This window comes from Ranitomeya variabilis, chromosome 1 (genome assembly GCF_051348905.1).
Source record: "Ranitomeya variabilis isolate aRanVar5 chromosome 1, aRanVar5.hap1, whole genome shotgun sequence".
NCBI lineage: Eukaryota > Metazoa > Chordata > Amphibia > Anura > Dendrobatidae > Ranitomeya > Ranitomeya variabilis.
Window position 1 is genome coordinate 118,152,112 of NC_135232.1, and position 576,716 is coordinate 118,728,827.

Here is a 576,716-nt window from a genome sequence, read left to right on the forward strand (position 1 = left end):
TGCCTGGGCCCACCGGAGAATTCTCCGGTTCTCCGGTGGGCCAGTACGACCCTGCTTGGTGGGATTTGAAAACAGAACCCCAGTGGTCCAACGCAACAGTGTTAACCACTGAGCCTCCATGCTGCCCTGTTATAACATTCTGACCCAGGCGAGCTATTAAAGCTTAGCTTTGTGTACACATACATCCAGACACCATGAAAAAAAAATGTGAAGATGTTTCCACAGCAAAATCAACATGATGTAACTGCAAATCTCGACATGGGTTGTCCCGTGGATTTAACACAGATTGTACCTTTTACATTGAGTAAGAATTTTCCGCAATATAATAAGCATGGCGCAGATTGGAAAGAGACTTAAAGAGTGAGACCTTAAGAGATCAGGCTGGATGACAAAGGAGAAACTTTTGTGATGTAAGTATTCAGGAGCAGAGGACGAAGCAATTTTTTTTATTTAGGAGACACTTTGCAGTCATATGTTTTATTGGGTGTGCCTCATAATAATATTCATGATGTGAAAAAAAATGGGAGTGAAATAAAATCAATAGATATTTAACTTATTTTTCTGCAGGATATGTTTTGTTGTAATATTAAAGGTAACACTGGCGCCAAGCCAATTACCAGAGCAATCCTTTAATTTAACATTAAACACTCTGTAATAGAGACCAGATGGAGCTACTGTGAACAGATGATCCCAGGAGCTTTATCTGATCTTGTAAATATCAAACTTTTTACTTGGTGGAAAAATGTTTTGACTGAATTGTTGACCTTGTAAATTATTCCTCTCACACGCTGGAAAAAAAGCAGCATTGTATTTTCCGAATTTCTGCATCTGTGGGTGCAATCACATAACTACCACACAGTTGCCAACATTCTTATTTTTTTCGGGAGAGTCCTGTACAATGCAAGGCTTTGTAAACTAAAGCCCAAAGTGGACATTTTGTGGGCATTCCCGAGTGCAAGCCTTAAAGATATGAGCACAAGAGACATAAGCACACCTGATTTTCCATTGCAGTTTTGCTTGTAGAAAAAACATTGTGTCTTACAGCAGCAGCAACGGCATGAATAAGATGTCATCAAATATCAAACAAGAGCTGCAATGAAAAATCTGCCACTTATTTTGCCCCTTTGCAATGTATCCCCAGTGCCGCTCAAATTGATCTGAAACTATAATGAATGACTTCTGCCTTGGTAACACCAATTTAATTTTCCTGAATGGACGGTGGAAGGCAGAAAAGCAAAGCTATGCCAGCCAGTCGTAAAGCAGTCATCCATGATGTTGATGGACACGTGCACTTTTCTCCCATGTGGAATCAGCGACAGCCAAAGGGTTTGACAACCTTTCCAGACTTCACAAAAAATAGAATTAGACTTACTGGTAATTCGGTTTCTAATAACCCACCACAACAGCACACCAGAGGATGCAACCCCTTTCCTAAAAGGGACAGAAAACATAAAAGAGGTCAAATAGCCCCTCCCACATCCTCCCTTCAGTGTTATTACACTGTGTTCCAAATTATTATGCAAATTGGATTTAAGTGTCTTAAAGATTTAATTGTTTTGTTTTTCAAATAAACTTGTGGATGGTATTGTGTCTCAGGGCTCAATGGATCACTGAAGTCAATCTTAAACACATATGATAATTAATTTTCCAGTTGATTCTAATTAAAGGAAGACTACTTAAAAATGATGTTCCACATTATTAAGCAGGCCACAGGTTTCAAGCAATATGGAAAATAAAAAGGATCTCTCTGCTGCTGAAAAGTGTTAAATAGTGCAATGCCTTGGACAAGGTATGAAAACATATACTGTAGATATTTCACGAAAACTTAAGAGTGATCATCATACTGTGACGAGATTTGTGACTGAAACAGAGCACAGACAGAGTTCATGCAGATAAAGGCATAATGAGGAAGGTTTCCGCCAAACAAATTCATTGGATTAAGAGAGCAGCTGCCAAAATATCATTACAAAGCACCAATCAGTTATTTGAAGCTGCTGGTGCCTCTGGAGTCCCTCGAACCTCAAGGTGTAGGATCCTTCAAAGGCTTGCTGTGGTACATAAACTTACTATTCGGCCACCCCTAATCAGTGTTCACAAGCAGAAATTGTTGCAGTAGGCCCAGACATACATGAAGACTAATTTTCAAACAGTCTTTTTTAGTGATGAGTGTCGAGCAACCATGAATGGTCCAGATGGATGGAGTAGTGGATGGTAGGTGGATGGCCACCATGTCCCAACAAGGCTGCAACGTCAGCAAGAAGGTGAAGGAGTCATGTTTTGGGCCAGAATCATGGGGAAACAGCTGGTAGGACCCTTTAAGGTTCCTGAAGGCGAGAAAATGACCTTTGCAAAGTATATAGAGTTTCTGACTGACAACTTTCTTCCATGGTCTAAAAAGCAGAAATGTGCCTTCAGGAACAAAACATCTTCATGCATGGCAATGCACCATCTCATGCTGCAAAGGAAACCTCTGAGTCATTGGCTGCTATGGGCATGAAAGGAGATAAACTCATGGTGTGGCCACCATCTTCCCCTGATCTCAATGCTATAGAGAACCTTTGGAGTATCATCAGGCAAAAGATCTATGAGGGTGGGAGGCAATTCACATCAAAACGGCAGCCCTGGGAGGCTATTCTGACTTCATGCAAAGAAATACAAGCAGAAACTGTCCAAAAACTCACAAGTTCAATGGATGCAAAAATTGTGAAGGTGATATCAAAGAAGGGTTCCTATGTTAACATGTAACTTGGCCTGTTAGGATGTTTTGGAGTTAAATAACTTTTTTGTTCAGTGAATATGACCTCCTAATGCTGCAAATTCCACAAATGAGCATTATCAGTTCTTTAAAACATATCAAATGTTTAGAAATTCTACAGTGCCTAATAATTTGGAACAGTGCATTTTGAGTTTTTAATCATTTTGGAGATTATACTGTTATCATTGGGAGGTTTCTTCAATAAAATTCGATGTATACTCTAACGGGTAATGACTTTTATTAGACTGACTGTCATTTGCACCGACCATTTAGGAAAATCCAAGAAAAATGGCATTTGCATAATAATTTGGAACATGGTGTATAAAGGACCACAGGAGTATGAATGCTTCAAATTATATTTTATTCTTCTTATTTGAATAATGCAAAAAAATAATAAGTAAGGGGAGGGAATTACCTGTGCTGTCATGGTGGGTTATTAGAAACCGAATTACCGATATGTCTATATCCATTTTCTCTAATAACCCCCACAAGACAGCACACCGGAGAAATACCAAAGAGTAATGTTAGGGAGGGACAATAGCCTTGAGGAATTTTCTCCCAAAGGCTAAATCTTTAACAGACATTAAATTTAGTCTGTAATATCTGGAGAATGTATGGACCGAAGACCAGGTAGCATCTCTGCATTTCTGCTCGATGGAGGCCCTGGCTTTCTCAGCCCAGGAGGCCAATACCACTCTGTTAGAGTGAGCCATGAACTTCTCCGGAGGCGAAAGGCTCTAGATTTGGTATGCATCAGTAATTGCTCTCTTGATCCAGTTGGCGATTGTGGATCTAGAGGTTTTCTTCCCCTTATTCTGACTTTGAAAATGGATAAATAGATTTTGGTCTTCCCTACACTTCCTCGTTTTCTGGAGATAGTGGAGAACTATTCTCCGTACGTCCAGAGTGTGGAACTCCTTTTCTTTTTCATTTGTTGGATTCTGACAGAAGGGAAGGATACCTGTGGAATTCTGAAACCACCTTAGATAGGAACGATGGGTCTAACTGAAGAATAAGCAAGTCCTCCAGTACACTCATGTAAGGCTCTTTAATTGAATTAATTCGCCCACTCTCCTGTCTGTAGCTATGGCAACAAGAAGGTTGTTTTCCAGGAAAGTCTGTCCAGATCTATAGATGATAAGGGCTCAAAGGGTGGTAAAGTTAGCCCTTTAAGGACAATCTTGAGGTCCCAGGAGGGGACTAGATTCGTAATTTTGGGACGAAGGTGAGATGCTGCTGTTATAAATCTCTTTGCCCAGGGGTGGTCGACTAGGGTCTGGACAAAATGGGAACTTAGAGCCGCCACTTGGACCTTGAGGGTCCTAGGTTTGAGACCCTTTTCTAGACCTTCCTGTAGATAATCCAGGATTCGCACGATGTTTGGATGACATAGGTCTGGCTGTTGAGGCGCACTCCAGATGAAGGTCTTCCATATCTTCTGATATATGGCGTTCGTCACTGGTTTCTTACTTCTTTGTAGAGTTCTAATAACTATCTGAAAGACCCCTGGTTTTTAAGTTTGAGAATTCAGAAGCCAGGCAGTCAGAAGTAGCTTCTTGGAATCCGGATGATGAATTGGTCCCTGGTGAAAAAGGTCTCTGAATGGAGGAAGCGTTAGGGGTCCGTCTAATACTTAAGTTGGCTGAAGTATACCGAAGTCACCGAGCCAGCTTCTTCGGCCAGAGTGGTACTACTAGAATAACTTTGGCCTTATCGGATCTTACTTTTTGTAGGACTCTTGGTAGTATTGACACCGGAGGCAAGGCGTACGCCAGTTTAAATTTATATCGGTGAGCCAAAGCATTGTCTAGATTTAGGGGGGGAAAAATTGAGCCACCCTCAAATTCTGACCACTTCTGGAAGACCCACCTTCTGGATAATATTGGAAGACCTCGGGGACTGAGGAAGCGTTACGGGTCCGTCTATACTTAAGTTGGCTGAAGTACCGAGCCAGCTTCTTTGGCCAGAGTGGTACTGCTAGAATCACTTTGGCCTTATCGGATCTTACTTTTTGTAGGACTCTTGGTAGTATTGACACCGGAGGCAAGGCGTACGCCAGTTTAAATTTATATCTGTGAGCCAAAGCATTGTCTAGATTTAGGAAGGGGGGGGGGGGGGGGGAAATTGAGCCACCCTCATATTCTGACCACTTCTGGAAGACCCACCTTCTGGTTAATATTGGAAGACCTCGGGGACTGAGGAAGTCAGCCTGTAAGTTGATTGAACCTTTTATGTGAAGAGCGGACAAGGAGAGGAGGTATTCTTCATAATATTCTTATGGAGATTAATTTTAGATCTTTGTGTCTCGTGATCCCTTGGTGTCGGAGGTGGGCTACTGTTGTCGTGTTGTCCAAATAGATCTTCACATTGGTATTTTGAATTAGAGATACTGTGGCTCTGAGCACTTCCTTTACTGCCTTTAGTTCTCTGAAGTTTGAGGATTGTTGTCTGATTTTGTCTAACCAGAGTCCTTGGAATACATCTTGGGAAACCATGACTCCCCTTTTTCCCTTTCTGCTTGCATCTACCTTTATGGTGACCATGGGGCTCTGAATCCAGGGAACACCTTTGTTCAGGTTCTTTGGGCTGAGCCACTAGGCCAACAAGGCTTTTACCTGAGGTGGTATTGGAATCTTTCTATTTAATGACTCTGGGGATCCATCCCAATTTGCAAGTATCTGAGTCTGTAGTGTTCTGGAATGTGCGTAGGCCCACTCTACCATCTGGATGCAGGATGTCATGGACCCAAGGACTGACATGGCACACCTTATTGACACTATTTTCTTGCTTTGTAGTATGTTTATCCTTGATCTTAACAGGATCTGTTTTTGTTTCTATAAAAAAGATGTTTGTGAGAACAGGACCCCCAGGAATGTCTTTGTTGTTGACGGAACCATGTCTGATTTTTTTGTGGTTCACTAACCAACCCAGGGATGACAGGATCTGAGTTGCTATCTGCAGATGTTACTGGAGACTCGGTATTGAGGGAACCACCAGCAGAAAGTCATCGATGTATGGAATTATACGTATATCGCGACCTCTGATGTACGTCATGACTTCGGACATAATCTTTTTGAACATCTACGGTGCACATGATATTCCGAATGGGAGAACATTTAACTGATAGTGTACTGTATGTTCTCCCTAGATGACTGCAAACCTTAGGAACTTCCGATAGGTCAGATAAATAGGGATGTGGTAGTATGCATCCTGTAGATCGATCATAGCCATGACGAAATCTTGACCTATCAGAGGGACTGTTGACCTGACAAATTCCATCTTGAACTTTCTGTATACTATCTACTTGTTCAGGGGTTTCAAGTTGATTATAACCCGATGAGAGACATGAGGTTTTCTTATTAGGAAGAGTTTGGAATAGTGTCCTCTGTTCTTTTCCCTTTCTAGGACTAGGGAGACTACCTTTGAAGATAGTAGGCTATTTACTCCCACTACCAAGGTAAATTGTATTTCTGGAGAGGAGAGGTGTGATGTATTTACTCTATATATACCTATAAAGAGAAAAATCAGAGAAACTAAACATTTTGCAGTGGTCTCTTAATTTTTGCCAGAGCTGTATACACTGCACAGTACCATTCCTCCTGTCCTGTATTTATACACTGCACAGTACAACTTCTCCTGTCCTGTATATATACTGTACACTTAACAGTACCACTCCTCCTGTCCTGTATATATACACTGCACAGTACCACTTCTCCTGCCCTGTATATATACTGTACACTGCACAGTACCACTTCTCCTGTCCTGTATATATACACTGCACAGTACCACTTCTCCTGTCCTGTATATACAGCTCTGGCAAAAATTAAGAGACCACTTTAACATTTTCAGTTTCTCTGATTTTTCTCTTTATAGGTATATTTTTGAGTAAAATGTGCATTGTACATTGTTGCTTTATTCTATAAACTACTGAAAACATGTCTCCGAAATTCAAAGCTAAAAATTTTGTGGGTTTTTTGCAGCAAATGAAAAATCATCAAAATAACAAAAAAGAAACAGTGCTTTCAGACCTCAAATAATGCAAGGAAAACAAGTTCTTATTCATTTAGAAACAACAATACTACTCAGGAAGAGTTCAGAAATCAATATTTGGTGGAATAACCATGATTTTTAATCACAGCTTTCATGTGCCTTGGCATGCGTCTTGATCAACTAATCAGAAGCACATTAAGTAGAATGAGGTGTGCTTTGGTTGGAATTCACAGCGTGGCTGTGGTGAGTGCGGGCGGCTGTGCGTGGCTGTGGTGAGTGCGGGAGGCTGTGCGTGGCTGTGGTGAGTGCGGGCGGCTGTGCTGAGTGCGGGTGGCGGTGGTGAGTGCGGGCGGCTGTGCGTGGCTGTGCTGAGTGCGGGCGGCTGTGCGTGGCTGTGGTGAGTGCAAGCGGCTGTGCGTGGCTGTGGTGAGTGCGGGCGGCTGTGCGTGGCTGTGGTGAGTGCGGGCGGCTGTGCGTGGCTGTGGTGAGTGCGGGCGGCTGTGCGTGGCTGTGGTGAGTGAGGGCGGCTGTGCGTGGCTGTGGTGAGTGCGGGCGGCTGTGCGTGGCTGTGGTGAGTGCGGGCGGCTGTGCGTGTCTGGTGAGTGCGGGCGGCTGTGCGTGGCTGTGGTGAGTGCGGGCGGCTGTGCGTGGCTGTGCTGGGTGCCGAGTGCTGGGGGCCTGAGCAGGCGGGGACACCGGCGCGCTGTGGGGGTCAGGTGCCGGAGTCGCCCTAGCTCAGGCCCCCGGCACTTGCTATATTTACCTGTCCCCCGTTCCATCGATGCACGCTGCTCCATCCTCCACATCCTCTGGCTGTGACTGTTCAGTCAGAGGGCGGCGCGCATTAAGCGCGTCATCGTGCCCGCTGAACTGAGCGCGCATCGGTGGAACGGGGGACAGGTAAATATTGCATACTCAACCTCCTGGCTCGTCCCTCCTTCTCCGTTGGAGATCGCGGTGTGCGTTCAGTGCTTACGCATACCGCGATCTCCTGGGAGCTTCACTCTGTGGGGTCCAGACTGCGCAGTCTATAAAGGCTTCGGACAGAGTGACGCTCCCAGCGTTATATTATAGATATATATACAGTGGGGCAAAAAAGTATTTAGTCAGTCAGCAATAGTGCAAGTTTCACCACTTAAAAAGATGAGAGGCGTCTGTAATTTACATCATAGGTAGACCTCAACTATGGGAGACAAACTGAGAAAAAAAAATCCAGAAAATCACATTGTCTGTTTTTTTATCATTTTATTTGCAATTTATGGTGGAAAATAAGTATTTGGTCAGAAACAAAATTTCATCTCAATACTTTGTAATATATCCTTTGTTGGCAATGACAGAGGTCAAACGTTTTCTGTAAGTCTTCACAAGGTTGCCACACACTGTTGTTGGTATTTTGGCCCATTCCTCCATGCAGATCTCCTCTAGAGCAGTGATGTTTTTGGCTTTTCGCTTGGCAACACTGACTTTCAACTCCCTCCAAAGGTTTTCTATAGGGTTGAGATCTGGAGACTGGCTAGGCCACTCCAGGACCTTGAAATGCTTCTTACGAAGCCACTCCTTTGTTGCCCTGGCGGTGTGCTTTGGATCATTGTCATGTTGAAAGACCCAGCCACGTTTCAACTTCAATGCCCTTGCTGATGGAAGGAGGTTTGCACTTAAAATCTCACGATACATGGCCCCATTCATTCTTTCATGTACCCGGATCAGTCGTCCTGGCCCCTTTGCAGAGAAACAGCCCCAAAGCATGATGTTTCCACCACCATGCTGTACAGTAGGTATGGTGTTTGATGGATGCAACTCAGTATTCTTTTTCCTCCAAACACGGCAAGTTGTGTTTCTACCAAACAGTTCCAGTTTGGTTTCATCAGACCATAGGACATTCTCCCAAAACTCCTCTGGATCATCCAAATGCTCTCTAGCAAACTTCAGACGGGCCCGGACATGTACTGGCTTAAGCAGTGGGACACATCTGGCACTGCAGGATCTGAGTCCATGGTGGCGTAGTGTGTTACTTATGGTAGGCCTTGTTACATTGGTCCCAGCTCTCTGCAGTTCATTCACTAGGTCCCCCCGCGTGGTTCTGGGATTTTTGCTCACCGTTCTTGTGATCATTCTGACCCCACGGGGTGGGATTTTGCGTGGAGCCCCAGATCGAGGGAGATTATCAGTGGTCTTGTATGTCTTCCATTTTCTAATTATTGCTCCCACTGTTGATTTCTTCACTCCAAGCTGGTTGGCTATTGCAGATTCAGTCTTCCCAGCCTGGTGCAGGGCTACAATTTTGATTCTGATGTCCTTTGACAGCTCTTTGGTCTTCACCATAGTGGAGTTTGGAGTCAGACTGTTTGAGGGTGTTCACAGGTGTCTTTTTATACTGATAACAAGTTTAAACAGGTGCCATTACTACAGGTAATGAGTGGAGGAAAGAGGAGACTCTTAAAGAAGAAGTTACAGGTCTGTGAGAGCCAGAAATCTTGATTGTTTGTTTCTGACCAAATACTTATTTTCCACCATAAAATGCAAATAAAATGATAAAAAAACAGACAATGTGATTTTCTGGATTTTTTTTTCTCAGTTTGTCTCCCATAGTTGAGGTCTACCTGTGATGTAAATTACAGACGCCTCTCATCTTTTTAAGTGGTGGAACTTGCACTATTGCTGACTGACTAAATACTTTTTTGCCCCACTGTATATATATATATATATATATATATATATATATACACTGCACAGTGCCACTCCTCCTGTCCTGTATATATACACTGCACAGTACCACTCCTCTTGTCCAGTATATATACACTGCACAGTACCACTTCTCCTGTCCTGTTTATACACTACAGAGTATGTATACAACCAGCCAATATTCCTTTTTATTATTTTACTAGATAAAAATATTAAATCTTTAATTAATATACTTAAAACCATGAAACACAACCACAAACATAACACAACAGACAAACGTGCTCTCTAAATATATCCCTATATGAAAAATCCTAAATACTCACTACCTAGCTGCGGAGGTTGGCACCCTATACACAATCGAGATTGGCGCCCCCGCTCCGCGTCGACTGGCCCCAAAGCTCCTGTTATTGCCCTAAATATGTGTCACAATTGGGCTCTCAAGTATACAACAGGAAATACTTAGATAGAGGTAGACTAAAGCTGTTATGGCTATTGATTTGCCAATAATAGGGCCAGAAAATTGATAATAGGGTGAGAGACACGGACACAAAAAGTGCAAAATAGTGCAAAAATTAGTGCTCTAGTGAACAGAAAAAATCCCTTGCTATACTGCTGCCAATTACTTAGAATCCTGCCTGACTGTGGGGGTTGGCACCCTACTGTACAGCGGATATGGCGCCCCCACTCCACGTCGGCTATCCCTTGGATTCCCTATAGATAACTAGAATATATACATAAGGAATAGATATATCGCTATGTTATCTTAATATGGCCTAATATTAAAAGCCACATACCATGCAGAATATTGAGCAATCATCTCTTAATATATACACTGGTGTCAATAGAATATAACATCAAACAAAGAGGACTAATTAATTCCCCAAGATATGCCCTAGAAAGTCATATAATTGATAAATCAGTCAATAGATACTAATGCGGTTGATATATTCTTTCAAACTCAACAAGGGACTATTTATCAATATACACCAGTGTTAATGCAATGCAGCAGCAAGCAAGGAAAGATACTCATCTTCCTAATGATGTCATATTGCGCCTCTACGCGTTTCACCTTCACGGATCATCAGGAGGCCATGATGTATAGATGTGTCAGTACCACTCCTCCTGTCCTGTATATATACACTGTACAGTACCACTTCTCCTGTCCTGTATATATACACTGCACAGTACCACTTCTCCTGTCCTGTATATATACAGGTCCTTCTCAAAAAATTAGCATATAGTGTTAAATTTCATTATTTACCATAATGTAATGATTACAATTAAACTTTCATATATTATAGATTCATTATCCACCAACTGAAATTTGTCAGGTCTTTTATTGTTTTAATACTGATGATTTTGGCATACAACTCCTGATAACCCAAAAAACCTGTCTCAATAAATTAGCATATCAAGAAAAGGTTCTCTAAACGACCTATTACCCTAATCTTCTGAATCAACTAATTAACTCTAAACACATGCAAAAGATACCTGAGGCTTTTAAAAACTCCCTGCCTGGTTCATTACTCAAAACCCCCATCATGGGTAAGACTAGCGACCTGACAGATGTCAAGAAGGCCATCATTGACACCCTCAAGCAAGAGGGTAAGACCCAGAAAGAAATTTCTCAACAAATAGGCTGTTCCCAGAGTGCTGTATCAAGGCACCTCAATGGTAAGTCTGTTGGAAGGAAACAATGTGGCAGAAAACGCTGTACAACGAGAAGAGGTGACCGGACCCTGAGGAAGATTGTGGAGAAGGACCGATTCCAGACCTTGGGGAACCTGAGGAAGCAGTGGACTGAGTCTGGTGTGGAAACATCCAGAGCCACCGTGCACAGGCGTGTGCAGGAAATGGGCTACAGGTGCCGCATTCCCCAGGTAAAGCCACTTTTGAACCATAAACAGCGGCAGAAGCGCCTGACCTGGGCTACAGAGAAGCAGCACTGGACTATTGCTAAGTGGTCCCAAGTACTTTTTTCTGATGAAAGCAAATTTTGCATGTCATTCGGAAATCAAGGTGCCAGAGTCTGGAGGAAGACTGGGGAGAAGGAAATGCCAAAATGCCTGAAGTCCAGTGTCAAGTACCCACAGTCAGTGATGGTGTGGGGTGCCATGTCAGCTGCTGGTGTTGGTCCACTGTGTTTCATCAAGGGCAGGGTCAATGCAGCTAGCTATCAGGAGATTTTGGAGCACTTCATGCTTTCATCGGCTGAAATGCTTTATGGAGATGAAGATTTCATTTTTCAGCACGACCTGGCACCTGCTCACAGTGCCAAAACCACTGGTAAATGGTTTACTGACCATGGTATTACTGTGCTCAATTGGCCTGCCAACTCTCCTGACCTGAACCCCATAGAGAATCTGTGGGATATTGTGAAGAGAAAGTTGAGAGACGCAAGACCCAACACTCTGGATGAGCTTAAGGCCGCTATTGAAGCATCCTGGGCCTCCATAACATCTCAGCAGTGTCACAGGCTGATTGCCTCCATGCCACGCCGCATTGAAGCAGTCATTTCTGCCAAAGGATTCCCGACCAAGTATTGAGTGCATAACTGAACATTATTATTTGATGGTTTTTTTGTTTGGTATTAAAAAACACTTTTATTTGATTGGTCGGGTGAAATATGCTAATTTATTGAGACAGGTTTTTTGGGTTATCAGGAGTTGTATGCCAAAATCATCAGTATTAAAACAATAAAAGACCTGACAAATTTCAGTTGGTGGATAATGAATCTATAATATATGAAAGTTTAATTGTAATCATTACATTATGGTAAATAATGAAATTTAACACTATATGCTAATTTTTTGAGAAGGACCTGTACACTGTACAGTACCACTTCTCCTGTCCTGTATATATATATACACTGCACAGTACCACTCCTCTTGTCCAGTATATATACACTGCACAGTACCACTTCTCCTGTCCTGTATATATACACTGCACAGTACCACTCCTCCTGTCCTGTATATATACACGGCACAGCACCACTCCTCCTCTCCTGTATATATACACTGTACAGTACCACTCCTTCTGTCCTGTATATATACACTGCACAGTACCACTCCTCCTCTCCTGTATATATACACTGTACAGTACCACTTCTCCTGTCCTGTATATATATACACTGCACAGTACCACTCCTCTTGTCCAGTATATATACACTGCACAGTACCACTTCTCCTGTCCTGTATATATACACTGCACAGTACCACTCCTCCTCTCCTGTATATATACACTGTACAGTACCACTTCTCCTGTCCTGTATATATATATACACTGCACAGTACCACTCCTCTTGTCCAGTATATATACACTGCACAGTACCACTTCTCCTGTCCTGTATATATACACTGCACAGTACCACTCCTCCTCTCCTGTATATATACACTGTACAGTACTTCTCCTGTCCTATATATATATATATATATATATATATATGTATATATATATATATATATATATATATATATACACTGCACAGTAGCACTCCTCCTGTCCTGTATATATACACTGCACAGTACCACTTCTCTTGTCCTGTTGTCAGAGACACGACATTGGACTTTGGGAAGGTTAATATTGGTTTATTATTTTCAGTATTCCTATGGGAAAATAAAAATAAATATTGGAAAACTCGTTTATAGGATTATCCCAAGTAATCCCCTATCCTGAGAACATTCCAGTAGCTGGGGATCCAACCGCTGGGACCACCAAGATCCCGAGAACTGGAACTCTAAAGGGCACCATCTAAATGGAGCTGTGGTCAATCAAGTGCACCGCGGTGCCACTCCTATGTGGCTCTTCAAATAACACTATTATGATCGGGGGTGGGGAGTGTTATAATATGTGGGCTGGTGGGGTTTCTGTGGCAAGGCTGCTTTTTTGCACCAGTCCGGTCCTGATGGGCACTCTATCTTGTCAATTACAGGTTTTGCTACTAACGTTTTGTTGTCAGCACACCTCAGGACACCTCCCGATGAAGCTGCAGTGGCGTTGAGGTGCATCCTAGCAGACCATATACCCCGTTCACCTATGGCTACAGGTACTTATTTAATATAATTTACTTACATATGACTCCATGTGCCTTTATTCGTGACTCCACTTGTCTTAGCATTCCACTATGATACTGCAACTTAATCTGATGGTCTCCCTATCAAAATGCCAGTGACCTTACAGTATTAACTTGATTATCCTATTATTATCTCCTGGTAATTTTTTCAAGGCTGTCTCTGGTATCATATCAGCACTTCTTATTACATACTTGTGCCATAGTATTTTTGATTCTTGATAGAGACATTTAAATAGATATACTATTAGGGTTGAACAATTAATAAAATGTTCAATTCTCTAGTTGCCTACTCCTGGCCTAATGGATATTGATCATGTGCACTAAAGAAATACACCAGACACAGTCAGCTGTAACTCTCCTTGATCAATGTGAGGCTCAGCTCCAAGAAGGGAAGTTTATTAGTCAAACACAATGTTATATATCTCCTGTAAGAGGGCTCGGTTAGCTCTAAAATGGGAGTGATCGGATATATTCCATTGGTTAGTGGGTTGGGCATGAGCAAGTCCATGGGCGGATCCATGAGGTCATCAGGGTGGGTTGGTCCGTGAGGTCATCAGGGTGGGCGTCACTGTGGGTGGATCCATGAGGTCATCAGGGTGGGCGTCATCTTGGATACCAGAGCACACGGCCTGCTGATACAGGAAATGGCGGCCATCTTTAGTGTCTTCATTGTTCATCTTGGATACCAGAGCACATGGCTCTGGTACAGGAGATGGCGGCCATCTTTAGTGTCTCACTTTGATCTGAGGAAAACTTATGTAAGGTTAAACAATACATGTTATGGGTTGCTTCTCTCAATTACCTTATGTCTTGTGGTTAATTAAGTATTTGATCTTATGGCTCTCCTCAACAGTCCCCCCTAAATACTTTATTAACCACCTTTTTTTTTTATCTTGATCCCATCGTGGTTCCCTAACCCACCGATGTTAAGTGTTATTATGACATCAGAAGCTTCATGACAATATGGATGCTATAGACACCAGAGAATGTGTGACTAATTATGGGTATACCGAGGAGGTATATCGGAGCGCGTTACCCATGTCCTCGGGACTTTACTACCTGCGGGATCTATTACTCGCCAATCTTCCATCTCCATGGTTACATAAAATACACATGTGCGACTAACCCTGATGTACACATCCTAGATCTGACCGTCTTGCCCGGGAGGGGGGAATTGGAGTTTTCACCAGTTTGAGACAAGTTTTCCCTTGTGGAAAACCTCCCTTTGTAGCTGGACTTTGACAAGCAGGTCAGATCCTACTCTGTCCCTAACTGTCTAAACAAGTTTATAATGTGAGAGATGGATCCAGGAGGCGCTCAGCAACCCTGACCGAAGTAGGAGTAGTCAGGAGCACTTGGTAGGGACCCTCAAATCTCGACTCCAGGGATGCCTTTCTGATGAACTTCTTTACAAGCACGTAGTCACCAGGTTGGAGAGCATGGGTACCTTCACTGGAATCTGGACCTGGAATGGATGATAAAACTTGTACATGTGTTACTGACAGTTCTTTAGTAACAACAATTACATATTTTACCAGAGTATCACTTCCTAAGGCTAGCTGTTGTGGAAAATATTGACCCAATCTTGGAGGCCCCCCAAAAAGAATCTCGTATGGTGTGAGTTTAGTGGGACCCCTTGGAGTGTTTCTGACTGAGTATAAGGCAACGGGCAAAATGTCTGTCCAAGTCTGACCTCCTAACTGGCTTTCAGTATTTTATTTTTGAAGGTGCCATTCAGTGTTTCTACTTTCCCACTGCTGTGTGGGTGATATGGAGTATGTAAACCCAAATAACCAATGTCCATAGTTCCTTAGACGGTGCTGCAATGAATGCGGGTACTTGGTCACTCTCAATTACCTCTGGGACCCCATATCTGCAGACTACTTCAGTCATCAGTCTTTTAACAGTCACTCTGGCAGTCATGTTGGTTACTGGATAGGCTTCGGGCCATCCTGAGAACATGTCAGTCACTACCAGTACATACTCGTACTTCCCTACTTTTGGCATTTGAATGCGATCAATCTGAATCCTCTGAAAGGGATAAAGTGGTTTAGCCAAATGTTTCTGAGTAACTTTCTGAGGCGGTGCTGGATTGCATGTTGCACACACAAGGCAGGATTTGCAATATTTTTGGGTGATAGTAGAGATTCCAGGTGCCATATAAGTCTTCCAAATTAGGTCATTCATCTGATTCTTGCCTCTGTGGGTGATACCGTGTGCCCATTCTGTCACTGAGGGGTACAGATTACGGGGTAGACCTTTGTGTTCACCCTCCAGACTCCATCTTCATCCTTTTTTTTTTAGCTCCTCCTTCTTGCCATGACTTCGTTTCATCATCTGATGTCTTGTCTTGATGTAGATGGATAATCCTCATAAGAGAGGCTTTAGTCCCTTCTTCAGTGTCTTGTGACACGTTCACCGCTGCTTTCTCTTTCCTAAATGGATCCACAGCATAGGTCTTTGCTGTTTTGTCAGCAAAGAAGTTCCCCCTTGCTTCTGGAGAATCCAGTCTCCCGTGAGCTTTGATCTTGATCACTGCAACCTTTGAAGGTAGATCCAGAGTGACCACAAGTTCTTGCATGGTAGCAGCATGTTTTAGAGGAGTTCCACTGGACGTTGGGTATCCTCTGGTTGCCCAGATACTGCCGAAGTCACGAGCCACTCCGAAAGCGTATCTTGAATCCGTGTAGATGTTGACCACCTTCTCTGTCGCTTCCTGACAAGCCAACGTCAAAGCCTTAAGTTCCGCTTCTTGTGCAGACGTGCGGTGGTAGGGATCCGGCTGAGATGACCTGGTCATGTGTAACCATGGCATATCCCGTATGGAACCTTCCTGTTTCATCTGCAAATCTGGAACCATCAGTGAAGAACATCAGGTCAGCATGTGGGAATGGGTCTTCAGACACGTTTTTCTTGGAGGCTACTTCTTCCTGCATTTGTTCAAGACAGTCATGATCCTCCTTTGAGTGTGTAGAGGCATCTTCTCCGAGAGCATCAGTATCATCATCCACATCCCCCCTGGAAAGAGGAAGCAGCGTGGACAGTTTGAAGATGCTGCAGCGGACAAGAGTGACATTATCCGGAGCCAAGAGCGAACATTGGAGTCTCATATGACGCTGCACCAACAGATGTTTAGGTTGCAAGAATACCAATTATGTCGTGTGGAGCCATTAAGAGAACTGGATGTCCTCAGATGATATCAGAATTTGGGATTCCAAGAGCTGGTGCAAACTGTATGGCCTGTTTAAGAGCGTAGAAAGCTTCCACGGATTTGGTACATAGTGGAAACTCTGACGTCTTGAGGTCATCGTACAATGGCTGCATCAGCTTGAGGCATCTGGAAACCTTTGGCGACAATAAGCGATAGGTCAGCCAACTCATCCGAGGCCCATGTCTTAGGTTCTTGGCAGAACTCAACACCAGAGTCCCATGTCTCGTCACTGGCAAGTGAGTCATCATTGAACACGATATCCATAACAGGCCAATATGCATCGCCTGCTCTAAGATTTGGCAGGGAAATGAGATCTTGCCACATGGCTGGGTGATTCCTTTGGATTTGAAGCATGCTTCTGTTGAAAGGCATCAGCTGTTTTTCTGGATCTGGAAGTTGGTTCAACAGAGTAGCCGCTTGCTGGGGTGTAAACTTGACATACAGGGTGGGCTCCTCAGACATGAGCATTGGCACTGTTGTTGGTGGCACCTGAGGCGGGAGTAGAGATGGCACCGGGAGTGCAGATGTAGTCCCTTGTGTATGAGGAGCCGGAGGAGGTAACAGTCCTGGAATGAGGGGCTCTATTTGGGCAGCTCCAGTATCATGGTGTGGGCTCCAGGTGACGCAGGCAGTCTTAAAAGCTTTAACAGTCCTGTCCTCATTAATGCGAGTTATTGCTGCATGAAGTTGTTGAGCACTAACGTCTGGATGAATAGGGTCAACATTAGGGGTCACAGCGTGTATTATGATTCTACACGGAAGATTGCCAGATTTAGTCACCGCTATGTCCCCAACAGCTATCTGACCACGTGACTCAACAATGATTTGACTGTCAGCTTGTATAGTCGCCCCTCCTGCTTCCACTATAGCTATAGCTACACCTCCATTGTGTCCTAACCGAGAATTGGCAGCATTATCAATAGCATCTGTCTCCATTGTTGTTATGTCACCCTTTCCCACCACTAACAAGGGTCCCTCAGGAAGTTCTTTTTAAAAAAAAATAGGTTGCCAACATTCCCTCCCCTTTGTGCTTCCTGTACTATTGGTATCCCCCTCCCAGATTGAGCCCCCCCCCTTGATACAGTCACCACCGTCCCACACAGGTGTGCGCTTGGCTGCGAGACAGCCTGTGAGGTACTGGGTATAGGGTTATGTAGACTGCGTGAGAGTGCTGTTGTAGTGGAAGCATTGTGAGGAGAGGCCGCTGCTTGGAGCATCTCATGTGGGTGTGCGGCTAAATTGGCAGTGGAAGTGACAGTAGAAAGGGTAGGTGCCGGGGACGATCCAGGTGGGAGGATTGCTGGATTCACGACAGGAGTGATAGGGGAAAGGGTTGGTGCCCCATTGGAAACCACTGAGATAGCAAACATGGGTAAAGCCTGTTCACTTCCCGAAGGAATATAGTATTGGCCGTTAGTGGTCATTACTGGGTAACAAGGATTTGGTGATGTGGTGTGTAGCCTTAGTCTGAGATATTCACCACCAGGAGCAGCACATTTGCCAACCACAAAATGGCTGCCGTCAGAATTACATTTGCCATCCACAAAATGGCCGCCATTAGAATTACATTTGCCATCCACAAAATGGCTGCTGCCAGAATTAACAATTTTTGCCATCCACAAAATGGCTGCCGTCAGATTTAGCACATGGCTCTGGGCCACCATTATGGCTGCTATTACATTTAACACATTTGCCATCAACAAAATGGCCGCTATTACATTTAGCACATGCCTCTGGGCCACCATTATACGGTGGTGGCCGCTCACAGGATATATTTTTGTAATACACATAACTCAAAACTCTATTCTTTCTATTCCTTTCCTCTTCTACCCGATTTCCAATTTTTATTTTTTTTTCTATACAGACTTTCAGAGACTCTTCTGCCCTAGCAATAGACAACAATCCATTATCTTCTAGGATACCTTTTCTTTCTTTCAAGACAATCTTCTACTCCAGGGGCTGTAACCATCCCCCTTCTGGCATTCCACACAACTTCCACTAATTTACACGAGTCTAACTTGCCATCTGAATTTGACTTAGTGCCCATACGGCAGAACTGCATTAATTTCTCCATCTTTCTATAGATACACAGTATATATATCTATCAAGATAACAAACACCAAACAAACAATAAGACGGGGGAGATGACTCAAACCTGAGATTCTAAAGGGAACTGAGTCTGCAGTACTCAGTTCCTATTGCTTCTTGTCACGTGGTCCCTGTCTGACTTCCGTGCTCCGTACTTTACAAACCAATTATTCCCTACTTTGTAAAATTGCTCCCTAACTTACCGGTCCCCGTGCAGAGTCACTCACTCGATGTCACGGGGCAAAAACTATAAATTTATTTATTTGGCTCAAACTGAGTCATTCACTCCAAGTTTTTAATGAGCCGCTACACAATTTATTATGCCCGAACTGAGTCAATCACTCCAAGCTTTACTGGGCCCCCTAGGCCGAGTCAATCACTCCAGGTCCTATTCTCTCTTATACAGAACTGAAAATCTTATCACAGGCGACAACCGTATACCACAGACAAAAATTTATTTTTATTTTTATTTTTTTTTCTACACTTGCTTGCTTATCCTTCTCTAAAAAACCTGCTCTTCCTGTTCCAAACACAATGCTTCTCCTTCTGTAATCACTTGCTTCTTTTCTTTCCTAGAAACCTGCTCTTCCTGTTCCAAACACAATGCTTTTCCTTCTGTAAACACTTGCTTCTTTTCTTTCCTAGAAACCTGCTCTTCCTGTTCCAAACACAATGCTTTTCCTTCTGTAAACACTTACTTCTCTTAACTACCAGTCATCTCCCCTCTTCACAACATGCAACAGGCAGCAGGCAACTAAAACATGTGACGGTTCTTGCAATTAAATGACCAGCAGCGGAGAGACCCTTTCTGCCGTCTTACAGATACCAAGAAAACCGGACACGGTCAGGCAATCTGCACAGGATACCCCGAAGGACACAAGGTAAAGACTACAGATTATAAAAATCAGCAGACTTACCGTGTTCTGATAAGGAGGTGATCAGTCTCCAGGTTCGGGGTATTCAGTGCATCCAGCCGTTCCACTCGCCGGTCCTCAGGGTTCAGGGCTCTTCCTCTGCTGGCCCCACGTTGGGCGCCAAATATTAGGGTTGAACAATTAATAAAATGTTCAATTCTCTAGTTGCCTACTCCTGGCCTAATGGATATTGATCATGTGCACTAAAGAAATACACCAGACACAGTCAGCTGTAACTCTCCTTGATCAATGTGAGGCTCAGCTCCAAGAAGGGAAGTTTATTAGTCAAACACAATGTTATATATCTCCTGTAAGGGGGCTCGGTTAGCTCTAAAATGGGAGTGATCGGATATATTCCATTGGTTAGTGGGTTGGGCATGAGCAAGTCCATGGGCGGATCCATGAGGTCATCAGGGTGGGTTGGTCCGTGAGGTCATCAGGGTGGGCGTCACTGTGGGTGGATCCATGAGGTCATCAGGGTGAGCGTCATCTTGGATACCAGAGCACACGGTCTGCTGATACAGGAAATGGCGGCCATCTTTAGTGTCTTCATTGTTCATCTTGGATACCAGAGCACATGGCTCTGGTACAGGAGATGGTGGCCATCTTTAGTGTCTCACTTTGATCTGAGGAAAACTTATGTAAGGTTAAACAATACATGTTATGGGTTGCTTCTCTCAATTACCTTATGTCTTGTGGTTAATTAAGTATTTGATCTTATGGCTCTCCTCAACAATACTACCTCTGGGCATATCAGTGGCATATATATATTTTGTTTCCTTACATTTATACTATTGATAGATATGTTTGCTATGCTCACTGATCTGTTGGGGTCTATGTCTGTTTTTTATTTTTCTGTTTTTATGTCCCATTGTTATTGGACTTCTGTGTCTAAATTAATATTTATTATCTACTATATATAATTCTAATAAAAATTGTTACATTATAACTATTGATGATCAATTGCTCCTTTGTCTTCGCTATTGGTTTGTGTGATTTATGTATGAGGGGATCATTGCATTACCCATGGGGAATTCTATTGGTTCTCCACCTCAGGATTCTGCTTGCTTGCCAATATTTGGAGCTGCCATAGGAATAAACATGAGGGTAGCATTATTCTATGGGAGTGTGCATCGGGTCTCCTTCTCAAAACAGATGCAGCTCCCTAACAGACATCCTGTCAATATACTATAAATGTATCAGATGGAAGAGCTCCTTTGTCACGAAGATATAGACACTGTACAAAACTCCTAGGTTTATCATTCATATTCATGACTAATACACACATAAGCTTGTTCTTTGAAAGCTGGCAATGTGCAACACATGTCTATATATAAGCAGCAAACTCAGGCAGATGTCTCTGGAATAATCCCACAATGTTTGCATCTTCATTGTGAATATGCAAACATTTGAATGAACAGAAGCAACAGCAAAGATGGTGATTCCTGTGCAATACACAACCCGTGAAAGGCTATTAGTAAGGATTAAACTAGTAGTGATATGTCATCAAACCTGCCATCCAGGACCAGATATAGACTGACAACAATATGGAGCAGTATTAGTTCATGAAAAGACCTCAAGCATCGATGTACTGTACACATAGGTTTGCGATACAAGGCTTGCTGTGCCACAGAAAATAATTCTGAATTGGTTCATTGCAATGGTTCATAATTTCATAGTATTGCACAATTTCACAGATTGTGCCCATAGGAATTCTAAAATCAACAGCAGGTACGTTCCCCAAGAAATAATGTCAGCTCTCATGCAACATCATCCAATTGGCCAACTTAATGGAGACATATTACTCCTGCAACCGACTCTTGAACTGTGATTCAATGGCACTTGCTGTAAGATCATTGCTTGTGACGTCATCAAATGACCTGGGACCTTAAGAGACATGCCTCACAACGTCACTTACTTTGATTATAATGACAGCATAACCCCACCAACCTCATTATAATCTTTCATTATAACCCCACCAACTTCATAACACATGCAGTGCTTCAATGCTAAAGTCCTGAGGCCACTAAAACACTATGGTGCCTTAGGGACACACCATATTTCTGGCATGGGCCAGCTCTTTTTCTGGGTACAGTCAGCATAGCTGTCTGGAAGATGCAGTTTCTTGATGATGTCACCAACTGTGATGTTAATGGAATCATAAAGAAGGTTCTACATGCTTGTATGATGGTACGTGCTTTCATCATAGAACCCCTTACTTCTCGTTGCATCTGTACCAGATGTCTGTCAACTATGGGTCTCAATGGGCAATTTATAGGGTCAGCAGCCCCCTGTGATATCACCAACCAAAACACACAAAGCTGTGGAGCTAATTCTGATCCTTTAAGAAGATTCATCATGTCCTTAGAAATCCCCTCCTGTGACCTCTTCAACTTCCACCACAGCAACATTTTCCATTATATTTTGTAGAAAAACATCCACTTCCACTAGAAGCACATTCTAATTTTAATTTCAGCAGCCCTATGGCAGCAAATCCTCTCATCTCAGTTATTGGTCCCCTCAGGCCAAGATCACGCAATCAGGATGCGCCTAAAACCTGACCGACCTAGTTTATACTGCATTTACAAACTGTAAAATAGCTGGCAGGCAGGTCCTTTAGGGGAGATATGCATCATGGAGGTTGGTAGCTTTGGTGATATAAGCCCGGGAAAGCAAGCTCCAACACGTATAGTGCTGAGAGAATTATTAGAGCATTCCAGAACCGGGTTTTACGAGCGGTCAAAAGAGATGGGTGGGAATGACTGCTCACAGATCCCAACCCCAGGGTCATGGTTTGGCAGATAAAATGGAAAGTAAGTGTCTCATTCAGTGTCTGTGACTGGAGGTGTGGAGGCCTTCAGTGTGTTTGCTGGAAGACACTGACCTGAGCGGGCTGACCTGCAGTACTATAAGGACTGTTTACTTTCTGTTTGTTTTCACTTTGTGCCGGAGAAGGCTATCTTTTGTTTGCTTATGTTTTTAACCCCTTAACGACCGCCGATACGCCTTTTAACGGCGGCCGCTAAGGGTACTTAAACCACAGCGCCGTTAATTAACGGCGCTGTGGAAAAAGTGAATAGCGCCCCCCAGAGTCGGATTTTCTCTGGGGTCTCGGTTGCCGAGGGTAGCCGAGACCCCAGAGAACATGATTCGGGGGGTTTTTACCGACCCCCGAGTTGCGATCGCCGGTAATTAACCATTTACCGGCGGTCGCAACAAAAAAAAAAAAAACGCGATTTGCCGTTTAATTTCTCTGTCCTCCGATGTGATCGCACATCGGAGGACAGAGAAATGTGGTCCCCGATGGCCCCCAATAGCCCCCCAATACTTACCTACCTCCCCCGGTGCTCCTCGTGTCTCCCCATGGGCGCCGCCATCTTTTTTCTGGGAAAAAATGGCGGGCGCACGCGCAGTGCGCCCGCCGCCCGGCACCCGGATGTTCTTTGGGGTCTCGGCTGCCGGGGGTAGCCGAGACCCCAAAGAACATGATCGGGGTCGATTTGCACCGACCCCTGCTTTGCGATCGCCGGTAATTAACAGTTTACCGGCGACCGCAAAAAAAAAAAAAAAAAAAAAAGCGATCAGTTATTTCTCTGTCCTCTGATGTGATCGCACATCAGAGGACAGAGAAATAGGGGGATTCGGGGACCCTATCATACTCACCCGGGGTCCCTGGGTCCTCTTCTGTCTTCTCCTGCCAGCCGGCTTTTTCATCATGGCGGGCGCATGCGCAGTGCGCCCGCCATCTGCTGCCATCTGCCGGCCGGCAGGAGAAGACAAGTTGGGGCTAAAATTAGGGTTAGGGTTAGAGTTAGGGTTAGGGTTAGGGTTAGAGTTAGGGTTAGGGTTGGGGCTAAATTTAGGGTTAGGGTTAGGGCTAGGGTTAGGGTTAGGCTACTTTCACACTAGCGTTTTTTGGCTTCCGTCGCAATGCGTCGTTGGAGAAAAAACGCATCCTGCAAAAGTGCTTGCAGGATGCGTTTTTTCTCCATTGGCTTGCATTAGCGACGCATTGCGACGGATTGCCACATGTCGCATCCGTCGTGCGACGGATGCGTCGTGCTTCGGCGGACCGTCGACACAAAAAAAACTACATGTAACTTTTTTGTGTGACGTGTCCCACATATTTCAGTGCCACGTGCCACGTATTTAAGTGACACGTGCCACGTATCAAAGTGCCACGTGCCACATATTTCAGTGCCACGTATCAAAGTGCCACGTGCCACGTATCAAAGTGCCACGTGCCACGTATCAAAGTGCCACGTGCTACGTATCAAAGTGCCACGTGCCACGTATTTCAGTGCCACGTATCAAAGTGCCACGTGCCACGTATCAAAGTGCCACGTGCCACATCTTTCAGTGCCACGTGCCACGTATTTAAGAGACACATGCCACGTATCACAGTGCCACGTGCCACATATTTCAGTGCCACGTGCCACGTATTTAAGTGACACGTGCCACGTATCAAAGTGCCACGTGCCACATATTTCAGTGCCACGTATCAAAGTGCCACGTGCCACGTATCAAAGTGCCACGTGCCACGTATCAAAGTGCCACGTGCCACGTATCAAAGTGCCACGTGCCACGTATTTCAGTGCCACGTATCAAAGTGCCACGTGCCACGTATCAAAGTGCCACGTGCCACATCTTTCAGTGCCACGTGCCACGTATTTAAGAGACACGTGCCACGTATCAAAGTGCCACGTGCCACATATTTCAGTGCCACGTGCCACGTATTTAAGTGACACGTGCCACGTATCAAAGTGCCACGTGCCACATATTTCAGTGCCACGTATCAAAGTGCCACGTGCCACGTATCAAAGTGCCACGTGCCACGTATCAAAGTGCCACGTGCCACGTATCAAAGTGCCACGTGCCACATATTTCAGTGCCACGTGCCACGTATCAAAGTGCCACGTGCCACGTATCAAAGTGCCACGTGCCACATCTTTCAGTGCCACGTATTTAAGAGACACGTGCCACGTATCAAAGTGCCACGTGCCACATATTTCAGTGCCACGTGCCACGTATTTAAGTGACACGTGCCACGTATCAAAGTGCCACGTATCACGTATTTCAGTGCCACGTATTTAAGTGACACGTATCACGTATAAGTGCCACGTGTCACGTATTTAGTTGCCACATATTTAAGTGCCACGTATCAAGATTTTCCATGGAGAACAGACACATCCATAGATATGTCTGCTCTCCACGGCTGCAGCAACACACTGACAGGAGCCATAGTTCCTGTCGGTGTGTCACTGCGCATGCGCGAGCGAGTTTACCGGCGGTCATTGACCCCGGCACTCTTGCTTAACGGCAGTGCTGCGTGGGAAAGTTCAACGCAGCTGTACTGCTGTTAACCGAGACGCCGGAGTCATTGAACTCCGGAACAGTACGCGATACACTGCTAGGAGCTTCGCTCCTGGCAGTGTATCGCCGGAGAGCAGCCGATCGGCGTGGGACACTCGTTTTATGGATTCTGCGGACAGGGAGTATGAATTTGGTTTATTATTTTTGGATTTTTTCCTGGAGGATCGAGGGCTTCGCCTACAAGTGTGCTGTTGGTGAGTATATACTCTGTGTTATATGTTGTATGTACTGTGTGTCATGTATGTGTATTGTGTGTAGGTGTTTTGTGTAACTTTACAATTGTGCTAAGTCGCCGGACACAGGGACAACTCTCCCATCCTAATACCGGATGGGAGTAGTAGTCCCATACGGCGACTTAGCACAATGGTGGCACTAGCGTCGCATGGGGACACACACACGCACACACACGCACACACACACAGAAGGACTCCATGCTGCTTCACTGGGGGGCGGGGGCTTCCCTCTTCCTGTCCGACGTCACGTCCGGTCCTGGGTGTCAACCCCTCCGTACAAAGACGCCGACACCCAGGACAAAGGCGCTGTGTGTGGAAGGTAATATGGGGCCCTAGGGGGATACGCAGACACGCCGCTGCGTAAAGAATTGACATGTCAATTCTCTTTACGCCGGCGTGTTTGCAGACAAAAGCGCCGCGTTTTTTTGCGGTGTGTCTGAATGGCAAAGTGAATTTCTCATTCACTTTGCCGGCAGACGAAAATGACATTGCGCATTTTTGAAAAGCGCCCGCAAAATAGCGCTCAAAAATTCGCTATGTCTGAAAGTAGCCTAAGGCTTCTTTCACACTTGCGTCGGTACGGGGCGGTCGCAATGCGTCGGCCCGATGTACCGACGCACGTTGTGAAAATTGTGCACAACGTGGGCAGCGGATGCAGTTTTTCAACGCATCCGCTGCCCAGTCTATGTCCTGGGGAGGAGGGGGCAGAGTTACGGCCACGCATCCGCGGAAATGGCGGACGCGACGTACAAAAAAAAGGTTACATTGAACTTTTTTTGTGACGACGGGGGCTAAAGTTATGGTTAGGGTTGGGGCTAAAGTTAGGGTTGGGGCTAAAGTTAGGGTTAGAGTTGGGATTAGGGTTAGGGTTTGGATTAGGGTTGGGATTAGTGTTACGTTTGGGATTAGGGTTGGGATTAGGGTTAGGGTTGGGATTAGGGTTAGGGGTGTGTTGGATTTAGGGTTTTGATTAGGGTTGAGATTAGGGCTGTTTTGGGGTTAGGGTTGTGATTATCGTTAGGGTTGTGATTAGGATTATGGATCGGGTTGAGATTAGGGTTAGGGCTGTGTTGGGGTTAGGGTTGGAGTTAGAATTGGGGGGTTTCCACTGTTTAGGTACATCAGGGGGTCTCCAAACACGACAGCCAATTTTGCGCTAAAAAAGTCAAATGGTACTCCCTCCCTTCTGAGCTCTGCCGTGCGCCCAAACAGTGGTTTACCCCCACATATGGGGCATCAGCGTACTCGGGATAAATTGGACAACAACTTTTGGGGTCCAATTTCTCCTGTTACCCTTGTGAAAATAAAAACTTGGGGGCTAAAAATCTTTTTTGTTGGAAAAAAATATATTTTTTTATTTTCACTACTGTGCATTATAAATTTCTGTGAAGCACTTGAGCTTTCAAAGTTCTCACCACATATCTAGATAAGTTCCTTAGGGGGTCTAGTTTCCAAAATGTGGTCACTTGTGGGGGTTTCTACTGTTTAGGTACATTAGGGGTCTGCAAACGCAACATAACGCCCGCAGACAATTCTATCAAAGTCTGCATTCCAAAATGGCACTCCTTCCCTTCCGAGCTCTGCCATGCGCCCAAACAGTGGTTTACCCCCACATATGGGGTACCAGCATACTCAGGACAAATTGGACAACAACTTTTGGGGTCCAATTTCTCTTGTTACCCTTGTGAAAATAAAAACTTGGGGGCTAAAAAATCTTTATTGTTAAAAAATATATATTTTTTATTTTCACGACTCTGCATTATAAACTTCTGTGATGCACTTGGGCATTCAAAGTTCTCACTACACATCTAGATAAGTTCCATGGGGGGTCTAGTTTCCAAAATGGGGTCACTTTTGGGGGGTTTCTGCTGTTTAGGCACATCAGGGGCTCTCCAAACGCGACATGGCGTCCGATCTCAATTCCAGTCAATTTTGCATTGAAAAGTCAAATGGCGCTCCTTTGCTTCCGAGCTCAGCCATGCGCCCAAACAGTGGTTTACCCCCACATATGGGGTGTCGGCGTACTCAAGACAAATTGTACAACAGCTTCTGGGGTCCATTTTCTCCTGTTACCCTTGGTAAAATAAAAATTTGGAGGCAAAAAGATCATTTTTGTAGAAAAAATGCGATTTTTTTATTTTCACGGCTCTACGTTATAAACTTCTGTGAAGCACCTGGGGGTTTAAAGTGCTCACCACACATCTAGATAAGTTCCTTAAGGGGTCTAGTTTCCAAAATGGTGTCATATGTGGGGGGTCTCTACTGTTTAGGCACATCAGCGGCTCTCCAAACGTGACATGGCGTCCGATCTCAATTCCAGCCAATTCTACATTGAAAAAGTAAAACGACACTCCTTCTCTTCCAAGCTCTGCGGTGCGCCCAAACAGTGGTTTACCCCCATATATGGGGTATCGACGTACTCAGGAGAAATTGCACAACAACTTTTGTGGTCTAATTTCTCCTGTTACCCTTGTGAAAATAAAAATTTGGGGGCAAAAAGATCATTTTTGTAGAAAAAATGCGATTTTTTTATTTTCACGGCTCTACGTTATAAACTTCTGTGAAGCACCTGGGGGTTTAAAGTGCTCACCACACATCTAGATAAGTTCCTTAAGGGGTCTAGTTTCCAAAATGGTGTCATATGTGGGGGGTTTCCACTGTTTAGGCACATCAGGGACTCTCCAAACGCGACATGGCATCCGATCTCAATTCCAGCCAATTCTGCATTGAAAAAGTCAAACGGTGCTCCTTCACTTCCAAGCTCTGCGGTGCGCCCAAACAGTGGTTTACCTCCACATATGGGGTATCGACGTACTCAGGAGAAATTGCACAACAACTTTTGTGGTCTAATTTCTCCTGTTACCCTTGTGAAAATAAGAATTTGTGGGCGAAAAAATCATTTTTGTGAAAACAAATGCGATTTTTTATTTTCACGGCTCTACGTTATAAACTTCTGTGAAGCACTTGGGGGTTCAAAGTGCTCACCACACATCTAGATAAGTTCCTTGGGGGGTCTAGTTTCCAAAATGGTGTCACTTGTGGGGGGTTTCCACTGTTTAGGCACATTAGGGGCTCTCCAAACGCGACATGGTGTCCGATCTCAATTCCAGCCAATTCTGCATTGAAACAGTCAAACGGTGCTCCTTCACTTCCAAGCTCTGCGGTGCGCCCAAACAGTGGTTTACCTCCACATATGGGGTATCGGCGTACTCAGGAAAAATTGCACAACAAAATATGTGGTTAAATTTCTGTTTTTACACTTGTGAAAATAAAAAAAAATGGTTCTGAAGTAAAATGTTTGCAAAAAAAAGTAAAATGTTAATTTTTTTCTTCCACATTGTTTTAGTTCCTGTGAAGTACGTAAAGGGTTAATAAACTTCTTGAATGTGGTTTTGAGCAGCTTGAGGGGTGCAGTTTTTAGAATGGTGTCACACTTGGTTATTTTCTATCATATAGACCCCTCAAAATCACTTCAAAGGTGATGTGGTCCCTAAAAAAAACATGGTGTTGTAAAAATGAGAAATTGCTGGTCAACTTTTAACCCTTATAACTCCCTAACAAAAAAAAAAATTGTTTCCAAAATTGTGCTGATGTAAAGTAGACATGTGAGAAATGTTATTTATTAACTATTTTTTGTGACATATCTCTCTGATTTAAGGGCATAAAAATACAAAGTTTGAAAATTGCAAAATTTTAAAAATTTTCGCCATATTTCCATTTTTTTCATAAATAATCGCAAGTAATATCGAAGAAATGTTACCACTAACTTGAAGTACAACATGTCACGAAAAAACAATCTCAGAATCAGCGGGATCCGATAAAGCGTTCCAGAGTTATAACCTCATAAAGTGACACTGGTCAGAATTGTAAAAATTGGCTCGGTCATTAAGTACCAAATTGGCTCTGTCACTAAGGGGTTAAGCAGGCTTATGGAGCTTAATAAGTCTGACTGGACATTTTTATGAAAACTGCTTCTAGTGCATACCTCAACCACAGCTGTGTGAGTAAAACCCTACAATTGGTGCTAGAAGCACGAATTCCGAGGCACAGTGTGATGGCCACAGAGATACCGCATGTCCTGGGTGAAGTGACTGCAGGAGCGATATCCGACAACATGGAGCAGTTCATAAAGCAACTGGTGCAGGCTAATCTCCAGCAGCAACAGATATGGCAGCAGCATCAACAGCAACAGCAGCAGTAGCAACAACAGCAACACATGCAGCAGCAGCAAAAGCAACAGATGGGACTCCTAGCTAAGGCGATCCGTGACAGGGCAACCGCCCCAACCCCAAGTCCAAGTGATAACTCACACGCATGGAAGACGGTAAGAAGAGCGTTGCAAAAGATGACCCCGGGTGATGACGTTGAGGCATTCCTGACAGTTTTCTAAAGGGTGGTGGAATGGGAGAAATTGCCTCCAGAGCAGTGGGTGGAGGTTCAGGCGCCATATTTAACAGGGGAACCGCAGAAGGCCTATTATGACCTGGCCTTGCAGAATGCAAAAGAGTATGCGAAGTTGACAACTGAGATCTTGGCACGCTTAGGAATAACTGACTGTCAGGGCGCAACGGGTGCACCACTGGGCATATTGCGGTGACAAACCTCCCAATCCCAAATGTTTGACCTCCTACACCTGGTCCAAAAGTGGTTACAACCTGAATCTTCCTCCCCAGCACAGATGGTGGAGAGGGTCGTCATGGACAGGTTCATACATTTCCTTCCGAGGCCGATGCAATACTGGGTTACCCAGGGAGATCCCCGAAATGCCGATGAACTGGTGGGTTTAGTCGAAAGGTACCAGGCAGTTGAGAGTTCCTCGGGGAAGCAAGAGGTCTTAGCATCTCCATATTGGGGTTCCAAAGTGGGGCAGACACCCAAAAGAGGGGAACTAGAGCCATACCTGGGGGGTGTCTAAGAGCCCAGGAGGCATCTGAGTTGTTGCCAATGGCACCATCTATCAGCGTAATTTGTTGGAGATGCCATACTCCAGGACACATAGCCGCCCATTGCCCTATGGTCACAGAAACAATGGACTGCAGCATAGAATGGCGCTGCTTGTGTTTTGCATATCCTGCCTGCAGTGCAGTCCCTCAACCAGGCAATGGACTGCAGGCATGTCCCTTATCAGTGAAAAGAGTGTAAATCACTGGCCTGATGGACTCGGTTAGTTTGGTAATGTTGGTAAGGGCCACAATTCCTCATCGGCTGATTCCTGGGAAGATGGTGGGTGTCTGTTGTATCCATGGGGACGCTAAGGACTAGCATGTGGCCCGAGTGGTTATAGGCACAAACTGTGGCACAGAGTCCCATGAGGTGGGCGTAGTCAAGGACCTATTGCACCCTACTATAAAAGGGTGAAACTTTGCAAATTTTTGGGACTTGTGGGGGAAAGCCAGTTTGCCTGGTTGCCAGGACAAAAGCCAGGCCTCTCCCAAAGAAACTTCCTTGCAGGCGGCAGTTGACGGGTTTTCCTTTTGCGTGCTTGTTACCAATGAGGATGAAGCAGCATCCCCGGAGGTCGACATCCCTGAGCTTGAGGTGTTCGGGGGAAACGTTGGAACCACCCAACTCTGGGATTTAACTTTAAAAGGGGCGTTTGATAATGTGACAGTACTTACTGGTGTTGCTCAAGAGCCGGGGGCTGACACCCAATACCCGTACTTTACTGTAAATTGAGAGTTACTATACTAGGTCACCAAACTGAGAGTGGAGGTAATTGAGCAGTTACTGGTGCCAGGGCCATACAGACGAAAGGTGTTAGGCATGGCCCATACACGTTAGGTGGTTATCTGGGCTTAGAAAAAAAACAGGAACAGATACTCAAGAGGTTCTATTGGCCCAGTTGTCACCGAGAAATCATAAATTATTGTAGGTCATGTCCCACCTGCCAGCTGACCCTCCAGTGGCTCACTTCCATAGCCCCTTAGTGCTGTTGCCTATTATTGAGGTGCCATTTGATCGCATAGCCATGGATCTAGTGGAACCCCTTGTCAAGTACGCCAGAGGGCATCAGTATATCTTGGTGGTATTGGACTATGCTACACGGTACCTGGAGGCCATACCACTACGAAGGTCATCCTCCAAGTGCATAGCTTGGGAGTTGGGCCACATCTTTTCTAGAACAGGGTTGCCCAAAGAGATCCTAATGGACCAAGGGACCCCATTCATGTCAAAGGTGATGAGGGAATTATGCAAAACCCTGCAGATTATACAACTCCGAACCTCAATCTGGCATTCATAGATGGATGGCTTGGTGGAAAGGTTTAATAAAACCTTGAAGGCCATGTTGAAGAAGGTCGTAGGGAAAGACGGCCGAGACTGGGACTGTCTACTGCTGTACTTTCTATTCTCCATCAGAGAAGTCCCACAGGCCTCTAGTGGATTCTCCCCTTTTGAACTATTGTATGGCCGACACTCCTGTGGGCTCCTGGACGTAGCAAAGGAGACATGGGAGGCGGAATCTACACCCTACCGGAGTGTAATCACACATGTGGCCCAGATGCAAGAGAGGATTGCAGAGGTGATGCCAATCATGAAAGAACACCTCCACTTCAACCCTGGGGATTGGGTACTGGTACTGATACCTACGGTAGAGAGCAAATTCCTGGCCAAGTGGCAAAGTCCCTACGAAGTAGATGAAAAGGTTGGAGATGTCAACTATAAAATCCACCATCCAAGAAGAAGAAAGCCCTACCAGGTATACCATGTCCACTTGATTAAGCCATGTCGAGATAGGGAGCCCATGGTAGCTCTGTGTTTGGTGGCTAAACCTGAAGCTGACGTGGAAGAGGTTAAGGTGGCAGAGACGCTATCATGTGTCCAAAAGCAACAGTGCCAAGAGCTGCTACATCTGAATAGAGACCTGTTCTCAGAACTACCAGGTTGTACTAGAATCATAAAGCATGAGGTTCTGACGGAGCCTCAAGCCCGTGTAAACTTGAAGCCATATCGGAATCCCAAAGCTTGCCAAGAGGTGATATCGAAAGAGATGAAGCAGATGGCTAGTGAGCCTGGGGGGTCATTGAAGAGTCCAAGAGTGGCTGGTAGAGTCCCATAGTCTTAGTGCCAAAACCAGATGAATGGCAGTTTTGTAATGACTATAGGAAGCTTAATGAGGTCTGTAAGTTCGATACATACCCAATGCCCCATGTCGATGAATTGATTGAGAGGCTAGGGCTGGTCAGGTACATTATCACCCTTGATCTCACAAAAGAGTATTGGCAAATTCCCATGTCCCAAGATGCCAAGGAGAAGACTGCCTTCTCAACGCCAGATGGATGCTTACAGCACACAAGGATGCCGATCGGGTTACAAAGAGCTCGATCCACCTTCCAGAGAGCCATGGATCGGATCCTATCTCCCCACAAGAGGTACGAAGTGGCCTACCTGGATGACATCAAGATCTTCAGCCAGGATTGGGGAAACCATCTGAGCAAAGTCCAGGCGATACTTGATGTTCTATGGAAGGCGGGGTTTTCCATAAACCCAAAGAAATATGCCATGAGAATGGAGGAAGCTAAATGCTTGGGCTATGTTGTAGGCAGAGCCCCAAATAAATAAATTTGAGATCCAGAGTTGGCCACAACTCCTCTCAAAGAAACAGTTCAGAGCATTCCTGGGCATTGTGGGCTATTACCGCCGGTTTATCTCTAACTTTGCCATGATAGCCACCCCTCTGACGCACCTCCTTAAAGCGACAAAGTTGGCTATGGCTAAGTGGTCTCCAGAAGCTGAGACAGACTTCCGCAAACTGAAGCTTGCCCTGTGTAAACAGCCAGTGCTGGTGTCACCGGATTTCTTTAAGGAGTTTGTGGTCCAGACGGACACGTCCGATGCAGGGCTGGGCACTGTCCTATCACAAGAGGTGAACGAGGAAGAGCACCCCATAATGTATGTAAGTTGGACATTGTGATCCTGTACGAAGAATTACTCCATAGTGGAGAAGGAATGTTAGGTCATCAAGTGGGCGTTGGACACTCTAAGGTACTACCACTTAGGCAGGAAGTTTAGGCTAGTGACAGACCATGCCCTGCTGAAGTGGATGAGGGAGAAGAAGGGGAACAAAGCCCAAGTGACTGGGTGGTTCCTAGCACTTTAGGATTTTAATTTCCATGTAGGGTATACAGTAAGGCCAGGGAAACTGCAAGGCAATGCTGACACTCTGACGAAAGTCCACTGTTTGATGGCAGAAAGTGCCACCCGGCTTTGGGCAGAGGGGAGCTATGTAAGATGGCTGCCGGATTGGTCCTTGTGGGGAAATATATATCATCGAGGTTTGTAGCTTCGGTGGTGCAAGCTCCAGAAGGCATGCTCCAGCATGTATAGTGCTAAGAGAGTTATTAAAGCATTCCAGAGCCAGGTTTTACGAGTAGTCAAAAGAGATGGGTGGGAATGACTGCTTACATATCCCCACCCCGGGGACGTGGTTTGGCAGATAAAATGGAGACCGAGTGTCTCATTCAGTGTCTGGAACTGGAGGAGTGGAGGCCTCCCGTGTATTTGCTGAAAGACACTGACCTGAGTGGGCTGACCCACAGTACTATATGGACTGTTTACTTTTTGTTTGTTTTCACTTTGCGCTGTTTGCTTACGCTTAAGCAGGTTTATGGAGTTTAATAAACCTGACTGGACATTTTTATGAAAACAGCTTCCTGTGCCTACCTCAACAGCAGCTGAGTAAGTAAAACCCTACAATGCTCTTGAACAAATCCACAAGGAATAATGTGTAACATATTTAAAAATCTACATCATGTTCATTCTTGCTGTGGACTCTGAATATAAAACCATGAATAACTATACTGGCCACAGGGCCGGCGTTAGGGGCAGGCAGACCAGGCAGCTGCCTGGGGCCCCTGCTCCCCCAGGGGCCCCCAGCTAGCGGCAAGTCACACAGCCGCTATGGGGCCCCTGTGAGGCAGGGGGGCCCGCCTGCCAGCAGTGCTGACTCCCCTGCCGCATTGAACTATACCGGCGTCTGCCGGTACAGTTCAAAGCTATGATGGAGGAGAGAGCATCACCTGATGCTCCCTCTCCCATCATTCCCCGCTCTGCCTTTGACACAGCGGGTGCACGTCATCGTGTACTCACTGTGTGCCAGGCAGTGCGGCGGCAGCCGCCGACACAGGAGCAGGGAGCAGCGCGGGCTCGGGGAGAGGTAAGGAGCTTGTGTTTTTTGTTTTGTTTTTTTTCACTGGACTGTGCGTCCATTCTCGGGAGGAGAGAGGTGGGAGGGAAGGGGGGATGTGGGCTGTGCTGTATACTACTGTGTGGGCAGTGCTGTATACTACTGTGGGCAGTGCTGTATACTACTGTGGGCAGTGCTGTATACTACTGTGTGGGCAATGCTGTATGCTACTGTGGGCAGTGCTGTATACTACTGTGGGCAGTGCTGTATACTACGGTGGGCAATGCTGTATGCTACTGTGGGCAGTGCTGTATACTACTGTGGGCAGTGCTGTATACTACTGTGGGCAGTGCTGTATACTACTGTGGGCAGTGCTGAATACTACTGTGGGCAGTGCTGTATACTACGGTGGGCAATGCTGTATGCTACTGTGGGCAGTGCTGTATACTACTGTGGGCAGTGCTGTATTCTACTGTGGGCAGTGCTGTATACTACTGTGGGCAGTGCTGAATACTACTGTGGGCAGTGCTGTATACTACTGTGGGCTGTGCTGTATACTACTGTGGGCTGTGCTGTATACTACTATGGGCTGTGCTGTATACTACTGTGGGCAGTGCTGTATACTACTGTGGGCAGTGCTGTATACTACTGTGGGCTGTGCTGTATACTACTGTGGGCAGTGCTGTATACTACTGTGGGCAGTGCTGTATACTACTGTGGGCAGTGCTGTATACTACTGTGTGGGCTGTGCTATACACTACTGTGTGGGCAGTGCTGTACACTACTGTGTGGGCTGTGCTGTACACTACTGTGTGGGCTGTGCTATATACTACTCTGTGGGCTGTGCTGTATACTACTCTGTGGGCTGTGCTGTATACTACTGTGTGGGCAGTGCTGTATACTACTGTGTGGGCTGTGCTATACACTACTGTGTGGGCTGTGCTATACACTATTGTGTGGGCTGTGCTATACACTACTGTGTGGACTGTGCTATACACTACTGTGTGAACTGTGCTGTACACTACTATGTGGGCTGTGCTGTATACTACTATGCGGGCTGTGCTATATACTACTGTGTGGGCTGTGCTGTATACTACTGTGTGGGCTGTGCTGTATACTACTGTGTGGGCAGTGCTGTATACTACTGTGTGGGCTGTGCTGTATACTACTGTGTGGGCAGTGCTTTATACTACTGTGTGGGCTGTTCTATATACTACTGTGTGGGCTGTGCTATATACTACTGTGTGGGCTGTGCTATATACTAAGTGGCTGTGCTATATACTACTATGTGGGCTGTGCTATATACTACTATGTGGGCTGTGCTATATACTATGGGGGTATATTATATTCTATGAGGGAGGCTGTGTTATATACTATGTGGCTGTGTTATATATTTGGCGGGTACATTATACATTATATTCTATGGAGGAGGCTGTGTTATATACTATGGGGGGCTGCATTATATTCTGTGGGGGGCTTTATTAGATCTCATGAGGGATGATTGCATCATACCCTTTGATGGGGCTACATTATAGTCTATGAGGAGGTGGGCTGTATTATATCTTGTTCGGGGCTACATTATATTCTATAGGGGGGGCTGTATTATATTTATATTCTATGAGGGGTGATTGCATCATACTATATGGGGGGCTGCATTATATTCTATGGGGAGGTTACATTATACTCTGTGGGGGGGGTTACATTATACTCTGGGGTGGCTGCATTATACTCTGAGGTGGCTGCATTATACTATATGTTATCTGAATTATACTGTATCGAGGACTATGGGGAATACATTATACTATATGAAGAACTATGGGGTGCATTATACTGTGGGAAGTGACTTGTACTACATGGATGACTATGGCGGTGCATTATACTATATGGAGCACTGTGAGGAGTGTATTATGCTATATGGAGGACTGAGGAGTATATTTTAATATATGGAGGACTATGAGGAGTGTATTATACTATGTGGAGGACTATGGGAAGTGTATAATACTATATGGAGGACTATGAGGAGTGTATTATACTATATGGAGGACTATGGGGCACATTATATTATATGGAGGACTATGGGGTGTGCACTTTACAATATGGAGGACTGTGGTGCACATTATAATATATGGAGGACTATGGGGTGTATTATACTAAACAAGCAAAATGCTGCATATTCATTGGGTGATTGGATTGTTTATGCCGGAATAAAAATAATTGTTCTCAGCAGGACGTCGCCGGTGTAAACTGTACATGCACTGCTGATAACATGATACTGTATGGTGATCTGTTAGTGATCTATTAGTGACCGTTCTGTCCCCTTCATTCTTTCTCAGACGGTGGAAAGAGGCCGGGAAACAAGCGTCCAACGACTTCAGTATTGTCGATCACACTCGTTTAGCGGCCTGAGATCAGCACATGTAAATACAACCGAAATGCTTCTGTATGATGTGCAATATGTTAGCATTTGGGGCCCCATTTTAAACTTTGCCTATGGCCCCACTTTGCCTAAAACCGGCCCTGACTGGCCATTGGACTGATCTGCTAGCCAATCCAATTCTGAGTTTCATCTTAGGTTTTGATTTCCACTTTGAAATTTTCTAACTTTTGTTGGAGATTAAAGGGGCCCAAGTTAAACAAAGAGCCTGAAGCAGGAGCTCCAATACCACCAATGATGATTTAATTCTTCTCATTTCTGGAAATTAAACAATTCTCTCATTAAATTTAGTTTAAGATTGCATCATTTTTTCAGTGTAATATCAGATGATAGTTTTCTAAACTAAACAATTAGGCATAACCATGGAAAAAATGTCACTTGATCTTCTTCTGACAATGAACATATTGTTCAATGTGCCTTAAACTCCATTATCATTCTTCTTCTCAGCGCCTCAGATCACAAACTGCATGTTATGATTATGTGATTATAATCAATGGAGTTTAAAACCTGTCAAATGAATTTCCTTTATGATTCAAAATATTTTAGTGCATTGTGTATTATGGGTTTTATTTGTATGAACAATGCGTTTTGTCTACAGCCAGCTTATCATTTATGGGATCATCCTAACAGTACAGGAATTTTTCACTTTCAGAAAAATGGACCCCAAACATTCTAAAATACATAAAATATCAAACAGAGCAGGTACTTACCCTCCCAGATTCCAGTACCAGCTCCGCCTTGCTGCTCGGATCCCAGGGTTTTGGCTGCATCGGTAACTTCACGTCGACAGCGTGCATCAATGCTGCAACCAATCACTGAACTCTTCTGCAAAAAAAATGCTATTCATTATCTTATACCAATCAGGGTGTTCGGTGCACCCTCTGTGTGTCCGAATAAGTTCAGTGCATCCCTGAATTTATATACTTCCCCCCTCTTTGGTGATAAACAGCACTGACTTAACCAAAGCCAACGATGCCTCAGGAGATATTTGGTGCCTGTACTCGCTGTTAGAGTTCCTAAATTAGAGTGCACACATACCTAAGGCTACGTTCACACTAGCGTTGTGCGCCGTTGCGTCGGCGCCGCAACGCACAACGCACGCAAAAACGCGTCAAAACGCACGCAAAAACGCTGCGTTTTGCGACGCATGCGTCGGTTTTTGCCGAAAATCGGACGCAAGAAAAATGCAACTTGTTGCGTTTTCTTGGTCCGACGCTTGCGGCAAAAAAGACGCATGTGTCGCACAACGCAACAAAAAAAACCGCATGCGTCCCCCATGTTAAGTATAGGGGCGCATGACGCATGCGTCGCCGCTGCGTAGCCGACGCAAACCCGACGCACATTAGCTTAACGCTAATGTGAACGTAGCCTAACCTAGCTCACTCCTCTCTTTGACAGCGGCTCGCCACACATGACTTTTGGATATGGGGCGGACACCCACTCCATCTTAAAACAACCATAACTACAGTAAACCTAGACACTGGAATAAATACACAAAACACCTTATTTTGGTTGTCAGAATAGCCACAGCTTTATTTAACCCCTTTCTGCCATCGGATGGAATAGTACGTCCGATGGCAGTACCCCCGCTTTGATGTGGGCTCTGGCGGTGAGCCCGCATCAAAGCCAGGACATGTCAGCTGTTTTGAACAGCTGGCGTGTGCTCACAATAGGCGCAGGTGGAATCGCGATCCACCCGCGCCTTTTAACTAGTTAAATGCCGCTGTCAAATTCTGACAGCGGCATTTAACAAGCGCTTCCTGCTATCCGGCCGGAAATGCGTGCTCCGGTGACCCCCACATGATCGGGGGTCATCGGTGCATCAGCATGACAACCAGAGGTCTCCTTGAGACCTCTATAGTTGTTGATGCCGGATTGCTATGAGCATCACCCTGTGGTCGGCGCTCATAGCAAGGCTGTAATGCTACTACATAGAGGCGATCTGAGCATCACCTCTATGTAGCAGAGCCAATCAAGTTGTGGCAGCTTCTAGCCTCCCATGGAGGCTATTGAAGAATGCCAAAAGTAAAAAAAAAACATTTAAAAATATGAAAAAAAAAAAAAAATTAATAAAAGTTCAAATCACCCCCCTTTTACCCCATTCAAAATGAAACAAAAAAAAATCAAACCTACACATATTTGGTATTGCCATGTTCAGAATCGCCTGATCTATCAATATAAAAAAAGGATTAACCTGATTGCTAAACGGCATAGCGAGAAAAAAAATCAAAATGCCAGAATTACGTTTTTTTTTGTCGCCACGAAATTGCATTAAAATGCAGTAACAAGCGATCAAATAACAACCAGATACAAGAAGACATACAAAAGAACAGGGATCACCTTTAGAAAATGTACCAAATTTTATTGAAAGTGGCAAGCTGGCAGGATGGAGACAAGTGTCCATCTTGCCGGGGGCAGAATAGAGATGGGGCAGCATGGAGACAAGGAGCAGGGTGAAAGAAATGGAGGCATGATTGGAGACATAGGGGGAAGGATTGGAGACACAGGGGGCAGAATTGGAGACACAGGGGGCAGGATTGGAGGCATAGGGGGCAGGATTGGAGACACAGGGGACATGATTGGAGACACAGGGGGCATGATTGGAGACACGGGGCATGATTGGAGACACGGGGCATGTTTGGAGACATGGACAGAATGAAAGATATGGGGACAGGATTGGGGACATGGTGGCAGGATGAAAGATATGGGGGCAGGATGAAAGATATGGGGGCAGGATTGGAGACATGGTGGCAGGATTGGAGACACAAGGGGCACGATTGGAGACAGGGGGCAGGATTGGAGACACAGGGGGTAGGATTGGAGACACCCCAGGGGCATGATTGGAGACACAGGGGGCAGAATGGGAGACAAAGGGGGCAGAATGGAGACACGGTGGCAGGATGAAAGATATGGGGGCAGGATTGGAGACATGGCAGGATTGGAGACACAAGGGGCATGATTGGAGACAGGGGGCAGAATGGGAGACACAGGGGGTAGGATTGGAGACACAGGGGGCATGATTGGAGACAGAGGGGGCAGAATGGGAGACACAGGGGGTAGGATTGGAGACACAGGGGGCATGATTGGAGACAGATGGGGCAGAATGGAGACACGGGGCATGATTGGAGACACAGGGGGCATGATTGGAGACACAGGGGGCAGGATTGGAGACACAGGGGGCAGGATTGGAGACACGGGGCAGAATGGAGACACGGGGCATGATTGGAGACACAGGAGGAATAATGGAGACACAGGGGGCATGATTGGAGACACAGGGGGCAGAATGGAGACATGGGGTAGAATGGAGACACAGGGGGCATGAATGGAGACACAGGGGACATGATTGGAGACACAGGGGGGCATGTTTGGAGACACAGGGGCAGAATGAAAGATATGGGGGCAGGATTGGAGACATGGTGGCAGGATGAAAGATATGGGGGCAGGATTGGAGACACAAGGGGCAGGATTGGAGACACAGGGGGCAGAATGGAAGACACAGGGGCAGGATGGGAGACACAGGGGCAGGATGAAAGATATGGGGGCAGGATTGGAGACATGGTGGCAGGATTGGAGACACAAGGGGCATGATTGGAGACACAAGGGGACGGATTGGAGACACAGGGGGTAGGATTGGAGACACAGGGCGCATGACTGGAGACACGGGGCAGGATTGGAGACACAGGGGGCATGATTGGAGACACAGGGAATAATGGAGACACGGGGCATGAATGGAGACACAGGGGCAGAATGGAGACACGGGGCATGGTTGGAGACATGGGGCATGATTGGAGACACAGGGGGCATGATTGGAGACACAGGGGGCAGAATGGAGACACGGGGCAGGATTGGAGATACAGGGGGCATGATTGGAGACACGGGGCAGAATGGAGACACGGGGCATGATTGGAGACACAGGGGACATGATTGGAGACACAGGGGGCAGAATGGAGACATGGGGTAGAATGGAGACACAGGGGGCATGAATGGAGACACAGGGGACATGATTGGAGACACAGGGGGCATGTTTGGAGACACAGAGGCAGAATGAAAGATATGGGGGCAGGATTGGAGACATGGTGGCAGGATAAACGATATGGGGGCAGGATTGGAGACCTGGTAGCAGGATGAAAGGTATGGAGGCATGATTGGAGACACAGGGGGAAGGATTGGAGACACAGGGGGCAGAATTGGAGACACAGGGGGCAGGATTGGAGGCATAGGGGGCAGGATTGGAGACACAAGGGGCATGATTGGAGACACGGGGCATGATTGGAGACACGGGGCATGTTTGGCGACATGGGCAGAATGAAAGATATGGGGGCAGGATTGGAGACATGGTGGCAGGATGAAAGATATGGGGGCAGGATTGGAGACATGGTAGCTGGATGAAAGATATGGAGGCATGATTGGAGACAGGGGGAAGGATTGGAGACAGGAGGAATAATGGAGACACGGGGCATGATTGGAGACACAGGGGGCAGAATGGAGACATGGGGTAGAATGGAGACACAGGGGGCATGAATGGAGACACAGGGGACATGATTGGAGACACAGGAGGCATGTTTGGAGACACAGGGGCAGAATGAAAGATATGGGGCAGGATTGGAGACATGGTGGCAGGATGAAAGATATGGGGGCAGGATTGGAGACCTGGTATCAGGATGAAAGATATGGAGGCATGATTGGAGACACAGGGGGAGGGATTGGAGACACAGGGGGCAGAATTGGAGACACAGGGGGCAGGATTGGAGGCATAGGGGGCAGGATTGGAGACACAGGGGGCATGATTGGAGACAAAGGGGGCATGATTGGAGACACTGGGCATGATTGGAGACACAGGCATGTTTGGAGACATGGGCAGAATGAAAGATATGGGGGCAGGATTGGAGACATGGTGGCAGGATGAAAGATATGGGGGCAGGATTGGAGATATGGTAGCAGGATGAAAGATATAGGGACAGGATTGGAGACACAGGGGGCAGAATGGGAGACATGGTGGCAGGATGAAATATATGGGGGCAGGATGAAAGATATGGGGGCAGGATTGGAGACATGGTGGCAGGATTAGCGACACAAGGGGCATGATTGGAGACACAGGGGGCAGGATTGGAGACACAAGGGGTAGGATTGGAGACACAGGGGGCATGATTGGAGACACAGGGGGCAGAATGGAGACACGGGGCATGATAGGAGACACAGGGGGAATAATGGAGACACAGGGGGCATGATTGGAGACACAGGGGGCAGAATGGAGACACGGGGCATGGTTGGAGACACGGGGCATGATTGGAGACACAGGGGGCATGACTGGAGACACAGGGGGCAGAATGGAGACACGGGGCAGGATTGGAGACACAGGGGCATGATTGGAGACATGGGGCAGAATGGAGGGACGGGGCATGATTAGAGACACAGGGGGAATAAAGGAGACACAGGGGGCATGATTGGAGACACAGGGGGCAGAATGGAGACATGGGGTAGAATGGAGACACAGGGGGCATGAATGGAGACAAAGGGGGCATGATTGGAGACACAGGGGGCATGTTTGGAGACACAGGGGCAGGATTGGAGACATGGTGGTAGGATGAAAGATATGGGGGCAGGATTGGAGACTGTCAGGACTATGAACATTTTTTACCTTTTGTGCATTACTGCCCTTTTCCAAGATGGCGTCTTTGGTCTCATGTGCACTGTGTCTTCCTGCTATAAAACTCCACCCCAGCCTTCAGTCTGTGCTAGAGTATTCTGCCTTGCATCCAGCTCCTGACCTCTGATTACTCCCTGGCTATACACCTGCTCCTGTGAACCTGTGTGGCGATCCTGCTACTCAGCTCTGAGTTCCTGCTGCATACACAAGTTTCCAGTAATCCTCCTTCATCTGCTGTTCGTGTTTACTTCCATCTGCATTTGCTGGACATGTAAGCTGTTTCTGCTTTGCAATAACCTGAGACTATTAACCAGGCCTCCCTGGTTGAGCTAAGATATGATTTGAACTGCCCAATAAGCATATCTATCTGTGCCTGGACTAAGACAAGGATTTATTGGTGTCAAGTATCCTCAAGAATAACTGTGCTTCATAGACTTTCTGCTTGATTGCATTTTCCTCTGAAGTTTCCTATAGACTGCTAAGCTGCGTTTATTATTTGCACCAAGTGTTGTGGACTTGAGTTTCTCTCTGCACCTGTTTGAATCACCGTGTGATAATATAGACTCTACCACTTATAAAACTGTGTCCTGTAGTTGTCTTGTTCCACGCAAAAGTCTCCTGAGTTATCCCCTATAATTATTACAGAGACCTGGTAGCAGGATGAAAGATATGGGGGCAGGATTGGAGACATGGTGGCAGGATGAAAGATATGGGGCAGGATTGGAGACACAAGCGGCAGGATTGGAGACACAAGGGGCAGAATGGGAGACACAGGGGCAGGATGGTTGACATGGTGGCAGGATGAAAGATATGGGGGCAGGATGGGAGACACGGTGGCAGGATGAAAGATATGGGGGCAGCATTGGAGACATGGTGGCAGGATTGGAGACACAAGGGGCATGATTGGAGACACAGGGGGCAGGATTGGAGACACAGGGGGCATAACTGGAGACACGGGGCAGGATTGGAGACACAGGGGGCATGATTGGAGACACAGGGAATAATGGAGACACGGGGCATGAATGGAGACACGGGGCATGAAATGGAGACACGGGCATGAAATGGAGACATGGGGCATGATTGGAGACACAGGGGGCATGCTTGGAGACACAGGGGCAGAATGAAATATATGGGGGCAGGATTGGAGACATGGTGGGAGTATGAAAGATATGGGGGCAGGATTGGAGACATGGTGGGAGGATGAAAGATATGGGGGCAGGATTGGAGACATAGTAACATAGTTATTAAGGTTGAAGGAAGACTATAAGTCCATCTAGTCCAACCCATTGCCTAACCTAACATGTTGATCCAGAGGAAGGCAAAAAAAAACATGTGGCAAAGAGTAAGCTCCACATTGGGGAAACAAATTCCTTCCCGACTCCACACGGCAATCAGACTAGTTCCCTGGATCAACGCCCTATCAAGGAATCTAGTATATATAACCTATAACATTATACTTTTCAAGAAAGGCATCCAGTCCCCTCTTAAATTTTAGTAATGAATCACTAATTACAACATCATACGGCAGAGAGTTCCATAGTCTCACTGCTCTTACAGTAAAGAATCCGCGTCTGTTATTATGCTTAAACCTTCTTTCCTCCAGAAGTAGAGGATGCCCCCTTGTCCCTGTCTCAGGTCTATGATTAAAATGATCATCAGAAAGATCTTTGTGCTGTCCCCTCATATATTTATACATTAAAATAAGATCACCCCTTAGCCTTCGTTTTTCCAAACTAAATAGCCCCAAGTGTAATAACCTATCTTGGCATTGTAGACCCCCTAGTCCTCTAATAACCTTGGTCACTCTTCTCTGCACCCGCTCCAGTTCAGCTATGTCTTTCTTATACACCGGAGACCAGAACTGTGCACAGTATTCTAAGTGTGGTCGAACTAGTGACTTGTATAGAGGTAAAATTATTTTCTCCTCATGAGCATCTATGCCACTTTTAATGCATCCCGTTATTTTATTTGCCTTTGTAGCAGCTGCCTGACACTGGCCACTGAATATGAGTTTGTCATCCACCCATACACCCAGGTCTTTTTCATTGACGGTTTTGCCAGAGTTTTATAATTAAGCACATCGTTATACATCTTATTACTACATGGTGGCAGTATGAAAGATGTGAGGGCAGAATTGGAGACACAAGGGGCAGGATTGGAGACACAGGGGGCAGGATTGGAGACACGGGGCAGGATTGGAGACACAGGACATGATTGGAGACATGGTGTGGGATGGAGACAGATCAGGCAGGATGGAGACAGATGGGGCAGGTTCATGGGGCAGGATAATGGGACAGTTGTGGCAGGATCATGGGACAGATGGGGCATGATGGGGACATCACATGGGGGCATAATGGATACTCATGAGGGCCGGATGGGAGAACATATGTCTGGAGCCAGGAATGAGACACACGAGAGCCAGGATGGGGGATATTATTACCATAGGGGCTAATTAATGGATATTATTACTGTAGTGATGTATTTATATAATTTTTTGAGTATACTGTTTTAAATGGGGAGGTGATCCTGTTACTGTGCAGAGTGACACTATGTTGCCTTTTTATCTTCGTTTGGTATAGTGTAGAAGTTGGGGGAAAAAAAGTAATGTGTTCTGCAAGCGGTGCTCCAGATAACTGTGTTATTTCCTGCAGAGACGTGTCCTGGCTGGAAGACGTGACATCGATCTGTGCTGGATGAAGATGAAATACTTCACCTAGAGGTGTCACTGGTGAGTCAGTGTGTTACCTATACATTGATACTATACACTGTATAATATATACAGCGGTCCTGTGTACAATGTCACCAGTGATCACTGTATTACCTTTACACTGACACTGCATACTAAGTACAGATCTCCCGTCTATAATGGCACATATGGTGATATTAGTATTGTTTTTTTTTATTACTGATAAGTATTGTAGTATTCAGTCACAAAGTGGTGGTAATATGTTGTCCGGTCATGGTGTGGTATTTGTTCCTTGTATGTGGTATTATTGGTCACCATGTGGTGGTAATATGTGGTCTGGTCATGGTGTGGCAGTATTTGTCCCTTGTATGTGATGTTATTCGGTCACTGTGGTTTTAATATGTGGACTGGACATGGTGTGGAGGTATTTGTTCTTTGTACGTGATATTATAGGTCACTATGTGGTGGTAATATGGTGTCTGGTCATGGTACAGTGGTATTTGTCCCTTGTGTGTGATATTATTGGCCATTTAAAAATACACCAAAATTGCATTGCATATTTTAACAAATGTTTAATAGGTTAGAGCAGAGTAGGCCCCTGCCAAAAGAGTCTACCGTGTTGTGATCACGGCTTAAAAAAATATTTTGGCCAAAACAAAGGCTGCTGGTTATGTGTGATCTGGTGATGGGAACTGTTAATGTGTGATTGGTGAGAAGTGGAGTTTTTAAAAGAGAGAGCGGTTGGGGCTGTGGACAGTTCGAAGGGTGGAGGCGGAGCCTGGGCAGAGTCTCAAGGGGGCCTCGAAAATTCTAAAATTTTGCCAGTATGGGGCCCCGAAATTCCTAGCGGCAGCCCTGTTTGTAGGATCGCTACTTCCAACAGATGGCGCTATAGAGTTCAAGTCCTCTTTTTCTCTGTAGAGGTAATTTGCATATTAAATTTCCCAGAGGAGCATTGCATGGCGAATAAGCCTCCTTACCTTGACAAGCCAGAGCTGGTATGTCACTCTCCACAAGGAGATACTTTACCCTTAGTCACTCCCACTGACTCAAGGGCACCCAGATTATGTACATTGCTCTTCAGCTTAAAGAAGTTGTCCACTACTATAACTTTTTTTTTTTTTTTCATAAATCTTGCTATTATGTGCCACTGAAAACATCTACTGTGTTTATTTTAGCAATATTACCTTTTAACATGCTGTAGCAGCACATCTTTAGTGCTGGATCCAGCTCTCATGAGGTTAATCGACAACTTCCTTTCTCCTGAGTTATTGTGCTCTAATACTACAAGTTCCATGATGCATTGCACTGGCCTGTAACTCTGCACCTGGCACACCCACTTCAAAACACATCCCAACCCCTCCCTCCTCTCCCTCCTCTAGCTTCAAAAAGATTTGTGATGTCATTTCTGTCCAACCTCCTCTTTTACATTTGTCCAACCCAAACTCCATTACACACGGATAGATGGATAGATAGATAACAAATAGATAGATAGATGAATACATACAGATATATCTATATATCTATGTCTATTTCTATATATGTCTCCATATCCATGCTTCTAAACCCCTTCACCCCTGGAGCTTTTTTGTTTTCGTTTATCGCTCCCCTTCTTTCCAGAGCCATAATTTTTCCGTCAATATGGCCATGTGAGGGCTTATTTTTTGCGGGACAAGTTCTACTTTTGAATGACACCATTGGTTTTACCATGTCGTGTAACAGAAAATGTGAAAAAAATTCAAAGTGCAATGAAATTGCCAAAAAAGTGCAATCCCACAGTTTTTTCCTTGGCTTTTTTGCTAGGTTCACTAAATGCTAAGGCTGTGTGCACACATTGCGGATTTGATTGCAGATCCGCAGCGTTTTTTGCCGCACAGAATTGCATCAAATCCGCAGTGTAGTGCACAACCAATGTAAGTCTATGGGAGCCGCAGACTTGTGCACATGCTGCGGAAAAAGCCGCACCGAAACGCAGCTTTTTTTTCTCGCAGAATGTCACTTCTTTTGTGCGGAACTGCAGCGTTTCTGCACCCATAAACTTTCATTGAGTCGGGCACATCCGCAGCAAAACCGCAGATGTAAAAAAGATCTGCAGTTTCGCTGCGGTTGTGGGTCCAAGAAACGCTGCAGTTCGGGAGGAGGGAAGTGTGTGGGCGGAATGTGGACGGTGACTGTGTGCGAGTATGTGTGTGCTGGGTCTGCGGGCTGTTCAGATGTCTGCAGGCTGTTCAGATGTGTGCGGGACTGTTCGTGTGTGTGCGGGGCTGTTCAGGTGTGTGCGGGACTGTTCGGGTGTGTGCGGGGCTTTTCGGGTGGGTGCCTGGCTGTTCGGGTGTGTGCGGGACTGTTCGGGTGTGTGCGGGGCTGTGCGGGGGGTCTTTTGGGGTGTGTGTGCAGGCATCATCCAATGGGACTACAAGTACGCAGCATCCAATCTGCAGCTAATTCGAATGTAATCCGGACAGTGGACACACACCCTACGCTATCCATACATCTATCAATAGATATATCTATCCAGATATATCTATAGATAGATATATGAATAGATAGATGTATGCATCTATGTACCTCTGTCTATCCATTTCATCTACCATCTATCTGTCTATCTGTGTGTGTAAGGCTAGTTTCACACGTCAGTGGCTCCGGTACGTGTGGTGACAGTTTCCTCACGTACCGGAGACACTGACTCACGTAGACACATTAAAATAAATGTGTCTCTGCACATGTCAGCGTGTTTTCACGGACCGTGTGTCTGTTTGCAAAACACGGAGACATGTCAGTGTTCGTGGGAGCGCACGGATCACACGGTCCCATTAAAGTCAATGGGTCAGTGTAAACACGTACTGCACACGGATGCTGTTCGTGTGCCGCCCATGTGCCGACTGAGGACCACACGGACCGTGCAGAAGACAGCGCTAGAGTTAAGCGCTGTCCCCCCTGCGTGTGGTGCTGAAGCCGGCATTCATTCCTTCTCCCCAGCAGCGTTCGCTGGAGAGAAGGAATGACAAATCAAGGTTTTTGGGTTTTTTTGTGTTAAAAATAAAGTTCGTGGTCACCTCCCGCCTCCCACCCCCTGTGCGCCCGCCCGCGTGCATTAAAATACTCACCCAGCTCCCGCGATGCTTCCTCTCAGCGCCGGCAGCTTGTCCTGTGTGAGCGGTCACGTGGTGCCGCTCATTACAGGGATGAATATGCAGCTCCACCTCCGATTCATTTTAACCCAAAAACCTTGATTTGTCAGTCCTTCTCTCTAGCGAACGCTGCTGGGGAGAAGGAATTAATGCCGGCTTCAGCACCACACGCAGGGGGGACAGCACTTAACTCTAGCGCTGTCTCCTGCACGGTCCGTGTGGTCCTCAGTCGACACACGGCTGCCGCACATGTGCCACACTGATGTGCCACATGAGCACACGGACACGGATAACTCCGGTACCGATTTTTCCGGTACCGGAATTATCTGGACGTGTGAGACTGGCCTAATGGAGGGTGGGGGTTGGACAAATGTAAAAGAGGAGGGTGGACAATAATGACATCGCAAATCTTTTTTTTGTTCAATAATACATCTTTATTTAGCTTTCAAAAACGCACCAAAATGCATAAAAACCAAGCAAAAATCGCACCAAAAGCAAATAAAAAAATGCATCAAAACCGCACAAAAAACGCACCAAAAACTGCATAAAAACGCATCAAAACTGCACCAAAAACTGCATCAAAACCGCACCAAAAGCTGCATCAAAACTGCACCAAAAACTGCATCAAAACCCGCACAAAAACCGCATCAAAACCGCACCAAAAACTGCATGAAAAAATGCACAAAAACCGCACCAAGAACTGCATCAAAACCGCACCAAAAACTGCATCCAAACTGCAACAAGAACTGCATCAAAACCACACAAAAAACTGCATAAAAAATGCATCAAAACTGCACCAAAAACTGCATCAAAACCACACCAAAGACTGCATCAAAACCGCACCAAAAACTGCATCAAAACCGCACCAAAAACTGCATCAAAACCGCACCAAAAACTGCATCAAAACCACACCAAAACTGCAAAACTGCACCAGGTTTTGATGCAGTTTTTGGTGCAGTTTTGATGCAGTTTTTATGCTGTTTTTGATGCGGTTTTTGCGCGGTTTTGATGCAGTTTTTGGAAATAAATAAACGGAAAATGTGCATGATTTGAATGGAAACATGCATGAAAAAACGGATTCGGAGGCCGGATTCATCATTTCACATCTCAGTTTCATACGTTTTTCGCCGGATCCATCGTTGTGGGTTTTTTCGCCGGACAGAAAAACTGTTTGTCTGTATGTGTTTTCCGTCCGGCGGAAACAGCTTTTTTGACAGATTCGGCAAAAAACAGTAGAAACGTGTGGTCATCAGGCGCAATCCGGCGCTAATACAACTCTATGAGAAAAAAAACGATCCGGTGGAAAAAAACGGATCTGTTTTTTTCAAAACTCGCCGGATTGTGCCTGACGGCAAAAACCTGATGTGTGAAAGCAGCCAGATATATGGATAGATACATCTATGTATCTATAGATATATCTGTCTATAAATATATCTATAGATAGATATATCCAAAGATATATAATAGAAAGGCCGATGTTTCTAAGGCTACTTTCACACTTGCGTTTTTAGCAATCCGTCGCAATCCGTCTTTTTGGGAAAAAAACGGATCCTGCAAATGTGCTCTCAGGATGCGTTTAACCATAGACTTGTATTAGTGACGGATCACGATGGATGGCCACACGTCGCATCCGTCATGCAACGGATCCGTCGGGTTTTGGCGGACCGTTGGCACGAAAAAACGTTCAAGTGAACGTATTTTTGTTCGTCGCGTCCGCCTTTTTCTACCGCGCATGCGCGGCCAAAACTCCGCCCCCTCCTCCCCAGACTTCAGAATGGGCAGCGGATGCGTTGAAAAACTGCATCCGCTGCCCACGTCGTGCACAAATTTCACAACGTGCGTCAGTACGTAGGCCCGACGCATATCGACGGACCCGTACCAATGCAAGTGTGAAAGAGGCCTTAATGAGCGTTTAATTTAATAAAAAAACAGAAAAAAACGGCATGGGCTCCTGCGCAATTTTCTGCACCAGAGGGGGAAAGCCGACGGCCGGGGGCCAATACTTGTAGCCTGCTATGAATATCAGCCCGCAGCTGTCTGCGTAGCCTTTACTGGCTATTAAAATAGGGGGACCCCCCCAAAAAAATGACGTGAGGTCCCCCTATATTTTATAGCCAGAAAGGCTACGCAGACAGCTGCGGGCTGATATTCATAGCCAAGAGAGGGGACATGGATATTGGTCCCCCCCCGGCTACAAATACCAGTCCGCAGCTGCCCCAGAAATGGCGCTTAGCCCCTCTCTTCCCACTCCCGTGTAGCGGTGGGATATGGGGTAATAAGGCTTTAATGTCACCTTGCTATTGTAATTAATTCAATACTAGTAAAGGGTTAATAAAACACACATATTAGGAAAAAAGTATTTTAATATTCTTAATTTAACCATACTTACCATACTTCAGAGCCTGCAAAAAACGTAAAATAATAAACCGTATACTACCTGTCTGCCGTAGTCCAATTAATAACGAGTGTCCCACGACGATCTCCCCTATAGAACAGTGACATCGGGTGATGTCACTGCTCTATAGGACCCTCAGTGACACACTAACAGGAGACAATGGCTCCTGCAGTGCATCACTGAGAGGTTACTATAGTTCAGATGAAGCTGCACCTCCTATACATAGAACAACTCGGCACAGACGGCGACAACCGTGGCACACGCTGCAAACACGTTTCCTGCAGCGGTGCTTCAGGTGCGCCGAACGTCTGTGGAGAAAATCTAATCTACCCGAAGATTTCATCCATTATAAGTTCATGCTAAAAACATACAACTCTGCCCTTCACCTCTCCAAACAAACCTATTTCAACACCCTCATCACCTCACTGTCCAATAACCCTAAACGTCTCTTTGACACTTTCCAGTCCCTACTCAACCCAAGAGAGCAGGCCCCAACCACAGATTTCCACGCTGACAATCTGGCCAATTACTTCAAAGAAAAAATTGACCACGTTCGACAGGAAATCATCTCCCAATCTCTTCATACCATGCACTGTCCTCCCTCCCCCACTGCATCTAGTTCACTCTCTGACTTTGAACCAGTTACAGAAGAAGAAGAAGTAAGCAGGCTCCTTGTATCTTCTCGCCCAACCACTTGTACCAGTGACCCCATTCCGTCACATCTCCTCCAGTCCATTTCCCCGGCTGTCACCTCTCACCTAACAAAAATATTCAACCTTTCCCTCACTTCCGGTATTTTTCCCTCCTCATTTAAGCATGCCATCATACATCCATTACTTAAAAAACCCTCCCTCGACCAAAATTGTGCCGCTAATTATAGACCTGTCTCTAATCTTCCCTTCATCTCTAAACTCCTCGAACGCCTGGTCCACTCCCGTCTTACCTGCTATCTCTCAGATAACTCTCTTCTCGACCCTCTTCAATCTGGCTTCCGCTCTTTACACTCTACTGAAACTGCCCTCACTAAAGTCTCTAATGACCTACTAACAGCTAAATCTAATGGTCACTACTCCATGCTAATTCTCTTGGATCTCTCCGCAGCATTCGACACTGTGGATCATCAGCTCCTCCTCACTATGCTCCGCTCCATCGGCCTTAAGGACACCATTCTCTCTTGGTTCTCCTCCTATCTCTCTGACCGATCCTTCACTGTATGTTTTGCTGGTTCCTCCTCCTCTCACCTTCCCCTTACTGTTGGTGTTCCTCAAGGATCAGTCCTAGGCACCCTCCTCTTCTCTTTGTATACTGCCCCTATTGGACAAACAATCAGTAGATTTGGTTTCCAGTACCATCTCTATGCTGACGACACCCAATTATACACCTCTTCTCCTGTTATCACGCCGACCTTCTTAGAAAACACCAGTGATTGTCTTACCGCTGTCTCTAACATCATGTCCTCCCTCTATCTGAAAATGAACCTGTCAAAAACTGAACTCCTCGTGTTCTCTCCCTCTACTAACCTACCTTTGCCTGACATTGCCATCTCCGTGTGTGGTTGCACCATTACTCCAAAGCAACATGCTCGCTGCCTTGGGGTTATCCTTGATTCCGAGCTTTCATTCACCCCCCACATCCGATCACTGGCTCGCGCTTCTTATCTGCATCTCAAAAACATTTCTAGAATTCGCCCTTTTCTTACTTTCGACTCTGCAAAAACTCTTACTGTTTCACTTATTCATTCCCGTCTGGACTATTGTAACTCTCTACTAATCGGCCTCCCTCTTACCAAACTCTCCCCGCTCCAATCTGTCCTGAATGCTGCTGCCAGGATCATATTCCTCACCAACCGTTACACCGATGCCTCTACCTTGTGCCAGTCATTACACTGGCTACCCATCCACTCCAGAATCCAGTACAAAACTACTACCCTCATCCACAAAGCACTCCATGGCTCAGCACCACCCTACATCTCCTCTCTGGTCTCAGTCTACCACCCTACCCGTGCCCTCCGCTCCGCTAATGACCTCAGGTTAGCATCCTCAATAATCAGAACCTCCCACTCCCATCTCCAAGACTTTACAAGTGCTGCACCGATTCTTTGGAATGCACTACCTAGGATAATACGATTAATCCCCAATTCCCACAGTTTTAAGCGTGCCCTAAAAACTCATTTGTTCAGACTGGCCTACCGCCTCAAAGCATTAACCTAACTATCCCTGTGTGGCCTATTAAAAAAAAAAAAAAAAACATAATCAGGTTCCTCGCATCATGTTCTCATACACTTTATGCAGTTAATAGCACTCTGTGTCTGTACTGCTACTGTTATGGACCTGGTGGTTAGGAGCACCCGAAATGACCTGATGGTTAAAATGGAAAAACCTGGGACAAGCTCTGAGGAAGTGGTAACTCTACTGACCGCAATCCCTAATCCTATCACACACACTAGAAATAGCCGTGGAGCGTACCTAACTCTCCCTAGACGCCTCTTCACAGCCTAAGAGCTAACTACCCCTAAAGATAGAAATAGCAGCCTACCTTGCCTCAGAGAAATTCCCCAAAGTAAAGGTAGCCCCCCACAAATATTGACTGTGAGTTAAGAGGAAGTAACAAACACAGGAATGAAACAGATTTTAGCAAAGGAGGCCGAATCTTCTCTAGACAGACAGAGGATAGGAAAGGGAACTATGCGGTCAGTAATAAAAACTACAAAAACCACGCAGAGTGTGCAAAAAGACCTCCACACCGACTCACGGTGTGGAGGTGCAGCTCTGCACCCCCAGAGCTACCAGCTAGCAAGGAAATATCATAATAGCAGGCTGGACTGAAACATAGCATGTACTGAGAAATATATTCAAAAACCAATGAACAGCAAATGAACTAGCAAGGACTTAGCTTCTGCTGGAGTAGACAGGTCATCTGAGAAATCCAAGAGAGATCTGATCCAGTACTGAGACATTGACAGCTGGCATGGACTAACGACCTGGGCAGAGTTAAATAGGGAAGCGAGCAGAAGCAATGAACGAGAGCAGCTGAGAAAGCCAACCTCAAAGATCAGCAGTTCCACTCAAAGCCACCAGAGGGTGTCCAAGGACAGAACTCACCAAAGTACCATTCACGACCACAGGAGGGAGCCCGAGAACGGAATTCACAACAGTACCCCCCCTTGAGGAGGGGTCACCGAACCCTCACCAGAGCCCCCAGGCCGATCAGGACGAGCCAAATGAAAGGCACGAACCAAATCGGCAGCATGGACATCGGAGGCAACAACCCAGGAATTATCCTCCTAACCATAGCCCTTCCATTTAACCAGGTACTGAAGCTTCCGTCTCGAAATACGAGAATCCAAAATCTTCTCCACCACATACTCCAACTCCCCCTCAACCAACACCAGAGCAGGAGGATCAACGGAAGGAACCATAGGCGCCACATATCTCCGCAACAACGACCTATGGAACACATTATGGATGGCAAAAGAAGCTGGAAGGGCCAAACGAAACGACACAGGATTGATAATTTCAGAAATCTTATAAGGACCAATGAAACGAGGCTTGAACTTAGGAGAAGAAACCTTCATAGGAACAAAACAAGAAGACAACCAAACCAAATCCCCAACACGAAGTCGGGGACCAACACAGCGACAGCGGTTAGCAAAACGTTGCGCCTTCTCCTGAGACAACGTCAAATTGTCCACCACGTGAGTCCAAATTTGCTGCAACCTGTCCACTACAGAATCCACACCAGGACAGTCAGAAAGCTCAACCTGCCCTGAAGAAAAACGAGGATGAAAACCAGAATTACAAAAAAAAGGCGAAACCAAAGTAGCAGAACTAGCCCGACTATTAAGGGCGAACTCGGCCAATGGCAAGAAGGTCACCCAATCATCCTGATCAGCAGAGACAAAGCATCTCAGATAGGTCTCCAAGGTCTGATTAGTTCGTTCGGTTTGGCCATTTGTCTGAGGATGGAACGCTGAAGAAAAAGACAAATCAATGCCCATCTTAGCACAAAAGGACCGCCAAAACCTAGAAACAAACTGGGAACCTCTGTCCGACACAATGTTCTCCGGAATGCCATGCAAACGAACCACATGCTGAAAAAATAATGGAACCAGATCAGAGGAGGAAGGCAATTTAGGCAAGGGTACCAAATGGACCATCTTAGAAAACCGATCACAAACCACCCAGATGACAGACATCCTTTGAGAGACAGGAAGATCAGAAATGAAATCCATGGAAATATGCGTCCAGGGCCTCTTCGGGACAGGCAAAGTCAAAAGCAACCCACTGGCACGAGAACAGCAAGGTTTGGCCCGAGCACAAGTCCCACAGGACTGCACAAAAGAATGCACATCCCGTGACAAGGAAGGCCACCAAAAGGACCTAGCAACCAAATCTCTGGTACCAAAAATCCCAGGATGACCAGCCAATACTGAACAATGAACCTCAGAAATAACCCTACTAGTCCATCTATAAGGGACAAACAGTTTCTCCACTGGACAGCGGTCAGGTCTATCAGCCTGAAATTCCTGCAGCACCCGCCGCAAATCAGGGGAGATGGCAGACAAAATCACCCCCTCTTTGAGAATACCAGCCGGCTCAGAGACTCCCGGAGAATCAGGCAAAAAACTCCTAGAAAGGGCATCAGCCTTCACATTCTTAGATCCCGGAAGGTATGAGACCACAAAATCGAAACGGGAGAAAAATAGTGACCATCGAGCCTGTCTAGGATTCAACCTCTTGGCGGACTCGAGGTAAGTCAGATTCTTGTGATCAGTCAAGACCACCACGCGATGTTTGGCTCCCTCAAGCCAATGTCGCCACTCCTCGAATGCCCACTTCATAGCCAACAACTCCCGATTGCCGACATCATAATTACGCTCAGCAGGCGAAAACTTTCTAGAAAAGAAAGCACACGGCTTCATCAAAGAGCCATCAGAACTTCTCTGAGACAAAACAGCCCCTGCCCCAATCTCAGAAGCATCAACCTCGACCTGAAAAGGGAGCAAAACATCTGGCTGACGCAACACAGGGGCCGAAGTAAAACGACATTTAAGCTCCTGAAAAGCCTCAACGGCCGCAGGGGACCAGTTCACTACATCAGCGCCTTTCTTCGTCAAATCAGTCAAAGGCTTAACCACACTAGAAAAATTAGCGATGAAGCGACGGTAAAAATTAGCAAAGCCCAGGAACTTCTGAAGACTCTTCACAGATGTAGGTTGAGTCCAATCATAAATGGCCTGAACTTTAACAGGGTCCATCTCGATAGTAGAAGGGGAAAAAATGAAGCCCAAAAAGGAAACCATCTGAACTCCAAAGAGGCATTTAGACCCCTTCACAAACAACGCATTAGCACGAAGGACCTGGAACACCATCCTGACCTGCCTTACATGAGACTCCCAATCATCCGAAAAGACCAAAATATCATCCAAATATACAATCATGAACTTATCCAGATACTTCCGGAAGATGTCGTGCATAAAGGACTGAAACACAGATGGGGCATTAGAAAGCCCGAATGGCATCACCAGGTACTCAAAATGGCCCTCGGGCGTATTAAATGCTGTTTTCCATTCTTTGCCCTGTTTAATACGCACAAGATTATACGCCCCTCGAAGGTCAATCTTGGTAAACCAACAAGCCCCCTTAATCCGAGCAAACAAATCAGACAACAGAGGCAAAGGGTACTGAAATTTGACCGTGATTTTATTGAGAAGGCGGTAATCTATACAGGGTCTCAGAGAGCCATCCTTCTTGGCCACAAAAAAGAACCCTGCTCCCAACGGTGACGAAGATGGGCGAATATGTCCTTTCTCCAAGGACTCCTTTACATAACTCCGCATAGCGGCATGTTCTGGCACAGATAAATTAAACAGTCGGCCCTTAGGGAACTTACTACCAGGAATCAAATTAATAGCGCAATCACAGTCCCTATGAGGAGGTAGGGCACTGGACTTGGGCTCATCAAATACATCCTGGTAATCCGACAAAAACTCAGGAATTTCAGAAGGAGTGGAAGAAGAAATTGACATCAAAGGAACATCACCATGTATCCCTTGACAACCCCAACTAGACACAGATATTGATTTCCAATCCAGTACTGGATTATGAACCTGTAACCATGGCAAACCCAACACGACAACATCATGCAAATTATGCAACACCAAAAAGTGAATACTTTCCTGATGTGCGGGAGCCATGCACATGGTCAGCTGAGTCCAGTACTGGGGTTTATTCTTGGCCAATGGCGTAGCATCAATCCCCCTTAAGGGAATAGGAATCTGCAAAGGCTCTAAGAAAAAACCACAGCGCCTGGCAAACTCCAAGTCCATCAAATTCAGAGCAGCGCCCGAATCCACAAATGCCATAACAGAGTAGGACGACAATGAGCAAATCAGAGTAACAGATAAGAGAAATTTAGGCTGCACAGTACTAATGGTGACAGACCTAGCGAACCTCTTAGTGCGCTTAGGACAATCAGAGATAGCATGAGAAGAGTCACCACAGTAAAAACACAGCCCATTCTGATGTCTGTGTTCTTGCCGTTCAGCTCTGGTCAAAGTCCTATCACATTGCATAGGCTCAGGCCTTTGCTCAGAGGACACCGCCAAATGGTGCACAACTTTGCGCTCACGCAAACGCCGATCAATCTGAATGGCCAAAGACATTGATTCATTCAGACCAGCAGGCGTGGGGAACCCCACCATAACATCTTTAAGGGCTTCAGAAAGACCCTTTCTGAAAATTGCTGCCAGAGCACAGACCACTTTCTAAACTTCTGGCAATATACTTCTGCTTCATCCTGACCCTGACATAGAGTCAACAAGATCTTTTCTGCCTGATCCACAGAATTAGGTTCATCATAAAGCAATCCAAGCGCTAGAAAAAATGCATCTACATTAAGCAATGCAGGATTTCCTGGCTCAAGGGAGAATGCCCAGTCTTGCGGGTCACCACGCAACAAAGAAATAACAATCTTTACTTGCTGAATGGGGTCACCAGAAGAGCGGGGTCTCAGAGCAAGAAACAGTCTGCAATTATTTTTGAAATTCAAAAATTTAGATCTATCCCCAGAAAACAAATCAGGAATTGGAATTCTAGGCTCTAACATCGGATTCTGAACTACATAATCTTGAATACTCTGTACCCTAACAGCGAGTTGATCCACACAAGAGGACAAACCCTGAATATCCATATCTACACCTGAGTCCTGAACCACCCAGAGGTTAAGGGGAAAAGAAAGACAAAACAAGCAGCAAGAAAAAAAATTTTACTCAGAACTTCTCTTTTCCCTCTTTTGAGATGCATAAACACTTTGTTGGCCAGCTGTACTGTTATGGACCTGGTGGTTAGGAGCACCCGAAATGACCTGATGTGTTGTGGTTCTCAATGGCAAGAGAACATAGCCCAGCAAACATAAGTCCTAGCTCTTGGAAGGATGGAAACTAAACTGACCATGAACTAAACCTGCCGCACAACTAACAGTAGCCGGGTAGCGTTGCCTACGTTTTTTATCCCTAGACGCCCAGCGCCGGCCGGAGGACTAACTAATCCTGGCAGAGGAAAATATAGTCCTGGCTCACCTCTAGAGAAATTTCCCCGATAGGCAGACAGAGGCCCCCACATATATTGGCGGTGATTTTAGATGAAATGACAAACGTAGTATGAAAATAGGTTTAGCAAAATTGAGGTCCGCTTACTAGATAGCAGGAAGACAGAAAGGGCACTTTCATGGTCAGCTGAAAACCCTATCAAAATACCATCCTGAAATTACTTTAAGACTCTAGTATTAACTCATAACATCAGAGTGGCAATTTCAGATCACAAGAGCTTTCCAGACACAGAAACGAAACTACAGCTGTGAACTGGAACAAAATGCAAAAACAAACGAGGACTAAAGTCCAACTTAGCTGGGAGTTGTCTAGCAGCAGGAACATGCACAGAAAGGCTTCTGATTACAATGTTGACCGGCATGGAAGTGACAGAGGAGCAAGGTTAAATAGCGACTCCCACATCCTGATGGAAACAGGTGAACAGAGGGGATGATGCACACCAGTTCAATTCCACCAGTGGCCACCGGGGGAGCCCAAAATCCAATTTCACAACAGTACCCCCCCCTCAAGGAGGGGGCACCGAACCCTCACCAGAACCACCAGGGCGATCAGGATGAGCCCTATGAAAGGCACGGACCAGATCGGAGGCATGAACATCAGAGGCAGTCACCCAAGAATTATCCTCCTGACCGTATCCCTTCCATTTGACCAGATACTGGAGTTTCCGTCTGGAAACACGGGAGTCCAAGATTTTTTCCACAACGTACTCCAACTCGCCCTCAACCAACACCGGAGCAGGAGGCTCAACGGAAGGCACAACCGGTACCTCATACCTGCGCAACAATGACCGATGAAAAACATTATGAATAGAAAAAGATGCAGGGAGGTCCAAACGGAAGGACACAGGGTTAAGAATCTCCAATATCTTGTACGGGCCGATGAACCGAGGCTTAAACTTAGGAGAAGAAACCCTCATAGGGACAAAACGAGAAGACAACCACACCAAGTCCCCAACACAAAGCCGAGGACCAACCCGACGCCGGCGGTTGGCAAAAAGCTGAGTCTTCTCCTGGGACAACTTCAAATTGTCCACTACCTGCCCCCAAATCTGATGCAACCTCTCCACCACAGCATCCACTCCAGGACAATCCGAAGATTCCACCTGACCAGAAGAAAATCGAGGATGAAACCCCGAATTACAGAAAAAAGGAGACACCAAGGTGGCAGAGCTGGCCCGATTATTGAGGGCAAACTCTGCTAAAGGCAAAAAAGCAACCCAATCATCCTGATCTGCAGACACAAAACACCTCAAATATGTCTCCAAGGTCTGATTCGTCCGCTCGGTCTGGCCATTAGTCTGAGGATGGAAAGCAGACGAGAAAGACAAATCTATGCCCATCCTAGCACAGAATGCTCGCCAAAATCTAGACACGAACTGGGTTCCTCTGTCAGAAACGATATTCTCCGGAATACCATGCAAACGGACCACATTTTGAAAAAACAGAGGAACCAACTCGGAAGAAGAAGGCAACTTAGGCAGGGGAACCAAATGGACCATCTTAGAGAAACGGTCACACACCACCCAGATGACAGACATCTTCTGAGAAACAGGAAGATCCGAAATAAAATCCATCGAGATGTGCGTCCAGGGCCTCTTCGGGATAGGCAAGGGCAACAACAATCCACTAGCCCGAGAACAACAAGGCTTGGCCCGAGCACAAACGTCACAAGACTGCACAAAGCATCGCACATCTCGAGACAGGGAAGGCCACCAGAAGGACCTTGCCACCAAATCCCTGGTACCAAAGATTCCAGGATGACCTGTCAACGCAGAAGAATGAACCTCAGAAATGACTTTACTGGTCCAATCATCAGGAACAAACAGTCTACCAGGTGGGCAACGATCAGGTCTATCCGCCTGAAACTCCTGCAAGGCCCGCCGCAGGTCTGGAGAAACGGCAGACAATATCACTCCATCCTTAAGGATACCTGTAGGTTCAGAGTTACCAGGGGAGTCAGGCTCAAAACTCCTAGAAAGGGCATCCGCCTTAACATTCTTAGAACCCGGCAGGTAGGACACCACAAAATTAAACCGAGAGAAAAACAACGACCAGCGCGCCTGTCTAGGATTCAGGCGTCTGGCGGACTCAAGATAAATTAGATTTTTGTGGTCAGTCAATACCACCACCTGATGTCTAGCCCCCTCAAGCCAATGACGCCACTCCTCAAAAGCCCACTTCATGGCCAAAAGCTCCCGATTCCCAACATCATAATTCCGCTCGGCGGGCGAAAATTTACGCGAGAAAAAGGCACAAGGTCTCATCACGGAACAATCGGAACTTCTCTGCGACAAAACTGCCCCAGCTCCGATTTCAGAAGCGTCGACCTCAACCTGAAAAGGAAGAGCAACATCAGGCTGACGCAACACAGGGGCGGAAGAAAAGCGGCGCTTAAGCTCCCGAAAGGCCTCCACAGCAGCAGGGGACCAATCAGCAACATCAGCACCCTTCTTAGTCAAATCAGTCAATGGTTTAACAACATCAGAAAAACCAGCAATAAATCGACGATAAAAGTTAGCAAAGCCCAAAAATTTCTGAAGACTCTTAAGAGAAGAGGGTTGCGTCCAATCACAAATAGCCTGAACCTTGACAGGATCCATCTCGATGGAAGAGGGGGAAAAAATATATCCCAAAAAGGAAATCTTTTGAACCCCAAAAACGCACTTAGAACCCTTCACACACAAGGAATTAGACCGCAAAACCTGAAAAACCCTCCTGACCTGCTGGACATGAGAGTCCCAGTCATCCGAAAAAATCAAAATATCATCCAGATACACAATCATAAATTTATCCAAATAATCACGGAAAATGTCATGCATAAAGGACTGAAAGACTGAAGGGGCATTTGAAAGACCAAAAGGCATCACCAAATACTCAAAGTGGCCCTCGGGCGTATTAAATGCGGTCTTCCACTCATCCCCCTGCTTAATTCGCACCAAATTATACGCCCCACGGAGATCTATCTTAGAGAACCACTTGGCCCCCTTTATGCGAGCAAACAAATCAGTCAGCAGTGGCAACGGATATTGATATTTAACCGTGATTTTATTCAAAAGCCGATAATCAATACACGGTCTCAAAGAGCCATCTTTCTTAGCCACAAAGAAAAAACCGGCTCCTAAGGGAGATGACGAAGGACGAATATGTCCCTTTTCCAAGGACTCCTTTATATATTCTCGCATAGCAGCATGTTCAGGCACAGACAGATTAAATAAACGACCCTTAGGGTATTTACTACCCGGAATCAAATCTATGGCACAATCGCACTCCCGGTGCGGAGGTAATGAACCAAGCTTAGGTTCTTCAAAAACGTCACGAAATTCAGTCAAGAATTCAGGAATCTCAGAGGGAATAGATGATGAAATGGAAACCACAGGTACGTCCCCATGCGTCCCCTTACATCCCCAGCTTAACACAGACATAGCTTTCCAGTCAAGGACTGGGTTATGAGATTGCAGCCACGGCAATCCAAGCACCAACACATCATGTAGGTTATACAGCACAAGAAAGCGAATAATCTCCTGATGATCCGGATTAATCCGCATAGTTACTTGTGTCCAGTATTGTGGTTTATTACTAGCCAATGGGGTGGAGTCAATCCCCTTCAGAGGTATAGGAGTTTCAAGAGGCTCCAAATCATACCCACAGCGTTTGGCAAAGGACCAATCCATAAGACTCAAAGCGGCGCCAGAGTCGACATAGGCATCCGCGGTAATAGATGATAAAGAACAAATCAGGGTCACAGATAGAATAAACTTAGACTGTAAAGTGCCAATTGAAACAGACTTATCAAGCTTCTTAGTACGCTTAGAGCATGCTGATATAACATGAGTTGAATCACCGCAATAGAAGCACAACCCATTTTTTCGTCTTAAATTCTGCCGTTCACTTCTGGACAGAATTCTATCACATTGCATATTCTCTGGCGTCTTCTCAGTAGACACCGCCAAATGGTGCACAGGTTTGCGCTCCCGCAGACGCCTATCGATCTGGATAGCCATTGTCATGGACTCATTCAGACCCGCAGGCACAGGGAACCCCACCATAACATCCTTAATGGCATCAGAGAGACCCTCTCTGAAATTCGCCGCCAGGGCGCACTCATTCCACTGAGTAAGCACAGCCCATTTACGGAATTTCTGGCAGTATATTTCAGCTTCGTCTTGCCCCTGAGATAGGGACATCAAGGCCTTTTCCGCCTGAAGCTCTAACTGAGGTTCCTCATAAAGCAACCCCAAGGCCAGAAAAAACGCATCCACATTGAGCAACGCAGGATCCCCTGGAGCCAATGCAAAAGCCCAATCCTGAGGGTCGCCCCGGAGCAAGGAAATCACAATCCTGACCTGCTGAGCAGGATCTCCAGCAGAGCGAGATTTCAGGGACAAAAACAACTTGCAATTATTTTTAAAATTTTGAAAGCAAGATCTATTCCCCGAGAAAAATTCAGGCAAAGGAATTCTAGGTTCAGATATAGGAACATGAACAACAAAATCTTGTAAATTTTGAACTTTCGTGGTGAGATTATTCAAACCTGCAGCTAAACTCTGAATATCCATTTTAAACAGGTGAACACAGAGCCATTCCAGGATTAGAAGGAGAGAGAGAGAGAGAAAGGCTGCAATATAGGCAGACTTGCAAGAGATTCAATTACAAGCACACTCAGAACTGAAGGGAAGGGGAAAAAAAAAAAAAAAAAAAAATCTTCAGCAGACTTCTCTTTTCTCTCCTTTCTCTGTCAATTAATTTAACCCTTTTTTGGCCGGTCAAACTGTTGTGGTTCTCAATGGCAAGAGAACATAGCCCAGCAAACATAAGTCCTAGCTCTTGGAAGGATGGAAACTAAACTGACCATGAACTAAACCTGCCGCACAACTAACAGTAGCCGGGTAGCGTTGCCTACGTTTTTTATCCCTAGACGCCCAGCGCCGGCCGGAGGACTAACTAATCCTGGCAGAGGAAAATATAGTCCTGGCTCACCTCTAGAGAAATTTCCCCGATAGGCAGACAGAGGCCCCCACATATATTGGCGGTGATTTTAGATGAAATGACAAACGTAGTATGAAAATAGGTTTAGCAAAATTGAGGTCCGCTTACTAGATAGCAGGAAGACAGAAAGGGCACTTTCATGGTCAGCTGAAAACCCTATCAAAATACCATCCTGAAATTACTTTAAGACTCTAGTATTAACTCATAACATCAGAGTGGCAATTTCAGATCACAAGAGCTTTCCAGACACAGAAACGAAACTACAGCTGTGAACTGGAACAAAATGCAAAAACAAACGAGGACTAAAGTCCAACTTAGCTGGGAGTTGTCTAGCAGCAGGAACATGCACAGAAAGGCTTCTGATTACAATGTTGACCGGCATGGAAGTGACAGAGGAGCAAGGTTAAATAGCGACTCCCACATCCTGATGGAAACAGGTGAACAGAGGGGATGATGCACACCAGTTCAATTCCACCAGTGGCCACCGGGGGAGCCCAAAATCCAATTTCACAACACTGATGGTTAAAATGGAAAAACCTGGGACAAGCTCTGAGGAAGTGGTAACTCTACTGACCGCAATCCCTAATCCTATCACACACACTAGAAATAGCCGTGGAGCGTACCTAACTCTCCCTAGACGCCTCTTCACAGCCTAAGAGCTAACTACCCCTAAAGATAGAAATAGCAGCCTACCTTGCCTCAGAGAAATTCCCCAAAGTAAAGGTAGCCCCCCACAAATATTGACTGTGAGTTAAGAGGAAGTAACAAACACAGGAATGAAACAGATTTTAGCAAAGGAGGCTGAATCTTCTCTAGACAGACAGAGGATAGGAAAGGGAACTATGCGGTCAGTAATAAAAACTACAAAAACCACGCAGAGTGTGCAAAAAGACCTCCACAACGACTCACGGTGTGGAGGTGCAGCTCTGCACCCCCAGAGCTACCAGCTAGCAAGGAAATATCATAATAGCAGGCTGGACTGAAACATAGCATGTACTGAGAAATATATTCAAAAACCAATGAACAGCAAATGAACTAGCGAGGACTTAGCTTCTGCTGGAGTAGACAGGTCATCTGAGAAATCCAAGAGAGATCTGAACCAGTACTGAGACATTGACAGCTGGCATGGACTAACGACCTGGGCAGAGTTAAATAGGGAAGCCAGCAGAAGCAATAAACGAGAGCAGCTGAGAAAGCCAACCTCAAAGATCAGCAGTTCCACTCAAAGCCACCAGAGGGTGTCCAAGGACAGAACTCACCAAAGTACCATTCACGACCACAGGAGGGAGCCCGAGAATGGAATTCACAACATGCTACATACTTAGGCAGTTAACTGGTTCATGCAGCTTTACATGAACACCCGAGCCTTACACTATGGCTGGTCCAAATAACTAAAGTAATTGTTACCATCCACCTCTCGTGTCTCCCCTTTTCCTCATAGGTTGTAAGCTTGCGAGCAGGGCCCTCATTCCTCCTGGTATCTGTTTTGAACTGTGATTTCTGTTATGCTGTAATGTCTATTGTCTGTACAAGTCCCCTCTATAAGTTGTAAAGTGCTGCAGAATATGTTGGCGCTATATAAATAAAAATTATTATTATTATTTATTATTCAGAGTCTCACTTTATGGCATTTGCTGCATGGGAAATTTCTCACACAGCAATGCCAAAAGTGAGACTAGGGACTATTTTCTCACAGGGGCGTAGGAATACATTGTGAGGAATACATTGTGGAAGGATACCTTCCATCACTGTATTCCTGGAGCCCCTGGAGAGCGGTCGCATCAGCTGATGCTCCTGCTCTCCACGGGAGATCAGCGAGGGACACTCGTTTTAATTGGATTTCTGCGGATCAGGGAATATAGTGTTTGTTTATTATTTTAATATTTTTTACAGGTGACACTGGCTTCGGGGAACAAAGTGACAAGTGATGGTGAGTATGTAATCTACTGTATGTTATATGTACTGTATGTCTGTTGTATGTATGTACTGTATGTGGCATGTTGTAAGTTGCATGTCGTATGTCCCATGCCGTCGCATGTTGTCACATGTTGCATGTCACATGTTGTCACATGTTACATATGTCATGTTGTCACGTCGCATGCCGTCGCACGTCGTTGCATGTCGCATGTTGCATGTCGTCGCATGTTGCATGTCGTCTCATGTTGCATGTCGCCACATGTCGCATGCCGTCACATGTCGCATATTGCATGTCGTCGCATGTTGCATGTAACAGTTCGCATGTCGCATGCCGTCGCATGTCGTCACATGTTGCGTGTTACATGTTGCATGTCTGTATGTACTGTATGTCTGTATGTACTGTATATGTGGTTTTGTTTTGTTTTTTACATTCAAAACATTAGCCGGAAGATGGGACTACTACTGTCCCATCATTGGCTAATGTGTCACTCACTGTCACTGTAGCAGGCATCATCCGATGGGACTTGTAGTCCCATCGGATGATGCCTGCACACAGAGACACACAGCAATGATGCCCGCCCGCCGCAGACCCCAGCACGGCCAGCGGACCCACCGCACCGCCCGGCGCAGCCCCACAGCACATCCTGGCGCCGACACATCCCGGCGCAGGCACCGGCAGATGCCGGCACCATGGCACATCCCGGCGCAGGCACTGGCACATGCCGGCACCACGGCACATCCCAGCGCAGGCACCGGCACATCCCGGCGCAGGCACCACGCCAAATCCCAGCGCAGCACCACGGCACATCCCACAGACTCCTCCGCGCCCGCCCATCCCAGAACACAGCGTTCACATCCCTGCCTCGCCCGCCCCCAGCGAAGCCCAAAGCCCAGTCACTCTTGATGAGTGACCGCTGTCTGTGGCGGCTGGTTCATGCCTGCTCAGTGACATCACGTCAATTTCCAGAGTCTGGAAATTGACGTGACGTCGGTGGAAATAAGCGGCGGCTGCAGCCTGGGGGTCACGTGACCCGGACTCAGCCGCCAGCATAGCGCCGCTCACAGGCGGAAATGGCAATGAAAGGTAATTACACAATTCATTAGGGGCCCCGGATGGATACATTGGGGGGTTAATTGAAAGTAGTGGACAACCCCTTTAATGCACTACATTGCTGCATTGTCCAGATGATAACCTTGAAATAAACACGAGTTGGTCAATATAAACTGTCAAAATCCGTACCTCGGCATTCTCACGTCACATGAAAAATGAGGGTCCTCATTGAAAGATTGTATTGAAAATCATGTCTACCTTTTTTTTCTTCTCCTCTCTAGCAGCTGTAGCCACTGTATTCTATAGGCATGAAAAATATGATTGCCATAACGGTGCTGAGAAATAAGGTTATAGCACCCCGGGTCTCGGCTACCGGTGGTAGCTGAGACCCCGGAGAACATGATTCAGGTTGGATTTTACCATCCCCAGTCCCGTGATCACCGCTATTCACGGAATAACAGCAATTGCAAAACAAATCAGATTTTCCATTTATGGGATCCCCTGAGCCTTCCCTGGTACCTCCGGTGTCCCTGGACCCTCTGGCTCTGTCCTCCGGCCCCCGGAATTTTCTTTCTGGAAGAAAATGGCGGTTGCATGCGCAGTGCGCCCGAGATCTGCCGGCCTGCACCAGGCAACAATAGGAGTGTAATGACACTGAGAGTGTCACTGTGGAAAGCCAAGATGGTGCAAGCAGGGGGCACGGGACTGAGAGCTGGAAGTGAAAGGAGCAGGTCTCGCAGTGCGCACTGGACCTGAAACTAAGACACGCAGTAAGCACAGGACCTGTGACTAGACAGTCACGTTATTGCAGAGGGGTGGAGCCACAGCACAAGAGGACGGGGAATAAGCCGAGAGCGCGGAACACAGGGCAGAGAATAACGTAGTCAGTGGGGAGCCAAGTGTCAAGAGCCGGATGAGAGCAAGGTACCAGGGGCAAGACAGAAGAGTAAACCGAGATGAGCCAAGGGGTCAGAGTACCAGGAAAGACAGATAAGTACTGAGCAGTAAACAAGAGGCAGAAGTCAGGGGACAGAACCGGGTCATACACAACAAAGCTCACGCACAGAGGCACAATGATTACAGATGAATAACCTGGGTCAGCAACCGCAAACCGAGTACACGGAAGTATCACCGACACCTGACCCAGGAACCATCAGCATTAAATAGCCGCCCCAGAACCAGAGAGAGGCATGACAAGGAGATTTTTCCTTTTGGTTCATTTTGATCACTGTGATAAACCCTATCACAGTGATCAAAATAACAAAAATAGTAAATCAAACCCCCCATTATCAAACCTTAGTTAGTTAAAAATAATAAAATTAAAAAATATATATTTTTCCATTAGGGTTAGGGTTGGGGCTAGGGTTAGGATTGGGGTTAGAGCTAGGTTTGGGCTAGGGTTAGGGTTGGGGTTAGAGCTATGGTTATGGTTGGATTAGGGTTGGGCTAAGTTTATTGACTCGAGTATAAGCCAGGTATCCTTGCCTGCATGGCTCCTTATCCCCATCCTTGTATGCATGGCTCCTTATTTACATCCTTGTATGCATGGCTCCTTATTCCCATCCTTGTATACATGGCTCCTTTTCCCATTCATGTCTGCATGGTTCCTCATCCCCATCCTTGTATGTATGGCCCCCATTAAAAAAAGCATAAAAATAAATCCTACTTACTTTCCCTGCATGCTCGCAGCATCTCGTTCCGGTGTCAGCAGTTCCTGCGGCCGAGCGATCACGTGTCCCTGCTCATTTAGGTAATGAATATTTACCTCTCTCCATGCCTATGGGAGTGGAGAAAGGTGAATATTCATTACCTTAATGAGCGGGCACCCGTGAGAGCCCGGCAGCTGCTGGAAACTGGCAGCTGCAGCTGTAACTGTGCATGCGCTATAAGAGAAAAGAATATTCATTGGCAGTGCAGTGCATATTAATTTATCTTTAGCAGGGGCACGGGCTTTAGCCACAGCCGCTGATTCCTGCCTCCTGTGACCCGCGCTCCCCCTCCCGCTGTAAACTGCGACAATGACTCGAGGGGGGCATTTTCAGAACAAAAAAAGTGCTGAAAAACTAGGCTTTTACACTAGTATATACCGTACGTTTATTTATTATCTTTAAGCATTGTTTGATAAGCAGGTTATTTGATTGTCTTGGATGGCAGCACATCATCAACAAGTTATTTTGTACTGATTTTCTGGCATGTACTTATTGTTTTTGTAAGTCATTTACTGTATTACATTTATACTCCTGTTTGATATATGTAGATCTTATTCTGATGGCGTACCCTCATATATTGCGGTGACTTTGGGGAAGACCTTAATATAGGGTCAGGTTCTTATTAGCTTTAGGCTTTTTAAATGTTTTTATATCCTTTTGTGGTTAAGTTGTATGTGTATTTGCTTATATCTTCGATAAATATTAGACAAGGTGATCCCTTTTTTTGTGCATACCTCTTCTTCTTGTTTTCTTGCTCGTCAAGCTCCTCTCTCTGGGAATACTCTCCTGATCGTTCAGTTCCTGTTTATTCAGTCCAACCAGCAAATGGCAGCAAGTAATTGCGAGTGCCGTGGTAGTTGACTAGTTTCATAAATTTCCACTTTCCACTCTTACATTCCACCTTTCTTTTAACTCTCCAGAAACTGCACAGATCTTGCTGTTCTTCAGGGTGGTCCTATTATTGCCAGTAACTGAGCACACTTGTGAACCTTCTGTATGATGCGTTGCCATGTGAACTCACATACCACTGCACATACCTTGTAGGTGCGATACCGAAGTTGACACACTCAGTCCTACGAACCTCCTTTTGCGGTGGCTCCACAGGGGCACTTGGGACTTTGGGTGCTTCTTGCGGAGATTCGATTTCAGGCTCATTTTGAAATCCAGTGGGAGGCGGTGGCGCTGCCTCCATCGGGGCCTGGGAGACCACAATCCACTTGCCCTCATCATCAGCAGCCCTCCTCGACCCAGCATTTTACAGTTCTTTTGGACGTTAGGCACTTTTCTCTTTTCCTTCTGAAAGACAGGGATGCAGCATGTTCTGGTGTAGCTCCCTATTAGGCCGGGATCACACATACGCGAGATACGGTCGAGTCTCGCAGGTGAAAACCCAGCTCTGGCACTGGCACTTGGGAGCAGAGCGTGCAGCCGCACAGCAATACATGGAGCTGCACGCTCCGCTCCCAAGTGCCGGTGCTAGAGCTGGGTTTTCACCTGCGAGACTCAGCCGTATCTCGCGTATGTGTGATCCCGGCCTTAGGGACCTCTTACTCTCCTTCTGGTTGGACTTCATACACCGGGAATCCTTCTTATCACTCAGTGGGGAGTCACCTCCCATCAATAATCACACTTGTTTATAGGGCGCTTAGCCCCTATCAGTACCCGATCTCCCGGTTGGAGCGCTACTTCCTGCACTGAGGTCACATTTCGATGATCTACCTTCCAAAATTTCTGTCCCATCAGCCGCCTCAGTTTCTGTAGCATGTAGTAGTATATGTTCTCGCACCCAAGTATTCAGACTGCTGCTAGTACAATCATCCTCTGGTCTGAGTTCCAGTTCAGTGATTTCTCGGCCCTTCCGACCAAACAGCATCATGTACGGCGTGTACCCAGTGGTGGCATGGACCTGATTGTTGTACATATTCAGGCAGTCTCATCTTCTGATCCTCTTCTAGAGTCCTTAACATCTGCAGCAAAGTCCTGTTGAAGCGCTCATACAAGTCCTGTTTGCTTGAGGGTGGCAAGGTGTTGTTTGAGACTAATCAATGCCATAGTCAGCGAAATTGTTCCATGGCTCTCCCTTGAACACAAGCCACCTAATGACACAAGGAGTGGTGATAAAAGTATACTATGCATGCATTACCGGTGGAACCACATGGAGAGTACCTTGTATGGATATGAGAATATTAATGTCTTCTTACGATGTCATTGGTGTTTAGTTCTTTAAGTAGATTCCCCGGTTTAAGAATATGGCAGGCGGGCAGCTTGCACTGCAAGTTATAAGGACTGTAGAAAGTTGGAGTGCTGTTCCAGCCGGTGTCAAGCGCTCGTGCACAGAGTCCGGCGTGTGTTACCTTTGATGCCTGCAGGACCTGTGTGACGTCTTCGGTCACGTGACATTTGCGATCATGTGATGATGATGCTGCGATCAGGTACAGTGGACAAAAAGAACCAAAATCCAATGCGTTTCAGAAATCTATCGGTTTCCTTCCTCAGGGATGGTCCTTAATGCAGCTATGTGGGTTTAAATAGCCGTGGAGATTTAATTCCAGTGTCAGTCTTCAATTTCGTTATTTATACCTCTTGTCCTCAAGGTGTCAAGTTGGAAACTCCAACGGCTCTCAGCCCTTGACATCTCTTTTATAAAATCACCATTGTGCTGTTTTTGAATAGTTTGAATGCCTATTACATCAACCCCATGCAGTAGTCCCCCGTGTACTTCTGCAAAGTACTTTGAGAGCTGGTGATCATCAAACTTTTTTCATATTGCACAGATGTTCATTAATTTGTTTGTTCATTGAATGTTTTGTTCATCCTACGTACAGTTGTTACAGGGGCATTTCTTTCCACAAATCTCAAGCCCAATCTGGCTCGGCGATAGGCAGATCAGAGGCGGTTACCTAATGGCTCCAGACCACACCTGTCACAGCTGGTACCTCGCGCTCTTGGACCCTAGCTTTGGGTCCGACCTCTAGGAAGCTCATGCTGGGGTTATAATGTAGATGTTCCTATAGCGTTCGTCTCAGACAGGGGTCCCTCAAGCATGTAACCAACTGGTCCCTTAGCACCTCGTCCAGCGGCTCCAGTCCCCGATACTCTTTATGAGTCTTTTTAGTGACGTGGGCTGTTACCTCCTGCATCGCGTTCACATACTGGGCCACTGTCTTCCTTTCCCTATGAACCCAAGGAATAAGTGAATGCGCAAATTACCCAAGTCAGTAGTCGTCATGAATGTCCTTTAGGATCCTAATTACTTTGTCTACTGTATCACGGTCTCAGGGTTGTTGATGTCCAAGCTATGAAAACGTAAAATTAATGAAGAAAATTAAAAAAGAAGGGAAAGAAAAAAGCAAAAGCACAAAAAAATGTAAATTGGCTGTATTGGGAAGAGGTTAAAAGAACTGAACAAACCATTCTCCAGGTGTACTCTGCTATGAAACTGCTCTATACTTTACAATAGATGCCAATGGAAAGGCTAAGCATACCTTAAAAATGTGTTTTAGTCATTGCTTGAAGCTCTTCCCAAGCCTCTGCCACTCCAGCTCTATTCCCATCAACCAGCTTCTCCTGATTGACTGACAGCTCACTGGCTTAAAGTCACACAACAAAGTAGCAGGAGGTGACAACTCTGGTTAAGGAATAGAACCAGATTCCTGTATCTACTAAGTAATTTAGCTTACGTGTTTTTATTGTGCTATTGACGCTGTGGTTTTTGTCTCTTGTTGGTAGGTTATCACTTTAGGAACCTTGTACTCGTCTCCCCAGTGACAGGTGACCAGCAGAATTATGAATGCAGCTCTGTACAGGCTGTTACTCTGATCCTGTGCAGTGTAATCTATCTATATATAAAGGGTGTGTGTGTGTGTGTGTGTGTGTGTGTGTGTGTGTGTGTGTGTGTGTGTGTGTGTGTGTGTGTGTGTGTGTGTGTGTGTGTGTGTGTAACCGTGCCCACTCTGCATAGCCACACTCACTCCACCAGCAAAGCCCTGTCCACACGGGCCACATTGTTAGAGCACATGGGTGGAGACACATTCACCTCGAAAGCCACCCTGCAAAACTCACCGGCTGTGATGTCCCATCCGCTGCGAGCTACAATCAGGGCTGCCGCCTTTATCAGTGCGCGGCAGGCACAGGCCACATGTGTCTCCATCGTGGCTAGAATGGAGTTGCTCGTGAGGAGCTGCTGCATTATGAGGCTGTGTGTGTATAGAGAAGAGTGAGGTGCTGCAGGTGGAGGCTGTGTATAAGGCCACATTCACACGTTCAGTATTTGGTCAGTATTTTACCTCAGTATTTATAAGGCAAAACCACAAGTTGGAGAAAAATACAGAAGTGGTGACGTTTCCAACATCCTTTGATTGTTTTACTCCAAGTTTTAGCTTACAAATACCTTGCACTGGAAGGAAAAAACAAAAATGTTTATCAAAAGGCTCTTGAATGAGTTAAAAATAAAATACTATCAATACTTGGGTAATCATTTAAAGTGTGCAAATCTGTAGTGTTGAATAGATCATGTGAAACGATTTTATGTGCAATATAATCATTGTAATTTGTTAGTTACTATGCCCGGGCAACGCGGGCTCTGCAGCTAGCGCATTTCTAAGGTTGCCTCACACGATGGGCACACACAGCACTACAGCCATCTGACAGAGAGAAGTGACGCTCCTAGACACCTGGCGCTGAGGCGTGCACCGGCAATGACTGTTCTCACAGTGATGCCCTGTCAGGCTGCAGGCACGGGGCCCCGGCACACAGAGGCAGCACGGGCTGTCGGCGGCGCGGAGGAGCCTGTGCTCACACTTGGCTCCGCACAAAGCCGATCACTGCGCCCCCTGCTGGACGCCTGCATCTCCTGCGCGCTCAGCTGGCGACGCTCCCGGAGCCGTGCTGTGGATCTGGGTGGGGGGAGGAAGTAAGTTTGGGAGTGGGACCCTGCGACTCTCTACACGTGGGATCTCAGCAGAAGACTTGTCGCTGCTTCTCCACAGAGCAGGACCCTGCGGCTAATCCGAGGCAGGCGCCTCACCTGCAGGCACAGCCCGCTGCTCCTCCACATGAGCGCTGCTAGCACCTGCTGCTCCGCACCATGAGGAGCGCCCTCCTGCCTCATCCCGACACCTGGCCCTAGTGCCCCGGAGGATGCCCGTGTACCTGCACAGTCCTGCATAGCCCCATGTGCACACCGACCCGGGCACACTGCACGTTCAGCAGGGCGTCTGGCCGCCACTGAGCCCACTGGCATCCAGCTGTAAGGGGCACTGCACCACGGTGCGCCCGGTGTCCTTCCCCAGGGGTCGCTGCTGGGGGGAATATGCCCTGAAGGTCCGGATCATGCAGAAGAGCGTCCGGTGTAACGAGGGCCATGCGTTGTACCTGGCCTTCCTGGCCCGCAAGGAGGGCACCAAAAGGGGCACTCTCGGCAAAAAGGCCACCGAAACCAGCAGGTGGCACGAAAAGTGGTTCGCTCTGTTCCAAAATGTCCTCTTCTATTTCGAGACAGAGCAAAGTGGAAGACCCTCGGGGATGTACATGCTGGAAGGCTGCAGCTGTGAGAGGGTCCCACCGCCCATAGTGGCCAGTGGGGGGAAGGAGACCATGGAGAAGCAGGTAAGGATGCGCTCGGCTCCGCTACTTTAGGCTCTGGACACGATAGTGTTAACCTTGGGGTCCTGCAGAGGAGAGTTCAGAGGTAGAATGCTTGTCTTTAACCCTTCATTAATCGCCTCTGTCTGTGATTGTTTGCTATAATGCAGCCAGCAGTGTGCGGAGTGTAGGCTGTCACCTATAGGGACGATGCCCAGGTGTGATGTTCTGTATTAGTTATTCCTGACTAATGCCCAGGTGTGATGTTCTGTATTAGTTATTCCTGACTAATGCCCAGGTGTGATGTTCTGTATTAGTTATTACTGACTAATGCCCAGGTGTGAAGTTCTGTATTAGTTATTCCTGACTAATGCCCAGGTGTGATGTTCTGTATTAGTTATTCCTGACTAATGCCCAGGTGTGATGTTCTGTATTAGTTATTACTGACTAATGCCCAGGTGTGATGTTCTGTATTAGTTATTCCTGACTAATGCCCAGGTGTGATGTTCTATATTAGTTATTCCTGACTAATGCCCAGGTGTGATGTTCTGTATTAGTTATTCCTGACTAATGCCCAGGTGTGATGTTCTGTATTAGTTATTCCTGACTAATGCCCAGGTGTGATGTTCTGTATTAGTTAGTCCTGACTAATGCCCAGGTGTGATGTTCTGTATTAGTTATTCCTGACTAATGCCCAGGTGTGATGTTCTGTATTAGTTATTCCTGACTAATGCCCAGGTGTGATGTTCTGTATTAGTTAGTCCTGACTAATGCCCAGGTGTGATGTTCTGTATTAGTTATTCCTGACTAATGCCCAGGTGTGATGTTCTGTATTAGTTATTCCTGACTAATGCCCAGGTGTGATGTTCTGTATTAGTTATTCCTGACTAATGCCCAGGTGTGATGTTCTGTATTAGTTATTCCTGACTAATGCCCAGGTGTGATGTTCTGTATTAGTTAGTCCTGACTAATGCCCAGGTGTGATGTTCTGTATTAGTTATTCCTGACTAATGCCCAGGTGTGATGTTCTGTATTAGTTATTCCTGACTAATGCCCAGGTGTGATGTTCTGTATTAGTTATTCCTGACTAATGCCCATGTGTGATGTTCTGTATTAGTTATTCCTGACTGCGGTGTTTTGCTTGTAAAAGTTAGTACATTTTGTAATATTTATAGAGTCCCATGGGTGATGCATGTGAAGGTGGTCTGCGGGCACAGTGTGGGGGTCACTGGCAGGTGGGAGCAGCACTTTTAGCTCTTCGTTTAGTTTTGTACATGAACGTGCCCTATAACATATGTGGTGATGCTGCTGCACAATGGCTCATTGTGGGGGAAATGATCCCACTACTCCTCCAATCCAGATCCAATGCCGGGCAGAGAAATACGACTTTGCTCTTATTACAGTATATGGTGGCTGACCTCCTCTGTTATATATTAATGGCACATGGTGAAGTCCAGTAAGTGGTTAATCAGACTCAGGTGGTGATGCCTTACCTGGGCAGGGTGAGCCCCCTTAATTCTTCAATCTCCTAAAGACCCCTATAAACATTGGAGGGAAGTCAGACGAACCTGTATGGAGTCTTTATTACTCCTCTACATTGCAAAGTGCCATGGAATATGTTGGCGCCATAGAAATACAATCATTATCATTACTTGCCTTATTCCATATAAGTAACATAAGAAACTGTTCTGAAAACGGCCACTATGACCGGGAGCCGGGCTCATATACACAGCAGGGCTTGCCTGCGCACAGTGTCAGGATTTTCTAGCATAACTCACTATGTGCTCTGTATGGGAAAGATTCGGGGGCATCTCTGTTCCAGCAGGGCTCGAGCAGCCCGGGCACCCTGCCCCAATCACTCCCTGCTTACCATCTGCTGAACCACCTTCTCCTTACACAGGGGGGACGCTGCGTTCAGAGCTGCTCCGCTAAATCTCCCAACCATTAGGATGTTCTAGGTAACAAGTGAGTTGTCTCTGCAGGAAGCGCATGGATTTCTGCAAACCACAGTGCGATGTATGGGCAGTCACAGAAGAATAAAACTAGAATTTTGTTTCTTATGTGACAGAAGCTGCAGAACAACCGCTGTGACCTAATACGCAAATGGGATGTTGTAATAATTCCATTCAGAGCAGTGTACATCAGCAATACTGGAATTCAGCGTCTGACTTTAGTATAGGCGTCTTGTCCGAGGACCATGTCTTGGGATGTTTCCCATCCGTTGGTATAACTGGTAGCTGGAAACCTTCTTCACATGGAACGCTGTCTCATAACGTTGTCTGTGACCCTCGCCCTCTGTAACCTGCAGACACACGTGCACACTGGATATCGTATGTGCTTCGTATCTGACTGCTGCACTCAGATTTTATGCTGAGACCACTTCAGAACACGTTCAGTGTTATATTAATGTGCGCTGCTGTGATCCCTCCAGACGTGATTGAAAATTGCTAAAAGTTAGGTAATGTCCTGTCCCCTATCCCTCCCACTGTGATGCTTAACCGTTCACTGCTGGTCTCTACTTTGTGGTCTTTTCTTGGCATACTTAAAATGGCCATTCTTGGGTTAAAGCAGGTCACCATTGTGGTCTAAGCAGCCAGTTAAGCCCGTTTCACACGTCCGGCATTCATGGTCCAAGAACGGACCACAATGTCCAGATTGGTAACAAATCTCCTGATCCGAACCTAAAAACCTCATATAATTGAGTCTGTTGAGTTTGGGTCAGGAGATCTGCGATAGATCCGGACATTGTGGTCCATACTTGGGCCATAAATGTTGGACTTGTGAAACCGGACTTAAATTTGGTATTCCCAGATTCTATTCCAGTATGAAGTAATATTAGTAAATGTATTTATTTAACTAATTTTTATAGCGCCATTAAATTCCACAGCACGTTACAGACCTCATCACTGTCCCCATGGGGGCTCATAATTAATTTCCCTATCAGTATGTCTTTGGAGTTTGAGAGGAAATCCACGCAAACACAGGGAGAACATACAATCTCCTTGTAGATGTTGTCCTTGGTGGGATTTGAACCCAGGACCCCAGCGATGCAAATGAACAGTTCTAACCACTGAGCCACCATGTAATACTTCCAAATATGCTATCCCAATATGTAGTAGGTTGCTAACAACTAAGTAACTGTTTCTATATGAGTGGTCGGAACCATGGATATCTAAGCTACTGTAATGCCCTGCGTATGGAGTAAGTGACTTAGCGAATCAGAAGAACTATATTACATTTCTATTTGGAGGTATTTGCTAATATTATTATTCCTACTACATATTGGGTTAGGATTTTGGAGATGTGAATGCCCCCTTTAAGTCAATGTGCACCCCATGCACCAAACCCCACCAGGTTATGGACTCCATTTAACCCCATCCTACTAGCATAACTGATGGGGGTGTTTAACTTACAATCTCGTTTCACACAGATGGGCGGGTGGAAGATCTCTGCATTAGAAAACATGGAAGTAGAGCTGTTGAAACTGGGAGGGGATCTGAAATCAGGGCATTGGTGCCGATATATAATTCACGTGGTTGAGGCAAATCTATGTTAACCCCTATCAATGACATAAGAGAGAACTTACTGATTGCAGGGGGGAAAGAATCTCTGGACCTCCCTCCGATCCCAAGAAGGGTTCTCTGCAGAACGCTGTCTGAATGGGACAGAGGTCGAGCGCATGTACTTCTCCTCCATTCCTTCCCTACAGGACTGAGGAGGGCGCGGTCACCTCTATGGTCACTGGGGCCAGCAAGTTAGAATGGGGGGATCAGGGGATCCCCATCTAGAGATGGAGGTGGATCCCACATCTATACACCTTTATGGTAGATACCTGGGGGTATGCCATCACTGTCTGTCATGAGACATCCCCTTTACACTGACCGTCATCTATTGATCAGTTTCCTCCATCTGACACAGGAATGTAAAGTTCATCACGTTTTATAGCTGCGGAAAATTTTTTTATCACTTTTATCACATTTAGCACAAATCTTTTTGTGCTTTAATTATTGTATTGTTAACGTTGTTACTTATGACTTGTGTTTGAAACTGTTAACCTGGAAAGTGCTGCGGAATATTTTGGCGCTATATAAATAAAGATTATTATTATTTATCAGAACGGTGTCATAGTTGCGTCATAACATTTCACAGACTCTGCATGTCCTGTTCTAAAGTGTGAAATCTTATTTTTACTAAAAAAAAGCACTTGCATTTATAGAACAAATTGTGAATATACCTGGAGAGCATCCTTGTGTGATCTCGGCGACATCAAGTAAGGGCTCGACCAGCTGCTGTCCCTTCTTGTAATGCCAACTGGTCAGCCTAGCTATAGGTCACATCAGGTTACTGGGTAGTCTGCAGATTAGAGAGGCGCAGTCTGGGAATAATTCCATTCTGTGCCGTGTCTGTCTCTGTATTACATTGCTTATTTTCTCTAAGTCCTCTATTTAACCTGAGGTTTCAGACAGTTTACAAATAAAAATGCCGTGAGACTTCACAAATATCAAGAATTGGGAAAGTTGGACCTGCTGTCATGTCATATAGGCATCTCTCCAGCACCCGGGGCAGGTGCTTTGTACCGTCTCCCTGACTGTCAGGCTGGGATAGTGTGGATAGAATAAATGAATGAGAACGCTATAGTTGTGTAATCAGCTCTGTTATCACTGGTTGTCTCCTGTGCACCTTTCTTTTAAAGTGAACTTTTGCCACACTCCAAACCATTATTATGAGAGTGTAGTCCTTTATAAGATAAGCCAGTCTATCCATTTATGACCCCCAAAGCGCTGCGCCAGCAGCAAGAGATCATTTTCTGAAGTTGTGTCTGGAAGTGCATTAGGGAATGAAAATATTGTCCTCATTTTACCGATCAGAGTCCCAAATTGCGGAAATGATTGAGGTTGGTGGTGCAACAAATACATGTGCCATTTATAGAAAAATGAAAGATTTCTGACCTCCTATGTTTTTGTTAGCTGCATTGCAGACCGCTGGGACCCCTACTGTCCCTAATAATGAAAGCACTGCACTCCTTGTTACCTTCACAGCTTTCAATTGCGCAGCAGCTTTCTCTTCCCACCCAGCCGCATAGGGAACCCCAGATGTCCACTTGACTTGAATGGGACCACCACTGCGCAGAGGAAAATCTATAATGGGAGCACAGAGCTGTGACCCCTTCATTCTCTCATGGGAATCCACCGTTAGAAAAAAATTCAATAGTGCTTTGGTGGAGTTTGTCTTGTCATTTATTACATGGTCATTTATATATTGCTTGTAATAGTTCACTTTCCCTGCAAGGGGCACTGCAGGAAGAATGTACGGCCTGCTGCATCTTGAACCAGTGTTGGCAACTGATCACTCAGGGGTTTATGGTCCTGCAGGGACTAGTTGATCACTTCCTTGGCTTCAATGAAAAACATGTTGTCTTGACTGGATGACCACTTAAATGGGGTATTCCAGCAATATCATATTTATGGCCTAGCCAAAATATGAACTGTACCTGGGCCGCTGAACTGTACCTGGTTATGCGACCTATTCACTTGCAACCCCTCTTTTTAATTGTTAGGAGTGTGATGCCAATCACAGAAATAATGATGAGCCATTATTAATGATGGGCCATCAACTGAAGTACATGAAAACCCATCAAAGTTTCAAATTAAAGTACACGGCTAGAAGACACTTTTTTACATTTGATTTCTTTTACGATAAAAATGTATTTTGTTAGGGATAACTACTTCTAGAACAAATGCAGTTGTGAGCAGTCTTTTCAGCAAATCCATAAGCATGAAGAATCGGGTGTGATGGCGGGCAGGTGCTTCGTAGGTAAGAAACCTTTTAAGGGTATGTGTCCACGTTCAGGATTGCATCAGGATTTGGTCAGGATTTTTCATCAGTATTTGTAAGCCAAAACCAGGAGTGGAACAATTAGAGGAAAAGTATAATAGAAACATACGCTCCACTTTTGCATTTATCACCCACTCCTGGTTTTGGCTTACAAATACTGATGAAAAATCCTGACCAAATCCTGATGCAATCCTGAACGTGGACACATACCCTAACGGAGCACAGAAGAGTCCAGTGGGTGACTCCCTATAGGTTCTCCCCGCTCTTCTCCCTGTTCCCTTTAATTTTACAGTGATGCTGGGTGAGTGAGATGATTATACGACACCGTGTTCCAAATTATTATGCAGATTGGATTTAAGTGTCATAAAGATTTAATTGTTTTGTTTTTTAAATAAACTCGTGGATGGTATTGTTTCCCAGGGCTCAATGGATCACTGAAATCAATCTTAAACACATGTGATAATTAGTTTTCCAGGTGATTCTAATTAAAGAAAAACTACTTAAAAATAATGTTCCACATTATTAAGCAGGCCACAGGTTTCAAGTAACATGGGAAAGAAAAAGGATCTCTCTGCTGCTGAAAAGCGTTAAATAGTGTAATGCCTTGGTCAAGGAATGAAAACATTAGATATTTCCCGAAAACTTAAGTGTGATCATTGTACTGTTAAGAGATTTGTGGCTGAATCTGAGCACAGACAGAGTTCATGCAGATAAAGGCATAATGAGCAAGGTTTCTGCCAGGCAAGTTAATCGGATTAAGAGAGCAGCTGCTAAAAAGCCATTACAAACCAGCAAACAGATATTTGAAGTTGCTGGTGCCTCTGGGGTCCCTCGAACCTCAAGGTGTAGGATCCTTCAAAGGGTTGCTTTGGTTCATAAACCTACTATTCTGCCATCCCTAATCAGTGTTCACAAGCAGAAACAGCTGCAGTGGGCCCAGACATACATGAAGACTAATTTTCAAACAGTCTTGTTTACTGATGAGTGTCGAGCAACCCTGGATGGTCCAGATGGATGGAGGAGTGGATATTTGGTGTATGGCCACCATGTCCCAACAAGGCTGCAACAACAGCAAGGAGGTGGAGGAGTCATGGAGAAACAGCTGGTAGGACCCTTTAAGGTTCCTGAAGGTGTGAAAATGACCTCTGCAAAGTATATAGAGTTTCTGACTGACATCTTTCTTCCATGGTATAAAAAGCAGAAACGTGCCTTCAGGAGTAAAATCATCTTCATGCATGACAATGCACCATCTCATGCTGCAAAGAATACCTCTGAGTCATTGGCTGCTATGGGCATAAAAGGAGATAAACTGATGGTGTGGCCGCCATCTTCCCCTGACCTCAACCCTATAGAGAACCTTTGGAGTATCATCAATCAAAAGATCTATGAGGGTGGGAGGCAGTTCACATCAAAACAGCAGGTCTGGGAGGCAAAGAAATACAAGCAGAAACTCTCCAAAAACTCACAAGTTCAATGGATGCAAGAATTGTGAAGGTGATATCAAAGAAGGGTTCCTATGTTAACATGTAACTTGGTCTGTTAGGATGTTTTGGAGTTAAATAGCTTTTTTGTTCAGTGAATGTGACCTCCTAATGCTGCAAATTCCACAAATGAGCATTTTCAGTTCTTTAAAACATATCAAATGTTTAGAAATTCTACTGTGCCTAATAATTTGGAACAGTGCATTTTGAGTTATTAATTATTCATTTTGGAGATTATACTATTATCATTGGGAGGTTTCTTCAATAAAATTCGATGTATAATCTAACGGGAGATGACATTTATTAGACTGACTGTCATTTGCACCGACGATTTAGGAAAATCCGAGAAAAATTTCATTTGCATAATAATTTGTAACATGGTGTATATATGTTGTGAAGTACAAAAGAAACCTAGGCACTGTGATCTAATATTGTGGCTTGTAGAGGGTTAGCTTTGAGTACGAATCTTGGTACTGTTCAGCTGTTGGCCATGCAAGTTTCAGTACCTGCGATTGTGCTTGGGGTGTCAAGCCTTTGCTCTCCTGTGTTGATGAACTTGATACGAAGTACACCAAACTCGAATGGACTTTCAGTCCCATGAATGACTTGAGTTTTTTTTTCAAAGAGGCCATAAACTAGGAGAAATTAAGTACGATTTGATCTACATGAGTAGACAGTTTGAATTATTCAATAGGTATGTCGCACAGGTACTCCAGGGAGATAAAAATAAAGTTTTTGTACTGTCCTTGACCCCAAACTGTAAGGATGAGATGCTCAGTGTAGTTCTACTATCCTCTTAACATGTATATTTATGTATGATAGGAGCTGCTCCTCAATGCCCCCCCTCCCGTTTGGGACATTATGTCACACAGCAGTGTGCAGCTCACCCCTGTAAGTAACAGCCAGCCTGAGAAGAGGGGATATCATTTGTTTTCTACAGAGCACCCGCTGTATAAGGAGACTGGCTGATAGTAACAGCTGCACACTGCTGTAATGTCCCAGTTGGAGGGGTGAGCAGTGAGGAGCAGCTCCTGACACACCAGTCTCTTGATAACGTCTCCTTGTCTGCAGTTTGAGATGTGGGGGCATGGCGGGGGCCGGTCATTAATCACATTTGGGCCAAGCTCACACTTTGCAATTTATTTTTTTAATTTTTTAATTTTTTTTTAGCTGTGTGAATTAAAAGACATTTCTAAAGTTAGGAAAACATAATTGCCTTCATTTAAGCCAGCGCCACATCCATCCAAGGGCGATGTCTGGTATTGTATCTTGGCTCTACTGTTGACAGCTGTGGCAGTGCGCCTGAAAAAAAAAAGGCCAAGTGTTTTAAACTTTAAAGGGGTATTCCCATCTTCCTATTTCCAAGATCCTGTCCAAATTTATAGTAGGAGTAATAATAATATCAGCAAATACCTCCGATTAGATTAGTTCTTCTGATTCGCTTTGTTGCTTACCTCATGTTCAGGGCATTGCAGTAGCTTAGGTATCCATGGTTATGACCACCCATAGTGGCAGTTATTTAGTTGTTAGTGGCCGTAACCATGGATATCTAAGCTACTGCAATGCCCTGTACATGGGGTAAGTGACATAACGAATCAGAAGAACTATACATTTCTAATTGTAGGTATTTGCTAATATTATTATGCCTACTACATAATGGGTTAGGATCTTGGTGATGGGAATACCTCTTTAGATAAATAGTCCCTGAAAGTTTACACCTTATATCTAAAAGCCATTATTCACTCATTGTTTATTTATGTGTGAGCATAAGCGTAACTTTAAAGGGGTTGTCCAAAACTGAAATCAAGATAGGTCATCGATTATCTATGAAGGTCTTACATCCTATTCCAGTGGATAGGAGATACAGAAAAGGAAAAAGCAGCAGACCACCATTTTTCCCTAGTCTTACACAACACTTTTAAGAATCTAAAAGTCCAAAGGAGAACTTTAACTTTAAATTTCTTTAACCAGTTCCCATCACGCATAATGCATGCATATTCAGTGTGGAATCCCAGATAGTACATGATGATGATAATTGAGTGTGTAGGATCGGCTGATCCCGCCATCCTAATGTTTTCTAGCAGGATAGATTAGTATAATGTTCCCCGACATCTGATGTTTAGTCTATATGTTTGCATTTAGCTTTGCTCGGGTAATAATAATAAAAAAAAATCAATTTAAGGATTTAACTGCTCAATGCCATAAACAAGAGCCGAGCAGATGATCAGTCCCTGTTCTTAGGGACGGAATAACTCCGCACTGAGGAGGTTAATGCTGTGTCAATATATGTCTTTGTATGGCTCTCTGAGGATCAGCACAATATCCTCTTTTTCTTTGGCTTTAAGTCAAGGATAATGTTGAGTGGTGTGAAGGACTGGAAATGTATTTTGGACTCTACTTTGTGGTTTACCAGAGAGATATTCTTAACTTTTCTCAGGTGGTGGTGGCTGGGAAAAGTTGAGATAAAGGAACTTTTTTTTTTTTTTAAGTAAACATGGTGCTGCTCCATAGAGGACATTTATAAAAAAATAAATAAATAAAAAAAATAAAAAGCTTCAGTTATAAAGTCTCCGTTCTTCATTCAGCAATACAATCCCCACCACACAGAGTTACCACTTTATTTTCAGCCGCAGATTATTTATATGGGTGTTTGTTGTTGTTTTTTGGTTTTCAAGGAATGCAGCAAGAAAAAAAAATCCTATTCCCTTCACCCATCCCTAATGCCCCTTTTTCTAATTCTGCTGGAGTCTCCCATCTGTCTCTGCCTTTTCCCATCGTGCCAGGATATGCATGTGAAATCTGTAGGAAATCACTGCCGTTGGCCACCACTGCGGCCGGTCCCAAGCAAAGCAGTAAGCGCTCACTCAGACATCCATTTACTCACGTATGAGAAAAACGGACCGATTATTTTGATCAGTGTTGTCCGAATGTCATCAGATTTTCATGTACGTGCAGAGAAAAAAAATCACCTTCTATGTGACAGTCTGTGAAAATCAGAATGCTGTCCAATTTGTTTTCATGGAGTCATGGACTTGCATTGCCATTTCTGATCAGACACGGGGATCAAAATGGAACCTGCCTCTGCGATTTTGCATGGACCACTCAGTCCGCCGAATATCATGGGCATGTGAACAGCCCCTTAGCCTATCACAGGTACAAGTGCTATCTGTGACAAATACAAATAGCTGTCGTATGGGGAAAAATGGATGTCTGAATGAGGCCTACAGTAACTTTGGAGACCGGCCAAGGTAGAGTTAGGCCGCCACAATCGCACATTTGTGTGACATGTCCTTGTGCTGCCATTTTTTTTTTCTTTCTTGTACAGCAGATGGACCCATAGAGTTTTATTGATCCAAGCATACATGCTTAATAATGGATCCATGTCTCCAGTTCGTGAGACTTGGCGCATGTCAAATTCTCATCAGGATCAGACAGACTCTGCGTTCAAATTCTACTGGGATCCGAATAAAATGGATGCAACAAAGAAGACATACTTTGTACTCGGTAGCACAATGTCCATGGCTCTTCGTCATCACCAATCCAGTCCTAGTCGCATGTTCTTATCGCTGCCGTGAGTGTTGATAGTCATGACCTGCGTCATGAACTTCTATGGATTTCAGCACAAGCGGTGGCGATAAGAGGCATCGAGGACTGGATGGGTGAGCGGTAAGGTGAGCAGAAGGATCTTTTTTACATCTTGCATTTATTGTGCTCAGCTAGAACCAGATTGTAATATACCGCAGATGATCTCTGAAATGGTAAGTGCCACTAAAATAAGAGGGGAAAGGTACAAGCCAAATACTAAAATACTAGAACAGAAAACATAAGACTGCAATTTTATTATTTTGGGCTTGTGCGACCAAGTGTCCGCCAGAGCTAAAACGCTCTGGGGGGACCTGACATCTGTATTCCATCTGTTTTTCACTGATTCATTGTTAAGAGTCAATGGATAAAACAAGGCTCATCTGCTTATTTTACTAGGGGGAAAAAAAGAGATGAGAAAAAAACATGGATACAACCAGGCTGGCACTTGAGATAAAGTTGGGCTCTGTTGTTAACACTCACACAGATGTGCAACTGTAGCCTTAGCTAGAAAATGTTACAGGCGTGACATACCATGTACAATTTTAGGGGTTTCTGTGGCAAAACAAAGATTATAGGGAATTATTGTCGACTAATATCTCACACAACCAAAACTAGCTGAAGATACATTTATATATTGAATGCCTGTGTTGTAAATTATAAAGTGCCGTTAATTGGTCATTTCCAGAGGACTATGACTTTCTTATTCTGTAATGGGATAGTCCTTTCACCTGTATATTGTAAGTATAGTATCCCGGTAAATGTTCACACGCTGCAGTGATTGGCACTATAATAGCAAATAAACCTGGCACTCAGACGACAAATTTTTTTTTGTGAGAATTAAGTTCCTTTTTATTTTATTTTGTATTCATTATTGTTAAACATTTTTGGTCCTACTGAGGACCTTCGTCAGAACTGAGTGCTCATGGAGGAGGAACCTTGGTGTAGTAGCGCATGTGGTTGCGTCCTGCGTCACGAGGGTAAGCGTTCAGTAATTGGCACTGTCAGAATTGTACTATGTAAAGTTCACACTTCTGGTTATGCATTAAAACTACTGCTATTATATGGATTCTATAAATTGTATTATACAATTAGGTGCAGAAATATTTGGGATCTGCAAGACACAATTTTGGATTTCATATAAAACAACAGAGATGTAATTGAAATGTAGACTTTCAGGTTTACTTAACGGGGTTGAACAAAATATCCTGTGAAACATTTAGGAGTTGGCACCATTACTCTCTTCTCTGCATCTTCTCACCACTCTGGTACATGTTAATGTTAGTTTCATCTGCCCAAAGAATGCTTTTCCAAAACTGGGCTGGCTTCTGTAGATGGTGTTTTTTTGTTTTTTTTTTACAAAATCTAATCTGGCCTTTGTATTTTTAAGGCTGATTTAATGTTTTTCACCTTGTGGTGAACTCTCTGTATTTGCTTTCATTAAGTCTTCTCTTTTTGATAGACTAAAGGGAATCTGTCACCCCAAAATTCGCCTATAAGCTAAGGCCACCGGCATCAGAGGCTTATCTACAGAGGTTGGCAAAAATGGTGTGAAATTGTGAATAGGAAAATTTTTGCGCTGTCTCGTGTTAAGCCAAATGTTTTTTCAAGCTTCAATGCCAGACTACCGGCATAAAAACCTTAGATTAATCAGGTCCAAGACTGAAAAGGAGAGGGCAGCCGATTTTCCAGTATATTTGTATGAAGCCTGGAAAGATAAAGCCGCGACCAATCAGCGACGGGCACAGTCCGGCCGCGAAATGGCCGCTCCCTACTCTCCTCGCTAAGTCATCATCTTGCGAGACCGCAATGCATTCTTGTGACCGGAGCGTCGCGAGGAGCATCGCTAAACGCCTCGCCTGGATCCGAGGGCTGCCAGAGGGTGAGTATATAACTATTTTTAGTTTTAATTTTTTTTTTAACGGGGATATGGTGCCCACACTGCTATATAGTACTTGGGCTGTGTTATATACTGTGTGGCTGCTATATACTACGTGGGCAGTGTTATATACTACGTGGGCAGTGTTATATACTGCGTGGGCAGTGTTATATACTGCGTGGGCTGTTATGACCCCAATGGCGAGGGTCTCAGAGGAACGTGGAAGTCTGCAGAATACAAAAATCCAGCTCATAGGGCAGTGGTAACTGGGTTGACCATATATCTACTCCTAACGCCAACACTAGAAGTAGCCGGGGATCATTCCTACGTTGATTCTAGATGACACGCGCCAGCCGGAGAATCTAGCTACCCCTAGTAGAGGAAAACAAAGACCTTTCTTGCCTCCAGAGAAGGGGACCCCAAAGCTGGATAGAAGCCCCCCACAAATAATGACGGTGAGGTAAGAGGAAATGACAAACACAGAAATGAACCAGGTTTAGCACAGAGAGGCCCGCTTACTGATAGCAGAATAAAGAAAGGTAACTTATATGGTCAACAAAAACCCTATCAAAATCCACACTGGAAATTCAAGAACCCCCGAACCGTCTAACGGTCCGGGGGGAGAACACCAGCCCCCTAGAGCTTCCAGCAAAGGTCAGGATATAGATTTGGAACAAGCTGGACAAAAATACAAAACCAAAACAAATAGCAAAAAGCAAAAGGCAGACTTAGCTGATATAACTGGAACCAGGATCAGTAGACAAGAGCACAGCAGACTAGCTCTGATAACTACGTTGCCAGGCATTGAACTGAAGGTCCAGGGAGCTAATATAGCAACACCCCTAACTAACGACCCAGGTGCGGATAAAAGGAAAGACAGAAAAACCAGAGTCAAAAAACTAGTAACCACTAGAGGGAGCAAAAAGCAAATTCACAACAGTACCCCCCCCTTAGTGAGGGGTCACCGAACCCTCACCACGACCACCAGGGCGATCAGGATGAGCGGCATGAAAGGCACGAACTAAATCGGCCGCATGAACATCAGAGGCGACCACCCAGGAATTATCCTCCTGACCATAGCCCTTCCACTTGACCAGGTACTGAAGCCTCCGCCTGGAGAGGCGAGAATCCAAGATCTTCTCCACCACGTACTCCAACTCGCCCTCAACCAACACCGGAGCAGGAGGCTCAGCAGAAGGAACTACAGGCACAATGTACCGCCGCAACAAGGACCTATGAAATACATTGTGAATAGCAAACGACACAGGAAGATCCAGACGAAAAGATACAGGATTAAGGATTTCCAATATCTTGTAAGGCCCAATAAAACGAGGTTTAAACTTGGGAGAGGAGACCTTCACAGGAACAAAGCGGGAAGAAAGCCACACCAAATCCCCAACGCGCAGTCGGGGACCCACACCGCGGCGGCGGTTGGCAAAGCGCTGAGCCTTCTCCTGTGACAACTTCAAGTTGTCCACCACATGATTCCAGATCTGCTGCAACCTATCCACCACAGAATCCACCCCAGGACAGTCAGAAGGCTCCACATGACCCGAAGAAAAGCGAGGATGGAAACCAGAGTTGCAGAAAAAAGGCGAAACCAAGGTGGCGGAACTAGCCCGATTATTAAGGGCAAACTCAGCCAACGGCAAGAATGTCACCCAATCGTCCTGATCAGCAGAGACAAAACACCTCAAATAAGCCTCCAAAGTCTGATTGGTTCGCTCCGTCTGTCCATTAGTCTGAGGATGGAAAGCAGACAAAAACGACAAATCAATGCCCATCCTACTACAAAAGGATCGCCAGAACCTGGAAACGAACTGGGATCCTCTGTCTGACACAATATTCTCAGGGATGCCGTGCAAACGAACCACGTTCTGGAAAAACACAGGAACCAGATCGGAAGAGGAAGGCAGCTTAGGCAAAGGAACCAAATGGACCATCTTGGAGAAGCGATCACATATCACCCAGATAACGGACATGCCCTGAGATAGCGGAAGATCAGAAATGAAATCCATGGAGATATGTGTCCAAGGTCTCTTCGGGACAGGCAAGGGCAAGAGCAAACCGCTGGCACGAGAACAGCAAGGCTTAGCTCGAGCACAAGTCCCACAGGACTGCACAAATGACCGCACATCTCTTGACAAGGAAGGCCACCAAAAGGACCTGGCCACCAGATCTCTGGTGCCAAAAATTCCCGGGTGACCTGCCAACACCGAGGAATGAACCTCGGAAATGACTCTGCTGGTCCACTTATCCGGAACAAACAGTCTGTCAGGTGGACAAGACTCAGGCCTATCAGCCTGAAATCTCTGCAACACACGTCGCAGATCCGGAGAAATAGCTGACAAGATAACTCCATCTTTAAGAATACCAACAGGATCAGCGACTCCAGGAGCATCAGGCACAAAGCTCCTAGAAAGAGCATCGGCCTTCACATTCTTTGAACCTGGTAAATACGAGACAACAAAATCAAAGCGGGAGAAAAACAATGACCAGCGGGCCTGTCTCGGATTAAGGCGTTTAGCAGACTCGAGATACATCAGATTTTTGTGATCAGTCAAGACCACCACACGATGCTTAGCACCCTCGAGCCAATGACGCCACTCCTCAAATGCCCATTTCATGGCCAACAACTCCCGATTGCCCACATCATAATTTCGCTCGGCAGGCGAAAACTTCCTAGAGAAAAAGGCACAAGGTTTCATAACAGAGCAACCAGGGCCTCTCTGCGACAAAACGGCCCCTGCCCCAATCTCCGAAGCATCCACCTCAACCTGAAAGGGAAGTGAGACGTCAGGCTGGCACAAAACAGGCGCCGAAGTAAACCGGCGTTTCAACTCCTGGAAAGCCTCCACGGCAGCAGGAGCCCAGTTAGCTACATCGGAGCCCTTCTTGGTCATATCCGTCAAAGGTTTCACAATGCTAGAAAAATTAGCGATAAAACGACGGTAGAAGTTAGCGAAGCCCAAGAACTTCTGAAGACTCTTAACTGACGAGGGCTGAGTCCAATCAAGAATAGCTCGGACCTTGACTGGGTCCATCTCCACAGCAGAAGGGGAAAAAATGAACCCCAAAAAGGGAACCTTCTGTACACCAAAGAGACACTTTGAGCCCTTGACAAACAAAGAATTTTCACGCAAAATTTTAAAGACCAACCTGACCTGCTCCACATGCGAATCCCAATTATCAGAAAAAACCAAAATATCATCCAGATAAACAATCAAAAATTTATCCAGATACTTCCGGAAAATGTCATGCATAAAGGACTGAAAAACTGAAGGCGCATTGGAGAGCCCAAAAGGCATCACCAAGTACTCAAAATGACCTTCGGGCGTATTGAATGCGGTTTTCCATTCATCACCTTGCTTAATGCGCACAAGGTTGTACGCACCACGAAGGTCTATCTTGGTGAACCACTTGGCACCCTTAATCCGGGCAAACAAGTCAGACAACAGCGGTAAAGGATACTGAAATTTGACAGTGATCTTATTTAAAAGCCGATAATCAATACAAGGTCTCAAAGATCCGTCCTTTTTTGCCACAAAAAAGAATCCCGCACCAAGAGGGGAAGAAGACGGACGAATATGTCCTTTTTCCAGAGACTCCTTGATATATGAACGCATAGCGGTATGTTCAGGTACCGACAGATTAAACAGTCTTCCCTTAGGAAATTTACTGCCTGGGATCAAATCTATAGCACAGTCACAGTCCCTATGAGGAGGCAGTGCACTGGACTCAGACTCACTGAAGACATCCTGATAATCAGACAAATACTCCGGAACTTCCGAAGGCGTAGAAGAAGCAATAGACACAGGCAGGGAATCCTCATGAATACCACGACAGCCCCAACTTGAGACTGACATAGCCTTCCAGTCCAGGACTGGATTATGGGTCTGTAACCATGGCAGCCCTAAAACGACCAAATCATGCATTTTATGTAAAACCAGGAAACGTATCACCTCGCGGTGTTCAGGAGTCATGCACATGGTAACCTGAGTCCAATACTGCGGTTTATTTGCTGCCAATGGTGTAGCATCAATACCCCTAAGAGGAATAGGATTTTCTAATGGTTCAAGAGTAAATCCACAGCGCTTAGCAAATGAGAGATCCATGAGACTCAGGGCAGCACCTGAATCTACAAACGCCATGACAGGATAAGATGACAGTGAGCAAATCAAAGTTACAGACAGAATAAATTTAGGTTGCAAATTACCAACGGTGACAGGACTAACAACCTTAGCTATACGTTTAGAGCATGCTGAGATAACATGTGTAGAATCACCACAGTAGTAGCACAAGCCATTCCGGCGTCTATGAATTTTCCGCTCATTTCTAGTCAGGATTCTATCACATTGCATTAAATCAGGTGTCTGTTCAGACAACACCATGAGGGAATTTGCGGTTTTTCTATCACATTGCACCGAATTAGGTGTCTGTTCAGACAACACCATGAGGGAATTTGCGGTTTTGCGCTCCCGCAACCGCCGGTCAATTTGAATAGCCAGTGCCATAGTATCATTCAGACCTGTGGGAATGGGAAAACCCACCATAACATTCTTAATGGCTTCAGAAAGGCCATTTCTAAAATTAGCGGCCAGTGCACACTCGTTCCAATGTGTCAGCACGGACCATTTCCAAAATTTTTGGCAATACACTTCAGCCTCGTCCTGCCCCTGAGACATAGACAGCAAGGCCTTTTCTGCCTGAATCTCAAGATTGGGTTCCTCATAAAGTAAACCGAGCGCCAGAAAAAATGCATCAAGATCAGCCAATGCCGGATCTCCTGGCGCCAGCGAAAAAGCCCAATCCTGAGGGTCGCCCCGTAAGAACGAAATAACAATCTTTACTTGCTGAGCAGAATCTCCTGATGAACAGGGTCTCAGGGACAAAAACAATTTACAATTATTCACGAAATTCCTAAACTTAAACCTGTCTCCGGAAAACAGTTCAGGAATCAGTATTTTAGGTTCTGACCTAGGATTTCTGATAACATAGTCTTGTATGCCCTGCACACGAGTAGCCAGCTGGTCCACACTTGTAATCAAGGTCTGGACATTCATGTCTGCAGCAAGCATAGCCACTCTGAGGTAAAGGGGAAGGAGAAAAAAAAAACTCAGAATCTTCTTTCTTATAATCCCTCTTCTGCAATGCATTAAACATTTAATACTGGCCTGGCAAACTATTATGACCCCAATGGCGAGGGTCTCAGAGGAACGTGGAAGTCTGCAGAATACAAAAATCCAGCTCATAGGGCAGTGGTAACTGGGTTGACCATATATCTACTCCTAACGCCAACACTAGAAGTAGCCGGGGATCATTCCTACGTTGATTCTAGATGACACGCGCCAGCCGGAGAATCTAGCTACCCCTAGTAGAGGAAAACAAAGACCTTTCTTGCCTCCAGAGAAGGGGACCCCAAAGCTGGATAGAAGCCCCCCACAAATAATGACGGTGAGGTAAGAGGAAATGACAAACACAGAAATGAACCAGGTTTAGCACAGAGAGGCCCGCTTACTGATAGCAGAATAAAGAAAGGTAACTTATATGGTCAACAAAAACCCTATCAAAATCCACACTGGAAATTCAAGAACCCCCGAACCGTCTAACGGTCCGGGGGGAGAACACCAGCCCCCTAGAGCTTCCAGCAAAGGTCAGGATATAGATTTGGAACAAGCTGGACAAAAATACAAAACCAAAGCAAATAGCAAAAAGCAAAAGGCAGACTTAGCTGATATAACTGGAACCAGGATCAGTAGACAAGAGCACAGCAGACTAGCTCTGATAACTACGTTGCCAGGCATTGAACTGAAGGTCCAGGGAGCTAATATAGCAACACCCCTAACTAACGACCCAGGTGCGGATAAAAGGAAAGACAGAAAAACCAGAGTCAAAAAACTAGTAACCACTAGAGGGAGCAAAAAGCAAATTCACAACAGTGGGCAGTGTTATATACTACGTGGGCTGTGTTACATACTACGTGGGCTGTTATATATTACGTGGGCTGTGCTATATATTATGTGGGCTGTGTTATATACTACGTGGGCTGTGTTATACACTACGTGGGCAGTGTTATATACTAAGTGGCTGCTATATACTAAGTGGCTGCTATATACTAAGTGGCTGCTATATACTACGTGGCTGTGCTATATACTACGTGGCTGTGCTATATACTACGTGGCTGTGTTATGTGGGCTGTGTTATATACTGCGTGGGCTGTGTTATATACTAAGTGGCTGCTATATACTAAGTGGCTGCTATATACTAAGTGGCTGCTATATACTAAGTGGCTGTGCTATATACTACGTGGCTGTGTTATGTGGGCTGTGTTATATACTGCATGAGCTGTGCTATATACTGCATGGGCTGTGTTATATACTAAGTGGCTGCTATATACTAAGTGGCTGCTATATACTACGTGGCTGTGCTATATACTATGTGGCTGTGTTATGTGGGCTGTGTTATATAGTGCGTGGGCTGTGCTATATACTGCGTGGGCATTGTTATATACTATGTGGCTGTGCTATATACTATGTGGCTGTGCTATATACTATGTGGCTGTGCTATATACTATGTGGCTGTGCTATATACTATGTGGCTGTGCTATATACTACGTGGCTCCTATATACTACATGGCTGTTATATATTACGTGGGCTGTGTTATATACTACGTGGCTGTGTTATATACTACGTGGCTGCTATATACTACGTGGCTGTGCTATATACTACATGGGCTGTGTTATATACCGTACTACATGTGCTGTGCTATATACTACGTGGCTGTGTTATATACTACGTGGGCTGTGTTATATACTACGTGGGCTGTGTTATATACGTACTACGTGGGCTGTGCTATATACTACGTGGCTGCAATATACTACGTGGCTCCTATATACTACGTGGCTGTGCTATATACTGTACTACGTGGCTATCTGTGTTACGTGCGCGATGCTATATACTATGTGGCTGCTATATACATACATACCTACATGCATACATACATATTCTAGAATACCCATGCGTTAGAATCGGGCCACCATCTAGTGTATATATATGTGTGTGTGTGTGTGTATATCTGTAATATAACGCTGGGAGCATCACTCTGTCCGAAGCCTTTATAGACTGCGCAAGCGCCGGCGCAGTCTGGACCCCACAGAGTGACGCTCCCAGGAGATCGTGGTATGCGTAAGCACTGAACGCACACCGCAATCTCCAACGGACAAGCAGGGACGAGCCAGGAGGCGGAGGGTGAGTATATTTACCTGTCCCGTTCCACTGCTGCGCGCTGCTCTGTCCTCCACCTGCGACGTTCAGTTCAGAGGGCGCGATGACGCGCTTAATGCGCGCCGCCCTCTGACTGAACAGTCACAGGCAGAGGACCCCGGAAGACAGAGAGGCGCACAACAGTGGAACGGGGGACAAGTAAATATAGCAAGTGCCGGGGGCCTGAGCTAGCTGCGACTCCGGCACCTGACCCCCACAGCGCGCCGGTGTTCCCGCCTGCTCAGGCCTCCAGCACTCTGCGCCCAGCACAGCCGCCCGCACTCTCAGCACCACCCCGCACAGCCGCCCGCACTCACCACCGCCACGCACAGCCGCCCGCACTCTCAGCACCGCCACACACAGCCGCCCGCACTCACCACCGCCACGCACAGCCGCCCGCACTCTCAGCACCACCACGCACATCCGCCCGCACTCACCACCGCCACGCACAGCCGCCCGCACTCACCACTGCCACGCACAGCCGCCCGCACTCTCCGCACCACCACGCACATCCGCCCGCACTCACCACCGCCATGCACAGCCGCCCGCACTCACCACCGCCATGCACAGCCGCCCGCACTCACCACCGCCACGCACAGCCGCCCGCACTCTCAGCACCACCACGCACAGCCGCCCGCACTCACCACCGCCACGCACAGCCGCCCACACTCAGCACCGCCACGCACAGCCGCCCGCACTCAGCACCGCCACGCACAGCAGCCCGCACTCAGCACCGCCACGCACAGCCGCCCGCACTCAGCACCGCCACGCACATCCGCCCGCACTCAGCACCGCCACGCACAGCCGCCGGCACTCAGCACTGCCATGCACAGCCGCCGGCACTCAGCACCGCCACGCACAGCCGCCGGCACTCAGCACCGCCACGCACAGCCGCCCGCACTAATCACCGCCACGCACAGCCGCCCGCACTCAGCACAGCCACGCACAGCCGCCCGCACCCAACACAGCCGCCCGCACTCAGCACAGCCGCCCGCACTCAGCACAGCCGCCCGCACTCAGCACAGCCGCCCTCGGGCAGTAGAGCCGGAGAGAGAAAGATGAGAGCAACATATGGCAGAATGGAAACAGGAACAGGCATATATATATATATATATATATATATATTCTCACACACGGTGCGGAAAGTATGTCAACCCCTTTAAATTTTTCACTCTATGCTTCATTGCAGCCATTTGGTAAATTCAAAAAAGTTATTTTTTTTTTCATTATTGTACACACTGCACCCCATATTGACTAAAAATATTCTGTAAAAATGATTTCATATTTCCTTTTTCAATAAATTTGCAAAATCACAACCACCGTCAGTATATGAATGCGGCACCAGAACCACCGTCAGTACATGAATGCGGCGCCAGAACCACAGTCAGTATATGAACAAATCACCAACTTAGTACAGCGATAACTTTAGCATCAGATCAGCCCCATGTACAATTGTATCACATGAACCTATAACTCCCAGTATGTATTTAACAATGGTAAGGAGATACTGGGAGTTGTTAAAATCATCAGACTATGGCCTATACAGGAACCACAGCACTGATGAGACGCAGGCAGGATTACAAATAATTACACACAGATACCTTATAGGTGACATTTTCTATAGAGTTCCCATCCCTTTTTCTCCATGTAGCACTGACGCATGTCTAATGCTCTTATCCGTCTTCAGCAGTGCTTCCCAACACCATGCCCTTAAAAATAAAAGTATCTCCCTTGTTGTGCCCCTGAAAAAATAACTGCCAATCATTGTATTTCCTGCACAAAATACATTTGAATATAAGAAAGGAGCGGCGTCTCCTGGATAGCTCCCCGGGACACATAGCCAAAAGATGTTGTGTTGTGGAGGCTGAATCTATCTGCTCAGTATCTATAGAATTAGAGCTATTCCTAACTTTGACATCTTCTTGATAGGCGATACGTTTTTGATCTCATATTAAGAAGGGATCGCGGTAATAGCCTGTAGGAATGGGGCACTGGTTCTACATGCTTTATGTGGATACATGCTAAAGCATTTTTCACAAATTTGAAAGTTAAGTGGGAGACTTTAAGCTGGGTGATGTATTGTTTTCTATGGTTTGATTCCATATTTGTGACTCCTGCTTCCTCCAGCCAGTGATAGGCCGGGGTCACACGAGCGTATGTTCTCCCATGCGAGAGAATCAGCTCAAACTCTGCTGAGTGTAATCTTATGATCTGGTTCCCTTGTATGCGAGAATTGTTTCACTGGTGCGGAGAAGATGGTGAACTTAATTTCTCCATCTTCTTCATTGTCTGTGTCCACAGATGTCAGACTGCACTCAGATGTTATCCCAGTGCATTCCGATGCTTCACACGTACTTATTGTTTTGTATGGGTGCGTGTGATTTGAATTCCGGAGCCACTCGCAGAATGTTGTTTTTGGGGTTTTTTTTCATACCGAATCAGCATGAGAAAATAATAGCATATCTGTGCTGCTTCAAAGTAGAACATTGGTCTGAGTGCTATCTGATAAAACATTGAATAGCATTCAACCATGTTATACACGTGAGCGAGCGCCTGTGACTCCTGCTTCTTCCACCCACTCATTGGTAGAGCCAATGACTTCTGTGTGTTCTACTCACTGGCACACCTTGTGAGTCCTGATTCTCCTGTCCACACACAGGGATTTACAGAGTTACTGGAATGAGATTGTGTACCGTAGAGGTGTCAATCTCCTACAAGTAAGGCTACTTTCACACTAGCGTCGTGCACTGCACGTCGCTATGCGTCGTTTTGTTGAAAAAACGCATCCTGCAAAAGTGCTTGCATGATGAGTTTTTTTCTCCATAGACTAGCATTAGCGACGCATTGCCACACGTAGCAACCGTTGTGCGACTGTTGCGTCGGACCATCGACACCAAAAAAAGTTGCATGTAACGTTTTTTGGTGCGTTGTGTCCAGCATTTTCGACCGCGCATGCGCGGCCGGAACTCTGCCCCTTCCTCCCCACACCTCACAATGGGGCAGCGGATGCGTTGAAAAACAGCATCCGCTGCCCCCGTTGTGCGGCACATTCACTGCTAGCGTCGGTACGTCGCAACGACGCAATTCGTCGTGCGTCGTACGACGCTAGTGTGAAAGTAGCCTAAACCAGTCAATCATTGTGTGTGGTCAGGAAAAGCAGATCTCAAAGGTCTTCTCTAGCTCTCAGCATTGAAAAGGCTTTGTAATTGACATTAATGAATTAAATGATTGAACTCTTTTTATCTCCAAGCTCAGTTTCTCCATTTTTATCCTGTTAGACACATGAAGTAGCATAGGAAACCTGCTTTAAAGGGAATCCGAAATCATGCATGTTTGTCTTTTTGAAAGCCAATATATACTGCACAGTAGGTCTTATGGACAACTTCGAAGTGTGGCAAATACTGCTGACAATCAAATGGGATCACTGACCAGCCTTGGCCATGAACTGGTTTAGTAAGTCTCCTAAAAATATAAAGGTTGTCCATTAAATGGCCTGAATTGTATGACATCTTCTCCCGTAGTGTAGATGGATGGATAGCACAGCGGTGGATATTATGTGAGGATGGTATCTACAGGTTAGAAACTAGTACTTTGGATAAACACCGAGCAGAAGCTGATTAAACGTCTTTCTTGGCTTCCATTATGAGCAGTGCTTGAATCTCAGCCAGCAATCTGTCACAGGCAGGGGATTAGCGTAGTCCATTGGAATAGGGTTAGAATCCTCTGGTTTTAGAGCGAGGGCGCAGGCAGGGATGAGCAGCAGCCTCTAACTAGGACACAGTCTGTGGGGCAGGACTGTGCGGCGTCTCCAATCGTCTGCTGGCCTGGTTCCCGAACACCAAACCCCATGAGTAGTGTCAGACTCCAGACTTTCTCTGACAGCGTAGTTTTTATTTCTACTGGTAATGACAAGAAATAATGGATATTCTATATAAAGTTACTGGATCAGCTTAGGAAAGGGGTAAAACAAAGATTGTTATTAATATGCTTTTAGTACTGTAGGTATTGATTGTAAATCTAGGCATCCCAATTTAATAAAACCCATTGTAATCTAAAAGTAGCTGTGGATTAAGGCTAGTGGGATTGACAAAGGGAGAAGCAACAGGATTTCATAGTAGGGGTTGTGACCTTTAAATTGACCTACAGTAGATGGCAATTTGCTGTCTGATGCCTCGTCACGTGTCATTGTATCTTCCATTTCACAAGTTAATGTAAATATTTAACTGCTGTTAATATTTGTGATAAAGGGAATATTATCAAAATAAGTACTTTTGGCTATTTCTGCATTTCCCACAGATGACAATGAGGAATGATATTCATTCATTTAGCTTCTTCTCTCCTGTCAACTCCAAGCAGCTCTTTACTTTATATTGTTGAGGTTACAAGCATTCAAAACAATGATCAAACATTTGTCACAGACATACAGCACCTCCATAGTGTATCACTGGAAGATCTGCCTCTCTGTATATTTTTCTGGGCATCATAGGTACACCAGAGAGCACCTACACACAGGGCGGGTGCATTTAATATTTTCCTTTTTGGATTTTCCAGGTGATAAAATCTGCACCGTATCATAGTAGCAGCATTTCAGATAAGATTTTGTCAAATCTCATTCATATGACTCAGAATAATTCCACACAGGATCTTCACAAAATTAACATGGATGTTGCATGCTGTGGATTTACATTGTAGAGCTACATCCCCATGATTAGTTTTTTTTTGCTTTTTTTTTTAATGCTGTGTATTTAAAAAAAAATAATTTTTTTTTTAAAAGTAACCTATTTTATTTAATGTGTGCTCATCATGGGAACATAGCTTTTATCTGTTTTAATGAGCAGAGTGAAATATGCAATGAATATGCAGCAAAAAGGCCACTGAATTGCAGAGGATTAAGCAGAAAAGCTGCATTGAAATCTTTTAAAAGATTTTATTTTCTACTGTCTGATGCAAATTACATCCTGTGTGTGCATACCCAAAAGAGGTATTTTGAAGATTGAATCTTCCATTTATGTAAAGCAAAACTGCTAAGTGTATGTTTCCACATTCTGGATTTGCTGCTGGTTTGACGCTGCGTATTCATGCAGCTTCAAAAACGCAGCAGCCAGAAGTTGCAGCATAGTGGATGGCAATTCTAGAAATCCCATGTCCACTGTGCGTCTGTGCGCACTTCCGGATCACCCACGGAAACAAACATGTGGCGTATCTTTCAGATCCGCAGCATGTCAATTCTCTTCCAGCTATACATCTGGATTTTTTGTGTAGACTTGCATCAACCCCTTTCAGACATGTGCCGTATTAATACGCACATGTTGGAATCCCCCTGTTTTGTGCGAGCTCTAGTGCTGAGCCTGCACCTTTCCAGGCACATGACAGCCAGTCTATACAGCTGACTTGTGCTCGCAACAGCCGTGGGTGGATGCTAACTAATTAAATGCCGCTGTCAATCTCTGCTTATAGGCAGTGTCACTGGTTCCGCCCATCTGTGACCCCATCACATGATCGCGGGTCACCGATGGGTAGGCATGACAACCAGAGGTCTGGAGCAGACCTCTCTGGTTGTCATAGCAATCTGGCAATGAGTGTGGTCAGCGCTCATAGCACGTGAGCATTTTTGCTACACACAGGCGATCTGATCAGAGGCGGTCAAAGTATTGCAGCTTTTAGTCTCCCATGGAGACTATTGAAGCATGCAAATACTTTGAACTAGCCTGTTCCTTTAAATCTGTCACCAGGTTTTTGCTACCTCATGTGAGAGCAGGATTATGTATATAAGTGTGTCCTAGAAGTGTGAAGATTAATTTAGAATTAAAACCAGAATTGAACCAGAAGGAAACTGAAGGTAACTGGACACAGTCACTGTAAACAATGTTTCTGTTTGTTTTCACTTTCACCCCTATAAGTCTTCACTTTCTGCAAACTCCCCTAATCCCTACTCCTAGTAAAGAACTGTTCATCTCTTCCTCAGAACTGTTCCTTTACATACAATCCTCTGTCTCCAAGCACAGACAGCCCCCTCATGCCCTCTCCTGTTCCCACCTGCTAACACTTACTCTGCTCCTTCTCACTGCTGGTGATATCTCTCCAAATCCTGGCCCTCCTCACCACATCCCCGCAGTCAGTTCTACCTCCCATCCACACTCTTATCACAAATTTCCGTAACCTCTCTAACCTTATACCCATTCGCCTAGCCCCCACTAACCCAGTCCCACTAATAGGAGCTCTGTAGAACGCTCGTTCTGTCTGCAACAAGCTTTCTTACCTCCACGATCTTTTTGTTACTCACAAACTTTCCTTCCTCGCCATCACCAAAACCTGGCTCACCCCTTCTGACACAGCCTCTCCTGCTGCACTCTCGTATGGTGGCTTTCACCTTTCTCACACACCCCGCCCCAGCAGCAAGCATGGACGAGTTGGTTTTCTCCTGTCAGATAACTGCTCCTTCACCCCAATCCCACTGCCACCCTCTGTTACCCTCCCTTCCTTTGAGGTGCACTCTGTGCGCATCTATGCCCCCACCAACCTCCAACTGGCTGTCATTTACCACCCCCCAGGGCCAGCCACCACCTTCTTTGACCACTTCATCAACTGGCTACTTCATTTCCTTTCTGCGGACATCCCCACTATCATCATGGGCGACTTCAACATACCCATTGACACTTCCCTCTCAGCTGCCAATAAACTTCTATCTCTCACTTGCTCCTTCAGCCTCACTCAATGGTCTTCTGCAGCCACTCACAAAGATGGTCACACATTGGACCTCATCTTCACCCACCTCTGCTCCCTATCTAAGCTCTCTAACTCACCTCTTCCTCTTTCTGACCACAATCTACTCACATTCTCTTCCCTCTCCACTCCTTGTCTACAATCCCCACCCACAAACTTGCACACCCTCGCCAGAAATCTTAAACACCTTGATCTACATTCACTCTCTGAATCCCTCCTCCCTCTCACAGACATAAGGTCCCTACACAATGCGGATGACGCTGCCGCTCTATATAACACCACAATAGCTGTAGCTTTGGAATCTGCTGCCCCTTACACATACCAAAGCTCGTAAAATCAACAGACAGCCCTGGCACACCAGCCTGACCAAAGAACTGAGGCGAGCTTCCAGGGCTGCAGAGCGGAGATGGAAAAGATCCCACTCCAACGAGCACTTTATCGCATTCAAACAGTCCCTCACTACTTTCAAGACCACACTCCCCACAGCAAAACAAACCTACTTCTCATCTCTCATATCCTCCCTGTCTCACAACCCTAAACAGTTATTCAACACCTTCAACTCTCTCCTCCGTCCCCCAGCACCTCCTCCCTCCCCACTCATCTCAGCTGAAGACTTTGCCTCATTTTTCAAGCAGAAGATTGAGAACATCAGAGACAGTTTTATTCGACAACCCCCAGAGCCCTTCCTCCCAACTACCCTGCCATCCACCTCCAAAACCAACTTCTCCACCATTACAGAAGATCGACTCTCCACTCTTCTGTCAAGATCACATCTCACCACCTGTGCACTTGACCCGATCCCTTCCCACTTCATCCCCAACCTCTCCACAGTCTTCATCCCAACTCTAACCCATCTCTTCAACCTATCACTAACAACTGGTGTTTTCCCCTCAAGCTTTAAACATGCCTCAATCACACCTATCCTCAAAAAGCCCTCTCTTGACCCATCCTCTGTATCTAGCTATCTCCCTATATCACTTCTCTCCTATGCCTCAAAACTACTGGAACAACACGTCCATCTTGAACTGTCCTCCCATCTATCTTCCTGCTCCCTCCTCGACCGCTTACAATCAGGCTTCCGGTCACACCACTCCACTGAAACTGCCCTAACTAAAGTCACCAATGACCTATTAACCGCCAAGAGCAAGCGACACTACTCTATCCTCCTCCTCCTGGACCTGTCCTCTGCCTTTGACACAGTGGACCATTCCCTATTACTACAGACCCTCTCATCCCTTGGCATCACAGACTTGGCCCAATCCTGGATCTCATCATACCTAACTGACCGAACATTCAGCGTCTCCCATTCACACACCACCTCCTCACCTCGCCCCCTATCTTGCGGAGTCCCGCAAGGTTCAGTTCTAGGGCCCCTGCTCTTCTCCATTTACACTTTTGGCCTGGGACAGCTCACAGAATCTCACGGTTTTCAGTATCATCTCTATCCTGATGACACACAGATCTACATCTCTGGATCAGATATCACCACCCTACTAACCAGAATCCCTCAATGTCTATCTGCTATTTCATCCTTCTTCTCCGCTAGATTTCTAAAACTTAACATGGACAAAACAGAATTAATTGTCTTTCCCCCATCTCACGCAACCCCCCCAATGAACCTATCCATTACAGATTACAGTAAACTGCTGCCCACTCTCCCCAGTCCCACAAGCTCGCTGTCTCGGGGTAATCCTTGACACTGATCTCTCCTTCAAACCGCATATCCAAGCCCTTTCCACTTCCTGCCGCCTTCAACTCAGAAATATTTAACGGATCCGTACATTCCTAAACCAAGAATGTGCAAAAACCCTAGTCCATGCCCTCATAATTTCCCGCCTCGACTACTGTAACCTCCTGCTCTGTGGTCTCCCCTTGAACACTATCGCACCCCTCCAATCTATTCTAAACTCAGCTGCCCGACTAATCCACCTGTCCCCCCGCTATTCCCCGTCCTCTCCCCTCTGTCAATCCCTTCACTGGCTCCCCATTGCCCAGAGACTCCAGTACAAAAGCCTAACCATGACATACAAAGCCATCCACAACCTGTCTCCTCCATACATCTGTGACTTTGTCTCTCGGTACTTTCCTGCACGCAACCTCCGATCCTCACAAGATCTCCTTCTCTACTCCCCTCTTATCTCCTCTTCCCACAATCGCATACAAGATTTCTCTCGGTCATCCCCCCTACAATGGAACTCTCTACCCTAACATGTCAGACTCTCACCTACCATCGAAACCTTCAAAAAGAACCTGAAGACCTACCTCTTCCGGCAAGCCTACAACCTGCAGTAACCACCGATCGACCAAACCACTGCACGACCAGCTCTGCCTTCACCTACTGTATGCTCACGCATCCCTTGTAGATTGTGAGCCCTCGTGGGCAGGGTCCTCTCTCCTCCTGTACCAGTTATGACTTGTATTGTTCAAGATTATTGTACCTGTTTTTATGATGTATACCCCTTCTCACATGTAAAGCGCCATGGAATAAATGGTGCTATAATAATAATAATAATAATAATAATGTACAGAAAGAGACCCTGATTCCAGTGATGTATCACAACTGCTGCACCTAATAAACAATCAGTATTTTTAGATGTAGCATGCAGCAGAGCTCAGAAAGCTGCCGACATCCCTGACTAGCATTTTTCTGTGTACCTTGTACATTGACAGTAAGCTTCTAATCAGTGTTGGGGGGCCTGGTTGGACCAGCATGCACGAGAGATGTAGTCCTATAGTGATAATCTCCAGCTAATAAAGCTCTCATTGTAATGAAACAAAAGCACACAGACTAATAAGTGACACATAGCTGAAATCAGTCTATTAGTCTCTACCTCATGCTGCCCTCAGATTACATAGCAAAAACCTGCTGACAGATTCCATTTATCGTCTCCAGACTTTAACAGAGAGCATAGCATATATGCCTTCAATGTGTGGACTCCTCCCTTTCACAGATACCGCTGTTTTCCCAAGAAGTGGAGGATAAAATAAGCACTCCAATCAAAGTTTTTATACTCTTAACCCCTTCACGACCGATGACATATAGATAACATCATCGGTCGTCTACCTGCCGTTTGATGCAGGCTCCTAAACTGAGCCTGCATGTTTCCCTGCACATCTGATCAGCTGTGATGTGAACTCAACAGCCGCAGGCTGTTAACATGTTAAGTGCCGCTGTCAATCTGACAGCAGCATTCTTGACCAGGCTTACACACCGCAGCAGGGATTTTGACCCACTCATACAGATCTTCTCCAGATCTCTCAGGTTTCGGGGCTGTCGCTGGGCAATATTGAGTTTCAGCTCCCTCCAAAGATTTTCTATTGGGTTTGGGTCTGGAGACTGGCTACTCCACTCTGAGAACATTAAATTCGTCTTACAGAGCCACTCCTCAGTTGCCCTAGCTGTGTGTTTTGGGTCATTGTCATGCTGGACCCAGCCGTGACCCATCTTCAATGCTCTTACCGAGGGAAGGAGGATGTTGGACAAAATCTTGCGATACATGACCCCATCTTTCCTCCCTTCAATATGGTGCAGTTGTACTCTCCCCTTTGCAGAGAAGCATCCCCAAAGTATGATGTTTCACTCATCATGGTTCACAGTTGGGATTGGGACGGTGTTCTTGGAATTGTACTCCTCCTTCTTCATCCAAATATGGCAAGTGGAGTTGATGCCAAAAAGTTCTATATTGGTCTCATCTGACGACATGACCTTCTCCCATGCCTCTTCTGGATCATACAGATGGTTATCAGCTGATTTCAAATGGGCCTGGACATGTGCTATCGTGAGCAGGGGGACCTTGCATGTCCTGCAGGATTTTAATCCATGATGGCATGGTGTGTTACTAACAGTAATGTTTGAGACTATTGTCCCAGCTCTCTTCAGATTATTGACCAGGTCCTCCCGTGTACTTCTGGGCTGATTCCTGACCTTTCTTAGAATTATTCTTGCCCTACGAGGCGAGGAGGAGAGATCCTGCTTTCAGCCCCTGACCGAGTAAGATTGACATGTAATTTTGTGTTTCTTCCATTTTCTAATAATTGTTCCAACAGTTGCCTTCTCACCAAGCTGCTTACCTATTGTACTGTAGCACATCCCAGCATCGTGCAGGTGTATAATTTTGTCCCTGATGTCCTTAGACAGCTCATTTTTTTCTTGGCCATGGTGGCGAGGTTGGAGTGTGATTGATTGTGTGGTCAGGTGTCTCTTCTACAGGCAACAAGTACAAACAGGTGAAATTAATAATGAGTGCAGAGTAGGAAGGCTTCTTAAAGAAAAGCTAACAGGTCTGTGAGAGCCTGAATTTTTGCTGACTGGTAGATGATCACATACTTATTTCATGCGATAAAATGCAATTTAATTATTTAAAAAATCATGTAATGTGATTTTTCTAGATTTTTTTTTATTCTGTCTCTCAAAGGTGAAGTGTACGTACGATAACAATTGCAGACTTCACCATTCTTTGTAGGTGGGAAAACTTGCAAAATCGGCAGTGTATCAAATACGGTACTTATTTTCCCCACTGTGTGTGGCTGGCATTCATAGATCATGATTTATGCTAAAAAGAGAGGAAAATATCAGTTCACTTTCTCAATGGATACCACGCAAGAAAACCCGAAGTTATGCAGTTAGGAAACCATTTGTAGAAAAAAAAAAAAAAATCCGGCATGTTGAATAAAATTCAGATGTCTTTATTGAAGAATTAAAAAGTCGCACCAGTGAACATGAGCAGAAAAAATTTGCAACTCTAGCATACACATTTCGGAATTTAATCCTTATTCAGTGCATCAATGCAATGAGACCCAACAATGCAGGCGAGCTGAAGGCTGCTATGAAAGCAACCTGAGCTTCTATAACACCTCAGCAGTGCCACAGGCTGATCGCCTCCATGCCACGCCGCATTGACAGTAATTGATGCAAAAGGAGCCCCGACCGAGTATTGAGTGCATTTACTGAACATACATTTCAGTAAGCCAACATTTCTGATTTTTAAACCATTTTTCAAGATAATAACTTTTGGGTTTTCATTGGCTGTAAGCCATAATCATCAACATTAACAGAAATAAACACTTGAAATAGACCATTCTGTTTGTAATGAATGTAAGTTTCATTTTTTGTATTGAATAACTGAAATAAATTAACTTTTTGATGATATTCTAATTTAGTGAGAAGTACCTGTATGTCCTTATCCAGCCCCACATCCCGAAAAATGGAGACTCTAGGGGTCTCGGAAAATGAAGACTTTTTTTTATTACAAACTTTGGATTGTTTTTTATCTGCGAACTCGTAATAACCTAGAGAATCATAATGGCAGGCAGTTTTGGCATTTAATGAACATGGCAAATTAAGAAAAAAAAATGTGTGGAATTGTATTAGTTTTGCAATTTCACCGCACTTGGAATAGCAAAATACAAGCCCTCATGCGGCTATATTGATGGAAAAATAAAAAAGAATGTGTGGCTCTGGGAAGAAGCGAAGCATAAAACAAAAAAAGCCCAGAAAATCGACCCGGGTTTGAAAGGGTTAATATCTTGCAATCATCATATTATATAGCACTGTATACTTACAATTGTTCATTTTACTTTTCTACCAAGCTAATTCTTCTCTTTTCTCAGCTCTATATAGAAAAGCTAAGTCTCTCTCTTTCCCTGCATGAATTATCCCCCTCTTCACCTCCTGACCCAGCTGCTTCCCCTCCTCCCACCAGGGACTTAAAGGCCATGTGCACACGTTGCGGTTTTTGCTGCGGATCCGCAGCGTTTTTGACGCTGCGGATCCGCAGCAGTTTTCCATGCGGTGTACAGTACCATGTTAACCTATGGAAAACAAAATCTGCTGTGCACATGCTGCGGAAAAAAACACGCGGAAACGCTGCGGTTTATTTTCCACAGCATGTCAATTCTTTGTGCGGAATCCGCAGCGATTTTACACCTGCTCCATATTAAAAAACTGCAGGTGTTAAACCGCAGAAGAATCTGCACAAAAACCGCGGAAAATCCGTAATAAATCCGCAGCAAAAACGCAGTGTTTTTGCCCTGCGGATTTATCAAAATCAGTGCGGAAAAATCCGCACACCAGTCCGCAGCGTGTGCACATACCCTTATAATGACTTATGAATAGAGTTGAGATAATTTGTTCAGATTCGGTCTCCGAATCTGAATTTGCCATAGTTGTGCCATACTCTATTCGTGTCGAATTTATGTTTGAGGATCAGTTCCGAACATATTGGGTAATTTCTACTTCATTGATTATAATGACGTTAGGCTGTGTTCAACGAATATTGCAGAAACTATTTGCTGCCGATCGTATTCGGACCCTAATCCGAACAAATTCGCTCAACTCTACTCATGACTCACACAGGGAAAATTGATCTCCTGTTTCTACATAGGACTCAGCTATTTGGTTATTAATCACGTGATGTCATAGACTTAAAGAAAAACAGTAGAATTGGCTGGGAAGAAAGAAAAATTAGCAATTGTAAGTACACCGTGCTGTATAATATGATGATTGCAATATATTAACGCTGACTGAAACTTTGAGAGGAGGAGGAGTGCTTCTTTCAGAAATAGAATCCTCACTTACCAGACATCAGCCTACAATATAAATTTCCACTGTCCTCATAATCCATTAGTATTCCCAAAATATTGCAAATCCTGTCTAAAACTGCAGTTGAAATATCGGGACATCACAAAGTATCATCAGATAGCGTTACATCCATCTCGTCTGCTGTACATGCACTTCTAGTACATGATATTATAAATGATTTCCTAACATAAACTTGATTCTTAACATTGTAAGAAAACTCTCTCCAGCTTTATATCATCTAATCTCTTACAGGACAAGGAAGCGTAGACTCCGGTTATTTATAGCCTGGCACGCTCTTAAAAACGCTTTTGTTTAGCTTTGAAAACCCATTTGATTACATTGTATTCATTGGAGTGACTTGTGGTGTCTCGTAAAAAAGAAGCACGTTCAGCTCCAGAAATGATTCCCGACTTTTATAGAGAATTTAGATAGTGTTCAGAACACGTTTTGAGCATGGCATTGTAGTTTTTACTATTGCAGCTCAAAGTGCAGTATTTGACAGATGTGTAGGGATATGTTCATATGTAGTGTTTTTTTGTGCTGGAAAAAAATGGTTTTCACAGTAGCAGAAAAATAACATTTCTAAATTCTAATTTCATTTTTTTTTCTCCTTATGTTTTTGAGCTACAGTGCTTTTTTTTTTAATTTTTTTTTAACCACAGCATGTCAATTCTTCCAGCATTTTAGCTGATTTTTTTTTACTCAGTCAACTGAATGGAAAGATTACATATATTTGTAATATACACGGCCTTTTTCCTTCCACACTTTTTATTTTTGATGCAGAAAAAGCACTGAGAGAACTTGCGCTAAGGTTTGTTTATTTTCAGCTAAGTTAATTACTGGCATCATAAATTACACAAGATTTAACCCCGTAGTGACCGTTCCAAATTTTTGAAATCTGACCAGTTTCACATTAAGTGGTAATAAGTCTGGAACGCTTCAACTTATTCCACTGAGGGGAACAGGAGAAAATGGATCACAAAATTTGTTGTGCAATTTCTCCTGAGCACGTCGATACCTTATTTGTGGGGGAAATCTACTGTTTGGGTGCACGGCAAGGCTCATAAGGAAAGGAGCGCTTTCATTTGATTTTTTTCATGTAAAATTTGCTGGAATAGTTATCAGATGCCATGTCGCGTCTGGAGATGCCCTGATGTGTCTAAACAGTTACCCCCATTTTGGAAAATACACTCCTCGAATTTTATCCAGGGGTGTAGTGAGGATTTTGAACTCACAGGTACGACACAGTATTCGATAACACTAGGTCGTCATATTGAGTATGTCGTCATAAGTGTTGAGCGCAAGTGCTCTCTACTCCAGTTTGCATCGTGCACTCGGGTATGCACTGAATATCTCTGGTGCTTGATTGACATTCTTGAGTCCCCGCACCTCATGTTTTTCCTTCTGTTACACACCGAAAAAAAAAACATGAGGGGATCTGTGATACACTGTGCATACCCGAGCACCTGATGCAAACTCGAGTAGCGAGCACTTGCGCTCCACACTAGTCGTCATATCGTCTTTGTTTTTTTCAAAGGTAAAAGTAGAAAAAAAGTTCTAACTAGTGATGAGCGAATATACTAATTATATATCTATTATAAAAGAGCCACCTTGTGCAGCACAAATGCTGCATTCTGACAAGGTGGCTCTTTTAGTTATGATGCCTACACATGCTGAAATAAACGTTTATAAAATGTGCCCCCTCAGCATTATCGTCCACGGCGCCTGCGCATTAAGTTTTTTTTCGGGCATTCGCAGTTGCGCTGCCCTTTGTACTTACAGCGCAGGCGCCGGGGACAATAATGCAGCAAGAGGAGGCGGCACCCGGCACGTACAGGCCCGGAGTGACGGCTGTGCTGTGTCTGATAAGGAAGGAAAGTCCAGCCTCCCGGACGGATTTACGGTTTGAGGGGGCACATTTTATAAACGTTTATTTCAGCGTGTGCAGGCATCATAACTAAAAGAGCCACCTTGTCCAAATGCAGCATTAGTGCTGCACAAGGTGGCTCTTTTAGTTACAAACGCCTGAGGGGGGTGACAGGTTCCCTTTAAATGAGAAGGTGCATCCAAACTTTTGCACTATACATACAGAGGTGTATCTAGGGTTTCTGGCACCCGGGGCAAGAATTCAGTTTGGCGCCCCCCCCCCCCCCCTCCCCGAACGTATGCGATTTTCACACTTAGTCATGTGCCCACAAGCTCCTCTCCCTAATGCTCTCAATGTTCAGTGAAAAATTGAGAGAAGCAGGAAGAGAAGCTCGTTGTCACAGGACCAGGAGTATGAAAATCACATATGAGTGAAGTGTCCATGTGACGACTACTGGAACCTGCAGAGCTGAATCCTGACATCGCAGGCTTCTGAATTCTCACAACTAATGCACTGCACACTTTTAGGATTCTCCCTTGCCGGTGGACAGTCATGTCAGCTCAAGCATGCGATTTATATACTTCTGACCACATTCCGACCAGACGTGCCCGGCATCGCTCAGTACATTTTCATTGAGTGAGGCCACACATGTCTAGTCAGCACGTGACTGCATGTATGTAAATCGCCAGCACGAGAGAAACCTGACAGTGTGCAGTGCGCACTGTGAGAACTCAGAAGTCTGCAGTCACAAAGAATGACTGCAGACTCATCACAAACCTGGACATCCCCTTTAATGCTCCTAACATAAATAAAAACATGAGAGTTAAGGTACCTTCACACTAAACGTCTTTGCAACGAGAACGACGACGATCCGTGACGTTGCAGCGTCCTGGATAGCGATATCGTTGTGTTTGACACGCAGCAGCGATCTGGATCCCGCTGTGATATCGCTGGTCGTTGCTGAAAGTCCAGAACTTTATTTGGTCGTCAGATCGGCGTGTATCGTCGTGTTTGACAGCAAAAGCAACGATGCCAGCAATGTTTTACAATGGTAACCAGGGTAAATATCGGGTTACTAAGCGCAGGGCCGCGCTTAGTAACCCGATATTTACCCTGGTTACCATTGTAAAAGTAAAAAAAAAAACACTACATACTCACCCTCTGATGTCTGTCACGTCCCCCGGCATCCGCGCTGCTGCTCAGAGCTTCCTGCACTGAATGTGTCAGTGCCGGCCGTAAGGCAAAGCACAGCGGTGACGTCACCGCTCTGCTTTAGGGCCGGCGCTTACACAGTGCAGGGAAGCTGAAGGCGAGGGACGCGACAGACACAGCAATGTAAGTATGTAGTGTTTGTTTTTTTTTACATTTACACTGGTAACCAGGGTAAACATCGGGTTACTAAGCGCGGCCCTGCGCTTAGTAACCCGATGTTTACCCTGGTTACCCGGGGACTTCGGCATCGTTGGTCGCTGGAGAGCTGTCTGTGTGACAGCTCTCCAGCGACCACACAGCGACGCTGCAGCGATCGGCATCGTTGTCGATATCGCTGCAGCGTCGCTTAATGTGACGGTACCTTTAGTCAGTATCACAATTAACATTTACATCTAGGTACCTTATAGATAACGTTGTCTCTGGAGTCATTTTCCTTCTTTTCTTCATCTTGTCCAGACCCCATGATGAGTTTTCTCATCCACAGCTCGTCTCTGCAGACTTCCATCTTCTCCGCTCTTTTGCAGAAAATGTCCACATGACGCCCTTAACCCCTTCACCCCCAAGGGTGGTTTGCACGTTAATGACCGGGCCAATTTTTACAATTCTGACCACTGTCCCTTTATGAGGCTATAACTCTGGAACGCTTTGACGGATCTTGGCGATTCTGACATTGTTTTCTCGTGACATATTGTACTTCATGTTAGTGGTAAAATTTCTTTGATATAACTTGCGTTTATTTGTGAAAAAAATGGAAATTTGGCGAAAATTTTGAAAATTTTGCAATTTTCCAACTTTGAATTTTTATGCCCTTAAATCACAGACATATGTCACGCAAAATACTTAATAAGTAACATTTCCCACATGTCTACTTTACATCAGTACAATTTTGGAACCAAAATTTTTTTTTGTGACGGAGTTATAAGGGTTAAAAGTTGACCAGCAATTTCTCATTTTTACAACACCATTTTTTTTTAGGGACCACATCTCATTTGAAGTCATTTTGAGGGGTCTATATGATAGAAAATACTCAAGTGTGACACCATTCTAAAAACTGCACCCCTCAAGGTGCTCAAAACCACATTCAAGAAGTTTATTAACCCTTCAGGTGTTTCACAGGAATTTTTGGAATGTTTAAATAAAAATGAACATTTAACTTTTTTTCACACAAAATTTATTTCAGCTCCAATTTGTTTTATTTTACCAAGGGTAACAGGAGAAAATGGACCACCAAAGTTGTTGTACAATTTGTCCTGAGTACGCTGATACCCCATATGTGGGGGTAAACCACTGTTTGGGCGTATGGCAGAGCTCGGAAGGAAAGGAGCGCCATTTGACTTTTCAATGCAAAATTGACTGGAATTGAGATGGGACGCCATGTTGCGTTTGGAGAGCCCCTGATGTGCCTAAACACTGAAACCCCCTACAAGTGACACCATTTTGGAAAGTAGACCCCCTAAGGAACTTATCTTGATGTGTGGTGAGCACTTTGACCCACCAAGTGCTTCACAGAAGTTTATAATGCAGAGCCGTAAAAATAAAAAATCATATTTTTTCACAAAAATGATCTTTTCGCCCCCAATTTTTTATTTTCCCAAGGGTAAGAGAAGAAATTGGACCCCAAAAAATGTTGTGCAATTTGTCCTGAGTACGCTGATACCCCATATGTGGGTGTAAACCATTGTTTGGGCGCATGGCAGAGCTTGGAAGTGAAGGAGCGCCATTTGACTTTTCAATGCAAAATTGACTGGAATTGAGATGGGACGCCATGTTGCGTTTGGAGAGCTCCTGATGTGCCTAAACATTGAAACTCCCTACAAGTGACACCATTTTGGAAAGTAGACCCCCTAAGGAACTTATCTAGATGTGTGGTGAGCACTTTGACCCACCAAGTGCTTCACAGAAGTTTATAATGCAGAGCCGTAAAAATAAAAAATCATATTTTTTCATAAAAATGATCTTTTTGCCCCCAATTTTTTATTTTCCCAAGGGTAAGAGAAGAAATTGGACCCCAAAAAATGTTGTGCAATTTGTCCTGAGTACGCTGATACCCCATATGTGGGTGTAAACCATTGTTTGGGCGCATGGCAGAGCTTGGAAGGGAAGGAGCGCCATTTGACTTTTCAATGCAAAATTGACTGGAATTGAGATGGGACGCCATGTTGCGTTTGGAGAGCCCCTGATGTGCCTAAACATTGAAACTCCCTACAAGTGACACCATTTTGGAAAGTAGACCCCCTAAGGAACTTATCTAGATGTGTGGTGAGCACTTTGACCCACCAAGTGCTTCACAGAAGTTTATAATGCAGAGCCGTAAAAATAAAAAATCATATTTTTTCACAAAAATGATCTTTTCGCCCCCAATTTTTTATTTTCCCAAGGGTAAGAGAAGAAATTGGACCCCAAAAAATGTTGTGCAATTTGTCCTGAGTACGCTGATACCCCATATGTGGGTGTAAACCATTGTTTGGGCGCATGGCAGAGCTTGGAAGGGAAGGAGCGCCATTTGACTTTTCAATGCAAAATTGACTGGAATTGAGATGGGACGCCATGTTGCGTTTGGAGAGCCCATGATGTGCCTAAACATTGAAACTCCCTACAAGTGACACCATTTTGGAAAGTAGACCCCCTAAGGAACTTATCTAGATGTGTTTTGAGAGCTTTGAACCCCCAAGTGTTTCACTACAGATTATAACGCAGAGCCGTGAAAATAATTTTTTTTTTTTTCTCAAAAATGATTTTTTAGCCCCCAGCTTTGTATTTTTACAAGGGTAACAGAATAAATTGGACCCCAAAATTTGTTGTCCAATTTGTCCTGAGTACGCTGATACCCCATATGTGGGGGGGAACCACTGTTTGGGCGCATGACAGAGCTCGGAAGGGAAGGAGCGCCATTTGGAATGCAGACTTAAATGGATTGGTCAGCAGCCGTCACGTTGCATTTGCAGAGCCCCTGATGTACCCAAACAGTACAAACCCCCCACAAGTGACCCCATATTGGAAACTAGACCTCCCAAGGAACTTATCTAGATGTGTTTTGAGAACTTTGAACCCCCAAGTGTTTCACTAAAGTTTATAGCGCAAATCCGTGAAAATAAAAATTCTTTTTTTTTTTTCACAAAAATGATTTTTTAGCCCCCAGTTTTGTATTTTCACAAGGGTAACAGGATAAATTGGACCCCAAAAGTTGTTGTCCAATTTGTCCTGAGTACGCTGATACCCCATATGTGGGGGGGAACCACTGTTTGGGTGCATGACAGAGCTCGGAAGGGAAGGAGCGCCATTTGGAATGCAGCCTTAAATGGATTTGTCTGCAGGCGTCATGTTGCATTTGCAGAGCCCCTGATGTACCCAAACAGTACAAACCCCCCACAAGTGACCCCATATTGGAAACTAGACCTCCCAAGGAACTTATCTAGATGTGTTGTGAGAACTTTGAACCCCCAAGTGTTTCACTACAGTTTATAACGCAGAGCCGTGAAAATAAAACATCTTTTTTTTCCCACAAAAATGATTTTTAGCCCCCCAAATTTTTATTTTCCTAAGGATAACAAGAGAGCTTGGACCCCAGAAGTTGTTGTTCAATTTGTCCCGAGTACGCTGATAACACATATGTTGGGGTAAACCCCTTTTTGGGCGCACGGGAGAGCTCGGAAGGGAAGGAGCACTGTTTTACTTTTTCAACGCAGAATTGGCTGGAATTGAGATTGGACGCCATGTCGCGCTTGGAGAGCCCCTGATGTGCCTGGACAGTGGAAACTCCCCAATTCTACCTGAAACCCTAACCCAAACACACCCCTAACCCTAATCCCAACGGTAACCCTAACCACACCCCTAGCCCTGACACACCCATAATTCTAATCCCAACCCTAATCCAAACGTAAATGTAATCCAAACCCTAACCCTAACTTTAGCCCCAACCCTAACTTTAGCCCCAACCCTAACTTTAGCCCCAACCCTAACTTTAGCCCCAACCCTAACTTTACCTCCAACCCTAGCCCTAACCCTACCCCTAACCCTAACCCTAAACGTGACTGAAATACGTGGCACTGAAATACGTGGCACTGAAATACGTGGCACTGAAATACGTGGCACTTAAATACGTGGCACTTAAATACGTGGCACTTAAATACGTGGCACTTAAATACGTGGCACTTAAATATGTGATACGTGGCACTTAAATACGTGGCACTGAAATACGTGGCACTGAAATACGTGGCACTGAAATACGTGGCACTTAAATACGTGGCACTTAAATACGTGGCACTTAAATACGTGGCACTTAAATACGTGGCACTTAAATACGTGGCACTTAAATACGTGGCACTTAAATACGTGGCACTGAAATATGTGATACGTGGCACTTAAATACGTGGCACTGAAACACGTGGCACTGAAATACGTGATACGTGGCACTGAAATACGTGGCACTGAAATACGTGGCACTGAAATACGTGGCACTGAAATACGTGGCACTGAAATACGTGGCACTGAAACACGTGCAACTGAAATACGTGGTACTAAAATATGTGGCACTGAAATACGTGATACGTGGCACTGAAATACGTGATACGTGGCACTGAAATACGTGGCACTGAAACACGTGGCACTGAAATACGTGGCACTGAAATACGTGGCACTGAAATACGTGGCACTGAAATACGTGGCACTATGACTGTCAGAAAATGTTCATTAAACTGTTAGGGGTGAGGTTAGGGGTAGAGTTAGGGTTAGGGTTTGGATCCCTTTATCACCTTGATGGTGGTGGGTGGCTTTTCAGTGTGTTTTCTGTTTTTTTTCGATAAAAATGCATGCGTTTTTAACGCAAACAAACGCATGTGCTTAAAAACACCAAGAAAATACTGCAGGTTGTATTTCTGAAAATTAACGCATGCAGAAAAAAACCGCATGCGTTTGAAAACGCGACCAAACGTGTACAAAAAAACCGCATGCGTTTTCAATGTTAAATATAGGGAAAAAACGCATGCGTTTTTTTGTGCAAAAAACGCTGCAGACAAAAACGCAAGTGTGAAACCAGCGACGCTTTTTATAGCAAAAAAGTTTTTGCGTCTCCACATTTTGAGAGCTATAATTTTTCCACATTTTGCTCCACAGAGTCATGTGAGGTCTTGTTTTTTGCTGGACGAGTTGACGTTTTTATTGGTAACATTTTCGGACACGTGACCATTTTTGATCGCTTTTTATTCCGATTTTTGTGAGGCAGAATGACCAAAAACCAGCAATTCCTGAATTTCTTTTGGGAGAGGCGTTTATACCGTTCCGCGTTTGGTAAAATTGATAAAGCAGTTTTATTCTTCGGGTCAGTACGATTACAGCGATATCTCATTTATATCATTTTTTTATGTTTTGGCGCTTTTATACGATAAAAACTATTTTATAGAAAAAATAATTATTTTGGTATCGCTTTTTTCTCAGGACTATAACTTTTTTATTTTTTTGCTGATGATGCTGTATGGCGGCTTGTTTTTTGCGGGACAAGATGACGTTTTCAGCGGTACCATGGATATTTATATCAGTCTTTTTGATCGCGTGTTATTCCACTTTTTGTTCGGCGGTATGGTAATAAAGCGTTGTTTTTTGCCTCGTTTTTTTTTTTTTTTCTTACGGTGTTTACTGAAGGGGTTAACTAGTGGGGCAGTTTTATAGGTGGGGTCGTTACGGACGCGGCGATACTAAATATGTGTACTTTTATTGTTTGTTTTTTTTATTTAGATAAAGAAATGTATTTATGGGAATAATATATTTTTTTTTTTTTCATTATTTTGGAATATTTTTTTTTATTTTTTTTTTACACATTTGGAAATTTTTTTTTTAACTTTTTTACTTTGCCCCAGGGGGGGACAATACAGATCGGTGATCTGCCAGTTTGCATAGCACTCTGACAGATCACCGATCTGCGAGAAGTACAGGCTGCTTCACAGTGCCTGCTCTGAGCAGGCGTCTGTGAAGCCACCTCCCTCCCTGCAGGACCCGGATCCGCGGCCATCTTGGATCCGGGTCTGGAGCAGGCAGGGAGGGAGGTAAGACCCTCGCAGCAACGCGATCACATCGCGTTGCTGCGGGGGGCTCAGGGAAGCCCGCAGGGAGCCCCCTCCCTGCGCGATGCTTCCCTGCACCGCCGGCACATCGCGATCATGTTTGATCGCGGTGTGCCGGGGGTTAATGTGCCGGGAGCGGTCCGTGACCGCTCCTGGCACATAGTGCCGGATGTCAGCTGCGATATGCAGCCGACACCCGGCCGCGATCGGCCGCGCTCCCCCCGTGAGCGCGGCCGATCGGCTATGACGTACTATCCCGTCGGCGGTCATACGGGCCCACCCCACCTCGACGGGATAGTACGTCGGATGTCAGGAAGGGGTTAAAGATACAAGTGTCATTAAAATGCTCGTGAATAAAAAATTGCCCCTCACTATATTGTCTGCATAAAATATGACCCCCACACTGTCCCTCTTATGGTACATGCTCTTTACACTGACCTTTCCTTTCCATACCGGCCCCCATTTTCACACTGTCCTCTCATACTGTGTCCCCCCTATAGGGCTCAGTATTTATACTGTACTCATCACACTCCCCCTCCTGGCTGTGCCCGTACACTGTCCCTCCATGCTACGCATGCACACATCCCAACACCCTTACTCCCCGTACTCTGTCCACATCGCTACTCATACTGTGTCTGCATACATTCCCCCGTTTGCTCCCCAAACTGTCTGCACCCATCCCCCATACTGTTTCCTCATACATGCCCCCCATTCCCCATTACTGTTTTCTCATACGTGTCCCCCATCTCCCCCTTTGCTCTTCATTTTGTGTCCTCAGATCTACCCCACACATTCAATCCCCCATCTCCACTCCAATTCTCCCCACACACAATAAATCCCCCTTCCCTACTCACATTAAATCTCCCCCCCACAATAAATCCCCACTCACATTAAATCCCCCCATCCCCACTCACATTAAATCCCCCCCACAATATATGCCCCCCATCCCCACTCACATTAAATCCCCCCACAATATATCCCCCCCATCCCCACTCACATTAAATCCCCCCACAATATATCCCCCCCATTCCCACTCACATTAAATCCCCCTGCACCTTCGGTGTCTTCAGCTCCACAGGAGCACTTACCACCGATCTGCATCTCTCCTGCTCTGCCTCTGCTCTGCCGCGTGGGTGAGTGACGTCAGCAGCGTGATCACATGACCTGATCACGCTGCTGGCGTCGCTCTGACCCGGAAGTCAGAGCTTCAATTGTACTCGCATCTCAGATACGAGTACAATTGAACACTGGGAGCCGGCGCGCCGCAGCTTCTCTGAGCCGGCTGTCGTCTTGACAGTCGGCACAGAGAACAGCTGACTCCCAGTGCGGGGGAGATACGCCACTGTATACATACATACACACACACACACACACACACACTTTTTTTCTGACTAAATTGGAAAACTGGTGCATATTTTAAAACGGCAGCATGTGACTTCTTTCAGTGTTTTTTCACCCATGGAAAGCAATGAGTAAGTGCAAAAACACAATAAAAAGACGTGTATATCAGGTTTTGTTGGGTTTTAGTAAAAAACAAAAAAAAACAAAAGGTAAAAAAATAGGTACTGCAGTATTTTTTTCTCAAGTTTAAGGCTATGTGCACAGGTTGTGGATTGGGGTGCAGAATTCTGCATCTCCTGGCAGAAAACGCTGGTGCATATTTGATGCATTTTTTATGCGGATTTTGTGCTTTTGTTGCAGATTTGCTGTGGATTTTGTGCGGATTTCATGCGGATTTCTATAATGGAAGGGTGCAGAAACGCTGCAGATCCGCCCCCTTTTTACATGTAAAGCGCCATGGAATAAATGGCGCTCTAAAAATGTACAATAATAATAATCCTCACAAAAGAAGTGACATGCTTCTTCTTTTGATCCGCAGCGTTTTCCATGCGGAATTTTCCGCACCATTAGCACAGCATTTTTTTTTCCTATTGATTTACATTGTACTGTAAATCACTTTGCGGATCTGCAGCGTTTCTGCGCGGAAAAAAACGCTGCGGATCCACAGTAAATCCGCATAGTGTGCACATAGCCTAAAGCCGAATGCCTAGGTCTGCTCACCTGAGAATGGCAGTTAGGATTAGTGCACTTTAATTAAATTAGTGATGCATGCAAAGTACACATTGGCTGACCAGTGTGTGAAATTGAACAATACTTGACCAACTCAAGGGCCAACCAAAGTATAAAAGTCAACGGTGTCCTTCAAACGCAATTATCTGCCAATTTCTTAGGTAAAGTATTCCTGGCCATTTCCCCTCTGCGCGCCATTACATTTGTAATTATGTATTTTTTTCATGGATTCGTAAACTTTTTTGTTCAAAGTAGTCAATATTTTTTTTAGACATTAAAAATATTTTTCTACTAAATAATTTGATCAAGCTACCCTATTTCCAAAAATGGATTTAGGGTTTCACATATGTCTTGCATCGGTGACCTGTGTTCATGCTTCAGTGCTGGAAGCAATGCTGAACTTTCGGATACTAAAAAACACAGCAAAACCTGCTTTTTGTAAGCTGCTTCTTTACTTCCAAAAGAGCAGATTTTGCCTGCAGCAAAAACTCAAATTTGAGCATAGCCTGAACATGAGGTTCTTAGTTTAACATTCTGATCAGATAGTATGAAGCCCACTGCCGCGTCACGGCAAACCTCGTAGTGGGTCCTACCGCCCTAATGGAGCGGAGCCGTGCGCTGACCATCACCACAGCGGCAATGCACCAGCAGGGCGGACGGCCTGGTGCCCCACAGCACTCGTGCTGCAAGACTGAGTCCCCATGACTCCAGACCGCGCCGCACCACCAGCACAAAACCGCAGCAACACTGGCCGCCACACAGCACCCACACCAAATGAATGGAGTATTGAAACTCACCTTCCTTTAGCTCTTCAGTGAGAGCAAAGATGGGCTAGACCCCTTACTTTGCAGTCTCCTGCTAATTAAAATCACCTGTGGTGCATTGCCACTGTGGCGATGGTCGGTGCACAGCTCCGCTCGGTTAGGGCGGTAGGACCCGCTTACGAGGTTTGCCGTGACATGGCAGTGGGCTTCATACAGTCTGATCAGAATGTTAAACTAAGAACCTCATGTTCAGTTATATAATTTTTAGCATAGCGGCATTAGATCAACGTATGACTTTTGGAGGTGCTGTCCATTCTCTTTTTTTCAGCATATTGCATGATCTGTCCTGTTTTTTTTTTTTTTTTTAAATCTTTGGATGTGCACTCCTCTCATTTGGCACAGGTCATTTTTATTAGCAGGAGACTGCAAAGTAAGAAGTCTAGCCCATTTTGGCTCTCACTGAAGAGCTGGAGGAAGGTGAGTTTCAGTGCTTCTTTCATTTGGTGTGGTGCTGTGTGGCGGCCATTGTTGCTGTGGCTTTGTGCTGGTGGTGCGGCGCGGTCTGGAGTCATGAGAACTCAGCCTTGCAGCATGGGGGCTGTGGGGCATCGGGCCATCTGCCCTGCTGGTGCATTGCCACTGTGGCGATGGTCGGCACACTGCTCTACTCCGTTAGAGCGGTAGGACCCTCTACGAGGTTTGCTGTGACGTGGCAGTGGGCTTCATACAGTCTGATCAGAATGTTAAACTAAGAACCTTATATAAATTTTTGCTTAGCGGCTTTAGATCAACGTATGATGTTTGGAGGTGCTGTCCATACTCTTTTTTTTTTTTTTTTTCCAGCATATTGCATTCTTAAGACTCTGTCCTGTGCCCACACCTCAATTCATTATAAGTCCCTGTATAATGCCCTCTAATTAATTCCCATTATAAGTCCCTGTATAATGCCCTCTAATTAATTCCCATTATAAGTCCCTGTATAGCATCTTGAATTATTCCCCAACTTATGAAAAGTCCCTGTATAGCATCCATTCCAACCCCCAATACATTAGAAACCCCGGATGACATGCTTCTCCAGATGATCCCCTTGACATTGCTTCCTACTTCTTCCAGCCAGGAACTTTCTAAATGACACAGGTGGCATGCTCACATCATCACGCCGTGCACGCCCGAGTCATTGAGAAAGCACTGGGCAAGTAACTGAGGATGGTTTCCTGTTGGAATGCTGCTATTTTCTATGTATAGGTTGTGGAGGTGCAGGAGAGCTCCCTGTCCAGCAAGCTGCTAATTATGAGGGCACTGTAGCCATAAGCCCCCTAGGCCTTGGACCCTGAGCTGCTGGCCAGATTATGGCACAATACAGCAGACACAAGCCACCTCTAGGCCCCTGTGCAGCTGCCCCAGCAGTACGTCCGTCTCTGAACTATGGTGTTATGTGTAGGACAAAGACTTATTGCTGCTGAATAGAAAAGTAGTGCAATAAGATTGTTGGGAAAAAAAAGTAAATAATTATAAATGTGTGTATAGGAACAATTCAATGTTCAATAATGTTCATGGTGTACAATCATTTCTTTTCTTTAGAAAATAGGGAAAAAAATCTTAAGATATTTTTTAAAGTACTTTGATTACTTTTGTCTACACATAGCCGTTTTCTGTGCTTGCTCCCGTTGAATCCATGTGAATATGCACAACTGTGTGAATGGAATATCAACTATGTTCTGTCACGTATGTTTGATTCCAATATTTTTTTCCCTCGTTTAAGTTGCTAAGGCAACCAAAATGTCAGCCTTGTACAATAAAATGTCTCCTTGGCTGTGAATGTAAAGCATAGAATATTCTTCTGATAATGGTATCTCTAGTTGACCAAAGACGCTCTCTCCGACTGACCCTTCTTATTACATGTCGGTGTTCTTTCCCCAGAAATACAATTACACGGCTGTTTACCGCGTGAGCACGCTGATATGGAGGCCATTGGGGATGAAAAAGTCTACAAGACGTATCCTGGAAAGAACCATAGCAGTGTAGTTGGGTGTTAATTGTACATTCCATACTCCGGAGATGTTCTGCATGAATGAAGCAAATATTGTCTTAAGATAATTAACGAACACTGCTGTTTGCAGCCGAAGCTTCATCTTTTCTTTAATATGTCGTCCGCCTGTGCCCTTATAATCTCACTGTCTATGGACCGATATGTGGAGTTGGCTTAATGATTCATTAGGTAAATGTCAGTTAATTAAGAATTTGATATTACCATTGTATATGTATGTCACAATGAAAAGCAGGATTGTTTGCTTTAAAGAGAACTTGTCATCAACTCCGTTCATAGTGCGTTCAGAAAGACATTTACCCCATATCACTGGGGCCAATTTAACAAAAAAAAAAAAAAAAAATTTTTAATAAATATACAATTCTGCCATAGGTTTAAATTCTCCAGGTCAGTATGAATACAATGATGCCAAACTTTTTACGGGTGTTTTTTTTTTTTTTTGCTTTCATATTTCAGTGGAAAAAAAGAACCCAAAAAAACAAAGTTTAGCTTGTCACTGTATTTTAAGGCCCAAAACTTAATTTTTTTAACCAAAGGAACTCGTATGCCTTTTTTTTTCTTTTTTAGGTGTTGTAACTGAAAAAACACCAGGACAGGAGATCCATTTTTTTCTTCCCTTTACAACACTTTATCCATACATCACTTTTTTATCGTTTTAAAGATCAAACTTTTAAAGACGGCGTAAGGTTTTTTGTTTTTGCTTTTTAACTTGACTCAAACTTACAGTAAATATTTTAATTTTTTTTCTATATAGTATTTATGTAAGGGACTTGGTCCTCTGATCATTTGGATTGCTTGAATGATAGGTTACAATATATCATTATTGGAAGGGATTGTAAGCATTGCCATTGACATGATCTGGCCTGAAACAGACGTGCAGCTATGTGCACTTGTTGCCATCGTGGATGGGTGCAGGAGCTACCCACCATTAAATGCCCTATTCTCGTTTGTACAAGAGATGAGAATAGTGCATGCTGAGATTTGTTTTCCCATATGAGCCCAAGGAAATTGCCCATGTGCATTAGCAGATTGACTAACATTGATCTCGTAATACATGGATCACACGCTGAACTTGGCTTTATCCAAATAGTTTTTCTGTAAACTATATCTACCTTAACATTACATTAGAAATACAACTTGCCTCATCCAAAAGAAAACCCTCATTTCACAATGTTGACAGAAAAATAAAAACCTATGTCTGGAAATGAAAAATCATAAAATCACTGTGCCTTAAAGATAAAAATCCCTAAGAGGTAATGTTTTGTTCTGCTATAGAACCTAATTTGAGATTTAAGGCTTTCATACACATTAGGCTACTTTCACACTGGCGTTAACTGCATTCCGTCACAATGCGTAGTTTTGCCGAAAAAACGCATCCTGCAAAAGTGTTTGCAGGATGCGTTTTTTCACCATTGATTAACATTAGCAACGCATTGTGACGGATTGCCACACGTTGCACCCGTCGTGCGACGGATGCGTCGTGCAGTGGTGGACCATCGGGAGCAAAAAACGCTACATGTAACGTTTTTTGCTCACGACGGTCCGCTTTTTCCGACCGCGCATGCGCGGACGGAACTCCGCTCCCACCTCCCCGCACTTCCCCGCACCTCACAATGGGGCAGCGGATGCGCTGGAAAAATGCATCCGCTGCCCCCGTTGTGCGGCGGAGACAACGCTAGCGTCGGGAACGTCGGCCCGACGCTAGTGTGAAAGTAGCCTTAGAATGATAGTTGGTCATACCCACCAGGCTCGGGCACCAGTCTTTTGTATGGAGCCCTCCCAACTCTTCCCTGAAATGTCGGGGAAGAGAAGGTTCCAGCATGTCTGACTTTGAACTGTCGATCCTTTTGTTCTTGGCTTGATAAGCCACTAGAAGAGTCTGACGGCATCTCTCTCATAGCCAAACAGGCTTTCCTGTGTATGGAGTCTGAAGAGATGGCTGCTAACTGACCCATTGCTCAGCCAACCGCTATCTCTTGTGTATGGGTAGTAACATAGATGCGGGATAGCGTACGAACAAGCAGCGTCAACCTCAATTACTTGTTGAACCATTATAAATGTGTCAATGGGCCAAATATGCAATAATACGGGGTAATTATTTTGTTTTTATTACTCATTGAAAGTGTCACTGTATCACATCTTTTTAGTGAAGCATAATAAAACTAATTTGATCTATTTTCAATTTATTTTCTTGAGAGATATAACTTTTGTTCTTTTCCAGAACTTTTGAGTGCAAAAACATTTTTTTTTGTATTTGTCGGTTCTGCTCTGTTGCATCACACCATTGACATGACATTACTCCGAGCAGGTTGGTGCTCTAGGAGAAGATAAAAGAATAAATAGACAGCATCACAATTCCCAGTTCAAATCAGGTTTCTTTTTCTTTAATTGGTTTGGGAGTCTGTGTTTATTTATTTAGAGTACATATTTTCTGTTATAATATGGAGCTACACAGTTTTTTCATAACACGATTGTCCTACCATGTTCCAGAAATATATGACTAAGGCCATGTTCACACTTTGCGGCGTCCCTCTGCGGGTTCTCCCGCAGCGGATTTGATAAATCTGCAGGGCAAAACCGCTGCGGTTATCCCTGCAGATTTATCGCGGTTTGTTCCGCGGTTTCCGCTGCGGGTTTCCGCCTATACTATTGATGCTGCATATGCAGCAATATGCAGCATCAATAGTAATGTTAAAAATAATAAAAATTGGTTATACTCACCCTCTGATGTCCGGATCTCCTCGGTGCTGCACCCGGCGCTCCGGTTCCAAAGATGCTGAGCGAGAAGGACCCTTCTTGACGTCACGGTCATGTGACCGCGGCGTCATCACGGTCATGTGACCGCGACGTCAACGCAGGTCCTGTTCGCACAGCAACTCTGACCGGATGGCTGCGTGCAGCGCTGAGAGGTGAGTATATCATGATTTTTTAGTTTTATTCTTTTTTTTTACCCCAAATATGGTTCCCAGGGCCTGGAGGAGAGTCTCCTCTCCTCCACCCCGGGTACCACCCGCACATTAGCTGCTTACTTCCCGCAACGTGGGCACAGCCCCATGCGGGCAGTAAGCGGTTCAATGCATTCCTATGGGTGCAGAATCGCTGCGATTCTGCACAAAGAAGTGACATGCTGCGGGTTTTAAACCGCTGCGTTTCTGCATGGTTTTTCCCGCAGCATGTGCACAGCGGTTTGCGGTTTCCATAGGGTTTACATGTAAATGGAAACGCTATGGAAACTGCTGCGGACCCGCAGCATCAAAATCGCGGCGGTTCCGCGGTAAAAACCGCAAAGTGTGAACATGGCCTAAGGGCGCACACAGCGTCAGAAACGCATTAATGTTTTATCAACATGTGGATTTTAATTGTTTGATACTTATGGAGTAAAATTTGAAGATGTTATCCATTTTTTGGATGTGCCAATCAACTTTACTTTTCTTGAACTAATTTTCCTGACGGTCAGCAGTACTTGAAACTGCACCCATATCATACAAAGGACAGATTTGGTCATTCACTGCATGGTGAGCAATTTATTCACTCCTTTTTCAATTATCCTACCATGTACCTTGCATGTAGTTTGATCCTGCAGTCATGTGTAACTTTTCTCAGTCTGCTCTCTCCACTTGCCAATCCACAGATATTGCTAGTATAACTTCTTCATATACAGTACTGTTATGGAATAGGCGGCTATAAATCTGATATCACTGCACCACTGTAAATCTCATTGATTCATCAACGTAATCATATTAACAAAGTCAACCTTCTACAGCAAGACCAAATGGACTCTTGTGTGTCATCTTTATCAAAGAGGTGTGTAGCATAGCGCCTACTACGTGTCTTTGGGGACACTCGCTTGGCATGAGATTAACGCACTCGGGCACGGTTTTCTATCAAAACAGAGTCTTTTAGGTTTTTTTTCCCACAGCATAAACCACATCCTCAGAAACTTAGTAAGAGTTTGAACACCATCTGGACATATTCAACTTTACCACAGTTTATCTCTGACCCCGGTCAGCATAACACACGGTTTTCAGACCATTACCCGTTGGCAACCTTCACGGGTTCCTGGACACCTCTTGGCCTCAGAGGTGCCCCATACACAATGTCTCTCTCTTCTAACCCCGGTTAGCATAACACGGATCCCTCTCCGTTACCTGTTTTTGCCGCACAGGTTTCTCGGATACCTCTCCTCCACAGAGGTATCCTTCAGACATTTCTCACTTTGACCCCGGTCAGTACAACATGGATCTCCATCCGTTCCACACACTGGCATGTGCTAGGTCCAGAGGCCTGCCATGTGCTCTTCAGGAATCCTATTCTGCAGGACTTCCAACACAGGCTTCCAGGACCTTCCGGAATAGACCATTCAGGTCCACACTCCAAGAACATGTGACCAGCCCTCAGTCACATTATATAGTACTAACCACTCCCACAGGTAGGAGTGTGGATGTGTGGCTAGTTTGTCCCCCCCATCTCACACAACTAGCCTAGTAAGTCTTTCTTACAACTATACAAGCTCTTGAGGGACTACAGGTCCCAGAACAACAACATTGCATCAGACTTACCACGCAGACTCCCTCTGCGACACATATCTGCCATTCACAACACTGCCGGACTTTGTCTCGTCCCAATTATGCCTCCAAGTGCATCTTGCAGTGCACACACAGCACCCCCTGGCTGTAACATTGGTCACTACACCACAGGTACTAACAAATAACTAAAGATAATTGCCTTGCACACATTGTCCATCTCCAGCCCACACCAGGAACATCCACACTGCATATTGAAAATGCAATGTTTCAATGCCATCTCTACTATAATCCGATTTCAAAGCAATACACCCGGCTGTGGAGTTGGAGTCTGTGTCCATTTTGGTGGAGTTGGTATAAAATGGACTCCTAATATATGTAATAAATTGGCTTCAGTAGTATAATGCAGTGTGTGCTTTAAATTCTTTCATAAGAATTTGGGAAAGTCAAGAAATGTCCTATAAATGTCTGTTCTGTTCCTGATCTACGAATTTGGGCTTTTAGTTGAGATGAATGTGTGGAGCACTTTATGTACTTGTTCAGTAGTGGCCAGTGCTGCGGAGTTAGGTAGTCAGGAGTCAGGGAAATTGAGGAATCTGAGTTGGAGGTTTAGCTTACTGACTCCATGGACCTGCAATCTACTGATATATTTGTGATGGGGGAACTGCTTCTGTTGTTTCAAGCACCATGATTATCAGCCTGGAGAAAGCACAGAGATGTACAGTGCCTTGAAAAAGTATTCATACCCTGGGAACTTTTCGCATAAGCATTTTATGTGATATACCAAGACAAAGTAGCAAGTACTTGTGAAGAGTAGTGGAAATGATACATGGTTTTCTAAATATTTTAAGAATACAAATCTGAAAATTGTGAAGTGCATTTGTATTCAGCCCCTGTAGGCTGATCCTTTGTTGTACCACACCTTTTGCTGCAATTACAGCTGCAAGTCTTTAGGGTATGTCTCTGCCAGCTTTGCACATCTAGTGGCTAAAGTTATTGCCCCTTCTTTGCACACTCACTCTAGGTCCGTGAGATTGGATGGAGGAGTCTGTGGACAGCAATTTTTAAGTCTTGCTCAATATTTTCACAGGGATTTAGATCTGGACTGTGATACATGAATGTGCTTTGATCGCTACCCTTCCATTGTAGCTCTGGCTGCATGTTTAGGGTGGTTGTCCTGCTGGAAGGTAAACCTACTCCCCAGTCTCAAGTCATTTGCAGCATATAACAGGTTTTCCTCCAGGATTGCAGGTATTTAGCTCCATTCATTTTCCCATCAATTCTGACCAACCTTCCCTGTAACAGCTGAAGAAAAGCCCCCCCCACCACATAATGTTGCCACCACCATGTTTGACTGGGGGTGGGGGGGTTTCAGGGTGGTGTTTTCAGGATGATGTGCAGTGTTGGTTTTCTGCCACACATAGCGTTTTGCACTTAGCCCAAAAAATTCTACTTTAGGCTCATTTAACCAGATAACCTTCTTCCACATGTGATGTAGAGGACACAGCTAGGGTGTTTCAGTGGTTTCTCCTCTGCAAGAATCTCACTGATCAGTTAGAGATTTTCTTTTATTAATCATTTTGTCATTTTGTAAGCATATTACCTATTGTATATTAAATCTAAAATGTTTTATATTTTGTTCCTTGCTGTTCTAACCGTACCCACAACCTTACAGATGGAAAGTATAGTTGAGCTGGTGTTAACCCTGTGTATGCCAAGGTGCTTTAACCTGTTTGGTGCTGGAAAGCTGGGTGTGTGGGTATGTTACCAAGGATAGACATCTTTCTGGCCTAACAAAATGGCAAGTGGTGGCAGTAAGAAGTGGGGTGTGGATATGTGAACTTGCTGAGGGATGCTCTAAGCTCATTGTTATTGTAATGGGATATATACAGTAAATGAACAAGTGATTGTGAGAAGTGGAGTACCACAATCTAACCTCTTTTACAGTCGCATCTGAGTCACGTGTGCAGCAAGCTTGCGGTGCTTGTGACAAGTAGCAAATGTGGTCTAAATATATGGCATAAAAAAAAATAATTTGTTTAATAATTTAACTTGCCATACTCTTTCACTTTGTGTGTTTTGTAAAATAAGAAAACAAGATTTGTAGTAAAGAAGATGAATATTCTGTAAAATGAAGGTAATAGTTCTTTGGATGGATCAGTTTAATCAGTAATTGAGTTCTTGATGTAGATTCAGAGGGGTAGCCAAGGTTTTGGTTTGGGGGGGGGGGAACACCTGAGTGTGTCCCTAACCAGGTAACTAAGATTACAACTATAGAAGAGCCCCCTAATAGTGGATGTAGGAGAACCTAGGGCAGCACGGTGGCTCAGTGGTTAGCACTGTAGCCTTGCAGCGCTGGAGTCCTGGTTTCAAATCCCACCAAGGATCATCTGCAAGGAGTTTGTATGTTCTCTCCCCATGTTGGCATACGTTTCCTCCGGGTTCTCCGGTTTCTTCCCATATTCCAAAGACATGCTGATAGGGAATTTAGATTGTGAGCCCCATCGGGGACAGTGATGATAATGTGTGCAAACTGTAAAGCGCTGCATAATATGTTAGCGCTATATAAAAATAAAGATTATTATTACCGTATATACTCGAGTATAAGCCGAACCCCCCTAATTTTGCAACAAAAACTGGGAAAACTTATTGACTCGAGTATAAGCCTAGGGTGGAAAATGCAGCAGCTACCGGTATATGTCAAAAATAAAAATAGATACCAATAAAAGTAAAATTAATTGAGACATCAGTAGGTTAAGTGTTTTTGAATATCCATATTGAATCAGGAGCCCCATATAATGCTCCATGCAGTTCTTTATGGCCCCATAGATGCCCCATATAATGTTCCATGCAGTTATGGCCCCATAGATGCTCCATATAATGCTCCATGCAGTTATGGCCCCATATAATGCTCCATACAGTTATGGCCCCATAGATGCTCCATATAATGCTCCATGCAGTTATGGCCCCATATAATGCTCCATATAATGCTCCATACAGTTATGGCACCATAGATGCCCCATATAATGCTCCATGCAGTTATGGCCCCATAGATGCCCCATATAATGCTCCATACAGTTATGGCCCCATATAATGCTCCGTGTAGTTATGGCCCCATATAATGCTCCATACAGTTATGGCCCCATAGATGCTCCATATAATGCTCCATACAGTTATGGCCCCATAGATGCTCCATATAATGCTCCATGCAGTTATGGCCCCATAGATGCCCCATATAATGCTCCATGCAGTTATGGCCCCATAGATGCCCCATATAATGCTCCATGCAGTTATGGCCCCATAGATGCCCCATATAATGCTCCATACAGTTATGGCCCCATATAATGTTCCATGTAGTTATGGCCCCATAGATGCTCCACATAACGCTCCATGCAGTTATGGCCCCATAGATGCCCCATATAATGCTCCATGCAGTTATGGCCCCATAGATGCCCCATATAATGCTCCATACAGTTATGGCCCCATAGATGCTCCATATAATGCTCCATGCAGTTATGGCCCCATAGATGCCCCATATAATGCTCCATACAGTTATGGCCCCATAGATGCTCCATATAATGCTCCATGCAGTTATGGCCCCATAGATGCCCCATATAATGCTCCATACAGTTATGGCCCCATAGATGCTCCATATAATGCCCCATATAATGCTCCATGCAGTTCTTTGTGGCCCCATAGACGCTCCATACAGCATTGTGCCACATGTAATGCTGCTACAATAAAAAAAAAAAAAACATACTCTCCTCTCGTCTCTGCCCACTGCTCATCAGCGTCCCGTCTCTCCGCACTGACTCTTCAGACAGAGGGCGGCGCGCACACCAATACGTCATCGCACCCTCTGACCTGCACAGTCACTACAAGATGACGGGAAGACGGAGCTGCGCCCGGCGAATGGAACGCGGTCAGGTGAATATGAAATACTCACCTGGTCCCGGTGCTCCTGACGCTGTCCCTGCCTGTCCCATGGTACCGCAGCTTCTTTTTCATTCTGGCTCAGACCGACATGACGTCTTCTCCAGCCAAGACTCGTCTGCAGAGATTACAACAAAGACTCTTTCGACTTCTCGCATTTCCAGTACCGTCCCCATATATCTCCAACCTGCACAAACTCCTCATCCTGCTGATGCCCAAATACTGATCCGCTGCTGGTGGATGTGTCCCAATTACTGCACCTAATCGTTCTGTGTGTCCTCTACATGATACAACAAACCTCTAGAATATATTAATGCCCTATGCAAATGCCCTAGAAAACAGTGCCCCTATTTTGCACCCTAGAAAGTAATGCCATGTGTGCCCCTTTGACAGTCACAATACCCCAAGTTTGAGAGAGCCAATTTGGTGCTTAATGACCGAGCCAATTTTTACAATTCTGGCCACTGTCACTTTGTGGTTATAACTCTGGAACACTTCAATGTATCCCACTGATTCTGAGTTTGTTTTTTCATGACATGTTGTAATCCATGTTAGCAGTAACATTTCTTCAATATGACTTGCGTTTATTTATGAAAAAAAACAAAAATTTTGCAATTTTCAAACTTTGAATTTTTATGCCCTTAAATCAGAGAGATATGTCACACAAAATACTTAACAACATTTCCCACATGTCTACTTTACATCACCACAATTTTGTAAACAAAAATTTTTATCAGCACAATTTTGTAAACAAATTTTTTTTTTGTTAGCAAGTTATAAGGGTTAAAAGTTGACCAGCGATTTTTCATTTTTACAACACCATTTTTTTTTTTAGGGACCACATCACATTTGAAGTCTCTTTGAGGGGGTGTGCATGATAGAAAATACCAAAAGTGACACCATTATAAAAACTGCACCCCTCAAGGTGCTCCAAACCACATTCAAGAAGTTTATTAACCCTTTACGTGCTTCACAGGAACTGAAGCCATGTGGAAGGAAAAATGAACATTTTACTTTTTCACAAACACTTTACTTCAGAACCATTTTTTTATTTTCACAAGTGTAAAAAGAGAAAAATGAGCCACACATTTTTGTTATGCAATTTCTCCTGAAATACGCCGATACCTGATATGTGGGGGTAAACCACTGTTTGGGCGCACGGCAGAGCTCGGAAGGGAAGGAGCTCCGTTTAACTTTATCAACGCAGAATTGGCTGCAATTGAGATGGGACGCCATGTTGCGTGTGGAGAGCCCCTGATGAGCTTAAACAGTGGAAACCCCCCACAAGTGACACCATTTTGGAAACTAGACCCCCAAAGGAACTTATCTAAATGTGTGGTGAGCACCTTGATCCCCCAAGTGCTTCACAGACATTTCTAACGTAGAGCCCTAAAAATATAAAATAATATTTTTTCCATAAACATGATATTTTCACCCCCAATTTTTTATTTTCCCAAGGGCAACAGGAGAAATTAGACACCTAAAGTTGTGCAATTTGTCCTCAGTATGGTGATACCCCCATATGTGGGGGTAAACCACTGTTTGGGTGCATGGCAGGGCTCAGAAGGGAGGGAGCACCGTTTGACTTTTTGAATGCAAAATTGGCTGGAATCGATGGTGGCGCCATGTCGCATTTGGAGACCCCTTGATGTACCTAACCAGTGGAAACCCCCTAATTCTAATACCAACCCTAACCCCAACACACCCCTAATCCCAACCATAACCCTAACCAAAACCTAACCCTAACACACCCCTAATCCTAATCCCAACCCTAACAATCCTAACCACAACCCTAACCACAACCCCCATCCCTAACTATAACCCTAACCACAAGCCTAACTCTAACACACCCCTAATCACAACCCTAACCACACCACTAACCCCAACCATATCCCTAACCACAAACCTAACCCTAACGTACCCCTAATCCCAACCATAACCATAATCCTAACCACAACCCTAACCACACCCCTAACCCTAATCCCAACCCTAACCACAAACCTAACTCCAAAACACACCCCTAATCCCAATGGTCACTATTTTTGTAGTCTGTGGTCAAAATAAAAATACTGTGTGTCAGTCATCTATCTATTGGGTTACATCTGCAAATTGTGGATGTGATTGTCTCTATGTACTCGTCCACATAGCAGCCTTCACCTAAAATCCGGTTTTGTTTTTCTTTCTAATCAGCACTTTCCCCCTTCTCTTGTCAGATGAATTATTATATTGTAATGCTTTCGGTGGTATCTTATTTCTTTAGATGAAAATCTTTATTAATTTAACAATGAATAAATTAACTTTTAATAAGTAAACTACTAGGTGAAGCATGGGGTTTTTCAAAATGAAAGTCTTTGGTAGATGCAAAAATATTCCAAAGGAGTGTTTATTTTATGCCGTTGTTTTCCTCAGCAAAAGAAAATAGCAATAAGTAAAAATCCACATTTTGTGCAACATAAGCCTTTTACAGCAGGCTGTTGCATATCCCTTTATCATGGTCACAGACGACCTCACAACTATCCACCGTATTGGTGCTATTTGCTACCTTTTATACACATGGAAACTCCCACAATTCTTTGCAGATTCTCTATATAACACCAGCAGGCTCCTGGCAGGTATCTTATAAGGTCAGAGCAGGCGCCCTGCTGCACCTGGACTACTGCAGGTAAGTGAAAGTGTTACATTCCAAAACTATTATTCAAACAGATTGTTATACACAGATACATTTTTCTTAGTATTGGTATATAGTTCCTAGAGGGCAACTCAGAAAGAGAAGGAAAAGTTCATTAGGTGGCCAACCTAACAAGAAAAGTAGGAAATAAGAAGCATTCACACAGAAGCTGTCAGACTAGAAAAATTCATGTACCACTATTTACAAACCTAAATAAAGCATTCTACCTCTTCACATCTATATATATGAGGCATCGTGATTACTCGCTAATCCCGCCCCCTGCACAGTAGCTCCGCCCCCACCCCCACCACATCACCACACATAATCCTGCCCCCACTCCATTACCACACACAATCCGCACCACATCACCACACACAATCCCACCCCCACAAATCCCGGCCCCCCACCACATTACCACAGATAATCCCGCCCCACCACCACATCACCACACATAATAGCGCCCCTTCAACACATCACCACACATAATCCCGCCCCCCAACACATCACCACACATAATCCCGCCCCCACACCATTACCACACAAAATCCCGCCCCCACCACACCACCACACATAATCCCCACACCCCACCACATTACTACATAGTCCCGCTCCCCACCACATTACCACACACAATCCCGCCACCCACCACATTACCACACACAATCCCGCCACCCACCACATTACCACACAATCCCGCCCCCCACCACATTACCACACATAATCCCGCCCCCCACCCCATTACCACACACAATCCCGCCCCCCACCCCATTACCACACACAATCCCGCCCCCCCACCCCATTACCACACACAATCCCGCCCCCACCCCATTACCACACATAATCCCGCCCCCCACCACATTACTACAGATAATCCCGCCCCCCCACCACATTACCACACATAATTGCGCCCCCCACCACATTACCACACATAATCCCGCCCCCCACCACATCACCACACATAATCCCGCCCCCCCACCACATCACCACACATAATCCCGCCCCCCAACACATCACCACACATAATCCCGTGCCCCCAACACATCACCACACATAATCCCGCCCCCCACCACATCACCACACAAAATCCCGCCCCCACCACATTACCACAGATAATCCCGCCCCCACCCCATTACCAAACATAATCCCGCACGCCCACCACATCACCAAACATAATCCCGCCCCCCACCACATTACTACGCATAATCTCGCCCCCCCACATTACTACACATAATCCCGCCCCCAACACATCACCACACATAATCCCGTGCCCCCAACACATCACCACATATAATCCCGCCCCCCACCACATCACCACATAAAATCCCGCCCCCACCACATTACCACAGATAATCCCGCCCCCACCCCATTACCAAACATAATCCCGCACGCCCACCACATCACCAAACATAATCCCGCCCCCCACCACATTACTACGCATAATCTCGCCCCCCCCACATTACTACACATAATCCCGCCCCCAACACATCACCACACACAATCCCACCCCCACCAAATTACTACACTATTGTTATTAACTTCATTTTAAGTTAATTTACCACCTGCGTAAGCGCTATTGAATGTTGTCATTATTTACTTTAGTTTAATCACCAGCAGCGTTAATTAGATAGCAGTGAGCGTGCCGAGCGTTAGCTGGCTGGAAACATCTAGTACTATAATATATTAGAATATTGGATGATACATACACGTAAGAGGTCAGGCGTTACACGTCTCCCACCAGGCAAGGAGCACAATGTAACTCATAGGCCGTCACTATGTCATCTGTGGCAGCATTTACACTGGCTTCATTGTGTCTTGCCCACAATCTTCCAGACTCCCAGAATATTGATTTGCAAGAGATAAAGCATGTTAAGTGAAAGTGTCATTCTTTAGCAACTTTTTTTTTTTCTCCATAGAGAAAATGTACAACATGTCTCTGAACACTTAGATAAAGAGCAGAAAATGTCACTTGTTGGATAGCAGTCGAACGAGATGTCCTAGGAAAATGCTGTATGAAACCATCAGACTGTTATGCCTTCAACAGTTTAAAAAATAAATCTTTGTGTATGTTATATATGTTGTATCTTTCAGTTGCTCTGACCATACCCCACCATGTATTGGAGGTTGGTAGAGCAGTGTGTAAATTGGAAAACATAGTTTTTCTTTAGCCTCTTTTGTCGATTTATCATGAATCTGCTATGAATCCATTCTGACTTGGAATCTCGTTGTCTTAGTAAATGCTTGTGGCATAGACATCACTCTAGTATTCCTATGGCTTGAGCGCTCCTTTTCATTATCTAAAATACGGTATTTTTCGGATTATAAGATGCTCCGGATTATAAAACACACCCCAAATTTTGAGGAGAAAAGAAAAAATATTTTTTAATAAATTGGTGGTGCTTCTTATAATCCTTGCATCTTATTGCTTACCAGGGATGGTGGCTGCAGTGAAGCATGGTCCCAGGGTCGCTGCTGGAGGAGGCAGGAGTAGGGTGATGCTCCAGGCCGCAGACAGGGATGAGTGGGGGCTCCGATGTGTGGCACGCTGCTGCTGCGATCTTGTGCTGCTGCGGGGTTCTTGTGCTGCCGGGTGTCTCCGGGTGCCCGGCGGGTGCCCGGCGGTTGCTGCGGGTGTCTCCAGTGCCCAGCGGTGCTTGCGTGGGTGTCCGGCGCTGCCCGAGGCTCTGCCGACATTTTGCTACAGGCCAGAGCCCCGGCACTTCCAGAGCTGAAATCTCATCTCTCGAGATCTTGATCCCGAGATCACAACCAGCGCATGTGCCGCCCCCTGGGGCGGCCATATTCTTGGATACCAGCGCACATGGATCCCTGGAAGTGCTGGGGCTCTGGCCTGTCGCAAAATGTCGGCAGAGCCCCAGGCAGCGCCGGACACCCAAGCAGCACCGCTGGGCACCGTAGACACCCGCAGCAACCGCCAGGCACCCGGAAACCCCCCCGGTAAGGCATGTTCACTTTCTAAGACGCACCCCCATTTCTGTAATGATCCTAGTGGCAAGGATCGCAGTCGGACTAGCTAAGTAACTGAACAGACTACTAGCTCTGGGGAAGTGGTAACTAGATTGACCGCAACCTGATCCTATCCGCAAACAACTATAGGCAGCCGTGGAACGTTACCTAAAAATCCTAGACGTCTCGTCACGGCCTGAGAAACTGACTATTCCTGGAGGGAAAGTAAGTCCTCACTTGCCTCAGTGGAAAGACCCCAAAGATATGGAATAGCCCCCCACAAATATTAACGGTGAGTTAAGGGGAAAGCACAAACGCAGAGATGAAATCAGATTTAGCAAATGAGGCCCGCTAATACTAGATAGCAGAAAATAGGAAGGAAACTGTGCGGTCAATAAAAAACCCTATTCAAAATATCCACGCAGAGATTGCTCGAGCCCCCGCACCAACTAACGGTGCGGGGGAAGCAACTCCGTACCCCAGAGCTTACCAGCAAAAAGAAATCACATGTTAGCAAGCTGGACTAGACTCATCATACACAGAAATCATATTGCAGGCAGATGAGCAAAAAATATTCAAACAGAACTTAGCTTATCCTGAAGAGGCAGAAAACGAGATAATCAGGAGTAATCAGAATAGCACTGAATACATTGACAGCCGGCAACAAGTGGAAGTGAAGCAGAGCTAAATAGGAGCCTCCCTGGTGAATAACGAGGCAGCTGATCCAGCAGACCCGCAGGATAATAAACCAAACCACCAGGGGGAGCCAAAAAACCAAAGTCACACAATACCATCTGTGACCACAAGAGGGAGCCTGAAAACGGAGTTCACAACAGTACCCCCCCCCCCTTGAGGAGGGGTCACCGAACCCTCATCAAAACCCCCAGGGCGATCAGGGTGAGCCACATGGAAGGCACGAACCAAATCGGCCGCATGAACATCAGAGGCGACAACCCAGGAATTATCCTCCTGACCATAGCCTTTCCACTTAACCAAATACTGAAGCCTCCGTCTAGAAATACGAGAATCCAAGATCTTCTCCACCACGTATTCCAATTCTCCCTCAACCAGCACAGGGGCAGGAGGCTCAACCGAAGGAACCACAGGCACCACATACCTCCGCAACAACGACCGATGGAACACATTATGAATAGCAAACGATGCCGGGAGGTCCAAACGAAATGACACAGGGTTAAGGACTTCCAAAATCTTATAAGGACCGATAAACCGAGGCTTAAACTTAGGAGAGGAGACCTTCATAGGAACAAAACGAGAAGACAACCACACCAAATCCCCAACGCGAAGTCGGGGACCCACACAGCGACGGCGGTTGGCAAAGCGCTGAGCCTTCTCTTGTGACAGCTTCAAATTGTCCACCACATGATTCCAAATCTGATGCAACCTATCCACCACAACATCCACTCCAGGACAGTCAGAAGACTCCACCTGACCCGAGGAAAAACGAGGATGAAACCCTGAATTACAAAAAAAAGGCGAAACCAAAGTAGCAGAACTAGCCCGATTATTAAGGGCAAACTCAGCCAATGGCAAAAAAGTCACCCAGTCGTCCTGATCAGCAGAAACAAAACATCTTAAATAGGTTTCCAAAGTCTGATTAGTGCGCTCGGTTTGGCCATTCGTCTGAGGATGGAAGGCCGACGAAAAAGACAAATTAATGCCCATCTTAGCACAAAAGGTCCGCCAAAATCTAGACACAAACTGGGATCCTCTGTCGGAAACAATATTTTCAGGGATCCCGTGCAAACGAACCACATTTTGAAAAAACAGAGGAACCAACTCGGAGGAGGAAGGCAACTTAGGCAAGGGCACCAAATGGACCATTTTAGAAAAATGATCACACACCACCCAAATGACCGACATTCTCTGAGAGACAGGGAGATCTGAAATAAAATCCATGGAAATGTGCGTCCAAGGCCTCTTCGGGACAGGCAAAGGCAACAACAAGCCACTGGCACGAGAACAGCAAGGCTTAGCCCGAGCACAAATTCCACAAGACTGCACAAAGGAACGCACATCCCTCGACAAGGAAGGCCACCAGAAGGACCTAGCCACCAAATCTCTGGTACCAAAAATCCCAGGATGGCCTGCCAACATCGAAGAATGAACCTCGGAAATAACTCTGCTGGTCCATCTATCTGGGACAAACAGTCTCTCCGGTGGACAACGGTCAGGTCTATCTGCCTGAAACTCCTGCAGCACTCGTCGCAAATCTGGGGAGATGGCAGACAAAATCACCCCTTCTCTGAGGATACCAGCTGGCTCTGAATCACCAGGAGAGTCAGGCACAAAACTCCTAGAAAGAGCATCAGCCTTCACATTCTTCGAACCAGGCAGGTATGAGACCATGAAATCAAAACGAGAGAAAAACGACCAACGAGCCTGTCTAGGATTCAGCCGCTTGGCCGACTCGAGATAAATCAAATTCTTTTGATCAGTCAAGACCACCACACGATGCTTAGCTCCCTCGAGCCAATGTCGCCACTCCTCAAATGCCCACTTCATAGCCAACAACTCCCGATTACCAACATCATAATTCCGCTCGGCAGGCGAAAACTTTCTTGAAAAGAAAGCACATGGCTTCATCACAGAGTCATCAGAGCTTCTCTGCGACAAAACAGCCCCCGCTCCAATCTCAGAAGCATCAACCTCGACCTGGAAAGGAAGGGAGACGTCTGGCTGACATAAGACCGGAGCCGAAGAAAACCGGCGCTTCAGCTCCCGAAAGGCCTCCACAGCCGCAGGAGACCAATTAGTAACATCAGAACCCTTCTTGGTCAAATCCGTCAATGGCTTAACAACACCAGAAAAATTAGCGATGAAGCGACGGTAAAAATTAGCAAAACCCAAGAACTTCTGAAGACTCTTAACAGATGTAGGCTGAGTCCAGTCATGAATAGCCTGAACCTTGACTGGGTCCATCTCAATAGCAGAAGGAGAAAAAATGAAACCCAAAAAAGAGACCTTCTGGACTCCAAAAAGACATTTTGAGCCCTTCACAAATAAAGCATTGGCACGCAGGACCTGAAACACCATCCTGACCTGCTTAACATGGGACTCCCAATCATCCGAAAAAACCAGAATATCATCCAGATACACAATCATAAATTTATCCAGATATTCGCGGAAGATGTCGTGCATAAAGGACTGAAAGACAGAAGGAGCGTTAGAAAGTCCAAAAGGCATCACCAAGTACTCAAAATGGCCTTCGGGCGTATTAAATGCAGTTTTCCATTCATCACCCTGCTTAATACGCACAAGGTTATACGCACCACGAAGATCTATCTTGGTGAACCAACTAGACCCCCTAATGCGAGCAAACAGATCAGATAACAATGGCAAAGGATACTGAAATTTGACCGTGATTTTGTTTAGAAGGCGATAATCAATACAAGGTCTCAAGGAACCATCCTTCTTAGCCACAAAAAAGAACCCCGCACCAAGAGGGGAGGAGGAGGGGCGAATAAGTCCTTTCTCCAAAGACTCCTTTATATAACTCCGCATAGCAGCATGCTCCGGCACTGACAAATTGAAAAGTCGTCCCTTAGGAAACTTACTACCAGGAATCAAATTTATAGCACAATCACAATCCCTATGAGGAGGTAGAGAACTGAGTTTGGGCTCATCAAATACATCCTGGTAATCTGACAAAAACGCAGGAACCTCAGAAGGAGTGGATGAAGCAATTGACACCACAGGAGCGTCGCCATGAATTCCCTGACAACCCCAACTTGACACAGACATTGCTTTCCAATCCAGGACTGGATTATGAGTCTGCAACCATGGCAGGCCCAACACGACAACATCATGCAAATTATGCAATACAAGAAAGCGAATCACCTCCTGATGAACAGGAGTCATGCACATGGTCACTTGTGTCCAGTACTGAGGTTTATTCGTAGCCAATGGTGTAGCATCAATTCCCCTTAGTGGAATAGGGAATTTTAAAGGCTCCAAAACAAAACCACAGCGCCTGGCAAATGACAAATCCATCAGACTCAGGGCAGCACCTGAATCCACAAAAGCCATAACCGGGTAAGATGACAGAGAACAAATCAGGGTAACAGACAAAATAAACTTAGGCTGTAAAGTACCGATGGTGACAGATTTATCAATCTTTTTTGTGCGCTTAGAGCATGCTGAGATAACATGAGCTGAGTCACCACAGTAAAAGCACAACCCATTTTGCCGTCTATAATTTTGCCATTCACTTCTGGTCAGAATTCTATCACATTGCATAGACTCAGGTGTCTGTTCAGAAGACACCGCCAAATGGTGCGCAGGTTTGCGCTCCCGCAAACGCCGATCAATCTGAATGGCCAGAGTCATTGACTCATTCAGACCTGCAGGCGTAGGGAACCCCACCATGACATTCTTAATGGCTTCAGAAAGACCTTTTCTGAAATTTGCAGCCAGGGCACACTCATTCCATTGAGTAAGCACCGACCATTTCCGAAATTTCTGGCAGTACACCTCTGCATCATCTTGCCCCTGAGAGAGGGCCAACAACGCTTTTTCAGCCTGGTTCTCAAGATTAGGTTCCTCATAGAGCAATCCAAGGGCCAGAAAAAACGCATCCACACTGAGCAATGCAGGATCCCCTGGAGCCAATGCGAAAGCCCAATCTTGAGGATCGCCACGCAAGAAAGAAATAATAATCTTAACTTGCTGAACAGAATCCCCAGAGGAACGAGGTTTCAAAGAAAGAAACAACTTGCAATTGTTCTTAAAATTCAGGAACCTAGATGTATCTCCAGAAAACAACTCCGGAATAGGTATTCTAGGCTCTGACATAGGACTGTACACAACAAAATCCTGAATACTTTGTACCCTTGCAGCAAGATGATCCACACTGGAGGCCAAACTCTGGACATCCATATCAGCAGCTGAACTCAGAGCCACACCAAGATTAAGAGGAGGAGAGAAGCCAGACACACAGCAGCTAGACACACGGCAGCAAAAAAAAAATAAATATACACTCACTGGCCACTTTATTAGGTACACCTGTCCAACTTCTTGTTAACACTTAATTTCTAATCAGCCAATCACATGGCGGCAACTCAGTGCATTTAGGCATGTAGACATGGTCAAGACAATCTCCTGCAGTTCAAACCGAGCATCAGTATGGGGAAGAAAGGTGATTTGAGTGCCTTTGAACGTGGCATGGTTGTTGGTGCCAGAAGGGCTGGCCTGAGTATTTCAGAAACTGCTGATCTACTGGGATTTTCACGCACAACCATCTCTAGGGTTTACAGAGAATGGTCCGAAAAAGAAAAAAAATCCAGTGAGCGGCAGTTCTGTGGGCGAAAATGCCTTGTTGATGCCAGAGGTCAGAGGAGAATGGGCAGACTGGTTCGAGCTGATAGAAAGGCAACAGTGACTCAAATCGCCACCCGTTACAACCAAGGTAGGCCTAAGAGCATCTCTGAACGCACAGTGCGTCGAACTTTGAGGCAGATGGGCTACAGCAGCAGAAGACCACACCGGGTACCACTCCTTTCAGTTAAGAACAGGAAACTGAGGCTACAATTTGTACAAGCTCATCGAAATTGGACAGTAGAAGATTGGAAAAACGTTGCTTGGTCTGATGAGTCTCGATTTCTGCTGCGACATTCGGATGGTAGGGTCAGAATTTGGCGTAAACAACATGAAAGCATGGATCCATCCTGCCTTGTATGGAGCATCTTTGGGATGTGCAGCCGACAAATCTGCGGCAACTGTGTGATGCCATCATGTCAATATGGACCAAAATCTCTGAGGAATGCTTCCAGCACCTTGTTGAATCTATGCCACGAAGAATTGAGGCAGTTCTGAAGGCAAAAGGGAGTCCAACCCGTTACTAGCATGGTGTACCTAATAAAGTGGCCGGTGAGTGTATATCTCCAAGCTTCTTTTCTCCTGCTTCTGCCATGCAATTAACACTTTATAGGCCGGCTGTACTGTTATGATCCTAGTGGCAAGGATCGCAGGTCGGACTAGCTAAGTAACTGAACAGACTACTAGCTCTGGGGAAGTGGTAACTAGATTGACCGCAACCTGATCCTATCCGCAAACAACTATAGGCAGCCGTGGAACGTTACCTAAAAATCCTAGACGTCTCGTCACGGCCTGAGAAACTGACTATTCCTGGAGGGAAAGTAAGTCCTCACTTGCCTCAGTGGAAAGACCCCAAAGATATAGAATAGCCCCCCACAAATATTAACGGTGAGTTAAGGGGAAAGCACAAACGCAGAGATGAAATCAGATTTAGCAAATGAGGCCCGCTAATACTAGATAGCAGAAAATAGGAAGGAAACTGTGCGGTCAATAAAAAACCCTATTCAAAATATCCACGCAGAGATTGCGCGAGCCCCCGCACCAACTAACGGTGCGGGGGAAGCAACTCCGTACCCCAGAGCTTACCAGCAAAAAGAAATCACATGTTAGCAAGCTGGACTAGACTCATCATACACAGAAATCATATTGCAGGCAGATGAGCAAAAAATATTCAAACAGAACTTAGCTTATCCTGAAGAGGCAGAAAACAAGATAATCAGGAGTAACCAGAATAGCACAGAACACATTGACAGCCGGCAACAAGTGGAAGTGAAGCAGAGCTAAATAGGAGCCTCCCTGGTGAATAATGAGGCAGCTGATCCAGCAGACCCGCAGGATAATAAACCAAACCACCAGGGGGAGCCAAAAAACCAAAGTCACACAATACCATCTGTGACCACAAGAGGGAGCCTGAAAACGTAGTTCACAACACATTTCCCCCCCAAGTTTGGGGGAAAAAAAAGTGCATCTTACAAAGCAAAAAATACGTTAAGTATTTTTTTTCTTGGTAAGTCTTATACTCGTAGGCTCAAGGAGCATAACTTCTTGTTAATGGGTATGTAGGAAGTGCTTAGAGGACAATATTACGGTTTAAGGGGGCATACAAAGGACTGTACTACCTTTTTACAATGTCCACTAAAACTTTTTTTTTTTTCTGTCTTGAGTGCACAAGAGAGCTTAGTTTGTAAGGGGTGCAATGGTGACTATTGCTACAATGTGAGGCAGTAAAGGGATTGTCCACTACTAGGACAACCTCTTAAACTAAATGTTCGGCCCCAATAAAATAATAGTCTATACTCCTCCTGTGTCGGTGCCATTCCCGCTTTGTCGGCACTCGCTCTTTCCGGGGCTGTGATGTGGTGTTGTGACACGTGCCGCCAGCGGCCAATCATCGCTGGCCTAACTGTCTCCTCCTTCGTACAAACTGAACATTTAGAGGAAGTCCGAGGCTGTCTTCCTCTTCATGTTCAGTTTGTTCGAAGGCGGAGACAGTGACGCCAGCACTGCTTGGGCGCCGGGCTTCACATGTCATTCCATCACAGCCTCAAGACCGCGAGTGCCGACACCACTGGAACGTCGCCGGCACTGGAGGTGAGTATAGGCTTTATTATTTTTATTAGGGTGAAACATTTAGTTTAAGAAGGGGTTGTCCTAGTAGTGGACAACCCCTTTAAGAGGAGCACGATTACTGATTTGTGGTAATAAGATCATTACTACTGTGTGAGGAGCAAAAGATGGAGCTTTTAACTTTGCTGTACACTATCTGTGGCAAGATTAAGTGCACTATTTGTCCCTATCCACTGTGTGGGGCACCATCTCTTTACTTATGGTCTTAAGGAGTATTTAAAGTAAGACCAGCATCTGTAAGGCCTGATATACATCATTCTAGAATGCTGTCTATATGTCCCCAGTGCTTTATCCATAAAAAGAAAAATAGCAAAATGGCATTTACTATACTCCCCTACGAGGCGGTTCAGTCTGATGGGCGTCACTGGTCTTGGGGCGGTGCCTCCTCTTTTCCTGCTACGTCATCCACACAGTGTCCTCGGCATCGCGCTCCTGCGCAGGCGCACTTCTCTGCCCTGTCGAGGGCAGAGCTAAGCATTGTAGTGCACAAGAGCTGGCGCACTTTGGCATTTCCCCATGCATGTGCATTACAATACTTTGCTCTGCCCTTGGGAGGGCAGAGAAGTGCGCCTGTGCAGAAGCCCGATGCTGAGGACACGGTGTAGATGACGTAGAACTCATCATCCACACAAAGCAAGTAGAGAAGGCACTGCACACCAAGACCAGAGATGCCCACCTAACCAGATCGCTCCATAGGTGAGAATAAGCAATCTATAATGATGGCACATGGGTCTTACCGGTGCTGGCCCTACTTTATATGGGAATAATCTGGTGACTGGTTCCCTTTAAACTACTATTCCATACATCATGGTGCAGTAATAGACACAAATTATGCAACAGACACAAAATTAGAGGTAGCATCATGATGGGGAGTTTGCCTGTTGTTATTGGGGATGGGGATGTTAACGTGAGAAGTCAAATATGTCTGTGTCGTAAGCTCTGCAGACCAGGTCTGTGGAGTCGATAAGCCAAACTTCTGACTCGGACTCCTCAATTTCCATGACACCGACTCCCTCATACATGGCTCATGTTTAAGTGCTAAATTTACTGTAGTAAAATGGTAACATCAGGTTTTTAATAATTATTATGATACAATAATCAAGCCATTTAGAAAATAAAATATATTTACTGGAATACAACTTTAGAACAAAAAAACTTGTGGATATTTACAATTTATTATGCACTCTGCAGTAAGTAGAAAAAAACAGTTTTCAACAAAAATTTACTGAATAACGTGTGCAGTCTATGAATTTGTTATGAGAAATAGTATCACCTCCATCAGATCCTTCTTAATAGATGATCTCAAATCTAACCTAATTATTTTAAGGCTAGAGAACAACCTCTCTACACTAACTTGGGTTGGTGGCAAAGCAGAAACCACATGGGCAACATCTCTAATAATTTCGGGGTGTAAAGGAATTGCCTCGTGCACAGTCAGTTTTGATGAACGATTGATCTATTCTACTTTGAGAGCAAGTGAAAAATGTTGCCGAAATATGGTCAATCTGTTTTGTATGGAATCTTTTTCCCTGCAGCAACGCTTTGCCTGCTCCATGTCGTCCAAATACTTTTCAAAATCAAACTCCTCATCTGATGAGGATGAAGGAACGGCAGCAGCAACGCTGGCAGGAACCGAGTCCCGTTGCTCTTGGCCATCCTGTAGCCCGCTCATCCTAACTGCTACCTCAATCAGAGCTTCTTTTGCTTTAGTAAGCTGTTGATCATCCAGCAATATCCGATGACTCGGGTCCACATAAACAGCTGCCAGAAGAATTTTATTATCTAATAGCAGTGTCGCTCTCCGTTTCATTGAAGCAGCAATGCCGTCTGCGATTAAATCTCCTATTGGGACAGGCAAAACAACAAGTTCTTCCACTCCTTTATGAAAAATGCCAGGAGTTAAATCCTCAGCTTGTAACTTTTTAGTCACTGTAAATGGGTGATGAAGCAATTCCTTCAGTTCAGCCACTTATGTCCATTGACCTTCATGTAGTGTTACCTGAGTGTTGGCCATATCTACAAGGAAGGGTTTCAGCTCAAGCAATCTCTCAATCATTAAATAGGTGCTGCCCCGCTGAATGGCTTGATCCATAATTGCCCCTTTTCCAGCATCTCTCTTCAAGATGGAAGCCAGTGGTTCTGGCAGCAATAGCCAATTTCCCCACTTTCTAATCACAATTCAAGCATGTCCCTCTTGCAGACTGTCTCTTTTTGCCAGCTGCAGCGTGTGCACAACACAGCGCATGTGATGAATAGGAAAGAGGTGTAAAGAATTATTTTGCTGTTCTTCTGTAGTAATATCTGTTTGTTCCTCCGTTATGGGAACAGGACTGCGGCCTTCCATCTCCAACATACTGAATGTGAAATAGTCTTCTAGCTGCTGTTCACCTTCATTATTCTCATTCATCAGTTTAATTGTACTTATCATGTTTGAAGCATTATCAGTTACAATAGTAAGAACCTGTTCTCTTGTGAGTTCATAATCTTGCAGAACTTTTTCCACTAAGGTCTGGAGAAACTGGCTGCTGTGATAAGCTTTAGTATGTGTTACTGCCAGTGTCTTAGTAACAATTTTTTTGTTGTCACTAACATCGAACATTGATAGCAAAATAGTTCACTCTGGGACTTGTGCAGGCATCCATTTTAAGAAATATAAAGCATCTCGAGAGTCTTTTTAAGATCTTCCTTTTGGTTAAGGGCTTCTTCAATCACTAATTTTCTAATACTTTCTCTTTCCAGAGAAACACCAAGTTTGCAGGCCATTTCTCCATTAAGAGCTGTAAAAGCTGATCGTGCAAATAATGATAATGGTACACTGTCCCTCACAACAAGCTTGATGATCTGTCTTTTAAACACATCTGCTGTCATTGTTACAGTAACTTTGTCACTTGCAAAATATCTTGTAACTGTTGTTGAGATGCTCTTTCCTCCTCCTTTGCCTGGTGGGAAGTGCTGGTCTCTGGTTTCTTGGTGCTGCTGTGATCTTTTCCAATCACAGCTTTGTAAACATCTGGGTGGCAGCGTTGTAAATGTCTTTTTAGATTTGAAGCTCTTGAAGGAACATTTTTATCAGTGCCTGAATATGCAGTGATTTTGGCATAACAGCATTTGTTTTAATCTGGGTCACTTACACACTGACACACCAAATGTTTTTTTTATCTTGAGTCACTGTGAAATGCTCAAACACAGCTGACTTCATAAGATGCTTCTTAGACATTTTGTAATTATGTAAATTCGCTCTAAAAATAATTTTGTCCTGTAAAAAAAATAAGGTGTATTGAAATTCTTGCAAGAATAGGAAATCATGCACTGTATAATTTAGGATAGAAATAAAACAATCTTTGCATAAATCAATAGGACAGATAAGTATAAAGCCAGGCTTGTCTCAAGGTACAGCTCATTAAATGCTTCACATCATATTTCTTCACAGTCTATGAAGAGGGGAGGAGGGAGGGCGTATGTTTGTGCTGAATCATATTCCAGAACACACACACACAGAAATATATACCTTATCGATCCTGTTACTGTATTTCAGAATTTGAGATATTAGAAAACATTTTTTCCCCTTATATTCTATGTATAGTGTATATAAGTCAACAGAGCAGCTAATTTCTCCAAACAGGAGCTAAGAGGAAAAAAACCAAACTAAAACATCAAGCATACAGAGACAACATATACTGGACTATTGATTTATGCACAGTTTATTGAAAGTTTATATATGCTTTAAGAATTACTTACCTTAATCCTGCCTTCCTGTTCACTCCAGAAGTTCTGAGATGAATGCAGGCATTCCTTCTTGTGTGTTTATTTGTTCCCCTTATCTGTAGAGGAGGAGTTTCACTACTTATCATGAACATAAACTGCAGCACAGATTCATCTCAGCTAAAAATCTAAACCTTAGATCAGGAATAGGACAGACATTTATATGATATTTCATAACTTTCCCAAATTCTTATAAAAAGACTTCCAGAAGGGAATACGAAGAAAGTGTGTGATGGCTGTATGGCAGGACTGCTTAAAGGGGAACAGACCTCCTTTCTGGATAGTATCAAAACTATGATCAGGGAGGAAGTACAGTCCACAGTATCAGCACTAATGCCAGTCGAATCCCCCCACCCTAAGAAACCTAGGTGGGAACAGGATCTTAGTTCAGAAGAGGGTGAGCTTTCTGCTTACTCCATAGCTGACTCCATGGAGGGTGAATGCTCTTTAAATATCCCCCCAGAAGAAAGAAAGAGATATCTATTTTCTTCTGAGCACACGGACACACTACTGCAGGCCGTTAGAAATACCATGAAGGTAGAACAGGCCACAGAACCCCTTACGGTCCAAGACGAGATGTTTTGCGGACTCAGGGCTTGCAGGAACAGAGTGTTTCCCGTGAATCACCATATTCAAGAGATGATCTTGGAAGAATGGGGCAATGTAGGAAAGAAACTAGTAGTCCCAAGAGATTTTAAATATCATCTACCTTTTGATCCAGATGAGACCAAAATTTGGGAATCTCTACCTAAAGTGGATATACCTGTAGCCAAGGTCTCAAAAAAGACTGACATTCCATTTGAGGATTCCTCGGCTCTCAAAGACCCTATGGATAAAAGATAGGAAGATCTCCTCAAAAAGGCCTGGGAAGCTTCAGTCGCCATCATGTAGACAAATATTGCGGCCACCTCAGTTGCCAGATCAATGTCGCTGTGGGTAGAAAAATTAGAAACGCAGATTAATAATAAGACTCCCAGAGATGAGATCTTGAAGTCTATACCACTCCTGAAGATGGCGACAGAGTTGATGGCCGATGCTTCGGCAGAATCAGTGCGGTTTGCTGCAAGAAACAACGCTTTATCTAATGCAGCAAGAAGAGCTCTATGGCTCAGATCATGGTCGGGTGATACGCAGTCAAAAAACAAACTGTGTTCACCCTTCTCTGACCTTCATGTCTTTGGTCCAGTATTGGACGAATTGCTTGAAAAAGCAGCAGATAAGAAGAAGGGATTTCCTGAAGAAAAACCAAAGAATACACCGTCTTTTCGTAGGACTCGGTCCCATCCCAGACAAGACTATAGAGGGAAAGGGAAAGGCGGAAGATGGAGCTACCTGAAAGGGGGTAGAGGCAGGGGTACCTTTCAGGATCAGAAGTCAAGAACCAACAAATAATGACGCCAACTCAGTGGGTGGAAGGCTTCAGTACTTCCTACACGGTTGGAAAAACATCACTCAAAACACATGGATCTTAAGTTTGATAGAACGGGGGTACAGAATAGAATTCAGCCAAACACCTCCCAAAAGATTTTGTCTAACTCAAACCCAGTCATTATCGGTTCATCAGAGACTTCTAAAGGATATTCAGAAGCTTATCCAAATAAAAGCCATCATTCCGGTACCCCATTCCCAGAGGTTCAAATGGACACTGTTTAAGTCTGTTCTCCAGAAAGAAGCCAAGCGGAGAATACCGTACGATCATAAACTTGAAACCATTAAATCTATCAGTGGCTTACAAACAGTTCAATATGGAATCCCTCAAATCTGTAATACCTCTAATCCGGAAGGGATCAGCGATGAGCACATTAAACCTAAAAAGTGCCTACTACCAGGTTTCCATCTTTGCCTCACACCAACAGTATCTCAGATTCGCCATAAAAGACCGAGATCACATTTTACATTATCAGTTCACGTGCCTGCCATTCGGCCTCTCGTCTGCTCCCAGAATGTTCACCAAATTCATGGCAGAGATGATGGCCTTCTTAAGGGAAAAAGGGATCCTCATCATCCCTTATCTGGATGACATCCTACTTATAGCAGACTCCCCGCAACAGATGGAACAGAACTTGACAACAACGATGTCACTCCTAAAGAGTCTAGGATGGCTAATAAACTTAAAAAAATCAAACCTCAATCCCGTAACAAGGAAATTATTTCTCAGAGTAATCCTAGACTCAGTTCAGGAACATACTTACCTCCCGCATCACAAGCAGGAATCCTTCAAAAAAGAAATCCTAACATTACAAAAGCAAAAGCGGACATCCATAAGAAAGGCCATGCGGGTACTGGGCTTAATAACATCATGCATTTCCAGCGTTCAGTGGAGTCAATATCACTCAAGACCCCTGCAGCAAGAAATTCTCTCACTTTGGGACGGCAGAGATGTAACCCTGGACAACAAAGTGCGCTTATCCCTAGACGCAGAGAGTTCACTGTCATGGTGGACCATAACAAAAAATCTCGAGAAAGGAAGGCCTTGGAGAACATCTCCATGTATAAGCATCACTACGGATGCAAGCCTCAGCGGCTGGGGAGCCCACATAGAAGAGAACTACTCTCATGGGACTTGGCCTGCATCAGTATGAAGCAGGTCTTCAAATTACAGGGAACTCAGGGCAGTCTGGGAAGCCTTAAGGACATTCCAGAAAAAATTAAAAGACCAACACATCCGAGTCTTTTCAGACAATTCAACAACAGTAGCCTTTCTACTTCACCAAGGAGGTCCAAAACATCGTTACTTACAGGACCTGTCAGATACAATATTCTCCTGGGCAGAACAGACAGTCAAATCAATAACGGCAGTTCACCTAAAAGGCACCGACAACCAGGTAGCTGACTTTCTAAGCAGACAGAAATTATGCCCCACAGAATGGTCCTTCCTCCAACTAACCCAACGTTTGGGCTTCCCGGAGGTAAATCTGTTAGCCTCAAGGAAGAATACAAAAACACAAAGATTCTTTTCGCTGAATCCAGGAGACAGACCATCAGGAATAGACGCACTGGCTCAAAACTGGGACATGAAATTGGCATACGCCTTTCCTCCGTTGGCTCTAATACCAAGGGTATTGAGAAAGATCCAGGAGAGAGCCAGACATCAGTTATCTTGATAGTCCCATACTGGCCCAAAAGGAGCTGGTTTCCTCTACTGAAATGGGTGTCCTTGGAAGATCCATCTACCAGCAGTTCCGGACCTTTTATCTCAGGGCCCCCTAGTTCATCAAAACCCAGGTCTACTACAATTAACAGCATGGATCCTGAAAAAGAGATCCTAAGATCAAAGGGCCTCTCGGAGCCGGTCATTGCCACTATCCAAAACAGTAGGAAACCTGTAACTTCCGCAATATACAGGAAAATATGGAAAAAGTACTGCTCCCAGAGTACAGCTCCTGTATCGGTCTGTCAGGGTCCAGATATTCCAAAAATTCTAGACTTTCTCCAGTCGGGCTTTGATAAAGGACTAAGGCCTAGTACATTGAAGGTACAGATCTCAGCCCTCAGTTCCTTCTATGACTAACAGCTAGCCTCCCATCCATGGATAGTGAGGTTTGTCAAGGCCATTCAGAGACTTAGGCCTACAATTCGCAGTTCAGTGCCTCCCTGGGACCTAAACCTGGTCTTGAATGAACTCTGTAAGGAACCATATGAGCCACTGGCTCAAGCAGACCTAAGAGCTGTAACCTTTAAAGCTCTCTTCCTAGTGGCAATAACTTCAGCGCTACGTATCGGTGAGATCCAATCTTTATCCATTAAAGATCCATACTTAAAGGTCGAGGATGATTGTATCATCCTTAAACTAGACCCCGGGTTCCTTCCTAAAGTAGTCTCTGACTTCCATAGAAGTCAAGAAATTGTTCTTCCTACATTCTGCCAAAACTTCAGTAATGTCAAGGAGCGTTCTCTTCACGCTTTAGAAGTCAAAAGGACAATTCTACACTACTTAGAGATCACAAATGATTGGAGAATTGACTCCAACCTCTTCATCCAGATGGCCAGAAGAAATAAAGGGAAGAAAGCATCCAAAGCTACTCTAGCTAGATGGATTAAGTCTACCATCACAGCAGCCTACATCTCGGCAGGAAGAACGCCTGCAGAAAGCCTCAAGGCACATTCGCTGAGAGCAATCTCCGCCTCATGGGCAGAAAGCACTGGGGCTTCTATGGACCAAATATGCAAAGCTGCAACATGGTCGAGATCAAATACCTTCTGTAGGCATTATAAACTAGATGCAACAGTAAACCAACAGACTACATTTGGGAGGAAAGTCCTCCAAGCTGTAATCCCACCCTAAAAAATAGGAGTTATTTGGTATTTCTCCTGGTGGTGCTGTCAGAAGGGTCATCCTGGAAAGTAGGAATTAGTCCTACCGGTAATAGTGTTTCCAGGAGTCTATCATGACAGCACCCCTTATATACCCTCCCTTGAGTTCCTGTCTGATATGTGATGTAAACATGTGTAGAGAGGAATTTCAATAAAATAGAGTTGCATCTATCCTGGTGTGGTACTTGAAAAATCACTGAGGGGTGGAGGTGGGGAGGGGCTATTTAAACTCTTCTGTGTTTCCTGTCCCTATCAAGGATAAGAAGGACAACCTCCTGGTGGTGCTGTCATGATCGACTCCTGGAAACACTATTACCGGTAGGACTAATTCCTACTTTTCAAGAGCATGTAATTGTATAAGCTTGAGTTGCAGCCGAAACATTGCATCCGGTAAACTACAATACAATAATTGATTTGCAATTACTAGGAGCACTGCTTTATTCTTATTTACTTTATTAATTATGCTTGAGTTGTTTATGCTGATGTTTTTTCCACCCGAAGGAGTGAGCCCGCTTGTATGTTGCAGACTTGAGGTGCTGCTCCACCATTTTTTATTTTTTGTTGTAGTGGATTGGGCCCAATGGAACTGCAACCGAAAATTGCCTACAATCAGAAAGAACATATCCTGTGAGCCGTTGGCTTCATTAATCACTTATATGATCTGCAGAACTGGTATCAGCTATTGCCATATGATCACTGTATCTTGGTAATGTTGATGTTTTTCTATAGCATTGACTTCTACGGAAGTTGTCTCTATCCCCACTATAATTAGGCTGTGCCTCCGTGGTTGTAAATATGCATTACCAGGGTTTGGTGCTAGCTTACACGTATTTCCTCCCACCTATGCTATTCCAGTGCTAAATCAACATATTTGAGTAAGGCCGGGGTCACACTTGCGAGTGCAATGCGAAAGACTCGCACGAGTCTCTTGCATCAATACCCGGTACTGCCGCTGGCTCACGGGAATGGAGTGTTCAATTGCATAAAAATACATGCAGCTGCACGCTCCGGTCCCGAGTGCCAGGTATTGATGCGAGAGACTCATGCGAGTTACTCGCATTGCACTCGGCAGTGTGACCTTGGCCCAAGATGGAAAGATTAGCAAGTTGTAATTGACAGAGGAAAAAGAATTTGAGTGATCTGTAATCTGAGATGTAATACTAATGAAGTATGATTTCTATTTTTGATCCCCTGACCAAGCATTTTGTATCCAAGTTCTTGGGGAACACTGTGAAAGCAATCCCTAGTCACCTTTTTGGGTGGCAAGATGCCACTTGTTAGACTAGATATCCTCAATGGAGAACTTATACAACCCTGATCTTCCTTCTAGACCATCTAAAGATTTTGTTTTGTTAGGGCATGGCAGACATGCCTTCATGTCATTACTCACTTAGCTCCCTTGTTGATCAGGGGCTCCACTTGTGATCATAATGCAAAAGTGGTGGTTATTCAAGTTTTCAACTCTTGGTCAGATACTTTTTAGCCTGTTTGATATGGTTCATGGATGTTGTCGTATGACTTCCTAAGTGGTCCCGTGCACATTAGGTATCTGCTGGCTGAATGGTGGTTTGGCCAATTGTTAGGCTGACTGTTCTCTCCCATCTCCTTCATACACAGGATTACCCATTCTACTGAGCACTCCTGGGCTCTCTACAAGAGAACTACTGCCAGATTCCTTTGGTGGCTGCTTAAATGGATTGGTAGTCCAAAATCAAACATGCCAGATCCTTTACTCCCACAAAAATCATTGAGAATTGAGAGGCCCTAATACATACTAAACTGATAACTTGAGCGTACCAGTATCTGTGGTTTCAACCAGCATAAGTCTGTGTGTATGGGAGCCTTAAGGGTCACTGTAGTTTTCCCTTTTGCACAAGGCAGTTATGTAAGAGAGCTTTTGTTTAGCACACAACATTGGTGCTCTATCCCCCACCTGCCAAACTCTAGTTATGCTACTGTAGCTGCCAAACAGCCCACATAGACACAGTTAATTGTAGTGTGATGTACATATATGTTCGAACATTGTCTTGTTGTCCTCTGCCATTGTTCACACTGAGTAATAGATTGCTACTTTGTATAATCTACGGCATGCATTCGGCGAATGCTTGACGGTCTGAAGCAGCCACTGTTCTTTGTGGCACAAGCTATATTTACTTCTTCTTCCCTGTAGAGATAACAATTAGCTTTCAATGGTTTATAGTCAAATATGCTTCCCGTTTTTGTGTTTTTTCCTTTCATAGTTAATTTTACTGTTTGTATTTTAGCATAATGCTAGACAGATAAAATCTACAAGCTAGACTTTGTCTTACTTTTCTCTGTCCTTGACAGCTCTTCATCAAATATAATTTGGCGCAAGCTGCATTTATAGCGCTCACTGCTCGGCTTTCAGGAACTGTGTATCTGTAATAAGTTGTTCCGAGCTCCTTCAGATTGGATACACATGGGGCTTACCTAGTGAGACAACACAGGAGGTGAACCTGCCAGCAACCGTAGAATTAGGGCTTGTTCACACTAGGAGTGTATGTGCTGCCTGAGTTAGTCAAATAGCACACAAACCGATGTTATTAAATATGGCTCTTCAGATTAGTTTTTCTAATTGCCGATAAAGCATCTGCCTCTTGTGCTAGGGCATTGCACAGTCTTACCACTTTATCTGAAAAGAACCCTTTTCTATTTAGCTGCCGGAATCACCTGGTCTGGTGCCAGTCCTTTGTATTGACCACACATGTATACACATTTATACACATAAATGAGATGTCCTCTGAGGCATCTGTTTTTCTAAGCTAAACAAGCCCAACTTTTCTCATAGAGGAGACCTTCCAACCCATGTAATCTAGTTGCCCACAGTCAAACTTCCTATTATGCTTTTTAAAACGTGGAGCCCCAAACTGGTTCCTATATTTTAAATCTGGCTTCTCAAGTGATTTATAGAGGGGTAATAATTCAATTGGATCATGGGATTTTCTTTCTTTTTATACATTCTAAAATCTAGTTTGCTTTTGCGGCTGCTGCTTGACATTGAGTGCTGCTGCTTAGCTTACTTTTAACCAGAATATCCAAGTCCTTCTCCTGTTCTGTAAACCCTAGTATATTTCCACCCAATCCATGTGGAGCTATATGATTACTCCAGCCTATTTGTTCTGTAATATTATACAATCTATCTAAATTTTTATTATCCTACATTGTCTTTGCTGATGGCACAAGACTGACACTTACACTCCCTCTTATCCACAAGGTCATTAAAGAGATGAAAAAGAATTGGTCCTAATCCTGATCCTTGCAGTCCCCATTGCTAACATTTAGGCAAATTTCACACTAGCGTTAACTGCATTCCGTCACAATGCGTCGTTTTGCCGAAAAAACGCATCCTGCAAAAGTGTTTGCAGGATGCGTTTTTTCACCATTGATTAACATGAAGCGACGCATTGTGACGGATTGCCACACGTCACACCCGTCGTGCGACGGATGCGTCGTGCAGTGGCGGACCGTCGGGAGCAAAAAACGCTACATGTAACGTTTTTTGCTCACGACGGTCCGCTTTTTCCGATCGCGCATGCACGGCCGGAACTCCGCCCCCACCTCCCCGCACTTCCCCGCACCTCACAATGGGGCAGCGGATGCGCTGGAAAAATGCATCCGCTGCCCCCGTTGTGCGGCAGAGACAACGCTAGCGTCGGGAACGTCGGCCCGACACACAGCGACGGGCCGAGCCCGACGCTAGTGTGAAAGAAGCCTTACAATGATTCTTTTGTTTCCTGAGATTGAAAATTGGTTCCAGACATCTGAATGAATTTCTCAACAACTTGCATATGTTAGGCCTACCCAGACGGAGAAATGTGTTGAAGCCACGTGTGATTATAAAAAGCCACAGTGTTAAATTATATTTTACAAAACATGAACAGTTTAAGGTTTTAACATAAATAGCATCTAAATGGAATAAAAACAAGTTTATTCCAATGGTGTAGGTCATGGTTACTCTTCAGTGTTCAGTAAACATTACATTTAGGCACCCACACTGATTCAAAGGCACCAAACACTGACAATTCATTTTTTAACTTGTCCCGGCAAAAGGAGTCCAACTATAGCAACGTCGGCAGAAGGCTATATACGCCGAAACGTACCTAAGGGCCTGGCACAACACTCTACAGGAGGTAATTCATACCTTCTCCCTCTTTGCCCCTCCTTTTGTTCCTATCTAAATTACATTGTTTATACTCTGCGCCAGCCAGCTTTTGGTTACCTATTACTAGTAATATAGTGTAAACTGTTTACTGTATTTTAAAGTACTACTGGAATTATGACTTTAACTGATTGCTAAGATCATAATTATAATCTTTTCATTGTCTGTTCCACTATGACTGCCCAGGGTATCTTGTAATAATTATAGATGTATATGTACAATTAATAATTGACCAACAATTTGTTGTGATTTCCCCTGCTATGTAATTTGAGTGTGGTGCCTATTTGCTGGTTTTCCAACTTTTTCATTATTATTTTTATACTTGTTTTTTTGTATATTAAATAAAATGTTATGTTTTTATACTATTATGGCTCATTGTTTACAAATTCTTCTCTTGGATTAAAGCAATAAAACTTGCCCAGTTCCAAAAAGTAAATTGTATCATTTCCACTTTGCTATATCATGTTATCCTTTAATGATGGTGACCAGTTCCTCAACCCCCCTTGACCAGGCATTTCATTGATAAATATTTTCCTGCTTGTATATTAGCATCTTGTCCGTCTACAACCAATCATTGTCTTATTTTCATCACATATCATGCAGTACAGGTTGAACTTTTATTGTACAGATTTGTACTTTCCCATCACCATATATAACATGACTAAATAAGTTGTGCTCTATAATGTAGTAGCATGCAAACATGAAATATACAGTATGTCTATATGGATTAGGATAGGTTCCCAGCAAAGATCGCCTTGTCGTGCCTGCTGAGCATACATGAATTTGCCAACTTATGCTAAGTATCTTTGTCTTTTCCTTTTTTTCTAGAGCAGGAATGCAATTCATATTTCACGTTTGCATGCTATAGCATTAGAGTGCAACTTATTATGTGTTAGTTATATATGGAGGTGGCTACGCTTTGTATGTTTGGAAGTGACAGTCAGTCTTTGATTTTTGCATACATGGGCTCTCTGTCCCAGCGCTCCACCCATCATTATAACGGTTTTAATCACAGCAGGATCCTACCTACCCATATAAATGTAGGCTATCGGCCCAGGAGAGGAATCACATTAGGCTAGGTGCCCAGCAAAGAAGATTACCTTGTGGTTGACTGCTGGATATTTTTTTTATTTAGTTTACTCACTTATACAGCACTATTAATTCCACAGCACTTTACAGACATTACACATGCATTGGCCAATTTATGTGAGAAGCATCTTCCTTTTCTTCTATTTTCTAGAACAATAATGCATTTCCAGTTTCATATATTTCATGTTTGCATGCTATAGCGCTACAGCGTGCAGCTTTATTTGTTAGTTGGAAAAATATGATGGGCTTGAGGCATTAAACCCGTTTCTATCTTTAACAGTATAGGAACCTTGGCACCTATCCCCCTTTCTCTTTAATAAAGGGAAGCTATAATAAAAAAAAATGATTGATTTAATCAGATTAAATGTTGTTTTTGTTTTTTTTACACTTTTTTTAAATTTTACGGAGCACAATCTTAACAATAAAAAATAGAAATCTTGCTATTTTCACTTTTGGCTACTGGTGCTTTTTTAGACTCGTGCTTTTTTAATTCACGTAGATTACCAATAATGGTTGGATCCTGACCTTATTTTTTTGTATTGAAGGATCTTAAGTTACTTGTGCACAGGCCATTGTGAAGGGAGGAGGAGCTGTAAACGCTTCTGAAAGTACAGGAAGTACGTGTGCAAAACCGCCTCAGTGGCCAGTGTGAAAATCGCAAGATTACAAATGTTATATTTTTTTAGTCACACAAAAGCCTAATATAAACAAAATGTCATTTCTGATAGTTTTCTTGTAATTATTTCAGCACCATCTAGTTCTACATAAATATATATGTACATAATGTATATACAAAGCAAACAATCAGGTGTTCTAATGACCTGTTAGTTAAGGCTGGGTCACTAGTGGGGTTCACACCCTTAAAGTATTGTAATTATTTAGAATCCGTTCCCTTCCCAGAGTTCTGTTAGTTTATAAGGATTTCTCCCCCCCCCAATCATTCCAAGTTACTCTGCAACTCTGGATTACAGAGTAACGTGGATCATTCCCTCAGCGTATCCAGTTCATATTACTAATACTGACCTACAAAGCCATCCATAACCTGTCTCCTCCATATATCTCTGAACTAATCTCCCGATATCTTCCCTCACATAATCTCCGGTCCGGTCCTCCAAAGACCTCCTTCTCTCCTCCACACTTATCCGCTCATCACCCAGCCGCCTCCAAGACTTCTCTCGAATATCCCCCGTCCTCTGGAATTCTTTGCCCCAACACGTCCGACTATCAACCACATTCGGATCCTTCAGACGGAACCTGAAAACCCACCTCTTCATGAAAGCCTACAGCCTGCACTGACCCCGCTGCCTCCTCACCACTACCGGAGCTACAGCCTCACCAACACGGGAGCTGCTGCAGCCCTCAACCTACAGCCTCCTTCCCCACCATCCTGTAGAATGTAAGCCCGCAAGAGCAGGGTCGTCACCCCTCTGTTTGTCTGTAATTGTTAATTTGTTTACTGTAAGTGATATCTGTAATTTGTATGTATCCCCTTCTCATGTCCCGAAGAATGTAAGTCCGCAAGGACAGGGTCCTCTCCCCTCTGTACCAGTCTGTCACTGTAAATTTGTTTACTGTTAGTCTAGGTTCACATTGCGTTATAGCAGCCCGTTCAACACATGCATTAAATGGGCTGCTGTAACGCAAGTCCCGACTTTGGCAGCACGCTAGCGCAGATAGAGCATCTGGTAGCTCTATCTGCGCTAGCAGTGATGGACCCGGAAACGCTGCAGCCCACGTCTCCGGGTCCGTCACTCAATGACGGCACATCCCTAGCGCACGCCCATTGTGGGCGTGCGCTAGCGATGCGTCCGACATTGCAGTCAATGGCGGCCGTAACGGACTATGCCGTTTATGCCGCGGTGTAACGTAGTCCGTCTAACGGACGCCACTAACGCAATGTGAACCATGCCTTAACGATATCTATAATCCTATGAACTTATTCACGTTACATCCACAAATGTAACTGTATTTTATTTGGATTTGACATGGTATACCAACACAAAGTAGCTAGTATTTGTGAACTGTAAAAGAAATGATACATTGTTTTGTAAATATTTAAAAAATCTAAATCTTAAAATTGTGATGTGCCATTGTATTCAGACCCCATGAGTCAATATAATTTGTGGGACCACTTACCACTGCAATTACTGCTGAAGGTCTTTTGGGGTATGTCTTTTCTATCTTTGTATGTCGAGGCTGAATTTTTTCCCCATTCTTCTTTGCAAACTAGCTTTAGCTCAGCGAGATTGGATGTAGAGCATTTGTGACCAGCAATTTTAATGTCTTACCATGGATTATAAATGGGATTTAGGTCTGGACTTCGACTGGGCCATTTGAACAAATGCATATGCTGTTTTCCTTCAGGATTACTTTGTATTTAGCTCCATCAATCTTCCCATGAACTCTAACCAGCGTCTCTGTTCCTGCTGAAGAAAAGCATCACCGCAGCATGATGCTTCCACTGCCATGTTTAATGGTAGGATGGTGTTTTCAGGGTACAGTGTTAGTTTTCAGTCACATTTGCTTTGCGTTTTGTCCAAAAGGTTCTACTTTGATTTCATCTGACCAGATCACCTGCTTCCATATGCTAGTTGTGACCCCTACATAGCATGTGAAAGAAGGTGCTTTGGTTATATGAGACCATAGTAGAACTGTTTGGGCTAAATGCAAAGTGCTATGTGCGGCAGAAAACTAACATTGCACATCACTTTGAAAACACCATCCACACCATCAAACGTGGTGGCATCATCATTTTGCAAGGATGCTTTTCTTCAGCAGGAACAGGGAAGATGGTCAGAGTTGATGGGAAGATGGATGGAACAAAGTGCAAATGCAATCCTGGAGGAAAATCTGATAGAGACTGTAAAAGAAACTAGAGCTAGTTTGCAAAGTATTGAGAAAAAAAATCAGCCTCTAGATGTGCACCGCTGGTAGACATCCACATCACAATTTTCAGATTTATAAAATTTTTAAATATTTAGAAAACTAGGTATAATTTCCTTTAAACTTAACAAATACTTGCATTTAAGTTTATGGGTGTGACAAAAAAAGTGGAAAGGTTCATGAGGTATGAATACTTTACACTGGACTGTTATCTATTAGGCAGAATAATAAAGAAACTTCTGCTTTGATTATGCTTGCAATTCTGTGGTCCCAAATTTTATTTGTTATTAGGGTGGATCTTTGCTCAATATTCATAAAATTTAGGCTCCGTTCACAACTAGTGATGAGTGAACGTGCTTAGTCTGAGCATGTTCAAGTGTTATCCGAGCATCTGGGCATGTTCATATATTATGTTTGCGTCTCTGTGGCTGCATGATTTGTGGCTGTTAGACAGCCTGAGCACATGTAGGGATTGTCAGTTTCAGGCAATCCCCACATCTGCTGAGGCTGCCTAACAGCCGCATATCCTGCAGCCGCAGGGAGTTGAGCATAATATACGAGCACACCCAGATGCTTGGATAACACCCGAGCATGCTCTGATAAGACCTTATCTGAGCCTGTTCACTCATCACTATTTACAACCAAACGGGCAATGGTGGGAAGGAAAGGTCTGGGAGCAGGGATGCCTAAACACCTGCCATTGTGGAAGAAAACAATACAGTAGCAGGTACCAGACATTTTGACATCCCTTTATCAGTGTTTATTATTACTGGGAATTTCACCAAAAGCAGCACGCCAGAGCCCATTACACACATTTTTCTAAAAATGTAATATGTAAAGAACCTGTTTGTTGTAGATAAGGATATGAAAATGACTTCTCTTACATTTGCCAATGTCTCGAACCCATGGGCCTGATAGATGATCTCCGTTATGATCCGGCAAAGGCCAATAATGGAACCTATGTACCTCAAGTCTAAGTAGCTGGAGTCAGGAAGGATGTGAAGGGTGTAGCGTGTTTGGATTCTCTGCCAGTTCACTGAAATGTTTTCACTGTGAGGTAATGGCACTTTCACACAATACGACTGCTGGCAAATAACTTTTATTTACTTTTGATATTAAAACTGTTGCTTTCCTTGTGTTCTCCGCGTAATATTTTTTGTTTTTCAATTCTATTTTAACACTCACGCTCCGATATGCAGACATTTATATGACACTTTGCTATATGGGAAATACTGTACATTTTCAATAAGAGCCCCACATTTACATGTCTTTAGGGAGACTTGACATTTTTTTAGTACTGCAACCAACCGAACAATGTATTTAAGAAGCAATGTTTCATGCATTTACCTAGACTTGTCAGTAGAGCTGAAAGGTCCTCATAGAATTCTATCAGCGTGTACAATGACCCAAGACAATAATACAACGATGTCATATATGTCTGCAACACAAACCTCTTGTATCTTTTTATACGGCTTTCACTTTTAGGCTATTTAATATTTCTGTACTGTCTGCACTGCCGCGAACCATTGTGGGTTCTGTATCCCGGTGGTGGATTAGCATAATCCCTACAGATATTTGTGTGCACCTCTGGTAAAGAAGAATTTCGTATTCTCTGACATTTGTCCTCCATCTTGGTCAGATGTAGCTCTCAGGGATTGGCATAATAAACACAATTTTAAATTAAAGTTGTCAGATAAGATATTACTGTACATTAAGGGACGATCTGACTTTTACTGGACTAGGTGGAACGAGACAGTCGTCTGTTTAACTCTTAAAGGGAATCTGTCACCAGTTTTGTCTTGTGTCAACTAAAACCTTAATCAGCGTCTGTGCTGCAGTCCATCAATGGTTATAAAACCCCGACTCCTCCTGTATACCTCCAAAAAACCTTTCCACCTTCTTCTGTGCTGTATGTTAATCCCATTCAACTTTGTCTCTCCACCACTTACTACTGCTGTCTTCAGATTACGTAACAAAAACCTGCTGACAGATTCCCTTTAAGAACACTGCCATGACTAAAGAATGGGATCTCACCATCCTCCAAGTGCCTTTCAACAATCCAGGAGCAATTTGGTGATGCTTTTCTAGCATGTCACAAGGAAAAATGGATAACTTGGTGGTAAAACTTGTGGTCAATCAAAAAGTGTCACATAGGGGAGGGGTGTTTTTATTTTTAGTCAAGGAGTAAGATAATGAGCAATTGTAAAGTTATTCACCCCTTTAAGGTAAATGGACATGTGGGTAATCTTTTATTTTTTTTGGGGGGGGGGTGGAGGAGGGGGTTACATGTAGATACAATCATAAGTGGCATGTACTGTATAAACTTTGCACATCTTATCTTTTTTATTTTGAGATGTGCATTTCTTGGGTCAGAATTTTCACTATAAACCTGAATGTTTGAGTTTCTTTACAAAGCATTATGCTTTATTGTATTTTTTTTTTTTTTTTTGCCAGGGGTCATTTAGATATTTATATAATCGCTCTGGGGCAGTACAAAATCATCAGCTTGACATTTTATCCTGCTAATATGGTCAAACATTAAATTAGCTTACCCCTAAAGTAATGGTTGGATCTGTTTAGCTTTGTTGCAACAGTGTTAGGTGGTATCGATGATATTTCTACTCACAACTGCTTTTCCAGATTTGAGTTGGTCTGGAGCACAGTCGACTTTGCGATAAATTTTGAAAACCTGCAGCAGTAAGTTCTGAACACAGATATACACTCACTGGCCACTTTATTAGGTACACCTGTCCAACTTCTTGTTAACACTTAATTTCTAATCAGCCAATCACATGGCGGCAACTCAGTGCATTTAGGCATGTAGACATGGTCAAGACAATCTCCTGCAGTTCAAACCGAGCATCAGTATGGGGAAGAAAGGTGATTTGAGTGCCTTTGAACGTGGCATGGTTGTTGGTGCCAGAAGGGCTGGTCTGAGTATTTCAGAAACTGCTGATCTACTGGGATTTTCACGCACAACCATCACTAGGGTTTACAGAGAATGGTCCGAAAAAGAAAAAAAATTCAGTGAGCGGCAGTTCTGTGGGCGGAAATGCCTTGTTGATGCCAGAGGTCAGAGGAGAATGGGCAGACTGGTTCGAGCTGATAGAAAGGCAACAGTGACTCAAATCGCCACCCGTTACAACCAAGGTAGGCCTAAGAGCATTTCTGAACGCACAGTGCGTCGAACTTTGAGGCAGATGGGCTACAGCAGCAGAAGACCACACCGGGTACCACTCCTTTCAGCTAAGAACAGGAAACTGAGGCTACAATTTGTACAAGCTCATCGAAATTGGACAGTAGAAGATTGGAAAAACGTTGCTTGGTCTGATGAGTCTCGATTTCTGCTGCGACATTCGGATGGTAGGGTCAGAATTTGGCGTAAACAACATGAAAGCATGGATCCATCCTGCCTTGTATGGAGCATCTTTGGGATGTGCAGCCGACAAATCTGCGGCAACTGTGTGATGCCATCATGTCAATATGGACCAAAATCTCTGAGGAATGCTTCCAGCACCTTGTTGAATCTATGCCACGAAGAATTGAGGCAGTTCTGAAGGCAAAAGGGGGTCCAACTCGTTACTAGCATGGTGTACCTAATAAAGTGGCCGGTGAGTGTATATTACACTGCAGGTCTCCTCACAGGCGGAAATTCATTACTGCTCATGTAATATTTATAGAACTCAAGCATGTGGGGTTTTGCATTATATGCAACACATAGGAGACAGGCTACTGCATACACATCACATAGAAGACACTGAGGCTGCAGCATACACATCACATAGAAGACACTGAGGTTGCAGCATACACATCACATAGAAGACACTGAGGCTGCAGCATACACATCACATAGAAGACACTGAGGCTGCAGCATACACATCACATAGAAGACACTGAGGCTGCAGCATACATATCACATAGAAGACACTGAGGCTGCAGCATACACATCACATAGAAGACACTGAGGCTGCAGCATACACATCACATAGAAGACACTGAGGCTGCAGCATACACATCACGTAGAAGACACTGAGGCTGCAGCATACACATCACGTAGAAGATACTGAGGCTACTGCATACACATCACATAGAAGATACTGAGGCTGCAGCATACACATCACATAGAAGATACTGAGGCTGCAGCATACACATCACATAGAAGACACTGAGGCTACTGCATACACATCACATAGAAGACACTGAGGCTGCAGCATACACATCACATAGAAGCAGAGCCAGTTTTAAACAAAGTGGGGCCCTGAGCAAAAGTTTAAAGTGGGGCCTCAAATGGTCACATATGGCACTATCACACAGAAACATTTCTGTTGCATTTACAAGCGCTAAGTTCAGGCCGCTAAATGAGCGCTATCAACAATATTGAAGTCGTACGATGTTTGTTTCCCGGCCTTTTTAAGGTATGTGCACACGTTCAGTAATTGGCAGCGCTTTTGACACAGCACATGTCCGCTGCGTCCAAAGAGCTGCCGTCTATTGAACACAGGTGAATCCGCATGTGTTCATTGAACCGTTTGGATTCACTGCAGCCAATACCTTGTACGGCTGAAATTTATCTTGTGGAGGCTCACATTTCCACAAGATAAATAGACAAGCTGCAGTCTGGAGAGATGCATGCTGCATGTTCGTCTCCGCGGGTGAGCCTCGGGCGTCTGTGCACGCATAGTGGGCATGAGATTTCTTGAAATCCCATCCACTGTGCTGTAAGATCTGGATGCTGCACAAGTACGCAGCATCCAACCCACATCGTTAGCTGACCGTGTGCACCTACCCTTACTCCGATAAGGAATAATGATTGATACAGATAGTCTTCGATACAGTATAATGCAGGTCCCATATAGTACATATAGTAGAATGCTCTCCCCATGGTGCTTGATAGAGTATAATACAGCTCCCTTCAGAATATACTGCAGCCCCCCTCATAGAGTGTAATGCAGCTCCCCTCAGATTACACTGCAGCCCCCTCAGATTACGCAGCAGTCCCCTCTAAGTATAATGTAGTCCCCTCATAGATCATAATGCAGCCCCTCACACACAGTATAATGCAGCCCCACTCAGAGTATAAGGCTATGTGCACACGTTGCGGATTGGGGTGCAGAATTTTCTGCACAAAATCTGCATCTCCTGGCAGAAAACGCAGCTGCAGATATGACGTGTTTTTTATGCGGATTTTGTGCATTTTTGTTGCGGATTTGCTGCGGATTTTGTGCGGATTTCATGCGTTTTTTACCCCTGCAGATTTCTATAATGGAAGGGTGCAGAAACACTGCAGATCCGCACAAAAGAAGTGACATGCTACTTCTTTTGATCTGCAGCGTTTTCCATGCGGAATGTTCCGCACCATTAGCACAGCATTTTTTTTCCTATTGATTTACGTTGTACTGTAAATCACTTTGCGGATCTGCAGCGTTTCTGCGTGGAAAAAAACGCTGCGGATCCGCACTAAATCCGCATCATGTGCACATAGCCTAATGCAGCCCCCTTCAGAGTGTAATGCAGCCCCCTTCAGATTATACTGCAGCCCCTTCAGAGTATAATGTAGCCCCCCTCAGAGTACAGTGCAGCCCCCAAACACAGTATAATGCAGTCCTGTTGTGATCCGCTTTTTGGCTCCCCTGGTGGTGGCTGGTGGTACTGGAGACTTGTGTGTGCTTTTCTGCCTCAGCTCACCTGCTTCCATCAGTTTTGGGAGTTCCCTATTTAGCCTTGCTCTCCAGTCACTTCCTTGCCGGTCATCATTGTAACCTGAGTCTTTCAGTTGCATGTTCCTGCTACTAGTCTGCTGATCAGCTAAGTGGACTCTTGTCCTTATTGTTTTGTTTTTCTTGTCCAGTTTACAGTTTTGTCATTTCCTGTTACTGGAAGCTCTTGTGGACTGAAATTGCCACTCCTGTGTCATGAGTTGACACAGGAGTCTTAAAGTAATTTCAGGATGGGTTTTTGAAAGGGTTTTTCAGCTGACCGTGAAGTCCTCTTTTGTATCCTTCCTCTATCTAGTAAGTGGACCTCGCTTTGCTAAATCTACCTTCATACTGTGTATGTCTTTTCCTCTGAACTCACCGTCAATATACGTGGGGGCTACTATCATCTTTGGGGATTTCTCTAGAGGTAAGCCAGGTCTGTTCCTTCCTCTTCCAGGCGTAGTTAGTTCTCCGGCTGGCACATGGCATCTAGGCAGCCGTAGGAATGCTTCCTGGCTACTGTTAGTTGTGTGGTAGATTTAGGTCACGGTCAGCTTGAGTTTCCATCACCCGAGAGCTAGTCTGTTATTTTTGTGTTTCTGATGTTCCCATGCCATTGGGGAATCATGACACAGTCCCCTCAGAGTTTAATGCAGCCCCTTGAGTATGATGTAGACCACTCATAGTATAATGCAGCCCCCAGAGTATAATGCATCCCCTTCAGCATAATTCAGCCTCACACACAGTATAATTCAGCCCCCCTACAAACACACAGTATAGTGCAGCCTCCTCACACACATAGTATAATACAGCACCCGTACACAGACTGTATAATGCAGCCCCTTCAGAGTATGATGTAGACCCCTCATAGTATAATGCAGCCCACCACAAAGTATAATTCATCCCCCCTACAAACACACAGTATATTGCAGCCTCACACATAGTATAATGCAGCACCCCCCACACAGTATAATGCAGCCCCCCTCACTGACTGTATAATGCAGCCCTTTCATAGTATAATGCAGCACCCTAAGAGTATAATGCAGCCACACAGTATAATTCAGCCCCCACACACAGTATAGTGCAGCCCCCACACACAGTATAATGTACCCCCCACACACAGTATAGTGCATTCCCCCCACTCAAAGTGTAATGCAGCCACCACACACACAGTATAGTGCAGTCCCCCCACACAAAGTATAGTGCAGCAGACACACACATGCATACACACACAATACTTACCCCTCCTGCTCATTACCCCTGCTGCCCTGGCTTCTGCATCTCAGCGTCTCATCAGCTCCACTGCTGGCACACGCTGAGGTAGAGGGGGAGTGATGGGAGAGGGAGCGTCACATGACGCTCTCTCCTCCATCACTACTTTCAGCTGTTTCGGCGTCTATGATTCCGATAAATTGAATACGAAATGTTGGGGTGGGACGCCGGAACCCTCTTACTCAGGGGCCCCATAGCAGCCACTGGCTGGGGGCACCTGGAGCAGCGGGGGGCCCTAGGCGACTGTCTGGTCTGATTAATCCTAACGTGGGCCCCTGCATTGGAGACACCTGAGGCTGCAGTTTGCAAATCCCATTGGAGACACTGAGGCTGAAGCGTACACATCCCATAGGAGACACTGAAGCTGCAGCATACACATCCCATAGGAGACACTGAGGCTGCACACACATCATCCCATACGAGACACTGAGGCTGCAGCATTCACATCCCATAGGAGACACTAAGGCTGCAGCGTACACATCCCATAGGAGACACTGAGGCTGCACACATACATCATCCCATAGGAGACACTGAGGCTGCAGCATACACATCCCATAGGAGACACTGAGGCTGCACACATGCATCACCCCCTAGGAGACACTGAGGCTGCAGCATACACATCCCATAGGAGACACTGAGGCTGCGCACATACATCATCTCATAGGAGACATTGAGGCTGCGGCATTCACATCCCATTAGAGACACTGAGGCCGGCGTCACACTGGCATATTTTACGGACGTATGACAGGCACAGAAAATACGGATTGTATACGGTACAATGATTCTCTATGGCCCAGCTCCTATCTGCCGTATTTTACGGATCCGTATTATACGGTCTTGTACAGCCGTAGAAAATCGCAGCATGCTGCGTTTGTCAGCGTATTGCGCAAAAAATCCGCCAATGAAAGTCTATGGGGGTGAGAAACTTACGGATTACACACGGACCATGCGTGTGACTTGTGAGAAATACGCAGCGGTGTTCTGTAGAAAAGCCAGCAATTCAGTGCGGTGTACAGTAAAATCACACTGACAGAATAGAATGGAATAGGTAGAATAAATGTGTACACATAGAATAGGTATAGAAAATATTCAGAAAATTTCCCAGGCTCGAGTTCATATGAGTTCATCCAGCAGAAGGCGCATCACCGCGACTCGAGGTAACTGCAGGACATTCCCCTGCATTCCATTCATTCACAAAGTTTTACAGACAGGAGCACAGCTGCATTAGCAAAATGATTTAACCCCTTCAGATGGATTTACAGCGTGGGACAAGACTGAACGACGGAAGGTATGGAATATTGTTGTTTGTTTTGTTTAACTGTTATGATCCTTAGTGGTTGAGGATCACGAATTACTCCAGCTAAGTAACAAACATAGGACAAGCTCTAGGGAGGTGGCAAACTGGACTGACCGCAAATCTGAACCTATCCAAACACACTAGAAGTAGCCGGTGAACGTGCCTAAAAAATCCTAGACGTCTCGAGCCAGCCTGAGGAACTAACTACCCCTAGAGAGAAAGAAAGACCTCTCTTGCCTCCAGAGAAATAATCCCCAAAGATATAGAAGCCCCCAACAAATAATAACGGTGAGGTAAGAGGAAGGCACATACACAGGGGTGAAAACAGATTCAGCAAATGAGGCCCACTAATACTAGATAGCAGAAAATAGTAAGGGGTCTGTGCGGTCAGTAAAAAACCCCAACAAAATATCCACACTGAGATTTCAAGAACCCTCGCACCAACTAACGGTGTGGGGGAGAAACTCAGTCCCCTAGAGCAACCAGCAAGCGAGGAGATCACATCTTAGCAAGCTGGACAAGAAACATGATGAATGCTGATAATCAAAAAATGAACGGACAAAAACTTAGCTTGTCTTGGAGAGGCTGGGAGCAAGGTAATCACAAGGATTCTGAAGAGCACTGAATACATTGATAGCAGGCAAGGAACTGAGTATCCAGGTGAGTTAAATAGGAAACCAACCAAGGATAACGAACCAGCTGATGCAGCAAACCTGCAGAAAGACAACACTACACAGTACCGCTTGTGACCACTAGAGGGAGCCTAAAAATAGAGTTCACAACAGTACCCCCCCCTTGAGGAGGGGTCACCGAACCCTCATCAAGACCCCCAGGGCGATCAGGATGAGCCGCGTGGAAGGCACGAACCAAATCGGCCGCATGAACATCAGAGGCGACAACCCAGGAATTATCCTCCTGACCATAGCCCTTCCACTTCACCAAATACTGAAGCCTCCGTCTAGAGATACGAGAATCCAAAATCTTCTCCACCACGTACTCCAATTCACCCTCGACCAGCACCGGAGCAGGAGGCTCAACAGAAGGAACCACAGGTACCACATACCTCCGCAACAAAGACCTATGGAACGCATTATGAATGGCAAACGATGCTGGGAGATCCAAACGAAAAGACACCGGGTTAAGGATTTCCAAGATCTTATAAGGACCGATGAAGCGAGGCTTGAATTTAGGAGAGGAGACCTTCATAGGAACATACCGAGAAGACAGCCACACCAAATCCCCAACACGAAGTCGGGGACCCACACCGCGGCGGCGGTTGGCAAAGCGCTGAGCCTTCTCCTGTGACAACCTCAAATTGTCCACCACATGGTTCCAAATCTGCTGCAACCTATCCACCACAGAATCCACCCCAGGACAGTCAGAAGACTCAACCTGACCCGAGGAAAAACGAGGATGGAAACCAGAATTGCAGAAAAAAGGCGAAACCAAAGTAGCAGAACTAGCCCGATTGTTAAGGGCAAACTCGGCCAATGGCAAAAAAGTCACCCAATCATCCTGATCAGCAGAAACAAAACATCTCAAATAAGTTTCCAACGTCTGATTAGTTCGCTCGGTTTGGCCATTAGTCTGAAGATGGAAGGCCGACGAAAAAGATAAATCAATGCCCATCTTAGCACAAAAAGTCCGCCAAAACCTGGACACAAACTGGGATCCTCTATCAGACACAATATTTTCAGGAATGCCGTGCAAGCGAACCACATTCTGAAAAAATAGAGGAACCAAATCGGAGGAAGAAGGCAACTTAGGCAAGGGCACCAAATGGACCATCTTGGAAAAACGATCACACACCACCCAGATGACAGACATTTTCTGAGATACTGGAAGATCCGAAATAAAATCCATGGAAATGTGCGTCCAAGGCCTTTTCGGGACAGGCAAAGGCAAAAGCAAACCGCTGGCACGAGAACAGCAAGGCTTAGCCCGAGCACAAATCCCACAAGACTGCACAAAGGAACGCACATCCCGTGACAAGGAAGGCCACCAGAAGGACCTAGCCACCAAATCTCTGGTACCAAAAATCCCAGGATGACCCGCCAACACCGAAGAATGAACCTCGGAAATAACTCTGCTGGTCCATCTATCCGGGACAAACAGTCTCTCTGGTGGACAACGGTCAGGTCTATCCGCCTGAAATTTCTGCAGCACTCGTCGCAAATCTGGGGAAATGGCAGACAAAATCACTCCCTCTCTGAGAATACCAGCCGGCTCAGAAACTCCCGGAGAGTCAGGCACAAAACTCCTAGAAAGTGCATCAGCCTTCACGTTCTTCGAACCAGGCAGGTATGAGACCACAAAGTTGAAACGGGAGAAAAACAGCAACCAACGAGCCTGTCTAGGATTCAGGCGCTTGGCAGATTCGAGGTAAATCAGGTTTTTGTGATCAGTCAAGACCACCACACGATGTTTAGCTCCTTCGAGCCAATGTCGCCACTCCTCAAATGCCCACTTCACAGCCAAAAACTCCCGATTACCAACATCATAATTCCGCTCGGCAGGTGAAAACTTTCTTGAAAAGAAAGCACATGGCTTCATCACAGAGCCATCAGAGCTTCTCTGCGACAAAACAGCCCCTGCTCCAATCTCAGAAGCATCAACCTCGACCTGGAAGGGGAGAGAGACATCTGGTTGACATAAGACTGGAGCTGAAGAAAACCTGTGCTTCAGTTCCCGAAAGGCCTCCACGGCCGCAGGAGACCAATTAGTCACATCAGAACCCTTCTTGGTCAAATCCGTCAAAGGTTTAACCACGCTAGAAAAATTAGCGATGAAACGACGGTAAAAATTAGCAAAACCCAAGAACTTCTGAAGACTCTTAACAGACGTAGGCTGAGTCCAGTCATGAATAGCCTGGACCTTGACTGGGTCCATCTCCACAGTAGAAGGAGAAAAAATAAAACCCAAAAAGGAGACCTTCTGTACTCCGAAGAAGCATTTTGAGCCCTTCACAAATAAAGCATTAGCACGCAGGACCTGAAACACCATCCTGACCTGCTTCACATGGGACTCTGTTGTGAATTTGGATTCTGGGCTCCCCCGGTGGCTACTGGTGGAATTGAACTGGTGTCTTCATCTTCTCTGTTCACCTGTTCCCATCAAGATGTGGGAGTCGCTATATAACCTTGCTGCTCTGTTAGTTGCTTGCCGGTCAACAATGTTATCAGAAGCCTCTCTGTGCTTGTTCCTGCTCCTAGACAACTACTAGATAAGTTGGACTCTTGTCCATGTTTGTTTTTGCATTTTGTTCCAGTTCACAGCTGTAGTTTCGTTACTGTGTCTGGAAAGCTCTTGTGAACGGGAATTGCCACTCTGGTGTTATGAGTTAATGCCAGAGTTTTAAAGTAATTTCTGGATGGTGTTTTTTGATAGGGTTTTCAGCTGACCATGAAAGTGTCCTTTCTGTCTTCTGCTATGTAGTAAGTGGACCTCAAATTTGCTAAACCTATTTTCATACTACGTTTGTTATTTCATCTCAACTCACCGCCAATACATGTGGGGGGCCTCTGTCTCCTTTCGGGGTATTTCTCTAGAGGTGAGCTAGGACTAATATTTTCCTCTGCTAGCTTTATTTAGTCCTCCGGCTGGGCTGGGCATCTAGAATCAACGTAGGCATGCTACCCGGCCACTGCTAGTTGTGCGTTAGGTTTAGTTCATGGTCAGCTCAGTTCCCATCTTCCAAGAGCTAGTTCCTATATATGCTTATGCTATGTTCTCTTGCCATTGAGATCATGACAGTTTGACCGGCCCGCAAAGTGTTAATTGTTTGGGCTGAAGCAGGAGAAAAAGAAGTGTTGAAGGGAAATTTTTTTTTTTTCCCCTCAGAGTTTGGCTGCCTAGCCCTTAATTGCTGTCTAGCTGCTTCTTACCTCCTCTTAACCCTTGAATGGCTCTGTGTCCACCTGTTTGTAATGGATCTTCAGAGTGTAACTGCAGGTTTGAATAATCTCGCCACGAAGGTACAAAATTTGCAAGATTTTGTTTGTCATGCACCTGTATCTGAGCCGAGAATTCCTTTGCCGGAATTTTTCTCGGGGAATAGATCCGGGTTTCAGAATTTTCGAAATAATTGCAAATTATTTTTGTCTCTGAAATCTCGCTCTGCCGGAGACCCTGCACAGCAGGTCAGGATTGTGATTTCCTTGCTCCGGGGCGACCCTCAAGACTGGGCTTTTTCATTGACACCAGGGGATCCTGCGTTGCTCAATGTGGATGCGTTTTTTCTGGCCTTGGGGTTGCTTTATGACGAACCTCATTTGGAGCTTCAGGCAGAAAAAACTTTGATGTCCCTATCTCAGGGGCAAGATGAAGCGGAAATTTACTGCCAAAGATTCCGTAAATGGTCTGTGCTTACTCAGTGGAATGAGTGCGCCCTGGCGGCGACTTTCAGAGAGGGTCTCTCTGATGCCATTAAGGATGTTATGGTGGGGTTCCCTGTGCCTGCGGGTCTGAATGAGTCCATGACAATGGCTATTCAGATCGATAGGCGTTTGCGGGAGCGCAAACCAGTGCACCATCTGGCGGTGTCCACTGAGAAGTCGCCAGAGAGTATGCAGTGTGATAGAATTCTGTCCCGAAGCGAGCGGCAGAATTTTAGACGGAAAAATGGGTTGTGTTTCTATTGTGGTGATTCTACTCATGTTATATCAGCATGCTCTAAGCGCACTAAAAAGCTTGGTAAATCTGTTTCCATTTGCACCTTACCGTCTAAATTTATTCTATCTGTGACCCTGATTTGCTCTTTGTCATCTATTACCACGGACGCCTATGTCGACTCTGGCGCCGCTTTGAGTCTTATGGATTGGTCCTTTGCCAAACGCTGTGGGTATGATTTAGAGCCTTTGGAGACTTCTATTCCTCTGAAGGGGATTGACTCCACCCCATTGGCTAATAATAAACCACAATACTGGACACAAGTAACTATGCGTATTAATCCGGATCACCAGGAGATTATTCGCTTTCTGGTGCTGTATAATCTACATGATGATTTGGTGCTAGGATTGCCTTGGCTGCAATCTCACAACCCAGTCCTCGACTGGAGAGCTATGTCTGTGTTGAGCTGGGGATGTAAGGGGGCTCATGGGGATGTACCTGTGGTTTCCATTTCATCATCCATTCCCTCTGAAATTCCTGAGTTCCTGTCTGACTATCGTGACGTCTTTGAAGAATCCAAGCTTGGTTCGTTACCTCCGCACCGAGAGTGCGATTGTGCCATAGATTTAATCCCGGGTAGTAAATACCCAAAGGGTCGTTTATTTAATCTGTCTGTGCCTGAACATGCTGCTATGCGAGAATATATAAAGGAGTCCTTGGAAAAGGGACATATTCGTCCATCGTCATCTCCCTTAGGAGCCGGTTTTTTCTTTGTGTCAAAAAAAGACGGCTCTTTGAGACCATGTATTGATTATCGGCTTTTGAATAAAATCACTGTTAAATATCAATACCCATTGCCGTTGCTGACTGATTTGTTTGCTCGCATAAAGGGGGCCAAGTGGTTCTCTAAGATTGACCTTCGTGGGGCGTATAATTTGGTGCGAATCAGGCAGGGGGATGAGTGGAAAACCGCATTTAATACGCCCGAGGGCCACTTTGAGTATTTAGTGATGCCTTTTGGGCTTTCTAATGCTCCGTCAGTTTTCCAGTCCTTTATGCATGATATTTTTCGCGATTATTTGGATAAATTTATGATTGTGTATCTGGATGATATTCTGATTTTTTCGGATGACTGGGACTCTCATGTCCAGCAAGTCAGGAGGGTTTTTCAGGTTTTGCGGTCTAATTCTTTGTGTGTGAAGGGTTCTAAGTGTGTTTTTGGGGTACAGAGGATTTCCTTTTTGGGATATATTTTTTCCCCCTCTTCCATTGAAATGGATCCTGTCAAGGTTCAAGCTATTTGTGATTGGACGCAGCCCTCTTCTCTTAAGAGTCTTCAGAAATTTTTGGGCTTTGCTAACTTTTATCGTCGATTTATTGCTGGTTTTTCGGATATTGCTAAGCCATTGACCGATTTGACTAAGAAGGGTGCTGATGTTGCTGATTGGTCCCCTGATGCTGTGGAGGCCTTTCGGGAGCTTAAGCGCCGTTTTTCCTCTGCCCCTGTGTTGCGTCAGCCTGATGTTGCTCTACCTTTTCAGGTTGAGGTCGACGCTTCTGAGATCGGAGCTGGGGCAGTGTTGTCGCAGAAAAGTTCTGACTGCTCCGTGATGAGGCCTTGTGCCTTCTTTTCCCGTAAATTTTCGCCCGCTGAGCGGAATTATGATGTTGGGAATCGGGAGCTTTTGGCCATGAAGTGGGCTTTTGAGGAGTGGCGCCATTGGCTCGAGGGGGCCAGACATCAGGTGGTGGTATTGACTGACCACAAAAATTTGATTTATCTTGAGACCGCCAGGCGTCGGAATCCTAGACAGGCGCGCTGGTCATTATTTTTCTCTCGGTTTAATTTTGTGGTGTCATACCTACCGGGTTCTAAGAATGTTAAGGCGGATGCCCTTTCTAGGAGTTTTGAGCCTGACTCGCCTGGTAACTCTGAGCCCACAGGTATCCTTAAGGATGGAGTGGTATTGTCAGCCGTTTCTCCAGACCTGCGGCGGGCCTTGCAGGAGTTTCAGGCGGAGAGACCTGATCGTTGCCCACCTGATAAACTGTTTGTTCCTGATGATTGGACTAGTAGAGTCATCTCTGAGGTTCATTCTTCTGCGTTGGCAGGTCATCCTGGCATTTTTGGTACCAGGGATTTGGTGGCAAGGTCCTTCTGGTGGCCTTCCCTGTCACGAGATGTGCGAGGCTTTGTGCAGTCTTGTGACGTTTGTGCTCGGGCCAAGCCTTGTTGTTCTCGGGCTAGTGGATTATTGTTGCCCTTGCCTATTCCTAAGAGGCCTTGGACGCACATCTCGATGGATTTTATTTCAGATCTGCCTGTTTCTCAGAAGATGTCTGTCATCTGGGTGGTGTGTGACCGTTTTTCTAAGATGGTCCATTTGGTTCCTCTGCCCAAGTTACCTTCTTCTTCCGAGTTGGTTCCTCTGTTTTTTCAAAATGTTGTTCGTTTGCATGGTATTCCTGAGAATATCGTTTCTGACAGAGGGACCCAATTCGTGTCTAGATTTTGGCGGGCATTCTGTGCTAGGATGGGCATAGATTTATCTTTTTCGTCCGCTTTCCATCCTCAGACGAATGGCCAGACCGAGCGGATTAATCAGACCCTGGAGACATATCTGAGGTGTTTTGTGTCTGCTGACCAGGATGATTGGGTTGCTTTTTTGCCATTGGCGGAGTTCGCTCTCAATAATCGGGCCAGCTCTGCCACTTTGGTGTCCCCGTTTTTCTGTAATTCGGGGTTTCATCCTCGATTTTCCTCTGGTCAGGTGGAATCTTCGGATTGTCCTGGAGTGGATGCTCTGGTGGAGAGATTGCATCAGATCTGGGGGCAGGTGGTGGACAATTTGAGGTTGTCCCAGGAGAAGACTCAGCTTTTTGCCAACCGCCACCGTCGTGTTGGTCCTCGGCTTTCTGTTGGGGATTTGGTGTGGTTGTCTTCTCGTTTTGTCCCTATGAGGGTCTCTTCTCCTAAGTTTAAGCCTCGGTTTATCGGCCCGTATAAGATATTGGAGATTCTTAACCCTGTTTCCTTCCGTTTGGACCTCCCTGCATCCTTTTCTATTCATAACGTTTTTCATCGGTCATTATTGCGCAGGTATGAGGTACCGGTTGTGCCTTCCGTTGAGCCTCCTGCTCCGGTGTTGGTTGAGGGTGAGTTGGAGTACGTTGTGGAGAAAATCTTGGACTCTCGTGTTTCCAGACGGAGACTCCAGTATCTGGTCAAGTGGAAGGGATACGGCCAGGAGGATAATTCTTGGGTGAATGCATCTGATGTTCATGCCTCCGATCTGGTTCGTGCCTTTCATAGGGCCCATCCTGATCGCCCTGGTGGTTCTGGTGAGGGTTCGGTGCCCCCTCCTTGAGGGGGGGGTACTGTTGTGAATTTGGATTCTGGGCTCCCCCGGTGGCTACTGGTGGAATTGAACTGGTGTCTTCATCTTCTCTGTTCACCTGTTCCCATCAAGATGTGGGAGTCGCTATATAACCTTGCTGCTCTGTTAGTTGCTTGCCGGTCAACAATGTTATCAGAAGCCTCTCTGTGCTTGTTCCTGCTCCTAGACAACTACTAGATAAGTTGGACTCTTGTCCATGTTTGTTTTTGCATTTTGTTCCAGTTCACAGCTGTAGTTTCGTTACTGTGTCTGGAAAGCTCTTGTGAACGGGAATTGCCACTCTGGTGTTATGAGTTAATGCCAGAGTTTTAAAGTAATTTCTGGATGGTGTTTTTTGATAGGGTTTTCAGCTGACCATGAAAGTGTCCTTTCTGTCTTCTGCTATGTAGTAAGTGGACCTCAAATTTGCTAAACCTATTTTCATACTACGTTTGTTATTTCATCTCAACTCACCGCCAATACATGTGGGGGGCCTCTGTCTCCTTTCGGGGTATTTCTCTAGAGGTGAGCTAGGACTAATATTTTCCTCTGCTAGCTTTATTTAGTCCTCCGGCTGGGCTGGGCATCTAGAATCAACGTAGGCATGCTACCCGGCCACTGCTAGTTGTGCGTTAGGTTTAGTTCATGGTCAGCTCAGTTCCCATCTTCCAAGAGCTAGTTCCTATATATGCTTATGCTATGTTCTCTTGCCATTGAGATCATGACAGGACTCCCAATCATCAGAAAAGACCAAAATGTCATCCAGATAAACAATCATAAATTTATCCAGATATTCTCGGAAGATGTCATGCATGAAGGACTGAAACACAGAAGGAGCATTAGAGAGTCCAAAAGGCATCACTAAGTACTCAAAATTACCTTCGGGCGTATTAAATGCTGTTTTCCATTCATCTCCCTGCTTAATGCGCACAAGGTTATATGCACCACGGAGATCTATCTTAGTGAACCAACTGGCCCCCTTAATCCGAGCAAACAAATCAGACAATAGTGGCAAAGGATACTGAAATTTGACTGTGATTTTATTCAGAAGACGATAATCTATACAAGGTCTCAAAGAACCGTCCTTCTTGGCCACAAAAAAAAATCCTGCACCAAGAGGGGAAGAGGATGGGCGAATATGTCCCTTCTCCAAAGACTCCTTTATATAACTCCGCATCGCGGCATGCTCTGGTATAGACAAATTAAAAAGTTGTCCCTTAGGGAATTTACTACCAGGAATTAAATTTATAGCACAGTCACAATCCCTATGAGGGGGCAGGGCACTGGACCTGGGCTCATCAAATACATCCTGGTAGTCAGACAAAAACTCAGGGACCTCAGAAGGTGTGGAAGAAGCAATAGACACCAACGGAGTATCGCCATGAATTCCCTGACAACCCCAACTTGACACAGACATAGCTTTCCAATCTAAAACTGGATTATGAGCCTGCAGCCATGGCAGACCCAAAACGACAACATCATGCAAATTATGCAGAACGAGAAAGCGAATCACCTCCTGATGTACGGGAGTCATGCACATGGTCATTTGCGTCCAATACTGAGGCTTATTCTCAGCCAATGGCGTAGCATCAATTCCCCTCAGAGGAATAGGAAATTCCAAAGGCTCCAGGACAAAACCACAGCGCCTGGCAAACGACAAATCCATCAGATTCAGGGCAGCACCCGAATCCACAAAAGCCATAACCGGGTAGGACGACAAAGAACAAATCAAAGTAACAGACAAAATAAATTTAGGCTGTATCGTACCAATGGTGACAGGTTTAGCGATTTTTTTTTTAAACGTTTAGAGCATGCTGAGATAACATGAGTAGAATCACCACAGTAAAAGCACAACCCATTTTGACGTCTATGACTTTGTCGCTCAATTCTGGTCAGAGTTCGGTCACATTGCATAGACTCAGGTCTCTGTTCAGAAAATACCGCCAAAGGATGAGCAGATTTGCGCTCCCGCAAACGCCGATCAACCTGAATGGCTAAAGCCATAGAATCACTCAGACTTGTAGGGGTGGGAAACCCCACCATAACATTCTTAACGGCCTCAGAAAGACCTTCTCTGAAATTTGCAGCCAGGGCACACTCATTCCATTGAGTAAGCACCGACCATTTCCGAAATTTTTGACAATACACCTCTGCTTCATCCAGACCTTGAGAGATAGCCAGCAACGCTTTTTCTGCCTGATTCTCAAGATTAGGCTCCTCATAAAGCAGTCCAAGAGCCAGAAAAAATGCATCTACATTAAGCAATGCAGGATCTCCTGGCGCCAGAGAGAAGGCCCAATCTTGAGGGTCGCCGCGCAACAAGGAGATAACAATTTTAACTTGCTGAGCGGAATCACCAGAGGAACGAGGTCTCAGAGACAGAAATAACTTACAATTATTCTTAAAATTCTGAAACCTAGATCTATCTCCAGAAAACAACTCAGGAATGGGTATCTTTGGTTCTGACATAGGGCTATGAATAACAAAATCCTGAATACTTTGCACCCGTGCAGTAAGATGATCCACACTAGAAGTCAGAGTCTGAGTCTGAGTATAATAAAATATTAAAACACCATGTGTCTTTATTTCATTAAAATACTTTTTAATAATGTGTGTGTTTTATTAACCATTTCATTCTATTGGATTAATAATGGATAGGTGTCATAATTTACACCTCTCCATTATTAACCTGGCTTAATGTCACCTTACAATAGCAAGGTGACATTAACCCTTCATTACCCCATATCCCGCCACTACATGGGAGTGGGAAGAGAGAGGCTAAGTGCCAGAATAGGCGCATCTTCCAGATGTGCCTTTTCTGGGGTGGCTGGGGGCAGATGTTTTTAGCCAGGGGGGGTCCTATAACCATGGTCCCTCTCTAGGCTATTAATATCTGCCCTCAGTCACTGGCTTTCCCACTCTGGCGGAGAAAATTGCACGGGAGCCCACGCCAATTTTTTGTTCTGGGATTTAACCCTTTAATAGCTAGAGACCCCGAATTTTACACACATACACTTGTTACATTAGTATAGAGGAACATATAATAAAAGAAGGGATATGAAATGGTTTACCGTATGTAAACCATGTCTCATATCCTGTAGGGTTTGTGAAGGAGATAGCAAAAGCCGGCAATTGAATTACCGGCTTTTCTGCTATCTAGCGCTGAATTAAATAAATATATATATATATTTGTCTAAGGGTTACTTCCGTCTCTGTCTTTCTGTCTGTCTAACTTCCATCACGGAAATCCCGCGTCGCTGATTGGTCTCGCCAGCTGCCTGTCATGGCTGCCGCGACCAATCAGCGACGGGCACAGTTCGATTAGTCCCTCCCTACTCCCCTGCAGTCAGTGCCCGGCACCCGCTCGCTCCATAATCCCCTCTGGTCACCGCTCACACAGGGTTATTGCCAGCGGTGACGGACCGCGTTATGCCGCGGGTTACGCACTTCGTTACCGCTGCTATTAACCCTGTGTGTCCCCAACGTTTTACTATTGATGCTGCCTATGCAGCATGAATAGTAAAAAAAATCTAATGTTAAAAATAATAATAATAAAAAAAACCTGCTATACTCACCCTCCGTAGTCCGAGGATGCGCTCGCGCCTTCCGCCAGCTTCCGGTCCCAGATTTGCTTTGCGAAATTAACCAGAAGACTTAGCGGTCTCGCGAAAATGCTAAGTCTTCTGGGTAATTTCGCAATGCATCCTGGGAACGGAAGATGGCGGCAGCCGCGCGCACATCGCCAGCACGCCGTTGGATCCCAGGAGGTGAGTATGTAACTACTTTTTATTTTAATTGTGTTTTTTAACAGGGATATAGTGCCCACACTGCTAAATAATGCGGGGGCTGCGTTAAATACTACACGGCTGCAATATACTACGTGGGCAGTACTATATACTACATGGCTGCTATATACTACGTGGGCAGTACTATATACTACATGGCTGCTATATACTACGTGGGCAGTACTATATACTACATGGCTGCTATATAATACGTGGGCAGTACTATATACTACATGGCTGCTATATACTACGTGGGCAGTACTATATACTACATGGCTGCTATATACTACGTGGGCAATACTATATACTACATGGCTGCTATATACTACGTGGGCAGTACTATATACTACATGGCTGCTATATACTACGTGGGCAGTACTATATACTACATGGCTGCTATATACTACGTGGGCAGTACTCTATACTACATGGCTGCTATATACTACGTGGGCAGTACTCTATACTACATGGCTGCTATATACTATGTGGACAGTACTATATACTACATGGCTGCTATATACTACGTGAGCAGTACTGTATACTACATGGCTGCTATATACTACATGGACAGTACTATATACAGTACTACATGGCTGCTATATACTACGTGGGCAGTACTATATACTACATGGTTGCTATATACTATGTGGGCAGTACTATATACTACGTGGGCAGTGTTAGATACTGCGTGGGCTGCTTTATATACTACATAGCTGCTATATACTACGTGGCCAGTGTTACATACTATGTGGCCTGTGTTTTGTACTGTATGGCCTGTGTTATATACTACGTCACCTGTGTTATATAGTTCGTGGGCTGTGTTATATACTGTTTGGGCTGTGTTATATACTGCGTGGCCACTGTTATATATTGCGTGGCCTGTATTAACGCATCGGGTATTCTACAATATGTATGTATATAGCAGCCACATACTATATAGCACAGGCCACATACTATTTGTCTGCTATATACTACATGGCTCCTATATACTACGTGGCCTGTGCTATATACTATGTGGCTGCTACATACATACATGTTCTAGAATGCCCGATGCGTTAGAATCGGGCCACCATCTAGTGTATGTGTGTATATATATATATATATATATATATATATATAATCTCAAAAAGAAAAGGAAAAAGTCGGACCGCACCAGCAGTCTGTGAGAAGTGTGGTGGGAACCGCTCACCTGCACACTAGTGGCCGAAGCTTCAAGTCCTGGGTGCTATGTTCCACAGAAGAAATCCAGTAGTAAATAACGATGAGAAGAAAGAGGAGAGCACTCGCAGGACGTCCAATGCAGGTGACTTTATTGATACAAGATAAACATCTTCACGGCCGGGGGTGAAGGAGTGCGACAAAACTGTACAACAGCAGTTTCGCGCGAAACAGCTGTTCAGCTTGTCCTGTGAGTGCTCTCCTCTTTCTTCTCATCGATATATATATATATATATATATATACACACTGTATATATGTTTTTAAGAATATTTGAGCCGATGGATCCATGATATGTCCATTTTGTAAGCCTGCGCAAAAAAATCGCCGTACGGAAGCCATACGGATGCCACACGGATAAATTTGTGCATAAAAATCGCATCCTCGCATTGAATACGGAACAGTGTTTTGGGACAATTTCTGCGTATTACGGCCGTAAAAAACGGACCGTATTTTCATACTCCTAGTGTGATGCCGGCCTAAGGCTGCAGCGTACACATCCCATAGGAGAGACTGGGGCTGCAGCACATACACCACACAAGATACGCTTGGGCATATACATCACTGAAGGGGCTGCTGCTGTTTTTGTTGGTGGGACTGGAGCGCCGAGCACGCTGACACAGCCCACATAATATGTCCTGGCACATGTCGGTATGTAAGCCTTCATTGCATGCGCCAATCACTGTGGCACTTGGAAATATGCTCAGGGGCCGGACTAAAGGAAGTTGAGGGCTGTTTATGGAGGTTCTCTGTCTCTGCTTTATAGCAATGTGATGTTCCCTGGTGCCTGTTTGCAGAAAATAAATGGTTGAGAGGGGTTGAAAAAGTACAGGGAAATATGGTAGCGAAAATTGCGGAAATTGTTCCAGCAACAAAAGGTTAAGGCCTTGAACAGGACCTAAGACTAAGATTACTATGCCTTTAAAAAATTCTGGACTGTCCATATGATGTCATTTGTTTAGAAACTTCCGAGTTAATTAGAGACACACCTGTGGATGTATTTTAAATCACACCTGAAACACACTGTTTCTTTGTGTAGCATCATGGGAAAGTCTAAAGAAATCAGTCAAGATATCAGAAAGAGAATTGTGGACTTGCACAAGTCTGGCTCATCCTTGGGTACAATCTCAAGATACTTGAAGGTGCCTCGTTCATCTGTAGAAACATTTATACGCATGTACAAACAAGATGGGAATGTCCAGCCATCATACCGCTCAGGAAGGAGATGGGTTCTGTGTCCCAGAGATGAATGTCCTTTGGTCTGACATGTGCATATCAGCCCAAGGACAAAAGCAAAAGACCTTGGGAAGATGATGGTGGAAGCTGGTAAGATTGTATTAGCATCCACAGTGAAACGAGTAATTAATCAACATGGGCTGAAAGGCCACTCTGCCGGGAAGAAGCCATTGCTAAAAAAGAAACCTAAAAAAACAAGATTAATTTTTGCAAATGAGCACAGGAACAAATACCTTAATTTTTGGAGACATGTCATAGGGTCTGATGAAGCTAAGATTGAACTTTTTGGGGCATAATGACCATTGTTATATTTGGAGGAAAAAGGGAGGAGCTTGGAAGCCTAAGAAAACCATCCCAACTGTGAAACATGGGGGTGGCAGCTGTTGTGAACTCTGTTCTGGAACTCCCTCCTGTGGTCAGGAATGGTATTTCTGTGAGTTCTGTCCGTGGGTTCCCTCTGGTGGCTGAAAGTGGAGCTGCTGGTCTGGAGGTGGCTTCCTCAGCTGCATCGTTTAAGACTGGGCTGGTTCCTCTATTTAACTCTGCTCAGATCGTTACCTGATGCCAGTTGTCAATGTATCTGTACTGGTTCAGATCTCACTTGGATCTCCTGATGACCTGTCTACTTCAGCAGAAGCTAAGTCCCTGTTAAGCTCATTTGTTGTTCATTTGTGTGCTGAATATATTTCTGAGTACCTGCTAAGTTTTGTCCAGCTGGCTATCATGATATTGTCTCGCTAGCTGGAAGCTCTGGGTTGCAGAGTGGCACCTACCGCGCCGTGAGTCGGCGCGGGGGGTTTCTTGCTCACTCTGCGTGGCTTTTTGTAGTTTTTTGTGCTGACCGCAAAGATCCCTTTATCTATCTTCTGTCTATTTAGTAAGTCGGGCCTCCTTTGCTGAAACCTGTCTCATTCCTATGTTTGTGCCTTCCTCTTAACTCACAGTCAATATATGTGGGGGGCTGCTCTTTTCCTTTGGGGAATTTCTCTGAGGCAAGGTGAGGCTATATTTCTCTTTAGGGGAAGTTACCTCTCAGGCTGTGAAGAGTCGTCTAGGCAGAGTCAGGTACGATCCACGGCTAATTCTAGTGTGTGTGATAATAGATTAGGGCTGCGGTCAGCAGAGCTCCCACTTCCCAAAGCTCGCTCTATTTTGCAGTTTTGACTATCAGGGCATTCCCGGTGCTCCTAATCACCAGGTCCAGCGATAACAGGCAGCATCCTCTTGTGGGGTTGTTTTGCTGCATGAGGGACTGGTGCGCTTCACAAAATAGATGGCATCATGAGAAAAGAAGATTGTGTGGCAATACTGAAGAAACACCTCAAGACAACAGCCAGGACGTTAAAGCTTGGGGGTGGAAATGGGTCTTCCAAATCGATAATGAAGCATAATGCCAAAATGGTAACAAAGTGGCATAAGGATAACAAAAGTCAATGTTTTGGAGTGGCCATATCAAAGCCCTGATTTCAATCCTATTCAAAATTTATGGGCAAATCTGAAAAGGCAGGTGCGAGCCAGGAGACCTACAAACCTGAATCCGTTACACCAGTTTTGTCATGAGGAATGGCCCAAATTCCGACCAACTAATGTGAAAAGCTTTGGGAAGCATATCCCAAACCTTTGACCCAAGTCATTCAGTTTAATGGCAATGGTACCAAATACTACTGAAATGTATGTAAACTTTTGACTTTGCAGTAAGTGCAGTAATAAAATAATACCTTAAAACATTCTCTCTCTCATTATTCTGGCAATTGGTAAATATTAATAATTATGGCAATCCTGATTTACCTAAAACTGGAATGGTTTATTCTGAGTTCATGTCAGATATTGAGAAAAACATGCAGATGTGTCTTTTTATACACAGTAGTGTATGTAAACTTCTGGTTTCAACTATATATGTGAAAGATAGCCAAGCCATCAGGAGGTATGATGTATCCCATTTTAGGCTTCATAAAGAGTGATTGTTTAGCATTTGGTGATGGAAATGACATATTACTTGACTTGTGTCCCTTTTCAAGTGTACCTGTCTTTTCGTGTGATTTTTCAGGATAAGCTGTCATTTGCATTTACGTGAGGAATAACTCTGCCTCTTTTATGACTTGTATCCTGCATTTTTAATATGGGCTTAATATGAGTCTTCACTGTCTTGAAGATGTCATCAATAACGTCTGACACTTTGTTCATACTAATTGTGATCTAGTCATCTGCAAAATCAGGAAAAAAATTCAAGGTGGATCTTAATACCAATGACCAATTGTTTCTTTTTGATTGGTGTTTTGGATGAGCAGAGGCCTATGTACTGTTATATGTATGATTGCACTTTGACAGCTAGAATCTGTTAAACCTAGCTTCATGGCCAAATACTTTTTGAAAGGTATATTGGGACATCCTAAGAGACCCGATTGACAGACATGGTATTCTTTAATATTCAAAATGTCTGTACGTCCAGGCAGACCCCATAAATGCTAATGTGAAGAGAGCTATTGGGAGAAAACTAGTCCCTCTAAGGCCTTGTGCACACATTGCAGATTTGGTGTGTTTTTGCCATACAGATTCGGTACCAAAACCTGAAACCATCCTGATGCCAGGAAAGTGAATGAGACTTGCGATTGTTGTGAAATTGGATTCTGGGCTCCCCCGGTGGCCACTTGTGGAATTGTACTTGTGTGCATCATCCCCTCTGTACACCTGCTCCTATCAGGATGTGGGAGTCGCTATATAACCTTGCTCCTCTGTCAGTTTCATGCCGGTCAACAATGTAATCAGAAGCCTTTCTGTGCATGTTCCTGCTACTAGACAACTCCCAGCTAAGTTGGACTTTTGTCCTTGTGTGTTTTTGCATTTTGTTCCTGTTCACAGCTGCTGTTTCGTTACTGTGTCTGGAAAGCTCTTGTGAGCGGAAATTGCCACTCTGGTGTTATGAGTTAATGCTAGAGTCTTAAAGTAATTTCTGGATGGTGTTTTGATAGGGTTTTCTGCTGACCATGAAAGTGCCCTTTCTGTCTTCTTTCTATCTAGTAAGCGGACCTCGATTTTTGCTAAACCTATTTTCATACTACGTTTGTCATTTCATCTAAAATCACCGCCAATATACAGTGGGGCAAAAAAGTATTTAGTCAGTCAGCAATAGTGCAAGTTCCACCACTTAAAAAGATGAGAGGCGTCTGTAATTTACATCATAGGTAGACCTCAACTATGGGAGACAAACTGAGAAAAAAAATTCCAGAAAATCACATTGTCTGTTTTTTTATCATTTTATTTGCATATTATGGTGGAAAATAAGTATTTGGTCAGAAACAAAATTTCATCTCAATACTTTGTAAAATATCCTTTGTTGGCAATGACAGAGGTCAAACGTTTTCTGTAAGTCTTCACAAGGTTGCCATACACTGTTGTTGGTATGTTGGCCCATTCCTCCATGCAGATCTCCTCTAGAGCAGTGATGTTTTTGGCTTTTCGCTTGGCAACACGGACTTTCAACTCCCTCCAAAGGTTTCCTATAGGGTTGAGATCTGGAGACTGGCTAGGCCACTCCAGGACCTTGAAATGCTTCTTACGAAGCCACTCCTTCGTTGCCCTGGCGGTGTGCTTTGGATCATTGTCATGTTGAAAGACCCAGCCACGTTTCATCTTCAATGCCCTTGCTGATGGAAGGAGGTTTGCACTCAAAATCTCACGATACATGGCCCCATTCATTCTTTCATGTACCCGGATCAGTCGTCCTGGCCCCTTTGCAGAGAAACAGCCCCAAAGCATGATGTTTCCACCACCATGCTTTACAGTAGGTATGGTGTTTGATGGATGCAACTCAGTATTCTTTTTCCTCCAAACACGACAAGTTGTGTTTCTACCCAACAGTTCCAGTTTGGTTTCATCAGACCATAGGACATTCTCCCAAAACTCCTCTGGATCATCCAAATGCCCTCTAGCAAACTTCAGACGGGCCCGGACATGTACTGGCTTAAGCAGTGGGACACGTCTGGCACTGCAGGATCTGAGTCCATGGTGGCGTAGTGTGTTACTTATGGTAGGCCTTGTTACATTGGTCCCAGCTCTCTGCAGTTCATTCACTAGGTTCCCCTGCGTGGTTCTGGGATTTTTGCTCACCGTTCTTGTGATCATTCTGACCCCACGGGGTGGGATTTTGCGTGGAGCCCCAGATCGAGGGAGATTATCAGTGGTCTTGAATGTCTTCAATTTTCTAATTATTGCTCCCACTGTTGATTTCTTCACTCCAAGCTGGTTGGCTATTGCAGATTCAGTCTTCCCAGCCTGGTGCAGGGCTACAATTTTGTTTCTGGTGTCCTTTGACAGCTCTTGGTCTTCACCATAGTGGAGTTTGGAGTCAGACTGTTTGAGGGTGTGCACAGGTGTCTTTTTATACTGATAACAAGTTTAGACAGGAGCCATTACTACAGGTAATGAGTGGAGGAAAGAGGAGACTCTTAAAGAAGAAGTTACAGGTCTGTGAGAGCCAGAAATCTTGATTGTTTGTTTCTGACCAAATACTTATTTTCCACCATAATATGCAAATAAAATGATAAAAAAACAGACAATGTGATTTTCTGGATTTTTTTTTCTCAGTTTGTCTCCCATAGTTGAGGTCTACCTATGATGTAAATTACAGACGCCTCTCATCTTTTTAAGTGGTGGAACTTGCACTATTGCTGACTGACTAAATACTTTTTTGCCCCACTGTATGTGGGGGCCTCTGTCTGCCTTTTGGGAAAATTTCTCTAGAGGTGAGCCAGGACTGTCTTTTCCTCTGCTAGGATTAGGTAGTTCTCCGGCTGGCGCTGGGCATCTAGGGATAAAAAAACGTAGGCATGCTACCCGGCCACTTCTAGTTGTGCGGCAGGTTTAGTTCATGGTCAGTATAGTTTCCATCTTCCAAGAGCTAGTTCTCATATATGCTGGGCTATGTTCTCTCGCCATTGAGAATCATGACATGCGATTCTCTGTGCGTTTTTGCCTGTGTTTTTCACCATTGACCTCACTGAAATCGGTTAAAAATCGCAGGGCAAAAATTTCTAAAAAACGTGAATTTTTCCAACTGCATTTTTCCTGCCAAGGGATTTAGAAATGGTGCAGAAATTTCTCCATCCATTTGCTCAACGTGTGCACATAGCCTTAATCTTAATAGAAACATTAAACCTTCTCTACTGATGTCAAGGTGATCTCCATGTCTCATTATAGTTGCTAGAGAACTATTAAAGGGAACCTGTCATGTTGTAGACTCAGTCCTATCTATGGACAGCTTGGTACAGCACATGGTATTGTATAGAGCAGGAGAGTCTGAGCTGAATAATAGGTTTGTTTGAAAAAAAATCAGTATAACTTGGTATTTTATTCATAGAAATCCTGGGCTTTTGTGAGCACCTGAGTCCAGTGGGCGGTCCTACTAGTGAATAACGGCTACCTCTGCGTATACAGTGACACAGTGAAGACTGTCAATCACTAAATAGCCCCGCCCACTGGACTAATGTACATAGAAACACCAGGGATTTTAATAAATAAAATGCTACAAATCTAATCCACTCCTTCTGCTGTAGAACATCCTACCAGCAGATTCAATTTCATTTTCAACATTACAGGTCCCTTTTATAAGTTTGGTCCATTCAGTGCAGTTTGAGTGAATTAAAAGGTGGTGTTCTTTCCTTTTCCTTTTGGAACCACTTAAAAAAAAAAAAAAAAAAGCTCATAATTCCCCATCAAACTGACTTGTGTGAGCTTGGTCTGGGTCCCCTATAGGAAACCCATAATTGGGTCGATGAATACATTGGCTTGGAGTTGGTGGTATTAGAGCGATGGATGTTGTCGGCTATATTCTCATCATTAGTGTAATGGTGAGGGTCTGCTTCTCTTTAAACCTCTGACCTATAGCTTAATAGTGTGTGCTATAATCGGCTTACACTGTATATCTGAAAGCATTTCTTTTGTCTTGTATTGCGGTAATCCTTTATGCCATGTGCGAAGATGACTTCCAGCTTTGTCACCGGCTATCACCCGGGATTTTTTTTATCTATTACTTTTATAGACTGCAAATAAATAACCAGTCATCAGATTGTGAGCAGCAGCGCTCTGCCACCACAAACGCTGCATAAATCACCGGTGACATTATTTCCAGCCTGTCTCTAAATGAAATGAACGACATGCCGTACTGGCAAAATTTTACATCCGAGGCTTAAGGCTTCCATGCTGAATCAATACTAATCAGGATATCCTGTATTTGATGCGGGCTTAACTTGGGCAGCGTTTTAAAGTGGTGATTTGTAAATGTGAGTGGTTCACAGTGACATTGTAATAGAGGAACGATACAGATTGATAATAATCATTGAATACCTAGGCATAAAGACATTACAAAGAGTAAACAATATGGAACAATTCAAAGGAATACAAATACAATATACATATTTCTAGAAGCGTAATGTCAACACATGACGTTAAAGACAAGATGATTGCCATAAATATTAAAGGGATGGTCAAGATTTCAGATAAGTCATCAGTATATGTCCATGGGGGGTCTGACATCTTGCACCCCCCCACCGATCATCTCTCTCGGCTGGATGTATACAGCACACAGAGTGATGTTCAATGTGTAATTAGAAGAGATCGCACCATAGGAAATAATTTATTACCATATTTAGTCTTTTCTTAAGGATATGTGCAACCAAAAAAAGAAAAAGTGGGCCAGGAGGAAAATGTGACAATATCTTGGTAAAATTTAAATTTTATTCCATAAATGTAAAAATAAATATATAGCAATAAACAATGCAAAATCTAGTATAAGCTGGCACAGATTACTAAATAAAATTGGTGGGTGAGCTAATCAATGGTATATCAATGGTATTTAAAAGGATAGACCCAGTATTAAATGGTTGTCTGTGTGTAAATGTGAAGTGCCACTTGTGAACATGGGCTACAAGGGTAGATCACTTTCACAATAGTGATTGCAGGTAAGGGCTTGAAATGCCTAGAGCACTACATAAATAACACGATGACTCTCTCATTTATGTTGGATACACCACATGAAAAGTGAAGACCTGAATTGCAGAATAGAAAAAGTTGCTAGATGTATCTAGACATGTTACAACACATGATGGGGAAAATGGACGGTTTAACTTTTTTTGCAAAAGAAAAAGTAACTAAATCGTTTAGAATGCACTTGGCCCCCCAAATTAAGATGAGAAGCTTTTTGAAACTTGTATTTAGCAACAAGGATTCTCCAAGGATTACATTATAAAACATGATTTATTACACATTTACTAAAAAAGCTGGGAACATGACTATTAATATGGCTAAACAGGTATGACAACGTGACGATGCTAAAACCTGAACTAATACAGCAGAAGTGTAAAAATTAATTTGGAGAAAATATAGTGTACCTAAACATACAGTATGTGTTATGTCGGTATTTGCACGTATTAAAGGGGTTCTCCGGCCTTGGGGTGCAAGTCTGTAGTCACACTGCAGAAATGTGATGCAAAGGGGAATATTTAATGTACATACAGTAGTCACAAACGTTTCAGTCCGCGTGGACCTTCATCAGTGTGCTAGATATATAGCTGAGGTGATGGGAACCATATAATGGGCCCCAATACAGTTAGTTTGCATCAACTGGAGAATGTTGAGGAAAATACTAAATGATGTGGCAGTCCAGCCGTTGAAGGAAAAGAAAAAGGCGCGCAGAGGACTGGTGCAGCTACGCGGTATCCACCGCAAGTAGACTGTGACAAGTGACAAGCCCCGCAGTGAGAATAAATCAGAAGACACTGCGGGGCTGGGATTCACAGGCAGGGCGGCCGCACAGGCGCAGTCAGCTATACTGCATATGAGGACAGACGGGCAGCGCTCACTGTGCCTGTTCAAGGCACTAGAAAAGAGCGCAGGCGCCGGCTCATTTCAAAACCGATGAGGAGGAGGCGGCGCCCGGCGCCAAGAAGACTTGAGTGACGGCTGTGTGGCGTCTGCAGCAGGGGGGAAAGGCCTGCCTCCAGGACTGAAGAAAGGTATTTAGGACAAATTACAAAACGGATTATTTCTGCAGTTACAGCACCAATAACTAAAAGAGCCACCTTGTCAGAAAGAAGCATTGCTGCTGCACAAGGTGGCTCTTTTAGTTTCAAACGCCTGGGGGGGTGACAGGTTCCCTTTAAGATGGCAGTAAGACAAGGTGCAAGAATACCGATGAGGCAACCACTCACAGCCTACCAATTCATGGAGGGGGCAGTTGCTTGGTATTTTAATGCACAATAAAGACTTGTATGTGGCGCTGTTCACACAATGGAGATGCACAGCATCCAGGTTAACAGCCTATTAGTGACGCCCTTCTATTAGCTCAGGCGGGCTGCCCAGCGCTATCAAAATGCATCCCATGTGAACAGACACCACAGTTTACTAGACAGAATGGGCCCAACTGCACCCTGGGAAAAAGTGCAAAAAACACATATAAAAACATGAGGTATTAGTTAATATTTTGGCCAAAATACGTAACCTCATAACCCCCGTCACAGGTCCTCACGCTTAATCAGACTTAAAAATAAAAATACAGTATTTCAACTTCACAGGAATTTTTGGCATTGAGCAATGAAAATGAAAAATTACCTACATTTTTTCTAACATTTAGTTGTAGCTAATTTTTAACACTGAAAAATTGGACAAAAAAACAATTTTACTGCGATTGGGTATTGCTGTACGTTGAAGCAATGTGTGGTTGTAATCTTGCTTTTGAGCATATAGCAGCACTCATAGGGGAAAAACCACCATTTGGTTATGGAATGCAGATTTTGCTGTAATGGTTTTCAGGTATCATGTTGCAATTAAAGAGCTCTTGAGGCATCGGAACAATGGAAATCCGAGATGATTGTGCAGTGGATGATGTTTCCTTACATATTCCGTTACAGTTCCCAATATGTTGTGCCTAGTTTCTGCCATCATGAAATGACTGCTCCTATTATGTTGTGTCCCTGGTTTTAGAAACGCTCTACATGTGGCTCTAATATTTTTGTAGACCTACAACAGGACTGCACATTTGAGGCCTCATTTAAGAGATCACCCAAGGTTACCAACTTTATACTTATAAACTTGAAAGTTGTGAAAGGATAGAGTGACCTCTCCAACTTTGCATTACTCCAGATAATCACTTTCTCAGGGTGGTTTCACGTCAAAGACACTGGTGATAGGTGACTGGGTGAATTGTAAAATGCAAAAATTATGATTTGAGAGTCTTCAGTGGTTGATACCTATTAATGGCTAACTGAAAAGATGGTAACAAATTGCAAGCTTTCGAGACTACTCAGGTCTCCATCAGACATAGAATAACACAAAATCTGAAGAGTTGCATATTTATACACAACAGGACACAGGAATAATACAATAGATAACTCAAATTACATGAATCAGAACTATCATTATGGGAGAGGGATAACCCATTGTGGCCATAAATATTGGAACAGTTCACAAATAAGGAGTGTGAAGGTTTTATTGTCCTGTGATTGAGGTCTGGTCCACGGTCCTGATGCCCCCAAATGGTCTGAGGAGCACAATCCTTAGTTGTAGTTAGTTGTAAAATAAGTCGATTTGTTCTTTAGACAAATCTGGATTGTAAGTTACAATTGTATGATTGACAAGAGTCTTCAGACGAGACGTTCATCACCTATCAAGAAACTTCTGCCTTAGAGAACGGGCAGTGAGTTTTGCACAATTTCAAAGTAAATTGTCTTTGAAGTCTAATAACAGAGCTATGCCAACATTGCTTTGTGATGTTAAGCAAACGCTCTGCATTGCTGGCCAGAAAGTTTTACTTTATTTTGCTTGTACTGATAAGTCACATTTTTCTGCAAGATCATAACAAAGTGTTAATCTGGGTCAAATTCCCTTTTGCAGTTTGTGTAACAGTGAAAATCACCATCTCCATCAAATGAGAATGAAAGAAAAACTTCAATAAGCGCTGCTGGAGCTGCAGCTGTTTACCGAGTACAAATGTGCAATTTCCTATCGCCACCAGTGAGCAATTAAAGTGTTCTTTTCCTTCTAGAGCTGGTTTGTAAGGAAAGTAGCATTTCTGTTTAGCTGTTGTGGATGGAATTGCGATCCACACGCGGCTGTTAACATGTTAAATGCCACTGTCAATTTCTGACGGCTTCATTTAAGGCTACTTTCATACATCAGGTTTTTGGTTTCAGGCTAAATCCGGCAAATTTGCAAAAAAAAAAGGATCCGGCGTAAATTGTGAAAAACTGATGCACCGGATCCGTTTTTTAGCTGGATCCGGCTCTCTTTACTGCGCATGGATTTTTGACTTCCTGATTCCGGGGAAGAGAGGAAGAGAGAGAGAGAGATTTTTCCCATGCCAGAATCAAAAACAAAGCTTCTGGGCATGCTCAATGTGTAAAAACGGATTCTGTAGCCGGAACTGTTCATTCACACATCCGTTTCATGCGTTTATTGCCGGAAACGTCCCTTCAGACTTTTTCGCTGCACAGAAAAAACGTTGCAGTCAACGTTTTTTGTCTGGCAAAAAAGCCTGAAGGGACGGATCCGGCACAAAATGGATGAAACGCATGTCCTTCAGGCACAATCCGGCACTAATACAGCTCTATGGGAAAAAAAACGGATCTGGCATAAAAAAAAAAAACGGATCCGTTTTTTTCAAAAACTGCCGGATTGTGCCTGAAGCAAAAAACCTGATGTGTGAAAGCAGCCTTACATGCTCGCGCTGGAGGCGTGTCATTAACCCCGCCCATCGTCGCTCTGACACATAATTGCAGTTTGCCAATGTGTTTGTGTGACAACTCGGGATCTGCAGGAGACCCCTGTGGTTGTCATTGCCAATCTGATATTATCGCCACCCATGGCCGACATTCATAGCAGATGAGCATTTTTGATGATCGCAGCTTCAAGTCTCCTAAGGAAGTAAAAAGTGTAAAAAATAAGAAAAAAAAAAGTTTTAAAAAATATTTTAAAAAGTAAAAAAAATAAGCTCAAATCACCCGCCTTTTGCCCCAATCAAAATTAAAAAAAAATGTAAAAAATATACATATTTGGTATTGCTGCATTCAGAAACGCCTGCTGTATCAAAATCTAAAAAGAATTAATCTGATCGGTAGACGGTGTAATGAGAAAAAAATTAGGAACAACAGAATTACGTAGTTTTGGTAGCCGCAACATTGCAATAAAATTGCTGGGAACTGGGAACGCCAGCTACCGGGATGATCGCGAGCATCGGTAATGCTTCGCGGGATGCTGGAAGGTAAGAATATTGCGATTTTTTTTATTATTATTTTTAACTTGTCTTGTGTATGCGTTTTTGCAGCGGAAAACCGCTGTGAAGACGCCTACACGACAGGTGCACATAGTCTCGACTGGTCCGTCAGAAAAACGGGCCCAGTGCACGAGTTTTTCACAATCTGCACAGGATCTGTCATTTCAACATTTTGACGGATCCTGTGCAGATTGTAAAAACGGAAGTGTGAAAGAATCCTAAGCAGCTGAGTGAGTTGATCTATCGCAATGCACCTACACTGCGAGTTACAACAAATCTTCTTTAGTTGCCCTCACCAGGGAGGCCTACTGTGCAGACGGAGTAACTTGTGCACTGGAGCATGGAATAGTCATGTCTCATGCCAAGTGGCGTATGCTGCAGTGGAGAAGATTTGACTTGCCACCAGGGAACTTCTGTGGAGTTAGTCTTGGGCAGCTTTTTATACAGGAAGAAAATTGCATATAGTGGGCTTTTTTTGTGCTGCAAAGTGGATTCTGGAAGACCTCCAAAAAAAAAAAAACTACCGCCATCATAGCTCTGGAGTCACTTTTGGCCCATTCCCAGGGGCAAGTCCTAGAGTGCTTACACATATATTTTTTGTGAGAACACCCCATTAAGCCACCATTTACAAAATTTAGAAATCTCCATAAAATATTGAGTAACTTTGCAATTGCATTAAACTGATCCTGGCTTTCTGTCGGATTCATACTACAGAGTTGCGTTCACAATTCTCCAGGCTTCAGAGCAGAAATCTCTCATAATTACTTGCTAGTTGAATGGTGGTACGGAGCTTGTTCTGTTATATTCTTTCTGCATTACAGAAGCTCAGAGAAGCTGTGGCAGATAGACCTGATGTCAAAGTAGTCAATGTTTCCAATTACAACTAACCTAGAAATTCTTTATAACGCATTACACAATTTATCTTCGTCGATAAACAGATGTGGGGAAATCAGATAATCTGTCTCAGATCTCCATGGCCCTATCAGCAGAAGCCATAATTTACTCTTTCCAAAAAAGAATGGAGGGTGATGACCATCCACATGACTGCACTTTACTCTTCCTTTTGTGCTTCTAAAGGATGTGCTTTGGACAAGAGACGTATACTAGGAAATGGAGATGAAAAAGAAGAGTACTGTAAGCCTTTCCTTCTTGGTTATACCCTGTTGTCAACTTACTGTTTTATAAATGTCTTTTAATATACTGTGTAATAGAAAGAAGCTGTTTCTGCTGTTGTGTCACAGACATTATATACTTTCTCCTTGCTTTGAACATATGTAGTTCACCTTGGGAAATGCACAACCCTGGAGATCATTTAGCAACAGATGTACATTGGATACATTGCTCAGAACAGAGGAACAATATTACATGAAGTCTATTTACTGTAGTCATTAAAGTGCTGAGGATGAATACATGGGGGATTGCTGATGGTTTCTATAGTAACACTACAGCTCATCCTCATTCTAAGAAATCGTGTAGCATCATCACACAGAGCCGGCATCGCGGGAGAAGACCTTGTGCATTTTAGTCCATCTCGTCATAGTTCGGGAGCATTAGACACATCATTTGTTTTATTAATGGGGTTTGTCCCAGGCTGAACAGTTCATGACGTACCCTTGGGAACGGTCGTCATTATGAGATTGGGTGGGGATCCAAAATCCAGCACCCCAACTAATCATCTGAAATCTGCTCCAACAGCAACTGGATGTATAATGGCTGCCGTGCTTCACCTCATACATGGCTTATATCCGCTGCTGGAGGTCATTTCAGCAGATTGGTGGGGATACCTACCAGACATCGGCCCCACAAAAATGTCATATTGAGGACACATCCTGCAGATAGGTTCTCAGCTGTTCAGTAATGTACATCCTCTTTAATGTAGGGACTCCAGGCACCAACCCATCCTACAAGAAAAGAGCTTAACTACTCTATCCCCTTGAGTTGCATTCACACATCCGTGTGACACATTCATGTGCTGTCCTTGTTTTTTTCTAGGACAGTGCGCTGACCTATTGAATTTAATTGGTCTATGTACACATTCATGTTTTTTTTAATTTTTCATTGTCCTTATCTGTGAAACCCAGAACATGTCCTATTCTCGTCAGTCGGTCATGAAAGTTTTGGGGAATCCATGCAAAACAGCTGATACACTTAAGACATGCTTTGCATTTTTGTCAGTTTTAGGGCTCATTCACACGGTCGTATATGCTCTCGTGAGAGAATTGGATTGGTTATGCTAATGACACTTATCTCATACTCTGATCAGAGTTTGAGCCGCGTGTCCTCTGACTGCGATCTGATTCTCTCGCATGGCACAACAACGGCACCTGGCACAACAACGGCACCTGGCACAACAGACCGGTAAGCTTCAATTACCTGCCTGTTAGTGCTAAGATACATTTTTTGTTTTTTTGTAAAGTCCTGGATACTACCTACCCTATGATGTACTGGTAAGTCATACGTCCGGTCCAGTGGCTTAACAAGAGTATAATGTGCCCCTTCCTCCCCGCATGTTGGTCAGATGTGTGGGCCCTTGTAGCATTCTAAATCCTGTAACACATACTTATTGCCCTAACTCCTATTTTGTACCAATGTCCCTCATCCTGGGCCTCTTCCTGGTGTGTTTGTCCCCTATCCTGAGCTCATCCTTTTATATGTGACTCACCTTGGCATGTACAGCTCTTGCAAAAATTAAGAGACCACTGCAAAATGTTCAGTTTGTCTGATTTTTCTCTTTATAGGTATAATTTTTGATTAAAATGTAAATTTTTTCTTTTAGTCTATAAACTTCTGACAACATGTCTTCAAATTTCCAAGCAATACATTTTGTATTTTTTTTCCGAAAAGTGGTCAACATTTAAAAAAAACATCCATTGCTTTCAGACCTCAAATAATGCAAAGAAAACAAGTTCATAATCATTTAGAAACAACAATACAAATGTTTTAACTCTGGAAGAGTTCAGAAATCAATATTTTGTGGAATAACCATGATTTTTAATCACATTTTTCATGCGTCTTGGCATGCTTTCCACCAGTCTTTCACACTGCTTCTGGCGCAAAAATTTAAGCAGTTCTTCTTTGTTTGATGGCTTGTGACTAGTGTTGAGCGATACCTTCCGATACTTGAAAGTATCGGTATCGGATAGTATCGGCCGATACCCGAAAAATATCGGATATCGCCGATACCGATACCCGATACCAATACAAGTCAATGGGACTCAAGTATCGGAAGGTATCCTGGATGGTTCCCAGGGTCTGAAGGAGAGGAAACTCTCCTTCAGGCCCTGGGATCCATATTCATGTAAAAAATAAAGAATAAAAATAAAAAATATGGATATACTCACCCCTCCGGCGGCCCCTGGACCTTACAGATGTAACCGGGAGCCTCCGTTCCTAAGAATGAGCAGTTTAGGACCTTCGATTACGTCGCGGCTTGTGATTGGTCGCGTGCCGCTCATGTGACCGCTCACGCGACCAATCACAGGCCGCAACGTCATCGAAGGTCTTAAACTGCTCATTCTTAGGAACGGAGGCTCCCGGTTACATCGGTAAGGTCCAGGGGCCGCCGGAGGGGTGAGTATATCCATATCTTGTATTTTTGTTCTTTATTTTTTACAAGAATATGGATCCCAGGGCCTGAAGGAGAGTCTCCTCTCCTCCAGACCCTGGGAACCATACACTGGGAACTTCCGATTCCGATTTCCGATACCACAAAAGTATCGGAACTCGGTATCGGAATTCTGATACCGCAAGTATCGGCCGATACCCGATACTTGCAGTATCGGAATGCTCAACACTACTTGTGACTATCCATCATCCTCTTGATTACATTCCAGAGGTTTTCAGTGGGGTTCAGGTCTGGAGATTGGGCTGCCCATGACAGGGTTTTGATGTGGTGGTCTCTTAATTTTTGCCAGAGCGGAAGATTTCCCATACAGCAATACTAAAAAATTAAAATAAGAAAAAATATATACAAATTCAGGTAACTCTGCCCCCTTTTCTTCCATCTAATATATAATTGCCTAGAATACTACTTCCTGCAATTTGTGCCAACTTCCGTGGCTTTGTCCGGAGCTAATGTCCGGAGCTAATGTCCGGAGCTAATGTCCGGAGATAAGTGACGTCACCAGTGTCCTACACCCAGGCAGAGCACAGGGGCCCCAGGCAGCATATGGGGCCCCAGGCAGAGCACAGTGGCCCCAGGCAGAGCACAGGGGCCCCAGGCAGCATATGGGGCCCCAGGCAGAGCACAGTGGTCCCAGGCAGAGCACACGGGCCCCAGGCAGCCTATGGGGCCCCAGGCAGAGCACAGTGGCCCCAGGCAGAGCACAGGGGCCCCAGGCAGCATATGGGGCCCCAGGCAGAGCACAGGGGCCCCAGGCAGCATATGGGGCCCCAGGCAGAGCACAGTGGCCCCAGGCAGAGCACAGGGGCCCCAGGCAGAACATGGGGCCCCAGGCAGAGCACAGGGGCCCCAGGCAGAGCACAGGGGCCCCAGGCAGCATATGGGGCCCCAGGCAGAGCACAGGGGCCCCAGGCAGCATATGGGGCCCCAGGCAGAGCACAGTGGCCCCAGGCAGAGCACAGGGGCCCCAGGCAGAACATGGGGCCCCAGGCAGAGCACAGGGGCCCCAGGCAGAGCACAGGGGCCCCAGGCAGCATATGGGGCCCCAGGCAGAGCACAGGGGCCCCAGGCAGCATATGGGGCCCCAGGCAGAGCACAGTGGCCCCAGGCAGCATATGGGGCCCCAGGCAGAGCACAGTGGCCCCAGGCAGAGCACAGGGGCCCCAGGCAGCATATGGGGCCCCAGGCAGAGCACAGTGGTCCCAGGCAGAGCACAGGGGCCCCAGGCAGCTTATGGGGCCCCAGGCAGAGCACAGTGGCCCCAGGCAGAACATGGGGCCCCAGGCAGAGCACAGTGGCCCCAGGCAGAGCACAGGGGCCCCAGGCAGAACATGGGGCCCCAGGCAGAGCACAGGGGCCCCAGGCAGAGCACAGGGGCCCCAGGCAGCATATGGGGCCCCAGGCAGAGCACAGGGGCCCCAGGCAGCATATGGGGCCCCAGGCAGAGCACAGGGGCACCAGGCAGCATATGGGGCCCCAGGCAGATCACAGTGGTCCCAGGCAGAGCACAGGGGCCCCAGGCAGCCTATGGGGCCCCAGGCAGAGCACAGTGGCCCCAGGCAGAACATGGGGCCCCAGGCAGAGCACAGGGGCCCCAGGCAGAGCACAGGGGCCCCAGGCAGCATATGGGGCCCCAGGCAGAGCACAGTGGTCCCAGGTAGAGCACAGGGGCCCCAGGCAGCCTATGGGGCCCCAGGCAGCATATGGGGCCCCAGGCAGAGCACAGGGGCCCCAGGCAGCATATGGGGCCCCAGGCAGAGCACAGGGGCCCCAGGCAGAACATGGGGCCCCAGGCAGAGCACAGGGGCCCCAGGCAGAGCACAGGGGCCCCAGGCAGCATATGGGGCCCCAGGCAGAGCACAGGGGCCCCAGGCTGCATATGGGGCCCCAGGCAGAGCACAGCGATATTTTGGACCACTGTGCGGTGTTTCAGACCCCCTGTGTGATGTCTGGGGCCCTGTTATTAAGTATATTAAAGATTAAAGTAACGTATATTAAAGTATATTATAGATCAAATTTGACACGTTTATGAGCACCATTGAGTGATATAATCAAGAATGACATAATTTTTCAACATTTTATGGTTTCAAACTGTAAACACTCAGTTTTTTTTACTTCAACCAGAAAACCTTAACGGTTCATAAAAAACTTGACTGTTCAGGATATGATAAAAGTCATAGTATTCTGAATCTTTAACTTATAAAGATACCTTTACATGGGGTGATTATTGGTTCCAGAGAGGCTTTCGGCCGATAATCGTACACATGGCTGGTGACAGGACAATACAATATAAACGTTCAAAGGTAAACACTGATAACATTAAAATCTAATATATAATTGCCTAGAATACTACTTCCGGCAATTTGTGCCAACTTCCGTGGCTTTGTCCGGAGATAATGTCCGGAGATAAGTGACGTCACCAGCGTCCTACACCCGCTCAGGGTGGACAAAGATATACAGTGGGGCAAAAAAGTATTTAGTCAGTCAGCAATAGTGCAAGTTCCACCACTTAAAAAGATGAGAGGCGTCTGTAATTTACATCATAGGTAGACCTCAACTATGGGAGACAAACTGAGGAAAAAAAATCCAGAAAATCACATTGTCTGTTTTTTTATCATTTTATTTGCATATTATGGTGGAAAATAAGTATTTGGTCAGAAACAAACAATCAAGATTTCTGGCTCTCACAGACCTGTAACTTCTTCTTTAAGAGTCTCCTCTTTCCTCCACTCATTGCCTGTAGTAATGGCACCTGTTTAAACTTGTTATCAGTATAAAAAGACACCTGTGCACACCCTCAAACAGTCTGACTCCAAACTCCACTATGGTGAAGACCAAAGAGCTGTCAAAGGACACCAGAAACAAAATTGTAGCCCTGCACCAGGCTGGGAAGACTGAATCTGCAATAGCCAACCAGCTTGGAGTGAAGAAATCAACAGTGGGAACAATAATTAGAAAATGGAAGACATTCAAGACCACTGATAATCTCCCTCGATCTGGGGCTCCACGCAAAATCCCACCCCGTGGGGTCAGAATGATCACAAGAACGGTGAGCAAAAATCCCAGAACCACGCGGGGGGACCTAGTGAATGAACTGCAGAGAGCTGGGACCAATGTAACAAGGCCTACCATAAGTAACACACTATGCCACCATGGACTCAGATCCTGCAGTGCCAGACGTGTCCCACTGCTTAAGCCAGTACATGTCCGGGCCCATCTGAAGTTTGCTAGAGAGCATTTGGATGATCCAGAGGAGTTTTGGGAGAATGTCCTATGGTCTGATGAAACCAAACTGGAACTGTTTGGTAGAAACACAACTTGTCGTGTTTGGAGGAAGAAGAATACTGAGTTGCATCCATCAAACACCATACCTACTGTAAAGCATGGTGGTGGAAACATCATGCTTTGGGGCTGTTTCTCTGCAAAGGGGCCAGGACGACTGATCCGGGTACATGAAAGAATGAATGGGGCCATGTATCATGAGATTTTGAGTGCAAACATCCTTCCATCAGCAAGGGCATTGAAGATGAAACGTGGCTGGGTCTTTCAACATGACAATGATCCAAAGCACACCGCCAGGGCAACGAAGGAGTGGCTTCGTAAGAAGCATTTCAAGGTCCTGGAGTGGCCTAGCCAGTCTCCAGATCTCAACCCTATAGAAAACCTTTGGAGGGAGTTGAAAGTCCGTGTTGCCAAGCGAAAAGCCAAAAACATCACTGCTCTAGAGGAGATCTGCATGGAGGAATGGGCCAACATACCAACAACAGTGTGTGGCAACCTTGTGAAGACTTACAGAAAACGTTTGACCTCTGTCATTGCCAACAAAGGATATATTACAAAGTATTGAGATGAAATTTTGTTTCTGACCAAATACTTATTTTCCACCATAATATGCAAATAAAATGATAAAAAAACAGACAATGTGATTTTCTGGATTTTTTTTCTCAGTTTGTCTCCCATAGTTGAGGTCTACCTATGATGTAAATTACAGACGCCTCTCATCTTTTTAAGTGGTGGAACTTGCACTATTGCTGACTGACTAAATACTTTTTTGCCCCACTGTATGCCTTCGTGGTGCGCGGCACTTTTCTGATTGGTTGCCGCCTGCCGCGAGCGACCAATCAGAAATGTGCCATACTGTCAAGAATTGTCAAGAGCTGGTGAGTGCAGCCATTTTTTGTTCTTTCTTACTATTATTTATTAATTGTATTATTCTTACATTTGAATAAATAAAGTATATATGGATTCTAGACTCCTGATTCTTTAGAATCGGGCTGCCATCTAGTTACAAATAAATACATTTACCGTGGTATCTCCACATCGATAAGTCTGATTTATCAAAATATTTAATTAATTAACCCAACCTGTAAAATGCTATAAAGAGAAAATTAAAATGCCAGAATTATGGGTTTTCAGCCCCCACACCACAAAAAAAATCAATAATAAGTCAAAACACATCAATTTCAAAATAGTCTCAATAATACTGCCCATTCAGTGCACAATAAACAAGCCCTCACATCTCCATTGACTAAAAATTAAACATACTACGGAGCTCTGAAAATGACGACACAAGCATAATTTTTTTTAAGCACATGAATAAGATAAAGATGCATGTTTTGTATCTCTGTGATTGTACTAACCTTGAGAATGATATTGTAAGGTCACTTTTAGAGCTTAATAAACTTTACAAAAGCAAAACCCCAAAAACTTAAGAATTGTACTTTTTTTTCACAATTTTTCTGCACTGGGATTTATCCCCCCCCCCCCCCCTTTTTGGAATATATCACATGATAAAACTGATGAAGTCTATCAAAACTACAACTGGTCGCACAAACAATATGCCCTCATATGGCTATACCGATGGAATAATGAAAAAAAAAAAATTATGGTTCTTTGAAGAAAGGACAGAAAAAAAACTAAAAAAAAAACCCAGAAAATTGTCCAGTCGGGAAAAAAGTAAGAAAAATGATTAGTTAGGCAAAATCTTCTCTCACAAAGCCATATATCACTCTGGCCGCTCCTTTTGCCATCTACTTTCTACAGATCAAACAGCATATCCAAAGTGACAGATTCCATTCATAAGATTCTTGATACTATGGGCTACACAATGCATGGACAACTCCAGAATATTCATGGTCAATAAATGGCTATCATTATGGCTACTACACAAAGTTTTTGTCCTGCTAAGGTTAATATATAAATATAGGCTCCCAGTAGGTGTGAGAGGATAAAAGGTATATGGTATGTACCCAATAGACTGTAAAGTATGGCCACAGATGGTATCACCACTTGGGTCCACCTCCTGGTCTCATCTTAAAATACCAATCACTGACTGCGGCTGATCACTGACTGCGGCTGATCACTGGCTGCGGCTGATCACTGGCTGCGGCTGATCACTGGCTGCGGCTGATCACTGGCTGCGGCTGATCACTGACTGCGGCTGATCACTGACTGCGGCTGATCACTGACTGCGGCTGATCACTGACTGCGGTCAGTGATTGGCTAAACAGGCATTTCCAGACAGTTTTGTTGCGTCAAGACTGCACCAAAGAAGTGCACAACGGCGGTAGTTTAGTGATGGTGGGTACAGAAGCTATGGAACACTGCGGTATGTTCAGATCCATTCTGCAGATAGTAGAACTGTCAGATATTCATGTCAGTTATTTATGACATTCCCATCTTATACTAAGGTTAACCTTTTAACATTACATATAGATGATATTTGCATATGATATAGTTATAGAACGTTATTAAGCCCCAAAAATGTTTAAATCCCAAACTTACAAAACACAATAGTAATTTTGATGTCTATATTAAGGAAAGATATTTGCTGGCTTTATAAGAGATCATGTTGAGGAGCGGTAGACAGTAACAGCCTGCATGGCTTTATGAAAGGATGATCTTGTCAGGGCATATCCATTAGAGCCACTGTACTTATCTTTTGTTAGGCAATGAATACGAATTTGTGCTGAGAATTGGCAGCAGGTGTAATATACTTAGTCTCTCCCAAAGCACTTGGGTCTCTGCCTCACAGGTGATTGATGTGGGACCTGAGGCTCTTCTCCTACAATGCACTACATGTAATGGAATACGAATTGGCTAAAAGACTGTATCCAGGGAGTCGTCGTGAATGGATCATACTGCATATGCAATCATGTTACAAGTGCTCCCTTAAAGGGAATTTGTCACCAGGTTTTTGATACCTCATCTGTAATCAGCATTATGTAGGAAAATAGACTCTGATTCCAGTGATATACAGTATATCACTTAGTTTACTGGGTGCAGAGAAAACTTACCCCTCCACACCCCTGATTAGCAGCTTTCTATGTACATTATTTAAAGATAGTAAGCTGTTAATCAATGCAATGATGGGGCAGAGTTGGACCAGGAGGCACGTTGGCTGTAGTCCAGCAGTGATAATCTCCTGTTGATAAATCACTCATTGTTTTAAAACTACAGCACACTTCCTAATAAGTGACACATCACTGAGATCTGTCTCTCAGCCCCTAACGCATGCTGTCCTCAGATTAAATGCTGCCAGATTCCCCTAAAAGGATGTGTTTGCGCCATTTTAGGGTAAAGCAAACGTCCTCAAACTGCAGGAGAATGAATCGGAGACTGACTCTGCTGCAGTCATTTATATTTTCAGAGATAACGTTTTAAAACGGCATCTGGCAGGGCCGGACTGGGACTAAAATTCAGCCCTGGCATTTGAAGTTACACAGGCCCACTTGTCACATGGTGACTGTATAATATCTTTGTACACTTGTAGGCAGGGCCGGTTTTAGGCAAAGTGGGGCCCTAGGCAAAGTTTAAAATGGGTCCCCAAATGCTAACATATTGCACATCACACAGAAGCCTTTCTGTTGTATTTACGTGCGCTGAGTTCAGGCCGCTAAACGAGTTTGATCGACAATACTGAAGTTGTTCAACGCTTGTTTCCCGGCCTCTTTCCACCAGCTGAGGAATAATGATGAGACAGAACGATCACTAATAGATCACCATACAGTATCATGTTTTCAGCAGCACATCTACAGTTTACACTGGCAATGTGCTGCTGACAACAAGGCTTTTTGTTCCAGCAAAAACAATCCGAATATGCAGCATTTTACTTGTTTAGTAAAATACACCCCATAGTCCTCCATATATTATAATGTGCTCCATAGTCCTCCATATAGTATAATACACTCCCTATAGTCCTCCATATATTAAAATACACTGCTCAGTCCTCCACATAGTATAATACACTCCTCATAGTCCTCCATATAGCATAATACAATCCTCATAGTCCTCCATATAGCATAATACAATCCTCATAGTGCTCCATATAGTATAATGCACCGCCACAGTCATCCATGTAGTACAATTCACTTCCCATAGTATAATGCACCCCATAGTTCTTCATATAGTATAACGTATTCCCCATAGTCCTCGATACAGTATAATGCAGCCCACATATAGTATAATGCAGCCACCCCAGAGTATAATGCAGCCACCCCAGAGTATAATGCAGCCACCCCAGAGTATAATGCAGCCACCCCAGAGTATAATGCAGCCACCCCACAGAGTATAATGCAGCCACCCCAGAGTATGTAACCCCCATAGAATATAATACAGCCCACCTCCCCATAATATATAATGTAGCCCCCAATAGAATATAATGCAGCCCCCCATAGTATATAACGCAGCCTCCCCCATAGAATATAATATACCCCCACAATAGTATATAACACAGCCACATAGTACATAACATGGCCTCCCCCATAGAATATAATATACTCCCCATAGTATATAGCAAAGCCCGCATATTATATAGCACAAACCGCATAGTATACAGCACAGCCTGCATACTATAGCACAGCTCGCGTAGTAGATAACACAGCCCACACAGCAGTATTCAGCACAGACCACACAGTAGTATACAGCACAGACCACACAGTAGTATACAGCACAGCCCACGTAGAAGTATACAGCACAGTCCACACAGTAGTATACAGCACAGCCCACAGAGTAATATATACAGCACAGCCCACAAAGTAATATATACAGCACAGCCCACAAAGTAATATATACAGCACAGCCCACAGAGAACTATATACAGCACAGCCCACAGAGAACTATATACAGCACAGCCCACAGAGAACTATATAAAGCACAGCCCAGAGTACTATATACAGCACAGCCCAGAGTACTATATAAAGCACAGCCCAGAGAGTACTATATACAGCACAGCCCAGAGAGTACTATATACAGCACAGCCCAGAGAGTACTATATACAGCACAGCCCACAGAGTACTATACACAGCACAGCCCACAGAGTACTATATACAGCACAGCCCACAGAGTACTATATACAGCACAGCCCACAGAGTACTATATACAGCACAGAGCACAGCCCACAGAGAACTATATACAGCCCACAGTAGCATACAGCACAGAGCACAGCCCACAGAGAACTATATACAGCCCACAGTAGTATACAGCACAGAGCACAGCCCACAGAGAGCTATATACAGCCCACAGCAGTATACAGCACAGAGCACAGCCCACAGAGAACAATATACAGCCCACAGCAGTATACAGCACAGAGCACAGCCCACAGAGAGCTATATACAGCCCACAGTAGTATACAGCACAGCCCACAGAGAACTATATACAGCACAGAGCACAGCCCACAGAGAACTATATACAGCCCACAGTAGCATACAGCACAGAGCACAGCCCACAGATAACTATATACAGCCCACAGCAGTATACAGCACAGAGCACAGCCCACAGAGAACTATATACAGCCCACAGCAGTATACAGCACAGAGCACAGCCCACAGAGAACTATATACAGCCCACAGTAGTATACAGCACAGAGCACAGCCCACAGAGTACTATATACAGCCCACAGTAGTATACAGCACAGAGCACAGCCCAGAGAACTATATATAGCACACAGTAGTATACAGCACAGAGCACAGCCCACAGAGTACTATATACAGCCCACAGTAGTATACAGCACAGAGCACAGCCCACAGAGAGCTATATACAGCCCACAGTAGTATACAGCACAGAGCACAGCCCACAGAGAGCTATATACAACCCACAGTAGTATACAGCACAGAGCACAGCCCACAGAGTACTATATACAGCCCACAGTAGTATACAGCACAGAGCACAGCCCACAGAGAACTATATACAGCCCACAGCAGTATACAGCACAGAGCACAGCCCACAGAGAACTATATACAGCCCACAGTAGTATACAGCACAGAGCACAGCCCACAGAGAGCTATATACAGCCCACAGTAGTATACAGCACAGAGCACAGCCCACAGAGAGCTATATACAGCCCACAGCAGTATACAGCACAGAGCACAGGCCACAGAGAGCTATATACAGCCCACAGCAGTATACAGCACAGAGCACAGCCCACAGAGAACTATATATAGCACAGAGCACACAGTAGTATACAGCACAGAGCACAGCCCACAGAGAGCTATATACAGCCCACAGCAGTATACAGCACAGAGCACAGCCCACAGAGAACTATATACAGCCCACAGCAGTATACAGCACAGAGCACAGCCCACAGAGAACTATATACAGCCCACAGTAGTATACAGCACAGAGCACAGCCCACAGAGAACTATATACAGCCCACAGCAGTATACAGCACAGAGCACAGCCCAGAGAGTTATATACAGCCCACAGTAGTATACAGCACAGAGCACAGCCCAGAGAACTATATACAGCCCACAGTAGTATACAGCACAGAGCACAGCCCAGAGAGTTATATACAGCCCACAGTAGTATACAGCACAGAGCACAGCCCAGAGAACTATATATAGCACACAGTAGTATACAGCACAGAGCACAGCCCACAGAGTACTATATACAGCCCACAGTAGTATACAGCACAGAGCACAGCCCACAGAGAGCTATATACAGCCCACAGTAGTATACAGCACAGAGCACAGCCCACAGAGAGCTATATACAACCCACAGTAGTATACAGCACAGAGCACAGCCCACAGAGTACTATATACAGCCCACAGTAGTATACAGCACAGAGCACAGCCCACAGAGAACTATATACAGCCCACAGCAGTATACAGCACAGAGCACAGCCCACAGAGAACTATATACAGCCCACAGTAGTATACAGCACAGAGCACAGCCCACAGAGAGCTATATACAGCCCACAGTAGTATACAGCACAGAGCACAGCCCACAGAGAACTATATACAGCCCACAGTAGTATACAACACAGAGCACAGCCCACAGAGAGCTATATACAGCCCACAGTAGTATACAGCACAGAGCACAGCCCAGAGAACTATATACAGCCCACAGCAGTATACAGCACAGAGCACAGCCCACAGAGAACTATATACAGCCCACAGCAGTATACAGCACAGAGCACAGCCCACAGAGAACTATATACAGCCCACAGCAGTATACAGCACAGAGCACAGCCCACAGAGAACTATATACAGCCCACAGTGGTATACAGCACAGAGCACAGCCCACAGAGAACTATATGCAGCCCACAGTAGTATACAGCACAGAGCACAGCCCACAGAGAACTATATACAGCCCACAGCAGTATACAGCACAGAGCACAGCCCACAGAGAACTATATACAGCCCACAGTAGTATACAGCACAGAGAACAGCCCACAGAGAACTATATACAGCCCACAGCAGTATACAGCACAGAGCACAGCCCACAGAGAACTATATACAGCCCACAGCAGTATACAGCACAGAGCACAGCCCACAGAGAACTATATACAGCCCACATCTCTTCTCTTCCTCCCCTCACCTCCTCCGAGAATGGCCCCACAGTCCAGAAAAAAAAAACTCTCCTCACCTCTCCTCGTGCCCAGCGTTGCTTCCTGGTTCCTGCTCCTGTCTCAGCAGCTGCAGTCTGCCCGGGACACAGCAGGTGCGCGATGATATGACGTCATCGCGCACCCGCAGTGTCAGAGGCAGAGCGGGGAATGATGGGAAAGGAGCGTCTGTAGACGCTCTCTCCTCCATCATTGCATTCAACTGTACCGGCGTCTATACGCCGGTATAGTTGAATGCGACGGCGGGGGCGGCGGATTGAGCGGCCCACCACTGGCACCGGCCCTTCTGGCATTTGCCAGAAGTGCCCTATGGCCAGTCCGGCCCTGGCATCTGGGGACCATGCAACTAGGATGACAAGTCCAAGACACCAGTCTCCCTACTTTGCTCCTCTTGACTGATCGGTCTCTCACTATATGTATATAGGGTGAGACTGGTCAGTAAAGGTGGAGCACAGGTGCTTGTACTTATGTTTTCTCTGAAACTCCATATTTACAATAACTGAGAATGAATTGTCTGGTAGGTTCACTTTTACACCTTTTATAAATTGCATGGAGCCTAGTTTTGCTATCATCATTTAAACCAATATGCCTGTATATGGGATCTGTCTACAATGTCAAAAATGAGATCTGATCACTTAAAACAAAGCAGAGATTTCTGAAAGGACCCACCTTAAAATGGAATGTTACAATTCTTCTTTTATAAAACATTATATTTTTCAATTCAAATATATATATTTTTTTTATCAAGTGCTCCAGTGTCAGTACATACTTTATATAGGGCTCCCTTGTGTTCTGTTCATCCTTTCTCACAACCTCCACCTACCAGTAATTTATGGAGCTTTATTAAGAAGAAGGCTCTTTTACCGCACTAATTTTTATTGTCTTAAGTTCACAACAACAGGAATTGCTGTGCTATCAAGTTACAAAAACTTTTCTGCAGAGGGACTGAGCTACTGAGCATGTGTGACCCCCAACACTGGAAACATAAGGGAAACATTCTACACCATTACTGGTGTTTAATGGCATTATTTAGACACAGGAGCATTTTATAAAAGTAAGCCACATTGGGAAATTGTACCTTGTTTTACATGATTTTAAAAGAGAAATGTCATCTAGTTGCCAAAATGGTGGCAATGTTATTTGAAGGTGTTCTTAATTGTTTTTCTGTTTCTGTCATGTCCAATTCTAAATTAGTTTATTAAACTTATTGGTCTTGAGGATTATAATTATAAAAGTTAAAGATCACAAAACAAAGTAGTGCAACTCGTTATTTTGTTATATATATTGTAGTGCAGCAGTATCCACACTGTGCAGTGATGAGGCATTGAACCAGCAAAGTTCAATGCAAAACGTGTTTTATTGTCCAACTCGCAGAAATACACAGCACACCATATCCTCCGGATCGCAGTCGGGAAACACGACAGTCCACGTCTGAGACCGGTTGCCGTGGGCGACTGCACCGCCATGTATTCTGTGTGTGCCAGGCCTTTCAGTTCTGCTTGCCTGTTTTGCCTCACACAGGTGGAGCTCTGCAGAGCCTTATGCTCGTCACACTTGCAAAACCAAACTGACACACCCAACCCTCTGCTTCATGGGTTTGTACAAGGAAAACCCGTCCGGGAAGGAAACTGACTGCCCTACTACCAGCCTGTACTCTGTTTCAAAAATAAAAGCCCAGAGCAGGTTTTCTTAAATCTGCCTTGGACAAATAGCTTGCCCAAGACCGGCACTCGCTTTTATTCTGCATTGCAATCACATCTATGCCAGTGACTACAATATACTCCCACGGCCTCATTACTCCTCCGTGCGCATCCTGGGGGAGACTCATAGTGACCCTCGCATGTGACACCGATCACTGCCTCACAATATATGTTTTTTCCTTACATAATTTTGCGGGCTGCTTAGAGATCTGGTTAATAGTATGCACACGGACACCTGAATGCTATAGATATAAAATGTTCCATGACTTCTCCAAGAGAATGTTCTTGGCATGCTTTGTGGTATGACCATCTCGGCAAGCTCTATGGTATGACCATCTCAGCATGCTCTATGCTATGACCATCTCAGCATGCTCTGTGGTATGGCCATCTCGACATGCTCTGTGGTATGGCAAGCTCTATGGTATGGCCATCTCTGTATGCTCTTTGCTATGACCATCTCAGCATGCTCTGTGGTGTGACCATCTCGGCATGCTGTGTGGTGTGACCTTCTCGGCATGCTCTGTGGTGTGGCTATCTCGACATGCTCTGTGGTATGGCCATCTCAACATGCTCTGTGGTATGGCCATCTCGAAATCCTTTGTGGTATGGCCATCTCGGCATGCTCTGTGGTATGGCCATCTCAACATGCTCTGTGGTATGGCCATCTCGAAATGCTTTGTGGTATGGCCATGTCGGCATGCTCTGTGGTATGGCCATCTCGAAATGCTTTGTGGTATGGCCATCTCTACATGCTCTGTGGTATGGCCATCTCGGCATGCTCTGTGGTATGGCCATCTCGGCATGCTCTGTGGTATGGCCATCTCGGCATGCTCTGTGGTATGGCCATCTTGGCATGCTCTGTGGTATGGCCATCTCGGCATGCTCTGTGGTATGGCCATCTCGAAATGCTTTGTGGTATGGCCATCTCTACATGCTCTGTGGTATGGCCATCTCGGCATGCTCTGTGGTATGGCCATCTTGGCATGCTCTGTGGTATGGCCATCTCAGCTTGCTCTGTGGTATGGCCATCTCGAAATGCTTTGTGGTATGGCCATCTCTACATGCTCTGTGGTATGGCCATCTCGGCATGCTCTGTGGTATGGCCATCTCGGCATGCTCTGTGGTATGGCCATCTCGGCATGCTCTGTGGTATGGCCATCTTGGCATGCTTTGTGGTATGGCCATCTCTACATGCTCTGTGGTATGGCCATCTCGGCATGCTCTGTGGTATGGCCATCTCGGCATGCTCTGTGGTATGGCCATCTTGGCATGCTTTGTGGTATGGCCATCTCTACATGCTCTGTGGTATGGCCATCTCGGCATGCTCTGTGGTATGGCCATCTTGGCATGCTTTGTGGTATGGCCATCTCGGCATGCTCTGTGGTATGGCCATCTTGGCATGCCCTGTGATATGAAGGTGAGCTGTGATCATCTATTGTGAGTGGTGGATTGTGTGTTATCTGTAGGTGTTATTTTTCATTGTAATCCTGGCTGTGATGATAATGAGATGACTGCTAGAAAGTGATCTCAGAATAGGAAAAGTCAGCGTAATATAAGGGCTCCCATACACATTAGATTAAAGTTGGATGAGCGCGCCTATATTGACAAGATGGGCTGACATCTCATGTCATGGTGTATTGGGGCCTCTTTCCTTTCCTTTGAGAGATGGAGTAAAGAAGGAATTTCAATGTCTGATGCTGTGGTTCTTTGCGGCAATAAACCTTCATGAGAGGCGTATTGCTCTTTTTTAGAGAACATCAGAGCACTTGGCTGTAATGAGTGTTCCTGTGTATGTAGCAGCCGGTGGCAATAGTTGTCGGTAGACAGCTACTGAGTGTAGGCTCCTTATCCAGGATGAAAATCAATAAATGTTAGGTTTTTATTTAATATTGATAATGATAATGAATATATAAATTCATCACACCAAAAATGTTTAAGAATTGGTTAAAAGTTTAGCAAAGTGGCCCCCAAACAAATGCAGGCATGTAAAATAACAACATCTAGCTCCAGCGCTGGCTTTCCTCCACTACTTCAGGCTGTGTTTTGTTTGCACTAGTGATGTCACATCGACCTCGCTCATCACCCCTGCAGCCAGTCGCTAAGCTCAGTGACGGTTGCATGTAGCAAACCTGTCTTAAGTTAATTTTTGATGACGCATTCCTATCGTTTGCCATATGCTACAAGATACATTCACAGAATTAACAAACATTACTTCAGCTAGTTAAATAATTGTAGTTCACATATCAATTTAACAAGAAATAATAAATAATCTTGTGTTAAATAGCAGTATTGCTCTCCTTGAGTCTCTGCTGTTCTAGATAGAGGCCTTGAAATCATTTTCTTAAAGGGGTTGTACCAGGTTGGGACATTGGCTCATATTCATAGGATTGTGGATAAGGCTTCTTTCACACTAGCGTCGGCACGGGGCTGTCGCTATGCGTTGGCCCGGCGTGCCGACGCGCGTTGTGAAAGTGATGCCCGACGTGGGCAGCGGAAGCAGTCTTACGACGCTTCCACTTCCCCATTGTAAGGTCCGGGGAGGAGGGGGCGGAGTTTCGGCCGCACATGCGCTGTCGAAAATGGCGGACACGACGCGCAAAAAAAGTTACATGTAACTTTTTTTGTGCCAACGGTCCGCCAAAACACGACGTGTGGCCATACGCCGCAATGCGTCGCTAATGTAAGTCAATGGGTAAAAAACGCATCCTGCAGGCAACTTTGCAGGATGCATTTTTTCTCCTAAACGACGCATTGCGACGTATGCTAAACGACGCTAGTGTGAAAGTAGCCTAAGCTCTCAATTGCCGGGAATCCAACTGCTGGAGTGAAGCAATAGTTGGTGTGTAGCTCGTCTCTGTTCATTCTTAATGGGACCGCTGGAGATGGCAGAGTGCAGCGTTTGGCTAGTCTTTGCCACTCTCCGTAAAAATGAATGGAGAGGAGGTGCACATGATCCACTACGACTCCATTCCCATGGGGTTCTTCAGAGCCCCACTCTTGGAATCAGTGGGACTTCCATTAGTGTCACAACCCTTATAATTCTAGCACAAATACAATGTCTCTTTTCATCTGTAGGTCCTATAAATTGCAGGTTGGGAGTGGAATAAGTTTTCATCGTTTTTAGTTCTAATTGCATATGTGTCCTGTCCCTAGCAAATGCTCATGGCCAGACAACAGTCCAGAGGGTTTGAAGTAAGATATGTTTCTATAAGGACGTGTACCTCATAGAAATCAATAATCAACTCCCAGAGAAAATGTCATACATTTTCATAATATTGACTTTTTGCACAACTACTTAGGATCATTGCATAGTCTTGGTACATTATTACGGTGTCTAAAAATTATACAAACCAAGTTCAGACCACTCCAAAAAAAAAAAAAATCCGTTAAAGTGTAATTTTAATATATTTGACAAGTTCAACCTAATCTTGACTTATCTAATGAATGATCCATCTGTTATATGAATATGTAAATGAGTTAAATTAAAGACTCTGATATAATGCTTTCTGAAAGGCAAGCTTATACATTAGCCATAGACTTTCTAAATGGCTGCTTGTCATTTTCACATCTCCGACTGTTGTTTTTAATTTTTGCTAGAGTCAAGGAATTCTGCAGCATGTGGATGAGATGTGCAGATCTGCATGGGAGGTCCACAACATTACTGTTCCTTCTCGCATTACTCTCTGGCCTCTGTTTAAGCTTCATAATCTAAAGCAGACGACCATACACAACCCTATTATTTTTCTTCTCTTCAGCTCCCCAAAATGCTCTTCAACTTTGCTCTGACTTCATTTGAGAATTAGGGGGATTAGCAAGTTAAGTATATAGACATAATATAGCACTTGTAAGAAGCCATCTTCTTTGCTCTGTTATATCATACATAGTAATTCCTATATTAGCTAGTGGAGTCACAAAATCACTTCCACTCCATTTCAGTTGTTTTGTTCCAAATTCGCTTCAGCCAGCTGTATTACATGTACAGACAGCTAAATAATAAAGTACATAGTACAAAGTGCAAGATAAATCCTCTGTCATCCTTCAGCTGAACACAGCCAATGGGGCAGGTTTACTATTCCCTTGAAACAGACTGCGTACTTAGACTAAACAGTCCTATGCATGCAATCTTGTTAGACTTTCTAGTCTAACTTTATACCAGCTATTAATTGTCTTACTCTTAGACTGTGGTGTCTAGTGAAGCTCCAACATCTTAAAGAGCGCCTTTCACCAAATTTTTCTTTTTATACTCAAAACACTGTGTAATAGTGGCTGCAGAACAGAATAAAATATTTATTTTTATTTTTTTTTATTTCACTTATCCATTGCCGAGTTATTGAAATCTAAATATTTGACCCCTTAATTATATATATATAGATAGATATAATATTATATATATTTTTTTAAGTCCATTTTAGTGTCATTACTGGGAGGGGGAGGGGTGTACTTCAGCTTCCTGTATGATGCTGACCAATCATAAGCAGGCAACAGCCTTCGAAGGAAAGAAGAACATAGCTTAGAGCAGGTCTGTCAGAGTGTGCAATGTAATGATACAGCTCTGATTTCCTGGTCTAACCTCCTGCATGATTAGAAAGATGACTAACCTTATTTAGATTAGGTACCCATCTGTGGAGGGGCAGCACAACTGAGTTTAGCTGTGTCACAATACAAACCTTTCTGCAAGCTGTTTTCTCATAGCACTGTTGGTTCTGGTGTACTGCTTCTTCCCACACTGCTTGTCTGGAGATGTATCCCTAATCACACAGTCTGTTGTGCTCAGGGCAACTTGTAATCTTTCTGCTGTGAGATCAGAGTGGGGACTCATTACATCTCACTCAAGAGTAGCCCAGGAACATCTGCAGAGTGATTGCAAATTGACTTGGCATAGCAGGCAGAAGTGTGATTACTGACTAACTCTGTTATTAGGAGAGCTGATAGGAAGGTTTTGTAATGCGACACAGCTAAATTCAGCTACACTGCCTCTCCACCAACATTGACTCATGCAGGAGGTTAGACCTGAAGATCAGAGCCAGTGATGTAACTAGAGTCTTATGGACCCTGCTGTAAAATGTAGATAATACATGAGTGTTCACCCTCCATATAATAATGTCCTCCATCCTGGCACCTTCCTGTAATAATGCCCCCTGTCCGTACCCCTTTTTGTAATGCCCTCCGTCCTGGTTCCCATACTGTAATAATGTCTCTCGTCCTGGATTCCTTCTTGTAGTAATGTCCCCCATCCTGTAGTAATGTCGATCAACCTGTTCCCCCATCCTGCGTAATGTCCCCCATCCTGTGTCCCTTCTTGTTTTATAATGTCCCCTGTTTTGTACCTCTTCCTGATATAATATTCCCTTTCCTGATATAATGTTTCCAATTATAGGCCTCTTGCATAATAATGTCCCCCGTACTGGGCCTCTTCCTGGTATAATGTCCGTTCTGCCGCACTTTTCCAAAATATAAAAAAATAAACAATTCTTCTTATCGTCCTCTTCTCCCACATTGTGCAGTAGCTAGTGATGAGCGAATGTCCTTGGATAAGGCGTGCTAACAGTGTCTTTGGCGTGCTGGAAAAATATGTTTGAGTCCCTGCAGCTAGAAGTCTCGCGGCTGTTTGACAGCCACAACACATGCAGGGATTGCCTGCCTGTTAGGCAATCCCTGCATGTGTTGCAGCTATCGAACAGCCATGAGACATGGAGGCGTGGTTACTCGAACTTATTATTCAAGTGTGCCGAAATCACTCGATTACCACCCGAGCATGCTACAAAATAACACCTTATCCGAGGACGTTCGCTCATCACTAGCAGTTTCCTCATCTATAGAAAAGAAATACCAGCTCAACTACGCCCTAGGCGGTTGGAGGCACAAGATCCATAGGACAAGATGTAATCACTTGTGGACGAATAGAGGGGTTGATCCAGCTTTCAGAATTTTTTTTACAAAAAATGTATTCTGTAGGAAAAGATGCAAAAAATATGTAAAAAAAATCAGTAAAAGAACAGCATAGCATAGCAGCAACATGTTTCAAACGCACATGGTGTTCTTTGTCAGAGCTCTGACAGAGCTCATCTATAGCCAGCAGCTGACTTGGTGCCAGCCAAGGACGGCACTTGACATCCTGCACTGCCTGAGATGGGCACGCAGACATGGGCTAATAGCCCCTGATTGGCCTGCTGCCTGAATTGTGGTGCAGGGAGCTGGCGGGTCTCTGAGCCACCATGCAGCCGAAACAGGCGCTGGTGTCGGCAGACCCCGCTCCTACACGAGCCTGGCTGTAACACCTCTGATCAGAGCTGTATCCTTACATCTCACACACTGTGAAACCTACTCTAAGCTATGGTAGGGGATGTGATCGTCTCCCTTTATGATACTGATTAATCATAAGCAGACAGTAACACTCAAAGGAGAGAAGTAGTACACGCTCCCAAGGAGAAGTAGTGTACATGCCTCCAGTGAAAACTATCTGATAAAACCCACCTCGTTTTTTAAAATGCCAAAATACTTTGATTGCGAATATCTACGCAATAAAGAAGTAAAATTACAAAAAAAAGTCCAGTCCAGCATGAAAAAAAGGACCTCTTTAAAACACAACAGCCCATACCATTCACTGTAGTGATAATGGCTTTGGCACATCCAGACTAAAAGCCTTATGAAACTATCATAGCCTTTTAATTGATCACCGCCCCAGCTAGTTCCTAACTGGCCAAAAAAAACCATGGATGAGTAGAAGCCCACCCTTCTCTCCCCAAACGCCAGCAATGTAAATGTATTCTGCTGCTCTGTAATGAAACGGAACTAGACAATGTTCATATTTGAATGGTATATTGCCGTCGTACACCTCGATATGTGGTTCCATACAAATATTCAGAAATCCATTCTCTAAGATGTTGAGTCAAGGGAATGCGTCACCCTCTGAATGGGAATGCATCATTCTCTGAAATAAGAGTTTAAATACAATTTGGTCTGTGTACTATAACAGTGACATGTAATATTGTTTTCTGTCAGTAGTTATCCTGTCATTTATGACCATGACTTTGCATTATCTTTCTCTACTCATTCACCTAAAATGAATCAAGGCTACTGAATATAACAGTAAAGCATTTCGTAGAGAAACTAAACTGAATTAATACAAAAGACCATTACCGGATATGACAAAGTATGTAAAAATTCTTCAGGGAGTCATTGATTAGGATAATAGTGCCCATAGCCTGCCAACATACAGTGGTCAGACCCTGTAATGACCTTGGTCAGGACATAATCCAAGCCTCTTGGGTTTTGCTGGGAAATGTTGTTGTAAATTACTCATTCACCATGAACTTCCTGCGTGTGGTCAGTATCTTCCTGGTCAGTAAATGGTCACTTGAGACCATGAATATTCTCAAATCTCTATTTCTTTTGTTTGAGCATAGCATTATCTTTTGAACTCGTGTCAACCACTAGATGTAGCCTTTCTATGTCACAAGCTATGTACTGTATGTGGTCAAATGTGATCCATCTCTACCAGCAGAGGCACTAGGAAGGATTAGAGGAAGTGAGAACGGGTCATTTTTCAAACTTTTTTCTCTGTTGCTCAGACTTTTAGATCAGGACAGGTAAGTCTGTGGACATTGGTGGGAAAGAACTGACCCATACAGCAAGAAAAAAGGAGCGGCACTCACCATTAATTGATTGTCAGATTCACTGTATCCAAAAGATAGTGGAGAACAAACAGAAGGCGGTACCGCACATACAGCACCAGTGGCATAAACCTTTTTTTTTTTTTTTTCCTGCCATGCACATCTTCAGGCCCAAAAAGCACATTGAACCTGTGGCCATTTCACATGACTGTCTGCTCTGTCTTCAGTTTGTTCTATAGAAGAGAAGTAGGAGATAGGCCATCAATGTCTGATTGGTGGGGCTGCGACATTAAGGACCCCTACATATCAGCTGCTCCTTGCGTCGGCGGCCAAAACTGCTCAATACTGAGACGCACAAAACTACTTCCATCAATATAATTGTGGCTGTGGCTAGCTACTGCAGATCCGCCCCCTATTGATTTGACTAGGGGGTGGAAATGCAGTACCCGGCCGCAGCCACTACAGCATTGACTGAGCTGTGCAACTAAGTAACAGCAGTTCTGGCCGCCAATTACATCGTGAACAGCTGATCAACGGTGGTACCGAATATCACACTCTCACAAATCAGACATTGATGACCTATCCTAAGGATCGGCCATCAATGTTAGATTTGTGGACAACGGTTTCTTTAATTATATGTAGTGCTGAACCCGTGCTTTTTACTACTGAAAGTCATAATGGCCTATATGTGCCAAAACTCTAGGAGCAGACCAAGCAATGTCTTCTATGGGCTATCAAAGACTGTACAAGTAAAGCTGAAAACCTCAGAAGAGCTTCCATACTTCTATCTGCCTTTATACAGTGGGTGCGGAAAGTATTCGGACCCCTTTAAATTTGTCTCTCTTTGTTTCATTGCAGCCATTTTTTAAATTTAAAAAGTTCATATTTTTTCCTATTAATGTACACTTACCCTGCACCCCAGCTTGCCTGGAAAAAAACAGAAATGTAGAAATTTTTGCATAATTTTTAAAGAAAAACTGAAATATCACATGGTCATAAGTTTTCAGACCCTTTGCTCAGACACACATATTTAAGTCACATGCTGTCCATTTCCTTGTGGATCTTCCTTGAGATGGTTCTATTCCTTCATTGGATTCCAGCTGTTTTTGATTAAACTGATAGCTCTTCATTGGAAAAGGCACACACCAGTCTATATAAGACCTCACAGCTCACAGTGCATGTCAGACCAAATGAGAATCATCAGGTCAAAGGAACTGAGCTCTGGAGAGATGTGAAAATGGCTGTCCACCAACGATCACCATCCAACCTGATGGAACTGGAGATAATCTGCAAGGAAGAATGGCAGAGGATCCCCAAATCCAGGTGTGAAAAACTTGTTGCATCATTCCCAAGAAGACTCATGGCTGTACTAGCTCAAAAGGTGCTTCTACCCAATACTGAGCAAAGGGTCTGAATACTTATGACCATGTGATATTTCAGTTTTTATTTTTTAATAAATTTGCACAAATTAGTACATTTCTGTTTTTTTTTCAGTCAACATGGGGTGCAGAGTGTACATTGAGAGAAAAATGAACTTTGTTGAATTTACCAAATGGCTGCAATGAAACACAGTGAAAAATGTAAAGGTGTCTGATTACTTTCCATACCCACATAAAGACATAAAGAGGCCCTGCCTGCTCTCCTGACAAGCTTAAGAAAATACTTAAGATAACTAAAATATATTTTGGAGAACCTGTTCTGATGATTTTACTGTACCAATATTTTTTGGGAAATGTGTGAATACATTAACATCTGGGTGTTGCCAGGTGGAGGTGTGTTTCTTCACAGCCTGACATTGCCCAATCGGTGCTAATTGTTGCAGACTGTACAGGGACACACCCTTTTGATGCCGGGTTGGTGGTAACACCCAGTTGTCAATTTATACATACTTTTTCAGTAGAAAATGCAAAGAAATGACACAATTCAGGGTAATAAGAAAAGGTGTCACAGGAAGCACAAAACATATGTCAAGAGAGAGAACAGGATGTTCATATTGACTGTCCACTGAGGAGAAACCCTATGTGCTCATGAAGTGGTGAGAAATCATTAGCTTTAGTGTCAGCGGCACTTCTACAGACACCAGTATCAGACGGCTGATTAAAATCTTTTTAAGGTCGGCGTCACACTCAGTGTATGAAAATACAGTCCATTTTTTACGGCCGTAATACGCAGAAATGTTCCCAAAATAGTGATCCATATGTCATCCGTAGACAGGGTGTGGCAGCGTATTTTGCGCATGGCATCCTCCGTATGTAATCTGTATGGCATCCGTACTGCGATATTTTCTCGCAGGCTTGCAAAACCTACATCTAGTGGATTTATGTGCTCAAATGTTCGTTAAAACATATATACAGCATATATATATATATATATATAAATGTCATTGAGACACACACATATATATATATATATATATATATATATATATATATGTATATATATATATATACCCTCACCGGCCACTTTATTAGGTACACCTGTCCAACTTCTTGTTAACACTTAATTTCTAATCAGCCAATCACATGGCGGCAACTCAGTGCATTTAGGCATGTAGACATGGTCAAGACAATCTCCTGCAGTTCAAACCGAGCATCAGTATGGGGAAGAAAGGTGATTTGAGTGCCTTTGAACGTGGCATGGTTGTTGGTGCCAGAAGGGCTGGTCTGAGTATTTCAGAAACTGCTGATCTACTGGGATTTTCACGCACAACCATCTCTAGGGTTTACAGAGAATGGTCCGAAAAAGAAAAAAAATCCAGTGAGCGGCAGTTCTGTGGGCGGAAATGCCTTGTTGATGCCAGAGGTCAGAGGAGAATGGGCAGACTGGTTCGAGCTGATAGAAAGGCAACAGTGACTCAAATCGCCACCCGTTACAACCAAGGTAGGCCTAAGAGCATCTCTGAACGCACAGTGCGTCGAACTTTGAGACAGATGGGCTACAGCAGCAGAAGACCACACCGGGTACCACTCCTTTCAGCTAAGAACAGGAAACTGAGGCTACAATTTGTACAAGCTCATCGAAATTGGACAGTAGAAGATTGGAAAAACGTTGCTTGGTCTGATGAGTCTCGATTTCTGCTGCGACATTCGGATGGTAGGGTCAGAATTTGGCGTAAACAACATGAAAGCATGGATCCATCCTGCCTTGTATGGAGCATCTTTGGGATGTGCAGCCGACAAATCTGCGGCAACTGTGTGATGCCATCATGTCAATATGGACCAAAATCTCTGAGGAATGCTTCCAGCACCTTGTTGAATCTATGCCACGAATAATTGAGGCAGTTCTGAAGGCAAAAGGGGGTCCAACCCGTTACTAGCATGGTGTACCTAATAAAGTGGCCGGTGAGTGTATATATATATATATATATATATATATATATATATATATATATATATATATATATATATACTGTATTTATATTTAATTCAGCGAGAGATAGCTGAAAAGCCGGTAATTCAATTGCCGGCTTTTTCTTTCTCCTTCACAATCCCGACAGGATATGAGACATGGTTTACATACAGTAAACCATCTCATATCCCTTTTTTTTTTGCATATTCCACACTACTGATGTTTGTAGTGTGTATGTGCAAAATTTGGGCGCTGTAGCTGCTAAAATAAAGGGTTAAATCGCGGAAAAAATTGGTGTGGGCTCCCACGCAATTTTCTCCGCCAGAGTGGTAAAGCCAGTGACTGAGGGCAGTGTTGTGAATTCTATTTTTGGGCTCCCTCTAGTGGTCACAAGCGGTACTGTGTAGTGTTGTCTTTCTGCAGGTTGGCTGCATCAGCTGGTTCGTTATCCTTGGTTGGTTTCCTATTTAGCTCACCTGGAGACTCAGTTCCTTGCCTGCTATCAATGTATTCAGTGCTCTTCAGATTCCTTGTGTCTACCTTGCTCCCAGTCTCTCCAAGACAAGCTAAGTTTTTGTTTGATCATTTTTTGATTATCAGTGTTCATTATGTTTTTAGTCCAGCTCGCTAAAATGTGATTTCCTCGCTTGCTGGTTGCTCTAGGGTACTGAGTTTCTCCCCCCACACCGTTAGTTGGTGTGGGGGTTCTTGAAATCTCAGAGTGGATATTTTGTAAGGGTTTTTTACTGACCGCATAGATTCCCTTTTCTATTTTCTGCTATCTAGTATTAGTGGGCCTCATTTGCTGAATCTGCTTTCACCCCTGTGTATGTGCCTTCCTCTTACCTCACTGTTATTATCTGTTGGGGGCTTCTATATCTTTGGGGATTATTTCTCTGGAGGCAAGAGAGGTCTTTTCTTTCTCTCTAGGGGTAGTTAGTTCCTCAGGCTGGCTCGAGACGTCTAGGATTTTTAGGCACGTTCACGGGCTACTTCTAGTGTGTTTGGATAGGTTCAGATTTGCGGTCAGTCCAGTTTGCCACCTCCCTAGAGCTTGTCCTACATTTGTTACTTAGCTGGAGTAATTTGTGATCCTCAACCACTAAGGATCATAACAGTATAGCAGGCCAAAAAGTGTTTAATGCATCGCAGAAGTGGGATAAAAAGAAGACCGGAGTACATTTTTTTTTTTTTCCCTCCCGCTTTTCCTTTGCTGCAGTCTGTTTAGCTTCTTTCATCCCCTTGAACTCTGGGTGGTTTTGAGCTCAGCTGCAGACATGAATGTTCAGACTCTAACTTCTAGTGTGGATCATCTTGCTGCACGGGTGCAAAGTATTCACGATTTTGTTATTCATAGCCCTATGTCAGAACCAAAGATACCCATTCCTGAGTTGTTTTCTGGAGATAGATCTAGGTTTCTAAATTTTAAGAATAATTGTAAGTTATTTCTATCTCTGAGACCTCGTTCCTCTGGTGATTCTGCTCAGCAAGTTAAAATTGTTATCTCCTTGTTGCGCGGCGACCCTCAAGATTGGGCTTTCTCTCTGGCGCCAGGAGATCCTGCATTGCTTAATGTGGATGCATTTTTTCTGGCTCTTGGACTGCTTTATGAGGAGCATAATCTTGAGAATCAGGCAGAAAAAGCGTTGCTGGCTATCTCTCAGGGTCAGGATGAAGCAGAGGTGTATTGTCAAAAATTTCGGAAATGGTCGGTGCTTACTCAATGGAATGAGTGTGCCTTGGCTGCAAATTTCAGAGAAGGTCTTTCTGAGGCCGTTAAGAATGTTATGGTGGGGTTTCCCACCCCTGCAAGTCTGAGTGATTCTATGGCTTTAGCCATTCAGGTTGATCGGCGTTTGCGGGAGCGCAAATCTGCTCATCCTTTGGCGGTACTTTCCGGACAGAGACCTGAGTCTATGCAATGTGACCGAACTTTGACCAGAATTGAGCGACAAAGTCATAGACGTCAAAATGGGTTGTGCTTTTACTGTGGTGATTCTACTCATGTTATCTCAGCATGCTCTAAACGCTTAAAAAAGAAATCTAAACCTGTCACCATTGGTACTATACAGCCTAAATTTATTTTGTCTGTTACTTTGATTTGTTCTGTGTCGTCCTACCCGGTTATGGCTTTTGTGGATTCGGGTGCTGCCCTGAATCTGATGGATTTGTCGTTTGCCAGGCGCTGTGGTTTTGTCCTGGAGCCTTTGGAATTTCCTATTCCTCTGAGGGGAATTGATGCTACGCCATTGGCTGAGAATAAGCCTCAGTATTGGACGCAAATGACCATGTGCATGACTCCCGTACATTAGGAGGTGATTCGCTTTCTTGTTCTGCATAATTTGCATGATGTTGTCGTTTTGGGTCTGCCATGGCTGCAAGCTCATAATCCAGTTTTAGATTGGAAAGCTATGTCTGTGTCAAGTTGGGGTTGTCAGGGAATTAATGGCGATACTCCGTTGGTGTCTATTGCTTCTTCCACTCCTTCTGAGGTCCCTGAGTTTTTGTCTGACTACCAGGATGTATTTGATGAGCCCAGGTCCAGTGCCCTGCCTCCTCATAGGGATTGTGACTGTGCTATTAATTTAATTCCTGGTAGTAAATTCCCTAAGGGACGACTTTTTAATTTGTCTATACCAGAGCATGCCGCGATGCGGAGTTATATAAAGGAGTCTCTGGAGAAGGGACATATTCGCCCATCCTCTTCCCCTCTTGGTGCAGGTTTTTTTTTTTTTTTGTGGCCAAGAAGGACGGTTCTTTGAGACCTTGTATAGATTATCGTCTTCTGAATAAAATCACAGTCAAATTTCAGTATCCTTTGCCACTATTGTCTGATTTGTTTGCTCGGATTAAGGGTGCCAGTTGGTTCACCAAGATAGATCTCCGTGGTGCGTATAACCTTGTGCGCATTAAGCAGGGAGATGAATAGAAAACAGCATTTAATACGCCCGAAGGCCATTTTGAGTACTTGGTGATGCCTTTTGGACTCTCTAATGCTCCTTCTGTGTTTCAGTCCTTCATGCATGACATCTTCCGAGAATATCTGGATAAATTTATGATTGTTTATCTGGATGACATTTTGGTCTTTTCTGATGATTGGGAGTCCCATGTGAAGCAGGTCAGGATGGTGTTTCAGGTCCTGCGTGCTAATGCTTTATTTGTGAAGGGCTCAAAATGCCTCTTCGGAGTACAGAAGGTCTCCTTTTTGGGTTTTATTTTTTCTCCTTCTACTGTGGAGATGGAACCAGTCAAGGTCCAGGCTATTCATGACTGGACTCAGCCCACGTCTGTTAAGAGTCTTCAGAAGTTCTTGGGTTTTGCTAATTTTTACCGTCGTTTCATCGCTAATTTTTCTAGCGTGGTTAAACCTTTGACGGATTTGACCAAGAAGGGTTCTGATGTTACTAATTGGTCTCCTGCGGCCGTGGAGGCCTTTCGGGAGCTAAAGCACCGGTTTTCTTCAGCTCCAGTCTTATGTCAGCCAGATGTCTCTCTCCCCTTCCAGGTCGAGGTTGATGCTTCTGAGATTGGAGCAGGGGCTGTTTTGTCGCAGAGAAGCTCTGATGGCTCTGTGATGAAGCCATGTGCTTTCTTTTCAAGAAAGTTTTCGCCTGCCGAGCGGAATTATGATGTTGGTAATCGGGAGTTGTTGGCTATGAAGTGGGCATTTGAGGAGTGGCGACATTGGCTCGAAGGAGCTAAACATCGTGTGGTGGTCTTGACTGATCACAAAAATCTGATTTACCTTGAATCTGCCAAGCGCCTGAATCCTAGACAGGCTCGTTGGTCGTTGTTTTTCTCCCGTTTCAACTTCGTGGTCTCATACCTGCCTAGTTCGAAGAACGTGAAAGCTGATGCACTTTCTAGGAGTTTTGTGCCTGACTCTCCGGGAGTTTCTGAGCCGGCTGGTATTCTCAGAGAGGGAGTGATTTTGTCTGCCATTTCCCCAGATTTGCGACGAGTGCTGCAGAAATTTCAGGCGGATAGACCTGACCGTTGTCCACCAGAGAGACTGTTTGTCCCGGATAGATGGACCAGCAGAGTTATTTCCGAGGTTCATTCTTCGGTGTTGGCGGGTCATCCTGGGATTTTTGGTACCAGAGATTTGGTGGCTAGGTCCTTCTGGTGGCCTTCCTTGTCACGGGATGTGCGTTCCTTTGTGCAGTCTTGTGGGATTTGTGCTCGGGCTAAGCCTTGCTGTTCTCGTGCCAGCGGTTTGCTTTTGCCTTTGCCTGTTCCGAAAAGGCCTTGGACGCACATTTCCATGGATTTTATTTCGGATCTTCCAGTCTCTCAGAGAATGTCGGTCTTCTGGGTGGTGTGTGATCGTTTTTCCAAGATGGTCCATTTGGTGCCCTTGCCTAAGTTGCCTTCTTCCTCCGATTTGGTTCCTCTATTTTTTCAGAATGTGGTTCGCTTGCACGGCATTCCTGAGAATATTGTGTCTGATAGAGGATCCCAGTTTGTGTCCAGGTTTTGGCGGACTTTTTGTGCTAAGATGGGCATTGATTTGTCTTTTTCGTCGGCCTTCCATCCTCAGACTAATGGCCAAACCGAGCAAACTAATCAGACGTTGGAAACTTATTTGAGATGTTTTGTTTCTGCTGATCAGGATGATTGGGTGACTTTTTTGCCATTGGCCGAGTTTGCCCTTAATAATCGGGCTAGTTCTGCTACTTTGGTTTCGCCTTTTTTCTGCAATTCTGGTTTCCATCCTCGTTTTTCCTCGGGTCAGGTTGAGCCTTCTGACTGTCCTGGGGTGGATTGTGTGGTGGATAGGTTGCAGCAGATTTGGAACCATGTGGTGGACAATTTGAGGTTGTCACAGGAGAAGGCTCAGCGCTTTGCCAACCGCCGCCGCGGTGTGGGTCCCCGACTTCGTGTTGGGGATTTGGTGTGGCTGTCTTCTCGGTATGTTCCTTTGAAAGTCTCCTCTCCTAAATTCAAGCCTCGCTTCATCGGTCCTTATAAGATCTTGGAAATCCTTAACCCGGTGTCTTTTCGTTTGGATCTCCCAGCATCGTTTGCCATTCATAATGTGTTCCATAGGTCTTTGTTGCGGAGGTATGTGGTACCTGTGGTTCCTTCTGTTGAGCCTCCTGCTCCGGTGCTGGTCGAGGGCGAATTGGAGTACGTGGTGGAGAAGATTTTGGATTCTCGTATCTCTAGACGGAGGCTTCAGTATTTGGTTAAGTGGAAGGGCTATGGTCAGGAGGATAATTCCTGGGTTGTCGCCTCTGATGTTCATGCGGCCGATTTGGTTCGTGCCTTCCACGCGGCTCATCCTGATCGCCCTGGGGGTCTTGATGAGGGTTCGGTGACCCCTCCTCAAGGGGGGGGTACTGTTGTGAATTCTATTTTTGGGCTTCCTCTAGTGGTCACAAGCGGTACTGTGTAGTGTTGTCTTTCTGCTGGTTGGCTGCATCAGCTGGTTCGTTATCCTTGGTTGGTTTCCTATTTAGCTCACCTGGAGACTCAGTTCCTTGCCTGCTATCAATGTATTCAGTGCTCTTCAGATTCCTTGTGTCTACCTTGCTCCCAGTCTCTCCAAGACAAGCTAAGTTTTTGTTTGATCATTTTTTGATTATCAGTGTTCATTATGTTTTTAGTCCAGCTCGCTAAAATGTGATTTCCTCGCTTGCTGGTTGCTCTAGGGGACTGAGTTTCTCCCCCCACACCGTTAGTTGGTGTGGGGGTTCTTGAAATCTCAGAGTGGATATTTTGTAAGGGTTTTTTACTGACCGCATAGATTCCCTTTTCTATTTTCTGCTATCTAGTATTAGTGGGCCTCATTTGCTGAATCTGCTTTCACCCCTGTGTATGTGCCTTCCTCTTACCTCACTGTTATTATCTGTTGGGGGCTTCTATATCTTTGGGGATTATTTCTCTGGAGGCAAGAGAGGTCTTTTCTTTCTCTCTAGGGGTAGTTAGTTCCTCAGGCTGGCTCGAGACGTCTAGGATTTTTAGGCACGTTCACCGGCTACTTCTAGTATGTTTGGATAGGTTCAGATTTGCGGTCAGTCCAGTTTGCCACCTCCCTAGAGCTTGTCCTACGTTTGTTACTTAGCTGGAGTAATTTGTGATCCTCAACCACTAAGGATCATAACAGGGCAGATATTAATAGCCTAGAGAGGGTCCATGGTTATTGGCCCCCCCTGGCTACAAACATCTGCCCCCAGCCACCCCAGAAAAGGCACATCTGGAAGATGCACGTATTCTGGCACTTGGCCACTCTCTTCCCACTCCCGTGTAGCGGTGGGATATGGGGTAATGAAGGGTTAATGTCACCTTGCTATTGTAAGGTGACATTAAGCCAGATTAATAATGGAGAGGCGTCCATTATGACACCTATCCATTATTAATCCAATAGTACGAAATGGTTAATAAAACACACACACACATGATTAAAAAGTATTTTAATAAAATAAAGACACAGGGTGTTTTAATATTTTATTATACTTGTAATCCACCTGAAGACCCTCATCCTCTAAAAAAGGTAAAACAAAAAATCAACAATATCCCATACCGTCCGTCGTTCCGTCAGTCCCACGATGTAAATCCATCTGAAGGGGTAAATCATTTTACAGCCAGGAGTTCTGCTAATGCAGTCGCTGCTGTCTGTAAAATGTTGTGAATGAATGTAATGCAGGGGAATGTCCTGTAGTTACCATGAGTCGCGGTGATGCGCCCCCTGCTGGATGTCCTCATATGAACTCGAGCCTGGGAACTTTTCTCAGAAAATGGTAACACAAATTTCTTTTTTCAAAATTTCAGATTTTTTTTCTCCCTTGTATTTTTTTTAAATCTTTTTAAATATAAGTTTGGGATTACTGTACTCATACTGACCTGGAGAGAAATATACTACCAGCTCCTTTTTACATACAAAAAAACCCAAACAATATATACCTTAGCGCAAAGTGCAAGTGTGGTTGTATGAATTTTAACTGCATTCTTACTATATAGATTATACTTGTAAAAATTGAGCTACTGTGCCCTAAATGTCTCAGTTGTATAAGTATAGCCTATGTAGCTCTAATGCTGCTCAAAATTAATGTGTGCAGTGTTCACTTACAGCCACACTCTACGCGCGCTTGGGTATGTTTGTCAGCTGTTGCGGTCACAACTAGTGATGAGCGAGTACTCTTTGTTTGGGTTTTCCTGAGCACGCTCGGGTGACCTCCAAGTATTTGTTATTGCTCGGAGATATAGTTTTCATCGGCCTCAGTTGCATGATTTACAGATTCCAGATACGCTGAATACATGCCTGTTTGTTAGGGAATTCCCACATGTATTCAGCGTATCTGGAAGCCGTAAATCATGCAACTGAGGCCGATGAAAACTATATCTCCGAGCAATAACAAATACTTGGAGGTCACCCGAGCGTGCTCAGGAAAACCCGAGCAACGAGTATATTCGCGCATCATTAGTCACGACCCCTGTACCTGTACATCAATTTTATTTTGCTAGGTGGTTCTTGCCATTATTATAAGGATATCTGTGATTTCAATATAATGGGGACAATTCTACTGACTGGTGTAAATTATATCATATTGTAAGATCTGTATTCATGAATTACGTAAATGTAAAGAAAAATATAAATAAATAGACTTTGTATATATTGTATATTGCCACTACGTCTGAGTCCTCATTCAGACGTCCATGTTGCATGTATGTGTGATATCGATTTTTTTTTTTTCACAGATGCAGCATGTTTCCATTATAATCTATAGTCCTATTTATATGTCTGTTTTTTTTTCTCCGGTATCATGGATGACCAGGGCCAATATAAGTCTATAGGTCCGTGAAAAATAAGTACACAACACGGATGGCATTCCTGTGTCATACGCATGTTGTATGTGTTTTGACATTGAAAAGTATGAAAGTTTGTTAATTTGTTTATCCCTCCGTGAAAAACACTGATGGTAAAAATGGACACACAAATGACGCACTGATGGGAAAACCAGGCACACGGACCACACGCTGACACCGGTAACATTTTTGAGAATGTGTAAAGGAGGCCTCAGGGCAGGGCAATCCATTATTGCTGCGTTGTGAAACCATTTTGTGTGACTTTATGGAGAACTATATATTACCTTTTGGTGGTGACAAAGCTCAGGTTCTTGGCCCCTGCTTTAGCCTAAGGTCTCTTCAAACTCCTCCCAAACACTCGATTGACAGCAGTACAAGTGTCCATAGCCTCACAAAATACAGAGAACATGGGCCTGTCCAAAGTTGGATCCATCCATGAAAGCCTAATCAATAGTAACTTTTTTTTGATGTGCAGAAGTCATCCCACTTCATCAACAACTACAAGACCATGACACACCTAGATGTATTACTGATGTACATTGTAGATGCAGGAAGCCACTTTTTCTGGCGTAAAGCGCTCCAGATAAGGTGATGCATAGATAAGCTGCCATCTTTTCTGACTCTGAGTTGGACTATGACGGCTTCATTATGGATGTGGCTGTCTGCACCCAATACGTTGTGCTTGGCGAGATCATGGCAGAACATCGAAAACTGGAATTTGTTGTAGATTGATTGCTTTCCATTAAAATCTGATTGCAGATTATTTTTTTGAGACAGTTTGTTGAAACGAATACTAAGACTTCGAGCTAGCCTGTCTCCCATGAGCAGATGATGGATGAAGTGCATAGGAAAGAGTATAAGTTATTGTCAGCGATACTTCATCATTGTTTAGACCAAAACTTCATCTTCATCTGTTGGCTAGGAATTAGGCTGACATGAAAGTTAAAGGGAGTGATGGATATGTCAGTATAGGCTTCATTAATTTGAGACTTCTTTAAAGGGAAACTGTCACACTGAACATGGTTTCTAATTTACAGAGAGCAGGAAGAGCCGAGCAGATTCAGTTTAATGTTTATTCATTGAAACACCATTTATTCTTTGTTTAGGAGTAAGTGTTGCTATTCCATAGCAGACAGTCCCCAATGAATTTGCACACCGTTGTTAGTCACTATGTAGAGCCGCCCACTGGACTCCTACCCATAGACAGAGGAGGGATTTACAAATAATATTTCATATAATATAATGTAGAATCTTTTTCTCCAGAAAAATCAATCTGGTCGGTTCCTTGTGGTCGTTATCCGGGAGGACTCCATGTATAATCTGAACGTTAACTCTAAACTAATGGGTGAAGCTCTACTTTGGAGTTTTATATGGTCCTGAGTGGGTTGTACATGACACAAAAACTCTCTCTTGGGTGCTCTTTAAATTAGAAGGTGGCACCTAAAATATTGATTCACTCAATGTATCTGTTTTGTCCCTTTTGTTTCTTAAGAATATTATATTTTAGTATTGGACTCTCAGCAGTTCCCCAATATGTATCTATTATTTGAACCACTGCCTTATAAATGGAGGTTAATCTGGTGTTATAGCAATGAAATGGTTGGAAAATGAAAATCCCTATTGTGACCCTGTACGTGTTATCAGAATTTAGAGAGTCGAGAGCCTGAAGCAATGATTCAGTGAATATAGGATCAATCGTTTTGAGACTTTAACCCCAATTCATTAATGCTGGTGTTTTTCACGTTAGTCTTGATGAACAGTGCACTGGAGTAAGATGTACCAAATTTAAGAGACGCGCGTCACTGCAAGAATTGTGTGTCATTCGGGGACTGGAGGACATTTCTGTAATTGATGACAATTTTATCATGAATTTCCCTACTATATTTCAACTATGTCCCCTCCCTGGAAAGCTCCTCTCGCTTTACAAAAAAATTGTTAACCGGTACACACAGTAACACCTGAGAATCCCACAATAATATATAACTTCAGTAAAATAAAGTAATGTAAATGTGCTAATACATGAATTACCAGGTGCACGGAGTGGAAGCCACCTACTGTAGATATGAACCAAGAGAGAAGTACCCAAAACAAAGGACTACAGAAATATTCAAATACAATTGCCTTTATTACAAAAAAAAATGGCAAATAAGTATTACTAAACATTAAAAACATGTGCCCGTGCTGGGATAATGAGATGAAAAATAAAAAGTAAATAATAAAGTCAATTGTTACTCTGATATACAGAACGATGGACCAAAGGATATAAACAATATAAAATTCATTAATGCTATATGGTCCATGCATGAAGACACACACACACACACAGACACACTAGTTAATAAGATTTCCCACATGTCTACTTTACATCAGCACAATTTTTTGGAAACATAATTTTTTTTGTTAGGACGTTATAAGGGTTAAAATTTGACCAGCAACTTCTCATTTTTCCAACAAAATTTACAAAACCATCATTTTTAGGGACCACCTCACGTTTGAAGTGAGTTTGGTGGGTTAATATGACAGAAAATACCCAAAAGTGACCCCATTCAGAAAGCTGCACCCCTCAAGGTGTGCAAAACCACATTCAAGAAGTTTATTAACCCTTCAGGTGTTTCACGAGAACTAAGGCAATGTGGAAGGAAAAAATGAACATTTTACTTTTTGCACAAAAATTTTTATTTGAAACCTATTTTTTTTCTTTTCACAAGGGTATCAGGAGAAAATGGGCCACTAAATTTGTTGTGCAATTTCGCCTGAGTACGCCAATACCCCATATGTGGGGGAAAGCCATTGTTTGGGTGCATGGCAGGGCTCAGAAGGGAGGGCGCACCGTTTGACTTTTTGAACGCAAAATTGGCTGGAATCAATGGTGGCACCATGTTCTGTTTGGAGACCTTCTGAAGTAATTAAACAGTGGAACCCCCCAATTCTAACCCCAACACACCCCTAACCCTAATCCCAACCCTAACATTAATCTTAACCACAAACCTAACCCTAACACACCCCTAACCCTAATCCCAACCCTAACCGTAATCCCAACCATAACTACAACCCTAACCCATCCCTAGTTTTAGCCCAACCCTAACCCTAGCTTTAGACCAAACCTAACCCTAACTTTAGCCCAACCCTAACCCTAGCCCAGCCCTAATCATAGCCTAACACTAGCCCAACCCTAGCTTTAGCCCAACTCACTTTAGCCCAACTCTAACCCTAATGGAAAAATGGAAATAAATATATATTTATTTTATTATTTTTCCCTAACTAAGGGGGCGATAAAGGTTTTTTTTATTTACTACAAGATGGTGGCCCGATTCTAACGCATCAGGTATTCTAGAATATGTATGTAGTTTATTTATGAAGATTTTAGAATAATAAAATGAATACACAGAATTCGGCTGGCCAGGCGCGACCAATTAGCAAAGCGTGGTTCAAATCCTGCGCCAATTCGCGGCCGGAGTGTGCCTGTCGCTGATTGTTTGCGGCCGGCCACGTAGTATATAGCACAGCCACGTAGTATATAGCAGCCCACATAGCATATAACACAGCCACGTAGTCAGAGGTGTATCTAGCCTTTCCTGCACCCAGGGCAAAGGATGAGTTCGGCGCTCCCCCCCTCCCAACCTCCCCCATTTGAACCTTAACTCTATTGAAACATACTGTCCAGATTTGTGCCCCCATACTATCCAGATTTGTGCCCCCTATGGGGGCACAGATCTGGACAGTATGGGGGCACAAATCTGGACATTATGGGAGCACAGATCTGGACAGTATGGGCCATAATGTCCAGATTTGTGCCCCCATACTGTCCTGATTTGTGCCCCCATACTGTCCTGATTTGTGCCCCCATACTGTCCTGATTTGTTGTGCCCCCTTAATGTCCTGATTTCTGAAACCCATCCGCATCCCCCCATATCATGATATGTTCATTGTTCCCTCAGACCAGTCTTTCATCCAGCTGAGCTGCCTGCCCCCCTGGTTAAGGCTTTGCCTTTGCTTCACAGTCGTCAGACTCAACAGTGAGTCTGACACATACCCATTTTGCAGCGTTGTTGCCCCTGCCCTGGTCGCTGCTCCCTCCTCCTATCATGCATGCAGGCAGGCTCTTCGGTGACTCGGTCGGTCGGTGTCTTCAAAGTTCAGACTTCAGCTCCATTACCCGGTCCCCACGGCCGTGGTCTGGAGCACTTACCACCAGCACCAACGACGTCACCGTCCAACCATGCAACACACAGTGAGTGACACACCCGACGAACTGAACACCGGCGCTGCGGCGCAACGACGAACGAAGCAGCAGCGGCAGCCTGTCACACGTTCAGTGACGTCAGCCGCTGCTGGCGCTTCCCTGATATGGAAGTGCCAGCGGCGGTCAGCGCCTCTCAGCGGTTGTCACGGGCGCAGGTGTTGGCTTAAACTGAGAAGGAAGGGACTCCTCTTCTTGTCTCACAAGGCAAGCCGAACTGGGTACTAGCTTCGTGCAGGGCAGCAGCAGCACTTTCTCTGAGCCGGCTGTCAATTTGACAGCCGGCTCAGAGAACGAATGGGATTATCTCACTGTGGGGGCGGCAGAATGTCGCCGACGAGGAGCCTGGCTTGGACCGCCGCAATGCCGCATCATCAGGCAGCCCCGCTGGCGCCCCCCTGTCGGCTGCGCCCGGGGCACATGCCCCGGCTGCCCCCCCCTGGATACGCCACTGCACGTAGTATATAACACAGCTCACATAGTTTATAACAGCCCACGCAGTATATAACACAGCCCACGTAGTGTATAACACAGCCACGTAGTATATAACACAGCCCACGTAGTATATTGCACAGTCACGTAGTATGTTGCACAGACGACGTAGTATGTTGCACAGACCACGTATATTGCACAGCCACGTAGTATATTGCACAGCCACGTAGTATATTGCACAGCCCATGTAATATATAGCCCAGCCACGTAGTATATTGCACAACCGACGTACCATATGACACAGCCAACGCAGTATATAACACTGCCCACATAGTATATAACACTGCCCACGTAGTATATAACACTGCCCACGTAGTATATAGCAATGTGGGCACCATATCCCTGTTAAAAAAAAGAATTAAAATAAAAAATAGTTATATATTCGCCCTCCGACGGCCCCCGGATCCATCCCAGGCCTTTCCCGCTCCTCGCGCACCGCTCCAGTCCCAAGCGGCAATAACACGTGATGATGTAGCGGTCTCGCGAGACCGGTACGTCATCTCCCATCATTGCCGCTACGTCATCTCCCATCATTGCCGCAATGCATTCTGGGGACCGGAGCGGCGCGCTAGGAGTGGGAAAAGCCTGGGCTGGATCCGGGGGCCACCGGAGGGTGAGTATATAATGATTTTTTAAATTATTTTTAACAATATATGTTTTTAGTATTGATGCTGCATAGGCATAGTTGGTCACGCAGAGTGTTAATGGCAGCATTAACGGACTGCCTTACACTGTGTTATGCCGCGGTGTAAGGCAGTCCTTTTAATGATATGTGGGCGCTGACTGGGGGGGGGGGGAGTATGGAGGGGGCACTGACTGCAGGGGAGTAGGGAGCGGCCATTTTGCGGCCGGACTGTGCCAGCTGGCCGCGACCAATCAGCGACGCGGGATTTCCGTGACAGACAAAGACAGACGGAAAGACAGAAGTGACCTTTAGACAATTATATAGATTTTTTATTTTGATCGCTGTGATAGGGTCTGTCACAGTGATCAAAATTAGCCAATAGGAAAATTTTCCTATGGGTGCCGGCCGGCAGATCTTGGCAGGCGCACTGCGCATGCGCCCACCATCTTCTTCCCGAAAGAAGACACTGCCGGCCCAAGGGACTTCACGGGGGGATGCAGGGACATCGGAGGGATCGGTGCCCCCATTTTTCTCTCCTCTGATGTGCGATCACATCAGAGGAGAGAAATTAAATCGGAAATCTGACTTGGCCAATACCCTGGAGAAATTTTGACTCTGGGGGGGACACTATACCCTTATTCCTCAGCGCCAATAAAAAGCGGCGCTGTGGTTTAAGTACCCTTAACTACTGCCGTTAAAAGGCATATCGGCGGTCGTTAAGGGGTTAAACTAAATGTTCGGCCCCGATAATATAAATAAACATATACTCCCATCCCTGCAGGCTCTGTTCCAGCGGTGTCGGCATTCGTGTTTCGAGGGCTGTGTTGCGGTGAAATGACAAGTGATGCCTGGTGACCAATCAGCTCTGGCGTCCACCTCCTGTCGAAAATGAACATGAAGTGGAAGTCAGGGATCAGCTTGAGCCCGGACTTCAGCTTCATGTTCAGCCTGTCCGAAGATGGAGACAGTGATAAAAATGCTCCTATGAGAACTTCCAATCTAAGAAGACATTTACAACGCTTACACCCTGACATTTTCAAAGCTGGACTGAGAAAGATCACCGTGACACCAAGAAAACAGTGCCCAGCATTTCTCACCATGCAAAGGGAGAGGAAAGTGTGTCTAAAACATCATTTACAAGATATTTTGTAAGTGACGAAGTTACTGTAACAATGAGAGCGCACATGTTTAAAAGATGGCTCATAGAGCTTAATTCTGGGTCATCTGGTCCAACCCCCTGCTCAAAGCAGGATTCACTAAATCATCCCAGACAGATGTCTGTCCAGCCTCTGTTTGAAGACTTCCATGGAAGGAGAACTCACCACCTCTCCTGGCAGCCTGTACCAATCATTGATCACCCTAACTGTCAAAACGTTTTTTCGAATATCTAATCTGTGTTTCCTCTCATTCAGTTTCATCCCATTGCTTCTAGTCTTTCCTTGTGCAAATGAGAATAAAGATTATCCTTCTACAATGTGATAGCCCTTGAGATATTTGTAAACAGCTATTAAGAATCCTCTCAGTCTTCTTTTTTGCAAGCTAAACATTCCCAAATCCTGTAACCATTCCTCATAGGACTTGGTTTGCAGACCGGTCACCATTCTAACCAACTTGCTTGAGTTTGTTGATGTCTTTTTTAAAATGTGGTGCCCAAAACTGGACACAGTATTCCAGATGAGGTCTGACCAAAGAGGAGCTTATTGTTAAAGACTGTGTACCATTTTCATTACTTGCATGGCCAGCTTTTACAGCTCTTAACCCCTTTCTGACCTCGGACGGGATAGTACGTCCAAGGTCAGATCCCCCTCTTTGATGCATTACTCCGGCGGTGAGCCCGCATCAAAGCCGGGACATGTCAGCTGTTTTGAACAGCTGAAATGTGCCCGCAATAGCGGAGGGTGAAATCGCGATTCACCCGCCGCTATTAACTAGTTAAATGCCACTGTCAAACGCTGACAGCGGCATTTAACCGGCGCTTCCGGCCGGGCGGCCGGAAATGAGCGCATCACTGACCCCCGTACATGATCGGGGGTCAGCGATGCATCAGAAGGGTAACCATAGAGGTCCTTGAGACCTCTATGGTTACTGATCCCGGATAGCTGTGAGCGCCACCCTGTGGTCGGCGCTCATATCACACCTGCAGTTCAGCTACATAGCAGCGAGCTCATGATCGCTGCTATGTAGCAGAGCCGATCGTGTTGTGCCAGCTTCTAGCCTCCTATGGAGGCTATTGAAGCATGGCAAAAGTAAAAAAAAAAAAGTTAAAAAAAATGTGAAAACAATAAAAAAATATAATAGTTTAAATCACCCCCCTTTCGCCCCATTCAAAATAAATCAATTAAAAAAAAAATCAAACCTACACATATTTGGTATCGCCGAGTTCAGAATCGCTCGATCTATCAATAAAAAAAGCATTAACCTGATCGCTAAACAGCGTAGCGAGAAAAAAATTCGAAACGCCAGAGATACGTTTTTTTGGTCGCCGCGACATTGCATTAAAATGCAATAACGGACAATCAAAAGAACATATCTGCACCAAAATGGTATGATTAAAAACGCAGCTCGGCACGCAAAAAATAAGCCCTCAACCGACCCCAGATCATGAAAAATGGAGACGCTATGGGTATCGGAAAATGGCGCAATTTTTTTTTTTTTTAAGCAAAGTTTGGAATTTTTTTTCACCACTTACTTAAAAAATAACCTAGTCATGTTAGGTGTCTATGAACTCGTAATGACCTGGAGAATCAAAATGGCAGGTCAGTTTTAGCATTTAGTGAACCTAGCAAAAAAGCCAAACAAAAAACAAGTGTGGGATTGCACTTTTTTTGCAATTTCACCGCACTTGGAATTTTTTTCCCGTTTTCTAGTACACGACATGCTAAAACCAATGATGTACTTCAAAAGTACAACTTGTTTCACAAAAAATAAGCCCTCACATGGCCATATTGACGGAAAAATAAAAAAGTTATGGCTCTGGGAAGGAGGGGAGCGAAAAACGAACACGGAAAAACAGAAAATCCCAAGGTCATGAAGGGGTTAATGGAGAAATGGCCTGCAAGCTTAGTGTTTCTCTGGAAAGAGAGCATTGCAAAATTAGTGATTGAAGAAGCCGTTAACCAAAAGGAGGATCTTAACCCCTTTCTGACATCTGACGTACTATCCCGTCGAGGTGGGGTGGGCCCGTATGACCGCCGACGGGATAGTACGTCATCATCGATCAGCGGCGCTCACGGGGGGAGCGCGGCCGATCGCGGCCGGGTGTCAGCTGCATATCGCAGCTGACATCCGGCACTATGTGCCAGGAGCGGTCACGGACCGCCCCCGGCACATTAACCCCCGGCACACCGCGATCAAACATGATCGCAGTGTACCGGCGGTATAGGGAAGCATCGCGCAGGGAGGGGGCTCCCTGCGGGCTTCCCTGAGACCCCCGGAGCAACGCGATGTGATCGCGTTGCTCTGAGGGTCTCCTACCTCCCTCCTCGCCGCAGGTCCCGGATCCAAGATGGCCGCGGCATCCGGGTCCTGCAGGGAGGGAGGTGGCTTACCGAGTGTCTGCTCAGAGCAGACACTTCGTAAGCCTGCTGCCCTGCACAGCAGATCGTCGATCTGGCAGAGTGCTGTGCACACTGCCAGATCAATGATCTGTGATGTCCCCCCCTGGGACAAAGTAAAAAAGTAAAAAAAAAATTTTTCCACATGTGTAAAAAAAAATAAAAAAAAAAATTCCTAAATAAATAATAATAAAAAAATATATATTATTCCCATAAATACATTTCTTTATCTAAATAAAAAAAACAAAACAATAAAAGTACACATATTTAGTATCGCCGCGTCCGTAACGACCCAACCTATAAAACTGCCCCACTAGTTAACCCCTTCAGTAAACACCGTAAGAAAAAAAAAAAAAAAAACGAGGCAAAAAACAACGCTTTATTACCATACCGCCGAACAAAAAGTGGAATAACACACGATCAAAAAGACTGATATAAATATCCATGGTACCGCTGAAAACGTCATCTTGTCCTGCAAAAAACAAGCCACCATACAGCATCATCAGCAAAAAAATAAAAAAGTTATAGTCCTGAGAATAAAGCGATACCAAAATAATTATTTTTTCTATATTTTAGTTTTTATCGTATAAAAGCGCCAAAACATAAAAAAATGATATAAATGAGATATCGCTGTAATCGTACTGACCCGACGAATAAAACTGCTTTATCAATTTTACCAAACGCGGAACGGTATAAACGCCTCTCCCAAAAGAAATTCATGAATAGCAGGTTTTTGGTCATTCTGCCTCACAAAAATCGGAATAAAAAGCAATCAAAAATGGTCACGTGTCCGAAAATGTTACCAATAAAAACGTCAACTCGTCCCGCAAAAAACAAGACCTCACATGACTCTGTGGAGCAAAATGTGGAAAAATTATAGGTCTCAAAATGTGGAGACGCAAAAACTTTTTTGCTATAAAAAGCGTCGCTGGTTTCACACTTGCGTTTTTGTCTGCAGCGTTTTTTGCACAAAAAAACGCATGGGTTTTTTCCCTATATTTAACATTGAAAACGCATGCGTTTTTTTTGTACGCGTTTGGTCGCGTTTTCAAATGCATGCGGTTTTTTTCTGCATGCGTTCATTTTCAGAAATACAACCTGCAGTATTTTCTTGCGTTTTTAAGCACATGCGTTTGTTTGCGTTAAAAACGCATGCATTTTTATCGAAAAAAAACAGAAAACACACTGAAAAGCCACCCACCACCATCAAGGTGATAAAGGGATCCAAACCCTAACCCTAACTCTACCCCTAACCTCACCCCTAACCGTTTAATGAACATTTTCTGACAGTCATAGTGCCACGTATTTCAGTGCCACGTATTTCAGTGCCACGTATTTCAGTGCCACGTATCACATATTTCAGTGCCACGTGTTTCAGTGCCACGTATTTCACGTATTTCACGTATTTTCACGTATTTCAGTGCCACGTATCACGTATTTCAGTGCCACGTATTTCAGTGCCACGTATTTCAGTGCCACGTATTTCAGTGCCACGTATTTCAGTGCCACGTGTTTCAGTGCCACGTGTTTCAGTGCCACGTATTTAAGTGCCACGTATCACATATTTCAGTGCCACGTATTTAAGTGCCACGTATTTAAGTGCCACGTATTTCAGTGCCACGTATTTCAGTGCCACGTATTTCAGTGCCACGTATTTAAGTGCCACGTATCACATATTTCAGTGCCACGTACTTCAGTGCCACGTATTTCAGTGCCACGTATTTCAGTGCCACGTATTTAAGTGCCACGTATCACATATTTCAGTGCCACGTATTTCAGTGCCACGTATTTCAGTGCCACGTATTTCAGTGCCACGTATTTCAGTGCCACGTATTTCAGTGCCACGTATCACATATTTCAGTGCCACGTATTTCAGTGCCACGTATTTCAGTGCCACGTATTTCAGTGCCACGTATTTAAGTGCCACGTATCACGTATTTCAGTGCCACGTATTTCAGTGCCACGTATTTCAGTGCCATGTATTTCAGTGCCACGTATTTCAGTGCCACGTATCACATATTTCAGTGCCACGTATTTCAGTGCCACGTATTTCAGTGCCACGTATTTCAGTGCCACGTATTTCAGTGCCACGTATTTCAGTGCCACGTATCACATATTTCAGTGCCACGTATTTCAGTGCAACGTATTTCAGTGCCACGTATTTCAGTGCCACGTATCACGTATTTCAGTGCCACGTATTTCAGTGCCACGTATTTCAGTGCCACGTATTTCAGTGCCACGTATTTCAGTGCCACGTATCACATATTTCAGTGCCATGTATTTCAGTGCCATGTATTTCAGTGCCACGTATTTCAGTGCCACGTATTTCAGTGCCACGTATTTCAGTGCCACGTATTTCAGTGCCACGTATTTCAGTCACGTTTAGGGTTAGGGGTAGGGTTAGGGTTAGGGTTAGTGCTAGGGTTGGAGGTAAAGTTAGGGTTAGGGTTTGGATTACATTTACGTTTGGATTAGGGTTGGGATTAGAATTATGGGTGTGTCAGGGCTAGGGGTGTGGTTAGGGTTACCGTTTGGATTAGGGTTAGGGGTGTGTTTGGGTTAGGGTTTCAGGTAGAATTGGGGAGTTTCCACTGTCCAGGCACATCAGGGGCTCTCCAAGCGCGACATGGCGTCCAATCTCAATTCCAGCCAATTCTGCGTTGAAAAAGTAAAACAGTGCTCCTTCCCTTCCGAGCTCTCCCGTGCGCCCAAAAAGGGGTTTACCCCAACATATGTGTTATCAGCGTACTCGGGACAAATTGAACAACAACTTCTGGGGTCCAAGTTCTCTTGTTATCCTTAGGAAAATAAAAATTTGGGGGGCTAAAAATCATTTTTGTGGGAAAAAAAAGATGTTTTATTTTCACGGCTCTGCGTTATAAACTGTAGTGAAACACTTGGGGGTTCAAAGTTCTCACAACACATCTAGATAAGTTCCTTGGGAGGTCTAGTTTCCAATATGGGGTCACTTGTGGGGGGTTTGTACTGTTTGGGTACATCAGGGGCTCTGCAAATGCAACGTGACGCCTGCAGACCAATCCATTTAAGGCTGCATTCCAAATGGCGCTCCTTCCCTTCCGAGCTCTGTCATGCACCCAAACAGTGGTTCCCCCCACATATGGGGTATCAGCGTACTCAGGACAAATTGGACAACAACTTTTGGGGTCTAATTTATCCTGTTACCCTTGTGAAAATACAAAACTGGGGGCTAAAAAAATCATTTTTGTGAAAAAAAAAAGAATTTTTATTTTCACGGCTTTGCGCTATAAACTTTAGTGAAACACTTGGGGGTTCAAAGTTCTCAAAACACATCTAGATAAGTTCCTTGGGAGGTCTAGTTTCCAATATGGGGTCACTTGTGGGGGGTTTGTACTGTTTGGGTACATCAGGGGCTCTGCAAATGCAACGTGACGGCTGCTGACCAATCCATTTAAGTCTGCATTCCAAATGGCGCTCCTTCCCTTCCGAGCTCTGTCATGCGCCCAAACAGTGGTTCCCCCCCACATATGGGGTATCAGCGTACTCAGGACAAATTGGAAAACAAATTTTGGGGTCCAATTTATTCTGTTACCCTTGTAAAAATACAAAGCTGGGTGCTAAAAAATCATTTTTGAGAAAAAAAATAAAAATTATTTTCACGGCTCTGCGTTATAATCTGTAGTGAAACACTTGGGGGTTCAAAGCTCTCAAAACACATCTAGATAAAATCCTTAGGGGGTCTACTTTCCAAAATGGTGTCACTTGTAGGGAGTTTCAATGTTTAGGCACATCAGGGGCTCTCCAAACGCAACATGGCGTCCCATCTCAATTCCAGTCAATTTTGCATTGAAAAGTCAAATGGCGCTCCTTCCCTTCCAAGCTCTGCCACGCGCCCAAACAATGGTTTACACCCACATATGGGGTATCAGCGTACTCAGGACAAATTGGCCAACATTTTTTGGGGTCCAATTTCTTCTCTTACCCTTGGGAAAATAAAAAATTGGGGGCGAAAAGATCATTTTTGTGAAAAAATATGATTTTTTATTTTTACGGCTCTGCATTATAAACTTCTGTGAAGCACTTGGTGGGTCAAAGTGCTCACCACACATCTAGATAAGTTCCTTAGGGGGTCTACTTTCCAAAATGGTGTCACTTGTAGGGAGTTTCAATGTTTAGGCACATCAGGGGCTCTCCAAACGCAACATGGCGTCCCATCTCAATTCCAGTCAATTTTGCATTGAAAAGTCAAATGGCGCTCCTTCCCTTCCAAGCTCTGCCATGCGCCCAAACAATGGTTTACACCCACATATGGGGTATCAGCGTACTCAGGACAAATTGTCCAACATTTTTTGGGGTCCAATTTCTTCTCTTACCCTTGGGAAAATAAAAAATTGGGGGCGAAAAGATCATTTTTGTGAAAAAATATGATTTTTTATTTTTACGGCTCTGCATTATAAACTTCTGTGAAGCACTTGGTGGGTCAAAGTGCTCACCACACATCAAGATAAGTTCCTTAGGGGGTCTACTTTCCAAAATGGTGTCACTTGTAGGGGGTTTCAGTGTTTAGGCACATCAGGGGCTCTCCAAACGCAACATGGCGTCCCATCTCAATTCCAGTCAATTTTGCATTGAAAAGTCAAATGGCGCTCCTTCCCTTCCAAGCTCTGCCATGCGCCCAACCAATGGTTTACACCCACATATGGGGTATCAGCGTACTCAGGACAAATTGGCCAACATTTTTTGGGGTCCAATTTCTTCTCTTACCCTTGGGAAAATAAAAAATTGGGGGCGAAAAGATCATTTTTGTGAAAAAATATGATTTTTTATTTTTACGGCTCTGCATTATAAACTTCTGTGAAGCACTTGGTGGGTCAAAGTGCTCACCACACATCTAGATAAGTTCCTTAGGGGGTCTACTTTCCAAAATGGTGTCACTTGTAGGGAGTTTCAATGTTTAGGCACATCAGGGGCTCTCCAAACGCAACATGGCGTCCCATCTCAATTCCAGTCAATTTTGCATTGAAAAGTCAAATGGCGCTCCTTCCCTTCCAAGCTCTGCCATGCGCCCAAACAATGGTTTACACCCACATATGGGGTATCAGCGTACTCAGGACAAATTGTCCAACATTTTTTGGGGTCCAATTTCTTCTCTTACCCTTGGGAAAATAAAAAATTGGGGGCGAAAAGATCATTTTTGTGAAAAAATATGATTTTTTATTTTTACGGCTCTGCATTATAAACTTCTGTGAAGCACTTGGTGGGTCAAAGTGCTCACCACACATCAAGATAAGTTCCTTAGGGGGTCTACTTTCCAAAATGGTGTCACTTGTAGGGGGTTTCAGTGTTTAGGCACATCAGGGGCTCTCCAAACGCAACATGGCGTCCCATCTCAATTCCAGTCAATTTTGCATTGAAAAGTCAAATGGCGCTCCTTCCCTTCCAAGCTCTGCCATGCGCCCAAACAATGGTTTACACCCACATATGGGGTATCATCGTACTCAGGACAAATTGCACAACATTTTTTGGGGTCCAATTTCTTCTCTTACCCTTGGGAAAATAAAAAATTGGGGGCGAAAAGATCATTTTTGTGAAAAAATATGATTTTTTATTTTTACGGCTCTGCATTATAAACTTCTGTGAAGCACTTGGTGGGTCAAAGTGCTCACCACACATCAAGATAAGTTCCTTAGGGGGTCTACTTTCCAAAATGGTGTCACTTGTAGGGGGTTTCAGTGTTTAGGCACATCAGGGGCTCTCCAAACGCAACATGGCGTCCCATCTCAATTCCAGTCAATTTTGCATTGAAAAGTCAAATGGCGCTCCTTTCCTTCCGAGCTCTGCCATACGCCCAAACAGTGGTTTACCCCCACATATGGGGTATCAGCGTACTCAGGACAAATTGTACAACAACTTTCGGGGTCCATTTTCTCCTGTTACCCTTGGTAAAATAAAACAAATTGGAGCTGAAATAAATTGTGTGTGAAAAAAAGTTAAATGTTCATTTTTATTTAAACATTCCAAAAATTCCTGTGAAACACCTGAAGGGTTAATAAACTTCTTGAATGTGGTTTTGAGCACCTTGAGGGGTGCAGTTTTTAGAATGGTGTCACACTTGAGTATTTTCTATCATATAGACCCCTCAAAATGACTTCAAATGAGATGTGGTCCCTAAAAAAAAATGGTGTTGTAAAAATGAGAAATTGCTGGTCAACTTTTAACCCTTATAACTCCGTCACAAAAAAAAATTTTGGTTCCAAAATTGTACTGATGTAAAGTAGACATGTGGGAAATGTTACTTATTAAGTATTTTGCGTGACATATGTCTGTGATTTAAGGGCATAAAAATTCAAAGTTGGAAAATTGCAAAATTTTCAAAATTTTCGCCAAATTTCCATTTTTTTCACAAATAAACGCAAGTTATATCGAATAAATTTTACCACTAACATGAAGTACAATATGTCACGAGAAAACAATGTCAGAATCGCCAAGATCCGTCAAAGCGTTCCAGAGTTATAGCCTCATAAAGGGACAGTGGTCAGAATTGTAAAAATTGGCCCGGTCATTAACGTGCAAACCACCCTTGGGGGTGAAGGGGTTAAAAAAACTCTTGAGATGCTTCATATTTCTTAAAATGGATGCCGGCACACATCACAGAGTATGAACTATTTTGCTATCAACGTTCAATTTGTTTGTGACAAGAAGAAAATTGTGACCAAGACACTGGCAGTAAAAGATACAAAAGCTCATCACACCAGCCAGTTTCTCCAGGCCTTAGTGGAAAAAGTTCTGCAAGATTCTGAACTAAAAAAAAGAACAGGTTCTTACTATTCTAACTGATAAAGCTGCAAACAAGATAAGTACAATTAAGCTGATGAATGAGAATAATGAAGGTGAACAGTGGCTAGAAGAAAACTTCAGATTCTGTATGTTTGAGATGGAAGACCACAGTCCTGTAATGGAGGAACAAACAGATATCACTACAGAAGCAGAGCAAAATGATACTTTACAAATATATGATCTTGTTGAGGCAGCTTCCAAGCTTTCTCATATTCATCACATGCACTGTGTTGTGCGTTGTGCACACACTACAGGTGGCAATAAGAGATAATCTGGAGAGCGACATGCTGGAACTCTGATTGGCAAAGTGAGAAAATTGGTTATTGCTACCAGAAACCCTAAAACTAATTCTATCTTGAACAGAGGTGCTGGAAAAGGGGCAATTGTGGATCATGCCACTCAGTGGAGCAGCACCTATTTAATGATTGAGCGATTGCTTGAGCTGAAACCCTTTCTTGTAGAGATAACCAACCCTCAGGTAACACTAAGGTCAATGGACACAGGTGGCTGAATTGAAGGAATTGCTTCATCACCCATTTACAGTGACTAACAAATTAAAACCTAGGATTTAACACCTGGCATTTTCATAAAGGAGTGGTAGAACTTGTCCCAAAAAGGAGATTTAATCACAGATGGTATTGCTGCTTCAATGAAACAGAGGGAGACACTGCTATTAGAAAATACAATTCTTCTGGCAGCGGTTTATGTGGACCCAACTTATCGTATATTGCTGGATGATCCACAGCTTACTAAAGGAAAAGAATCTCTGACTGAAGTAGTAGGGTGAGTGGGCTACAGGATGGCCAAGAACTAGAGGACTTGGGTCTTCCCAGTGCTAGTGCTACCATATCTTTGGCCTCATTAGAGGAATTTAATTTTGGAAAGTATTTGGACGACCTGGAGCAGGCAAAGCTTTACCGCAGGGTAAAAGATTTCATTCCCATAGCAAACAGATTGACCATATTTCAGTCACATTTTTCATTTGATTTCAAAGAAATAGAAGAGTTCAACCGTTCATCAAAACTGACTGTGCGTGAGGCAATTCCTTTATTCCGTGAAGTTGTTAGACGTTGCCCATGTGGTTACTTATTTGACACCAACCCAAGTTAGTGTAGAGAGGCTGTTCTCTAGCCTTAAAAGGGAGTCTGAGTCGGAGGTTTGGCTTACAGACTCCACAGCCCCGATGTTCAGTCAGGGAGATTGGAAGGAATAATAGTCTTTCCCATGGACTCTTTATTAATATATTATTTAGAGATCAAGAAGACAATTGCATGCAAATATTGTAGCATAAGTAGATTTTACCATTCTGTGCGCTTAGTAGGCAAATGGATATTTTATTCTATCACTATTCAGTTTTAAAAATTCAGAATTAAAGATCCGTCATTTAGATAATCTGGAGAATTGTCCTCCATGTTGTAATGAAATGTCATAAAAACAAAATGTACCCCATTATATTGTAAGGTGTACTATGTCTCCTTGATTTAAATATTCTGATTAGTGAAATTAGGTCAATCTCTTATTTTCCGCAGCATTATTTCACTGTGACCTTTGGCCATGAGGCCCAGAAGCCATTGGAACTGAGATGTGAAGAGGAGGCGGAACGAGATGAGTGGGTGGAGGCCATACACCAAGCAAGGTACGGCAGCAGATTCTACACTTGCTGATGCTACAACGGATTTTTTATTAGAATGCATAATTGTTTACACAGGTGACGCTGTGGTAGTCCAGAAAAAAACAAACATTTGAAAGCACGTTCAAAGGCGAGGTGATTAGTCAAAGAGGTGCCTCACTTGCAGCGTTTCATAGTTAAATATATATATTTGTAATGCAGTAGATAATCTCTGCCTAGAGTTGGTGCAAATCGATTTGCACTTCGCAGGCCATTGTCCTCGACAGTGGTGTTTAGCTGATGCATAGGAGCACGAGTATAGTTTCTGTCAACTTCTGTGGCACTTCTTTTGATATGCTGTCCTGGCGCTATGTCATATGTACGTCACACCCCAACGATGATATAACGCCAGGCGGTCTAATCAAAAGAAGCTCCACAGATGGTGGCCGGTACATAAGTGGTACTCCATTACCCACTGTCTGATGAAATGGGATGTATAAATAGTTTCACACACGCTCCATCTATTAGCATATACTGACTGTTATTCGGGCGGCATAAATAATGTAGCAGGTTCTCTTTAATATGCCCAAAACCCCTGTTTGAATGAAATTTTTGACTCAAGTATTGTAGAGGCTGTCATTCTACCACCTTCTATCAACCACCCCGCTTTTAACGCTTGGTATTCCCCCCAAATTAAAATGGATCTGTCGTTTGGATTAAATTGGTAATGTCAGCCTTTATTATAACAAACATAACTTTAGGCTAGGTTAGCAGATTCTTTGCGCTCCAAAGGCTTTTAGGTACCTGAATGTAGTAATCTTCTGGCATTACCTCTAGCTGCAACCACTAGCATGGGACCACCTCGCATGTCCAAAAAACCCTTTGCATGCCACCGATTTCCTAGGGACCTCACCCAGAAAAGTCACAAAAACTCCACCATGCCATTACCAAATTCCGAAGCACAATTGGTGGGTGCCATATTCTTGATGTTCAACACCTCACAACAATTTTCCACCAACTCCTAGAACCCCCCTCAGACCCCCTAGCCAAAATAACACCAAAAAAATACCATTCCTATGTCCATTGTTGCTTTGAGAAAATTTAGTTTTTTAAACAAATTGAACAGGGTGGGAAGGTGGGACATTTTGCTGTGGTACCCCCGCACTGATTGAGGGCTTTCCAGCCGCTGCCTTACTTTAGATGTGTTCACTCTTTCTTACAACCACCCCCTTATTTCGACTCCTTAATCATTTGACTGAACTAATTACCCGTACTGAAAGGGAAATAGATATCGATCAAAGGGGATTTAACAAGTGGTAAACATATATTCCCTTAAAACATCATTTGACTATACATATCGGCAAAATACCTTCTGCTTTATCTAGAATAGAACCTTACACCAGGGAGAGCCGCCGTCGAGATGGGGTCCCATCTCTAATCTTAGGGTGCCAACCTCCGCTGGTAAGTAAGAGCAGCAGTAGGATCAAAATGGGGTACGGACAGTCCCCTCCACTTTGGCTATGTGTAGTCCACAATAGGTATTTTTGATTTTGTTTTTTTTTTTGCTTTTGTTTTGGTATTTTACTGACATTTATAATACAGTTATGTTATAAGGGAATATATGGTCACCACTTGAACTAGTTACCCACCCACATAGTTGTAGACCAATTAACCCTTCACTTGCCGTGCAAAGCTGAGTCATGGGTTACTACAAGCATAGCTGTGGCCCCGTATGTCCTTTTTGTTTTAGGAAGGATAAAAAAAATTCTGAAATTGGTTTATCTGAATTGTATTTGATATAATCTGGATGACCAATAAATGCAAATATAATTATTAGATGTCCAGACGTTTCTTCTGAACCTTCACATTCGGTCTTTTTGCTTTATTTTGTCTGTTGCAATATTTTACAGAATTGGTGTGCTTAAAATTAGTACTAGACTGAGAACTGTTTTTAATGGAGAATTATAATGCCCTGTACGGTAAAATCCAAATAAAATGTTTTGCCTTTCAGCTATTCAGACATCCTGATAGAGAGGGAGGTCTTGATGCAGAAGTACATTCACTTGGTCCAAATTGTAGAAACAGAAAAAATTGCAGCTAATCAACTGCGACAACAACTTGAAGATCAAGACACTGAAATTGAAAGGCTGAAATCGGAGGTATTTGTCTGTGAAGAGCGCTTGTTTACGGCTTGTTAGTAGTCTTCATAATTCTGAGAAGTGACATAATTGAGTTCTTTAATAAAGAATAAAAAAACACGAAGCCAACAGTATAATACATAGAAAAAGAAGCAGTGCAAAATAAATGCAGAATAGTAAATGTCAGATACCGAGTGACGATAAAATGTTTTTTTTTTAAATGTGACAGGTTGTCACCATAAATTTAAGAACTCTTTGATAGAAGCTGTTCTTCTGTCAAGAAGCTAAAAATTGCACTCGGGCCTTTACTGAATGTATATCTGGTTTTGAGAAAGCAAAGTATTAATAAATATGCCATTTATTAAAGCACAAACCTTTCCCAGACTCTAAAGGGGCAAACCGGCCTCTTATGTGTAAATAACTATGGATCTGACATGTGGGAATGCTCTGTGTGTCACAGCTTTCTCAACAATTAAGATATCTAAGGAAATGCAGAATAGCCAAAACAGAATCTGTCACCAGGTTTTTGCTACCCCATCTGAGAGCAGCATGATGTAGGGGAAGAAACCTTGATTCCAGTGATGTCACTTACTTATAAGTAATACATCTTTATTTGCTGCAGATCTAGCAGTTCTCTGAATGCTGTGCTCTGTACAACCCCGCCCACACTACTGATTGGCAGCTTTATGCCCATGCGCAGTGTACCCAAAAGCTACCAATCAGAGGTGGAGGCGGAGCTATACACTGCTTATTAACCACTGCTAATTCATATTCAAACGTTTTATGTAATACCATTTTATCAATTATATCCTTTAGGGAAGGGATAACCGGGCTTTTCCAATGGAATGCAATAAAAAAAATTTGTGACCAATAGTAAATGGATTATTATTCGTCTATTGGTAGAGTCAATCTGATCTGAATCTAATGAAAGTAAAGCCAATTGGGGGGGAAAGGATAAAGTTTTTTTTTTTTTTAATTTTGCCAATTAGGAATGGAACCTTTCTCCAACCTTTCTCCAAAGGGGTTTTATTTTAGGGCAAAACCAGTAGATGTGAAATAAGTTGCCGTGTTGGCCACATCCTCTCCAACATGTTGAGGGTGATCAGCGTTTATCATTGCCAGTCTAGATGGGGTATAATACCATTTAGTAAAAATTTTAAAATCTGATTCTTGTAAAGCTAATGAAATTGTTGAAGAGTAAGTAATGTCTAGGGCTCTTTCCCAATCTTCCCTTTTTATTGGTATTCGGAGACTAGATTCCCACCTCAACATACTGGGAGTATTGGAAAATTCACCGTCATTGTTGAAATATATATATATATATATATATATATATATATATATATATATATATATATATATATATATATATATATATATATATATATATATATTTAAAACTCCAGAAAATTTTGTGTTTAATATTTCCTAACAGGTTTATGGAGGGTTCTGTGAAGTACGTTTTCTTAAAGAGAAAGCTATTTACTTGGCCTTTAAGAATCGAATATTTTAAAACAGCAGAAGAGGGTGCATTAAACTTAATTAATTAAAAGGGAAACAAGTTTTACCATCACATATATCCTGTAATTTTGTATTCCTGATTCTGCCCATAAATGATCTAGGGTTTTATTGGATAAAGAGAATATGAAATCGAGGGATAATTTTTTTTTATTAATTCAGATCTGGTAGAACCTTTTTTGGGTTTTGAAAATTTTTTGCCAGGTTCCTATTGTAGCTAGGAAAAGAGGATGAGTCAACGTGACCACTATTTTGTCGCGTAAGTAAGTCAATAATGAGAAACCACCATTAAAGGTGATTTCTAGATCAAGCGAAGAGGGTGAATAAGATAAAGTCCACTAATGCATTCTCTGTATTATTAAATTAGTATGATAATATGCAGAAATGTTCCGTGATTTTTTTTCTAATCTGGAGGGATTTGTACAGATTTTATGACTTTTTTTTACAGATTTTATATTCATCACCCTTTTAGGGTTAACAGTGAATGCAGGTCGTGTCTTCATATCAGATTTATGGTCTGTAGAAATGTTTCACTTAAAAAAAAAAAAAATGTCTGTCTGTGATTTTTTGCGAAACTGTCCAAAAATGATAAAACATAAAGTTGGCAATCCTGCATAGCATCAAGATTTACTAGTGCTATAGTGTGAATCTCCTGCCGAGAAAACAGTGATTTTATCAAAACTACAGATATTGAAGATATTAATGGAAGAAAGTATTTATTATGCTCCACTTAAAGAAAAAACTTCTAGTGACTGATCAGTACTTGGAATTTAAGGTGCAATTGTGCTGAATTTTAGCTGAGATTTTTCGATGTTTGCTGCATTTTTTTAAAATGTCAGATAACGCATTGTATTTTTACTGCAAATTTGGAAGATCACTGCAAAAAAAAAAGCAAAGTAGTAGCATACTCCAAAAGTACTTTTCACAGTGTTGGTGACGTGGCGCTCCCCTATCATGAGAGAACAGATTATTCATCTTTGAGGATGTGGTTCCCGTATGTACAGCTAAATGATCCTACTCTATTTTGATTTTATGTCACTCATGCTTATTGCTAATTTACTTAATAATAGTGTTGAGCCCTACACAGCTGTGAAAAATTGTGTTCTTATATGGGTAAAATTGCAAGTTTAATAAACATCTGTGCAATTTAATTCTTATTACATATTCTCTGTCAAAATTGAAGTGATTTTTATATACCGTTTGCCAAAAAACAGCAGCCATGGGATCTTATGAGCAGCTGCTTAGCATTCGGAAAAGGAAAATGATGGAGGCCCACAAAGCAGGAGAAGGCTATAAGAAGATAGCAAAGCATTTTCGGGTTGCCCTTTCTTCAGTTCGAAATGTACGTAATTAAGAAATGGCAGTTAAAAGTAACAGTGGAGGTCAAGAAAAGGTCTGGAGGACCAAGCAAAATTTCAGTGAGAGCTGATAGTAGGATTGTTAGAGCGGCAAATCAGAACCCCTGCTTGACTGCAAAAGACCTTCAGAAAGAATTAGCAGACTTTGGAGTTGTGGTACATTGTTCTACTATTCAGAGAGGTACAAATATGACGTTCGTGGAAGAGTCATCAGAAGAAAACCCCTCGTGTCTTCACCATAAAATGCAGCGTCAGAAGAATGCAAAAGAACATCTAAACAAACCTGATGCATTTTGAAAACAAATCCTGTGGACCGTTGAGGCTAAAATAAAACTGTTTGGCCACAATAATCAAAGCTATGTGTGTAGAAAAAGGGCAGAGATGTAATCGACACCTTGACAGACTTACCTCCTGAGACTGTGTGTCCGGGGACGTGCTGGGAAAGCCGGGAACTTCTGCTGTGTGAGCTGCTGTGAGCACGCCTGCAGGTGAACAGGACCTGCAGCACGTGACCACCGTGGGAGTGGATTGGAGACGGGGCTTGGTCCTAAACTCCCAGGGATGATGACAGGAGCCGGGGAAGCCCAGAGAAGTGTCAGGCGAGCCGAGGTCAAACCAGAGAACAGCGAGGTAGCCAAGGGGACATACATATAGCGTGGTAAGAGACAAGCCGGGTCAGAAGCCAGATAGAGATACGAGGTACCAGAGGGACTAGCAAGCAGACAGTTGGGGGACAAAGCAGAGATCAAAACCAGGAGTATCACAAGAAGTACCGAATCAGGAGACAAATGCAAAACTGGGAACAGACCAGGTCATACACAAGCACGCAAACAGATACAAGAAATACACACAGGTATTCACAGGCTCAGCTGCTCAGCCAAGGTTGGATGTATAACTGACAATGGGCACAGCACGGGGCGGGCAAATATTGCCCTCACCCAACCAAAGGGCGACCACATGGTGTTAACCCTAGAAGCACTGCCAAAGAACTTCTGAGCAAACCATAACAACAGAATTTCAGAAAAAGAACAGGAAAAGAACAGCTAGTGGCACAGAGAACATTTCAATGATAGAGGGAAGAATTGATTCAATGAAATGTCAACAGATTCTTGATGCAAATATAACACCATCTGTAAAAAAGCTAAAGTTGCAAAGGGGATGGCTTCTACAAATGGATAATGATCCTAAACACACATCCAAATCCACAATAAACTACCACAAAAGGTGCAATATGAAGTTTAACCCCTTTCTGACCTCGGATGGGATAGTACGCCCGAGGTCAGAACCCCTGCTTTGATGCAGGGCTCCGGCAGTGAGCCCGCATCAAAGGGACATGTCAGCTGTTTTGAACAGCTGACATGTGCCCGCAATAGCGATAGCGATTCACCCGCCGCTATTAACTAGTTAAATGCCGCTGTCAAACGCAGACAGCAGACAGCGGCATTTAACCGGCCCTTCCAGCCGGGCGGCCGGAAATGAGCGCATCGCCGACCCCCGTCACATGATCGGGGGTCAGCGATGCTTCTGCAGAGTAACCATAGAGGTCCTTGAGACCTCTATGGTTACTGATCGCCGGTAGCTGTGAGCGCCACCCTGTGGTCGGCGCTCATAGCACATCTGCATTTCTGCTGCATAGCAGCGATCTGATGATCGCTGCTATGCAGCAGAGGCGATCGAGTTGTGCCAGCTTCTAGCCTCCCATGGAGGCTATTGAAGCATGGCAAAAGTAAAAAAAAAAAAAAGTTAAAAAAATGTGAAAAAAATAAAAAAAATATAAAAGTTTAAATCACCCCCCTTTCGCCACATTCAAAATAAATCAATAAAAAAAAATCAAACCTACACATATTTGGTATCGCCGCGTTCAGAATCGCCCGATCTATCAATAAAAAAAAAGCATTAACCTGATCGCTAAACGGCATAGCGAGAAAAAAATTTGAAACGCCAGAATTACGTTTTTTTGGTCGCAGCGACATTGCATTAAAATGCAATAACGGGCGATCAAAAGAACGTATCTGCACCGAAATGGTATCATTAAAAACGTCAGCTCGGCACACAAAAAATAAGCCCTCAACCGACCCCAGATCATGAAAAATGGAGACGCTATGAGTATCGGAAAATGGCGCAATTTGTTTTTTTTTTTTTAGCAAAGTTTGGAATTTTTTTTCACCACTTAGATAAAAAATAACCTAGTCATGTTAGGTGTCTATGAACTCGTAATGACCTGGAGAATCAAAATGGCAGGTCAGTTTTAGCATTTAGTGAACCTAGCAAAAAAGCCAAACAAAAAACAAGTGTGGGACTGCACTTTTTTTGCAATTTCACCGCACTTGGAATTTTTTTTCCCGGCTTCTCGTACACGACATGCTAAAACCAATGATGTCGCTCAAACGTACAACTTGTTTCGCAAAAAATAAGCCCTCACATGGCCATATTGACGGAAAAATAAAAAAGTTATGGCTCTGGGAAGGAGGGGAGCGAAAAACGAACACGGAAAAATTGAAAATCCCAAGGTCATGAAGGGGTTAACAATGGCCTTCGCAGTCCCCTGATCTAAACATCAGTGAAAATCTGTGGCTAGACCTCAAAATAGCTGTGTAAGCAAGACAACCCAGGAATCTCACAAAAACCGGAAGAATTTTCCAAGGACGAATGAATGAAAATCCCTCAAACAAGAATTGAAAGAGTTTTCTGGCTACAAAAACGTTTACAAACTGTGATACTTTCAAAAGGGGGTGCTACTAGGCACTAACCATGTAGGGTGCCCAAACTTTTGCATCAACTTTTTTGTTGTTTTTATAATTTTTAAAGGAAATGTATCATTTATCATCTTTAACTTTATGCCTTTTAAAGATCATTTCATCATCAACTTGCCTAACTGTTCACAATAACAGTAATTTTGACCAGCGGTGCCCAAACTGCATAATAATCTTGAATTTCAATGAGCCGTAAGAAGAAGGCCAGTGTGGAGTAGACAAAGTGGTAGTAGCATAATTTTATATTGGTATTATATTTTTATATTTAGACCTACCTCCCCTTCTGTATATTTTGGTACATTTTATATAGTTTTCTTTTAGTCCAGAAATCCAGAATATTTTAGAATCCAGCACCTATTGAAATTGGATAACTCCAGACCAAAGGGATTTTTACAGTTGTGTTAACCTGAGGCCATTGTATTCCACTCTTTTACTCCATAAAAAGTTATTATTTTCTTTGAGTAAGAGGTCAGGTTCATTTCTTTGTAATAATGCACAGTACCGTTAGTCATCCTGCACAGGTCATAGTCCATAGACCATTACGAGCATTTCTCTATTGTCACCTTAAATATGGGTCGATAACCCTATTTTCACAGCCATTTTCAATGATCAATGTAACAAGATTATTTGGTTGCATATTATTTTTCAGCATCCATTCGATATTTGATCCCTTAGGGTTTGTGCGGATTTGTATGTTATCACAAAGGATGTATTGTTATTGTAAGTTTCGAAAATGCAAACCTGAAATTCCTGCTGTTGAGGGGTAGTTCTGTGTAAGCTACAAAGTCTTTTTGATTCATTTCTTTAATCTTTTACTGTGGTTGGGTCTGATTTACTATGTTGTGTTAAGACCAAATGAAAATTTTAGGAAACTTTCCACTGGGAATACTTTGTATTCTTCTTCTGGAAGTGCATCTTGATTCTATATTAACAATTAACTGTACAATCTACAAATCCGTGCATAATATTCTAGAAATAGCAGAACATACACTGTTACATTACATTTGGGATTTCATCAGAATAATGTGCAGAGAGAGTATTATGGAACTAATATGGAATTAATAATCTTTATTTTTTTATATAGCGCTAACATATTCTGCAGCGCTTTACAGGTTGCGCACATTATCATCGCTGTCCCCAATGGGGCTCACAATCTAAATTCCCTACCAGTATGTCTTTGGAATGTGGGAGGAAACCGGAGTACCCGGAGGAAACCCACGCAAACACGGGGAGAACATACAAACTCTTTGCAGATGTTGTCCATAGTGGGGTTTGAACTCAGGACTCCAGCGCTGCAAGGCTGCTGTGCTAACCACTGAGCCACCGTGCTGCCCCTGGATCAGAGAGAGCGTGCCAGCCACTTGGATAGTATGATACATATTAAAGCAAAATGAATTCAGAGGTTTGTGCTAAGTGTCATATTAATCCCAGAGTTATTGGTGTCACGCTATTTAAATTAATGTAGAAATGTGGCAGGAGAGGTAGTTTATTAGTGTAGTACGTCCTATACAGTTCCGGCTAGTCCGGCAAACCACTGGTGCAACTAATATTAGTTTTCAGGTGTCGATCATTCCTCCTCATGATGTGGGTGCTATGGCATCTGAAATCCGTAGATGCATGGGTGGACATTCCATTGGTGCAACCTATGCAGCCGCACACTTCCCAAGGGACCCCCTAACCACCTCCAAAGCAGTAAGCAACTTCTGTCACTGACTCAATGAGGGCCCATGTACTGTTTTTGCACTGGGATCCTCGTCTGTTTGTGTCCGCCACTGTGTAGGTGCTATACCCAACCCTAGTATGGAAGTCACACCATTTGTCCTTTGTTTTACACTCTGTACGTCGCTAGGGCTAGGTTCCCATTGCATTAATGGGTGAGCGCTAACGGACAGCGTTGCACGGCGAAATTAACGCCGTTCAACGCGTCCATTAGCGCTCCCATTGCCTGCAATGTTAAAGCGCATTGCTAGCGCGTGTCATTTTCGGCACGCGCTAGCGATGTGCCGTTCTTTTGTAGCGCGCCTCGGACGCTGCTTGCAGCATCCGCGGCGCGCCCGAGGTCCGTTCCCGGCTCTCGCAGATCGGGGATCTGCGCTAGCAGGGACGTTTAACGCGACCCCTTAAAAGACATTGCATTAGCGCAATCCGCTAGCGCTAAACGGATTGCCCTAACGCAATGGGAACCTAGCCTAAGGCAGGAGCCTCCTTTCTTGTACTTATTTTTTCCTTCTAGATTTGCTGCAGATTTATGTTTGCAGCAGGTTGATTCTTTCAGCTTTTCGCTGCAGAACTCGCCCATTTTAATGAAAGGGAAAGGCACATCACAAAAACTTGTATTTTATGCTGCTTTTTCCTGCCAACACATCCATATTTGCTGCAGATTTCTCTGCTGTCAGTTTAGAGATGGGTGCATTATGGATACAAATGAAAGGGAATTCCAACCACCTCTGCACTAATGGAGTGCGTGTAAGGGCCCCGTTCTTGAGATGGCTGTGGACCTCATTGGTGAGACCCACATCTATTATACCCCAGTTCAGCTTTCAGGAACATGTAGTAGTTGGATACGGGCACACTGCCTGCATAGCTCTGACATCGGGAGCGAAGGTTGGAGGATTCGGACTGATTAGTGACTCGTGGACTGTTTCAGGCTCCCGGACCAAATGGCAGAATACACTTTGCGTGAACTCGCACCCTTCAAACTACACCCGCTTTTGGTCCATGTATTCAAATATCCGTCATTGGATTCACAGCAAAGTGACATAGATTTGTCGTGACACCATTTTCATCAAAAGAGTATAGAAGCCATCCCACAACAAGGCATACTCAATCAGGATGGTCCCTAACTCTAGTAACTCGTCTCGCTATGTGTCAGCAAAATAGACAGTGGGCAGAACAGGACCCGGACCTGACTGTGTTTTACACCTGCCTGCAGAAAGCTAGAGAGGTAAATTGCATAACGCAAAGGTGAGTGACCCCTGTCCAAAAGGAACCTAGTATCAGAAACTAAAGCAAAACATAAACCATGGGCCAGCATAGTAACCATGCAATGTGTAGGTGCACGATCACACTGCTGCCATTAACAGACAGAAATTATTGTACTTAGTTTCAACACAAGAATGTGAATGATAAAATAAATCACACATGTATTTTTTGTTTACCAGATTGTAGCCCTCAATAAAACAAAGGAACGGATGCGTCCTTATCACATCAGCCACGAGGATGAAGACCCCGATATCAAGAAAATAAAGAAGGTAACTCAAGCCACAAAAAATATACTATCTGTCAAGTAAAAGCACTAATCAATGCAAGAAATTGTCTCAATGGTTGGAATACGATTAAACCAATTTTTAGGATCTTTCTCAGAAAACAGGTATCCAGTAACAGGAATCCATTAAAAACATGTTTCTATATTGTCTGTGATTAAATCATGCAGATATCCCCCCCACGTATCATGCGAACCGTAGTGCTCTGCGCGTTTCGGATTACTCCATCATGGTTAGCCCACTAGTAGGTCTAAAGGCACCCATCTCCATACACCTTACATAATGGTCAGAATTAAGTTCTTTGTTTTTAGTTTCAGCTACGCAGAATGATGCAGCGGGTGCATTAACTACTGTGCTTGTGAACGGGTTAATAAATCCAACCTTCCTGACATTCTAATGACCACTCCTCAGATAAGTGATAAAAAAGAAATTACTTGGGCCTAACCACGTTTTTTTTTCCCTCCGTTGATTCACGGTTATGATTGCAATGCGCACTGCATGATGGCAGACATAAGGCCGTCTTTTTTTCTGCTCTTATCAATTGCATTCATTGTTGTCTTATTTAAATACCATTAGAACAGACTGACCAAAACTTGAGCACAAATTCTGTATTCACCACTTGTTTATTCCTAGAAATAAACTTTCAACACCATCTGTTTTTTTTTGTTTTTTTTTAAGTACCAACAGTATGTGCTGATTTAATATCTTAATATATCTTATTAGCAGGTAGAACTCCATTTTTCTGAAGCGAAGCTTCAATTTACCTACCTACATGTACTTAAATAATAAAAATCTGCCCGTCTTTAGCCAGCGCTATGGGGTTGTACTGTGCACTGCTTTATTAGGCTCAGTGCAGCGGTATGCTCCTGATCACCCCCTGGTGGTGGCTGAATACATAAATTGTGTTACAGCACCATTCCAGAGTGGTTTTTTTCCCAGCACTGGAGTGGTATTTCTAATCTAAGGTCCTTGAGAGTAGTCTTGCACTTTCTTGCCACCATCTTCACCTTTTATTGGCGCTGCTCTGGTGCCGCGGTTCCATCTTGTGTCCGGAAGTGAGAAGTAATGGTCACAATGTCTCAATGCAAGGCTATGAGAGCCAGAACGAGACTCTCAAAGACTTGCATTAAAAAGTGTCCTCTGGCTCACCCAGTAAACACTGGCTGCTCATACTACTGGAGCGGCGGCGATAGAAGGTGAAGACGACATCTGGTAAGTTTAAATCTAGGGCCAGAGACCTTACATTAGAAGCACCACTCCAGCGCTGCAATAAAAAAACAAAATACTGGAGTGGTGCTTTAATGGATTTACATTCACTTTATAGTCTATTGACTGACTGTTAAAGCTTAGGCTCATGTTTATCCATGTTACGGTATTCTCATATTAGGCAGTCCTATCATACCATCTCATCCAGCTTCAAGCAACGCTATAATTGGAAATATCGTAGTATCTCCAGCTTATCATATGTATCTCTCCAACCACTAAGCCAGTATATGTGCATCCAGAGCTGATGTTCTGTGAGAGGCTACTCCCAGAAGTCACCATCTGGAGACTTACTCTTCATAACTCTTAGACTTGTTGCTAATCTATAAAGCTGGCACAGAGCAGGGAGCCACACATCATGGACCAGCGAGCCACATGTGACTCCCGAGCCACAGGTTGGAGACCCCTGAGTTAGACTATGCTTGTCATAACACAGTTTTGGCAAAGTATATCTGCAAAACACCCATATCCAATTAGTAAGCCCTCTTAAAAATGTGACCTCCTGCTGAGCAGGGTGTAATGGAGGGACTTCCTGGTTAGGCTACCTTCACACAACAGTAGTTTTGGTCCCAAGTGCTGTTCATGGGGAAAAAATGACCTCACAACAGTAAGAACAATGTTATTCATTTGGGATGTTCAGGTTACACTATTTTTTTTACCCTGACCAAATCTCCGCGTGAATAATATTGCAGCACTTATTGTTCTCTTCCTCATTTTGGATGAGACTTGTGAATTCAAGTTCATTGGTCTGCAAAATAAAATTGTATCCGATATGGATCAACCATGCAGCATTAGATTTTTGATATGTTGCCCTTGTTAACATGGGAAAGTGTTAGATGTGCCCAGCCTTGCAGAATGACTGCAGATATTTGTGCCAAACCTGGACAGTCCTTTTAAGTTTTCCACTTCTCTTGATCATAGGGCAGCTGCCTTCAACATTAACAAAGCTAACATACACCTGTGCCCAACAGTGGTTCTTTTTTGATCCTTAATGTATTAGAAGGTGGTGTGCCATTATAAAGTCAATGTGTCCCAACGTCTTAAGGATTTCTCTTAGCCCCCACACCAACTTTGATCTTTGGGCTTGGGGTAAGCAACCATTCCAGCAGCTAAATCCACCTTCTCAGGTGCCTAGTGAGCAGTCTAGTCCTTGCTGTAGACATTGGGTGTCTCCTGGAAGATAAGCCTCAGCAGTAAGCCCCTCTGTATAGTAAGCTTCACTCTAGGGTGTGAGGCTGTGTTACGTACCACACAACAAAGGTTGTCTCACCCCTAGGTGACCTACGGTAAATCAGTGCCCTATAAGGCAAGCTACTCGAAAAATTACAACTCTAAATATTTGTGCATATTTATCTTTGGAGTTTGTATTTCTGTTTATCCAGGTTCAAAGTTTCATGCGTGGCTGGCTTTGTAGAAGAAAATGGAAAACAATTGTGCAAGACTATATATGTTCTCCCCATGCGGAAAGTATGAGGAAGCGGAATCAAATTGTATTTAACATGGTGGAAGCTGAGGCAGAATATGTCCATCAACTTTATGTCCTTGTGAACTGTTTTCTCCGACCCTTGAGGATGGCTGCAAGCTCCAAGAAACCACCCATTAGTCATGATGACGTCAGTAGCATATTCCTTAACAGGTAACATTTCATCAGCTTATGGTCAATCTATTACTCTGTGACATGATAAATAAGATGTCTAAAGCTCAAATGGAAAGTGTCATAAAAATTACCTATTGTTTAAATGCTGGTCTTGTGTTTAAATGTATTTTTTGGGGGGAGGAGGGAAATTTATTTTCCACATTGCAATTTATATTGAAAATAAAAATGAGAAATCTTGTAATTTTCATTGGGCACTTGGGCTGGTTTGCACACTTCATGTTGTTTCAAGAAACAATACATGTACATAGGCACAATGAACATATGAAATACATGAAATACAAAGCCTGATTTAAATGATAGGCCATTTTTTACATTCCCTTAAATATATTAACCCTTTCTTATGGTTCCAGAATTACAACACATAAAATGAAAACATTTTCACTGATACAGTAAGTAAAATTTGAAAGAATTCATAGATTGCTGCAAGCAAAATAAGAAACTTGTTTGGGCCAAGCCACACAAGGACTAGACATTAAATCAGTAAAAATCTGTACTGTAGTCTGATGAGTCCAAATTTTAAATTTTTGTACCATCTGATATGACTTTGTGAGACACGAAAAAGGTGAGTGGCTAGATTCTATGTACATTTGTGGTGCCCACCAGGAAGAATGGAGAAGGAGGTGTAATAGTGTGGTTGTGCTTTGATGGTGACACTGTTTTTGATTTATTCCAAGTTTAAGTCACACTTGCCCACCATGGCTCCCACAGCATTCTGCAATGACATGCCATCCCATCTGGTTTGCACTTAGTGGGATCATCATTTGTGTTGCAGGTGAACAATGGCCCAAAACACCTCCAGGCAATGTAAGGGCTATGTGACCAAGAAGAAAATGGATGGAGTGCGAAGTCTCATGGATTGTCCCAGGGAATTCAAAATGCAGCAAAGTTATTAGTGAATTAAACATTCCTTATTCTGCTCTGGAGTATAAACAGACTTTAGGGCATAATAAACGTAAGGCTACTTTCACACTAGCGTTTTTTTGCATACGTCGCAATGCGTCGTTTTGGCGAAAAAAACGCATCCTGCAAAGTTGTCTGCAGGATGCGTTTTTTCCCCATAGATTTACATTGGCGACGCATTGCGACGTATGCACACACGTTGCAACCGTCGTGCGACGGTTGCGTCGTGTTTTGGCGGACCGCCGGCAGCAAAAAATGTTACATGTAATGTTTTTTTGTGCCGACGGTCCGCCATTTCCGACCGCGCATGCTCGGCCGGAACTCCGCCCCCACCTCCCCGCACCTCACAATGGGGCAGCGGATGCATGGAAAAACAGCATCCGCTGCCTCCGTTGTGCGGCGCATTCACTGCTAGCGTCGGTACGTCGGCCCGACGCACTGCGACGGGCCGAGTACGACGCTAGTGTGACAGTAGCCTAAGATGTGAAAAAAAAAAATCCTGATGGCTTTTCTGTGCGCTGTCCAATCTTCAAAGTCTCTTCTCTGCACTGCTCTACCCCATATCTACTGTATAGTCTTGTCACTATAGGCCAGGACTTCCAGCTGCCACTAGGTGTTGGATGTCCTTGGGTATCATGATGGCATGATATTCCCCGTGACCTTATGATGTATAGTAACCTCAGAGGACGGACTGATTGTGCAGGCAAGTCCCCACGTATGATTTCAGAGCAGACTTGGTAATCCCACTGGGGTAAAGCACATACATTGCCGCACAGGTTGTACAGTATGAGCAGCACCACAGTGGCAAGTATTTTTTTTTAGCTGTTGTCCTTCTTTAAATGCAGTATATTATAACATATATGTTGGCACCTGGAGCGGACATTGCGAAAGAGGGCCCCTGTGCAAGAGCAATATCTGGGCCCTTTGGAGTCCTATATCTCATCATCATGAAAAATTCCATCAGCTTTGAAGGTGGAAATGGGCCTCCTTACCTCTTGGGCCTCTGTGCGAATGCATTGGTTACACCAATGATATGTCCTTCCGTGATGGGCACATGTTCAATTCCCAGAGAGCCTTTATATTTGGAAGTATTCATATTCTGCTCCTATATCAGTACATGTTTTATTCTATGCATCCTGGCTTAGAAAATGTTAAAGTACCATGGGTTTAAACCTAACATAAAGTAATGTTAGTTTAATTGACCATTTTCAGTTCTCAAAAAAAGGCATAATTTGATATGTGTAATTAACCTCTTCCCGACATGCACCTAATATACACGTCAGCTTCTGCAAATGACTGTATATGTACGGCGTGATGATCGCGTTCGCTCGTGCCGCCGTGAGCAAATGCGGATGTCAGCTTTATATGAGAGCTGATACACTGCAGCAACAACCATGATCGGTGCTAGCACTGATCCTGGGCATTTATCCCCTCTGATGCCTCTGTCAATATTGACCGCAAAATCGAGGGACATCGCAGAGGGAGGGAGCTCACTCCCTGTGTTACGGCCGCTACTCACCTTCGTCGTCCCGCTCCTGGCTCCCGGCGGACTGTTCCTGCCTCTCCGGCTGCGGCAGCTGTCCCTGGCCGCTCTTCTTCCAGGTCCCGGCGCGCTTCTCTCTCTTCCTCCTTGGCGGCGCTGACTCCTTCCGGCGCTGCTCGCTCCTGCTGTCCTGCTTCCGGGAGGCGGCGCGCTCGTCATCGGCAGGCTCCTCCTCCATGTCCTGCTGCTGGAGGAGTCCAGCTTCTGCGCAGGCGCGCGGGGTCTTGCAATAAGCGCACTTATCCCAGTCCTGCTTCTTCTGCTTCCGGGTGTTTCGATCCGGAGAGCCAATCCTGGTAAGGCTCACGCTATTTCAGGCCACCTCCCCTGCTAGGAGGTGCCCGAGTGTCTTTTGCATTTGCTTCTGCCTCCGGCCCCTCTCCGTTCTGTGTATAGTACCTCCGTGCTAGCTCGGCGTTCTACTTCCTGCCTCGCGCTTTCTGTGCCTTTACTTACTCTGCTCTCTTTTTCTTCTCTCCCCACAGTTCCGTCTCAGTCTTCCTTCAGCTTGCCCGTGGGTCTCCGTCTCAGTTTTCCTTCAGCTCAAGCATGACGTCCATCCTCCGTGTCCACCTCCATAGGTTCCACCTTCCTCGTTCCTGTGTTTCCGTTTCCGTTTTCGTTCTCGTCTTCTATTCCTTTTTTCCCTGAGCCGTCTCTTTTGGTATCTGCTACTGTTGATTGGTGATCTCTGGGCCTGCTCCCGACAGCCCCTGTATAGGGGTTGGTTAACACTGGGTCAGCTCGCCCGGGGGTAGGTCCATTCCACGGTCCAGAGGGTCCACTCTCTTTCCTGCCTCTGATATCGTAACAGTACACTCAGGACATGGACCCCGCAGATGCCGCGTTTTCTGCCCAGAAAGAGTTGGCTCATTTGCGCGACAATCAGCAGCGCATCATGTCCTTCATGAAAAATATGGAGTCTCGTTTGACCTCTTTACAGACAGCCGATCCAGTTAATGCTACTCAGTTAGCGGGTCTGCAGCAAGAGCTCCCCCAGCAGCGTGATACGCAGGCGCGCATGCTGACCTATATGGCTTCCATTGACGACCGCTTATTTAACTTGCAGTCTGTCTCTGCGTCCTCCGCTCAGGTGCTCTCAATAGACTCTAATTCTACTTCTTCGCCCCATCCGCCACCTCGCCTTGGCAAACCCCCCAGGTATAGCGGGGATCCCAAACTCTGTAGGGGGTTCCTAAACCAGTGCCGTCTCCACTTCGAACTTCTTCCCCAACAATACCCTACCGATCGGGCCAAGGTGGCATTTATTGTGTCTCATTTAGAGGGGGAGGCTTTGGCTTGGATCAATCCCCTGTGGGAGCGGGATGATCCCATAGTCTCCCAATTAGCGTTTTTCCTGGAGACCTTTCGCAGGGTTTTTGACGAGCCTGGGTGCTTAGCTTCCACGACGGAGTCGCTTTTTAACCTTCAACAAGGTTCTCTAACTGTGGGCCAATATGCCATCCGCTTTCGCACCCTAGGCTCTGAACTTGGGTGGAACAATGAGGCTTTGGTTTGCGCCTTATGGCGAGGTCTGTCCAGTCGGATAAAGGATGAGTTAGCTGGACGAGATACCCCAACCTCCTTAGAAGACCTCATATCTCTGTCTACGCGCATTGACCTTCGCTTCCAAGAGCGAACTCGGGAGTCCGCTAGAGAGAGGAGGCCTATTCGTTCCTCACCATCTGTCCGCAGGTCTGGAAGTCCACGGCCTCTGATGTCTCCTACTGCACCCGTACCTGAGCCCATGCAAGTAGATCGTGTCAAGATGGCGGAACAACATCGTCGGGAGAGACGTTCCCAAGGACTCTGCTTCTACTGCGGTAGCGCTTCGCATTTGTTACGGTCTTGCCCTGAAAGACCGGAAAACTCCTCCGCCTAGGACAGGTAAGAGAGGCCTCCCTAGGTGTTTCTGATTCCTCTCAACCCTTGTTTCTGTCTGTCTTGCTTGTTCTAAATTTGAAGCGTTTTTCCGAGGCCGCGTATGTGGATTCGGGCGCGGCAGGCAACTTTATCAGTTTTGAGGCGGTTCGGAGGCTTCGCGTTCCAGTTCTCTCTTTGGAGACTCCTCGTCTGTTAGCCTCCGTAGATGGGAGACCCTTGCTAGACGCCATCACCATGGTAACGGAAGAGGTAGAACTGCAGATCGGAGCTCTACATCGTGAAAAGATCACTTTTTACGTCTTGCCTAACCTCGCCCATGCTCTGTTACTTGGGTTACCGTGGCTCCGAACTCATGAACCTACTCTTGACTGGCGTTCGGGTGACGTGCTCCGTTGGGGATCCATTTGTCAAAAACAATGCTTACAGTCCTGTTGTCCCTCCACCGGCGGTTTCTGTTCCCTCTGGACTACCTTCTCCATACTGGTCCTTCATAGATGTTTTTGACAAGAAAGAGGCTGAGAGCCTTCCTCCGCATCGATCCTATGATTGCCCGATCGAGCTTCTTCCCGGTTCCACCCCACCTAGAGGGAGAATTTACCCACTTTCACCTGCTGAGACCAAAGTCATGTCCGAATACATCCAAGAGAATTTAACTAAAGGATTCATTCGTAAGTCTTCTTCTCCTGCAGGTGCGGGATTCTTCTTCGTCAAGAAGGACGGCTTGCTTCGACCTTGCATCGACTACAGAGGTTTGAACAACATTACGGTCAAGAACAAATACCCTTTACCTCTCAATCCTGAGCTCTTTGATCGTCTTAGAGGGGCGCGAATTTTGACTAAGTTGGATCTTCGGGGTGCTTACAGCCTTGTCCGAATCCGCGCCGGAGATGAATGGAAGACCGCTTTTACCACCCGAGACGGTCATTATGAATACTTGGTCATGCCGTTCGGTCTCTGCAATGCCCCCGCAGTCTTCCAAGAATTCGTTAACGACATCTTTCGAGATCTCCTCTACTCCTGTGTTGTGGTGTATTTAGATGGCATCCTAATTTTTTCGAAAGATTTGCCGTCCCACAGAATAAGTGTCCGTTTGGTTCTGCAAAGTTTGAGAGAGAATCGTCTTTACGCTAAGTACGATAAATGTCTCTTCGAGCAAACTTCTTTGCCCTTTCTTGGATACATTATTTCGGATTCTGGGCTTAAGATGGACCCCGAGAAAGTGAGTGCCATTCTCAATTGGCCACTTCCCTATGGAATAAAGGCCATTCAGCGGTTTCTGGGATTCGCTAATTACTACAGGCAATTCATATCTCACTTCTCCTCTGTAATTCGGCCTCTTTCAGCTCTCACCCACAAAGGTTCCAACCCGAAGATTTGGACCCCGGAGGCTGAAAATGCTTTCGTGCTTCTGAAACAGTCTTTTTCCTCCGCCCCTGTACTACACCATCCCGAGATTAACAAGCCATTTGTTCTCGAGGTGGATGCCTCCCCCATTGGTGCCGGAGCGGTGCTCTCTCAAAGGTCCCCTATGGGTCGACTGGTTCCTTGCGGATTCTTTTCTAAAACGTTTTCTGCATCTGAACGAAATTATACCATCGGAGATCGAGAACTCTTGGCCATAAAACTGGCTCTGGAGGAGTGGAGGAATCTTCTTGAAGGAGCTGTTCATCCATTCGTAATTTTCTCTGACCACAAGAATTTGACCTACCTTCAGACGGCGCAGAGACTTAATCCACGGCAGGCTCGATGGTCCCTGTTTTTTGCCCGCTTCGACTTTGAGCTTCGTTTTCGGCCAGGCGACAGAAATGTCAAGGCAGACGCTCTGTCTAGGCTTTTGCAGCCTGAGGACGTCGACAAAGAATCTGCACATATCCTGGATCCCTGCAAGATCGTCACGGTGGCTCCTTTAAGGATGATCTGTCCTCCTCCGGGTAAAACTCTGGTGGTAGAGGGTGACAGAGAGAGGGTGCTTCATTGGGGACATTCCTCTAAATTGGCAGGCCATGCTGGAGTAAAGAAGACCTTCCTTCTCATCGCCCGCTACTATTGGTGGCCTTCGTTGCGTCAAGATACCAAAGAGTTTGTCTCCTCTTGTCCTTCCTGTGCTAAGAACAAAGTGCCAAGACAGTTACCTCGTGGAGGTCTGCTTCCTCTTCCAGTGCCTTCTTGTCCGTGGCAGCATATCGCCATGGACTTCATTACCGATTTACCGAATTCCTCTGGTTGTACAGTCATCCTTACGGTAGTAGATCGGTTCTCCAAGTTGGCTCATTTTGTTCCGCTGCCCGGTCTACCCTCGGCTCCAGAATTGGCAAAGATCTTTATTTTGAACATCTTCAAACTTCATGATTTTCCTCAAAACATCGTGTCCGACAGAGGAGTACAGTTTACGTCGCATTTTTGGAGGGCGTTATGCAAACTCCTGAAGGTGTCTCTAGATTTTTCGTCTGCCTATCACCCTCAAACTAATGGTCAAGCTGAGCGAACGAATCAAATTGTGGCTGTCTATCTTCGACACTTCACTAATGCCCACTAGAATGATTGGGTCAGTCTCCTGCCTTGGGCAGAGTTTGCCTACAATAATCACTCCAATGAGTCCTCCGCAAACTCTCCTTTTTTCGTTGTGTTTGGACAGCATCCTAATATGCCTCTCCCGATTTTTTTCAACGTCTGGAGTACCAGCAGCTGATTCTTTGACTGTGGACTTTTCTTCAATATGGAGAGAGGTTAAAGCAGCACTCGATAAGGCATCTGTTAGGATGAAAAGACATGCAGACAAGAGGCGTTTGGATTCTTCTCCGTTTTTAACCGGCGACAAGGTCTGGCTCTCCTCACGTTACATTAGACTCAAGATGCCATCTTATAAACTGGGTCCTCGCTACATCGGTCCCTTTGAGATTCTGAGTCAAGTCAACGATGCCGCCTACAAGCTGAAGTTGCCTGCTTCGCTCCGTATTCCCAATACCTTTCATGTGTGTGAGATCCAGGCTCTTCCATAAGAGACAAATATTTAAAAATTCAGAAGGACTGTATCATCTTAAAATTGGATCCAGCTTTTCTTCCCAAAGTGGTTACTGACTTCCACAGGAATCAAGAAATCGTTACTCACTTTCTGCCAAAACTACAGCAATGAGAAAGAACTATCTCTCTCCACTCCTTGGATATAAAAAGGACAGTTCTACACTACTTACAGCTCACAGAGAGCTGGAGAGTGGGCTCATACCTCTTTGTCCAGATGGCCGGAAAGAACAGGGGGAAGAAAGCTTCAAAAGCTACTTTAGCCAGATGGATAAAGTCGACAATTAGCGCAGCATATGTCTCAGCGGGAAAGACTCTACCGGAACACCTCAGGGCTCACTCGCTGAGAGCAATCTCGGCTTCGTGGGCAGAGAGCACTGGGGCATCCATGGATCAGTTCTGCAGGGCTGCAACTTGGTAAAATTTAAATACGGTTTGCAGACACTATAAGTTGGATGTTCTGTCAAATCAACTGACGGCCTTTGGGAGGAAAGTCCTCCAAGCAGTAATCCCGCCCTAATAAGTTATTTTGGTATTTCTCCTGGTGGTGCTGTCAGGAGGGACGTCCTGGAAAGTAGGAATTAGTCCTACCGGTATTAGTGTTTCCAGGAGTCCATCATGACAGCACCCCTTATATACCCTCCCTTGGATTTCTTGTCTGATTTGTGATATGAACATGTGTAAAGAGTTCAGTAAAGTAGTTGTTGCATCCATCCTGGTGTGGTACTTGGGAAAATCACTGAAGGGTGTTGGTAGGGAGGGGCTATTAAACCTCTTCTGTGTTCCTGTCCCTATCAAGGATACTAGGGACTAAGGCTGGTTTCACACTTGTGTTGGGCTGGTCTGCGTATGGCTGTGTACATCCTCCTTTAGGCTATGTGCCTACGTTTAGAACATAAATGTCAGACCATACATGCACCACTAACCAAAGGTAACCAAAGGTGCACAGATATAAACAGACGGTTCAGTGCAGCAACAAGTAAACATGAAAACCAAAAAAAAGAAAAGCACTAGAAGAGCCAAAAAATAATAAAAGTAGCTCTTTATTAAATAAATATTAAGAATAACATCATAATAAGTACCAAAAGGGAGAACAAGATGAGACAATGATCACCAAAAAAGGTGACAGTGTGGGTGCCGACAGGTAAGTAATATATCAAAAACTCATATTGAACACAGTGGTATACAATGCACTGTATACTGCTACATATGGTAACATAACAGTTTCTATAAGGGTGCATAGGTACATGAATAAGTACAAAGCATCAGTGGACAAATATAGGTCTCTTAGCCATGCGCAAAAAGACCGATAAAGGTACAGAAAGGAAAAATTAATGAATGATCATAATACCTGAAGGAAAAACCACACTGCCACAAGCCCCAACGCGCGTTTCGGCGCGGTGCCTTCTTCCGGGGGCGTGGCGTGATACTAACATATGAGGTATTTAAAAGAGGTGTAAACCAATCAGAGAATCCCTTATGCATAAATGTATTAAGAGCCGCGCATGCGTATGTGCTAGCGCAGTAAAGCGCGGTAGCCCAGGGAAGACCAATCAGGTCTCAGATAACAAAACGAAATAAGACCCAGCCGAGCGTGCGCAGTGAGTGAAATCCAGACAACAGAGACCCGGCTGCGCGTGCCCAAGTAATCATCTGGGCGACAGTGCAGAACAAGATAGAGACCAGCCGAACGTGCGCAATGAATGAAAACCGGGCAGCTATGACCGAACTGCGCGTGCGTAAATCGCTGTCTGGGCAACAGTCAAAGCATCATGAGAAGAGGACGCAGGACACCAACCAGGACACGCGTACCGGTAAGACGCGAGCCGGAAAGTAGAACCTGCATACGCAACTCAAGAGGATGCAAGCACTATCGCCCAGCAACGAGATACCACCGCGCAAATACTAAAAGAAACACCAAATAAAAGAAAAAAAAAAAATTTTTGTTTAAAATAAAACATATATATTAACATGTGAAAACAATTGTGCCAAATAATATGGTGACGTCAGTGTACGGAGATATAGAAAATGCTATATAATAGCAATACAATTTAGTACAAAATAATTACAAGAATTTATGTGAAGCATATTCACACTACCCTATAAATACGAATAACAACAGCATAAGCTATATAAATAGGTAAAAATATGTAAAACAAGTGCATATACATGTACACGCTAATAGACAATTAAATACAATGTGCATTATTATACATAAGTGAAAATAGATTGTAATTGCATGGGAAGTATTTCTTCTGTTATGATGGGAGACTCCTCACATTGGAAGGTTTTATTTCCTGGGCACAACTGCGAATCAGCATAAGAATTGCGGCATCAAGAAAAGAGGGAAAAACTAAAGAGAGGTAAACACAAATGTTAAAATAATACAAACAATTAAAAGCCAATAAAAAAGCATGAACTGATGATTCAAAGGAATGAGGAAAAACTAAGAGTTTCATTGAGTCCCTGGGGTTGCAGCGTTTTAAGGCGCCAAATCCAATGTGATTCTTTTTGTGCAAGATGGCGGCTAAGATTGCCACCACGTTGGGTTGTAATTAGATGGTCAATACCTACAATTCTAAAGCCGGAAGGGTCACAATCATGATAGCGATTAAAATGGCGAGGAACTGTCTTTAAACTTTCAATATTGTCCTCTTTTTTGGCTGCCATGATGTCACGGACATGCTCTAGTACGCGTAACTTCAGGGCACGTGTTGTGAGGCCAATATATATTTTACCACATGGACATGTGCCATGATTTACCACCATAGTGGTAGAACAAAGGTATCTATCAAATCAGTATAATCAGGTTTGTGGGTGGAGACCTCTGTACAACGTCACAGGGCATTCAATTTGTATGTCCTGCGGTGGTTTCAGTTCATTGATGACGTCTTTTTCCCGTGGACAGGCTCTATTGATGAGTGCAGGGCATTCATTAATGATCTGAATAATAACCCATATAATATCAAACTCACATTGTTTCTTTTGCCAGATGTGCCTACGTTGCAGAAATGCTGCGGAAATGTCTGCAGCATTTCCACAACTCCCTGCCGCAGGTAAAACGCATGCGGAATTTGCATGCGTTTTCCCGCAAAACACAAGCGTTTTGCAAGCATTTTTAGCTTGCAGAATGGTTGCACTTTGCCAAGCGATTTGAAGCATTGCTTGGAAAAGTGATTGACAGGTTGGTCACACTTGTCAAGCATAGTGCTTGACAAGTGTGACCAACTTTATCCTATTGATGCTGCCTATGCAACATCAATAGTAAAAGAATGTTAAAAATTAAAAAAATTAAAAATATGGTTATTCTCACCTTCCGACGGCCCCCGATCTCCTCAGCGGCGCTCCCGGTACGTTCCGTTCAAAGGGATGCTTTGCGTGCGAAGGACCTTTGCGACGTCACGGTCGCGTGATCGCGACGTCATCTCAGGTGATTTGCGCAATGCATTCCTGGGAATGGAAGCCGCTGCGTGCAACGCTGAGAGCCGGGAGGACTCCGAGGACCATCAGAAGGTAAGTATATCCCTATTTTTTATTTTAATTCTTTTTTTTTTTTTTTTTTACAGGAATATGGTACCCAGGGCCTGGAGGAGTCTCCTCTCCTCCAGACCCTGGGTACCATCCGCACACAAAGCGCTCACTTTATGCATGGTGGGCATAGCCACATGTGTAAAGTGAGTGTTTCAATGCAATCCTATTGCGACGGAATCGCGGCGATTCCGCAGAAATAATGAACATGCTGCGGATTTTACCGCTATGTGTCGCATGCGGACGCATCCGCATACAACGCATGTCCCTGCGTACCCAATGTTAAAGATAGGTACACAGGACACATACGGAAGTAGGTGGAGCTTAAGGAAGGAAGTACGCAGCCATTCACAGACCAGCCAAACACAAGTGTGAACTTAGCCTAAATCCTACTTTTCTGCCCACTCTTCCATAAAGGCTACCTCTATGGGGTGCACTGCTCATTGTGGTCATATGGACAGATACTCCTTTCTCTGCTTGGGAACTCTGCAGCTCCTACAGGGTTACCTTTGGTCTCTGTGCTTCCACTCTGATTAATGCCCTCCATGCCTGGGCTGAGAATTTTGTTGGGCGGCCCTCTTGGCAGGTTTGTTGTGGTACCATGTTCTTTCTATTTGAAGATAATGGATTTGATGGTGCTTCGGGGGACTATGAGAAATTGTGATATTTTTTTTTACAACCCATCCCTGACTTGTACTTCTCAACAACTTTGTCCCTGACTTGTTTGGAGATCTCATTGGTCTCCATGGTGTTTAGTTAGTGGTGCCTCTTGCTTAATGGTGTTGCAGCCTCTGTGGCCTTTCAGAAAAGGTAAAGTGTATATACTGACAGACCATGTGACACTTAGTTTGCACACCTGTGGACTACCTTTCACTAAGCATGTGTCTTATGAAGGTAATTGCTTGCACCAGAAATTTTAGAGCCTTAAAAGCAAAAGGGGTCAATACATATGCACATGCCAATTTTTAGTTATTTGATCCCATAAATTTAATTTATGCCTATATTTTTCTCACTTCACTTCACCAATTTACACTATTTCGTGCTGAGGCATCACACACAAATCAGATTACAGGTTGTAATATAACAAAATAGGTAAACTGCCAAGGGGGTGAATACTTTTACAAGCCACTGTATATGATAATGCTCATGTGTACAAATTGTAGGCACACAGTGGCATACATTAAGGGTCCATGTGCATGACACTGTGTGAATGTGTACCAGCTGTAGGCACACGGTGACACAGAATAAGGGCTCATGTGTATCTCTAGGCATATAATCATACAGTCATGGCACCCAGCGGGGCACAGGGCTCATGTACATGGCAATGCTCAGGTGTATCACCTGTAGGCACACAGGGCTCATGTACATGGCAATGCTCAGGTGCATCACCTGTAGGCACACAGTGGTACACTGGGCTCATGTACATGGCAATGCTTACGTGTACCATAAGTAGTTAGATACTCTATTGTTTTCTGTGGTCTGTGGCTGCCGTAAAGCACATCTATTAGCTGCCGTTAACAGAAGCCTGAACTAGGAGGCCACCACAATACAGAAAATGGAATAGAACAATCTACAAAGAGCAAATAAAACAACTTGCATCTGGAATAATTAGTATAAAAGTATAGGTGTTACATTCCCTTAGAAGTTTAGTATCCATGTTGCTCACCCTTCAACTCTTTATTATTGGATTATATATTTTTGTGACATTGTGTTTGCTAGGAAATGGCAGAAAGATTTAGCTATGACTGCTGTGTCTATTATAAAACTGACTGGATGAAGATTGGTCTTACATGACTTATCCCGACTTTCCATTATTCACATTGATGAAGACAATCTTTGTACATCTCCTTCTCTGTCTATGGAACTTAGCCTGGAAACTTGACTGACATGATAGAATCATCAAACAATTGGTATTCTGAGAAATGTCATCTGTGCAGATAGAGATTTGTGTAATATTCCATCACCAATCCCAGTGATTGAATCTGCGATTCCCGTGTTTGGTTATGAAGGAAGCACTTTATATTCTATGGCATTTCTTCTGGTTTTCTTTATTGTGTGTTTAGAGCAGCCAAATCTTTATAGATCTTAATAAAATAAATGAGATAGGAGGCCACATCCTGTAGTTTGGTAATGATCTATATGTTCCCTTAATATTACCGTGTAGATATACTCACTCGCCTTCTGTAACCTATGTACTAATGTCTCATATTATTCTAGAGTACCCATGTCCAATCCTATGAAGACTGATTTCCTGAAGTACCAGTCAGTAAATCTTTCCCTATCATAAAATGACAACTAAATTTGATTACCAAATACTTGTTTATATTTCACATAGTTGTCTTCAATACATATTCACTTAACTAGCCTAAGGGACAGGAATAAAAGCTCATAATTGAATTCAGCGAAGTCCAGTAATAAAAATCAGATAGACAGACATTAGCTAGGACATATTTCTAATAGCTGACACTGGAGCAGTTTCTAGGGAAATTGACCAACTAGACAAACATTAAAAATGCTCATCACCCCTCCTCCTAATAATATCAAATAATACTGATAACATCTATAATTTGCGGCTTCAGATCAATACCAGTTTTCTTTGTTTCTGCTAACTCTATTTTGTTTTCCAAAATGCCTTGCTATGATGAAACTTTAAGGCTATGTGCACACGTTGAGTATTTGCTTGCATAACTTTCTGCAAGGTTTCTGCATCTCTTGGCAGCAAAAATACTGCGGTAAAAATGCGCTTTTTGTTGCATTTTTTGTACAGCTATGAAGGCTTTTTTGAGCTAATAAAAGATATTAAGAAAAAAAGTTTTGTGACGTAATTTCTTTGTTCATTCTGATGCAGTAGCATCAGAGTAATAGGATTAGGGCTTGGTGTCAACAGCTGTCATTGACACCAAGCCTTAGGCTTAATAATGAAAACACATTGTCACCAGCCTATGTAGGAGCGTTAATAGAATGAACCTGCATAGGCTGTAACCAAACAGCAACTCTTAATTAAAAAAAAAATGAAGAAAAAAATTGTGTCGGCTCCCATGTAATTTTAATAACCATCAGAGGGAAAGCTGACTGCTGAGGGCTGATGTTAATATTCTTGGAAGGAGCCAATAGCCATAAATGTTTCCAGGCTAGTAATATCAGCTCCCAGCTGTTAGCGTTGCCTTTAATGGCTAGTTTACAGGGGAACACCAGAAAAAAATTGACATAGGGTCCCCCTATAAAGTCTAACCAGAAAAAACTAGGCAGACATCTGCGGGCTGATATTAATAGCCTAGGAAGAGGCCATGGATATTGGACCCCTCCAAGACTAAAAACATCAGCTCTCCGCCACCCCAGAAAAGGAGCATGTATAAGATGCGCCAAATCTGGCACTTAGCCTCGCTCTTCCCACTTGCCCTGTAGCAGTGGCAAGTGGGGTTCATGTTTGTGGGGTTTATGTCCCCTTTGTATTGTCAGGTAGCATCAAGCCCACAGGTTCTACATGTGAGGTCCCACAGATGACAGCGTGGGAAACACCATAGGAAGTACGGTAAAAAAAACGCAAACAAAAACTCAGCCAATCTGCAGCAAATCCGCAAACATTTTTATACCTGTGCTTTTGCTGAGGATTTCACTTACTCAATTGAAGTCAATGGGTGATAAATGCTGCAGAAATGCACAAATAATTGACATGCTGCAGAAAAAAATGCAATGCAAATACTAAAAGGAAATTTATTGATCATGTGCACAACACTTCAGGATTGTCATTGAATTAGCTTGCATAAGGATTCCATAGCGTTTTTAGCCCACTTCCAAGCGGAAAATCGCCACAAAAACGCATCAAAAACGCACCGTGTGCACACCGCCTAAGAATTCCCTTTCCTGGAACTAAGCGGCCAAAGTCAAGTCCTGATAACGAACCTCATAGCATTATCCCTGCTCCACCAATTTTTACAGCTGACACAATGCAATCGGGCAGGTAACTCACCAAACCCAGACTTGTCTATTAGACTGCCATATAGAGAAGCGCGATCCGTCACTCTACAGAACATGTTCCCACTACTCCAGAGTCCAGTGGAGCCATGCTTTACACCCATGCTATGAAGCACCCACCACACGGTTTTTGTGCTGATGTTCATGCCAGAGAGTTTGGTCATTGCTGTTGAGTCAGCAGAGGGTTGGCATCTTTAATGCACTATACACGTGGTGACATGGTCTGCCACCCCGTGACCGAGTTGCTGTGGTTCGTTACACTTCTCATTAATCCCACTCACAGGCGACAGAATATTTAGGAGTGAAGAGACTTCATGAACTAATTTGTTATATTAGTGAAGTCCTATTACAGGACCGGGCTGCTATCGGTGAGCTCTTTAGAGCGACCCATTCTTTCTTAAATGTTAGTAAAGGCAGACAATGTGGTGGCAAGGGGCTGGATTTTATATACAGGGAAAATTACGATCAAGCTCACCTAAATTGAAGTTGCTAGTGATCCCCAGCCTGGATTAAAAAACATTCTGCTTGGTGGTAATGCAATGTGCAAAAGCGTTATTGTAATTTCTAATATTATAAAATTGGAAAAAATGAGGATGAGTATGGACTATGGCTTAGTCCAAAACGTGTAGGACAAAAGCTCTTATTTTTTCCAGTACTGGGAATGTCCTGTATTTATGTGCAAAAATTACAATAAAGTTTTTGCACATTTTTTTATCCAAAAACCAGCTAGATTCTCCGTATATTCTCCTGATTTTTATATACTTGTCAATAGGACTGAATGAAAAGCCTACAGTGGGTACGGAAAGTATTCAGACCCCTTTAAATTTTTCACTCTTTGTTTCATTGCAGCCATTTGGTAAATTCAAAAAAGTTCATTTTTTTCTCATTAATGTACACTCTGCACCCCATCTTGACTGAAAAAACAGAAATGTAGTAAATTTTGAAAAATTATTAAAAAAGAAAAACTGAAATATCACATGGTCATAAGTATTCAGACCCTTTGCTCGGTATTGAGTAGAAGCACCCTTTTGAGATAGTACAGCCATGATTCTTGGGAATTATGCAACAAGTTTTTCACACCTGGATTTGGGGATCCTCTGCCATTCTTCCTTGCAGATCCTCTCCAGTTCCGACAGGTTGGATGATGAACGTTGGTGGACAGCCATTTTCAGGTATCTCCAGAGATGCTCAATTGGGTTTAGGTCAGGGCTCTGGCTGGGCCAGTCAAGAATGGTCACAGAGTTGTTCTGAAGCCACTCCTTTGTTATTTTAGTTGTGTGCTTAGGGTCATTGTCTTGTTGGAAGGTGCACCTTCAGCCAAGTCTGAGGTCTAGAGCACTCTGGAAGACGTTTTCATCCAAGATATCTCTGTACTTGGCCGCATTCATGTTTCCTTCAATGACAACCAGTCATCCTGTCCCTGCAGCTGAAAAACACCCCCATAGCATGATGCTGCCACCACCATGTTTCACAGTTGGGATTGTGTTGGGCAGGTGATGAGTGGTGCCTGATTTTCTCCATACATATCACTTAGAATTATCACCAAAAAGGTCTACTTCGTGTCATAAAACCAGAGAATCTTATTTTTCATAGTCTGGGAGTCCTTCATGTGTTTTTTAGCAAACTGTATGCAGGCCTTCATATGGCTTGCACTGAGTATAGGCTTCCGTCGGTACACTCTGCCATAGAGGCCCGACTGGTGTAGGGCTGCAGTGATAGTTTACGTTGTGGAACTTTCTCCCATCTCCCTACTACATCCCTGGAGCTCAGCCACAGTGATCGTGGGGTTCGTCTTTACCTCTCTCACCAAGGCTCTTCTCCAACGATTGCTCAGTTTGGCTGGATGGCCAGGTCTAGGAAGACTACTGGTGGTCCCAAACTTCTTCCAATTAACGATTATGGAGGCCACTGTGCTCTTAGGAACCTCACGTACTGCAGAAATTCTGTTGTAACCTTGGCCAGATCTGTGCCTTGCCACAATTCTGTCTCTGTGCTCCTTGGCTAGTTCCTTTGACCTCATGATTCTCATTTGGTCTGACATGCACTGTGAGCTGTGAGGTCTTATTGACAGGTGTGTGCCTTTCCAAATCAAGTCCTATCAGTTTAATTAAACACAGCTGGACTCCAGTGAAGGAGTAGAACCATCTCAAGGAGGATCACAAGGAAATGAAACAGCATGCAACTTAAATATGAGTGTCTGAGCAAAGGGTCTGAATACTTATGACCATGAGATATTTCAGTTTTTCTTTTTTATTAAATTTGCAAAAATTACTACATTTCTGATTTATTTTCAGTCACGATGGGGTGCAGAGTGTACATTAATGTGAAAAAATGAACTTTTTTGAATTTACCAAATGGCTGAAATGAAACAGTGAAAAATGTAATGGGGTCTGAATACTTTCCGTACCCACTGTACATTCACTGATTAGGATGTGTGTCCCAGGACTTTTGTCCATATAGTGTAACAAATGGTTAAGCATTGATATGGTCACATTCTTTGCTCATTTGTCATTCAGACATCAGAAAAGACCTCAAAATTCATGCAAAGCAAAAAAAAATGTAAACCAGACTTGACCCCTATATTCATTCAGATCTCAGACCACACCAAAATATACTTAATGCTCCAGGTCCTCGTGCCTCTTCTCGTTGCCTTCCTCAGCTCTTCAGTGACATTGGCTAAACGTAGGCAATTTAATGGCAAATTAAATGATCAATGCTCCTATGTAAGGTGTTGTATTGGACTGGAAAATAGGACCCCCTTTTTCTTAAATTGTTGGCCATTTCAGTCTCCTATGTACTGTATTACATAGATCCTGAAGCAGTCATCCACTTTTTTTTAATAAGACCATATTGCAAAAATTATATTTTGCCAAAAATTCATTAATTTAAGTAAATAAAAATGCCTTGAAAGCAATTGATAATGTTTAAAGAACTTCTTACTATGACACAAATAGTTTTTTTTAATACAGTCAATTCTATGTCTTTTGTAGTCATTGGGGGAATTTATGAAGGATTTTGCTCCATTTTTTTTTTTTTAGCATCAAAATGTTTCAAATTTTGTTGCACGTAATTTTGCAAAAGAAAAAAGTGTGACTTAATAACTGAAGTTGTGCTGCATATATCAAATATTGTGTCACACTTAAATAAATTTGGTGGAAACAAAGTCACAATCAAAACTGACTTTAACCCCTTCATGACCCCAGCTTTTTTCGGTTTTGTGTTTTCGTTTTTCGCTCCCCTCCTTCCCAGAGCCATAACTTATTTTTTATTTTTTCGTGAATATGGCCATCTGAGGGCTTATTTTTTGCGGGACAGGTTATACTTTTGAACGACATCACTGGTTTTAGCATATCCTGTACTAGAAAACGGGAAAAAAATTCCAAGTGTGGTGAAATTGCAAAAAAAAATGCAATCCCACACTTGTTTTTTGTTTGGCTTTTTTGCTAGGTTCACTAAATGTTAAAACTGACCTGCCATCTTAATTCTCCAGGTCATTATGAGTTCATAGACACCAAACATATCTAGGTTATATTTTACCTTAAGTGGTAAAAAAAAAATCCAAACTTTGCTAAAGAAAAATAATAAAAAATTGCGCAATTTTCCAATACCCGTAGCATCTCCATTTTTCGTGATCTTGGGTTGCATGAGGGTTTTGGTTTTTGCGTGCTGAACTGATGTTTTTAATGATACCATTTTGGTGCTGATATGTTCTTTTGATGGCCCGCTTTTTAATGCAATGTAGCGGCAACCAAAAAAACATAATTCTGGTGTTTCAAATTTTTTTTCTCACTACGCCGTTTAGCGATCAGGTAATCCTTTTTTTATTGATAGATTAGGCAATTTGTTTATTGTTTTATTTTGAATGGGGCGAAAGGGGGTGATTTAAACTTCCATGTTTTTTATTAATTTTTTAAAATATTTTTAAAAACATTTTTTTTTTTTAACTTTTGCCAGGCTTCAATAGCCTCCATAGGAGGCTAGAAGCTGGCATAGCCTGATCGGCTCTGCTACATAGGAGCAATGCTCAGATCGCTCCTATGTAGTAGAATTGCTGCATTGCTATGAGCACCGACCACAGGGTGTCGCTCACAGCAATCCGGCATCAACAACCATAGAGGTCTTCAATAGACCTCTGGTTATGATGCCGACGCATCGCTGACCCCTGATCACGTGACGGGGTCAGTGATGCGCGCATTTCCTTCCCGATGGCCGGAAGCGCTAGTTAAATGCCGCTGTCAGTGTTTGACTTCGGCATTTAACTATTTAATAGCGACGGGTGGTTTGCGATTCCGCCCGCCACTATTGCGAGCACATGTCAGCTGTACAAAACAGCTGAAATGTCCCGGCTTTGATGCGGGCTCACCGCCGGAGCCCGCATCAAAGCGAGGGTTCTGACCTCTGACGTACTATCCCATCCAAGGTCAGAAAGGGGTTTTAAAATCTCTCAATGATCAATTTCACTATTAGCTTTAATATTTCCGGTCATAACATTGAGGACCTTTTAAAAACCTGATCAGTACATAATCATTCAAGTTTAGATAGATGTACTAGACTTTTCTCTTGTGATGTTTATGTCCAGTGGAGTAGAATTCAGTGAAAATAGCCTGTGGTTATGCTGAGTCAACAATGAGAGAATTAGCTTGAAAATAATCTTCCTTCCTCCTCTTTGTTTTTAAATCGATAATACTCAGGACATTACTTAAGAGATTCAAGAGTAAGTATGAAAGTATTTCCATCTTTAGTCTCGTGTTTATATGGCTATACAGTGAGCTGGGTTATTGAATGGTATCACATACACAACGGAAGTCTTATTCAACAATGCATCCCACTATCCGATCCCATAAATAGAAAAAATAAAGACCTTAGAATAAGCTCAAGCTAGGCCTAATTTCATGGTTTTGTCTACAGTGATCAAATAACACACTCCCAGTATCGCCAGGTTTATCCAAAAGTATTAGAACTATTGAACACTCAATAAAAGTATGTATTCATTGCACGAGGCAAGATTCAGGCATTATTTTAGATAACTTGGGATGAGTGAACATGCTCGGTGATAGTTGGATATCACTCGAGTATCTGGGTGCTCGGATGTGCTCGCCACTCGACGAGCATTAGCTGGTGTTCAGATTTGAAGCTCTAGTCCCCGCACCGGTTACACAGTCAATAAGCATGCTGCAATTGCCTGCCAGTCACTGTAATGCTGTCTCCATCTTGGTAGTGGCATTACTATGATTGGCTGGCTGCATTACCTCATCCGAGGTTATAAAAGGACTAGCGCTCGGCATTTACATTCTGCATTGAGTGTAGGGACAGTTGCAGGAGCAGGGAGAGTGCAGGATACGTCTAGGCAAGGTTTGGGGCTTTACGTTCCGTTGCTAAATATATAGCAGCTACATGTGACAACATTGTTTTCTTTTTATTTTGGGTGAAAAAATGCACTATATTGTTGACCACAGAGTATTACGTGCTTTGTTTTACATTTTGGCAGTGTATAACACTTCAAAAAAGTGTTGAAAAAATTTTCTGGATTCAATTAGTCATCTGGATTGAATTAGTCATCCATACACTTTTACGTGCTTTGTGTTAAATTACAGTGTTATTAAACCCCCCCAAAAATGCTTTGACTGCTGCAGGTGACCAACTTTTAAAAAAAAATTAAAAGTAAACTTGGTTTGAAGACAACTAGTAATTAGAAAATGCTTAAGGTGTGTGATAAGGGAGATGGAAGTGCTGATGGTGGTGCACACAGATGCTAAGAATGTGGGGAAGGAGCCACTACGCCTGTTGCTGGAGAACAACAAAAACTCCCATCCACGACACATAGGTTCCTATCCTACTTTGCAGGGAGACACGGTACACCATTTCTGAAGCTACACCAGTGTAGACAGATGGTCGATGGTATAGTTACATAGTTAGCAAGGCCAAAAAAAGACAGACATTTATCCATCCAGTTCAGCCTATATTCCGTCAGAATAAAGCCCCAGATCTACGTCCTTCTAAATAACCTAATAACTGTAAGATACAATATTGTTACCCTCCAGGAAGACATCCAGGCCTCTCTTGAACCCCTCGACTGAGTTCACCATCACCACCTCCTCAGGCAAGGAATTCCAGATTCTTACTCCCCTAACATTAAAGTATCCTCTTCTATGTTGGTGGAAAAACCTTCTCTTCTCCAGACACAGAGAATGCCCCCTTGTGACGGTCATATTCCATGGTATAAACAGATCCTCAGAGAGATATTTGTATTGTCCCCTTATATACTTATACATGGTTATTAGATTGCCCCTCAGTAGTCTATTTTCTAGACTAAATAATCGTAATTTTGCTAATCTCTGGGTATTGTAGTTTCCCAATCCTCTATTAATTTTGTTGACCTCCTTTGTACTCGCTCTAGTTCCATTATATCCTTCCTGAGCACCGGTGCCCAAAACTGTACACAGTACTCCATGTGCGGTCTAACCAGGGATTTGTACAGAGGCAGTATAATGCTCTCATCATGTGTACCAGACCTCTTTTAATGCACCCCATGATCCTGTTTGCCTTGGCAGCCGCTGCCAGGCACTTTCTGCTCCAGGTAAGTTTATCATTAGCTAGGATCCCCAAGTCCTTCTCCATGTCATATTTACCCAGATCCATCTGTTGCAGAATACTATCTTCTCTTGTATTGACTACTTTACATAGTTTTGTATCATCTGCAAATATCGATATTTTACTATGTAAACCTTCTACCAGATCGTTAGTAAATATGTTGAAGAGAATAGGTCCCAACACAGACTCCTGTGGTCCCCACTGGTCACATCGACCCAGTTAGAGAATACATCATTTATAACTACCCTTTGCTTTCTATCACTAAGCCAGTTACCCATTTACACATTTTTCCCCATAATGCTTCCAGCATGCTTGGTAGCACCAACCAGTTTTTCACACGGTCCAGTCTCACCAGCCAAAAATCTAGATTACTTGATCCTCACCTTGATCCTCCTTTCTCCCAACATGTTGAGTCCCGGGAGACTAGCGATCCCACATTAGGACACTCCAATGAGCTCTTTACAACATAATTTCTTGTTTTTGGCCTCTCACACCCTGCATGGTCCAAGAGGGATAGGAGGATATGCTCTTTAGTGATACACACAAATTAGAGCAGCCACAACGACCAGAAGAATGACAGTGGGGAGCAGCACATTTTGTCTGAGGAAGATGATGATGAGACACATTTGCCGATAAGTCAGGTTATTATTAAGTCACCAAGTCAAGAGGACCAGGGTGCGGCTGTGGAAGACGAGGTGGTGGATGACTATGTTTCTGAACTAACCGGAGAGCTGGCATGCAGAGCGACGCTGACAGCACTGATGGTGAGGGATTGGTAGCACTGAAACACGCAGGAAGAGGCAGTTGGGTGACCAAAGGGAGAAGGCGGGTAACTGTTCTGCAGAGCACTGACACTTGTGAATTTTTCCGTCAAAGAGTTAGATATTCACCAGCCTGGGAATTTTTTAAATGGAGTTCTGAGACAAAAAAAAGTCATTTGGAACCTGTACCATGCCAAAATTAGCGGGAGTTACCAAATCCTAACCACCACCAGTATGATCAGGCACATGTCATCTAAGCACCTGACATGGTGGGCCAAGCACCTGACTTGGTGGGCCTAACACCTCAGTCCACGATTGGTGTCAGCAGGCGACACCACTACTTCTTCCCGTGTGCTAGGTGCTTCCCAATCCCCTGTCCATGACAGTGGCGCAGATGCCTCCTGCATTGCGCACTCTGACGCATCATCATCAGGCACTTTCAAATCGTAACAGTGCAGCTTTCAGTTTTCCCTATCCTAGTCTTTGGAACAAAAGAGAAAGTTTCCAGCCACACACTCACAGGCCCAGTTGCAGGCTTCTTGCCGTGGAAATATTGCCGTTATAGGTTTGTTGACATGTACGATTTCTGCCGACTTATGAGGGCAGCTGCCCCTCGGTATTCGGTCCCCAGCCGCCACTTTTTCTCCCACTGTGGCCACCCCGCCTTGTACCAGCACATGTCAAGGAACATGTGCCTTTACCAATGCACTTTCTGGGATTGTTCACTGTGACGGGGTGTACGGCAGAGCAAGAAGGGACAACAGGCCAAGGGATGATTTCACAGATTTATTATCAAGAACGCTGGAACAACACATGCAGGTAGATCTACAGAGTCCACAATTAGTCCATGGAACAGGTTCGGGGAACCTCCCATTAATCCTTGTGCCCGCTAACAAAGCAATAGTCCACACGAGTCCAAGGGATCCCAAAACAATCCCACGAACGACGAGATATGTCCTCAGCTCAAGTCTCGCCCCGTTCGCTTCCGCAGTCACAGATGGACGTGGGGTCTTGCCTCAGCTAAGAATCCCCACTCCTTCTCCTTCCAAGATCAACTCACATCTGATCTCAAAATAAGAATGGATTGTCTGAGCTCCTGGGATCCGCCCATGAAGGGGGTAGGGGTCACACCTTCTATTCAATGGTTGGGTTCACCAGAAGATTCTATTCTGGTCGGCTCCGCTTAGTCTACGTAGTATGTACATTTGACTAGCCACCTGCTGTGAGGAAGAATGGCTATTCCTTCACTAGTTGACAAAGCTTAATTACATTAAAGCTTAGGGCTGCAAGTATTGGGGGAAGGAGACATTGTTACAGGTGACTCCCAGCACAAGAAAATACATAAATTACTGCTAATAGAAACCAGAGAACAGTTACATACATCAAATGGCATATTATTCAAATACAGGACAGGGTAAAAGTACATATCATGACAATCCCTTCCCCTCCCAATTTGTGTACGTACTAGGGACCTCTACAGGTCGCTGTTTAAGTACACACAGGCAGAGCGTAACTTACATGTGGCTTCATGCAGCCACGAATTGGCATCGTAGCTCTCCCACATCATTGCCCAGGAGAACATCTGCAGGCAGACCACCCATCACCCCAACCACACATCGCCTGACCCCAAAACCAAAGTTCAGATCCACAGTGGCTGTGGGAATAGTCCTCCATTGCCCACCAGCCAGTTTAATGACAATCCCAGGTCCTCTATGAATTGCCTCAGGCCGAACCACTCGGGGATCAGCCAGTGTGAGGAATGCCCCTGAGTGACAAAATCCAATAAGTCTCTGTCCATCCAGCACGACCTCCTGCAAGTGCTTACCTCGATGAGCAGAAGTCGTCATAGCTGCAGGTCGCACACCATAAACTCCTAGTGGTGCAACATGGGTGGGTGAGGCACTAGGCCAGTCCTCACGTAGTGGTGACACGTCTTCCTCCATGGCACTTGGCTGTACATAATTAATAATATGACTGGGTACAGGATCAATCCTCATTTGAACAGCTGGGCAGGAGGCTTGCAGATGCCCCGGCTGCCCACATCGATAGCATCTGTGCTGGGTCTCACTTCATCCAAGGCGTCCTCTTGAGCGAGGGGTAAGGGAACCTGGAGGCCGGCTCCCACCTGAAGGTGCTGTAGGGGTTTGAGGACGACTCCTCCATGGGCTGGCTGGGCATGAGGCCTGCAGATGCCCCGGATGCCCACAACCATAACACCTGCGCTCTGCTACTTCCTCTCCTCGTCGTGTTCCAGAAAACGCAGTAGAAGCAACTGGAGGCACATTTACATGGGTATCAGCATGAGGTGGTGGCTTAGAGGAACGGGGAACAATGGGGACAGAAGAACTGGGGGCCACCGGTGTTGTGGAGCTGGTAGGCCTCTCTCCATCCTCCAACAGAACCCTCCACTGAGGCTTGATGGTGAGAGCCTCATCAGCGAGAGATGCAGCTTCTTCCACTGTCGCTGGTCTCCTCTCACGCACCCATTCCCGGATCTCAGCAGGGCACTTGAAGTAAAACTGCTCTTTTAGGATAACCTGGAGGAAGGTCTCCCAGGTTAAGGCCTCCTCTGCCTCCAGCCAGCGATGACATATTTGTTTGAGCCTATGAGCATATATCTTAAAAGACACTTCCCCATCACAGGCTAAAGTACGGAACTGAGTCCTGTAAGTGTCTGGCATCACAGCATAATGTTCTAGAATAGTCTGTTTAATCTCCGCATACTCACATTTCTCCCGACGGCCCATAGCTCTATAGGCTTCGGCAGCTCCACCCTCTAAGAGCCCCACCAGATGTCGGACTCGCTCCCTTTCTGGGACTTCCATTAATCGACACTGATGCTCAAAGTCCTGGAAGAAGCCCTCATTGTCGCCTGCAGCCTCATTAAAGGGCTTGAAGTCTTTGCGGGACACTCTGGGGAGTTCCCTCATGGTGGGTGCTGGGGTTACAGTCTGTCTGGAGCTTCTAGCTGTTTCCAAAGCGATCTGCCTCTCCAGCAATGCCATCTCCTGAGCTCTGTGAATGGCCTCCCTCTCCTCGGCTCTGTGAATGGCCTCCCTCTCCTGAGCTCTGTGAATGGCCTCCCTCTTATCGTCTATGGTGGCCTCTTCTCCCAGCAATGCCAACTCCTCCTCGTACCACACAACCCACTGACTTTTTTGGGTATTTACCTCCGGCTGCAGTCTTACCTCCATTTGCTGTGAGGATCCTTCCTCAGCGTCATCTTGCAGGCGAACTCCTTCCAAAGCCTCAATTAGCTGCTCCTTGGAGAGTCCTTTAAAATGGACTCCTACTTCACGGGCCTTTGATTGTAGGCTCCCCAAAGTCCAGTTCTTGTACTCTGCGGTGCTGGTTCCCGATGTTGGGCCATTGTCCTCCATTCCTTCTGCTCTGATCCCGCTGCTTGCCACCAGTTTGTGACGGGGTGTACGGCAGAGCAAGAAGGGACAACAGGCCAAGGGATGATTCCACAGATTTATTATCAAGAACGCTGGAACAACACATGCAGGTAGATCTACAGAGTCCACAATTAGTCCATGGAACAGGTTCGGGGAACCTCCCGATAATCCTTGTGCCCGCTAACAAAGCAATAGTCCACACGAGTCCAAGGGATCCCAAAACAATCCCACGAACGACGAGATATGTCCTCAGCTCAAGTCTCGCCCCGTTCGCTTCCGCAGTCACAGATGGACGTGGGGTCTTGCCTCAGCTAAGAATCCCCACTCCTTCTCCTTCCAAGATCAACTCACATCTGATCTCAAAATAAGAATGGATTGTCTGAGCTCCTGGGATCCGCCCATGAAGGGGGTAGGGGTCACACCTTCTATTCAATGGTTGGGTTCACCAGAAGATTCTATTCTGGTCGGCTCCGCTTAGTCTACGTAGTATGTACATTTGACTAGCCACCTGCTGTGAGGAAGAATGGCTATTCCTTCACTAGTTGGCAAAGCTTAATTACATTAAAGCTTAGGGCTGCAAGTATTGAGGGAAGGAGACATTGTTACAGGTGACTCCCAGCACAAGAAAATACATAAATTACTGCTAATAGAAACCAGAGAACAGTTACATACATCAAATGGCATATTATTCAAATACAGGACATGGTAAAAGTACATATCATGACATTCACTATATGACTGACCCTTGGACAAGTGCTTGTAGCCAGGGATGCTACATTTACCTGACCGCACTTTGGGTGAACATTGTGGAGTCTGGGGCAGAGTCCCACTCTGGCATGGCACATGTGCTCCCAATGTCGAGGATTGCTGGCACTACTTCTATCAGCGTTTTCTCCACCTCCTACATCAGTTATTGCACTCCCTCCTGCTCCATCTCCTCCTCCATCTTCGACATCAGCCGGAAGCTCTGCAGCACTGCCTCAGCGAAGCTGCAACAGGCTCTACTGAATTAATTTAATCTAGGAGACAAACCGCACACGACAACAGAGTTACTTAAAGGGGATTTCCCACAAACAAAATTTCATTTTAATCAATAGATTTTGGGATAATTATTTCCACAATTGAATGTGTTTAAATAAAATGTTCCTGAGATAATCTTATAAATATGCCCCTGCTGTATACTGTGTAATGGCTGTGTCTGACCGTACAAGGACATAGTCTGACCATACCACAGCACCTGTTCATGTTAAAACCCCTTTAAAGGAATAGCAGACCAGAGAGATCTGTGGCTTTTACTACTGAACCTCCAACCAGGCATGGTCATGTGTGATAATGGGCGTAACCTGGTGGCAGCTGTGAAAATTTGCAAGCTCACACTTGTACCATGGTTGACACACTTGCTAAACTTGGTAGTTCAGCGGGATCTGAAAATATACCCAGAATTGCCAGAGCTTCTGGTCAAGGTACGCCTTGTCAGCACCCATTTCCGCAAGTCTGCTACAGCTGCTGCCGTTCTGGCATTGTTGCAGCAGCTCGTGAAAGTGCCAGCTCACGACTGGTGTGCAACATGCCCACCCGCTGGAACTCCAAACTGCACATGCTGGCAAGGTTTTGTGAGAAGCAGAGGCCAGTTGTCGAATACCAGCTCCAACACGCTCGTCGGCATTCTGGTCCACCTCTGCACATAATTGAACAATGGGCAAGTATGTTTGACATTAGTATGGTTTTCCAGGACTTTGAGGACTCCAAAAAGATGGTGAGCGGCGATGACGTCGTAGTCAGAGCAATGATTTTTTGTGCATGCTTAAACAGTCTCGGCTCACAACTAAACATGAAGCTATTCATTCGGACCAGGTGGAGATGGAGGAAGACATGAGACAGGGAGATACTACCCAGCCCAGCATCATCTCATCTGCTCAGCCTGGATTGGGTAAAAATGAGGAGGTGGAGGCTGAGGAGGAGGAACAAGAACTGATTGTTAGCACAAATGAGGCAAGTACCCACACACCCTTCGTCCTGTCTCTCCTACGTGGATGAGCTGAGGAGGAAGAGAGGGAGGAGCAGGAGGACATGGAGAGTCATCATCATAGAGACAGGGAAATGTTGGCTGTAGTGAGCTTAGCACTTATGGCCGACTTTATGTGCCGCTGACTTTCCCGTGAACCTCGCACTATATTTATTTTGGCCAAAGAAAGAGTATTGGTTGTTCACCCTACTAGACCCATGCTACAATGAGAACTTTGCATCTTTTCTTTCTGATGCCGAGAGTTCTTCTAAAATGTTGCTATACCAGAAGGCCAATGTGGAAAATACGTTGAAAAAAATTTGCATCAGACAAGGGGGCAGCTTCCTGGCCCAACCAAGGAGAGGTGCGAGAGACACACAGCAGAGGCAGGGGTACACTGTCAAAGGTCTGAGCCAATTTTGACACCATCTCAGTGTCCATGGCCTAATGACCGGGTATTTTGAAAAGGGAAAAGTTTTTTGAAGATGGTCAAACAGTACCTGGCTGACCAAACCAGCATACTCCCTAATTCCTCTGCGACCTTCAACTATAGAATCTCAAAGCTGGACACTTGGCATGAGCTGTCCCTCTATGCCTTGGAGGTGTTGTGCTGCCCTTCTGATAGCCGCCAGGGGGTCATAACAGAATAAGGCACTACAGTAGGTGCCCTCAAGGGTGTATGGATGACCCTGCTTGTAATTTTTGGCAGGCTTTGCACTGTGTACAGAGCTTTTATGAGTGTAGGCATACCACAAATACACTTTAACCATATTTGAATCAGGTACTACAGTAGACACTGCACTAATGATTAGGGATGAGTGAGCACTAAACTGCTCGGATGCTTGTTACTCCAACTGAGCAATTCCTAATGTTCAGGTGCTCGTTTTGAGTAATGAGTATAATGGAAGTCAATGGGAAATTTGAGCATTTTTCCAGCAGACACTACAAGGAGGTCTGAGGGGCAGTGGAAATGTTGAAATGGATGGAAAAAGTGCTGAATGGAAGAAGAAAAGTAGGGGGAATACTGCTGGAAGCATCTGACTCTCAGATCGCTGCTGATAATGATGTCACACTTTTACTCAACTTTACTGAAAATAAAACATTCAAAATCAACGAGAAATTGGAGTTTACAGGACAAAAAAAAGTTAAGAAATATTCTTTCTTGTATAATGACTTGTATATAAGGCAAAATTGAAAAAGGATTTAAAACAAATAATTGAAGTAAACAAAAATGTATTTTTTTTATTGTATTAGACAAAAAGGAGGCCATCATACATAATATGGTCAAATTGTCATGTAGTGGTATTCCAAGACTCATAAAGGTTATGCAGTAAGTGCAAAGCCAGCCAAAAATTACAAGCAGGGTCTTCCATATACCCTTGAAGGCACCAACTGTATTGTCTCAACAAAGTATTGTTGATGTACTCCTACACTCAAAGGTTTTTCACAAAGTGCAAAGCCAGGTAAAAATAAGGTCATCCATAGAACTTTGAAGGCACCAAGTGGAGTTCCTCATAAAAAAAACTATCAAAGTGTAGCTGTACTTCTACACTCATAATGGCTTTGCAAATAATGCAAAGACAGAAAAAAATTATAAGGTGGGTCATCCATACACCCTTGAAGGCACCAAGTGGAGGTCCTCATTCAAATATTGATCATTAAAAATACTTTGTGCTGCTGTCATCTGGTGGTGTGGAAAAGTTGGAACTAGTCCAGGCTTTGTTCATTTTTATCAGAGCGAGCCTGTCAGCATTCTCTGTTGACAGTTGAAAGCACCTGTCTGTTTTGTCCCCTTCCCCCCGGCTGCATTAAAAAACCCACTCAGACAAGACTCTAGCAGCAGGGCAGCACAACAACTCAAATGCATAGAGGGACACCTCATGCCACGTGTCCAGCTTTAAGGTCGCAGAGGAATTAGGGAGTACACTGGTTTGGTCAGACAGGTATTACTTGACCATCTTTAAAAACTTTCCCTTCTTGTCAAAAATACCCTACCATCAGGCCCTGGATGCTGGGATGGTGTCATGAAATCGGTCCAGGCTTTTGACCATGTGCCACGGACTATGCTGTGTGTCTCCTTCACACCTCCTTGGTTGGGCAGTGAAACTTGCCTCCCTGCCTCTAGTGCTATTTGATGGGAATTTTTTAAAGATATTTTCCATAATACCATTCTGGTAAAGCACCATTTTAGAAGACTTCTATGCCTCACGGAGAGATACAAATTTCTCCTTGTAGCATGGGTCTAGCAGGGTGAACAACCAGTGCTCATATTTATCTTAGCCCCCCAAAAATGCGAGAATCACGGGAAAGGCAGTGGTAGATAATAACTTTCCTGTTTCCACCATGATGATGATGCTCCATATCCTCTTCCTCCTCTTCAGCTCATGCACATAGGAGAGACGGGGCAAAGGTTGTGTGGGTGCTAGCCTCTGTTGCACTAGTAATTAGCTCCTCTTCCTCCTCAGCCTCCACCTCCTCATTGTTATCTAATCCATGCTGAGCAGATGAGGTCATGCTGGGCTGGGTAGTATCTCCCTGTCTGATGTCTTCCTCCCATCGCCACCTGGTCCACATGCATAGCTTCATGTTTAGTTGTGAACAGCGACTGTTTAAGTAGGCACAAAAGCAGGATCGTTGCACTGACTACGGTGTGGTGTCCCCACAGTCTTGGAGAACCATACAAGCATCAGACATTCATGCCCGCTCTTTAGTTATGTGCTGAGGCTGACCAGAATACCGACAGGTGTGTTGAAGCTGGTATTCGACATCTGGCCTGTGCTGCTCACAAAGCCTTGTCAGCATGTGTAGTGTGGAGCTCCAGCGCGAGGTGACATCACACACCAGTCGATGAGCTGGCACTTGAATTCACTGCTGCAGTGCTGCCAGAGAAGTGAGACTAGACAAGAATAGAAGAGAAAATAGACACTGACGCGGCATACATTGACAAGAAGCTCTGGCAAATCTTGGCGTGTTTTCAGAAAGCCCTGAGCTACCAAGTTGAGCACATGTGCCAAGCATGGTATGTGTGTGAGCTTGCCAAGCTTCATATCTGCCACCATTATCACACATGACCATGCCTGGTTTGAGGTACAGCAGCAAAAGCCACAGATCTGTCTGGTCCGTTATTCCTTTAATTAACTCTGCCACAGTGTGCGCTCTGTCTCATAGACAAATTATCTTCAGTAGAGCCAGTTGCTGCTTCACTGAGGCAGTACTGCAGAGCTTCCATCTTCCGGCTAATGTGGACAATGTGCTCTAGGATAACACATCGCAGATGGACGATGAGCAGCAGGGGGTGCAGGAACTGATGTAGGAGGTGGAAGGAATACCTTATAGAAGAAGGGCTAGCAATCCTCGGCATCGGGTGCAAATGTGCCGTGCCAGGGTGAGACTCTGCCCCAGCCTCCACAATGTTTACCCATCAGGGAAGTGTAATGTCCCTGGCCATAAGAGCTTGTCCACATGTTGGTTAAGTGGGTAATCCCAGTAAGTGCATTGGTAAGGACACGCGGTGGTACAAGGAGGAGACCCTACATTGGGAGGTAAAATGGCAGCTGGGGACTGAGTACCGAGTGACGGCTGCCGCCATGGGTTGGCAGAAATCTTCCATGTCGACAAGCGTAAACAGCAACATTTTCATGGCAAGCAACCTGGAAATATGCCGTATAGCTATTGGGCCTGGGGATGGGTGGCTAGAAACCTTGTTTCAGTCCAAGGCCTGGGATAGGGACAGCTGAACGCTGTGCTGGGACAACAATTTGGAAGTGCCTGATGATGCATCAGAATGTGCAAGGACAGGTGCAGTGCAGGAGATGGAGACATCTGCGCTACTGTCATGGATAGCGGATTGGGAAGCACCTAGCACAGGGAAAGAGGCAGTGGTGTTGACCGCTGGCATCACTCGTGGACTCTGGTGTTCGGCCCACCAAGTCTCGTGCTTAGATGACATGTGCCTGATCATGCTAGTAATGGTTAGGATCTTACTGGTCAGGCCACTGCTGATCTTGGCATGGCATAGGTTGCAAATGACCATTTTTTTCTTTGTCTCTGAACTCTCTTAAACAACGTCTCAGACCGGAGAATACCTAACTCTGACGGAGAAATTCATGAGTGTCAGTGCTCTGCAGAACAGTTGCCCGACGTCTCCCTCTGGTCACCCAACTGCCTCTTCCTGCCTTTTTCGGTGCTGCTGATCCCTTACCCTCATTGTTGCTGGCCTCGACTCTGCATGCCAGCTTCCCAAGTTGGGTTGGTGACTAAATCATCCACCACCTAGTCTTCCAACGCCACACCCTGGTCCTCCTGACTTGGTGACTTAACAACCTGACTTATCAGCAACTGTGTCTCATCATCTTCCTCCTTAGACAAAATTTGCCGTTTGCCACCATCATCTTCTTGTGGCTTTTCTAAGTTTTGTGCATCACTAAAACAGCATCTCCTCCTGTCCCTCTTGGTCCATGCAGAGAAGCAACAATGAAGAAATTATATTGTAAAAAACTCCTCGGTGCGTCCTAGTGTGGGATCACTAGTCTTCTGGGACTCAAAATGTTGGTAGATCCAAAGCCTCTGTCACTCCAGCTTTACTCTCCGCCCAGTGCCGCCTGCTTGACTGACAGCTTCTTCACTTTGCTCTTCAAGCAAAAAAGCAATCAGTCAAGTAGCAGGAGGAGGCGTCACTGGGTACAGATTCGAGCCGGAGTGACAGGGGCTTGGGAAGAGCTTCCACATGCTAAGCGTATTTCAGGTTCATTTGCATTTCCATTAAATGCTGTTTTGTCATTAACAAAGGAATGGAATGGCCATTTAAAGGTATTGCTGGATTGGTCTTTGAAAGAGCTATTTATGCATATTAACCCCTTTCTGACATTAGATGTAATAATCCATCTATGTGCCCTTGGCTTATTTGACCAGAGACGGATTATTACGTCAGCGACATCGCCCACGCACACTGCCAGAAGCGCAAGATCACAACATTCTGGGAGCCGGCAGAGGGCTGACAGCTTCTCTGCCTTTGGATCGGAGACCTCGCAGCGTGATGTCGGGTCCCGATCGTTGCCATGGTGACCTGATGTCATCATGATGACATCCGGGTCACCAGACCTAGAAAACTTGCTGATCATGCCCAGTGCATGATGAGCAAGTTTGTCTGTCGGTGCAAAACTGACAGTTTCTACAGTATGGGGATGCTGCTGCATCCCCATGCTATAGAAACTATCAGTCTGCAAAGAATGATAGTCCCATAGCCCACACAAAGTAAAAAAGTTAGAAAAAAAGTTAAAAAAAGAAAAAAACAACAAAACAAAAAACATTTTTTAAATAATTGTAAAACATTTTTAAAAAATCAAAAATAAAAAAAATCAAGATATTGTATCTTTAAATAAATATTTGAATGAAAACAAAATATAAACAATAAAAGTACACATATTTGGTATCCGCAACGCTCCGATCCATGAAACTTTTCCACTAGTTAACCCTTTAGTGAACACCATAAAAAAGGCAAAAACAATGCTTTATCATAATACTGCCAAACCAAAACTGGAATAAAACGCAATCAAAAAGACAGATAGAAATAAAACTTCATTTTTTGCCCGCAAAAAAAAGCCACCACAAAGCTACATTAGCAGAAAAATAAAAAAAAGTTATAGCTCTTAGATCAAAAAGCGGCACAAATAATTATTTTTTTTCTATAAGTTTTCATTGTATAAAAGCGCCAAAACATTAAAAAAATATATATATGAGTTATCGCTGTAATCCTACTGTCCCAAATAATAAAACTGCCTTATCAATCTTACCACACATGGAACGGTATAACCCCCCACGTGCCCCCCCCAAAAAATAAATTCCTGAATTGCTGTTTTTTCTTTATTTTGCCTCCTAAAAATCAGAATAGAAAGTGATCAAAAAATGTCATGTGCCCAAAAATGGTACCAATAAAAACGTCAACTCGTCCCGCAAAAGAGAAAACCTCACATGACTCTGCCAAAATATGGAAAATTTATAGCTCTGAAAATGTGATGCGAAAACTATTTTTTGCATTAAAAAGTGTCTTTTATTGTGTGACAGCTGTCAAACATAAAAACCTGATGTAACTCTGGTATTGCTGTAATTGCACTGACCCGAAGAATAAAGTCGCCTAATCAATTATACCGCATGAGGAACAGCGTAAAAAATTAATAAAACAATTTCTTCACATGCTGTTGATTTTTTTCTTTCTGCCTCCCAAAAATCGCAGTAAGGCTCAGCGCACATTTATCCTGCACTCTGTGCTGAGCCCTTACATCGGGGTTTCTGTGTAAATCTCTGAAATATGTGAATCAAGATGGAACGTTTGGCAGAAGATTCTTTATAATGAGGCAGATGGATTCACTCTGGATGCCATCTGACCTGTTATCTGGCGGTGTCCGTCTTTTTAGGATTGCATAAAAGTGCCGTTAACTACAGTTTTGTGCACTCGTGAAAAGAATGTCACCACTGAACAGAGGACAGACGGAGTCCAGAATAACTCTGCTGTCTCATTATAGTGAATGGATCCCTCGGGGATTTCATCTGAATCACTTCACTCGGAGATTTTGATGAAAGCCCCAAAGTAAGTGCTCAGTGTAGAGTGTCGGATAAATGTGATCTGTTATGATCCTTAGTGGTTAAGGATCACAAATTACTCCAGCTAAGTAACAAACATAGGACAAGCTCTAGGGAGGTGGCAAACTGGACTGACCGCAAATCTGAACCTATCCAAACACACTAGAAGTAGCCGGTGAACGTGCCTAAAAATCCTAGACGTCTCGAGCCAGCCTGAGGAACTAACTACCCCTAGAGAGAAAGAAAGACCTCTCTTGCCTCCAGAGAAATAATAGCCAAAGATATAGAAGCCCCCAACAAATAATAACGGTGAGGTAAGAGGAAGGCACATACACAGGGGTGAAAGCAGATTCAGCAAATGAGGCCCACTAATACTAGATAGCAGAAAATAGAAAAGGGAATCTATGCGGTCAGTAAAAAACCCTTACAAAATATCCACTCTGAGATTTCAAGAACCCCCACACCAACTAACGGTGTGGGGGGAGAAACTCAGTCCCCTAGAGCAACCAGCAAGCGAGGAAATCACATTTTAGCGAGCTGGACTAAAAACATAATGAACGCTGATAATCAAAAAATTATCAAACAAAAACTTAGCTTGTCTTGGAGAGACTGGGAGCAAGGTAGCCACAAGGAATCTGAAGAGCACTGAATACATTGATAGCAGGCAAGGAACTGAGTATCCAGGTGAGCTAAATAGGAAACCAACCAAGGATAACGAACCAGCTGATGCTGCAACCTGCAGAAAGACAACACTACACAGTACCGCTTGTGACCACTAGAGGGAGCCCAAAAATAGAGTTCACAACAGTACCCCCCCCTTGAGGAGGGGTCACCGAACCCTCATCAAGACCCCCAGGGCGATCAGGATGAGCCGCGTGGAAGGCACGAACCAAATCGGCCGCATGAACATCAGAGGCGACAACCCAGGAATTATCCTCCTGACCATAGCCCTTCCACTTAACCAAATACTGAAGCCTCCGTCTAGAGATACGAGAATCCAAAATCTTCTCCACCACGTACTCCAATTCGCCCTCGACCAGCACCGGAGCAGGAGGCTCAACAGAAGGAACCACAGGTACCACATACCTTGTGGCCACTAGAGGGAGCCCAAAAATAGAGTTCACAACAGTGATCCCAAGCATTATGTATAATGTTCCCAATAAAAGCTTCAACTGAATCCACAAATAAATCAAGCCCTCACCTGTTCTTTAAGTGAGAGTTTACAGGAGTTACCTTATCAGAGACAGGATAACAATGACTGATAGCACATCTGTACACAACTGACAACACATAATCCATGTCACATCTTCACAAGACCTTTGCATACACTCTATAGACACTTCAATACATTGGGGTCTGACGTCTGTGACTGTGTACATGTGTTGTTTCCTGACACACTAGGAAAGTCCCAGTGGTCAATGTGAAAATTGCAAGATTTAGATTTTATTTTTAATACAGATTAGGGGGAAAAAATAAACCTTGCCAGAAATCTATTTAAATCAGGTTTTGGGGTTAAAAGTACTTTATCAATGTCATTTTCTGATGACTTCTTCCCTTTAAATTACAAAGAGGTTTAAATTAGAATCTGTTAGGCTGGCCATACACGGTATGATATTTTGATCTATTGCAATGTGGGAGCGTGTAGAACATGTAGTGCTAATACAATGATATTAAAATGTTGACTTTGCTGAGAGCTGATTAAATTAAATTTCTTATATCAAGGAGAAAGCGCTCCCTCAGATCGGTCTGAGGACATGAGTATGTTTCCATTGCTTAGATGTCAAAACCTTTGTATGTGCAGCTTTACCTAGATAAGCCACTAACCAAATATCACATTTTTATGTTCCTTTATGTTTATGCTAGATAAAAAAAGAGAAAAAAAAGGTTACATTCCTATTCCCTAGAAGATAATATCTGTCCCATAGCTCAATGTTTAGTTCTATAATAATATGTCCGCGTGTTCCATTTCATTGATTTTCTCATCAGATGTTCTGACTCTTCTGCCTACTGTCTGGATTTGTTGTAGAATTTCTTTCTGGCGTTGATGAGACATTTGCAGTAACCTCATGACCAGTATTGATTACTTCCCTGATGTGTTACAGCCAATGCTGCTAGAGTGATAAACACAGAGGAGAACATTACAATCAAAGAGCAAATGTCTGCAAGCACCGAGCCCCGAGATTCCTCCATTAATCCCAAGTGCCTTCACTAACAATCCTGCTGCTTGTTTTTAATATAAAACAAAAATGAAAACCAATGGTAGAATAGTTGGTTTTGTTGTATGCTATTACACAATTTTTATTATTCTCACACGCATAATTTTTTTTAAAGAAAACCCGCCACCTGATTCTTGCTGCCCAAACTGTGGGCAATATGAATCTCACCTGACAGCAATCATGGAGCCAGACTCTATTTTTCACTGAAAAGCTCAATTCTGTCCCTGACCCACTCTTCCCAGAGCTTCTAGAGGTAATTGACAAGTCTCACCATTGTAAGAGACTTGCCAATCACCTAGAGAGGCGCTGGGAGAAGCCAGCCAGGGGCAGAGCCAGGTTAGTCTTCTCTCCAGCTATGGTCCTCAGCGAGATTGTTGAAGTAAATTTTCTCCAAAGTTTCAGAGAAAAAAAACCTGGCCACTAATGTGCAACCAGGACCCAATTAATGCTGCCAGCGGTTTTGGCAGTATGGACCTGGTGACAGATTTCCTTTAAAAGGATTGTCCATTTAAGATGTAAACCTGTGTTGGGGACATGATTTTGTGACCATCGCTAACATATCAGTATTACAGGGCCTTCTTCTGCTCTTAGTACCACCTTCCTCACAGACTGCACAGAATGGCAGCTGATGGAGGTGCATCTGTGTGGCCAGACCTGTCATCCGATTGAAAAAAAAGAATAAAAAATGCTTTCCATGCACAGGGTTTTCTAGTTGCGGGAAGCTGATGGACAGGGATGGTCACTTGCTCCTCCATCAGGAGTCATTTTGAAAATAGGGAGTGCTATGTAGTCTGTAAGGAAGGCTGTACTAACCAGCAGGGCCGTATTTGCCACTAGGCACCCGAGGGCACGTGCCTAGGGCGGGGATGATGCGGGGGCGGCACCAGAGCAAGGTTTTTTTTTTTTTATAAAGTCCGGCGGGGTCACCTTAATTCCCCCGCCCGCCCGCGAGTCCTTGCCCCGACATCATACAGTATGAGTGAGTCATCATACATACTCACCTAGGTAGCTCCAGCGATGCCTGGTCTGGTCTCAGCGTCGGCCGACGGCAGCTCATCCTGTGTGAGCGGTCAGGTGGTATCGCTCATTAAGGTCATGAATATGCGCATATTCATGACCTGAATGAGCGGTACCACCTGACCGCTCACACAGGACGAGGGTGCTGCGTCGGGACAGAGGTGGAGAGGATTCCGTTCCGCACGGTGTGGAAAAGGACAAAGGTGAGTATGATGACAGCCAGGGTGGGAGGACGGCGGGTGGAGGATGAAGGAGGATCGTGGACGGGGAGCAGCGAGCCATACAAGATGGGAGTGCGGAGCGGCGGGGAGCCGATGAAGATGAGCCATTCATGGAGCCTGGGAGCGGCTGGCCAGGGGGGAGAGATGACGAGCCATGCAAGATGGGAGCCGGCGATGAGCCACACATACAGGGGGGTATGGGAGATGAGCCAGAGCCACCCATGCATACAGGGAGGGGGAGATGAGCCAGGCATACAGGAGGGGGGAGAGATGAGCCATGCATGATGGGAGCGGGGAGCCGATGAGCCATGCATACAGGATTGGAGGGGGGGAGATGAGCCATGCATACAGGGGGGGAGAGATGAGCCATGCATGATGGGAGCGGGGAGCCGATGAGCCATGCATGGGGGGGGGAGAAGAGCCATGCATACAGGATGGGAGGGGGGTGTTCCATTATACAGTATGCGTGGAGCATCATATGTGGCCATTATACAGTATGAAGCATCGTATGGCCATTATACAGTAAGGAGCATCATGTGTGGCCAGGGCCGTATTTAGAGTTTCTGCTGCTCTAGGCACTTTTAGTGCTGCCTCCTCCTTTGGTGAGTATGACACTATCGGCAGTGACTTTGGCAAGAATCGCTGATGTGAAAGTCGCCTTTTGCAGCAGATCGGGCAGTTTTTCCGCATCTGCCGCATAACGGATCACTTACATCAACACTGTGTTTGGCTTCATTCATTCCCTATGGGATTTGCGGCCCTTGCTGTGATCTGGCAAATGCGGTATCATACCTCCCAACTTTTGAAGAAGGGAAAGAGGTATAAAGTTTGCGGCGCGCGTAGTGCGCTGCGGCAAATTTTAGGCCAAGCCACTGACCACACCCATTTCACAACTAGTCACACCCATATCCAAGTCCCAACCACACCCATTTAGCACTGCTGATCACACTGTTTCATATACAATAATTATAACCAAAAAAAAATATGGCCACACAGTGCTCCATACTGTATAATGGCCACACATGATGCTCAATACTGTATAATAGCCAAACATGATGCTCAATACTGTATAATGGCCACACATGATGCTCATACTGTATAATGGCCATGTGATGCTCCATACTGTATAATGGCCACACATGATGCTCCATACTGTATAATGGCCACACATGACGGTCAATACTGTATAATGGCCATTGTCCACACATGGTGCTCCATACTGTATAATGGCCACACATGATGCACCATACTGTATAATGGCCACATATGATGCTGCATACTGTATAATGGCCACATATGATGTTCCATACTGTATAATAGCCACACATGATGCTCCATACTGTATAATGGCTCTACATGATGCTCCATACTGTATAATGGGCGGCCACACATGATGCTCAATACTGTATAACAGCCACACATGATGCTCAATACAGTATAATGGCCACATATGATGCTCCATACTGTATAATGGCCACACATGATGCTCCATACTGTATAATGGCCACATATGATGCTCCTCGCATACTGTATAATGGCCCACCCCCCTCCCATCCTGTATGCATGGCTCTTCTCCCCCCCCATGCATGGCTCATTGGCTCCCCGCTCCCATCATGCATGACTCATCTCTCCCCCCTCCTGTATGCCTGGCTCATCTCCCCCTCCCTGTATGCATGGGTGGCTCTGGCTCATCTCCCATACCCCCCTGTATGCGTGGCTCATCGCCGGCTCCCATCTTGCATGGCTCGTCATCTCTCCCCCCTGGCCAGCCGCCCCCAGGCTCCATGCACGACTCATCTTCATCGGCTCCCCGCCGCTCCGCGCTCCCATCTTGTATGGCTCGCTGCTCCCCGTCCACGATCCTCCTTCATCCTCCCCCCGCCGTCCTCCCACCCTGGCTGTCATCATACTCACCTTTGTCCTTTTCCACACCGCACGGAACGGAATCCTCTCCACCTCTGTCCCGACGCAGCACCCTTGTCCTGTGTGAATATGCGCATATTCATGACCTTAATGAGCGGTACCACCTGACCGCTCACACAGGACGAGCTGTCGTCGGCCGACGCTGAGACCAGACCAGGCATCGCTGGAGCTACCTAGGTGAGCATGTATGATGACTCACTCATACTGTATGATGTCGGGGCAAGGACTCGCGGGCGGGGGAATTAAGGTGACCCCGCCGGACTTTATAAAAAAAAAAACCTTGCTCTGGTGCCGCCCCCGCATCGTTCCCACCCTAGGCACGTGCCCTCGGGTGCCTAGTGGCAAATACGATCCTGTGTATGGCCATTATACAGTATGGAGCATTATGTGTGGCCATTATACAGTATGGAGCATCATGTGTGGCCATTATACAGTATGGAGCATCATATGTGGCCATTATACAGTATGGAGCATCATGTGTGGCCATTATACAGTATTGAGCATCATGTTTGGCTATTATACAGTATTGAGCATCATGTGTGGCCATTATACAGTATGGAGCACTGTGTGGCCATATTTTTGGGGGGTTATAATTATTGTATATGAAACAGTGTGATCAGCATTGCTAAATGGGTGTGGTTGGGACTTGGATATGGGTGTGACTAGTTGTGAAATGGGTGTGGTCAGTGGCTTGGCCTAAAATTTGCGCCGCAAACTTTATACCTCTTTCCAAAAGGGGGAGGCGGCACTAAAAGTGCCTCGGGCAGCAGAAACTCTAAATACGGCCCTGCTAACCAGGATAAGAGGAGAACCTATAAGTGGCACAAAATCATATCCTCAACACAACTGGTAAAATGAAGATAAAGTAGACCTCTCCTTTAACACTGGTTTTATGTGTAAAGAAGTGGTCTGAAACAAACAATTATTTTAATCCTAAATGTCTATTTAATGTCATAATCTAATCTCTTCTCGAATATACTTTAATTAAAAATTCCCTATTGTACCCTTACTACTCTATCTAACTGTGTTTTGTTTTTTAACCTACTTCCTGTTTGACTCTTAGTTTGACAGACTCCAGTGTATGCTGGGATACTCAAACAAGTCATCAGGGGTAGCGACTATGGTCACTTCTCTGCATCTGTTGTCGATTTTGTCATAAGCTCATTAGGATCTTGTTACTGTGCAATATTCTGACAGTGTGCTCTCTTGCTGGCTCGTCACTTCCCATTAGAGAAGAGAAGAGGGAGAGAGTGCACTGTCACTGTGCGCCGTGAAGAATATTGCACAGTGATGAGTTCTTACTGAGCATCCTTCAGAATTAAGAGATGCATGCTCCGTAGAGCAGGGATTAGTCCAGCCAATGAAACGGACATCACTGATGCTTCATTTCAGGTTGAGGGCAGAGGCTGCAGCAGTAACCATTCATTTGAGTATCCCAACATGCAATGTAAATTCTCAGTTGAAGAGTTATCAAACTTAAAGTAGGTTAACAAAATTAGTTTAAAGCAGTTAGATCGCATAATGAGGGACCGATAGGGAATTTTTAATTAAAGTATATTAAAAAAAAAGATTAATTACGACATTAAATAGACTGAAATTTAGGATTAAAATAAATGTTTGTTTTGGACCACTCCTTTAATTTTTATATTTAGCCATATTCTTCCTATGTAATGCACTCCTATATATTACCGGGTTTGTCCTCTATCTGCAGGAATTATTGTTAATCTCACAATCATACAGTAAAAGTCACCAGCTGTGCCTTATTTAATGCCTGGAGGCTGATTAATCCTGACCTTTCTTGCTGATGACCTGTAATTTCACCTTCAGTTCTTCATTTTTCATTGATGAATTATTTACTTTTTATCGCTCATTTATTTTAAGTCGTCATTCTCGCACTATTTATCCATTTAATAACAATGTACTGAAAATTCATGTAAAGCTGAGACTTGCTGTTTACTGGTAGCATTCAATATAATGTCTGGGACATGTGGAGAAATTGTCATATTTTCTTTCTTTATCTCCTGCAGTGAAACCATCATGTTTCTCCATGAAATCTTTCACCAAGGACTCAAGGCGAGAATTACTAATTGGCCTACTTTAATTTTAGGTATGTGAATCTGATTTGTAGGGCTGTAAACAATAAATGAATGAGGGCTGCCAAGTTGAATGGCTATTTTATCCTTTGCTTACGGTATAATAATAATAATAATAATAATTTTATTTATATAGCGCCAACATATTCCGCAGCGCTTTACAACTTATAGAGGGGACTTATACAGACAACAGACATTACAGCATAACAGAAATCACAGTTCAAAACAGATACCAGGAGGAAAGAGGGCCCTGCTGCTCGCAAGCTTACAATCTATGAGATATATAGCACCATCATATTCCGCAGCACTTTACAGACATCATCACACTGTCCCCATTGGGGCTCACAATCTAAATTCCCTATCAGTATGTCTTTGGTGTTCAAGAGCCAGGGAACCCAAAGGAAACCCACAAAAACACGAGAATATGCAAACTCCTTGCAGACGTTGTCTTTGGTTGGATTTAATCTTAGCCCTCAGCGCTGCAAAGCTGCAGTGCTAACCACGGAGCCACCATGCTGCCTATGCTGTCCCTTTAATGTATATTCCTGTGTACGGTCTCTTAAAAGGGTGTGTGTCGGCTCAAACTGACAGTATGTACGAAGTAAATAGCTTTGTAGGGGATATAACACCATTATAGTCACACACTCATGAAACATGGGACTGTTCTTGTATCGGAAACCATTGCCGGACTGCTGGATCTCCCAACCTGAGTTACCGTATCTGCTTATTAGTAATATATACATCTGGATCTTCTATATATGCCCCCGAAGTCCTCACTGGGGATTGACAGTACTGGTTTGCGTCCCGCAAACCAGCGCTGTCAGTCACCATTGGGCGCACCAAGGGTGCACGGAGTGGCCTAAAAAGCATATCCGAATAAAATTCCAGTTTAGAACACTAGAGGTGCCATGTATAGAAGGTTTATATCCCCTACAAAACTGTGTGCTTAATTTTTACTGTCCATTTGGACCGACAGATGCCTTTAGGATTCTTGCTTCATTTTGAAGTATGTCTTGTGTTGGCTGAGATTGCCTTTTTTGTGGGACACACTAAAAAGAATGAAGAAAAGGAATAAATAAAAAGAATGAACATAACTTTTAGGTCCAAAGAGATGGAGAGATGTTACACAGTTAGGTCCATATATATTTGGACAGAGACAACATTTTTCTCATTTTGGTTATAGACATTACCACAATTTAATTTTAAACAAAACAATTCAGATGCAGTTGAAGTTCAGACTTTCAGCTTTCATTTGAGGGTATCCACATTAAAATTGGATGAAAGGTTTAGGAGTTTCAGCTCCTTAACATGTGCCACCCTGTTTTTAAAGGGACCAAAAGTAATTGGACAGATTCAATAATTTTAAATAAAATGTTCATTTCTAGTACTTGGTTGAAAACCCTTTGTTGGCAATGACTGCCTGAAGTCTTGAACTCATGGACATCACCAGACGCTGTGTTTCCTCCTTTTTGATGCTCTGCCAGGCCTTCACTGCGGTGGTTTTCAGTTGCTGTTTGTTTGTGGGCCTTTCTGTCTGAAGTTTAGTCTTTAACAAGTGAAATGCATGCTCAATTGGGTTGAGATCAGGTGACTGACTTGGCCATTCAAGAATATTCCACTTCTTTGCTTTAATAGACTCCTGGGTTGCTTTGGCTTCATGTTTTGGGTCATTGTCCATCTGTAGTATGAAACGACGACCAATCAGTTTTGCTGCATTTGGCTGGATCTGAGCACACAGTATGGCTCTGAATACCTCAGAATTCATTTGGCTGCTTCTGTCCTGTGTCACATCATCAATAAACACTAGTGACCCAGTGCCACTGGCAGCCATGCATGCCCAAGCCATCACACTACCTCCGCTGTGTTTTACAGATGATGTGGTATGCTTTGGATCATGAGCTGTACCAAGCCTTCGCCATACTTTTCTCTTTCCATCATTCTGGTAGAGGTTGATCTTGGTTTCATCTGTCCAAAGAATGTTCTTCCTGACCTGTGCTGGCTTTTTTAGATGTTTTTTAGCAAAGTCCAGTCTAGCCTTTTTATTCTTGACACTTATGAGTGGCTTGCACCGTGCAGTGAACCCTCTGTATTTACTTTCATGCAGTCTTCTCTTTATGATAGATTTGGATATTGATACGCCGACCTCCGGGAGAGTGTTGGTCACTTGGTTGGCTGTTGTGAAGGGGTTTCTCTTCACCATGGAGATTATTCTGCGATCACCCACCACTGTTGTCTTCCGTGGGCGCCCAGGTCTATTTGCATTGATGAGATCACCATTGCTTTCTTTCCTTCTCAGGATGTACCAAACTGTACATTTTGCCACTCCTAATATTGTAGCAATTTCTCGGATGGGTTTTTTCTCTGTTTTCTCAGCTTAACCCCTTCCTGACATCAGACGTACTATCCCGTCGAGGTGGGGTGGGCCCGTATGACCGCCGACGGGATAGTACGTCATCACCGATCAGCGGCGCTCACGGGGGGAGCGCGGCCGATCGCAGCCGGGTGTCAGCTGCATATCGCAGCTGACATCCGGCACTATGTGCCAGGAGCGGTCATGGACCGCCCCCGGCACATTAACCCCCGGCACACCGCGATCAAACATGATCGCAGTGTACCGGCGGTATAGGGAAGCATCGCGCAGGGAGGGGGCTCCCTGCGTGCTTCCCTGAGACCCCCGGAGCAACGCGATGTGATCGCGTTGCTGCGAGGGTCTCCTACCTCCTTCCTGGCTGCAGGTCCCGGATCCAAGATGGCCGCGGCATCCGGGTCCTGCAGGGAAGGAGGTGGCTTACCGAGTGTCTGCTCAGAGCAGACACTTGGTAAGCCTGCAGCCCTGCACAGCAGATCGTCGATCTGGCAGAGTGCTGTGCACACTGCCAGATCAATGATCTGTGATGTCCCCCCCTGGGACAAAGTAAAAAAGTTAAAAAAAAAATTTTCCACATGTGTAAAAAAAAAAAAAAAAAAATTCCTAAATAAATAATAATAAAAAAATATATATTATTCCCATAAATACATTTCTTTATCTAAATAAAAAAAAGAAAACAATAAAAGTACACATATTTAGTATCGCCGCGTCCGTAACGACCCAACCTATAAAACTGCCCCACTAGTTAACCCCTTCAGTAAACACCGTAAGAAAAAAAAAAAAAAAACGAGGCAAAAAACAACGCTTTATTACCATACCGCCGAACAAAAAGTGGAATAACACGCGATCAAAAAGACTGATATAAATAACCATGGCACCGCTGAAAACGTCATCTTGTCCCGCAAAAAACAAGCCGCCATACAGCATCATCAGCAAAAAAATAAAAAAGTTATAGTCCTGAGAATAAAGCGATACCAAAATAATTATTTTTTCTATATTTTAGTTTTTATCGTATAAAAGCGCCAAAACATAAAAAAATGATATAAATGAGATATCGCTGTAATCATACTGACCCGACGAATAAAAATGCTTTATCAATTTTACCAAACGCGGAACGGTATAAACGCCTCTCCCAAAAGAAATTCATGAATAGCTGGTTTTTGGTCATTCTGCCTCACAAAAATCGGAATAAAAAGCGATCAAAAACGGTCACGTGTCCGAAAATGTTACCAATAAAAACGTCAACTCGTCCCGCAAAAAACAAGACCTCACATGACTCTGTGGAGCAAAATGTGGAAAAATTATAGGTCTCAAAATGTGGAGACGCAAAAATTTTTTTGCTATAAAAAGCGTCACTGGTTTCACACTTGCGTTTTTGTCTGCAGCGCTTTTTGCACAAAAAAACGCATGCGTTTTTTCCCTATATTTAACATTGAAAACGCATGCGGTTTTTTGTACGCGTTTGGTCGCGTTTTCAAACGCATGCGGTTTTTTTCTGCATGCGTTCATTTTCAGAAATACAACCTGCAGTATTTTCTTGCGTTTTTAAGCACATGCGTTTGTTTGCGTTAAAAACGCATGCATTTTTATCGAAAAAAAAACAGAAAACACACTGAAAAGCCACCCACCACCATCAAGGTGATAAAGGGATCCAAACCCTAACCCTAACTCTACCCCTAACCTCACCCCTAACCGTTTAATGAACATTTTCTGACAGTCATAGTGCCACGTATTTCAGTGCCACGTATTTCAGTGCCACGTGTTTCAGTGCCACGTATTTCAGTGCCACGTATCACGTATTTCAGTGCCACGTATCACGTATTTCAGTGCCACGTATCACGTATTTCAGTGCCACATATTTTAGTACCACGTATTTCAGTGCCACGTATTTCAGTGCCACGTATTTCAGTGCCACGTATTTCAGTGCCACGTATTTAAGTGCCACGTATCACATATTTCAGTGCCACGTATTTCAGTGCCACGTATTTCAGTGCCACGTATTTCAGTGCCACGTATCACGTATTTCAGTGCCACGTGTTTCAGTGCCACGTGTTTCAGTGCCACGTATCACGTATTTCAGTGCCACGTATTTCAGTGCCACGTATTTCAGTGCCACGTATTTCAGTGCCACGTATTTCAGTGCCACGTATTTCAGTCACGTTTAAGGTTAGGGTTAGGGGTAGGGTTAGGGTTAGGGCTAGGGTTGGAGGTAAAGTTAGGGTTGGGGCTAAAGTTAGGGTTGGGGCTAAAGTTAGGGTTAGGGTTTGGATTACATTTACGTTTGGATTAGGGTTGGGATTAGAATTATGGGTGTGTCAGGGCTAGGGGTGTGGTTAGGGTTACCGTTGGGATTAGGGTTAGGGGTGTGTTTGGGTTAGGGTTTCAGGTAGAATTGGGGAGTTTCCACTGTTTAGGCACATCAGGGGCTCTCCAAGCGCGACATGGCGTCCAATCTCAATTCCAGCCAATTCTGCGTTGAAAAAGTAAAACAGTGCTCCTTCCCTTCCGAGCTCTCCCGTGCGCCCAAAAAGGGGTTTACCCCAACATATGTGTTATCAGCGTACTCGGGACAAATTGAACAACAACTTCTGGGGTCCAAGTTCTCTTGTTATCCTTAGGAAAATAAAAATTTGGGGGGCTAAAAATCATTTTTGTGGGAAAAAAAAGATGTTTTATTTTCACGGCTCTGCGTTATAAACTGTAGTGAAACACTTGGGGGTTCAAAGTTCTCACAGCACATCTAGATAAGTTCCTTGGGAGGTCTAGATTCTAATATGGGGTCACTTGTGGGGGGTTTGTACTGTTTGGGTACATCAGGGGCTCTGCAAATGCAACGTGACGCCTGCAGACCAATCCATTTAAGGCTGCATTCCAAATGGCGCTCCTTCCCTTCCGAGCTCTGTCATGCACCCAAACAGTGGTTCCCCCCCACATATGGGGTATCAGTGTACTCAGGACAAATTGGACAACAACTTTTGGGGTCTAATTTATCCTGTTACCCTTGTGAAAATACAAAACTGGGGGCTAAAAAATCATTTTTGTGAAAAAAAAAAAGAATTTTTATTTTCACGGCTTTGCGCTATAAACTTTAGTGAAACACTTGGGGGTTCAAAGTTCTCAAAACACATCTAGATAAGTTCCTTGGGAGGTCTAGTTTCCAATATGGGGTCACTTGTTAGGGGTTTGTACTGTTTGGGTACATCAGGGGCTCTGCAAATGCAACGTGACGGCTGCTGACCAATCCATTTAAGTCTGCATTCCAAATGGCGCTCCTTCCCTTCCGAGCTCTGTCATGCGCCCAAACAGTGGTTCCCCCCCACATATGGGGTATCAGCGTACTCAGGACAAATTGGAAAACAAATTTTGGGGTCCAATTTATTCTGTTACCCTTGTAAAAATACAAAGCTGGGTGCTAAAAAATCATTTTTGAGAAAAAAAATAAAAATTATTTTCACGGCTCTGCGTTATAATCTGTAGTGAAACACTTGGGGGTTCAAAGCTCTCAAAACACATCTAGATAAGTTCCTTAGGGGGTCTACTTTCCAAAATGGTGTCACTTGTAGGGAGTTTCAATGTTTAGGCACATCAGGGGCTCTCCAAACGCAACATGGCGTCCCATCTCAATTCCAGTCAATTTTGCATTGAAAAGTCAAATGGCGCTCCTTCCCTTCCAAGCTCTGCCATGCGCCCAAACAATGGTTTACACCCACATATGGGGTATCATCGTACTCAGGACAAATTGCACAACATTTTTTGGGGTCCAATTTCTTCTCTTACCCTTGGGAAAATAAAAAATTGGGGGCAAAAAGATCATTTTTGTGAAAAAATATGATTTTTTATTTTTACGGCTCTGCATTATAAACTTCTGTGAAGCACTTGGTCGGTCAAAGTGCTCACCACACATCTAGATAAGTTCCTTAGGGGGTCTACTTTCCAAAATGGTGTCACTTGTAGGGAGTTTCAATGTTTAGGCACATCAGGGGCTCTCCAAACGCAACATGGCGTCCCATCTCAATTCCAGTCAATTTTGCTTTGAAAAGTCAAATGGCGCTCCTTCCCTTCCAAGCTCTGCCATGCGCCCAAACAATGGTTTACACCCACATATGGGGTATCATCGTACTCAGGACAAATTGCACAACATTTTTTGGGGTCCAATTTCTTCTCTTACCCTTGGGAAAATAAAAAATTGGGGGCAAAAAGATCATTTTTGTGAAAAAATATGATTTTTTATTTTTACGGCTCTGCATTATAAACTTCTGTGAAGCACTTGGTGGGTCAAAGTGCTCACCACACATCTAGATAAGTTCCTTAGGGGGTCTACTTTCCAAAATGGTGTCACTTGTAGGGAGTTTCAATGTTTAGGCACATCAGGGGCTCTCCAAACGCAACATGGCGTCCCATCTCAATTCCAGTCAATTTTGCATTGAAAAGTCAAATGGCGCTCCTTCCCTTCCAAGCTCTGCCATGCGCCCAAACAATGGTTTACACCCACATATGGGGTATCATCGTACTCAGGACAAATTGCACAACATTTTTTGGGGTCCAATTTCTTCTCTTACCCTTGGGAAAATAAAAAATTGGGGGCAAAAAGATCATTTTTGTGAAAAAATATGATTTTTTATTTTTACGGCTCTGCATTATAAACTTCTGTGAAGCACTTGGTGGGTCAAAGTGCTCACCACACATCTAGATAAGTTCCTTAGGGGGTCTACTTTCCAAAATGGTGTCACTTGTAGGGAGTTTCAATGTTTAGGCACATCAGGGGCTCTCCAAACGCAACATGGCGTCCCATCTCAATTCCAGTCAATTTTGCATTGAAAAGTCAAATGGCGCTCCTTCCCTTCCGAGCTCTGCCCTGCGCCCAAACAATGGTTTACACCCACATATGGGGTATCAGCATACTCAGGACAAATTGTACAACAACTTTGGGGGTCCATTTTCTCCTGTTACCCTTGGTAAAATAAAACAAATTGGAGCTGAAATAAATTGTGTGTGAAAAAAAGTTAAATGTTCATTTTTATTTAAACATTCCAAAAATTCCTGTGAAACACCTGAAGGGTTAATAAACTTCTTGAATGTGGTTTTGAGCACCTTGAGGGGTGCAGTTTTTAGAATGGTGTCACACTTGAGTATTTTCTATCATATAGACCCCTCAAAATGACTTCAAATGAGATGTGGTCCCTAAAAAAAAATGGTGTTGTAAAAATGAGAAATTGCTGGTCAACTTTTAACCCTTATAACTCCGTCACAAAAAAAAATTTTGGTTCCAAAATTGTACTGATGTAAAGTAGACATGTGGGAAATGTTACTTATTAAGTATTTTGCGTGACATATGTCTGTGATTTAAGGGCATAAAAATTCAAAGTTGGAAAATTGCAAAATTTTCAAAATTTTCGCCAAATTTCCATTTTTTTCACAAATAAACGCAAGTTATATCGAATAAATTTTACCACTAACATGAAGTACAATATGTCACGAGAAAACAATGTCAGAATCACCAGGATCCGTCAAAGCGTTCCAGAGTTATAGCCTCATAAAGGGACAGTGGTCAGAATTGTAAAAATTGGCCCGGTCATTAACGTGCAAACCACCCTTGGGGGTGAAGGGGTTAAGAATGGCTTGTTTCACCTTCATGGAGAGCGCTTTTGACCGCATGTTTACTTCATAGGAAAACCTTCCAAATGCAAGCACCACACCTCAAATCAACTCCAGGCCTTTTATCTGCTTAGTTGATAATGACATAATGAAGGGATTGCCCACACCTGTCCATGAAATAGCCTTGGAGTCAATTGTCCAATTACTTTTGGTCCCTTTAAAAAACAGGGTGGCACAGGTTAAGGAGCTGAAACTCCTAAACTCTTCATCCAATTTTAATATGGATACCCACAAATGAAAGCTGAAAGTCTGAACTTCAACTGCATCTGAATTGTTTTGTTTAAAATTAAATTGTGGTAATGTCTATAACCAAAATGAGAAAAATGTTGTCTCTGTCCAAATATATATGGACCTAACTGTAGATTTCTTATGCATCTTGGATATGAACTGAACAAGAAATATATGTAGAAATTTAGGAAATCAACATAGATACATAAAAACAGGTGTATATTATATTCCCTGAGCCTGATAGGTGGGGAATGAACATGGAGAATATGTAGATAATAGGAGAATGAACACATATCCCATATACAGTTGTGGCCACAAGTATTGACACCCCTGCAATTCTGTCAGATAATACTCAGTTTCTTCCTGAAAATGATTGCAAACACAAATTCTTTGTTATTATTGTCTTCATTTAATTTGTCTTAAATGAAAAAACACAAAAAGAATTGTCCTAAAGCCAAATTGGATATAATTCCACACCAAACATAAAAAAGGGGGTGGACAAAAGTATTGGCACTGTTCGAAAAATCATGTGATGCTTCTCTAGTTTGTCTAATTAACAGCACCTGTAACTTACCTGTGGCACCTAACAGGTGTTGGCAATAATTAAATCACACTTTCAGCCAGATGACATGGATTAAAGTTGACTCAACCTCTGTCCTGTGTCCTTGTGTGTACCACATTGAGCATGGAGAAAAGAAAGAAGACCAAAGAACTGTCTGAGGTCCTGAGAAACCAAATTGTGAGGAAGCACTAGCAATCTCAAGGCTACAAGTCCATCTCCAAAGACCTGCATGTTCCTGTGTCTACCGTGCGCAGTGTCATCAAGAAGTTTAAAGCCCATGGCACTGTGGCTAACCTCCCTAGATGTGGACGGAAAAGAAAAATTGACAAGAGATTTCAACGCAAGATTGTGCGGATGTTGGATAAAGAACCTCGACTAACATCCAAACAAGTTCAAGCTGCCCTGCAGTCCGAGGGTACAACAGTGTCAACCCGTACTATCCGTCGGCGTCTGAATGAAAAGGGACTGTATGGTAGGAGACCCAGGAAGACCCCACTTCTTACCCCGAGACATAAAAAAGCCAGGCTGGAGTTTGCCAAAACTTACCTGAAAAAGCCTAAAACGTTTTGGAAGAATGTTCTCTGGTCAGATGAGACAAAAGTAGAGCTTTTTGGGCAAAGGCATCAACATAGAGTTTACAGGAGAAAAAAAAGAGGCATTCAAAGAAAAGAACACGGTCCCTACAGTCAAACATGGCGGAGGTTCCCTGATGTTTTGGGGTTACTTTGCTGCCTCTGGCACTGGACTGCTTGACCGTGTGCATGGCATTATGAAGTCTGAAGACTACCAACAAATTTTGCACATAATGTAGGGCCCAGTGTGAGAAAGCTGGGTCTCCCTCAGAGGTCATGGGTCTTCCAGCAGGACAATAACCCAAAACACACTTCAAAAAGCACTAGATAATGGTTTGAGAGAAAGCACTGGAGACTTCTAAGGTGGCCAGCAATGAGTCCAGACCTGAATCTCATAGAACACCTGTGGAGAGATCTAAAAATGGCAGTTTGGAGAAGGCATCCTTCAAATATCAGGGACCTGGAGCAGTTTACCAAAGAAGAATGGTCTAAAATTCCAGCAGAGCATTGTAAGAAACTCATTGATGGTTACCGGAAGCGGTTGGTCACAGTTATTTTGGCTAAAGGTTGTGCAACCAAGTATTAGGCTGAGGGTGCCAATACTTTTGTCTGGCCCATTTTTGGAGTTTTGTGTGAAATGATCAATGTTTTGCTTTTTGCTTCATTCTCTTTTGTGTTTTTTAATTTAAGACAAATTAAATGAAGATAATAATACCAAAGAATTTGTGATTTCAATCATTTTCAGGAAGAAAGTGAGTATTATCTGACAGAATTGCAGGGTGTCAATACTTTTGGCCACAACTGTAAACAGGTGTATACTATATTCCCTGTGCCTGATAGGTGGGGAATGAACATGAAATATATGTAGATAATAGAGGAATGAACACATATCCTATATAAAAAAATGTATACTATATTTCCTGTGCCTGATAGGTGGGGAATGAACATGAAATATATGTAGAGAATGGGAGAATGAACACATATCCCATATAAACCCCGATGTATACTGTACATTTCATGTTCATTCCCCACCTATCAGGCTCAGGGAATATGATATACACCTGTTTATATTGGATATGTGTTCATTCTCCTATTCTCTAGTATATTTCATGTTCATTCCCCACCTATCAGGCACAGGGAATGTACCATATATACTCGAGTATAAGCCAACCCCCCTAATTTTGCAACAAAAATCTGGGAAAACTTATTGACTTGAGTGTAAGCCTAGGGTGGAAAATGCAGCAGCTACCGGTAAATGTCAAAAATAAAAATAGATACCAATAAAAGTCAAATTAATTGAGACATCAGTAGGTTAAGTGTTTTTGAATATTGAATCAGGAGCCCCATATAATGCTCCATACAGTTCATTATGGCCCCATAAGATGCTCCATATACAAATATGCCCCATATAATGCTCCATGCAGTTCTTTATGGCCCCATAGATGCTCCATATAATGCTCCATTCAGTTCTTTATGGCCCCATAGATGCTCCATATAATGCTCCATTCAGTTCTTTATGGTCCATGTAATGCTCCATATAATGCTCCATGCAGTTATGGCCCCATAGATGCCCAATATAATGCCGCATATAATGCTCCATGCAGTTATGGCCCCATAGATGCCCCATTTAATGCTCCATGCAGTTCTTTATAGCTCCATAGATGCTCCATATAATGCTCCATGCAGTTCTTTATGGCCCCATGTAATGCTCCATATAATGATCCATGCAGTTCATTACAGCCCCATAGATGCCCCATATAATGCTCCATGCAGTTCTTTATGGCCCCATAGATGCCCCATATAATGCTCCATGCAGTTATGGCCCCATAGATGCTCCATATAATGCTCCATGCAGTTCTTTATGGCCCCATAGATGCCCCATGTAATGCTCCATGCAGTTATGGCCCCATAGATGCCCCATATAATGCTCCATGCAGTTATGGCCCCATAGATGCCCTATATAATGCTCCATGCAGTTATGGCCCCATAGATGCCCCATTTAATGCTCCATGCAGTTATGGACCCATAGATGCTCCATACAGTTATGGCCCCATAGATGCCCCATATAATGCCTCATATAATGCTCCATGCAGTTATGGCCCCAGAGATGCCCCATATAATGCTCCATACAGTTATTGCCCCATAGATGCCCCATATAGCATTGTGCCACATGTAATGCTGCTGCTGCACTAAAAAAAAGAAATTACATACTCACCTTTCGTCGCTGCCCGCTGCTCCTCAGCGTCCCGTTTCTCCGCACTGACTGTTCAGACAGAGGGCGGCGCGCACCCTAATACAGCTTCTTCCTGTAGTGAGCGGTCACGTGGCACCGCTCATTACAGTAATGGATATGCGGCTCCACCCCTATGGGCGTGGAGTCCATATTTATAACTTTAATGAGCGGTACCAGTGACCGCTGAACAGGGGAAGAAGACTCCCGAAGACGTGGGATGTTGTGAATCCGCTTTTGGGCTCCCCTGGTGGTTGCTGGTGGTACTGGGGACTTGTGTGTCTTTGCTGTCTCAGTTCACCTGCTCCCATCAGTGTTTGGGAGTTTCCTATTTAGCCTTGCTCTCCAGTCATTTCCTTGCCGGTCATCATTGTAACCAGAGCCTTCGGTTGCATGTTCCTGCTACTAGTCTGCTGATCAGCTAAGTGGACTTTGTCCTTTTGTTTTGTATCTTTGTCCAGTTTGCAGTTTTGTTATTCTCTGTAGCTGGAAGCTCTTGTGGGCTGAAATTGCCACTCCTGTGTCATGAGTTGACACAGGAGTCTTAAAGTAATTTCAGGATGTTTTTTTGATAGGGTTTTCAGTTGACCGTGAAGTCCTCTTTTGTATCCTTCTGCTATCTAGTAAGTGGACCTCTCTTTGCTAAATCTACCTTCATACTGTGTATGTCTTTTCCTCTAAACTCACCGTCATTACATGTGGGGGGCTGCTATCATCTTTTGGGGTATTTCCCTAGAGGTAAGCCAGGTCTGTTCCTTCCTCTACCAGGGGTAGTTAGTCCTCCGGCTGGCGCGTGGCATCTAGGGTTAATCAGGTATGCTCCCTGGCTACTATTAGTTGTGTGGTAGATTTAGCTCACGGTCAGCTCGAGATTCCATCACCCAGAGCTCGTCCGTTATCTTTGTGTTTTGATGTTTCCCTGCCATTGGGAATCATGACAGTGGGACATGCGGGGACCACGCCAGGAGCGCTGGGAGCAGGTGAGGATTTGACAGGCATCGCTCCCGCCGACCCCCCCCCGCCTTCCATGACTCACGTATAAGCCGAGAGGGGCACTTTTAGCCCATTTTTTTGAGCTGAAAATCTCGGGTTATACTCGAGTATATACAGGTAATATACACCTGTTTTTTATGGGATATGTGTTCATTTCTTTATTATCTACAAGTATTTCATCTTCATTCCCCACCTACAGTATATAGCACAGGGAATATAGTATACACGTATTTATATGGGATCTACGTTGATTTCCTAATTGTCTACATATAATTCATGTTCAGTTCATATCCAAGATGCATAAGAAATCTATAACATCTCTCCATCTCTTTGGACCTATAAGTTATTATGTTCATTCTTTTTATTTATTCCTTTTCTTCATTCTTTTTAGTATGTCCCCTTTTTTGTCACTGAATTAGATAATAATTTCTTTTTCTAATGACCAATCTGTTGCTCAAGATGAAGTGTTTGAGGAAATTAATTCGTCAAGTATCAGGCTGACGCTTTCTTAAGTGATGCACGACTATTTTGCTAAGACACAATTAATTTTATAATTGGAGCTTTCCTGTTCCAGTTTTCCCAAAGCGAAGCTATTTTCCCCACTTCATATTTAAAAGCTAAAAAAGCTTAGAACTGGATAGTAAGTGACATTTCTTCTGAACTAGGAAAAAATCCCTAATGACTAGCTGGTGTCATATTGGAAGTCTTTTGTTCTAATCAGCTATTTCTTACTTTATCTGGCCCAGGAAAAAGCCAATATAACCGCCTTTATCGCTCCCATAGGCGTTTGTTACACCTATACATTAGTATTTTGAAAACCTTTAATTTGCCATTTGATATTCTTATGTGAACACAAGATAAGGCCCAAATATAAGGAAGTGATGTTGAGCATATTATACTGCATTTTCTTATACCGTGCTCAGCTATCCATTACTGTACATATGACTGGATTGTGCTGCACTCAGTTGTCCATTACTGTACATGTGACTGTATTGTGCTGCGCTCAGCTATACATTACTGTACATGTGATTGGATTGTGGTGCTGCGCTCAGCTATCCATTACTGTACATGTGACTGTATTGTGCTGCGCTCAGCTATTGATTACTGTACATGTGACTGTATTGTGCTGCGCTCAGCTATCCATTATTGTACATGTGACTGTATTGTGCTGCGCTCAGCTATTGATTACTGTACATGTGACTGGATTGTGGTGCTGCGCTCAGCTGTCCATTACAGTACATGTGACTGGATTGTGGTGCGGCGCTCAGCTATCCATTACTGTACATGTGACTGGATTGTGGTTCTGACTATTGAAGCCTATACTAGGCCCTGACATGTGCACAAAACAGGAACAAACTCACGGTGATGTTGGGGACTCAGATACAGTCCCGGGGGGGCCCCAGCAGTCTAGTACGGTGGTGCGCACGGCTCTCTGCCAGCTCCGTGAAACGTGGTCTTCTCCTTGCTTCTGGGTCCTGGAGGTGCTCCTGGAAACTGTAAATCCCTTTCTTCGTATCTTCATGGCTCCTCGAACTAACACAGGACAGCCACCCTCGCTACACCCGGAAAAGTCTGTCAAATCTCACAAGTCCACTCCGTTATAGGCTGGGGGTCCTCTCTTGCAGCTATATCAGGACACAGTTCTCCTCTCTTGCAGCTATCAGCATAAAGTTCTCTCTGCAGCATCCTCAGCTCACACACACAGTTCAGGCTCCACCCCTGCCATCTGCACAGTCCAGTCCATTCATACAGTCTATTGCAGGGGAGAAGCAGAACATTCCATCATGCCAGACAAGGGGGTGCAGTCTCTTAAAGAAACAGCGTGTTCCTTACTGTTCATAACAGCACCACCCTCCTACACTGCGCTCAGCTGTCCATTACTGTACATGTGACTGTATTGTGGTGCTGCGCTCAGCTATCCATTACTGTACATGTGACTGGGTTGTGGTGCTGCGCTCAGCTGTCCATTATTGTACATGTGACTGGATTGTGGTGCTGCGCTCAGCTATCCGTTACTGTACATGTGACTGGATAGTGGTGCTGTGCTCAGCTATACATTACTGTACATGTGACTGGGTTGTGGTGCTGCGCTCAGCTGTCCATTACTGTACATGTGACTGGGTTGTGGTGCTGCGCTCAGCTGTCCATTACTGTACATGTGACTGTATTGTGGTGATGATATGTAATGCACCCGATTGTCCAGAAACACAGAGAGGCCAATAGGTTATTGATCAGCTTTACTTACTGCATAAAAGCATCGGTAAATCCTGAGAAACCATGATTCAGCAGAGACTCAATCCCAATGCAGTAAGCACAGGTATTTTCCAGTCTAGTATTGCAGGTACATAATTGGTGCAGAGTCCCGAGTGCTACCTTCTGCTTATATGCTCAGCCTGTGCTTTCTCATGTACCTGCTCCTACAGCTTTCAAAGACACCACATGTCCTCACACAAGATGTCTCCTCTCTGGGACTCTGCATGGGTGGTGCTAAGCTCAGGCCCTGGTCATGTGGTCTAATCATGTGACCTTGTTGACATGTATGGAAAGCAGGGTTGAATTAACTCTTTAGTAATCTCCTGGTAGCAGGACATAAGTTCAGCACTTTATACATATTTACCACTTCTATGTCCTGGATTCTCCTGTACATTATGATCTGCAAAGGAAATGTGAACATTGTTCAACATAATGAGGTAGCCGCTAGCTCTGCTACATCCTAGAGCAGGGGTGGGGAATCTTTTTTTCTGCGAAGGGCCATTTGGATATTCATAAATGACCGTGGGGCCTGAGGTTCCCCTGTCCTAAAGGTTCATACACCAGAACTTTGGGGCATTACACATGTAATACTGGATTGTGTTGCTGTGCATAGTTACACGCTAGTTGTTTCCAGCACTGATTTCTTTCATTCATCTACAGCAATTGATGTAGTGTTGAGGTCGCACGTGCAGGACAGCAGGTGCTCGAAAATGTAGAGTTCATTTCCATTAACAATTACTACAAACATTACTGTTACACAAATCCCTGCTGGATGCAAATCCTCCTTACTGCTCACAAGCAAAGAATCAATGAATATCAGTTTCTCTGTGTGATATTGTGGACATTACTGATAAGAGCTGCAGCTGCTATAGCAATATCTATCCTAAAGAATTCAACAAAGGTGCTTGCAACGTAACAGTCTGGTCTGCATGTGTATGTGTATATATATATATGCTGTATGTATGTATATATGTGCGTATATGTGTGTATATATATATATACACTCACTGGCCACTTTATTAGGTACACCTGTCCAACTTCTTGTTAACACTTAATTTCTAATCAGCCAATCACATGGCGGCAACTCAGTGCATTTAGGCATGTAGACATGGTCAAGACAATCTCCTGCAGTTCAAACCGAGCATCAATATGGGGAAGAAAGGTGATTTGAGTGCCTTTGAACGTGGCATGGTTGTTGGTGCCAGAAGGGCTGGTCTGAGTATTTCAGAAACTGCTGATCTACTGGGATTTTCACGCACAACCATCTCTAGGGTTTACAGAGAATGGTCCGAAAAAGAAAAAAAATCCAGTGAGCGGCAGTTCTGTGGGCGGAAATGCCTTGTTGATGCCAGAGGTCAGAGGAGAATGGGCAGACTGGTTCGAGCTGATAGAAAGGCAACAGTGACTCAAATCGCCACCCGTTACAACCAAGGTAGGCCTAAGAGCATCTCTGAACGCACAGTGCGTTGAACTTTGAGGCAGATGGGCTACAGCAGCAGAAGACCACACCGGGTACCACTCCTTTCAGCTAAGAACAGGAAACTGAGGCTACAATTTGCACAAGCTCATCGAAATTGGACAGTAGAAGATTGGAAAAACGTTGCTTGGTCTGATGAGTCTCGATTTCTGCTGCGACATTCGGATGGTAGGGTCAGAATTTGGCGTAAACAACATGAAATCTTTGGGATGTGGTGGAACGGGAGATTCGCATCAGGGATGTGCAGCCGACAAATCTGCGGCAACTGTGTGATGCCATCATGTCAATATGGACCAAAATCTCTGAGGAATGCTTCCAGCACCTTGTTGAATCTATGCCACGAAGAATTGAGGCAGTTCTGAAGGCAAAAGGGGTCCAACCTGTTACTAGCATGGTGTACCTAATAAAGTGGCCAGTGAGTGTATATATATAATGAATAATAATTTCAGCCCCTTGGGGCCCCTTCTCAAAAAATGTGTCTAGGCCCCCCTCCCCTTATGGTGACCAGGCTACAGATATATATATACACACAGTATGTATTCAGTACAGACCAAAAGTTTGGACACACCTTCTCATTTCAAGATTTTTCTGTATTTTCATGACTATGAAAATTATACATTCACACTGAAGGCATCAAAACTATGAATTAACCCATGTGGAATTATATACTTAACAAAAAAGTGTGAAACAACTGAAAATATGTCTTATATTCTAGGTTCTTCAAAGTAGCCACCTTTTGCTTTGATGACTGCTTTGCACACTCTTGGCATTCTCTTCATGAGCTTCAAGAGGTAGTCATTGGGAATGGTTTTCACTTCACAGTTGTGCCCTGTCAGGATTAATAAGTGGGATTTCTTGACTTATAAATGGGGTTGGGACCATCAGTTGTGTTGTGCAGAAGTCTGGTGGATACACAGCTGATAATCCCACTGAATAGACTGTTAGAATTTGTATTATGGCAAGAAAAAAGAAGCTTAGCAAAGAAAAACATGTGGCCATCGTTGCTTTACGAAATGAAGGTCAGTCAGTCCAACAAATTGGGAAAATTTTGAAAGTGTCCCCAAGTGCAGTGGCAAAAACCATCAAGCGCTACAAAGAAACTGGCTCACATGAGGACCGCCCCAGGAAAGGAAGACCAAGAGTCACCTCTGCTTCTGAGGATAAGTTTATCTGAGTCACCAGACTCAGAAATAGCAGGTTAACAGCAGCTCAGATTAGAGACCAGGTCAATGCCACACAGAGTTCTAGCAGCAGACACATCTCTACAACAACTGTTAAGGGGAGACTTTGTGCAGCAGGCCTTCATGGTAAAATAGATGCTAGGAAACCACTGCTAAGGACAGGCAACAAGCAGAAGAGACTTGTTTGGGCTAAAGAACACAAGGAATGGATATTAGACCAGTGGAAATCTGTGCTTTGGTCTGATTTGTCCAAATTTGAGATCTTTGGTTCAACCACCATGTCTTTGTGCGACACAGAAAAGGTGAACGGATGGACTCTACATGCCTGGTTCCCACCGTGAAGCATGGAGGAGGAGGTGTGATGGTGTGGGGGTGCTTTTCTGGTGACACTGTTGGGGATTTATTCAAAATTGAAGGCATACTGAACCAGCATGGCTACCACAGCATCTTGCAGCGGTATGCTATTCCATCCGGTTTGCGTTTAGTTGGACTGCCTTTTTTTTTTTTTTCAGTAGGACAATGACCCCAAACACACCTCCAGACTGTGTAAGGGCTATTTGACAAAGAAGGAGAGTGATGGGGTGCTACGCCAGATTATCTAGCCTCCACAGTCACCAGACTTGAACCCAATTGAGATGGTTTGGGGTGAGCTGGACCGCAGAGTGAAGGCAAAAGGGCCAACAAGTGCTAACCATCTCTGGGAACTCCTTCAAGATTGTTGGAAGACCATTCCCGGTGACTACCTCTTGAAGCTCATCAAGAGAATGCCAAGAGTGTTCAAAGCAGTCATCAAAGCAAAAGGTGGCTACTTTGAAGAACCTAGAATATAAGACACAATTTCAGTTATTTCACACTTTTTTGTTAAGTATATAATTCCACATGTATTAATTCATAGTTTTGATGCCTTCAGTGTGAATGTACAATTTTCATAGTCATGAAAATACAGAAAAAACTTTAAATGAGAATGTGTGTGCAAACTTTTGGTCTGTACTGTGTGTGTGTATATATATTTAGATATAACGTCCACATACATATATCTTGCATAGTCTCCTTTAGTATGTATATCGCTGTCTCTTATTATACAGTGTTGTCTTCTTATTTACGGCTCCTTTATTATGTATAGTTTTTTCTTCTTAGATATATAATGCAATGACGGCTGATGGAGCATGGGAAAGCTTCTTTTCTAATGGAGGAGCTCATGGACTGGTCTTCTGGTCTCCAGCTGCTCCATCAGCAGTCATTTTGTATCTAACAAGAGATGACTATGTAATAAAGAGGGCACTGTGATTAAGAAAAATAACAAGAAAACACTATGTAAGGGACAGCACTCTACACAACAGCAGAGGAAGCTGTCTAATAATGGATGGCACCATATATAACTAGAGTGGATGGTACATAATAAGAGACGGTGATACACATAATAAAAGAGGAAACTATGTAACTAAGGACGGCACTGTACATAATAAGTGAGTACACTATATACTAAGGGACTGTACTTTACATAATAAGTGAGTACAATATATGCTAAGGGACTGTGCTATACATAATAAGGCTACATTCCTGTAACCATGTGCAGTGTCCGTGTGCTGCCTGCTTTTACAGACACATTGAGCATTTCCCATTCTGATCCTCAAAATCGGATCAGAACAGGACATTCTCTGACCCTCACGGATCTAATTCTCAGAGTCGTGATTTTCACAGATGTGTGAATGGACCTATAAAACTCTACAAGTCCATGTGCCATCTGATAAGAAAAAATCTGGCAGCACACGGACATAACACACAAATGTGAGAATGTAACCCAAGGCTAGTTTTACACTAGCGTTTCCTCCAATGTGGAGAAAAATAGAAATTGCTACCAGCTGCGTCCTATGCTGGTCGTCGCATCGTCAAAATGACGCATGCGGAAACATCCGCATACAGCCGCACGACCTGCAGACCTAATATTAAAGATAGGTACGCAGGCCGCATGCAGAAGTAGGCGGAGCTAGCGGCGGAGGTGTGGCCGAGGGCGGGGCTTCACGGAGGAAGTCCGCTGCTCCTCAGAACGCTAATGTGAAACCGGCCTAAGCGATTTTACAGATAACATTATCACTCCAAGTCACACAGAACAGATACAGAATAATATTTCCATCCAGGCTCTTGCCGCTGACGTCTCATCTGATTAGAGTTGTTTTCTGCTGTTTCTTCTCTATCTGGTCAGACCTTCATGCTGACATCTCCCTGCCACGCCTTGTCTTGTCACGATGCTCGTCACAGCCCTAAAAATAAGAAAGTCACATATATTGTATAGATACATGTGTCTCACTATTAACATACTATTAGCCACACACCAATCAAAATATAAAGTGATAAGCAGCGCGGTCCCCCCCATTAACTATAATCTCTGCTGCTTAATAATATAAATTATTCAGTCAGTGACTCTCCTCGATTAACTGTAAGATTATGTGCACATGGAATATATGCAAGGTTTTACAGTATAAGCAAAGTGAATGAGATCCCTGAAGTCCCATGCATACATTGCTTATCTTTTCCTTAAAAACTTTATTAATGACTAATAAAAGCCACCCAATTTTCCTAAGTGCAATAAGAAACAATCAATAAAAGGCAGACCAATGTTTGATCTGTTAGAAATATTAAATAGAAAATTATTACTGTCTTAGGTAATAATAATATTATTAATATTCATTACTTGTTTCTTTTTGCACTTACGGAAATTGGGTGTTTTTTTTATAAGTCATTAATAAAGTTTTTACGGGGTTTATGTCAACACATTTTGTTCCCTCTTTATAATATTTCTATATACTTGTACTATTATAAGTATAATATTGCCTTGCGCTGGCCTGTACTCCGGAGGACAGAGAATGAACTTCAATCCAATATTGCGGCCAGCATGCAGCCAGCGGGTAAGGAAATGGTGAATCAAACACCCGAAAACCCCGCCCATATGACCCAAAACTGGTCCCGCCAAATTCAGGTGACAGGTTCCCTTTAACTAGTGGCGCTAGCATTCAGGGGGTCCCTGCTGCAAATGGTAGGACAATGCCACCAAATCTGTCCCAATGTCGAAAATGAATAGACCGAATCAAATATATATCAAATAATTACGCTATGGGATACCCAGTGTAGGTTAAACCAATAGTAAAATATATAGAATTAAAACCACATTGTTAGATAAAACAGTCCCCGCTCATAAATACCAGCTATCAGGGAACGTGAAACACCTCGGTTAGTGATATATATGTCAGAAAAATGAACAGTTGAATGTTGATGAAAAATACCTGTAATGTCGTGTAACCGGATCAATTGCTGATAGCTGTGGTATAGGGCCCGCAATGCGGTGCTTGAGCGGTTAAAATGCGAGGGGGCCTGTGATAGGCCGCCCTCGTGAGAGTACACCTGCGTGCAGCGGGAATGCAATGCCGCTGTGGAAAGCCGGTAGGTGCACTGATCAAACAGGACCTTTCGTGACGTCACGTGATCACTCACGTGACTGGCTACAGGGGGCGCAATGGACCAAACTTCCTACGCGTTTCGGAATTCTCAGATTCCTTCCCTGACAAAGGAATACCACCTATCAGGGAATGTGTAACACCCCGGTTAGTGATATATATGTCAGAAAAATGAACAGTTGAATGTAGATGAAAAATACCTGTGATGTTGTGTAACCGGATCAATTGCTGATAGCTGTGGTATAGGGCCCGCAATGCGGTGCTTGAGCGGTTAAAATGATGAAGGAATCCGAGAATTCCGAAACGCATAGGAAGTTTGGTCCATTGCGTCCCCTGTAGCCAGTCACGTGAGTGATACCGTGATGTCACGAAAGGTCCTGTTCGATCAGTGCTCCTCAGCAGCATTGCATTCCTGCTGCACGTGGGTATACTCTCACGAGGGCGGCCTGTCACCGTCCGGGACAGGGCCCCTCGCATTTTAACCGCTCAAGCACCGCATCGCGGGCCCTATACCACAGCTATCAGCAATTGATCCGGTTACACGACATCACAGGTATTTTTCACTACATTCAACTGACTCATTTTATGTTGTGTTCCTTTTAATGTTTCCATTAAAGGTTATGTTTTAATTCCCTAGCTATTGCTGAATCTACATTATCTACTGTGGTACTTCTACCCTTTTTGGTTGGGGTTACCTAAACCAAAATTTGCTATTGCTGTAGCTTTGTAAAAATGTGGCAAAATGTATATTATGCAACTTTCTCCCCCACCCTCATCATTGTTCTCACCTTCTACCCCTCAGTGTTCTCTCCCCAGTGTATTGGATTAAAAAAAACACTACTCGCTTCTACTACTCACCTCTCCGGCCATTCCCCGCAGCATCCTTATTGCCGGCAACTTTCTTTCTGAGTTCTAACACATGTGCGTGCTGCTTGCTGACGTCATCAAGTCACGCACGCCTGTGTCAGAAGGAAAGCGCAGGGCAGGAAGCATGGGACGGAGTCTGCAGCTCCACTGCCATTTTCCCCTGTAGGCAGCGGAGATGCAGTGATCTCTGTGTATGATGAGGGCAATCTGGCCATGGGCCCCACGGAGCCTCAGGCTCCAAGAAACAGGCCAGATTGCCCTCAATATCAGCCCCCCTTCACCTAGGGGCCCCTGTGCAGCTGTATCGGCGATATGTCCGCCCCTGGGTGTCAGTCTTTTATAGGATATCCCTATTCCATGGGCTGCTTTCTGCTTTTATTATTTGGAGTATAGGATGTACTAGTTTTAGTTATATACAGTTGTGGCCAAAAGTATTGACACCCCTGCAATTCTGTCAGATAATACTCAGTTTCTTCCTGAAAATGATTGCAAACACAAATTCTTTGTTATTATTATCTTCATTTAATTTGTCTTTAATGAAAAAACAATAAAAGAATTGTCCCAAAGCCAAATTGAATATAATTCCACACCAAACATAAAAATGGGGGTGGACTGTTCGAAAAAATCATGTGATGCTTCTCTAATTTGTGTAATTAACAGCACCTGTAACTTACATGTGGCACCTAACAGGTGTTGGCAATAATTAAATCACACTTTCAGCCAGATGACATGGATTAAAGTTGACCAAACCTCTGTCCTGTGTCCTTGTGTGTACCACATTGAGCATGGAGAAAAGAAAGAAGACCAAAGAACTGTCTAAGGACTTGAGAAACCAACTTGTGAGGAAGCATGAGCAATCTCAAGGCTACAAGTCCATCTCCAAAGACCTGAATGTTCCTGTGTCTACCGTGCGCAGTGTCATCAAGAAGTTTAAAGCCCATGGCACTGTGGCTAACCTCCCTAGATGTGGACGGAAAAGAAAAATTGACAAGAGATTTCAACGCAAGATTGAGCGGACGTTGGATAAAGAACCTCGACTAACATCCAAACAAGTTCAAGCTGCCCTCCATTCCGAGGGTACAACAGTGTCAACCCTTACTATCCGTCGGCGTCTGAATGAAAAGGGACTGTATGGTAGGAGACCCAGGAAGACCCCACTTCTTACCCCGAGAAATAAAAAAGCCAGGCTGGAGTTTGCCAAAACTTACCTGAAAAAGCCTAAAACGTTTTGGAAGAATGTTCTCTGGTCAGATGAGACAAAAGTAGAGCTTTTTGGGCAAAGGCATCAACATAGAGTTTACAGGAGAAAAAAAGAGGCATTCAAAGAAAAGAACACGGTCCCTACAGTCAAACATGGCGGAGGTTCCCTGATGTTTTGGGGTTGCTTTGCTGCCTTTGGCACTGGACTGCTTGACCGTGTGCATGGCATTATGAAGTCTGAAGACTACCAACAAATTTTTCAGCATAATGTAGGGCCCAGTGTGAGAAAGTTGGGTCTCCCTCAGAGGTCATGGGTCTTCCAGCAGGACAATGACCCAAAACACACTTCAAAAAGCACTAGAAAATAGTTTGAGAGAAAGCACTGGAGACTTCTAAGGTGGCCAGCAATGAGTCCAGACCTGAATCCCATAGAACACCTGTGGAGAGATCTAAAAATGGCAGTTTGGAGAAGGCACCCTTCAAATATCAGAGACCTGGAGCAGTTTGCCAAAGAAGAATGGTCTAAAATTCTAGCAGAGCATTGTAAGAAACTCATTGATGGTTACCGGAAGCGGTTGGTCGCAGTTATTTTGGCTAAAGGTTGTGCAACCAAGTATTAGGCTGAGGGTGCCAATACTTTTGTCTGGCCCATTTTTGGAGTTTTGTGTGAAGTGATCAATGTTTTGCTTTTTGCTTCATTCTCTTTTGTGTTTTTTCATTTAAGACAAATTAAATGAAGATAATAATACCAAACAATTTGTGATTGCAATCATTTTCAGGAAGAAACTGAGCATTATCTGACAGAATTGCAGGGGTGTCAATACTTTTGGCCACAACTGTATAATAATCACTTTTTCATGATTACTTGATGGTGGTTTACCCAGAGTCCTGTTCAGGAGGGGTATAAAGTAAGTGGTAGTCAATGCTTGCACACTACCACTCTGATTCAAGTCTCATACGCGCCCCATACGATCATTCATTTCTCACTACCCGATGATCGACAAAGCTAAGCAAATAGCATACCATGCCATGGCAGCAAACAAATGTTCACATGGAAATTTTCATTCATTCCCTGTCATTCTCTTTGAATGAAGTCATAATGCGTGACCATCACTATATTAAATCTTCTCTGGAATGGTGGGGGTCACAAACTCCTATTAACAATCCATGTTAAAAATGGTTTTATTCAGCTCCAGGAAAGCCTTTACATAGGAATTAACCCCGACAGTTTATTTTTAGTGAATTAAGTTTTTGTCCTAAAACTCTATGAACGAAAGACGCATTTTGTTGTTTGACTGTCACACCATGTTCACCCTTTTTGCCCTTACTCTTAAGATAGTAGTAAGATACTTAACCTGAAAGACCATAGGCAAATAGCTGCCAAACAATCAGCCCTCTACTCCTTATAAATATGAATATTCAATACTCCATGTTACAAGAGCAGGGAAAAGTAATATCACCAATCCTTCATTACCAGTGTCATCACATTGTTACAAAGATTTGGTAATTATTTTTTTATAACAAATGCCACTAAAGATATACAAGAAATAGACCGAATCCATCTGCAAGGCAGTTTCAGATTAAATAAACTTTTTAGGTGTTGTATCATAGCTAGCAAGGCATATATATACAGGTCCTTCTCAAAAAATTAGCATATAGTGTTAAATTTCATTATTTACCATAATGTAATGATTACAATTAAACTTTCATATATTATAGATTCATTATCCACCAACTGAAATTTGTCAGGTCTTTTATTGTTTTAATACTGATGATTTTGGCCTACAACTCCTGATAACCCAAAAAACCTGTCTCAATAAATTAGCATATTTCAACCGTCCAATCAAATAAAAGTGTTTTTTAATAACAAACAAAAAAACCATCAAATAATAATGTTCAGTTATGCACTCAATACTTGGTCGGGAATCCTTTGGCAGAAATGACTGCTTCAATGCGGCGTGGCATGGAGGCAATCAGCCTGTGACACTGCTGAGATGTTATGGAGGCCCAGTGTTGTGAATTTGCTTTTTGCTCCCTCTAGTGGTTACTAGTTTTTTGACTCTGGTTTTTCTGTCATTCCTTTTATCCGCACCTGGGTCGTTAGTTAGGGGTGTTGCTATATAAGCTCCCTGGACCTTCAGTTCAATGCCTGGCAACGTAGTTATCAGAGCTAGTCTGCTGTGCTCTTGTCTACTGATCCTGGTTCCAGTAATATCAGCTAAGTCTGCTTTTTGCTATTTGTTTTGGTTTTGTATTTTCGTCCAGCTTGTTCCAAATCTATAGCCTGACCTTTGCTGGAAGCTCTAGGGGGCTGGTGTTCTCCCCCCGGACCGTTAGACGGTTCGGGGGTTCTTGAATTTCCAGTGTGGATTTTGATAGGGTTTTTGTTGACCATATAAGTTACCTTTCTTTATTCTGCTATCAGTAAGCGGGCCTCTCTGTGCTAAACCTGGTTCATTTCTGTGTTTGTCATTTCCTCTTACCTCACCGTTATTATTTGTGGGGGGCTTCTATCCAGCTTTGGGGTCCCCTTCTCTGGAGGCAAGAAAGGTCTTTGTTTTCCTCTACTAGGGGTAGCTAGATTCTCCGGCTGGAGCGTGTCATCTAGAATCAACGTAGGAATGATCCCCGGCTACTTCTAGTGTTGGCGTTAGGAGTAGACATATGGTCAACCCAGTTACCACTGCCCTATGAGCTGGATTTTTGTATTCTGCAGACTTCCACGTTCCTCTGAGACCCTCGCCATTGGGGTCACAACAGTTTGCCAGGCCAGTATTAAATGTTTAATGCATTGCAGAAGAGGGATTATAAGAAAGAAGATTCTGAGTTTTTTTTTTTTTTTTTTTTTTCTCTTCTTCCCCTTTACCTCAGAGTGGCTATGCTTGCTGCAGACATGAATGTCCAGACCTTGATTACAAGTGTGGACCAGCTGGCTACTCGTGTGCAGGGCATACAAGACTATGTTATCAGAAATCCTAGGTCAGAACCTAAAATACCGATTCCTGAACTGTTTTCCGGAGACAGGTTTAAGTTTAGGAATTTCGTGAATAATTGTAAATTGTTTTTGTCCCTGAGACCCTGTTCATCTGGAGACTCTGCTCAGCAAGTAAAAATTGTAATTTCGTTCTTACGGGGCGACCCTCAGGATTGGGCTTTTTCGCTGGCGCCAGGAGATCCGGCATTGGCTGATATTGATGCGTTTTTTCTGGCGCTCGGTTTACTTTATGAGGAACCCAATCTTGAGATTCAGGCAGAAAAGGCCTTGCTGGCTATGTCTCAGGGGCAGGACGAGGCTGAAGTGTATTGCCAAAAATTTCGGAAATGGTCCGTGCTGACACATTGGAACGAGTGTGCACTGGCCGCTAATTTTAGAAATGGCCTTTCTGAAGCCATTAAAAATGTTATGGTGGGTTTTCCCATTCCCACAGGTCTGAATGATACTATGGCACTGGCTATTCAAATTGACCGGCGGTTGCGGGAGCGCAAAACCGCAAATTCCCTCATGGTGTTGTCTGAACAGACACCTAATTCGGTGCAATGTGATAGAAAAACCGCAAATTCCCTCATGGTGTTGTCTGAACAGACACCTGATTTAATGCAATGTGATAGAATCCTGACTAGAAATGAGCGGAAAATTCATAGACGCCGGAATGGCTTGTGCTACTACTGTGGTGATTCTACACATGTTATCTCAGCATGCTCTAAACGTATAGCTAAGGTTGTTAGTCCTGTCACCGTTGGTAATTTGCAACCTAAATTTATTCTGTCTGTAACTTTGATTTGCTCACTGTCATCTTATCCTGTCATGGCGTTTGTAGATTCAGGTGCTGCCCTGAGTCTTATGGATCTCTCATTTGCTAAGCGCTGTGGTTTTACTCTTGAACCATTAGAAAATCCTATTCCTCTTAGGGGTATTGATGCTACGCCATTGGCAGCAAATAAACCGCAGTATTGGACACAGGTTACCATGTGCATGACTCCTGAACACCGCGAGGTGATACGTTTCCTGGTTTTACATAAAATGCATGATTTGGTTGTTTTAGGGCTGCCATGGTTACAGACCCATAATCCAGTCCTGGACTGGAAGGCTATGTCAGTCTCAAGTTGGGGCTGTCGTGGTATTCATGGGGATTCCCTGCCTGTGTCTATTGCTTCTTCTACGCCTTCGGAAGTTCCGGAGTATTTGTCTGATTATCAGGATGTCTTCAGTGAGTCTGAGTCCAGTGCACTGCCTCCTCATAGGGACTGTGACTGTGCTATAGATTTGATCCCGGGCAGTAAATTTCCTAAGGGAAGACTGTTTAATCTGTCGGTACCTGAGCATACCGCTATGCGTTCATATATCAAGGAGTCTCTGGAGAAAGGACATATTCGTCCGTCTTCTTCCCCTCTTGGTGCGGGATTCTTTTTTGTGGCAAAAAAGGACGGATCTTTGAGACCTTGTATTGATTATCGGCTTTTAAATAAGATCACTGTCAAATTTCAGTATCCTTTACCGCTGTTGTCTGACTTGTTTGCCCGGATTAAAGGTGCCAAGTGGTTCACCAAGATAGACCTTCGTGGTGCGTACAACCTTGTGCGCATTAAACAAGGTGATGAATGGAAAACCGCATTCAATACGCCCGAAGGTCATTTTGAGTACTTGGTGATGCCTTTTGGGCTCTCCAATGCTCCTTCAGTTTTTCAGTCCTTTATGCATGACATTTTCCGGAAGTATCTGGATAAATTTTTGATTGTTTATCTGGATGATATTTTGGTTTTTTCTGATGATTGGGATTCGCATGTGGAGCAGGTCAGGTTGGTCTTTAAAATTTTGCGTGAAAATTCTTTGTTTGTCAAGGGCTCAAAGTGTCTCTTTGGTGTACAGAAGGTTCCCTTTTTGGGGTTCATTTTTTCCCCTTCTGCTGTGGAGATGGACCCAGTCAAGGTCCGAGCTATTCTTGATTGGACTCAGCCCTCGTCAGTTAAGAGTCTTCAGAAGTTCTTGGGCTTCGCTAACTTCTACCGTCGTTTTATCGCTAATTTTTCTAGCATTGTGAAACCTTTGACGGATATGACCAAGAAGGGCTCCGATGTAGCTAACTGGGCTCCTGCTGCCGTGGAGGCTTTCCAGGAGTTGAAACGCCGGTTTACTTCGGCGCCTGTTTTGTGCCAGCCTGACGTCTCACTTCCCTTTCAGGTTGAGGTGGATGCTTCAGAGATTGGAGCAGGGGCCGTTTTGTCGCAGAGAGGCCCTGGTTGCTCTGTTATGAAACCTTGTGCCTTTTTCTCTAGGAAGTTTTCGCCTGCCGAGCGAAATTATGATGTGGGCAATCGGGAGTTGTTGGCCATGAAATGGGCATTTGAGGAGTGGCGTCATTGGCTCGAGGGTGCTAAGCATCGTGTGGTGGTCCTGACTGATCACAAAAATCTGATGTATCTCGAGTCTGCTAAACGCCTTAATCCGAGACAGGCCCGCTGGTCATTGTTTTTCTCCCGCTTTGCTTTTGTTGTCTCGTATTTACCAGGTTCAAAGAATGTGAAGGCCGATGCTCTTTCTAGGAGCTTTGTGCCTGATGCTCCTGGAGTCGCTGATCCTGTTGGTATTCTTAAAGATGGAGTTATCTTGTCAGCTATTTCTCCGGATCTGCGACGTGTGTTGCAGAGATTTCAGGCTGATAGGCCTGAGTCTTGTCCACCTGACAGACTGTTTGTCCCAGATAAGTGGACCAGCAGAGTCATTTCCGAGGTTCATTCCTCGGTGTTGGCAGGTCACCCGGGAATTTTTGGCACCAGAGATCTGGTGGCCAGGTCCTTTTGGTGGCCTTCCTTGTCAAGGGATGTGCGGTCATTTGTGCAGTCCTGTGGGACTTGTGCTCGAGCTAAGCCTTGCTGTTCTCGTGCCAGCGGTTTGCTCTTGCCCTTGCCTGTCCCGAAGAGACCTTGGACACATATCTCCATGGATTTCATTTCTGATCTTCCGCTATCTCAGGGCATGTCCGTTATCTGGGTGATATGTGATCGCTTCTCCAAGATGGTCCATTTGGTTCCTTTGCCTAAGCTGCCTTCCTCTTCCGATCTGGTTCCTGTGTTTTTCCAGAACGTGGTTCGTTTGCACGGCATCCCTGAGAATATTGTGTCAGACAGAGGATCCCAGTTCGTTTCCAGGTTCTGGCGATCCTTTTGTAGTAGGATGGGCATTGATTTGTCGTTTTCGTCTGCTTTCCATCCTCAGACTAATGGACAGACGGAGCGAACCAATCAGACTTTGGAGGCTTATTTGAGGTGTTTTGTCTCTGCTGATCAGGACGATTGGGTGACATTCTTGCCGTTGGCTGAGTTTGCCCTTAATAATCGGGCTAGTTCCGCCACCTTGGTTTCGCCTTTTTTCTGCAACTCTGGTTTCCATCCTCGCTTTTCTTCGGGTCATGTGGAGCCTTCTGACTGTCCTGGGGTGGATTCTGTGGTGGATAGGTTGCAGCGGATCTGGAATCATGTGGTGGACAACTTGAAGTTGTCACAGGAGAAGGCTCAGCGCTTTGCCAACCGCCGCCGCGGTGTGGGTCCCCGACTACGCGTTGGGGATTTGGTATGGCTTTCTTCCCGCTTTGTTCCTATGAAGGTCTCCTCTCCCAAATTTAAACCTCGTTTTATTGGGCCTTACAAGATATTGGAAATCCTTAATCCTGTATCTTTTCGTCTGGATCTTCCTGTGTCGTTTGCTATTCACAATGTATTTCATAGGTCCTTGTTGCGGCGGTACATTGTGCCTGTAGTTCCTTCTGCTGAGCCTCCTGCTCCGGTGTTGGTTGAGGGCGAGTTGGAGTACGTGGTGGAGAAGATCTTGGATTCTCGCCTCTCCAGGCGGAGGCTTCAGTACCTGGTCAAGTGGAAGGGCTATGGTCAGGAGGATAATTCCTGGGTGGTCGCCTCTGATGTTCATGCGGCCGATTTAGTTCGTGCCTTTCATGCCGCTCATCCTGATCGCCCTGGTGGTCGTGGTGAGGGTTCGGTGACCCCTCACTAAGGGGGGGGTACTGTTGTGAATTTGCTTTTTGCTCCCTCTAGTGGTTACTAGTTTTTTGACTCTGGTTTTTCTGTCATTCCTTTTATCCGCACCTGGGTCGTTAGTTAGGGGTGTTGCTATATAAGCTCCCTGGACCTTCAGTTCAATGCCTGGCAACGTAGTTATCAGAGCTAGTCTGCTGTGCTCTTGTCTACTGATCCTGGTTCCAGTAATATCAGCTAAGTCTGCTTTTTGCTATTTGTTTTGGTTTTGTATTTTCGTCCAGCTTGTTCCAAATCTATAGCCTGACCTTTGCTGGAAGCTCTAGGGGGCTGGTGTTCTCCCCCCGGACCGTTAGACGGTTCGGGGGTTCTTGAATTTCCAGTGTGGATTTTGATAGGGTTTTTGTTGACCATATAAGTTACCTTTCTTTATTCTGCTATCAGTAAGCGGGCCTCTCTGTGCTAAACCTGGTTCATTTCTGTGTTTGTCATTTCCTCTTACCTCACCGTTATTATTTGTGGGGGGCTTCTATCCAGCTTTGGGGTCCCCTTCTCTGGAGGCAAGAAAGGTCTTTGTTTTCCTCTACTAGGGGTAGCTAGATTCTCCGGCTGGAGCGTGTCATCTAGAATCAACGTAGGAATGATCCCCGGCTACTTCTAGTGTTGGCGTTAGGAGTAGATATATGGTCAACCCAGTTACCACTGCCCTATGAGCTGGATTTTTGTATTCTGCAGACTTCCACGTACCTCTGAGACCCTCGCCATTGGGGTCACAACAGCCCAGGATGCTTCAATAGCGGCCTTAAGCTCATCCAGAGTGTTGGGTCTTGCGTCTCTCAACTTTCTCTTCACAATATCCCACAGATTCTCTATGGGGTTCAGGTCAGGAGAGTTGGCAGGCCAATTGAGCACAGTAATACCATGGTCAGGAAACCATTTACCAGTGGTTTTGGCACTGTGAGCAGGTGCCAGGTCGTGCTGAAAAATGAAATCTTCATCTCCATAAAGCATTTCAGCCGATGGAAGCATGAAGTGCTCCAAAATCTCCTGATAGCTAGCTGCATTGACCCTGCCCTTGATGAAACACAATGGACCAACACCAGCAGCTGACATGGCACCCCACACCATCACTGACTGTGGGTACTTGACACTGGACTTCAGGCATTTTGGCATTTCCTTCTCCCCAGTCTTCCTCCAGACTCTGGCACCTTGATTTCCGAATGACATGCAAAATTTGCTTTCATCAGAAAAAAGTACTTGGGACCACTTAGCAACAGTCCAGTGCTGCTTCTCTGTAGCCCAGGTCAGGCGCTTCTGCCGCTGTTTATGGTTCAAAAGTGGCTTTACCTGGGGAATGCGGCACCTGTAGCCCATTTCCTGCACACGCCTGTGCACGGTGGCTCTGGATGTTTCCACACCAGACTCAGTCCACTGCTTCCTCAGGTTCCCCAAGGTCTGGAATCGGTCCTTCTCCACAATCTTCCTCAGGGTCCGGTCACCTCTTCTCGTTGTACAGCATTTTCTGCCACATTGTTTCCTTCCAACAGACTTACCATTGAGGTGCCTTGATACAGCACTCTGGGAACAGCCTATTTGTTGAGAAATTTCTTTCTGGGTCTTACCCTCTTGCTTGAGGGTGTCAATGATGGCCTTCTTGACATCTGTCAGGTCGCTAGTCTTACCCATGATGGGGGTTTTGAGTAATGAACCAGGCAGGGAGTTTTTAAAAGCCTCAGGTATCTTTTGCATGTGTTTAGAGTTAATTAGTTGATTCAGAAGATTAGGGTAATAGGTCGTTTAGAGAACCTTTTCTTGATATGCTAATTTATTGAGACAGGTTTTTTGGGTTATCAGGAGTTGTAGGCCAAAATCATCAGTATTAAAACAATAAAAGACCTGACAAATTTCAGTTGGTGGATAATGAATCTATAATATATGAAAGTTTAATTGTAATCATTACATTATGGTAAATAATGAAATTTAACACTATATGCTAATTTTTTGAGAAGGACCTGTATATAGAAAAAGTATTAGAGCACAAAAAAACACAAAAGTGAAAATAGAAAAATAGAGTCAGGTGCAGAGCCCCCCAGGCATAGACCAAACCTCAAATTTAGCAATCCAAAAAACGGAGGCAGCACACCATTAGTAGTAGAAAAAGCAGGAGCTACTTTTATTAGCCCATCTTAGCAACGTTTCGGTTCTGGTAGATTTGAAAAAGGTTCACATCTACCAGAACCGAAACGTTGCTGAGATGGCTATTAAAAGTAGCTCCTGCTTTTTCCACTACTAATGGTGTGCTGCCTCCGTTTTTTGGATTCCTAGCAAGGCATATAGATTTTTTTTTTCTCCGTATCAATGATCAGGCAAAAACTGACTGTGCAACTAAAAGTCCATATAGCACATACAGTGCCTTGTGAAAGTGATCGGCTCCCTGGAACTTTTCAACCTTTTCCCACATATCATGCTTCAAACATAAAGATACCGAATGTAAATTTTTGGTGAAGAATCAACAACAAGTGGAACACAATTGTGAAGTTGAACGAAATTTATTGGTTATTTTAAATTTTTGGGGAAATTCAAAAACTGAAAAGTTGGGCGTGCAATATTAATCGGCCCCTTTACTTTCAGTGCAGCAAACTCACTCCAGAAGTTCATTGTGGATCTCTGAATGATCCAATGTTGTCCTAAATGCCTAATGATGATAAATATAATCCACCTGTGTGTAATCAAGTCTCCGTGTACATGAACCTGCTCTGTGATAGTCTCAGGGCTCTGTTTGAAGCACAGAGATCATCATGAAGACCAAGGAACACAACAGGCAGGTCCGTGATTACAGATTACTGGGAGGGGCTGGTGAGGACCCAGCGGTCATGGTGCACATTGGCACAAATGACAAAGTTAGAGGTAGGTGGAAGGTCCTTAAAGATGATTTCAGGGAATTAGGCTGCAAGCTGAAAGCAAGGACCTCCAACGTGGTATTTTCCGAAATACTGCCTGTACCACGTGCCACGCCAGAGAGGCAACGGGAGATTAGGGAGGTTAATAAGTGGCTCAAGAATTGGTGTAGGAAGGAGGGGTTTGGGTTCCTGCAGAACTGGGCCGACTTCTCAGTTGGCTACAGGCTCTACGCTAGGGACGGGCTGCACCTCAATGGGGAAGGTGCAGCTGTGCTGGGGGAGAAAATGGTTAGAAGGTTGGAGGAGTGTTTAAACTAGGGATTGGGGGGGAGGGTATTCATTTTATAGGAGGGGAAGATAGTGCAGATAGAGACCTGGGCACAAATAAGGAAGTTGGGGGTGGCGGTGGCATGGGGGGTGGGGTTAGAACAGTTAGTAATTTAAGAAAGAATAGAGGTACAGAGAGTAACATCAAGTGCATGTATACTAATGCCAGAAGCCTCGCCAACAAAATGGATGAATTAGAACTAATGTTGTTGGAGCATAATTATGACATGGTGGGGATATCTGAAACATGGCTGGATGAGAGCCATGACTGGGCTGTTAACGTGCAGGGCTATAGCCTTTTCAGAAATGACCGTACAGATAAGCGAGGGGGTGGGGTGTGTCTGTATGTAAAATCGACCTTAAAACCCATCCTGCGTGATAATATAGGTGAATCTAATGAAAATGTAGAGTCTCTGTGGGTGGAGATAAGGGGAGAGGGAAAAAATAATAAATTACTGATAGGGGTTTGTTATAAATCTCCAAAACTAATGGAAGCAATGGAGAATATCCTCGTAAAGCAAATAGATGAAGCTGCGACTCAAGGAGAAGTCATTATTATGGGGGACTTCAACTACCCTGAAATAGATTGGGGAACAGAAACCTGCAGTTCCAGCAAAGGTTTTGACAACTATGAGAGACAATTACCTTTCACAACTGGTTCAGGACCCAACAAGGAGGGGGGCACTGCTAGACCTAATATTAACCAACAGGCCAGACCGCATATCAAATATAAGGGTTGGGGGTCAATTGGGGAATAGTGATCACAAAATAATAAGTTTTCATGTAACCTTTAATAAGATGGGTAGTAGAGGGGTGACAAGGACACTAAACTTCAGGAGGGCAAATTTCCAACGGATGAGAGATGATCTTGGTGCAATTAACTGGGACGATATCCTGAGACATAAAAATACACAAAGAAAATGGGAGACGTTTATTAGCATCCTGGATAGGACCTGTGCACAGTATATACCGTATGGGAATAAACATACTAGAAATAAGAGGAAACCAATATGGCTAAATAGAGCTGTAAGGGGCGCAATAAGGGACAAAAAGAAAGCATTTAGAGAATTAAAGGAAGTAGGTAGTGAGGAGGCATTAAATAAATACAGAAAATTAAATACATTCTGTAAAAAGCAAATCAAGGCAGCAAAGATTGAGACAGAGAGACTCATTGCCAGAGAGAGTAAAAATAATCCCAAAATATTCTTTAACTATATAAATAGTAAGAAACTAAAAAATGACAGTGTTGGCCCCCTTAAAAATAGTCTGGGTGAAATGGTGGATGAGGATGAGGAAAAAGCCAATATGCTAAATGACTTTTTTTCATCAGTATTTACAAAAGAAAATCCCATGGCAGACAAAATGACTAGTGATAAAAATTCCCCATTAAATGTCACCTGCTTAACCCAGCAGGAAGTACAGCGGCGTCTAAAAATAACTAAAATTGACAAATCTCCAGGCCCGGATGGGATACACCCCCGAGTACTGCAGGAACTAAGTACAGTCATTGATAGACCATTATTTTTAATCTTTAAAGACTCCATAATAACAGGGTCTGTACCACAGGACTGGCGTATAGCAAATGTGGTGCCAATATTCAAAAAAGGGGCAAAAACTGAACTCGGTAATTATAGGCCAGTAAGTTTAACCTCTACTGTGGGTAAAATCCTGGAGGGCATTCTAAGGGATACTATGCTGGAGTATCTGAAGAGGAATAACCTCATGGACCCAGTATCAGCACGGGTTTACTAGGGACCGTTCATGTCAGACTAATTTGATCAGCTTCTATGAAGAGGTAAGTTCCGGACTGGACCAAGGGAACCCAGTGGACGTAGTATATATGGACTTTTCCAAAGCTTTTGATACGGTGCCACACAAAAGGTTGTTACATAAAATGAGAGTAATGGGGATAGGGGAAAATATGTGTAAGTGGGTTGAGAGCTGGCTCAGGGATAGGAAACAAAGGGTGGTTATTAATGGGGCACACTCGGACTGGGTCACGGTTAGCAGTGGGGTACCACAGGGGTCAGTATTGGGCCCTCTTCTTTTTAACATATTTATTAATGACCTTGTAGGGGGCATTCAGAGTAAAATTTCAATATTTGCAGATGACACTAAACTCTGCAGGGTAATCAATACAGGGGAGGACAATTTTATATTACAGGATGATTTATGTAAACTAGAAGCTTGGGCTGATAAATGGCAAATGAGCTTTAATGGGGATAAATGTAAGGTCATGCACTTGGGTAGAAGTAATAAGATGTATAACTATGTGCTTAATTCTAAAACTCTGGGCAAAACCGTCAATGAAAAAGACCTGGGTGTATGGGTGGATGACAAACTCATATTCAGTGGCCAGTGTCAGGCAGCTGCTACAAAGGCAAATAAAATAATGGGATGTATTAAAAGAGGCATAGATGCTCATGAGGAGAACATAATTTTACCTCTATACAAGTCACTAGTTCGACCACACTTAGAATACTGTGCACAGTTCTGGTCTCCGGTGTATAAGAAAGACATAGCTGAACTAGAGCGGGTGCAGAGAAGAACGACCAAGGTTATTAGAGGACTGGGGGGTCTGCAATACCAAGATAGGTTATTACACTTGGGGCTATTTAGTTTGGAAAAACGAAGACTAAGGGGTGATCTTATGTTAATGTATAAATATATGAGGGGACAGTACAAAGACCTTTCTGATGATCTTTTTAATCATAGACCTGAGACAGGGACAAGGGGGCATCCTCTACGTCTGGAGGAAAGAAGGTTTAAGCATAATAACAGACGCGGATTCTTTACTGTAAGAGCAGTGAGACTATGGAACTCTCTGCCGTATGATGTTGTAATGAGTGATTCATTAATTAAATTTAAGAGGGGACTGGATACCTTTCTGGAAAAGTATAATGTTACAGGGTATATACACTAGATTCCTTGATAAGGCGTTGATCCAGGGAACTAGTCTGATTGCCGTATGTGGAGTCGGGAAGGAATTTTTTTCCCCATGGTGGAGTTACTCTTTGCCACATGGGTTTTTTTTGCCTTCCCCTGGATCAACATGTTAGGGCATGTTAGGTTAGGCTATGGGTTAAACTAGATGGACTTACAGTCTTCCTTCAACCTTAATAACTATGTAACTATGTGATACTGTTGTGGAGAAGTTTAATCCCGGATTTGGATACAAAATAATTTTCAAACTTTAAGGGTATGTGCACACGTTCAGGTTTTTTCGCATTTTTTTCGCCATAAAAACGCTATAAAAACTCATTAAAAACGCATACATTATGCATCCTATCATTTAGAATGCATTCTGCATGTTTTGTGCACATGATGCGTTTTTTGGGGATTTTATTTTATACATACCAATACTAAGTAGCAAGTATTTGTTAGGTGTAAAGGAAATGATACATGGTTCTCTAATTATTTTACAAATCTAAATCTGAAAATTGTCTCTACCAGATTTTTTTTTCTTCATTTTACTTTGCAAAATAGCTCTAGCACAGTGAGATTGGATGGAGGCGTGTGTGAACAGTGATTATCAAATCTTGCCACAGCTTCTCAATGGGATTTAGGTCTGAACTGTGACTGAGCCATTCACACACATGAATATGTTTCAATTTAATCCATTCCATTGTAGCTGTGACAGAATGTTTAGGTTTGTTGTCCGGCAGACAGGTGAACCTATTCCCGAATCTAAAGTCTTTTGCAGCCTCTAACAGGTTTTCCTCCAGGATTGCCCTGTATGTAGCTCCATTCATCTACCCATGAACTCTGACCAGCTTTCTAATCCTTGCTGAAGAAAAACATCCCCACATCATGATGCTGCCACCACCATGTTTGACAGTGGAGATGGTGTTTTCATGGTTATTTAAAGTGTTAGTTTTCCACCGTACATAGCGTTCTGCATTGTTTTTAAAAAGTTCTACTTTGGTCTTCTCTCACCAGAGCACTTCCACATGCTGGCTGTGTCCCCTACATGGCTTTTTGTAATCTGGACTTTGTATGGCTTTTATCTTGCAACTCTTCAATAAAGGCCAGATTTGTGGAGTATACGACTAATAGTTGTCTTGTGGACTGATTCTCCCACCTGAGTTGTGGATCTCTGCAGATCCTCCAGAGTGACCATGGGTCTCTTGGCTACTTCTCTAATTAGTGCTCTCTTTGCTCGGGATCTCTGTTTGGGTGACCTTCACAGAACAGCTGTAGTTATGGTGGGTAAATTGAGTCCACATGTTTGTATTCTATTCTAATTATGTGACTTCTGAAGTAAATTAGTCAATCAGGATTTATATAGGGGTATCAGGCTATTGGGGGCTGAATGAATACATATGCATGTCACAATTTTCAGATTTTATTTTTAAAATCATTAGAACACCATGTTTCATTTTCTTAACATTTCCCCAATATTTGCTACATTGTGTTGGTGTATTACATAAAATTCCAATAAAATACATTTTAGTTTGCAGGTGTAACATGAAAAAGAAATGTGGAATAGTTCACTGGAAATGAATGCTTTTTCCAAGCATAGTTTTCTTTCCTCTTTCTGCAGTAGTATAATAATTTTCTTTGGCGATTAATCTTTTCACATTGTAGTTTATTTTTTTTGTGGTATTGCCTTGGCTCCTTCCATTTCTTTGGGTAAGCAGCTCTTCCGTTCTTAAACCAATCCTCAGACCTTTCTTCTTTTTCATCCAGCTGATTTGTTTGATATTTTGCTGCCCATGCTGAACATCTACCAAGAATTTGTCCGGAATCATCAGTACAGTCTGCAAGTGCTGGCAAACTGCAAGCAAAACCGTGACTTCGACAAACTCCTCAAACAATACGAAGCCAATCCAGCATGTGAGGGGAGGATGCTGGAGACGTTCCTGACCTATCCAATGTTCCAGGTAATTTTGGTGCATGGTCAAACAGCACATACCAGTCTGTAACACTGATACAAATGCATGTGTTTATCCACGTACACTCTGATTTCACAGTTCTAATTCATTTGCAAGCAGGTGCTTTATTTGCTAGATTTTTATGTGGCTGTTATTGATGTTGGAAGTCCTTGAAAACAGATATTTAGCCACCTGTTAATTGTCTGGTAGCGCAATTTTGTCACGCTGAACAAATAAGTACACCTCTTCCAAACAATGAGGAGTGACCATGGGTAATTATTGGTTGATCTGCAGACAAGCGGCCTATGTTTCCATGGTTGTAGCTAGAAGGTCTATTGTGCGAAACAATACAGATTTTTTTCTATTCCATATATAGATACCGAGATAGGGAAGTATTCGTTTTATTCCATAATTAACTGCTTGTCTGACTGAATAGCAAATATCAATTCTGAGCATTTCCTATTCTGAAAGCTCGGCTTGCTTTTATGCTAATGGGATTCTTAGTGTTTGTGATGCTTAAGCGTAATGTTACAGCTACAGGTGATTAGTTGTGGAGTTACTGTAGAAAACCAAATGCAATAACTGTAACTTAGTTTCAGCTTTCATTTTTTTGAGGTTACAGGGGACTGTACACGAAATGCGCTTTATGAAACTACCAAACATTAAAGACGAAGCTTCTGTAGCCCTCATGCGCCCAGCGAAGGCTGGCCTAAAAGCTTGGTCTTCATAATCAAAGATTCAAAAACAGCTAAAGTTAGATCATTTAAAAAAATCTGACAATGATTACATACTGCCCAATCCATGGGCAGCTTGTATCGGGCACTGGCTGTATGAACATAGCCATATGTGTTTGACTTCTAAATGTTGCGGCATTTTCAGAGAAAAACATAATTTAAAAGCTGCCGGGGAAAGCGTACTACAGAATAGTCTGACAGGCAGATCCTCAGCGGCTTCTCCCCACCTACTGCCCTGGATTGACAGTTCTTTGCCTGTACACTCATATAGGTAGAGACCTCTGAATCTAGTGCTGTTGCCAGGAATAAGCCACCGAGGACCCACTTTTCTGACTAGTCTGTAGCATGATCTCTTTCCCCAAGGGACTGGGCAGCATCTATCAGGTGTGAGGTTCATTGCACGACGAATCAGCCTTCTTACCTTGGCATGCCATAGCTGAGATGTCACTCTCCTCAAGATAAACGTTACCCCTCAACTCAAAAATGTTTGTAAAGGAGAATTTATTGCTGGCACCTCCCTCTGTGATTGTTATAGCTGTAATTCAACTTCTACCTGTATTTATGAACACCGGGCAACTGCAAGAATACGGGTGCACACCAAACAGGGATAATCAAATAATATCCAAATTAAAACAGTCCTTAATTCAGTCCATTAAATTGGGTACAGCGGGGGGGGGGAAATGGATGCCTTCTGTGGGCGACAGCCATTTCGTGCTAACTGCCCTTCAACAGGTCCTATACTAAGTACACAGTATAGGACCCGTTGAAGCGTAGTTTGTGCGAAACAGCCATCGTCCACAGAAGGCATCCACCTCTCCCCCTCTGTACCCGTTTAAATGGATTGAATAAAGGACTGTTTTATTTTGGATGGTAAATGCCACCTTTTTTCTTCTTTTTTGGACATGACCCCTCAGCTCAGTCCACATCCTCTAACCAAGTGTTTCTCAACTCTGGTCCTCAAGACCCACCAACAGGTCAAGTTTTCAGGATCTCTTAGTATTTCACAGGTAATAATTTCATCACCTGCTTCAGCATTAACTCCATCACCTATGGAAATCCTGAAAACTTGGCCTGTTGGTGGGTCTTGAGGACTGGAGTTGAAAAACACTGCTCTAACCCAGCCAAATCAGTTCTCATATTTTGCTTGATGAGGGGCAATACCCCAAAACGCCATGTCGTCAAATTGAGATTCTGATTTGGCTTTTATCACAAATCATATTGCAAGACTCGTTAAAGGGTCGATAATGACTTGTAGGATTGCTGCTTCCAACAGGTGGCGCTGTAGAGTTAAAGTCCTCTTCCTCTCTGTAGAGGCAATTTGCATATAGGTTTTCTTTAACCATTTTTGCTAAGATGAATTTATTAAATGACAAAGTATCCCACTTTCTGCACATAAAATGCCTTCATAGTTATCTTTTAAAATTTTGGATATGTTTAATTAAAGCATTTTATGCTGATGACATAATTTAGTATTAAATAGAAATATATCTTTCTTTTAGATACCTCGGTACATTATAACCCTCCATGAGCTTTTGGCCCATACTCCACATGAGCATGTAGAGAGGAAAAGTTTAGAATTTGCACAATCCAAGTTAGAGGAACTTTCAAGGTAAGGCAACAGAACTGTCCTCAAATCTTGTTTCATTTTCAGATAACGGGGGAAGTGGGGTAACGACTTAGTGCCATAGACTGTTAATTTGTTACATATGCAACTGTCTTTGTAACTTTTCCCAGGTCTGTAATTGCCTTGCCTGCTGTCCATACATGGGCTATAAACACTAGAGACTGGTTTCTGCATCTAGTGGTCGCATAATTTACCCACATGTTCACGTTGTCATCTTTCCCTGAGAACATCCTTAGTTGTGTAGGTGCTGTACTATAAGTTAAAGGGGTTGTCCACTACTTGGACAACCACTTTTGAATTCCTGTGTTTCCTCCCGTACTAGGCACATAACCTACTACACTTCTGTTGCTCCACCCTGCTGTCTAACGCATCACCATTAGTGATGAGCAAGTATGCTTGTTACTCGAGTTTCTCCGAGCATGCTTGGGTGGTCTCCGAGTATTTCAGTGTGCTAGGAGATTTAGTTTTTGTCGACGCAGCTGCATGATTTGCAGCTGCTAGACAGCTTGAATACATGTGGGGATTCCCTAACAAACAGGCAACCCCCACAGGTATTCAAGCTGTCTAGCAGCCGCAAATCATGCAGCTGTGTCGACAAAAACTAAATTTCTGAGCACACCGAAATACTTGAAGATAACCCGAGCATGCTCTGAGAAACTCGAGTAACGAGTATACTCGTTCATCACTGATCACCACCTCTCAGCCTAAGCTTTCAGTTGTTTTATATATCATCATTTGCATGAAATGAACACCCAGACCACTGGTCCCCATTGATGACATATCCCATACATGGCTAGAAAGAAACATTCAATTGCAAATATGAAAAACGTTTAAACTTTAATATTGCAACATCAAGAAGGAAAAGTCATGGAATTCTGCAAATCACAAGATTGATAGACATGTTAAGGATATGCAAATGATGAAAAAAATTGTTCAAAACATTTCTTTATACAGTATAGATTATGAGCGTCTCTTGCAGAAATGTACACAATTACATACCTCTCAATAAGGTTATTAACCCCTTCCCGACCTCCGCCGTACTATTACAGCGGAGGTCGGGTCCCCTGCTTTGATGTGGGCTCCGGCGCTGAGCCCACCTCAAAGCCGGGACATGTCAGCTGTTTTGAACAGCTGACATGTGCCCGCAATAGCGGTGGGTGGAATCGCGATCCACCTGCCGCTATTAACCAGTTAAATGCCGCTGTCAAACGCTGACAGAGGCATTTAACCAGCGCTTCCAGCCGCGCGGCCAGAAATGATCGCATCACCGATGCCCGTCAAATGATCGGGGGTCAGCGATGTGTCAGGATGGTAACCATAGAGGTCTTTGAGACCTCTATGGTTACTGATGCCGGCCTGCTGTGAGCGACACCCTGTGGTCGGCGCTCATAGCAAGCCTGCAATTCAGCTACATAGCAGCGATCTGATGATCGCTGCTATGTAGCTGAGCCAATCGAGTTGTAGAGGTTATTAAAGCATGGTAAAAGTTAAAAAAAAAAAAAAAAAAAATGTTTTAAAAAATATGAAAAAAAAAAAAAAATATATAAAAGTTTAAATCACCCCCCTTTTGCCCCATTCAAAATAAAACAATTAAAAAAAAATCAAACCTACACATATTTGGTATCGCCGCCTTCAGAATCGCTTGATCTATCAATAAAAAAAAATATTAATCTGATCGCTATATGGCGTAGCGAGAAAAAAATTAGAAACGCCAGAATTACTGTTTTTTGGTCGCCGCGACATTGCATTAAAATGTAATAACGGACGATCAAAAGAACGTATGTGCACCAAAATGGTATCTTTAAAAACGCCAGCTCGGCACGCAAAAAATAAGCCCACACCCGACCCCAGATCACGAAAAATGGAGACGCTACGGGTATTGGAAAATTGCACAATGTTTTTTTTTTTTTAGCAAAGTTTGGAATTTTTTTTTACCACTTAGATAAAATGTAACCTAGACATGTTTGGTGTCTATGAACTCATAATGACCTGAAGAATTATAATGGCATGTCAGTTTTAGCATTAAGTGAACCTAGCAAAAAAGCCAAACAAAAAAACAAGTGTGGGATTGCACTTTTTTTGCAATTTCACCGCACTTGGAATTTTTTTCCTGTTTTCTAGTACACGACATGCTAAAACCAATGATGTCGTTGAAAAGTGCAACTTGTCCCGCAAAAAACAAGCCCTCACATGGCCATATTGACAGAAAAAAAAAAAGTTATGGCTCTGTGAAGGAGGGGAGCGAAAAACGAGAACGCAAAAACGGAGAAGGGCAAGGTCGTGAAGGGGTTAATGGTTGTCTGAGTGTATATTCATAGAATGTTAGAGTTTGAAGGGAGCTCCAGGGACGTCATGTGCTACACCCTACTCTGTACTGGATTCACTGAACCATCTCCGACAAATGTCTGTCCATCCTCTGTTTAAAGACTTCTATTGAAGAAGAACTTTACACCTCTCTTGACAGCCTGTTTCACTCATTAATCACCCTCACTGTCCAAAAGTTTTTTTCTAATATCTAATCTGTATCTTCTCCCTTTCAGTTTCTTTGCATTGCTTCTCGTGTTTCCACATGTAGATAAAAATAAGCATAATCCCTCTACACTGTGACATTCCTTCAGATATTTGTAAACAGATATTAAGTCTCCTCTTAACGTTCTTTTTTACAAGGTAAACATTCCCAGATCCTTTAACCGTTCCTCTTATTAGGACATAGTTGGCAGTCCGCTCACCATCCTGATAGCTCTTCTCTGATCTTGCTATAAATTGTTTCGATATCTTTTTTTAATATGTGGTGCCCAGAACTGGACACAGTATTCAAGCTAAGGTCTGGCTAAGGAGGAGTAGAGGGGGTAATTACTTCACGTGATCCAGACTCTATGCTTCTTTTAATACATCCCAGAACTGTGTTGCCTTTTTTTTTTGCTGCTGCATCACTATTGACACTATGTGCAATCTGTGATCTATTGGTATACCCAAGTCTTTTTCACATGCTGCTAATTAATTCTATTCTTCCCATTCTGTAGCTGTCATTTTTGTTTTTCTTGTCCAGAAGTAGAATCTTGCATTTCTTCCTGTTAAATACCATTCTAACACCATTGTTCAAGCTTATCTAGATCCATCTGAAACCTTTCTCTGTCTTCTCTAGTGTCTGCTATCCCCCCTAGCTTACAATTTGATTAGTTTAGCTTCAGTTCCCTTATCTAGATCGTTTATAAAAATGTTGAACACTGGGGCCAAGACAGAGCCTTGTGGTACTCGACTTAAAACACTCATCCAATTGGATGTTCAACTATTTATCACCACTCTTTGAGTACGATCAGTGAGCCAGTTAACCGTAGCCTTGTCAATCCCATACTTAGTCATTTTTTCAATAAGGATAGTATGAGATATTTCATCATGCTTTGCAGAAGTCAAAATACACTACATCTACCATATTTCCCTGATCCACCCAGTCAGTGATTCCATCATAGAAGGAAATTAGATTAATCTGGCATGACTTGTTTGCTACAAACCCATGTTGGCTCTGGTTAATTACTGTATTCTAATCCAAGTGCTTACATACATGCTATTTAATAATTTGTTCAAAGATTTTTCTTGGTATAAAAGTAAGGCTCACTGGTCTGTAGTTTCCTAGCTCCTTTTTCTTTCCTTTTTATAGATAGGGGCAACATTTGCCCTTCTCCTGTTCTCCATGAATTTTCAAGGATTCTGGTTAGTGCTTCTGCAATTTCCTCCATCTCTTTCAGTACCCTAGGATGTAATTAATCTGGAGCAGTAGATTTAAATTAATTTAAATTAGCTAAGTGCTCCCTCACCATTTGCTTTCAACATAATTTTTGACCACTTAACACTTTTCGTCCCGTACAATTTTTTTTAGCATCTTTGACTTTTCTTTTGCTCTTGACATACCCCCAAAATCATTTTTTATTGCTTTTGGTCTCTCTTGCAAGCCCTACTTCACTACTGGCTTTAGCTCTTCTAACGCTTGCCTTGCATTCCCTGCAGACAGCATTAGATTCTTCTTTAGACATGCCCCCTTTTTCCATTTGATACACATTTCTTTTTTCCATTTAAGCAGGTGTTTAAGTTATATGTCTGTCCATCCTGGTCGCTTTAATTTCTTCCAATTTTTCCTTCTTTTCGGGATTGTTACCCGTTTGTGCAGTGAGAATTTAATTTAGCAAAATCTCCCATCTTTCTTGGACATGTCTGTCGTTTACAACATCCAGCCACTGGACCTTTCCTACCCACTTTGAGTCCATTAAAAGCCTTTCTGAAGTCCAAACTTAAAGTCTGAGTCCTCACAGGTCTTGCTCTTCTTGTAATCCAAAATTTGAGGATAGCATGATTACTGCTTCATAAATTTCCAGCAACCTTTACTTCCTTAACCATATCCTCCCTCTTGGTAAGATTTACACTACCGTTCCAAGGTGTAGGGTCATTTAGAAATGTCCTTATTTTTTAAAGAAAAGCACAGTTTTTTTCCAATGAAGCTAACATTAAATGATTCAGAAATACACTCTATACATTGTTAATGTGGTAAATGACTATTCTAGCTGCAAACGTCTGGTTTGTAATGCAATATCTTCATAGGTGTATAGAGGCCCATTTCCTACAACCATCACTCCAGTGTTCTTATGGTACTTTGTGTTTGCTAACTGTGTAAGAAGGCTAATGGATGGTTAGAATACCCTTGAAAACCCTTGTGCAAGTATGTTAGCACAGCTGAAAACAGTTTGGCTGATTAGAGAACCTATAAACCTGACCTTGCTTTGAGCTAGTTGTGAATCTGGAGCATTACATTTGTTGGTTCCATTAAGCTCTCAAAATGGCCAGAAAAAAAGAACTTTCATGTGAAACTCGACAGTCTATTCTTGTTCTTATAAATGAAGGCTATTCCATGCGAGAAATTGCCAAGAAACTGAAGATTTCTTACAAAGGTGTGTACTACTCCCTTCAGAGCTCTAACCAGAGTAGAAAGAGAAGTGGGAGGCCCCACTGCACAACTGAGCAACAAAACAAGTACATTAGAGTCTGTAGTTTGAGAAATCGATGCCTCACAGGTCCTCAACTGGCAGCTTCATTAAATAGTACACGCAAAACGCCAGTGTCAACGTCTACTGTGAAGAGGGAACTCTGGGATGCTGGCCTTCAGGGCAGAGTGGCAAAGAAAAAGCCATATCTGAGACAGGCTAATAAAAGGAAAAAATTAATATGGTCAAAAGAACACAGACATTGGAGAGAGGAAGATTGGAAAAAAGTGTTATGGACAGACGAATCCAAGGTGTTGAGGTGTTTGGATCACACAGAAGAATATTTGTGAGACCCAGAACAACTGAAAAGATGCTGGAAGAGTGACTGAGGCCATCTGTCAAGCATGGTGGAGGTAATGTGATGGTCTGGGGGTTGCTTTGGTGCTGGTAAAGTGGGAGATTTGTATAAGGTAAAAGGGATTTTGAATAAGGAAGGCTATCACTCCATTTTGCAATGCCATGCCATACCCTGTGGACAGCGCTTGATTGGAGCCAATTTCATCCTACAACAGGACAATGACCAAAAGCACACCTCCAAATTATGCAAGAACTATTTAGGGAGGAAGCAGGCAGCTGGTATTCTATCTGTAATGTAGTGGCCGCCGCAGTCACCAGATCTCAACCCAATTGAGCTGTTGTGGGAGCAGCTTGACCGTATGGTAGGCAGAAAGTGCCCATCAAGCCAAACCAACTTGTGGGAGGGGCTTCTGGAAGCAGGGGGGGAAATTTGTCCAGATTACCTCAGCTAATTAACTGCTAGAATGCCAAAGGCCTGCAATGCTGGAATTGCTGCAAAGGGAGCATTCTTTGACGAAAGCAAAGTTTGAAGGAGAAAATTATTATTTCAAATAAAAATCTTTTTTTCGAACCTTGTCAATGTCTGGACTAGATTTTCAATTCATTTGGCAACTCATTTGATTAATAAAAGTATGATTTTTCATGGAAAACACAAAATTGCCTGGGTGACCCTAAACTTTGCAACCGTAGTGTAGGTCCAAGATTGCAGATCCTCTCTTCTAACTTTTGAAAGATAAAGTTGTCAGCAAAATAAGATAAGACTTTTCTGGACCGATTAGTTTTGCCTGAGAGAGACTCCCAGCAAATGTCTGTATGGTTAAAATCTCCAATGATTCCTATGTCAAACTTTTTTTTTTATAGAACAAAGACATCTGAGGTATAGAGTTCATCCATATCCTCAGTCTGTCCAAGTGGCCTATAGTAAACACCTACAATAGTGTCCTTTCTGTTCGTCTCTACTTGTATTCTTACCCAAACCATTTCTACAGAACGATCATTCTCTGAAGCTTGGAGCTCTTTGGAGATATACGTTTTCCTAACATACAGTACAACACCTTCTCCCCTCTTCCCCTCTTTTTAAGCCTCTTTCTTTTAAATAAGTTGTAGCCTTCAAGATTTGTATTCCAATCATGTGTATCATCCCACCAAGTTTCAGTGATGCCTATGACGTCATATCTTTCTTCCTGTGTTAGGAGCTCTAATTCTCCTTGTTTCCCATGCTCTACCTATTCTTATAGATGCATTTTAGTTTGTAGTCTGTTTCTCTTGCTCCTCTAGTTTCATTTAGAATTTGTTGCCTTTGTTCTTTATTTCCACTTCTAATAGGAGGGTTCTTAAAAGAATTTGTTAGCTGCATTCTTTTTCCTGGCCGTACATTTCCCATCCCATATTGCTCTTGTTTAAAGGGAACCGATCACCAGGTTTGAAAAGATATGAGATAATACCACCACCTTTCAAACCTGCAAGACCAGAAAAATACCTTTTATTATGCTCACATAAGGGGCTGTGTGGACTGAAGGGTGTTGCTGGTCTTTGTCAAGCGCCTTCCTTCTTGTGATGCCATCCCCCTTCTTGCTTCGTGTGGATGACACATCGTCTCCCTGGCATCGCGCTCCTGCGCAGGCTGGTTGGGGGCATATATACAGCAATGCAGAGTGCTGTATATCAGGCCTGAACCGTGGTGGTCTTATCTCATATTGTTCAAACCTGGTGACAAGCTCGCTTTAAAGCTTTCCTGATGTGCTCTCAGTTCCTTCACTTTACAGCCTAGGTTTTCAAAGTCTCTGCATATACATTGGAGAAAATAAGTATTTGATATACTGCCAATTTTGCAAGTTTTCCCACCTACAAAGAATGGAGAGGTCTGTAATTTTTATCGTAGGTACACTTCAACTGTGAGAGACGGAATCTAAAAATAAAAACAGAAAATCACATTTTATGATTTTTACAAAATTAATTTACATTTTATTACATGAATAAGTATTTAAGACCATAGAAAAACAGAATGTAGTATTTTGTGCAGAATCCTTTGTTTGCAATTACAGAGGTCAGACGTTTCCTGTAGTTTTTGACCAAATTTTAACACACTGCAGTAGCAGCCATTTTGGCCCAGTCCTCCATACAGATCTTTTCCATATCTTTCAGTTTTCGGGGCTGTTGATGGGCAACATTGAGTTTCTGCTCCCTCCAAAGATTTTCTATTTGGTTCAGGTCTGGAGACTGGCTAGGCCACTAGCCAGTTGCGCTGGCTGTTTGTTTTGGGTCATTTTCGTGCTGGAAGACCCAGCCACAACCCATGGTTGGGATGGTGTTCTTGAAGTTGTACTCATCCTTCTTCCTCCAAAGAAGTAGAGTGTAGTTAGTACCAAAAAGTGATATTTTGGTCTCCTCTAACCACATGACCTTTGCCCATGCCTCCTCTGGATCGTCCAGATTTTCATTGACGAACTTCAAATGGGCCTGGAGGTGTTCTGGTGTGAGCCGTGGGACCTTGTGTGCCCTGCAAGATTTTAATCCTGATGGCGTAGTGTTATTAACGGTAATGTTTGAGTCAGTGGTTGCAGGTCTCTTCAGCTCATTGACCATGTCCTCCCATGTAGTTCTGGGGTGATTCCTGACCTTTCTCGGAATCATCCTTAACTGTGTATCTATAATAAAAGTTACAGACCTCTCCATTCTTTGTAGGTGGAAAAACGTGCAAAATCGGCAGTGTATCGGATAATAATTTTTCCCACTGTAGTTTCCAGGTCTATTCTTGCTGTGTCATTAGTTCCTACATGTATTGGTGACCATAGATGGTCATCTGCAGCACTGAAGAGTCTTGAAGAGTTTTGATTTGGGCACCTGGAAGACAGCACACTTCTCGTGATGTGATATCTGGTCGGCAGATAGAGGCTTCGGTTCTTCTCAGAAGGGAATCCTCCATGACCACCACTCTTCTTTTCTTCTTCACCTCAGCTCTTCTTTTTCTCTCTTCAAGGAGGCTTCTGGTTGCTTACTGGAGTGTTCTTTGTGGGAAGGCACTTTTTTGAAGTACATCTTCATAGATGTCGTGCGTGAGAGCCAAGTAGTAGTACTTCAGCGGTATGGGAGCTGACTGCCTCATAATCCTGCTTCTTCTTTGGGTCACGTGCTTCCATTTCTCTTCTGCAAGTACATTGAATGGTGCTTCCATTTGAACATTCTGAATAGTTATTTCTACTCTGTCATTAACTTCTGCGAGAAGACTGAAATATTATCTTGCAACATTCTGAAGAGATTCTTCTGCTCTTTCAAGGAAATCCTCATCTTCTTTGAGCTACAGTGTAGCTATTTTCTCCTGAAGACTTTGCACCTTGCATTTCTGGCATGTAGAGTTTGTCTTTTCCTCTGGCAAGTCTGTAAACATATAGTACACATTGCAGCACACTATATGGGTAATCGCATTCTCCATGTTGAACAAAATTAATTGTTTTTTTATTGTTGTAAAGATTCCTGAATGCATTTAGGGGTGCAAATCATCAGGATTCGCTGCTGCCAGCTCCTTTTTCAATTACATCTGAGATGTGATCGATGGGAGACAAGTCTGGAGATTCTGCGAACCGTGGCAATACGTATAGGTCACACACAGGCTGCTCACAGTAGCACACGCAATTTGCTGCCTAGCATTGTAACATTAATAAATAAATCCTGGGACACTTTGGAGAAATGGATGTACCACTGATTTCACCACAAAATTAAAGTAACACCGAGCTGTTAGTGTACCTGGAATGAAGACTAGAGGGGTACAACTAATGTATGTTATGCCACTTCACATCACAGTCTCAGGAGCAGGACCAGTGTGACGTTCCCTCATGAAGGCCTTTTAATGGCATTGCCCCCATTGTTTCCAGACCAATATCTAGCTATCATTGCATCCAAGACAAAAGCTAGACTGATCGCTGTAGAGGAAAGCCTCCACTGCCATCTTGCTCTGCACGATGATACAAGTGCTTCTCACTAAATTAAAATATCATCAAAAAGTTAATTTATTTCGCTTCTTCAATACAAAAAGTGAAACTCCTATATATAATATGAAGTCATTACAAACAGAGTGATATATTTCGAGTTTTTTATTTCTGTTAGTGTTGATGAATATGGCTTACAGCTAATGAAAACCCAAAAGTCATTATCTCAGTAAATTAAAATAATTAACAAAAAAACACCTGCAAAGGCTTCCTAAGCGTTTAAAAGTGTCCCTTAGTCTGTTTCAGTAGGCTCCACAATCATGGGGAAGACTGCTGACTTGACAGATGTCCAGAAGTCAGTCATTGACACACTCCACAAAGAGGGTAAGCCTGAAAGGGTCATTGCTGAAGAAGCTGGTTGTTCAGAGTGCTGTATCCAAGCATATTAATGGTAAGTTGAGTGGAGGGAAAAAGTGTGGTAGATAACTGTGCACAAGCAAGCTGGTTAACCGCGGCCTTGAAAGGATTGTTAAGAAAAGGTCATTAAAAAATTTTGGGAAGATACAACATGGGCTACAAGTGTCACATTCCTTGTGTCAAGCCAATCGTGAACAATAGGCAACGCCAGAAGTGTCTTACCTGGGCCAAGAAGAAAAAGAACTGGAAGGTTGCTCAGTGGTTCAAAGTGTTGTTTTCAGTTTAAAGTAAATTTTGCATTTTATTTGGAAATCAAGGTCCCAGAGTCCTTATGAAGAGTGCAGAGGAACACAATCCAAGCTGCTTGAGGTCTAGTGTGAAGTTTCCACAATCAGTGATGGTTTGGGGAGCCATGTCATCTGCTGGTGTAGGTCCACTGTTTTATCAAGACCAAAGTCAGTGCAAACGTATATCAGGAAATTTTAGAGCACTTCATGCTTCCCTGTGCCGACAAGCTTTTTGAAGATCAAAATTTAATTCTCCAACAGGACTTGGCACCTGCCCACACTGCCAAAAGTACCAATACCTGGTTTAAAATCAGCAGTATCACTGTGCTTGATTGGCCATCAAACTTGTCTGACCTTAACCCCATAGAGAATCTATGGGGTATTGTCAAGAGGAAGATGAGACACCAGACCAAAGCAACCTGGACTTCCATAACACCTCAGCAGTGCCACAGGCTGATTGCCTCCATGCCACGCTGCATTGATGCAGTAATTGAAGCAAAAGGAGCACCAACCAAGTATTGAGTGCATTTACTGAACAAACATTTCAGTAGGCCAACGTTTAGAATTTTAAAATCATTTTTCAAGCTGGTGTTATAAAGCATTGTAATTTACTTAGATAATGACTTTTGGGTTTTCATTGGCTGTAAGCCATAATCATCAACGTTAACAGAAATAAACACTTAAAATAGATCACACTGTTTGTAATGACTGTATATAATATGAGTATCACTTTTTGTATTGAAGAAGTGAAATAAATTAACTTTTTGATGATATTCTAATTTAGTGAAAAGCACTTGTAGTCTTTGTGTGAGATGACGTGAAGTTAATGGAATACTCGGCAGTTGATGGCTCTGTGTCACAGCCAGGACTTGCCTCTAACAATTGTGGGTGGAGTTGTGAAACTCTGGGCATGGAGGCACGTCATTCCATGCACCCATTGGTGTGCCCCTATCATGATTTCCAGGTCGGTCGCCGATGGGTTGCTATTACAGCTGAGGGTCTGTTGAAGACGTCTGAGTCTCTCATTATGGAGTGGCCAAGCTTCAAAGGAGACCGTGATTTTTACTATATACAGCAATACTGTGGCATTGCTGTATATAACACAAGCGATCAGGCAATTGCAGCTTCAAGTCCCCTAAGGGCACTAATAAAAACAATGAAACGCAGAAAAATTTATATTTTGGAAAATATGAAAAAAAAACATTAGTTCAAATAGACCCTTTTCCCCCATTAAAAATAAATATTTTAAAGCTTAAAAAATACAAGCATGTAGTATCGCCGTGTTAAGAAAAGTCTGATCTATCAAAATAGGAAAATAACCAAATTGGTAAACAATGGATTTTTACATTTTGAGATATATGTCACATCTAGATGTCACATCTATCCCAAAATGATAGCAATAAAATTGTATCGCACTCCAAAAAATAAGCCGTCGCACAGCTCCATCGACCGAACAAATGAAAATGTGATGGGTTTCGGAAAACAGTGACAGCACCCGAAATTTTCTTTTACATTTCTGATATTTTCTTTTCACCACTAAAATAATTAAAAAGCGGGACATATTTGGTATCGCTGTAATCGTACTGATTAGTAGAATCGTATGGCTAGTTAATTTTTACCGCAAAATGTGCATGGTAAAAGCAATTCCCCCAAAAAATGTCAGAATTGAATTTTTTCATAATTTCTTCCCTCTTGGATTATTTTTTCCCTTTTTCCAATACATTATGTGGTAAAATGAATTATGTCAATCAAAAGTACAACTCTTCTTGCAATAAACAAACTCTCATATGTCTATGTGGACGGAAAAATAAAAAGTTATGTATCTGGGAAGATGGGGAGGAAAAATTAAAAAGCAGAAACAGTAATTGGCCTCGTTGTGAAGGTGCTAAGAGCTTGCCTCTGCCTAGATGCTTCCTTCTATTTCTGTCTCTACTTTAGACTCCTTTCCTATTAGATACGATAATGCCTTATGTTGAAGGCTGGTTTTCTATTCTCCCATCATTACTTATGTCAGTCATATGATGTCTTTTAAATGAATAGAAAGCATGCTTCTGATCTAGATCAGATTAAAAGATGATTTGCCCAGGTCATTGGCTGATGCACTGGCTGAAGGATAATGCATTCATCAAGGAAATATCGATGCCATTGCATAATACTTTATCGCAAAAAGAACACTTAAAGGGACACTACTGTAAAAGTGAAACATCACTCCCTTTTTTTTTAACCTGTAAATAGCCGCATTATATAATATGTATTGCTGTTGAAAAAGGGCACTCAACGTGATTTGGAAAAAATGGTATACAAAGGACATTATGGTTTTATCCACACCTTAATCAGTCCCAACGTATGGCTGCCATTACAGTTTACAATTATGCTAGCTTAAATTATACCTGTCAGCAGGTCTTTCCTATGTCATTTTGAGAGTTGGTGTCTGTTTCTTATGTTTCGTTTGATAAGGCATGAACTGGGTGCGCATGTTAGGAGTAGGGGCTCTTTGGCAAAAGCGGACCTTGAATCCACGTTTCGCTTGCTGCCAGTACATCCAGAGATTTTTTTGTTTCCTAGGTTGTTCTTGGGATGGAACACTTTATGTGGATTGTTGTTTACCGATGAGTTGTTTGATTTCGTGTTCATACTTTGAAAAGTTTCATTGAGTGGCTAGTGAAGGAAGAATCTGATGTGGGTTCAGTTTTGCATCACTCAGATGACTTTGTGTATCCGCATTTTGTTCATCACTGCTTAGGACGTTTAAGTAGGTGGATTCCCAATTTGGCCTTACTTTGTTTCCAGAAAAAACTGAGGGCCCTTCAACTGTTTTAAAGTTTTTAGGTATTGAGCCGGGTACTATTAAAATGGAATGTGGCTTACCAGTGGATAAGATAAGGGATTTGAAAGTTTGTGTGTAGGAGTTGTTGCAGGCCAAAAAATGTTGTCTCCGTCAATTACAATCTCTTTTGGACAAGCTCAATTTTGTTTGCAGAATTCTTCCTATGGGTAGAGTGATCTCCGGGAGATTGGCCCAGGCTAAGGCTGGTATAAAGCATCCTATGCATTATGTGCAATTAAACTCCGAGCACAAAGTGGATTTAGCTGTTTGGGAGCAATTTCTTCAATCATACAATGAAAGGTCAGTGTGGTTGGATCAGGTAATATCTAACATTGACTTCGTGGAATTCATGGACTCATCTGGTTCTTGTGACTCAGGGGCCTATTTTGTTAGTAGATGGTGCATGAGTGAATGGCTGGAGACATGGAAACTGCAGGTGTGATCAGGAATTTGGCATAGTTGGAAATGTTTCCTATCGTTGTAGCTTTGGAGGTCTGGGGGACAGAGCTTAGGAAAAGGAGGGTATGCTTCTTTTGTGATAAGTATAGTGCATTGTATGAAGCATTTATCAGCGGTTTTATCTCTGTTGCACCATCTAGTGCTCAGGTGTTTAGATTTAAATGTATGGTTTCATGTTGATCATGTGCCAATGGTTCAGAACTCAATAGCTGATGTATTGTCTTGCTTCCAGTCACATCTGTTTCAGGAGCTGGCACCAGACATGGAGCGACTGGAGACCAAATGGGCCCAGTGGTTTTGGGACCTTATTTTCACACAACCTTGGCTGGTGAGGGGTTCCGTCACTCCAAGTACTTTTGTGTAGGTTTCTGGTGTTTTTGCCAGGAACTCAAGGATTCAGTTGGCGAGCAGTTATTGGCAGCTGACCGCCCGTGTTTGTTATTATATATGATCGGGAGAGCGTTTCAGGAAGGTTTGTCATTCTCAGTGATGTTGGGTAGAATAGCAGGCTTGGCCATTTTCTTTAAATTGTTGAGTTGGAGGGACTTCACATAAGATTTTTTAGTTCTCCAGGCAATTAAAGTGTTTAGGAAGCATCATACGGGGTTGGCGAATCCCTGTATCTTTTAAAATCTTAGAGCAGCTATTATGCTGCCTGGGAGACGTGTGCAAGTCTGAGTATGAATGCGGTTTATTTTACGTAGCTTTTGTTTTGGCATTTTTGGGGGCATTTTGGGTGGTAGAATTGGTCAGCAAAATGTCAAGTGCCATGGAGGTTTGTCTTCAAAGGCTGTATCGTGTTTTGAAGACGTAGTATGATGCCACTTGAAGATTTCAAATCTGATACGGCTGGAAAAATCTGTTTGGAGTTGTGGGGTGTTTAAAAGCATATTTCAAATGTCTGCTAAAATTTGTTTCTTCTTTTTAGGAGGTGAGGGGTTGCACGCCACAGTTCTTTTTGATTTCAGTATTGGTCGGCTTTAACGGTCTATCAATTCAATATAATCTTTAGGCGCTGTTGGTATCGGTGCGGTTTGAATAGTGGGGATTTTGGTTCTCACTCTTTCCGGATTGGCACCGCAACCAAGGCTGCTTGCTAGAGCTTAGGGTTCAAGGCAGTACAGAAGGTTGGCCTTTAGGAGTCTACAGGATATCAGTCCTACTTTAGACTGCATGTTATAAACATATTTGTTGTGGTACGTATATTTTCTTGAAGTTAATACCTATTGCATCCCAACTTTTCTTGTGTTGCAGGAACCCCTTTGTTGGTCTGGGTTTTAGGTCATTCTTATGTGTATTGAGGTTCCCTTCGGCTAATGCAAGATGGGCAGGACAGCAATTGGGTCTCCTTAGAGATTCTGCAAATGTGCAATGGATGGTATCAGCAATTTGATGTGGAACAGAGTAATGTCAGAATACCATCTGCATATCACTCTAGATAAGCCCCCAGATATTCTGGTACTACACACGGGTGGCAATGACTTAGATTCCAGGCTGTCAAGGGAGTTGTGACATCAAGTATGATTGTTTAAGGCGCTGGTCCTCTTACCTGGGTTTAGTGCTGGTTTGGTCCGATATTGTAGCGCACCTTTCTTGGAGACATGCAAAGTCGTTAGAGAGGATCAACAAGGCCCATGGTAAAGTTAACTGGGTGTCCTGCTTCGTTGCACGCAATGAGGGGGTAGTGGTAAGGCACCGCAAGATGGAAATTCCTTCCAGGGAATTTCTCAGGTCTGACATTATTAATTTAAATGCAATTGGGACTGACGTATGGGCTCTGGCTTTAATGGAAGGAGTTGAGAATGAGTTGTTGGTGTTGCGGGGCCCTCATGCATAAGGGGTCATGCTTGCCCACATTGGCATTAAAGGAGGGGGTTTTGAAGGAGGTTAGTTGCACTGAAGGACGTGGAAGCCAAGTGCAGGGATGGGTGACTCCCATCTGTTTCAAGGTTCTTACAGAATTGTACAGAATTGTAAGCGGGTCCCTACTGGGCGAGGTCTAGCGGAACATTTTAGTATGGACAACATTCAGCTAGGTGCGATGTGGCTGGTGTGGAGGAACTGTTTCGTTGTGGTTTTAGAATGGTTTTGGAACCTTCAATCCCCTTCCTTTCTGGTTGTCATATTGACAAAGAATTATTATTTTTTATATGTTTATTTGATAAAATGAGGCTGCTATGGTCATTATATCTAACATCATGCAGTATGGTGTATTTATTTATTAGATAAGGGGTTGGTAGATTGGATCTGGTGATTATGGCCTTATAGTTACACTTTCCGAAGTCATGTCTTTTTTGGTGCTGTCAGACCAGTATATGTTTATAAACCTTTTTCTTGCAGTATTACATTACGATATACAATACAATAGTATACAATGAAAAAATACATAATCATCAAGGCTAGCGTTGTTCACACCAGTCTTGATAAATGGGCATGCTGGAGTCAGATGCTTCTGATTCATAGAAGGTGCATGCCTCCTCATGAATCTATAACGTATGACGAGTGACGTACCCCTGCTCCACATTTTCTAATGTGTCTGTAAAAATATTGTCTGTCCGTAAAATTTTTGGTTAGCAGCTGTCCAGAAAAAAATAAGTCAAGTTGGCAAATCTGAACTGGATAGCAGAATGAAGAAACAGAATGAATTGTATACAGACATTCTGCTCAGACTTGGTCAAGTGCTCTAAAACCTGCCAATACCGCTTGACAATATAGTTGTTTAATGACCAAAACTTACTGCAATGGAACCAGTAATGGAATATTCTTCAGTGGCAGAGGCAGACTCCTGACCTTAGGTTTCACTGTAATCACATCTTGGTTACCTTGTTTCACATCCGTTTGTACTGGTGTAAAGTAGATAATGCTGAAAATTGTGTCACTGTACAAATATGTCTAAGAAAAAACAGCTGTGCTATGAAATGCAATAATATGCAAACATTGAATTTATTAAATTGTAACTTAATTACTGCTATAGAAAATGCATTAAAAATGAATGTACTTGGCGCCACAAATTGGCCAGTTCATGAAAGCCTAACAGCCAGCGACAAGGTGTACCACTTTGTTGGGACCCTAACCTAATATACCTTTCCCGTGCTGAAATCCTACAGTTTAAGGGCAGGTCAAATTCAGCTCTAATTAAAGATACCTTAGGCTGTTAGGAGTGCTCAGAGGGAGCTATAATATGCAAAAATTGAATACTGTATATACAATCGAGACTGGCCCAGGAGAGGCATATTAGGTTACGGTCCCAACAAAGGGCCTTGTCGCTGGCTCTTTCAAATTGCCCAACTTGTGCATTAAGTACCTTCCTTTTTAACGTATTTGCTATAGCAGTAATTCCTTTCCATTTTCATATATTCAATGTTTGCAGATTATAGCATTTCCGAGTGCTTCTGTTTTTTCTTAGCTTTATTGACTGTTCACACATGTCTTGTTCTGTTTTACTACAGTGATATCCCATATAGTCATCGCCATCGCCGCAACTATACCCCGTATAGCCATCACTCGCTGCAACTATACCCCGTATAGCTATCGGCCGCTGCAACAATTCCCCATATAGCCATCGACCTCTGCAACAATACCCGTATAGCCATCGCCCACTGCAACAATACCCCGTATAGCCATCGGCCGCTGCAACAATACACGTATAGCCATCGCCCACTGCAACAATACCCCATATAGCCATCGGCCGCTGCAACAATACCCGTATAGCCATCGCCCACTGTATCAATACCCCATATAGCCATCGCCCACTGAAACAATACTCCGTATAGCCATCACTCGCTGCAACAATACCCGTATAGCCATCGCCCACTGCAACAATACCCCGTATAGCCATCGGCCGCTGCAACAATACACGTATAGCCATCGCCCACTGCAACAATACCCCATATAGCCATCGGCCGCTGCAACAATACCCGTATAGCCATCGCCCACTGTATCAATACCCCATATAGCCATCGCCCACTGAAACAATACTCCGTATAGCCATCACTCGCTGCAACAATACCCGTATAGCCATCGCCCACTGCAACAATACCCCATATAGCCATCGCCCGCTGCAACAATACTCCATATAGCCATTGCCCACTGCAACAATACCCCATATAGCCATCGCCCGCTGCAACAATATTCCGTATAGCCATCGCTCGCTGCAACAATACTCCGTATAGCCATCACTGGCTGCAACAATACTCCGTATAGCCATCGCCCTCAGCAACAGTACCCCATATAGCCATCGCTCGCTGCAGCAATACTCCGTACAGCCATCACTCGCTGCAACAATACCCCGTATAGCCATCACACGCTGCAGCAGTACTCCGTACAGCCATCACTCGCTGCAACAATACCCCGTATAGCCATCACTCGCTGCAGCAATACTCCGTATAGCCATCACTCGCTGCCACAATACCCCATATAGCCATCGCTCGCTGCAACAATACCCCGTATAGCCATCACTCACTGCAACAATACCCCGTATAGCCATTACTCACTGCTACAATACCCCGTAGAGCCAGAACTCACTGCAACAATATCCCATATAGCCATCGCTCGCTACAACAATAACCTGCAGGCTTGTCAAACTCGAGGCCCGCTAGCAGAATCTGGCCCGCCACGTCATTTCATGTGGCTAGTGAGGTTAAGACACAGAATAAACGTCTCTCCACTTTCCCTGTACAGAAAACTAGGCTTTCTGTGTCCATTGCATGTGAGAGCAGTGTGGAAGTGTGCGCCGGAGCTCAAAATCCAAGATGACGCCCAACTGTGCTTGGGCCACCCCCTCTACGAAGCACTGTCTGTGATCTTCATTGACATAGCGTGTAGTAAAGCTGGTGTTAGCTTGGAATCTGAGTGGATGCAGCCAGCACTTAGTAGAGGGCGTGGCACCAGCAGAAGGCACAAGGGCCGTCTTTGAAACAGAGAGGATGCAGTCAGCCAGCACTTAACTAAGCGGATAGTGTTGTGAATTTGGATTCTGGGCTCCCCCGGTGGCTACTGGTGGAATTGAACTTGTGACATCATCTTCCCTGTTCACCTGTTCTGATTAGATCTGGGTGTCGCTATATAACCTGGCTTCTCTGTTAGATGCTTGCCGGTCATCAATGTTATCAGAAGCCTCTCTGTGCTTGTTCCTGCTCCCAGACATCTACTAGATAAGTTGGACATTCGTCCATGTTTTGTTTTTGTATTTTGGTTCCAGTTCACAGCTGCAGTTTCGTTACTGTGTCTGGAAAGCTCTTGTTGATCAGGAATTGCCACTCTGGTATTATGAGTTAATGCCAGAGTCCTAAAGTAATTTCTGGATGTGTTTTGTTAGGGTTTTCTACTGACCATGAAAGTATGCTTTCTGTCTTCTGCTATCTAGAAAGCGGACCTCAAATTTGCTAAAACTATTTTCCTGCTGCGTTTGTTGTTTCATCTCATATCACCGCCAATATATGTGGGGGGTCTTCTGTCTCCTTCTTGGGCATTTCTCTAGAGGTGAGTCAGGTCTTATATTTCCCTCTGCTAGCATTATTTAGTTCTCCGGCCGGCGCTGGGCATATAGGGATAAAAAGTAGGACATGCTACCTGGCTACTTCTAGATGATGCGGTAGGTTTAGTTCATGGTCAGTACAGTTACATCTTCCAAGAGCTTGTTCCTATTGAGGCTTATGCTAGTTCTCTGGCCATGGAGATCATGACAGTTTGACCGGCCCACTAAAGGGTTAAAATCCTTGGCTGAGAAAGGAGAGAAATAAGAAGTCTGCTGAAAATTTTTTTTTTTTTTTTTTTTTTTTTCTTTAGTAGTTAGTGTGCTCTTAATTGGATCACTTGCCAGTCTGTCTATGCTGCAGTCTTTCTTTTTTTTCTCTCTCCTTCTAATCTTTGAATGGCTCTATGTTCACCTGTCTATAATGGATCTACAGAGTGTAACTGCAGGTTTGAATAATCTCGCCACGAAAGTACAAAGTTTGCAAGATTTTGTTGTTCATGCTCCGGTATCAGAGCCGAGAATTCCTTTGCCGGAATTCTTCTCAGGGAATAGATCTAGCTTTCAGAATTTTAGAAATAATTGTAAGTTATTTTTGTCCCTGAAATCTCGTTCTGCTGGAGACCCTGCACAGCAGGTTGGGATTGTGATTTCCTTGCTCCGCGGCGACCCTCAAGATTGGGCTTTTGCATTGGCACCAGGGGATCCTGCGTTGCGCAATGTGGATGCGTTTTTTCTGGCCTTGGGCTTGCTTTATGAGGAACCTCATTTGGAACTTCAGGCAGAAAAAACTTTGATGTCCCTATCGCAGGGGCAAGATGAAGCTGAAATTTACTGCCAAAGATTCCGTAAATGGTCTGTGCTTACTCAGTGGAATGAGTGCGCCTTGGCGGCTACTTTCAGAGAGGGTCTTTCTGATGCCATTAAGGATGTTATGGTGGGGTTCCCTGTGCCTGCAAGTCTGAATGAGTCCATGACAATGGCCATTCAGATCGATAGGCGTCTGCGGGAGCGCAAACCTGTGCACCATCTGGCGGTGTCCACTGAGAAGACGCCAGAAAACATGCAGTGTGATAGAATTCTGTCCAGAAGCGAGCGGCAGAATTTTAGACGGAAAAATGGGTTGTGTTTCTATTGTGGGGATTCTACTCATGTTATATCAGCATGCTCTAAGATTGATCTCCGTGGGGCGTATAATTTGGTGCGGATCAGGCAGGGGGATGAGTGGAAAACCGCATTTAATACGCCCGAGGGCCACTTTGAGTATTTGGTGATGCCTTTTGGTCTTTCTAATGCCCCTTCAGTCTTCCAGTCCTTTATGCATGATATTTTCCGCGATTTTTTGGATAGATTTGTGATGGTGTATCTGGATGATATTCTGGTTTTTTCGGATGATTGGGACTCTCATGTCCGGCAAGTTAAGAGGGTTTTTCAGGTTTTGCGGTCTAATTCTCTGTGTGTCAAGGGTTCTAAGTGCGTTTTTGGGGTTCAGAGAATTTCCTTTTTGGGATATATTTTTTCTCCCTCTTCCATTGAGATGGATCCTGTCAAGGTTCAAGCTATTTGTGATTGGACGCAGCCCTCTTCTCTTAAAAGTCTTCAGAAATTTTTGGGCTTTGCCAACTTTTATCGTCGATTTATTTCTGGTTTTTCGGATGTCGTTAAGCCATTGACCGATTTGACTAGACAGGGTGCTGATGTTGCTAATTGGTCCCCTGATGCTGTGGAGGCCTTTCAGGAGCTTAAGCGCCGTTTTTCTTCTGCCCCTGTGTTGCGTCAGCCTGATGTGACTCTTCCTTTTCAGGTTGAGGTCGACGCTTCTGAGATCGGGGCTGGGGCAGTGTTGTCGCAGAAAAGTTCTGACTGCGCCGTGATGAGGCCTTGTGCCTTCTTTTCCCGTAAATTTTCGCCCGCTGAGCGGAATTATGATGTTGGGAATCGGGAGCTTTTGGCCATGAAGTGGGCGTTTGAGGAGTGGCGCCATTGGCTCGAGGGGGCCAGACATCAGGTGGTGGTATTGACTGACCACAAAAATTTGATCTATCTTGAGACCGCCAGGCGCCTGAATCCTAGACAGGCGCGCTGGTCATTATTTTTCTCTCGGTTTAATTTTGTGGTATCGTACCTACCGGGTTCTAAGAATGTTAAGGCGGATGCCCTTTCTAGGAGTTTTGAGCCTGATTCACCCGGCAACTCTGACCCCACAGGTATTCTTAAGGAGGGAGTTATCTTGTCAGCCGTTTCTCCAGACCTGCGGCGGGCCTTGCAGGAGTTTCAGGCGGATAGACCGGATCGTTGTCCGCCTGATAGGTTGTTTGTTCCTGATGATTGGACCAGTAGAGTCATCTCTGAGGTACATTCTTCTGCATTGGCAGGTCATCCTGGAATTTTTGGTACCAGGGATTTGGTGGCAAGATCCTTCTGGTGGCCTTCCCTGTCACGAGATGTGCGAGGCTTTGTGCAGTCTTGTGACGTTTGTGCTCGGGCCAAGCCTTGTTGTTCTCGGGCTAGTGGATTATTGTTGCCCTTGCCTATTCCTAAGAGGCCTTGGACACACATCTCGATGGATTTTATTTCAGATCTGCCTGTTTCTCAGAAGATGTCTGTCATCTGGGTGGTGTGTGACCGTTTTTCTAAGATGGTCCATTTGGTTCCCCTGCCCAAATTGCCTTCTTCTTCCGAGTTGGTGCCCCTGTTTTTTCAAAATGTTGTTCGTTTGCATGGTATTCCTGAGAATATCGTTTCTGACAGAGGAACCCAATTTGTGTCTAGATTTTGGCGGGCATTCTGTGCTAGGATGGGCATAGATTTGTCTTTTTCGTCTGCTTTTCACCCTCAGACTAATGGCCAGACCGAGCGGACTAATCAGACCCTGGAGACATATCTGAGGTGTTTTGTGTCTGCTGACCAGGATGATTGGGTTGCTTTTTTGCCATTGGCGGAGTTCGCCCTCAATAATCGGGCCAGCTCTGCCACTTTGGTGTCCCCGTTTTTCTGTAATTCGGGGTTCCACCCTCGATTTTCCTCCGGTCAGATGGAATCCTCGGATTGTCCTGGAGTGGATGCGGTGGTGGAGAGATTGCATCATATCTGGGGGCAGGTGATGGACAATTTAAAGTTGTCCCAGGAGAAGACTCAGCTTTTTGCCAACCGTCACCGTCGTGTTGGTCCTCGGCTTTGTGTTGGAGATTTGGTGTGGTTGTCTTCTCGTTTTGTCCCTATGAGGGTCTCATCTCCTAAGTTTAAGCCTCGGTTCATCGGTCCGTATAAAATATTGGAGATTCTTAACCCTGTTTCCTTCCGTTTGGACCTCCCTGCATCCTTTTCTATTCATAACGTTTTTCATCGGTCGTTATTGCGCAGGTATGAGGCACCGGTTGTGCCTTCCGTTGAGCCTCCTGCTCCGGTGTTGGTTGAGGGTGAGTTGGAGTACGTTGTGGAAAAAATCCTAGACTCCCGTGTTTCCAGACGGAGACTCCAGTATCTGGTCAAGTGGAAGGGATACGGCCAGGAGGATAATTCTTGGGTCACTGCATCTGATGTTCATGCCTCTGATCTGGTTCGTGCCTTTCATAGGGCCCATCCTGATCGCCCTGGTGGTTCTGGTGAGGGTTCGGTGCCCCCTCCTTGAGGGGGGGGTACTGTTGTGAATTTGGATTCTGGGCTCCCCCGGTGGCTACTGGTGGAATTGAACTTGTGACATCATCTTCCCTGTTCACCTGTTCTGATTAGATCTGGGTGTCGCTATATAACCTGGCTTCTCTGTTAGATGCTTGCCGGTCATCAATGTTATCAGAAGCCTCTCTGTGCTTGTTCCTGCTCCCAGACATCTACTAGATAAGTTGGACATTCGTCCATGTTTTGTTTTTGTATTTTGGTTCCAGTTCACAGCTGCAGTTTCGTTACTGTGTCTGGAAAGCTCTTGTTGATCAGGAATTGCCACTCTGGTATTATGAGTTAATGCCAGAGTCCTAAAGTAATTTCTGGATGTGTTTTGTTAGGGTTTTCTACTGACCATGAAAGTATGCTTTCTGTCTTCTGCTATCTAGAAAGCGGACCTCAAATTTGCTAAAACTATTTTCCTGCTGCGTTTGTTGTTTCATCTCATATCACCGCCAATATATGTGGGGGGTCTTCTGTCTCCTTCTTGGGCATTTCTCTAGAGGTGAGTCAGGTCTTATATTTCCCTCTGCTAGCATTATTTAGTTCTCCGGCCGGCGCTGGGCATATAGGGATAAAAAGTAGGACATGCTACCTGGCTACTTCTAGATGATGCGGTAGGTTTAGTTCATGGTCAGTACAGTTACATCTTCCAAGAGCTTGTTCCTATTGAGGCTTATGCTAGTTCTCTGGCCATGGAGATCATGACAGGATAGCATCTTTAAATTGGAAACGGGACCAGCTAGTGCCTAGCAGATGGATCAGCAAAAGGAGAAAGTTCCATCTTTAAATCAGAACCAAGGTAGTCAGTACTTGGCAGAGGGGCTGGCAAAGGAATCAGGTTCCATCTTTGAATGAGAGCAGACGCAGCCATTAGTTATCATAGGGAGCAGTCCATCTTGGACTCTGAGGTCTGGCACAGTGCAATTAGCCCCACTACCCAGGGATAGCGCTCTTAGCCCTACTACCCAGGGACAGCGCTCTTAACCCTACTGCCCTGGAACAGCGCCGTGCTCTTGGCCCTGCTGCCCAGGGGCCGTGCTCTTGGCCCTGCTGTCCAGGGGCCATGCTCTTGGCCCTGCTGCAAAGGGGCTGTGCTCTTGGCCCTGCTGCCCAGGGGCCGTGCTCTTGGCCCTTTTCGCCAGGGGCCATGCTCTTGGCCCTGCTGTCCAGGGGCTACGCTTTTGGCCCTGTTGCAAAGGGGCCGTGCTCTTGGCCCTGCTGTCCAGGGGCCGCGCATCTATAACCCATATAGCCATCACTGCAGCTGTACACTATACAATAAGTAATTATTGCAACAATACCGCATCCCATTCCTCAGAAAACCCTGGGTCAAATCCACATGTAATTCATTGGAATTTGCCATAGTTTTGTCATAGTTCTTGCAGTGTAACTTACTTTAGTGACTGTGACTGGTCCCATGACCTTACTGAACAGTATTCAGCTTCTGAATGATACGGTCTTAATGCTGTGCATCCAGTTACCACATGATAAAATGACAGTGCCATTTGTCGCATGTGAAAGCGCCATAAGGACTGGCAAGTTTTAGAGAAAACCTAGACAGTGACTTAACAACCAGTGTTGTGTGCTGTGATGGGAAAAAAGTATCTGATTAAATATTCCTCTCGACTTTCACTCTATCTCACATTTAGGCTGTGTGCACACGTTCCAGATTTTTTGCGTTTTTCACTATAAAAATGCAATAAAACCGCGAAAAAAACGCATCCATTAAGCATCCTATTAATAGAATGCAGTCCGCAATTTTTGTGCACATGTTGCGTTTTTTTCTGGGGAAAAAACGCAGCATGTTTATTAATTTTGCAGATTTTTCGCGGATTACCCACTATTTAATGCATTGGGAAGCTCCCGAAAAAAAGCAAAAAATCTGCACAAAAAAGTGGAAAAAACACATGCGGATTTCCTGCAGAAAAAGTCCAGTTTTGTTCAGGAAATTTCTGCAAACAATCCTGACGTGTGCACATAGCCTAATTGATATATCCAAAACAGAGACTGCCCAGCCTACACTTTCCATGAGTGCTGCATGTAACAATGCCATGAGCCTGATGCAGGGCTCCAAATCGCCCTTCTCTGGACATAACTTTAACCAATACAATTCTGGTACCAGCAGTTGCAACTACAGGGAACGAAGGATATTTTTTTTGCAAACAAAATATTATTAAAACCTTATATTAAGATGATGTAAACTGCTCCTCCTGCTAATGTCATTTAAAGTGTGCATATTTGAGGAGGTGATAATTGTAGGACAAATAGGCATGTGTTTTTAGTGCTATTCTGCTATGTTGACAAATCATTTAATATAGATTGTGCTATACAGGGTAATGCACGATGAAGTCAGCGACACAGAAAACATTCGAAAAAACTTGTCCATTGAAAGAATGATTGTGGAGGGCTGCGATATATTACTAGATACAAGCCAAACATTCATACGCCAAGGTAAGATTTACTATTTTTTACATACAAACTACCAGTGTAATATGTGACATGTATCAATATATATACAGGGCCATGGAAAAGTTTGGGCACCCCTGGTCAAAATTACTGTTATTGAGAACAGTTAAGCAAGTTGAAGATAAAATTATCTCTAAAAGGGCTAAAGTTAAAGATGACACATTTCCATTTTTAGGCAAAAAAGTAATTTTTTTACATTTTAAAAATTTCAAAAAGGAAAATGGGTATCCTGCAGGGTTAATACCTAAACAAATCGGAGAAACATGAGTCAAAAAATTGCCAAAAACGATTTTAACAAAGGATACAAAATTTATTAAAGGCACATAAATGCCATAAGTAAAATATTACCAATTACAATAGAGTAACAATAGAGTGACGAAATCCATGGTTACAATGGTGGGCTGAGAGCACAGTACGGGACAGTAACTCACTAAATCCTTAACTCATAAACATGCAGAAAATATGCTGTCAACAGGTGCACTTAAACTGTCTGCCAATGTCAGGCGGCCCGGCTAAGTAATATGAACACATGCATAAATGCTAAAGTGATAGCCACAAGGCAAGGTGTACACAATACAAAGTAAAGGAATTAGTTACCCATTTGGAATGAAGTAAAGGTCCCGTCCGGGTCCCAGTCACATACCCCAACGCGCGTTTCGCGTTTAAAAGTTACCGCTTCCTCAGGGTTAATACCTAGTAGCTCCCCCTTTTGAAAGTATCACATATTGGAAACGCTTTTTGTATCCAAACAAGAGTCTTTTCAGTTTTTACAAAATTTACAACACTTTTCCAGTTCTGTGAGATTCCTGGGTCATCTTGCTTGCACTGCTATTTTGAGATATAGTCACAGATTTTCAATGATGTTCAGATCAGGGGACTTGTGAGGGTCATTGTGAAACCTTCAGCTTGCGCCTTTTGAGGTAGTCAAATGTGGATTTTGATTTGTGTTCAACGTCACCTTTTTTACAGATGGTGTTATGTTTGCATCAAAAAGTTATTGAAATTTCATTGAATCCATTCTTCCCTCTTCCCTCTAGCAGTCAAATGTTCCTAGTGTCATTGGCTGCAACACAACCCCAAAGCATGATTTTTCCACCCACAAGCTTAATGGCTGACAAGATGTTATTTTCCTGAAATTCTGTGCCCTTTTTCTCCATACATGCCTTTGGTCATTGTGGCCAAAGAGCTCTATTTTAGAGCAGCACGGTGGCTCAGTGGTTAGCACTGCAGCCTTGCAGCTCTGGGGTCCTGGGTTCAAATCCCACCAAGGACAACATCTGCAAGGAGTTTGTATGTTCTCCCCGTGTTCTCGTGGGTTTCCTCCGGGCACTCCGGTTTCCACCCACATTCCAAAGACATACTGATAGGGAATTTAGATTGTGAGCCCCATCGGGGACAGCGATGATAATGTGTGCAAAAAAACTGTAAAGCGCTGCGGAATATGTTTGCGCTATATCAAAAAATAAAGATTATTATTTTATCCTCATCTTTCCACAGGACTTGTTTCCAAGATGCATCAGTTTTGTTTTTATGTTCTTTTGCATACATCTGATTCTAAATTTTAAAGTGAGGATGCCGGAGAAGTTTTCTTCTGATGGCCATTCCATGAAAGTTATATTTGTGCAGGTGTCTGAACAGTAGAACATTGTAGCACAACTTTAGAGTCTGCCAAATTTTTCTGAAGGTCTTTTTCAGTCAATCGGGGGTTCTAGTTTACCTCTCTATCAATCCTAAGAGCAGATCTCAGTGAAATTTTGCTTGGTCTTCCAGAACTCGTCTTGACCTCCACTGTTCCTGTTAACTGCCATTTCTTAATTACATTTCAAACTGAGGAACGTACAACTTGAAAACAGTTTGCTATCTTCTTCTAGCCTTTTCCTGCTTTGTGGGTCTCCACCATTTTCATTTTCAGAGTGCCAGACAGCTGCTTAGAAGAACCCATGGCTTCTGTATTTTGGGAAAAGGTTAGATGACGCTAGCTTTTTATAAAGCTGGGAAATTTGTATTACCTGGCCTTTCCTAATGAGGATAGTGAACAATCCATAACCCTAACAGGCCAAATAAGGTCTGAAGCCTTGGGCAAAGTTATCTGAGCATACAAACCTCCAGGGTGCCCAAACTTTTCATCGGCCCATTTTCCTTTTTGTAATTTTTAAAATGTAAAAGATGGCAACATATTTTTTTTGCCTAAAATACAAAGCAAATGTATCATCTTTAACTTTAGGCCTTTTAGAGATCATTTAATCTAAAACTTGCTTAACTGTTCATAATAACAGTAATTGTGACCAGGGTGCCCAGACCTTTACATGCCACTGAAGGTCTCTACAGTCACATTCATGGGAGCTTCACTTATATTTTGGTTATTTTGGGTCTGCACCCCAGTAGTCAAAATAATCATTTTTTGACACATCCCAGGCCTCTAAAAAATAAAAATAAAACTTGGCATGTGAGATAATTTTATGATGTACATGCTTCAGGGATTGTTATCCAACTTGGCAACTACATAAGTATTAAATTCCAGATTTGGTTATTGGCAGTGGGGATCTTGCCTTGTACTATTCTGCTTTCGTTCAGGGTTTTTTGTACCTCCAGATATAGTGTCACCCCCATTCTTCTAATGCCATTTCTAACCATATACAGGTCCTTCTCAAAAAATTAGCATATAGTGTTAAATTTCATTATTTACCATAATGTAATGATTACAATTAAACTTTCATATATTATAGATTCATTATCCACCAACTGAAATTTGTCAGGTCTTTTATTGTTTTAATACTGATGATTTTGGCATACAACTCCTGATAACCCAAAAAACCTGTCTCAATAAATTAGCATATTTCACCCGTCCAATCAAATAAAAGTGTTTTTTAATAACAAACAAAAAAACCATCAAATAATAATGTTCAGTTATGCACTCAATACTTGGTCGGGAATCCTTTGGCAGAAATGACTGCTTCAATGCGGCGTGGCATGGAGGCAATCAGCCTGTGACACTGCTGAGATGTTATGGAGGCCCAGGATGCTTCAATAGCGGCCTTAAGCTCATCCAGAGTGTTGGGTCTTGCGTCTCTCAACTTTCTCTTCACAATATCCCACAGATTCTCTATGGGGTTCAGGTCAGGAGAGTTGGCAGGCCAATTGAGCACAGTAATACCATGGTCAGTAAACCATTTACCAGTGGTTTTGGCACTGTGAGCAGGTGCCAGGTCGTGCTGAAAAATGAAATCTTCATCTCCATAAAGCATTTCAGCCGATGGAAGCATGAAGTGCTCCAAAATCTCCTGATAGCTAGCTGCATTGACCCTGCCCTTGATGAAACACAGTGGACCAACACCAGCAGCTGACATGGCACCCCACACCATCACTGACTGTGGGTACTTGACACTGGACTTCAGGCATTTTGGCATTTCCTTCTCCCCAGTCTTCCTCCAGACTCTGGCACCTTGATTTCCGAATGACATGCAAAATTTGCTTTCATCAGAAAAAAGTACTTGGGACCACTTAGCAACAGTCCAGTGCTGCTTCTCTGTAGCCCAAAAAGTGGCTTTACCTGGGGAATGCGGCACCTGTAGCCCATTTCCTGCACACGCCTGTGCACGGTGGCTCTGGATGTTTCCACACAGGTTCCCCAAGGTCTGGAATCGGTCCTTCTCCACAATCTTCCTCAGGGTCCGGTCACCTCTTCTCGTTGTACAGCGTTTTCTGCCACATTGTTTCCTTCCAACAGACTTACCATTGAGGTGCCTTGATACAGCACTCTGGGAACAGCCTATTTGTTGAGAAATTTCTTTCTGGGTCTTACCCTCTTGCTTGAGGGTGTCAATGATGGCCTTCTTGACATCTGTCAGGTCGCTAGTCTTACCCATGATGGGGGTTTTGAGTAATGAACCAGGCAGGGAGTTTTTAAAAGCCTCAGGTATCTTTTGCATGTGTTTAGAGTTAATTAGTTGATTCAGAAGATTAGGGTAATAGGTCGTTTAGAGAACCTTTTCTTGATATGCTAATTTATTGAGACAGGTTTTTTGGGTTATCAGGAGTTGTATGCCAAAATCATCAGTATTAAAACAATAAAAGACCTGACAAATTTCAGTTGGTGGATAATGAATCTATAATATATGAAAGTTTAATTGTAATCATTACATTATGGTAAATAATGAAATTTAACACTATATGCTAATTTTTTGAGAAGGACCTGTATAGTGCTAAAGATACAGAAGCTGTATGAGTGCTAGCATTAGACAAAATTGTCATTTAATATACCATATATATTTGTGTATGTGTAAATTTATGTATAACATACACCTCTGACAAAAATTAAGAGATCACTGCAAAATTTTCAGTTTCTCTGATTTTTCTCTTTATAGGTATATTTTTTAGTAAAATGTAAATTGCTCTTTTATTCTATAAACTACTGACAACATGTCTCCGAAGTTCCAAGCAATACATTTTGTATTTATTTTTTTAAATGAGAAATAGTCAAAATAACCAAAAAATGCATTGCTTGCAGACCTCAAATAATGCAAAAAAAACCAAGTTCATAATCATTTAGAAACAACAATACTAACTCGAGAAGAGTTCAGAAATCAATATTTTGTGGAATAACCATGATTTTTAATCACAACTTTCAGGCGTCTTGGCATTCTTTCCAACAGTCTTTCACACTGCTTTTGGGTGACCTTATGCCACTCCTGGTACAACAATTTAAACAGTTCTTCTTTGTTTGATGGCTTGTGACTATCCATCATTCTCTTGATTTCATTCCATAGGTTTCCAATGAGGTTCAGGTCTGGAGATTGGGCTGGCCATGACAGGGATTTGATGTGGTAGTCCTTCATCCACACCTTGATTGACCTAGCTGTGTGGCATGGCACATTGTCCTGCTGGAAAAAACAGTCCTCAGAGTTGGGGAACATTTCCTGAGCAGATGGAATCAGTTGTTTTTCCAGGATAATCTTGTATGCGGCTTGATTCATTTGTCCTTCGCAAAGATTAACCTGCCCAATTCCAGCCTTGCTGAAGCATCCCCAAATCATCACCGATCCTCCACCAAATTTCACAGTGGGTGGAAGACACTGTGGCTTGTACGCCTCTCCAGGTCTCTGTCTAACCATTAGATGACCAGGTGTTGGGCAAAGCTGAAAATTTGACTTATCAGAGAAGATTACCTTACACTAGTCCTCCTATGGTCCAATCCTTATGGTCTTTGGCAAACTTGAGCCTGGCTCTCCTTTGCTTCTCATTGATAAAAGGCTTTTTTCTAGCTTTACATGACTTAAGTCCTGCCTCTAGGAGCCTGTTACGAACTGTTCTTGCCGTGCACTTCACCCCAGCTGCCATTTGCCATTCCTTTTGTAGATCACTTGATGTCATCCTGCAGTTGCTGAGTGACAGTGGAATAAGATGACGGTCATCCCGGTCAGTGGAGAGTCATTTTCTGCCCTCTGCTGGTCTGTAGCTTTGTTGTCCCCATTGTCTGCTGCTTGACCTTGTTGTAATGGACTGCCATTTAAGAAATTTTGAGGATGGAGGCAACGTGACGCTCACTGTGTCCCTCTGCTAGTAACGCCAGAATTGAGCCCTTCTTTTCTTCACTCAAGACTTTTCTTTTCAACTCCTTTGGCATGGTTTAAAATTATTTTTTCTTTCCTATTACTTTTGAGATATTACTAGCACTTGTTTTGCCATCCAGCTTGTCCTATTGCAAGAGGATTGTGAGCACCACAGCAGTATTTTTTATACTTTCCTTCGTTAAATAAGATTTGGTTCAGGTGATCACCTAATCAGAAGCACATTAAGTAGAATGAGGTAAACTCTGGTTGGAATTCAACTGACAATGGAATGGAATGGCTGTCAGACATATAGAAAAGCTGATTTTTTAAAAACTGTGCAGTAGTCTCTTAATTTTTGCCAGAGCTGTGCATGTATATTGTAGAAACAGTGGTAGAGATTATGAGCTCTGGGCATCTCTGGAGTACCACATGTGTCTAAGCAATAGCTGAGTAAACATAGTCCAGATGTGTCTTGATGTGATATGTTTGGAGATAGGTTTATATGCTCCAATGATATATTTACAATCTAGATTCCCTATTAACAATTTTATTACAGTAGCCTAAATGTGCCAATGACTATTTAACACTCTGGTCACTGTTGCATGACACTGAACAGACAGTTTATTCATGTGATTGATGAAATACCTTAGTTTAACAATGTCCTCCTAGGACTAGACTACATTTTCTGTCTCTAAAAATCCGCTGAAATATATTTTTGAAATTTTCTATAGATTTTAGAATCTCAATAATGTAATGCTGTGAATGTTTAAAATAATTCTTCATTGTTTTTTTTTATATTATACAATCTGTATGTAGCTTGGTATAGAGCGGGAGAAGGTGAACAGATTGATATCCCTCCTTAGGTACCCGTGTGCCTTGTTTGTGCTCATGTTTAATGTATTTGTCTATATTTGCCCCGTATTTCACATGTAAAGCGCCATGGAATAAATGGCGCTATAAAAATGAATAATAATAATAAAATAATAATATTTAGGTTTGTGGGAAAAGATCCAGTATCAGTTGTATTGTTTCCTTTGAAATCCCTGCTCATTCTGAGCTTATTAGTCAGGTGGGTGGTCCTAATAAAGTACTCATACTTTTCCATGAATGAGTGTGCATTTACAGATTTAAAGGGTTAAGTTCCACCATGTGGAAAGTGCCAGCTCATCGTAAGGAGACTTGGGGTAGGGTCATATGGCCGTTTCGCCGCATCCGTGAAAAATGGTCCAATTATTGTGATTAGTTTGATCAGTGTCATCAGTATTTCTCGGTTGTGGACAGAGAAAAAAAAGTTCTCCACCTTCTCCATTCTGTCAGTTCAGTCCGATCTTTTTCATGGACCCATAGACTTGTATTGCCGATTTTGATCTGACAGTCAGGTCAAAGTCAGACATATGCAGTCCCATAGAATATCATAGGTATGAGTGCTTTCCGTGAAAACCACGTGTGCATGAGACCTTATAGGCCATGCAATACTTTTCTGGGAATTTAAGTATGCCAATAGTAATTTTAGAGAGGAAGAGAACAGGAATTTGTGTGTTTTATTGGAAGTAGCACCCCTAAAATCAATATCGACCCTTTAAATGACATTTCCACGTGTCTTAGGATAAGAAGCCAAAGCAGACACTCCATTTGCAGACATTTGTTTTGGGGTATTTGTCCATCATCAGTGAAAAGCAGGATGACCAGTTTGGCTGGCTGAGCACTGATGCAATGATTTGGGGAAAACACTCCAAAACATGTGTCCGCAAATGGAGTTTCTGTATGGCTTCTTATCCCAAGTCATGTGGCAAGGCTCGTTAAATAGTCAATATTAACTTTTAGGACTTCTATATCTGATAGGTGCTACATGAGTTCATGTCATCTTAATCTCTGAAGAGGCTATTTGCATAGAGAGATGCGTTGGTCGTCGATTTGGATGACCCGCCTAGCTGCTAAGCCTAGAATGAGCAAGATTTCTATGAAATTATACTGAATCTTTTCCTAGAAAACTGTAGATCAATCTGCTCAGCTTTTTGTGTCCTATAATATAGTTGCTGCAGATCGAGTTAACAGCACGTCTAATTCCCTGACCAGCAGAAGTGTCATGGTTAGTAAATGTAAGATGGATCGTGAGATGAGAAGAGCACATAATAGATATTTCCATTCCAGGTACTCTCATCCAGGTCCCGTCTGTAGAGAGAGGGAAGCTAAGCAAAGTTCGCCTGGGGCCTCTGTCTTTAAAAAGAGAAGGGGAAAGGCAATGCTTTCTATTCACAAAACATTTCTTAATATGTACGAGAAGCTCCGGGGGCAAATTGCATTTACTCAAGGTAAGAGAGTCATGGGAAAATTTCTAGTGCGCACAGTATATATGTTCATGACTGGGTCTCTGCCATTTTATCTGTTTTTCTGGTTCCAAGATTGTAGCTAATAAAGCAAATACAACCTGCCCATTGTTTCAAGACTAGTTTTGTGGTCATGTTGGCAATTCTCCTTGTGTTTTTTTTTTATTATGTCATAAAGTATTTAATAGATATCAGAAATGTTAAAATATCTTGTATATCTTGTTATACTTTTCATATAATTTATAGTTCATAAATACAAAATTAATTTAACATTTTTTGCCAAAATTACCAATAGACTCCTCGATTAAAGCAGCTGACGACTGCAGTGTGAATAAAGGCATATGTAGTACTTGCACTGGGCTGAATCCTGTATTAATTTACATTCACATATACAGTTAGGTACAGAAACATTTTGACAGTGATACAAGTTTTTGCATTTTATCTGCTTACTAAAACATTTTCAAGATAGTCATGTAATTCAATATGGACTTAAAGTGGAGACTCTGAGCTTTAATTTGTGGGTGTTCACATGCTAAATGGAGTAAGGGTTTAGATATTACACTCTTTAACCCCTTCATGACCTATAACATATACGTCATAGGTCGTCTACTCCCTTTGATGTGGGCTCCGACACTGAGCCCGCATTTTTTCCGGCACATGACAGCTGATCACATCTATATAAGCAGCACATTTCACCTTAATTCCTGCACTGCTAACTATGCAGCATTTTTTCTATGTGAACCTAACAGGGAGACTCTCCTCCTCTACTATGAGTAGTGATCTAATGCTACTCTACCATAACAAGTGACCTAATTAGTAAGGGTCGGGATGGGTCGAAACGTCTATGATATATATCATAGTCGCTTTGCACTGTTACTTCCCCACTCCCATCATTACCCCATTATTCACGGACATGAATAAACATATTTTGCATCACTTGAACTTAAGAGTGTGCGGTGAATCTTGACTTCTAGTGAGCTCATTCTGACAGTCTGTCAGGAAAGTTTGTAACTCTTTTTATCGGCCTTTTTATTAGCTCCTCTCAGCGGATTTATGACCACAGGATTTCACTCGGGACCGCACCCAGCTGCACTCTCCAGGACTTGATGCAAGAGACTCGCGCAAGTTTCTCGCATTGAACTCGCAAGTGTGACCCCGGCCTAACTGAGAGATCAGTGTTTGAATTAATTTGCAAATGAGGCTTTAGATCGGAAGCCTCTGTCACTCCTGCTCTATTCCCCGCCCAGTGCTCCCACCTCCTTCATCACTGGCAGCATCTATGTAGTGTGACCTAAGGAAAAAGAGTTGTCAGTAAAGCAGGAGGAGGCAGCACTGGTTGGAGAATAGAGCTGGAGTGACAGACTGCAGATCTACAGCCTCATTTGCATATCAATTCAAACACCGATTTCTCAGTAATGGAGGAACAGACTGGCCATGTAAAGGGATTGCTAGACTTGTCTGTAAAAGAACTACGTGTGTGGAAAATAAATAGATAAATAAATATATAGTTTGGGGGTTGAAATCCTGCTGACAGATTATTTTTGAAGTTGAATGTGCCAAAAATAACAAGGAGCTTGTAAAAGCAAAACAGTGCAAAATTTGTCATGAAATCCAATTGAAGCCCAACCCATTTTAAACAAGTGCCAATCTTTTTGCTATTTCATTGATTGGTACCTGTGTAAATCAGCCTTTGCAACAAATATTATGACAATCGATACCTTCTATATATATAATTGTCTAAGGGGTACTTCCGTCTGTCTGTCGCGGATATCCCGGGTCGCTGATTGGTCGCGGTCGCGACCAATCAGCAACAGGCACAGTCCGGCCGCGAATTGGTCCCTCCCTACTCCCCTCCAGTCAGTGGCCACATAGGGTTTTAGCAGTCCGCTAAAGGGACTGCTAAACACCGCAGCATAACGCGGTGTAGCGCAGTCCGTTAACGCTGCTATTAACCCTGTGTGACCAACTTTTTTCTACAGTGTGTTCCAAAATATTATGCAAATTGGATTTAAGTGTCATAAAGATTTATTTGTTTTGTTTTTCAAATAAACTCGTGGATGGTATTGTGTCTCATGGCTCAATGGATCACTGAAATCAATCTTAAGCACATGTGAGAATTTGTTTTCCAGGTGATTCTAATTAAAGGAAAACTACTTAAAAATGATGTTCCACATTATTAAGCAGGCCACAGGTTTGAAGCAATATGGGAAATAAAAAGGATCTCTCTGCTGTTGAAAAGCGTTAAATAGTGCAATGCCTTGGTCAAGGTATGAAAACATTAGATATTTCACGAAAACTTAAGAGTGATCATCATACTGTGAAGAGATTTGTGACTGAAACAGAGCACAGACAGAGTTCATGCAGATAAAGGCATAATGAGGAAGGTTTCTGCCAGACAAATTAATTGGACTAAGAGAGCAGCTGCCAAAATATCATTACAAAGCAGCAAACAGTTATTTGAAGTTGCTGGTGCCTCAGGAGTCCCTCGAACCTCAAGTTGTAGGATCCTTCAAAGGCTTGCTGTGGTGCATAAACCTACTATTCGTCCACCCCTAAATAGTGTTCACTAGCAGAAACAGTTGCAGTGAGCCCAGAAATTCAACTGTGCATATTAATTTGGAACAGTGCATTTTGAGTTTTTATTCATTTTTTAGATTATACTGTTATCATTGGGAGGTTTCTTGAATAAAATGTGTTGTATACACTAACGGGTGATGACTTTTATTAGACTGACTGTCATTTGCACCAACCATTTAGGAAAATCTGAGAAAAATATAATTTGCATAATAATTTGGAACACAGTGTATTGATGCTGCCTATGCAGCATCAATAGTAAAAACTTTTTAATGTTAAAAATAATAAAAAAGATAAAAAATCATTATATTCTCACCTTCCAGCACCTTTCCCACTCTTCGCGACGCTCCGGTCCAAATAATGCATTTCGGCAATGACCGGAGATGACGTAGCGGTCTAGCAAGACCGCTACATTATCACATGTTATTGCCGCAATGCATTCTTGGGACCAGAGCGTCGCGAGGAGCATCGCTAAACGCCTGGCCTGGATCCGGGGGCCGCCGGAAGGTGAGTATATAACTATTTTTTATTTTAAGTCTTTTTTTAACAGGGATATGGTGCCCACATTGCTATATACTACGTGGGCTGTGTTATGTACTGTGTGGCCTGTGTTATATACTGCGTGGCCTGTGTTATATACTGCGTGGCCTGTGTTATATACTGCGTGGCCTGTGTTATATACTGCGTGGCCTGTGTTATATACTATGTCTCTGTGCTATATACTAAATGGGCTGTGCTATATAGTACGTGGCTATGCAATATACTGCGTGGCTGGGCAATATACTACGTGCATGTGCTATATACTAGGTGGCTGTGTTATATAGTATGTGGGCTGTGTTATATACTACGTGGCTGTGTTATATACTACGTGGGCTGTGTTATATACTAGGTGGGCTGTGCAATATACTACGTGGGCTGTGCTATATACTACTATACATATTCTAGAATACCCGATGCGTTAGAATCGGGCCACCTTCTAGTACTATATAAATGTGATCATGGGCAGCTTACCGTACAAATGCAACCATGGACGTCGTTATATACAAATATAACCGTGAGCAACTGCGACCACGTCATATTTGTATTTGTACAACAAAATGTCCATTGTCGTATTTGTACAGAAAGACGATTGTACAAATATAATATGGATGTCTTTTTGTATAAATGCGTCCTTTAATTCATAAAATGACTATTCACACATTACTATTAGATCAGATTATCCTACAGGGCGGTATCATTTATCAATAATATATATCTTTCAATTAAAAAATAACCACATGTATCCCATTCTGTTAATCCGAATATAGAAAAAGGTCTTGAGAGGTTTTTTTTTAAACTTATGTTGTTTATTAATCAAAAATTTTAAAAATTTTGTCATATCAGTGTAACACTATTAATATTGGGGGAGAATAGAGGAATTATTATATATGCTCCAAAAAATGGAATACCATATGCATTGCTAGTATAAAAAATACATATTACACACTATAGAAATTTATATACTGTATATATAATTCGATATCATAACTGCATCTTATTATCTAATGGTCCCATCAGGGGTCGTATTATTTTAAAAAATGCAGCAAAATTGCTCAACCATGGTGCAACAGCAGTATTTCATATGTATGTCTATCAAAGAAAAATAGACAAGGAAGGAAGCAATAGAATGCAAATCAATACAAAAGTAAAGTGCAATAGTGCGTGCATGGACAATTAGGCTATAGGTGCTTATGTATGAATATCACTAACACATAGTAAGAGCTGTGACTTACACTAAGTAAGAGTTGTAAACCCCCACCTGCCGCCTCAACACACGTTTCGCCGGTCTTCGTCAGGAGGAGGTCACATAACTATACAAATATATTCATGGGCCAGGGTAAATCTGTTTTGAGAATTTTTATTCTTTTTATCAGAAAATGTAAAAACATTTTGCGTTCATTTCCAGAACACTTCTCTTCAGAATGACATTGACAGTGAAAATGAAGTTTATAAGACGTCATCGTAATGCAGTTAGAGAGAACAGGAGATCCTAGGGCAGTAAAAGGTTAATGCTCAGTGCATTTAGCTACCAGCTGTAGCATATATAGAGAAGTCACATGTGTTTCATTTGGAGTAAGCAGATGACAATGCTTAACATGAAGTATTATCTGACAGCTCTGTAAAATGTGCCCTCAGCCAAGTGACATGACCCTGCAAAGGAGGAATAAGATGGAGGACATTAAAACGTGTGGATGAAGCGGTCTGCTCTTCACTTTAGAGGCTTTGTATAGTAATGTCATAAATGTAAAAATGTGTATATTGTCTCTTTTTAAATATGTCCAAAGACAGATAAGCTGGATAATCAGTGGCCTATTGTCGTGACCAAGTGTTCTCTAAAACACTCATTTCCCAATACATGTGCAGTGTAAACAGGCTGTCGACCACCCGATCATCCAGCAACATACTCATTTGGTAGGGGAAATTATATTTTTAAAGGTAATTTTTCAGTAGGATCAATCCTCCTATATGGGCATGTAGGGCGTAGGAAGCTGAACAAAGTGATATTTTGATATCTGCGATCTGATGTCTTATTCTAGAGAAATCCACAGGTTGATTTTATGTAAATGAGCTGTATAGGACTATGAGCCAGACATAGATCTCCCCAAGACTCTGCCTCCAGAGAGTATTTTAACTAAAAATGGGTGTTACAAGGGTGAGACATATAGATCAGGAGAGCGGACTGTCAGTCTTTACATTTCTTACCACCAGAACTCTGCCTTTCCTCTTTGCAGTAAAAAAGGCATTGACTAATCCAATCTTCCTCCTTACATAACAAAAATATTTAGAATTGCGAGTCCTCAGTGGTTGATACCTTTTAATGGCTAACTGAAAAGATGGTAACAAATTGAAAGCTTTCGAGACTACACAGGTCTCTTCATCAGGCATAGACATACCAGACATACCAGAATGTACCGCATCCTTAAATAACATGGATATTTGGCTGACTTTCTCCATGTTAAAAGGTATCCTTAAGTTTGGCAATTATACCCTATCCATACAATAGTGGAAAACTTCTTGATCGTTGGGGGTTTTGACCGCTGGGACCCCCACCATGCCCGAGAACTGAGACCCATATGAATGGAGCAATGGTTGCTCATTGGCACTACTACTCCATTAATTCTTCATAGAGCCATTAGGGAGAGCCAAGAACTGCACTTGGCTGGTTTTTGGCAGACCTATAGGAATAAATGAACGGCCCTGCACATGGTCGGCATCACTCCATTCACACAACCCGGTCTTGGGATCAGTGTGGGTCCCAGCAGTCAGACATCCAGTGATTGGGATGTAATCTCCTATCCTATGGATATGGGGTAACTTCCAAACTTGAGAATACCCATTTAATGAGGAACATGCGGTGTTTTAAAGTCCTTAGCCAACTTTAAGCTGACATCTATTTTGGAGCACATTTTCATGCCTCTTAAGCTATCCTGATAGTATCCCTGTGCACCAAAACAGTTCTCTCTCTCTCTCTCTCTATCTATCTATCTATCTATCTATATATATATATATATATATATATATATATATATATATATATATATATATATATAGGTATTATTGGCTATAGTAATGATATTGTGTAAGGTAATGGTAAGGTAAAGTGATGAAAGTCCATTTGGGCCATCTCTGAATCGGCATGTCATGTTAACATGTAGCTGATAAAAGCATTTAGGTTGCATTACTATCATCAAGTTTCATTTGTACAGACAGGTGGGGTCCTATCTCTGATCGAATGCACCCTGATTGAAGAACCAGACATTAATGATGATGACTGTAAGTAATACAATCCAATTAATTTACTAGACTAGTGTTTCTCACTGTTATTAAGCGATGTACCCATTATTTAAGGTACTCTCCATACTGTGATTACACAAGTGCGCTATACATTTAAATGATCACTGTCATTTTAATAAATGTTTCCTAAATCATTAGTGCAAGTAATTATGAGAAACTTTGTAATATGTCTGTTCAAGAAAATCTACTTTTTTTTTCTCCACTTATGAGCTATTTCTCCTCACCACCTGCCCCCTGAACTCACCATAAAGCGCACAGTCAGACGGCCGTATGAATCAGACCGCAATGTTCAGACCGCCCGCAGCTTTCCCAACCCGAATTTGACAGCTGCATAGAAATACCGTATATGAAGTGGTCACGCTCGGGTCGGGAGAGCCATCAGCCAATCTGTTGCAGTCCGATTTATACAGCCATATGACTGCACCCCGAAGTACAGCTCCAACCTGTCTGGTTAAACACAAGATGGGCTGCCAGCATAATGAGGTGTCAGGGCATACTTAAGTCTTTGGAGAGGAGGGGAGGAAAGAAGAGTGAGAGACCAGGTAGATTTGGACAGAAAGAGAGATTGAGTTGCATCCTTCAGGTAACGGTTTTCACTTCAGTGCTGGATTCACGGCTACAAAGCTCAGTACTCCTGTGTAACATTTTTCATGCTGCTTCTTCTGTTTGTGTGCTATAGAGAACCACGAACAGGAATCCATCTCTCTGTATTGTGTAAGGGAGCTACAGTAGCAGCATGTAAAATGCAAAATGTAGGATACAATTCATATAATGCTAGCCCCCCCCCCCCCGCAAATTAAAAAGAATACAGGGGGGTCTCATGGCTGCACAGATCTTTAGAGTTATGGCATTTTATTTTAGCCCAGTATGGTGTTAAGGGTTCATTTAGAGGTCAATTTAAATGTCCCTGGTGAGCTATTTTTAGAAGAACCAGTTTCAGCTGGTGTCTTTGGCGCCGTTTTTAACGGCTTTTCATTGGTGATTTTGGTTGTTGGGCAGAATTTTTAAACTATAAAAGACTCACTTTTATGGACAGCTGTCAGTCCGCTGGTGCGGTGAAGAAAAGAAGATCCTCTGAGATGGAAGCGTTACTGCAGCAGCTGCTTGCCAGAGCCAGCTCGGAGGGCGGGGTTGATTGGCTGAAGAGCTGCCTGGCTATAGAACCTGATCCGGTAGCTTCCGATGCCGTCTCCCCCCCTCCTTTACCGGCGTCTGATGACGAGTCTCCGTGTCAAGTCGCTCCTGCTCCACCGACGTTCAGCGGAGATCCGGGTCCTTCAGTGCCGCCGTCCCCAGCATCGTGCTCCTCAGTGAAGCCACGCCGGCGCTCTCAAGCTCCGGCCAGGAAGTCTCCTCGCTCAAGGAAGACGAGATTGCGCAGTCCAGCGCGAGACCTTCAGCCGCGTCACGAGCCATCGACAGCCACGTCATCCAAGAGCGCCGGCATATCAGGGGTGAGATGCAGCCGTAAAAGCGCTGCAGGAACCCCTCTGTCAGGCACTCTGTCCGCGATGGCCACAGCCACCAGCAACATTCCTGCCCCTGCGTCAGACCTTCTATCAACACAAGCCGAAGCCTGCTGCCAGCCATCTCCAGCTGGAATGCAGCGGCGCTCGCCCAACATGGAGGGCTGGAGCGCTGGCTGCCCACCAGATCTCAGCATTCAAGACAGCGGCAGCGGTGAGAACATTTATGTGCCCCTGTCTGTTTCACACTTTCAAATTAAAAACATGATTAGGGATGTGATGTCAGAAACGCTGGGAGAAGTTTTTAAATCCACTTCTCCTTCAGCTGTCAATCTTAACAATGCAAACGTCACATTTCCCTCTTCATCTCCTCAAAATCATTTTAAAGAAGCCCTCACTTGTGAGCTTTCTCCTTTAGGGTTTCATTTAAGCTCCGCGACTAAAGAAATTATCTGGAGCAATCAGTATATTGACATATTCTCGCTCCTTCCTCGCAGGGAGCAGCCCAGTAAATCTGAAAGGCGTGATGATAAATCTGATTTAGATGACCCTAAACGCGGTCACATTAAATCTTTTAATAATTGGATGCAAGCCTTTTCCATTTACTCGGCTGTTCTCGGCGAGAAATCACCTGGGTTATGTAGTAGATTGTTTCAACATATCGACATAATTTTGGAGGCATACCGCAACTTTGGCGGTGTTGCCTGGCTTAATTATGATGAATCCTTCAGGCAAAAGTTAGCTGTTCATCCTGACCTCTCCTGGGGTACGAAGGATGTCGGACTATGGATAAATTTGATGCTGCCTCAGAGACAAACCTCAGCGAAACAAGCTTCATCAATCGTCCCTAAGAGGGGCGTCTGTTTTGCTTTTAATGATTCCGGCTGTAAGTGGAACAATAATTGTCGTTTTCGGCACGAGTGTTTGTTTTGTGGAAACGCACACTCCATGTCGAGATGTTTTAAAAAACAGTCCGCGCAGCAAGCACTTTCAAGGGACTCTTTTTCAAAGGGCACAGACACCAGTGAAGCTGGAAAGTCTGGTGTATTGGCTAAACAAATACCCAGACATTCCGAGCAGTAAATTGATTTTTGACGGCTTTTCTAGAGGTTTTTTTGTCCCGTCATTTAAAGGGATCGGTTGTAATATTTTAAAAAATCTCCCTTCCCTGGCTGATAATCCGGATATAGCTAGGGATAAAATTCTTAGTGAATTGAAACTAGGAAGGGTCGCAGGTCCGTTTACCTCTCCTCCTTTTACGAATTTTCGAATTTCCCCATTAGGTTTAGTACCCAAAAAAGATTCAGGGTCCTTCCGTTTAATTCATCACTTATCGTACCCCCCTGGCTCATCTTTAAATGATGAGGTAGATAAAGATGTTTGCTCTGTTAGCTATGCATCATTTGATTCTGCCATTGACATGCTCAGGTCTGTCGGTATTAACGCTCTCATGTCCAAATCGGACATTAAGTCAGCGTTTCGTTTATTACCTATAGATCCCAAAGGCTTTAACTCTTTGGGGTTTTCTTTTGATAATCTCTTTTTTTTTGACAAATGCCTCCCCATGGGTTTTTCTCTATCCTGTTTTTATTTTGAGACTTTTTCGTCATTTTTGCACTGGGTTCTTGAATCCAATTCCCCCAATGTCAAAATTTTACATTATTTAGACGATTTCCTTTTTGTAGGTCCCCCTGATTCTACTTTTGCCTTGGATACACTTAATAAATTTTTGAGAATGTGCGACTATTTCGGGGTCCCTATTGCCCACGAAAAAACAGTTTTTCCTTGTACTTCCATTGAGTTCCTTGGAATCACTCTAGACTCTGTCAAAATGGAATCTAGACTCCCGATTGATAAAATTACCAAACTAGCTGATGCCCTAAATAATTGTCTGAGCAAAAAAAAGCTGACTTTAAAAGAACTCCAGTCTTTACTGGGCTTACTTAATTTTGCGCTACGCATAATTCCTATCGGGCAAGTTTTTTCTAGGCGGTTGTATGATGCGACTAAAGGTATAACATCTCCTTCTTTTCATATCAGAATTTCTTCCGAGATGAAAGAGGATGTTAAAGTGTGGCTTGAATTCCTTTCTGAATTCAACGGACATTCCTGTTGGCAAACCGCTTTTATTTCTGCTGATTCCATTCCCTTTTCTTTTGCAGCCGACCCCATTTTCGGCGGTGGCGTTTTCTTGTCATCCCATTGGTGCACTGTTCGGTGGCCAATTCAGTGGACGGAATGTCATATCACAAACAATGAGATGGTTTTGGAACTTTTTGTAATTTTTTTAGGGCTATATCTATGGGGCTCTTTAATTCAGAATTCTAGAATTGTCATTTTTTCCTTAAATCAAGGAGTAATTTTCTCTATTAATATCCTGTCGTCAAAGAATAAATGGGCTTCAGCTATCTTAAGGCAGTTAGTTTTAACTTGCTTAAAATGTAATATTTGGATTAAGGCTAACCAAGGTATAAGCAAATGGGCATTTGCTGCGGGTTCACTGTCTAGGCATGAGCGGTCAACTTTTTGTTTACAGGTACCCGTCGCAGACTTGGAACCAACTCCCTGCCCACAGTCGATTTGGGAGTTAATCTCGATCTGATTCCTCACTGTATTAGGAACTCGCTTTCTGACAGATCATGGGCCGATTACTCGGCCGCATGGCATAGATGGGTGAATTTTTGTATGCTGAATAACCTAAATTATAACACATCTAACGCTTTTTCGGGCCTAAGATTTGCTGAATCTCTGGCCAAGCTAGGCCTCTCTCATTCAGCGATAGCCAAATCCCTTGCGGGGGTGTCATTTTTTCTCAAATTGAGGGGTAGCCCCCCTTTAACCAGTTTTTTCCCTTTAAAGCAATTCCTAAAAGGTTTGAAGAGATCTAATTTTAGGGCAGACTCTAGACGCCCGATCTCTCTTCAACTTTTGAGGGATTTATGTTTAGCTCTTTCAGAGGTTTGTATTTCTGTTGAAGAGAGCCTGCTATTTTATGCAATTTTCATCCTGACATTTTTTGGAGCATTAAGGGTTGGCGAAGTGGTGTCGGCTAAAAAATCAGAGCCTTCGGGTTTGCTATTTTCTGACATCAGCATTCATGATTCTCATTTTGTTTTATTTATTAGAAAATCAAAAACCGACCAATTGGGCAGAGGGTCTAGGCTTAGGATCAACTCTTTTTCTGTGCCTGCAATCTGCCCGGTATCTAGTTTGAAGCGCTGGCTCCTGATAAGGCCTGAGAGCAAAGGCCCATTATTTATTCATAAGGATAGATCTCCGGTCACAATATTTCAATTTAATGCTGTTCTTAAGAAATGCTTATGTTTTTTGAATTGTCAACATTTGAGGATTACTTCCCATTCATTTCGAATAGGTGCTGCTACTGAGGCATCCAGAGCGGGTTTAGATGACGCTTTGATTCAGAAATTGGGTAGATGGGAATCTGGAAGATTCAAACTGTATGTTCGCCACGAGCTCTATGACTACTAATTCTTCATTTACCTTTCAGGTCCTATCATAGTCTGGATTGTTGGACACTCGTTTATATTTTGGGCAGAGAAGAGAGCCAGGCAGAGATTTTATTCTGAAAATCTTTCATTTAATTCTGCTGACGTTCAAATTTATTGGCACAGTGTTCGGGGCATGAATTGGTCCAATTTTTGCTTTCAGTTTAAGAAATGTATTAAAATTTTCCCTTTTCCAGACTTAGTCATTTTTCACCTTGCTGGTAATGACCTGGTAAAATAAGAACTCTAGATTTATTAGCTTTCATGAGATCTGACATTTGCAGCCTCAGACAGGCATTTCCGTCTGTCAGCTTCATTTTTTCTGAGATAGTACCTAGATTTTTATGGTCTGACAGTAAGCTGGCATTTTTGGATAAGATTTGTAAGAGAGTTAATAGGAATGTGAGTAAATTCTTACCTTTAATTGGCGGTTTTTCCTTTAGACATGAGGAGCTGGAGGGCTTTTTACCTGGGCTATTTAGGAAAGATTTGGTCCATCTATCGGACATCGGGTTAGACATTTTTAATTTAAATTTGCAGACGATGGTAGAAAAGTGGCTGTGTGGTTTGGGGGGGGCCTCGCCTCTCTGAGGCTTGGCTTTTGGGAAAATCGCCCATTTGTTTGGGCGGATTGGTATTGGTGTATTGGAATCTGGATATTTATATGAGTTTATTAATTAAAGTTATGTATTTAATTGGTTAACCCTAAATAAACATCACGGCCATTTTTCTTCCACTAATACTTCTGTGTTGCGTTTTTATTTATTATAAGTAATAGATCTTGTGTTGCCATGCTTCCTCCCCCCCCCCCCGCAAATTAAAAAGAATACGGGGGGGGGTCTCATGGCTGCACAGATCTTTAGAGTTATGGCATTTTATTTTAGCCCAGTATGGTGTTAAGGGTTCATTTAGAGGTCAATTTAAATGTCCCTGGTGAGCTATTTTTAGAAGAACCAGTTTCAGCTGGTGTCTTTGGCGCCGTTTTTAACGGCTTTTCATTGGTGATTTTGGTTGTTGGGCAGAATTTTTAAACTATAAAAGACTCACTTTTATGGACAGCTGTCAGTCCGCTGGTGCGGTGAAGAAGAGAAGATCCCACCCTCCCTCCCTCTATTATGTCCTTGTCGTGATGTTTTATTGGCGGGAAAATCGCCCATTTGTTTGGGCGGATTGGTATTGGTGTATTGGAATCTGGATATTTATATGAGTTTATTAATTAAAGTTATGTATTTAATTGGTTAACCCTAAATAAACATCACAGCCATTTTTCTTCCACTAATACTTCTGTGTTGCGTTTTTATTTATTATAAGTAATAGATCTTGTGTTGCCATGTCCAGAAATACTTTTGTTGATCATGGACACACACCAGCTTATTCTGAAAAATTACTTGAAAGGATGCAGGTAGACTTCAAAGTACAGTATGAAGCTAGTGCAATTACCTGCAAAGTCTTGGGGAACATTACTATGGAGATGCCCCACAATTAAAGCGATCCAGGCAAAAACTTTTACCCCCAAAACTCTGTTATATGACTTTGCAGCAGTTTAAAAGATAAGCCATTCGATCCCTTTATGACCCTAAAGTGATGCTCCAGCAGAGAGAGCTTGTGTTTTGAAGTTGTGTCTGTAAGTGCATTGGGGTGTGAAAATGCTCTTACAGCTCCTGGGCCTCCACATTTTTCCACACTAGCCGAACCCTCCCGCAGCAAACAACCTGTCTGTTAGGTCAAGGAAGGGTGCTGCTAGGTAGGAAATAGGCTGGAAAGTTAGAGCTGCATTGTCACGCCCCAATGCACTTCCAGACTTCAAAGTGTGATTTCTCACAGCTATTGCAGCGCTTTGGGATCATAAAGGGATTGATTGCCTTATCTTTTACAAGGCTACACAATCCGATTAATGGTTTGGGATGGTAAAAGTTTCTGACAGATTTCCTGTAAGGGAATGTGTTGCTTATACGTTGCATATCCCTGTAACACTTTTTGTATGGACTAGGATACTGGATTTTAAAATGTTGATTTAAAACATTAAAGAATTTTTCCTGGTATAATAGTAGAGGGGGATAGAGGTGTTAAATATTGTATCAGTGACCAGGAGCGTAATAGCATCTTGTGGTGACCGATATGATATCTAGGAGATAGTGATCGGAATTGGAGCTTGTTTTAATGTCTTACATTTTTTGTTCTGTTACGGAAAAGATCAAATGACATTTGTGGTGGAGCGTGTCTGTTCCTTGTCTGGTTTCCACATGTTGTTTTGCCTCAGAACAATATAAATGATGTCAGGGAGACTATGACAGCCCCCGACTGATCCTGAATCTGTCAATGCCACTTCATTAGCTGCATTGCAGGAGATGATTGTTTTCTGTCTGTCCCCTCCTTCCTCGCTTCACGCTGTAGCTGGGCCACTTTGGTGGCACACTGAAAAATGTCTGTAGTTTTCCTTTCATGATAATTTTTGAAACTTACATTAAACTTTGCGGGTTTAATATAATAATTAGGATGTGAGAATCACTTGGGTGAGTGGGCTATCTGATTGTCTAGGCCCTCATTTCTCAACTTGTAGTTCATGTACCCCAGGGGTTGCATTCTCTATTTATAGCTGGTAGTCAAACTGTCCTAGTATTGTTTTTTTCACTTGCCAAAAGTGAAAGAAAATGGTCTTCTTTCGATGGTAACTACCAGGGTACCAGGCATAGAGCTGCAATTGGCCTTTTTCCCCACAGACTTCTGGTCCAATGAAAGTGGTTATGGAAGAGGGAATGCAGTCACATTCTGAGTGTGTGCACACGTTTTTTTTTAAACTCAAGCGAACCAGCCGCATTTTTCAAGCAGAAGACTTTTCGGGAAACTTTTCTTTATTCCTCAAGCTTCTTTTGTGTCTTTTTTTCAGTTCTTTCCTGAGCATATTTCCTACGGTTGCAGCTGACAGTGGATTTTTTGGACGGTTTTCCCATGGTATTTGTGACGCCATCTTTTACTATCATTTTCAGGTAGTTTTTAGCGTTTTGTTTTTTTTTGTAGTGAAATGATGTCAAAATGCTTCAAAAGACGTCCAGGTGTCTTTTGAATTTTTCCCTGTGACTTGGATAGTAAAGTGCTGAGCGTCTTCCGGTTGAAAAAAAGTCAGAACAATGGTCAGGTCGCTTTTGACTGCTTGGCGTTTTTGGAAACCTGAAGTCGTAAAGACGTCCAAAAGCCAGAACATTTTCACAAGTCATTTTACATATAGTTCCTTATGTTCATTCTTTTGAGATTTTTATGATTTTTCACATGGTTTCCATGGAGGAATCCACCTATTAAATACAATGTGTGCATATATTCCAAGTGTTTCTTTGGTTTCCTATGTTTTCTACATTTTCCCGTTTCTGTGGCATTACTTTTTGCTATTCTATCATGTCACTACGTTATTCCAGTGCTGTGACAAAATTTGTGCATGTGCCATCATGGTTTTCTATATGGTGTGAGATCACAAAGTATAGGGCGACTTTGTTGTTTTACATAAGGTTTAATCTACATAAGCTTTTTATGTTCTCAACTTGTTTTTTCCATGATTGTTTGTTCTGCCTTTAGCTGCGGATGTCTAGGCAGAAGCCTCAGCTGTAGAAAATCTTGTACCAGTGCATAGATAAAATAACCAGGCCATCAGTGTCTCCTGATGTCCAGTTGTAAACTTCCATTATTATTACTTTTTAAATGCTTTTTTTCCGTCACTGATAAAAATATATCATTTTTTAAACCACTGTATATGTTGTAGCGCACTGAAGTGCCTCCCTGATCTATGCTGAATATAATCAGGCTTACATTTCTGTGCGCTAGAATATCACAATATGGATATGAGGGACCGCGCTCGGGGGTGCGTGTTCAGTAGTAATGGGCAACAGGGGTTAATAACAATGTGTGATAGAAAGTGTCCAGATCACTATCCAATATAGACCTGCTGTGCGTGACATGCGGGCTTGCTATCTAGCATATATATGTCTATATGGGCTGTATAGACGGTGCTTACCTAGTTGTGATAGCTAAGCCGCTCCAGTGTCCTGTCTGGCGTCCGCTGTGGAGTGCGGTGCGGCGTCTATGAAGGACGAGGGATGATAGCAGCGGGTATTGCAGCAATAGCGGTACCTGGGAGCCCCGGACGAAGGCGTCCCTGGTAACCGCGAGGAGAAGAAAAAATGGCCGCTAACGCCGGCTCGTAGGTGCCTGAACAGTGACGTCACTATGGTACAGAGCGGCGTTGGAGCCAAAATGGTGGCGTCTAACCAACGCGTTTCGAAGGTGCTCGGCCTTCTGACGAAGAAGATCCCAAATTTAGACATATCATTTGTAATGAATATCCAGTTTTATCAACTGCAACTTTGATCCCTTTGTGCAGAGATGATAATAGTCTAGTATTTTTATTGAATTAGGAGTACTATCCTATCATTGTATTGACCCCAGGACATGTGTCTTACGCTGCTACTGCATTATGTAAATGCCCATATATTGACAATGGTACCCTTTTATGGCAAATTTCCTGGCCCAAAAGATTGTAATACATATATAAATAAATATATATATATATATATATATATATATATACAGTGTATATATATATATATATATATATATATATATATATATATATTTATATAGATTTGTACCATATGTTTAACATCAATTTTTTTCTCTTAAGGATAACTATGCTTTTCAGAATAAGCTGTTTGTGTGTGTGTACCTGAGGAATAACATGGGCACTGTCCGTTCTATGACCTCTTTCCTACATTGTTACAGTTTTTTCCCTCTACAGGCTATCTCTCTTGTTTGCAATCCATGGGGTACTAGTGACAGTAGACCAGCTGCAGAGATCTCTCCCAAACATACTAGAGCGCACCGAGAGGGATTCCTGGTCTTTATTCCTTTTTTAGAACACAGAGACTACCAACATGTAGGATATTGTACAACAAAGCTGAGCTATCTGGATGTGAAAGAAGACTTGTTAGAAAGCTCACCTTGACTTTTCTAATTCTCTCTCTGCCTGTTTCCTCTCCCTGCTCCTCGCTCCTCCTCTCCTTCCCTTAGCCATACAATAAAATATGGTCCACATGACTGCATAGTGAGCTGGCAGTCCCCCTTGTCTGAACAAGACTCATTTAATCTGATTTTTTGTTTGTTTTTTAAAGTTGGTGGTGAGTTCAGGAGTTAGGGAAGAAGTGTCTGATAATTGGGAATAAAAATTGATTAATCTGATGAGATTTATTACCAGTTTATGTTCGTCTGTACCATTGATCTATTCAAAGTTTGTTGGAAATGTAGTTCCATTTTACATAATTGTGGGATTTCTACATAAATGGTAATCATCACGATGTAAAAATGAAGACTTTCTTATTTATGCTCTTCTGTGTGTTTTATGTTTCTGCTTTTGTTGTAATTATAACTTTACTCTCTCAAGCAAAGGGGTCCGGATATGTGTTTGGCCACCTGGACTTTAAGATTGTGGTGGAATCAGTAGATGCTACACCTTTCACTGTGGTTCTGTTGGCACCATCGCGTCAAGAAAAAGCAGCCTGGACGAGTGATATCAGTCAGGTATTTATTAACAATTTACTTAGCTGTCAATAATTTACTTAGATAGGTTGTAATAAAATAATTTAATTAGTTACATTTAGGGATGGCAGAAGTCTGCTTGTTATTGGCAACACCTTGCCATATAAATCTAACATTATTAACCAAAGACAAAGATGATTACCTACAAAAGTTTCCAATTTTTTCCCTATTCATGGGCATTATTTGGTTGTTTTTTTCCATGCAAACTACTAGTGCCCAACAAAAAATCTCCAATATTGTTAATTTGTCATGTTAGATTTCTTTTACACTGTAGACCGTCGCAGCTTGAAGCTTATGGTACAGTGGGCTGCTTAATGGTCAGCATGGTAGGGTTAATTTTACCTTACGTTTGCCTGGCTTTTTTATGTATGGATGGCTGTGAACGTTTGAAATGCCATTGGTTAAAGGCCAATTGGTAATTTTATTAATGGCTGTTTCTTTATCTTTTCCCACCTAGTATAACATAACATGCCATGCAGTATTTCTAAAGTAACTTCCTAATTCTACTCACACATCAACAAAGCTGCTGAAACATGAAAGAGAATTTGCTTCTTTGAAAATTGTATTTTAGAATATTTCTGCCAGTCAAAGGTAGAAATATATGTGGAAACACCTCGTTTTACTTTGGCACTTTAAAATCTAGTTTCAGCCAATAAATCAGACTAACTTTTCTTCATTAATACTCATACACATAAACATTTGTTAATATTCTAACGTTCTTTATGCATCTCTAATTGAGCCTATTATAAGTCAATAGTGTCCCAACGTGTCTCTGCCAATGTAAACTGCATGAGCTGCGGAGCCCAGCGATTGGCTGCAGCGCTGTTAACGTGCATAAAGTAAGTAATCATTGAAGAATCTTCAAAGACGCAGCACTGAACCTTGGGAGTGGGAGTACCGGCTGCTTGTCAATTTGTGTAGAATGCTGTGCTGAGTGTTGAAAGCCCATTTAATATTGATGAACTTTTACTTGAATAGGAGAAAGATGCACTACCAGTCATGGCCACTGCACAATGGTACAGGGCTAGGTCAGTACCGGTGCACCACCTTAGTCAGCTGACCGTGGGGAATACCATGAGACAGCCCCCCAGAGATCCCGACTTCCCCCTACTTGACTGGCAGCCTCTATATTGTGTGACTTCAGGCAAAGAAGCTGTTAGTCAAGCAGAAGGAGGCAGAGCTGGGCAGGGAATAGAGCTGGAGTGACAGAAGTTTCAGGCTTACACTAGTAGAGGACTTGACTGGACATGTGAAGGTATTGATTGTTTTTGAAAGAGTTACATGTGCATAGAATCATGGATGCAAACAAAGAGCACAGGGAGTACAATGAAACATGTTTTTTAAAAAAAATTACAAAAATCTTTTATTAAATAATATTATAACATCATATTCAAAGTAAATACAAAACAAATAAGGACAAAAGGAATTTAAAATGATGTGCCTTTTCTGAGGTGGCTTCAGGCTGCTATATTTAGGCAGGGTGGGGGGGTGGGGCAAGATCAATGGCCCCTTACCAGCCTGAGAATACCAGCCCCCAGCTGTCAGTTTTGCCATGCTGGTTATCAAAAATAAAACAGGCCCCATGTCACTTAAAAAAAAAAAATGTATTTATAGGGCAGGCGTTGGCTGATGAATACTCCCATTAGCAGCACCTGCTCTTACTGTTATTAGCAGCAGCAGGTGTAGGCTGATGGGAGTAGTACTCACCTCAGACGAAGCCTCTGTGACCGGAGGTAAACTTTTTACCGCCGGTCACAGCTGCTGGCTATCAAATGAACCACAACTCTCTGACAAACGGTGATGATCTTACTGCCAATCATAGCCGCCAGTGAAAACACCCAAACAGTAACATGGACTTAATGAAGAAGTCCATGTTCGGAGTCCGTGCACGAACAGTAGGTGTTCGGTACGGATCCTGAACTTTACTGTTCGGGTTCTCCCATTACTACTGACAAGTACTCATCATTATGTATAACCATAAGCTAGGTCTAACAGGATCAGAAAAGGGACAGAACAAGTTTTAGTCCTGCATCCTTGGTATGTGAACATAAGCTTTTCTGTCAACTATTCAATTAAAGGGGTATTCCCATCTCCAAGATCCTATCCCAATATGTGTAATAATAATAATGACAATAACATTAGCAACTAGCTCCCATGAGAAATGTAGTATAGTTCTCCTGATTTGCTATGTCGTGTGAAGGGCATTGTAGTAGCTTAGGTATAAATGGTTATAACCACTCATATATAGTGACAGTGAGTTGCCAGTGGTCGTAACCGTGAATACCTAAGCTACTGTAATGCCCTTCACAAGAGGTAAGCGACATAGCGAATCAGGAGAACTATACTACATTTCTAGTTTGAGGTATTTGCTAATATTATTTATTATTACACCTACTACATATTGGGAAAGGATCTTGGAGAGGGGAATAACCCTTTATGTAAGGCAAAGTAATATGAACTCAGCAATAAGAGATAGATCAAAGTCTTTTGGAGAGGATATTGCATAAATAATTATCTATTGTGTGCTTTCACATTCATGTATATTAGAGCTTGGAGTCTATTCCGAGTTTATCATCCCCATCATGTTCATGCATATTCATTTAGCTTTAACAAATACAGGAGCCGGAACAGCAGAGAGATTTAGAGATTACATGTTCTTTACACTGCTGTCTGCAGGTAAGTAAGGAAGTAGGGCGTAATCACTTTGCACACTGCGTGGAAAAGTATATAGAGAGTAAAATTAATCCGCTCCTGTAAGCTAAGTATATATGTCATTGGAGAAGGAGAGAGAAATTCTTTGTCGAGTTAAAGAGAGTGTATTAAACAATTCTGTATAACCCCTGCTAATCTAAGCTCTCTGCCCATAGTCTGATACTTACCCACAGGCGTCTTAACCGCTTTTCGGCGCCGCTCCAGTGCCATCTTGTGACTGCAACTTCTGACTGGCCAAAAGTGAGAGCTAACGATCACGAACTCTCATTGCAAGTCTATAAGAGCCTGAGTGAGGTTTTCATAGACTTTCATTAAAAAGTGACCTCCAGCAAACACTGGAGCGATCCGACAGGTCACAAACTGCTGGAGACCAATGGAAGCAGCGTTGATAGAAGGTGAAGATGGCAGCGGGTAAGTATGAGTAGGGGCAGGCACCTTAGATGAGAACCAGGAGGTAAAATTAGAAAAAAAAAGAAGAGTACCACTCTAGTGTTTTTTTATGTTTTTTTTTTTCAAAGGAGAATGAGCTGCCTAATAATTCTCCACACCCGTATAAGCATCCTTAGGCCTCACCCTCCTTCATTACACAAGTACAAATCACCTGATCGGCTTCATCAAATAAGCATTCACGTTTATTCAACTTTGAGTTTGAAAATCTGCATAAAAATATTATGGTCAAAATACTCTCTGCAGCTGCCATCTCCTATCTCAGTAATGCAGTATGTCTTCATTGAATGCAGATGTTACACCAGAATTGAGAATTTTGGAAATTAATGGTCAGTCCAGGAGGAGAAAGAAGCAGATTTCTCTGATATGATATATTACAAAGTGGCTAATTTTTACTTGTAGTATTGATTTATAAAATGCAAATACTTTAAGCTCCTTTGTCACCATTGTCTGTGTGCTAGTCCCCATGACATCCTTAAAGAGAATCTGTCAGCAGACTTTTGCTTCCTCATCCGAGAGCAGCCTGATGTCGGCAAAGAGAAGCTGAATCAGACAATGTATCACTTAAACACCACAAGAAATTGGAGTTACATACACAACAATTGTATAAAAAGATACTTTATTAGAAATTACAAGGATTGCATAAATAACATACAATAAATAATGAAAAAGGACGAAACACCTAGTGTGAAGACAGATAAGTCCTCGGCATAAAGGGTAAGTATTTCTAATCTCTCACCCAAGTACGAGTATGCACCACTATATAATGATTAAAGTGCCAAGTGCCTGTCATAGTGACTAGCACACACTCAAAAGTTATGGCAGTTATAATACATTTAGTAAACAGTTGTCTTACCCATGGTGGAGACAGGTGAAATGCCGAGGTACTCAGTCAACCCCCCTTAACGCACGTTTCGCGTAAGCTTGTTCACAAAGAGGAAAATAGAGCAGCCTGATGTTGGCAAAGAGAAGCTGAATCAGACAATGTATCACTTAGTTTACTGGGTGCAGCCGTTCTCACACAATCAGAGCTTTTAGATTTAGCAGTGAAGCAGAGCTGAGGAAGCTAACCCCGCCCACACCAGGCTCTGTATGTACAATGTCTATAGACAGTAAGCTGTGTATCACAGGGAGGGCGTATGGGACGAGGGCTCACACACTAGCTAGTCACAGCAATGATAAGCTACTGGCGCGTAAACAATCATTGAAAGCAAGTAAAACCTTGGAGCTTGATAAGAGAATCATCGCTGAACTCTGTGTTTGAATCTGCAAAAACCCTAGTCCATGCCCTCATCATCTCTCGCCTTGACTACTGCAACCTCCTGCTCTGTGGCCTCCCCTCTAACACTCTTGCACCCCTTCAGTCTATTCTAAACTCTGCTGCCCGACTAATCCACCGGTCCCCCCGCTATTCCCCGGCCTCTCCCCTCTGTCAATCCCTTCACTGGCTCCCCATTGCCCAGAGACTCCATTATAAAACCCTAACCATGACGTACAAAGCCATCCACAACCTGTGTCCTCCATACATCTGTGACCTCGTCTCCCGGTACTTTCCTGCACGCAACCTCCGATCCTCACAAGATCTCCTTCTCTACTCCCCTCTTATCTCCTCTTCCCACAATCGTATACAAGATTTCTCTCGCGTATCCCCCCTACTCTGGAACCCTCTACCACAACACATCAGACTCTCGCCTACCATCGAAACCTTCAAAAAGAGCCTCTTCAGACAAGCCTACAACCTCCACCGATCGACCAAACCGCTGCATGACCAGCTCTATCCTCACCTACTGTATTCTCACCCATCCCTTGTAGATTGTGAGCCTTCGCGGGCAGGGTCCTCTCTCCTCCTGTACCAGTTATGACCTGTATTGTTCAAGATTATTGTACTTGTTTTTATTATGTATACCCCTCCTCACATGTAAAGCGCCATGGAACAAATGGCGCTATAATAATAATAATAATAACCCCTGCAGCATGCTGTCTTACATGGCAAAATCTTGCTGACAGATTCCCTTTACGTGTTTGACACTTTTCTCAGCATTAGCTCAGGGGCGGACTTACCATTGGTGCAACCACTGCAGCTGCACCAGGACCTCAAGAAGTAAGGAGCCACTACCATCTCCAAGGCAGGTTGAATTGTGCATTATGATGAGCTATTGGACTACAAAGGGCCCTAATACTGCTATTGCACAGGGGCCCTCTTCTGTCTGCACCTCCATTAACTCCCTTTCATTGCAGCTGCCATAAAGCAAATACACACTGCTTCAGGAAATATGATTGTTGTAATGCAGCTACCATATGTATATATCACTATTTCTGACACACAAATTAATTATTAGTTCATACTGATTAGTAACTGGTATAATGAAGCCTCTAATTACAGCTATTATTTCAAAGTCATCTGATCACATTTAGAAAGCGGGAAAAGGGAAGAAATTACAGAGGAGGATGTGCAGAAATTAGAGGATGGCAAAGCAAACCTTGGTGTGCACGTTGATTTCATGTTATATGTGTGAGTGAGCCTCGGAGGTGAGGAAATGATATATCTGTGTATAGTCTGTTGGGAGACATGCAGCTGTCACTCGCATATGCTAGTTCGCCATTACTCTGGAGAAATCCTCAGCTGGCAGTAATAATGCCGTGAATCACTAAATGGCATACGATAAGCAGAGGCACCCTTTAACGCGAGACAATTGCAATGCGCAAATTTTGGTTCGGGCATATCCTACTAATTATGTATCGTTTTATTTTGACAGTGTATTGAGAATATAAGATGCAATGGTTTGATGAGCAACGTGTACGAGGAGAACTCCAAGGTTACTGTGCCACACATGATCCGGTAAGAAGCCGTCCATCCATAAGCATTTACCCACCACGAGTGAAACATACATGACGTGTTGAGTCAATATGTAAATGACCTTACTGCATTTTGACATGTAGTAAGAAAGGTATGTACAAAGTGGTGGTGCAGCTCTAGAGAAGTCCTGCAGACATGCCCGTATAGAAACACTATCATTTCTGTTGTGTAGGACAATTGGCAGCAGCAGGATGAAACTTGTCAAAGCGCCGATCTTGTAAGTGATATAAACTAATAACAGTATTAATTAGTATTACATTCTCTACACGGCAATCATTTTATATACAGTGCTCTCGATGTAAGCGGTGTACACCAGTATTTTCATGGGCTAGATGGGTGTCGATAGTTAGCTAGTTATATTGGGGAATATTATAGGTTCAGCAACTACCAGTTAGTCTTTGTATGATGAATCATCGACAATTTTTCAATATTTACTCTCGAAATGTCCTATGGTTTTCCAAATCTTTGCTTCCATTGAATTTAAATGTGTCCTTCTCGTGAAGGGCACAAGTGCACAGGTTGTCACAAAGCTACAAAGCTATTGAAAATCGTCATCCAAACCCAGTGATTTTGGTGGGACCAGCTTTCCATCGTGTGTGTATTGGGGGTCTCCAATCTTCATCTAAGGGTGGGTGCACATGACCACTTATATTTGACGAGTGCTATCTGTGGTTTTTACAGACACTGATGGCACTTGTACCCATGTTATTCTATGGGGCTGTGCACATGTCCAAAGATCAGTGACCTGTCCGATTTTGATCCGAGTGTCGGATCAAAATTGGCAAGGTAACTCTGAGTCCATGGAAAACATCTGACCACACTTAGATATCAGAGTGTGGTCCAACTTTCATGGACTGAGTTGATGGAGAAACTTTTTTTTTCTCTCCACTTCTTAGAAAAACGAGATCCGCACAATTGGACTGTTTTTCTTGGATGGAGAGGAAATCTGTTGTGTGCACCTGCCTTAACAGATGTGGTAGAGAAGAAGATTGGGCAGTTGTAGTTAAACATGCCTGGTCTGTTGTTTCCGTGGGGAGAGAAGCAGAAGGAGTTCTCAATCAGAGACACTTTTACATATAAAAGTTAGTTTTAATTAAACTGTAGCCTCTTCATGCCTGAGTTATAAGCAGAATTTCATCATATGGTATTTCTCAATAACTTTGTTAAAGGGGTAGTACAGAACTGAAAGTTTGATGATCTATCCTTAGAATTCCTAGCACCATCAACAATCAGCTGTTATAACTACTCTGGTGATCTGAAGTTTATTTATGGAGCTGCCCGCAACAGCACAGCTCTATACACTGCGTAGTGGCTGTTCCCAGGATATTGCAGCTTAGCTTCCATTCACTTTAATAGGAGCGGAGCTGCAATACCCGAGAACAGCCCTAGACCGTTCTGGCTCCGTACAGTTTTCACATGGCAGTTTAGAACAGCTGATCGGTGGGGGTGCCTGATGGCAGACCACCATTGATCTGACCTCAATGACCTCTTAATCTTTGTCATACTTCTAGACAACCACTTTAAGTAATACTGTGACCTGTAGGCTCATGTGCCGTGGGGGTGGTGTGACAGTGAAAAGCTACAGAAAGTTTTTACGACGTTTTGTCTAAATGCCAACTAAACAGGCCTCGAAGAGTATTGCATTGGGATACAATCATATTCAAACATCGCTGCAAACAGTAGTTGAGGAAGCAATAACATTTTAGTAAAAATAATGGGTATTTAGAGGTGACATGGGGACCATTGGGAATCGTGGGCAAACTCTACCCATCATACATACTATGAAAAGTACTTGGACTTCTGTGTTTTTACCCTGGATTTCCGGCTGTGTGTGCCTGACCCGTGACAGAGATCGGGGACCTTCAGCCCCACAACTGTTGTCAATACAACAAGAGTGATTACAGAGCTTCTCTCTCCTGCGGTGTCCCTCGACCCCTAGAATTGTGACATTACTCCAATGTTATATTCATATTTCAGGTCCGATGCCAGACTTCATAGAGATGATATCGATATATGTTTCAGCAAAACTCTGAACTCCTGCAAGGTCCCTCAGATCCGCTACGCCAGTGTGGAGCGTCTCCTGGAGAGATTGACTGACTTGCGCTTCCTCAGCATTGATTTTCTCAACACTTTCCTGCATACCTACAGGATATTCACCACCGCTTTTGTAGTGCTGGAAAAACTAGCTGATATTTACAAGAGACCTTTCACATCAATACCGGTCAGGTAACTCTGACAGCCACCTCTCAAATTGTTTGTTATTTTATATTTGAAGTAAAATTCCCTCAGTTTTAGCAAATTTGAGGTTTAATAAAAGTGCAGTGATTATGGCTTATGTGCCCTTCAGACCCTTAATTTAATGTCATGCCCGATTACATAAATAATTTACCGCAATTCAATTGCTGCTATAAGATTACATACCGTATGTTATCTAAGGCTCATTTGATATATTATATAATACTTTTTGTTAATTTTCAAAGAATCAATGGACTTTAAATTGACAAATCCAGATTGTAATCTTTTTCTGTATAACTGTTCCAAAAATGGAAGTAGATGGTTCAGGTCCATTAATAACATTTCTTTCTTTATATATTATGTAGCCTAGTTATAGTTTTAAATAAAAACATTGGAGAAAAGATCAAAGTCCTTCTACTGATCAATGAACTGTAAAAATCTGAAAATGTTCCTTTCCTTTCCTAGATCTTTAGAGTTGTTTTTCGCATCTAGCCAAAGCTTAGATGGGAAATCGCCACATCTCTGCCGCAAGTTTTCTTCTCCACCTCCATTGTCCCTTTCTAGAACATCATCACCTGTCAGGGCAAGAAAACTGTCCCTAAACTCGCCTTTAAATTCACGAATTGGGGCTTTAGACTTATCCACATCCTCCAGTGCAAGCAGCCCAACATCCGTGTTCAGCCCTGCAACCTCTCCACCACCCAGCGCTGGTAAAGTACCTCTGGACCTCAGTAAAGGACTCTCCTCACCAGAACCAAGCCCAGGATGCCTTGATGAGAATTCAGAGAACCCACGCATTGATTTGTGTAACAAGTTACGGAGGAGCATTCACAGAGGTAACAAAAAGTTCCTCTATGTAAATATACAAAAGCCATTGTCTCTATGAATTCAATATATGGTATATTTTATTATTTTCTGCCCACTGTAACCAAATTTTTTTTTATTTAAATTGTTATTCAACTGCACCTACTGATGTATTTTTTTTTTGTTCTGGGAAATCCGATGTGTATATATTTTGTACCACATATTTGATAAATGTTTGATATTCTGTGTGTTCTTTTTCTTTTAAGTAGAGACCTTTATTGCCCTGTTAAAGGCAATCTGTCATACTCCCCAAAACTGATGATGATTCTGTTCTATTGAAAAAATGAGAATAAAAAATTAGTTTTTATTCTTTCAATCTGAAATAGAGAAATGATCCCTTGTCTTAAGTGTACAACTGATATTATATGCATGTATGGATATTATTTCAGCTGCGGTCTTAGAATCAGCGTCATTAGACAGGACCATCCCTGAAAGTAACGCTTCCCCGGACACAGCTGAGAGTTCTCCATGTCGATCTCCATCAACTCCACGGCATCTCCGGTACCGTCCAGCAGGAGGTAATAACAACTTGCCTTGGAAGTTCAATAAATACCTTGACTTTTAGGCTTTGTTCACACAGCTCTTCCTGGACACACAGACCTCACATTCTTCTAACAGGTATTACTAGGAGGGACATTAGAAACATCTGTAAAAGGGTGCAATAGCCCTTAAGTATTTTGAGTTGCGCCGAACTGTGATAAAGAAACCTGTGACTATTTATTTTGTTTGAAAAATTGCCATATGATACGTAGAACTGTTTTATAAGGCGACAGATTGCACAGTACAGATTTGGCCTCATACAGATGATATTTCCACTTATTTTATTTGAAAATTAAAATCCATACAACTTCCAAGTGAAATCATTTTTTCTCTCCTTCCATGCAATTAGAGATAGATTTAATCTTATTGTAATCTATGAATGCAATGAAGCTAAATGAAAAGCCTCCAGGGATCTTTATGTTGCTATCTGGGAGCCTTGACTCATGTATACCAGTCAGTTCTCAGAACAAGAAACCCTCCAAATATCTCCATAGGATCACTCATCTCCACAATGCCAAATTACCTATTTGATCTTTCCTCCAAGTCCTCCTAGGTGCCTTTCAGCACTGCAAGTCTCTATAGAGTTACCAAGTTATGGCGTCTACTCCTCTTTGTTTCCCCTCTATCTTTATCCTAATCTCGAATCTCTTCTTTTTCTTTTTCTGTTAAGGTACCGTCACATTAAGCGACGCTGCAGCGATAGCGACAACGATGCCGATCGCTGCAGCGTCGCTGTTTGATCGCTGGAGAGCTGTCACACAGACCGCTCTCCAGCGACCAACGATGCCGAGGTCCCCGGGTAACCAGGGTAAACATCGGGTTGCTAAGCGCAGGGCCGCGCTTAGTAACCCGATGTTTACCCTGGTTACCAGCGTAAAAGTAAAAAAAACAAACAGTACATACTCACCTGCACGTCCCCCGGCGTCTGCTTCCTGACACTGACTGAGCTCCGGCCCTAACAGCAGAGCGGTGACGTCACCGCTGTGCTTTCACTTTCACTTTAGGGCCGGATCTCAGTCAGAGCAGGAAGCAGACGCTGGGGGACGCGCAGATCGGGTTACTAAGCGCGGCCCTGCGCTTAGTAACCCGATGTTTACCCTGGTTACCAGTGTAAAACATCGCTGGTATCGTTGCTTTTGGTGTCAAACACAACGATACACGGCGATCGGACGACCAAATAAAGTTCCGGACTTTATTCAGCGACCAGCGACATCGCAGCGATATCGTTTAGTGTGACGGTACCTTTAGTATGATTATCGCTCCAGCGTCGTAGACTGCGGTCACACGTTGCAATCACGGCGCTGGAGCGATGCCGAAGTCCACGGGTAACCAGGGTAAACATCGGGTAACTAAGCGCAGGGCCGCGCTTAGTAACCCGATGTTTACCGTGGTTACCAGCGTAAAAGTAAAAAAAAACAAACCGTACATACTCACTATCTGATGTCCGTCCGGTCCCTTGCCGTCTGCTTTCCTCTCTGACTGTCTGCCGGCCGGAAAGTGAGAGCAGATCACAGCGGTGACGTCGCCGCTGTGATCTGCTCTCACTGTACGGCCGGATTCAGTCAGAGCAGGAAGCAGACGGCAAGGGACCTGACGGGCATCAGATGGTGAGTATGTACGTTTTTTTTTTTTTTACTTTTACGCTGGTAACCACGGTAAACATCGGGTTACTAAGCGCGGCCCTGCGCTTAGTTACCCGATGTTTACCCTGGTTACCAGCGAACACATCGCTGGATCGCTGTCACACACAACGATCTAGCGATGTCAGCGGGTGATCAAGCGACGAAAGAAAGTTTGAAACGATGTGCTACGACGTACGATTCTCAGCAGGGTGCCTGATCGCAGTAGCGTGTCAGACACTGCGAGATCGTAACGATATCGCTACAACGTCACGAATCGTGCCGTCGTAGCGATAAAAATGCCACTGTGTGACGGTACCCTCTCTCTGAACTCTTTAAATGCTTACTCAAGACCCCCTGATGGGAATTGTTAAGATTGACGCAATGTGCTGCGTTGTTGCTACTTATTACTTGACTTCCCTTTTGTTATTAAACTAAACCCATTTTTTAAACTAAAAAAAAAAAGCTAAATCTTATTATGTAGGTAGCTTTAGGTAGAAGTTTACATCATTTTTTTAATATGGCATATTTGCACATAACTCCTTTACATGCTGACTTGTACTGGAAAAAAAGCAAAGGTGAGATCTGGGTCACTGTTGAACACAGAAAACTAAATGAGCTCACCGTTCCACCATCGCATAAGTTTCGGAGATCCAGCAAACCCCTCGTCTTGGGCAACTGAGTCCAATGTAAGAAATAAAAAACTGGCGTCTTTGGTAAAATCTTGGCAGCTTTATTACATATCCATTAAAAACAGGTCACAAAGAGGACAGTGTTCTGGTGTTGAGGCGTTTCAACTTAGTAGTCTTAAATCGTAACATAAGATTGGACTCATTGTTGAACACAGCCCAGCACTCGAGGTAGAATGAAAAGAAAAATTCTGCTTTAGTTTTGTAAGAGCTGTAATTTTGCAGAATGTTTAACATTGAAGCGCATATATAATATAGAAACCAAATGTGTTTCCAATCTTTGGAAAGTGGGTGTTTTTTTTTTGTTTGATTCTCTTTGCCAAGACTTCCCTATCCATGGGAGCGACATCATTAGCAAACCACTTGGTTTTTATTCCTTGACAAAAGGCACTGGCCCAGCTCAGAAATGCGTTGATATTGGTCCCATGGCTCTTCATTCTCGCACCATAGCCCGCCTAAACGTGCCAGCACCCATTTTTGCCATCATTAGTAAGCAAGCACCATAAGATGGGGAATGGGCCAGCGCCATCAAAAGTAGTGAGAAGGGGGGAAGCGAACACCAAGATCTCTTTTCCTGAGTGTCAGAACTCGGCACCATAATGGAGGGCTAATTTTGACTTTTGCTGTGCTTTCCTCTTTTCTCGCCGTTGGATGCAAGAATATCATTTGAATGAATGTGAAAAAATACAAATTATAGCATATATCTTGATCTACACTCGTTCTTTTTTTTTTTCTATCTTTTTCTCCCTGATACTGATTTCCTCTTGAACCTTGCACACAGACATACAGGTTACTGATGCTGGAGGAGGCCATCCAATGTTTCTTCAGTCTTCTACAAAGAAAAGAGAAAGGCAGAAGAAAAAAATAAATCATTATTGCGCACGTAGTTTAATGAGGGCCTTTGACTAGGAAATTGTCATTTCTGACAGCTGTCGTGCTGTAATCCTACGAAGCATTGAAATTTTTCATTGTAATTTGTGCATTTGATTGGACTCTGTCTCCACAGCGTTCAGCTGCCTTTGTGATCTGAAGAAGCGCTAATTGGATGGATTATTTTGATAGTATATTTATAGATGCATCGCGGGTGCGTATTCTGATGATTGGGTGAAACGCAGGACAGATGTTGCCTTTCTGTCATTTCCATCAGCTTTCATTGCAGCGTCCTGTGCTCTCATCAGGACTGTAATAGATTGGTGACGTCCTGTGAACCATAGATCTTAAACCTGATTACATTGTGTCCTTGTCATATGAACATTTTACAAATTCTGTTGTAAAATCCATTTCTTTTCTTTTTTTTTTTAAATTAACTCTTTATTACCGGACTTCAGACTTTTTTTCCCCAGTGTTTTTAATTAACCTTTGCCGTTCATGGTGGCAATATAGCTCTCCGAGTTGTTTTTTTTTTTTTTGTACTTAAGATTTTTTTTTTTTTTAAAGAGAATTGGATAATAATTTAAAAATAAATCCATTCCTTATCTATATTATGTAACGAGATCCACAGATGGGAGAGAAGTTTTATAATGCCATGGTAACGAAATCCCACCATGAAAAAACATATTTCTAGACAAAGGCTGTTTATGTTGTCATGGAGACTTCAGAAGACTAGATAGATATTCAAGATATAGAGGAATCCGATATTAACAATGAACAAACATTGTCGTGGCCTGGCTAACTGCTCTTATCGCTGCGGTATTTTTGCTAATGTAACTAATAGTCCAATATTTAGGGATTCACAGGATTATAGTCCGGCTTCAAGTTTTCATATGAATTGCTTTGAAGCCCATTGCAATTCTATAAGGCACCCTTCCTATAAAATACATAAATCTTTATTGGCATACATTAAATATACCCCATTCATGAAAATATAAATGTAGTTATGGACAGTCAGCCCAGACACTGTGAGAAAAGTAACCCATAAACCCTATAGCGATAATACCCCAGATAAGTGCATATTAAAATAGCTGGGAAAAAACAAATGTCCAAGTAATTATAAAAGTCTGTGTATTATTACTTTACCTTGGACCTTTTGTTTTTCCCAGCTACCTTAATATGCATCTGTTTTGGGTATTATCCTTATAGGGTTGATGGTTTATTGCCTTCATTGTGTCTGGATTGACTGTTAATAACTCCATTTATACATTTCTGTTTTAATTAATGGGGTATTATTAATGTATACTAATAAAGATTTATGTACTTTATATAAAGGATATTTTTTCTGGCATTATATTTAGCAAAACTACAGGAATCTACTATATAATTGTCTAAGGGGTACTTCCGTCATTCTGTCTGTCTTTCTGTCTGTCTGTCGGCAACTTCCATCACGGAAATCCCGCGTCGCTGATTGGTCTCGCCAGCTGCCTGTCCTGGCTGCCGTGACCAATCAGGGATGGGCACAGACCGGCCGAGAATTAGTCCCTCCCTACTCCCATCCAGTCAGTGCCCGGCGCCCGCTCCATACTCCCCTCCAGTCAGCGCTCACACAGGGTTAATGCCAGCCTTAACGGACGTGTGTCCCCAACTTTTTACTATTGATGCTGCCTATGCAGCATCAATAGTAAAAGGATGTCATGTTAAAAGTAATAAATAAACAAAAAAAAACTGCTATTCTCACCTTCCATAGTCCGCCGAGGCACGCGCCGCTGCCGCCATCTTCTGTTCCCAGAGATGCATTGCAAAATTACCCAGAAGACTTAGCGGTCTCGCTTAATTAATTTTTTTTAACAGGGATATGGTGCCCACACTGCTATATACTACGTGGGCTGTGTTATATACCGCGTGGCTGCTATATACTACCTGGCCAGTGTTAGATACTACGTGGGCTGTGTTATATACTGGGTCACCTGTGTTATATACTACGTGGCTGCTATATACTGCGTGGGCTGTGCTATATAGTACGTGGGCTGTGTTATATACTGCGTGGGCTGTGTTATATACTGCGTGGGCTGTGCTATATGTTACGTGGCCAGTGTTATTTACCGTGTGGGCTGTGTTATATACTGTTTGGGCTGTGTTATATACTGCATGGCCACTGTTACTGTATATACTGCGTGGCATGTATTAACGCATCGGGTATTCTACAATATGTATGTATGTATATAGCAGCCATATAGTATATAGCACAGGCCACGTAGTATTTGTCTGCTATATACTACATGGCTCCTATATACTACGTGGCCTGTGCTATATACTATGTGGCTGAAATATACATACATACATACATACATACATACATATTCTAGAATACCCCTGATGCGTTAGAATCGGGCCACCATCTAGTTGATCATAAGTGGCTGTTCGGGATCACCCGTGATGAGTGTGGAAAGGCCAAACTATGCTTAGCATATACTTTACTACTTGAATGTTTAATTAGTGGGATTATTCCTAGTGATGCATTTTAAGGGTTAATTCCCATGTACATATAGTGTCGATATTCTGCATTATGGCTGTAACTCCCGACCCAACCAGAGTCTCCTGATCCTAACAAACATCTTCCATTATATGGCTGTGAAAACATGGTCGTTATATGGTTGTGCCCTAAATGTGAGGTCCGATTATATAGCTATATACCCTCCTTCCTGTAGAACCTTTTTATGCCCATAAACAGATTGCATGGGAAATTCTTGCCTTGGATTATAAGTAGGGGAGTTCATTTACGAATATTAGTGCACGTGCTTTTACTTATCCTCTACTCTCTTAATATCAAACTTTCCATTGCTTTAAAAGGACCTGTCACTTGCTGAAAATATTGCATTAAATACCTTGTAAAAATCCCTCACCTCCTCGAATTCTGCAATTTTTCTGTTTTGCATTGCAGAGATATTCACCGTTATTGCTTTTGGATCTCAATATGTGAAATCTCTGCTTGTATTTCAACACAGTGTTTTTCAGAATTTTCAGGACATGCATGTTCACCTCTCCTTCTCAGAAGCTGCCAATCACAGTTCAATGGCGTCTGACTGGTAGATCAGCTGTAATTCACAGCATTGAGGAAGAAAGTACACGCTTCCAGAGAAGGTTTTTCTGATATAAGGTAGAGACAGCACCTGGAAATCCTATGTGATGGTATTCTAAAATGCTGTATATACAGGTGCTTCTCACAAAATTAGAATATCATCAAAAAGTTAATTTATTTAAATTTTTCAATAGAAAAAGTGAAACTCGTATATTATATAGAGTCATTACAAACAGAGTGATCTATTTTAAGTGTTTATTTTTGTTTATGTTAATGATTATGGCTTACAGCCAATGAAAACCCAAAAGTCATTATGTCATAAATTAGAATAATTAACAAAAAACACATGAAAACGCTTCCTAAGCGTTTAAAAAGGTCCCTTAGTCTGTTTCAGTAGGCTCCACAATCATGGGGAAGATTGCTGACTTGACAGATGTCCAGGAGGCAGTCATTGACACACTCCACAAGGAGGGTAAGCCACAAAAGGTCATTGCTAAAGAAGCTGGCTGTTCACAGAGTGCTGTATCCAAGCATATTAATGGAGAGTTGAGTGGAAGGAAATAGTGTGGTAGAAAAAGGTGCACAAGCAACCAGGATAACTGCAGCCTTGAAAGGATTGTTAAGAAAAGGCCATTAAAAAATGTGGGGGAGATTCACAAGGAGTAGACTGCTGCAGGAGTCATTGCTTCAAGACCCACTGTACACAGACGTGGACATGGGCTGCAAGTGTCGCATTCCTTGTGTCATGCCACTCATGACCAATAGGTTGTCTATTGGCAGAAGCATCTTACCTGGGCCAAAGAGAAAAAGAACTGGACTGTTGCTCAGCTGAAAGTAAATTTTGCATTGTATTTGGAAATCAAAGTCCCAGAGTCTGGAGGAAGAGTGGAGAGGCCACAATCCAAGCTTGCTTCAGGTCTAGTGTGAAGTTTCCACAATCATTGATGGTTTGGGGAGCCATGTCATCTTCTAGTGTTGGTTCACTGTGTTTTATCAAGACCAAAGTCAGCGCAGCCGTCTACCAGGAAATTTTAGAGCACTTCCTGCTTCCCTCTGCCGACAAGCAGGACTTGGCACCTCTCCACACTGCCAAAAGTACCAATTCCTGTTTTAAAAACAACAGTATCACTGTGCTTGATTGGCCAGCAAACTCACCTGATCTTAACTCCATAGAGAATCTATGGGGTATTGTCAAGAGGAAGATGAGAGACACCAGACCCAACAATGCAGACAAGCTGAAGGCTGCTATCAAAACAACCTGGGCTTCCATAGCACCTCAGCAGTGCCACAGGCTGATCACCTCCATGCCACACCATATTGTTGCAGTGATTTATTCAAAATTAGCCCCGACCAAGTACTGAGTGCATTTACTGAACATACATTTCAATAGGCCAACATTTCAGATTTTAAAATCAATTTTTGAAGCTGGTGTTATAAAGTATTCTAATTTACCGAGATAATGACTTTTGGGTTTTCATTGGCTGTAAATCATAATCATCAACATTAACATAAATAAACACTTGAAATAGATCACTCTGTAGTGACTCTATGTAATATGAGTTTAACTTTTTGATGATATTCTACTTTTGTGAGAAGCACCAGTATGTCCCTAATGTGCTCTGCATAACTCAAAAAATAGCTTTTATTATACTCACCTACAGGGTGGTCTGGTCCGATGGGCGTCGCTGTTCTTTATCAGACGACTCCTTGCGATCGCTGTCATCCACACAGTGGCCTCGATTGCATTCTTGTGCAAGTGTGCTGCACTCTGTCCTGCTGAGGGCCGAACAAAGTACTGTGGTGCATATATGCCAACGCTATTTTGTCTTTCCCCGTGCATCACAGAGGTTTGTTCTGCCCTCAGCAAGGCAGAGACAAGTATGCCTGTACAGGAGCACAATGGAGGACACACTGTGGATGATGTTGGACGAATCTTCCAAACGAAGCAGGAAGGAAGACAGCGATCACAAGGAGAGAGGAGGCGCCTGATCAAGACCAGCAATGCCCATCAGACCGGACCACAGCGTAGGTGAGTAAAATAAAAGTTTTATTGTGTGCTATGCAGAGTTCAGGGATATATAGACTTCATTCTAGAATGCTGTATATGAGGGTGTACAGGTACCCTACTTTAAATAGGAAAAACAAAACTTGGTGACAGGTTCCCTTTAACCAGAGATTTCACATATTGCATTTCAAAAGCATTAAATGGGAATATCTAATCAATGAAGTGATGCAGAATAAAATGGAAAAAAGCTGCAGAATCATGAAAGCTCTGTGATTTTTTACTAAATATTTAATTCACTTTTTTTTTCTACAAGTGACATGTCCTCTTTAACATAAAGATAAATACCCTAAAGGTAGTTGTTACCAGATTTATAATTCTCAACCTCAGGGCAGTAAAAAAAAAAGGACAAAATTAAAAAAAGAAACAAATTTTAGCGCTGTGTCACTTACTGGCTCTTTGCTGTAATTTTGATGATATCACTGTTTTTATCTGCTGCAGCTCTGCTATTCCTCTCAATAATGAGCTCTGTCTAATCCCATCCACACCGCTTTCTGACTACACTGTGCATAGGTTGAAGGCTATATAACCAAAATGTGGGCTAACACCCCTTGGAAGCCGCAAGAAGAGAACCAGATCACATAAAATTAAAACTAATTTTTATTATAATATTTTAAAATTAGACATACAAATCTAAAATTTATACAGCTACCCCAACTAGGAGGGGTTCTGGAACTGACTATATATACATCAAAAAATGTAGCTCAATAAGGAGCATAGAGGCACCTAACAATAACCGAGCACAATATCAAATTCAGAAAGATTCAAAAAGTCCCCATTCAGTACAAGGCAAGGAAATTTACATATCATCCATATTAGTCATGTGACCTAAATGCGCTCCACACAATCCCAACTTATACTGAAGGGAAAAAATACAATAATAAATGAAAATAATAATATGCTGAGTTATTACCTGGTTATTCCAGTGTAGCTCCGAAGCCCTGTGGGTAGCCAGATTCCCTCCTCACCCCGACGCACGTTTCGCTTCCGCTTCTTCCGGGGGTAATTAATTTGTCGGCTTCTGTAAAATCAATGCAGGAGCCGACAGGATAGGAGACATGGTTTACACACAGTAAATCCTTGCAGAATAGATTGATATATTTATGTGTGTGACCAATACAATTAATATAGTGAGTGTGCAAATTATGGGACTTGTATGTATTTAATAAAATAATATTTTCGGGGAAACTAATGGTGTGGGCTTCCGCCCAATTTTCTGCGCCAGAGAGGGAAAGCCAGTGACTGGGGGCCAATGTTTATAGCTTAGGAAGAAGTTAAAACCCATGGATTTTCCCAGGCTATGAATCTTAGCTCGCAGCTGTATATTTAGCCTTTACTGGCTATTAAAGTAGGAGGACCCACCCAAAAAAATGACATGGGGTTCCCCTATAATTCATAGCTAGAAAAGGCTATGCAGACAGCTGCAGGCTAATATTCATAGCCTAGTAAGGGACCATGGTTATTGGCCCCCTCTGGCTACAAACACCAGCACACAGCCATCCAAGGAATGGCGTATCTGTAAGATGTGCCAATTCCAGCACTTAGCCTCTCTCTTCCCACTGCCCTGCAGCAGTGGCATATGGCATAATAGGGGGTTAATGTCACCTTTGTATTATAAGGTGACATCAAGCCGGCTTAGTAATGGAGAGGTACGACACCTAACCATTACTAATCCTATAGTTTTTAATGGGTTAAACAAAGACACAGCCGGAAAAAAGTATTTTAATGAAATAAAACACTAAACGCAGTTTGACCTTTTTATTGTTACTGCTAATCCATGCGACGCCCTCGATCTCCTGTAATAAAGAAAAAATAATAAACTAACAATATAACATACCTGTCCGGCGTTCAGTCCCACGCCGTAATTCATATCTAGGGGGTACACAGTTTACAACCCGGAGCAGTGGTAATGCATTTTCCCACGCCCAAGAGTTCACTGCGGGTCAAGCTGCGTGGCAGCACAGCATCAGTGACATCAGAGCTAGCCACTGATGCTGCTCCGGCAGCTTCTCATTCATTCACCAGTGGTTTACAGCCAGGATGGTCGCACTAGCACTGCTCCCGGTTGTATGGAATCTGACAAATGAATTACCGGCTAATATTCCATCTATATCTCTATGATATATATATATATATATATATATGTATGTATGTATGTATGTATGTATGTGTGTGTGTATATATATATATATATATATATATATATATACATACTAGATTGTGGCCCGATTCTAATGCATCGGGTATTCTAGAATATGCATGTCCCCGTAGTATATGGACAATGATGATTCCGACTGTGCCCGTCGCTGATTGGTCGAGGCAACCTTTTTGACATCATCGTCGCCATGGCAACCATTATGACATCTACGTCGATACTGTGCCCGTCGCTGATTGGTCGAGGCCTGGCGGCCTCGACCATTCAGAGACGCGGGATTTCCATTATGACATCATCATCGCCATGCTATGCCCGTCGCTGATTGGTCGAGGCCCAGGCGGCCTCGACCAATCAGCGAATGAATAAACGGGACAGACACAGACAGACAGAAAAACCCTTAGACAATTATATATACAGATATGTGTATATATATATATATATATATATATATATATATATATATATATATATATATATATATGTATGTATATATATATATATATATATATATTCACACACACCTATTCTTTGTGTATATATGTGTTCTATCTATTCTATTCTAACCTGTCACTGTGATTTTACTGTAGCCGCATATGAATTGCCGGCTTTTCAAAGGACACCGGTGCGTAAAAATTGGACAGCGCTCGCATGGTGCGAGTGCTCTGCAATTGTTTTACTTGCACCCATTGACTGGGCAGGAGATCCGAATATTGCGAGGCGAGTAGTGAAATACTCACTATGTTCCGAGTCCCGCATTACTCGCCGAGTACCGAATGATTGTTAATATACTCGCTCATCCCTAGTGATGACCTCTGGGTCTGCCAGCTATGAAGGCTAGTAAGACTCAGTCTGCAGCTGAGTCTAACAAGCGATCTGCCTCTGTAACACTGTCAGCTCTCATAAAATGCAATACTATGTTAATCTGTTCAGTCCGGTCCAATGGGCGTTGCCTCTGTTCCCTCACTCCACCCCTCCTCGGCTTGCTGTACACATTCTTCGCCGTGAATCTCACAGAGCGCGTACAGATTTTGCGCGTGCGCATTGCAATGTGACCTTGCGCATGCGCAGTATGCTTGCCAAACTGCGGGCAAAGCCGAAAAGCAGTACGGCGCTCTGCGAGATTCACGGTGAATAATGCGTACAGCAGGCCAAGGAGGGGTGGAGTGAGGGAACAGAGGCAACGCCCATCGGACCGGACTGAACAGATTAGCATACAGCGCGGGACAAATAAAAAAAGTTTTTATGGGTGATGCATGGGGTGTCAGGGGGTTTCAAATGTAGATGTGGAATGCATACCTGACAATCAATTAAATGACATTTTTAGCTGATAGAGCAAAAAAGTGGTGACAGGTTCCCTTTAATTCAAGCCAATTTAGTATTCAAAAAGTCAAATTGCGCTCGTTCCTTTCCGAGCCCTGCTGTGTGCCCAAACAGTAGTTTTCCTCCACATATGTGGTATTGGCGTACTCAAGTGATTTAGTGGTGGATTTTCTTCTGTCACCCTTGTGAAAATGAAAAATGTGGCGCTAAAGTACTATTTTTGTGAGAAAAAGTTAAATGGTAATTTTTTTCCTTCCACGTTCCATTATTTTTGATGCACCTGAAGGGTTAATAAACTTCTTGAATGTGGTTTTGAGCATCTTGAGGGGTGCAGTTTTTAGAATGGTGTCACATTGGGATATTTTCTGTCATATAGGTTCCTCTAAGTCACTTCAAATGTGACGTGGTCTCTAAAATTAAAAAAGTTTTGTAAATTTTCTGGAAAAATGAGAAATCGATGATCAACTTTTAACCTTTCTAACTTTGTAACAAAAAAACATTATGTTTCAAACATTGTGCTGATGTAAAGTCGACAGGTGGGAAATGTTATTTATGAGCTATTTTGTGTGATATAACTCTCTGGTTTAAGGGCATAACGACTAAAAGTTTGAAAATTGTGACATTTGCAAAAGTTTTGCCAAACTTCCGATATTTTCAGAAATAAACACGTCATATCAAACAAATGTTACCACTATCATGAAATAAAATATGTCCCGAAAAAACAGTCTCAGAATCAGTGGGATACGTTGATGCGTTCAGGCGTACTTAGTCTGTCCTGTTGAGGGCAGAGCAAAGTACTGCAGTGTGCAGGCGCCGGGAAAGGTCAGAGAGGCCCAGCACCTGCGTACTGCAGTACTTTGCTCTGCCCTCAACAGGCCAGATAAAGTACTCCTGTGCCGCAGCCGCAGCGTGAAGACAAGAAAAGGACGTCATCGTAAGAAGATGGGAGGCCCTGGATCACGACGCCCATCGGACCGGACCACACCGGGACCGCCCCTGGGTGAGTATAATATAACCTCTTTTTCTCATCTTTCAGGATACATCGGGGGCTTATCTACAGCATTCCAGAATGCTGTAGAGAAGCCCCTGATGCCGGTGGGCTTAGCTCACCTTCGATTTTGGGGGTGACAGGTTCCCTTTAAGGAGGGTGGGTTTTTAAAGAAGAAATGTACTCTTGAAAAGAAAAATGTGCAAATATGCTCTGCATGCCTTGCGTACTGTTTTATAGTTTACTATAAATGGGTTTTTACAGTTTACGTTGTTGTTTCCCCCGCAACATTAACATTTTTCATAATTTTGTAATGTGTTTCGTTATTTTACAGTGCAGACTTCTGACAACTCTCGCTGTTGCTCCGTCTCTCCTGCTTCAGCCTTTGCCATTGCCACAGCTGCTGCTGGACATGGGAGCCCGCCAGGTACGAGTGTCAAAATGATGTATTGTAAGAGAAGTATGAATATCACTTTAAATAATTTTTCTTCGACTGATCTTCCTGTACCCATAAACATAATAACAAATATGACATGAACGGCAAGTTAATGCTCTTTATTTCTCAGCAATTTGTCTAATTTAGTTTTTTATGGTATGCTTCTAGAGGTGTAGTAAGTTTGGACAAGACTCTAATTTAGGGGGCTTATTAAGACTAGCTCTTTTAAATATCATAGTGCTTTCTACTGGAAGAGTTATAGGCACTTATTTTAGGAATAATACCATATATGTCCAGAAATCTAACTATCATGGGATGCTATTGAAATAAGGAAAAGAAACAAATTGTTAGAATGTCTTAATTTAGCATTATGATTTTATTGTTCATGCTATAGAGATAAATGGCCGTTCTTGATTTATCACTTGAGCCCCAGGTTGTCATTCATTATTATGAGTTACTTTTATTTTTTGACATAAGGATTAAAGCTTGGCATATGACCAATTTGGATATTAATGACCGAAGTAGTGGACAATTGACTTAAACAAATGATGTCTAAAAAGAAAGAAATCAAGAAATTCCAGGCAAAGATTTACAATAGATCTAAAGTCAGCAAAAGTAATCAAATGAATTTGCTTTGGAGGAAGAATTCACATTTCACAAACATCTGCATAAAGCCTGTGCATTTGTGCACATTTTTTTATTTATTGGTAATGATTTTGAGTTACCAGTGAGCAGTTCACTGTGGTAGCTCAGCAGATACTATTACAGTTACGTTAGATCTCATGTCTGGCAGCTGACAGGAGCTAAGGAGTGTTAGATCGCATGTCTGACAGCTGACAGGAGCTAAGGAGTGTTAGATCGCATGTCTGACAGCTGACAGGAGCTAAGGAGTGTTAGATCGCATGTCTGACAGCTGACAGGAGCTAAGGAGTGTTAGATCGCATGTCTGACAGCTGACAGGAGCTAAGGAGTGTTAGATCGCCTGTCTGGCAGCTGACAGGAGCTAAGGAGTGTTAGATCGCATGTCTGACAGCTGACAGGAGCTAAGGAGTGTTAGATCGCATGTCTGACAGCTGACAGGAGCTAAGGAGTGTTAGATCGCATGTCTGGCAGCAGACAGGAGCTAAGGAGTGTTAGATCGCATGTCTGACAGCTGACAGGAGCTAAGGAGTGTTAGATCGCCTGTCTGGCAGCTGACAGGAGCTAAGGAGTGTTAGATCGCATGTCTGACAGCTGACAGGAGCTAAGGAGCTGTCGGTTTCCAAGGGCAACCAGGACAATTTTAGAAGTGGCTGGAAAAATCAACCTGAAAACAATGAACTAAAATATATTCACATGTCTAATGTGAATAGGCTGATTTGCATATGCACATATGTCAGCTGCCGTCTTCACAGATGTGTGCTCCTCCGTAATATAAACTTCATAATTGTCCTTGTAAGAAAATTCTAATATGTATCATAATATATGCAAAGCAGAGAAAGACAAGACATGCGGCTCTGTCATGTAAATAAGGTCAATAAATCAAAACGCGAGATGTAACAGAGGTGACGGAAAGCTAACACTCTGGCACTGACTGATAATACGTGCATTGATGCTTTAGTATCGTCTATGTAAAAGAATCCAGATATAAATGCTTGTGCCATTATCCAGTGGCTGATTTCTTTCAATGGTTCATTTCCTGTGGAAAGTGAAGATTGCTCTTTGTGTGTAGAAATGGTGCAATAAATAACAATATTTTCTGACGTCCTCTGTGCAGTACCATGAAACATGTTGGCTTTATGTGTATAAAAGGGGATGGGGAGGAAAAAGATTCAGCTGCTAGAATTTCACATTTCGATGCTGCAGAGGAATAGTTGCAATATGTAGCAATAATTGAAGGGTTAGCCATGTTTAACAAGGTGAACAATTGTTATATCTATACAGCCACACACATTTTAGTCAACCTTGGATTGCATTTACAAAAAGAATTCCTAGAAATCACTGATAATTGTGCAGTGTGATCCGACAAATGAGTAAAACGTCTATTTGTAGTGTAAAGTTATTTTTAAGCTTGATCTTCAGACACTGCTGCGTTATTAGAGGGAATCTAATGACCTATGTCCCCTACATGGCATGTGGAAGAAGGTACTCTGGTCAGATAAGATTGAAGTTGAACTTTTTTGGGTTAAAGGCAAAACACTATATGTGGCAAAAAACTAACACTGCACATCAGCTCAAAAACACCATCCCCATTGTCAAACATGGTGGTGGCAGCATCATGCTGTGGGGAGGCTTTTCCTCAGTAGGAACAGGGAAGCTGGTCAAAGTTGATGGGAAGTTGGATTGAGCCAAGTACATGGCAATCCTGGAGCAAAACTTGTTAGAACCCGCAAAAGACTTGAGACTGGGGTGTAGGTTCATTCCGGCAGGACAACTTTCCTAAATATTCTGCCACATCTACAATGGAATGATCTAGATCAGAGCATATTTATGTGTGTGAATGTCACAGTCCAGAACTCCAGAACTACATGCCATTGAGAATCTGTGGCAAGATATGAAAATTGCTGTTCAGACACTCTCCGTGCAATCTCACTGACATACAACTAGTTTGCAAAGAAGAATGGGCAAAAATGTCAGCCTCTAGATGTGCAAAGCTGGGGGAGGCATACCCCAAAAGACTTGCAGCAGTAATTGTAAAGAAAGGTGGTCTTACAAAGTATCAGACTATAGGGGGCTGAATACAAATGCACATCACTATTTTCAAATTTATATTTTTAAAATATTTAGAAAACCATGCATCATTTCCTTATACACTTCACAAACACTTGCTATTTGGTGTTGGTATATCACATAAAATCCCAATAAAATAAATTTATCGTAAGTTTGTGGGTGTAATGTAAAAAAAAAATGTAAAAATGTTCATGGGGTATGAATACTTTTTTAAGGCGTATAAATGAATGAATGATCTAAAAATGAAGGAAAAACACTGCTAGTCTTTTCGTAAAAAGTCTTCTCATCAAATACTACGCCTGTGTCGAAAAAAAACAAACCGATATCTGCACATAACTTTAGTCAGATGTTTCTATGGTTACTGAAGTATAATTATAAGCATTTCATGTCTTTAAACTTTTATTAACAGATACATCAAGTTTATGCAAAGACTCAATATTTACAGTGTTGAGTTGATCTTTATCTTTCAAAACATCTGCAATTTGCACTACTTTCTAGATATGGTTCTGGGTCAAATCATGACTGATGACAACCCATTCTTGCCTAATCCGTTCTTGAAATGTGTCACAATTTCTGAGTTTTGTTAACCCACTCTTTTTTGAGGATTGCCCACAGATTCTCAATGGGATTGAGATATGGAAAGCTCCTGGGTCTTGACTAAAATGTCAATGTTTTTGTCACCAAGCAACTCATTTATAGCTTTTTGCCTTGTGATATGGCTTCCATCATGCTGAAAAAATCATTGTTCATCACTAAATTGGAGAAGTTTCTCTTGAAGGATGTTTAGATCCCATTCTTTATTCATGGTATTGTTATTAGGCAAAATTTGTGAGTAAACCCACTCCCTTGGATAAAAAGCAACCCCCACACTATGAATGGTCTCATGATACATTACTATTGGCAATTCAGGTGACTCAATGTGGTTCTCACCTTTTCTTCTCTGGACAATCATCCTTCTGGGAGGAGAGGACGGATGTCCCAAACAGTCTGAAGTTGGCTTCATCAGAGATCATGTTTTTATCTCGGTCTTCTGCAGTCTGATCACTGTACTTCCTGCTAACTATTAGTCTGTCAGCAAATGTTAGTCTGGTCAGCAACTGATACAATGGTATTTAACAGGGAGAAATGCAACATTCTACATTTGGGCAAGAAAAACAAAAATTACATCTACAAAATGAGAGGAATAGAACTAAGCAACAGCACGTGTGAAAAAGACTTGGGTATACTAATAGATCACAGACTGCACGAGTCAACAGTGTGATGCAGCAGCAAAAAAAGGCAAAACACAGATGACATGAAGTAATTATCCTCTTCTACTCCTCCTTGGTCAGGCTTCATCTGGAATACTGTGTCCCGTTCTGGGCACCAAATTTTAATAATGGCATCGAAAAACTGGAGCAAGTTCAGAGAAGAGCTACCCGGATGGTGAGCAGACTGCAAAGTATGTCCTAAAAGGAACAGTTAACGGATCTGGGAATGTTTAGCTTGCAAAAAAAAAAGGCTAAGACGAGGCTTAATAGCTGTCTACAAATATCTAAATGGATGTTACATTGTACAGAAATCATCATTATTCTCATTTGCACATGGAAACACAAGAAGCAATGGAATGAAACTGAAGGGGAGAAGATATGGTTTATATACCGGTATTAGAAAAACCTTTTGACAGTGAGGGTGATCAATAAGTGGAGCGAGTTGCCACTAGAGGTGGTGAATTCTCCTTCAATGGAAGTCTTCAAACAGAGGCTGAACAGACATCTGTCTGAGATGGTTTAGTGAATTCTGCCTTGAGCAGGGGGGTTGGACAACATGACTCTGGAAGTCCCTTCCAACTGTAACATCCTATGATTCCTTGGAGAGAAGTGGCTTATTTTCTGCCTTTTCTCACAACATGCCAGCCTCCAAAAGCATTTGCCTTGTTGTGCATGCCAATGCACTGACACTTGCCTGCTGCTATCCCTGACCAAGCTCTTCACTAGTGTTGAACTGATCCCATAGCTGAATCCTCTTTAGGAGACAGTCCTGACACTTGTTGGACTTTCTTTGAAGTTCTTGAAAATCCGATTGATGGTAACATTTCCCCTATATCAACAAGCAGCAATGTCCTTGCCTGTAAAGCCCTTTTGATGTAAAGCAAAGATGATTGCCCATATTTCCTTTAAGTTAACCATGGTTAACAGACGAAGACAATGAATTCAAGAACAAACCCTGTTTAAAGAAACCAGTTTGTATCACCGAATGATATTAGCGATTTTATCGTCATTAACACTTTATGAGCTAACGAAAGATCATTAAAATTATGTTAGCAGGTCATTTTGTGCCAGAGCTGAAATTCAATGGAAATGTTTTTTTTTTAGATCAAGTTAATTTTCATAGTAAATTAGCATTTGTTTTACTTTACCTGCTCACTCTTCAGCACAATGTAGAGTAGCGATCCCAAAATTGTCAATGGCTGTACTATGTATATGCACAGTTTGGGGAAAAAGTGGAGATATTTACAAGAAATGAATTTTCCATTAAAACTTTATTTTTACATTTCGTGACCTTGTTGTGTTTTAGAGACTTCATCATAACTGCTATCTAGTGAAAGAAAAGTATAATTTCCATCTGCATCTTCATACATTATAATTAAGATAATTGCAGTGAAAGGCAAGACGTACATTGTCTGGGAACTGTTTATGTACATATCTTACGTGGAGCAATGAATAATCTGTTCAGGTGCGATGCCATATAATCACTGTCAGCGTCTGGCAAAGGTGATAACAGAGCAGGGACACTTAATTGCACAGCTTCTGTTACAGGAACTCGGTGTATTATTTGTCTTGAGGAGCCCGGTTTCTTACAGTAGCCTGCCTCTTTAGTTATGCTCTGACTTCTTATTTTTAAAAACATTTGAAGATCAAAATAAATGCAAAAATGCAAAAAACATCTCTTCCTTCTCTACTTTTTTTTCCCTTTATTTTACAGCTTTATTCTGATCTAGATGTGTCTCATTTGACACTGAGGCTGTGTGTCTCCCGACATATTTTAGCAAAATTTGAATAAATGTTTATACCATTTGTCTGTTCCTCTTGAAAATCTTCTAAATTGACAAGTGGGCGTTTGCGTGCTTGCTTTCCTCTTAAAGGGACTCTGTCACCTGGATTTGGAGGGAACAATTTTCAGCCATAGGGGCGGGGTTTTCGGGTGTTTGATTCACCCTTTCCTTACCCGCTGGCTGCAATATTAGATTGAAGTTCATTCTCTGTCCTCCGTAGTACATGCCTGCACAAGGCAATCTTGCCTTACGCAGGCGTGTACTATGGAGGACAGAGAATGAACTTCAGTCCAATATTGCAGCCAGCATGCAGCCAGCGGGTAAGGAAAGGGTGAATCAAACACCCGAAAACCCCGCCCCTATGGCTGAAAATTGTTCCCTCCAAATTCAGGTGACAGAGTCCCTTTAAGGTGTGTTCCTACATAGTCTGTTAGATCAGTGCTGACAACATGGCCGGTTTTAGACAAAGTGGGGCCCTGGGCAAAAGTTTAAAGTGGGGCCTTAAATGCTCACATATTGCACCATCACACAGAAACATTTCTGTTGTATTTACGGAACATGCACTGAGTTCAGGCCGCTAAACAAGCCTGATCGACAATATTGAAGTCGTTCAACACTTGTTTCCCGGCCTCTTACATCAGCTGAGGAAGAATGATGGGTACAGATAGTTCTCAATATAGTATAATGCTGGTCCCATATAGTACATATAGTATAATGCAGCACCCCTCATAGAGTTTAATGCAGCCCCCTCAGAGTATAATGTAGTTCCCTCAGAGCATAATGCAGCCCCCTCAAAGTATAATGTAGTCCCCTCATAGAGTATAATGCAGCCCACTTGATTAAAATGCAGTCCCCCCACACACACAGTATAATCCAGCCCCCTCAGAATATAATGCACCCCCACACACAGTATAATTCACCCCCCCATACACAGTATAATGCAGCCCCCCACACACACCACACACATTATAATGCAGCCCCACACACAGTATAATGCAGCCCCACACACAGTATAATGTAGCCCCCTCAGAGTATAAAGCATCCCCCGACACACAGTATAATGCAGCCCCACCACACACAGTATAGTGCAGTCCTCCTACACACACAGTGCAGCCCCCCAAATACACAGTATAGTGCACCCCCCACACACAGAATAGTGCAGTCCCCCCACACTCACAGTATAGTGCATTCCGCCCACACACAGTATAGTGCAGCAGACACACACACACACACACACACACACTAGAATGCATTCACACACAGTATAGTGCAGCAGACACACACACAATGCTTACCTCTCCTCCTCCGTCCCCCTGCTCTGGCTTCTGTACTCTGCAGAGCGTCTCGGCTCCCCTGCTGGCACACACTGAGTCAGAGGCAGAGGGGAAGCTATGGGAGAGGGAGAGTCATGTGACGCTCTTTCCTCCATCACTGCTTTCAATTGTATCGGCATCTATGATGCCGATAAGTTTAATTCAGAGGGAGGTGCGGCGCCGGGCTCCTATTACTCACAGGCCCCATAGCGGCTAGGTGGTGTGCTGCTATTAGCGGCACGCCACTGGTTAGGGGCCCCTGTAGGAGTGGGGGCCCTAGGCAGCTGCCTGGTCTGCCTGCCCCTAACGCCAGCCCTGGCTGGCACACGACCCATAGGGAAGGGAGTCTGAATTTCAATGTGTCAAGTATATTTTGAGATTTCCAGGAGGAGAAACAGAGGAAATGCAGATCTTAGAGGTCCTAAGAATAAATAAAAAATGAGTTTACTAAAACACACATTCCAGTAGTGTTAACACTTCTTTTTTTTTATGTCCAAGCCATGAAATGGGCAAAACTCTTACATTAGTCTCTTTGGCTACAGTGTGCAAAAAAAGGACCTTAGCTGCATACTCTTCCCATCTAGTAACAGATATACAGTCTATATATCACAGATGGGAGGTTCATCCCATACTGGCAAATATATATATATATATATATATATATATATATATATATATATATATATATATATACAGTCATATGAAAAAGTTTGGGCACCCCTATTAATCTTAAGCTTAATGTTTTATAAAAATTGTTTTTTTTGCAACAGCTATTTCAGTTTCATATATCTAATAACTGTTGGACACAGTAATGTTTCTGCCTTGAAATGAGGTTTATTGTACTAACAGAAAATGTGCAATCTGCATTCAAACAAAATTTGACAGGTGCATAAGTATGGGCACCCTTATCATTTTCTTGTTTTAAATACTCCTACCTACTTTTTACTGACTTACTAAAGCACTTTTTTTGGTTTTGTAACCTCATTGAGCTTTGAACTTCATAGCTAGGTGTATGCAATCATGAGAAAAGCTACTTAAAGTGGCCACTTGCAAGTTGTTCTCCTGTTTGAATCTCCTCTGAAGAGTGGCATCATGGGCTCCTCAAAACAACTGTCAAATGATCTGAAAACAAAGATTATTCAACATAGTTGTTCAGGGGAAGGATACAAAAAGCTGTCTCAGAGATTTAACCTGTCAATTTCCACTGTGAGGAACATAGTAAGGAAATGGAAGAACACAGGTACAGTTATTGTTAAGGCCAGAAGTGGCAGGCCAAGAAAAACATCAGAAAGGCAGAGAAGAAGAATGGTGAGATCAGTCAAGGACAATCCTCAGACCATCTCCAGAGAGCTGCAGCATCAACTTGCTGCAGATGGTGTCACTGTGGTTTTGATGTCATTAGACAACACCCCTCCTCATTACAGAGATGCACATCACCTGATTTACTTAATTGGTAGTTGGCTCTCAAGCCTGAACAGCTTGGGGTAGGACAACATGTATAAAAAGTTTCATGTGATCAAAATACAACTTGTCTAATAATTCTGCACACAGTGTAAGTACCAGATCCATAGAAGCAGGAATCTACCACACAAGACAAGACCCAAGGTGCAGACTATGCAAAGAAACATCAGAAACCGTCCAACACATAGTGGCAGGATGCAAAATAACAGCGTATACCAAACGCCACAACCAAGTAGCGGGGATTATATACAGGAACATATGCACGGCATATGGACTAAGTCCTCCTAAGTCCAAGTGGGAGATCCCAGAAAAAGTGATGGAGTATGAAAGGGCTAAAATCCTGTGGAACTTCTAGATCCAGAAGATCCAGATGGATAAGCTAACCAACCAGACATTGTGATAGTAGACAGGGATCAGAAGACAACAATGATAATAGATGTGGTAGTGCCAAGTGACAGCAACATCACAAAGAAGGAATATGAGAAGCTGGAGAAATACCAGGCCTCAAATGACAACTGGAGAAGATGTGGAAGGTGAGGGCAACAGTGATTCCAGTGGTGATATGAGCACTTGGAGCAGTGGCCCCTAAGTTGGAAGAATGGCTTCAACAGATCCCAGGAGCAACATCTGAGCTCTGTCCAGAAAAGCGCAATGCTGGGAACAGCTAAGATCCTGCGCAGAACTCTCAAACTCCCAGGCCTCTGGTAGAGGACCCGAGAATGAGAAAGGACAACAAAGACCACTCCCATTGGGGATGAGATGGAAGTTTTGTTTTTTTTCTGCCGGTAAAATTTTATGAGTCGTACCCAATTTACAGACATGGATTGAGGGAAGCACACAGTTGTACTTTGCTGCACTCTTGCCACAACTGCCAGAATCAAAGATATCTGTGCAGCATCTACAGGTTTATACCTCCTCGATCAGTCAGTAGGTCCACAGTGCCAATAGGTTACTATGCCTGGCACCAAACAGCAACTGCTCATTAGGCCATGTTAGAAGTTAGGTTATTTTATTTTGCCATTTCCCTACACATAATCAATGCATTTTATTTACCACCCAAATAGCACTAATAAATGCATTGACACAAAAAATTATTCCACACCCACTTATAAAGTATGTTTTTGTTCTTCAAAAGTACCAAAATATAAAGAAGTATTATGTAATATATTTGGTAGCACTGTATAAAGTTCCCAAGATATTGATAGCGCATACATTTTTTTTTTTCAAATGTCCTTAACAAATATGCCAAAATACTGACTTTAAAAAACGTAGATCATACCTGAAAACCATAAAAAAAAAAAAAAAATGGGGGGGAATGTTCCTTCCACAATACCCAAAACAGCTCAAACCCCAGATCTCCTTCACACATCCGTATATAACACGTACGTGAAAAACCTGTACCGTTGTCGTAGTGTTTTCCATCAGTGTGTGGTTTGTGTGTTAGTTTTTACTATTAGTGTGTCATCAGTGAGTTTGTGTTTACTATCAATGTGTAATCTGTCAGTTTTTACCATCAGTGTGTCATGCATGTCTCCATTATTACCAATAGTGTCATCCATGTGTCCGTTTTTACCATCAGTGTGTCTTCCATGTCTCCATTTTTACCATTAGTGTGTCGTCCATGTGTCCGTTTTTACCATCAGTGTGTCATGCATGTCTCCATTATTACCAATAGTGTCATCCATGTGTCCGTTTTTACCATCAGTGTGTCATGCATGTCTCCATTATTACCAATAGTGTCATCCATGTGTCCGTTTTTACCATCAGTGTGTCATGCATGTCTCCATTATTACCAATAGTGTGTCGTCCATGTGTCCGTTTTTACCATCAGTGTGTCTTCCATGTCTCCATTATTACCAATAGTGTGTCGTCCATGTGTACTTTTTTACCATCAGTGTGTCATCCGTGTCTTCATTTTTACCGTCAGTGTCTCATCCATGTATCTGTTTTTACCATCAGTGTGTCATCCATGTGTCCGTTTTTACCATCAGTGTGTCATGCATGTCTCCATTATTACCAATAGTGTCATCCATGTGTCCGTTTTTACCATCAGTGTCTTCCATGTCTCCATTTTTACCATTAGTGTGTCATCCATGTGTCCGTTTTTACCATCAGTGTCATGCATGTCTCCATTTTTACCATTAGTGTGTCATCCATGTGTCCGTTTTTACCATCAGTGTGTCATGCATGTCTCCATTATTACCAATAGTGTCATCCATGTGTTCGTTTTTACCATCAGTGTGTCATGCATGTCTCCATTATTACCAATAGTGTCATCCATGTGTCCGTTTTTACCATCAGTGTCTTCCATGTCTCCATTTTTACCATTAGTGTGTCATCCATGTGTCCGTTTTTACCATCAGTGTGTCATGCATGTCTCCATTATTACCAATAGTGTCATCCATGTGTTCGTTTTTACCATCAGTGTGTCTTCCATGTCTCCATTTTTACCATTAGTGTCGTCCATGTGTCTGTTTTTACCATCAATGTGTCTTCCATGTCTCCATTATTACCAATAGTGTAATCCATGTGTTCGTTTTTACCATCAGTGTGTCATGCATGTCTCCATTATTACCATCAGTGTCTTCCATGTCTCCATTTTTACCATTAGTGTGTCATCCATGTGTCCGTTTTTACCAATAGTGTGTCATCTACGTCTTCATTTTTGCCATCAGTGTGTCATCCATGTCTTCATTTTTACCGTCAGTGTGTCACCCATGTATCCGTTTTTACCATCAGTGTCTCATCCGTGTGTCTATTTTTACCATCAGTGTGTCATCCATGTGTCCGTTTTTACCATCAGTGTGTCATGCATGTCTCCATACAGTGTCATCCATGTGTCCGTTTTTACCATCAGTGTGTCTTCCATGTCTCCATTTTTACCATTAGTGTGTCATGCATGTGTCCGTTTTTACCATCAGTGTCATGCATGTCTCCATTTTTACCATTAGTGTGTCGTCCATGTGTCCGTTTTTACCATAAGTGTGTCATGCATGTCTCCATTATTACCAATAGTGTCATCCATGTGTCCGTTTTTACCATCAGTGTGTCATGCATGTCTCCATTATTACCATCAGTGTCATCCATGTGTCCGTTTTTACCATTAGTGTGTCATCCACGTCTTCATTTTTGCCATCAGTGTGTCATCCATGTGTTCTTTTTTACCATCAGTGTATCATCCATGTCTTCATTTTTACCATCAGTGTGTCATCCATGTATCCATTTTTACCATCAATGTCTCATCCGTGTGTCTATGTTTACCATCAGTGTGTCATCCATGTGTCCGTTTTTAACCATCAGTGTCATCCATGTGTCCGTTTTTACCATCCGTGTGTCCGTTTTTTACCATCAGTGTGTCATCCATGTGTACTTTTTTTACCATCAGTGTTTCATCCGTGTGTACTTTTTTACCATCAGTGGTCATCCATGTCTCCATTTTTAACATCACTGTGCCGGTTCAGGGTCTGCACAGATGCCCGAAGCTTTGTATAGGCTCTAAGGATCATCTGATCACCTTCTCCATCTCTTTTTCTATTATGTTTTTCTATTATTTTTGTTCCCACTTTATCCCTTTTTTTAGCCTTTGTTCCAGATATCTGCTCGTGTTTTGAAAAGTTACCTATTTCAGAATCAGCTGGCGTGTGCAAGTGTGTGTGTGCGCGTCTGTATGTGCATGCGTGTGTGTGCGTGTGTGTGCGTGTGTATGTGTAAAAATACTAGTTTTGACTATGCTTTCCATCCTGCATTTTTCGGGTTGGTTTCCCTCTATTCCTGCCTGCATCTCTAGCTCCATCTAAGCTCCTCTCCCTTCTTGTCCCTGTAGACTTCTCTAGGCAGCAACTCTTAAATGATCCGTCCGGGAATCTGATGGGTCGGGAAAGAGGCCCTTTTTCCTCAGCTATATTACAAGGGTTCATACCTTCAGTTGTACTATTGATTTATCTAAAGAAAACAGACAGAAGTTGAGCTTATAAAATGTCAACTGGCCAAGACATGTTGTTGATGCTTTGACATAATTTTGGCTTTAGGACCCTAAGCATGAACAAAGACCCCCTCATCACCCAATGATTTCCTTTTGGGGTGGAGCAAACTTTCTGGATAAAAACTGATACAGGAGCTGATACTATTTTTGCATATGGGGCAGTTTTGACATCCATTGTATCAGTTGTGCTGCTAAACATCTCCCTGCCCAGATCAAAGAAGTGCTATATGGATGCCACACCAGTGCACAAAAATGTCCAGCTGAGGCATAACCCTGCCTTCGGTGTCATTTTTGTTTTTTTCTCCAGATATGTTCTTGTCATGTCTATTCTTGGCTCATTGTATGCTTTTTGAATAAAACTAAATGAACCTTATAAAACCTCATTTTGTCACCAAAGTATCTGATTGCCTACAGCAACTGGGGAAATGAATTTTAAATCCCGGTGCACCATAGTTCAATTGCTCTTAGATTTCCGTCTTTATTGTGGATGTAGCAGGCAATTCTTCTTTTAATTAAATTGATCATAATATAGCCGCTTTGCCTTCAAGTCTACAACATGAAATAGTATTATTTGTACGTGTGACCCTAGATGGAAACGTCTGAACAGAACTGCAGCATTTTACCGAACAATCATTCCCTGAATAGGCTTTTGTACACCCAACCTTCTGGAAAGGAGTGCTGTGTTTTACTGCCAGGACATTATATGACGTTTTCTGTTTTTTTTTTGTCTTCTTTCTTTTTTACCCTGTAGGTTTTAACAATATGGAAAGGATGTGCGACAAAGAGTTCATAATTCGCAGGGCCGCTACAAACCGGGTGTTGAATGTTCTACGTCACTGGGTGTCAAAGCATTCACAGGTATTACAGAACAATGTGTCAGGGTTACTATTATTGTGTCTCCAGAGTAAAAATGAGGCTAAGGGTCCATTTACACTGCAAGATTACATGATTATTATGATCGAGCGTTCCTAGGGAGACTTGGCTCCTGATAATCTTGAAAGAATAAATGGTTTGCTGATTGTCAGGTGAAATTCTCTTTTGTGCTGCATTAAAAAAATGATCATTCTTGGTAGCGCATCGTCCTGTGTAAACGGCACCTGTGCTGCCGAGACTAATGGCAGCCTATGCTCCCTGAACGAGCTATTGCAGATCTTTCAGTGCGCGTCGTTAAGAGCAGCCTGCCTGCATACTCGGGCTTTAACACGATTGCATATCAGTGGTCGTTTAAGTGTCGATAGTCAGCTCATGCAAATAAACCTTAAGGCTACATCCTCAAGATGAGTTTTTGGTGAGTTTTTGATGTTGCAGAATTTCTGTGTACATTAAGCATAGGTTGCTTGCATTTTTCCAAAAATACGTATAGTAAAAAAACTCACCAAAAACTCATTGTGGAATGTTTTATAAAGGTTGTAAAAAGTTTCATTGGTAAAACATAGATTCTATAAAGAAAAAATATACTTATGTCTAGCAAATCTGTAATATGAATTTTAGACCCTGCATCTGTTGTATATGACCAGATGATAGCTCATTATTATTATTATTATTATTTATTTATTTATATAGCACAATTGATTCCATGGTTCCATGAGAAGGCGTTACATACAAGTTACAGATATCACTTACAGTAAACAAGCTAACAATCACAGGCTGATACAGAGGGTAGATGACCCTGCCCTTGCAGGGTTACATTCTACAGGATGGTGGGGAAGGAGACAGTAGGTTGAGGGTTGCAGCAGCTCTGGTGTTGGTGAGGCGGTAGCTCCGGTAGTGGTGAGGAGGCAGCGGAGTCAGTGCAGGCTGTAAGCTTTCCTGAAGAGGTGGGTTTTCAGGTTCCGTCTGAAGGATCCGAATGTGGTTGATAGTCGGACGTGTTGGGGCAAAGAATTCCAGAGGGTGGGGTATATTCAGGAGAAGTCTTGAAGGTGGTTGAGTGAGGAGCGAATAAGTGTTGAGGAAAGAAGGAGGTCTTGGGAGGACCGGAGATTACATGAGGGAAGATATTAGATTAGTTCAGAGATATATGGAGGAGACAGGTTATGGATGGCTTTGTAGGTCAGTATTAGTAATTTGAACTGGATGCGCTGAGGGAATGGGAGCCAGTGAAGAGATTTGCAGAGGGGAGAAGCTGAGGAGTATCGAGGAGAGAGATGAATTAGTCGGGCAGCAGTGTTAAGGATGGACTGGAGAGGTGCAAGGGTGTTAGCAGGGAGGCCACAGAAAAGGATGTTGCAGTAGTCAAGGCAGGGGAAGATGAGGGCATGCACAAGCATTTTAGTAGATTGAGGGTTGAGGAAGAGATGGATTCTGGAGATATTTTTGAGCTGGAGGCAACAGGAAAGAGCTTCGATGTGCGGTTTGAAGGACAGGGTAGAGTCAAGGGTTACTCTGAGGCAGCAGACTTCCGGTACGGGAGAAAGCGTGATGTTGTTAATTGCGATAGATAGATCAGGTAAGGAAGATCTGTGAGATGGAGGAAAGATGATGAGTTCAGTTTTGTCCATATTGTTTGAGGAAGCAAGAGGAGAAGAAGGAGGATATGGCTGATAGACACTCCGGGATTCTGGACAGCAGTGAGGTGACGTCTTTGCCAGAGAGGTAGATCTGAGTGTCATCAGCGTAAAGGTGGTACTGGAATCAATGGGAATTTGAGATGTCCGAGGCCAATTGTATAGACTGAGAAGAGTAAGGGTCCTAGAACAGAGCCTTGGGGGACTCCAACAGAGAGAGCGTGGGATGAGGATGTAGTGTGGGAGATGCTGAATGTGCTGTTGGAAAAGGTATGAGGAGATCCAGGATAGGGCAAGGTCTTTCATGCCAAAGGAGGAGAGGATTTGTAGTAGGAGGTAGTGGTCAACTGTGTCAAAAGTAGAGGACAGGTCTAGGAGGAGGAGTATAGAGTATTATAAGTTAGCTTTGGCTGTAAGTAGGTCGTTAGTAATTTAGGTCAGGGCAGTCTCAGTGGAGTGATGGGGCAGGAAACCAGATTGTAGATTGTCAAAGAGCAAGTTAGAGGAGAGGTGGGAGAAAAGTTCTGCTCCAGGAGTTTGGAAGCGAATGGGAGCAGCGATACTGGGCGGTAGCTGGACATAGCGGTTGGGTCGAATGTTGGCTTTTTAAGGATAGGCGTGATTGTGGCATGTTTGAAAGCAGAAGGAAAGGTACCAGAAGTTAGTGATAGGTTGAAGAGGTGGGTTATGGATGGGAGAAGAGTGGTGGTGAGGTTGTGGAGGACGTAGATTGGGATGTGGTCGAGCGCACAGGTGGTGAGGTGCGATTTGGAGAGAAGACCATTAAGCTACCCTTCAGTGATGTTGGATAGGGAGGTTTTGGGGCAGCTCATCATTATATAATTCTCTGAAGGTCCATATTGTAGGATATATAGAGTCAATTTATATGGATGTACAGGGGGTTATAAAACATTTGCCCAAAAGCTTTAAAAAGGGCCAGCTTCACACATCCGACATTCCTGATGGGCCAAGGACAAACCATGATGTGTGAAAGGCTTTTGGTCCTCCCTAACCAAATTCAACAGCCTCATATAATGTATGTGGTTAATGCTCAGACCATATATGTCTGATATGTAATACCAACCTTAGGTCTCATTCAGATGTATTGGTGTTTTTTTTGCATATGAAAGAACAAAATGTTTTTCATTAATGGGCTTTATCCGATTTCATTCCATTTTTGGTCCATGTGTCCATTTTTACCATTAGGCTTTGTTCAAAGCTTCTATTCATTAAATGGCAAAAACTAAAAGCACTCTGATAACACACGGGATGCAGTGTGTGCTGCCTTTTTTTTCACCAAAGCATTTATTTTAATGGGTGACTTGATCCATGGGAGACGACATAGTGAGTAGAAGTTGGGTTGTGGGGCCATCATACTGAGTGAGAGGCAGTGGCGGCTATGATAAGGTATGGTAGGCTTTGGGGTTACCTTACTGAGTGGAGGCCATTATACTGCGTGGGGGCTGTGGTGGCATGATTCTGAGGGGCCACCATACTAAGTGGGTATATGAGGGGCATATTAATGAGCGAGTGTACTTGTTGCTCGGGTGATCTCCGAGTATTTATTAGTGTCCGGAGATTAAGTTTTCATCCCGGCAGCTGAATGATTTGCAGCTACTAGACAGCTTGATTACATGTGAGGATTCCCTAGCAACCAGGCAACCCCCACATGTACTCAGGCTGGGTAGTAGCTGTAAATCATTCAGCTGAGACCATGAAAACTAAATCTCTGAACACTAACAAATACTCAGAGATCACCTGAGCGTGCTCGGGAAAACCCGAGCATCGAGTACCCTCGCTCATCACTAATCATAATGAGTGGGATCCATTGTACTGACAGGCCATTATTCTGTGAGGGGGGCATGATATTATGTGTGTGGGAACTATGGGGACATCATACTGTAGGGGGGAGGCATTTTAGGGACATCATGCTGTGGGGATATTTTACTATTTCAGCGGCATTGTGGGGCATCATACTGTACATGTGGGGTAAAATTGTGGGGAGTATTTACTGTTACCAGTGTGAGACATGTAACTAACACAGACCAGTAGAGCTGAACTTTATTTCATAACAAACATGTTAGGAGCTGCAGCTCTCACAGCTCTGCTTTATTACAACACTGTCTGCCTGTGAGATGGAGCCTGAGAGGAATCTGTAGATGTGTCAGGTATAATCTCACACAGCTCTGCGGTGAGATAAGGAGAGAAGGGAGCAGCCATCACACTGGTAACGCTTCCTTTTACTTAAAACGTGCTCTGGATGCAGATTCTTATGCAGATCAGGGTCCTGGCCGTAGTCTTGAACAGCTAATATTAGAAAAACATGGATTTCTCTGGAATAAGCCATCTGATTGCAGATGTCACAGTATCATTTTATTCAGCTTCCCATGACCTATGTGCCCATATAAACGGCTTAGGAAGGTTTATCCAACCTACTGATTCCCATTAATTGCCTCAGTCAATTGCGAACTTCAACGATCTCTACGTTGGTGCAAGTTTTGGCTGTCATATCTACGGGACTGTGGAATTGGCTAATAGGAAGTTTGAGGAGCTCATCCAGGAAAGTGGAGTAGCCCAAGGCTCAGGAGAAGAAAGAGGCAACCATTGCACTGCTGCAGCAGGAACCTAGGGAAGACTATGCAACAACTTGGGATTTTTTTCTTGCATACTTGCTAAAAAAATAACTCATTAGACCTTTTGGAAGTCTTTATTTCTGCAACGAGGGCTACAAGTTAAGATAAAAGTGGATGTGTATATGTACTGTATAGAAGGACGGAGGACCCTTACTCCCATTCATTGCCTTACCGACACGGCCTACGGTTGAAATTCTTCTTCATTCCCATTGAGCTGCATATTGTGTACAGTCCATGACAAAATCGTATTTGGAGAGCAGGCTATAGCCTTCTGGTCTGTTCCTGATTGTATTTACACAGGATTTATTTTTTAATAACTGGAATGAGTTACATAATATTCTGCCCCAGTTCTCATACTCCACTACATAATTGCACTGTCATTTGCACTGGGAATTCAGGGGTAAATACTAGTTCTTCATTGCATAACTAGGAATGTATCATCAGAGGATGCTGCAAACTCGTAGCCCTGTGAGAACTGGAAGTCGCTGTGCAAGCGTCAGTCAAGCATGCAGTCAGTCTGATTAATTAGATGTGCATTACACTGGCTCGTGTAGGGCAATGACAGGTTCCCTTTCTTTTATTTGCTTTGTGATGAATTTAAAGATTATAAGTCCTGGAAGTTATAAGCCACCGTGTCATCTCTTACCACGTCCAAGTGTTATTAATGTGACAATGCCTCTTGGCTTTATATTCCTTTCAAGAATATTACATTTACTAGACTTGTGAACGCGCTGTGCATGTGCCTGAAACACGGCAGCTGCATCCCAGATCCTCTGGTCGCTGCGGCACTACAGGCACCTAAAGTGTATGTGTCACTTAATTTTTCTTTTTTTATGTCCAAAATTCTGTGATAATAGATCTCGTACTATATACTAAATAAGCTCTCCCAATCTGTTTTTATTGCTTAAACCTGTGCAATTGTGGTAATGTACTCCATGATCACCGTCTTCCCCAGTTTCCAATGGCGCTTAAGTCTTTTTCTGGGTCTCACGGCTTCTATTCTGACTTGCTGGATCACGCAGGGGTTTATCTGTGAGTCTGAAGTCACTTTTACAATGCAAGTCCATTATTGAACAAATACAGTGCTGTTGGTCAATCCAAAAAGTTACTAAATCTGAATATTTAAAGGGAACCTGTCACCAGAAAAAACGCTATTAACATATATGGGGTTAATCCGCAGGTTAATAATGTTATTATGCCGGCTGGCACCAGCCTGTAACCTAATACTGTGGGGAGAAAATTAACTTTATTCTCCTGAGCAGCATTCCTGTTTCAATCATGGGGGCACCGTAGGCGCTGGTTCAGTCACTGGTCTGAGAATGAGGCCGGCTGTCAGTCAGGGATGGGGGGCGCGGTTTCAGTCACTATGTGGGCCACATTATACTGTATGGAGCACTATGTGGGGCCATTATATTGTATGGAGCACTTTTTGTGGCCATTATACTGTATGCAGCACTTTATGGGGCCTATTTTACTGTATGAAAGGCAATGCCGGACCCCATTATATTGTATGGAGGATTATGTGGAGCCATTATACTGAATGGATCACTATGTAGGTGTAGCGCCCCCACTGCCGCAGGGCCGAGGGGTACCCGGTACCGGGCCTCTGTGGGTTTCTGCTCTGGGGTTGTCACGGTGGCTAGGCCCAGTCCGTGACCCTGCCGAGGGGCGCACAGTGAACGATGTGACGGGTGAAGGTGGTGGTGAGGCTGTAGTGGTGCGATGCAGTAAACAACGAGGACACCAGGCTGCAGTCTCTCCACCTCTCCACTGAAGACCTCCGGGTCCCCAGTCCGGAATCCGGATAACCAGGCTACGCAAGTCCGGCCGGTCCAATGGCACCCCCAGAGCTCTCCCAGCAGGCGGAAATCCGTGCCCCCCCTCCAGCGCCACGTGCTGCGGTCCTTCCCTGCTGTGCCCACAGAAAGTCCCCACAACTGCCGCGTCTGTCTCCCAAGTTCCCTCACAACTCGATTAGATGATGTTCTGCTAATCCTCCGTCCCTCCCTGGTGTTCTGGTTGGGACGGCACCCGTTTGACGGGTAGGCTCGGAGCTCTTCTGGGACCCTAGAGTCGCCCCTCTCCACAAGTTGCCCCCCAAGACTGCATAGGTGATATAAGTTAGACAGCCCGCCTTAGACTGACTGCCCTGCCGCTGTTTAGAGTATTGCTTGAAGCTGAATATTGTAATACTCCCTCGGCGTTCCAGCCACCGGTAGTGCGCCTCAGTAGGGTGTTGCTTCGGTCTTACAGCACGACCCCTACTGGTATTCTCCTATTGCTTGATCTCGTTTCTCACTCAGCACAATCTATCTCGCTTCTGATCCTTCCTTGGGCACCGCTGCTATGCTGAGCAGGCACGGTCCCGTTACGTTCGTTCAAGTTGCCAAGCCTCTGTCAGGATCCCACCCCTGACAGAGACCCTACTGTATCTTCCCCCACAACACCCTCTGCCACAAGGTGTTGCCTGGTTCCAACCCAGTCAGCTTTCTCATCTAACTTCCTGCCTGACCCCCAGTTTACCCACTATGGTGGGGAGTGGCCTAGTGAATAGAACCCTTAGCTCCCCCCGGAGGCCCGACTGTGAAATGTATTGGTGTCTGTGATACCTGATCAGATGAACTCTTTCAGTGCCATCAGACGCACCATAGCTCCCCTTAGTGGCGGAGCCACAGTACTGCAACGACCAGGACTCTGGGGCGCTGCATAGGGCCATTATACTGGGTGGGCCATTTATATGCATACACCTGGGTGAGCCATGTACATTATATGGATACACCTAAATAAAATGGGAATGGTTGGTGTGATATCATCTTCCTGTTTGTGGCACATTAGTATATGGGAGGGGGAAAACTTTTCAAGATGGGTGGTGACCATGGCAGCCATTTTGAAGTCGGCCATTTTTGAATGCTACTTTATAAATGGCCCACCCAGGTATATCCATATAAATGACCCACCCTGTATTGTATGGAGCACTTTTTATGGCCATTATACTACGGTATGTGGGACACATTATACTGAATGGAGGGCTGGGTGCGGACATTATACTGTATGGAGGGTTGTGTGGTGATTACACTTGGAGAATCATACTGTGCTGGGGTCACCATCTTTGTCAGGGGGATTGAGGGAGGGGGGCGTACAGTAGGGTCACAATACCATGCGTGTGATGGAATTCACTGTGGAGGTAGCATACTGTGTTTGACGCACATTTGTTGGCATCATACTTTATTATCTGTATTATTCAAGGTCTTTTATCCTTTGTTATTACATATTTAATTAGGCTATTGGGCCATATGCTTTTTACTGCGTTTATATAACATATTATATTATTTCAGCATTTTATTCTAAAATCTATTAACTAAAATGTACTTTGTTGGTGGGACAACCCCTTTAAGTTTGTTTCCATATGAAAAAGTTCGTTATATTTGATGATACGGAAAAACGTCCTCAATTGTAGATTTTTTTTTTAAAGTAAATATCAAGGTTGGCCCGCTACTTTGTCCAAGCTTTTAATTTTGGCCCTTTGTGTATTTGAGTTTGACATCCCTGGTGTAGAGCCTTGTTCTGACTCTACATAGAGCTACTTATAAAATCCACTTCCAGGTCTCACATAGAGTGCTGTGTGATCTGTCAAGTCAGAATAGAAGTCATGTGAGTGAAAAGAAGAACGGATCAAGGGGTACATCACACTGAGATCCCTGAATCTGCAACAGATTATAATAATTATAGGCTGAACTGGATGGAGAAATGTCTTTTTTCGGCCTTGCTAACTGTGTTACTATGTTATAAATAGGAGACCCTTATATGCAGGGTCAGAGGTTTTTCTAGGTATTCTGGCACCCCAGGCAAGAGTTCAGTTTGGCGCCCCTCTTCCCAAGCACATATGCGAGTTGCACACTTAGTCACCTGGCGACGCGCTGCTCTCCATAAGACTGCTACGACCCATAACCGTTTACTCCCATTAAGTGACACCAACAAATTATCAACATTGAAGACTTTATTGGGAAATATAGGCATAAAATTTCCATCTTTTAACTTTGGGTAAAATATTTGGTCGCAGCTTATAAACTCAGGCAATATCTGCCAACAAATTTGGGTGTAGGGAGATTAACTGCCTTCCGGACTCCCGGGCAGGTATCTTCACCACCAACAAAACTCCACCCTTCCGCAGCTGCAACTGAAACAAAACATAACAAAAGGGGAGGGAGGGCGGGAAACAGGTCCGGGTCCAGGGATCGGATGTGCTATCAGCACTTCCGGGTGCCAGAAGCAGAGGATAAGCCCCGCCCCCTCTGCGGGGAGTTAACCCCATATCCCATTTGGCCTCACTAAATGGGAGATCTGCTTTTAACACAGGGGGAAGGCGCAGCAGTCAGGGGACAGCGGTGTAAGCCGCAGTGTCCCAAAGACTGCTACGACCCATAACCGTTTACTCCCATTAAGTGACACCAACAAATTATCAACATTGAAGACTTTATTGGGAAATATAGGCATAACATTTCCATCTTTTAACTTTGGGTAAAATATTTGGTCGCAGCTTATAAACTCAGGCAATATCTGCCAACAAATTTGGGTGTAGGGAGATTAACTGCCTTCCGGACTCCCGGGCAGGTATCTTCACCACCAACAAAACTCCACCCTTCCGGCAAGGAGGAGCGAATACAGAGAGCTGCGACCCCCCCAACGAATGCATAGCCTGTACCACCTTCACGAAGCCCATTGAGGAAGATATCCAAACCCGCCTCGTACAAATGAACTCCGTCTGGGAGAAGAAGACCGGAATTATCTCCCTCCAGACGGTGGTGCCTTACCACTACACCATTCTTAAATCTCACGAAGCGCGATATCCTCTGATTCAAAGTGCGTCTGGATCTCTCCATAGCATCCAATTCCCTGGCACCCCGCCACACCAGTTTTGGGATAACTTCAGACCAGACTAGTCGCATCAGCGGGAAAAACTCGGGAATTTGTCCATATCAGATCTGATAAGCGTAAGCAGCTCGGCAATTGGAAACGAAGCCAGGTCATTTCCTCCGGCATGGATAACCACAATGGCGGGAGATGAAGACACCCTTGCAATGTGAGCGACCTCCGGCAGCACTTGGGACCACGTCAGACCTCTCATACCACGCCATATCACATCGACATCATCAAAACCCAAGGATCGCCCTCCTGGGCACAATTCAGCACGACGAGCTGCCCAATAGATGTATGAGTGACCCACTATCCAGACACTGGGTCGCACTCCATCTAGGAAATAAAGTATACAATTAGCCAACATATAATAACCAAAACACTAACGATAACTTCTCCGATTTGTATCTGGAGCTGCTTCTATATTATTATTAGACAAAACAAAACCAAAACCAAAAAATAAATTTATTTTTTTTTTTATTATAACACTAAGTCAGGCTTGATATATCTGGCAAAAGAGCGGGATTTCCATCTGCCCACCCTTTGAATCTCTGATTCAAATAAACCCGCCCTGGAAGCTTCAGTCGCTGCACCTATACGAAAAGAATGAAACCCAAATTCTGCTGCAGGCATTCACAAAAAAATACAACGCACGTCTCAATATGGCTAAGAATTGGCCCGACACTAGAGGGAGACCACTCGCATGCATGAAAATTGATCACCATCCTTTCTCACCCGCATGTAGTTCATAATTAACGTTAATGGACAAACATCCTTATTGATGGCAAATATAGGGAACCACGTCCCCAGCCCTCCTGATCAGTTTTAGATTTACATATCCTGATCCCGAGATCGTAACAAATCAAAACATCATCACGCCTCAGTCCACTCGCTTTATTTAGAGCCGTGGGTAAGATCTCACTGACCCGCATGGCCCCAAAACGCCAGTCCGAAAGCCGCTGATGTAAGTGCAGCTTCATAGTTATAATCGCAAACTGATACCGCGGATTTAACCAAGCTAATTAGCAAATCAAAGGAGATAGGACGCCTGTTGCCACAGTGCTCATCCACTCGGCGCCAACCTTTCAATAGCTGACTGACTAAAAATGTTTTGTGGAATCTGACCATCCTCGCAATTTAAAATGGAAGGCTAACGCAGACACACGGTTGCGCGCTACCGCACCCGATACTCCCTTGGCATGCAATTTGGATAGAAATGCCATGGTCACCTGCATCCGAACATCATCCGAAGACCCCACCGGCTTTCCGTCTGCTAAAAGCCACCACTCCTCCCACGCCTTACCATAGGCTCTCCAGGTCGATGGAGCTACCGATGAGCGTATTAGCGGCATCAGGTCCCCAGGACATCCCAGATCGAATGTGGGCAATCCACCTCCTCCAAACGCTCCTGAAGAAGCAAATCCCGTAGGTCCTGTGAATAAAACCCAGTTACTAACTCTGGAACAGTCTCATTGTTATCAGGTAATGTATTAGATTTAAACCAAACATTAAACATTAAACATTTTAATACTATGGATCTGATCAGGTGCAAAACCAAAATGAAGGAGATGCTAGGTAGCTGATGGCATGCGCCCCGCCAACGGTTTCAAGGTGTAAGCGGATTCGCATGTTGACCAATAGTGGGCCCCATATTTCCATGGCAACCGCAACGGGAAAAGGTCAATCAAGGTTGGGTCACCGTTCCACTCCTTGGCAATCCAGGAAGCAGGCCATTGGGCGGGGCATATTTGGCTGCCGAGACGAACACTGAAACCCGTGTGGCCTGACGCTGCAAAAAACAAACCCGTATCAACGTTTGAACACTCTGTCTCCTGAAAGCAAGTCCTACCATTGTAATTGCTGAGAAACATCTTCCATGTGTTTAAATCAGAACGTAACTGAGCTGTGATCCTGATTCTGTGATGACGTCGTTTCACTCCTCTCGTGGCAATCGTCAATCTGCGAGAAAATATCCTGCCCGCTGGCATGGTCCTGCATGCAAAATTTAGTGAGCCAAGGAGTGACTGCATTTGCGTCAATGTGACTTTGCCAACCGAAATGCATCCGTTAATGAGGTCCAGCAATTTGTTGATTTTGTCTTTCGGCAATCTAAATTCCATGGCGACCGTGTCGATTTCAAAACCAAGGAATGTGATCACTGATACTGGCCCTATCATCTTCTCGAAGAAAAGTGGGACCCCAAAATATGTCATGGCATCTTTGAATTGTGCCAGCGCTGTGGAACAGACGTCTGAGTCGGCTGGGCCAACTATCAAAAATCATCAAGATAATGAGTAATGGCGGTTAGCCGAGTGATCTCGCGGGCAACCCATTCTAAAAACTTGCTGAATAATTCAACATAAAAACAGGAAATTGAGCACCCCATGGGAAGACATGTGTCGTAATAGTAAAAATCCTCAAATTTGGCTCCCAGTAATTGGTAGCAATCCGGGTGAACCGGAAGTAGACGGAAAGCGGTTTCTATGTCTGACTTGGCCGTAAGGGCCCCCGGACCAGCATTTCTGACTAAATCCACCGCTTTATCGAAGGATATATAAGTAATGGCTGAGTCCTCACTGGGTATGCCGTCGTTGACCGACATCCCCTTGGGGTAGGACAGGTGGTGAATCAACCAGTACTTGCCTGATTCTTTTTTGGGAACTATACCTAGGGTGAAACAAGCAAATTAGGGAAAGGAGGTGTCTTAAAAGGACCGCGGAAGCGACCCAAACCGATTTCCTTACCCAATTTCTCTGCTAACACGTTGGGTAACTCCCTAGCTGATTGTAAATTTGGGGCTGACTGCGACTCGAGGGACCAGTTAAATGGGATGAAAAACCATAGGAAAAACTGAACCGCAGTTGCGCCGCAGCCGATTTATTGGGGTATTTGTCCAGCCACGGCCCCGTTCTTTCTACGCTCACTGGCGTCGGTAACCTCACCTGTAGAGGGTTTTTTTCCGGGGTTAGCTTTTTGGGGTTGAACACTCGTGCTTATATTTGCAGAGCCCGTAGAACTTACAGTGTCCTTCATTAAATAACCAGCACGAACCTGGCCTACGAGTAGATGCTGCTGCCGTGTTGCTATTGGACCCGGCAGCGGGCACATGAAAGGATTGAGTCGTTTTTTTTTTGTTTGTTTTTTTTGTTTGTTTTTTGGGCCATCATCAGGCGAAGCCACGGATCCGTGGCTTTCACACCCAGCCTAATTGGGGATTGACGGACAGACGACGGCGGAAATCTTCATCATATTTCCACCATGCTGATCCCCCGTGGGCCTTATAGGAATTATAGATGCTGTCTAAGTATATAAAAGCTCAGAGCACCTCTCCGGGTGCTTCTCTGCCATAACTGTCATGAATCCCCAATGGCGAGGGATAGCACAGGACAAGCAAAGTATAACAAATATCGGACGAGCTCTAGGGTGATGGAACCTGGGCTGACCGCTGCCCTACGCCTGACAAACGCAACTAGAGATAGCCAGGGAGCGTTCCTACGTTGGTTCTAGACGCCACGCACCAGCCTAAGAGCTAACTAGTACTGCAGAGAAAACAAGACCTCACTTGCCTCCAGAGGAATTAACCCCAAAGGTATAGTTGCCCCCCACATGTATTGACGGTGAAATGAGAGGAAGGCACACACATAGAGATGATGTATATAGCTTTAGCAAATAGAGGCCCGCTGAAAACTAGAAAGCAGAATGATACAAAAGGGGACTGAGCGGTCAGCAAAAAACCCTAATCAAAAAACCATCCTGAGATTACAAGAACCCATGTGCCAACTCATGGCACATGGGGAGAACCTCAGTCCACTAGAGCAACCAGCTAGCATAGAGACATTCTAAGCAAGCTGGACCAAAAACCAAACAACTGAAAATCAGCACTTAGCTTATCCTGAAAGATCTGGGAGCAGGTAGGCAGGAACCAAACAGAGCACATCTGAACACATTGATAGCCGGCAAGGGAAATGACAGAAAGGCCAGGTAAAATAGGAAACACCCAGCCTCTGATGGACAGGTGGAAACCAAAGGCCGCAACCCACCAAAGTCACCCAGTACCAGCAGTAACCACCAGAGGGAGCCCACCAACAGAATCCACAACACATAACACATCCTAGGAGGCCCAGATTTGTTCCTTGATGGCGCTGTCCTAGTGAGCCCCTAACGGAGGGACACCACAAAACAGACCATCCTTATAAACGTCCGGGCGAGGAGGGAGGGGCTGCCTGCACGATCCTGACGGTTGTATTATTTTGGGGTTAACATAAAACCTATTCCCTGTGGCCGCATTGGCTACTGCGTCTGAAAGGATGGTGTTGGTTCTCTCCCCCCCCCCAAGCCCCAACAAAGGGTACTCACCAATTGGTGCACCAACCTCCGAACGGCTTGTGTCCCGTGCCACGGGATTCATCGAACCTTGACGCTCCGTGCGATCTATGGACCTACGACGAGAAGACTCCTGCCTGTGCGACCTGCTTGAAGAACTGCCTGATGATGAAGGCGAGCGCCAACGCGACGCTCTAGAACGCCTACTGCACCGGCTGGACCTGGATCGATACGAACGCCGCTTGCTGTCAGAACGACCGCGCTTCCTATGTCTATTCCTGCGGTGCCCTCTGGGGGATGACGATGATGATCTGCGCGCGGAGCGGATACCCGCACTCTGTCTGTTATCCAGAGCCGGGGTGCCAGCACCCTGAATTGGGGGACGAACACCGGTTGCCATCAGCGATAGCGACGCTGGGGCGTTCTGATGTTCGGCTACCGCCGCCTGAGAGGGAGCTAATTGCCCGCCTGGTATTTGCGAATACGGGGTACTAAAGATGAGTGGGTAGGATGGAAACTGCGACTCTCCTCCTATACTAGACTGGGAGTATGCGCTATGCTGTCCGGGCGCTGATATTATGTGAGGTGAACCCACATTATGGTGCACTGGGGCTGCCGTATCCCTGCTCCTGTCAGTATTGGCCATAACTTCCCCCATGTTCCTAGAAAGTGGTGGAATGCCCCCCTGCGGAGCCTCAGTCTCCTTTTCTGCAGAGCCTGCATCCTGTGAGGAAGCAGACGTTCCCTGGGCTCCCCCCATGCTGTTACTAAGTAAGATTGCAGAGCCAGGTAATAACGCTGGCACTTGCAGACCTGCACTCCTTCTTCCTGTCACTGGGGCAGCAGGGGCTGTACTAATGCACGTGTCGCGCAGCGCCGATCCCTGAGCCTCCCCCACCTAAGGTACGACGCTGCTTCCCGCCGTACTACTGCGCCTGGCGACCGAATCAGAAGAAGCGCGCGCACGCGAATTGCGCGCGCTCCTCTTTGAATATAATGGCGGGCTCAGCCGTGCCGGAGGCCGGGTGGCTCTGCGAGAGCGCCGACCCTCCGGCGGCATCGCCTGCACCATAACAGGGAAGGAGTCGCTCCTAGTCAGCAAAGCTGCTAACCAAGCGCTTCCTTCCCTGCCGATCATATCCCTCACCGCATGCTCCAGCGGGTCCATGATCCGGCAGCCCAACAGGTCCGGGTCCAGGGATCGGATGTGCTATCAGCACTTCCGGGTGCCAGAAGCAGAGGATAAGCCCCGCCCCCTCTGCGGGGAGTTAACCCCATATCCCATTTGGCCTCACTAAATGGGAGATCTGCTTTTAACACAGGGGGAAGGCGCAGCAGTCAGGGGACAGCGGTGTAAGCCGCAGTGTCCCAAATTCGCTCAATGTTCAGTGAAAAAGTGAGAGAAGCAGGAAGAGAAACTCGTTGTCACGAGACAGTAAGATTGAAAAATGCATATGAGTGAAGGGGCCATGTGATGACTGCTGGAACCTGCAAGCAGAGCTGAATCCTGACAGTGAGTAAGGCTAGCTTCACACTAGCGTTCGGCAGGGCTGTGGATGAAAGCCTTCTTCCTCTGTGAAGCCCCGCCCACTGTTGCGCCTCTTCCTTTAGCTCCGCCTACGTCTCCATGCCTTCTGCGTATCCTATCTTTAACATTGGGTACGCAGGCCATGCGGATGTGTGCGGATGCCTCCGCATGCGTCGTTTTGAAGCTGCGCTGACCGCAACAAAATATAACATGTTGCATTTGACGCAGGTCAGCACAGCGTCAAGACGACGCATGCAGAGGCATCCGCATACATCCGCATGGCCTGCGTACCGAATGTTAAAGAAAGGGTAGGCAGAACGCATGCAGACATAGGCAGAGCTGAAGGAGGAGGCGTGGAAGCGGGTAGGGCTTAACGGAGGAACTACGCAGTCCTCCGCAAAGCCCTTGTCCGCAAATGTGAAACTAGCCTAAATTACACTCTATTAGGATTAGCTGCAGGGCTTCATTTTATAATGAAAGGGCTTATCCAGGTTTAAGATGAAAGTATGCACTCTTTTAGGATTCTCTCTTGCCAAGTATGTGATTTGTATACTTCTGGCCACATTACGACTAGACGTAATTACAGTTTTTTTAAACCAATGCCTTTATAATCTACTAGATGGTGGCCCTATTCTAACGCATCGGGTATTCTAGAATATGCATGTCCACGTAGTATATTGCACAGCGACGTAGTATATTGCCCAGCCACGTAGTATATAGCCCAGCCACGTAGTATATAGGCCAGCCACGTAGTATATTGCCCAGTGACGTAGTATATTGCCCAGTGACGTAGTATATTGCCCAGTGACGTAGTATATTGCCCAGTGACGTAGTATACAGCACAGAGCCACGTAGTATATTGCACAGCGACTTAGTATATTGCCCAGCCACGTAGTATATTGCACAGCGACGTAGTATATTGCCCAGTGACGTAGTATATTGCACAGCGACGTAGTATACAGCACAGAGCCACGTATTATATTGCCCAGCCACGTACTATATTGCCCAGCCACGTAGTATATTGCCCAGTGACGTAGTATACAGCACAGAGCGACGTAGTATATTGCCCAGTGACGTAGTATATTGCACAGCGACGTAGTATATTGCCCAGTGACGTAGTATATTGCACAGCGACGTAGTATATTCCCCAGTGACGTAGTATATTGCACAGCGACGTAGTATATTGCCCAGCCATGTAGTATATTGCCCAGTGACGTAGTATACAGCACAGAGCCACGTAGTATATTGCCCAGCTACGTAGTAGATTGCCCAGCTACGTAGTAGATTGCCCAGCTACGTATGTCACAGGTTAAAAAATAAAAAATAAACATACTCCCCTTCCGATCCAAGGGCCCCTTGTAGTTCTAACATACTCACCATACTTGTAGTTCTGTTGCCTGTGCGCAGTACAGGCGGCAGCTTCCGGTCCCAGGGTGTAATGACGTCGCGGTCACATGACCGTGACGTCATGGCAGGTCCTTCTGCCATACGATCCTTGCTACCGGAACCTGCCGCTTGCACACAGCGGTTACCGGAGGGTGGCGAGGAACGGGAAAGGCGGAGGAAGGTGAGCATATAATGATTTTTTATTTTTTTTAATTATTTTTAACATTAGATCCTTTTACTATTGACGCAGCATAGGCAGCGTCAATAGTAAAAACTTGGTCACACAGGGTTAATAGCGGCGGTAACGGAGTGAGTTACCCGCGGCATAACGCGGTCCGTTACCGCTGGCATTAACCCTGTGTGAGCGGTGACTGCAGGGAGTATGGAGCGGGCACTGACTGCAGGGGAGTAGGGAGGGAGTAATCGGACTGTGCCCGTCGCTGATTGGTCGCGGCAGCTATGACAGCCAGCTGGCGAGACCAATCAGCGAATGAATAACCGTTACGGAAGTTGAGGACAGACAAACGGAAGTACCCCTTGGACAATTATATATATATATAGATAACGTCCTTTTTCAGAATATTTACACATACATTAGCGACAATAAACAGACCCCGACCCTTCCTTTTGTATTGAAGCACCTAATGAGCCTGTGCAAAGGTGATTGTGAATGGAGGGGTAGCAGGGTGAGATGTGACATCGCCTGTTGTGATTGGTGGATTCTGTGATATCAGCTGTGAGTAGACAATGTTATTCTGCCTCTTATGATAAGGAGTCTAATGAAAAATCTCCATGAAAGGACAGGTGGCATAAGCCTAAAAAAGTCTTTGTTGCTAATGGTAAAATTGCAAGAATTTTTTTAATTAAAGATCATGATATGACAAAAAAAATTGGAAATATATGCAACACAAAAACCTGAGTTAAAAAATAGGTTATTTTCGATCGGAGTAGTCCTCATAAAACAATCACCTTTTTAATTTTTTTTTATTTTTTATAGAAGTGTCCCCCCCCAAAAAAAGATGATCACAGCGTGTATGGCTGTTTGGACCCCCAGTCTCCATGTGTAATATGTGGGGGGAATCCTGGCAGAAGATGTTCAGTGTCTTTTGGATGTAGAACATTTTCTAATTCTTGTGCAGGACCATGTATGATGCCGTTTAACACTGTCATGTTTGCTTTGAGTACATGATAATTTTTGAGGTGTCGGCATGAGACCGTATAATACAGAGACAAAATGTTTAGAGCACAATGAGACATCTTGTAGGACAAAGGAAAAGTCTTTCGTCCGCTCGCTCATCCCAAAAAGCACAGATTTCCATTGTTTGTGATGTCTGACCGCCATCAGCTGCCTTTGTGTTTGTAATGATGAGATAAATTGTACAGCTGTATGCCATTACAGCGAGGGGATCATATGAGGACGGGTCTACTGTCCATTGCATGAGCTGCTGCTGACACATCTGCTCTTCATTTTTGGACTCTTAATGAAGTCAATTTTTTTGGCTGGTGGCAAAAGACATGAATTTTAATGTGCTCCTTTTACAAACCAACTCTGCTTAGTCTTCTTTTATCATATTGTATATGAATCCCTAAGATGCTGCTTTACAGATAATGAAATATTGTCACACATCTGCCATAAGGCTTTATGACGTCACGTTGCACTACTGTAATAAAGAACCCAAATGTTTTACATTTGTCTGTCCTAGTATTATATTCAGGAGGGTCTGTCCGCTCTTCTGACAAGACTGATGTAGTCAATACTTGAATCTTTATCGTGAACCTGTCACCAGATTTGGCCGATAAGAGATGCGGTCATTTCGGGGCTGATATGCTGCGTTCTATAAAGCTGTATATCTGTCACCAACCCGACCTGTAAGAGAAGAAGAATAACTTACTATACTCACCTGCGAGGCGGTGCGAGGCGGTGCGGTCCAATGAGCGTCGCTGATCTTGGTCCGGCATTATGGAAAAAAGACACCGGTGCCCTAGCCTCCGCAAAACAATGACAGGACCGTCAGCGAAGCCACTTCTGGAAAAAAGACTACTGTCACTTTCCAGAAGCATATTCACATAGGAAAATCTCGGCAGGTCAGATGGAGTCTCCAAAGACACGATGTGCCCATACCCTCAGGGGCGGACATACCATTGGTGCGAACTGGACCAAGAGCTAAAGGTGCCCTATTCCATCTCCAAAGCAACAAGCAGCTTCTGCCACAGACACATAAAGGGGTCCGCGTACTGTTCTTGCATCGGGGGCCCTCTTCAGTCTATCCTGCACTTCTTACCCTAAAAAGGTTCTCTAAACTGATTCATGGGGTGTATATGATTTTTCACACACTGCTTCTGCATTTAGCCTAGTGTTTTGTTAAATAATGACCCGGTATAATTTCTCATGTGGTGTTCCTCTAGGGTTTTATTTAACTCATTGTAAGATCTTTTAAAAGTAATTTATTTAAATCCAAATTATTGCTGTAGCGCCAACATATTCCGCAGCACTTTACAACCCAAAGGGGACTTGTACAGACAATAAGTGACAATACAGAATAGCACATAATGGAACATATAGTTGCTGGAACCGGTCACCAGCCAGTACTTACAAGTACAGATGCAGAGGGCTATTGAGTGCATGGAGGGTGTGAACAGATGACACGAAGGACCAGATTCTGAGAAAAATTTTGACAGAGCAAAAAGAGAATTGTTACACTAGTGTGGTGAGGCGATAGGCCAGGCTAAAGAGATGTGTTTTTAGGGCGCGCTTATAACTGTGGATCCTGGAAGTGTCTGGGGTAGTGCATTCCTGAGAACTGATGCAGCATGAGAGAAGTCTTGGAGACGGGAGCATGAGGTTCGGATTATTTAGGATGTTAGTCTTAGGTTAGCAGATTGGAAGGACCAGATTTTTTTTGTATTATTATTATTATTATGTAAAACCATAGAATTCAAAGAGGTTGTATTATTTTTACAAAGACTGTATAAGTACACATACACTGTTTATCAAATTTAATGGTTGGAGACATTTATAAAACCAGTGGCTGGGATGAGTGGACTACTTGCCGTGTTGTTAATGTAATTTCTAACTAGGATATGAGAGATAAGAGCTGGAATTCAGCTGAACGATCCCAGTACATCCCCTACTTTCCATTGATTGTTCTAGTGTGCCCCCCACTGCAGAGAAGGGGGTCAGGTCTTCCATAGTTTATGCATTCTGCAGGAGTTCAGGATTCTGTATAAGTGGCTGACGCTCCTCCTAATTAAACAATGCAGTTTGCACCAGGTTTACACTATTGAGTATGTAAAATAGACAATTATTGCTATTTCTGCCATAATAAGCTCCTTCATGTCTGTAAACTGTGCACAGGGCAAGACAAAGGGCAGGTTAAAGTATATTGTTCTTCTTATTCTTACATGTGCCTTTCTACATGTTATAAATGATAGACTTTTTTTTCGCTTGTCTCCTGCACTTTATCCGACAATTCAATTTTGAGGCACTGGTGCCATCTACTGGTGATTTTATAATTTACATATCGTTTGTATGTTTTGAATAAAGCATCTCGAGACGCCGCTGCTCTATGAAGCATGCAGTTTAGTTTGTTGCTAGCTGCAGCATTTACTCAATGCTTAGATTTTCCTGCACTACAAGACATTTTCATTGCTGTGTTCATTCTCAAGGACTTTGAATTGTACCATGAAGTGAAAATGAATGTCATGAATTTGTTGGAAGATGTTTTACGTGACCCCGACCTCCTCCCCCAGGAAAGGAAAGCAGCATGCAACATTCTAAGGTAACGCACTATGGATGATATTACCATGGATGGATTAAAAAGTGGTTTTCTGCCTAAGGAAAACATTATTTGTACTGATGTATTAAGAAATTTTAGAAAAGGGAAACCACAAATAAGTTACATAGTGGTATTGGGGGACCATATAGGAGAATACACATGGGATGTATCTAAAAATACAGTGGGTACAGAAAGTACTCAGACCCCTTTAAATGTTTCAATCTTTGTTGCATTGCAGCCATTTTGTAATTTCTAAAAAGTTCATTTTTTTCTCATCAATCTATACTCTGCACCCCATCTTGACTGAGAAAACAGAAATGTAGAAATTTTTGCAAATTTATTAAAAAAGAAAAACTGAAATATCACATGGTCATAAGTATTCAGACCCTTTGCTCAGTATTGAGTAGAAGCACCCTTTTGAGCTAGTACAGCCATGAGTCTTCTTGGGAATGATGCTTCAAGTATTTCACACCTGGATTTGGGGATCCTCTGCCATTCTTCCTTGCAGATCCTCTCCACTTCCGTCAGGCTGGATGGTGAACTTTGGTGGACAGCCATTTTCAGGTCTCTCCAGAGATGCTCAATTGGGTTTAGGTCAGGGCTCTGGCTGGGCCAGTCAAGAATGGTCACAGAGTTGTTCTGAAGCCACTCCTTTGTTATATTAGCTGTGTGCTTGGGGTCATTGTCTTGTTGGAAGGTGAACCTTCAGCCAAGTCTGAGGTCCAGAGCTCTCTGGAAGAGGTTTTCATCCAGGATATCTCTGTACTTGGCTGCATTCATGTTTCCTTCAATGACAACCAGCTGAAAAACACCCCCATAGCATGATGCTACCACCACATTTCATTGTTGGGATTGTATTGGGCAGGTAATGAGCAGTGCCTGGTTTTCTCCACACATACCGCTTAGAATTATCACCAAAAAGGTCTATCGTTGTCTCATCAGACCAGAGAATCTTATTTCTCATAGTCTGGGAGTCCTTCATGTGTTTTTTAGCAAACTCTATGCAGGATTTCATATATCTTGCACTGAGGAGAGGCTTCCGTCGGACCACTCTGCCATAAAGGCCTGACTGATGGAGGGCTGCAGTTATCGTTGACTTTGTGGAACTTTCTTCCATCTCCCTACTGCATCTCTGGAGCTCAGCCACAGTGATCTTGGGGTTCTTCTTTACTTCTCTCACCAAGGCTCTTCTCCCACGATTGCTCAGTTTGGCTGGACGGCCAGGTCTAGGAAGACTTCTGGTGGTCTCAAACTTATTCCATTTAAGGATTATGGAGGCCACTGTGCTCTTAGGAACCTTGAGTACTGCAGAAATTCTTTTGTAACCTTGGCCAGATCTGTGCCTTGCCACAATTCTGTCTCTGAGCTCCTTGGCCAGTTCCTTTGACCTCATGATTCTCATTTGGTCTGACATGCACTGTGAGCTGTGAGGTCTTATATAGACAGGTGTGTGTCTTTCCAAATCAAGTCCTATCAGTTTAATTAAACACAGCTGGCCTCCAATGAAGGAGTAGAACCATCTCAAGGAGGATCACAAGGAAATGGACAGCATGTGACTTAAATATGAGTGTCTGAGCAAAGGGTCTGAATACTTATGACCATGTGATATTTCAGTTTTTCCTTTTTATTAAATTTGCAAAAATTTCTACATTTCTGTTTTTTTTCAGTCAAGATGGGGTGCAGAGTGTACATTAATGAGAACAAAAATTAACTTTTTTGAATTTACCAAATGGCTGCAATGAAACAGTGAAAAATTTAAAGGGGAATGAATACTTTCCGTACCCACTGTATATAAAATTACATGATATAGGTATATACATATAGAGGAAAATAATTGTAAATAATAGAGGGCTATGTTCAGCCTTCATAAGTAGGAAACCAATTACATCATATGTATAACATGTCCAAAATATCTGTTTTAAATGCAGCCATATACATTTACCAATTGTCACTACATATAGGTGTATGTATCTTTAATATAAGTACAAGAAAGAACATTTAATTATAAGGCTGACAGGACCACATGTATTCAAAGGCAGTTACTTCTCCTGTTATATCCGAGTGGCACTCCGACCACAAACCAAACATGCGTTTCGCATGTACAGGTTCCTCAGGGGAGGGTTGTCCCTGATGAAGCTGAACATTGTTTGTTTCCTACTTCTGAAGCATTAACATAGTGCTACCACTTTGTTATTTAGAAGTATTTTCATTTATATGTATATACACATTTTCAAGTGTAATTTATCATGTAATTACTTTTATATATTTATATATACATCCCAGATTGTGTATTCTGTTGTGTGATCTTTGGATACTAGTATATTGCCGGTGATCATCTGTTCAACTAAAATTGTGGTTTTAATATAAATAACAAAAGACTGATTGTCACTTCAAACAGAACACAGGTCTGTACAGGTGCTTACTAAGAGTAACCATCTCCATATGTAACTAACATATAACGTTGCACGATGTAGCTCTATAGCATGAAATATATGATATATGAATTGCAAAACTGCTCTAGAAAATAGGAAAAATTGAGAATACTTGGTGCATAAATTGGCCAACAGCCGCGATAAGGTGATTCTCGTTGCTGGGAACCTATCTAATCTGAACCCTCTCCTAGGCTGAAGCCTGACTGAGCACTCCATGCATCAGCCTCTGGCAATTTTAATCATAGCATGAGGCTATCTACCCACATAAATGCAGGCTTCAGCCTAGGAGAGGATTCACAGGCAGGTTCCCAGCAGTGAAAATCACCTTATCGCGGCTGTTGGGTATACATAAAGTATTCTCAATGTTTCCTATTTTCTAGAGTAGTAATTCTACTCAAATGTCCTATATTTCATGTTTTCATGCTGTAGCGATACAGAGGGCAACTTTATTTGTTGATTATACATGGTTTTAATATACTGGTTAGGTAGAAATTTGGCCTTTGTCTGGGGAATTTGAGTAGTGGACTTCCAATTACATTGTAATGTCTTCAGTTATGTATTTTGCCAGATATATTTTAAATATCTGTCATTTCTGATAACTTTTTGTACGATCTTTGTTCCACTCAGATGGGACTTTGCAGAGCCCCATTCTCAGGATTGTTAGGGGTCCCAGCAATCAGAACCCCAGGAATCAGTAAGTTATCCCCTATTTAATGGATAGGGAATGATTTACAATCTTGGGGCAACCCCTTTACGGGATGGCATATATTTTCTAAAAAGCGGTTCTGACAGATAGAGTTGAGCAAAATGACTCGCAGGACCTTGATTCAGTGGCCACATCAGATCCCGTGGTCCAGAGCCTTGCGAACCTCCTCATACCTACGGCATACACGATGCCTCTTCTGATTAAACACACGTTGAGCTAGAATTTGAGTTGGTTTACATGCAACATAAAAATGTATGTTCACATTGGCCATAAACAGACAGCACCTACAAGTAACAAAATGATCATATACCCTGCTTTAACTAAATATGTAAAAACCAAAAGTGCATTTAAATAGCTCCGGGTTCTTAGTAATACTGTTTTTGATCAAAAATAGCATAAAAGCCATCCCACCACGGCAAGGTGACCCTTTCCATGTGTCAGAAGTGACAGGTGAAGGTTTTGTCTGTTTTATGGCCAATGTGAATATGCGTTTATATGTTGCATGTATACATGTCATGGTTTGTGTTAAGTTGTTGGCTTGTGCGTCAGGGGTTAATGCTGTTGGCCTCTAGCTGGCTATGGGAGGGCTTTAAATAGCCTCTATTGGGCTTCGTTCCTTGTCAGTTATACTTCTGCCCGCGGCTGAGTTAGTTGACCCTTGTGTGCTTGTGCCTTGTGCATGCTTTTTGTATTATTTCCTGATTCTGACCCGGTCTGTCTTCCCGTTTGGCATTCGTTTGTTGATTCGGTTTGTTTGTTTACCTGGTTTCTGACTTCTGCTCCGCTTTGACTACTCGTTTTGCCTGTTCCCCTTGTACCTCTGTTGCCCTCCACAGTTTCTGACACTTGGCTTGTACCTGACCTCTCTTCTGTATCTCGCGCTGTCCTTCTGTTATTGACCTTGGCTCTCTTGACCTCTCTTCTGTCCTGTTGGTCCCCGCTGCTCTCCGCTACCTCCTTCGGGAGAGCGCTAGCTGGCTCTGCCCCGGTCCCTTCCTCTGTGGTCACGTGCCGCAGGTCCTGCACGCCGGCGGTCGCGCCCTGACCCGGCCATCTCTCTGTGAGCTGCTTACGCCGCTTGTCTTGCACCCAGCAGGACACATGAACTGACCAGAGTGCTGTCAGTCGGCGTTCCTGATATTATAACAGACCCTACCATTTTCCTGGCGCTGGGGGTTGGTATGGATCCCATGCACACCCTCTCTGAGTAGGTGAAGCACCTGACACAGATGATGCAAAAACTGAATATGTAGCAACAAAACCTTGCTCGGTCTCAGCAGCAGGTATCTGATGCGGTGCAGGGGGCTTTGTCTTCTGGGGTTCAGGGGGCGGGGGCTAGAGATGTTACTCTAATTCCTCCAGAACCTCCGGTTAAGCTGCCGGACACCTTTTCTGGGGACAAAAAGAAATTTAGAGCCTTTAAGGAGGGCTGTAAGCTTTTTTTCTCATTAAGACCCCGCTCTTCTGGGGATTAAAGTCAGAGGGTGGGGGTCATAATATCCCTGGTAATGGGAGCCCCGCAGCCTTGGGCTTTTCTCACCCTTCAATGGCCCCTGAGAGAATGTCAGTGGATGCATTTTTTGACGCCCTTGGGCATATCTAGTATGAACCTGATCATGTGCGTCTGGCTGAGGATATGGTGATGAGTGTTTGTCAGGGGAAGCACTCAGCTGAGTGGTTTTGTTCTGAGTTCAGACGGTGGGCCACTGAGGTTTCTTGGGGTGACGCCTCCTTCCGGGGCTTGTTCCCCAGAGTCCTGTCTGAGCATCTGAAAGATGTATTGGCACTTCACCCCCCACCTGATTCTCTGGAGGATGCCATGACTCAGGCTGTCCGTATGGACTGTAGGCTGCGGGCGAGAGGAAACCCCGTTCTCCAGTGGAAGTGAAGCCGCGTCCACATCTGAAGCCATGGAAGTGGGCGCTGTCACCTTTAAGGAGAAAGAAAGGAGAAGCCGTCATGAGAAGCAGCTGTGCTTTTACTGTGGGGAATCTGGACACTGGAAGAAGGACTGTCCTTCATCGGCCAAGGCGTCGGGAAACGACTAGGTCTGGGTGCTTGTCGAGGAGACTACCCAGACCCTCAGGTACACTTTTCCTCATTTTCTAATGTTTTGCTGCAAGTAGAACTGCTGGTGGATGGTTGCCCTTCTTTTTCTACCGCTTTTGTTGACTGCGGTTCATCCATCAACTTGGTCAACCCTCGTTTGATGTCTCAATGCAAGATAGGGACAGTTAGGCTTAAAACTCCGATTAAATAGGTGGCCATTGTTTCTTCTCACCTTAATAAATAATAATAATAATAATCTTTATTTATATAGCGCCAACATATTCCGCAGCACTTTACAATTAAGCGGGGACTTATACAGACAAATTCAATACAAGTTAAGACAATTTAAACAGTGACATTAGGAGTGAGGTCCCTGCTCGCGAGCTTACAATCTACAAGGAAATGGGGGGACACAATAGGTGCAAAGTGCTTGTTATTTCAGGTCTGGCAATTATAATAAATAGGGATTTTCATACAAAGCTGCATGATCCGGTCATCAGCCCGTGTGTTTAAGTGCAATAGTCAAGTATCAAGTGCAGTTATCATGTGCATGGAGGGTGTGGAGACAGATGAATAGTAGGGTGCAGATTCAGAGTGATATTTGGAAGGAGGGAACAGGGCAAAGTTAGTTTACTGAGTAGTTGATGTGGTAGGCTTGTTTGAAGAGATGGGTTTTTAGAGCGCGCTTGAATAGGCCGGGGCTAGGTATCAGTCTGATCGTCTGGGGAAGTGCATTCCAGAGAGCTGGCGCAGCACGAGAGAAGTCTTGTAGACGGAGGTGCGAGGTTCGGATTACGGGGGATGTTAGCCTTAGGTCGTTTGTAGAACGGAGGGCACCTTGCCAAAGAAGGGATTCTCTATGTTTTGGAGATCTACTCACTCAAGGTGGGCTCTGCTCATGTTGAAAAAAAAAGTTGTTTTGTCTTGGAAAATCTGCCTGGCGGCGGGTTGGTGTTAGGAATGCTCTGACTGCAACGCCACAACGAACTCATCAATTGGGAGACTTGATAAATTGTTCAATGAGGTTCTAACTGTGTCAATCAATGTTGTAAATCTGCATTTTGGTCTGAACCTGTTAGATCTGTCTCTGTGACGTCTCTCGGTCTGGAGGGTATTCCGGAGCACCTGAAGGACTTCGAAGATGTGTTCTCTGAAAGCTAGGCTGAGGTTTTACTGCCACATTGACCATTTGATTGTGCCATTGAATTGGTTCCTGGGGCTAAGTTGCCTAAAGCCCGTCTGTTCAATTTGTCCGGTCCTGAACTTTTAGCCATGAAGGAGTATATTGTGGAAAGCCTCTGCAAGGGGCATATATGTCCCTCCGTATCTCCAATGGCTGCTGGATTTTTTTTCGTTAAAAAAAAAAAAAAAGATGGTGGTCTACGTCCCTGACTCGATTTTCGGGAGCTTAACAAAATAAGCGTGAGAAACGCGTACCCTCTTCCCCATATTCCAGATTTGTGTAACCAGTTGTCATGGGCTAAGTGGTTCTCCAAACTGGATCTTCGAGGAGCCTATAATTTGATAAGGGTTCGGGAGGGGGACAAGTGGAAAACGGCGTTCCTCACATCTGAGGGACTCTTTGAAAACCTGGTTATGCTGTTTGGTCTTACTAATGCCCCTGCCATATTTCAGAACTTCATTAATGTAGGGTTTGCTGACCTTCTAGGCCGTTTTGTTATCTATCTTGATGACATTTTGGTATATTCCCCGGACAGTCATACTTATCTGCAACATTTACGAATCGTTCTCCAAAGACTCAGGGAAAATCAATTGTTCGCCAAGTTGGAGAAATGTTCGTTTTTCGTACAGGAGCTGTCTTTTTTGGGCCTGATTGTGTCCTGTGAAGGGTTTCGCATGGATCCTAAGAAGGTGCAGGCTAATGCTGACTGGGATCTGAAGGGACTTCAGCGCTTCTTAGAGTTTGCCAATTATTATCGTAAATTTATTAAGGGGTTTTCACAGGTGGTTTAAGCCACTTACTGATCTTACACGCAAGGGGGTGAATTTAAAAAATTGGTCTGGGTCAGCCAAGGATTCCTTTTTAACACTGAAAAAATGTTTTATGTCAGCTCCAATTTTGGTGCAGCCAGATCCGTCCAAACGTTTTATTGTGGAGGTGGACGCTTCTGAGGTGGGGGTGGGAGCAGTATTGTCCCAGGGACCGGCCACTTTGACCAATCTCAAGCCATGTGCCTTCTTTTCCTGGAAGTTCTCTTCAGCCGAAATATTACAATGTGGGCAACAGAGAACTTCTTGCTGTCAAACTGGCATTTGAAGCATGGAGGCACTCTTTGGAAGGGGTGGCTTATCTGATCACTGTGATTAATGATCATAAAAATTTAGCCTATATTGAGTCTGCTAAAAGACTGGCTACCAGACAGGCCCGCTAGTCGCTTTTTTTTTCTCGATTTCAGTTTTTTATTACTTTTTGCCCTGGGTCCAAGAATGTTAAAGCTGATGCTTTATCTCAAAGTTTTGATCCTGTGTCTCCCCCTGAGCCGCCGTCCTCCATTCTTTGTCCCAGGGTGGTAATGGCTGGGGTCTCGTCATAGTTGGAGTGAGAGATTGTGGGGGCTCAGTCTCTTGCTCCTGTCTCCAAGCCGGGGGGTAAATTGTTTGTTCCAGGGAGATTTCGGCTTAGACTCCTCCAAGAGTTTCATGAGTCTAGGGTGAGTGCTCATCCTGGCATTTCGGCCACGCGGGAGGCGGTGGCAAAAGTGTTTTGGTGGCCCTCATGGGATGTATGTAAAAAAATGTATGTCTGCGTGTGGGGTTTGTGCCTGTTCTAAGAGCGCTCATTGCCGGCCGGCTGGGGAACTGGTGCCTCTGCCTCTGGACTCAATCAACAATCTCCCTCCTTCTAGGGGTAGTACTGTTGTGTGGGTGGTGGTGGACAGGTTTTCTAAACAGGCCCATTTTGTACCCTTGTCCGCATTACCGTCAGCTGAAACCTTGTCCAGGTTGTGGTCCATTTGCATGGGGTACCCATGAATGTGGTGTCTGACAGAGGTGTGCAGTTTGAGGCTAGGTTTTGGAGGGCATTCTGTAAGAAACTGGGTATTTCTTTATCTTTCTCTTCTGCGTACCACCCTGAGCGTAATGGTCAGACAGAATGCACCAATCAGTCCCTGGAACAGATTCTTAGATGTATGGCCTCTGTTAGGCAGGATGACTGGTCTGATGGGTTGCCTTTGGCGGAGTTCGCCTTTAACAATCGTGTGAATCTGTCCACCGATATGTACCCATTTCTGGTCAACTATGGGTTTAGCCCACATTTTGGGGAATTTTCCCACTTGGATTCGGTTTGCCCTGAGGCGGAGGGGTCTGTACAGATTAAAAAATCTGTGGGTGAAGGACTGTCATAATATCTCCAAGGCTCAAGGGAGGTATAAGTTTTACGCAGACAAGAGGAGAAACTCTGGTCATTCATTTCAGGTTGGGGAAAAGGTTTGGCTTTCCACACAGAATATCAACCTCAAGTGTTATGATCCTAGTGGTAGAGGATCTCAGAAGTTCCAGCTAAGTCCGCAAACACAAAAACCAGCTCATAGGGAGGTGGTAACTTGGCTGACCGTATATCTAATCCTAGCACAACAACTAGAAGTAGCCGGGGAACGTACCTACGTTGATTCTAGACGTCTCGCACCAGCCGGAGAACTAACTAACCCTTTCAGAGAAAATAAGACCTCACTTGCCTCAAGAGAAAGGACCCCAAAGTTATAATACAAGCCCCCAACAAATAATAACGGTGAGGTAAGAAGAAAAGACAAACGTAAGAGTGAACTAGATTTAGCAAAGAGAGGCCCACTAATTAATAGCAGAAAATAGGAAGGAGACTTATACGGTCAGCAAAAACCCTACAAAAATATCCACGCTGAATATCCAAGAACCCCCGCACCGACTAACGGTGTGGGGGGAGAATATCAGCCCCCTAGAGCTTCCAGCAAAAATCAGGAATGACATTATGAACAAGCTGGAACAAAATAGAAGCAAAGCGAATAAACAAAAATAAGAAAGCAGGACTTAGCTTATCTTGCAAAGAACAGGAGACCAGGAGTCAGGAGCAAACAGACATAGACTGACTACATCGATTCCAGGCACTAGACTGAGTTTCCAGGAAGTCTAAATAGGAACACCCAAGGCCTAACGAACCAGGTGGGTACCAACCTGGAGAAAGATAATCCAAGTGTAATACCGCTAGTGACCACAAGAGGGAGCCAAGAAATATAGTTCACAACAGTACCCCCCCTTTAAGGAGGGGTCACCGAACCCTCACCAAGACCACCAGGGCGATCAGGATGAGCAGCGTGAAAGGCACGCACCAAATCGGCCGCATGAACGTCAGAGGCGACCACCCAGGAATTATCCTCCTGACCATAAGACTGTTATGATCCTAGTGGTAGAGGATCTCAGAAGTTCCAGCTAAGTCCGCAAACACAAAAACCAGCTCATAGGGAGGTGGTAACTTGGCTGACCGTATATCTAATCCTAGCACAACAACTAGAAGTAGCCGGGGAACGTACCTACGTTGATTCTAGACGTCTCGCACCAGCCGGAGAACTAACTAACCCTTTCAGAGAAAATAAGACCTCACTTGCCTCAAGAGAAAGGACCCCAAAGTTATAAAACAAGCCCCCAACAAATAATAACGGTGAGGTAAGAAGAAAAGACAAACGTAAGAATGAACTAGATTTAGCAAAGAGAGGCCCACTAATTAATAGCAGAAAATAGGAAGGAGACTTATACGGTCAGCAAAAACCCTACAAAAATATCCACGCTGAATATCCAAGAACCCCCGCACCGACTAACGGTGTGGGGGGAGAATATCAGCCCCCTAGAGCTTCCAGCAAAAATCAGGAATCACATTATGAACAAGCTGGAACAAAATAGAAGCAAAGCGAATAAACAAAAATAAGAAAGCAGGACTTAGCTTATCTTGCAAAGAACAGGAGACCAGGAGTCAGGAGCAAACAGACATAGACTGACTACATCGATTCCAGGCACTAGACTGAGTTTCCAGGAAGTCTAAATAGGAACACCCAAGGCCTAACGAACCAGGTGGGTACCAACCTGGAGAAAGATAATCCAAGTGTAATACCGCTAGTGACCACAAGAGGGAGCCAAGAAATATAGTTCACAACACTCAAGGTTCTGTCATCCAAATTGGGTCCAAAGTTCATTGGTCCATATGAAATTGTGGAGATAATCAATCCTGTAGCATACAGGTTACATCTCCCACCCTCCTTTCATGTTTCTAATGTCTTCCATAAATCCCTTTTGAAACCCTTGGAGTCGGTGGAGAACTGTGTATCAGCTGTTCTCCCGGTGTTGGTTGAGGGTCACATGGAGTATGAGGTTGGACACATTGTGGATTTTCGTTTGGTACGCCTCTCCTTGCAGTACCTGGTTCATTTGAAGGGGTATGGTCCAGAGGATCGGTTGTGGGTTCCTGCCCACTCTGTACATGCTGACCGTCTGGTTCGGAGATTTCATGCCAGACATCCTGAGAGGCCTGGGGTTCCAGTGGCCCCCCGTTGAGAGGGGGGTACTGTCATGGTTTGTGTTAAGTTGTTGGCTTGTGCGTCGGGGGTTAATGCTGCTGTCCTCTATCTAGCTATGTTTCTTTATCTGGTTTCTGACTTCTGCTCCTCCTTGACTGCCCGTTTTGCCTGTTCCCCTGGTACCTCTGTCGCCCTCCACGGTTTCTGACACTTGGCTTGTACCTGACCTCTCTTCTGTATTTTGCGCTTGTACCTCACTGTCCTTCCGGTATTGACCTGGGCTCTCTTGACCTCTCTTCTGTCCTGCCGGTCCCCGCCGCTCTCCGCTACCTCCTTCGGGAGTGCACTGGCTGTCTCCGCTCCGCCCCAGTCCCTCCCTCTGCGGTCATGTGCCGCAGGTCCTGCACTCCGGCGGTTGCGCCCCAACCTGGCAATCTCTCCGTGAGCTGCGAGCGCCGCTGGTCTTGCACCCAGCAGGACACGTGAACTGACCGGAGTGCTGTCAGTCGGTGTTCCTGATAATACCAACTCAAACTCCAGCTCAATGTGTGTGGGTTTTTTTTTATTAGATTTTTGCATTTAATGAGGCCATGGACTCCCCTCCTTGAGCAGGACATTACATTTAAAAAGCTTCCCATGGCTGAGCTGTCCAGAGTTCAAGACCCAGTCTTTGGTCTGCCTTTATTCACTTCTGGCACATGGTAAGGTTTTAATATTAGTGTACGACTGTCCCGATCAGGATCACCTTGTCGTTGTGAGATGGCTTTTATGCCATTTTTGATCAAAAACAATGTTAATAAGAACCCTATTTTATTTAAATGCACTTTAGCTTTTTACGTATTTACTTACAGCAGGGTATATGCTCAATTTATTTATTTTAGGTTTTTCCCCTTTGATTAGTAGGCTGCTATGATGTCATTATGTTGCAATGACATTAGTCAAGAAGGAGAAGTTTGGAAGTAGAAGAGTCACCATGATGTTGCATTTAATAGGACACCTCTGGTCTGAACCAGGGATCTGGAGATCTTTATGTTGAACTGTGACATATATAGCTAGCATTTACCAGTGATGGGTGATGGGACTTCCACCAATCTTTGTTAACACCCCTTGCTGCTCATGTCTCAATCATGTGTCTGGAATTGCACCTCAGTTTCGCTGACGTGAATGCTTGCACATTGTGGCTATGAATTGATATGTTTTTCAATGAAGTCTGTCAGCACAAAATGACAAGCACAGGCACTCAGTGCACCCGCGGTGAGGCCAAACAGTTCAATACACCATCCCACTGACTTACTTCCATTTTTTACACTCTCCTCTATCTCTTATAAATCCAGAGCTGTCAATCAAGGAGGAGAGCGGAAATAGGTACAAAATAAATATGTGGGAAGAAGCACTGAACTGTTTGGCTACACCTAGGGGGCACCTTTTACCTGTGCTTGGTTAGAACAGTCATCTTTTTGTACTGACAGACTCCTTTTAAGACATTTCATAACCACAGCATGTCCTATCAGAAGCACTGCTGACATCCTTTCTACATTGCCATTATATCTGAAGTTGTACCAGGAACATTAGTGGCTTCTTACTGCACCATGTGAACATGCCTTTATAGCAAATATTATGCATCCTGTTGTGACTGCCTGTCGTCAGCCTTTTATATGATTAGTAAGGGCATGTTGTATTAGTAAGTCCTGTGTTATTCCTACACTCTGAGACCACCGCTGTTACTAATTATGGTCTTTCCTGTCATCAGCGCTGTTTCTCAGGAAGAACAAGATGACTGCCACTTGACAATGGAGGACATCATTGCCATGGTGAGCTTAGTTATGTTTTAATTTTTAGTTTCAGTACTCGATCAGCCATACCAGTTTTTTTTCCCTGTCATGTTGATTTAATTACATACAAAGTACACGAAGATAGTGTTCCCAACACCAGTCCTCAAGCCCACCAACAGATCATACTTTCAGCATTTCATTGCATCCAAGGACATTCAGAAATCATGATCTGTTGTTGGGGGTGGGCCTTACGGACTGGCGTTGGGGAACACTTCACTTTTTATTGCAGGTGCCTATATAGAGGCTGCAATTCACATCACAACCACTGAGAGGCCACACAGGGACACACATAGCATAAACCTCTCGTGACAGTATCACAGAATCATGATTTTTTTTTTAAATGGTCGTCTCTCGCCACAGAGTTTGGGGGTATGTTGAGCAAAGGTAAGGAAGGACCCCTCTATAAAGCAGCGTTTTCTGATGCAGATAGTTTGTTACCTGCACTGAATATAGATATAAGTGCATAATTTAGACAATACATGTTAGCGGCCTTTTAAGGGGGCTCTATTATGAGTAGAAGTTCTGTTTTGAGAAACTGAAATAATTGAAGTATAACGGTCTATAATGGCTAATGCCCACCATGATTAGATATCCCTTTTGGGTGTTTTTTCAATCCTTGGGTCATGCTCTTCCGCTCAGTACCTGCACTAGGCATAACACGTTGCATCAGCCTCATTATTCCCGCTACCGGTAACTTGTCGGACAACCTCACTGAAAAGTCTGTAGTTGTTGGGTAAATAAAATTGGGAACACACACACAGACTCGGGATAATTTTATTGGCCACAGGGGCTAATGTGATAAATATGTGATGACTAAGGCCGGGATCACATTTGTAAGTGCATTGCGAGTAACTCATGCGAGTCTCTCACCTAAATACCCGGCTCTGCCGCCGGCACTCGGCACCGGAGTGTGCGGCTGCATGTATTTCTAGGCAGCCACACACTCCGGTCCCGAGTGCCGGCGGTAGAGCCGGGTATTGAGGCGAGAGACTCGTGCGAGTTGCATTGCACTCACAAGTGTGATCCCAGCCTAATTATGATAATCACCTCCGTGGAATATGTTGGTACTTGAAATACAATTTGTGAACCTTTGCATGATTTCTTTTTCTTTGCATGGGGCAGTGATGTGGGCGATACGATAATACCTTTTTATGACATGTGCATTTTGCTATTGTGTGTACCGCTGCTGTTGCAAATTGTGCAGAATGTTAATGAACTCATGTGTCTTTTTCGGTGCAGTCAGAAGGGCCACCAACAGAATATTTGGATTCATTGTCTGCCATGGAACTAGCCGAGCAAATCACTCTTTTGGACCACATAGTGTTTAGGAGCATTCCTTATCAGTAAGACTCTACTACTGTACTATATATCTACCCTGAACTTTTACAATAGTGTATACTTTTAGCAAACTGGATCATTTTTCTTACTTCTAGGGAATTCCTTGGCCAGGGGTGGATGAAAACGGACAAAAGCGGAAGGACACCTTTTATAATGAAAACTAGCCAACACTTCAATGATGTGAGTATGCAGTCAGTTTGTTAGAAATGAGCATTGACATAGTGTTCTGAATCCTGCACCAGAAAATGAGGTTCTGTGACAAGGGTCCCGAATCGGGTGGGAAACTGCTCATCTCAAGTAGTATATTTAGGGCATGAGATACTTCCTTGCTACTAAAGGTTCTCGCTTAAGCTTCATTGCAGCTAGAGTTGCAATCTTGGTCTTGTTTTAAAGCCAAGATCTTTAGCCTTAATCCAACCCAGACTAAGGATGCAGTTCTCATTTGATAGTGTGTGGATATTAGTAAGAGTCCGCAAAAAAAACAAATGACAGTATTGTCTCCCATCGTGACCCGCTCACAGTAGAAATGCCCCCCTCTGTAGCCCTCATACAGTATTAACGATTACCTTTGTGGCCCCCATACAATACTAAAATTCCTCTTTATAAAGGTGACAGCAATATAGTAGTAAAGTACATCATTTCTGCCCCCATACAGTAATAACGTACTCCTTTAAGAATTTCTCTGCCATCCCTGCTTTCAGAAAATGTACAGCTATTATAGTATAGTACATTACAGAACAATCCAACAACCGTTATTTGGACTGGGAGAATTTAACACCAAACATAGATATGGTTCCTTTAGAGTCTGCAAGGTGGCCACACAAAGGGACAAATAAAATGCAACAACAGTCTTTAGACTAGTTCCTCAAATCCAGCAAGGTGGCAAGACATCACAATGCCATATGGCAATGTGATCCCCAATCTCCAATAGTCCATACACTGGCCACAGCAGCAGATCCTTGCCCCCTAAACATGACACAGCATCAACTAACCAAACACGTGGCTTATTGTTCTCCATCTCTTGGGATCAGCTCCCTGGTTGAGCAGAGATAGTCACACTCCAGCCCCTTAAACATTTGCTACAGGTAGCTCAAAGAATGAAGAAGCTTCCCGAGCCCAGTCTCCTGCCTGTCTGCAATGTTGTATATTAGGGAAGCCCAATGCACAGAGGAACAAAGAAACATGCACCCACCAGATGCAGGACAGTAAATGCTAGAGTGGGCCTGATTTCTGGATCGTCCATGCAAACAGGATTGTGGAGGGGGGAATCGGTTACAGTATACATGGAAATCTGCAGATAATATGAAGACTCTTAGTAAAGGTGCGATGCCCGGACTGGCTGCTCCGGTCGCATTGTGACGCTGTTGTCGCCTTTGTTTTCTGACCGCCTGACAGCGCCCTCACTTATAGAGTGGCAAATCCATGAAAGATTTTTTGAAAGTCACAATGCATATCGTCATCATTGTGCTACCAGTTGGATTATTAGGGTTTGATTATTATTATTATTTAGCATCACACTTTTAGAAATATTTTTTACTTCCAGTAAGTATGAAGACTTACATACTGAGTCCCGCTCTTAGCTGAGAATTAGACACAGTTGTGCATGTTGCATTTTAATTCAAGTGCATACAAATTATTATTACATTTCCTGTCTTTCTCTTCTAGATGAGTAACCTTGTTGCCTCCGAAATCATGAGTCACTCCGATATCGCCTCTAGAGCTAGCTCAATTGAAAAGTGGGTGGTGGTAGCCGATATTTGCCGCTGCATGCACAACTACAATGGGGTGCTGGAGATCACCTCTGCCTTGAACAGAAGTGCAATCTACAGACTCAAGAAAACCTGGGCCAAAGTTTCTAAACAGGTAAGAAATAGTGATGAGCGAATGTGCTAGGGTAAGGTGTTATCCGAACCTGCTTGTGTGCTAACCGTGTGACTTCAGCTTTCTCAAAAAATATGTTTCAGTCCCCGCTCCTGCATGTCTAGTTGCTGATTGACAGCCGCAACACATGCAGGGATTGCCTGTTACCAGATTATTTATACCCAGAAGGATCACCGTACCCCCAAAAACAAGGGCAGCATTGTTATGTTTTTGTTTCACCGCTTCACCCCACTTACATTTTTTTCCCCGTTTTATGGTTAACTGAATGGTGTAATTCAAAACTACAATATTCTTATTTGTCACTCAAAAAAAAAAGAACTCATTGAGTGGCCTGAACTGGATCCACGAAGGTGACAGCAGATGAGAATGGGAGAGTTTAGCACCCAGGCAAAATTGTATTTACCTTGGAAAATTGTTTTAAGGCAAAATATACATGTGTGTGCGATATATATAGAGATAGATTGATAGTATATTTTTCAGATGTGTATGGTTTCCATTCTAAACTTTGTTATTTTTTCTATATAGACTAAAGCGCTTATGGACAAACTTCAGAAGACCGTCTCATCAGAAGGGAGATTCAAAAACCTGAGAGAGTCTCTTAAAAAGTATGTTTGTTTGATTTTTGAGCTAATTACATCTTGACTTTTCTATCTAAATGTAGTTGTTTTGTAAATGGCATGTCATCATTACTCTTTGACAGTATCTTTTAGGGTAGGGTTTGGTACGGATACGGGTCACAGTACAGTGCCAGCTTTGTGGATGAAATTTTACAATAACTCAACCACTTGATGTAGAGAAAATCTGCACTGTAAATTGTGAACTGCTGCAGATGACAATTTATCCTGCTGATATTCGCCGAGGATTTCACTGGTTGCAATGCAAAGGCTAAAATCTGTAATAAAGACACACCCCAACAAGAATATGCAGTATCTCAAATTCAACACCGTTTTGGTGCAGAATCTGCTGCCAGAGATTTGCTGTGGAAATTCACTATCGGCTAAGTCCCACATGAATGGACCTACCTTACAGCAATGTAACTGTACAGCAGTTTTGGGGCATGAACGCCGTCACCTGGAGTGAGTCTGGTGAATGTTTGGGACAGAGCTCCTTATTTTGGCTGCTGTTTGTTTGTAATTCTTATCATAGTTTGGATCTTATGACTAGATGGCTATTGTCCGACCTTTTTCACCAAGTGACATAGACTTGGTTTTTGCAGTTGCATCTATTTGCTTTTACCACATGGAAAATAAAAAGAAGGCACAATGGAACAAAAAATAGAATTAACAGAAGTACCTGACATGATTTGCAGAGTTTCTTCTGCTTCCTAGAGGGTAGAGAAACAATGGATACCCACTCAGTTTGGATCTGACCCACAACCATGCATTAAGCAACATCAAGCAAGCTGTGAATACTTTGGCGTGAACTCCGCAAAAAAGTTGTAACCTAGTGGTCACGAGAAAGCACAAAGAGAGGGGCACAAGTTACTCCAAATTCACTGTTTGGGGGACAGAATTTCAGTGAAGCATTGCTGCTCTCCATGGAATAAAAAGTGCATTAGATTTCAATAGTAACTTCTCACTCCGGCCATGTGGTCAGTAGCCACCCTGCCCTCACTGTTCAGAGTGCATCTGCGACTAATTCCAGAAGGGAGACCTGCTCAGAAGCCTGTCATTAGTAGTACAGTGTCAGACTGCCGACCTGTGCTCACCGCCGCTGTCCAGACCTGCAGTCACCACTCGCTGAACACTGCGGAGCTGTGACAGGGGGAAATTGTATCTCAGAGCATATCTCAAGTTGTTTTTTTGGTAAGTGTTGTGCTCAGACACACAAGAGAAAATAAAAATGGCAGCCCCCAGTGGCTGCAGAAGTGGTAAGATAAATAAAGTTCTGTTAAAACATGACGTTTCATTTCGTTTAAAAAAAAATAATTATATAATCAATAATTAATCATTATTATTCCTACAGTCATATTTTCTGTACACCGACACCTTTTCTTTCTAACCTACTAACGGTTAATCTGCTGCGAGTAAATGTACAAGCTTTACCGGTATCAAAAGTAAAGAAAAAAGTTGTATTTAAAAGGGATATACTGCATATGGATGAGCATCACCTTTAATCTATGTGTAACTTGCTAATTCTTTTGCAGTCGGGATACGCCTTTAACAGTTTGTCTCCTATTCGGTCTGTGTTTTTTGCAGCTGTAATCCGCCTTCTGTACCCTACCTGGGGATGTACCTAACAGACTTAGCATTCATTGAAGAGGGCACACCAAACTTCACTGAGGAAGGCCTTGTAAATTTTTCGAAAATGCGAATGGTCAGTATAATTCCAAAACTTCATTAAAAAAATACATTTTAGTGACCATTAATGCAATATATTTTTATAATGTATTTTCAAGATATAACTCGCTTATCAATGACTGTGTCATAAAAATACTTGTGAGTGAGGCCACAAAGCCAAGTGGAGTAACATTACCCCATTGTTTGTGGTCACACAGCATAGGCATAAAAAATCATCAAAGCCATAAATGATCAGGACTGGTGGATTACTAGGGTTACAAAGTCTCAATCATAAATCGTGAAGATGGCGCAGTGTTTAGATCCATGCTCAATGGGAATCAGTTCAGTCTCACTAAAGTCCTACATTTAGAGAGGGATCCATTGCAAAGGGGGTAAGAGACACAGGGACAGCATTTGAGCAGGACCACGTGTTCCTAATCTGCCCTGTTTTCTTTCTTTATAATAATAATAATAATAATAATAATAATTTTTATTTATATAGCGCCAACATATTCCGCAGCGCTTTACAACTTATAGAGGGGACTTGTACAGACAATAGACATTACAGCATAACAGAAATCACAGTTCAAAACAGATACCAGGAGGAATGAGGGCCCTGCTCGCAAGCTTACAAACTATGAGGAAAAGGGGAGACACGAGAGGTGGATATTTATCCCTGTTCACTACAACTGATTTGTCTTGAGCAGGGGTGGGCAATTAATTTTCCCAAGGGGCCACATCAGACACTGTGACTGTTGTGGAGGCCAGAACCAATAGACTGAAATTAATTCTGCTCCATATTAATATTAACATATTATAATTATTTTATATTAATTGTATCACTTACTATTGACCAGAAATAGGTATGCTGATATCCCCCTATATACAGTATGAGCCCGCACACAGACCCCCATAGCCCCCTATATAAACTATGAGCTCCCACATAGCCTCCTATATACAGGATGAGCCCCCCCACAGCCTCATGTATACAGGATGAGCACCCACATACATAGCCACATGTATAAAGGATGAGCCCTCACACTGCCTCCTAAGTATAGTATGAGCCCTCTATATACAGTATGAGCCCCACATAGCTGCTTATGTGCAGTGTGAGCCCCCTATATACAGTATGATTCCCACATAGCCCCCTATGTACATAATGATCCCCCTATATACAGTATAAGCCCCACATAGCTTCCAATATACAGGATGAGCTCCGCTATATACAGTATGAGCCCCTCATAGCCTCCTATGTACATGCAAACATCTCATACACATGAAAAAAAAACACCACATACTCGCCTCACTCCTATTCCCTTGGCGCTCTGCATCTGCTCCTGTTACCGATGAACAGCTGACGTGATGAAATGTTGTCATCACGTCAGCTGTCTCACATGCTGGTTGGTGATCGGCAGCCCCTCCTTCACCATGCGGCAGGTGGACGGCGGCGGCAAAAGGCACTGTGCAGCCTGTGAGCCACTGTTACAGCCCTTCAGCTGTCTCGATCATCGGGCCGGACTGGAACAGCCAGAGGGTCGGATGTGGCCCGCGGGCCTCACTTTGCCCAAATCTGCACATGAGCATGGATCGAAACACTGCGCCATCTTGACTGTTTATGAGTGAAGGTGTGTGGTCCTGTTCCCGATTGCTGTTCTCGTGCCTTCCCACCCCCAATGGATCCATCTCTGTTCAAAGGAGATATATTTCTTTTGAGTACAGATCGAAACACTACTCCATCTTCACCATTGATGATCGAGAGTTCATGAGTCATGACCCTCTTAATCCATCAGTCTTGATCTATAGCTGTGATGACTTTTATGTTTGTGTTGTCTGACCACAAATAGCTGGTAATGTGACTCAATTTGGTTCTGAAGCCTTGCTTACTAGTTTTTGTTCTTGTATTTAGAAATGGTCGGACACTTGGATGTTCAGGTCTGGTGAGTTCAGCCAAACAGTTAGAAAAAGTTCGGTTCCGGGTACCAGAACAGTACTCAGTCCCGAACCCGGACTTTATTCACTTGACTGGGGGCCCGAGCATCCAGTGTTTGCCACATTGTCATGTGCATGACAGGGAGGCAAACACCACTTCTAATCAGCTGTAAAATCATCACCACCGGTCCGACAGCCGCAGTTCCCACACTATCAAAAGACATCGTGAGCCCGGAGCTATGATCGAAGGTATAAAGTTTGCTGCTGTCTGCGGTCACTGCTGTCAGCTGATGGGACTACTGCTCCTATCAGCCGACGCCTGTTGCAGCTAATAACAGTGAGAGCAGGAGCGGCTGATGGGAGTATTCATCAGCCAGCTCCTGCACTGTAAATACATTTAGAAGAAGAGCCAGGCAAAGCGCCAGAAATGCGCCTTTCCTGGGCAGCTGCGGTATGCTAATTTTAGACTGGGGGGCCAATATCCATGGCCCCTTACCAGCCTGAGAATACTTTCCCCCAGCTGTCTGCTTTAACTTGGCTGGTTGTCAAAATTGGGGGAGACCCCATGCTGGTTTTTTAAATTATTTAAATAATTAAAAAATACGATGTGGGGACCCCTCTATTCTTGATACCCAGCCTTGCTAACTCTGATAGATGAGGGTTGCAGCCCCCAGCTGTGAGTTTTGTCTGGCTGGTTATCAAAAATACAGGGGAACCCACACCGTTTTTTTTTTCTAATTATTTACAGCACAAAATCCGGCTGATGAATACTCCCATCAGTCGCTCCTGCTCTCGCTGTTGTTAGTGGCAGCAAACGTCGGCTGATGGGAGTAGTACCATCAGCTGCACCAATGACCGAAGGTAAACTTTATACCTCCGATCACAGCTGCGCTCTCATGCTGTATTTTGACAGTGTGGGAACCGCGGCTCTCTGACTGGAGGTGATGATTTTACCATCGATGAGAAGCTGTGTTTGCACATGACAGCGCGACAAGCATCCGGTGTAGTTAGGAAGAGTTTGAATGGACTGATGGAAATAGCCTATTTGTTGTAGTTGGCGGTGTCCATCATTCCCATTGACTTTGAATAGAGCAACATTCTGCTTGCTCAATCACCGTGGTGCCTCAGACCACCCTTTTGTATTGAATGATAGGAGATCCCAGCAATGAAAAATTTAACTGTTCTGTGGATAATTGGTAAAGGGAATTTGTGTTGAAACCCTTTGTAAACGGAATCTATTACCAGGTTTTTGCCACCTAATCTTAGGGCAGCATATTGTAGAGACAACGACGCTGATTCCAGGGATGTTACTTACTGGGCTGCTTGCTGTAGTTTTGATAAAATCACTGTTTTATCAGTAGGAGATTATCACTATAGGACTAATGAACCTGCTGTCCTGTAGTCATCCATAATCATGAGCTCTGTATAACCCCACCCACACCACTGATTGGCAGCTTTTTGCCTATGCAGTGTATACAGATGTGGTGTGGACAGGGTTATACAAAGCTCAGTATTTCAGTCAGAGAATGTAGAGTCTGCACCAGATAAAACGCTAATTTTATTAAAACTGCAACAAGCAGCCCAGTAAGTGACACCTCAGATGGGGTAGCAAAAAGCTGTTGACAAATTGTATTGAAGTCGCCAATTGATGTTCCTAATGTCAGGACAAATATATTAAATGTGTTTTAGCTCATGAAAATCAATTATAATATGTTACTTTCCCAAGTTCACTGGTGTGCTAATTTGTCACTTTTGAATGGTTCGAAAAGTTTGCAGCAATAAAGGTTTTACAAACCGCCTCATTTATTTGGAAACATTTTTAATTTTTGTTTTTCTTCTACAGATATCACATATTATTCGAGAAATTCGACAGTTCCAACAGACCCCATACCGGATAGAGCACCAGCCTAAGGTAACGATCAACCTGGTAAACACTGCACTGCACATACACGCAAAATGACAGAGATTCTGACAGGCGCCTCACAAATGTTTTGCTTATATACAGCACTATACATAATATAGCGCTATGCAAAGTGGAGAAGGGGTGGGAGATTAATTTTCCCAAGGGGCCACATGACAGACCGTGACAATTGTGGAGGCCGAACCAACAGGCTGAAATTAATTTTGCTCATAGTATGTGCGGGCTCATACTTGATATAGGTGGTTATATGTGGGCTCACACTGGATATAGGCGGCTATATGGGGGCTTATACTGTATCTATGAGGCTATGTGGGGGCTCATAGTGTATATAAGGAGCTATGTGGGCCGCATATTGCATATAGGTAGCTATGTCGTGGCTGTGTGTGGACTTATACTACGGTATTTAGGGGGCTGTGTGGGCTTATACTGTATCTAGGGTGCTATGTGAAAGGCTCATACTGTATATAGGAGGCTATATGGGGGCTCACACTAGATATAGGAGGCTACAGTGAGGAAAAAAGCCACCAATTGTGCAAGTTCTCGCACTTAAAAAGATGAGAGAGGCCTGTAATTGACATCATAGGTAGACCACAACTATGAGAGTCACAATGAGAAAACAAATCCAGAAAATCACCTTGTCTGATTTGGCAAGATTTATTTTGCAAATTATGGTGGAAAATAAGTATTTGGTCACCTAAAAACATGCAAGATTTCTGGCTCTCACAGACCTGTAACTTCTTTAAGAGGCTCCTCTGTCCTCCACTCATTACCTGTAGTAATGGCACCTGTTTGAACTTGTTATCAGTATAAAAGACACCTATCCACAACCTCAAACAGTCACACTCCAAACTCCACTATGGTGAAGACCAAAGAGCTGTTGAAAGACACCAGAAACAAAATGATAGCCCTGCACCAGGCTGGGAAGACTGAATCTGCAATAGGCAAGCAGCTTGGTGTGATGAAATCAACTGTGGGAGCAATAATAAGAAAATGGAAGACATACAAGACCACTGATAATCTCCCTCGATCTGGGGCTCCACGCAAGATTTCACCCTGTGGGGTCAAAATGATCACAAGAACGGTGAGCAAAAATCCCAGAACCGCCAGGGACTCAGATCCTGCGGTGCCAGACTTGTCCCCCTGCTTAAGCCAGTACATGTCCAGGCCCATCTGAAGTTTGCTAGAGAGCATTTGGATTATCCAGAAGAGTATTGGGAGAATGTCATATGGTCTGATGAAACCAAAGTAGAACTGTTTGGTAGAAACAAAACTCGTCATGTTTGGAGGAGACAGAATGCTGAGTTGCATCCAAAGAACACCATACCTACTGTGAAGCATGGGGGTGGCAGAATCATGCTTTGGGTCTGTTTCTCTGCAAAAGGACCAGGACGACTGATCCGTGTACATGAAAGAATGAATGGGGCCTTGTATAGTGCAGGGGCCTTGTATAGTGCAAGGGCATTGAAGATGAGACTTTGATGGGTCTTTCAGCATGATAATGATCCCAAGTACACCTCCAGAGCAATGAAGGAGTGGCTTTGTAAGAAGCATATGAAGGTCCTGGAGTGGCCTTGCCAGTCTCCAGATCTCAACCCCATAGAAAACCTTTAGAGGGAGTTGAAAGTCCTTGTTGCCCAGCAACAGGCTCCAAACATCACTGCTCTAGAGGAGATCTGCATAGAGTAATGGACCAACATACCACCAACAGTGTGTGCCAACCTTGTAAAGACTTAGAGAAAACGTTTGACCTTTGTCATTGCCAGCAAAGGATATATACCGTAACAAAATTTTGAGATGAACTTTTGTTAATGACCAAATACTTATTTTCCACCGTAATTTGCAAAATAAATCTTACCAAATCAGACAAGGTGATTTTCTGGATTTGTTTTCTCAAGTTTGACTCTCATAGTTGTGGTCTACCTTTGATGTCAATTACAGGCCTCTCTCATCTTTTTAAGTGGGAGAAGTTGCACAGTTGGTGGCTGACTACATACTTTTTTTCCCCACTGTATATGGGGGCTCACAATGGATATAGGCGGCTATATGTGGGGGCTCACACTGTATATAGGTGGCTATACGGGTGGCTCATACTGTATCTAGGAGGCTATGTGGGGGGCTCATACTGTATCTAGGAGGCTATGTGGGGGGGCTCATACTGTATCTAGGAGGCTATGTGGGGCCACAGTTTTTAGTTCAAAGATCACTAAAACATTCTATTGCCTGTACATAAGAGGGTTGTCCCACCTGCCACATATGACATATGCTATAAATGTTTGATAGATGTAGGTTTCACCATTTTGAGTATTGGGTCCCATGGTGCAGCATGGATTGGAGAGGTGGCCATTTATATGTTGATCTCTGCATTCAACTGTATGGGAGTTCCGAAAATTACAAGACACGCTTAACAATTTTTGGAATTCCAATACAAATAAATGGAGAGAATTGCACATGTGCTGTACTCTCTGTTCTGGCAGTATGAATTAGCTGACATGTTCCCTTTTAAAAGTGCTAATAAAGGTTAGCAAGGGCATCAATACTGAACCGCCCTGTGTATACATTGAACCAGAACTCCATTCTCCTGAGTGCAGTTATGCCGGATGACTGGCACAGCTGCATTACTAAATATTCCTCCATAATCGTACATTGTGTTGCATATTATGAATGAACCTTTCTTTGTTTTGTACTTAAGGTTACTCAGTTCCTCCTGGACAAGTCATGGATCTTGGATGAAGATACTCTGTATGAATTATCCTTAACGATTGAACCAAGGCTCCCAGCATGAAGAGTTTTGTTGTGCGTCTCGAGGCAACACAACACTTTCACTTCACAGACCGAATTATGCATGCCATGCCTAGCAGGGAGCAGACCAACAACACCCTTTCGGTGGAAGCAGACGGTGCCGCCAGTGCTTTATAGCAAGTGTAAGGAAACAGAACTAAAATACGAGTGACGTCTGGGGGCATTGTGCTGGGCAGATACTAATACTATAGGAGGTGGTCATTATGGAAGGGGACAAAAGTGAAAAGCTATTCTGACCTCAGCGCCACGGCTTGAATAACTGCAAGGCACTAAGTGTTTGAGACTGAAGACCTAAGATGTAAAGGACAGACTGAAGTGAGCCATCTGTAATGTGCAAATATCACTGTGCCCGGAGTACTGTGTCATCAGAGCGCCCCCTAGGGGACAGTTGTGACTATTAAAGTGAGACTGTCTACTGTGTAGTGTACCGCACCGCAGTATAATGCGCAAAAAGATAAATCTTTGCATGGAGTATTATATCATCATAACGAAGAGTTAATGAAAAAAAGTGGACCTTTAGTCGCCACATTCACAAGCACGTGATTTATAACCCGCATCTCCAAGACAGACGAAAACCAACATATTTCCGTCATTTTCAAGCTTTTGACCTTGTGTTATGAGCAGCAGGATTTGTGCGTTTTATTCTTCATTTTACACTGAATATCTCAAACGAAATGCAATCCCTATCATTAATTTTGTAACGTATCTACTACTGACACTGTGTGTATTGGAGGTGACTGCACTGCCTGGCAAACCTAGATATTAACCGTGTGTTTTGTCTTTTACTCCTTATTTTGATGACTATTGATTTACTTCCTTAGAGGCTATCTAGTATGGTTTGCAGGATTTTTTTGTTCTGTTTTTTTCAGATGCTGTTTTTGTTTTTTTGTGTCAAACCTCATTTATATATCATTTTTTTGCTTGCTCAAAGAATGTATAGCTAAAAACATTTGTACAGCTCGAATAGATTGGTGGCCATTATTTTTATGACTTGTAGTGGAGTGAACCCCAACATCAAATCACATTGGGACGCCACAAAAAAAGAATGAATTATGAACGGAAAATGTATAAATATGCTTACCGTATCGTTTGTTAGGGAGAAGGACGCAGTGTAACACCCTGCATATGTGATCATGCCTTGTATATTACAGTTTGGAGACCACCCCCACACAGGAACAACCCTTGTGTCCCATTAATAAATTACCTATGACATGAATGTGAACAGGTTACTTCTATGGAGTGCATACACGTCATGGATAGATGAAGGATAGTCATATTGGCTCTGGGACCCGGATAACATCCTTTCTTCCATTCATAATGTCATTTGGACCGCACTAGCTGTTATATGTGTGCTACATTTAGGCCTGTATTAAGGGGTGTTCTAATATTCTATCTTCAGGAGCCCGTTACTCCCCAGCTCCTTACTACTTTGTCAGGGAGCGGTGCGCTCCTGAAGATTTGACATTTTTGGATTAGTGGCTAGGTCGTGCTTCTGGATGGAGCGGCGTGCACTTCAGGCTGCTAGTAGACGTAGCTTTACATCTGTAGCACAGGACGGGAGAAGCATAAGCGGACTGAAGCTGGGAAGATCCGGGAGTCTGGTGAGCTTCAGAGCATAGTGAGCGGTCTGTAAAGCATAGAGCCTGCAAGTAGTGTGAGATTAATGGGAACCCACCAAGTGATGCATGCTGCCCACAGTCAGGTATATTATTTTCTGAAAAGCTCCTGTGTTTGTCAGTGATCTGCAGCCATGCTCCGAAGAGCCGGACTAATCTAGACTCTGGCTATGTCATTGACAAGTATCTCCCTATGTACATGCAAGAGAGAGACCTATCAATCAGATGCAGAAGCGCAGGGAAGAGCCAGTCAGGATCTTCAAAGTATATTTTCCCTGAAATACTCAGTTATTATTTTAATCCCTGGCTGTAATTGTGTAGCAAGGCTGCAATTCATGCTGCCCATGGTTTCAGCAGTATGAATTGCCAGAAAAATTCCTTTTTACTACCAGTTGGTAGGTGATGAAGCACTGTTTGGAGGACATGTAGCACATCGGCAATCAAGCCTCTTACCGGTTAGAATGGTGCATCCATCACAACACCCTAGTTGGCCCATGTAGCAGCACCACAGTTAAACTCACTGGAGCAGTAGAAAATGTGGCTACAAATAACAAGTCCACCTGCCTCGAATTTCAGGCTCTTCTAGGATGCTATGTGCCATAAATGACTGCTTGTACTGAGCAATACAGCAAGGCTGCATAATGGAGTAGGCAGAAAACTCGCAATGTAAAGAATCTGTAATAACAATCTAGGAAAGTGTTGTTTCTTTAGTTAGGCTGGGCTACCCAATAAAGCCTTGTGGTTCTCCATCTGTGGAAGTGGAAAAAAAACACAAAAAAAATCCCTCTGGGCATTAGGAATGATGGCCTATTCTCAGGATAGAAAATCACTTTTTGATTGGTGGGGATCTAACCACTTCTTTTTTTTTTTTACCTTAGTAAGTGATTGATGTGTTCATGTAACAAAAGGGGATTATGGATAAACTACCAGTACATTCTAGTCACCACAATGGGCAAATATTGGCAGACCGATACAGAATTAACAAATTCCAAAAACACCTTTTATACGTTATACCTGAAACCCAAATAACCTATTTGACAACCTAAATCCAAAGTTGAGCAGGTCCACGTAGTATCTTTGTTAAAACTGAAGTAAGACATATAACAGTGTAGTGAAAGAAGAACTGTACAGCAATGTAAAATGTATAGTATTATGCACTTGTAGCTGTGTTTTTGTTTTATTTTAATAAAGATCCAGTATGTTGCCATTTGTTGGCACAAAAACGAGTTTCAGGAATGAAGAACTATCTTATGGATTTTGACACCTTTCATTATGACTTTTTTTTTCCAGACACCAGCATAGGTTTGCAGAGGCATTGAGGTGCCAAAACATAAGCAAAACATCCAAATAGACCCGATTTTGTAAAATACACCATTTAAGGAATTTATCCAGGAGTGTAGTGATAATTTTAACCAGACACATACAGTGCCTTTGCGAAAGTATTCGGCTCCCTGGAACTTTTCAACCTTTTCCCACATATCATGCTTCACACATAAAGATACCAAATGTAAACTTTTGGTGAAGAATCAACAAGTGGAAGACAATTGTGAAGTTGAACGAAATTTATTGGTTATTTTAAATTTTTGTGGAAATTCAAAAACTGAAAAGTGGGGCGTGCAATATTATTCGGCCCCTTTACTTTCAGTGCAGCAAACTCACTCCAGAAGTTCATTGCGGATCTCTGAATGATCCAATGTTGTCCTAAATGCCAAATGATGATAAATATAATCCACCTATGTGTAATCAAGTCTAAGTTATTCCGAGTGCTGCAATATTGTATATTTGGTTGGAGACTATACTTTGTGCACATGGCAGGACTCCGAAGGGAAGGTTGCCCTATTTGACCCTGTACTGCAAATTCTGCTGGAATGTTTTGGGTACGTGTTGCTTTTTCAAAACCCTTGAGGTGTCAGAACACCAGAAACCAAACAAAAATTACCCTATTTGGAAACAACATCACTCATAGAATTTTCTCAGGTGTGTTGTGAGCATTTTGACAAACAAGAATACAGCAGCATTCTGTAAGCACTAAGATGTATGCAGACCTTGAATATATGAAATTTGAACTGCATTATATAGAATATACTTATAAAAATGAAAGAACTTAGCTCATAAGCTGGCAAACATTGTGTTTCAAAAATGTATAACGATGTTTTACCTCTAAATTTTTCATTTTCTCAACAGATAATATGAGAAGCATACACAATTTCTTAGAAGGCATGGTTGTCGATTTTGGTGTGAAAAAACTTTAGTGGCCCGCACTGAGCCCTGACCTCAACCCCATCGAAGATCTTTGGAATGAACTAAAATGGAGACTGTGAGCCAGGACCTCACATCCAATATCAGTGTGACCTTACAAATGCTCTACTAGATGAATTGGCAAAAATTCACACAGACACAATTCAAAATCTTGTAAAAAGTTTTCCTCAAATACTAGATGTTGTTACAGCTGCAAAGGGGGAATTATCTCCACATTAATGGATTTACAATAGCAAATCCTAAAAGCACCTGCACAAGGACTGGTTGGCAAATTTTAGCCTGGGAGTCCAGCACAATGCACTGGCTTATGGCTGGTGCATCCCATCCTTCGACTTTGCTCTCATGTAACATTCAAGGCCCCTCTCATAGTACAATCACATAGAGAGTCTGTGTCGTCCTTTTCATGCCCATAGTACTCGAGTGTATGAAGTAACTTGTTTTGTAGGATACTCACATATAGCTCAGCAATGAGTCCACCATCAATCCTGGTCAAGTATCTAATGCCTTTGGCTGGAAAACAACCCCATATCATCAGGCTTCCTCCCCAAACTTGACAGTTTCTTCAATTTCTTGATCACCCAATTTTAAGTTGTTTCTCCTAGACTCATTTGCATCCATCAGATTCTAGTCTACTGACTTTCATCTCATCACTCCAAATCATCCGTTTACAAACTTCTACTGTCCACTTTTCATTCTTGTTTGCATACTCGAGCCGACTCTTCATGTGACAATATTGAAGTCTAGGATTTTTCACCTTTTTTTTCAGGCCACCATTCCAGACTTGTGTAAAGTGCATCACCCAATGTTTGCATGGACGTCTGTTATTTCACTATTGCGAAGCATACGAGCCACCTCCACTGCCTTGTTTGTCTCACCAAAACTGATAGAACTTGCGATAAACTGACTTGTTGATGCCAATATTTTACCTGGATGTCCAACTCTTGGCTTTTGAATGGATGGACTGACTTCAGTTTGTAGTCTTCCAACTGTCATGGCATACGCATGACACAGTTTGTCCATTTTCTTGGCCGAGAGACCTCTATCGATGATCTGGATGATGCTGTTACTCTTTTCTTGGGAAATCTTAATTGCTCCTCGATTCGAACCAGTGACCTTTCACTTGGGAATCTACATAATAACACAATGAGCTATTAGGGAATGTGAGAACAGGTTGTATTTTGAAGAATTTAGAAAGGAAAAGATTTACACCACCAGGAGCAAAACAGTATCAAAGTAGTGATTTGACAAGAATCTGAATAACTAATCATATGGTGCATAGTTGAAAGTCAAATTACGGTATGTATGAGACAGCCAAAATAATTGTCTATAAAATGATGATAGTCTCACGTTCAAAGCAGTTATGTATGGTGAGATTGTGTGTGTATATAATAAATATATATATATATATATATATATATATATATATATATATATATATCTCTGGCAAAATTTAAGAGGCCACCACATCATCAGAACCTTTCATGGGCAGCCCAATCTCCAGACCTGAACCCCATTGAAAACCTCTGGAATGTAATCAAGAGGATGATGGATAGTCACAAGCCATCAAACAAAGAAGAATTGCTTACATTTTTGCACCAAAAGCAGTGTTCTACACTGGTAGAAAGCATGCCAAGACACATGAAAGCTGTGATTAAAAATCATGGTTAATCCACAAAATACTGATTTCTGAACTCTTCCTGAGTTAAAACATTAGTATTTTTGTTTTCTTTGCGTTATTTGAGGTCTGGAAGCACTGTTTTGTTTTTTATTTTGACCATTTTTCTTTGTCAGAAATAAAAATACAAAATGTATTGCTTGGAAATTCGGAGACATGTTGTCAGAAGTTTATAGAATAAAAGAGCAATTTACATTTTACTCAAAAATATACCTATAAAGAGAAAAATCAAACTAAACATTTTGCAGTGGTCTCTTTATTTCTACCAGAGCTGTATATATAATCACTACTAGTGATGAGCAAATTTGTTTGAAAAATGAAAGCAAAACATAAGTTCAGCACGGATATGGCACATTCGGATTCGTGATCGGAAACCTGAACAAAATTTTATAAAATCGAGAAAAATTGGTAACATTCGGTAAAAAGTGCAGGAAAGTATGTGTTGCCACTAAAGTATTTTCAGCACTACTATAATGGTGGTGTATCATGCGCGTTTGACATGTGTTTGATGAGGGGAGGGGGATTGAAGAGCTCAGAGGCGCAGCGCTCTTGTAAACTTTATTTTTTTCTAACTGTGTGCACATTGTTGCTAGCCAATCAAGGCGCAGAAAACATCCACAATATTCTGACACACTGGCTTGCGTCATTGGCTGCTGAAATCACATGTCCCTCTCAATATAAAGAGCAGACATCTTGTTTTAGTGCCATTTTGACACTGTAACAGCGCAGAGAGGCTGCTCTTGATCCTGGCACTGTTAGCAGCTAGATTTTAGATAGTCAACTTGGCGATTGTTTCTTAGTCAGATAGTTTAGCTAGGTAGTGTCCATTGTGGCTGTGAAATCGACCTTCCAACAATAATCTTATTTTTTCACACAAAGACAGCAGGCACAAGTCATACAAGTGTGTTGTGCACTGCTTCTACTGTGCCCCGTGCATGAGTATACTGTTCTAAATCTTATTTTTTCACTAGCTAAATGTGAAACAGCATGTCATATCCCACCTTGTTATTTAGAGGTGTGTGGCATTGTTCTGTGATTTTAGCTGTTGTGTCCCTGAAAAAAAAATATTTTTGGGGGGGACAGTTGCTACCGTGATTCACCATGCCATATTTCACCTTATTTAGTGCTGGTAAAATTCCATAGCTGCTCATGCACATAAAAAAAATATATAATTTTTTCTGTTGGTAAACATGCTACAGCCCGCTGTATCCCACGTAATTTTTTTGGGTAGAAATTAAGCTGTTTGCAGACCTAACGCACAGAAAAAAAAAATATGTTGCTAAACGTGATACATATCCCATGTTGTAATTTTGTGGCGATGAAATTGTGTGTGCAGAGCTGTTGCACATAAAAAAATACAAAAAAAAACATTTTGGGGTTTTACAAGCATGCTACAGCAGGCTAAATCTGATTTTTAAATTGTTTGGAGCATATCTTCTAGGTTATACAGGCATCACCCACACTAAAAAAAAATGTTCAGTTACTAATGTTGTGCAGTAGAGGACATCTCGCTTTCAAATTGTTTGTGGCATCTTGTCTGTTATAAAGGCCTCATCCACAGACCCCCCAAAAAATTACTCTGTTACTAATGTCATACAGTAGGGGAGGTCTAATTTTAAAATTGTTTGGAGCATGTCTTTGTCATACAGGCCTCATCCACACTCAAACAATTCTGTGATTAATGCGATTCAGCACAACATATTTCACCTTGTCATTTAAATCTAATTTTTTGTTGCTAATACTGTGCTCCTACCACATTATCTGAGCAACATGACTGGGAAAAAGTGAGGTTGTGGTGGAAGGGGAATTAGGCTTGATGTTCAAGGTGTATTGGGGTAGGTGTTAATGGTTGTGAAAGCATTAGTGAACCAACAACGTCACATCCTATACAAAGACAACTGACAACTTCTGTTTCTGGACGGGCTACTCCGCTATCTTTCTTTGGCAGATGCACAGCGGTATGCCTTGTTGATGAGGCCCAAAAAAGAGCATGTGCTCGAATGGATGGCAAGCGCAGCTTCAAGAGGCCTCTGCTCTTCCTCCATCTCAACATCACACCCAGTACAGTCCATAGAGGTGACACCCAAATTACCCTTGTTTCCCCCCGCGTCACAACTCTCCAACTATACAACTGACTGTAGGGAACCACAGATGGGGGAGTCTGAAGAGCTGTTCACACATTCTATGCCATGGGCGTCAGTGTACTCAAAGCTTCACAGAGACAAGAGGAGGAAATCTGCACCTATGCCCAAATTTTTTTAGCTTGGATCCGGGGCAGGATGAAGTAGGGTCCGAGCAGCATCCTGACCCCTGTGATCAGATGTTAACCCCTGGAGGGGAGGTAATCCTGTTGTGACTCCGATATCTGAGGCTCACACAGACTGTAGGGTCACTACAAGGGCGAGGAATGTGATAACACAGGATGATGAGGTGTTAAATTCCAGTTGATGTGAACACAGAGGCACACAGCTGAGTCGGTCATCTGAGGAGGAAGACAAGGAGGTTACGTTGTGCCTTATGTCGCAGACATGTAGTGATGCAGCCATGACGAGCAATGCATCCTCAGCCACAACTGTGGCTGTGACCAGCTGTGCCCATCGGTCTGCAGCTCACAGGTGGCAAGGGTTGCCTAGCCTGGGCCTTTTTTTACACCGCAAATCTTCCAACTTTGCAAAAAAAAACTGAGTAGAGCTAAAAAAGTGCAATAATTTGACTACTACATGTATGAACCTTCATATGCGCAATACAACATGCATTACTCTGGGAATCCCACTGTGCTAAAAAGCGGACCTCAGCAACCATCAGCCGCCCCATCAATTGCATCTGCTGCTTTTTCTTCCTCCTCTGTTATTGTGCCAAATATTGTGACGCAGGTCTCTGACCACAGAATCTTGGGTTCTTTACCTGCTCCAGTCACGCTGACTGAGAGCCCACCGTAAGCTGTAATGGAAGTGGACACGCCTGCTGTTTTTGACCGATCTCTGAGAAGCACAACACAACTTTCTCAATCCACCATAACATCTCCACCTGCACCTCCCTCACAGTCCTGCAGTTTGTCCGGTTCACCATACTCAGCCCTCTCTCAGCACTGCAGCCAGCCCACGGTTCCGCAGTTGACACACAAAAGATTTTTTCCTTCTACGCATGACAGTTAAGAGGTTTAACTCCATGATCTCCAATCTGTTGGCCACGGAAATGCTGCCTTTCCACCTCATAGATACAGATGGTTTCCGAAAGCTGATGGCCGTCGCAGTCCCTGAGTACCAGTTGCCCAGTTGTCATTACTTTTCTAAGAAAGCTGTGACTGTGTTACACCAGTATGTCGCAGACATTACCCATTCCTTGATTAAATCTGTCTGCCAAGGTGAATTTCACTACAGACACTTGGATGAGTAAACATGGCCAAGGGTGTTACATCTTGTTGACTGACCAGTGGGTGACTTTGGCTGTGGGGGGCAGGCGCTGCTCCACAGGTTTTGGAATCCCCAAGGCTTGCAGGACGATCCTCTATATTTCACACTTCCACCACTGCTTCTACCTCCTCTAGGGCCTCCACCTGCGCCCCCTCAACCTCTGCTTTAATGATACACGTGTTCTAACAGTGCAGAGCGAATCCCCACCACTGCCGTACTGCGCAGCCAGTGCTCACTGCAATCAGGCAGTGTTAAAATTGATATGCCTTGGAGATCACAGTCATAAAGCTGAAGAGTTGTGGACAGCTCTCCAGGCCGAATTTGAGCAATTGCTGTCTCTGCTGAACCTGCATCCAAGGAAGGCTGTGTCTGATAACGGTGCGAACCTGGTGGTGGCCCTACGGCGAGGCAAGCTCACACACGTCTTGCAGGTCTGCCACTAGGAATTTTGGGGCCCATACTGGCAAAATTTTCGGGCCCCTTGAGACTCTGCCCAGGCTCCACCCCAGCTCTGCCTCCACCCTTTGAACCTTCCACAGTCCCATCGTCCACTCTTGGACAAACTCAACTTCTTCACCATGTCCTCAATCAGATATTAACAGTTCCCATCAAACACCAGATCCTATTCATAACCAACAGCTTTTTTTCTGGCCAAAATAATTTTTAAGCCACCACCACGACACGGTATTTTTCTTTAAGGGAATGAGTCACATACATTTTTTTTTTTAAATGACCATTAATACAACATACAAGGGATAAATACTGTCACACCATGACCAGACCACATATTACCACCGCATAGTCACCAAATAATACCACATACAAGGAACAAATAACGCCACACCATGGCCGGACCACATATTACCACTACGTTATATTTTCCTGCCCCTTCTGCCCCAATTCATTGTCATGTCTTCTCTCTCCCACCCTCTATTCATTATCAACAGCTCTCCCCCCACATTCAATACATCATTTACTCCCCCACCCTCAAAATTCATTATTATTTGCTCTCTCCCCAGATCACCATTTGTTCTCTCCACCCCCACCTTTAATTCAATTGCTATCCACATCCATCACTCTCAACTCATCATTTCCAGTCTCCCATCCCCTCCCCCAATTCATCATGTGCAGTCCCTCTTCCTCCCACTTCATCATGTGCAGTCCCCTTGCCTCCACTTAATGTACAGTCCCCTTCCCCCACTATATCATGCTCAATCTCCTTTTGCCCCCCACTTCATCATTTGCAGTGCCCCTCACCTCCCCACTTCATTAGCAGTCCCCATACCCCCACACTTCATCATGTCCAGTACCCTTACCCCCACTTCATCATGTGCAGTCCCCTTTAACCCCCACTTCATCATGTGCAGTCCCCTTTAACCCCCACTTCATCATGTACAGTCCCCTTTAACCCCCACTTCATCATGTGCAGTCCCCTTTAACCCCCACTTCATCATGTGCAGTCCCCTTTAACCCCCACTTCATAATGTGAAGTCCCCTTTAACCCCCACTTCATCATGTGCAGTCCCCTTTAACCCCCCACTTCATCATGTGCAGTCCCCTTAAATTCCCCATGTCATCATTTGCGCTTCCTTTTAACACCCCCCACTTCATATGCAGTCCACTTTAAACCCCCTCCTCACATCATCATGTGCAGTCCCCCTTACTCCTTCTCCACATGTCATCATTTGCGGTTCCTTTTAACACCCCCCACTTCATCATGTGCAGTCCCCTTTAAACCCACACCCCACATCATCATGTGCAGCCCCCCTTACTCCTTCCCCATGTCATCATTTGCAGTTCCTCCTCCTTCCCTCACCCATTTAATTCCTTTTATACAGAAAACAAAAACGTTTTGTATACTTATCTCAGTCGCTCCTCAGCAGTGCGACCCTGCATCCAGTACATGTCGGGCGGCGCGTATGTGATTACGTCATCGTGTACGTGATGACGTCATTGCGTACATGCTGGCACTTGACAGGAAGTACACAGAAGATGGAGGGAGTGGGAGCATCAAGGTAAGCCAGTCCATTATCAGCCAGTGGTCCTGAGATAGACATCCTGTCTTCGGCCTATGGATATGTATATTGATACACAATGCCTGTGGTGTTTGGGTGATAAACAATTGTTCTTTGAAAGGACATGTTGGAGCCAGCCCAAATTGAATTGAACCTGTCCTACACAAGAACTTTCTTCCCAAGTACGAGGATGCCATCTGCAGGAAGGTGATGATTACTGCAGCCAATGACAGTGTTCACATTGCCAGAAGATGATTGGACATTTGCCACAGAAGATACCGGAAGCAAGGGTGGAGTCATGGCTTGTATGTGGGTGTGGATGTGTATTGGTTTAATATATATGTAAGAATCAGTTATGTATCTTCTCCTTCCCACATCCCAGTTTCCTCTACCCTCTCCTATTACCTCTTCCCTTTAATTTACCCTTGTCCCTTAGTTAGACTTCCCTTATGTATTTCATTGTAAATACTGTACCTTGTTTGTAATAAACCCCCTTTTAAAGATCCAGTAGTTCTTGTTAATTAGTATTAACTGGCACCCCAAAGCTCAGCAGATTCTACATTTGGCCATTACGTCTACATTACGTCCATCAAGGTAAGACTGCAGAAAGTGTGTAAGCTGTGTGCTCACTTCCGCTGTTTGCACCCCTCAGGTCATCAACTCACATCAATACAGAATTTAGAGACATGAGGGCGGAATGGATAGACATGGGGGCAGAATGGAGAGACATGGGGGCAGAAAGGAGAGACATGGGGGCAGAAAGGAGAGACATGGGGGCAAAATGGAGAAATATGGGGCAAAATGGAGAGACATGGATGTAGAATGGAGAGACATGTGGGCATAATGGAGAGACATGGGGGCAGTATGGAGAAACATGGGAGCAGTATGGAGAGTGTAACATTTCACCCATTACGGGTCTTGGGGAGACACTCTTGGCTGCGGTAGTCAAGCACTCAGGCACGGTTTTCCACTTAAAGCAGTCTGTTTGGTTTATTCTCTCCATAAACCATAGAAAAATGAACAAACGATAAACAATCTTACATCAGACAGATGAATCCTCAATGCCCATAGTAGAGCTCCGCTCTCTCTCAGACCTGTAGGCACACAGGCTGTGCCATGTCCAGCACGCAGGCTCTCCAGCCTAAATATGGTCTCTGTGCTGTTCAGGACGTCTGTCCCCACTTGGAACCGTCAAACACACAGGCCACTCTGCAGTGTCCAGCCAGGACACATGGAAGTCTGTCCACACTTGCAGACTCCCAAACACTCACACCATGTGCTACACACACCTCCTTTACATAGGTGTAACCACACCCAGGTACCTGTCACATGGCCAGTCAGGTGAGTGTGACATCACCACAGGTCCTTAAACACAAAACCATCTTAGGTGTTCAGACACGCCTCTTTGGGTGGGTTTGTAGGTGACTGGACCCACCCATCTCTCCAATCACCTGGAAGCCTTCCCAATGTGAACAAATCCCTCAGCAGTAGATCTGCTTGAGCAAAACATACCCAGGCTTCCCTCACAGGGCCACCCACCTCTGCGATACATACCGCCCAATAATCACATGACCAGTCGCTATGCCACAAGAGATATGGAGGCAGAATGGAGAGACATGGGGCAAAATGGAGAGACGGGTGTAGAATGGAGAGACATGGGGCAGAATGGAGAGAAATGTGGGCGGAATGGAGAGACATCAGGGCAGAATGGAGAGACATCAGGGGACAATAGAGAGACATGAGGACAGAATGGAGAGACACGGGGGCAGAATGGAGAGACACGAGGGTAGTTTAGAGAGACACGAGGGCAGTTTGGAGAGACACAAAGGCAGATTGGAGAGACATGAGGGGCGATATGGAGAGACATGGGGCAAAATAGAGAGACATACGGCAGAAAGGGAGAACATATCATGCCAGTAATGAGACACATGGGGCCAGTAATGAGACACATCGGACCAGTAATGGAGTAAATATGGGAGCAGGATATGGTACATTATTACTGAAGGTGCTAATTAAAGGGAATCTGTCACCGTCCGGGACTTTTCAGCTATTACTATGGGCATACAGGTAATAGAAATGTTAATCTAGTCTTACCTTTATGCCTCATAGTTTTTGTCTAGATGTGGACAAATAGACTTGAAAATGATTTCTTCTAGGCTCCAGGGTGTGCGGTGCCTGGAAGAAATCCCTGCCTCCGCTCTTTATTATACTATAACCCCCCTCCCATGCACGTCACACTGACTTGTGACATGCAGTTGTGGCTCCGAAATCTCACGCATGCACCCTGCACTCCCCCCCAACAATCTGTACCTTTTCCTTTTCTCTATGGTCAGTGTATTCAGCGTTCTTGTGTGCAGGCGCCGACGCACAACAGGACCATAGAAAGATGGAAGAGCTCCTGTGTATAATGTCACTGGTGATCCCTGTATTATCTGTACACTGACACTATATACAGAGCTCCTATGTATAATGTCACTGGTGATCCTTGTATTACCTGTACACTGACACTCTATACTGTATACTACGTACAGAGCTCCTGTATATTATGACATTTATGGTAATATTAGTATTGTGTTTTGTTTTTTTTTTTATTACATAGCACATAGTTAGCAAGGCCAAAAAAAGACATTTGTTCACCCAGTTCAGTCTATATTCCGTCAGAATAAATCCCCAGATCTACGTCCTTCTAAAGAACCTAATCACTGTAAGATACAATATTGTTACGCTCCAGAAATACATCCAGGCCTCTCTTGAACCCCTCGTCTGAGTTCGCCATCACTACCTCCTCAGGCAAGGAATTCCAGATTCTCATTGCCCTAACAGTAAAGAATCCTCTTCTATGTTGGTGAAAAAACCTTCTCTCCTCCAGATGCAGAGAATGCCCCCTTGTGACCGTCACATTCCTTTTTATAAACAGATCCTCGGAGAGATATTTATATTGTCCCCTTATATTCTTATACATGGTTATTAGGTCGCCCGTCAGTCGTCTTTTTTCTAGACTAAATAATCCTAATTTTGCTAATCTCTCTGGGTATTGTAGTTCCCCATCCCCTTTATTAATTTTGTTGCCCTCCTTTGTACTCGCTCTAGTTCCATTATATTCCTTCTGAGCACTGGTGCCCAAAACTGTACACAGTACTCCATGTGCGGTCTAACCAGGGATTTGTGTAGAGGCAGTATAATGCTCTCATCATGTGTATCCAGACCTCTTTTAATGCACCCTTTGATCCTGTTTGCCTTGGCAGCCGCTGCCTGGCACTGGCTGCTCCAGGTAAGTTTATCAATAACTAGGATCCCCTTCTACATGTCAGATTTACCCAGTGGTTTCCCATTCAGTGTGTAATGGTGATATTGATTCCTTCTTCCCATGTGTATAACCATACATTTATCTTTGTTAAACCACATCTGCCACCTCTCGGCCCAAGTTTCCAACTTATTCAGATCCATCTGTAGCAGAATACTATCTTCTTTTGTTTATTAATGATCAGTATTGTAATATTCGTTCACTGTGTGGTGGTACTATGTGATCTGGTCATGGTGTGGTGATATTTCTCCCTTTTTAGTGATATTATTGTTCATTTTAAAAAATGTATGTGACTCATTCCCTTAAACAAATAAGAAACATAAATAAAAATATACCTAAAAAGAATATTGGATATTTTAACAAATGTTTAATAGGTTAGAGTAGAGCTCGGCCAAAAGAGTCTACCGTGATGGCGGATTAAAAATATCTTTTGGCCAAAATAAAAGCTGCTGGCTATGTATGTTATCTGGTGACGGGACCTGTTAGGGTATGTGCACACGTTGCAGATTTCCTGCAGATCTGCAGCTTTTTTTTCCGCTCAGAAACGCTGCAGACCTGCAAGTGATTTAGAGTACAATATAAATCAATGGCAAAAAAAAATGCTGTGCTAATTGTGCAGAAAAATCTGCACGGAAAACGCAGCATATTCAAAAAGGACCATGTAAATTCTGTGCAGAACTGCTGCGCTTCTACACCCACTCCATAAGGCTATGTTCACACGTTGCGGATTTTACCACGGATCCGCGGCATTTTTGACTCTGCGGATCTGCAGCAGTTTTCCATGCGGTTTACAGTAACATGTAAACCTATGGAAAACCCAATCTTCTGTGCACATGCTGCGGGGAAAAAACGTGCAGAAACGGAGCATTGTTTTTTCCGCAGCATGTCAATTCTTTGTGCGGATCTCCAGCGTTTCTGCACCCATTGACTTGCATTGAGTCGGGCACATCCGCAGCAAAACTGCAGATGTAAAAAAGATCTGCGGTTTAGCTGCGGGGGAAACGCTGCAGATCGGGAAGAGTGAAGTGTGTGGGCGGAGACGGTGCGTGTCTGTGTGTGCGGGCGGGGTCTGCGTGTGTGTGTGGGTCTGCGGGGCTGTCAGGGGTATGTGCGGGGCTGCCGGGGCATCTGCCATTCTGTTGGGGGTCTGTGCGGGCTGTTGGGGATCTGGCGGGGCTGTCGGGGGTCTGTGCGGGCTGTCGGGGATCTGCCAGGGCTGTCGAGGGTCTGTGCGGGGCTGTCGGGGGTATGCCGTGTCTGTTGGGGGTGTGTGTGTGGAGCGCCCCCAGTAGGGCAGCGGGGTACTCGGTACCGGGTCCTTCGGTTCTCGGCGGGGATGATGTGATGGCAGCTTGATGGTATACCTTCCCACAGGTGAAGTGTATCCCTAGGGCTTCCAGAGTGTAGATGGTGAATGGTGTGAGGCACAGAGAAGAACGAGGACACAAGGTTGCAGTCTCTTTACCTTTACTGAAGGCTTCAGTGTCCACAGTCCAGGGTACAGACCACAGGGCAGGCAGAGTCCGGCCGGTCCGAAGGCAAATCCAGAGTCCCCTTATCCAGGTGGAAATCAGTAGCCTTCCTACTAGCGCCTGTGTGTTGTAGTACCTTACTGCTGAGCTTCTCGGTAAGGTCCTCACAACTGATGTTGGTGTTCTAGATGTTATTTCTCTTTCTCTCTGTCCCCCAGATGGTATAGATAGGACAAACCCGTATGACTGATGGCCTGAGGCTTTTTACAGGGACTCTAGCATGCCCCAGCCCCCACAAGTTGCCACCGTGCCTCCTGGGTATAAGGTCGGGCAGCTAACGTGGAATGAACTGTCCTGCCGGTCTCTGAAGCAAGGCTTGGAGACGATTGCTCCCTCGGTGGTCCGGCTACCGGATTCTGCGCCTCAGAAGGAGGCAGCCTTTTGCAGGGCAGAACTCCTTCTGGATTCCTCTCCTTTTGCTATGACTTCGGTCCTCACTCGCTACAATACAGTTCCCTTCGTGTCCTTCCTTAGGATGCTGCCGCACGTGGGGCAGGCACAGCTCCGTGGCCTTCTGTCTAGGCCTCTGACAGGATCCCACCCCTGTCAGGTACCTCTCTGTCCGCAGCTTAGATGTTCCTCCTTCCCTCTGGCTGCCTGACAGGGTGCTGCCTGGGTGAAGCCCAGTCAGCTTCCGCCTCACAGGATGCTGCCTGGGTGAAGCCCAGTCAGCTTCTGCCTAACTTTCTATCCAGAACACCAGTTTTACCTAATTGTGAGGAGTGCCCTAATAGATAGGAGCATAGCTCCCCCTGGCGGCCTGGAGTGTGAAGTGTGGTGTATGGTTTGTGGTACCTGGAAGGAAGATCTCCTTTATTGCCTTCAGACGTAACATCACTCCCCCTGGTGGAAGAATGACATTACTGCAACGACCAGAACTCTGGGGTGCTGCATGTGTGTGTGTGCAGGCATCGTCCGATGGGACTACAAGTCCCATCGGGCTATGCCTGCTACAGTGACAGTGATAGACACATTAGCCAATGATGGGACAGTAGTAGTTCCATCATCCAGCTAATGTGTTGAATGTAAAAATAAAAAAAACACATACACACATACAGTACATACAACATATAACATACAACAGTACATACAACAATACATACAACAGTACATACAACATATAACATACAGCAGTACATACAACATACATACGACATACATACAACAGTACATACAACATACAGCAGTACATACAACATACATACAACAGTACATACAACATAGTCCAGTACATACAACATACATACAACAGTACATACAACAAACAGTACATACAACAGTACATACAACATACAACAGTACATACAACATACAACTGAACATACGACATACATACAGCATTACATACAACATACGACAACATACATACAACATATAACATACAGTACATACACATACATATAGACATACAGTACATACAACACATACATATAGACATACAGTACATACAACAGAGTACATACTCACCATCATCTTGATCCCCGAAGCCCTTGATCACCTGTAAAAAATATTAAAATAACAAACAATATACTCCCTGATCCGCAGATATCCAATTAATACGAGTGTCCCACAATGATCTCCCGTGGAGAGCAGCCACATCAGCTGATGCGACCGCTCTCCAGGGGCTCCGACAATACAATGACGGAAGGTATTCTTCCGCAATGTATTCCTCCGCCACTGTGAAAAATAGTCCCTATTCTCACTTGTGGCACCGCTGTGTGGGAAAATTCCCAAGCAGCTTTGCCATAAAGTGAGACCCTGAACTCGGTTAACCTCTTCAGTGATGCAATGCAGGAGCCATTGTCGCCTGTCAGTGTGTCACTGGAGGCCCTATAGAGCGGTGATATCACCTGATGTCAGTTCTATAGGGGAAATCATTGTGGGACATTAGTTATTAATTGGACTACGGCGGAAAGGTAGTATACGGTTGGTTTATTATTTTTAATTTTTTGCAGGCGATCGAGTATGGTAAGTATGGTGAAATTAAGAATATCAAAAACTTTTTTCTGGCTGTGTCTTTTTTTATTTTTAACTCGTTCACTACTATAGGATTAGTAATGGATGGGCGTCTTATTGACGCCTCTCCATTATTAACCGGGCTTAATGTCACCTTACATTAGCAAGGTGACATTAACCCCTTATTACCCCATATGCCACCGCTACAGGGAAGTGGGAATAGACGGGCTAAGTGCCGGAATTGGAGCATCTTACAGATGCGCCATATCTGGGTCGGCTGGGAGCTGGTATTTGTAGCCGGGGGAGGGGCAAATATCCATGGCCCCTCTCTAGGCTATGAATTTCAGCCCGCAGCTGTCTGCGTAGCCCTTCTGGCTATAAAATATAGGGGACTCCACGTCATTTTTTGGAGGGTGTCCCCCTATTTTAATAGCCAGTAAAGGCTATTACCCCCTTCCCAGGCTAGAAATATTGGCCCCCGGCAGTCGGCTTTCCCCCTCTGGCACAGAAAATTGCACGGGAGCCCAATTTTTTTAATTAAACGTTCATTAATCAACATCGGTCTTGTTATTATATATCTATGGATATATCTATCTATAGATATATTTATAGATAGACATATCTATAGATACATAGATTTTTCTATCCATATATCTATCTGGCTACTTTCACACATCAGGTTTTTGCCGGCAGGCATAATCCGGCGAGTTTTGAAAAAAACATCCGTTTTTTTTCTGCCGGATTTGTTTTTTTCTCACAGAGTTGTATTAGCCTCATGGCCACACGTTTCATCCATTTTTTGCCGGATCCGTCAGAAAAGCTGTTTCCGGCGGACGGAGAAAATGTACAGAGGAACATTTTTTACGTCCGGTGAAAAAACACACCGCGACGGATCCTGCGAAAAACGTATGAAACTGAGATGTGAAATGATGAATCCGAATCCGTTTTTCATGCATTTTTTCCATTGAAATCATGCACATTTCCCGTTGTCTCTTTTTCTCTCTAAAAAAAACCCCAGATCAGTTGCATCAGTTTTTTACTATTTGCAACAAATCCGTTTTTTCAAAAACTCGCCGGATCCTGCCTGACGGAAAAAAAAACTGATGTGTGAAAGTAGCCTAACTATACATATATCCATCTACATCTATCCATAGATATATCTATCTCATTCCTTCGATAGATATGGGATAGATAGATAGATAGATAGATAGATAGATAGATAGATAGATAGATAGATAGATAGATAGATAGATAGATATGAGATAGATATGGGATAGATAGGGGGTAGATAGAAGGAATGAGATAAATATATCTATGGATAGATATAGATATATCTATCTCATTCCTTCCATCTATCTATCCCATTCCTTTCATCTATCTATCCCATTCCTTCCATCTATCCCATTCCTTCCATCTATCCCATTCCTTCCATCTATCCCATTCCTTCCATCTATCTCATTCCTTCCATTTACCCCATTCCTTCCATCTATCTATCCCATTCCTCCCTTCCTTCTATAGATAGAAGGAATGAGATAGATGATAAAATAGATAGAATGAGCTAGATAGATGACAGACAGATCTATAGACAGATTACTGGGAGGGGCTGGTGAGGACCCAGCGGTCATGGTGCACATTGGCACAAATGACAAAGTTAGAGGTAGGTGGAAGGTCCTTAAAGATGATTTCAGGGAATTAGGCTGCAAGCTGAAAGCAAGGACCTCCAACGTGGTATTTTACGAAATACTGCCTGTACCACGTGCCACGCCAGAGAGGCAACGGGAGATTAGGGAGGTTAATAAGTGGCTCAAGAATTGGTGTAGGAAGGAGGGGTTTGGGTTCCTGCAGAACTGGGCCGACTTCTCAGTTGGCTACAGGCTCTACGCTAGGGACGGGCTGCACCTCAATGGGGAAGGTGCAGCTGTGCTGGGGGAGAAAATGGTTAGAAGGTTGGAGGAGTGTTTAAACTAGGGATTGGGGGGGAGGGTATTCATTTTATAGGAGGGGAAGATAGTGCAGATAGAGACCTGGGCACAAATAAGGAAGTTGGGGGTGGCGGTGGCATGGGGGGTGGGGTTAGAACAGTTAGTAATTTAAGAAAGAATAGAGGTACAGAGAGTAACATCAAGTGCATGTATACTAATGCCAGAAGCCTCGCCAACAAAATGGATGAATTAGAACTAATGTTGTTGGAGCATAATTATGACATGGTGGGGATATCTGAGACGTGGCTGGATGAGAGCCATGACTGGGCTGTTAACTTGCAGGGCTATAGCCTGTTCAGAAATGACCGTACAGATAAGCGAGGGGGAGGGGTGTGTCTGTATGTAAAATCTTCCTTAAAACCCATCCTGCATGACAATATAGGTGAATTTAATGAAAATGTAGAGTCCCTGTGGGTGGAGATAAGGGGAGGGGGAAAAAATAATAAATTACTGATAGGGGTTTGTTATAAATCTCCAAAACTAATGGAAGCAATGGAGAATATCCTCGTAAAGCAAATAGATGAAGCTGCGACTCAAGGAGAAGTCATTATTATGGGGGACTTCAACTACCCTGAAATAGATTGGGGAACAGAAACCTGCAGTTCCAGCAAAGGTAATCGGTTTTTGACAACTATGAGAGACAATTACCTTTCACAACTGGTTCAGGACCCAACAAGGAGGTGCAGCGCCCCAGAGTCCTGGTCGTTGCAGTACTGTGGCTCCGCCACTAAGGGGAGCTATGGTACGTCTGATGGCACTGAAGGAGTTCATCTGACCAGGTATCACAGACACCAATACATTTCACAGCCGGGCCTCCAGGGGGAGCTAAGGGTTCTATTCACTAGGCCACTCCCCACCATTGTGGGTAAACTGGGGGTCAGGCAGGAAGTTAGTTCAGAAAGCTGACTGGGTTGGAACCAGGCAACACCTTGTGGCAGAGGGTGTTGTGCGAGAAGATTCAGTAGGGTCTCTGTCAGGGGTGGGATCCTGACAGAGGCTTGGCAACTTGAGCGAACGTAACGGGGCCGTGCCTGCACAGTATAGCGGCGGTACCCAAGAAGGGACTGGAAGCGAGATAGATTGTGCTGAGTGAGAAACGAGATCAAAGCAACAAGGAGAAATACCAGTAGGAGTCGTGCTGTAAGACCGAGGCAACATCCTACTGAGGCGCACAACCGGCGGCCGGAACGCCGAGGGAGTATTACAATATTCAGCTTCAAGCAATACTCTAAACCAACGGCAGGGCAGTCAGTCTAAGGCGGGCTGTCTCACCTAAATCACCTATGCAGTCTTGGGGGGCATCCTGTGGAGAGGGGCGACTCTAGGGTCCCGGAAGAGCTCCGAGCCTACCCATCAAACGGGTGCCGTTCCAACCGTAACATCAGGGAGGGACGGAGGATTAGCAGAACATCATCTAATCGAGTTGTGAGGGAACTTAAGAAACGGACACAACAGTTGTGGGGACTTTCCGTAAGCACAGCAGGGAAGGACAACAACACACAGCGCTAGCAGGAAGGCACAGATTTCCACCTGTTAAGAGAACTCTGGAGGTGCCATTGGACCGGCCGGACTTGCGCAGCCTGGTTATCCGGATTCCGGACTGAGGACCCAGAGATCTTCAGTAAAGAGGTAAAGAGACTGCAACCTGGTGTCCTCGTTATTTACTGCACCGCACCACTACAGCACCACCACCACCATCATCTATCCACATCTATTACTGTACGCCCCTCAGCAGGGTCACGGACCGGGCCTAGCCACCGTGACAACCCCAGAGCAGAGACTCAGAGGCCCGGTACCGGGTACCCCTCGGCCCTGCGGCAGTGGGGGCGCTACAACTGGGGCACTGCTAGACCTAATATTAACCAACAGGCCAGACCGCATATCAAATATAAGGGTTGGGGGTCACTTGGGGAATAGTGATCACAAAATAATAAGTTTTCATGTAACCTTTAATAAGATGGGTAGTAGGGGGGTGACAAGGACACTAAACTTCAGGAGGGCAAATTTCCAACGGATGAGAGAGGATCTTGGTGCAATTAACTGGGACGATATCCTGAGACACAAAAATAAACAAAGAAAATGGGAGACGTTTATTAGCATCCTGGATAGGACCTGTGCACAGTATATACCGTATGGGAATAAACATACTAGAAATAGGAGGAAACCAATATGGCTAAATAGAGCTGTAAGGGGCGCAATAAGGGACAAAAAGAAAGCATTTAGAGAATTAAAGGAAGTAGGTAGTGAGGAGGCATTAAATAAATACAGAAAATTAAATAAATTCTGTAAAAAGCAAATCAAGGCAGCAAAGATTGAGACAGAGAGACTCATTGCCAGAGAGAGTAAAAATAATCCCAAAATATTCTTTAACTATATAAATAGTAAGAAACTAAAAAATGACAGTGTTGGCCCCCTTAAAAATAGTCTGGGTGAAATGGTGGATGAGGATGAGGAAAAAGCCAATATGCTAAATGACTTTTTTTCATCAGTATTTACAAAAGAAAATCCCATGGCAGACAAAATGACTAGTGATAAAAATTCCCCATTAAATGTCACCTGCTTAACCCAGCAGGAAGTACAGCGGCGTCTAAAAATAACTAAAATTGACAAATCTCCGGGCCCGGATGGGATACACCCCCGAGTACTGCAGGAACTAAGTACAGTCATTGATAGACCATTATTTTTAATCTTTAAAGACTCCATAATAACAGGGTCTGTACCACAGGACTGGCGTTAGCAAATGTGGTGCCAATATTCAAAAAAAGGGGCAAAAACTGAACTCGGTAATTATAGGCCAGTAAGTTTAACCTCTACTGTGGGTAAAATCCTGGAGGGCATTCTAAGGGATGCTATACTGGAGTATCTGAAGAGGAATAACCTCATGACCCAGTATCAGCACGGGTTTACTAGGAACCGTTCATGTCAGACTAATCTGATCAATTTCTATGAAGAGGTAAGTTCCGGACTGGACCAAGGGAACCCAGTGGACGTAGTGTATATGGACTTTTCCAAAGCTTTTGATATGGTGCCACACAAAAGGTTGTTACATAAAATTAGAGTAATGGGGATAGGGGAAAATATGTGTAAGTGGGTTGAGAGCTGGCTCAGGGATAGGAAACAAAGGGTGGTTATTAATGGAGCACACTCGGACTGGGTCACGGTTAGGAGTGGGGTACCACAGGGGTCAGTATTGGGCCCTCTTCTTTTTAACATATTTATTAATGACCTTGTAGGGGGCATTCAGAGTAGAATTTCAATATTTGCAGATAACACTAAACTCTGCAGGGTAATTAATACAGGGGAGGACAATCTTATATTACAGGATGATTTATGTAAACTAGAAGCTTGGGCTGATAAATGGCAAATGAGCTTTAATGGGGATAAATGTAAGGTCATGCACTTGGGTAGAAGTAATAAGATGTATAACTATGTGCTTAATTCTAAAACTCTGGGCAAAACCGTCAATGAAAAAGACCTGGGAGTATGGGTGGATGACAAACTCATATTCAGTGGCCAGTGTCAGGCAGCTGCTACAAAGGCAAATAAAATAATGGGATGCATTAAAAGAGGCATAGATGCTCATGAGGAGAACATAATTTTACCTCTATACAAGTCACTAGTTCGACCACACTTAGAATACTGTGCACAGTTCTGGTCTCCGGTGTATAAGAAAGACATAGCTGAACTGGAGCGGGTGCAGAGAAGAGCGACCAAGGTTATTAGAGGACTGGGGGGTCTGCAATACCAAGATAGGTTATTACACTTGGGGCTATTTAGTTTGGAAAAACGAAGACTAAGGGGTGATCTTATGTTAATGTATAAATATATGAGGGGACAGTACAAAGACCTTTCTGATGATCTTTTTAATCATAGACCTGAGACAGGGACAAGGGAACATCCTCTACGTCTGGAGGAAAGAAGGTTTAAGCATAATAACAGACGCGGATTCTTTACTGTAAGAGCAGTGAGACTATGGAACTCTCTGCCGTATGATGTTGTAATGAGTAGTGTTGAGCATTCCGATGCTGCAAGTATCGGGTATCGGCCGATACTTGCTGTATCGGAATTCCGATACCGGGATTCCGATACTCTTGTGGTATCGGGTATCGGGTATCGGAACAACATTAATGTTAAAATGTGTAAAATAGAGAATTAAAATAAAAAATATCGCTATACTCACCTGTCCGACGCAGCCGGGACCTCAGCGCAGGAACCGGCAGCGTTGTTTGTTTAAAATTCCCGCTTTTACATGGTTACGCGAAGTCCCGGCTTGTGATTGGTCAGGGCGGCCATGTTGCCGGGCCGCGGACCAATCACAGCAAGCCGTGACGAAAATACGTCACGGCTTGCTGTGATTGGTCCGCGTCCCGGCAACATGGCCGCCATTAACCAATCACAAGCCGTGACGTCACGGGAGGCTGGAAACGCGCTCATTTTAAAAAGGGCGCGTGTCCAGCCTCCCGTGACGTCACGGCTTGTGATTGGTTGCGTCGCGGTCAACCAATCACAAGCCGGGAGGCTGGACACGCGCCCATTTCAAAATGAGCGCGTCCAGCCTCCCGGCTTGTGATTGGTTGATCGCGGCGCAACCAATCACAAGCCGTGACGTCACGGGAGGCTGGACACGCGCCCATTTCAAAATGAGCGCGTCCAGCCTCCCGGCTTGTGATTGGTTGATCGCGGCGCAACCAATCACAAGCCGTGACGTCACGGGAGGCTGGACACGCGCCCATTTTAAAATGAGCGCGTGTCCAGCCTCCCGTGACGTCCCGGCTTGTGATTGGTCAGGGCGGCCATATTGCCGGGACGCGGACCAATCACAGCAAGCTGTGACGTAATTTCGTCACGGCTTGCTGTGATTGGTCCGCGTCCCGGCAACATGGCCGACCTGACCAATCACAAGCCGGGAATTCACGTAACCAAGTAATAGCGCGATTTTTAAACAAACAACGCTGCCGGTTCCCTCGCTGAAGTCCCGGCTGCGTCGGACAGGTGAGTATAGCGATATTTTTTATTTTAATTCTTTCTTTTACACATTTATATGGTTCCCAGGGCCTGAAGGAGAGTTTCCTCTCCTTCAGACCCTGGGAACCATCAGGAATACCGTCCGATACTTGAGTCCCATTGACTTGTATTGGTATCGGGTATCGGTATCGGATTGGATTCCGATACTGTGACGGTATCGGCCGATACTTTCCGATACCGATACTTTCAAGTATCGGATGGTATCGCTCAACACTAGTAATGAGTGATTCATTAATTAAATTTAAGAGGGGACTGGATACCTTTCTGGAAAAGTATAATGTTACAGGGTATATACACTAGATTCCTTGATAAGGCGTTGATCCAGGGAACTAGTCTGATTGCCGTATGTGGAGTCGGGAAGGAATTTTTTTCCCCATGGTGGAGCTTACTCTTACATGGGTTTTTTTTGCCTTCCCCTGGATCAACATGTTAGGGCATGTTAGGTTAGGCTATGGGTTGAACTAGATGGACTTACAGTCTTCCTTCAACCTTAATAACTATGTAACTATGTGTGTATAGATCTATCTAGCTCATTTCTTCTATCCCATTCCTTCCAGCTATCGATAGAAGGAATGAGATAGATAAATTAATCTATAGATGGATATCTATCAATCTATGTATAGATCTATCTGTGTGTAATGGAGTGTAGTTGGACAAGAAATGACAGCACAAATCTTTTTTTGGTTCAATAATTGATCTTTATTTAGCTTTCAAAAACGCATCAAAAATGCGCAAAAAAAAGCACCTGCGTTTTCTGCCATACCCTGAAAAAAAGTTATTTAAAAAAAAAAATAAAACATTGATACTCTAAAAAAAAAAAATTGTTGAAATCTTTTTTTAATGATACATTCCTCCTAAGTCTCCTCGGGTTTTAGGAGATAACCATATTATTCTGCTACATGCTCCGTTCTGTGACGCACGCAGCATGGTCTCCGGTAGAAATATGATAACATGGAGCAGTTTCCAGCCTCTGGCCAATAAGAACACGTTTAGATTTGTTTCTTCTCTGTCCAGTAACAAAGATGGCCGCCGACTAACTAAAGCCCCCAGCACTTCCGGGTCACTAGTGACGTAATATCCGGAGTATTTCCCATGTGCTTTTTTTCTGTGATCTGTCCGCGGCGTGATGACTCGCTGGGCTCGTCCAGGGCAGAGTAATAATACAGCGGCCCGGAACCGCAAAGTGTGCGCGGCCACTCCATGGGAAGAGCTCCGGACGCCGCCGGGAGCCGGCCCCGCCAAGAGGAAGAAGAAGAAAGCGGCCTACGTGGATGAAGATGTGAATGGCTTCAAGGCCGTGCAGGAGGAGGAGCAGCTGAGGAAGGTGCAGCGCAGCGAGGGCCGGAGGCAGAGGAGGCAGCAGAGCAAGAAGGACAAGATGGTGAGAAGCGCCCACCGTGGTCGGAGTGCGGCCTGTGTGCACGGAGCGGCCGGGGCCTCCACACCTGAGCTGCAGCGCACGGACACGTCAGGGAGCCCTGCTAGTGTACATACACCCCCCCCCCGACCACCAGTCACCTGACCCCTGAGGCCCCTGATTGGCTGCAGGCAGATCCCTGGTGTCCGCAGCGCCATCTCTTCTGGTCCTTTGGAGAGAGTCAGGGCGGCGGTGCTGGAGCGCCGGGGGATTCGGGCCAGCTCTGACCTGCCTGCCGAGATTACACAGAAGACCCCTTTAACTCCAGCTCCCAGGTGCTGAGGAGACGGAGGGCGCGTTACTGAGGATTCTGCCTTCTATGTCTTACAGGTCTGCTTTCACTGTCGGAAGCCTGGGCACGGCATGGCTGATTGCTCCGAAGCCCTGAGATGTCAGGACACGGGCACCGGGATCTGCTTTCGCTGTGGATCCACAGAGCATGAAGTCAATAAATGCCGAGCCAAAGTGGATCCAGCCCTTGGTACATGTGAGAAGCTCCCCGCCCTGTAGTTTGTGAATCCCCTAATGCTGTAGGTAGCGGGGAGTGCGGGCACTGATCTGCCCCCATAGGGCATGTGGCGTGCGGCTCCATACAGTGATGCATGGTGCAATGATTGCTGCCCTGATGGAATATGTAACTGCTGACGTGGACACCGCCTTAGATGTAGGCCAGAGAAATGGTGGTTTATGTAGAGAATGGATGGGCCCTGTCTTAACAGAAAGGACCGCCCTCCATCTTTCCTCTGGCATCCATATGCCCTAATGGGTAAATCTGTATAGGATGGTTGGAATTGCAGGACGTTGAGCATTAGTAATATATTAATAAGTCAGTGAAAATAATAATGCTCTCGTTTTTATGTTTCAGGAGAATTTCCATTTGCTAAATGTTTCATATGTGGAGAGATGGGACACTTGGCGAGGTCGTGCCCAGACAATCCCAAAGGCCTCTATGCTGAAGGTAGGATTTTGTGGTTTTGTATACATATCTTTTTGTTTGCATCTGAACGCTATATAAAATAGTTTGACATTGGAGGCTGTTTGGAGCCAGGACCCTGAGCAATAAATTCACAACTGGTCATGTGTGTTTAACCTTAAAAGGTTGTCAGCTGGGGGTTGTGAAGCCTCGCAGTGCGCGATGTCAGGATGCTCCAGTGCAGGCGCCAAGAACAGGTGGGCGTGAGACCACAAGTATATGATTTGCGGTCACTTGCCGACTAGACGTGCGCGGCCTCGTTCCATACAAGTGAATTGAGTAAAGCCGGACACGTCATGTGGCTCGAAGTGCGGAAATTGCAGTCAAATGATCACCTGCTCCCGGTACCTGCACCGGAGAATCTTAACAGCCAACTGTGAAGTAGTGATGAGCGAATATACTCGTTACTCGAGATTTCTCGAGCATGCTTAGGGGTCCTCCGAGTATTTTTTTAGTGCTCAGAGATTTAGTTTTTTTTGCCGCAGCTGAATGATTTACATCTGTTAGCCAGCATAAGTACATGTGGGGGTTGCCTGGTTGCTAGGGAATCCCCACATGTACTTATGCTGGCTAACAGATGTAAATCATGCAGCTGCAGCAAGAAAAACGAAATCTCCGAGCACTAAAAAATACTCGGAGGACCCCCAAACGTGCTCAGGAAATCTCGAGTAACGAGTATATTCGCTCATCACTACTGTGAAGACTCACAAATCTGCAATTGCATAGAGCAACTGCAGATTTTAAAGGGGATATCCAGGACAGGCAAAACGCTGGTTTCCTCCTTTGTGATGCTTTTCCACGCCATTACTGCTGCTGACTTCAGTTGTTTCTTGTTTATGGGTCTTTCTGCCTTAAAAGCATGTGAAATGCTGCTTGGTGGGGCTGAGATCTGGTGATTGACTCAGCCATTACTGAATATTCCACTTCTTTGCCTTAACCCCTTCACCCCCGGAGCTTTTTCCGTTTTTTCATTTTCGTTTTTTGCTCCCCTCCTTCCCAGAGCCATAACTTTTTTATTTTTCCGTCAATTTGGCCATGTGAGGGCTTATTTTTTGCGAGACGAGTTGTACTTTTGAACGACATCATTGGTTTTACCATGTCGTGTACTAGAAAACGGGAAAAAAATTCCAAGTGCAGTGAAATTGCAAAAAAAGTGCAATCCCACACTTGTTTTTTGCTTCGCTATTTTGCTAGGTTCACTAAATGCTAAAACTGACCTGCCATTATGATTCTCCAGGTCAGTACGAGTTCATAGACACCTAACATGACTAGGTTATTTTTCACCTAAGTGGTGAAAAAAAATTCCAAACTTTGCAAAAAAAAAAAAAAATTGCACCATTTTCCGATACTCGTAGCGTCTTTATTTTTCGTGATCTGGGGTCAGGTGAGGGCTTATTTTTTGCGTGCCGAGCTGGCGTTTTTAATGATAGCATTTTGGTGCAGATACGTTCTTTTGATCGCCCGTTATTGCATTTTAATGCAATATCGCGGCGACCAAAAAAACGTAATTCTGGCGTTTCGATTTTTTTTCTCATTACGCCATTTGCGATCAGGTTAATGCTTTTTTTTTATTGATAGATCGGGCGATTCTGAACGCGGCGATACCAAATATGTGTAGGTTTGATTTTTTTTTTATTGATTTATTTTGATTGGGGCGAAAGGGGGGTGATTTAAACTTTTATATTTTTTTTATTTTTTTCACATTTTTTTTTACTTTTTTTTTTCACTTTTGCCATGCTTCTATAGCCTCCATGGGAGGCTAGAAGCAGGCACAACCCGATCGGCTCTGCTATGTAGCAGCGATCATAGGATCGCTGCTACACAGCAGAATTACAGGTGTGCTGTGAGCGCCGACCACAGGGGGGCGCTCACAGCTGCCGAGGATCAGTAACCATAGAGGTCTCAAGGACGGACCTCTATGGTTACCATTTAGAAGCATCGCCGACCTCCGATCATGTGACGGGGGTCGGCGATGCGCTCATATCCGGCCACCCGGCCGGATGCGGTAGTTAAATGCCGCTGTCTGCGTTTGACAGCGGCATTTAACTAGTTAATGGGCACGGGCGGATCGCGATTCCGCTCGCGCTCATTGCGCGCACATGTCAGCTGTACAAAACAGCTGACATGTCGCGGCTTTAAGGTGGGCTCGCCGCCGGAGCCCACCTTAAAGCGGGGGTTCTGCCAGCTGACGTACTATTCCGTCAGCTGGCAGAAAGGGGTTAAACACCTGAGTTGCTTTCGCAGTATGTTTTGGGTCATTGTCCACCTGTAATCGATTAGCCTTGCTGCATTTGGTACTTTCTGCTCAGATTCTATCGCCCTGTACACTTCCGAATTCATCCAGCTGCTTCTGTCTTCAGTCACATCATCAATTAATACTAGTGACCTAATGCCATTGGAAGCCATGCATGGCGGCATCACACTGCCTCCACCATGTTATACAGAGGACGTTGTGGCTTTTGGATCATGAGTTATTCCAAGCCTTCTCCATACTTTCTTCTTCCCATTATTTTGGTACAGGTTGATCTCAGATTCATCTGTCCAAAGACTGCTTTTCCAGAGCTGAAATGGCTTCTTCAGATGTTGTTTTTTTTTTTTTTCTAATCTGGCCCTTGTACTTTTAAGGCTGATTAATAGTTTGCACCTTGTTGTGAACCCTCTGTATTTGCTCTCATGAAGTCTTCTCTTTATGGTAGACTTGGATAATAAAATGTCTACTTCCCGGAGAGTGTTCTTCACTTGGATGGATGCTCTGAAGTGGTTTTTCTTCACCATGGAAGGAATTCTGCGATCATCCAACACTGTTGTCTTCTGGGGACGTTCAGGCCTTTGAGTTCCCAAGCTCACCAGTATGTTTTGGGGGTTTTTTTTTGTTTGTTTTTTTTAATAGAATGTGCCAAACTTTTTTAGCCACTCCTAAAATTTCAGCTATCTCTTGATTTTATTGTTTTTCAGCCTAATGATGGTTTATTTCACTTCCATTGAGATTCGGGATAAGCAAACGGGTGAAAGTTCGTTGGCTTCAGCCAAACTTAAGTCCGAAGTTCGGTTTGTGTTCTAGAACTTGTTCCGAACTTGAACCCCAACCCCATAAAAGTCAAAGGGGTCCTGAATTTTGGTGCTGTAAAATGGTCGTAGCAAGGGCTACGGGGCTGGAAATGGGGGTAAAAGCAGGACAATTGCCCTGCGATGGGGAAATTACTTAAAATAACTTAGAATAAAAAGAAAATAAAAATCCTGAACCAGGGGTGGAGGTACAAATGGAGTAGTGGAGCAGTGCTCAGTGTGTGGTTTACTGTACTAGTAAATAAATAAATGAAAAAACGACGTGGGGTCCCCCTATTTTTAATAACCAGTCAAGGTAAAGCAGACAGCTGTGAGATGGTCTTATTATGCTGGGAAGGGGCCAACATCCTTGGATCTTCCCAGCCTATTAATATCAGCCCCCATTATATGATTTGGGGTCCCCCCTATTTTTAATAACCTGCAAATGCCACTCTTGGAATCTGCCCCAGACCTTTTTTTCCTGCATCATTGATGATGAATTGTCGGGGGCAATAGCCCATGCAGCCGATTAAAGACCTTTTGACATAATTGTCCAACTACTTTTGGTCTCTTTTAAAAAGAGGCAGCTCCATATTAAATGGAACCTGTCACCAGAAAAGAAAACGTTAACGTTCAGGTTAATACCGTTACTAAACTGCCCGGTGCCTGCACTTAGCCGAATGCTGCAGGGAGAAAATCAACTTTATTTTACCCAGCAGCATTCAGTTTCAGTCATGGGTTTAGTCACCGCTCTGTTCAGGAAGGAGCGGCTGTAACCTCGCCCCCGCCCCTAGCTGGCACTGCATTGGTGGCCTGCTGTCAGTCAGTGCTGGGAGATCCTGGAAACTCCTGTAACTTTAAGACTTTAATATCAACCGGTTACTGGCGGCTTCTCTTGGGCAACTGGTAACTGGTGGCTCCTCTTGGGCAACTGGTAACTGGTGGCTCCTCTTGGGCAACTGGTAACTGGTGGCTCCTCTTGGGCAACTGGTAACTGGTGGCTCCTCTTGGGCAACTGGTAACTGGCGGCTCCTCTTGGGCAACTGGTAACTGGCGCCTCCTCTTGGGCAACTGGTAACTGGCGCCTCCTCTTGGGCAACTGGTAACTGGCGCCTCCTCTTGGGCAACTGGTAACTGGCGCCTCCTCTTGTAAGTTTTACGTCGGACATTTTGAATCTTTGCACCTCTCAATCAGAAATTCACAACCGTTATATAAAACTTTGTGTGTCTTCCCTTTCAGGCGGAGGCTGTCGGATTTGTGGTTCTGTAGAGCATTTTCAAAGGGACTGTCCAGAGCATCAAACCTCAGGTGAGATAACAGATAACGACCAGCTAACTGAAAATTTACTTTCTTTATCGTTTCATTGGGGGAAATCGGTAACCATGGGTGTACTGAAAATTTACTATACTCTAAGTACCAACATTTTTTTTTATTGATTTGCACCACAAATTTCAGTGACAATGCACCAAAATTTTAGTGCTAAATACTGGTCCTAACAAAGCCAAGCAGGAAATAGTATGTGTCTGACATGTAACGAGGTACCAAATCTATAACCTGGCATGCATGAGATGTGTTGGACACATGTCTGGTGACTTGTACTAAATGTGTCACCTCACATGTGACACTCTGATTCATGCAGTGCCACCGGCAGAATGATATACATGTGAATATTTCTTTAATGGTGTAAACAGGAGATTAAGTGTAACTTAGTTCTAACATGATCTTCTACCAGAGAAGAATAGGAACTTTTCTAATAAAAATATTAAGCCTTTTATATAATTTCGGGAGTATCTTTTATTCCTTTCTGATATGGGACACATTGCATTGTCAGTTCCACATGTATGGAGCAGGCTCAGGGGCTGAGCACACACCATACCAGATGCCTGTAACGACAGTGACCGGAGCGCAATCCGATCACTGTAGTTTAACCACTTAAATGCCATTGTCAGTCTCTGGATGAGGTTTGGTCTGATGAAGAGGTAACTTTGAAACGCGTTGACACTTAAAAACGCTGTTCACCAATATTGACTCCTGGATACTTCCACCTATTACGTAGTGAAAAAATCCATCCCCAAGAAGTTGCGCTGCAGCAAACTTTATTCCAAAATCTTCATATAAAAACATAGACAACCGACAATAGGAAAAATGGCAAAATAGCAGAGGTCCCAGACACCGGTTTACGCGTTTCAGGGCCAAATATGCCCCTTAGTCATAACCTAGTGTTATTCCAGTGAGTCAGGATTTTATATTGACCAAGGATTTTTTAAAAAAAAAAAAACCCGCTCCCAACACATGGTCCAAATTTTTACACACCCACAAGCATTAAAAACCTTTTACCAGTACAAACGTAAAACCAATGAATATAATGCTGTCATTAAACACAGTTAAAAGGTCAGTAAACAGTATTAATAGAACAATATTATATCTGTGCGCTTGTTTAAACCGGTGGGATGGGTGTTCTCCATCATCAGGGTCCAATGGGTTTCTCGGCTAAGAAGTTTTTGTCGCCAAGCTCCGCCCCTTCTGGGCTTGCTGACCCTTTCCATTCCGAAAAACTGGAAACCGCTCAAATCACCACTGTGCACTTGGAAAAAAAGGGATTAGCTGCATCTCTGTTCACTGATGCGCTGCCGGAGTGTGTTGTGCAGCCTGTATAGGAGAGAGCACAAATACTGCAGGTAGCCACGTATATGACATATGTACTACTACAATTCATAGTCACCAATAACCATTGTTTCAGACCTCACTTAATAAATTGCTTGGTATTTACTGCATATTTGCATGCTCCACATTTGCCACGACAGCCAGGTCGTTTTAGCTGGACTATCCACCATACTAGGGGTTAACAGATTAGAAAGGGTGGGAGCCCTCCTTGTGGAAAATAAGCCTCCTTCCTGAAGAATACTATCCAAAGCAGGATCGCGTTTGAGCATTGGCGAGTATTTTTTGTCTTCTTTATCTGGTTGTATTCTTTGCTGAAGGTGGTAACCAATTTAGTTTTTTGGTTCTCCTGTTTTTTCGGTCTTCTTTTACCGTAGTAGGAACAGCACAATGTCATTTATATTGCGACTAAATTGTGAGAAAAGAAAAAAAAAAAGGTAAAAGACAAAGCCAATTATTAACAGCAAAAAAAACACAATGTGATGGCATCCTTAGAAGAATGCAGGCTAAGGGGAATAAAGTAATAATCTCACCGCCCAGTCCGTTAATCTTGTTTGTTTTTGTGTCTAAGTGCATATATTGCCGCACTCTATTGGTGTCAGATTTTGGACCCTTTGTGTAGCCTCAGGCCGGGGTCACACATCAGTATTAACGCTGTATAACATGCCATTCTCCACCCGTTAGACACCATTTATAGCACTTGGTGTTCTCTGTACCTATTTTATTTTTTTGTTTTTTATTTTTAGCCCAAATGACAGTCAGCAGGTGGTCGAGTGGTATGAGCGCAGATCATGAAGATGTTCCCATACAGACAAAAGTGAAGAAAGCATCAACTAAAGTGCCCAAAATTGTCACTTTCTGACACGGTCTTCATTCTGAAAGTATGGATCACAAGAGAACTGGAGACTGAAACCAAAGAGACCTGAAGGCTGTAAATATGGATAGATGTGACAGCAGTGATGTCCGCGGGCTTCCTCCAACACAGCAGTATGTGACTGGCAGTATGTGTGTGATTAGGGTGTGGAGTGTGTGCCCGGAGGGATGTGGTGCAGGTCTGTGTACACCGCTGTATAATATGTAAGTGCCATGGAAGGAGCGCCGGCTTGCGGCATCTTGGATGACCGGCTACATGCAAGTGACCAGTGGAGGGGATTCATGCGACAGCCAAACAATGGTTTAGACACACAGGAACTTTTAGATTCTCTGCCTATTTTACACCGCTTTTGTCTCAAAATTTTTTTGCTTAATGATCCACCATGTTAAACCAATATCTTAAATGGTTTTTTTTTTTTTGTTTCGTTTTCAGATTCCATTCAATTTCAGTAGAGAAACAACAATGTTTATTTTTGTTTTTTTTCCCCCCCCCCCCCATGCATTCAAAATCCACCACATACTTTATTGACGCATTTCCCATTAAAGTGAAAGGCAAAGTTATTTATTACAAGTAGACTAAGGCTATGTTCACACGCTGTGGCTTTTAAGTTGTGTTTTACAGCACCAGCTAAAGCCATGGGATTTCAGAAATCCCATGCTCAGTTGTTTTTTTTTTGTTTTTTTCCTTCCACTCCCCCCGTCTGAATTGGAAAACTGCTGCGTGTTTGTGAACTGCAAACATGTCACTTCTTTGGGTCTGTGCACATGTTGCAGATTTGGCCCTGCAGATCCGCAGCTGTTTTCCATGCGGTTTACAGTACCATGCAAGAGAAGTGACATGCAATTTGTTTTTTTCCCCACAGGCATTTTTCAAAGCGAAAGCGATGGCATTCGCTACATCACAAATCTTACTCCAGCAGGGATTGGAGTAGGATTTCTAGTGAGACAAACAGAGGTGTATGCTACTCGTCTGACACTCCTGATTCATGAATCAAGACCGTCTGGCTCCAGCACATCTCCTCAAGATCGGTTTCTGAAGGAGCATTTACAGCAGTTCCACAGCAAAAAAAACAGTGGTGGAAAAATGGCTAAAAAATCATTTTAAGGCCGGCTGCTATTTATTTCTACTGTAAATAACGTAAAACAACTTTGTTCGTATGTTCAGTCTTTTGAGTTGTTTTTATTTTCTGTCAGGTTTTGAAAAATGCCTGTGGGGAAAAAAACAAATTGCATGTCACTTCTCTGTACCAGATCCTTATGGAATCCTCTACAAGTAGGCACTGTCCAAGCAAATGGCTTAAAAAAAAATAAAAAAAAACTTTAGGGAATTTATTTTTTCTTCAGAACTGCTTCAGGAAGGGAAAAACTTCACAAAAACTCCCCAACAGAAGAGGGGTCCTGAAGTAAGTTCAGCTAGTTTTGCCTAAAAACAACAAAAAAAACTGAGTAACTACAGTGTAAACCTGTAATGTTGATGTATAATATACTTTTACAAATGGCAATAAAAACAACTTAGAAACATTTTAAATCAGGTGAAAGTTTTTTGGTTTTTTTTTCCTTGTGATTGTAAAATAACCATCCATTTGTTACTTGACCTGATTTTGCCTCCTGTCGTGTCCTCCTAAGGCTTTGTTCACATAACCATATTTTCCATCTGCATGCCATCCATGGGAAAAGAACTCATCACACAGACTAGGAAAGCTTCATTTCGGCTGTTCAAGTGACCATTTGTTACTACAGTCCAAAAGTGTGCATGAAAAAAAATTTTTCTCTAGTCACCTTCCACGACGGCATATGGCATATGGAGGTTGTCTCTTTGCCCTAATGGGGAACAGGAAACACAAGAGAGGTTTAAAAGCACCTCCCACCTCCCATTCACCAGTGTCTTTCCTGTTCCCCATGGGACAGGGAGAGGTTCCATATGCTGTAGTGGCCGGTGGCTACAGTCATTTTACAGGTCTTACCTGTATTTCAGCCGGGCAGCTGGGGTCGCCTTGTGCCTCTCCGTGGGCTGCTCCCGTCGTCCTGCTTGCCAGGTACCTCGGGACCCTTCCCGGCCTTCCTGCGCCCCCGTGAGGGTAAAGCAGGCCGGGATCCCCAGCCGAGATCCTCTCCGTAGCTTCCCGGCTTCCTCCCTCCATGCTGCTTGGTCGGCGTTCCGGAAGTGACGTCGGCGGTCGCGCGCGCGTCACTTCCGGTTTTCATATCACCCTGAAGCTGGCTCTTCCGGGTTCCGCCGGCGGCGGTGTCGGTGCAATGGCGTCCCACACGTGGATCCTGGAGGAGGAGGAGGGGAAAATCTACCGCTGGGACAGGTGCTAGGAGAGTTACTCCATAAAAGCCTGCTGAACCACCACTGAGGTAAGACTATAATCTCTTCAGTATGGACGGTTCTTTATGCCCTGCAACTGCAGAGCCCAGCACTGCCCCTGCTACTGTGAGTATGCAGGGTCTGGATCCGGGAGGTAGTTTTTATCTTAGGGGTAGCTCCTCATTCTTCTCTCCCTCTCTGTTTCAGGGAGAAAAATCTGCCCCTAGAGCTGCTATTAGGAAGAAGTGTCCGGTCTGTTCTGCAAAGCTCCCTCATACCTGGGATAAAAAACTCTGCCAGCCATGCACTGACAGGATAGTTAAAGCAGAGCAACCATCTCTTCTAGATGAGATACGCTCTCTTGTTAAACAGGAGGTACAATCTTCCTTAGCAGCCTTCACTCCTCCACCCCCACCTCCGCCGCCACATTCCCCAGCTAAGAAGAGGAAGATTCAGGTCATAGAGTCGGATTCGGATTCTGGCCACTCTTTTTCTTCATCTGCTGGCTGGGAAGATCCAGCATCTCCTAGGGCTGAGGTCAGGAAATACCTCTTCTCTTCGGATTATATTGAGGACCTGGTGTCTGCTGTTCGTAACACCATGGGGCTTGAGGAGGAACCTGTACCTCAGTCCATACAGGATCATATGTTTGGTGGGCTTAAATCGGAGAAAAAGGCAGGGTTCCCCGTTCATGCTAATGTGCTTAATATGATTGAGCAAGAGTGGGATCTCCCTGAGAAGCGCCTTAATATGTCTTCCGAGATGAAACACAGATTTCCTCTAGAAGGCGACCTTGTTAAACTTGACATTCCCAAGGTGGATGTGCAGGTGGCCAGAGTCGCCAAAAGGACAGCACTCCCCTTTGAGGATGCGTCGCAGTTAAAAGACCCTATGGACAGGAAGATTGAGAGTCTCCTAAAGAAATCCTGGGAGTCATCTTCTGTTCTCAAGGCTAATATTGCCTCTACATGTGTTGCGAGGACCCTTTCCTGCTGGCTGGAGAAGTTAGAATCACACATTTCTCAGGGTACCTCCAGAAGTGAGATGTTGGATTCCCTCCCTATCTTACATAAGGCTACTGGGTTTCTGGCGGATGCTTCTCTCGAATCCGTTAGAATTGCTGCCAGATCTTTAGTGCTCTCTAACTCTGCCAGAAGAGCCCTCTGGCTTAAATTATGGAGTGGTGACGTCACATCTAAGGCCAAGTTATGTGCCATCCCTTTTAAGGGAGACTATGTGTTTGGTCCAGCTTTAGACGACATTCTGGATAAAGCGACCGACAAGAAAAAGGCGCTCCCGGAGCAAAAACAACCAAGAAAACGGTTTTTTCGTGCCCCACTGTCTCAACCTTCTCAGCCGAGGGGTAAAGGCAAGACCGGCAGGTGGAGCTATGCTAAAGGCAGAGGGAAAAATATCTTCGTCCCGCAACAACAACAGCAGCAACAACAGTCATTTCAGCAAGATAAACAATGACTCCGACCCAGTGGGGGGAAGACTCTCAAATTTTGTGGATCAGTGGGAAAACATCACCAGCTCCCACTGGGTCCTCAATGTTATCAAGGAGGGCCTATTGATAGAGTTAACTTCTCCCCCCCCTCAGGGTCTAAAGGTTACCACCCCCTCAATGAGGGATCACAAACTGCTAACATTGGGTCTCAGAGACCTTTTAAGATCAAATGTGATCTCTCCAGTTCCACAATCAGAATGGGGTCAGGGACACTACTCCCGCTTATTCATGGTACCAAAGCCATCAGGGGAAGTACGTATCATCATAAATCTAAAAGGTCTGAATCAACATGTAAAATATCGAAGATTCAAGATGGAGTCTGTAAAATCAGCCATTCCTTTAATACATCAACACGCCTTTATGGCGACAATCGACCTGAAAGATGCGTATTTTCATATCCCTATTCACCCGAGACATACAAAATATCTCAGATTTGCGATTCAGGGGAATCATCAGGTGGAGCACTATCAGTTCAGAGTCCTCCCCTTCGGCATCTCATCAGCTCCGAGAGTGTTCTCCAAAGTGATGGCGGAAGTCGTGTCATTCATTCGGAGACAAGGGGTTTGTATAGTGCCGTATCTGGACGATCTGCTGATAGTGGCTCCCACCAAAATGACCCTGGTATCTCATGTATCAACCACATTAGAGATATTGAAGTCTCTGGGTTGGATACCGAACATAAAGAAATCCCAGCTTCAACCCTCAAGAACCAGAAGGTTTTTGGGAGTAATTCTGGACTCGGAAAAGCAGATGTCCTTCCTTCCAGAAGATCACAGACTACCATTAGTAGTAAAGGTCAAGAAATACAGGGAGATGAGATCTCCCACACTCCGGGAAGGAATGTCACTATTAGGCTCAATGACGGCCTGTATTCAGTCGGTGGCTTGGGCTCAAGCCCACTCAAGAATTCTCCAGACTCATTTGCTAAGCAATTGGGATGGTCATCCTGGCTCTTTAAACAAGAGGATTCACACTCCAGGTCGAGTGAAAGCATCCCTAACGTGGTGGATGAAGTCCGAAAACCTTCGCAGGGGTGTGAGTTGGATTCAATTCCCGTTAACCACGATCAAAACAGATGCCAGCAAGAGAGGCTGGGGAGCCATGGTAAATCATGTGCCTTATCAGGGTCTTTGGGACCCGTCAATCAGAGAGAGATCGTCAAACTTCCGAGAACTCAAGGCTGTGGAAGAAGCTCTCCTTGCAACAAATCATCAACTCTCTGGACAACATGTCCAGATATACTCGGACAACATGACCACGGTGGCTCACATCAGACATCAGGGCAGTACAAGATTCACCAGTCTAAAAAATATCTCTGCCCGAATCTTTGCCTGGGCCGAGAAACACCTACTGTCCCTGACGGCAACTCACCTAAAAGGTACTGCCAATTTTCAGGCAGATTATTTGAGCCGACAGGATATTCATCCAGGCGAATGGAGTCTGGATCGGCAAACTTTCAACTTACTGGTAAACAGATGGGGTCTCCCGGAGGTCGACCTCTTTGCTTCCCACCAGAACGCGAAAGTAGAAATATTTTTTTCCCTGGATACAAGAGGAAATCCCAGAGCAATAGACGCCTTGGTTCAAGATTGGCAATTTCATCTGGCATATGCTTTTCCGCCCATTCCGATTCTTGCAAAAGTGCTACGGAAGATTCGGATAGAAAAGACTCCAACTATTTTGGTTGCTCCATTTTGGCCCAAGAGAAGTTGGTTCAACCTGATTATTCAACTTCAGGTGGACGGACCGATAATGTTACCGATGAAGGCCAATCTCCTTTCCCAGGGCCCAGTTCTTCACTCAGATCCTCAGAGGTGGAATTTAGCGGCGTGGTTTCTGAAGCCAATGTACTAAGAGCAAAAGGGCTATCAAACCCTGTTATAGCTACTCTACAAAAATCCAGAAAACCGATAACAAATGCTATTTATAATAAAATCTGGAAAAAATTTTCATCTTTTTGTCTGCCTAAACCTCCAGACCCTCTTAGGCCAGATATATCTAAGATATTGGACTTTTTACAAAGAGGCCTAGAAATCGGTCTGAAACCCAGTACTCTGAAGGTCCAGGTCTCTGCGCTTAGCTCCATCTTTGATCAAGATCTAGCAGGACATCGCTGGATTAAAAGGTTCATGACCTCAGCAAACAGAATGAACCCTAGGAAGCAAGTTATAGTTCCTCCATGGGATCTTAATATTGTGCTTCAAGGCCTTACAGGTCCACCGTTCGAACCTTTGTCTACCTGTTCCCCACAGAATCTCGCCTACAAGACTATTTTCTTGGTAGCTATAACTTCAGCTAGAAGAGTGGGTGAATTACAGGCCCTATCAATAAGAGAACCTTATCTTCTGGTTAGAGAGGATTCAATAGTACTCCGTCTTGATCCTTCTTTCCTCCCAAAAGTGGTCTCTGAATTTCATCGTTCTCAAGAGATAGTGTTACCAACTTTTTGCAGTAATCCTGCAAACTCTGAGGAAAGAAAATTTAATACTCTTGATGTTAGACGTATCCTGCTACATTATTTGGATCAAACCAGTGCTCTTAGAGTTGATCACAACCTTTTTGTCCACTCTTCAGGACAAAATAAGGGGAAGAAGGTAGCCAAGAGTACCATCGCTACTTGGATTAAAAAAGCCATAACAGAAGCTTACCTTGCTCAAAATAAACTACCTCCAGTAGGAATCAAGGCCCATTCAACTAGATCTACGTCGGTCTCCTGGGCAGAGAGAGCAGGCGCAACTCCAGAGCAGATCTGCAGGGCAGCTACGTGGTCGTCACTCCATACCTTCTCCAAACATTATAGGTTGGATGTATTATCCAACAGAGATTTAGTCTTCGGCCGCAAGGTTCTTCAGGCCGTTGTCCCTCCCTAGTGCCAATTAGTTGGTATTCCTCCATATGCCGTCGTGGAAGGTGACTAGAGAAAATAGAATTATTCTTACCGTTAATTCGGTTTCTAGGAACCTTCCACGACGGCACTAATTTCCCACCCTCTATATATTTCCTGGATTAATTCTGGGACTCAGAAGGTAACCGGTGCTATGGTTTCAGTTATAAGTCACTGGTGAATGGGAGGTGGGAGGTGCTTTTAAACCTCTCTTGTGTTTCCTGTTCCCCATTAGGGCAAAGAGACAACCTCCATATGCCATATGCCGTCGTGGAAGGTTCCTAGAAACCGAATTAACGGTAAGAATAATTCTATTTTTAGCACTATTCTGTATTTTGGATTAGGCTCACCTATTTGTCTATGGGTGCGCAAAAAAATCTGATCTCGTATCGATCATTCATTTGATCTTGTATAGATCATTCATTTAGCATCATATTTTTACTGATTACTTTGCAATTCTGATATGGCTCGTCCACTACTTGGACAACCCCCTTCTCAATTACTATATATACCCCTAAAATAAAAACAAACTACTACTGAAGGTTGGTGGCGAGGCTTGCTTGACATTGTCTGCAGCCGATCAGTGGCCATTACTAGCCTGCTTTACTCGCTCTTCCTTTGGCTGAAACAGCCATCCAGAAGTGAGTCCGCTGCTGCTGTCTGGGTTCCTCCAGATGGCCGTTACCTCCAAAAGAAGAGAGAGTGGAGCGGCTGCTATTGGGCTGCAGGGCTCGCCTGACATAATGTTATGGGAGACCCAGTGCTGTCAACACCAGAACGACGCCAGCACCAGAGGCGATCTACAGGCTGTTGTCAGTTTCCTGAGAATTTTTTTCCTATGGTTTAAACCACCTGTGTTTTGGGGGGAATATTTTCCCATTGTTTCTGTGACTTTTTTTTTTTAACTGTCGTTTTTCCTGACGTTTATTTTCAACCTTTTGAATAATGAAACTGCTGTTTTGTTTTTTTTTGTTTAGTTTTTTTTTTTTTTTAATACTCAAAAATGATTGAAAAAAATGCTCCAGTAACGTCTGGGCATATTTTCCTTTTGACTTGTAAAGTACAGAGCGTCTTCTGTGCGAAAAATGCCAAAGGATTGGTCAGGTCACTTCTTTATGCCACTTGGTGTTTTTGGATGCTTGAAGTGGTTAAAAGACACTTGAAAGCCTGAACGTATGCACAGCAAGTCATTTTTATCTAGAAATGCATGTTCATTCTTTTGGATAGGTTTTTTTTTTTTTTTTTTTTTTTTTTTTTAGGCTTTGTAAAAATAAAAAAAAATCTCCTTGCTGATTATATGTAACAGATGCCATACGGATTGCACACAGGACAAAATAGGTGAAAATTGTCCAATTTTCATCCTTTAAAAATGGACAACTTCTTAAATGCTGATGTGAACTTAGCCTTACATGAATGCATCATCCGTGGTTCAGTGTATGTATGGGGGATACATGGGTTGATATCCGCTGGCTTCCTTTTAGAGCTTCAACTCAACACTTTTGGGATGTCTTCCTTTAGAATGGAGAATATTTGAGAAACTCCAGTTTACCTTATAATGAATATAACCTGCTGACTGTTTCTGCCATGTTGTAATATAGTTTTTGATGAATAATTTCATTATTCTGATTGTTCTCAATATTCTGCAATTTCTTTACTGATACATTCAGTTCCTATTTCTATGAAACAGTGTGCAGTAATTTCTGCAATTGCTTCCTGCGGTAACTCCGAGCTTGGCACATTGGACAGGACACAATCGCATGATCTCCTTTCAACACAATGATGATGCTTACTGTCAGTTTAGATACACATACAGTATCTTCCGCCACCAGTCTGCTGTGTAAAGAAGGCGGCATGGATCGGCATGAAAGGATATAAAATTCCAAGTTTTTATTTAATCAAAATAGGATATCCACGGTACACATGTTCACTGACGTGTGTCTGGCTGGAGTCTTAGTCGTACAGTATATCATGATATTGCAGGAAATGCCATTTAAAGGCTACTCCTAAGTGTTGTAATAGAATAATCAATTACAAAAATTAGCATGTAAGAAGTATTATACAAATGTTCCTCCATAATAATAAGTCATCAGTAGTGATGAGCGAATATACTCGTTACTCGAGATTTCCCGGGCATGCTCGGGGGTCCTCCGAGTATTTTTTAGTGCTCGGAGATTTAGTCTTTCTTGCTGCAGCTGAATGATTTACATCTGTTAGCCAGCTTAAGTACATGTGGGGGTTGGTAGGGAATCCCCACATGTACATATGCTGGCTAACCGATGTTAATCATTCAGCTGCAGCAAGAAAACCTAAATCTCTGAGCACTAAAAAATACTCGGAGGACCCCCGAGCATGCCCGGGAAATCTCGAGTAACGAGTATATTCGCTCATCACTAGTCATTGTTATAACAGAAAAAATAGGATACAAAATTCCTAATCATACACTACAATTTTATAAATTATAAAAATATATTAACTCTTGTATGAACTAAGGGATCTATCAAGCAGAAACAAGACAGAGCGACTACGAGGTATGAAACACAAAGGGAAGATTCATGTGCATGACAGTGGGTACAGTGACATTGTGCATTTAATCCTAGCATATAAGCCGTGTGTCTCCTATAATTCAGGCCTTTTGTTTAGTATCGATCGCACAATCCAAGAAGCTTCCATGAGTTTCTTTGGCCAATCTCCTCTAATAGGAGGATTGACTTTTTCGATGCTGAAAACCGAAAAACTATTCATGTTGCCATTATGTGCATCAATAAAATGTTTGGCTGCAGCAGAATATGTTCTGTTCTTACTGTTAATATTTTGGATCTGTCCAGGAGCCGCTGAACATTAGTGGCCACATGACAGTTTGTGAGCGCACGCGATATTTGCACATGTTTGTGCTCCAACGCTGACTCTCACCGGCTTTGACGCATGCGCACGTAGGATATGCAGCTGGGACGTACACCCAGGGTCAGTGCGTGTGCCCGGAAAGCTGAGCGTCATTGCACAAGCACGGGATCTGCTGGGACGGGAAGGAATGCTAATCGATGGGCTTGGAGAATTTCAAAACTCATTTGATTGACCGTGACTGAAAAGCTAGAGCTGCCCACCCCAGTGACTGAAAGATAAGGTATCTGGGGGCAAGCATCATAGTACAAAAAGTGATTTTTGCGCTAAATACTGGGACGTTTTCCTTGAGACAAACATGACATTGGGGGCAGTTTAATAGCAAAAAAGGACATGGCAGGTCCCTTTAACTAGCATTTCCTGTGATATATTGATATACTCTACAACTAAGGGGTCCGGCTAGAAACGTGTCAGAGTGAACATGATTTTTTTTGTGTACCATGGATATCCTATTTTTCAATCTGATGGAACAAAAATTTGGAATTTTCTATTCTTTTAGGGTATGTGCACACGCTGCGGATTTTGCTGCGGGTCCGCAACAGTTTCCCATGCGTTTACAGTACAATGTAAACCTATGGGAAACGAAATCCGCAGTGCACATGCTGCGGAAAAAAACGCCCAAAACGCAGCGGTTTACATTCCACAGCATGTCAATTCTTTGTGCGGATTCCGCTGCGAGTTTACACCTGCTCCAATAGAAAACTGCAGGTGTAAACCCGCAGCGGAATCCACAATAGAAACCGCGATAAATCCGCAGAAAAAACCGCAGCGGTTTTGCCCTGTGGATTTAACAAATCCGCTGCGGAAAAATCCGCAGCCCTCACAGATAGATACGTGTGCACATACCCTTACTCTGATCCATTCCGTTCTTGTATAAATTGCTGGTGCTCAGCAGTTGATGAATCGATGCAAGCAAAAATAAGACCATCGTTTCCATGGTGCATTTTCAGATATTTTTTCTAATGTGTGTAATTTTTCATACAGATGAATGGAACTCCTTTTCAGTTGTAGAGAGTACAGCACCGAATCTGCGGCGTGTGAATTATACCCTGTATGCAGCAATTATGGCTTTGAATCTGCTCAGAAAGCTTCTACCAAGATTCAATTTGACCTTCTCCCTCCAAACTCTCCCAAAGGCCACTATAGAAAAGCGACTCTACGTGGTATTTGCTCCACCATGACTATTGATTTTGTCTGTTATGTTGTTTATGCGTTCATTCAGGCATTTTTTAATCTATTTTTTCTTTTTTGAATGACAGACCTTGTTGTTTCAAAGAAGTGTTAAGCAGTCTTTCCATTGTACTGCATAAGGAACCTGGGCCCTGATTCATCATTTGAATTTTATTTTTATTTATTTTTTTGCTTGTGGTATTGCTATATTTGGTGGAAAATTCATCAACATGGTGCATGGGAATCATGAGTTTGGCGCAAAGTAAAAAAAAGAAAGGAAAACTGCCTTATTCCTGTCCTGAACTATTTTTTTAATACTTTCTAAGTCACAAACATTGTATAAAACGCTTTGGCATGCTCAAAAATCTACCATGGGGGGGGGGGGGGGGGGGGTGAGTTGGGGCTTGGGGTAATGGAGTGAAGCTTGCCCCAAATTTTGTTACTTATTAAAAACTCACAATTTATGAATCAGGCTTAAATATCTGGGATTGCTTGGCTTCCCCCATAAAGCAGAAACAAAACAAAAAAAACAAACAGGAGAGCACATATAAACTGCACTTCAAAAATGGCGCAAATAGAATAATGAATTGGGTGCAAAGGATTTAAAAAAATAGCACAAAACTAGACAAAAGGGTGCAAAGGCAATGATGTATCGAGGTCTTCGTATTAGAGGCAATAGAGCAGTGTACAGAAAAGAGGGTCTTCTATCTGGGGTACCCACACTTCTGATCCTATTCACGTGAATAAGATTATTCAGCACGTGATAATGGCCACTACATGTAGCTCTGTGCTGTGCAACTCTATTATTATTATTATTATGCTTTTTGCTTATATAGGGCTATCGTATTCCACGGCTCTTTACAGACATCATCACCGTTGTCCCCATTGGGGATAAATCTAAATTCTCTATCAGTATGTCTTTGGAGTGTGGGAGGAAATCTGAGAACCCGGAGGAAACCCACGCAAACACGGGGAGAACATACAAACTCCTTGTAGATATCCTTGATGGAACACCGATTATATTAGCAAACAGCTGAAACACTGTGCCAACATCAAACCCCCACCAATCTGATATTGATCACCTGTCCATGAATATCATGTGCCTAATAAGAACTGGGGTAGGAAAACTTTGAAATCTGTGGAATCCGTAGAAGAAAATACAATTTCTGTGTGGCTTCATTGTCTGGGTGTAGAGGACTTGCCCAAAGAAGAGTCCCAGATCCTCATAAAACATGTGATGTCAGCCTTAAATGTCTTGTGAAAAGCTGTAAAAACCCCTATAGAACTTATGGGGTTGGGGCAAATGTTTTAATTATGCTTTTTTTTTTCCAATGCAGTGATCAAAAAGGGAAGAAAATGAAAGTGAATGGGACTTGGTTCCGTTATGTAATACAGTCCCAACTAAGTTGGGAGCCGTGACTGGTAAGGCTACTTTCACACTAGCGTCGTACGACGCACGACGACTTGCGTCATTGCGACGTACAGACGCTAGCAGTGAATGCGCCGCACAACGGGGGCAGCGGATGCTGTTTTTCAACGCATCCACTGCCCCATTATGAGGTGCGGGGAGGAGGGGGCGGAGTTCCGGCCTCGCATGCGCGGTCGAAAATGGCGGACACGACGCACCAAAAAACGTTACATGCAACTTTTTTGGGTGGTGACGGTCCGACGCAACCGTCGCACCACAATTGCGACGCGTGGCAATGCTTCGCACTGCGTCGCTAATGCAAGTCTATGGAGAAAAAACGCATCCTGCAAGCACTTTTGCAGGATGCGTTTTTTCAACAAAACGACGCATAGCGACGTGCAGTGCACGATGCTAGTGTGAAAGTAGCCTAAAGAATAAGGTGGACATGGTTCTCCTGCACCGTCAAACAGCTCAGCAGTAGAGTTCTGACTAGTGATGAGCGAGTATACTCGTTACTCGAGATTTCCCGAGCACGCTTGGGTGACCTCCGAGTATTTTTTAGTGCTCGGAGATTTAGTTTTTGTTGCCGCAGCTGAATGATTTACATCTGTTAGCCAGCTTGATTACATGTGGGGATTCCCGAGCAACCAGGCAACCCCCACATGTACTCAGCCTGGCTAACAGATGTAAATCATTCAGCTGAGGTGAGGAAAACTAAATCTCCGAGCACTAAAAAATACTCAGAGGACACCCGAGCATGCCCGGGAAATCTCGAGTAACGAGTATATTCGCTCATCACTAGTTCTTCTGACCCTTTTTCTGATTCAAATGATAAAAAAAAATGAATAAAAAAAAAAAAACATCAAAAGTTTATTCCCATCTCAGCCTTTCATGTGCCGACCACAGGAGGTGGTACGGAAACCGCAAAGATCCGCCGCTCCCTGCTGATTCTCTAGCTGCATCTCTAGTGGCCAGGACCTGGACTATGTTATTCCCATGAAAGGCTGAAACGCGAATTCTCCCAAGGCCCAGGGTCATACATTGGATGCGATATTCTAATGACTCTCTGCTCCTGCTCTGCTGCGAGTGGGATCCGATTGTCATGCGTCTGTGCTCCGAGCCTCTCGCACAAAGAGGAACGGAGCACAGCTGTGGAGGAGGTGGAGAAACTAATTTCTCCATCTCCTCCATTGCCTGTGTCGGCGTATATTGCACAGCACTCAGATGATATCCGAGTGATGTGCGTTGTGTCACTCGCACCCATAGGCTTATATGGGTGCGAGTGAGCCGAGACTCGGCCGAGTGTCAGTGACAATCACAGCATGCTATGATAGTTCTTGTATGCCGGTTCGGCATGAGAAAATAATCGCAGATGTGATCTGCCCCATAAATTAACACTGGTCCGAGTGCTATGCAATGTTTTCTCGCATAGCACTTGTCTGTGTTATACGCTAGTGTGACCCCGGCCTAATACTCAAATTGCAGATGATGATCATTAGATTTATTAACTCAGAACTACCTGCTGTACAATCGCCTGAACTGTATCAAGTATCAAAGCGGCATCCAACATACAAACTCCATGAGCAAGTTACATCGTATGCGAAAAAAATATGTTTTATTGGTTTATTAATGGACATTCCTGCTATCCAGACAAACTCTTCATCCATCATGGTAAATTCCAACTTGCTCAGTCGCAGTGTGTCAGATCTCGAGGACTCATGGCTGACAGTCAAGAACTTTTAGTTGGATTGTTATTACATTGGCTGAAAAATGTTATTCCCAACTCTGGAAGAAAAAGAGAAAGTGTAAAATAAAATATAATGCCCTTAATTTAGCAATAATTTGTCTGCCAAAATAATGATGTATTTGAGGCACTTATGGCATATCTTGTGCTTATACCAGAAATGCTTAGGATGGTAAATATAAAGTGAAGCGTCTAACTACCCCTATATATGACCGCATACGTGTGAGGACCTCAGAGCTACTAGTGTAACTGCATCCACCATACAGCAGACACATCTGGCAATGCTTAGATCTCTGAAGTCCTATGGTGGACATGATCCATGTCAGGTAGTCAGCAGCTCTGAAAACGATAATGTGACTTCCTCTCATTGCCTCAGAAGGGAATTTTTTTTTTTTTTTTTTTAAATCAGCTATGAGATTTAGATTTTTAGCTCTTTGTTATCACACGAGTGTCCTTATTGGGTGTATCATAGTGACAGGATCTCGTTATAGGGTGTCTGTCAGCACAAAATGACTGTTCAAAGCAAACATCCCCTTGAAGGGGACATTTAATGGCCGTTTCATTAAGACTGGCGTTGTACACCGATGCCAGAAATGCTGGGACTGAAGTAACATTTCTGGCCTAACTTTTGATGAATTTGGTGGACAGGCTCCATTACACCCATACTTTGGCGGAGCTGTTTGGCACTGGTGTGAAAATGCAATAGTCTTACATGTTTTTCTGCAACTTGGTGCAAACATTTTGTGACTTCTTAAAGTGTTAAATGAAACCTGTCAGCTGTTTTTTCCACTATAAGATGTGGCTGCTGCCTTTCAGGGCTTATCTACATCATTCTATAATGCTGTATATAAGCCCCCGGTTCCACCTGCCAGATAAGAAAAATAAGTTTTATTATACTCACCTGGGGGGTGGTCCGGTCCTATAGGTGTCGCATGTCCAAGTCCGGCGCCTCCCATTTAATGATCGCCGCCCTCCTGCTTCCTTCATGGCTCCCCGGCATCGCGCTCCTGCGCAGTTGTACTTCTCTGCTCTGTTGAGGGCCGAGCAAAGTACTGCAGTGTGCAGGCGCCAGGAAAGGTCAGAGCGGCCCGGCGCCTGCGCACTGCAGGAATTTGCTCTGCCCTCAACACAGCAAAGAAGTATGACTGCGCAGAAGCGCAATGCCGGGGAGCCATGAAGCAAGCAGGAGGGCGGCGATCATAAAATGGGAGGCGTTGGACTCGGACATGCGACACCTATCGGACCAGACTGCCCCCCCCAGGTGAGTATAATAAAACTTATTTTTCTTATCTTGCAGGTGGAACCGGGGGCTTATATACAGCATTATAGAATGCTGTAGATAAGCCCTGAAAGGCAGCGGCCGCATCTTATAGCGGCCAAAACGACGCCCCCTTGAGGAAGCGAGAGTCTTTTCTCGCGAAACGCGCGTCGGGATAGTGAACGCTCCCAGGTCTGACATTCAACAACATGGGTAATTAACCTTTATAACTTGATACATATTTATGTGCTGTCCTTCTTGAAATATGATGTGACACCTATAAGTTTGTTATACTAGCGCAATTGCGCGATAAATACTTATATATATTAGGTGTTGCCATCTCTATTTTAACTGTGTCCATTTTGGGTCACTGAATTAGCGCTATTGCGCAATCAGTATTAATATATACTAGGTGTTGTTATTTAAACTGAGTCCACTTCGGGTCACCTTGTATATGCCAATTGGGCAGTTAGTAATTATATAAGGAATCCAGCACATAGTCAGTCCTGTGTATTAGCGTTCACATTGCGTTTTTACTAAGTTGGATCATCTTTTTGTCCATATTGACAGATTGTCTTTGTATTTGCTATAATGAAAATTTATTAATATTATATGTAATAAAAAATATATACTCTTTATACGTAAAAACTCTTGGTTCTCTTTATTTATGATTAAATTGAGTTTAGTATACTTACCTATAGGTATATTACTGGTTCCTTTGTATGTTCCTATGTATTTAGCTTAGCTTCTCGGGAAATCTGGGGCCCTGACCTAGAGAACCTTATGGTTTCCATGCACACCGAAGAGCGGCATCCTTCAATAATGGAAAAGCTCATAAACAGGGTGTATTATGGAGGAATATGTTCATTATAAGGCTACGTTCACATTTGCGGTCAGCGCCGCAGCGTCGGGCGCCGCAGCGTTGCCGCATGCGTCATGCGCCCCTATATTTAACATGGGGGCGCATGGACATGCGTCGCACTTGCGTTTTGCGCCGCATGCGTCACTGCGGCGCCCGCGTCCGGGCGCAGAGGACGCAGCAAGTTGCATTTTTGCTGCGTCCAAAATCAATGAAAAAAAGGACGCATGCGGCGCAAAACGCAAAGTGAACGTAGCCTACGGAAACTCTTCGGCTATAAATCATAAAATTAAAGGGCATCTGTAAATAAAATGAACCCTCCTGTGTGTGATCTGATGTATTATTCCTGAGAAATCCACGGTTATCTTATAAGCAAATGAGCTGTTAAGATCTATGGGCTGGACGATGGTGTGCCTAAAAATCTGCCTCCTAAGCTTACTTTAAATGAAAGAGGGCATTATCAGTGTGAGACATGTATATACAGTAAGGGGAGCAGGCTGTCAGTCATTTAAAATAAGCTCTGGAGGCAGATTCTTAGGGAGATCTATGTCCGATCCATAGATCTTAACAGCTCATTTACATATTAAGAAAAACATGAATATCTCTGGAATAAAACATCAGAGCACAAATATCAAGGCATCATGTTGTTTAGCTTTCTATGACCTACACGCCCATATAGACGGCTTAGGAGGGGTGATCCTACTGACACATTCCCTATAAGAATACCATGTCAATTTACATTAGTTTACCTTGTTTGCTGCCAGTTATCTTTAATATCACCTTCTGATCTCAGCAGCCAAGTGGTTTGTAGAATAGGCTGTCCTGTTTCTCTGATAAAACACTGACCCGTGAATACTGTGATTGAATCTGTAACAAGAATAACACAAGTAACTTTCATACATTTCAGAATATAATTGTTTTCTCCTGTTTTGCTATTTACAGTATTTGTGCATTGTACTCTGGTAATAGAAGTCTCAGCAGATGAGTGATCATGCATGGATTGCATACATTGCTTATAATGTAAATCTCAAGGAAAAAGATACTTTACTTGTAAATGCCCACTTGACGGTAAATCCAAATGTAGGAGAATCACTTAGTTGCTGAAGTCCAATAAGAGGTGATTCCACAATGGTCTTATTAGTAGCTGATACAGCTGTTAGGTAGGTCCCTTTAAATAGTCCACTATTGGAGACCACAGATATGGTCATGTTGGAGCCCAGATCATTCTTCCACTGACCTTCCAGATTGCACTGTGCAGACTAGACAGATAGAAATAACTGATGTACGCTTGGTAGAAAAAAACAATATGCAGAATAATAAATAAAATCACCTCCTCGAAAAACTATATTAGTAATAAGAGATGGGGCTTTCTGGGTTCATCACGAAAGTCTGCAGTCACGCTATGTGACTGTAGACTTCAGAAGACTCACTCTCCGCGCATGTTGTGAGGATTCTCTGGCACTGGTGGCGAGACTGAGCAGTCATGTGACCCCCAAGTTTGCCATTTGTCTATATCCGGTCACATTACGATTAAACGTGTGCGGACACGCTCAATACAAGTGAATTGAGCAAGGTCGGGCATGTCTAGTTGGGATGTGGCCGGGAGTATGCATACCCCTTAGTTACGGTCACATTCTCACTAAAGAATCCTCGCTGCACACGATATGAGGGTTCACACATGGACAACCCCATAAAGGCCCCATATACAATCCACTACAATTAGTTGAACCCACTGATACCAGAATTGTTTGACTCCCGATAGATGAGGTTTAAAATTGATGTGGAAAGCCCTGACACATTTATTCTCCATTAAATAAGCCACTGTCTCAGCTCTTTGGCAGCAGCCTTCTCCCCACTGAAAAACATTCATGTGTATGGTGGAGTCGTGGAAAAACAGAACGAGACGAAGAGCTAAGTTGTGTATGGTCAGCTTTACAGTAAAATTGCTAAATCTTGAAAAAGTTGAGCTCTGGTGTGATTACATGACCAGAACAGTTGTTTATTCCCAGGAAGTAAATGTTGGATGAGTGAAAGCTTAGAACGTGAAAATGTAAGAAAAAAGATAGAGAAATATTCCATTACTAAAATTGTACAATTCCATTAATGAAAATCTGAATGAATAAATCTGAATTGTATGTAAATATGACTGTTTAAAGAGAATGAGAAGATCCCATTAAGTAGCCATAGATTCTCATTGCCTCTAACCAGACACGATGCGCTCATTGAAGGCTCCCAGGGTTGAATCCTGGCATCATCTTTCTTACCTCTACAGCAGTAGACATCACCAAGCAGGACAGAAGCCCGACTAGTGCCAGAATCTGCTCCATCCTTGTCACTCTGCTCCAGTATTCAGCAAAATATTTACTTGTGATGATACCGTAGCCTGTCCGGCTGCTATATTTATAGAGCTCTTCAAGTTTCCCAATTGTCGTAAAAGATTAACTTGAGGACACATTTCTGAGAAATGGTCAAGAAATTATTCTGTGATGATTCATCGTTAAACAAAAAGTGAAAGTATATGCCATTGGAAATTTGGAGATTAGTTATTTCTGGTGGCTTCATAAAATAAATATTGAAATTGAAAGTGGTTTTAGAAGCCAATGTTATAATACAGGAGTATTGTGAGTCTGAAGATTACTCAGCTGTGGTGCTTGGTCAATTCTCAGTTGTTGAAAACTGGCAAAAAAAAATAAAAAATAATTCGATTTTTTTTGTAGCGGTTACCAGGGCCGGGGCTCCTCTGGCAAGGCTCAGCCACCCGCACCCCTCGCCACCTCACCTCTACTCTCCCGGCTTCCAGCTGCACGCAGCAGTCACATCATCCGGACACAGACGTAGCCTTGGTGGGAAAGGCTCAGCCGCCTGCACCCCTTGCCACTCTGCCTCTGCTCTCTCGGCTTCCAGCTGCACAGTCGAACGCAGCAGTTGTGTCCTCCGGGCACAGGTACAGTGTAATGATTATAAAGGATAACTCAGGAGACTCTTTGCATGGAACAAGACAACTACAGGACACAGTTTTATATGTGGTAAAGTCTATATTATCACACGGTGATTCAAGCAGGTGCAGAGAGAAACTCAAGTCCACAACACTTGGTGTAAATATTAAACGCAGCTTAAAAGTCTATAGGAAACTTCAGAGGAAAATGCAATCATGCAGAAAGTCTATGAAGCACAATTATTCTTGAGGATACTTGACACAAATAAGTCCTTGGTAGTCCAAACACAGATAGATATGCTTATAAGGCAGTTCAAATAATATCTTAGCACAACCAGGGAGGCCTGGGTGAAAGTCTCAGGTTTAAGCAGAGCAGCAACAGCTTACATGTCCAGCAAATGCAGACGGAAACAAACACAAGCAGCCAGATGGAGGATTACTGGAAACCGATGTATGCAGCAGAAACTCAGAGCTGAGTAGCAGGATCTCCACACAGGTTCACAGGTGCAGGTGCAAAGTCAGGGAGTCATGAGGAGCTGGATGCAAGGCGGAATACTCTAGTACAGACTAAAGGCTGGGGTGGAGTTATATGGCAGGAAGACACAGTGCACATGAGACCAAAGACGCCATCTTGGAAAAGGGCAGTAATGCACAAAAGGTAATCAAAATGTTCAGAGTCCTGACATTACTCCCTCCTTAGAAGCGGCCTCAGGACGATCCTGGACATGGTTTCTCAGGGAATCTTTGATGAAAACGAGAGATCTTCTGTTGGGCAATGAAGTTTTCCACAGGTTCCCAAGAGTCTTCCTCAGGGGGATATCCCTGCCATCTTATAAGATATTGGAGCAGATTCATGCGAATCCTGGAATCAATAATTTCCTCCACCACAAATTGTTCTTGCCCATCAATCACCACAGGCTGCGGAGGTGGCACAACACGTCCCTGGAAGGTATTAGGAGATACAGGCTTTAGTAAAGATACATGAAAAACTGGGTGTACCTTCATAGTCCTAGGCAGCTTCAGACGGCAGGCCACAGAGCTCACAATACCGTTGATCTTGAAAGGGCCAATGAATTTCTGTCCAAGTTTTTGTGAAGGAACGTTTAACTTCAGATTCTTAGTTGATAACAACACGGAATCTCCTACCTTGAACATGGGTGCAGGTTTACGGAATCTATCAGCTGATCTCTTATAATGTTCTTGAGCCGTGGTCAGGGATTCCTTCAGAACCTCCAGATTTTGCCTCAGTCAGCCTTTCCTCAACTGCTGGAACCAGAGAATTAATCGGAGACCTAGGTAAGATACATGGATGATAACCCAGATTGGCAAAGAAAGGAGTGAACTTAGTGGAGGCGCTCTGAGAATTGTTGTATGAAAACTCGGCTAATGGTAGTAATTATCTTGGAGATGGCTAACATAGCATCTTAGATATTGTTCCTACGTCTGGTTGGTACACTCAGTCTGACCATTTGTCTGGGGATGGTAAGCGGAAGAGAGACAGACATTAATATTGAGTGCAGAGCAAAACCCCTTCCAGAATCTTTAAGTGAACTGTACACCACGGTCAGAGATGATCTCATCCGGGACCCCATGCAGCCGGAAGACATTCTGAATAACCAAGTTCACTGTATCCTTAGCTGAGGGGAGGCCGGTGCATGGAACAAAATGAGCGGCTTTAGTCAGGCAATCAACTACTACCATGATCGTATTCATGCCCCCCGATGTAGGCAGCTCCACAATAAAGTCCATTGATATAGACCCCCAAGGTCGGGACGGAACAGGTAGTGGTTGCAGGAGACCCATAGGTGCCACACGAGGAGTCTTGTAACGAGCACATACCTCGAAAGAGAGAACATAGTCCTTAGTATCCTTCAGTTAAGTTGACCACCAGAAAAAATCGGCTTAGGAACTCGTGTCTTCTGTACCCCCCTGTGACCAGCCAACTTGGAGTCATGTACCAAGTTGAGGATCTGCAGACGGACGACCTCAGGGACATAGATACATCGATCTCTGAACCACATGCCACCCTTAAAGACAAGATTAATATCCACTGGTGGGTTGGCCAGAAATACATCACCATTATAAGCCTTCCTGCACTTCTTCCACAAGTCCTGATCGTGGATAACTCCAATGAAATTGGCATCAGATAGAATGGTCTTGGACGGGGCTCCAGGTACGGAATCCGCAGCATGGATTCGGGATAAAGAATCAGCCTTCCCATTATGAGAACCTGGACGGTATGAGATAACAAAGTTAAATTGATTTAAAAATAATTTCCAACGAGCCTGACGAGGAGAAAGACATCTAAAAGAATCTGAGGAACTCTAAATTGCGATGGTCAGTAAGCACTACGATCTGTTGTGCAGCTCCTTGCAGATGATGCCTCCATTCCTTGAAAGCTGCAATAATAGCCAGCAATTCCTTGTCTCCCACATTGTAATTCTTCTCTGCTGAGGTTAGTCTACGGGAAAAGAAAGCACAAGGATGTAGCAGACCCTTCTCTCCAGTTCTTTGGGAGAGAATAGCCCCCAAGGCATTATCAGAAGCGTCCACCGCCACAATGAAAGAAAGTGTTGGATCTGGGTGTATCAACAGCGGTGCTGAGGTGAAACAGATCTTAAGCCGATCAAAAGCTTCTTGAGCCTGTGATGACCACTTAAAGGGCTTCTCCTTTGTCAAGGAAGTAATGGGACGGACAATATCAGAAAAATTTCTAATGAAGCGTCTGTAGAAATTTGCAAAACCAATAAAACGTTGGACCTCCTTAACGTTCTTGGGTACCGGCCAGTCAAGGATAGCCTGAATCTTACCAGATTCCATGTTCAACCCCTGGGGAGATATGATATAACCCAAGAACTGTATCTCAGAACGATGGAACTCGCTTTTCTCCGGGCTTGATATATAGATGGTTCTCTTTCAGACGTCTTAAAACAGCTTTGACATGTTCTTCATGTTCCTGTAGATAGTCAGAAAAGATTAGAATATCGTCCAAATAGATCACCACAAACTGGTCCAACAAATCTCTGAAAATGTCATTAGCAAGGTGTTGAAACGTTGCAGGGGCATTACAAAGCCCGAAGGGCATCACGAGATATTCAGTGTCCATACCGGCATCGGAATGCTGTCTTCCACTCATCCCCTGGACGAATACGCACCAAATTATAAGCCCCACGAAGATCCAGTTTAGAGAACACCTTAGCATGGCGGACTCTTTCCAGTAATTTGGGAATCAGATGCAAAGGGTAACGATTCCGTACGGTTACCTTCATATTGAGCTCTCGATAGTCCACACAGGGTCTCAGGGACCCATCCTTCTTTACAAAAAAAATATAGGTGCCCCTGCTGGTGAAGAAGGACGTATGAAGCCTTTGGCCAGATTTTCATCAATATATTCCTTTAAGGCTTGAAGCTCAGGTGCCGCCAAAGGATATACGTTACCAAAAGGAATAACTGTCCCAGGAAGCAGCTCAATGGGACAGTCATAATGCCTGTGTGTAGGAAGCTGATCTGCATTCTTCTTGTCACAGATGTCAGAGAACTCTTTATATCCTGAAGGTAAAGTAAATACCTGTACCAGTGGTTCCGTAGCTGTGGACTCGGGGACAGCTTCAGTTAATGCTGAGTTGCTCCTTGTTGGAAAGATAATCTCCTTGGTCTTCCAGTTGATAGTTGGATTCTGAGAACGCAGCCAAGGGATGCCTAAAATCACAAGAAAATAAGGAGAAGAAATTAAGAAAGAGTTTCTCTTGATGATTAGGCTCCAACAAAATCTCAAGGGGTGCGGTCTCCTGATCCACAGGCCCGGAGATTAAAGGTGACCCATCCACTGTTTCCATGGTAATTGGAGAGGCTCTTTGCTGAGTTTCAATACCATGTTCCTTGGCAAATGCGACATCCATAAAATTGCCACCTGCACCAGAGTCAATCATAGCTGCACTGGAAATCCACTGTCCTGTACACAGGATCTTAATTGGGAGAGAATAGTGAGAGTTCTTTTCATTTAGGTCCTTGGCTGATGAAGTCATAGAAAGGGAATGGAATGCAGCGTTTAAAGGCAGGCTACATTCAGAGATGTCAAATTCATCATCATAGTTGCTACTGCTGCTAGCACCTTGTTAGGCCACTTGGGACAGTTGATGGGAAAGTGGTCAGACTGGCCGCATTAGAAACATAGACTTTCTCGAAGGCGATGCTCCCAGCGCTCATTACTCTCGCGTCTCTGAACAGAATCAATTTGCATGGGCACCTCCTTTACCTCTCGAGATGTTTTACCTGCAGGCTCTTTGGAAAGAAGGGAAAAATTAGAAATACGGTTATATGCAGCAAACTTCTCCTGCCTACGCTCAGTAAGGCGAATGTCAATGCGCACACAATGCTGTATAAATGTTTCTAGCTCTTGTGGTGATTCAGAGCGAGCTAATTCATCCTTTACAATGCTAGACAGACCCCTTTTAAAAATAGGTAATTGTGCATAACTGTCCCAATTAGTATCTACCGCTAATCTCCGGAATTCAGTAGCATACTCAATAACAGAACGTTTAGCCTGGTGTAAAGACAATAAAGCAGATTCAGCAGTTGCACGGCGATTAGGGTCATCAAACATTAATGCCATAGCGGCCAAAAAAATCGTCCAAATTATTTAACCGCGGGTCACGAGACTCAATCATCGGATTCACCCAGGTGAGCGCTCGTGCGGTCAGCAGCATTATTACACACAATACTTTGGATCTATCATTAGGAAAACGGTCAGCATGCACATCAAAATATAGCATACATTGATTCACAACGCCACGAAATTTGTTGCGATCACCATTAAATCTGAATGGGGGCAACTTAGGTGGGCTAGCTGGTGGCGGTTGCCCAGATGGTAAAGTCGCTTGTGCAGCCATTTGCGTGCTTATGTCCTGAAAAGCCCATCCATACTGGGACTCTATGCCAGCAAGTTTGTTTTCCTGGGCTGCCATGCGGGTGCTTAAGTCCTGCAAAGTTTGTTCAAACACTTGTTGATTGTGTTCAAAGCTTCCAAACTTCTTTTGCAGACATTCCACATCTTTTTGTAGTGATCTAATTATGGAGAACACCTGCTCTAGTCTGCTTTCTGCAGTTATTGTTTCAGCAGTCTCCTCTTTTGAGGTTGGAGTATCCTGTAATGATTATAAGGGATAACTCAGGAGACTCTTTGCATGGAACAAGACAACTACAGGACACAGTTTTATAAGTGGTAAAGTCTATATTATCACACGGTGATTCAAACAGGTGCAGAGAGAAACTCAAGTCCACAACACTTGGTGTAAATATTAAACGCAGCTTAACAGTCTATAGGAAACTTCAGCGGAAAATGCAATCACGCAGAAAGTCTATGAAGCACAATTATTCTTGAGGATACTTGACACGAATAAGTCCTTGGTAGTTCAAACACAGATAGATATGCTTATAAGGCAGTTCAAATAATATCTTAGCACAACCAGGGAGGCCTGGGTAAAAGTCTCAGGTTTAAGCAGAGCAGCAACAGCTTACATGTCCAGCAGCCACATGGAGGATTACTGGAAACCGATGTATGCAGCAGAAACTTAGAGCTGAGTAGCAGGATCTCCACACAGGTTCACAGGAGCAGGTGCAAAGCCAGGGAATCATCAGGAGCTGGATGCAAGGCAGAATTCTCTAGCACAGACTAAAGGCTGGGGTGGAGTTATATAGCAGGAAGACACAGTGCACATGAGACCAAAGATGCCATCTTGGAAAAGGGCAGTAATGCACAAAAGGTAATCAAAATGTTCAGAGTCCTGACATACAGCCTTGGAGGGAAAGGCACAGCCGCATGCAGCCCTCGCCACTCTGCCCCTACTCTCCTGTCCTGACGCAGCAGCCGCATCATCCGGACAGGCTGGGTAAGTGTAAGGGGGGGGGTAAGTGTCCTTCGATTCATGTGCACACGGCCACATCGTTCTCGCAGTCAGTGGGCCTTATTAGCCGTGTAAGAACGTTTTACACTATATTGCATGTTGCTACAGGTCTCTGGTTAGGGCAAACACGTATTGATTGTGCTTATGTGTTTAGTGGCATCCTTGTCTATATCCCCTTAGCGCGTATCTTGTATTTCGATTATTGTTGTTTATACAGAAGTGGACATATTCTGGTGATTCCAGCAGCTGGGGGATCTCACATCATACTCCCACTTAGCCAGTGGGTACTTAGTGGCGAGCGCCAGTGATATTTTACAAAAATAAATAATTGCAATACATCACTCTGTTTGTAATGACTCTATATAATATATGAATTTTACTTTTTGATTACATTTAAATTTTGTGAGAAGCACCTGTGTTATCTACCTGTCCCTTGTTTATTTTCTAAACTTATGCACTGCTATGTATAGCACAAGCGATCAGACAGCATTAACCCCTTCACCACCTTGGGTTTTTCTGTTTTTGAGTTTCCGTTTTTCGCTCCTCTCCTTCCCAGAGCCATAACTTTTTTTAGTTTTCCGGCAATATGGCCATGTGAGGGCTTTTTTTTTTTTTTGAGGGACGAGTTTTACTTTTGAACTACACCATTGGTTTTGCCATATAGTGTACTGGAAAATGAGAAAAAAATTCAAAGTTCAGTGAAATTGCAAAAAGTGCAACTCCCAATTGTTTGTTGTTTTACCATGTTCGTTAAATGCTAAAAGTGACATGCCATTATGAGTCTCCAGGTCATTACAAGTTTGTAGACACCAAACATGTATACAGTAGGTTCTTTTTTATTTGAGTGGTGAAAAAAAATTCCAAAGTTTTTTCTTTTTAAAAAGCACCATTTTCTGAGACTCGTATCATCTCCATTTTTTGTGATCCGGGTCTTGGTAAGGGCTTATTTTTTACATGCTGAGCTTACGTATTAAGGGGTAATCAACACATTGTATCTGCCCCCAAATCAAAATCAGGAAAAATTACAGCTCAGGGTGAAAAGAATAAACCATCAAATAGCACTATAACCTGAAAATTGAAAGCATTAAGGGTTTTAGAAAATGGCAACACAATTTTTTTTTAATCAATTTCTGAATTTGTTTTCGCTACTGAAATGACAAAAAGTATGGATTTTTGGTATCTGTGTATATATCGTACTGACCTGAAGAATCATATTGCTAGATCAGTCTTAAAGTACAGTGAACATGATAAGAAAACACCCCCCCCCCCTTTTTTGAAATTTCAACGCACTAATTTTTTTTTCTGCTTTCCAGTGCCTCACATGATAAAATTAATTCTGTCATTCAAAAGCACAACTTGTCCTGCAAAAAAACATGCCCTCATACGGCTATGTGGATGGAAAAATGAAAAAATTAATGGCTCTTGGAGGAAGGGGAAGAAGGAACAAAAACTGACCATTGCCCAGAGGTGAAGGAGTAAAATAAATCGACTCTCCTAAAAACTGTAACAAGTAACAGATGCAGTTAACGTACAAACACCATGAACAAGTTACGTTGTATATGACATATATGCTTTATTGGTTTATTAAAGAACTATGCTACTATCCAGATAAACTCTTCATCCGTCATGGTAAATTCCAACTTGTTCAGTCGCAGTGTGTCAGATCTCGAGGACTCATGGCTGACAAGAACTTTTAGTTGGATTGTTATTACATTGGCCGAAAAATGTTATTCCCAACTCTGGAAGAAAAAGTAGAAAAAATGTAAGATAAAATATAATACCCTTATTTTAGTAATACTTTGCTAAAATAATGATGTATTTGAGGCACTTATGGCATATCTTGTGCTTATACCAGAAATGCTTTGGATGGTAAATATAAAGTGAAGCGTCTAACTACCCCTATATATGACCGCATATGTGTGAGGACCTCAGAGCTACTAGTGTAACTGCATCCACCATACAGCAGACACATCTGGCAATGCTTAGACCTCTGAAGTCCTATGGTGGACATGATAGTCAGCAGCTCTGAAAATGATATGTCATCCTCTCATTACCACAGAAGGGAATTTGTTTAATCAATTCTGAGATTTAGATTTTAGAGCTTTACTCTGACAGCAAATGAATGTCATTACTGGGTATATCATAGTGACAGGATCTCTTTAGTGGGAACCTGACAGGTCCCACAACAAACCCATTAGACTATTTGTTGCTAAACACCCTGCCTAACCAGCCCTCTATAGAGTTTAACACCAAGACCCATGTTTAACCTCTTAGTGACAGAGCCAATTTTGATCTTAAAAGGGTGGACACAAGGCAAAGCATTTTTCCCCTTCTATTTAGTCCCATAATCTTAGCTATTTTTTTATAAACTTGCTTTAAAAATTTCCTACCCTTTCCTAAGTACACAATCTAACTACTTTTGGTTGTTTTTTGATCTACTTCTTGTCTTAAGACAATTTTTCTGAGTATCACCAGTGCATGTTGGGATACTCAAACAAAGCATGATTAGTGGGCAGGGGCTGCAGTCATTGTCACAGCCACTGCCCCATCCCTGAAACGAAGAGTCATAAGTCAGGCTGGTCGCTGTTGTGTCTCCCTTGTGCAGTTTATTATCCCCCTGTGCACTGTGCGATAAGAACGCGTCCGGTCTGCTGTCTTAGCTAAATAGTAATTAGCAGACAGCAGAGAGGTGTCACTAATCACCGCAAAGACCAGTAACGTCACATGCGGGAGCAGCACTAGTCCTCCTGAATGCTTGGTATAGCTACTTCGCTTTGCTGCCGGTCAGGGCGCTGGGGGAGACACGGCACAAAGGAGGAGACACTCACGTATAGCGCAGGCAAAGCACAGCCCGTGAAACAAGCGTCAACGAGGGGTTATAGCAATGACCGCAACTTCTTTCCCCTCGATGATGTTTTGTTTGAGTATCCCAGCATGCACTTGGGATACTCAAACAAATCGTCATCAGACAGGAAGTAGAGAAAAAATTCAAAAATAGTCAGTGTAGTTAGGGAACGGTAGGGAGTTTTTAAAGCGAGTATATTAGAAAATGGTTTCGTTTCTGGGACTAAATAGATAGGGAAAAATGCTTTGCCTTCGGACCACCCCTTTAATAACCAGGTCAAATTTTTTAAATCTCACCGATGTTATTATGTGTTAATAACTCTGAAATGTTCCAATGTATCCCAGTGATTTTGAGATCCCTATTTTTTTTCACTATTACAAGGGATAGGAAGAGAAAATGGATGCAAAATTTGTTACACAGTTTCTTCTGAGTGCAATGATACCCCACGTGTGGCTAGAAACCTCAGTTTGGACAATTGTCAGGGCTTGGAAGAGAAGGTGCACAGTTTGAATTTTGGAACACAAATTTGGCTGAAATAGATTGCGGGCACCATGTTGCATTTGCACAGCCCTTAAAATGCCCTAACAGCTGAAACTACCCACAAGTTACTCCATTTTGGAATCCAAGGGTATAGGGAATTTTATAACGTCAATTTTTTTCATGAAAATATTGCTTCAGCCCCCAATTTTCCACTTTGCAAGAGATAACATGAAAAAGTGGACCCCACAGTTTGTTACCCACTGTCTTCTAATCTTGGCAATACCCCCCATGTAAGCATGTAAAGCTTTGTTTGGGGGCACGGAAGGGATCGGAAGACAAAAAGAGACACAGTATAATGCAGCCCCCCCCCCACACATACAGTATAATGCATCCCCACACACACAGTATAATGCAGCCCCACAGTATAATGCAGCCCCACTCACACACACCATATAATGCAGCCCCCCCCCACACATACAATATAATGTAGCCCCCAACACACACTATAATGCAGCCCCACATACAGTATAATGTAGCCCACACACAGTATAATTTAGCCCCCACATACAGTATAATGCACCCCACACACACAGTGTAATGCAGCCCAACACACACACACAGTATAATGCAGCCCTCCCCACTCACAGTATAATGCAGCCCCCCAACACACCGTATAATGCCACCCCCCCACACACACAGTATAATGCAGCATGCATAGGAGGCTATGTAGGCACCCACACTGTGTTCAGGGAGGCTATTTGGGGCTTGTACTGTATAGAGGGGCTATGTGGGGGTTCATACTGTATAAAGGGGGCTAATGTGGAGCTCATATTGTATGTTGAGAGACTATGTGGGTGCTCATACTGTATATAGCGAGATTACAGTGTGTGAGGGCTCATGCTGTATATAGATGCTATGCGAGGGCTGATACATTATATAGGAGGCTGTGTGCGGGCTCATATGGTACATAGGGGGATGGATGTGATCATACTTAATTCTGCTCAATATTATGTGAAACAATCAATATTACTATAAAATAATTATAATTAATAGGATAATATTAATATCAAGCAGAATTTATTTCAGTCTATTGGTATGGCCATCCACAACAGTCACAGTCTCTCATGTGGCTCCTCGTTAAAAATAATTCCCCGCCCCTAATTAAGAAAAATGTGTCTCTTAGTGAATCAGGAGTAGAGATGATTGGCAAATATTTTCCGACCAAGATCAATCTCAAATTTGCCCCAAACTTTGCAGATTCGGATTCAGATTCCCAAGTATTTTCCTCAACATTGTCAAAATTTGGCCAAATGATCGTGTTTCCACTAATGCTTTTGTTAGGACTTCGTCTAGGATAGTGATGCTGTATAATGAGTGGGGAGACATGTCAGAGAGTTGAGAGTAGCGACGGACTGTATTTTTTTCTTTTAATTAACTTAATGTGAGGAAAATCCGGCAGCCAATCAGGGCGCAGAAACCATCCACAAGGGCTTTTGTCATTGGCTGCTGAAGTCACATGTCCCTCTCCATAAAAAAGCGAACATGTTGTTTTTGCACCACTTTCTCAATGTAACAGCGCAGAGAAGCTACTCCTGCTGCAAGTAGTCAGATAGTTCAGATAGAGATGAGCCTGTGTGAAATCAACCTTCCAGCATCTAAATCATTTGTGGTAATAGTGTGGTCCAGCCAGGAGTCCACATTTGAAAATCTAATTCCTTTCTCCTAATAGTGTGGGCCATACACCATGACATTTCAGAATCAAAATCTTTTGTGCTAATAGTGTGTTCCAGCCAGGAGGCCACATTTCCCAATCTATGGGTATGTGCATACGGTGTGAAAGTGGTAGCACTTTGAACACAACACATGTTCACTGCGTCCGAAGCACTGCTGTCTGTTGAACACAGGTGAACCCGCATGTGTTCACTGAACCGCGTCCAATACATTCAATTGGTGAAATTTCTCTTGCGGAGACTAGCATCTCCGCAAGAGAAATTGACATGCTGCGCTCTGGAGAGACGCACCGCATGTCCGTCTTCGCAGGTGAGCCGCGGGCTTCTGTGGATGCATAGTGGACATGGGATTTCTTAAAATTCCATCTACTATCTGTAACATCTGGCTGCTGGGGGTTGGACGCTACACAGGTATTCAGCGTCCAACCCACAACGTTTACTGATAGTGTGCACATACTCTTAATCCTTTTTGCTCATACTGTAAGCCATACACCATGCCACATTTCAGATTTGAAATCATTTGTGCTAATAATGTGAGCCAGACACCAGGCCACATTTTTGAACCTAAATCCTTTCTGCTAATAGTGTGGTTTAGACACACTATCTCAGCAAACAAATGCTGATTGTTAATTTAGTGACAGGTGACTGACAGATATGGGCCTAGGGTTATGAAACAGCTGGTTAAAAGAGGGGAAGGGTACATCCAACATGAGTGGGATAAAGCGAGGTCATGGTAAAGGGAGAATAGGCTTGGTGTTCAAGGTGTTCGTGGGTTAGGTGGTAATATTACTGAAAGATCTACTGAACAAACACGTCTCATCCTATCCAAAGACAACTGACAAGATTTGTTATTGGACGGGCTACTCCACTCCCTTTCTTTGGCAGCCGCACAGCGATACACCATGTGGATGAGGGACAGAAATAGCATGTGCTCCAGTGGATGGCAAGCACTGCATCAAGTGGCCTTTCCTCCACCCTAACATCACACACAGTACAATAATCACAGTTGGCACCCCAATTACCCTTGTTTCCTCTATGTCACAACTCTCCAGCCACCCAATTGACTGTGGGGAACCACAGTTGGGTGAGTTTGCAGAGATGTTCACACATTCTATTCCATGAGCATCAGAGGTCTGCTCCAAAGATTCATAAAATCAAGAGGAGGAAAGCTGCACTGATGCCCCAAATTTTTTTCAGTTGAATCTGAGAAGTAGAGTCTGAGGTGATCATGATGAGACTCAGATGCGCATGCAGACTGTACTTTGCTGTCAGGACAGAAAGAGGAGGAGGTTGACTCTCAGGGCGAGGAGTGAGATAACAGAAAGGATGATGATGAGGTTGTAGATCCCACTTGGTGTGAACCCAGAGGCACACAGTGGAGTAGCTCAGGAGAGGAGATGAAGGAGGAAGATGAGGTTTCATTGCAGCTTGCCACACATACATGGAGTGATGCAACCACGACAAGCACTGCATGCTCAGCCACAACTCTGGCTGTGGTCAGCAGCAGTCACGGGTCTGCAGTTCGCAAGGGTGGCAAGGGTTGCCTAGCCTGGGCCTTTTTTGAGACCTCAGAGGACAACCCAACTCACATTATCTGCCATCTTTTCAAAAAACAACTCAGTAGAGGCCTGGTGCAGTATGTTGTTTTGCATAGCCTGGGCCAACACAGTACGGACGTGGTGCAAATCTTGCTTGCAGAGTGGGCACAGATAAAGGACCTCTGCACCCTTATGCACAGTTTTGAAATGGCTAATAAGATGGTTAGTGCTGCTGATGCCATCATCAGCATTGCTATTCCTGTCATCTACATGCTGGAGCACACTTTGAATAGTCTGAGGGGGGGAAGTGGTGATACCAGAGGTAGAGGAGGAAGCAGAGGAGGATGCGGAAGGGATAACAATTAGTAATGAGCGAGTATACTCGTTGCTCGGGTTTTCCCGAGTATTTGGTCTCCGAGTATTTGTTAGTGTTCGGAGATTTAGTTTTCACCGCCGCAGCTGAATGATTTACAGCTACTAACCAGGCTAAGCACATGAGGGGGTTGCCTGGTTGCTAGGGAATCCCCACATGTATTCAAGCTGGCTAATAGCTGTAAGTCGTTCAGCTGCGGCGATGAAAACTAAATCTCCGAGCAGTCACAAATACTCGGAGACCACCCGAGCGTGCTCGGGAAAACCCGAGCAACGAGTATACTCACTCATCACTAATAACAATATCTCAAATTTCCAGACTGTCAGCCCACAGGGGGGTGCCATGGGAGGGTGGATTACAGCTATACAGGGGGGCTCATGGTACCAGACAAACTGTTAGTGAAGGTGCAAGAGCCAAGAAACAAAGGGAGGAGGATGAGGAGGAAGAAGTCATGGGCGTGCAACAGTCAGGAGATGAAGAGGATAATGATCCCCTCTCTGTTGTCCGTGATGATTGACAGGAGGGGACGAAGGAAGCAAGCTTGAGTGTTATCTCGCCACCAACACACCATAAACTTGGATCTCATGGAAGTGCCCAACACAGGAGCACCTTCTTGCTGCACTATCTGCAACATGATACCGGTATGCTTAGTGCTAGAAATAGTGCTGACTACTGGGTTGCCACTCTGTTAGATCCAAGGTACAAGAGTAAATTTTGCCAGATGCTTCCCTCACTGGAAAGAGAAGCACTCATGCTGGAGTATCGAAACACACACTTGTAGACAATCTTAAGAATGGTTTTACCTAAGACAGCAGTGAGGCACACAGTGTGCATCACATTTATAGACTTACAACACCAGGCATGTCAAGTCATCAACGCAAAAACATTAGCAGCAGTGTAAATGACAGAATCAATTTCTGTGAATTGTTTCATACATTTTTTTTAGACCAGGCCGTGCATCAGCAGAACAGAGTACAAGTCTGACACATAGTGAACGACTGGAGAGGATGGTGCATGAGTATCTCAAGCTCAAAATCAATGCCATCAGGGGGGGTTTGGACACTTTTGCATTTTGGTCTTCAAAAAATTGTGGCCTGACCTCGCTTGCCATGTCTTGGAGGTTTCGTCATGCCCAGCAGCCAGAGTTCTCTTAGAACGCGCTGCTGGTGTCCTGACAGTTAAGCGCATCAGGCTGTCCCATGAAAGTATAGACTGCCTAACGTTTGCCAAGATGAACAAGTCATGGATCTTCAATGACTTTTGCACCTCAGTCGCAGACTGGGCAGAGTAGGCCATGGTGTGGTTTTTAGTGTGCTGCATTGATCTTGCGTTATTGCAGTCTGTTACACCTTTGTCGTTGCTTCTGTGCCTGCTGTTTCTACTACTGCTGATGTTGCAAACACATTCGTTGAAATGTGGAGACTCCAAATTGGGTCTCTATCTGATTGGTTGCCTGTAGTGGAAGGGGTGTCAGAGCCCCATTATACTATTTCTACTATGGGGAAATTGCTGCCACTTTAGTGATGTGTGGCAATATTTTTTTGGAAATGTGGAGACCCCAGGTTGGGTCGCCATCTGGTAGGCTGTCTGTAGTGGAAGGGATGTCAGAGTGCCATTATACTGTTTCTACTCTGCAGAATTTTATGCCATTTTAGTGGTGTGTGGCAAATTTTTGTATTTTGTTTGGACTCCAAGTTGACTTTCCTTCATGTGTGTAGGGCTCCCAGATCGGCAAGCCTGCACTTACTTTCAGTCAACTACGTGTGTTACTATCCTTAAATGATTCTAACAATAGTAGTTTATAAAGCTGATACTTGTGACACCTGAGTGTGGCTGAGCAAAAAAACAGTTTTAACTGTTGCATGAGGTATCAGGGCTCCCAGTACAGCAGGCTTACACTGCTCCCTCACCCACCTCTTCTTAATTTTAATTTAAAAACTTAAATTCAAAGCTCTAAATGCTGGCCTAGACCCGGATACCTCATGCATGGCCCATGGCTGACTGCTGCACCATTATCAAATTTATACTGTGGGTCAATTGATTCCACTTTTCCTGGTGTCTGTCCCAAATGTTTGGACTGAAAGTTGGATCTCCTTCATGTGTGTTGCCTGGATTTGGCAGGGCTCTCAGAGCACCAGGCCTACACCTGTAATTCATCCATCTGATACTGATCAATGTTTAAGCTAGAAAAGCTGATCCAATCCCGGTCCCATGCATCCATGCTGTACAATTATACTATTTGTACTCTGGATCAATTGATGCCACTTTTCCTGGTATCTGCCCCTAATGTTTGGACTGCAAGTTGGGTCTCCTTCATGTGTGTTGCCTAAATTTGGGAGGTCTACCAGAGCACCAGGCCTACACCTATTACTCATCCACCTGTTACTGATCAATGTTTCAGCTAGAAATGCTAGTTCAAGCCCTGTGCCATGGATCCATGCTGCACAATTATACTATTTGTACTCTGGGTCAATTGATGACACTTTTGCTCATGTCTGCCTCTAGTTCGAGCTGTTTTGGCAGCTATTTGTCTATGTGTTTGGTTTAACCTCCCACTGAATTCAATGGGGTCCGGATATGTTTGGCGAACTGTTCAGCAGACATCGGGACGTTCGCCAGTCCGAACCAAACCTTGAAGGGTTTGCTCATCTCTAATCCGGAGCATCTGCCTCCAACACACTCCATTATCAAGACCATGTTGATGAATCTGGACCTACATGTTTAGCATAGCTTCTAGGGAAGACTATGTGGCCTTGTACTCGAGAGACCTAGAACTTCCACGCACTCAGTAGAGTGGCATCCTTCAAATACATGATACTAATTGGAAGGATCAGGTCAGGAAGGCTGATAAACAGTGTGCATATGCGTAGTGCAAGGGGTATTATAGAGGAAAGTGTTGATTATAGAGAGAATCTTTGGCTATTGATCCTAAAGTTTAATATACCATGTCAATATATATTAGTTTACCTGGTTTTCTTCCAGTTATCTTTAATATCATCACTGTCTGATCTCAGCAACCAAATGGCTTGTAGAATAGGCTGTCCTGTTTCACTTATGAAACACTGACCCGCAAACACTGTGATTGAATCTGCAGGGAGAAAAACAGGAGTATTTGTCATAAATCTCTGAATTTTAAATTTTCTTCTGTTTTGATACACTATTTTCGTATTATACTATGTTAGTTGAAATCTTTGCAAATGTAGATGGATGATCATACATGGCTTGCATACATTGTTTGCAATATTTAATTTAGAGATCAAGAAAGAAAGAAAATACTTTACCTGTAAATTTCCACTTCACAGTAAAGCCGAATGTAGGAGAATCTTTTTCTTGCTGAAATCCAATAAGAGGTGATTTCACAATGGTCATATTAGTAGTTGATACAGCTGTTAGGTAGGTCCCTGTAAATTGTCCATTGCTCTCAACACTAGATATTGTCATATTAGAGCCCAGGTCATTCTTCCACTGACCTTCCAGATTGCACTTTGCAGACTACAAGGAGAGAAATAACAATATTACTGATGAAGTCTTAATATCAAGCCAAAATATAAACAAACAAAAAAAGCCTTCTCATTAGACTACATGGTAAGACCAGATGGTCAGCAGTGATGCAGCTGTGATTATAATTTGCCCTGGTCGTGTGATGATGACACAAGATGTATTGTTCCTTAAAGTTAAGGCCCCTATATACACCTCACCAAGGTCGGCTGAACCCACTGATTTCGGCATTGTCGGAATATTCCCTGACAGATGATGGCTCCCAGGGTTGAATCCTTACATAATCTTTCTCACCTCTACAGCAGTAGACATCATCAAGCAGGACAGAAGCCCGACTAGTGCCAGAATCTGCTCCATCCTTGTCGCTCTGCTCCAGTATTCAGCAAAATATTTACCTGTGATGACACCTGAGCCTGTCCGGCTGCTGTATTTATAGAGCTCAGAGAATGAGGCAGGAAGTCTTCAAGTTTCCCAATTATCGTAAGAGATTAACTTGAGGAGACATTTCTGAGAAATGGTCAAGAAATTAATCTGTGATGATTCATCATTCAACAGAAACTCAATGTATGTGCCACTTGGAAACTGGCGTTGTAGATTGTGGTTAATTATATGATGGCGCAATAAAGTAAATATGGAAATATAAATACACTTAAATTATACAGGGCGTTAACATTGTTTTATAAGCCAATGTTATCTGTCTCTGCAGATTACTCAGGGGTGGTGTTTGGCTAGTTCTCAGGTTTGTAAGTTTAGTTGTTGAAAACCTTAGCGCAAAACTGGGGTGAATCAGAATCCCATCTCGCTCCTTAATGATGCTGACTTCTGGTAGATTTAGAATATCTGGTAGATTTTGATATGCATAAGGGTATTTATGCAAGACTCACAGAAAGAAAACCCCTAAGGGTTTTTTAATTAGTGGTCCAAAGTAATATAACAATAAACCATTGTTTTTCAACTTACATGTTGCAATTTCAAAGAAGAAACAGAATAAACAGCATGTGCAGCAATAAAGGCACCCCTAATTAATGCTTAGTTCTACACCCTTTGGCATTGTTGACAGCCACCAAACGTTCCTTGTAGCCATGAAAAGCTTCTTGCACTTCTCAGCTGGTATTTTCTACCACTCTTCCTTTGCAGTTTGTTCAAGCTGTTGAATGTTTACAGGCTTCTTTTTCCCAATGGTGGATTTCAGCTCACCCCTAATATTTTCAATGGGATTGAGGTCAGGACTCATTGCTGGACATTTTAAACAGTAGATTTTTTATTTTTCAACTATTCCTGTGTACTTTTGGATCTGTTCTTTGGGGCATTGTCTTGCTGGAGGACCCATGATCTTTGAAGTTTTCTTACACAGGGTAGGACATTTCACTCTAAAATCTCTTGATAGTTCTTTGATTTCATGATTCCTGTGATACAGTCAAAGCCTCCAGTATCAGACACAGCAAAGCAACCCCACAGCATGCATTATGGATTCTCCACCATGCTTAACTGTTGGTAGGGTGTTCTTTTCCTTATAAGCTTCATTGCACCATATGTAAACAAACTGTTGTTTTGAAATGCCAAAAAGCTCTATTTTTGTTTCATCTGTCCTCAGAACATTTTCCCAGAAGGATTGTGGTTTTTCAAGGTACTTTTTTTTTAGCAAAGATCAGTCGTCCATGTTTATGTGTTTTCTTTAGCAATGATTTCTTCCTTGGCCTTCACCTAAAAAGCTATACTTTGTTTAGTGTGCGGCATATGGTACTTGTTGAAACCATGACCCCAGACTGTTTCAGGTCAGACTTCAGGTCTTTGGATGTTTGACGTGGTGTTTTTTCCATCATTCGCACCAACCTTTGAAGACCTCTCTTGTCAATTTTCCTCTTTCTCGCACGTCCAGGGAGGTTCTTGATGGTACAAAATTCATAATAACATTGCGCCCTGTTGAAACTGGGATACCAAGGTCTTTGTAGATGGCCTGATAGCCTTTGGAAGTCTTAAGGCCCCGTCACACATAGCGAGATCGCTAGCGAGATCGCTGCTGAGTCACAAGTTTTGTGACCAACAGCGACCTCAGTAGCGATCTCGCTATGTGTGACACGTACCAGCGATCAGGCCCCTGCTGTGAGATCGCTGGTCGTGTCGGAATGGCCTGGGCCGTTTTTTGATCGTTGAGGTCCCGCTGACATTGCTGAATCGGTGTGTGTGACACCGATCCAGCGATGTCTTCACTGGTAACCAGGGTAAACATCGGGTTACTAAGCGCAGGGCCGCGCTTAGTAACCCGATGTTTACCCTGGTTACCAGCGTAAATGTAAAAAAAAAAAAACAGTACATACTCACCATCTGATGTCCGTCAGGTCCCTTGCCGTCTGCTTCCTGCTCTGACTGAGATCCGGCCGTACAGTGAGAGCACAGCGCAGCAGTGACGTCACCGCTGCGCTCTGCTCTCACTGTACGGCGGCTCAGTCAGAGCAGGAAGCAGACGGCGAGGGACCTGACGGACATCAGATGGTGAGTATGTACTGTTTGTTTTTTTTGGTAACCAGGGTAAACATCGGGTTACTAAGCGCGGCCCTGCGCTTAGTAACCCGATGTTTACCCTGGTTACCCGGGTGCTGCAGGGGGACTTCGGCATCGTTGAAGACAGTTTCAACGATGCCGAAGTCGTTCCCCTGATCGTTGGTCGCTGGAGAGAGCTGTCTGTGTGACAGCTCTCCAGCGACCACACAGCGACAAAACAGCGACGCTGCAGCGATCAGCATCGTTGTCTGTATCGCTGCAGCGTCGCTGTGTGTGACGGGGCCTTTAGGTTTGCTAATAATAGCAGTTCTGATGTCCTCAGACAGCTCCTTTGTCTTCACCATTGTGACCAAGAAACAGGACCTACCATGTGGCTTTTTAAAACACTGAAGTCATCATTCATTGGCTAATTCATGTCACATGGCTATCGACAATTAATCACAGGTGATTCTCACTTGTGCTTTACCACAGGCGAGTCAAAATGTGTTTCCATACTAATTTAATGTAAAGGGTGCCAGTACCAGTGTCACAGTGAGCTTTAGGTTTTTCTATTTTTCCCTCCCATTGTTTTTTTGTTTTAAATTATTGTTTATCATTTGCTCTTTTGTATTTAACACAAGTGCTCCATACAAAAAAAACTTTCACTTGATTCATTTTTTGCAGGTGATATTCCACATTATGAAATAAAATTTCATGGCTGCCAATAACAATGAGCAGGACTGTAACTAAGCTGCATAAATGCAAAAAGTGAATTGGTGCAAGACATATATCTGTCTAATTTGATGAAAGAGTCATCTATCCCTGAATTATACTACAGCACCCCTTCCTAGCAGCAGGGGTGGGCACAATAGGAAGAGCACGAGAATGGTGCCCCTGCCTTAACGGCGTCTATCGATGGTCTAGCCTGTAACATCCTTATAAAAGATGGACATATTTCAATGTTTGGTTCGGATTACGGTCACCAAATTTGCAATTTTCGCCAATTTATTTGACAAATATTCGCCGAGCATAACTGAACACCATTACAGTCAATGGGAGGCAAAAACAAACACAGGCACACCACCTTATAACAGCCCCAAAAGCTGCCAAAACACATCAAATGAGGGACAGATGTAAAGAGGTGGCGGAGAACCTCACGTGCCTCCTCTCTTCTGGGTGCTGTTCAGTCATCTGCGGCACCTCATTGTTTATTAATATAAGTGCAGTTTTCTATTGTCATTGATGTAATATGTAATGTTTACATATTGTGATGTTATGTACTGTTTGTAGGATAGGGCTAGAAAAGGAACTTAGGTAGTATAGGACAGTAGTAGGGTAGAATAGAGGTGGGGCATGTTAGAGGTAGGAAACAGTATAGAATAGATTAGGAGCTAGGCAGCACAGGGGTTAGTTTAATGGGAGGGGCAACATAGTGGGGACTTGCAGATAGGTTGCTTCCTGATTTCAGTCAGACACCCGGGCAACCTGCCCATGGGCAGGACGTGTGAGTGGTAATAGCGCAGAGGATTATAGCCGTGGGGATAAAGCTGTAGTAGTAGTAAGGGGCCCAGGCAGCGAACAGTGGAGATGGGCACCAGCTCTATAGGACCATTCCCAATCAGGATCCGAGGTCTAAAACTGGGGTGGGAGCCACAACGGAAGCGTTCCTGGCACCTCTTCCCACTGGAGCCGGACAAGGGGCTGATAAAGAGCTGGTGGCAGGAAAGAACAGGAGGAAAACAGAGTGTCCAAAATATATGGCCGGGATTGCCAGGCAGAGGAAGCTGCTAGTCAGAACAGGACCTGTTCAGTCCTAAAGATATGGCCGGGATTGCCAGGCAGAGGAAGCTGCTAATCAGAACAGGACCTGTTCAGATGACAGGGAAAGAAAGGAAGATGACTCTGTATGTGATGTTTGCTGCCAAAGTAAAGACCGTTTTAATGTTCAGTAAAGTTACACTGTTAAGCAAGAATTTGGAGTACAGAGTGATTTAATGGGACTCATGCATCAGAGACTGAAGTAACAGGGATCGCGGAGACTCCAGCAGCTGAAGTGAGTACAGTATTGTATGCAGAGCTGACAGGACTTGTTTAATCTGTGAGGTGCCAGGGTGTGGGAACAGTACAGCCAGTTGCCGCGACTACCACCCTGGCCGCCTTAGGCTACTTTCACACTAGCGTCGTACTCGGCCCGTCGCAGTGCGTCTGGCCGACGTACCGACGCTAGCAGTGAATGCGCCGCACAACGGGGGCAGCGGATGCATTTTTCCAGCGCATCCGCCGCCCCATTGTGAGGTGCGAGGAGGTGGGGGTGGAGTTCATGTAACATGTAACGTTACATGTAACGTTTTTTGCAGCCGACGGTCCGCGACAACACGGCGCAACCGTCGCACGACGGTTGCGACGTGTGGCAAAGCGTCGCAATGCGACGCTAATGCAAGTCAATGGAGAAAAAACGCATCCTGTAAGCACTTTTGCAGGATGCGTTTTTTCTACCAAACGACACATAGCGACGTGCAGTGCACGACGCTAGTGTGAAAGTAGCCTTACACAGACACCAGTCAAGTGGCCTCAATTCACCCACAGTACAAATTGTAGCATGGCACTGCAGCAATCAGCCAATCATGAGGTATCGGGGTCTGGGCCAGCATTTACAGCTTTCAATTGAACGTCACAGTAAGATGAGGTGGGGGAGGGATCGGTGTAGGTCTCCTGTGCTGGAAGCCCTGATACCACATGCAACAGCTCAACCTGCTTTCATGCTTAGCCACTCTTAGGAATCACAAATATCATATAAATTTCGTAGACTACTATTGTAAAATAAATCTAAGGATAGTAACACGGGGAGTTGTCTCCAAGGAAGTGAAGGACTGACGGTCTCAGAGCCCTACTGCTACAGGCAATACGCATGAAGGAGACCCAACCAGGAGTCTACACTTTTACAGAAATTAGTGGCAGACACCAACAAAGTGGCATCAGTTGCAATAGAGTAGAATTAGTATAATGGGACTGACACCTATTCCACTACAGCCCACCCAGCAGATGGAGACTGTAAAGGGCAAGGTGGTGGAACCACTGTGCCATATCCCTCTGAAAGCCTGGAGGGGCGAAACTAAGTGGCTTACCAAATCCCAACTCAAATAAGTGGCAGCAGGCAAAAACTGCAACACTAGGAGGGACAAGGAGGTGGCACCAGGTGCTACTCCATGGCTAGCCTACAGAAGGTGGCAGCTGACCCCCTACAGCAGGTAAGCTGCTATGGCCCGAAGAAGGGATGAAGAATGCAGGCAGGCACTGTTGGGACCCTGGAACCACAGGTGCAGATGGGACTGGCTGAAGAACAGAAAAGCACTGACAGGTGCGGGCTGGACCAGCTGATGGACAGAAGAGCCCAGACAGGTACCAGTGGATGGGCACAGACAGGTAAGAGCAGACAGGCACATACAGGTAAGAGCAGACGGGTACAGGGTAGACAAGCAGATGTGCGGACCTGGGGAACCTGACAACTAGCAAGCATGCAAGCAAACTAACAACGTACTTCAGGCACCTCCACATTACATAGTAACATAGTTATTAAGGTTGAAGGAAGACTTTAAGTCCATCTAGTTCAACCCATAGCCTAACCTAACATGCCCTAACATGTTGATCCAGAGGAAGGCAAAAAAAAAACATCTGGCAAAGAGTAAGCTCCCAGTCCACTAATAACCTTGGTCGCTCTTCTCTGCACCCGCCCTAGTTCAGCTATGTCTTTCTTATACACCGGAGACCAGAACTGTACACAGTATTCTAAGTGTGGTCGAACTAGTGACTTGTATAGAGGTAAAATTATGTTCTTCTCATGAGCATCTATGCCTCTTTTAATGCATTCCATTATTTTATTTGCCTTTGTAGCAGCTGCCTGACACTGGCCTGATATGGAAATTTGGGTTGGATAAATTTATCCCTGTGTGTGCTGCGGCCGCTCCCAATAAGACTGAGTATTTTGAGCGCTCATCAAGAATGGACTGTACACTATTGTGACAGAACAACATTCCATCAATACTGATACTTTATTGTACATACATAGTTTTATATTTTTATATAGAAAGGAGTGGTTAGGGGTGGCTAGTTAATTACCATATTGTCTAGCTCCTCTGTCATTGGTTATCTAAACATATATGGAATATTGTGATTAATGCACATATGACTGCTGATTAAGCAACTAAAATTGAGCTCTGCATCTAAGACATCTGATCAGCACTTAATACATCTGGCGTTGTTCTGCTTTTGAGATGGAAAACCCCATACAATCTGGCTTATATCAGTTTATGTCAGCCATTTTAAGCCATTGATTATAATGTATATATTAGCTGTGAGTATATGAGTATATATGATTATAGAGGAGTATACATGCAAGTGAGATCTACATGATATATATATTTCTATCACAAGCCCCCCTTAGATATCACTTGCCCTAAGCCTAGCCCTAGCCTCCTGTCCCAAAACACTGCAACTCTTTTGTGCTGCCGGTGAACTGACACAAGCCTAATGCCTGCGCCCCACTCCGTGCTGACTTTTCGCAAATGGGCGGTCAGGAGATCTGTCCCTAACGGGGGTTCGTTGCAATCAGTCTCTTAGTCAATAGCATGTGTAGTGAGCGGTGGGTATTCTTTATCAGGTAGGTCATCTATTCGGTCAGGCCACAACATCATTCTGGCTTGGATGTCATCTTCTGGTAGGGGAGCTTTCTTGCAATGCGATGAGTGGATCTAAGCGGGTCTTCCCTCCAGTTTCACAGAGGTTGGTGTCATCAGCAGCACTTGAACAGGACCATCAAATCTGGGATCGAGTGGTGTTCTCCTTACAAACTTTTTCACCAACACCCAGTCTCCTGGCTTCAAGGAGTGCGTACCGGACACTGAATCTGGATCTGGCAATGAAAAAAAACTTGAGAATGGATGTTAGCAAGTTTCTTGGTGAGTTCAATTTACATAAGCAAACAAAGTATCATATTACATAGTCAGCTGCCGAGGGAAAGGATAGCCCTAACCTGGGGCTAGACCCAAACAAAATTTCATATGGTGACAGCTTTTCTGGGCCTCTGGAAGTATGCTTTACACTAAGTAGTGTGATTGGGAGTGTGTAGGCCTAAGTCTGACCCTACTGCTGACTAGATCTCTCGTGTGAGATTTGCTGTGAATGTGGGTCCCTGGTCACTCTCTATCACTTCTGGGACCCCATGGCTGCACATCTCGTCTCTGAGAGTAGCTTCTTTGCAATAGTCTTTGCTGACTGGTTCCTCACTGGGAAAGCTTCTGGCCATCCTGAGAACACGTCCACGACCACAAGGTCATATTCGAATCCTCCACTTGGCGGCATTTGGATGTGGTCTATCTGGATCCTCTGGAAGGGGTACAGTGGTCTGGCAAGATGATGGGTGGGAACTTTCTCCATTCTTCCAGGGTTGCATTTGCCACAGGTCAGACAGCTGCTAGTGAACTTGGCTGTTAGGTTGGGGATCCCTGGAGCGAACCAGTAAGCACCAATCGGATCATTCATCTGTGTCTTTCATCTGTGTGTGGGCCCATGTTCCCATTGGCCACCATAGGGTACATGCTTCGGGGTAAACAGGGTTTGTAGTCCATTGAGTATACCCTTCCTTCTTCATGTGTTGCTCCCTTCCGCATCCAGCATTCCTTCTTGTCCTTTGGGGCTTGCTCTTGCAGCTTTTTTGAGCAGATCTGAGGATGTCATCTTGTCAGGTTTCTTGTCTTCAGTCGTCATGTAGTAGCCGTCCGGCTCTACGACCTCTCCCACTTTTCCATATTGTCTTCCCTTGACTGCTTCTTTGGCTGCCATATCCGCCGTGTTGTTGCCTCGTGCCTCTACTGTGTTTAGTTTTCCATGCGCTTTGACTTTTTGTACTGCCACCACTTTTGGAAGTTGAAGTGCGTTCAGCAGGTCCTTAATGGCTCCATGATGCTTCACGGTTGTTCCGCTTGCTGTGATGAAGTCCCTTGCAGCCCAGATGGGCCCAAAATCATGTGCTATGCCATGCGAGTACCTCGAATCGGTATACATTTCCACAGTCTTGTCTTCTGCCATCTGGTAGGCCTTCATCAGCGCTATCAGTTCTGCTTCCTGGGCTGACAGACTGGGCAGCAGACTTCTGGACCACAGGATCTCTTGATTGCTGGTCACTGCACACCCCCTGTGGAATCTTCCTTCATCTTCTGCAAATCTGGAGCCATCCACATAGAGGATCAACTCTGGGTTGATCAGTGGCTCTTCTGCCACCTTGGGTAGTCCTTTTGTTTCCTGTTGCATGATGCTGAAGCAATTATGGTCATCCGTCCGGAGGAGATTCAGACCCCTGCAGAAGGTATCATGCAGATTTTGATCAAACTTTTTATCTGAGGGTCCATATCTGTATCCCCCCTTGGGAGCGGGAGTAGAGTGGACGGGTTGAGGACTGTGCATCTGGAGATGGTGACATTGTCAGGCAGCAGTAGGGAGCACTGCAGGCGAAGATGTCTTGCGGTGGAGAGATGTTTTGGCTGGGTTTGGTTGAGAATTGCTGAGATGTCATGTGGAGTCAGGATTTCCAGTGGATGTCCAAGAATGATGTCAGCAGTCTTGTTCAGGAGGGCGTGTGCTGCAAATACTGCTCTCATGCAGGAGGGGCTCCCCTTGCAACTGGATCCAGGCGAGCTGAAAAGTAGCCTAGAGGTCTCTGTCTTCCCCCGTGAGTCTGTGTCAGGACTCCAGTAGCATGGCCTTCTTCCTCCATCAGGTAGAGACAGAATAGCTTCTTGTAGTCAGGTAGGCCTAGTGCTGGCGCTGAGACTACAGAGTCTTTTAGCTTCTTGAACGAACTGAAGGCCACATCTGTTAGCAGGAACGGGGTTGCATTAATGCAGTCATACAGAGGTTGCATTAGGACTGAGGCATCAGGGATCCAGGCTCTGCAATACGAAACTAGACCAAGGAAGGCCTGTAGCACCTTTGGAGTTGTTGGAGGAACCATCTTTTCCACTGTGGTCTTCCGGTCATCTGTCAGGTGTTTCGTCTGGTGAGCAATACAGTGTCTCTGGAACGTAACTCGCTTCAGACACCACTGGACTTTGTTCTTTGAGATCTTGCAGTGCTGCTCCGCCAGGTAGAGTAGGAGATACAAGGAATGGACTTTACATGTGTCAAAGTCAATTGCACAAAGGAGTAGATTGTCCACGTATTGTAGCAGGGTTACTTCTGCATGTTCTGTGACCCAGTTGTTGAGGACTGTGGACATGGCTTTGGTGAACAGTGAAAGGCTGTTCTGGGCCCACTGTGGCATCACTGTCCATGTGTGGTGTCCCCCCTGGTGCATTAAGGCAAACAGGAACTGGTCTTCCGGATGAAGGGGAACACTGGAGAAAACATTAGCCAGGTCGGTCACTGTGAACACTTTTGCTGTGGCTTGCACATTCGAGAGCAGCATGTGTGCGGATTCGGCATAATTGCAGTTCCAAACACCGTGGCGTCATTCACAGCTCTCAGGTCATGTACCATTCTGAACTTGGCTGGCTCTCCTTTTACAGTCTTTTTCTTGACCGGGAAAAGCGGGGTATTGCAAGGCGATGTGCAAGGAACAATGATTCCTATTTCCAGGTAGACCTTCAGTTGGTCAGAGGCAGCTTGACTCTAGGCCTGGCCTGGGCCTTACGAGGGTACGGGGTACATGGCTTGAGTGACACCCGTACTGGGGCAACTTGAGGTTTTCTCACGTGCTGAGGTCCCTTAGACCATAGACTTTCTGGTACTATATCCAGTACCTCCTTGGGTAGGCCTCATCGGTTGTTTAATGTTCTTGTAGGGCCGCCAACATGACTCTTCTTGGGTCAGGGATGAAGAAAGTGTCACTGTCCCATCTTCCTGGAACACTGTGGTTGCCATCAGCTTCTGCAGTAGGTTCGCTCCCAGCAGGTTGAGTGGAAGGTCCTTGACACCACAAACTGGGACAGGATAGAGTGTCCTGGCTGAGTGCACACGCTCAGTGGCTTTGTAAGCTGAGAATGTCTGACTTGACCATCAATGCCCATGCGAGGCACAGGATTCTGATAGGCAGGTGGGATCAGTGAGTTCCACAGGTCTCATCACACTTCTGGCTGCACCAGTGTGCAGAAGAAAAGATCTGACAACGCCATCCACTTTCAGGGTAATTTGAGCTATTGGTCCTGCAGATGGGATTTTACATGTCAGGAGTGTAGTGTCTTGCGGACCTGGCTTGCTTGCCTCTGTCCTATGGACGGGGTACTTCACTGCTTTCTGCACTTCCTCCTTGACCTGTTTCTCTGGACCAACTCTTGGGTTGCATTGGTGCTCTGCACTGGTTCCGGAAATGGCCAAACTTGCCACAGATGTAACACTTGATACTTCTGTCTTCGTAGGGTGGTTGCGCTTCCAGGTCAGTGGTCACCATGAGAGGGGCTGTCTTCTGCACCCCTGGTTGGGACTCAATCCCTTTGGCTACTGTGGACAACATGGTGGGTACTGTAGCGGCAGCGGGGTCCGGCCTGCTGATTGAAGCTGCGGTGTTAAGATGGAGCCTGCAGGTGCGGGGGTGCCATGAGACCGGCAGCTGCATCCAACCCAAGGTCTTGGGGCATTACAGGGGCTGCGGCTGCATCTGCCATCACTTCTTCCCTCTGTTCTGACATAGCTTCTCCCCTTTGCTAACCGTATTGAGGTCGGTGTCTCCTCTCTGGAGTCTGCAGCGGTTCTTCCGGTGTGTTGATCGGCACTTTGCAGTGTCTTCACCTCTCGCTCCCCTTCTGGCATTCTCAGCAGCACGGCACCCATTTCCTTCTCCGCGCTCTTTGTGGTGCTTTAATGACAGCAGTTTTGGTGACAATCGGCAATAAACAGTCTCCTAGGCGCACATAAAACATTTTGCTGGGTCAGTCCACCGCCATTGACCTGTTCTCAGGCCTAGCCACTATCAGTGGTTTCCTGATTGGCTGTCTCAGTCCATGCACAAAGGCCTGTGCCAACATTTGCCTGTGTATCTGGTCATGAATGGTGAAGCCCAAGTTTTGGAATACTTGCATTACTCTGCCATGAAACTTCTTTACAGACTCTGTCTTGTCTTGGCTCATGTCATGTAAGCTGAGGGCTTGTCCTGCCAATCTGCCTTTGGTCCACTCTCTGAGCTGTTCAATTAGCTGTGGCCCTGACTCCCAAGCGTGTACATCTAATTCTGCTGGAAGTTTGAATTGTTCCTTCATGATTGGCCAGAGTGCATCACCTGCTTCTATTTCCATTCATGGCCCAGAGATCATTCCAGGTGGCTGCATATGTTCGCTAGTTCTGCGACATTCTTCGGTAAAATGGCATGGGATGCATCCCTAGGTCTGGAAGATTGTCATCTGACTTGAAGTGCAGTGCACATAGTGTAATGGTGGTGCCTGTGGGTTTCTTTTCCTAGTACTGGACAGCATGTATGATGTTCCCTCTTCATCTTCATCAGAGGAATAGTTGTGATAGCGTGTACTGGGGTCATACACTGGCTGATATTGGACTTAGAAGTTGCCCTTTTTTTTGTGTGAGGATGTCTCCCCCCTTGCTGAAGCTGTGATGGATTAGGCTTATAATTCTGTGTTGATGTGAATGTAGGCAGCTCTGACCGGTGCTGAAATTGTACATTATCAACAAATGACTAAATGTGAGTTTGTCATCCACCCATACTCTCAGGTCTTTTTCATTGACGCGTTTGCCCAGAGTTTTAGAATTAAGCACATAGTTATACATCTTATTACATCTACCCAAGTGCATGACCTTACATTTATCCCCATTAAAGCTCATTTGCCATTTATCAGCCCAAGCTTCTAGTTTACATAGATCATCCTGTAATATAAAATTGTCCTCCTCTGTATTGATTACCCTGCAGAGTTTAGTGTCATCTGCAAACATTGAAATTCTGCTCTGTATGCCCCCTACAAGGTCATTAATAAATATGTTAAAAAGAAGAGGGCCCAATACTGACCCCTGTGGTACCCCACTGCTAACCGCAACCCAGTCTGAGTGTGCTCCATTAATAACCACCCTTTGTTTCCGATCCCTGAGCCAGCTCTTTACCCACTTACACATATTTTCCCCTATCCCCATTATTCTCATTTTATGTATCAACCTTTTGTGTGGCACCTTATCAAAAGCTTTTGAAAAGTCCATATACACTACATCCACTGGCTTCCCTTGGCCCAGTCGAAACTTACCTCTTCATAGAAATTGATGAGATTAGTCTGACAGGAACGGTCCCTAGTAAACCCGTGCTGATATTGGGTCATGAGGCTATTCCTCTTCAGATACTCCAGCATAACATCTCTTAGAATACCCTCCAGGATTTTACCCACAGTAGAGGTTAAACTTACTGGCCTATAATTTCCGAGTTCAGTTTTTGTCCCCTTTTTGAATATTGGCACCACATTTGCTATACGCCAGTCCTGTGTTACAGACCCTCTTAGGCTAGGTTCACATTTCGTTTTTGGGTGATCGCTAACGGACAGCGTTGCACGGCGAAAATGTCGCAATTAACGCCGTGCAACGGGTCCGTTAGCGCACCCATTGACAGCAAGGTTATTTTTGTCTGAAGTGCATCGCTAGCGCGTGCCTTTTTCGGCTCGCGCTAGCAATGTGCCGTTCTTTTGTAGCGCGCCTCGGACGCTGCTTGCAGCGTCCGCGGCGCGACCGAGGTCCGTTCCCCGCTCTCGCAGATCGGGGATCTGCGAGAGCGGGGACGTTAACGCGACCCCCAAACGCGACCCCTAAAAATACATTGCGTTAGCGCAATCCGCTAGCGCTCGCGCTAAACGGATTGCCCTAACGCAATGTGAACCTAGCCTTATTATGGAGTCTTTAAAGATTAAAGATAATGGTCTATCAATGACTGTACTTAATTCCTGCAGTACTCGGGGGTGTATCCCATCCAGGCCCGGAGATTTTAGTGATTTTTAGGTGCCGCCGTACTTCCTGCTGGGTTAAGCAGGTGACACTTAGGGTATGTGCACACGGTCAGGTTTTATCGCGTTTTTTTTGCGTTTTTTCGAGATAAAAACGCTATAAAAACTCATTAAAAATGCATACATTATGCATCCTATCATTTAGAATGCATTCTGCATGTTTTGTGCACATGGTGCGTTTTTTCCGCGAAAAAAACGCATTGCGGTAAAAAAAGCAGCATGTTCATTAATTTTGCAGATTATCCGCGTTTTTCCCGCAATGCTATGCATTTGGAAAAAAACGCACAAAAAATGCGTCAAAAACGCATGAAAAAACGCGAAAAAAACGCATGTGGATTTCTAGCAGAAATGTCCGGTTTTTGTCAGGAAAATTTCTGCTAGAAATCTTGTGTAAATGCTGATAAAAAAAAGTCATTTAGCATATTGGCTTTTTCCTCATCCTCATCCACCATTTCACCCAGACTATTTTTAAGGTGGCCTTAACCCCTTCATGACCTTGGGATTTTCCGTTTTTCAGTGTTCGTTTTTCACTCCCCTCCTTCCCAGAGCAATAACTTTTTTATTTTTCCATCAATTTGGCCATGTGAGGACTTATTTTTTGCGGGACGAGTTGTACTTTTGAACGACATCATTGGTTTTAGCATGTCGTGTACTAGAAAACAGGAAAAAAAAATCCAAGTGCAGTGAAATTGCAAAAAAAGTGCAGTCCCACACTTGTTTTTTGGTTGGCTTTTTTGCTAGATTCATTAACCCCTTCCCGACCTTTGACGCCACGTAGGCGTCATGAAAACCCGTGCCAATCCGACCCATGACGCCTATGTGGCGTCATGGAATGATCGCGTCCCTGCAGATCGGGTGAAGGGGTTAACTCCTATTTTACCCGATCTGCAGGGAGAGGGGGAGTGGTACTTCAGCCCAGGGGGGGTGGCTTCACCCCCCCGTGGCTACGATCGCTCTGATTGGCTGTTGAAAGTGAAACTGCCAATCAGAGCGATTTGTAATATTTCACCTAAAAAACAGGTGAAATATTACAATCCAGCCATGGCCGATGCTGCAATATCATCGGCCATGGCTGGAAAACCTGAAGTGACCACCCCCCACCCCACCGATCGCCCCCCCAGTGCTCCGTTATAGGGTCCGGTCCCCTCCGTCCGCCTGCCGGCTCCCCCGTCCTGCTGTCCGCTCCCCCGTCCTCCTGCCCGCTCCCCCCCTGCTCCTATGTCACCCCCCCGTGCTCCGACGCCCCCCCCGTGCCCCGATCTCCCCCCCCTTATACTTACCGAGGCTCCCGGTCCCCGTCCGCCTCCATCATGGGCGCCGCCATCTTCCAAAATGGTGGGCGCATGCTCAGTGCGCCCGCCGGCCGGCAGATTCATTAGAGGTACATTTTGATCGCTGTGGTAGGTTCTATCACAGCGATCAAAATAAAAAAATAATAAATAAACCCCCCCCTTTATCACCCCCATAGGTAGGGACAATAATAAAATAAAGAAAATATATTTTTTTCTTTTTCCACTAGGGTTAGGGTTAGAACTAGGGTTAGAACTAGGGGTAGGGTTAGGGGTAGGGTTAGGGTTACGGGTAGGGTTAGGGTTAGGGGTAGGGTTATGGCATGTGCACACAGAGCGGATCGGCCGCGGATCCGCAGCGGATCGGCCGCGGATCGGCAGCGGATCGGCAGCGGATCGGCAGCGGATCCGCCGCGGATCGGCCACGGATCCGCAGCGGATCGGCCGCGGATCCGCAGCGGATCCGCAGCGGATCCGCAGCGGATCGGCAGCGGATCCGCAGCGGATCGGCAGCGGATCCGCAGCGGATCCGCAGCGGATCGGCAGCGGATCCGCAGCGGATAGGCAGCGGATCCGCAGCGGATCGGCCGCGGATCCGCAGCGGATTGGCAGCGGATCCGCAGCGGATCCGCAGCGGATTGGAAGCGGATCCGCAGCGGATCGGCCGCGGATCCGCAGCGGATCCGCAGCGGATTGGCCGCGGATCCGCAGCGGATTGGCCGCGGATCCGCAGCGGATTGGCCGCTGCGAATTCGAAGCAGTTTTCCATCAGGTTTACAGTACCATGTACACCTAAGGAAAACCAAATCCGCTGTGCCCATGGTGCGGAAAATTCCGTGCAGAAACGCTGCGTTGTATTTTCCGCAGCATGTCAATTCTTTGTGCGGATTCCGCAGCGTTTTACACCTGTTCCTCAATAGGAATCCGCAGGTGAAATCTGCACAAAAAAACACTGGAAATCTGCTGTAAATCCGCAGGTAAAACGCAGTGCCTTTTACCTGCAGATTTTTCAAAAATCATGAGGAAAAATCTCACACGAATCCGCAACGTGGGCACATAGCCTTAGGGTTAGGGTTGGAATTAGAGTTAGGGTTGGAATTAGGGCTAGGGTTTGAAATAGGGTTAAGATTAGGCTTGTGGTTAGGGTTACGGATAGGGTTAGGGGTGTGTTGGGGTTACAGTTGTGGTTAGGGTTGGGATTAGGGTTACGGTTGGGATTAGGGTTAGGATTAGGGTTGGAATTAGGGTTACGGGTGTGTTGCGGTTAGGGTTGTGGTTAGGGGTGTGTTGGGGTTAAGGTTGTGATTAGGGTTATGGCTACAGTTGGGATTAGGATTAGGGGTGTGTTGGGGTTAGTGTTGAAGTTAGAATTGAGGGGTTTCCACTGTTTAGGCACATCAGGGGTCTCCAAACGCAACATGGCGCCACCATTGATTCCAGCCAATCTTGCGTTCAAAAAGTCAAATGGTGCTCCCGCCCTTCCAAGCCCCGACGTGCGCCCAAACAGTGGTTTACCCCCACATTTGGGGTACCAGCGTACTCAGGACAAACTGGGCAACAACTGCTGGGGTCTAATTTCTCCTGTTACCCTTGCAAAAATAAAAAATTACTTGCTAAAACATAATTTTTGAGGAAAGAACAATTATTTTTTATTTTCACGGCTCTCCGTTATAAACTTCTGTGAAGCACTTGGGGGTTGAAAGTGCTCACCACACATCTAGATAAGTTCCTTCGGGGGTCTAGTTTCCAAAATGGGGTCACTTGTGGGGTGTTTCTACTGTTTAGGTACATCAGGGGCTCTGCAAATGCAATGTGACGCCCGCAGACCATTCCATCAAAGTCTGCATTTCAAATGTCACTACTTCCCTTCCGAGCCCTGACGTGTGCCCAAACAGTGGTTTACCCCCACATATGGGGTATCAGCGTACTCACAACAAACTGGGCAACAAATATTGGGGTCCAAATTTTCCTGTTACCCTTGTGAAAATAAAAAATTGCTTGCTAAAACATCTTTTTTGAGGAAAGAAAAATAATTTTTTATTTTCACGGCTCTGCGTTGTAAACTTCTGTGAAGCACTTGGGGGTTGAACGTGCTCACCACACATCTAGATAAGTTCCTTGGGGGGTCTAGTTTCCAAAATGGGGTCACTTGTGGGGGGTTTCTACTGTTTAGGCATATCAGGGGCTCTGCAAACGCAACCTGACGCCCGCAGAGCATTCCATCAAAGTCTGCATTTCAAAACGTCACTACTTCCCTTCCGAACCCCGACGTGTGCCAAAACAGTGGTTTACCCCCACATATGGGGTATCAGCGTACTCACAACAAACTGGGCAACAAATATTGGGGTCCAAATTCTCCTGTTACCCTTGTGAAAATAAAAAATTGCTTGCTAAAACATCTTTTTTGAGGAAAGAAAAATGATTTTTTATTTTCACGGCTCTGCGTTGTAAACTTCTGTGAAGCACTTGGGGGTTGAACGTGCTCACCACACATCTAGATAAGTTCCTTGGGGGGTCTAGTTTCCAAAATGGGGTCACTTGTGGGGGGTTTCTACTGTTTAGGCATATCAGGGGCTCTGCAAACGCAACCTGACGCCCGCAGAGCATTCCATCAAAGTCTGCATTTCAAAACGTCACTACTTCCCTTCCGAACCCCGACGTGTGCCAAAACAGTGGTTTACCCCCACATATGGGGTATCAGCGTACTCAGGAGAAACTGGACAACAACTTTTGGGGTCCAATTTCTCCTGTTACTCTTGCAAAAATAAAAAAATTCTGGGCTAAAAAAATATTTTTGAGGAAAGGAAACACATTTTTTATTTTCACGGCTCTGCGTTATAAACTTCTGTGAAGCACTTGGGGGTTCAAAGTGCTCACTACACATCTAGATAAGTTCCCTTGGGGGTCTAGTTTCCAAAATGGAGTCAATTGTGGGGAGTTCCTACTGTTTAGGCACATCAGGGGCTCTGCAAACGCAACCTGACGCCCGCAGAGCATTCCATCAAAGTCTGCATTTCAAAACGTCACTACTTCCCTTCCGAACCCTGACGTGTGCCAAAACAGTGGTTTACCCCCACATATGGGGTATCAGCGTACTCAGGAGAAACTGGACAACAACTTTTGGGGTCCAATTTCTCCTGTTACCCTTGGGAAAATAAAAAATTGTGGGCTAAAAAATCATTTTTGAGAAAAGAAAAATTATTTTTTATTTTCATGGCTCTGCGTTATAAACTTCTGTGAAGCACTTGGGGGTTCAAAGTGCTCACCACACATCTAGATTAGTTCCTTGGGAGGTCTAGTTTCCAAAATGGGGTCACTTGTGCGGGAGCTCCAATGTTTAGGCACACAGGGGCTCTCCAAACGCGACATGGTGTCCGCTAATGATTGGAGCTAATTTTCCATTCAAAAAGCCAAATGGCGTGCCTTCCCTTCCGAGCCCTGCCGTGCGCCCAAACAGTGGTTTACCCCCACATATGGGGTATCATCGTACTCAGAACAAACTGGACAAAAACATTTGGGGTCCAATTTCTCCTATTACCCTTGGGAAAATAAAAAATTCTGGGCTAAAAATCATTTTTGAGGAAAGAAAAATTATTTTTTTATTTTCACGGCTCTGCGTTATAAACTTCTGTGAAGCACCTGGGGGTTATAAGTGCTCACTATGCATCTAGATAAGTTTCTTGGGGGGTCTAGTTTCCAAAATGGGGTCACTTGTAGGGGAGCTCCAATGTTTAGGCACACAGGGGCTCTCCAAACGCGACATGGTGTCCGCTAACGATTGGAGCTAATTTTCCATTCAAAAAGTCAAATGGCGCTCCTTCCCTTCCGAGCCTTACCATGTGCCCAAACAGTGGTTTACCCCCACATGTGAGGTATTGGTGTACTCAGGAGAAATTGCCCAACAAAATTTAGGATCCATTTTATCCTGTTGCCCATGTGAAAATGAAAGAATTGAGGCTAAAAGAAATTTTGTGTGAAAAAAAAGTACTTTTTCATTTTTGCGGATCAATTTGTGAAGCACCTGGGGGTTTAAAGTGCTCACTATGCCTCTGGATGAGTTCCTTGGGGGGTCTAGTTTCCAAAATGGGGTCACTTGTGGAGGAGCTCCAATGTTTAGGCACACAGGAGCTTTCCAAACGCGACATGGTGTCCGCTAACGATGGAGATAATTTTCCATTCAAAAAGTCAAATGGCGCTCCTTCCCTTCCGAGCCTTACCATGTGCCCAAACAGTGGTTTACCCCCACATGTGAGGTATTGGTGTACTCAGGAGAAATTGCCCAACAAAATTTAGGATCCATTTTATCCTGTTGCCCATGTGAAAATGAAAAAATTGAGGCTAAAATAATTTTTTTGTGAAAAAAAAGTACTTTTTCATTTTTACGGATCAATTTGTGAAGCACCTGGGGGTTTAAAGTGCTCACTATGCTTCTATATAAGTTCCTTGGGGGGTCTAGTTTCCAAAATGTGGTCACTTGTGGGGGAGCTCCAATGTTTAGGCACACGGGGGCTCTCCAAACGCGACATGGTGTCCGCTAAAGATTGGAGCCAATTTTTCATTAAAAAAGTCAAATGGCGCTCCTTCCCTTCCGAGCCCTGCCGTGCGCCCAAACAGTGGTTTACCCCCACATATGAGGTATCAGCGTACTCAGGACAAATTGGACAACAACGTCCCTGGTCCAGTTTCTCCTTTTACCCTTGGGAAAATAAAAAAATTGTTGCTAAAAGATCATTTTTGTGACTAAAAAGTTAAATGTTCATTTTTTACTTCCATGTTGCTTCTGCTGCTGTGAAACACCTGAAGGGTTAATAAACTTCTTGAATGTGGTTTTGAGCACCTTGAGGGGTGCAGTTTTTAGAATGGTGTCACTTTTGGGTATTTTCAGCCATATAGAACCCTCAAAATGACTTCAAATGTGAGGTGGTCCCTAAAAAAAATGGTTTTGTAAATTTTGTTGTAAAAATGAGAAATCACTGGTCAAATTTTAACCCTTATAACTTCCTAGCAAAAAAAAAAATTGTTTCCAAAATTGTGCTGATGTAAAGTAGACATGTGGGAAACGTTATTTATTAACTATTTTGTGTCACATAACTCTCTGGTTTAACAGAATAAAAATTCAAAATGTGAAAATTGCGAAATTTTCAAATTTTTTGCCACATTTCCGTTTTTTTCACAAATAAACTCAAAAATTATCGACCTAAATTTACCACTAACATGAAGCCCAATATGTCACGAAAAAACAATCTCAGAATCGCTAGGATCCGTTGAAGCGTTCCTGAGTTATTACCTCATAAAGGGACACTGGTCAGAATTGCAAAAAACGGCAAGGTCATTAAGGCCAAAATAGGCTGGGTCATGAAGGGGTTAAATGATAAAACTGACCTGCCATTATGATTCTCCAGGTCAGTATGAGTTCATAGACACCTAACATGACTAGCTTATTTTTTTACCTAAGTGGTGAAAAAAAATTCCAAAATTTGTTAAAAAAAAAAATCGCACCATTTTACGATACTCGTAGCGTCTCCATTTTTCATGATCTGGGGTCGGTTCTTTTGATCGCCCTTTATTGCATTTTAATGCAATGTCACGGTGACCAAAAAAACGTAATTCTGGCGTTTCTAATTTTTTTCTCGCTATGCCGTTTAGCGATCAGGTTAATGCTTTTTTTTATTGATAGATCAGGAGATTCTGAACGCGGCGATACCAAATATGTGTAGGTTTATTTATTTTTTATTGATTTATTTTGATTGGGGCGAAAGGGGGGTGATTTAAACTTTTATATTTTTTTTTCACATTTTTTTTTACTTTTTTTTTTTTACTTTTGCCATGCTTCAATAGCCTCTATGGGAGGCTAGAAGCAGGCACAGCGTGATCGCCTCTGCTACATAGCAGCGATCTGCTGTTCGCTGCTATGTAGCAGAAAATCAGGTGTGCTGTGAGCGCCGACCACAGGGTGGCGCTCGCAGCTGCTGGGGATCAGTAACCATAGAGGTCTCAAGGACCTCTATGGTTACTATTCTGAAGCATCGCTGACCTCCGATCATGTGACGGAGGTCGGCGATGCCATCATTTCCGGCCGACTGGCCGGATGCGGTAGTTAAATGCCACTGTCTGTGTTTGACAGCGGCATTTAACTAGTTAATAGGCCTATTACTTAATTAGTTAATAGGCCTATTACGGGCACATGTCAGCTGTTCAAAACAGCTGACATGTCCCGGCTTTGTTGCGGGCTCACCGCCAGAGCCCACATCAAAGCGGGGCTTCTGACCTCGGACGTACTATCCCGTCCGAGGTCAGAAAGGGGTTAAATAGAAGGTGTTGCCCAGCTATAGGCTGCGGATACCTTAGGTTTATGCGGGCGGTCCCTATAAGAGGGAGGGAGAGCGTCCTAAACATAATGCCTTGTCCTACAACTGAACCTTGGTGGACACCGATTGTTTTCCCCCACATCACAAGTCTCCAACTGCCCAACTGACTTCTGGGAACCACAGATGGCTGAGTCTGCAGATCTCTTCACACATTGTATGCCATGGGCATCGAAAGTGTACTCTAAAGATTCACAGAGTCCAAAGGAGGAAATCATCTGCACCGATGGACAAATCCATGGCTGGTTGGGTCCGAACATAATTCAAACCCTTGTCAACAGACATTAACCCCGTTGGGCGAAGGTGATCCATTCGTGACGAGACTCAGATGATTGAGGCGCCTGCAGGAAGAGGAGGAGGCTGACTCTCAGGGTGAGGAGTGGGTAAACAGAGAGGATGATGAAGAGGTAGATCACACTTGGGGTAAAGGAAGGAGGAGGAAGATTAGAAGGTTATGTGGACACAGAGTTAGGCAACCACGACAACCAATGTATCCTGAGCAACTCTGGCAGTGGACATCAGCGTTAGCGGTTCTGCAGTTGCCAATCTTGGGTCTTTTTTCAGACCGCCAAAAATCTAAAAAATCACGCTATCTGTCAACTTTTTTAAAACCGAACTAGTAGAATAAAAAAATTTCAGCACTACATGCATGAACTGACACATGCACAATCAACATGCGTTAATCTGGGAATGTCGCTGTGCTGAAAACCGCATCTTCTGATTCTTCATCCTCCCTCGCCGTGGTAAGTGTTGTCACACAGGTCTCCGGCTGAAGAACCTCCACTTGTTTATCCTCCTTACAGTTGGGGTGACTGAGAGCCTGTCACCTGAACTGGACATGTTTGCTGTTTTTGACTGATCTTACATACCAAGCACACCCCATCTCTCTCAATCCACCGTAACATCTCCGCCTGCACATCTCTCACAGTTCAACAGCTTGTCGTGTTCACCCTACTCCACCCTGTGTCAGCACAGCAGCAAACCCTCGTTTGTGCAGTTGTGCTCACATAAAAGATTCTTTCCTCCTACACATGGCAAAGCTAACAGCTTGAGCTTCACCATCTTCAATCTACTACTAATAATAACCTTTATTTACATATCGCAAACACATTTCTACATAGTTTTACAAATCAACAGTTCATATATAACAGTCAAAAGTTGCCACGTTTAAGATAATCAAACAAGGCAAAAATAATGACCATGCTCTTCAAAGCTTACAATCTATGATGAGGTGGGGTGGACACAAATTACAGGTGCTTTTTTTACAATGATGGCACAACCATCTTGAGGAAATGTATGATAGATAAAGGCTACATGAACCTATTGGGTACGGTTGAGTTTGATGGCTAAAACAGGCCCTAAACAGATGTGTTTTTAGGGAGCACCTAAAAATGTCTAAGTTGTTATTATACTCCTAATTTCATGGGGGACAAAGGGTAAGAGGTGAGTTATCTAGGTAGGAGATGGAACTGAGCTGGACAAAGTCTAGATCAGGGGTGTTACCGTCTTCGACTCTTTGTGTGTCTCAGAGTTTGAAAGTTGTAAGAGGCCACGAGAATTGGCTATAGATAGAAGCTAGAATGCAGTTGGGGAGATGGGGCTGTTGAAGTCTCCCAGGATAAGGGTTGTCAATTCTGAGGACATGAAGTGTGGCAGCAACACATAAAATTGGTCAAGGAAGTGAGTGGGTGAGCCTGGGGGCTGGTATATGACTGCTATTCTGAGGGAGAGGGGATGGAACACCCTGATGGTGTGAATCTCAAAAGAAGAATGGTGTCCAATCGGCCTGTATTTATTTATTTGATTAAAACTGGATTATTATTGTCAACGAGGAGTGTAGGGTTATCATGAAGTTAGCAGTGATCGCACGGAGAGATATACACATATTCCATGTGTTCTAATCTGGACGTGGATAAGCCGTACGCTCACAATTACTTTTCTGAGAACTTATTATAGTGAACAGCCTGCGGCCTCCTCAGATGATTTGTCGACCAATCAAGTCATTGTCTGGACGATAGGGGCCAGCTGTGAGCTATTCGCTACAAAGATCACAGCGCTTGTTTCTGTATGACTTGTGGCCTGTGATTATTTCATGGCCACTCCAATCTGTTGGCCACAGAAATGCAGTCTTTTCCGCTTTTGGATACAGATGGTTTCCGAAAGCTGATGGCTGCCGCAGTCCCCCAGTACCAGTTGCCCAGTCACCATTACTTCTCTAAGAAAGATGTGCATGCACTACAGCAACAAGTTGCAGACAACTTCACCTGTTCCCTGAAAAATTCTGTCTGCCAGGGTGCATTTCAACAATGACACCAGGATGAGCAAGCATGGACAGGGCAGTTACATCTCGATGATTGGGCAGTGGGTGACTCTGGTGGCTGTGGGGGCAGTCAGGGAAGGGGCTGCTCCACAAGTCTTGCAATCCCCAAGGCTTGCTGAGCGCTTGGAGACAGATAAATAATCCACTACACACCATAAAATGGATAACAAAACTGTTAGACAACAGGAGTTGGAGATCTAAACTACTAAACAGCTAGGGTTGTAGAACTAAACCACTACACATCATATGATGGATAACTAAAGTAATAGAAAACAGGGGTTGGAGAGCTAAACTACTAAACAGCTATGCTTGCAGAATGAAACAAATTAACACCAGAACATGGAGAACTGAAGTAATAGACAACAGGGGTTGGATTACTAAACTACTAAACAGCTTGGGTTGGAGAACTAAACCAGTGCTCAGGAAGGATATAATGGAACTAAAGCACGTACAAAGGAGGGCAACAAAATTAATAATGGGGATGGGGGAACTACAATACCCAGAGAGATGAGCAAAATTACGATTATTTATTCTAGAAAAAAGACAACTAAGGGGCAATCTAATAACCATGTATAAGTATATAAGGGGACAATACGAATATCTCTCTGAGGATCTGTTTATACCAAGAAATGTAACTGTCACAAGGGGGCATTCTGAGGCACAGGTTCAGTTAAACTCTATTGCCGTGTGGGCCCGGCAAGGTAAGAAGAAAGTTTTTTGTTTTTTTTTAATTGAAAGCGGCAGGGGGACAGGATGGGAGACACGGGAGCAGGATGGGAGACACAGGGGCAGGAAGGGAGACACGGGGAAGAATACAGACACAGGGGGCAAGAATGGAGACACAGGGGACAAGAATGGAGAAACAGGGGGCAAGAATGGAGACACGGGGCAGAATGAGACACGGGGCAGAATGGAGGCACAGGGGGCAGAATGGAAACACAGGTGGCAAGAATGGACACAAAGGGAGCAAGAATGGAGACACGGGCAAGAATGGAGAGACAGGGGGCAGGATGGAGTTATATGCGGCAGGATCATGGGGCAGTATGGAGACAGATGGGGCAGGATCATGGGGCAGTATGGAGACAGATGGGGCAGGATCATGGGGCAGGATGGAGACAGATGTGTAGGATCATTGGGTGGGATGGAGATAGACAGGGCACGATGGAGACAGATGGGGCAGGATCATGGGAAAGGATGGAGACAGATGGGGCAGGATCATTGGGCAGGATCGAGACATGGTGCAGGATCATGGGGCAGGATGGAGACATGGGGCAGGATGGAGACACATGGTGCAGGATGGATACAATGGAGACAGATGGAGCAGGATCATGGGGCAGGATTACGGGACATCACATGGGGGTAGGATGGGAGAACATATGGCTGGAGCCAGGAATGAGACGCATGGGGGCCAGGATGGGGGATATTATTACCATAGGGGCTAATTAAGGGATATTATTACTGCAGTCATGTATTTATTTTATATTTTGAGGATACTGTTTTAAATGAGGGGGTGGTCCTGTTACTGTGCTTTTTTTTCTTCATCTGGTGTAGTGTAGACGTTGGGAAAAAATTAAGTAATGTGTTCTGCAAGTGGTGCTGTAGATAACTGTGTTATTTCCTGCAGAGATGAGCCCTGGCTGGAAGAAGTGATGGCAGTCAGTGCTGGATGAAGATGAAAAGCAAAGATTAAGGACTTCACCTAGGGACATCACTGGTGAGTCAGTGTGTTACCTGTACACCGACACTTTATGTTTGTGTGTGTGTAGCCCATTCACTATCTCCATCTATCCCCCACCCCCTGAAGATGGCTAGACCATCATTGTAAATACATCATTGTAAATACACACCTGTACTTTGTATCTCCCCCACCTCATTGTAGATTGTAAGCTCTCACGAGCAGGGTCGACTTATTTCGCTTTAATTATTGTATTGTTAACGTTGTTACTTATGACTGTTGTGTTTGAAGCTGTTAAACTGTAAAGCGCTGCGGAATATGTTGGCGCTATATAAAGATTATTATTATACACTGTATACTATATACAGCAGTCCTGTCACCAGTGATCAATGTATTACCTTTACACTGACACTATATACAGAGCTCCTGTGTATAATGTCATTGATCACTGTATAACGTGTACAATATATACAGCGCTCATGTGTATAATGTCCCTGTTGATCACTGTATTACCTGTACACTGATACTGTATACAGAGCTCCTGTGTATAATGTAATTAGTGATCACTGTATTACCTGTACACAGACACTGCATGCTAAGTACAGATGATCTGTGTATAATGGCACTTACGGTGATATTGTGATATTAGTATTGTTTTTTTTATTAATGATCAGTATTGTAGTATTCTTTCACTATGTAGTGGTGATATGTGGTCTGGTCATGATATGGTGGTATTTGTTCCTTGTATGTGATATCATTCGGTCACTGTGGTGGTAATATATGGTCTGGACATGGTGTGGCGGTATTTGTTCCTTGTATGTGGTATTATAAGTCACTATGTGGTGGTAATATGGTGTCTGGTCATGGTGCAGTGGTATTTGTCCCTTGTATGTGATATTATTGGTCATTTTAAAAATTGAAAAATAAATAAAAATATACCAAAATTGTAATGGATATTTTAACAAATGATTAATAGGATAGAGTAGAGTAGTGCTCGGCCAAAAGAGTCTACCTTGTCGTTGTGGTAGCTTCAAAAATCTTATGGCCTAAACAAAAGCTGCTGGCTATATGTGTGATCTAGTGAAGGGAACTGTTAAGGTACCATCACACTGAGCGACTTTGCAACGATAACGATAGCGATCCGTGACGTTGCAGCATCCTGGATAGCGATATCGTTGTGTTTGACACGCAGCAGCGATCTGGATCCTGCTGTGATATCGCTGGTCGGAGCTGAAAGTCCAGAACTTTATTTGGTCGTCAGATCGGCGTGTATCGTTGTGTTTGACAGCAAAAGCAACGATGCCAGCAATGTTTTACATTGGTAACCAGGGTAAATATCGGGTTACTAAGCGCAGGGCCGCTCTTAGTAACCCGATATTTACCCTGGTTACCATTGTAAAAGTAAAAAAAAAAACAGTACATACTCACCTTCTGATGTCTGTCACGTCCCCCGGCATCCGCGCTGCTGCTCAGAGCTTCCTGCACTGAATGTGTCAATGCCGGCCGTAAGGCAAAGCACAGCGGTGACGTCACCGCTGTGCTTTAGGGCCGGCGCTCACACAGTGCAGGGAAGCGGACGCGACAGGCACTGGAATGTAAGTATGTAGTGTTTGGTTTTTTTTACATTTACACTGGTAACCAGGGTAAACATCGGGTTACTAAGCGCGGCCCTGCGCTTAGTAACCCGATGTTTACCCTGGTTACCCGGGGACTTCGGCATCGTTGGTCGCTGGAGAGCTGTCTGTGTGACAGCTCTCCAGCGACCACACAACGACGAAACAGCGACGCTGCAGCGATCGGCATCGTTGTCTATATCGCTGCAGCGTCGCTGAGTGTGACGGTACCTTTAGGCCGGGGTCACACTTGCGAGTTCAATGCGAGAAACTCGCATCAAGTCCAGGCACTGCCGCCAGCACTCGGGACCAGAGTTTGCAGCTGCATGTATTTCTATGCAGCCACATATTCTGGTCCCAAGTGCCGGGACTTGTGTTATGACCCCAATGGCAGAGGGTCTCAGAAATAATTTCTAAGTCTGCAAACACAAAAAACCAGCTCATAGGGCAGTGGTAACTGGGCTGACCATATATCTAATCCTAGCACCACAAATAACAGCAGCCGGGGAACGTTCCTACATTGGTTCTAGACGTCTCGCGCCAGCCGGAGAACTAGCTAACCCTAGAAGGGAAAAGAAAGACCTTTCTTGCCTCCAGAGAATAGACCCCAAAAGTTGGATACAAGCCCCCAACAAATAATAACGGTGAGGTAAGAGGAAAAGACAAACCAAGAAGTCAAGAACCCCCGAACCGTCTAACGGCCCGGGGGGAGAACACCAGCCCCCTAGAGCTTCCAGCAAGATCAGGAATCACATTTAGTACAAGCTGGACAAAAATGAGAGCAAGCAAATAACCCAAAAAACAAAGAAGCAGGACTTAGCTTAATTTAGCACGAACCAGGACCAGCAGATAGGAGCAAACAGAATGTGTCTGATTACAACGATGCCAGGCACTGGACTAAGGTTCCAGGAGGTTTATATAGCAACACCCCTGAACTAACGACCCAGCTGGGTGCAAACTGAGGGAAGAAAATCCCAGAGTCATATCACTGGTAACCACAAGAGGGAGCCAAAAAGTCTAATTCACAACAGTACCCCCCCCTTAAGGAGGGGTCACCGAACCCTCACCAAGACCACCAGGGCGATCAGGATGAGCAGCGTGAAAGGCATGAACTAAATCGGCCGCATGCACATCAGAGGCAACCACCCAGGAATTATCCTCCTGACCATAGCCCTTCCACTTGACCAAATACTGAAGCCTCCGTCTGGAGAGACGAGAATCCAAGATCTTCTCAACCACGTACTCCAACTCGCCCTCAACCAACACCGGAGCAGGAGGCTCAGCAGAAGGAACCACAGGCACAACGTAGCGTCGCAACAAAGACTTATGGAACACGTTGTGAATGGCAAACGAAACCGGAAGATCCAAGCGAAAGGACACTGGATTAAGGATTTCCAATATCTTGTAAGGACCGATGAAGCGAGGCTTAAATTTAGGAGAGGAGACCTTCATAGGAACAAATCGAGAAGACAGCCACACCAAATCCCCAACACGAAGTCGGGGACCCACACCGCGGCGGCGGTTGGCAAAACGCTGAGCCTTCTCCTGTGACAATTTTAAGTTGTCCACCACATGATTCCAGATCCGCTGCAACCTATCCACCACAGAATCCACCCCAGGACAGTCAGAAGGCTCCACATGTCCCAAGGAAAAACGAGGATGGAAACCAGAGTTGCAGAAAAATGGCGAAACCAAAGTAGCGGAACTAGCCCGATTATTAAGGGCAAACTCAGCCAACGGCAAGAAGGTCACCCAATCATCCTGATCTGCCGAAACAAAACACCTCAAGTAAGCCTCCAGAGTCTGATTAGTTCGCTCAGTTTGTCCATTAGTCTGAGAATGAAAGGCAGACGAGAACGACAAATCAATGCCCATCCTAGCACAAAAGGATCGCCAGAACCTGGAAACAAACTGGGATCCTCTGTCAGACACAATATTCTCAGGAATGCCGTGTAAACGAACCACATTCTGAAGGAACACAGGAACCAGATCGGAAGAGGAAGGCAGCTTAGGCAAAGGCACCAAATGGACCATTTTCGAAAAGCGATCACATACCACCCAGATGACAGACATACCCTGAGACACCGGGAGATCAGAAATGAAATCCATGGAAATGTGTGTCCAAGGCCTCTTCGGGACAGGCAAGGGCAAGAGCAACCCGCTGGCGCGAGAACAGCAAGGCTTAGCTCGAGCACAAGTCCCACAGGACTGCACAAATGACCGCACATCCCGTGACAAGGAAGGCCACCAAAAGGACCTAGCCACCAGATCTCTGGTGCCAAAAATTCCCGGATGACCTGCCAACACCGAGGAATGAACCTCGGAAATGACTCTGCTGGTCCACTTATCAGGAACAAACAGTCTGTCAGGTGGACAAGAGTCAGGTCTACCAGCCTGAAATCTCTGCAACACACGTCGCAAATCAGGAGAAATGGCTGACAAGATAACTCCCTCTTTAAGAATACCAACAGGTTCTGTGACTCCAGGAGAGTCAGGCACAAAGCTCCTTGAAAGAGCATCAGCCTTCACATTCTTGGAACCTGGTAAATACGAGACCACAAAGTCAAAACGGGAGAAAAACAATGACCAGCGAGCCTGTCTAGGATTCAGGCGTTTAGCAGACTCGAGATACATCAAATTTTTGTGATCAGTCAAGACCACCACACGATGCTTAGCACCCTCGAGCCAATGACGCCACTCCTCAAATGCCCACTTCATGGCCAGTAACTCCCGATTGCCAACATCATAATTCCGCTCAGCAGGCGAAAACTTCCTAGAGAAGAAAGCACATGGTCTCATTGCCGAGCAACCAGGGCCTCTCTATGACAAAACGGCCCCTGCCCCAATCTCAGAAGCATCCACTTCGACCTGAAAGGGAAGTGAGACATCAGGCTGGCACAAAACAGGTGCCGAAGTAAACCGGCGCTTCAACTCCTGGAACGCCTCCACGGCTGCAGGAGCCCAGTTAGCAACATCAGAACCTTTCTTGGTCATATCCGTCAAAGGTTTAACAACGCTAGAAAAATTAGCGATAAAACGACGGTAGAAGTTAGCAAAACCCAAGAACTTCTGAAGACTCTTAACTGATGTGGGTTGAGTCCACTCATGAATAGCTCGGACCTTGACTGGGTCCATCTCCACAGCAGAAGGGGAAAAAATAAACCCCAAAAAGGGAACCTTCTGTACTCCAAAGAGACACTTTGAGCCTTTAACAAACAAAGCATTCTCACGCAAAACCTGAAACACCATCCTGACCTGCTCCACATGTGAGTCCCAATCTTCAGAGAAAACCAGAATATCATCCAGATAAACAATCATAAATTTATCCAGATACTTCCAGAAAATATCATGCATAAAGGACTGAAACACTGAGGGAGCATTAGAGAGCCCAAAAGGCATCACCAAGTACTCAAAATGACCTTCGGGCGTATTAAATGCAGTCTTCCATTCATCTCCTTGCTTAATGCGCACAAGGTTGTACGCACCACGAAGATCTATCTTGGTGAACCACTTGGCACATTTAATCCGGGCAAACAAGTCCGACAACAGAGGCAAAGGATACTGAAATTTTACAGTGATTTTATTCAGAAGCCGATAGTCAATACAAGGTCTCAAAGATCCGTCCTTCTTGGCCACAAAAAAGAATCCTGCACCAAGAGGGGAAGAGGATGGACGGATATGCCCCTTCTCCAGAGACTCCTTGATATACGAACGCATTGCGGCATGCTCAGGTACAGACAGATTAAATAATCTTCCCTTAGGAAATTTACTACCTGGGATCAAATCTATGGCGCAGTCACAGTCCCTATGAGGAGGCAGAGCACTGGATCTGGACTCGCTGAATACATCCTGATAATCAGACAAATACTCAGGAACTTCCGAAGGAGTAGAGGAAGCAATAGACACCGGCGGGGAATCAGCATGAATTCCCTGACAGCCCCAACTTGACACAGACATTGCCTTCCAATCCAAGACTGGATTGTGGGTCTGTAACCATGGCAGACCCAAAACGAGCAAATCATGCATTTTATGCAGAACAAGAAAACGAATCACCTCCCGATGTTCAGGAGTCATGCACATGGTCACCTGCATCCAAAACTGCGGTTTATTTTCCGCCAATGGCGTAGCATCAATACCTCTAAGAGGAATAGGATTTACTAACGGTTCAAGAACAAAACCACAGCGCTTGGCAAATGACAGATCCATAAGACTCAGGGCAGCACCTGAATCCACAAACGCCATAACAGGGTAAGAAGACAAAGAGCAAATTAAAGTCACAGACAAAATAAATTTAGGTTGCAAATTACCAATGGCGACAGGACTAACAATCCTTGTTAGGCGTTTAGAGCATGCTGATATAACATGTGTAGAATCACCACAGTAAAAACACAACCCATTCTGACGTCTATGATTTTTCCGCTCATTTCTAGTCTGAATTCTATCACATTGCATTAAATCAGGTGTTTGTTCAGACAACACCACCAGAGGATTAGCGGTTTTGCGCTCCCGCAAACGCCGGTCAATTTGAATAGCCAGCGCCATAGAATCATTCAGACTTGTAGGAATGGGGAAACCCACCATCACATTCTTAATGGCTTCAGAAAGGCCATTTCTGAAATTTGCGGCCAGAGCACACTCATTCCACTGAGTAAGCACGGACCATTTCCGAAATTTTTGGCAATACACTTCAGCTTCATCCTGACCCTGAGAAATAGCCAGCAAGGCTTTTTCTGCCTGAATTTCAAGATTGGGTTCCTCGTAAAGCAATCCGAGCGCCAGAAAAAACGCATCAATATTTGCCAATGCCGGATCTCCTGGCGCTAGCGAGAAAGCCCAATCCTGAGGGTCGCCCCGTAAAAAAAGAAATAACAATTTTAACTTGCTGAGCTGAATCTCCAGATGAACGGGGTCTCAGAGAAAGAAACAATTTACAATTATTCTTGAAATTCCTAAACCTAAATCGGTCTCCAGAAAACAATTCCGGAATAGGTATTTTAGGTTCAGACATAGGACTACTGGTAACAAAATCTTGTATGCCCTGCACACGAGCTGCCAGCTGGTCTACACTTGTAATCAAGGTCTGGACATTCATGTCTGCAGCAAGCACAAGCCACTCAAAGGTAAAGGGGAGGAAGAGAGGAAAGAAAAAAAAAAAAAAAAACTCAGAATTTCCTTTCTTATTATCCCACTTCTGCAATGCATTAAACATTCAATGTCGGCCTGGCATACTGTTATGACCCCAATGGCAGAGGGTCTCAGAAATAATTTCTAAGTCTGCAAACACAAAAAACCAGCTCATAGGGCAGTGGTAACTGGGCTGACCATATATCTAATCCTAGCACCACAAATAACAGCAGCCGGGGAACGTTCCTACGTTGGTTCTAGACGTCTCGCGCCAGCCGGAGAACTAGCTAACCCTAGAAGGGAAAAGAAAGACCTTTCTTGCCTCCAGAGAATAGACCCCAAAAGTTGGATACAAGCCCCCAACAAATAATAACGGTGAGGTAAGAGGAAAAGACAAACATAAGAATGAGCTAGGTATTTAGCAAAGAGAGGCCCACTAGCTAATAGCAGAATATAGAAAGATAACTTATATGGTCAGCAAAAACCCTATCAAAAATATCCACACTGGAAATTCAAGAACCCCCGAACCGTCTAACGGCCCGGGGGGAGAACACCAGCCCCCTAGAGCTTCCAGCAAGATCAGGAATCACATTTGGTACAAGCTGGACAAAAATGAGAGCAAGCAAATAACCCAAAAAACAAAGAAGCAGGACTTAGCTTAATTTAGCACGAACCAGGACCAGCAGATAGGAGCAAACAGAATGTGTCTGATTACAACGATGCCAGGCACTGGACTAAGGTTCCAGGAGGTTTATATAGCAACACCCCTGAACTAACGACCCAGCTGGGTGCAAACTGAGGGAAGAAAATCCCAGAGTCATATCACTGGTAACCACAAGAGGGAGCCAAAAAGTCTAATTCACAACAGACTTGATGCAAGAGACTCGTTCGAGTTTCCCGTATTGAACTCGCAAGTGTGACCCCAGCCTTAATGTGAGATTGGTGAGAAGTGGAGTTTTTACAAGAGAGAGCAGTGGGACTGAGGACAGTTCAAGGGATAGAGCCTGGGCGGAGTGTCAAGGGGGCCCAAAAACTTTTGCCAGTATGAGGCCCCGAAATTCCTAGTGGCAGCCCCGGATATGACCACACCGAGGAATTAAACTCTGCCCATGTTGCAGCGACTCTGGCAGCAGCGCTGAGATCTGGTGCAGTATGACATTTTTCATAGCCTGGCACAACACAGTACAGACACTTGCATAGTGGACACAGATGAAGGACCTCTGCACCTTTCTGCATGTTTTCTTAATGGCTACTGTGATGGTTAGCGGTGACAATGCCGTCATCTGCATCACTATTACTATCATCTACATGCTGGAGCACACTTTAAATAGTCTAGGTGAGGATGCGGTGGTGGTGGTTCCGGGGGAAGAGGAGGAAACAGAGGAGGATTCTTTTAGGGTTAAAGGGAACCTGTCACCTGAATTTGGCGGGACCAGTTTTGGGTCATATGGGCGGGGTTTTCAGGTGTTTGATTCACCCTTTCCTTACCCGCTGGCTGCATGCTGGCCGCAATATTGGATTGAAGTTCATTCTCTGTCCTCTGGAGTACACGCCTGAGCAAGGCAATATTGCCTTGCGCTGGCGTGTACTCCGGAGGACAGAGAATGAACTGACTATCGCAGCTGACATCCGGCACTATGTGCCAGGAGCGGTCACAGAGGCACTTTAACCCCCGGCACACCGCAATCAAGCATGATCGCGGTGTGCCGGCGGTACAGGGAAGCATCGCGCAGGGAGGGGGCTCCCTGTGGGCTCCAAGGGTCTCTTACCTCCTCTCCCTGCAGTCCCCAGATCCAAAATGGCTGCGGCATACGGGTCCTGCGGGGAGGTGGCTTACCGAGTGCCTGCTCAGAGCAGGCGCTGGTAAGCCTGCAGCTCTGTAAGTCAGATCGCCGATCTGACAGAGTGCTGTGCAAACTGTCAGATCAGCGATCTGTGATGTCCCCCCCTGGGACAAAGTAAAAATGTAAAAAAAAAAATTTCCACATGTGTAAAAAAAAAAAAAAATTCCTAAATAAAGAAAATAAAATATTATTCCCATAAATACGTTTCTTTATCTAAATAATAAAAAAAAACAATAAAAGTACACATATTTAGTATCACCGCGTCCGTAACGGCCCAACCTATAAAACTGTCCCACTAGTTAACCCCTTCAGTGAACACCGTAGGGAAAAAAAAAACGAGGCAAAAAACAACGCTTTATTATCATACCGCCGAACAAAAAGTGGAATAACACGCGATCAAAAAGACGGATATAAATAACCATGGTACCGCTGAAAACGTCATCTTGTCCCGCAAAAAACTAGCTACCATACAGCATCATCAAATAAAAAAAAAAAAAGTTATAGTCCTCAGAATAAAGCGATGCCAAAATAATTATTTATTCTATAAAATAGTTTTTATCGTATAAAAGCGCCAAAACATAAAAAAAGATATAAATGAGGTATTGCTGTAATCGTACTGACCCGAAGAATAAAACTGCTTTATCAATTTTACCAAACGTGGAACGGTATAAAAGCCTCCCCCAAAAGAAATTCATGAATAGCTGTTTTTTTGTCATTCTGCCTCACAAAAATCGGAATAAAAAGCAATCAAAAACTGTCACGTGTCCGAAAATGTTACTAATAAAAACGTCAACTCGTCCTGCAAAAAACAAGACCTCACATGATTCTGTGGAACAAAATATGGAAAAATTATAGGTCTCAAAATGTGGAGATGCAAAAACTTTTTCGCTATAAATAGCGTCTTTTAGTGTGTGACGGCTGCCAATCATAAAAATCCGCTATAAAAAATGCTTTAAAAGTAAATTAAACCCCCCTTCATCACCCCCTTAGTTAGGGAAAAATAATAAAATATTTTTTTTTTATTTATTTCCATTTTCCCATTAGGGTTAGGGTTAGGGCTAGGGTTAGGGTTAGGGCTAGGGTAGAGCTAGGGTTAGGGCTAGGGTTAGGGTTGGGGCTAGGGTTGGAGCTAAAGTTAGGGTTAGGGTTGGGGCTAAAGTTAGAGTTAGGGTTTGGATTACATTTACGGTTGGGATTAGGGTTTGGTTTAGAGTTGGTAGTGTGTCAGGGTTAGGGGTGTGGTTAGGGTTACCATTGGGATTAGGGTTAGGGGTTTGTTTGGATTAGGGTTTCAGTTAGAATTGGGGAGTTTCCACTGGTTAGGCACATCGGGGCTCTCCAAACGCGACATGGCATCCGATCTCAATTCCAGTCAATTTTGCATTGAAAAGTCAAATGGCGCTCCTTCCCTTCCGAGCTCTGCCATGCGCCCAAACAGTGGTTTACCCCCACATATGGGATATCAGCGTACTCAGCACAAATTGTACAACTTTGGGGTCCATTTTCTCCTGTTACCTTTGGTAAAATAAAACAAATTGGAGCTGAAATAAATTTTGTGTAAAAAAAAAAGTTAAATGTTCATTTTTATTTAAACATTCCAAAAATTCCTGTGAAACACCTGAAGGGTTAATAAACTTCTTGAATGTGGTTTTGAGCACGTTGAGGGGTGCAGTTTTTAGAATGGTGTCACACTTGGGTATTTTCTATCATATAGACCCCTCAAAATGACTTCAAATGAGATGTGGTCCCTAAAAAAAAGTGGTGTTGTAAAAATGAGAAATTGCTGATCAACTTTTAACCCTTATAACTCCCTAATAAAAAAAATTTTGGTTCCTAAATTGTGCTGATGTAAAGTAGACATGTGGGAAATGTTACCAATTAAGTATTTTGTGTGACATATCTCTGTGATTTAAGAGCATAAAAATTCAAAGTTGGAAAATTGTGAAATTTTCAAAATTTTCGCCAAATTTCCGTTTTTTCACAAATAAACGCAAGTTATATCGAAGAAATTTTACCACTATCATGAAGTACAATATGTCACGAGAAAACAATGTCAGAATCGCCAAGATCTGTTGAAGCATTCCAGAGTTATAACCTCATAAAGTGACAGTGGTCAGAATTGTAAAAATTGGCCCGGTCATTAACGTGCAAACCACCCTTGGGGGTAAAGGGGTTAAAAGAGTGCCCCTGTGGTAGCATTAAATTAATCCAGAGGCCAATGTTTTTAACCCCAAGTAACATTTGGATGAACCGCTAACTTCTGCCTAAAAGCTTCATCGTAACTTAGCCATGCCATTCCGGCAAAAGTTACGA

General features: G+C 43.9%; 3 protein-coding genes across 9 annotated transcripts; 2 read left to right on the forward strand and 1 right to left on the reverse strand.

The window, feature by feature from the left end:
* Window positions 1-72,754: 72,754 nt before the first annotated feature.
* RASGRF2 (Ras protein specific guanine nucleotide releasing factor 2) lies at window positions 72,755-474,462 on the forward strand. Of its 4 annotated transcripts, none has more exons than XM_077288397.1 (28): window positions 72,776-73,613; window positions 244,667-244,773; window positions 246,758-246,905; window positions 255,675-255,764; window positions 258,422-258,675; window positions 300,283-300,362; window positions 338,290-338,483; window positions 340,708-340,817; window positions 365,547-365,665; window positions 373,381-373,541; window positions 379,877-379,943; window positions 390,362-390,498; window positions 396,432-396,514; window positions 396,705-396,749; window positions 398,510-398,758; window positions 399,233-399,603; window positions 400,021-400,149; window positions 413,291-413,383; window positions 426,643-426,749; window positions 446,849-446,961; window positions 459,400-459,460; window positions 460,721-460,824; window positions 460,915-460,999; window positions 462,485-462,682; window positions 463,226-463,305; window positions 464,899-465,016; window positions 468,752-468,820; window positions 471,519-474,462. In XM_077288397.1, the coding sequence occupies exons 1-28, from the start codon at window positions 73,338-73,340 to the stop codon at window positions 471,609-471,611; spliced, it is 3,741 nt and encodes a 1,246-aa protein (XP_077144512.1). In that variant the 5' UTR covers window positions 72,776-73,337; the 3' UTR covers window positions 471,612-474,462. The 4 variants fall into 4 exon arrangements, with proteins under 4 accessions (XP_077144520.1, XP_077144512.1, XP_077144530.1 ...); XM_077288415.1 differs by having other exon boundaries at window positions 398,555-398,758; XM_077288405.1 differs by lacking the exon at window positions 396,705-396,749 and having other exon boundaries at window positions 72,755-73,613.
* Window positions 474,463-497,438: 22,976 nt separating this feature from the next.
* ZCCHC9 (zinc finger CCHC-type containing 9) lies at window positions 497,439-506,903 on the forward strand. The gene is made up of 5 exons (XM_077288437.1): window positions 497,439-497,786; window positions 498,153-498,303; window positions 498,688-498,780; window positions 503,081-503,149; window positions 505,249-506,903. Exons 1-5 carry the CDS (start codon window positions 497,532-497,534, stop codon window positions 505,362-505,364), a joined length of 684 nt encoding a protein of 227 aa, XP_077144552.1. The 5' UTR covers window positions 497,439-497,531; the 3' UTR covers window positions 505,365-506,903.
* Window positions 506,904-519,149: 12,246 nt separating this feature from the next.
* LOC143793768 (avidin-like) lies at window positions 519,150-543,650 on the reverse strand. 4 transcript variants are annotated; one of them, XM_077280764.1, is made up of 4 exons: window positions 541,011-541,101; window positions 522,463-522,673; window positions 522,164-522,281; window positions 519,150-519,338 (listed from the first exon to the last, which is right to left on the reverse strand). In XM_077280764.1, exons 1-4 carry the CDS (start codon window positions 541,071-541,073, stop codon window positions 519,308-519,310), a joined length of 423 nt encoding a protein of 140 aa, XP_077136879.1. In that variant the 5' UTR covers window positions 541,074-541,101; the 3' UTR covers window positions 519,150-519,307. The 4 variants fall into 4 exon arrangements, with proteins under 4 accessions (XP_077136879.1, XP_077136878.1, XP_077136877.1 ...); XM_077280763.1 differs by lacking the exon at window positions 541,011-541,101 and adding an exon at window positions 523,679-523,916 and having other exon boundaries at window positions 519,151-519,338; XM_077280762.1 differs by lacking the exons at window positions 519,150-519,338; window positions 522,164-522,281; window positions 522,463-522,673 and adding exons at window positions 530,394-531,991; window positions 540,186-540,306; window positions 540,500-540,710 and having other exon boundaries at window positions 541,011-541,130.
* Window positions 543,651-576,716: the final 33,066 nt, after the last annotated feature.

Excerpts from the sequence above, each read along its gene's own strand:
- RASGRF2 (XM_077288397.1), top strand. The coding sequence starts at position 73,338 with ATGCAGAAGAGCGTCCGGTGTAACGAGGGCCATGCGTTGTACCTGGCC. Across the intron at positions 244,774-246,757 it reads GAGGCCATACACCAAGCAAG|CTATTCAGACATCCTGATAG; the intron begins GTACGGCAGCAG and ends TTTGCCTTTCAG. Across the intron at positions 462,683-463,225 it reads GGGCCAAAGTTTCTAAACAG|ACTAAAGCGCTTATGGACAA; the intron begins GTAAGAAATAGT and ends TTTTCTATATAG.
- ZCCHC9 (XM_077288437.1), top strand. The coding sequence starts at position 497,532 with ATGACTCGCTGGGCTCGTCCAGGGCAGAGTAATAATACAGCGGCCCGG. Across the intron at positions 497,787-498,152 it reads AGAGCAAGAAGGACAAGATG|GTCTGCTTTCACTGTCGGAA; the intron begins GTGAGAAGCGCC and ends TATGTCTTACAG. Across the intron at positions 498,304-498,687 it reads CAAAGTGGATCCAGCCCTTG|GAGAATTTCCATTTGCTAAA; the intron begins GTACATGTGAGA and ends TTTATGTTTCAG.
- LOC143793768 (XM_077280762.1), bottom strand. The coding sequence starts at position 541,073 with ATGGAGCAGATTCTGGCACTAGTCGGGCTTCTGTCCTGCTTGATGATG. Across the intron at positions 540,711-541,010 it reads TGATGTCTACTGCTGTAGAG|TCTGCAAAGTGCAATCTGGA; the intron begins GTGAGAAAGATT and ends CTCTCCTTGTAG. Across the intron at positions 540,307-540,499 it reads TGTGAAGTGGAAATTTACAG|ATTCAATCACAGTGTTTGCG; the intron begins GTAAAGTATTTT and ends TTCTCCCTGCAG.